Raw genomic sequence first — 455,179 nt, forward strand, 5'->3', positions numbered from 1 at the left:
GTACATTGGTGCAACTTAATTGATTTCAGTGAAGTTTTCATGTGCATTTGTTACACTCTAGATGTCTTTAAGACATCTTGTCAATGCAGAAATCCTATAATATTCCATATTCCTCCATTAATATGCAGCGATTTTAGAAGAATTTTAAGAAGGAAACAACTAACTGGTCACAATCATGCAACTTTTCAGTGTTTTCAAATATACTATATTATTGCCACTAGAGAAAACATCCTACCAACTGGGGTTTTGTTTGTTTGCTTATTTTAAGAATGAAATGACAATGAAATCTTCCCTAGCAATGAGAACTGGCACAAGTTAGAGTTCTTCCACTATATCTTGGTTTTCCTTTCCCTAAAATAAAACAAAAAACAGAAGCCTAACTTTCTTTTTTTTAATCTTAGATTTAAATGATGTGGTGACTTGCTACTGAAATTCCCTCACTGAATTATTTGTCTATGTGAGTTATATATCATATATAAAATATGCACACTACATAAAATTTGGGTATTCTGAACATATAAATGATCAGACATTAATTATTTTGAAACTGTTGGGAGCGAAAGATTAAATCATATGTCAGCCAAAAGGTAATTTTCCTTTAATTTGCCAGAAATTATTTGATTTGACCTACAGTAAGACCTCATTATCACAAGCTATTCATGTTGTCCATACTTGAACAGACAGGATAATACATGTTTTAGATCGATTCGAACTCTATGCATTTAAAAGGATAAATTCAGTTAGAACTCAGTTGATAAAATGTAACTTACATTGAGAATGCCTCTTCTTTGTAGGGGTAACTATGCTATGGGCTTAAATTTTATATCATTAGCTATCTATGAAATAAAAATGTCAGGTCACCTTGCCCTGCTCCAGAGGGGCAGGGAAGATGATGTGCCTGCTCACCAATGTCAAGAATAAGAACAGGAGTACTTGTGGCACCTTAGAGACTAACAAATTTATTAGAGCATAAGCTTTCGTGGACTACAGCCCACTTCTTCGGATGCATCCGAAGAAGTGGGCTGTAGTCCACGAAAGCTTATGCTCTAATAAATTTGTTAGTCTCTAAGGTGCCACAAGTACTCCTGTTCTTCTTTTTGCAGATACAGACTAACACGGCTGCTACTCTGAAAAATGTCAAGAATGTCCACTCTTTCCTGGATGAGGAAAAAGCAAACCTCCCAGGTTCCAAAAGCCCCAGTTATCCCCTACTCAGCTGTCAAAACCTCCAGCTTCCCCAGAGCATCTTTAACTTGTTGTTAAAGTGAAAATCTGCAATACTGAAAAGTTGGGGATAATCTAAGTTTAGCTTATTATAAAAATAGATAGCAGAAGGAATAATGCACTGGCTAGCGGTCATTTTCATATTTTATTAACTTAAATGCTCCATTCGGGGGGAGGGGGGGAAGGGGGTTGTCTCATGATTTTCAGGATGTTGCAGCATTTAGAACTTGTGTGCCACAGAAACCAAGCTACCTTGCTGCTGGGTAGTGCACAAGGCCTTGCTTGGAAGATTGAATTTGAGGGAGTGAGTGCATGGTAAGTGTTCCTGTTGGGTTGCTGCTTTAGCTGGAATTCTAAGTATTTAGTGACTGTTGGCATGCAAATAGATCTATATGGAAAGAGAGAATGTCACGATTATATGAGGCAGGGAAATTTATTGCATAATTATCTGTAGAGTGGGTATTTTTATCCCACAAGGGGAGCACACACCTGTGATACTTGGTGAAAACTTGGTGTTAATAACTGATGTACACTGCCTATGCAATTTCTATCTTAAAACCTTTGGTTATAAATCACAGTCAAATTGCTCACATAAGCTTTTATCATTTTCTATAATAACCCACGAAGTGGATGATGGAGTTTTAGTAGATCAAAACATTTGACCAGTTATATCGCAACATAAATTTCTAGTGAGGACAACGGTCCTGATTCAGACGGCATTTGGGATCATGCAAAGGGAGACTAATGCTGTATTCAGGGCCGGTGCTTCTGCTAGGCAACCCTAGGTGGTCGCCTAGGGCGGCAGGATTTGGGGGGCGGCATTTTGCCGTCCTCAGCGGAAATTCGGCAGCGGGGGGTCCTTCCGCTCCGGGTCTTCAGTGGAAGTTCGGCGGCGGGTCCTTCACTCGCTCCGGGACCCTCCGCCGAAGTGCCCCGAAGACGCGGAGTGGAAGGACCCCCACCGCCGAATGCTCAGAGGAGGAGCGCTGCCGCCTAGGGTGGCAAAAACCCTGGGGCCGCTCCTGCCTGTATTGATCACTAAGTTAGAGTAATGCAAGCTGTATGGAAGGGCAAATCCTGCCCCTGCCCAGAGGAGTCCCTGGCAGCAAAATGAGAGATGTGCCAACGTACAGCAATGAGGATTGGGATTTGAGCAGCAAGTATGCATACCTTGTGTGGTGTGCAACTCAGCTCTGGTGCAATATCCTGACCTCAGCACACATGGGCCTGCAGGGATTAGGGCCAGGTGTGATTTCTTTGTGTTAAACCAAGCTTGTAAACCTCTGATTGCAAAATGATCCTTTCAAATGTGAAATCAAAGCTGTGATATCTTCCTGGGTTTGTAGACGGATAGCCTCTAAGAATACCTCTCACAGGTGTAAAGTGTCTCCATCTTTTCCAATTGGGAGTTTACTCTGAAGCATAACGAGTATGATCTAAATGCCAACAATGCTAGACATCTCATTGTTGATCATTTGAGCAGAAATATCTAGCTGTTGTCCCTATCTACTGTAGCTGGATGCAGTAGTGCATACAGCAACCAGCACCCTGTTTTCCGCTCCCCTCCCCCCAACATACATTTGTCACATTTTAATTCAGTTGTAAACAGTAGAACTGTTAATATTTTTTCTCTTTCTGACTCAGCTTGAGCTCACCCTTCAAATGAGTTCCCCATCAGCTGGGAGGAAAGAAACAAACCACAGCTGGGCTTCCCTTCAGGATAGTTCTAAAGGTGTCCAGTACCACTGCTTTTATTGAATGATGCTGAATAGAACAGTATAATATTATTAGTTAACATGTTGTTTACCATCTATGGACTATATTTTAAACTTTATCTTTGAATTAATGGTGGACCCTGGCAGTCCACAGACTATGTCTAAGATTTCCAAAGGGGTTAGAACCTCCATTTGAAATTTTTTAGGTATCCACAAATGAAAATGATTGAAAGCCACTGGCCTAGATCCATAGACCCTAATTGAAAATATAATTCAGTCCTCTCCAGTCTTCAGAGAATGAGTTTGTAATCCATGCTCATTAGGATAAAACCTGTCAAAAGAATAGATGTCCAGTGCACCAAAAGGGAACATTAAACACACTGGGAACAGATTTGTTCCATTAATCTGTACCATGAATACCAAACTAAACTGTGCTTCAAGAAAAAAGTGCCCAGTAAGATTATACATCAAAGAGGGTTTTACTCCACCAGTAACATTTGAACTACACAGTTCTAAGAATATTTTTGCTCTGACTGGTTACTGCCTGATTTAATAGTAGCAGTGTTATGCCACCCTGGTGAGAGTACTGTATACTACACAAATATAATATCATATCATTGAAGATTTATATAACTGTCATTAAAATTTTCTAAGCTCTTTACAATGGCCACATTCTGATACTCTTACTTGTGTTGAATATTACTTTACTCCTCAAATAGCCCTACTAATATCAGTGGCATAAGGTGCTAATCAATATGTTTGTAAAATCTTGGAGGTGTATAGCACTTTAAGGACTGGGGCCTTGATCCTCAAATGCACATCCAGGAATATAAATTCTGTAAGTGTTGTTATACCCATTTTACAAATGAAGCATAGATAAGGAGCTTGCTTAGGGTCACAGATGGAGTTAGTGTCAGCAGTGTGACCAGAATGCAGGAATTCCTGGCTCCCATGCCTGGGCCTTTACTGATATAATGGAGACACTCTCAGCTGTTGGTAACCCATCAGTAAGTATTGTTGATTAGCGACATCAGGCCTGATTAATCAATGCTCAATAGCAACCTTTGGGTATTTTCTACACTTTGAGCTGGAGGTGAAAATTCCAGCTTAAAGAGATATACCTGTGTTAGTTCTGAATAGAGGGTAGCCTTGATGGTGTGAGTAGTGGGAAGGACTAGCCACCCCTGTACAATCCCATCTGGACCATAGATACATGGGGCAGCTAGCCTTTCCCATGGCTATGCTATTTTTAGTATGCTAGCTTGATGAGAGCTAGTGCAGGTGTGTCTCCTTGAGCTGGAATTTACACCTCCAGCTCAAAGCACAGGCACACTTTTTATAATAGCTAGGAGGGCAAATATAGGCCATAGGACGGGCACAAGCCCTCCTCCCACAGTGAATCACCAGTGAGGAGGCTGGTATACTGTGCGTAGAGGAGGCACTGTGCGACCTCTACAGCACCCGCTCCAGTGGAGGGGCATTCCAGGATAGGCTGGCATGCACAAGAGGACAGCAGAGACATAAGTACAGAGCAAGGGTGGATTTGGAGCATAGTGTATCCTGGTAATTCTGAGTTCCTGATATCCGACAGGAGCCATTGAAGCAGGGATGCAAGTTAGGGCAGCCCACAGAGCTCCGGCCTGTACATGGTGCTGTACCAACTCCTGGTATTCCCAGAATACATTCCCTCTCAACTGGTCAAGCCTGTGCTAGTGCAGGGATGAATCAAGTCCAGCAGGCCTGATTCTCCTTTCACATCCTTGCAAATCAGGAGTAACTTCATTAACTTCAGTGGAGTTACACCAGGGTAATATGTGTAAGGGAGAGAAGGATTAGCCCATTGTTCTTTAATAATCCGCTCTGATCTTGTGGGTGGTTCCCATAAAAATATGATCTGAGTCAGCAACAGGGAGGTAGCTGGCTGCCCTTTACTATAGCATTTGCAAACATGCCAAGGTTTAGGTTAGGTGTTAGTTAAAAAGGAAACCACTGTCTCTTCACAGGATAAGTGTTGGGCAATGCATAGTTAATGGAAGTGGTGTTGGAATAAAGTTACAGTGAAATCAGAAAGACATAGCATAGCCACATGCTTTGACTGCCTTTAGTACTTAACAAGTGCAGGAATATTTGTTTGGAGAATGCTGACCCATTTATTGAATGGTATATTTTACTTTTAACAGTATATTAAGTAATGCTATATTTTGTCATATTTTAAACTAAAATGGTTTGAACCCTCGTCATTTGACCTCATAATCAGTTTTAAATTAATATAAATATAATATAAATAAAATGCAAATATATATATACATATAAGCGCAACATTGAAAATGCACAATTCAAATCACAACAAGGTGGGAAGTGCAAAAATCAAGGTTTCACAAGCTTCACTTGTTGGCTGTGCTACAATTTAGTGTAGACTTGACAGGAGTTCTAGGATTTGTTTGGGGACATTTTGCTTTTTTTCTCATTATTTTTAGTTAATCTTTTGTTAAGGCACTCACACACCTTTGGCTATGAATACATAGTAAATAAATGCAAGTGTATTACTGATATTTCTAGACCATACACACCTAAGGATTTATACTCTGGTTAGGTTCATAACTTGGATTTGTCCTCAGCCAACCAATTTGCTTTGTCTGTCCCATTTTACAAGTATTTCTTAAAACACAAATTAGTTATGCAATAATCCCCAGAACAATAATCCTCTGCCTATCGTGATCTATTTTGCCTGAATAGCTCACAACTACCACACCTTTTTGAAAGGCTGTGGTGCATGTCTGTAATTTACTCTTACAGTTGTTAGCACAATTCCAGTCTCTAATGAATGGCATTTCTTTCTTCAGGATCAATTCTCCATTGTTAAATGATTTCCAAAAGGGGAATTTTTAGGCATTTTCATTGTTACCTCCAATTAAAACAGCTTTGTACTTCTTTTTGTTCTACTAGTTTAAACCTCTTGTGTTTTCCCCCTTTTCTGTCCTTTCTCCATGTTCCATGTTGTTTTTAATTATATTTGACATTAAGTGAGATTTAAAAGAGACATTAATTTATCCTTGTCTGATTTTACCTCCATATTATAACATCAGATAAAGAACAAATAATGATAAACACATAAATGTAAGTCTATTGCAGACTTTAATGCATGGTAGAGTCAATCATCTTTCAATAATCAAAATAATTACAAGTTAGACCAATAAAACATGTTCAATCTACCTGCACAACATCTTTAGTTCAGATAGACCAGCTCCCATTGCACCTATGTATTTACAGTACTTATATGGTCTGAACATTTGTTTGTTGCCTATATAAAGTAAGTGGGAATTTTGCATACACAAAAAACCCAGAACACAGCCTAGACCAGAGGTGGGCAAACTACTGGCATGGGCCACATCAGGCCCGCGGAACCATCCTGCTCAGCCCTTGAACTCCTGGCTGGGAAGGCTAGCCCCCAGCCCCTCCCTCGCTGTCCCCCCTCCCCTGCAGCTATGCCGCCGCGTGGGCAGCGCTCTGGGCGGCGGGGTTGCGCGCTCCTCCTGAGCAGCGCGCAGCATGTCTGGCTCCAGCAGGGTAGCATGGCTGCCAGACATGCTGCTCTGAGCGGCATGGTAAGGGGGCCGGGGGGTTGGATAAGGGGTGGGAGATCCCGGGGGGCAGTCAGGGGACAGGGAGTAGGGGACAGTTGGATGGGGCGGAGGTTCGGGGGAGTGGTCAGGGGATGGGGAATGGGGGGGGTTGGATACGCATGGGAGTCCCAGGGATGGGGGCTGTCAGGGGTGGGGGTGTGGATAGGGGTCAAGGAACCGGGGGCATTGGATAGGCGTGGGAGTCCCGGGGGGCCTGTCAGGAGGCAGGGGGTGTGGATAGGGGTCAGGGCAGTCAGGGGACAGGGAGCAGGAGGGGTTGGATAGGGGATGGGGTCCCAGGGGGCAGTTAGGGATGGGTGGTCCTGGGAGGGGTAGTTAGGAGACAAGGAGCAGGGGGGGTTGGATGGGTTGGGGGTTCTGAGGTGGGCAGTCGGGGTGGGGGCGGATAGGGGGCAGGGGCCAGGCTGTTTGGGGAGGCACAGCCTTCCCTATCCGGCCCTCCATACAGTTTTGCAACCTCAATGTGGCCCGGGCCAAAAAGTTTGCCCACCCCTGGCCTAGAGTCTAGACCAGGGTGGGCAAACTTTTTGGCCCGAGGGCCACATCTGGGTATGGCAATTGTATGGCGGGCCATGAATGCTCACAAAATTGGAGGTTGGGGTATGGGAGGGGGTGAGGGTTCTGTCTGGGGGAGCGGGCTCTGGGGTGGGGCCAGAAATAAGGAGTTCAGGATGTGGGAGGGGACTCCGGGCAGAGGTTTGGAGTGCAAGGGGGGTTGAGAGCTCTGGCTGTGGGTGTGGGCGGTGGAATGGGGCTGGGGATGAGGGGTTGGAGTGCAGGGGGTACTCCCGGCTGGGACCAAGGGGTTCGGAGGGCAGGAGGGGGATCAGGACTGGGGCAGGGATTGGAGCATGGGAGGGGATCGGGGTGCAGGCTTGGGGTGGTGCTTACCTCAAGCAGCTCCCGGAAGCAGCGTCATGTCACACCCCCCCCCTCCAGCTCCTATGCGGAGGCATGGCCAGGCGGCTCTGCGCATTGCCCTGTCCACAGGTGCCTCCCCTGCAGCTTTCATTGGCCACAGTTCCCAGCCAATGGGAGCTGCAGGGGCAGCACTTGGGGTGGGGGCACTGTGCGGAGCCCCCTGGCTGCCCCTATGCATAGGAGCCGGAGGGAGGGACATGACGCTGCTTCCGGGAGCTGTGCGGAGCCATGGCACGCGCAGAGTGGAGCAAGCCACCAACACTGCTCCCCGTCTGGAGCGCTGGAGTGGGACAAGCCACGGACCCCGCTCCCCAGCGGGAGCTCGGGTGCCGGATTAAAAGGTTTGAAGGGCCGGATGCAGACCCTGAGCCATAGTTTGCCCACCCCTTGTCTAGACAGAGGGTCTCACCACACTTGGTAATATTCAATACCTAGGTGCTTCTCTACAATTAGGATGTAACATAGGAACAAAAGCTGATAAGAGACATAGGGAGCAGAGGCTTATACCCAATATATATTATATAGCACCACTCTGCTGGGGCTTCCAGAGAAGGAGGTTTTTCAGTGATGGAAAAGAAAAGTCATTTCATGCCCACACCAGATATAGATACCCATACATAGTATTACTGCAGCTGCCACAAAGACTCCTCTTTTCCATTAATGATATTTGGGCTGTGCATTGGGGCCATGAATTTGCCCATAATGCGGTGTCGAGTAAAAGTAGTTAGCCCTAATGTGGCTGCAGAGGGGCTTAAGTAGGAGTCTTACTTCTGTGTGGTCTGCCTAAATTACTGCTCCAGGTGCAGAGGGAACAATCTTCATGGGGTCACTATTCCCTGCTACAAGCAGGTGGGTGGGGAAGGCTTACAGAGTAGCAGGGAATGGGTGGAACTTCGGCTCTGCCTCCAACATGCCAACCTACAGAACTGAGTCAGCGTGATGGGGAGAGGAATATATCACCTTATAAAGGGCTGGAGCAAATTCCTCCACCATCAGGAACAAGAGGGGAATAAGAGGTTCTTCCTGCATATTCAGAGCATTGAGAAAAGGCTCAAAATTTAGCCCATAATTTTAAGAAATGAGTAATAAATCAAAATAAATTACAAAAGTATTATTATATATTTTTTAGGAATAATAACATATGTCTTCTTGATAGCTATTTTTTCCAGTTTAACTATCCCTGATGTTTAAAAGGAAATGTTTTAGAGTACTTTGAGGACTTCCTGCCTTTAAAATTGACTGTTTTCATTTTTATCCTTATACTAGAACTTTCCCACAATGTGTCTTAAGCTGAGTCCAAACTTTATTTTTAAGATTCCAAACTGAAGAATAAATCATGGGGTTAAAAACATATCTTTTAAAAATTGGGCCTGGCTATCCATGTCTATATCACATTTCTGGCTACAGTGCTTTTGAAATATCTGAGAAATTAAATCTCATCACAAAATGTTAGGTTTAAAGTGGAAAATCTAACCATAGACCAGAGGCCTCAACTGATTATTCTGTAATATCTTTTAAATGTTTGCGTTGTCTCTAGGATACATTATGTGGTGAACCGCTTTTTTTGACATTTTTGGCATGTTTGTTTCTCATAGATATACATTTACTTTTGATATCCCAAGATTAATATTGCAAGATTGCATTAGCTTTTTAAAGTGTCCTCATATGGAATCATAATTTTTCCCATCAGCTCTTCCATACAGGTCTTTTTCTGCAGTGATATTGTCCAGCATTGGTTTCTTATTTTGCATTTGCATTTGTGATTTTTATTTTCTTTGTTCATGTAATTATTTGTATTGCAGTAGTGTTTAGGAACCTCAATAATAGATCAGAGCACTGTACAAATGCATAATAAAAAGCCTCTGCCCCAAAGAGCTTTCCATCTACTTGCACTTGTCTTTGTTAAATTTTGTTTGATTTATCTGTACTTTCCTCCAATTTGTCCTGAGCAAGAGGGACTGTTCTAGCATATTTTCTGTTATTTGATATTCCTTCTTTCCCCAAAATCTGACACATTTGGTGTCAACTGTTAATTTATTTTTTTTCACTTCTTGCTTCAGACTGGATAAATTTGTCAAATAGGGCCAAATCCTGCTCATGTTATTCAAGTCCCATTCACTTTAATGATTCATCATTTTTTGGGTTGCCTGACTTGTGATTTTTTGGATGCTTGTGGTTGGCAACACTGTGTAATTTGTCTTATCTGTTGATTTTGCTTGTCTTTTTTCTTATCTGCTTTGAACAATGTATCAATGCACATTTATATGCAATGTTTCCTCGATTGTAACATGGAAAATGGGATGGGGTGTAGTGGAGAAGTAGGCATGATGTATTGTAGTACAGAGAACAGGACCCTCACTCTATGTATCATAGAAAGATTGTGATTAGAGATGAGCCCTAAACTGCCAACCAAGTTAATTGCTGATCTACTTTCCTAAGCTCAGGTGGTGTATTTATCAGCGAGCAATTCAGGCCCATTCTAGAATATGACTGAAACAGAGAAGTTCAGATCCAAACTTTGGGAAACTGGGGTAGGAGAAGGAGAGAGGAGCAGAGCTGGAGCAAGGGATCGGGTACATCTTTAGCTGAGATAATTCCCTGGATTTAGCTGGGGACATCTGGAGATGGATGGTTTTGTTCATTGGTTCATCCGTCATTACCCCCAGGGAATGTGTGGAGGGAGAGTGTGAAGCAGACAGGAAGAGAGAATGAGAGACTGGGGGACAAGGAGGAAGAAAAAGAAAGGGGTCAGGGAGAAACAGAGAATGAGGAGGGTGCGAGGGGGAAAAGGGAGAGAGAAACGAGATCTAAAATAAGAAGGGGAGGGGGAAATGAAAGAGAAAAGGGTAGAGGGAGGATGCGTGAATGTGTGTGAGAGAGACGGGCGTGTGTGTGTGTGAGGGAGGGTGTTGTTGAACACAGGAGCCAAGGGGCGGGACTCTGTCCTTGAACTGAGGGTAGAACTGCGCCGGAGAACGCCTGGCGTGTGAAGTTCTCGGACTTCCCTGGCCTGGGGGGGGATTTTGGTGCCCAGCCTCTCCTGACAGCCGCTTTGCGGCAGCTCGAAGTTCCTGGAGCCCAGCACGGCCGGGCGCTGCGTTGTGTCGCCTCCTTCTTCTTCCCCACGGCCTGCTGAGGGAGCCGGGGAAAGTGGCCCCCGCTCAATCCCTGAGCGCTCTGGGGCTCTCCGGCCCCTGCCGGGGGCTGCAACCTCTTCTCTGCGAGCTGGAGTTCGGGCCGCCGCCGCCGAATCCCTGCCCTGGCTGCAGCGCCGAGCCGCCAATGCAGGGAGCCCAGGAGGAGCGGGAAGGTACGAGGTGAGGTGCTAGCGCCTGGTTTCTCCTCAACTCTGACCAGTTCCATGGGAGTTTCGGGAACCTGACTGGGAGCGGAGCTTTGCTTGGGGCTGGGGTGGGGATGCCGCTGCCTGCCAAGCGGTAAGGGACAGATCCTGCCGGGGAGATTGCGAGCGGCTCATCTGGCCATCCCAAAACAGCGGCGAACAACAACAGATACCGTGTGGTGGACTGGCCCCATCTGCTCCGGAGAAAGCCCCCTGGAGGGAACTCCAGCAGCGCCTCCCCTCACATGACACGGAGGGAAGGTTGAGTCATCTAGAGGTTAATGAGAAGATTCACACGAGCTTAGCCGAGGCTGCGCTACAGGGTAGGTTGGGTTTCCCCATACACATACACACAGCTCTTTCCCAGCCTGCTGACTGACAGGGGCTTTGTACGGCTTGAACTACACCCTGATATACCTAAAGCGGTACAACTATTGGTGGCTCTGTGTGCTCACTGCAGAGGGTTTTGTGGAAAACCACGACGGATTTTGCAGGATTCACATATCTGGCAGGGTTTGCAGGGTCAAGTTTACAGTACTAAAGATAGGTAAGGATAGTAGGCGGCAAACGAATAGGACTCCACTTTTTCAAAGTATTCTACAAACAGTAACTAATTTCAGGTTTCAGAGTAGCAGCCGTGTTAGTCTGTATCCGCAAAAAGAACAGGAGTACTTGTGGCACCTTAGAGACTAACAAATTTATTAGAGCATAAGCTTTCGTGGGCTACTGCCCACTTCTTCAGATGCATATAGACTAATTTATAACTAATTTATCCTTGTATCACACCTCAGAAAGGCAGTGAGGTGAAGTGACTTGCTCAAGGCTACAGAGTGAGTCAGTGGCAAAGCCAGGATTACACTGTAGTGCTCTGATTCTTCTGGCACATGTGTTACTACATTAACTGCTTATTTCACAATCCTGCAAACAGGCTGGGATTTTCAAAAGAGTTCAAGGGAGTTAGGTGCCCAACTCCCAGGGTGCCTCTCTTTCTTAGGCTGCTTTGAAAATTTCACTCTCTGCAACATGAGTAATGTTACTCACTCAAGTGGTCCCATTGCATGTCTGCACACTGCAACTCGGAGCCAGCCTCCCGGCCTGCTTAGACAGATTTGTGCTAGCGCACTGAAAGTAACAGGGCTACAAAGTCCACACTAGCAGAGGATTGGGCTAGCTACCCAACCCCCTAGGTCTGTGTTAGGTGATTAGCTTGAGCCTCCCAGGGTGCAGCAACTCCATGCTGCTATTTTTAGCATGCTAGTTTGAGTACTGCCAGTGCCAGTGTGCCTATTTGGGCTGGGAGGCTCGCTCCCAGCTGCAGTGCAGACATACCCATTGAGTTCAAAATCACTCTGTGAAAGTATCTGTAGGACCAGGGCTTTATGCTGATATAAGTGGAAGAAGAATCAAGCCCAAGGAACTTCTGATTCTCAGTCCTGTACCTCAGTCACTACACAATGCTGCCTCAAGTTTTATAAAATTGACATACCAAGGAGATGAAAGAGCACACAGTGTTTGCACACAGGATTCTGAAATTAAACACAGCAGATTATGTATAGACTTCAAAACAGAGCTAGTGTTAATTAACCTGTAATAGATAGTTGTGTGAATTAACTTTAATGTTTTTGAAGTTCTTTGAAGAGGAAAACCACTATGCACAGTAAGTGTGAAATATTGCTAAATTCTTACTCTCTGCCGGTGGCATTCCATGGAATGCTGGCACTTCAACGGGGACACCTTTGTGATGTGGGAATGGCTATGGATCTAATTTAATGTGAGTGTGAGGGGCTATTTTATCCCAAAAAATTTGGTTTTATGAGGTGGTATGTTTATTTTTCTACATTCTACTAAAAATTTGTGAACATGTATAAGCATGCTTTTATATTTGTATGTAGATACTTTCTCATCTATACATAAGGCCATATGCACTCTTTTGCAGTAAAAAGGTAGAGAAAGTTCTTTGATCTTCAAACATTTGTTACAGAATTGAGCTACTTAGGACTCCAATTCTGCAGCTTGTGTAGGATTCTACTTGCATGAAACTGTAGTAACTGTTAATGGCTATGGATAACAAACTCATTGCAGAGATCATAAAACTAGATACTGTGTGGGGGGAGTGGGGAAGTATGGAGCAGTGAGCTGCTTCACACATGGTAGAATCTGCAGTAAAGACCGCAGTGTGTGGAAATGTATAGAAAACTTTCAGGTTTCTTGTAATCTGAGGTGAAGACAGCCACCACTGCTTAGCTATTCGTATAAATGTTTATAAATGTTTTATTGTTTTCTGTACTGTGTTACTTCAGGTCTTGAGCAGAAATCCCTATTAATTTCCAAGGGGAGTTGTGCTTTAAAAATCAATGATACGAAAAGAGATTGTGACTTACCATGGTAGCACATGTACTGTAGTATTTTGGCCTCACTCCCCATGGAGTTCCTCAAACCTCAGTTCCGTTTTTGGATTTTGCAGTTCTTCTCCCTGGGATCATTGTTGTGCTGTTAGTTGGTCTCGTAGTATTTCTGCATAGAATCTGGAGTGAGGTGTTTTGTAGGGATTTTCTTGCTTTTTCAGCAGGTAAGCTATGGAAATGCATGGACCATAATTAGGATCTACAGTAGAACCTCACAGTACAAACACCAGAGTTATGAACTGACCAGTCAACCACACACCTCATCTGGAATCAGAAGTACACAATCAGGCAGCAGCAGAGACCGAAAAAAAGAAAAAGCAAAAGCAAATATAGTACAGTATTGTGTTAAATGTAAACTACCAAAAAAAAAAAAAAGAAAGCAGCATTTTTCTTCTGCATATAAAGTTTCAAAACTGTATTAAGTCAATGTTTAGTTGTAAACTTTTGAAAGAGCAACCATAACAATTTGTTCAGAGTTATGAACATTTCAGAGTTAAAAACTCCCTTCCTGAGGTGTTCATAACTCTGAGGTTCTACTGTATTTTGTTTTTGTCATTCATGAGTTGAAGTGAATGAAAGCTGCAGAAGCTCAGCAATTTTTTGCCTAAATTTGGATTTAGAAGCTAATTTTTGTCTTCCAGATAGGAATATTTAGATTTGAGCAGTGTTTGTTTTTGCATAGAGATGGGTTCAAACCCAAGTGCTGGGCCTGAATACTTAAACTATGTGAGAGTTTGCACCTAAACTTTGAAGCTCTGATTCTCATCTTGATTTTTGTTAACTGGTATATTTAGTGAGTGACTAAAAGTAAAACAGTACCATCATATGCTACAAATCTCTCAAACAAGTTATTTTAAGTATGTTTTGTATCTTCTTTTCTGAGGTTGTTATGAACCTGATAGTTTATAAATGTGCCTTCTTTGAAGCAATGCTTAGTGCAACCACAGTCAATTAATTCAGATCTTTTTAAGTATGCTTTTTTTGGAAGATATAAGGTGTCTGTATATATATACACACCCTAAACAATGTCATCAACAATGTAGATGTTAACCTGTTGGCTGTGAACCAGCTGTTCCTTTCCTACGTGGTACTGGTATTCCATAAAACTTAGTTGCTTTTAAGGAGATTTACCAAGTATACTACACAGCACTGCCTGAAATATGGTTCATGCACCTAATCCCTGACGTAACATTAAGATAGACCTTTAGTGAGTTTAAAGACATCCAATTCAGTGTTGGAACCACATTCTCTTCTTAAGTTGCCCCACTGAGCCCAGGTACTTCAAGGTCTGAGATTTGTGTGAGTGTTGCTTTGTATAAGATCTCTCTCTCATGCGCGCTCTCTCTCTCTCTACACACACCTAGGAATAAATGGTGTGAATGAGAAGTTTCAACTGGTTGTTGGGGCTTATTCCAAGTCTTCAGCTTATCCAGCTTGATATTCAATAATACTAAATTTATTGTCTGTATTTTAAGTTCCTAAAAGTTTCTATTAGGTTCAAGAAGCTTGTAATTATTTTGAGTACTACATGTGATAACCTCTGCCCCATTAGTACAAACATTATAATAAATACACTTAGAATCCTTTTGAAGTTTTCTGTGTGCACTGAGTTATATTGCAAGCAGCTTAAATTCAGTTAAATCTCACATTCCTTCCTAACAATAATTCCATATGAATTGTCATTTTTTCACTCATAATACATAAGGATGATTGGCAGAGGGATCCTCTTAATAGGAGACTTCAAAGAATTTTGTGGGTTTAAGTCTATTCCTTTAACGTTATTTTAAACTAGCTTTTTTGTGTTTAATTTTCTAGGTCTCTTTATTTAAATTTTAACCAGAATCTATCTTGGAGAAAGTGAGGCTGTGCAATTGCTTCCTTGCAGCTATTTTTATCTATAGCAAGGGTTTGGATTGAAAGAAGGTTAGTTTCTGTGAACCTGTATAGTGTGGTGTTTTTTGTTTTTTTCCCCCCTGAAATCATGTTCCTCAAGTTTTGAATGGTGTTTTGGAGTTTTAATTGCTTGACTCCCATGAAAGTCTGTGGCAAGCATGCTAAAACTCTGCACAAGACTAAAAGATTGAACTGATATAGTATATAGAATTATTACATTGTACTATGTTAGTCATCAAATATAGGACTTAATAAATATGCTGTAATAATCTGTGACTAACGAATATCTCATACACATTTGTTGAGGTAGCCATAACTCCAAAGTAGCTATTACGAAGTAAACATCTCTATACAAAATGTGTATTATTGGAGGGTGGGGTAAAAGCAGTGCACAGGAGCTTCATGTAAGTGGTGTGCTTTAAACCATGGAAATGTAAACAATGTTCTTGAATTTCCAGAGGTGCTTTTATTAGGTCCTGGTCAAGTTACAGGTGCTCAACACTGTTCAGGATTAAGCTGTAAGAGTTCAGATGCTTGACATCTGAGTATCAGGCCCTTAATGCCTAAACAAAAGGATATGTTTTAATTGTTTTTATTACTTCTCCCTAATCACCCAACTAAGGCTTGGCTACACAGCTTATTCCCCTTTCAGTATGGGAATAATTATACTGGTATAACTGCACCCATGCTGGACTTTGTACTGGTATAGCTAAAATGGAACGGATTGAGTCACTTACCATGTCAGGCTCCAATACTGGAAGCTGCTCTCCATAGGTATGGTGTGTTCTCTCTCTCGCTCTTTCTGCCCCCAGCCCCCTATGTGTGGAGCACCTGCAGGATTGGGGGTCTCAAAGGCTATTGAAGATAATTCTAGAATCATACACTTTCCTTTTACCCTCTATATGTAAATCTGTTAAACACCCTATCAGAAAACTAAACATTCAAAAGGACTTGGCAAGACATATTGAACCATGCGCCCTATAACATCCTGCTTTAGCACAGGGAGTTTGAGATAATAGCCCTAATTTTTTAAGGATTTTTTATTTAGGAAGTAGGCCAGAGGAATCATAATTTAGAGATAAGTAGAAAATTCCATTTTTATTTTTAAAGACAGGTGAAACTCAGCATTATGTAGTTGTCTGTTTATTTTGTCATTTTTTCTTAGTTTTCATTTTCATTCTTGTGCAGTGTATTTCTGCTGAGTGTAAACCAGGAATTGGCAACCTTTGGCACGCGGCCTGCCAGGGTAAGCCCCCTGGTGGGTAGGGCCGGTTTGTTTACCTGCCGCATCCGGAGGTTTGGCCAATCGCAGTTCCCACTGGCCGTGGTTCGCCGTTCCAGGCCAATGGGAACTACGGGAAGTGGTGGCCAGCACATCCCTTGGCCCGCGCTGCTTCCTGCAGCCCCCATTGGCCTGGAACAGCGAACCGCAGCCAGTGGGAGCTGCGATTGGCCGAACCTGCGGATGCGGCAGGTAAATAAACTGGCCAGGGGGCTTACTCTGGCGGGCCACGTGCCAAAAGTTGCCGATCCCCGGTGTTAACCATTCTGGCATTTGAGGTGTTGGAAACAAGACATAAAGAGGTAGCATGGGGAGCAGCAGTTTTTTGGATGTGCACCATCTTGTGATTAGGCATACTGGTGGTTGTATGTATATCTGCCTTCACTTCTTCTCTAAAAATGTTTTACTTAAATATTGCCTGTAGTAAGACATTTAATTTGTTTGATCAAAACATAATTGTGCTTTGTTTGGAAGTTTTTCTAGTGTTCCAGAAGGATGCTTATTTTTTTGCACCTTCATAATTTTTCCTTTTTTGAAATTACTTGAAACCACCAAAAGCCCTTTTTACTTAATATACTCCTCAGAAGTGACTCTGATATTCTTTCAAAGGCAAATTTGCAGGATTTGTCCCCATTACCATCTTAGAACAATATTTTTGAATAACACCTCAAATGCTTTGCTTTCAAGTTTGGTGTTTTGAGGAGGATAGAGTTAAATTCCTCTCACATGTTACTAACTGTATGAGTCACTAGAATTGGTAACAGAAATAATTCTCATAATCTTTGGAAAGAACCTTTCAACACTGTTTTGCTGTGTAGTATCGACTTAGAAGACACAAAGGCAGTGTCTTAATATAAAAGTAGAACTGTGTGTACTTGAGATCATCAACAACCATATTAACTTGAACCAGAAGAACAAAATCAGCAGAGCTTCTTACTAAGATTTCAGCCAAAATCAAGACAGTAACAGGTCAGTACTAAAGGCCGGATTGTGCCATTTAAGTTTTGGTGGTTTGGAGGTGAGGAGAGGCAGAATCAACAGTTTAAATTACTGGGCAAGTGTTAGTGTGTATCAGTGGTACTATATGGCCCTTTTATTTTGCCTCTCTTCTAACACTAGAAAAAATAAAAACAGACCTGTTCAATCATTCCACTTGCCACAGAATGACAGGTAAGACTTAATGGGAACAAATTCAGTGGAATTAAATATCTTTGATTGCTATTAAACTTAATAAGTTATAACAGCAAACGTGTTCTGTGCTTAAGAATGTATTAACTCTTATTCATAGATTATAAAGCCAGAAGTGGCCACTGTGATCATCTAGTCTGATTTCCAGTGTAACATACACCATAGAATTTCCCTGAATTAATTCCTGTATGAACTAGAGGATACATCTTACATGATAAAAGGTTTCAATTAATTTAACTCATGGCCTCTTAAATTGGGGCTTAAGAAAGATTGTTTGGATTTGTTTTGTAACACTGTTTTTGTGGCTAATTAGATATGAGAGAACATTTGTGTGTGTGTGCGTGCATGTGTGTGGGTGAGATTACTGAGAAGGACACAGAGTACTGAAACACTTGAGTTTGTTTGTTTTTTTACGGGATAAACTACTGAAGTTACTTTCCTCTACAGAGAGGGCTCCCTTCCCCCCCCTCCCGCCCAATTAAAATCACTTCGATTTTTTGCTTTGCTTTGGTTTTTCAACAAACAAACAAAAGTAGTAGTTTGCCAGGCTGGTCAATGTAGTAATGTCATACCCTTTCATCCTCTATTTCACCAATGTAAATTACTGCAAAATTGACTAATGGCTCCTTCCAGGAGACAGGATTGCGGATTAGATGAACCAATGGGATCAGCCATTCTGTAATTCCTATTTTCATAAAGCTACCCCTTTTTTGGACATACAACTGTCAGGAAAGAATATGCATTTACATTTTTTGCGGGGGTGAATGAGCATACTCACTTCTGCTTTCATTGAAATGAGTGAGTATCAGATTGGAGCCTTCAAGGGCATCTAGTAACTGAAAGGTGACTCCAGTCTTTAGAACAGGTTCAACACTGGCATTAGCACTGCAATTTCCCCCATCAACTTGCTTTAATTTTATTCTAGGATGTTTTGTAATGTATTTGGTTGGGTTCATTCTTTTGTGGCTTCTGATCACTGGAAAAAGAAGTAGGTGCTCAGAACTAAAGGATTAAGTCCACTCAGAACTATATTGCAAACTAGTGATTTTTCTGCTGCATTAAAGAATACCACATTAATGGTTCTGGATTCAGTATGCTACAAATTTGCATTGTTCCCTATGGCCTCCTGCTTTACATTCCTTTGTGCAAAGACTAACAGCAGCATTCTTGGTCTTCCAAGGGTGTCTGGTTTCCAAGCATTTTTTTCCTTCTTGCCTGCTCAGTGGTTCTCAGCCAGGGGTACACAGAGCCCTGGGGGTACGCGGAGGTCTTCCAGGGGGTACTCAACTCATCTAGATCAGTTTCTCAACATGGAGGTTGCGATCCCCAGGGAGGGTTGCGGGACAGATTTAGGGGGATTGCAAGTTCAGGGCCAGCATTTGGGGTGGCAAACAGGGAAATTGCCTGGGTCCCCATGCCACAAGGGGGCCCCACAAAGTTAAGTTACACACTTCAGCTCTGAGCAGCAGGGCTCAGGCTTCAGCCCCGCCGCCAGGAGCTCCGGCTTCAGATAAGGCTCACACTGAAATGTAAGTACAATATTTATATTTCAGTTAATCTATTTTATAATTATATGGTAAAAATGAGAAAGTAAGCACATGTTCAGTAACAATGTGGTCAAAAGCTATTTGGAATAACTATAATGCATGAGGAAAAAAAGTCCACAATCTAATGATTTGCGCTGAAGTGATTATGCAATGTGAAATTTCCTAGAATTGCCTGTTACTTGAGAGATTTTTCTACTCACTACAGATGTAGGAGTTTTTTTTTTTTTTTTTCAATTCTCATTCTAACTTATCTTAAGTATGTTGGAAGGACCTCTTTTTCTTTTTATTAGGTTATGCCAAGTGTGTTAGTGGTATGAACATGTCTAGCAATCGCTGCATCGTATCTTAAAATTGTTGATTTAAAGTTTGCAGAGGGGATTGTTTGCAGCACTTGCTGCTGAAGCAGCATCATTATTTAATTACATACACTTAAAATCTGTGCTTTAACATGCTATTTGCTTAAGGCAATGTGCTGGTTAGAAGCTGTTCTGCCTGCTTTGTGTGTAAATGAGAGACTTTCCAGAAAGCAGCAGAGCTGTAACCATTTGTGTTCAATGAAAAGTACAGAATGCTGTACATCTAGTAAAGGGTTGATAATGTGGCTTTATGGATATAAGGGCTCTTCTCTGAGAGAACAAGGAGCAGGAGTTAGTAACCTTCTCCCTACCCTCTCTGATTTTTCACTGTGGCAGAGGTAAATTATTTTATTTATTTATTTTTTCATTACTCCTCTGACACTGTTGATACTGGGGTTTACAATAAAACCCTCAAAGATTTTCCACAGTTCCTTTGTCAGACAGAAATGCAGAAGATAATTTTCAGTAAACTGAGGCATTTTGCTGGACAGTAGGGGAGGGAGGAGCACAAGGGACTGTTGGGTAATTTTAATGAAAAGTTAATAATTGTGAGTAGAGATCTTTAGTGTTACACTAAATTCACTGTGGGCCTATTCATGAAGGCTTTATTCTGCTGGAGTTTTGCCTAACTAAGGAGTGAAGGAAAAAGAGAATCTGAGCTTTAGGAGTCAAATGCTGGTCCCCTGTTTTTTTTTTTTTTTTTTTTTTTTTTAAAGACCACAATGATAAGACTTGGTGTAAGGGAATCTATGCTGGGAATGCAGAAGATAGATTATCCTCATTTCTACTTTTGCCAATCTGGTGGCAATGAAACATGGGCTAACTTGATGACCCTGACCTCTTTGCAACTCTCATGTAATTTTTGGACCTTCTGATCACTCCCCTATCATCAGTCTTGCACTGGTGTCCTGTGCAGACTTTTTGTGGCCTGGTATCCCCTCCCCACCAGTAAAACTGTTCGTGTAGTTCCATGGTATTGTTGAACTAATTTAATGGATACCTAAGAAAAGCTGATCAGGGAGCTACATTCACCTAGACTAAAATCCAGTGTTATGCACAAAATAAAATGTTTTTTTTTTTAAAGTGCTTTTGTTAGAAGGGAGCTCTTATTTAGTGACTAGCAGGACTGCTAATCTGAGTGTAGACCTGTTTGGAAATCTCAAAGACTACGTTGACTCTTTATTAGGTGCCTTGTAAGGAAATATGATTTACATCTTTATCTGATTAGAGTCTCTCTCAATAATAGTTAGGTATACAATCTAGGAAAGATTGAGATTGTTTTTGCAGTGCCACTAACCTATTTCAAATGCAAACCAATACACTTGGGCTGTGGGGAGAGAGAGAAGCAGGATTCTTCCAAAAAAACACACATGGGCAAGAAAGAAACTCCTGCTTCTGGTGTAGTGTTGCCACTTTCCTAATGGCTGGTAACCGGACCCCTGAGGCCCCTGCTCTGCCTCTTCCTCCCAGATCAAAATAACTGGACATCAGGGCTTGTCAAATGGCACCTAGACTGTCTGGTGAAAACTGGATGGGTGGCACCCTATTCTGGTGCTATGATGTGCAGTAGTCTACTTGCAAGTGTAAAGCTTCCTTGCAAGTTTAAATAAGAAATGTATACAAATCTGGAGAAACAATAATTTTAGTTTGTAACAATCTAGTTGCACAACTCTATCGAGATTAACCTGCCATGCTGATCAACAATGTCACTTTGAGGAATGAGATTGCAATGCTCTTATATTCTATGAGAAAACAAAATACCACGATGTAAAAGAATTGCCTTCTTATAAGCTAGTGTTTTGTGTGTATATATGCATACACAGGGTGAAGAATATTTGCCTTTGTTTGGGGGTAAGGATTGTGCAAAACTTGATGATTTAGTAATTGCATAACTGTGTCCTATTCATTAATGTGGAGCATGAATTTAGTTTTCATTTCTTGAAGCTGAACTGTGGTGCTCAAATGAATGAATTGCTAGTGCAAAGATATAATCAAATATATAAATTTAATGTGCTGTATTGTGTTACGTTTCATCGCATACACCGGGAGAAGTTAGATAAAAACATAAAATATTCCTGCTAGAAGGCGCAGTGTGACACTGCTTTATTTCTTAGAGTTCAGAATGATAACACACAAGAACCCCAAAAGAGAGAGAGAAAGCAGCTTCCTAAAACAGAAAGGCACATTTCACCCCACTATACTCTAGGCTGGTTGCCTCCAAACTGACTGTATCTGTTCTGATTGTGTACTTTCCTATAGAACCCTCTTCCCTGTAAGCAGGTCCACTTATGCTTTTGTTCTGGGGTTTTATTTTCCTCCATGTAATATTTCCTATCAGAGCATGATCTCTAGAATAGCCTATAGCATATAGTTACAGTACATGGACCTTTATTGGGAGCAGTCAAGGTTCAATGCACAAAATGAGGGTGAGGAACAGATTACCCCTTGGGTTGAGTCTTTTAAATTAATATTCATTGACTGACTTTGGCAAAAGCTCCAGATTATTAGGAGGAGGGTTGGTAGATTTATTTTTTCCCTCTTCAGGCTTTAGCATGAACAGTACAGTATCTGTGCTTTATACTTCAAGTTCAAACAAGAGTTGGACACGGATATTGAGACACTTGTGGGTAGCCTGTTTTTCCTGCTGGACTATTCTTATAGTGCTTGTTGAATTAATTTGTAAGATGTTATCACTGGAAAATTATTTCGGATGATAATGTCTGTATTTCAATCTTGTAACACAATATTGTGTTACATCTGTGAACAAAATCTTGCGTTAGTGGTTTTATTTTTAATTCTGTATAGATCACTTAAACATATACTGTATCTTTTGATGGTATATACATTTTCTCTGAACAACAGCACAGGTTATAATTGTATGTTAGAATTTAGTCCCGGTCTAAGACACATATGCTGAAGCAATTCTAAGAGTTTTGTGCTCACTGAGTCACTTCAAAGAAAAACATTTCATTAGGTTTTGATTTGACCAAAATCTGAATGTTTAGGTTTAACTGTTCTGAAACATTTCATTTAGAATTTGCTTAGCAAAACATTATATTGCATTTTCCTATTGTCATATTGCCTTAAGGGTTCTATAGTTCTGGTCCTTCTCTCCTCTGGGCTGGGCTCCCTGGAGGATATCTACCTTGAGACAACATTTTCTGTCACAGAGCTGTGTGGTACATCATGGGAGACATGTGACTTTGGGAGCATTATGGGAGATGTAGTCCAGTGAGGAGAGAATGGGGTGTGTCAGACTCCCAAACTACAACTCCCATAAGGGAATGCATCACAATGGGAAAACACCATTGAAGATTGAAATGAGTCAAAATGAAGGGTTTCAGGTCATTTCAACAAACCAAAACCAGACATTTTGATTGTGGGACTGTCAACATTTTAATTTTTTAAAAATTTCCATTCAGCAGAAAGATTTGAAATTTCAACTTTTCATCCCAATTTGGGAAAAAAAACAAGTGTTGCAATTTCCTATGGGGATTTTGCCCAGGCTCTTGTAAAATGAAGAGATGAGAACTTGTGAATAAATACATCCACTTTTTGGGGAAGTGGTGGGTGTGTGCAAATCAAAGCTATCTCTAAGTATTAATTAATTTGTATATTTTTGTCTTTAGCCAATATTTAAGTGAGCTCATCTTGAATAATTATGCAACGAATTGGGCATAAACATTAATTTTTCTTCAAGGAGCATCCTGTAGGTGCTCCACTTCAGGTGAATGCGCACCCCTGCTTCTTCAATCAGAGAGTTTCAGCAGCAGTGCTCATCTGTGTCGCGCATGCACTATCTCATCTTATGCTGTTGTCAGCGCCTATCTAGCACTCACAACCCGACCCCCCTCAGTTCCTTCTCAACCGTCCTTGGCCTGAGACAGAGCTCCCAGCAGTGCGAAAACAGATACTATTATTTGAGCTTAGAAGAGTTTCTTCTTAGAATACTTTTTAATAGATTAGATACGGTTACTTACCCTTTCTTTCCCCGTTAATTTTCTGTTTACACTTTTTTTTCTTTTTATACCTCTATTTCTACCCATTAGAATAGTTACTGTTCACCTATATGGTTGAACTGCCATAGTTTCAGTATGCCTGGTTCACCAGGCTTCAAATGTTGCCTTTCCTGCCAGGAGGCGATCCTGGTGTCAGACGGACACTCTCAATGTGTCTGCTGCTTAGGTGAGATACAGACACCTCGGAAGTGCTCTCACTGCAGTAACCCAAAGGCTCAAGCCTGAAAGGACAGAGATTTGCATCTCAAACTTATTCTCCTGGAGAAGTCTCTGTGCCCGGCATCTGATCCCGGCCAGCAGACCTCTGGACAAAGATCTCCAGAGACGTCATCTTCTCCATACAAGAAGGCTCATTCCGCCAAAAAAAGGCTCTGAGGAAAAGAGCATCAACTTCTCCACTGAAAGACCCAGCAAAAAAAGAAGCGATCTTCAGGTCATTCCCTACCCTCGGTACTGACCTCATCATGATTGAGTACATACAAGGCACCAGGATCCTCCAGTACCACGTGTACTACAACAACCACTGACCCCAAGTGGACAGACTCAGAGTTGAGAGGCAAACAAATGTCCTCCTCCTCTGCTATGACACTGATGGAGCCGGACGTGGCATCGAGGCACTCCACACAGCCTATGGTGCCACCACCTGTTCCAGTAGCGCAGAGCGCTCAGAGGTCGGCACTGACACCCTGCAGTAGCATCGTTGGTACTGACCACTTCTGCGCCAAAACCACCGGCACCACACCATTTCCTACATGTCTCTTCAACGCCGCAATCTTCGCTATTCGATCACTATGTCTCTCTGGCCTTACAGTGTTATCTTCACTTACACACACACACAGCTCCAAAGCCCCTTCCATCCATTGAGAGGCACTGCTCAACAGTCACCTGAAGTGGACCATCCACAGGGACACTCCTCAAAGAAGAAGAGAAGGTTACTCATCCTGTACAGTAACTGATGGGTGGCCCTGTGGGTGTTCCACTACCCTTTCTCCTCCCATCTACTTCAGAGTTAAATTTCCGGACTCTACGGTAGAGAAGGAGCTGAGGTGGGTTGGGGTGTGTGTGCGCTGGATAGGCACCGACAGCGGTGAGAGACGGAGATAGCACATGAATGACTCAGACAAGCACTGCTGCTGAAACTCTCTGATTGAAAGCATGGGGGCATGCATTCACCTGAAGTGGCGCACCCACAGGGACAACCACCTCGAAGAATAATTGTTCTTTCTACCCTCAAAGAGGCTAGTCTTATTGTCTTCCCTTCACAATAAGGGCCCCTTCTGGGTCTCTCAGTAAAAGAACTAGGGTTCAAAAATGGCTTCCCCCGAGATTCTACCCCTTTCTACCACATGGGCCAGAAGAATCTGCATTTCCCTGGGAGGCCCCAACCTGGGATATCACTACGGTTCCCCTGAGGAGATAGCAAGGTGAGGGAGCTGAACCTGTAGGTCCCTTACTGTATTCATAGAATCATAGAATATCAGAGTTGGAAGGGACCTCAAGAGGTCATCTAGTCCAACCCCCTGCTCAAAGCAGGACCAATTCCCAGCTAAATCATCCCAGCCAGGGCTTTGTCAAGCCGGGCCTTAAAAACCTCCAAGGAAGGAGACTCCACCACCTCCCTAGGTAACGCATTCCAGTGTTTCACCACCCTCCTAGTGAAATAGTTTTTCCTGATATCCAACCTGGACCTCCCCCACTGCAACTTGAGACCATTGCTCCTTGTTCTGTCGTCTGCCACCGAGAACAGCCGAGCTCCATCCTCTTTGGAACCCCCCTTCAGGTAGTTGAAGGCTGCTATCAAATCCCCCCTCATTCTTCTCTTCTGGAGACTAAACAATCCCAGTTCCCTCAGCCTCTCCTCATAAGTCATGTGCTCCAGACCCCTAATCATTTTTGTTGCCCTCCGCTGGACTCTTTCCAATTTTTCCACATCCTTCTTGTAGTGTGGGGCCCAAAACTGGACACAGTATTCCAGATGAGGCCTCACCAATGTCGAATAAAGGGGAACGATCACGTCCCTCGATCTGCTGGCAATGCCCCTACTTATACAGCCCAAAATGCCGTTAGCCTTCTTGGCAACAAGAGCACACTGTTGACTCATATCCAGCTTCTCGTCCACTGTGACCCCTAGGTCCTTTTCTGCAGAACTGCTACCTAGCCATTCGGTCCCTAATCTGTAGCAGTGCATGGGATTCTTCCGTCCTAAGTGCAGGACTCTGCTCTTGTCCTTGTTGAACCTCATCAGGTTTTTTTCGGCCCAATCTTCTAATTTGTCTAGGTCCCTCTGTATCCGATCCCTACCCTCTAGTGTATCTACCACGCCTCCTAGTTTAGTGTCATCTGCAAACTTGCTGAGAGTGCAGTCCACACCATCCTCCAGATCATTAATAAAGATATTAAACAAAACCGGCCCCAGGACCGACCCTTGGGGCACTCCGCTTGAAACCGGCTGCCAACTAGACATGGAGCCATTGATCACTACCCGTTGAGCCCGACAATCTAGCCAGCTTTCTATCCACCTTACAGTCCATTCATCCAGCCCATACTTCTTTAACTTGGCGGCAAGAATACTGTGGGAGACCGTATCAAAAGCTTTGCTAAAGTCAAGGAATAACACATCCACTGCTTTCCCCTCATCCACAGAGCCAGTTATCTCATCATAGAAGGCAATTAGGTTAGTCAGGCACGACTTCCCTTTCGTGAATCCATGCTGACTGTTCCTGATCACTTTCCTCTCCTCTAAATGTTTCATAATTGATTCCTTGAGGACCTGCTCCATGATTTTTCCAGGGACTGAGGTGAGGCTGACTGGCCTGTAGTTCCCCGGATCCCCCTTCTTCCCTTTTTTAAAGATGGGCACTACATTAGCCTTTTTCCAGTCATCTGGGACCTCCCCCGATCGCCATGAGTTTTCAAAAATAATGGCTAATGGCTCTGCAATCTCACCCGCCAACTCCTTTAGCACCCTCGGATGCAGCGCATCCGGCCCCATGGACTTGTGCACGTCCAGTTTTTCTAAATAGTCCCGAACCACTTCTTTCTCCACAGAGGGTTGGTCACCTTCTCCCCATGCTGTATTGCCCAGTGCAGCAGTCTGGGAGCTGACCTTGTTCGTGAAGACAGAGGCAAAAAAATCATTGAGTACATTAGCTTTTTCCACATCCTCGGTCACTAGGTTGCCTCCCTCATTCAGTAAGGGGCCCACACTTTCCTTTATTTTCTTCTTGTTGCTAACATACCTGAAGAAACCCTTCTTGTTACTCTTAACATCTCTTGCTAACTGCAACTCCAAGTGTGATTTGGCCTTCCTGATTTCACTCCTGCACGCCTGAGCAATATTTTTATACTCCTCCCTGGTCATTTGTCCAATCTTCCACTTCTTGTAAGCTTCTTTTTTGCGTTTAAGATCAGCAAGGATTTCACTGTTTAGCCAAGCTGGTCGCCTGCCATATTTACTATTCTTTCTACACATCGGGATGGTTTGTTCCTGCAACCTCAATAAGGATTCTTTAAAATACAGCCAGCTCTCCTGGACCCCTTTGCCCTTCATGTTATTCTCCCAGGGGATCCTGCCCATCTGTTCCCTGAGGGAGTCAAAGTCTGCTTTTCTGAAGTCCAGGGTCCGTATTCTGCTGCTCTCCTTTCTTCCTTGTGTCAGGATCCTGAACTCGACCATCTCATGGTCACTGCCTCCCAGGTTCCCATCCACTTTTGCTTCCCCTACTAGTTCTTCTCTGTTTGTGAGTAGCAGGTCAAGAAAAGCTTTGCCCCTAGTTGGTTCCTCCAGCACTTGCACCAGGAAATTGTCCCCTACACTATCCAAAAATTTCCTGGATTGCCTGTGCACCGCTGTATTGCTCTCCCAGCAGATATCAGGGTGATTAAAGTCTCCCATGAGAACCAGGGCCTGCAATCTAGCAACTTCTGCTAGTTGCCAGAAGAAAGCCTCGTCCACCTCATCCCCCTGGTCTGGTGGTCTATAGCAGACTCCAACCACGACATCACCCTTGTTGCTCACACTTCTCAACTTTATCCAGAGACTCTCAGGTTTTTCTGCAGTTTCATACCGGAGCTCTGAGCAGTCATACTCCTCTCTTACATACAACGCAATTCCCCCACCTTTTCTGCCCTGCCTGTCCTTCCTGAACAGTTTATATCCATCCATGACAGTACTCCAGTCATGTGAGTTATCCCACCAAGTCTCTGTTATTCCAATCACATCATAGTTCCCTGACTGTGCCAGGACTTCCAGTTCTCCCTGCTTGTTTCCCAGGCTTCTTGCATTTGTGTATAGGCACTTAAGATAACTCATCGATCGTCCCTCTTTCTCAGCATGAGACAGGAGTTCTCCCCTCTTGCGCTCTCCTGCTCGTGCTTCCTCCCAGGATCCCATTTCCCCACTTACCTCAGGGCTTTGGTCTCCTTCCCCCGGTGAACCTAGTTTAAAGCCCTCCTCACTAGGTTAGCCAGCCTGCTGGCGAAGATGCTCTTCCCTCTGTTCGTTAGGTGGAGCCCGTCTCTGCCTAGCACTCCTTCTTCTTGGAACACCATCCCATGGTCGAAGAATCCAAAGCCTTCTCTCCGACACCACCTGCGTAGCCATTCGTTGACTTCCACGATTCGACGGTCTCTACCCCGGCCTCCAGTATTCTCCAGTGATGGCAGTGTCCATTGCCCTCCAATCACATCCAAGGAAGAGGCAGAGTGCGAGGAGGTGGCTAAGCTCTACAGCAGGGATGGGCAAACCTTTTGGCCCGAGAGTCACATCTCGGGTATGGAAATTGTATGGTGGGCCATGAATGCTCACGAAATTGGGGGTTGGGGTGTGGAAGGGGGTGAGGGCTCTAGCTGGGAGTGCGGGCTCTGGGGTGGGGTTGGGGACAAGGGGTTAGGGTGCAGGAGGGTGCTCCGTGCTGGCACTGAGGGGTTTGGAGGTCAGGAAGGTGATCAGGTTTGGGGCTGGGGCAGGGGGTTGGGGTCCAGGAGGGGGTCAAGGGTGCAGGCTCTGGGGAGTGCTTACCTCAAGCAGCTCCCAAAAGCAGTGGCATGTCCCCCCTCTGGCTCCAACGCGGAGGCACAGCCAGGTGGCTCTGCGCGCTGCCCCATCCACAGGCGCTACCCCTGCAGTTCCCATTGGCCGTGGTTCCTAGCCAATGGGAGCTGCGGGGGCAGTGTGCGGAGTCCCCTGGCACAGCCAGGTGGCTCTGCGCGCTGCCCCATCCACAGGCGCTATCCCTGCAGTTCCCATTGGTCGTGGTTCCTGGCCAATGGGAGCTGCGGGGGCAGTGTGCGGAGTCCCCTGGCTGCTCCTATGTGTAGGAGGGACGGGGGGGGACATGCCACTGCTTCCGGGAGCCGAACACAGCGGGGCAAGCCCCCAACCCCGCTCCCTGGCTGGAGCGGGGCAAGCCCCGGGCCCTGCTGCCTGGCGGGAACTTGAGGCCAGATTAAAATGTCTGGAGGGCCGCATCTGGCCCTTGGCCCATAGTTTGCGCACTCCTGCTCTACAGTCAGGAGTGCGGCTGGTGCAAGCTATAGGGACAAAGGCCCAATTTTCTATCCAGTGTGCTACCCTTCTGGCATTCCTCCCCATATGGAGATGGAGAAGGGGGAACAGCTATTCCATTCTTGCCTTCTTGGGGAAAAGAGAGAGAGCGTGTGTGTGTGTATAGAAGTTGAGGCAACCTCACCAAGACTGGGCTTGAGTGTGTGTGTGGGGGGGTGGGATGGGGGGAGGGGGAATTACACTCTGCCTACAGTGCCAGCAGAGCTCCCCAGTAAGACACATCAGTAAGGAGAGGGGCAGGTGAAGCAGGAGACACAGACCTTTCCCTTTGCTTCTGGCTTTCTCGGCCTTGCTCACTCCCTGAAGCCTGCAGGTGCAGTGGATACCAAAAACATCTAGGAAGGGGAAACGGAGCTGAGTTGACAATGTCTCCAAAAGGCAAATACAACCCCGGGACACAACTGGGAATTAGATAGTTACACTACAGTGCCCCAGTTGTTAGTCAGACATTTGAAATAAAGGTTGAAATTTTCCTCATTAAAGCTCTGTGGCAAGGAAGTTGGCTGAGCTGCCTGCTGCTGTGTAGATAAAACTGGAGGAAACTTCTGGGGATGGGCCATTTCCCTGCTGCCAGTGACTGTCAGGTCTGTTCTGCTTCAAGCTGGCGGAAGTACCCATTGTAATGGATCTCTGGACCTTTTTATTTGAAGAAAGGAAAAACATTATGTTTACCAGAAATTTTCCTAGCTTCTGGTGACTTGCATTCTGGTTGTTTTAATTCATTAGTCTGCAGAAGACACTGATCTATGTCATACTGCTGATGTAAATACTGTTAGCCTGATAAATCTGTAGGCTGATTCTGATGAAATCCAGAGCTTGCTCAATCCAAACAGGATGATTCTGATGGCTGAAAATATCTGGTATTATTTTGTTTGACTATTAAAAAAAACCCCAAAAGCAACCTTTGCAAAGAAGTTTCACATCACTACTGTGGATCATATTTCATGATGCAATTATCTTTCTCAATTTTGGGAGCCTTGGTTTATACTTCTAATTAGCATGTGAAAAGCACAGACTTGGAGCAGATTAGGCCATGTGTACCCTTCAGAAATGTTACAGTATGGAAACTATTACTGCCAGTACTTGAATATGTTTATGCTGTTTTATAGAATGACTTCAGGCCTCATTCCTGAAAGTGGCACTTTATCAATTTGGGGCTGAAATCTGACCTTAAAAGTGATATAATTTAGTGAAGAAGATCCTCTACATTTTTAAACATTTGAAAAGTAAATGGATCCACCATTTTTCTGAGGCTCATCCTAAAGTAATATGTTAGCTCCGACTGCTGCTCTGCGGGAACATAACTAACATTATGCATAGCACCATGCATAATCCTGCTGACGTGAACTGTGCTGGCACGCATTCAAAGAAGTAAACAAAAGGCAATCACTGTTGGCTTCTGCAGAACTAGCAACTCTGAAGAACAGTGGCTAAATCCTGTTCAATTTATTCATGCAAGTAGTCCCACTGATTAACTTGGAGATTACTCGAGTGAGGCAGGCACGATTTGTCCTACAATGCTTGTCCAAAGTTTGATCTACTCTGTTTCTCTTGTATATATTTGCAAATACATGAATTTGTTCACCTGTATTTTTTTTTTAAATACTCAATATTTTTATTCTTTTTTTAGAAAAAGAGATGAATGCCAGTAGCCCAGCACGCATAATGAGCAACCCTCCAATAATAAACCAGTGTGCCCGAGGAGGAGTGGAGGAAAAAAAAGTTTGGTAAGTAAACGACCTTTAATTTTAATCTTTCAAGAGGTTAATAAACAATGACAGAAGTAATTAAAAAAATAATTAAGAAGTACCTTGATGTTTTCCTCTCTTTCTAGTGTCTAACAATAAAACATGAAAAGGAGGGAAGGGTTTTATTTATTTTTATTTTATAGTGCAGGACTGCGTGTCTCTTGGGTATGGTAATGGAAGAGATAAGGTGAAATCCTGGCTTCACTGAAGTCATTGGCCAAACTCCCTCTGACTCCAATAGGGCTAAAATTTCACACATAGAATCTTTCAACTTTGTCATAAACTTTAAATCCCACCCACATTGGTGGTAATGGAGAACTGAGCCACTTCACAGGTGACAAATATTCTGTGAAACAAGTCTGTGGTCTCACTGTGGTTTCTAGTGCGCTAGTACAGTAGATGCCATTAAAAAGTCAACATTTTCCAAAACTTACCAAAGAAACTTCTATTCTAAATATAGGAGAAAACTGGTAACCTCAATTAAGTGTTTACAAATGCTTACATTTAAAATTTTTTGGACAAAACTTTTCTGGCTAAACAAGGCTGATTTGGGTCAACTGAAATATGTAAGAAATTTGGGTCAAATTGGCAGAATTATTTCAGTTAGGAAAGGGAAGATCTGGACAAAATTGAAATGTTTTCTTTTTTAACCTATTCAGAATGAAATGTTTCAATATTTCAATTTGAAACATCTTTTTATATTGCATTTTACTTAAATCTTTAAAAAAAGGTTTAAAAAAGGTTGAAATGAACAAAACATATTATTACAAATGAAACATTTCACCCACCTTGTCTCTCTAATATCCTGGGACCAACATGGCTACAACACTACAAACTGCTTTCTCTTTTATGGCTGTCTACTCTTCCCTTAGTCTTGCAGAACCATATAATCTCTATACCTTTACCTCACCCTTATTTTATCAAGCATTAATGACTATCTTCACTATCTGCTCCTATTTATTTGTAATTCACCACAGGGATGTGTGGAAAAGTAATGGATGTTACCAGTCGGTTTTGTCTTACTGATATCTGGTCTTTAAAATCCTCTGATTTATTGCCAGCTATTCTTATCCACGATTTCTGCCATATGTGGTACAATTCTGCCATAGTTGCTAATATTTTTAGTTCTCCCCATCCTCCACTCAGTCTCCTTATCAAATCATCTGGGGCTCACTAGTCTCCCAGGGGCTGTAGTCCTGTGTGTGCATTTTTAAATTTTAGACTTCTTAAAAATAAAAATCTTAATTATCAGGCAATGAAACAGAAATCTCCTTTGTATAGTTGTAAAAATACCTCTCAGGATTTGGGATGGGATAAAAATCCAGAATTCCAGATGTTTATCTGAAGCAATGGAGATCTACGCAGAAACCAACTTCTCCCAACAGGTTTTCCTTTTCATTGCTTGTAGTAATTATTATGGCCTAATATTGAAAGGTGCCAGGTGCCACTGAAGTCTGGAAGCGAGGGATATTCAGCACTTTACAGGATCAGGCTGATACATATTAGATCTTTATATCCAAATGTAAGTTTCTATTGGTGCTAGTGTGTTTTGCCCTCACTCAGGCTCATCAGTGGACATTTGGGTGTCAGGATATACACTCTAGAGCAGAGGTGGGCAAACTTTTTGGCCTGAGGGCCACATCGGGGAATAGAAATAGTATGGTGGGCCATGAGTGCTCACAAAATTGGGGTGTGGTAAGAGGTGCAGGTTTGGGGTGCAGGAGTGTGCTCTGGTCTGGGATCGAGGAGTTTGGAGAGTGGGATGGGGATCAGGGCTGGGGCAGTGGGTTGGGGCTTGGGGAGAGGCTCAGAGGTACAGGCTCTGAGCGGTACTTGCCACTGCTTCCAGGAGCCGCTTGAGGTATGTCCCTTCTCCAGCTCCTACATGGAGGCACGGCCAGGCAGCGCTACGTGATGCCCCATCTTCAGGCACCGCCCCTGCAGCCCCCATTGGAGCGCCAGAGGGGGCCATTAGAGTGCGTAGGAGCCGGGGCGGGACCATGCCGTGGCTTCCGGGAGCCACGTGGTGCGGCCCCCAACCCTGCGCCCCGGCCAGCTCGCCGGAGCAGGGCCGAGCGATGTGGTGTGGCCCCCGCCCCAGCTGGAGCACCGGAGCTGGGCAAGCCCCAGACCCCGCTCCCCAGCGGGAGCTTGCAGGCCGGCTTAAAACGGGCCGTAGTTTGCCCACCCCTGCTCTAGAAACACTGCACACAGATAGTAACCAGTCTAAAGTGTCCTAAAGCTTTAAAGTTAGAATCTCACTTCTTTTAAAGTCTCAGTCTGCTGTGAGTAAAGTATGTTTCAGCTTGTGGAGTGCTAATTAGGGACAATAATAACTTGACTGATCTGCATTGGCACTAAAATGCCTATTACTGGAGGATGGATGAATGAACAATTCCAGTAGAGAAGGACAGATTATGACTTAACTCTTGCCGGGGCCATGGAACATTCTGTTGTAAGGCTTGTCATATCCTTTTCTCTTTAAGTACCCTGTCCTAGCTTTTCTAGTTAGTGTATCTATTAGATAAGTCAATGTAACTATGACAACTTACACCAGTTGAGAATGTGGCCTTTAAAGTAATGAAAAAAGCTCAGATGTGGCCCATGTCTTTTTAACTTGTATTTCAAACTACATACTGTAACTTTAATGTTTGGTGATTGTTTTCTAAAGTAAAAAACAAACATCTGTTAGAATTTGCCCTCTGCCTGCTATGTATCTCCTTACTTTGCACATCTGATTTGAGAAGTTGAATGATTCATTGATGCATCCAATATCTTAGATGTAATGAACAAAATGGAGTGGCTGAATTCTTTATTTTATTATCTTAAACCTGTTTGGAACTTGGAAAGGAGATTAAAGATAAAGAAGAAGAGTTGGTATGGGTGTGTGGCTGTTTTTTTTGTTTAGCTCTTGAGGGTTTTTTGGCAGGGTGGGGACAGAGGATTAGTATAGGTGATCAAATGTTGCATTTTACTTTGTCCTTACAGTATAATGTTTCATTACATTATGGATACATGTTACATTATGGCTTTAAGATTTTTATATATATATATATATATATATATAAAATGTTCTGTTTCAATTCTTAGTTTGGCTCGGTTATAGTGGATTCTGTTTTTCAGCATAGCAATGTGTGGTTGTTACAGAGTGCTGATGTTAACAGTATTTGGAATATATAATATGAAATGCACGGTGTAACTGTGTTAATTATGCGGGTTAGGGTGAAAGTCACCTTAGTGCAGAGGAGCTGAGGAAGATCTTATCTGCCACTTAAGGCATACTTACGCTACTCGTGAAGGGTTTAAGTATTGCATCAGTCCTTGTTCCCGCCTATATAGGCTGAATAATTTGGTGATTTCACTCTGGATCAGTATAGAAAATAATATTTTTTTTCTAAAAAAGATGTATTTTACATAATGCCTAGATACAAAAGCAAAAGTAGTAAAATATCACTAGATGGATCAGTTACTGAAATGTGATATATTGACCAAGAACAGACTGAGTAGATATCAAGAACATTATTTTATATAGCTAATGCTTGTCAGGACCATACATATCGCATTATACTCTTCTGAAGTTTTCTCAAGTGGTGTAACAGATAATTTTGCTGATCTTCTATGTGTTATGTTAGCTGTTTTGTTCAGTGAATGCACATTGCATCTGTACGATAGTAAAGTGCAGACTTGTCCTAAACCTCTCTCCCCGCCCCCCCTCCCCCTCCCCACTATTTGCTGTATAAATAGGGCCCTACCAAATTCATGGCCATGTAAAATGCGTCACAGCCCGTGAAATCTGGTCTTTTGTGTGCTTTTACCCTATACTATACAGATTTCATGGGGGAGACCAGCGTTTCTCAAATTGGGGGTCCTGACCCAAAAAGGAGTTGCAGGGGGGTCGCAAGGTTAATTTAGGGGGATCGTGGTATTGCCACCCTTACTTCTGTGCTGCCTTCAGAGCTGGGTGGCCGGACAACGACAGCTGTTGGCGGGGCACTGAGCTCTGGAGGCGGTGCTCTGTCAGCAGCAGCACAGAAGTAAGGGTGGCAATACCATACCGTGCCATTCTTATTTCTGCGCTGCTGCTGGCAGCAGCTCTGCATTCAGATCTGGGCTCCCAGCCAGCAGCTGCTGCTCTCCAGCTGCCCAGCTCTGAAAGCAGCGCCACTGCCAGCAGCAGCGCAGAAGTAAGGGTGGCAATACCGCTACCCCTCCTTACAATAACTTTGCAACCTCCCCCCCCAACTCCTTTTTGCGTCAGGATCCCTACAATTACAATACCATGAAATTTCAGATTTAAATAGCTGGAATCAGGAAATTTATGATTTTTAAAATCCTATGACCGTGAAATTGACCAAAATGGACTGTGAATTTGGTAGGGCCCCATTTATAGTTTATAAAGTGTTAATAAATGATTTAATAATTTTTTTAACCAATTGATGTAGACTGTTTTGAGTACAAAAGATCACTAGTTGCTTACAACTATAACTTTTATTTATATACACACACACACACACCCACCCCTTGTGTTGATGGACTTATAACCACCTATAATACATATACCTCTACCCCAATATAACGCAGCCCGATATAACATGAATTTGGATATAACGCGGTAAAGCAGCACTCCTGGGGGGGGGGGGGGGAGGGGCTGCGCAATCCAGCAGATCAAAGCAAGTTCAATATAACACGGTTTCACCTATAATGCGGTAAGATTTTTTGGCTCCCGAGGACAGCGTTATATCGGGGTAGAGGTGTAGTAGTAAAGTGAAATGGACATGATTCTTTTCAGTTTCTGCACTTTGCTGCAGGGTTCTGAATAGCTCCAGTGAAACAGGCTAGAGTGTCTTTACTCTCACTCTTCTGCTGTTTTGGAAAGTCTGAGTAGCATCAGATGTACACAAGCTGACAGTAGATTGCTTGCTATATCTATATTTTAGGCAATCAAAACACTTTACAGATTAATAACACCATACGTGTGTGTGTGTGTGTGTGTGTGTGTGTGTGTGTGTGTGTGTGTGTGTGTAAGTATTATCCTCATTTTACAAGTGAGGAAACTAAGACATAGAAGTTTATAATCTTGCCCAAGACTTCAGAGGGATTTTGATCTTGGACCATTAGTCCATACATATCTCTCCACTTCACTTTCTCTCTCTAACACGCAACTAAACATGACAGTGGTGTATTAACTACTTTTGTCTGCTATTTGGGCAGTATGTTTCTGGGAATTTGTCATGGAATGCTGGTGTTAACTAGTTTTATAAAAAGAAAGCTAATGTTCTAGTGCTGCATTCCACTCATCAGCAATTCTAGCTCCACAGGTGACGAGTGAGCAATCTTCATAAGTTTGTGTACTACTCATGGATGTAACATGTTTATACGGTGCGACTTTTTTTTTTTTTTTTTTTTTTTTTAGCCAATAGTTTAGAGTAGTAACTGGTCAATTATTCTGTTTTTAGCCAATCAAAAACTTGAAGCGGTGGGTGGGTAAGAGAAACATTTTATTTCAATCCATCAGCAGAGAGATTCATTATGATTTTTTCTACACCAGGTATTTTGCTAACAGTTCCCCACCACTGGTAATATCAGTTCCACTCTACCAGTGATAGCAATGTTGGGAGCTCTAACATAGATGGGTATCCATGCAGTTGCCAACAGTTTACCCACTTCGTTGTCCGACAACACAAGTGGTCGCCTGGTGCCCTACTTTCTCTAGAGCTACTACCAGTCAAGCTAAACTGGGTAACAATATTGAGGAAACTTCTGGAATACCGACCACACACAAAGGTATAGGCATAGGAAATTTGCTGTGATTTGAAAATAATGGTACATTCTGTCATTTATCTGCTGGAGGTTTTTATTTTATTTTGTGTTTTTATATATATATAAATTAAGTGTTTTAGCTATGAAGAGAGCTAATGCATTTATTTACTTCTAATTTTTCTGTCCATGTAATTCATACTAAAAGGATATCCTAGATTTAGGAAAGATTAACAACCCATGGAAAAGTAACATCAACTCTATCAACATAACCTGCATTGTTGGTGGTTAACTTCCCTACTTAGCGTATTGGGATTCATTTGAATGATCAGGGCTTTATGTAGTATTTTCTGTTGGACCATTTACTGTCATATAACCATTTTGATGTGTCATTGTAAAATATTGCACAGAAAATGTACCACTTGGTACTAGTTCTATACAGCACTGTACAAAATGTTTTTAATCTGATAAATCCTTTTTTTTTTTAAATGGGTGGAGACATTATGAGTTATATAATTTTGACTGTTGGCTCAATCTGATAGGAAACTTCTTCCAGGCAAAACAAGTTTTCTGGTTGATGTAACAGCTTTTTTTTTTTCAGTGAATGATGCCAAGACTCTGATTGAATTTGGTTGAGCCAATGAACTGGATGGGGAAAGGCAGATCTGACTGAGGCTCGCTTATCTCATTTTAAATACAGTAAACATATGTTCATGATTTTCATAAATATAATAATTTGGTCTTTAAAATTCAGAGCTTCCTTATGCCACTAACCTCAGATAATGAGATCTGTGCCATCAGTGCCAACACCTCCATCAATTTTAATATTAGACACAAGAAAAAACTGCAGTTGTGAAATATTTGTAGTTCCTTAATTTTAGTGACTTTTGCTTCATTCTGAGAATTTGGAGTTATGATTACAAAAATTAAGTGTCTGTTTTCTTCTGTTGGGAAGATTCAAACATCAGAGTAAACTCAAGTTCCCTGTCAATCAGCCCAATCTTGCAGAAAACTGTTTTCAAATGAAAAAATGTCGCACCAAATATAGGAACTCTTCTTCGCCCCAGCTCATCTAAGCACGATTTGCATCAGTTTCTGTTAGATTTAACTAAATCTATTTTGTAAATAATCTATGCGTGGATATACTTAAATCTGTTTACAATGAGTTTATATCAGAATATCATTTCAGCCTAGTTCTCACTATGGGTTAAATACTGTGGGCAACATTCACTTTGATAAACAGAGAGCTTGTGAAGGGGAGAGGAGCACAGCTTGCTTGTTGCATCATGCTTCTTCTACTGTAAAGGCACATAAATGTCTGTCTGCTTCTTCCCACTGCTGACCCTGGATCTGACCTTGGGATGTAGCTGGGAGGAAACAGTGGCAGGGCCACCACTACCCACCCCTGTCCAAAAAGTTATCTATGGAATACTTCTGAAGTTCTCTTTTCATGAAAAGGCTTGGATAATATGCCCAGTATGGGAGTAGTAGCTGCTGAAATAGGAAAGCCTCACCCTGCCATTGTAATTAGTAGCACTGAGCAGGAGAGGCGCCAGGGTTTTTGCTGCCCTAGGTGGCAGTGCTCCTCCTCTGAGCATTCGGCGGCGGGGGTCCTTCCGCTCCGCATCTTCAGGGCACTTCGGTGGTGGGTCCCGAAGCGAGTGAAGGACCCGCCACTGAAGATCCGGAGTGGAAGGACCCCCCGCGGCCGAATTTTCGCCGAGGACGGCAAAATGCCTCCCTCCAAATCCTGCCGCCCTAGGCGACCGCCTAGAGTCACCTAGTGGAAGCAGCGGCCCTGGCACTGAGACAAACCTACAGTTGCTGATCTCTCCCTTGCTCTCACCTCCCCTGCTATTCTCTAACCTCAGCACCTTGCTTTAATCCACATTCTTGTTCTCCAATATCTAGCAGGCCATCAATATTTCAATAAGAATGTCTATCAGTTCCACTCCCTTTACTACAGCCAACAGCTGGGGTGGGGGGAGGGTGGGGGGGGGGAGTCTGACTGGCTCCCCATCTCTCTTCAAGCTGTAATTGGCTGGTTCTCATCTTCCATCTCCCTACTCAGCATCTGCATTCTCTTCCTGCCCCCAGGAGGACTACAGTTTCCCCTAACACATCTGAACTGTCATTGCAACCTCTCAACATTCAGCACTTATTCCTGTTCATTTTCCTTCTACAGCAGATGTGATCCATATATGGTAGAGCACTTGGGTTCCACTTGCATATTTCAAGTTGGCAGAAAATGCTTAGTCAGAAAGGAATATGTAGAAAAAAACCCTCTTTGTTTGCTTCTCCATGTGGAGTCTTACTCCCTTGCCTCATGACTAAAAGTAGGTCCTGGGTAAGAGAACCATTTTGCCCTGTAACAGGCTAGAAGCAGTTCAGAGACCCTTGCTTCCACCAGTATAAAATTCAATCACAAAATTGGTGGTAGAAAACCCAATCAATCCAATTACAACAACAGTGAAAAACTAGTTACTAGAAAGTTACTATAGGTATAGGTTGAAGTTAAAGAAGCTTTTCTCTACCTACTGTTAAACTATTTGGGTGTCCACCCAGACATTAATTGCTTCTTTATGCTTGATGATTTTCTACCGTCTCAAAATCTTGAGCTACTAGAGGCTCTTGGTGCATAAGAACAACAAGTGCTGGTTGCAAAGGGACTTAATTTACTGCAAAGTATATGTGGATTATATATAATTTTTACAGTTTACTTCATACATTTAATGGGCCTGATGCTGTGTTGTCCTACTCCTTGTGTAGTGATTTACAGAAGAACAAATTAGATGTCATGTCTCTGCTATGGGTCAGTTCCCCAGTACCACCAGCCTCTGGCAACACAAGCACTGCCTTCCAGGCCTCCGGAGGCCTTGCTTTCTCTTTACACATAAAGGATAGGCAGAGTTCAACCCCTGAGCACTCCGAGCATCCCTCTGGAGTTTTCAGCCCTTGTTCCACTGGACACTCACACAGTTCATAGCTCTCCTGCTTTCAAAGGAATAGTACAGAGCAGTTTACCAGTTACACCTTAGGATCACCACTTTGCTCAATACACAGCACTTAGATATGTTTATAGTAAAAGCAAGAAGAAGTTTATTTAATAAAGAACAGACATTTGAGAAGAAGCAAGTAGAATTAATGGAAACAAATGGTTACATATAAAATAAAATCATAACATGTGTTCTAGAGCCTTAATTTACTTAACTAGTTATTGTCATGTCATATAGAACAAAAGCTTACCCAAAATTCTTCCAGCATATGACAGCCAGGCTTGGCTGTGATCTTCTGTTCACACTGTCCTCTTGCCTCCTCAGTGGAAAGATCCCCCTCTGTCTCTTTGAAAGCCCAGATATATCTCTCAACAGTCCTTTGATTGTTGTTCATAAACAAGGACACTTCCTGCTGATTGTTCTTCCCTGTGGCCTCCTTTTCTTGTTGACCTTGCAGTCTTTTAATCTGCATCTGGCTCTGCTTGCGGATGGGCTTATCTTCTGAGAGCTATAATACACACCTGACCAGACAAAGAGAGATAAGTGTCTCCTGTCCCCTGCCTGAACACTGTCTGTCTGAGGCTGGTGACCTCCTGGTGACCCGCTTTTAATTTCAAGGTCTTTAAGAACATAATTTCCAGTATAAATACATAATATCTAAGAAGTTACCTGTACATACATTTCACAGTGACTAAGATGACCAGTATGTCTGCCTGTTTGTAGAGACCTCACATGCCACCCTTAGGTGCATTATTATATAGACATCAGACACGGGATCCTGTAAATCCCTATACACCCCTTATGCCCTCTGCCAGTTGGCATTAAGCAGTCCCTGGGGCACAACTACCAAAACAGAATGGTAGTGTTTTACACCCACTTAAATTAAGTTAATTGTTTAGCTGTAACTTTAGGAGGGTGTTAGTTACAGAGCCTAGAGGGGGTTCTTTTTGTTTGTTTGTATTTGTTTTTGTTTGTTTTAATAATAATAATAATAATAATTTTAATATGAACTTCAAAACATCTTAGGCACAACAAAAATAAAGTAGTACACCTCTACCTCGATATAACGCTGTCCTCGGGTGCCAAAAAATCTTACCATGTTATAGGTGAAACCGCGTTATATTGAACTTGCTTTGATCCAGTGGAGTGTTATATCGGGTCACGTTATATTGAGGTAGAGGTGTAACTTATAAATATTGTGGTGACAATAGTTAAAGCACAAGGAAGTTTTTCATGGACAGTTTTACTTTTGTGGTTCTACATTTTAAAAAAATGGAAGTAGTAGTGTAAAGACATGTGGGTTCAAAATACCTGTGAGTGACAGTTGAAAGTACATAATAGATTCATATTGAAGGGCAGATGAGGATATGCTTCTTCGCAAAGAAGTGGTACTCAGACAGCATCGTAGATACTTAGCACAATGCATTGGGATTTAGTCACACATTTCCTTTTAATGATGATGCACTAGTGGTGCTAAATTCCTTCACACCACATTGAATATTTCTCTTTGGATGAGCTATGACAAATCGACTGAACTCTAGCTTGATTTGAGGATGTACGTATTCATGACATGTTACATTTAATTAAAAATGAGCTGAAGTCATCGTACTAATATTGCAACCTTTACCAGCTACTAACTGTTGAAGAAAAAACTGCATTCCATGATTAGAAAACTATGAAACAGAAACATGCATAACAACACTTCTTCCATAATTTACTTTTATCAGCTTTTTGCTAGGATGGCTCACTTTTTGAAGAAAACTACTTAAGTGCAGTTTTACTGCAGATGCACAAAAGATGCATAGTGATTGAAGGATATATGGGTCAGAATGTCTGCACAAGGGATGATAAAACCATAATTTGCAGATTCAATCTTCTTGATTTATATGGAGTGTTGTTTCTTTTTTATACAAAAGTCCTTGAATTAGTTGATTTCCAGTTATGTTTTGTTTCAAAGGTGGGGAAGTGTCTGGAGAAGACAAAGAAAATGCACACAAAATTCTAGGATAACTGTAGTAAATGGACAATATTTTAATAAGACAAGATGGAAATGTGCCTACTTAGAAAGAACACTAAAAACAACACACAAAAAATCCAAGCCCACATCCCTGTCACCTAACTTGTTCATGTATTGCTCAATGGAGTAGCTGTATTGTAAGAGTTATTACAATGCAAACAGCTGTATTGGGACTAAAATCCTGAAAGCTAATCAGGAAATGGATAAAGATCCAGTAGAGCAGACACAGAGCCTGGAGCAGATAACTCATGTATGATTTTCTGCAGCACATATCCAGAAATGGCAAGAAAGGAGACTGTGCTCAAATGGTTAATATGAGGGCAATCCAGTTGCTGACCTTAGTGTCTCACATGCACAAAATGGGCTTTATAACAGGAAAAGAGCTCCCAGAGGCAAATAAGTTTAAACATATGTTTAATCCTCCTGTTTTAGAAAACCCTGTACAGCTTGCATTTACTGACTCTGGATGTGAATCCTGACCGGTTCCCAAAGAAAGAAAGAAAATTGTTTGACACACAGGGCCTAATTCTGAGATACCGCACCAGTCAGCATGCTTGGTCTGAAATGTAGCAGAAATGCTGAATTCTGTACCCAGAATATTTCCACTCGCAGGGGTCTGGGGGAGACAAGCTGCTGAAAGCCTGTGCTGGGAAACTCCACAATCCTCCTGTGCTTTGATTGGGTGCTTGAGAAAGAGGCGAAAGTGTGTGCGAATGTGGGCAGGAATGACTGAGTGGTCTTATGAGTAGGTCTACACACAGCATGGATCCTTGGGCCCAAAACTCAGCATAGGGAACTATAGCCTCTGTTGCTACCCATAGACTATATTAGCTGTCGGTCTTTGCAGGTGCTTTATTCCTTGTGTCCAGGCTGGGAGACAGGTATTTCTTTCTCTAGGTTCTGTTCTCTAGGTCTGTGCTTGAGGCCAGAATTTGTTTCCTTAGGCTATGTCTTCACTACCCGCCTGAATCGGCAGGTAGAAATTGATCTCTCGGGGATTGAATTATTGCGTCTCGTCGGGATGCGACAATCGATCCCCGAATCGAAGCTTGTACTCCACCAGCGCAGGTAGGAGTAAGCGCCATCGATGGGGGAGCCGCGGCAGTCGATTTGCCGCCGTCCTCACAGCGGGGTAAGTCGGCTCAGATACATCGAATTCAGCTACGCTATTCGCGTAGCTGAATTTGCATATCTTAAATCGATTTCCCCCCCCCAGTGAAGACGTAGCCTTAGTTATATTTCAACTCATATGCATTTGCATTAGATCTCTTGTAGCATTTTTATAAGTTTAATTATGACTATATAATGTACTACTGCTTTTTCTCACTTTATATGCTTTTGTTTTCCTATTATACACATGAGTAACCTAGGGAGACAAAGCAAACATTTGTGAAATTCATCATTGGTTTCAGTTTATTATGGCAAGTTCTCTGCAGGTAAAAGCTGACACCACTTTTAAACAGCTCTGAGTGGTATTTTGTTTTTAAATGCATGGGCATGGCGATTATGTTTTTCATCACTCTGACATACCAGGTAAGTGGAATGTTCACAAAGATTAGGGAGAGAGGACCAAATGCATTGCAGTGTCTGAAGTGTCAAGAGAAATGTTGAAAAGTTGCAATGGTCTGTTGCTTTGATACAGAAAAAGGATTTTAAAAATCCAAGTGCTACAGATCATTAAAAATATCTCTTCTTCCCATCTTAGTGACATAGCAAACTGAGGAAAACTTGAGAAGGTATTTTTCATGGAAATGTAAAGATTGCTCTGAAAATGGTCTCCCGAGACTATATGTGATGGCTGCCATCTTGGCTGACACTGGGAAACTTCAGAGCTGAAAGTCTCTTGGGCCGGGTCTAAATACATTGCTATAACTACATTGCTTGGGAGTGTGAAAAATCTATATCCCAGAGCAACGCAGTTATACAACCTAACCCCTGGTGTAGACTGCGCTATGTTGATGGGAGGTCTTCTTCGCTGAAGCCCTACAAAACCGCTGCAGCATTTTAAGTGTAGACCTGCCCTCAGTCTGCAATTTGAGCTAAAAATCAAGCTTTGCAGTGTGGGATATAACAGATTTGTCTCCTCTGTGGACTAGGGAATACATAATGCCTATACAGGCAAGGAACTAATTGTTAAGATGTGATGATGAAAACTATGATTTTTTTCCATGATTTCCAATGACCTCTGTGACTTTAGCCCGCGGTGGCCAGGAACTGCAAGGTCCCCTGGGAGGTGACAGGTGGCCCCCTGCAGCTCCCAGCCACCGCAGGCAGCCCCTCACTGCTCCAGGATGGTGGGGGGGACCCCCTGGAGCTCCTGGCCACCCAGTGCGGTGGGGGAAACCCAGATCTGCCTAGTCACTGAGAGCGGTGCAGGGACCTTGCAGCTGCACTCCCCATTTCATCAGGGATATTTTTTGGAAAGGTCACGGGCTACTGTAAATTTTTCTTTATTGCTTGTGACCTTTCCATGACTTTTACTAAAAATATCCCTGGCAAAATCTTAATCTTAGTGATGATTAAAGTAAAGAGGCCAGTTTTTGCTCCTCTAGTAGGTCTATACAACCCACTGAAATAAAATAGTTTGCATTGCTATAACACAGTTAAATTTTGTCCTCAGTCTTAATGCTTTAATGCCATGGAAGATAATCTTGTCATCTAGATTCTACTGCACTTCAGTCTACCATAGTGGCATGTAGAAGTATCTCTTAAAGAATTTTCTCCTCCCCTGGTGCTTTCTGAAAGATTTGAAGAAATAGGGATCCTATACAGACAAAACAGTGAAACTATTTGCAAAGTGCTATCAAAAGGTTGGTGTAACTTGATTTTTAAGTTGACTTTATTTCCTTCACTTACGTTTTCTGTACAAAAATGTTTAGCTCTTAACAGCAAGTGAAATTGGTTAGTGAAAGTCTGGCCCTGGCTAAACTGAATCAGAAATATTGTGAAAATTGATTGTTAAACAGTGAAGTATTGAATACAGAGAGGAAATCTGGTTGTGTATTGTGGTATAAAGGCTTTACTGGCATCTGTTTGAGATGATGGCATTAGTCACTAGTGACATAGGCACTTGTGAGTTACAAAGATCACCCAAATAAGGGCCAATAAAATCTTTATAATGCATCATTATAATTTTGTACATTGCACACATTTTACAGGAAAAACTACTATTTGAAAAACATTTTAGAGAGTTTTAGAAATATATTTGGTACTGTCTTTCACATCTTTCCCTGTGTGGGTATGACAACTCTGTATCATCCGTTTTTTAAATTTTCATATAACTGGAAATCCTAAAAGCAACACAAGGAAGCTGGGTGCTGGTGGCCCTTCCACACTTCCAGGGAGCTTCCGGCACTCCTGCTTCAGGATGCCCTCAAATCTCTCGCAGTCATATGCAAAACCCACTTTTTTGATTTAGTTGCTCCATGATAACAAATGCATATAGACTAGGCTGTGCTAACATCAGTGAGGAGAGACAGAAATATGTGTACTTCTGAATTGTGTGAGGTACTTGCACAGCCCAACCCTCTGGCCTACCCCAGAGCCAGCACCCAAACTCCCTCCCAGAGCCCACATCCCCTCCTGCCCGAATCTTCTTCAGCACCCAAACTCCCTCCCAGAGCCTTAGGCAGGTGGGGATGGGGGGGACTTGGGCCCGTTCTGGGCACAACCAAAAATTATCCAAACCTGCCGCTAGTGCTGATGGGGTGCATGTTTGGGAACAAACATCCCCAATGGGCAAGCTTTTTCAGCATTGGACTTCTTACACAGCCTTCTGAAGTGCCAGGCTTTGGCCACTGTCAGACAGGGTAGTAGACTACATGAATCACTGATCTGATCCCATATGGCAATTCCAATTATTTAATTTGGCTCACTATGCATTTAATAGCATAATGTCTCTTGTTCTGTTTCAAGGATAGTGCTCGAGTTTCTGATAGCAATAAGTATACTGACTATGTTTTCAAGGACAAATTTGAATTAAACGGAGTAATCTATCATAAATATTCTCATCAAAGCTCCTTTTGGGAACACAATTGTAAATCTCCTATCACAGTTATTAAACTAATGTAAACTATGAGATTGGAGAAAGCAAATTAGTGAATATAGCTTTTAGTTTTGAATTAGCCTGACATCAGCCAGCAGTCATGGAACTGTAGGGGTTTCTTTCTTAAAAAGAAAACAAACTGCTCACCTTCAGTATTTACTGTACAACAAGGCCACCTCCTGGCAAGGAAAAGTAACTTTAAATGAGTATTCAGTATGGATCATAAGTAGTTTCTCAGTGTATTAACTCAGTAGTTAATCATTAGGGACGTGTGAAACCTACTGCCACTTTCAGTAGCAGTGAACTAAAATTGGCATATTTCACCAGAGATCGCACCCTGATGTTGAACTCTATTGCAAGTTCATGCACTCCTGAAAACTCCAAATGAACTTGAAATGACCCCTGCAAAATGTGCTGATATAGTAACAAAACCATAGAATTTTGAATCCACTATTTTCTCTCCCCCTCAACTTAGAGGTCCTCTGCTGGGGGGTCTACAACTTCCTATCCCCACCTAAAGAATTCAGGAGGGTACCAAAGTGGGCTGACTCATTATTCTTCCCTCTCTCCAACCTGATCTCCTTGGAGGAGCTGGCAGGGAAACCTGCTGTTTCCTGCCATAGATCTACAAGGTTTTTCTAGCAGTGGGAACAGAGCAAGTCCTGCCACCCAGGTTGTGGCCTAAAATGCTTCAGACTTCCCCTTGGTGATAGATGCAGTTTTGAGACGGTATCAGAAGTGGCATCAGGAAGATCAGCTTAACCATCTTTTGGCTTTACATTCAGAGAAACACAAAAGTTCACTTGTAGTATGAATTGATGGAGATTCCCTCTTCCTAGCCGAATAAAAGTTATTTTTATTGTAATTTTCAATTAATAAAAGTATTTATTCAGTGCTAGGACTTGCACTGCCCCCTTGAAAGGTCAATTCAAAGAGGTTCCATGTGCCAAATTCTTACTGTGTGCCCTCAAATTTGACATTGGATAAGTCCTGTTCAGATGTTGCTGTAGTTGCTTATTTTGGAAGTTCATTCTCAAGAACACTGACTGGCCAATTCACTTGTCCTGTTACATGTAGAACATGAGATGAGAGAGGGGATTAATAAGAATAAAGTCAAAAAGAGCCCTCTGCCTTTCCAATGTTACAGATTTAAAATATAGTTAAATCCTCTGTTTTGTTGACTCAGGCACTGCTGTGTTTTATACAATGTATATATTCACAGTTCGACACCCTAAGGACAGGTTCCAACTTTCTAGCTGTATTAGGGAAGGAAAAAACTTTAAGTCACTTGAAGTTTAAAGATGTGCGGCATAATATAATATCTCTTTCTCCCAACTAAACTAACTTCGCACTGATGTAGTTTGATTTAGAGAGAGAGTGTGTGTGTGTGTGTGCGCGCGAGAGAGAGAAACCTGATCTGTTAGGGGTTTTAAAACTGTTTTAAACAAACAAACAAACAAACAAACAAAAAACACTCTGTGACCCATCAGCAGAAACCTTGAGTTTCTTGTCTCTTTACCCCGCTTCTGTCCTCCAGCAACCATGTGTTTCCTGTCTCCTTTTCTCTCCTTCATTCCCTAGGATTGTTTCTGAGCTTTTACCAGTAGAGTTTTTCATTCATCAGTGGATGGCTTTATTATACTAGCACAAAGCACAGCTTTGCCATACAATTGCGATACACCATATTAGGAGTGCTTTGCTGGTATCCTATACCAGCATTCCTACACTGCAAAGCATGCGTTTTGTAGGCATAGATTCAGCATTAATCTATTTCAGTTGCTTACCTGACCATAGAAGGAGCTGGTGGATGTATTTGCAAGGAAAACAAAACACACACACTCTCTGGATACAGTTATATAATGCAGTATATGGAAGCAAAAGTTAAGGAAGAAATGACTGATTTTGATTTATATTTCTCTCTGGAGCACAATAAAGAAAAACTCCCTGTACTTTGTTACCTTTCAACTGCATGTAAGTAGGATAAGGATAAACTGAACCTGAATATATAAGTACTGTCAGTCAGATGGCAACAGCTGATTTGGGTTGGCGTGATTTTTGACTCCAGGGTCACAAATGTTCTGATATGAGGACTTGGTTGTTACTTATGAACTTAATTCAGATACTTCTTTTTCTGCACTTGGCAGCAGTTGTTTTTGTGATTTCTGTTCAACACTAATAAACATCTGTATAAATCTAGTCAGTAAAGGCTCTAGATTTTTTAAATGTCTAATATTGGAAATGTTTCATATAGAACTGTACATATTAAACTAATTTAAAACTTTATAACCATAACAAAAGGAGGAATGGTATGCGAGTGAGTGGGAAAGACTGACCAGAGATCGAAAATGAGGCTTGATACTCTGTTTGGAAACATGATTTAAAGGGAGACACTATAAAGTACATTTTGGCTGCAAATTTAACTTATGTACAATGTACCTGACTTTTACAAAAACAAAATCCTGTAGAAATAACTGCCATTATTTTTTAAAAACAAATATTTCTCTACAGTGTTTGCAACAGAAACAAAAGGGAAACTAATCAGTCTGAGTTTTGTTGTTGTTGCCCAAGGTCAAATAACATAATGAGTTTAAAAAAAAAAATCTAGTCTTTGTAAACTAATATGGTTATATTTAAAAGTAAGGAAATTTTGCTTTTTAAAAGTTAAGGTTTTTAACTTGATGCTTTCCATTTTTAAAGCTACAGTCTAGCCATTGTGCAGATTACACATTTAAGATGCTGAATTGGAAGAGTTAAATAAATTGCCCAAGCTTGCAGGATTGGAGCCAGAGGGTTCTGTGATTGTGCTGTGATAAAGTATTTGCAGTATTGGACCAGGAGGAGGATATTTCACATTGTTGAATCTGCATAAGTCCCAATTAATGCTAGTAAGAGTTGTACAAAAGGGGAGAATTAACCTCCATTTGTAGTTTGTATGGCTTCATTATCCATGTGATTAATTGAAATTGTAGACTCTTTGAAGTTATGCCTTTTTGGTTTCAGATTTTAAATACTGATTATCTGGGAATGGATTAACTGACTGTAGTGCCAGGCTGCATTAACATTCTAATGTATACCTCCTCGGGTCCTGGGACACACTGTGGGTGGGAGTCAGAGGGAACAGGTACTGTGAGAGCACAGAGTTTCTGGCCTCCTTGTAGTTCCTTCAAGCTTTAAGGGTGATGACCCTCTGACCTCCATGGAGAGAGACGTTTCCTAGCAAAAAGTGCCCTTCACATGGCTTTTAATGTAAAAAGGGTCTGTCAAGCTGTCCTGCAGTGGCTCAAGAGTGTCAGTACCAACCTCAGAGCAGACTGTTAAAAGCAGGGCACAAACCCCAGAATGGTTGTTAGCTCTGTGCTTAGATTTCACCAACCAATTATCAAGTGTAAACTCCTCAAGCACTGTAACAGCCTTAACATGGAGTCAGAACAGTCCCTTTGATAGACTCTGATCTATCTTGCCACCCAGGTAAGCTTACCTTTGTGATAGGTGGTCCCTGACACCAAAGAGCACAGCAATATTCAGGTTACTATCAGCCCCAAAGGACCGGTCAATTGCACCTAAGATCTCACAGAAAAGTCACAACACTTGTAGCCAATCCTATAATAAACTGTCTAAAGATTTATGAACAAGAAAAAGAAAATAAGATAATTATTTACAAGGTTAAAGCAGGTAAACAGATATACATACAAATGAGTTCCATTTTTAAGCTTCTATTTCTTTTTTTAAACTTCTGTGCTAAGCAAACTCTATATATCCTTTAGGGCTAATCTAAGCTAAGCACTGGGGATCCCTTGCCTATGCCTAGAAATCTTGCCCTCCTAGAGGCCAAGGATCAAAGAGATACAAAGAGACTAAGGCTTTGTCAACTACACTTATATCGACACCCAAAAGTTGACTTAATAAAAATCGGAAAAGCTTGTTCACGCTAGCCCTCTCTGTCGACAGATCACATCCACATTGGGGGCACCATCATCGACAGTGTGAGCAATGCATTGTGGGTATGTATCCCACAGTGCAAGGCGACACCTTCTGTCGCTAGGTGTTGTGGGAAGGCAGAGCGGATGGCGGCGCATCTTGAGACTGTGCTAAATGTCCCGACATGCATTGCTTTGTGTCCCAGCCCTCCATTGGCTTCTGGCTTTCTTTCGTACCATTTTTTCAGTGGCCATTCTTTCCTGTGCACCCTGGCATCTGTAGTGAGAAGGGATGGATCCCACACTTCTCTCCTATGCTCTGTTAAGTGTCATGAGGACACCGCAGATGGCAGTGCAGTTAATCATGAAATTACTGACAGAGGAAGACTCGCAGGTGCCTGACATTCTGCATGATATGGATAGCAGCAACTTTACCCTGCTTTTGGCATTTCCAGAGCAGCTGCATAGGGTAGACCATCACTTTTGGGCTAGGGAAACCAGCACTGAATGGTGGGATCGCATGGTCATGCGGGTGTGGGATGAAGAGTAGTGGCTACAGAACTTTTGGATGCGTAAAGCCACCTTCCTGGAACTGTGTGCTGAGCTGCCCTCAGATCTGTGGCTCAAGGACACCAGACTGAAAGCTGCCCTTTTGGTAGAGAAGCATGTGGCAATCGCTGTCTGGAAGCTGGTGACTCCAGACTGCTATCGGTCGGTCACAAATCAATTAGGAGTGGGGAAGTCGACCGTTGGGGCTGCATTAATGCAAGTGTGCAGGGCAGTAAATCGCATCCTGCTACAAAGAACCGTAACTCTGGGAAATGTGTGTGGAAAAAGTGAATGGCTTTGCAGAGATGGGTTTCTCTAACTGTGGAGGTGTGATACATGGCACACAGATTCCAATTTTAGCACCAGACCACCTTGCAACAGAGTACATCAATAGGAAGGGGTAATTCTCCATGGTGTTGCAGGCACTTGTGGATCACTGTGGACATTTCACAGACATCAACGTGGGGTGGTCTGGAAAGGTGCATGATGCACGCATCTTCAGGAACATTGGCCTGTACAGAAAGTTGCAAATGGGGACTTTCTTTCCAGACCACAAGATTACAGTGGGGGATGTGGAAATGCCCATAGTGATCCTCAGAGACCCGGCTTACTTCTTACAGCCCTGGCTCATGAAACCTTACATGGGACACTTGGACATCAGTAAGGAGCGTTTCAACAACAGGCTGAGTAGGTGCCGGATGACAATTGAATGTGCCTTTGGCAGATTAAAGGCGCGCTGGCATTGCCTTTATGGCAAGTTAGAGACCTTAATGAGGAGAATATTCCCATGGTCATAACTGCATGCTGCACTTTGCATAATCTCTGTGAATCTAAGGGTGAAGAGCAATTTACCTGGCAAACTGGAAGCATTTCTTCTTCTGGGCGTCGGAGTGGAATATCTCCCCGACCCAGTCATCTCTGCAGTCCATCCTGGATTACCTGTTTCACTTAAAGCACCAAGGTCTTGCCTCCTTTTCAGTCAAGGTGCACTTGGCAGCCATAGCGTCCTTCCATCCTTTGCATCCAGGGTAGATTGGTGTTCTTGCATGAGATGTCAATCAGGTTCCTGGAAGGCCTTGAAAGACTCTTTCTGCTGGTCTGGGACCCAGTTCCCCCTTGGGACATCAACCTGGTCCTCTTCAGACTCATGGGTCTGCCCTTTGAGCTTATGGCTTCTTGTTCCCTTTTCCACTTGTCGTGGAAGATTGCATTCTTTGTAGCTATTAACTTGGTGAGACGTGTCTCCGAGATTAAAGCTCTCACTTCTGAGCCCCGTACATGGTATTCTACAAGGACAAGGTCCAGCTGTGGCCCCATCTGGCCTTCCTGCCAAAGGTGGTGTCGCGCTTCCGTGTCAACCAGGATATCTTCCTCACGGTGTTCTGTCCAAAGCTTCACATGACCAATGAGGAGAGGCGGCTGCACACTGTAAACGTCAGGCGCGCCCTGGTTTTCTGGCTGGCGCGCACTAAGCTCTTCCACAGATCAACCCAACTCTTTATCACAATAGTGGACAGGATGAGGGGCCTTCCGGTGTCCTCTCAGAAGATTTTGAATTGGATCACCACCTGCATCCGTACTTGTTACCAGTTGGCGTGGGCTGTGCCCCCACCAACAGAGAAGGCTCACTCGACTAGGTCTCGGGCATCTTTGGCTGCCTTCCTGGCGCATGTCCCAATCCAGGACGTTTGCAGGGCTGTGACATGGTCTTCGGTCCACACATTCACGACGCATTACACCATCACGCAGCAAGCCAGAGATTACCTGGGTTTGGCAGAGCTGTGTTGCAGTCGACATGTCCATGAACTCCTACCCGCCTCCAATGGTATTGCTTGGGAGTCATCTACAATGGAATGGACATGAGCAAGCACCCGAAGAAGAAAATACAGTTACCTTTCATAACTGTTCTTCAAGATGTGTTGCTCATGTCCATTCCATGACATGATTCTGTCGGAGTTCTGGCAAGAAGGAACTGAGGGAGGGGGGAGCCGACAGTTCCCCTTATACCGGCACATACAGAGGGCACCAGCGCTGGTCCCCTACAGATACCACTGAGGGAAAACTTCCGGCACCAGTGCATGGGGTGAGCACACACACCTACAATGGAATGGACATGAGCAACACATCTCGAAGAACAACAGCTACGAAAGGTAACCATCTTTTATGGATGATCCAATCCTGGATTGGATCAAGAGGTCCAGTTACTTAAGATTCTATTAATTTTCCTTTTAAGAGTACTAGAAGCATAATCTTGCCCCAAGATTTGCACTTAGATATCAGTGTAATAGGCTTAATATTAAAAATTAAGAGATCTGTAAATAAATGGATTATGATTCCTGCCCTATGGGTGCGATATTCATTTTTTGGAATGCTTACCTGTATTCAGTAACTGAGACCAAGAAATTAAGGTCCATTCATTACATCTCTCACATGTATATCACCTTTTATTAAAAGGTCTGCTTCTGAAAATCTGGAAATATTCCTGCTGATTTTCTATAAAATGGTCTTGTTGTGGGTCACTGCGAAACTGAAGAAAGAGAGAGGGAAGATATACATTCAGGGTATAACTTGCTTCAGCACAGACTTTTACTCAATGCAAATATTAACAAAACCTGAGAAACACACTTGTTAAGAGTCAAGTTTTTATATATATATATATAAACATCTTTTGTCATTTTTGCTTAATTGGTCACAAACAGCAAGGCGGTATTCCCAATGTTGTTTCCTTTTATTTTGTTTTTTTATAATTCAAAACAAACAAGTTTAGCTTTCTCTATTTCCAGAAAATGGAATTAGATTATCACTGTGGGTCTGATCAGTGGAGTAAATCTTACACTACTTTTTCTGTCTAAGAAATTAAATTATAAGGTGCACATTTTTCCCCCATGTTGCAGCTTTAGATACCCATGACCTTATTTTGAAAGGCACTGAGCATCTATATCTCAATGGGATTTGTATGTGCTTTAGCACTTCTGAAAATCATGCTGCTAGCACTTAATTAGAAAACTTGAATTCTCTTTTCTTTGTCTCGCTGCCTCTGTCTTTAAATTTCAATACATCTTTGTTAGCATTTCTATAATGTCATTCTCTGCCTTTTATTGGATGAACAGCACATTAGAAACATTTGAATATATAAGCTTTTAAATACATGTTGGATGAATAAAGGGATATTGAAAAAGCCACATTGTAATTTGTCTGTGTGTGACTTTTAGTGGGGAATAAGTCGGTGAAGGGGAAACTTGTTGGATGTGATGGAAAAAGTTGGGATTGTCTCCGTAGGAACATAATATTTTCATATGCTAATAAAAGGTTGCTTAGGCAGACATCCAGCTAACATAGATGCAGGGGGATAAGCATAAGGTCAAAGTACTAGATTGAACCAATTTTTTAAAAAATGTGTTAGAACTGATGATTGTAATAAATGGGGGTGATAAACAAGTGCCCTCTATGATGGTTATTTTCATTATGTGTCTTCTTTATAGCATATAATATGGCAATTCCACTTTGTGCAGCATGTTCAAAAAACTACAAATTCCACCTTCCAGACAAGAATCCCACTTTCTTGCATGTTTGTAATGCTTAAGCTGCTTGCTTATCTCTCAGAATTTGTTGTCTGTAAATTGAAACATGTATTTAAACAAGAGACAGATCATTTATACCCCAATGTGTTGTTTTGATTGCAGTAGCAGCTAAAGGCTTCAGTCAGGACTGGGGCCTGGTTCTGCTGGGTGCTGTGCAGATGCACTAGCCTGGCCCCCACATCCCAGCTTACAATTCAGTTTAAGACAAGATGCAACAGCGATTGTAACAAACAGTAAACTGGAAGAGAGAAGGGAGGACAAGGAGTGGACCCTCGTTACTATAGTCTGCAGTATGGTGTTCCTTCTAACCCTTTTACCATAGTTTAGACACAGTGCACTCCCAATCCCCTTTATCACAGGCTGACAGAGGATGCTCTTCTTCTCCTATCCAACCCAGGGTCGGCTCCAGCATTTCTGCCGCCCCAAGCGCAAAAAAAAAAAAAAAAAAAAAGCCGCGATCGCGATCGGTGGCTGCAATTGGGGGGGGGGGGGGGGGGGAAGCCGCGATCGGCAGCGGCAGTTCAGCGGCAGGTCCTTCGCTCCTAGAGGGAGTGAGGGACCTGCCGCCCCTGAATTGCTGCAGGTGCTGCCCCTCTCCCTTGGCCGCCCCAAGCACCTGCTTGTTAAGCTGGTGCCTGGAGCCGGTCCTGATCCAACCCATAGGCTTGGCTTTGGTACTCTCCTCCATCTCCCACATGCCACCTCAGGGGCCTTCCATAATAGAAGGAGAAGATGTGTGAAGCCTCCAACACAAATGAAAAAGAGGCAGTAAGATAATTCATTATAGGAGAGGAAAGTCTGAAGATCTAGTGTGCTTATCAGGAATGATTCTGTGTAATTTGGTATAAAATTGGATATTTAAATTTGTTTACGTTACTGATTGGCAATTGATAATCTCCCAATGTATTGTTCCCAAATAGAGAAATTAATAACAAAATTTAATAACAGATTTAAATATTCTAACTGCAGAATATGATCAAATCTGGTAGTGATATTTTTCTAGTCTTTTCTGATGTAAACTTCAATCTGTGTTATTAACCTTATTTAATACCTGAAGGGTACCATGTGTTGGATCCACAGATTAAACAGCTTGATAAGTTTATGGAGGGGATGGTTTGATGGGATAACGTGATTTTAGTCAACAGGTCAATAACGTGCCATCGCTGGTAATTAGTAACAATGGTCAATGATGGGATATTAAAAGTTACTACAGAGAACTTTTTCCGGAAGGTCTGGCTGGAGAATTTTGCCCGCATGCTCGGGGTTCAGCTGATCGTCATATTTGGGGTCGGGAAGGAATTTTCCTCCAGGGTAGATTGGCAGAGGCCCTGGAGGTTTTTCGCCTTCCTCCGCAGCATGGGGTGGGGGTCGCTAGCTGGGCAGGGGTCGCTTGCTGGAGGATGCTCTGCGACTTGAAGTCTTTAAATCATGATTTGGGGACTTCAGCAGCTGAGTCAAGGGAGAGAATTAATTATTCCAGGAGTGGGTGGGTCAGCTTTTGTGGCCCACATCATGCGGGAGGTCAGACTAGATGATCATAATGGTCCCTTCTGACCTTAAAGTCTATGAGTCTGAGTCTAAATATAATTTCTTTTTTACGGTCTTCATATTATCTTATTCCAATTCATTTTTCTCTTCTTGATGTTTCTTATATTTGCTTACATTTTAAGCTGTAACCATCACCAATGCTGGCACAAGCCAATGTTAGTTTCTGTCAAAAATACATGAGAAGACAATTACTTCTTAACAATTCTTATCTCTGTGTTTCATATCAAGGGAGAGTTCAAATGGACCATGTCTTTTTTTTTCTTTTTGTTTTGCATTGCATTATATTTGGAGGCCTTTTTTATGTGTATGATCATCTTGTCTAAGTGTTGATTTAAAAAAATAAATGATGATTATTAAACACAGATTTTTGGTGAGGTTCTCGTAAGTACCACAATGGATGGGCTGCGTAATACCTATCCATCTAGACTCTTTTCATTTTCAATGTCCTGGTCTACTGGCAATTTCCTGGCAACTACAAAGTTGCCAGGAAATTGAAGTCCTTTTGTTATCCCTTGCCCTAAAATTTCAATTTTAAAATGAAAAATAATTTAGCAGAACAAGTACGATTGTACATAACAGCACTAGACAGGTGAACATGACCAATGTTGGGAATTTTACAACTTTGGGCAGCAGAGGGCTGTATTTACTAAGAATGTGAGAGTATATTGTTTTCTTTCCCTTGTCTTGTCTTTAACAAATATTCCTTATGGTAAAAATAAACACACCAAGTTGTGCAGATAACTTCTAAAGAGTGTGTACAAATAAAAAGGAATAGTCTTATGTTTAAAAGGTTTTTCTCTCATTTTCTTTCAAAAGATATAGGAAATGGTTCTCCCTTAAAAGTAGTAATCATAGCATATTTATGTACCTTGACTAGCTAATAAGGAACCATTATAATACTCCTATCCTAATTTCAGGACTAGCTGTACCTCTGCCTCCCTTCTGGTCTCACATACTTCAGGTGCGCATACTTTAGATGTTCAGCCTTTGTACCACCCTGTGTCTGCCAACCACATATCACCTTGCAGGGTTGACTGGAATCCAGGCACCTGTGTTTCTTCCCTTCAGGACCTGTGACTAGTGAAATTGACCAAAAGCCTTCTTAAAACAAAGTATTTTTATTTAGTAGATTGAACAGAGTATTAAAGAAAAAGGGATTTTAAAACAACAAACTGCCTAAATGAGTATTTAGTCTTCTCTAATCCTGTGCTTCACTACAAGATAAGTAGAATAGACTTTCATCTTAAATTACAAAAACAGAACCAATTCACATTCTCCTAGCCGGTCCAGATTCTTCTGTTTGTCAATCTGTTCTCCCCTCTTTCGGGGACACTGGAAGTCCCCAACTTCCCTGGTGGTGTCGAGGCCCAATTACCATATTGTTCAATAGTTGTTGGGGTTTTTGTTTGTTTGTTTGTTTGTTTTGTTTCAGGAACCAGGATGCTTCAGAGATGGGGTCTGAAACAGTATTTCTTTCTCTTGATGGTGTCTTCCTAGATTCCTCTTTTGATGTATATGTGCCTTGTGCTCGTGATATCAGATTCTTTTGGCCAGCAGTGTTCACTGGGAGTCGTGCTTGCACTCTGCATGCCCCCATGCCCCCCATCTGAGAGCATAAAGGAGATAGAGGGTCTAATAGTCTCTGTTCCTTCTTACTGCCAGTGACAGTGAGACAGAATCCCTGCAGTGGCTGTTTACTGTATGCACTGTGGGATTTTTCTTAGACTTGTCTATATTATTTAGTTAGTATAGTTGATGTAGCTCTCTCTCTCTTATTCACTTGTTGGCATTTAAACAAACAACTTTCTCTGTTAGAGATGGGGACAAGCTGGGATTTAGCTGCTATGGCTGAAACAGAGTCCTTGGGATTCACAACTTGTCTGTCCTATGATGTGATTATTCTGCTCAGTGATGGACTTACAGGGTGCTTTTTTATTGTCTCAGGGAGGATCACATCCCTGATAGATGCTCAGTCTGTTGCTCCTTCTCCAAGAAGATCCTGAAAGCAAGAGGGGCCTGTCTCAAATTCAACCTTTTTCTCCTGGAGCCTTCAATGAGAACAAATCTTTCAACAACCAAACCCAGTAGAACAGCCAAGACCTCCTCCACCCAGTAATGGGAAAGGACGTCATTCCCACAGTAAATGCAGGCCTGAGTCACCCTCTCTGTGAAATCTCTTTAAGTCGCTTAGCCAAAAGGCATTTTGTGGACCCAAATATGTTTCTCTGATGCCTCAGCACAGGCTTGTCATTTAGTAACCATGCTATGGCCTGAGACAGTGGTCCACAGTTCACCCAGTAGTGACCTCTTGGTACCAATATCAGCGCAGTTGGTGCCAAGAAGCCTTGTGACAAGGACTCCAGCACTGACCCTAATATTGCAGATGCTCCTGGCTCCAAAGACATTCTTGGTATTGAGTTGTCTTATTGGATGCGGAGCTTGCCAAACTAGTTTGCAGCAGCCTCATCAGCAAAGTGCAGAGCCTTCAGGCTATCATCAAATCTGGTCAGAGTTATCAGGGATGTGAGACATTGTCTTTCTTTGACCAAAGCCAGAGTGTGGGATCCTCTTATTGGCCCTAGGCGCTAGGCTGGCTGCACATTGACACTGGCCCGTTCAAAATCAGTTCAGAAGGGCACATGAGCAGTGGCAAATCAAAGCCAGATACATGCATGGTCAGGTCAGTGAAAGACTGCTTTCTGATGTGAGCTGCAGACCATTCTTCATGCCACATCGATCTTGCAGGGCAAGTGGGCCCACAACGGGTGCCTTGATGACTAGTGCGCTTTTGGGTGGTCGAAAAAGTCTGTGTATAATGGTAGGCTTGGGTTTGCTCTGATCTTCTCAACCATTCTGACTGACTGTAGCATCCTCATAATGGATGTTGCTTAACATGGGAATTGGTATTGAGTGATCTTGGGGTGACTGCGCAGCCAGAATCACCCTTGCTGTTGTCTGCTGTTAGAGCAGCTTCTAGCTAGTATTGCTACAGTATTGATGAGCTCTTCTGCTCAGGTTCAAGATCTCCCTAGCACACCAGACAGAGTAACTTCCCCCTCTCACTTTTCTTTAGAGGAAGAGTACTTGTTTCTTACTCCTCTTCTGAGCATAATAGAGAGGCAGCCTCCACCCAATCACCTTCCTCTTACAAGCTCTACGAATCCAAGAGCTGTCCTATATCCCTGGGATTTCAAGGGGAACATCCACCATGCTATTCACCCCCATGGCTCTCAATCTCTTACTGCTACCATATGCAGTCTTGGCCTTACTGAGCCTCTTGGATGATGCAACCAGCTGGGAAGCCTTCTTCTGTTGTCCGTCCCGCCAGGGTAAGATTCCCCCTCTCCAACAAAACTTCATAGCCCTATTCAAGAAAGTTAGTTGGTTCAGTACCATAGCCTGGGCCAACAAGAACAGGATGGTGAGGAAGAATATGTGCAGGAAACAGAAGAGCAACTGATTCCAGTAGCACTATAGTTTTTCTTATTTGACGAGGCAGGCATGCTTTCCACTCCTAGCCCGCTGGATGATTTTAAAATCCCACAAGTTACTGGACATCATGCTCTCCTCCATGCCTGGAAGACTTGTTATGCCTATTAACATAGGACAACTGGAAGTGCCAAAAAACGTGTGGCAAACTCCAGCATATGTGGCATTCATGCCTAAAAAAAGCAGATAGATGTTAGCAATTCCCTCCAAGGGATTTGAATATTTCTGTATCCACCCAGTTCCTGGATTACTGGTAGTGGCGGCCGTGCATGGAAAGTCCAAACAACAAGGGCCCACAAGGATGATACAAAGACTCCAAAAAAATGGATTTATTTATCAAAAATATTATATTCAAGTCTGCAGATGTCTCTCAAATTACCAGGCATTTCTGTGAAAATATCTGCTGTTTAAAATTCAAGGTCTCCAGAATTCCTTCATTGCATCATCAAGACTAGTTTGTGGCTCTTGGCCTACAAGACAAATACTTTGACATATCTATTAACCTGGCATTCAGGAAATACCTCAGATTCCAAGTGGGAGCATCTCACTACCAATACAGAGGATTGCCCTTCAGTATATTTTAACTGCACCAAGGGTAGTTATCGTGTGTTTGATAATCGTAGCACCTCATCTATGACAAGGGATCAGGTCTTTCATCAAGAACATCTTCCTCAACAGGTGAATGACTCCATCCACTTCATAGTACACTTTTTTTTTTATTATTATTATTTTAAAAAACAACATTGGAACTCAAGATAAACAAGGAAAAGTCCCACTGTTGCCAACCCAGAGAACAGAATGTATAGGGCCTGTGTTAGATTTTACATCAATGAGAGCTTATTTACTACAGCAAAAGTTCCAGGTCATGGTAGTTGTCATCATTAAGGTTAAGATTCTGTCAAGGTATGTTTAGTAAAAGTCAGGGGCAGGTCATGGGCAATAAACAAAAATTCACAGCAGCCCCTGACTTGCCCCTGACTTTTACTAAAAATACCCTGGTCGGGTAGGTGGGGGCACTAACAGTTGGAATGCTGCTGGGGCTGAGCTCTGGCAGCTGTTCCAGCCTCACCGCTGCTCCTGTGGCAGGGGCTGACTGCCACTGCTTCAGTTCCAGCGTGGCCTACCAAGCCCTGGCCACTGCTTCAGCCTTGGCACTGCTGCTCTGATGGCCGGCCCTGGCCCTGGGGGCAGGCACTGTGGCCCTGGGGACTGACTGGGGGCTCCTGCTCTAGGGGTCCTAGAGCTGACAGGTGTCTCAGCTCTGCCCCTGCGGAAGAAGTCGCGGAGGTCCCAGAAAGTCACAGAATCCATGACAGAATCATACCCTTACTCATCAGCCATCTGCATGCAAACCCACAGACTTCTGTAAAAGAACACCTTAGACTTCTGGGTCACATGGCCTCCTGCACCTATGTCACCAGCATGACATATTTCACTTCACTTCCATGCACGGGTGACTGAAATCTACCCAGCAATCATCATATGGACATGAAAGTGCAGATCTGCTGAGAAATCTTCTCTCTAGCTGAGGTTGTTAAAACAGTCTGATCCCTTTTTGTCAGTCTAATATACCCTTTTTAGAAGTCAAGCACATAAATCACATTTAGGATACAGATTAATTGCATATTTCAATCTAGACACTTATAGCATATTTCATCACAGCTCCCTAATGGCCAAAATAGATCAAAGTGCGTGAGTTGTCCTGGGGAGATGTGTACTAACTTGTGTAGGAAACCATGATTTTTTTTTCAATGATTAAACATTACTTCATTTATCTGAAAGTTGAACATCTAGAATTTCAGGTGCTGTATATGGTGAGCCATGCATTCCCAGTCTGCCGTAACATGGAAAGTTCTTTGCTTCAAGCTGTTGCATAAAGTGTTCTGCCACACACATTTTATTTTGTATTATAGCTTTTTTCCATTTTCGAATCATGCATAGTAAGAATAGTGTACATGGTGTAAAGCATACTTACAATAAACGGCTTCTGTGGTAATTTAATCCATAAATTTTGAGAGACAAGTGGATGAGGTAACATCTTTTACTGGACCAACTTGGAACTGGGATACTGCTGAGCCCTCTGGCGTAGCAACCTGGGCTCCCTCTCACACTGTGATGCTGTGAGAAGCTGCAGTCCTCTCCAGGTCCTGCATTTACACAGCCATTCACACACCCAGCTGAGTTACATGAATGCTTCTTCTAGCCACTCATGAACTAACAATAGAGAGGCTCCAGCCAGTTCCTGCCCGCTCCCCAACCTAGGACCGTCTTGCCCCAGTCAGAAGGCTGAACAGTGTAAGTTTAGGGTGTGGAGAGGACATGCACCAGCCCTTGTTCCTGAGCAGATTTCCCTTGAACTTCAAACAACACACTGTTTTAGGTAAAATATATAACAGATTTATTATCTACAGAAAGATAAAGTGATTATAAGTAGAAAGAGTACAGATCAAAGTTGGTCACCTAAGAAATAAATGTAAAATTGCAATCTGAGTTCTATAAATTAGACAGGATTTGAATCAAGCAGTGTCTCACCCTGACAGACAATACAAAAAGGTCACAGATCTTCCATACACAGGCTGAAAATTCCCGTCAGCCTGGGACCACCTCCCCAGTTCAGTCTTTGTTCTCCGGATGTGCTTCCAGGTGTTGAGTTGTGCAGGGAGTGAGGCCAAGCGATGATGTCACTTCCCCCTTTTTATAGCTTATTCAGCTTGGAAAGATCCTTTGCGGTGCCATGAGTCAAGCAGTCTCCATTGTTTACATGCTGTTTCTGAGAGGTTTCCATTGTATACAATTCCTGGGGTAGGCCTCAGTAGTGTGGATTCCCCTTAATGGGCCATCCACGGTGTCTGGCTTCTCCATGGCTGTACCTGAGAATATGGGGTTCCAGAGTGTTGCTTTGGGGTAAAGAGCATCACACCAACCTTCACAGAGGGTTTATGGTCATAAATTCATTAATGTAGCAAAGTTTTCAGATACTGTGGTGATGAGTGGCAAAGAAATGCTGATAAGAAAAATAATCAGTTTCTGTGAACCATTCTACTAGTTGGAGGAACTTTTAAAGCACCTGTGACTTTCAGTATCCTAGCTCCTACTGAAAGTCAGTGGGAGTAACATGTCCAACTGTGGTGGGCATTTTTGAAAACCCCATTCTAACTTTTACAGAGAGACTTTTATTTTAGGTATATTTAACCTCAGTATGTTCACCAAATACCAATGTAGGTTTTTACATCCTGCCATATAATCCACCTTTCAGGGGTTTTTTCCACTTTACCTGCTGTGGAAGTTGAAGAGTAGGAAGTATTTGTCCTGCACTAAACTACACTGTAATATTGGCGCACTGTTAAACACTTGGTGCATTCAACGCCAAAGATTGTTGTGTTTCAGTGCGGGGTGAAGTGATCCCTCCGTGTATCTGTTTGTGAAGCACTTGGAATCCATCGGGATGAAAGATGCTATGTAAAGGGCAATATGTTGTTCTTAAAGTGCTTGCTCATGTTGATTCCATTCTAGGTGTGCGCATGCCCATGTGCATGGTTGTTGGAGTTTTTTGCCGTAGTCTTATCCGTAGGGTCGGCAGTGGTGTCCCCTGGAGTGCCGCACCTATGTGTCAATATATCAGGTGCCGCCGGCACTGTGCCCTCTCAGTTCCTTCTTACCGCCCATGTTGGTTAGTCAGAGCGCTTTTCCTTGCATAGCTAGGGCTTGCAGTTTGAGCCTTTGGGCCTTGTAAATAGTTTGTTTGTAGTAGTTAGTGTTAAGTATAGTTAGTAGTTAGAAGTTAGGGTATGTCTACACTGCCCACGTTACAGCGCAGCCATGACAGTCACACTTTATCGCCAGAGAAGAGCTCTCCTGTTGATTTAAAAAAAAATAACCACCCCGAATGAGGGGTGGTAGCTTTATCGCCGGGAGCGTGGCTCCGTGCCTCCCCAGTCGGGGCCCTTAGCTCCTTAAAAGGTCCACCACCGACTCCCAGGAGAGGTATGGGAACCTACCCCTTGACGGCACAGATGCCTTCCCAAGCTCACCCGGCACCAAAAGAGGAGAGGCCTCTGCCCGTGCCGCCAACACAGCACATTCTGCAGGAAATGACAAAGGCTCCCCATGAGGGCAAGCCAGCCACTAGGACACTTTGGGGGGCAGTGGAGCTCCGCCAGTCCCCCAAGGCAAGACAGTGCTCTCCACCTCCATGCCACATATCGCCCGAGTAGCAGTCCAGAGCCTCTGGGGCTCACCCTCGGTCACCGGCACCGGTGATTGTGGTCCCCGCCATTGCAAATTGCCTAAAGGGAGGCGCCGGGCTCTGTACTACCAGCACTGTTCACCCTACAGTGCCAGTTGTCCTCTCGGCACAGATCTAAGTTGTCCGCCCCGTGGGAGTGCTCCCCATCATGTCTCTGGTCCCCCTGGCATTGGCACCAGTCCCCTGCATGCCGGCACCGATCCTCTCACTCCGGGCACTGGTCCTTGGCAGCGATGATCAGCAGGCAGACTCAGGTGTCGACAGCCTCACCGTGTTGTCTGGAAGGGGATTCCTCTGGCACAGAAGGGTAGTTCAGCCCCTTGCCCAGACGCCACTGGCGCGATTGGGCACTGAGGCCGCAGTGGCCTTATTGGAGCATGTGGGGAGTGCTGGTCATGGGGATGCCCACTTCGCATCGCTTATGTGCTACTGCCTTGGAGCAACAGCTGGTGGCACCGGGCTTAGTGCATGAGACCCACTTGGAGATCGGGGTAGAGGAGACGGCACCCACCCCAAAACTCCACTGCCCCAAGGGGGATGATGCCCCGGAGCCTCATCCCCGGACAAGGTGGTCGTAGGATCCTTGAGGGCCAGCCCGCTGGACGATTTTAAGGAACACCAGACCCGGTAGCCTAGAGGTGGTGGAGATGGCTGAGCAGGTGGACACCTTATTTAGTGTCCTCTAAGTCTCTCTCCCCAGCACCTGTTGCACTACCAGTGCATGACGGGGTCCTGAAATTGCCAAGGCCCTCTGGCAAACCCCATCGTCCATCCCTCCCACCTCCAAAAGGACCGAAAAGAAATACTTTGTCCCAGACAAAGGGTTTGAGTACCCTTTTATCCATCCACCTCTGGGCTCACTGGTTGTCTCTGTGGCCAACAAAAAGGACAAGCCGGGGCACACTAGTTCAACTCCCAAAAATAAAGAGGCCAAAAGACTGGACCTTTTTTTGGAGAAAAATTTATTCAACAGCCAGCGTGCAATTTCAGGTGGCAAACCCTCAGGCCCTCTTGGGCAGGTACCATTTAACTTATGGTACTCCCTCCCATAAGTTCAAGGAGACCCTCCCTCAGGGTCTGACCCAGGAATTTGGCACCCTGGTGGAGGAGGGCACCGCGGTGGCTAGGTGCTCTCTTTAGATGGCATCGGATGTGGTGGACTCATGGCCAGTATGGTCACGTCGGTGGTGGTCATGAGGCGCAGCTCCTGGCTTCAGACCATCGGCCTGTCCCAAGAGATGCAGATCTCTATCCAGGACCTCCCATTCGATGGGAACAGTCTATTTTCGGAGCAGACAGATGCATGGCTGCATGGGTTAAAGGACATTCGGGCCACTCTTCGCTCGCTGGGCATGCATATGCCGCAGTCTGCATGGAAGCAGTTCTGGCCGCCCCCGCTGCCAAGGCCTTGGCAGCCTCGTCAAAGGCCTGCAAGGAGAAGGGTTCAAGACACCAACTTTAGACGTTACCACCCTTCCTCCTCCCGCTCACCCCTGCAGCCCAACCAGGCGAAGCATCCTAGGGGCCAGAAACGCTCATTTTGAAGGTGGGCTCGAGAGTGATGCCCCAGTCAGTTCCCCAGATCCACCTTTTTTTTCCCCTCGACCGTCTTCATTCCTGCTGTTTGGCCTGGTCGCGGGTCACCACTGGGTGCTGGACATAGTATCTTGGGATTATACCCCGCGTTTTTCGGCAGCCCCTCCCTCCCACCTTCACTCTTCCCTGTCCCTCTTCAGGGACCCTTTTCAAGAGCAACTCCTCATCCAAGAGGTTGAGAGCCTCCTACACCTGGGGGTGGTGGAGAAGGTCCCTCGGGACATGAAGGGAAAAAGGTTCTATTCCTGATACTTCCTAATATCGAAAGCAAAAGGGGGCCTCAGACCCATTCTGGACCTGCGTTGCCTCAACAAGTCTTTCAGAAAGTTGAAGTTTCGCATGGTCACCCTGACCTCCTTCATCCCCTCCCTGGATCCAGGAGACTGGTATGCTGCCCTTGACTTGAAGAATGCTTATTTCCATATTCCAAGGTCACAGACGTTTCCTCCGTTTCATAGTGGGTGGGCACCATTTTCAATTCCTGGTGCTGCCCTTTGGCCTCTCATCGTCCCCGAAGGTGTACACAAAATGTATGACGCCAGAGGCTGCTTACCTGAGATGTTGAGGGGTCCAGGTCTTCCCATATTTCAACGACTGGCTCGTCAAGGGCAGGTTTCGGGAGCAAGTGCAGAGGAGCCTCGATCTGGTGTGTTCCACCTGCTGCAACCTGGGCCTGTTAATAAATGTGAAAAAATCCACCTTAACCCCGGTCCAGCAAATAGAGTTCATTGGGGTGGTTCTCGACTCCACGTGAGCCAGACCCTTCCTTTCGGACGCGTGTTTTCAGGCCATGTCGGACCTGATTTCCCATGTAAAGAACCACCTGCTCACCCCAGCTCACACATGCTTGTGGCTGTTGGGCCACATGGCCGTGTGTACATATGTGGTCAGCCATGCTCAGCTCCATCTCCGGCCTCTGGAAGCATGGCTGGCATCAGTCTACATCTCCAACAGGCACGACTTAGACTGGGTAGTCAGGATGCCAGACCACATCAGGTTGTCCCTGGATTGGTGGTTGGACCCCAGGTCAGTATTGGAGGGAGTCCTCTTGGCAAACCCAACCCCGTTGCTGACCCTGGTTTCCAGTGCTTCAGACCTGGGTTGGGGAGCACACCTGGACGAGCTCAGCACCCAGGGCCGATGTTTGCAGGACGATCTGGCCCTCCACATCAATGTCAGGGAGTTCAGAGCGGTTCGCTTGACCTGCCAGGCTTTCTTGCCCCACCCGAAGGGCAAGGTGGTCCAGGTCCTGACGGACAATACCGCTGTGATGTATTACATCAATAGGCAGGGCAGTGCCAGGTCTCAGGCCCTTTGTCAAGAAGCTCTATGTCTTTGGGATTTTTGCTTGTGGCAGGCCATTCATCTGGTAGCCATGCACCTGCCTGGAACAGGAATGCCTTGGTGGATCACCTCAGCAGGACTTTCTCGTCTTGCCAAGGGTGATCACTCCATTTGGAGGTGGTTGGTATTATCTTCTGGAAGTGGGGGACTCCTCAGGTGGACTTGTTCGCGTCCCGTCAGAACAGGAAATGCCATGTGTTCTGTTCACTCCAGGGGATGGACAGGGGTTCCTTGTCACATGCTTTTCTGCTCTTGTGGTTGGGGGCCATGATGTACGCCTTCCTGCCAGTGCCATTGCTTCCACAGAGTCCTCATGAAGATCAAAGAGGACAGGGCGAAGGTTATCCTAATAGTCCCTGAGTGGCCTCGCCAGCACTGGTTCATCTCGCTGCTGGATCTTTGGGTAGCTGCCCTGCTGCAGCTACCTCTCTGGCTGGACCTGCTGTCCCAGAACTACGGCAGTCTTCTGCACCTGAACCTGGTGGCGTTACACTTGACAGCATGGCTACTGCATGGCTGAATGCGGAAGAGTGGGAATGCTCAGCCCGAGTTCAACTGGTCTTGTTGGGTAGCAGAAAGCCCTCCACCAGAGCAACTTGCCTGGCCGAGTGGAAAAGGTTCATGTGCTTGGCTTCAGAACAATGCAGCCTCGCTGCAAGTGATCCTGGATTGTCTTCTGCATCTCAAGCTCCAGGGTTTGTCCCTGTCATCGATCAGGGTCCACCTGGCTGCTATTTCGGCTTTCCACCCTCCATTCCAAGGCAGGTCAGTCTTCGCTCATGACAGGATGGCCCGATTTTTGAAAGGTCTGGAGCATCTTTACCTTTACTTCTGGGACCCTGTCCCTCTTTGGGACTTGAATCACTTACTGTCGAGGCTCATGGGGCCTCCCTTTGAACCTCTGGCTTCCTGTTCTCTTCTCCTCCTTCTCTTCTGGAACATGCTTACTTACTTCAGAGCCTCCCTATACAGTATTTCTACAAGGATAAGATCCAGCTGTGGCACGCCGGGTGTTCCTGCCCAAGATAGTTTCCCAGTTTCATACCAGACAGGACATATACTTACCTGTCTTCTTCCCGAAACCTCATAAATCAGAAGAGGGATGCAGGTTGCACTTCCTGGACATCAGGAGGGCACTGGCCTTCTATATTGATGGGATAAAGCCGTTTCTCATGTCAACACAGCTGTTCATTGCGGTGGCAGACAGGATGAAAAGTCGTCCAGTGTCTGCTCAAAGGATTTTGTCCTGGATCACGGCCTGCATCCGCTACTGCTTTGAGCTGGTGAAAGTGCCTCCACCGGCAATAGTCTAGGCACACTCGCTAGAGCGCAAGCGTCATCAGTGGCTTTCCTGGCTCAGGTGCCGATCCAAGAAATCTGTAGAGCTGCTACCTGGTCATCTGTCCACACATTTACATCCCATTATGCGCTTACCCAGCAGGCCCAGGACGATGCTGGCTTTGGCAGAGCAGTGCTGCATGCTGCAAGACTGTGAACTCCGAGCCCACCTACATTGATGCTGCTTGTGAGTCACTTAGAATGGAATCGGCATGAGCAAGTAGTCGAAGAAGAAAAAGCAGTTACCTACCTTTTAATAACAGTTGTTCTTCGAGATGTGTTGCTCATGTCCATTCCATTACCTGCCCACTCCTCTGTCGGAGTTGCCACTGCCGACCCTACGGATACCACTAAGGCAAAAATCTCTGACAACCGTGCACATGGGCATGCACACTTAGAATGGAATGGACATGAGCAACACATCTTGAAGAACAACAGTTACGAAAAGGTAGGCAACTGTTTTTTTTTTATTAACCTGAGGACACAGGATAAGTGATGGGAAAATGCCAGCATTTGGCTACACATACATATTCACAATCAAATAAAAATAAAAAAATCCCCAGAACAATTTGTGCTTCTAAGATAAATCAGACCCATACTGCTCCCTACCATATAAAGATATACACATTCAATAATACTTTAACAGCCAGAGCAAGCCACAGCATTGTCTTTTCATGTTCAGGTCCTAGATATTTCTGTATTCAGACAGAGAGAAACTGCTCTCTTGTTTTTGTAATTAGCAAATTTGTCAGCTGACTCTTGTTCGACTGGCTCTTGAATTCAATTGCCACTCTAACATTTTTCATCCCAGCATTCTGCTTTTCTCCTCCCAAACCCTAATCTTTAATAAAGCCTCTTTTTGATACCAGAGTCTGAGTCTTCAGATCGAAGACATATTCAAAAACATAGCTAATTTAAAGGCAGGTCATAGGAAACACTTCAGAGGAAGGAGGATGACTTCAAATGTGATGGGATTAGTGTAAACCTGACAAATGTGGAATAAAGCACTGTGTAGTGCCAAATTGCTTACGGTTTGGGCATGTATCACACATTAGTGGTAAATAGCCTGAAAATGTCTGTTACATTGAAAACCAGTAATAATATTTGCCATACTTACGATAGAGATTTTCAAATATGCATTATTGGAACAAACTGTGGTATTCTTTATTGTTTCAGCAGTCATGAATGACCAGAGTTCCTTAGCTGATTGGTGTTCCAGGAGCTACTGCATGTTCTGTTTCTCTGGCCGCCTCCTTTCTTTCTTTTTTCTTTTTCTTCCTTTTTAAGTGCAGGTAAATAGGAGTGTTTCAGTGTTCTGTCTTGCACAGCTCCTTCTACCCAGAACCTTGCATATATAACAAAACTAAAAACAAAAGTCCTTCAAAATCTCTTTTAAAAAAAAAACAAACTTGTATGCAGTGTACCTGTAGTAATGTCAGTACCAGGATATTAGAGAGACAAGGTATGTGAGTTAATATCTTTTATTGGACCAACTTCTATTAGTGAGAGAGAGAGAGACAAGATTTTGAGCTTACACCGAGCTCTTCTTCAGGCCTGGGAAAGGTACTCCCAGCATCACCGCAAAATGCAAGGTGGAACAGATTGTTTAGCATAAGTAGTTAGCACATATTGTAAGGGACCATTCAAGGTAGGGTAGCCCTGTAACACTTCTGCAGTCATAGGGAAAAAAAGAGGGGGGTTGTGGGTTACAAATTGTTGTAATAAATAAGCCATAAATCTAGTGTCTTTATTAAAACCATGATTTTTAGTGTCTAGCAAAATTATTAATTTAAGCTCACAGACTCGTCTTCTGTGCAGGTTTCCTTTGAGGATGAGGACTGATAGGCCAGATATAGAGCAACTGATTTGTGAAAAGTGTTCATCCACAGATGATAGGGTGTTTTTGTCTCTTATTACTTTTCGGTGTGAGTTCATTTGAGAGTGTAGTGATTGTCTGGTTTCACCCCCACAGTTGCTATTGGGGCACTTAGTGCACTGGATGAGGTAGACCACATGTTATGACAGGCATGTGTAGGACCCATGGATCTTGAAAGGTGTGTTGTGCGGGGTGTTGATCATTGTAGACATAGAGATAGATCTGCAGGTTTTGCATCTATTGTCAGGGCCATCCCAAGACATTTTGGTGCCCTATGCAGCCCCAGGCCTCCGCGGGGGGGGGGGGGCAGGAGCGGGCTTGGGGGGCAGGGGGAAAACCACCCCCCAGCATGAGCCGGTGGAGTGGAGCGGGTTGGGGCCAGGTCGCTCCACTTCCTGCTGCCCAGTGATTGCAGGGTGGGCCCGACCCCGCACTCACGGGGCGGCGGGAAGTGGAGTGATCCAGCCCGAGCCCGCTCCACTCTGCTCCTCTGGCTCCTAGCCTTGGGACTTGTGGGGCAGGGGGGACCCGCCCCCCAGCACTCACCAGCAGCGCGGAGTGGGCTGGGGCCAGGTCACTCCACTTCCCGCCACCTGGTGAGTGCAGGGCTCGCCCGACCCCTGCTGCAGTCCCCCGGGATGTAGCTCAGGGGAAGGGGTGGAGTGGGGGTGGGTCTGGGGTAGAGCAGGGGTGGGAAGAGGCTGGGCGGAGCAGGGGCAGGGGCTTTGGGGAAGGGGCGGAGCAGGGGCGGGGGCAGCTTTCCTGGCTGGCTCAGCTGGCCAGGGGATCGAGCTGGCCACTGGAGCAGCACGCAGCTGCGTAGTTTGCGTATGGGTAAGAACGGCCCTGTCTGTTGTTCTGGCAGGGTCTGGTGCTGCTTTGAGTTGGTGTGTTCTGGTCTGTGGGGAGCTTGTTTCTGATGACGAGCTTGGAGAGGTTGGGGGGTTGTTTGGAGGCCAGAAGTGGGGGTTCAGGAAAAACTTATTTCAGGATGGAGTTCCATATGGATTGTAGTTTGATGATATCCTGTATGGGTTCCAATGTGGGGTGATAGGTGACAACTAGGGGTGTGTGATCAGAGGATTTTGTTTCTGTACTGAAGCAGGTTCTCTCAGAGTATTTGTGTGTCCCATTCCATGATGTGATCTGCTTCTCTGGTAGTGTAACAACACCACCCAGTGACTCCTGCCATAACAATATTGTCCTTTTAAAATCTCACAATATCATAGGGTTACTCTTTTAGGTGTTCACGTGTGTAAGTGAGGGGTTTATGATATGGCTGTGAGTGCAATTCACAAATTTAGAGCTAATTGATATAAAAGTATTGAAGACAATAAGAATCTGCAAACTTATTAATTGAGTCCATGGTATGATGACGTCTCCAAATTTCATAGTATTGCTTTATGATTTAATTGCTAATAAAAATATTTCCTTTTGGTGATAGAGAACCTACAGTACTTTACTTTGATTGTCAAATGGTTGTATATTAAGTCTTTGGAACCAGAAGTGTGCACTAAAAATAGATTGGCAATAAAATGTTGAGACACTATTGTACAACTGAACTTTGTGGGAAGATATTTAATTTACAGTGAAGGGAATGTTAAAAGGTGAAGGGCTCCTATGTGCTCCTGTGTTAAGACTGAATGCCGAAAACGCATTCTATGTTTTATAAAGAAGAATTACAAAAATAGTCTGTTGTCCTAGGAAAAAAACACACTCTAATAGACAGCATTATGACTTTGCAAAGTTAAATAAAAGCTTAAGCTAGACTTCTTATCTACAGTAAAGAATTTGAAACTGATAAAAGAAAACTTGTTTTCATGTAGCGCATAATTAACCTGTGGAACTCACTGCTCCAAAGTATAATTCAGGCCAAAAGTTTTAGTAGGTTTCCAAAAGAATGAAATGTTTACATGAATAACAAGACTTAACATCAATAAGATATAATATATAAAGAATATTAATCTTCATGCTTCAGGCCACAGGCCTACCTCTAAATGATAGAGGTAAGAAAACTTCTGTCATTGGGAGGTCAATCCATAGTTGTTTGTTATGGTGGTAAATGCACCACATTCTCTTGAAGCATCTGTTACTAGCCACTTTTAACTAATTTCTCATCTCCTAGATCAGGGGTGAGCAAACTTTTTGGCCTGAGGGCCACATCGGGGAATAGAAATTGTAGGGCGGGCCATGAATGCTCACAACATTGGGGCTGGAGTGCAGGAAGGGGTGCAGGTTCCATCTGGGGGTGCGGGCTCTTGGGTGGGGCTGAGGATGAGAGGTTTGGGGTGCAGGAGGGTACTTCAGGCTGGGATCGAGGGATTTGGAGAGCAGAAGGGGGATCAGGGCTGGGGCAGGGGGTTGGGGCATGAGAGAGGCTCGGGGTGCAGGCTCTGAGCAGCGCTTACCTCAAGTGGCTCGCGGAAGCAGTGGCACGTCCCTTCTCTGGCTCCTATGCAGAGACGTGGCCAGGTGACTCTGCACGCTGCCCCATCTGCAGGCACCGCCCCTTCAGCTCCCCTTGGAGCACCGGAGGGGGCCATTGGAGTGCATAGGAGCCGGAGAGGAGCCATGCTGCAGCTTCCGGGAGCAGCGTGGTGCGGTCCCCAACCCTGCGCCTTAACTGGAGCGCCAGAGTGGGGCAGAGTCCCAGATCCCACTCCCCAGCGGCGCTCGTGGGCCGGCTTAAAATGGCTTACGGGCTGTAGTTTTCCCACCTCTGTCCTAAATGATCTCTTGGTTTTAAAAGTTTTTAAAATGATCTGAGACTGTTTCAAGAGCCAGGATCCAATCTCACACCTCCAAACTCAAAATGTTTTGTCCCTGATCCAAAGTGTGTATTTTAGTGCCATCACTAGCGTTAATGCAATATTATTTTGTGAATACACTACAATATAGTCTTAACTAAATTCTTGTTAGCAATGTATTCTTGCATGCTTTTTAGAGTTGATGTTAGTATGAAATAAATATAATAGGCTGTAATGTAACTGGGAAATTTATATAGGAGAGATTGTAAAACACAACTTGGTAGTGGTGAAGGTTAGGTTACTGAATGTTTTCTGTTCTGAATTGATATTCTGAATGGAGCTTTCATGGGAGCTATAGTTTCATCTGGTTTTACTCCACTGCACATTCAGAGGTTTCTATAGTAATTGCTATGGTAACACTGATGCAAGAAATGTTCCCACAGGCGCCCAGCTGTGAACGATGACAAATTACTGAAAACATTTTGCTGATCTCAATTTAAGTTATTGAAAATATCCCTTCAGAGATAATGATGTAACTGATGTAAATAGACAAAAATAACTTATTTACTAGGCAGCATGGTCATTCTCCTGATAAAGATCTAAATGCTCTTATTAAATATTTGGTTACAGAATGCATACTATATGAAGTCTTTCCTATTACCTATGTGGATTCAGAGAGATTATCAAACTGTTCAGGCCTAAAATTTTGTTAAAGATGTGATAATTTTGAAAGAAACATTCAGATGCTAAATATATAGGATGTATGTATAAATAAGTAAATAGTCATTCAAAAATTATAATTTAATAGATAACACTATTCTTCTGTAATAAGGGTATTTAAGAGGCTGATCTTTATTTCCTGACCCGGTCACATGACCGACTATGGTTACAAAAGTCACATGGCAGGGATCAGTATTCATTAATTCTGGTGGCTACTCTTAAATGGCCCATAAAATCTATTTTCATCATTCTGTGTTGATTCAGCAGGCTTAAATTAACCAGTACCATTCCTAGAACTGTGCTGACATCAGTCAACAATAGGCGCAAGCAGAGATGTTCTGGTATCAAACAATATTGTATATATTGAAAGTGTTGTTAAAAATCAGTGTGTTGCACATTCAAACAGACTTTTGTTCATGTAGTCGCTTTATTCTGAATGGAAGTTGAAGTAATATAAACAAAGAGGAAAACAATCCAACGTTTACCACATGGACATAGATTTTTTTGTTTTAACTTGAATGTATTTTACAGCTTGATTTGTTAGTCACTGGAAGTTTTGTCTGCATGTGGACTGCAAGACAGAATCCCAAGTTATTATAAAAAATGGGGCATGAAAAATTCAGTACTAAAAATATACCGTCAAGTTGTTTTAAAGATATATCAGAGTGGTAGCCATGTTAATCTGTTATACCAATAGAATAAAAAGCAGCAGGATCTTATTAAGAGGGGTAAGGCAAAGATGCCACATTTATTGTAAATATAATGATAAAGCAAAAGATAAAAGTAAACAAGGTTGTTTTGACTACTTATTCCTATCACTACTTATTCCTTATACACACACACATATATGTAGATTCATTCACACAATCATTCATTCAAGTTTTGTATAGGTGTTATAGTTACCAGCCTAGAAGTTGCTCATGCCAAGTTACTGGCCAGGTATCTTGGTCATGAGGATGGAGCCGAGTCTGTGTCAGGTGCACCTGTTGCTCCTGGAGGCTGGCAGCAGAACCAGAGACTCAAAGTCATCAGTCTTGAGAGTCCATTCTTATAGGATTTAATTCCTATGTTAGTCTATGGGAGCTGTTTCATTCTGCTGTTGCTGAAGATGGAGATGGCACATTTCTGGACACATTCCTGGGCACATTCCTGGTGGCTCCAAACTGTCCAAAGTTTGTGTTTTTCATCCTTCCAGGTGATGGGGTGGATCCCAGTTTACCCTCCGGGGGTTGTCTGTTCATCCTCTTGACACATTCTTCGGCCGATGGATATTCCCTTTCTAGGCTGGCACCTCCCTAACCATTCGTGTACATCAAGCATTCATCAACATACATTCCATATCTTAACTATATTTTAATTTACTGTCTCCACCACTTTCGGGGTGTGTGCTAATTCATTTGAGACTCCCGGCCCTTTAATCACAGAGGGTGTGGGTCTAGGAGCCCTTGCTGTTACAATGAAGTGAAAGTCACTTAACGGCTTATAGTGTTTGTTTACATTGTATCAATTATTTCAAGAACAAAGTCAATTAACTTGTTAGTAAGTTTTACATAGTAATAAAATATCTTTCACAGGATAGATACAATCAGTAGTTTCTACAGACAGTAGCTTACAAGTTTTAACAGAAGACCCAAGAGATTTTTGTACTTGGTGAAACTGTTGGATTTTAAAGTGTGGGGGACAAATTATTGGGGGGTCACTGTCACTTGGGGGAAATCACTGTTAGTACCATCTTTAATATCCCTACAAGTCTGTATCAAAAAGCAAAAAGAACGAGGAGTATTTATGGCACCTTAGAGACTAACAAAGCTTATGCTCAAATAAATGTGTTAGTCTCCTAGGTGCCACAAGTATTCCACGTTCTTTTTAAAGATGTAGTACATTGAGATCAAATGTAGATAACAGGAAGGCCACAACATTATGAAATATAGTGGAAAACAGGGTTTCTAAATTCCTTGGACCAGTGTCTGCCCTCACTTACACCTGTATAACTTCACTGATATTGCACAACGTAAATGAGGAATGAATTCAGCTCCATATTTACATTTAATTTGACTTCTTGGAACAAACAGACTGCCCAGTGATCCAAGTGTAATGAAATATTTGCCAGTCAACTCTCCTGGTAAATCTAAGTGTTATACCGTTGGACACGGATTAATTCAATTCATTTATATAGTAAGTAAAGCTTCGAACTTTGATTCAGTATCTTAATTTTTGATAAATTAGAAATGTATAGTTCTATTTGTAGCACATGATATGAATGAAATGTTTCAAAACTGAGTTTGAAACAAAATCTAACATACTGGTTGCTTATCAGAGAAAAGCATTTGTTGTTTGACATGCTTAGATACTAGGAATGTCTGTCTAAAGATGTTTCAGCTGTGAGGGTTCCTTTAATTCTTTAAGTATAGCACAGTTTATTTGTATCTAGTGATGCTGAGAGGCCAAATGAATAAAACATTGACCTCTCATCCTCTTGATTTTGGTACTGAGATCAAATTGAGATATTAAGTGAATTACATTTAGGGTTTGATTTGGTAAGGTCCTTAACAGAGTTAGGTGGGAAACGGTTTTCCTGTCCTGTGAAAATTTTTGAGAATTTGAATTTTTTTCCTTTCCTGAATCAGGCCGAAATGTTGAAATCTTGGGGGGAGGGAGGGAATTAATTAAGGGTCAGTTGAAACGTTTTGTTTAAATTTCAACCATTTTGATTTTTTTTACTATATTTAGCTACATTTTGAATCAAAAAGCCATTTTGAACCAGAAGACCAGAGATTTTTGTTTAGAAAATGTCAAAAAATTTCATGTTGATAAATTTGAAACTTTTTTTTCTCCCAAACCTTTTCAAATTGAAAAATTTGTCAGAACAGAAACTTCTCACTGGAAAGACTTGGTTTGAATGCATTCGCATTTGCCAATGAAAAAACATTAGTTGAAAACTTCCAACCAGCTCTAGCACTTAATACTTTTGGCCTCATTTTATTGCTCATGTACTTAGGTAGGAATGTGCTCAGCAGCTTATACATCAAGCACTTAGTAAGATTCTACATATCTATTATTGGATGATAATTTACAAAGCAGCTAAATGGAATTTGGCCTAGTTTCTACAATTCCCTGCTCTGGAAAGTCTGAATGCAGGGCTAGTTTAAACACTAAATTATGGGGGTATCTTTCACCTTCTTAGCAGGTGGTTACCACATATCAGAGTTAAAGATTATTGGCAAGGCCACAGTCACTTGGAAAATTAGTATTTTAGTTCTCAGCGCTGATAGACTTGTAACTTTCCTAGAATTAGACTAAGTCTTTGTTTGTTTGCAAAGAAGAAGTATGGCATGTTATAGTCATGCTAGCTATAAAAATGTTCCTTTATGCAACAATTTTTTTCAGTGAAAAATATTTTGAAAGCAACTATCTGCTTTTAATTGATTACATTTTATCAAAGCAAGTCTCCTTCCTTGACTGACTGGCGTAATGCCATGTCTCTAACGACCAGCTATAAAAAAGTAGCATAGAGTATCCTTTGAAAGATTGACAAAAAATGTCTTTTACATTACAGTACTTGTGAAAACGTCTACTAAGGTGATTGAAGTTAAAATGTTGAAACAGTCTTATTTGGTGTTTCATACAAATCTATCTCGCAGCCTTCCATATCCCAAATGGAAGATACAATGCAGGAAAAATAAATAAAGATTCAAAATGAGGGAGCAAGAAAATAAGCAGTAAAGGAATTTTAAAATAATATTGGATCACCTTCTTCAAAATGAATATTTGTGTAATTTTGATCTCGATTTTTAGCATTTCCAAGTAAATAATTTATAATAGCTGCAGAGTGAAAACCACAGTTTTGTTTGTCAGCATGACAATGTATAGTTTCATCTAAAATGAAGCCAGATGACCTGGGTTCAAAAAACAAATAACATCCTATGAAAGCTACCTCCTGTTTTCTTTATCATGGATGTGATGAGATGGAACTTGAAGTGATTTCCTTAAAGATTTAAGAAGTTTCTCTGGAAACTATCAATAACAACACTATTTGGCTGAACTGCAATATATTTCCGACCATTAGTTTTTACTGAGGGCTTATTCTGTTTGAAAACAACATGGGATGAATTCTGTTTCCTTGAATTTGAATACTGTTGTGTCTTTTTTCCTGGAGGTTTTTCTCTGGTGTTCTCGTGACAGGTGGCCATTTAAGCAATGCCATTGGATGTTTTTATCATGCACACAGGATGTTGTCCATACATTTGATCTTAACATGAAAATTAGCAACACTTTTAAAACAAATTGTTGCTTTATTCATAAAAATATAGCTGCTTCACAGACGCACAATGACACAGCAACTGAACAAATGAATATAAATGTTGCTGCTCTGTTTCCTCCCAGCATTTTTTAAACTGTATAGGAATAATTCTAGGCTGTTTCTGTTTAGCCAAACTGCTAATCCTCTCAATCCTTTTCTGTTCCATAGACACAAAACTGCTCTTAGTATTTAAAAAAACAAAAACAAACAAAACTAAACAAATCCCCAATAACATTAATACAATATTGCTGGTGAAAAGTTTGGAAATCCAAAAGTGACGTTTTCAGTAGAAAAATTAATATAGACCCTTTAAAAACTATTCCCTAGCTGAATCCATCCTCAATTTACAACATCAGCAGAAGTATTTGTATCTGCTAATTTAATCTCTGGGATAGCACTTGGGACCAAGGCTTGACCTCTATGGCTGTATACCTAGTGAGGCTGGTTGACTTCTGTTGGCTAGCAGCCATGAAATCTCTATTTCAGTTTTGGGTAGGGGCTTATATACATTTATCACACAGATGCTTTTCAGTGTTTTATATCAACTGTAATTGATCACACTAATTTGCAGTAGTTAAAACTTCAGAATAAAAATGCCTTAAAACTTTAAATCAGGTCCATATTTCTTCAGCAGCTGAAATGCTATGTCAATAGGGGGCTTTGACAATTTTTACATCAAAACCTAAATCTCCCTTTTGATCTTCAAAAGTGTTCCCTTCAGAAGACAACATCTTGAAAATACTCTATTTTTACAATAAATTAATCAAATGCAAAAATGGAAAAAGATGTTGTGGTTTCTTTGGTAATCTGGAGTCAGGATATTTTACAGTGCTATGCATTGATTCATGATGTAAATAAGTATATTGTGGAACAACAGTAGGTGTAAGTCTTGTTTCACTGTTGACTGTATCTGGTTCACTGATTCAGTTTTTCATTTGCATAGATCCAGACTCTCAGAGGCTGTTTTCCTATTTAATTTCTTGCTTAATGTTTTCTGACACTGCAGCCTAAAAATGTTATGTTAATATTTGGTATGTCAGCATATGCTGCTAAAAATCCCTCTCCCACTCTCAGTGAATAATTTCGTTTATTTTTAAGCATTTAGAACCCAGTCTTGCTATACTGAGTGGACTCTTATGAAGGGCTGTGTACCCACAACTCACACTAACTCTTATGGGAGTTGAGGGAATTCAGGTCTGTAGGACAGAGACCTAAATTTTATGGGCCATATTCTGCTCTGTTAGGCTTGTGAAAACCCTACTGCAAATAAATTGTGTTTGTAGGTGTTTGTGACGGTTTGGTCCCAGAGATCCCCTTGGGACTGTCACCTGATGTGCTGAGATTACCTCTGAGCCCGTTTTCCCTCCCAGCTTGGGACTCCAGAATCCTGCCTTGTTGAGCCAGACATGCTAGCCTGCTGCAACACAGACCCAGGGTCTGGGCCACGCCCCCAAAGCTGCAGGCTTTAAGTGAAAATAGCTCTGCAGGTTACCTGACTCCAACACCCAGACACCCAACTCCCAATGTGATCCAAGCCCCAAATAAATCTGTTTAAAGCTTATACAGGATAAACTCATAAATTGTCTGCCCTCTATAACACTGATAGAGAGAGATGCACAGCTGTTTGCTCCCCCAGGTATTAATCACTTACTCTGGGTTCATTAATAAACAAAAGTGATTGTATTAAGTATAAAAAGTAGGATTTAAGTGGTTCCATGTAATAACAGAAAGAACAAAGTAAGTCACCAAGCAGAATAAAAGCAAAAGCACATAAATCTAAGCCTAATTACAGATAATATCTCACCCTCCGAGGTGTTCCAATAAGCTTCTTTCACAGACTGGACTCCTTCCTAGTCTGGGCCCAATCCTTTCCCCTGGTACAGTTCTTGTTAGTTCCAGCAGACATCATAGGTGGAAAACAGGGGCTATCTCATGACTGGCAGCCCCCTTTCTTCTGTTCCACCCCCTTTTATAGCTTTGGCAAAAGGCAGGAATCTTTTGTCTCTGGGTCCCCACCCCTCCTTCTAAATGGAAAGGTACCAGATTTAAGATGGATTCCAGTATCATGTGACATGGTCACATGTCCTGCCAGACCTCATTCTTCATTACCCACGGGCTGGCCCACACAGACACAGGAAGGCTTGCAGGTAAATAAACCATTTACAACCAATTCTTCTAATCAATGGGAGCCATCAAGATTTTAAACCACCATCAAGGGCCCACACTTTGCATAATTACAATAAGACCTCAGAGTTATACTTCATATTTCTAGCTTCAGGTACAAGAATGATAGATGCATACAAATAGGATGAACAGACTCAGTAGTTTATAAGCTTCATAATGATACCTTACAAGAGACCTTTTGCATAAAGCATATTTCAGTTGCATTATATTCACATTCATAAGAATATTTTCATAAAGTATATGGAGTGCAACGTCACAGTGTTAGAGCAAAATGTGACTGTCCATCCTTTGAGTGCAAAAGAGTGGAATGAAGAGAACCACAATACTTTCGTAAATTTCAAAATCACAATCGCAAATGCACACAAGGATGTAATTCCTAAATATATTATGCTTAGTTTTTTTTCCATGAGTTAGTCATACAGGCATTTAAAACAAAAGAATAGTTTAAAAAATTGCACTTAGAGGATATTTTGCCTTAGAAGCAGTTTTTTAAATGAATTCCAAAAGTACTTTGATTTATTATTACTTGTAATGTACAACATCAGCAGATTAAACTCCAGTTGAATTAGTATGCCTAAAAATGCTCTTGCATATCTGTCTTCACCAGGTAAATCCCTTTTGAAAATTTGTTTAAATCAAGAATATGAATATATACCAGTATTTTAAAAATAAATTTACTCTTATGAAAAGTATTTTGTTTTACAATTTTTGATGAGTTGCTAGCAATTGATATTTCAGGGGATAGTTTTTACATCAATGTTCTCAATAGTCAGTCTTATTATTTAACAGTATGCTATTAAAATATTCACAGCTGTAGAAACAACCTTTATTTTTGCCAAAGATTAGCTGTTTGAAAAGAATTTTTACTTTCCAAAGGAGCTTGACTCTTAGATTGTTTGAACTCCTCCTCTATTATCTGCATGGTATCTATGTAGATCAGTATGCAAGCCCCACTTTCATCTTCAAACAGATGTAGCAGCTGTGCCTTTTTAAATAGGTAACAAGAAACACAAAACTAATTCGTGGTTTATATATGGAATGCTATTGCAGTCAGTGCTGATTCTACATGTGGAAAGACTGCAAGATCAGGTATAGGTGTGAAATGTATAATTTAAACCACAATTAAATCCTTCATGTTACCACATCATTATGCTTTAAGACAGGCAGCACATCTTCCTGCTAAGTGTCATTTTAAAATTCCTTTCTCCTTTCCCACCTTTCAATATGATAATATTAGGCCCCAGAGCACAGAAAAGGTGCACAGGAAAACATTAAGCAATAGTTCTCATTAAATTCTTTGTTAATCTGAGCTCTGTCCTAAAAAGTGATGATGTAAAAACAATACCTTTTTAATCAGCAGCTATATTCCTTGTTGTCTATTCACAGTAATATCTGCACATTTTAGTGACAAACATACAGTTTTTTAATTCCTGTGGTAGTTATTGGAGTGGGAGCTGGCTTCTATTCTGACTGGTGCATCATCAGCAAATGCAGATTAGGTTCCAGTGGTGTGGGCAAGTTCACCTCCACTTACATATTTGTCGCCTCAATTGAATGGAATGGGAATGTAGAATGCAAATGAGGACAGAATTTAACTGGCAGAATTTTTATGGCTAATGGTGATATGTGAGAAGGAAAGAACCCAGTATGACTTTCAGATCCAAGACTGAGTTAGGAGGGCTGACAAGTAAGGGGGGAAACCTCAGGAAGCTTCATACTTGTAAGTGGAGCAAATTAGATGTGGTGTCAGTGATACACAATAAACATGGAATTGCACAATGCTATTTCTGCAAAAAGCACTTGAAGTAGGTATCAGTAATTCTCTTTGTTTCATGACAAGACATTATGCTAATGCAAGTTAATTTTGAATTACTGTGTCTACTGTACTGCAAACAGCAGAGGAGAGAATATTATTTTGCTCACAATATCATTATATTTAAATGAGCTTTATTTGCCGTGCCTTTTTATTTTAAATCTAATATCCCACAGTGCAAAACAATTGGCATTTATAGTAAATTCCTATTATGTTAGCACCTTTATATATGCACTTAAGGCAATACTAATGAATCATCTTTAGCTTATTACTTACAAACTTTTGCAGCATGTAGCTGTGGAGCTGGCTTCAGGAGGAAAGCAGCATTCTCGACTTCCTCCAGTCTCTCTATCCATCGTCTGTCTCTTCCCCCTAACCTTACTATTTTGACAATGCCCAGCTTTCTACTAGGTATTTGGCCATACAGTCCCATGTTGGAAAATGTGAAGGTAATGGATTCGGTCTGTAATAATTTATGAATTCTGTATGCAACCTGGTTATTGGGATAGTTATTGTAGGACTATATTGGATGATTAGAAGATTTACTTTATACCTGTGTTGATTTATTTCAATATCAGGGTTGTTAGAAAAGTAGGAAGAAAGCAACACAATTGCTAGATAAATAATCTCTTCTTAAACTTTCAAAAGCAGTAAGAAACAATGTCTGAGTTATTAAGCTGAGAAGATGCTACTTCCAGGCGCCAGCTAATTTGCAAGACTTGTTTGGCCAAATTTGAGAGCTAAATGATCAAAAGGAGACTAAACAGTTAAAAAGTCAATACAATAGACTGTACACATTTGGGTGCACCTTGCAGGTTTTGGTAATTTCCATTTAGCTCAGCTACCTCTGTCCCTTTGAAGATTGCTCCTTCTCACTCACAGCATCTCTTCCCCATTCCCCAAGTAACTGCTGCCTCTCACTGTGTCCACTCCCTATCTAGGCTGGGGTCTTTGGTTTTATGCCCCTTTTATCCTAGGTTCAGGCCTGTGAAAAATTAATCTGCTAGCCCGGTATGTGGGCATTTTCCAATTAATAGCTCTTCTATTGTTCCCCTAAGCACCCGTAGTATTCTGTCTGGTGGTGTATCTTATCTTTGCTTCAGTTTCTGTTTGTTTCCCCCAAGAGCCTGCTTTGATTCCATGTAGCCAGGTTAGACAATGTCAAACAATATTAATTTTAAATTAATTTATATTATTAATTTTTTAAAAAAATAAAAAGATCATTTCCTCCTTCATTATGCAGACACTACTGCAGGATCTGAAGAAGCAAAATCTGCTTGGGTCACAACCACAGGGTGGTGAGGCTTAGGGAAAACTAGACATGCATATAGACTGTTGTTTGTTTGAAAATTATTTTTACTTTTACATTATGTTTTGTTCCTACTGTTAAGATACAAGGTTATGTTGTTTTGAGAGAGCTGTTCTGGATCACTGTATTCATCACTGGTTACAAGCTCCTGAATGGAAGACTTGTAGGCACTGCACCCAATTGAGCCTGCTAAATAATCATGGGTGTTACACAGGGTGCAGTAGCCAGGGACTCAGTCTAAAAGAAGAATTGTGGGGTTCCACTCCAGAAATGGTAAGGGTTCATGGCCTATTACAGGGGTGGCCAACCTGAGCCTGAGAAGGAGCCAGAATTTACCAATGTATATTGCCAAAGAGACACAGTAATACGTCAGCAGCCCCTCATCAGCTCCCGCTCCCGCCCCTCCCTCCCAACGTCTCCTGCCTGCCGGCAGCCCCGACAATCAGCACCTCCCACTCCCTCCCCATGCCTCTCGCTCACCGTGATCAGCTGTTTCACAGTGTGCGGGAGGCTCGGGGCGGGTGAAGGGGGAAGGAGCAAGGGCGTGGCAGGCTCGGGGAAGGGGGCAGGAAGGCGTGGAGTGGAGGCAGGGCCTGATGCAGAGCCAGGGGTTGAGCAGTGAGCACCCCCCAGCACATTGGAAAGTTGGCTCTGTAGCTCCAGCCCCGGAGTCAGCACCTATTGAAGGAGCCACATATTAACTTCTGAAGAGCCGCATGCAGCTCCGGAGCCACAGGTTGGCCACCCTTGGCCTATTATCTAAGGAGGTGCACTTGGAGAGACCAAGGAGGAGAAAATGGTGTAGCTAGCTCTGTAACTATGACAGAAACTTTCTATTTTTCTGAACTTCTGATGCTTACCTGAACCAAACTGAACCATTTGAGGTTTGCCCAACACAGTGCCTAAAGAGCTTCCTGCCAGGGGTGGTTCTATGTATTTTACCGCCCTAGCACGGCAGTCAGGTAGCCTTCGGTGGCATGCCTGCGGGAGGTCCGCCGGTCCCACGCCTTCGGCATACCTGCTGCCGAATTGCCGCCAAAACCGCGGGACCGGCGGACCTCCCGCAGGCATGCCGCTGAAGGCAGCCTGACTGCTGCCCTCACAGCGACCAGCAGGCGCCCCCCGCAGCTTGCCGCCCCAGGCACGCGCTTGGTGCGCTGGTGCCTGGAGCCGCCCCTGCTTCCTACAAATCCTAACTATTTTCTTTGTGTTTAATACTCTAAAAACTGTACACTGTGGGAGGTTGGATTTAAACAGTGGTGTAGTAGTGTAAAAAATAAAAAGGGGAGGGGGCAGGTAAACTACCCCTAAACTAAAATCCTTATTCCCCAAATGAGAAGTGGGTATACTCAGTTTACTCGAGTTACCCTCAATTACACTACTGGATTTAAATCTTTTTTTTTTTTTTTTAATTCCATTTACAACAAATACTTTGTATTCTAATCTGGAGGGAATTTCTGTTGTAAGAAACGTTGGAGCAGAATTCCTATCTGAAGTATCCTTCCCTTTTGTCTCATGCCATAATCTACTTTAGATGTTCATAGGGTGTCAGTTTCATCACATATAATGCAAGAACCTTCCTCTCTCTTGTTCTTGCCACCTGGAAAACCCTTTCTATAATATCTGTTTCAGCTTCATTCTGTCTCCCTTTAAATCATATATTTTCCACTGTGCGTACCTTTTAGTTTAGCTCTTGCTTTTGGTCTCATGAGTGAATGGCGTTGATGGACCTATCCTGCGGAATATAGACCAGAACATTATACTTTAGTTAAATGGATTTTAAATCTCTCTTGCACTCTTCAGTATTTGTTTAGGCAAACTCCAGCTAAAATTTCTAGATGGATAGAGGAATTGCAGGATAGAAGTGACTCCAACACACTAAAGGCCCAGTTTGAAGGCTGCAAACAGGACTTTGCTCTTGAGAATTGCATTTTCTCACTGGAGATAGATTGAAGCAATCTGGGATGTGCATTCTGCTTCACTATAATTTAGGAATAGGCTAAAGCTGCAAAAATTGATTTCAGCTTTAAATTTTAGACATTTTGTAGTTCAGGTTTGGTTTGGCCCATTATTTAAAAAAAAAAACTTGTGAAACTCAAATTTCATCTTGCATTTTGATACCTCTTCTCTCCCTTACCTCCCCAAAGTTATGATCCAGGGTTTGATTTGGTCTTTTCTCTACTATAAGTGGAGTTTGGCTACTTTCTGCGTGTCTGAAAGTGGTTTATATATATACGACAGTCAGCCTTTTGAAATAATAAGCCACATAATGCTGATTAATCTGGTATTGTATACTATAAATGGAACAGAAAATGGGGAAGTCAGTTCCCTAACAGTGGAAGGGTCAGTCCTTGAGGGAGTTGGTTAAGGAAGCTTAATGCTTAAAGTGATAACTGTAGGCTTGCAGTATAATTACCTCCATCTGATTTCTGCTGCTTATAAGAGCACAAATTGGAGGAAAAACAATTTATAGAGAATTTGGTTACACCCTCAGTGTGTACCAGACCATGAAAAATTAGTAATTACTTTGGTGTCAGAAGAACAAACCATGTCTTCACATGTTTCATTACTTTGTTAATTTAAAGCTCCTTTTGGTAAGACTTTTCTTTCACTGAGCTGTTCTATTAGGGATCTCTGATAACAGCATGATTGTGGAGAAAGAAAGGAACTGGCGTTCCATTATGAATGTATATTAGAGTGGTTCATTCTAACCAAAAGAAACTGATGTGCTGATTTGTAAGCCAGTAAAGGTGCAGAAGAGGGGGAGGGGTGAAAATTGGCAAAACGTAGATTAAGTATCTAGTTTATTCTATAAAAACTTTTCTGGCTGTTGTCCATATGGTATTGGATGCTTTCAACTTAGTTGAAAGTTACAGGCTGATAACAGAATTGCGCTAATTGATGGTCTTCAGTTCAGAGCCCCGGTAGATTAATAGGCATGTCAAATTTATATCACTCATTGCAGAGTTTCAAGCTCTTGTTACAGTGATGATTGCAGGGATGGATATAAATGACTTGTTTTTATTGTTAAGTTTTTCTTTTCCCTTGTAATTGTTGTCTTAACTATATAAATCATGCAATACTTGCTTAAGATGAAGTGTCTTTTGTTTTCCACATACTGAATTAAAATAGAACTAATGATCTGTGCTTTGTGATAAGGAAGGCAAGAGAAAAGGGAAAACTTATGGGATATTAGCGTTAAAATGTTGAAGAAATTTGTAGAAATATGGCGTAAGGGTGGAATTTTGAGAAGGGTCTAAGTGATTTAGGAGCACAAGTCCTGTTGAAAGTCCATTGGTAGTTTTCAAAATCCCACCCTGAATTCCTACTGTGGGATCAGCTGTGTATGCCACTTCCTAGAGAAGAGTGTGAAACACTTTCTAGACAAATAACTTACTTTTTAAAGTAGTTATTGATGATCACATGCCTCGTTCCTTGTGTGATGTGATGTGGCAGTCGCAATCCAGCTGAGGGTCTTGAGTTGAAAATTTCACCTTAACTGCCACTATAGAAAGGATCTGGAAAAAGGGCTTTTTCAATGCCAGATCTTTGATTCTAGAAATCGTGGTGTATGTAGCATTGTGAGCTGTGTTGACTCTATCTGTGTACCTGAAGTTCTGGAACTCTCTTTGGGCTGGCACAGTTCACAATTGGGAAATTAAATGTCAAAATTTGAAGAGGAAACTGAACAAAAGATGAGATGATCATTATTATTTGTTGTTTTTATTATGGTAGCAACTAGAAGCCCCTGCTGAAACCAGGGTTCCATTTATGCCGTAAATACTCATGGTAAGAGTCAGTTCACATTCTACACAGTGAGCAATGTTGTTGTAGATTGACAAATTGACAGAGCGAGACAGGTACCCAGAAATCACCTACTACAGGACAGGCCCAACAAGGAAAATAACAGAACACCACTGGCCATTACGTACAGCCCCAAGCTAAAACCTCTCCAGCGCATTATCAACGATCTACAACCTATCCTGGAAAACAATCCCTCACTCTCACAGACCTTGGGAGGCAGGCCAGTCCTCGCTTATAGACAACCCCCCAACCTGAAGCAAATACTCACCAGCAACTACACACCACACCACAGATACCCAACCCAGGAACCAATCCCTGTAGCAAACCTCGTTGCCTACTCTGTCCCCATATCTACTCTGGCGACACCATCAGAGGACCCAACCACATCAGCCACACCATCAAGGGCTCATTCACCTGCACGTCTACTAATATTATATATGCCATCATGTGCCAGCAATGCCCCTCTGCCATGTACATTGGCCAAACCGGACAGTCCCTATGTAAAAGAATAAATGGACACAAATTGGACATCGGGAATGGTAACATACAAAAGCACGTAGGTGAACACTTCAATCTCCCTGGACATTCTATAACAGATTTAAAAGTCACTGTTCTTGAACAAAAAAAACTTCAGAAACAGACTTCAAAGAGAAACAGCAGAACTAAAATTCATTTGCAAATTTAACACCATTAATTTGGGCTTGAATAGGGACTGGGAGTGGCTGACTCATTACAGAAGCAGCTTTGCCTCTCCTGGAATTGACACCTCCTCATCTATTATTGGGAGTGGACTACATCCGCCCTGATTGAATTGGCCCTGTCAACACTGGTTCTCCATTTGTGAGGTACTCCCTTCTCTTCATGTGTCATTATATAATGCCTGCATCTGTAACTTTCACTCCATGCATCTGAAGAAGTGAGGTTTTTTACCCACAAAGGCTTATGCCCAAATAAATCTGTTAGTCTTTAAGGTGCCGCCGGACTTCTTGTTGTTGTAGCTGTGTCAGTTCCAGGATATTGGAGAGACAAAGTGGATGAGGTAATACCTTTTATTGGACCAGCTGGTGTAGTGAAAGAGACAAGCTTTTGAGCTTACACAGAGCTCTTCTTCCAGTCTGGGAAAGTTACTCCCAGAGTTACAGCAAAAGGCAAAGTGGAACAGATTGTTTAGCATAAGCAGTTAGCATGTATTATAAGGGACCATTCAAGGTAGAGTGCCCCCTTAACACCTCTACAGTCATAGGACAAAAAAAGGGGGTTAATGGGTGATAAAATGTTGTAATAAGCCATAAATCCAGCATGTCTGTTTAGTCCATGATTTTTAGTGTCCAGCAGAGTAATACATTTAAGCTACCAGTCTTGTCTTTTGAAAATGTGGTGCAGGTCCTCTTTGAGGAAGAGGACTGATAGGTCAGATATAGTGATAGCTTTGTGAAAAGCATTCACCCACAGATGATAGGGTGTTTTTGTCTTTTATCATTTTCCTGTGTGAGCTCATTCGAGAGTGTAGTGATTGTCTGGTTTCACCCAAGAACATGGGTGGCAGGTATAATAGGCCAGGGCAGGCTGAGCCGCCCCAGAGGGACACTTGGGCCGCGGTGGCCCTGCCCCTTCCCCTCCCCCCCCACTGCCTGGTGCCGCCGCCTACCTACCTGCACTCCCCCTTCCTCTCCCTCCCCTCCCCTCCCCCCAGTCCCCACACTGTTCGTGGTGTCGCTTCTCCTGAGGGGTGGGGGGAGTGAGGAGGGACTCTGCAAGCAAGTGGCAGGCGGGGGAGTGAGGTGTCTCAGCTGGGTACTGGAGCCGCTGGGTCGGGCGGGAGCAGGGAGGTGGGCACTGGCTCTTCCTGGCACTCAGGTGTGGGGAGCAGCTCGCTGCTCAGTTGGGGGGCGGGGGAGCAGCTGCTTGGCCCGGTGCTCGGGTGGGACTGGCTCAACCCAGCCTGGCGCTCGGAGTGGGGGGGGGGGAAGCGGCCTGGCCCCATGCTCGGGCTAGCCTAGCCTGGTGCGGGAGGAGCGGCCTGGCCTGGCCTGGCCTGGCCCAGTGCTGGGGCTGAGGGGGCTGCCCTGGGGGGGCTGGGGTTGGTGAGCTGGGGCTCCTCTGTTCATGGGGGGGAGGCCTCAGGGCTCCTCCTGTTATGGGCTGGGTGGGTTTCAGGGCTCCGGCATGCAGTGGGAGCGGTCTCAGATGGAAGGGGTGGGGCCAGCGGGCTAGACTCCCCAAAGTGGGGGTTCACTTGCCGCCCATGCCCAAATAGTTGTTACTGGAGCATTTAGTGCACTAGGTGATGTACGTGACATGTTATGATAGGCATGTATAGGACCCATGGATTTTGAAAGGTGTGTTGATCATTGTAGCCCTGGAGATAATGTCTGCAGGTTTTGCCAGATCACCTTGCATTTTGCTGTAACCCTGGGACTATCTTTCCCAGACCTGAAGAACTGCTCTGTGTGTCTGGAAAGCTTGTCTCTCTCTGCAACAGAAGTTGGTCCAATAGAAGATATTACCTCACCCACCTTGTCTCTCACATTCTAGATAGGACAGACAAAAGGTTGCAGAAAGGAATATTATCCCACTTTAGAGAGAGGGGACGTTCATGCACAGAGAGATTGAGTGACTTTCCCAGGGTCATGCAAGAACTCTGTGGCAGAGCCAAGAATTGTTCCTAAATCTTTCAAGTCTCAGTTCAGTTCCTTAACTACAAGAACAACCTTCCTCTCTTGGATGGATGGCAGTTCTAACATGCAGCCTTCTACTGTACTGATTTTGAGTTGTTTTTTGTGTTCTTGTTGCTTGTCACCCCCCCTCCCCCTTTGTATAAAAGGGCATGATGGCTAATTAGACATCTAGAAAGAGAAATTCTTTTCTCTTGGTCCAGCAGAGTCTGGATTTGTTGACTTTGAGGGCATACTGCAACATCAGGCTTCCCCTGTAGGATATATTCATTAGGGTAAGAGTAAGTTGGGCTGGTGAGAATATCTGTGTGGATTGGTAGGAGTTTTGGATTCTTAGGGGGCAAAACTTTACTTGGCTTGCACTTGAGGCATTTTTGTTGATATTAAAATACCTGGAGTTTGTTCATGTGCTTTTTTTTTTTTAATAATATGTATAGTGTCTTTAAGTTTGGAGAGAGCTTTAATAAACTGAATAAATAATTCATAAATTCTTTACTTTCCCATAGGCACGTGATTATTTATTTGAATAATGTGTTCTTCATGATTGAAAGGTGGTGGTGTTCCAAAATAATCCCCAAACAATCTGCCTCCCCCAAACCTAACTGGAAATGTAAAAATGTAACTGTCAGATATGTTTAGAATCTGGCGGTCCCCTGACCCAGTTACAGTAGTTTACATTTGTGATGTGGTTGGAAGCTCTGTGGTGATCATAGGTAGCCAGGTTAAAAGTCAATCACAATATGATTAGGTCATACTCACCCTACACAAGTCAACAGTATTTGAAACAGGTGCCCTGTCACTGTTGTTTATATTATAGGCAGAGCCAAAATGCACTGAGTGATCCAGACAGCAAGATCTATCTTGGAATGTATTTTTAAAATTATAAATGTAAATGGCAGCTAGCAGTATTCTTGATGATGTGAGTAACACCGGGATTCAATTTGCCACCAATTTGTTGATTTGCTACACTTCAGCAGGTGACTTAACCCTTGTTTTAGTTTCCTCATTGGTAAAATCTCAATAATACTTGCCCAACGCTGTAAAGCGATTTGAGGTTTGCTGATAAAAGGCACTATACAAGTATAAAGTGGTGGTTGTGATGATTACTTTACAGAGATAACGGCATATGTAATTGTATGTATTGTAGGAGAGGAGTTTCAGAATAAAGTGAAACTGTAAATGTTGCCTGGTTTAAATGCATTTTGGATCTGTATGTCAACTGATAGCAAAAGTTTGTTAAGTTGCCTTTATCTTCTTCATGGTATAATTTTAGACATGGTCTGAAGAAGGCATAGCTGGTCTGATTCTTTTAGTAGTGTTGAAGTCATTGGGAGCTATGGGTGATGTGTGCTAAAAATCAATTCCACATGTCTTAATAGATTTGTAAGGCTGCCTCTTTATTTTGGTTTTCAAACCATATGAAAATAGTGTTTACTAACTAAAGCGAAAACAGATATTTGTCAGGAATATATCCAGTTTAAACCAAACAGTAGGAAATCTAAGGTGTCCGTTTAGCACATATGTTGCTATTTCCCCGCACTACTCCCTCTCTTGCCCAGTATTGATCCGGAGAGTCCCAGGCTAAAAATGCAAACAGTAAATGCTATCCTTGTCTCATCTTTCAGGCCTAAACGGCAACAACAGAACAACTTTTCCCTGTTTCCTTCCACGAAAGGCTGGAATTTCAGAGGGGTAAGTTTGGGTTTTTATTTATTGTTTACGTTCTCCCCCTCATACACTGCTGCTAACCCCCACCACAATTCACTTTGAAATTCAAAAATGTGAGGAGTGTTGGTATTAGATTTATGGCAAAATAATTATAGAGAGGAGGTTTTAAGTTTGCAAGCCATTAAAGGCATCCACAAATACAACTTTCATTTGTGCAAATTGCCTAATTTAAAGCAGTGTCAGTGATCAGGTGTTTATGGCAACTAAAGCTGAGGGACGTATTCATATTAATGGAATTTTCTTGTGAAATTTGGCTATTTTCATGTGTCAAAAACTTTAGTGAAATTGAAGCAAGAGCATTTATTTTTAACTGCATTTTTCACTACATGGGAATTAAAAAAAAAAAAAGCCACCTGAAGCCAGGTTTTTATTGAAAATTTGCACATGTGAATTTCGGATAAGTACGGTTGGAGAAAGATAACAAAAAATACATGGTCTAATGGATTATGCACAAGGTTGGGAGCCAGGAGATCCTAAATTCTATTATTATTCTGTCAGTGATTGGCCTGAGCAAGTCACTTAACTGCCGAGTCTCAGTTTCTCCTTTGTAAAATGGGGGGAAAAAATAAATATTTAGGAAGATAAATACAAATCATACAATTCTCTGCTCTTTTTCGTGTAAACCCTGTATTACTAGAATTTATTGATCCTTTCATCTATTCCTTTGTGAGTTATATCTAAGACTGCATCCCCTCTGAGAGGAGGTCACAATCTTTATATTCCCTTGACTTTTGATTGGAAAACTGGGCTGGAATTTTCTTCAGGCACAGGTATTCCCACATAATAATCCAGCCAAAAGGGATACTGTAAACTAAACTGAAAGGTTAATATTTGCTGAGGCAGCAGAAACTGTTTATGAATGTCTGCTGTAGCTCTCACACATGTACAGCAAGTCACTTTCTCCAAAGGATGCAATTTAATTGTTTTGCCTACAAATGCTTTAAAATGATTTGATTAAATGTCAAAAAAAGATACAAATTTGTGGCAGTTATGGTGATGATCCTGGACAGACTCGTGTGTGTGTATTTATAGTAGCTTAATGGAAGGCTGGGTAGAAAGATTTGTCTCTTACATACAGTATTTTATGAATTTAGATCTCAGTTCAACAAAGTATTTAAGCACATATTTCATCCCCATTCAACAAAGCACTGAAGGACGTGCATGTGCTTAAATGTTTTATAAGTAGGGACTGGATACTGGCAGGTTAAGGTGGGTATTTTATCTTTATATAATTAAATACATAATATAATATAATAAGTATATAATAAGTCTTTCTCAATTTTCATAATTTATACTGTCTATTTACTTTTGCATTATATTCAATTTGGACACTGTAAATAGACTAGTTAGTTTCACTCTTGTTTGTAGACAATTTTGTATTTTCATAATTTGACACATTAACAGGATGCTGCAATATTGGGGTTACAAATGTTGCAGAGGAGTGTTGTTCTCTTAAATAAAACTTCCCCATAAAACTAAAAATGTGGAACTATTTCTACCAAATAAAATAAAATTTGGGACGGTAACAATTTGGGGAATCTCTCTATGTACAACTTAACAAATTCTGGTTGATATGAAATTGTTGAATCATGGAAAGCCTTAGTGGTTGTGGAGTCAGCCATCTGCCGTCACAGATGTTGCAGATCCCTCCCCGACCAGGTGCTGTGATCAGTCACCTTGGGACAATGGGTAGTGCTGTTGAACATCCTTCCAAGATACTTTTGGAATGGAAAGTATTGCATTATCATCATTCTCTATGACTACATCATGTGCTTTTTCTCAAATACAAAACAGAAATATTTATTGACTACTCAGCAATTTTGCTGAAAATGATTGTGAAATTATAGATTTAATGATTCTAAGGAAAGGAGGAAGTGAGAGCAGCAGTATAAGGACAATAGGCTTCAGAAACGCCGACTTCATCGATCTCAGAGAAATAGTAGGTAAGGTCCCAGGGGAAAAAAATCTAAGGGATAAAGGAGTTCATGAGAGCTGGTAATTTCTCAAAGAGACAATATTAAAGGCCCAACTGCCAACTATCTTGATGTGAAGGAAAGATAGGAAGACTATTAAGAGGCCCATATAAATCCATCAGGAGCTCTTCAATTACCTGAAAATCAAAAAGGAATTCTACAAAAAATGGAATCCTGGACAATTTGCTAAGGAAGAATTCAAAAGTATAGCACAATCATGTAGGGACAAAATCAGAAAGTCTAAGGCACAAAATGAGTTACGCCTAGCAAGGAACATAAAAGGCAAAAAGAATAAGTTCTTTAAATAAACAAGGAGCAAGAGAAAGATGAAGATAAGTATAGGCCCTCTATTTAGCGGGGAAGGGTAGCTAATACGTTATGACATCAAGAAGGCTGAGTTGTTTAAGTCCTACTTTGCTTTAGTCGTCACTATAAAGGTTAATGGTGGCCAGATACTCAACACAATTAATATTTTAATAAGCCAGCAAATGGCACCTAAGGGCAGTCAAGTCCTGGAGGATCAACGGCTTGAAGGGGCAAGATGACAGAGGATTCCATGGCAGATGGGAGGAGCTTGAGGGCCATCTTGGCTGTAGTGTTGGAACGGGGGAATGAGAGACGGAGGGCACTGTGTGGAAGGAAGAAGGACTGTGTTGCTTTGGGAGTGGGTGTGCATAAGCCAGGGGAAAAGTAGCTGTGACAGACACTACCAGACTGTGACTTGTCAGCACTTCGGACTTAAACTCGCAGGTGTCCTGAGGGAATGTGAAGGCTGAGTAACTGAGGAGCAGCATTCCACCTAGTCTTTCCACCTGGCCGGTATTTGACCAGTCTCGCTGGGTATTTTTTATGGATTTGCAAGTTGCCAGAAAAATAATTTAATCTGCTGGATTTTTTTTACGTGGGTCTAAAGATTTCCATTATTATCATAATACACTGGGATATCTAAAATTAAAAGTGTCTGTGTCCAGCTAAAGAAGCTGCAGTGTTCCCACCTCCGCAGTTTAAGCTGTAACAGATCAACACTGTTGAAAATACAGCAGCTGTCTGCCTACCAAGACACAAGTGCACCATGCCTGTGTGTGTGAGAGAGGGTATGAGTCATGCAAGAGTGAGGAGACGTGTGAGGCATATTAAATAATAGAAGATCAGGGCGATGATGTGAGTGATCCTACTACACCCCCGAAATAAAGCTTGCTTCAGAAAAGGCACATTCAATGACAACTGGCTAAATGAAACTACATTTGAGACTGGCTAGCAAATGTGCTGCTAAAACAAATGCCCATTTGTGGACAGTGATGGTATCAGTTTTATCTATATGTGTTATCTCTCTAGATACTGTTAGTGGCTGTTGAAGGGGGCAGTTGTTGTGGAGTTGCCTGGGGGTTGGGGTTGGGGTTGGCTTGCCTTGGGTGGTGGGGGATTCTGTTTTTTTTTGCATTTCAAAGATGGCAACCCTAATTCCAACAGGCTGGAGGCCCAGACTGAGCAACGCAATCCACGAAGCTAGCATCTCAGCTTTATGTGCAGCACTGGTGGGGTTAGAGGCCTTGGATGGGGAGTGATGGTTTTGGGCGCATCTGGATGTGCTACTGTTTCACTGTTGCTGAATTCCCTTACATTTTCCACCCATCTCCATTTTGGCCCATTGGTCTGTCCCTATTCTTCTGCCTAATATTCTTTTATATAAATGCTTTGAACACTTCTCAGTGTGTAACTAGGTTTTGTATCAGGAGTTTCCAGACCCACATGAGAAAAGGGGGCAAATGCCTGACCGACAGAGGAATAAGAGCAAGCACGCTACTGTGGGGCATCTATCAGCACCTGTGTCCAGCACAGAGGGGTGAAGGTGGATGAGGTGGCACAATATTAACAACATAGGGGAAAGAATGCAAGCCAAATTAGGGAAAGAACAGGGTAAAGAATATTTATGGAAGTTAGATGTACTCAAGTCAGCAGTGCCTGATGAAATTCACCCTAGGGTACTTAAAGAACTAGCTGAAGCAATCTTGGAACCATTAGCAATTATCTTCAAGAACTTCATGGACGATGGGTGAGGTCCCAGAAGCAGTAAATGTGATGTATGTTGATTTTAGTAATAGCCTCAGAACATTCCCATAAACAAGCTAGGAAAATGTGGTCTAGATGAAATTATTATAAAGTGGGTGTACAACTGGTTGAAAGACCATAGTCAGAGTAGTTATCAATGGTTCATTGTCAAGCTGGGAGGGCGTATGTAGTAGGGTCCTGCAGAGGTCAGTCAATCAGATACTATTCAGTATTTTCGTTAATGACTTGGATAATGGAGTGGAGAGTATACTTACAAAATTTGCAGATGATAGCAAGATGGGAGGAGTTGCAAGTGCTTTGGAGGACAGAATTAGAATTTAAAATGACCTTGACAAATTAGAGAAGTGGTCTGAAATCATTAAGATGAAATTCATTAAAGACAAGGGCCAAGTACTTTACTTAGGAAGGAAAAATCAAATGTATAACTACAAAATGAGGAACAACTGAAAAGAATATGGGAGTTTATAGTGGATCACAAATTGAATGAGTCAACAGTGTGATGCACTTGCGAAAAATGCTAATATTCTGGGATGTATTAAAAAGAGTGTTGTACATAAGACATGGAAGGTAATTGTCCCACTCCACTCAGCACTGGTGAGGCCTCAGCTGGAGTACTGTGGCCAGTTCTGTGCACCACACTTTAGGAAAGATGAGCACAAATTGGAGAGAGTCCAAAGAAGAGCAACAAAAATGATAAAAGGTTTAGAAAATTTGACCTGTGATGAAAGGTTAAAAAAACTGGGCATGTTTAGTCTTGAGAAGAGAGGATTGAGGGGGGACCTGATAAGTTTTAATTTACATTAAGAACTATTACAAAGAAGACGGTGATCGGTTGTTCTCCATGTTCACTGAAAGAGGGATAAGAAGTATTGGGCTTAATCTGCAGCAAGGGAGATTTAGCTTGGATATTAGGAAAAATTTTCTAACTATAAGGATAGTTAAGCTCTAGAATAGGCATCACTGGAGGTTTTTAAGAACAGATTGGATGGGATGGTTGATTTGGTCCTGCCTCAGTGCAGCAGGTTGGACTTGATATCCTCTGCAGGTCTCTTCAAACCCCTACATTTCTATGATTCTACTTCTGTCTTTTTGTTTTTTTCTTGATGATTATACCACCTCCATCTACTAATGGACCAATATTATTGTTAGTATTCTTTTTCTTCCTAATATACGTTAAAAAAACTCCTTATTGTCCTTAACTCTACTGGCCATAGATTTCTCCTTCTGTCCTTTTGCTTCCTTTATCAATTTTCTACAATTCCTACCTTTTGATTTATATTCATTACTATTAACTTCCCATTTCTTCCATTTGTTATATATCTATATCTGTGTGTATCTATGTGTAAAATATATATACACATATATTTACTGCCCCTCTAGGCCAGGTTGGTTTTTTAACTAATAAGGCCTTATTTCTTGATTTGTGGGATTGTAGCTTTTGGGATATTTTTGAGCATCCAGTAAAGTGTTTTTAAACAATTTCCAATTAGCATTCATATTTTTTCTGTTCAAATTTTTCCTCACTGCTGATTTAACTCACAATTGTCAGCTTTGTGAAATTGACCCTTTAAAGGAACCTAGTATAAACACTACTGAACTTTATTCTGTTTGCACATAACAAATGTGATCAAGTAATGATCACTTGTACCTAAGCTACCACTAGTTTTTAGTTCTGTGATCAATTCTTCTTTATCTGTCAAGATGAGGTCTAATATGCAATTGCCCTATGTTGGATGCTACACTTTCTGAGTTAGGAAATTGTCATCTATAATATTTAGACATTCCAAGGAAGGTTTAGTACTGGCAACAAGAGACCCCAAGCATTTTGTAGTGGTAATTTTTCACAAAACCTATACAAGAATGCAGTTACAGAACCAAATATTAATTCCTTGGAAAAGTTTGGACCAATTACCTTAAAGGGTCAAGGAAGAACCTGCATCAGTAGCCTACCTGACTTGTCTGGACACTTAAATACACTGACAAGTGACCACTGGACAAGAGAGCCAAATTTCATTCAGCATTTGCAACTCTTTGGCATCAGCTTTGCTTTGATGGATGGAAAAAGTGTGTTCAGAAAAGCTTAGTGAGCTGACTTCAGGTCAATAAGGTTTTGGTACAGATGGTGAATAATAAAAATAAATGTTGATATCTTTTCAAACAGGAGTACAATTCTAACTGGATAAAAAGAAGAGTTGAATTAATGTTAATGACAGAACAGTGAGTTTGGTGCTGTCACACTTGGGCATGACAAACAAATCTCTGAGGAGCTCTTGAAATTTGTTCACTGCTGATGATTTGTTGAAAACTTCTATAGCATGTCATCTAGAAATGGCATAAAAGATTATTTCAACAGCCCCAAAGCCACGAGGACAACCAAAAGTGGCAAAGGAATGAAATGAAAACATTGTGCTCACTTCCCAATCTTCATTTGACAGTCAGTTTGATAGTTTAAAATGTCTGTCTGGTATTGAGAAAAATGGGTCTGTTTAAAGCATCAATCAGCGTACACCAACACAAACCTCAAAGTGAGATAAGGAGGGCCTGGATGTTAAACATTTACCAAGGGAAACTCCTCTTCATTTCTTGTAGTTGCATTAATTTATTTTATCAGGGGAAACTTTTTTTTCCCACCTATGCTGATAGCAATCAATTTGAGCCTTGTATATAGAGATCAACAAATCTTCATATGTCTGTTTCTTAATGGGAAGTTCCGTGACTAAAACAGTCATATAGTACCACTAAACTTAGTGATGCTGTGTGTGTAACCGGCAAAGAGCAGCCGGTGCCCTACACTGAACCTGATGGCATTTCTTGTTCTGTCTATCCTGTAATACAATAACTTTAGAACACTGCACCCAGTCATTTCCAAAACTTCAGGCATCAGCGGGCTGAACCCTATGTATTTTGGTGAAAGTAAAAAAACGTGGTGCTGCAGACAGAGGAATCTTTCTGGCGCTCCCTGCTAGTGCCTATACATATCAGAGGCAGTAGTTTACCTTGCTCTGTGGGAAGAGTATGTAGCCAGGAGTCTAATAGACATGAGGTTATTAGAGGGAAGGAGAAATATGGACCTGGAGGGAGCAGAGGAAAAAGTAGGGGTAGAGGGAAGCAGCAGAGACCAAAGGGATGAGGAAGTGGTGGGGGAAGCTGTGAGAGGGGTCCACGATGATTTAAAATGGAGAGCATAGACTGTAGACTAGACTCTGGATGATTATTTGAATAATGTAATAATGTAAAAACAAAATACAGACAATGTGATGATTTGGTGAATCTTTCTGTACAACTTATAGGTTCTGGTTGATAGTATAAAGTTATTCTTATGAAGTTGATGTATTTTTTTGAATACCTGTAGTGGATTTCATCCTTGCTGATATGGGCTGTTTTTGTCACGTACTTTCCAGATCAGGTACAATGGTGGGAGTGGGGAGAGGAATAGAGGGGTCAGCACTAGTTCCAGGGGTTGGGCAATTGGACTGTGAGGTCTTAGGTCTTGGCAGGGGGTCCTAGACAGAGGATCTGCAGCTCAAGAGTGTGCTTAAAGAACCCAAGCCAAGAGCAGTGCCTGGACATGGTTCAGACTCTGGAGGCTCAAAGCACACTGAGTCAGCAGTTGAATCCCTCACAGCAATTTGAATGTCCAAGATGGGGGGAGCTCAACTAGATTTGTGACAAATGGGTTTGATATGGAGAAGTTACTAGAAGACCAAGGGGAAAAAAAAGTTGCCTGGTCAGTGAGGAATGGTGGGTTTGTGGGAATGATTGGAAAGGACCATCATTTCACCCCTGCTTATCACTGAGATAGGCATGTCTATTCTGTTCAACAAAAAACAATTACAATCTTCTGCAATATTACATTGTTGGTTTTTCTCTCTTCCTTTCCCTACACACCCAAATTGGCTGAAAAACCTCACTGCTAAAATCAAATAAAAAAAATGAATAGTGAAATCTAAACCAACATTTCTGCTTGAAATATTTTTAGAGGTATGTGTTTGGTGTGCAGTTGCCTGAAGATTGGAGATAATTTACTGCAGCGCGGTTTCTCTTTATTTCCTCCTTTTTGTTCCATTTCCTTTTTAGTTTTACAAAAGTATTTAGCTAACCAAGCTGCAGATGCTCCCACCTGTGAGCAAAGCCAGTATAATTTATTAGATGCCTGACATAAAAATGTGCTAAACATACTGAGGTCAGTTTTTGATGCATAAGCAGTTTCTCTGCTATCCTGATCTCAAGTCTGTGGGGGGAAAAGGTAGCTTGCATACCAAATGAGATAAATTCCACAATTCTCAGACTGTATTTACAAAAAGTATTTACAATACTTGCACATGTATTTTGTGCAAGTTGGCTGACTTCAATTATTCCTATAATGAAACAAATCTAAGCAGGGTAAAAGTTAGTAAGAAAGAAAGAAAAGTTTTTCTTAGCTCTGATTGGCAGGTTAGTTACATAAAAGAACTTTTCAATAAAAAGTAGCCACCTACATCTCCTACGCTCCTGGATTCCTATAGCAATTTAACACTTGATTGCACTTAATGCATTTATCTGTTGGTTTTTATCTCTTTGACTAAACAACAATAATAAGATTGTTAATAGGAGCAAAATTCAAGTAATATCAGACTGGCCTCACTTGAGATTAAATTGGAGTAAAATTATATGCTGGTGATTCCAATTTGAAAGTGCTACAGTGCCCTGTTATTCCCTAAAAAGAACAGGAGTACTTGTGGCACCTTAGAGACTAACAAATTTATTAGAGCATAAGCTTTCGTGGGCTACTGCCCACTTCTTCGGATGCATCACACCCAGGAGTTATGTGGGTTACATACTTCCCCTAGCTGAGCAAGTGCATCCCGAGCATTGGAGACTTCCCAGTTGAAATCCCAGACAAGCCCCCACTTGTAACACCGACAGACCCTGGTCGTCGGTGGGCAGGATCGAACCTGGGACCTCTGGAGCTATATCCAGTGGCTATAGTAGACTTAGATTTTCAGAAAGCCTTTGACAAGGTTCCTCACCAAAGGCTCTTAACCAAAGTAAGCTTTCATGGGATAAGAGGGAAGGTCCTCTCCTGGACTGATAACTGCTTAAAAGATAGGAAACAAAGGGTAGGAATAAATGGTCAGTTTTCAGAATGGAGAGAAGTAAATAGTGGTGTCCCCCAGTCCTATTCAACATATTCATAAATGATCTGGAAAAAGAGGTAAATAGTGAGGTGGCAAAATTTGCAGATGATACAAAACTACTCAAGATAGTTACTGTAAGTCACAGACAGACTGCGAAGAGATACAAAAGGATCTCATAAAACTGGGTGTCTGGGCAACAAAATGGCAGATGAAATTCAATGTTGAAAAATACAAAGTAATGCAGATTAGAAAACATAATTCCAACTATACATATAAAATGATGGGGTCTAAATTAGATGTTACCACTCAAGAAAAAGGTCTTGGAATGATTGTGAATAGTTCTCTGAAAACATCCACTCAATGTGTAGCGGCAGTTAAAAAAGCGAACAGAATGTTGGAATTTATTAAGAAAGGGATAGGTAATAAGACAAAAAATATCATATTGCCTCTATATAAATCCCTGGTTCACCCACATCTTGAATACTGAGTGCAGATGTGGTTGCCCCATCTCAAAAAATATTTATAGGAATTGGAAAATGTTCAGAAAAGGGCAACAAAAATGATTAGGGGTATGGAACGGCTTCCATATGAGGAGAGATTAATAAGACTGGGACTTTTCATCTTGGAAAAGAGATGACTAAGGGGGGATGTGATAGAGGTCATGATAGAGGATATAAATTAATGACTGGTGTGGAGAAAGTAAACAAGGAAGTGTTATTTACTCCTTGTCATCGCACAAGAACTTGGGGGCACCCAATGAAATTAAGAGGCAGCAGGTTTAAACAAACAAAAGGAAGTATTTCTTCACATAATGCACAGTCAATCTGTGGAACTCTTTGCCAGAGGATGTTGTGAAGGCCAAGATTACAACAGGGTTCAAAAAAGAACTAGATAAATTCATGGAAGATAGGTCCATCAATGGCTATTTGCTAGGATGGTAGGGATGGTGTCCCTAGCTTCTGTTTGCCAGAAGCTGGGAATGAGCGACAGGGAATGGATCACTTGATGATTACCTGTTCATTCCCTCTGGGGCACCTGGCATTGTCTACTGTCAGAAGACAGGATACTGGGCTAGATGGACCTTTGGTTTGACCCAGTATGGCCGTTCTTATGTTCTTATGGAGCTAAATGCACGAACCAGGGCCGCCCAGAGGATTCAGGGGGCCTGGGGTCTTCCCGGAGCGGGAGGACCCCCCGCCACCGAATTGCTGCCGAAGATCCGGAGCGGAAGAAGCTCTGGGGGCCCAGGCCCCATGAGAGTTTTCCGGGGCCCTCAGAGTGAGTGAAGGACCCCGCTCCAGGGGCCCTGAAAAACTCTCGTGGGGCCCGGGGCCTGGGGCAAATTGCCCCACTTGCTTCCCCGCCCCGCCCCCCTCCCCCGGGCAGCCCTGGCATGAACCTCTACTACATGAGCTAAAAGCCACATAGCCTTTAGTTAAGGCTGTAGAGCAGACTCATTAATCTCTCTCTAAGTGGTCTCGGTGCCACTAGATGGGACAGAACACCATACCCAGGAGGTGTGTGGGTTACACTGTCTTTCTAGGGGCCTTTCTAGGGGATCCTTTAGGATTTGTCTACACAGGGAAATTGACCAACATAACCATAGTGGAATAATTAATAATTAGCAGCTCCCCTATAAGCTTTAACTTGAGCTGCTAACTCAAATTAAAAGATGAGTTGCCGAGTCTTTGTTTCTATTTTAATCCTGGTTAGCTAACTTGAGTTCTGAACACACTTTTTTTACAGTGTAGGCATAAAATAAGACCTGCTGCACTGACATTTAAGCACTCTTGGGGAGACATGCTCTGCACTTAGGGCCCAGCACAGGGATGGAGTTTCCCCAAAGTATTATGTAGTGTGGAGAAGCTTCATCGGTGATTATTGAAAGAAACAGATCAGTGGGTCCTGGAGGATTGTTTTTCATTTTTGCTAGCAGACAGAATGCACACGGTCCTTTGCTCTCGTGATGGAAGAAGCCAAACAAACTCTTTTTCTCTCTACCACCCACATGTGCTAATTAGGTGCATCACGTAACTGTAAAATGCAACCGAGGAAACATTTTAAAGAGCACTAGGCTGTTTTGGAAGAACAACTTTCGCTTCCTTATTTCTGATAACCTGAATTTCCCTTTGGGCAGAACAAATGGGTCACCGAATGCTTGTGTTTACATGGTAACTGTAATAGAGACGATGGTTACACGTCTGCCTTGGGGGGAGGGATAGCTCAGTGGTTTGAGCATTGGCCTGCTAAACCCAGGGTTGTGAGTTCAATCCTTGAGGGGGCCACTTGGGGATCTGGGGCAAAGTTAGTACTTGGTCCTGCTAGTGAAGGCAGGGGGATGGACTCAATGACCTTTCAAGGTCCCTTCCAGTTCTAGGAGATGGGATATCTCCATTAATTATAATTATAAATAATTATAATTATTATAAAAACAAACTGTTTACAGACCTGGTGATTAGAGCTGTGATTGCAGTACATAGATAAACTAGACACTAGTTTTCATTTAGAAAAGTATGGGTCTTGATATCTGCCTTCTTAAGCTATGGAAGGAGTTTTAATTTTTTTAATTTGTTGTTGGTTTTTGTTGTTGAACAATCTAATAGACTTATTGTTGATTACTCACTAGACTAATTTCTACTGGAACAGAAAGGTTTATGTTGGCAAACGAGGGGAGATACTATCAGAAATTCATTGTGTGGCATTTGCGTAACTGGATAGCAAAGTCAGTTCCAACTACAGTTCCAAAACACATATTAGATTAGCTGTACTTTTTAATATATACACTGAACTGGGGGGAAAAAAAGCAGTTCACCGTGACAAATTACAGACAATGTTGAAATTAATAATGCATAATTCTAAACTGATGTGTTGATTCAACATATTTTAGTTACCATGATAATCCCACTGTATCCAACAAAGTATCATATGAATAATTACCTTCAGCCAGGACATTTTTTTTTAAGTCTGAGCAGAATATTGTTAGTTTGCAAACACATTTACTGTTCAAGTCTGTGATTAATCAGCTAGTGAGATCCTTTTTCCTTTCATAAAATCTTTGTGAATGTTTTGGTCTATTGAGATAAAGAATAATCTTTAAACCCTTTGTCTTACAGTAGTTTATTATGCATCTGATAGCCAAAATGGCACATAAAGTTGATTGTAATTGTTACTGATAACTAAAGAGTTCTACAATGCTGAGGTGGCTGTAGTATTATCAGTGAATGCTGCCTGTCAATGTTTGTTTATGGAGGGTTTTTCTTAATGCATCTAAGGATTAAGTACATAAAACCATTAATGAGCCTAATACACACATTTACTCCATAGCCCAGTAAAAGTATTGTTTCCAGGTTAAAAACATAAAACCGGCCATACTGGGTCAGACCAATGGTCCATCTAGCCCAGTATCCGGTCTTCTGACAGTGGCTAATACCAGGTGTTTCAGAGGGAATGAACGGAATAGGTAATCATCAGGTGATTCATCCCCCGTCGCCCATTCCCAGTTTCTGGCAAACAGAGGCTAGGGTCTGGGGCAGCAGGTTTGTATAATTTTTGGTGGTACCCAGAATGGGTCCAAGTCTCATCACCCCCCCCCACACCTGCCTTGTAAGCTGATATATATATATATATTTAAATAATGTAAAAATGGACTGGAAACAGTAAGTGTTTAACAGTTTCCCTATATTGCACAATATCACTATCATAAGAAAAATGTATTTAACTAAGAATATCAATTTTATTAATACTCTTTTGAATACGGAAACAACCAAGCACTCTTGGATCAATAAACCTCAAAAGCAAATACTTTCTAAAATTAAAACAAAATGTAGCCCCTTCTTTTGCGATGTTCTTCAGGAGGCAGCAAACACTTTTTGTTGTTCGGTGCGGGAGGGGGCTGTCCCTTGCCCAGTGTGGGGCTGGAGCGGTGACTGCGGGGGATGGTGGGGGCAGGGTGTCATGACACTCATCCAAGCCACAGCTGCTCAGGTCCAGGAAGCCCCCTCGCCTCCCCTGTGATGGGTGGCGGGGGAGAGGGAGCTGCCATCACATGTGTGCCTCCTCCCCTGCTTCTGCCCCTCACCATAGCCTCACTGGGGGTGGGGGATGGAGCTGCCCCTTGCCAAGTTTGGTGGTGTGTGCGGGCAGGGTGGGGACAGGGTGTCATGAGTCTGACACTCACCCAAGCCCCAGCTGCTCAGGTCCAGACTCCAGGAAGCCCCCTTGGAGTCGGAGTCGTCTCCCGGTGGGTACTGGGGGTAGGGGCTGCCATCACGTGTGCATCTCCACCCCTTCTCCATTCACAGGCGCAGCAGCTGCCGCTGGTGCTGCTTCCTTTGTTGTAGCCAGCAGCGGCTGGCAAGGGAGTGCAGTGCAGAGTGGCAGGGCAGCTGCACGCTGCCCAGGGCGCAGGCAGGGACGCTCTGGGGGAGGCATGCGGGAGCAGCAGGCAGGGCCGGGGGAGGCACGAAGGGGCAGCAGGTAGGGCCGGGGCTCTGGGCCCTGAATATTGGAGCACGGGCACTACGGTAGGGTTACCATTCGTCCGGATTTACCCGGACATGTCCTCCTTTTCGCGCTAAAAATAGCGTCCGGGGGGAATTTGTAAAGCACTCACAATGTCCGGGATTTCCCCCTCCCCCGGCAGAGCGAGCGGCTGGGAGGGCTGCAGAAAAATCCCGGGCTGGACTCCTGAGCAGCTGTAGAGGAGCCGGAGCCGCCCTGCATTCTGAGTTGGCCTCTCCTGCAACCCGGTCCGGCAGCACTGTGCAGGGCCAGGGACCGGGTTTTGTTGTGCTGGGGAGCGCAGCCACGTGTCCGGCTCGGCTCGCACAGAGCCCAACACCCTGTTCTGAGCAGCAGGGTAAGGGGGACCGGGGGCAGGAAGGTTCTGGAGGGGGCAGTCAAGAAACGGGGGGGGGGGGGCTTTTGGGGGGGGGTGGAGAAAGTTTTGGGCAGTCAGGGTACAGGTAGGGGGTAGGGTCCTGGGGGGCAGTTGGGGGGGTCTTAGGAGGGGGCAGTTAGGGGACAAGGAACAGGGAGGCTTAGGGGTGGGGTTCTGGAGGGCAGTTAGGAGCAGGGGTCCCAGGAAGGGGCAGTCAGGGGACAAGGAGCAGGGGGGTGGGGAGCTGGGAGTTCTGGGGGGGGGCTGTCAGGGGGCAGGAGTGGGGAGAGGGATCGGAGCAGTCAGGGGACAGGGAGCAGAGAGGTTTAGATGGGTTGGGAGTTCTGGGGGGAGGCTGTCAGGGGGCAGGAGTGGGGAGAGGGATCGGAGCAGTCAGGGGACAGGGAGCAGAGAGGTTTAGATGGGTTGGGAGTTCTGGGGGGGGCTGTCAAGGGGGCAGGAGTGGGGAGAGGGATCGGAGCAGTCAGGGGACAGGGAGCAGAGAGTGGGAGGGGCAGGGGCGGGGCTAGGGCGGGGCTCCTCCCGTCCTCTTTTTTGCTTGCTGAAATATGGTAACCCTACACTACGGGCCCATATAACTCGCCGCCCCTGGCTAGGAACACTTCAGAGCATGGTTTTGCATCTCTGCCTATCCTGCCTAGTAGCCACTGATAGGCGTATCCTCCATGAATTTATCCAGTTCTTTTTTGAACCAGATTATATTCTTGGCCTTCACAACATCCTCTGGCGAAGAGTTCCTGAGGTTGACTGTGTGTTGTGTGAAGAAATACTTCCTTTTGTTTGTTTTAGACCTGCTGCCTGTTAATTTCATTTGGTGACCCCTAGTTCTTGTGTTATCAGAAGGAATAAATAACACTTCCTTATTTACTTTCTCCACACCATTTATGATTTTATAAACCTTTATCATAACCCCTCTTAGTCATCTTTTTTCCAAGCTGAAAAGTCCAAGTCTTATTAATCTCTCCTCATATGGAAGCCGCTCCATACCCCTGATCATTTTTGTTGCCCTTTTCTAACCTTTTCCAATTCCAATCTATCTTTTTTGAGATGGGGCGACCACATCTGCACATAGTATTCAAGATGTGAGCGTACTATGGATTTCTATAGAGGCAATATGATATATTCTGTCTTCTTATCTATCCCTTTCTTAATGATTCCCAACATTCTGTTCACTTTTCTGACTGCCGCTGCATACTGAGTTGGTGTTTTCAGAGAACTATCCAGAATGACTCCAACATCTTTTTCTTGTATGGCAACAGCTGATTTAGACCCCATCATTTTATATGTATAGTTGGGATTATGTTTTCCAATGTGCATTACCAACGTTGAATTTCATCTGCCATTTTGTTGCCCAGTCACCCGGTTTTATGAGATCTCTTTGTAACTCTTCACAGTCTGCTTTGGACTTAACTATCTTGAGTAGTATCTGCAAATTTTGCTACCTCACTGTTTACTCCTTTTTCCAGATAATTTATGAATATGTTGAATAGGACTGGTCCCAGTACAGACCCCTGGGGGACACCACTGTTTACCTCTCTCCATTTTGAAAACTGACCATTTATTTCTACCCTTCGTTTCCTGTCTTTTAACCAGTTACTGATCCATAAGAGGACCTTCCCTCTTATCCCATGACTGCTTACTTTGGTTAAGAGCCTTTGGTGAGGGACTTTGTCCAAGGTTTTTGAAAATCTAAGTACACTATAACCATTGGATCACCCTTGCCCACATGGTTGGTGACCCCCTCAAAGAATTCTAGTAGATTGATGAGGTATGATTTCCCTTTACAAAAACCATGTTGACTCTTCCCCATCAAATCTAATTACAGATGTTCATTAATTACATCCAAGTTCTTTTATCAGTATAAAAGCCCTTTTAGACTGTAAGCACCTCAGAGCTGGAATTGTCTTTTGTTATGTGTTTGTACAGTGCCTAGCACAATAGAGTCCTGATATAATTGGGGTCCATAGAGGCACTGTTATACAAATATGAATATAAACTTCATATGAAAACAGAGGGATAGCCTCTTGTTTTATTGATACTCAGTTACTTGATGTAATGTTTTTCTTTTAGTTCTGTTCATAAAGAAAAAAGTATTGTCTTCTATCCCTTTAAGAAGGTTGTCTTGGTATGTTGCATTATCTATTTTGGGTGAAAAGAACAAGGAGTACTTGTGGCCCCTTAGAGACTAACAAATTTATTTGGGCATAGCTTTTGTGGGCTAAAACCCACTTCATCGGGTGTGCAGTTTTCTCTTCGACAGACATTGCTTGTAACTATCTCATGAACCTTTTTAAACGCTTTTAAAATGCTTTGTAATGAGGTTTACTTTTGTCTTGGGTGTGGCTTGTTATTTATAGTAAAAATGTTCCATACGCACTATAAACCTGTCACCCCCTCTATTTTGCACATACAAAGGATACTAACCTTTTGAAACAACATGTGATACAGCAGATAGATCTAGATGACACCCTCCCAATTTAAGTGCCATGTTCTGTTATATAACAGATTTCCTGTCTTTAATTATAGATAGGGTGTTACCTAGTGCTCCCACTGTTATTACTGCTATTTTCTTTGTTCAATAGCAGATGAACTTGACCTTTCTTCAGTTTAACTCAAACTGAACTCTGTCCATTTCTTGGTGTGGGTTTGTTTTTTTTCCTTTGATGGCTACTCTTTGAGAACATTGTGTGGTAAGACATTGTCACGACTAATTCCACCCCTGTGACTTTGTTCCAGGAACGTGCATTGAAATGGTTAAAACTAATAAAATGACTCAAATACAGGTCATATAAAAGTTGAACTTTATTCTTCTTGGTTTGCAAATTTAAACTTTCTTATGACTTAGGTTATAACACATTGTTACTAAGGTATTTTTAGACTTATAATTATATATTAGAAAAACTGGTAGTCAGGGATGTGTCAGAGGAACGTTGATGTTACTGGAGCCTGTTTAAAGATGCAATATTAACACCCACCTTGCCTTTCTTACCAAATTGAAAAAGTTTGATGACTTGGTTGCCAGTGCCACCATTATAAATAAGACCTACCCAATCCATTGATGTCATTGGTCAATCACAATTTAGGTACTTCCAAAGTTTGTCTCTTCCCTTCTTCAACTGCCTCTTCCATTCTCCAGTTCAATTGTTTCTTCCTCTCTTAGGCCAGTTTCAGACTTGGTGGCTCCTGCTTAATGCTATGACTACACAGTGAATTTTTAAACAAAAGGAATTGGGAGGGAAACTTTATTCATCATAGATAACACATTTTTAAAAGGCTGCAAGTGCACCATTTGCAGAAACACTTCAGAAGCGTTTGTGTTGCCAAGCCTGGTGTGTTACCTCCACTGCCTCTCCATGGGAAGTTCCACAGGTTCCATTTTGAGGAAGACCGATCTTACTGTGACAGAATACTCAACATAATGCTGTAAGGACCAGTACAGAAAAGAAATGTAAATTGAAATTATCTCAAACTTACTATTTTTGCATTCATTGTTAAAAACAGTTTGAGGAGAGGGTCAGTGGACTTTAGATATCTCCCATGTTTGCTAGAAGCTTATTCCCAAGAGAGTTGGGCTTTTGAAGAAAACTCATTTTGGAAACAGTTCAAGGAAAATAATATTTTTAAGTATTGGATTTTCTGGGTGGGTAAGAATGTTACTCATAAGATCTTGAGTAGGAGTACAAAGGTTATTTGACCTCTATATTTGGCACTAGTGCTACCCCTGCTGGAATACTCTGTCCACAATTCAAGAAGGACGTTGATAATTTGGAAGAGGGTTCAGAGAAGAGCCACAAGAATGATTAAAGGATTAGAAGACCTGCCTTGTAGTGACAGACTCAGGGAGCTCAATCTATTTATCTTAACAAAGAAGGTTAAAGGGTGACTTAATTACAGACTGTAAGTATGCACATGGGGAGCAAATATTTAATAATGAGCTCCTCCGTCTGTCAGAGAAAGGTATAACATGATCCAACAGCTGGAAATTGAAGCTTGACAAATTCAGACTAGATATAAGGTGTTAATTATTAACATTGAGAACAATGTACCAATGGTCATGGTGGTTTTTCCATCACAATTTTAAAATCAAGATTTTAGATTTTTTTTTTTTAAGGTCTGATCTAAGAATTATTTTGGGGAAGTTCTTTGGCCTGTATTATACAGAAGGTCAGACTAGAAGATCACAGTAGTCTCTTCTGATCTTGGAATATCTGAATCTGGAATTTGCCTTAGGTAAACTTAGAAGCCTAGTAAATGTCTACAAAATGAACACTTAATACTGAAAAAATTAGGTTTATCTTTCCGTAAATCAATATCCTCTTCAAAAGTGTTGCTGAAAGAGTCCACTTACAAAGCTAACAAAAGCAGAACAGAAATCAATGTGCCGTCACTTATGGCCCTCCCACATTTCCCTTGTTTTTGATATGGTTTTATTACCTCGCTGTACTATTTTGTGGCTATGGAGAGTTGCTAAACCTTTGTTGAGAACATGAAAGCCAACTTATTTCAAGTTTAAACTGCTTTTCAGCTTGATTCTTGTACTGAACTGCCTTGCTTATTTTATTAGCTTTCATATATTGCACTCTGTTTCAAGTGAATTATAACTTCAAAATTTAAAAAAAGCAAGCAAGATAACATATAGAGATAGATACTTCATGTATATTTAACTGAATTGTAATGTCTTGTGAAATGATGAACAAAAACTTTCAAGGTGACTTTATTGAATATCCAGGGTTAACATAATGTGCAGATGCCTACTAGCCAGTGGACAATCTGAAAGATGATAGGTTGGCCCCCCCCAAACAAGGTCAGTTTCCCCCAGATTCTGGGAAAAGGAAAGAAGCTGGGATTCTTATTAGTGCTTTTCCTGGACCTGGTTTGGTGGTTCCATCTGAAGCCTCTACTCACCTGAGAAGGAGCACTCTCTCTTTTCTGCTACCATATCCCAGAGGCTTGTGTCCTGGGGGATTGGGGATGCGGGTCTCCATTACTTTACCCATATCTCCCAACTTCCTGGCTGCTGCAAGGAGGATCCTGTGAGCAGGGCCGGCTCCAGGGTTTTGGCCACCCCAAGCAGCCAAAACAAACAAACAAACAAAAAAGCCGCGATTGCGATCTGCGGTGGCACTTCGGTGGGAGGTTCTTCGCTCCGAGCGGGAGTGAGGGACCGTCCGCCGAATTGCTGCCAAATAGCTGGACTTGCCGCCCCTCTCCGAAGTGGCTGCCCCAAGCACCTGCTTGCCAAGCTGGTGCCTGGAGCTGGCCCTGCCTGTGAGTCAAAGCATTTTCATGTTCTCCGGGCTTTTGTTAATAGCTTCAGCGCCTGCCTCTGCTAATGCCCATACTTTTACTAAGTACACCGCTACCTCGATATAATGCGACCCGATATAACATGAATTTGGATATAACGCAGTAAAGCAGTGCTCCGGGGGATGCGCACTCTGGTGGATCAAAGCAAGTTCAATATAACGCGGTTTCACCTATAATGCGGTAAGATTTTTTTGGCTCCCGAGGACAGCGTTATATCGGGGTAGAGGTGTAGTAGTAAAGTGAAATGGACATGATTCTTTTCAGTTTCTGCACTTTGCTGCAGGGTTCTGAATAGCTCCAGTGAAACAGGCTAGAGTGTCTTTACTCTCACTCTTCTGCTGTTTTGGAAAGTCTGAGTAGCACCAGATGTACACAAGCTGACAGTAGATTGCTTGCTATATCTATATTTTAGGCAATCAAAGCACTTTACAGATTAATAACACCATACCTGTGTGTGTGTGTGTGTGTGTGTGTAAGTATTATACTCATTTTATAAGTGAGGAAACTGACACAGAAGTTTAGTATCTTGCCCAAGACTTCAGAGGGATTTTGATCTTGGACCATTAGTCCATACGTATCTCTCCACTTCACGTTCTCTCTCTAACATGCAACTAAACATGACAGTGGTGTATTAACTACTTTTGCCTGCTATTTGGGCAGTATGTTTCTGGGAATTTGTCATAGAATGTTGGTGTTAACTAGTTTTATAAAAAGAAAGCTAATGTTCTAGTGCTGCATTCCACTCATCAGCAATTCTAGCTCCACAGGTGATGAGTGAGCAATCTTCATAAGTTTGTGTACTACTCATGGATGTAACATGTTTATACGGTGCGACTTTTTTTTTTTTTTTTTAGCCAATAGTTTAGAGTAGTAACTGGTCAATTATTCTGTTTTTAGCCAATCAAAAACTTGAAGCGGTGGGTGGGTTCTAGCTCCACAGGTGACGAGTGAGCTATCTTCATAAGTTTGTGTATCTTGATTTTATTTATTTGTCATTTCTTGAGCTCAAACTTTTGTTGTGTTAGCCCCTTGAAATTTGATTCTGTTCTTTTGTTCCCCTCTTCTTTCACACATGTACACATTTATACAATGTGGGAACTCAAGCCATATTTTCATTCATTGCTGCAGTACATATGGAAGATGTCCCCATGGAAAATGACTAACTTGAATGTCAAGTGGATGCTGTTGGACCTCATTGACATTGATGACATGCAGCAATCTCAGGTTGACAGATAGCAAGCCATTTGCTGACTAGCTGCAGAAAACATGCAAGAACGGTGACTTACATTGACTTTTGTAGAGTAGGTAAATAGCACTTTGTTCTGTGTTGTCAGCCTGTATTGATTCAGAAACTAACGAACGGGGCTGGCTCTAGGTTTTTTGCCGCCCCAAGCAAAAAAAATTTTGGCCAGGACCCGGGAGGGCAGAGCTGGGGGACTGCCCGGCAGAGGGCTGAGGAGCCGGGGCCCCGCTGCTATGGCCCCGCTGCTGCTCCTGGCCGCCCTGCCGCAGTCCCTAGGTGGCTCGGGCCGCTTCGCCCAGCCCCGGCTGCAGCGCTGGTGGGTGGCAGCGCTGGTGGGTGGCTGCCCTGTGGCACCTGCAGGCGGCTCCGTGCGCCCCGCGGGACAGCCCCCAGCCCAAGTGTCCCGCGCTCGGAGCCTGCCCGGCCATAAGGTGCGGGCGCTGTTCTCCGATGTGAACCGCAGCGGCCCCAAGGCCCCCACCCCACCCCCCCCCGTGCAGGACGCGCTGCTGCTGTCAGGGCCGGCTCTAGGCTTTTGCCGCCCCAAGGAAAAAAAAAAAAGACTGTCTGGAATGCCGCCCCTGAAAATGTGCTGCCCCAAGCACATGCTTGGTTTGCTGGTGCCTGTAGCCGGCCCTGCTAATGAATGGTGGCAGTCTGTTTTAAAAGTACCTATGTGAAACAGTTTGGTAATTTCAATCCAATTCCCAATGGACAAATGTCTGTATAACAAAAACCGCTATCAGAAGAGACACATGTTGGCCTTTTTATTGAATCTGCCAATCAGAGTTGCCAAAGATTGAATGGCTGTGAACGCTGAACTACCCCTTCATCCCTTCAGATGATCAGTCCATGTCAGGCTGAGAGACAGTATAGAAGACTTACAGTATCCAGCACTATTAATCCAACACTTTTCATTTGCACTGAAGATATAATAGTCTAATATTTCTTTCTGAAACCTCCTTTCTTTTGTTTTTCTGCAGTGTTCAGAGATTGGGTTGGGTAAGGATAACCTCACTGTTTGAAAAGGGGTAGCAGTGAAAAGCTTTATTTGCAATTACACCGCCATGCGTTCTTTTTTAGGAGTATTTTTCATTGCTGTGCAGTTACCTTGAGCTGAGTCATATGTCTTGGAGGCTATTTTCTGATGGCTTAGGACCTCTCAACTTTTGATATGCATGTGCATATACTTATGTGCTGCTGCAGCTAATTTGCCAGTGTACACATCAGTATGCCTCATGTGTCAAAGTAAAATTGAGACTTATCTACGTTCTGCAAATGCATTTTAGGCTTCAATAGCTTATCCTACAAAATTTCAGTGTACAAACACTGGGACATATGCTATCAGTTTGTGACAGAACTGCATTGGAAGTTATAAATGTGTTTTTGTTTGTTTGTCTTTAAGGCAGAATAACTCTTTCAATACATTTTGGAAATGTAACACTGAATTTCATAAGAAATGTATTGGAACTTCATTTGAAATAATTAAGAATTGGCATATAATTGTAATATAATAATTCAAAACCACAATACATAGTATAACTAGGTTATTCAACTATCAAAGTTACATATTCTCATTTTAATTTGCTGCTGGCTGTATATGCAGCAAAATTTCAAATTTACTCTTTGGCCTTGTAATATACATATATTCATCTCTTTTGTATTATATCAATACATAAAGGAGCACAGATACAGCAAGGTTAAGGCCTGGTCTACACTACGACTTTAATTCGGATTTATCAGCTTTAATTCGAATTTACCCTGCAACCGTCCACACAACGACGCTATTTATTTCGATGTAAAGGGCCCTTTAAATCGATTTCTGTACTCCACCCCGATGAGCGGAGTAGCGCCAAAATCGATTTTAACATTTCGAATTAGGGATAGTGTGGCCGCAATTCGATGGTATTGGCCTCCGGGAGCTATCCCACAGTGCATCATTGTGACCGCTCTGGACAGCAATCTAAACTCGGATGCACTGGCCAGGTAGACAGGAAAAGCCCCGCGAACATTTGAATTTCATTTCCTCTTTGCCCAGCGTGGAGAGCACAGGTGACCACAGATAGCTCATCAGCACAGGTAACCATGCAGGCTGATAATCGAAAAAGAGCACCAGCATGGACCGTGAGGGAGGTACTGGATCTGATTGCTGTATGGGGAGAGGATTCAGTGCTTGCAGAACTTCGTTCTAAAAGACGAAATGCAAAAACTTTTGAAAAAATCTCCAAGGGCATGATGGAGAGAGGCCACAATAGGGACTCTGAGCGGTGCCGCGTGAAAGTCAAGGAGCTCAGACAAGCCTATCAAAAAACAAAGGAGGCAAACGGTCGCTCCGGGTCAGAGCCGCGGACATGCCACTTCTACGCCGAGCTGCATGCAATTCTCCCGATGGGGGAGAGGAGGAGGAGGAGGATGAGGATGAGCTTGCAGAGAGCACACAGCACTCCGTTCTCCCCAACAGCCAGGATCTTTTTCTCACCCTGACTGAGGTACCCTCCCAAGCCTCCCAAGCCAGTACCCAAGACTCTGACCCCATGGAAGGGACCTCAGGTGAGTTTACCTTTTAAAATATAAAACTTGTTTTAAAAGCAAACGGTTTTTAATGATTACTTTGCCCTGAGGAGTTGGGATGCATTCGCGGTCAGTTCAGCTACTGGAAAAGTCTGTTAACGTGTCTGGGGATGGAGCGGAAATCCTCCAGGGACATCTCCATGAAGCTCTCCTGGAGGTACTCCAAAAGCCTTGCCACAAGGTTTCTGGGCAGTGCAGCCTTATTCCGTCCTCCATGGTAGGACACTTGACCGCGCCATGCTTGCAGCAAGTAATCTGGTATCATTGCCTGACAAAGCCTGGCAGCGTATGGTCCCGGTGTTTGCTGGCATTCAAGCAACATCCGTTCTTTATCTTGTTGTGTAATCCTCAGGAGAGTGATATCACTCCTGGTAACCTGGTTGAATACGGGAACTTAATTAAGGGGACAGAGGTGGCCGTTCCTACTGGGCTGTTTGCCTGTGGCGGAAAATAAATCCTTCCCTGCAGTTAGCCAAGCGCAGATGGGAAATTGGCCCTGAGTTTTTCGCGTTTGGCTAGCAGGGATCTTCCATGTTACCAGCCACGCGGTGGGGGGAGGGGTACCGTGATCATCCCAGAGAATTCATGGCGGGGGGGGTGGTGGTTAGTTTGGTGCCTGCACGGATCTTCCCTGATACCAGCCACGCGGTGGGGGGGAGGGGTACAGCGATCATCCCAGAGAATTCATGGCGAGAGGGGGGGGGGGGGTTAGTTTGTTTTCTGCTGCTGCTGAATGTTAACAGAAAAAACGCAGCACTCTACAGGCTATGCTTGGTATGTGGGAAAGGAGGGCACAGAAGCTGTAAAACAATGGCTTACCATGGCCGCATGCAAGCCGAATTCTGTTGCCCAGACCTGTGATCTCTAGCAGCAAAGCCACAGGCACTCAGCATTAAGAGGCAAAATGTGACCTTGCACAGAAATCACATGTGCTATGTAATGTGAATAGTGTTGGTCACCGTGAAAGAGTATAAGCATTGTTCTGCAAAATGTAGCTTTTTAAACAATTCTCTCTTTTTCCCCTCCCTACAGCAGCTGCAAATTCCTCAAGCCTCCCTCCTCCATCCCGAAGGTTATCACAGATAAGGCGTCGTAAGAAGAGAATGCGAGACGAGATGTTTTCTGAAATTATGGAATCCAGCCGCAGTGACAGAGCTCATCTGAATGAGTGGAAGGAAACAGTTTCAAAGTATAGGAAAGAAGCCAGTGAACGTGAGGACAGGAGGGACCAACGTGAGGACAGGAGGGACCAACGTGAGGAGAGGAGAGACGCTCGAGATAAGAGGTGGCGGCAGGAAGACCAGAGGAGGCAGAATGCAACGCTGGGGCTGCTGCGTGAGCAAACAGACATGCTCCGGCGTCTGGTGGAGCTTCAGGAACGGCTGCTGGAAAACAGACTGCCGCTTCAGCCCCTGTTCCACCCTCCACCCTCCCCATGTTCCGTATCCTCCTCACCCAGACGTGTAAGAACGCGGGGGGGGGGGGACTCCGTACACCTTCCCATTCCACCCCAGTAGACAGCCCAAGCAAAAGGCTGTCATTTTTTTAACCTTTTCTTTGTGGCTTTTTCCTTCCCAGCAATCCTCCTCCCAAATACCACCCGGGTTCCCTCCCTCTTTTTCTAATCTATTAATAAAGAATAAATGATTTTTAAATGATAGTGACTTTATTTGGTTTGAAAGAAAGCTGGGGGAAGTGGGAGGGTGGGTTCCTTACATAAAATCAGTCAATAAAGGGGGCGGGTTTTCATGAAGGAGAAACCAACAGATATTTCACACTGTAGCCTGGCCAGTCATGAAACTGGTTTTTAAAGCTTCTCTGATGCACAGTGCTTCCTGGTGTGCTCTTCTAATCGCCCTGGTGTCTGGCTGCGCGTAATCAGCAGCCAGGCGATTTGCCTCAGCCTCCCACCCCACCATAAAGGTCTCCCCCTTACTTTCACAGAGATTGTGGAGCACACAGCAAGCAGAAATAACAATGGGGAGATTTCTTTGGCTGAGGTCAGAGCGAGTCAATAATGAACGCCAGCGACCTTTTAAACGGCCAAATGCACATTCTACCACCATTCTGCACTTGCTTAGCCTGTAGTTAAACAGCTCCTGACTCCTGTCCAGGCTGCCTGTGTACAGCTTCATGAGCCATGGCATTAAGGGGTAGGCTGGGTCCCCAAGAATAACTATAGGCATTTCAACATCCCCAACGGTTATTTTCTGGTCCGGAAAGTAAGTCCCTTGCTGCAGCCCTTTAAACAGAGTAGTGTTCCTGAAGACGCGAGCGTCATGAACCCTTCCCGCCCAGCCCGCGTTGATGTTGGTGAAACGTCCCTTGTGATCCACAAGTGCTTGCAGCACCATTGAAAAGTACCCCTTGCGGTTTATGTACTCGGTGGCTTGGTGCTCCAGTGCCAAGTTAGGGATATGGGTTCCGTCTATCGCCCCACCACAGTTAGGGAATCCCATTGTAGCAAAACCATCCACTATAGCCTGCACATTTCCCAGAGTCACTAACTTTCGTAGCAGCACCTGAGTGATTGCTTTGGCTACTTGCATCACAGCAGTCCCCACAGTAGATTTGCCCACTCCAAATTGATTCCCGACTGACCGGTAGCTGTCTGGCGTTGCAAGCTTCCACAGGGCTATCGCCACGCGCTTCTCAACTGTGAGGGCTGCTCTCATCTTGGTATTCTGGCGTTTCAGGGCAGGGGACAGCAAGTCACAAAGTTCCATGAAAGTGCCCTTACGCATGCGAAAGTTCCGCAGCCACTGGGAATCGTCCCAGACCTGCAACACTATGCGGTCCCACCAGTCTGTGCTTGTTTCCCTTGCCCAGAATCGGCGTTCCATGGATAGAATCTGCCCCATTAACAACATGATCTCCAAAGCACCGGGGCCCGTGGTTTCACAGAATTCTGTATCCGTGTCCGTGTCCATGTCCATGTCAATGTCCTCATCATGCTTGTCGCTGCGCTGCCGCCGCCGCTGCCTCCTCGCCTCGTTTTTCTGGTCCTGGCTGAGCATAAACTCCACGAGAACGTGCGAGGTGTTTACAATGTTCATGACTGCTGTCTTGAGCTCAGCGGGCTCCATGCTTGCCGTGGTATGGAGTCTGCAGTGTTCACCCACCCAGGAAAAAAGGCGCGAAAATGGTTGTCTGCCGTCCGTTGCTTTCATGCAGGGAGGGAGGAGGGAGGGAGGAGGTGAGGCTGTACCCAGAACCACCTGCGACGATGTTTTTTGTCCCATCAGGCACTGGGATCTTAACCCACAATCCCAGTGGGCGCGGGAGACTGCGGGAACTATGGGATAGCTATGGGATAGCTACCCACAGTGCAACGGTGCAGAAATCGACGCTAGCCCCGGTACTTGGACACACACCACCGAATTAATGTGCTTAGTGTGGCCGCATACATTTCGACTTTATACAACCTGTTTTTCAAATCCGAATTATATAAATTCGGATTAATCCCGTAGTGTAGACATACCCTAAGTGTTTACATATTGTGATCGCCAGGAAGTGGTATAAGGAAATTTGAGTGTTACCAGGAAATGATTTTATAGTCCCTGCCTGCCTACTTCAGTTTTTTTGCAATTTAACTCCTATAAAATTCATAAGACTTTAAAAAGGTTTGTTCTTTTGAGGATCACAGAAATATTTTAAAAATAGCTTCCCTGATGATTTTACTTAGTTACTTCAGCCTATCTGATGCAAGGAAAAGCTGGCAAATGACTATAAGAATTTAAAATAACAAGGAGAATACATTACATTTAACAGTTTTAAGGTTACTTTGCCATACTACTGCAGTCAGGGAAGTCTTGTTCTGTCCTGTTTCTGAAGTCTTGTCTATCTTGGTTGCTTTTATCTGCATTAAACTGATTTGTGCATGCATCTAGACCTCTTATAATCTTCTTTCATTTTGCAACACTAGACTCTTAAGATGTTTGATCTTTAGCCAGCACTATTCAGTGGGAGCAAATCTACAGTTCACTGATCTACTGTAGAACTGCACTTCACAGAACAGAGTTCTTCCTGCACCAGTTCATTGGTTCAAATAACAAACAGGGTAACTGTGATTTGGCTGAAACGACACATCAGGCATCATTCTTGAGGGGATGTGTAGCAAGCACAAGAGTTCATTTGTGTGACAGAAGCAATTTAATCTACTGGTATTTCTTTTGGTTCAATAATATATGAAGCTGTACCCCAAAGATGAAAAATTTTTGAGATGAAGTTCACATGGAGGATTTACTTAAAATTTAGAAATATTTGCATGTTCCTAAAGATTTCTGTTGAGGGAACTCTCGTTAACAGTGTCAAAAGATTTTTAGAAGGTAATGGGGGGAGAAATTTTGCACAGTTAGTAACTTTTTAGTGTGCAAAATGCTACAATAGTTCATGCTCCTGTAAATAATTATTCTCTACAGTCCACTTTTCAGATTATGTTGTTGAAAGCTTTTCCTACTTTTAGCCTTCGTGTGTGTGTGTGTTTATATATATATATATATATATATATATATATATATTTAGGTCTGTTCAAAAATATTTTTCTTAAAATTAAGGTCAGGCTGGAAATAAGGCCCCTTTGAGATGTTTCAAATTGGATATCCCAAAACTGAGGTGACTAAAATCATTAGTCATTTTTGAAAGTCTTGGCCTAAATGTCAGAAAACTCCCTATGGCATTTTTTTAAGCTTTCCATTTTTTATTCGTCTATACATCAAAAGGAAAATGAAGCGGTGATTCTCATTTTCAAATGACTTCTTTGCTGATTGATATCAGTTTAGCAGTTTCGTAGCCTGTCTGCTTCCTCTACATTCAGCAGAAGCCTATCATTTAAGCTGATAAAAGATCAAGGTCTTACAGTTAAATGAGGCGCTCTTACCAGTATGTGTCAGTTTTTGTCTTCTTAAAATGTGAAATAAAGTTTAATGGTCCTTAGCTTTCTGCCCAACTCAAATTCTTTTTGATATTCCTGTCTGTTAGAAGTATATAAAGCTCTGAAAAACAAGCCTGTATTTGATGTTCTGAGGAAATAAGAAGAAATTAAAATAAGTGGAGTGAAGATGGGGGCGGGGGGCATGGGAAATAAGCAGTATATCACTTGTTAAAAGTAATTTCTTTTAAAAGAAGATGTTTGTCAGAGATAACAAAATATTGTTCGTCAAATGATTTGTCTATTGTTCATTAAATGATCAGTAGAAACAGTATGGTTCAAAGAGCCTACCTTTTAAAAACGATTTTTAACTTTTGCTCATATTAAGTGTATCTGACGCCTTTAAATTTAATTATGTTTAGCCATAACCAAGTTCTCACACTGTTCTCCTTATTTTAGACATTTGTAGAGTTGGGATATTAACATTATTATGCTTTAGAACATCTCCAAATTCCATCAGTCATATTCATCAGAATATGATGAAAATCTTAAAAATATAATGAGTCAAATCCTCAGCTGGTATAGATGGGTGTGGCTTCATTGACTCACTTCTGATAGCTTCATGTTTTTGATTTTGAGTTAGCCTTTGAATATAAAACAAGAAAATATTTCACATTAAATGTGTTTTTCCAGAAGACATGATCTTTTCCCTCCCTTTTGATGAGTCATTAAAACAGCAGGATCAGTGGATAGTGGATCCAAATTTGTTCACATAAATTACATGCAGATGTCCATTGCATGTGTGTATTCAGTTTGTTGTGTGATCTAAAGAAAGTACACAGAAATACATATACAAATGACACTGAGCAAAATTAGGAGCTGTGTTTTGATAACTTGACCAAAAAATTTCTCAAGGGATTTATCTGTTGTATGCTTAAAGGATATATGATTTTAAATGATAATGTTCTAAACGTTAATGAGGGGCAATGCATGTAATTTTATGCAAATATTGGAAATTTTTATAAAATAATAGTACATGAACTGAGAGAGCCTGGAGATTTATTGATGAGAATTGTTTTTTAAACCGTCTTTCTCCTCTCTCTTCCTACCCAAGAAGAAACTTGTTAGTCTCCAGATGGAAAAACTCTCAAGGAGGTAGTCTGCTGATCTGATCATGAGACTGGGACCTAATCTTGTGAGCCCTTCAAAAGCAGAGCTTCTACCGATGTCAATGTGGGGGAGGGGTGAACGTGCACATGGAGATCTTGCAGGGTGAGGGTCACAAGTCTGAAATTTCAAGACTGCTATTCAATTTGCATTTTTGTGTCACTGAGGTAGCCTCGGTGTATTATCTGAGACATTAAAAGCAGCAATAGCATAACACAATGTTTTCTTAATACAGTGCAATCACTATTTTCCAAACTCCAGTCAAGTGAAGGTTGTCTGGTTCCCAAAGGAACTGACCGAAATTCTGCTCTTGTGGGTCAACTAAGATCAGCAGGAATGAAGCTTCTAGCTTCAGTTCTGTAGAACTAGTGAGCTCAGAAGGGCTAAGAGTAAGCTCATGTGAAGTTCCTGCACAGTCTCTTTCCTACAGAACATGGGACCTTTTCAAAATCTTATTTTGAGGCCTCATTTCAGCAGTGCTTCTATACTCTCAGGATCTTTGCCTGCTATTGCTTAATTTCTGCTGGCTTAGGAGTTCCCAGTTAACTACCCTGCCTCTTTCATGAGGACCTTTCAAAACCTTTGTTAATCAAAGTTTACAATGAAATATATATTTTTAAAAGTCCCCCAATAAATACCTACAGTCTGCTTTGTTTTCTTGACCGAAGCATGTACACTTGGCACTAATCAAGACATTTTGGAAGACAAAAAAAGCACAACATCATTGTTGAAAGTCTACAATCATCCCTCCCTCACATGTACTGCGCATTTTCTCCTATAACTAGGGAACCTCATAGCCACAACAGCCCTGCCCATTCTAGTAAAACTTACTAGTGATTATCTTAATCACGTTGATTGTAGCAGCAAAAGAGTGTCATTCACACTTGGTAGCACTTTTTCTTAAATAACTATTCTACCTGTTTAAATATATTAACTGCAAAGTATTATTCAAAGATGAATGACTTGCCAAAAAAAAAAAAAAAAACCCAAAACCACCAAAACCCCTCAAGATATAGATTGTTGGGCTGGTGTGCATCTCTCAACTTCTGAGACTTGTACTATATAGCTTGCTGTTGCTTCCTGTCATGCATTGTGGCTGCATGGGGAGGAGTTCCTGCAGAAAAGTGGAGAGGAGAAAAAGGGGCCACATTAGTATAAAGAGGATTAAGAAACTACTTGAAATCTGAGTACAGTACAATTATAAAGTACCTCATGGTGTGGTGTTGCTTTTTTGTGCATCATCAGGTATGTCAGGAGCTATGTTTCTTTATTTTGTGTGTGTGTGCGTGTGTGTGTGTGTGTGTGGGTGTCTGTCTGTTTGTTTTTTGTGCACAAAAATTTCACAGATTTTTGTTTACTTAAATGCACGGCAGGATTTAAAGTCAGATAGCCATGCAACCCAGGGGTTGTTTAGGGAGTATATTTATTTATGTAAGGGAAGGATGTACTTAAAAACATGAATATGTAACATGCTATAATACTGCCTAAAGAAAGAGGTTTTTTTAATTGTATTTATTTTTTGTAGTTCTGCTGTAAAATGAGAGAAGATGTGATTTAAAAAAATACGAAGGGCCTGCTTCTGCAACCCTTATGTGAGGACCACCATTTTGTCAAACAGTGGAGACTGAACTGAATAAAGAGTTAGATTCTGAAGTGGAGAGTTGTAATAGATTCATACTTTCTGGATTGGGCACAGAGGAAGATACATAATACATATTGAACAGTGGTTACACTTACTTGCATTAGGTAGCTTTTAACCATGTGACTATTTCCATTGATTTCAATATGAGTACTTGGTTAAATGCTACTTATCATGAGTAACAGGTGTTTGATCAAGTCTGAAGTGGGCAAAGTTTAACTACTTTACTGGTCTAATTCCAGAACTCCTAATATGATCTTTCCAGTTGGACGACTAGAGAACTTCTTATTAAATGAGGCTATCTTCAAATTACTTGCATGTTTTGCTTTTTTTAAAGCTGATTTAATTCCTGGTAGGATATTTGCACATTAAATATTGACATAAAAGTTGAAGCATGTGGTATTCTTTATCATTAGTCAGGTCTTGTCAATGTATCCTTCATGGATTTAATTTATCCTCTGTGTTTTACCATATATATGCAGTATAGAGAACACATAAATTATCTTCTGATGGGTTCATTGTTTGTATTTGTGCTGGCAATACTGCAGCTAGTATTTTACAATGTGGTCATTACATTACATAGGAACATGTTTGTTCTTTGTTTATTATAAATGGACAGCAACAAAAAATGCTAAAATCTATCACATTCAAGGAAGTTAGTGGAAGTTTAGGGCTTGTTTCTGCCAACCTTACTCATGTTGCCAAGCACCGAATTTGGTGAAATAGCCACAGTACTAGTCCATGTATATTGGTGGCAGAATCAGTCCCATAATATGAAGCAGGATGGGTCAGTGACCCTACACAATCGTTCAGAAGACTCTTTCAGATCCAACATAGAAATAATTAAGCAACTACATGATAATTAAATGTTTGGATTGGGCTTCTCATACCAATATTAAGAATAGTGAAGTGATGCCTATTCAGTTAGGATCCTATGTTTTGTTAGCAGTAAACGTTATTTACAATGTTTTTCTGAAACTTTAACTCACAGGAATAAATCCACAGTTGAGCTTTTGGAAAGTATTACATGGTTTTTTGAGACTGAATTTACCCTTTTTCAGGACCTGCCTTAAATTTTATTGGTAGGAAATAAGAGCTGCAGTTCTTTTACTTATGTAATTACACATTGCCAGAGTCTTGTAAAATCATTCATCATATCTCCTATTCACTGTTGCTGATTTAACAAAATACACGTGCAGGTGTAAAAACCTTCACTTTTATTAAATAGCTAGGAATTCTGTGAAAATAAATAAATATAACACTTAATAATGCTGTATACAGTATTGTATGATTGTGGTTGTCTGTCATGCATATGTGGATGCATATAACTACTCAGTCTGTGCATTACATTGGGTATTTGCAGTTACATGAACAATTTTGTGTGCTTACCTTGAAAAACTTGGCTGTAACAAAGGGGGAAATAAAAAAACTTTAATTCAGAATAGACATTGCAATGAGTCACTACAAAGAAAGCTAAATTGTTTTTCTCTAAGTTATAACCTGTATCTTCAGTGTAGCAATGTTATAGCTTGCACATAATTCTTTGAAAAAAGTTACATGAAGTAGTTAGATCAAAGACTAACTACAGGAACTGTCTGTGGTTTTAAATATATCAGCACAGCCATGTTGAATGCAGAATATTGAGATAGCAGAGACAAAGCAAAATACTAGACCAGTAATTAGGGCACTACCAAATTCACGGCCATGAAGCATCACAGACCGTAAAATCTGGTCTCCACCTGTGAAATCGGGTCTTTCATGTGCTTTAACCCTATACTATACAGATTTCATGGGGGAGACCAGTGTTTTTCAAATTGGGGGTCCTGACCCAAAAGGGAGTTGCAGGGGGGTAACAAGATTATTTTAGGGTGGGGGTTGCGGTATTGCCACCCTTACTTCCATGCTGCCTTCAGAGCTGGGCAACCAGGGAGTGGCAGCTGTTGGCCGGGCGCCCAGCTCTGAAGGCAGTGCCCTGCCAGCAGCGGTGCAGAAATAAGGATGGCAATACCATACCATGCCACCCTTACTTCTGCACCTTCACAGCTGGGCGGCCAGAGAGGGGTGGCTGCTGACTGAGGGCCCAGCTCTGAAGGCAGCAGTGCAGAAGTAAGTGTGGCAGTAACATACCATGCTATCCTTGCTTCTGTGCTGCTTCTGGCAGTGGCTCTGCCTTCCGAGCTTGGCTCCTGGCAAGCAGACTCCGTTCTCCAGCTACCCAGCTCTGAAGGCAGCATCGCTGCCAGCAGCAGCACAGAAGTAAGGGTAGCAGTACCGCAACACATCCCCCCGCACGCACCTACAACTCCTTTTTGGGTCAAGACCCCTACAATTACACCACCAGCTATTTAAATCTGAAATTTCACGAAATCATGAAATTTATTATTTTTAAAATCCTATGACCATGAAATTGACCAAAATGGACCATGAATCTGGTAGGGCTTTACCAATAATGGATGGCTGCAGCTGCCTAAAATGTAAGTCTGGTTGAATCTCACATACAAGCCTAGTTTAGAGAAATTATTTAATTCTGCTACAAATGCAGCAACATGTGCAATCTCTCTAATGATGAGAATCCTGCAGGGGATTCTCAATGCTTGAAAGGGTTCTCTTGAATCAGTCAAAAAAAAAAAATCCCATGTGTAAAAGTTGTTATATAATGAAATAAGCCAGATAGATCCCTCTTATTGGGAGAAAGCTAGAGGCATAGTTTCACACTCACATACTAACTACTTAAGAGATTTTCTTTCTTTGTTTCTTCACTTTTCCAGCTGAGACAGAGTACAGCTAAACTGCAGCCCCTCTTACTCAGGAACCAAGTAGAAATGGCTTCAGCTCATCCCCTTAATCAGATGGGATAAGCTTGGCCAATAAGGGTCACATGTGAAATAACATGTGTCACTTGCCACATGTGACCTAGCTGAATGAACCGGGCTTGAACTTCAAATAAATGGTTAACAGCTGCCAGTAAATTCACCGATATCCAGATAGACCAAAAGGTGTTTATGGTATCATCAAGGGTACAAACACAACTTGACCTAGTTTGTAGATACAGGGAGAGCACTGGTCAAGACTATTGAATACTTTTTCTGTTTGAGATAGAGCTAGCATGGCTCTATAATAAATTCCTTCTCCCTGAATAGACAAGACTAGAATCTGCAACCTCTTCTAGGTCAGATTTCCAGAGACACTGGAATCCAGGGCTATGGAACAACTATTTGCACATTCACTGGTTGAATTACTTGGGAGCTCAACACCCAAAGAATTGATCTGATACAAATAGTGCTTGAAAAGAAGGTCTTATCTGGGAAAAGAGTAGCAAAAGATGTAAATTTAAGTATGTCTGGGACTACTTTAATTTACACCTTCTCTCTCGTTGGTGTATTGGACCAATTCAGAATTCCTTAGATACCAGGAGAGTGTATGTATTCTCAGTTGTTAACTTTTAAGCATTGTTTGTGTTGCAGAAGTGTCTAGAGGCCCCAATTACCTCTGAATTTGGCTTGAGGAGTCTATTGCAAACCATGAAATAGATTTAAACATATTTAGCTCTCAGTTAGATTCTAATAATTTGTACTCTTCCTTGCCTTCCCAAAAAGGGACGGGAGAAGAGAATAAATAGTCCAGTCCTCAAATAAAGCTTTGCTTCCAGCATCCCGTATATGCCCACCTATTTCCTGTTAGTTACACACAGTGAATGAGATTTTCATTGTTCATTTTCATTTTGTTACTTTGATGGCAAAATCTCAAATCCATCTCACATTACAAAGACAAAAGAATAAATCTCACTTTTCACGTTCAAAGTTGGATGGCAGAGGATGCTCTTTCCTGCTGCCATTTTCCTGGCAGGGTTGTGAATTTAGGTAGCCAGATTAGAATTACAAAGAGATTTGGACCCTGTTTTCATAAGGGCCTGTAATAGCATTCATTAGATTTTCGGTAAAATCAAAACAGACAAATGTATGTTTCTTGTAGTTGATATAAAAACTTGTGTAGCTTTTAGTTGAATCCTCTAACCATTCTTGGCCATGCACATACCAATATATAGACACCATGGTGGCCAGCTAACTGCATGCATACGGGATCGTACTAGAACTTGCAAATATCTGTTAAAAATACTTAGTCTATTGCTGGACCCTAGAGGGAATCTCCATTAGTTATCAATAGGAGTAGGACTTAAATTAAATGTTCAGGTCCTGAATCAGAGAACAGGAGAATTGCTGTGTCAGAGATTTGATCAGGTCTTGCATATTCTAAACAGTAGAGGGCAGTAGAAACATACACAGAAGCTAATGTATTACAAAATTTTAAAGGTTTTTGGTTCTGTTTAGAGTTCAAGTGAATTATTTGCACCAATATTATATAAAGAACTGATATATTAGTGGTTAGAAGATTGGGTAAATTGTTCTTTTATGCTTTTCTTCATTCTGTATTAGAATCTGGTATTAGCCTATAAAATTATGGCCCTGTGGGTATGTACTTTGCATCATTAAACCTTCAAAGAGACATTGTGCTGTGAGCAAATCTACTTCAGGATCCTGTGGGGTTTCCCATGCCCTCAGGACTGCCTTCAAAATCTCAGGGCTTTCACTGGTATAATGTGAAAGTACCACTAAAATACAAAAGAGAAGGAATAAAGAGATGAGTCCTGTCCATGCAGGCCTCAAAGAAGACTGTTCTGAGACTCACTTGTATTTGGATCCACTTGAAGTGGGAGACATGTTATTTTTTCTCTTTTTTAAAAGAACCCTATTTGTTAGATTTTAATCAAATAGCAATGAGAAACCTTGGGATGGGGGGAGGTGGTCATCCAAGGGGAAAATCATAGGCTTTTTGTTAGCCATTGTAGGAAGGAAGGCTCATAGGATTAGCATGACATGGTCTGTTCATCCCCCTTCACTCCTCACACAAATAAAGAGCTGTAATTAAGAACTTTGTATTGTATCAGTTAATACAAAATTCCTTTTGGCATCTGTAATTCTTATTTCATCGTAGAAACTTGAATACCAGTACAGTAGTAATATGATAAGATGTAAAATGGCTAATCTTACATGAGCCCTTAGTCTTCTTCTAGTACCACAAAGCAAGCTGGCATTAAGCTGAGTAATAAGACACCACTGCTGCCTGTTGTGGTTCATTTCAAAAGTCTGCTTTGTGATGTTATATCCTACCATCTGTGGCAGGAAATGTTAAATTAGTAATTATTCAACAAACCTTATAATGGAAGAAGATTAATCTTTTGGACAGGTAATTTTATACCCAATTTAAATTGGATCCAAAACAAATTTTGTGTGTGTTAATTGAGAACCACATGTATAAAACACTTGGGTTAGTATAGCTCATTGTTATACTGAGGAGACCAACCTACCCAAAATATAAACTTTTAAGTTTCTAACTTGATGCTGATTTTACTTTATTTTGGAGCTATATCATCCATGAAACTTCTGCCTATCTGAAATTAATATATTTATAATCCCTCGAGAGCCAGAATGGTACTGAACACATTTCAATGGTTTCTTAAAGTACATACCTTTATGTACATTTCACAGCCCACTATAATATAGCGCATCTTGACATTCTTTTATTTGGCAAAATATAATCACATTTTGGAATATGATGAAAAACCCAGCTTCTTACACAGATCTTTTTTCCCCAATAACAATGTTGGAGAGCAGTCCAGCAGTCTTCTGGGACTTGCAATTTTTCAAGTGATTTAAAATAAAGTGCTGCAGTCCCTTTTTTTGACCTAGTAGGGTTAAATCCTGATTTACGTGAAGGGCATGCTTTAGCAATAGGAGCAGACTGGTTTTCTTAAACGTAGTTATTTTGGTGCAATTCTGTGTGAGACACACTTGTATTTTGGAAAAAAAAATGGCTAAAGTAGATTTGTTACTTCCTTCCCCATCACGGGATATTTTTTATCTAGTTATTTTCATACATCTTGTATTTCCTCTCCCAGGTGGTAGTATATAAATCTCCGGTATCGATAAAATAAACCTGGTGATGAAGAGAGGATGCCAATCCATGCTTCCTGTAACAATGTCTCATTACTCTAATTCCTGTAATTAAATCATTGCTTTTTTATATAATTAGATATCTTACTTTCTCATCTCCTGTGAGATAATTACTGAGAAGAACAATTCTATCTTGATATATTGAGACCAGGAAGCATTCTGCTTTTAGCCTGCCAGTGATGTTGACCCACATGGTGTGAAAGAAGGGCACTTAGTAGCACCTGCTATATACTTAAAATTGCTAACAGCAGGTGTTCTAAAACACAGTCATAGCTTTCTAAAACAGTCTCTGCCCAAAGGTGAATGTGTTGGGATTTCTATTGTTTGTTTGTTTGTTTTTATGGAAAGAAATTAATCCCTTTGGGCTATTTTTGAGGTTGACAAGGTGGAGGGGGGGAGAAAGGGAACACACTCTTTTAGCCAACAGTCCAGTGAAAACAGCTAAAGGTTGACACTTACCATAGATGCAGTATGAACTGAGAACTAGTGCTTTGGCTTGGTTTAAAAAAAAATATTTTTTTAACTGTCTGTTGGGCACAAAGAGAAGAAAATGTCCTTAAGTCTAGAGGTATACACTTGAAATGTGTACACTGTGTATATATGAGTAGCCAGTGCACACATTTTTGTATGCAGAGAAGTCACAACGGGACAGGCGTGAATGCTTACTCACATGTGCAGACACACACACCCCTATTGCTAATATCTGCAATTGAAGCACAGATGAAAGAGGAGGCATCAAGGACTTAACACCCAAACCATTTCCTAGTGAGGATATAAATCAAAACTGTTCCAGACCTGTTTTTAATTTTAATAATTATACAACAAATAATAAAGAACAAATTTGTAGTGAGATAGATGCTACTTGACCACAGATGCATTATGCTGTTCTGGAAAACTTATGATTAAATAGAAAATACTGTGATTAAATAATATTGCAGTTATGACACTAATCAACTAAATAAAAGACATTTAAAATGAACGGGGATTATTCTCTCATTATCTCAGATTTTTCAAACAACACATCCGCCTATTGGACAAGGACAGGATATTGACTATAATTATGTCTTTCCTAGTTTTTGTTCGGAATTTAAAGTAGAGATAGGCTCGAGTCAGAAAATTCAGATCCAGATTTTAAATACTGCAAATTTCAGGGGTATTCAGATTTCGGATTACCGGTACTTCCCCAATATGGAGAGAGGATCCTAAATAGTATTGATTTATCTCAGTGCGAGACACTAATTTTCATGTATTTTCTAAATTTTTCTGAGTCTGTTTCTTCTCATAGACCTCTGGAACCATATAATATTGAGGTTTCTTCTTGAGGTTTAATCTAGAAGAAAGTTAATACACTCTCAGAATGTAAGGTCCTTATAGTAATATTAACTTGTCCAGTTGGCTTATATAGAGTACATGTGTATATACAGATAATGTGTGATAAAAATTTAGTATCCTAACTTGTAATCAAAAGTATTATACATGTGCAATGCAGTCAATCTTGAGTTTCCATAAGGACCTTAACTTATCCATTCCATGACATGTTTGTGTTCAAATCTTCAATCATGTCGCATGAGTGTCCCTTTCTTGGCATGCTGATGGAATGATCCATGCTTGTTTATACAGCACATTCTGTTGTCTGGGCTTGTGATCTGTCTGTCACACTCCCTTTCCTATCCATAGGAATCTATAAGTCCTGTTCTTTATTTTCATTATAATATGTCAGTGTTACAGAACATGCTGAATTCTAGGTAATATTAATAGGAACTGGACATGCTGTCTGTGGATGGTATAAAAAATCAGTCCTTCCACTCTAGTGCTATCCTACCCTTATCAGCATATTTGCTTTTGTTGTCATATCATGTTACCTTGGATTTATATAATACTACATGATTTAAGAAAAGAGGATAACCTAATACATAATGTGATATGATACAACTAGAATTTTTCTGTGTGTTTGTTGTTCAAGCAGTGCACACAATCAATATTTTAATATGGTAGGGACACTGATTACTTACTACTTAAATTACCTTAGGAAGCTCAGGTTTTTGTTATTATACAGCTTAACTGTATTTAACATTTGGATTTTAAATTCATGGAATTAGACATTTAGTTGCACAGTGTGTCTGTAGCACTCTAGGGCACTGAAAATCAGATAATGCTTAATCATACAAATATACGTTTAGAATCAATGAAGTGGTTATTTTTTATTAGAGGGCTTTTAATTCATTTGTGGAATTTTGAATGTATTTCTAGAAACGTGTTAATCAGAAACATGCAGTTGCTGATAGCTTTACTGTTACTTATGCTTTTAAGGCCAGGTTTTCGTTCTCATTATTTTCAGGGGGTTGGGAGAAGCTCAGTTTTGGCAAGCCCAGGATAAAATTTCAAAAAGCATTTAGGTGACTTTTAGTGATACTTAGTCATGTAAGTCACATAAGTGCTTTTGACAATTTTACCCACAGTAGGGTTACCATATTCAAACATTTAAAAAAGAGGACACTCCACGGGGCCCTGGTCCCGCCCCCGGCCCTGCCCCAACTCCGCCCCTGGCCCCGCCCCTTCTCCAACCCCTTTCCCAAAGTCCCTGCCCCAACTCTGCCCCCTCCTCTGAGCACCCCGCATTCCCCCTCCTCCGTCCCGCTCTGATCTTGGTTGGGGGTTGCTAAGTGCTTCCCTGCTCCCCACTCGCCCTGCAGTCCCTGCACCCCCCCCACCTGCCCTGCACCACCCTGCCCCTGCAGCCTCTATGCCCCTGCCTGCCCTGCTCCTCCTTGCCCTGCAGCCTCTGCACCCCCCCATCCCTGCAGCCTCTGTGCCCCCTGCACCCCCCCTCCCCTGCAGCCTCTGTGCCCCCTGCTCCCCACTCACCCTGCAGCCCCTGCACCCCCCGCCCCTGCAGCCTCTGCACCCCCTGCCTGCCCTGCCCCCGCAGCCTCTATGTTCCTGCCTGCCCTGCTCCTCCTCACCCTGCAGCCTCTGCACCCCCCGCCTGCCCTGCCCCTACACCCCCTGCCCCTGCAGCCTCTATGCCCCCGCCTGCCCTGCCCCTGCAGCCTCTATGCCCCTGCCTGCCCTGATCCTCCTCGCCCTGCAGCCTCTGCTCCCCCACTCACCCGGCAGAGGGAGAGCTGCGGGCTCCACGTGGACTCAAACACTGTTCTGTGCTGCTCTGCAGGGGAGGAGGGAGCGGGGAGGGGGAGGGACTCTGGCTGCTAGAGGCCCCAGTGGCTGCGAGCGGCTTTCAATCAGCCCCCGCCATCCAATCAGCCGAGCTGCACTCTGCATGAGGGGAAGGGGGAAATCCTGGACATTTCTACTTGATTAGAAATCCCCCCTGGATGGCCATTTAACGCTGAAAAAGCCGGACATGTCCGGGGAAACCCGGACGGATGGTAACCCTAACCCACAGAGTTTTGTGCCTGCAGAGATGGAGGCTCGTGTTTGAAAATATGGCACTTCATTAACATACGGGGGGGGGGGGGTGAGGGTGGGAGAGAAATGGTTCCTGGTAGGATTTGGAAGCAATACATTTTATTTTTGAATGAACTATGCTTCATATTCCAAAAGAGAAGTAAAAAGATAGATATGGAGTAATCAGTTATTTGTTCCCTCTATACTTATTAACAAAAAGACATCAAAGAATAAACATCCTTGTCCAGATTAAAAATAATTGACACTGGGAAAAAATAGTAATGCATACATACATATAATGAAAATAATTAGTAAAATTAGTTTGACCATCATTTTTAGGAATATAAAAATCATGAAGGACGGTCACATTTTTAAGGCTCTGTGACTGTCTGCTACAACTTTAACCTGCTGGTTTCCACCTGATGTAATCTGTTTATAATTGTTCAGTTCAGACTGAAGAGGGTTTTACTAAAAACACTTATCTTTAAACATTATCTTTAAATATTTGAATTGGGACTCAAGAAGTGGCTGTGTATGTGAGAATGGAAACAGGCACTGAAACCAAGAATTTTCTGTACCAGTGAGGGTTTGGCAGAGCAAAGGAGGCTGGAATGGAGAATGAATCACATTGAACACATTTTGGCAGATGATCCAAGGGTCAATCATACATGCCCTTTCTAAAATAATGGCCAAAAGCCTATATATAGTTGCTGTTAGATAACTCTGCAGCTACAACAGTTTGTCCTGTCTTCTTCAAATTCATTCTAATCCTTCAGCCTTGCTAATTTGCTTGTGTTTCTTATTTAATTTTTTAATTAGCTTTAGGTAGAACTCTGCCATGGCTGGAAATGTCACGTTCTTTGTTAATCCATGGCCATGTGACCATGAGTAAGATTCATTTAATGAATTCTTAAGCAAAGGAGCTATCATCTTGTTTTATGTGCTGTCATTTGTTACTATCCTTCAGTGTTAATGTTGTTAGGTTTATGTTATCCTTTGCCTTATTTCTGTGTAATTGCAGAGAACATTTATTATAGCTTCAGAGGTGAATTGTTGTTTCCTAGTTGAATGATTAACCTTATATGATTTATAAATATGTAATAATTCACCAAAACTCTAAATATTTATTTTAAAAAAGGGAATAATGCTTAATCCCTTCTAGAATTTGGAGCACATACTCTTTTTAAATACACAAGATATTTCCTATCTTTCTGTGGTTTCTTCCTTTTAAGAAGAAGAATGTCCCCTCCCTGGGTAGTGTATAGACCTCAGCTGCATTCTTTTCCTTTGAAGTGATGGAGTAGCCAACTTTTTGTTATGTTAGAATGTTGATTCTTCTGGAATGTATTGGATTTTAAGGTTTACAGACTGAGGCGTGGTCTACACACAGTTTTTGTACTGGTATAACTGTTAGTTGCAGCCGTGGGTTGTGTTTTTTTTATTTTTGCTTTTCTTAGTGATGAAGCAGTACAACTTTTGTATGTAGACCTGGCATAAAAGAAGAATACTTCCATAGTTCTTGCTTGCAAAGCAGAGACTGAAGAATCAAAGCATACCCAAATATACCAGTACCTAAACCCTTTGGAGTAAACTGAAAGGATTTGGGCAATTACGTATGTAGAGTTTTTATGAGTTATACAGAATATTCTACAGTTCATTTATTAGTACCTTATGAAGCATTACCATGTGAACAAAGTCCATTTTGTAGCGCTCTATCCCTGACTTTTTATTATATGTCTTTCATCATTAATTCATCATGCTTGTCCTTATTAATAATGTAGATTAGTTTATTCTGCAAAGTAAAATGTACTGAGTGTTGCCTCCGATTTACACATCTGCTTGTTTGGCTGTCTAAACCAGAGTTCCTCTGGCATTCCAGTCTGTCCTTAACTTGTTGCTGATAATGTTTTGCACTAGAACGTAACAGCAAGAGGTGTTCAATTATGCACACTGTAAAAGGGGAGAATGTGGTTCAATTAAGCATTTCCATTATATCTTTATATGAGAATTCACAGTCTGGTTCTGCTTTGAAATTAAAAAATGCTAAAATGCAACTGTTATGGTTTTAAAATAGATCTCTACTTTTTTCTCCCACTTTTATATAAAATCTTGGCTATAATTTTGAGGATGAGATTCTGGGCTTTTTCTTTTTCTTTTTTAAATTCCCTGAAAGAGATTCAAACATAGCATAATTGCATTTTAATATGATTAGGCAATTCATAGATGTATTTAGGTTTAGTAATGATATATTATGCATGTCAGCAGCTATGCTTAAATTATTAACATCGTGTTCAATAAAAACATTTGACTTTTATGATATTCTCTCTTCTCTTTCATCAAAGAGAAAATACCACCTTGGCAAATGATCTTACTGGATTTCACAAGCCATGCACTGGCCATAATAAATATGTTGGTTGTGTTAGTAATAGGTGGAAAAAGAAGAGCATTATGCTTAACAACTGTTGGGGAGGAGAGCGTAGAAGACAAGTTGTTTCTACTGTTACTGTTGGTAATTTTTCCTGAAAAATAGTTATTTCTTGTGAAAGTACATATTCTGTAATACTCTTAAAGTTAGTGAAACTTACTGTATCAGCCACTGATGCTCATTTGTGGTATAAGTACCATCAACTGTGGTCCTTGAAATACTTGCTGGTGGTCCTTGCTCTCAGCTGCTAAAGCACATATTAAAAGAAGTTAAAAGTACAGTAACTCCTCACTTAGGGCTGGTCCACACTGGGGCGGGGGATCGATTTAGGAAACGCAATTTCAGCTACGAGAATAGTGTAGCTGAAGTCGACGTTTCCTAGATCGAACTAAGTTTACTTACTGCGGGTCCACGCGGCGCAGGCAAGCTCCCCCGTCGACAGCACTTCCTCCTCTCGGCAAGCAGGAGTTCCGCAGTCGACGGGGGAGCGCTTCTGGGATCGATTTATCGCGTCTAGATGAGACGCGATAAATCGATCCCAGAAGAATCATAGAATCATAGAATATCAGGGTTGGAAGGGACCTCAGGAGGTCATCTAGTCCAACCCCCTGCTCAAAGCAGGACCAATTCCCAACTAAATCATCCCAGCCAGGGCTTTGTCAAACTGGGCCTTAAAAATCTCCAAGGAAGGAGATTCCACCACCTCCCTAGGTAACGCATTCCAGTGCTTCACTACCCTCCTAGTGAAATAGTGTTTCCTAATATCCAACCTAGACCTCCCCCACTGCAACTTGAGACCATTGCTCCTTGTTCTGTCATCTGCCACAACATACAATGCAACTCCCCCACCTTTTCTGCCCTGCCTGTCCTTCCTGAACAGTTTATATCCATCCATGACAGTACTCCAGTCATGTGAGTTATCCCACCAAGTCTCTGTTATTCCAGTCGCATCATAGTTCCCTGACTGTGCCAGGACTGCCAGTTCTCCCTGCTTGTTTCCCAGGCTTCTTGCATTTGTGTATAGGCACTTAAGATAACTCATCGATTGTTCCTCTTTCTCAGTATGAGATAGGAGTCCTCCCCTCTTGAGCTCTCCTGCTTGTGCTTCCTCCCAGGATCCCATTTCCCCACTTACCTCAGGGCTTTGGTCTCCTTCCCCCGGTGAACCTAGTTTAAAGCCCTCCTCACTAGGTTAGCCAGCCTGCTTGCGAAGATGCTCTTCCCTCTCTTTGTTAGGTGGAGGCCATCTCTGCCTAGCAATCCTCCTTCTTGGAACACCATCCCATGGTCGAAGAATCCAAAGCCTTCTCTCCGACACCACCTGCGTAACCATTCGTTGACTTCCACGATTCGACGGTCTCTACCCAGACCTTTTCCTTGCACAGGGAGGATGGACGAGAACACCACTTGCGCCTCAAACTCCTTTATCCTTCTTCCCAGAGCCACGTAGTCTGCAGTGATCTGCTCAAGTTCATTCTTGGCAGTATCATTGGTGCCCACGTGGAGAAGCAGGAAGGGGTAGCGATCCGAGGGCTTGATGAGTCTCGGCAGTCTCTCCGTCACATCGTGTATCCTAGCTCCTGGCAAGCAGCAGACCTCTGCAGACCTCGATCTCTACCCACCGAATCGGGCGGGTAGTGTGGACCTACCCTTAAAGTCGTCCGGACCTATCCTTAAAGTTGTCCCGCTTAACGTTGTTTCGTTGTCACATTGCTGATCAATTAGGGAACATACTCATTTAAAGTTGTGCAATGCTCCACTCTTACGTTGTTTGGCTGTCTGCCTTCTCCACAGCTGGTCGCCTCCCTACACCCCGCCCCCCAGCGCCTCCCGGCCGCCGGCAAACCCCCCGGATCAGCACCTTTCCCCCTCTTCCCCCCCGCCTCCTGCCCACGGCAATCAGCTGGCTTGCCGCATTCAGGAGGCAGGGGAGGGAGGAGCAAGGAGCTCTGCCTCCTTCCCCTGCCTCCCGAACGCCGCAAGCCAGCTGATTGCCCCAGGCAGGAGGGAGGGGGAGCCTGTGCCAAGTCCTCACTCCTCCCTTCTGCCTCCAAAACACCGCAAGCCAGCTGATTGCCCTGGGCAGGAGGGAGGGGGGAGGAGCGAGGACTCGGTGCGCCTCCCCCCTCCTTTCCTTGCCTCCTGCCGGCGGCAATCAGCTGGCTTGCGGCATTTAGAAGGAAGGAAAGGGATGGGGGAGGAGCCAGGATGCAGCGTGTGAAGTAAAGGGGGAGGAGGTGGAGGGGAGAAGAGGCGGGTCAAGGGTGGGGGGTTGGGGGAAGAGGTGGAGTGGGCAGGCAGAGGGTTGAGCGCCCCGCCCCTGGTCCTTGCAGAGTAGGGGAACCTAACCCCCTCCCTTTACACTATTTCTTATGGGGAAATTGGATTCGCTTAACATCAGTTCACTTAAAGTCACATTTTTCAGGAACATAACTACAGCGTTAAGTGAGGAGTTACTGTATTACTTTTTTCACGTCAGCAATTGCTGTAGTAGCCATAGGGATGTCATTTTGATTGCAAATGATAGTGAAGGTAGTTCATGCACTCGTGAATGAGAGGGGAGGAGTCCATGAGACAGACACTCTATACCAAAACAGTATGAGAACCCGTGGGGTGATTTTCTGTGGGATTGCTATTTGAACTTGGAAGCTGCTATAACTTTTTTCCTCCAAGATTTCAAAATATAGATTATTTATATATATACTTTCTAAATAAACCATTTCCCCCTCCTTCTGCTTTCTATCCTTTTATTTGACAGTAGTTTGCATAAACTTTATTTGCGCACCTAGTTTTATGATGCCACCAAATTGTAGGAAAGAGTATGCTGACATCAAGTCATTTTAAATGAGGGGTTACGTTACTCCTTTTTCTCTTGTAAAAGGAAGATCAGAAAAGATCAAAATTAGGATAGTGAGGTGGAATAGCTTAAAGTACAAGACGTTAACAGTATTGTCAGCTCTTGCAAGTCTCGTGGTAATGGATGTTTTTCTGGAAGCCCAAGCTCTGTGAGTCAAGTGATTGTGTGACCATATCAATTTTTGATTTAAAAAAAGTTTCATGGTTGTGGAGAAAAACATGAAAATGTTCACCAAGTATATAGTAGAGGCTGAAAACCCAAAAGGCAAATAAAAAGCACCCAATATTTATTATATTTTAAAAAAATGATTTTTTTTATGTTATAATTTTATGGGGTTCAATTCATGATTTTTGAATGCTTGGGACTGGCAATACTGCATGCACCTAAAATCACAGAGCACAGTAAAAAACAGTTGCTCGATCTAGAGTCTGTTGTCCAGGTCACAAAAAACAGTGCCAGGTTTGACTTGATTCGGCATGATTTACAGTCTGCACAAAGAGGCCCACAATTTGGAAAAGCGGAGATGTCACAAGTCAGAAGTGAGCTGTCTTAATATTAACTCGTGTACATTTATGCAACACTTGTCCATGCTATTTCCAGGAGTAGTCATTGGCACCAGTTGGCATCTACAGCTGTTAAAATATGGAGGTTACTACATGGCTGACTTCTTCAGCTTTAGACAAACAACAGGGTGGGTGAGGTTATATCTTTTATTGGACCAGTTTTTGAGCATACACAGAGCTCTTCTTCAGGTCTGGGAAGGGAACTCTGAATGTCACAGTAAAAGGCAATGTGGAACAGATTGTTTAGCGTAAGTAGTTAGCACATATTATAAGGGACCATTCAAGGTAGAGTGCGCCCTTAACACAGTCATAAGACAAAAAGAGGGGGTTGGACATTGGATTTATAGTTTAATACAACAATCTGTAAATCGCTCACCCCCTCTTTTTGTCCTATGCCTGCAGAGGTGTTAGTGGGCCACTTTATCTTCAATGGTTACAATATATGCTAACAACTTATGCCAAATAATCTATTCCACTTTACATTTTGCAGTTGATGCTGGGAGTATCTTTCCACGCGACCCCCCCCCACACACCCCAGCCCTCTGCCCTGAGCCCCGCAGCTCCACACACACCCCAGGCCCGTGTCCTGAGCCCTGGACCCCCCTCATACACACCCAGACCTCTGCTTGACTCCTTCACCCCACCACAACCCCAGCCCTGACTCTGGCACCCCCACACAGCCCCTCCGACCCCATGCCCTGACACCTACACCCCCCTCACATGCCCCCAGCCCTCTGCCCTGACTCTTGCACCCCCCCACATACCCAGCCCCCCCACACCCCATGCACCCCCCATGCCCCATGCACCCCCCACATCCCCACCCCCACTCTGAGCACCAAACGGGAGCTCCTGCACCCTTCCTCCACATTCCCCGCTGCACCCCTCACACCAAATGGGAGCTGCCCAGGTACGTGCCCCACACCCAAACCTCCTGCCCCAACCCTGAGCCCCCTCCCTCATTCTAGCTCCTGGCCAGATCCTACACCCCAACCCCAGCCTGCTCCTTCACCCACATACCTGTGCTCAGTGCAGAGAGAGGAAGAGAATGGGCCAGAACCAGGGAGAAGGTACCCACTGTATGTGGGCAGGGCCGGGACCCCAGACTGGCAGTGGGCTGAGCAGATCCTGGCTGGCAGGAGCAGGTCCCGGCTGGCAGGAGCCGGCGGATGGAACCCCTGAGCAGCAGTGGCCTGAGCCTCGCTCAGCCCACTGCCAGCCTAGGTGAACAGAACCCCAGACCAGCAGCGGGCTGAGCGGGCCGGCGGCCTAAGATCAACATTTTAATTTAACTTTAAATGAAGCTTCTTAAACATTTTGAAAACCTTGTTTATTTTACAATACAACAATAGTTTAGTTATATAATATATAGACTTATAGAGAGAGAGACCTTCTAAAAAACATTAAAATGTATTACTGGCATGCAAAACCTTACATTAAAGTGAATAAATGAAGACTCGGCACACCGCTTCTGAAAGGTTGCCGACCCCTGATATAGACTGTCACTGCTTTGAGGGGCTTTCTTGAAAGATGTATAATATTCAAATACTTCAATGAGAAGTAAAACAATCCTGAATTTTACTTAAACTTGGGCCTTGCCATAAAACCGGGGCCCAATGTGTCTTCTATATGTTTTTACTCACTTTCTTTACAACACATAGAATTCACAGTGGGAAATAAATCTTCAGTTATCTCAAACACTTATCTCTGTTTGACAAGGAAGACAACACAGCTGGATAAATAAGGATCAAATCTCTTGTTTCCTAAATCAGTTTGGTGCAATAGAATATGCAGAGCTCTGTTAAATGTTTTTTCGTACTATTTGTTTTTCACTGGGCATAGAGAATTCTCTTGTGATGAACCTGTGTGAAGACATCATAAGAGTGTCTGTCATGTCACAAAACAAAAAAGTGAATATGTGACAGAATGGGATCACTGACTTATTTACCAAAAAGCCAAACAAATTTTAATATAATTCTTGTGGTGTAAATGCACTTGTTTTTCAAACGTTGCCATGTTGGCTATTTGGAGATAGCATTTGTTTGTTGAAATGTATATATTGGAAAGACCTAATGTCAACTGTGTGTGCACACGTGCACCCCACGCACGCGCACATACACAAAATCAACTTTTATTTCCTTATTTTACGTAATTTTTAATATAAAACGTTCATATTGTCTTGTCAAACTGCATGCAATACAATGTGTAAGTATTTTTAATATAACTATATACATTATATAGTTACATGTGACTTAGGAGCCTAAACTCATTTTCAAAGTGACTTAGGCACTTTTGAACATTTTACCCATCGTCTTTACCGGTAGTACAACTGTTAACGTATGTGGGGCATAATTAATTAAACTATAGTAATATGCAGGGTTTTTGTGTGTATTTCATGGGGTGCATAGTGTTCTAACAATTCATAAAAGGAAAGATCATACACAGTCTCAATGATCATTAGGGAAGACTTGTAAGTGGAAAGTAATAGCAGCCTTGTGAAACTGATCACATTCAAAAATAGAATAAGCACAGGGCATTTGAAAATTACATAAGGACCCAATCAGGCAAACAAATGCACTACAAGAATATTTGTTTCTGCTCAGAGTAATTTGATTCTGGGCAGCAGTAACTATGCTTGAAGTGAAACTGTTGGATTTGGGCTGGTAAGTTTTGGCTTCTACTTTGCTGAAGCATGATAGTGGTAAGAGAACAGAACATTCCTATTAGATTGTGGTGGCTGAAGCACTTGTTTTGGTCAGGAGTTCAATTCTTCTTTGGATCACCTTTCTGAAATGAGTCTGGATGTTTTTGATACCTCCAAGTGTATAGATTTTTATATGTTATTATTTCCCAGGAAACTGTGCAAAAAAAATTGACATGAGTTATTTGAAAATGACTTACAATTTGTTATGCTGCTGTAAAATAGTGGCCTGGGTCAATCAAAGTAATTAATGATGACAGAGTGCACACTGGCTCAGTTTTATACTCCCTGAAAAATGATTTAGAGTCCCATTTAAATTGAAACCTTGTGCAAAAGAAATATTCAAGAGCCCTTTGAAACTACTAGGCTTGACCTTTTTATACAGATACTCTTCTTTTTAATAATAATAAAATCACCCCAAAGCCTTGTCTGACATTTCACAAAAGGTGAAACTAACCCCTTATGCAGAGATCCCATTCTAGACTTACATACCACTTAAGGTCCCACTTAAGCACCATTTTAAAGGCTTATGTGGTGGACGGTCCTTGTACTGGTCCATAGTGAACTGCATGCAAAATTAGCTATAAAAATAAGCTTTGTTCTATTAAAAAAAATCTTAAATATTTCCCAATATTTACATTTATTTGTAGAAAGTAGGAAAGTTTTATTTAAACATAATAGTAGAGTGCACCTGTCTTTAAATGACTGCTCAGTATCTGAGCAATAAGTTTCAGTCAAAAAGTTCTCACTAACTTCTCATTAAGACGTTATGTGTTAAAATGACTACTAGGGAGATTATGCTGCTCTGACAGAGCTACCATCCTCCTACTGTCAGATTAAAATAGGTGTCTGGTGGGTGCCTACATGGAAGTTGAAGATCCTGTATCCTTTTATCAACAAATAGCCATGGCAAGTTTGATTCATGCAGCTAATTATTATACTACTTCTGAATTATGTCTAAAATTGGGGTTTATAGTTTGGATTACTGTGAGGTGATATGAGGAGGTGGGAGGATAGGAAGAGGAAGCAGGCCCTAATATATAGTAGCACATGATAGAATATGCCCATAAGAAAACAGTGGCCATTTTCAGATTCACAAGAAAAAAGTGAATATTGAACTAATAGTCACATGTAGCTGTTATCCTCTTAACCTATTAATATGCGTAAAGAAAGAACAAATGATTAAAGTATTATTGTGTGATATCTGTTACATGCTTACTTATCTGTTTCAAGATCTTCTTGCTGGCAACTTGGTAATCTTTACTAATGTCTGAGCTTTTCTTTCCATTTTATTTTACAGAAGAAACGGAAACAGAGTACCCAAGATGAAGATGCGATCAGTATCTGCAGCCTTGATGCAAGCGTGAGTAATTTCTTAAGTTTTTTTTTTTGTCTTGAACTAAAATGCGGATATCCTGTTGTTTTCTGAAACAAAGGCCATTTCAGCTGCAGCCTGTTCATTCATGACCTGAAATAACATTAGTTTTGCATACAACTTAAATTTAACATATATCATTGCCAACTAGACTGAAAATGTCCTGTTTCTATAGTGTAATAATTGGAGGATAATAATGTCAGTAGAATAGACTGTTGTTAGAAAGTAATGGATCCCCAGCCGCTAGATAAATATCAAGACAAAAACTCAGTGTGAAGCCAAGACACTAAACCGGATGTGAATTTATTCCATTGCATCATTGTATTACATTGATTTTATTTCAATTATATCAAATGATGCATTATGTTAATACTTTCAAAATGTAAAACCTTGGTATTAGTGCAATAGTGAGAGCTAAGTGCATCGTTACTGAAGACCTGTATTGTGATTGTTCTATGGAATATTTCTGACATCTAGAAGCCAGCTTTTACGCAAAGGATGCAGTTTTTAAATGTGTGCAGTTTTCTGTTCAAATAAGCTGTTTCTAATTGGCTGATTCTCCTCAGTTCCGCCTGTCTCCTCCCTAGGACTCCCCCCTCCTCCCCTGCCCCAACCTCCACCCCCCAAAAAACTGTTTCTGTAAATAAATTTGAGCTATCCAGTAGTCTTATTTGGAAACACTGATTTAATTTTTATATAAATGATGATTTTACTACACTGATCAGTGTCTGCTTACTTTAAAACACTATTTAGCTTCAGGGGCTGAAAGATTCCCATTGACTTCAATGACTGTTGGATCAGGCTTTTAGTGAGGACAAGTACACAGTAAATTGAAATGCCTATTATTTTTCTTACTAAGGTTATAATTCTTACATGAGGAGATTCTTACACTTTAAGAGACATTGTCAGATTAAAAATTACACTTCTCTCTGAAAATAGCGTTTAAGATTTCTGCAACTGAATTAGAGGGAGATTTTTTTCTTTTTTCCTTTCTCAGTGTGTTTGTTTTGTGTATAATCATTTTCACTGTTTTCTCCTGTGCTCGTTTAGTCAGTTTCTCCTTTTGCTGCAGATCTTTCACACTGTATGGTGAGGAGCAAGTCATTTTAAAAAATACAAAATTTGGATTGTACCATCACATAACATGGCAGGATTTTTTAAGACCAGGTGTGGTACCTGAAACAACTTTGCATTCATTTTTCTAAATTATGGATTAGCTTTCAAGTTGGTGGTGCCTCTTTACTGCTAATATTCAGTGGTGGGTGAGGGCTATACAACTTTTTATCAAATTTCTCACTGTGAGAAATGTGTATTTCTTCCTTATGAGTATCTGACTAAGAGGCACTCTCATAGATTTACACCCCAGATGTATATAAATTCTGTTTATTCAGTAGTTCTCACTTTAGCCAGAACTACAGCTAACCAGAGGGATTTTTTGCATTGTGCCTTTCTGTTGTTTTCAGGCACAGAATGGGCCTAACTGAAAATACATTTATCTGAATCATATTTATATTTCTCCTGCAATATCAAGGTCCAAGAAAATAATTCAAATTACAGTATCATTCTAAAATGAGTTATTCCATTATATAAATGCAGCACCCAAAATAACCTATGTGAAATAAATCAAATTTCATGAGTGCTTCATGCTCCCCATGATGTACCAGCCAATTTGCTTAGAAGGTTATTACATGACCTCACTTTAGCCACAGTTTTCCTCAGGTGGCTAAGATATGTGAGAAATATTATATCTAGGGTTACTCTGAGGTAAACTGGTTGGGGATCTGTATTTCAAGCAATGTCCGTTAAGAAAGATATTCAGTTCTTGGGCTGCTGTGGCATTGTAAAGATGATACACATTTGAAACTGTCTTGGTCACACTTGGTTATAAATGTCACCGTCTACAAGTATTTGGCCATCTTAATCAAGTCAGCATTGAGGGTGTCTTCAAAGTACTGGGAATGACAGTGCTTGGTCACCTAAGTAAATGTCATCTGCATACATCTGGGTCAGTCACTTGCTTTATCTTAAGTTCTTCATGCCTGTTGTCATAAAATGAACAAAATGTTGCAACCATTTGGCTCCTTCCAGGAGTTGAAGTTGTAGCAGAGGATATTGCATTCTACTTTAGGGTTTATTCTTGCTGAAAGATATTTCTTTATTGTTTGAAGTTTCATTCTGTTAGTTTGAGGCAAACGAGTATATTTTTCTTCATATATAATAAAATTTGTGGAAGCAGGATATGTGTCACAAAATGAAAACTTCTTGTTTACTTTGTTTTTAATGGTACCAGAATCATTGAGATACTGTCCTAAATTCTCAAAGTGATCTTGTTTCCAGATTTCAGAGTAGCAGCCGTGTTAGTCTGTATCCGCAAAAAGAACAGGAGACTAACAAATTTATTTGAGCATAAGCTTTCGTGGGCTACAGCCCACTTCTTTGGATGCATAGAATGGAACATATACTGAGGAGATATATATACACATACAGAGAGCATGAAAAGGTGGGAGTTGTCTTACCAACTCTGAGAGGCCAATTAAGTAAGAGGAAAAAACTTTTGAAGTGATAATCAAGATAGCCCAATACAGACAGTTTGATAAGAAATATGAGAATACTTACATGGGGAGATAGATTCAATGTTTGTAATGGCTCAGCCATTCCCAGTTTCCAGAGATTTTTCACTGGCACTTGTAAAGTAGCAGGTATACTTATACAAACATGTCACCAGCCGGCTCTGTATTGGCTTTGCATCAGGGAAAGTTACTGGATATGAGTTATTTTACTTATAGTCAAGAGTAACTTGAACTACTGAAATGGACATTCAGTTAAGTGCTTTTTCAGACAGTAGAAATTGAATTAATGGTGGTATTATGCTAAAAATGCCCACTTTAGAGCTCCAGCATCTGAAACACAGTATATAAGCAGATCAGGAGCACATTTAGGAGTTATTGGCTTATAAATAGACCTCACTTACGTCACCTTTAGAAGATAAGCATGTGTGGCTCTTTTGGGATAAATTGTCCCTAAATGTTTTCATCTGGTGCTGATTTTGGATCTACATATAAGGACCATCTTCAAAAAGAAAAATCTTCAGACTTTCTCACTGTAATGTATAATTGTCATTTATGTTTGAAAGAACAATTGTGTTTGTAAGTGAATATACTGATAATTATCACCTTTTTAATGTAATTTAAGATTTTTACAGAATTTTGCTAGAAGAACACTATGGGTCAAATACAACAAGGATGTATAACTTAGAACTTCTTTCCCTAACTTAAACTCTCCTGCACTCAGACACCTTTGGAACGTTATTCACGTAGCTGAAGTTGCATAACTTAGATTGACACACACACACACACACACACACACACCCCGTGTAGACCAGGCCTAAGGAAGTCGAAGTGTACCTTGCATCCCAAAGTTCTGTAGACAGTGTAATTTAAAATACCCCCCATCCTGCTTACATTCCCTTAGACATAAACAGAGTAGGTGTAAGTATCTCTAACAGTGTCTAAATTACTGTAGAGCTTGTTGAAAATTTTCCAGCCAACAGGTTTCCATTGGAAAATGCTGATTCATTTCATAGTCATGTATCAATTTCATCAACATTTTCTATGAGAAATTATTTAAGTGCTTTTTTGGGTATAGTAATAATATATTCAAAATGATATAGTCAAAATAAAGCACTCTGACCTTGTCAAAACAAAGCACTTTGATAAGGTCATTTTGATACTTCTGAAATAAAAATTTTCAGAAGCTTCATTTTTTGATTCAGGATGAAACAAAATTTCAAAATGGAAATTCCAAGTTTTCAACCACTTTAAGTTTACCGTAAGATGGCCCTTGGCCTGGTCTACACACATTTTGTAATGGTGAATTTCAGTTGTGGGGAGTGACTTTTACTGAAATAAAAGCTTGTTAAATTTGCAGTGAGGATGTAGTTATACCACTTTAAAAGTGCTTAGGACACTCTAGCTTATTCTCTTTGCTGTATGGGAATAAATTATACCAATATATAAGCACTTTTATACCATTATAGCTGTGTGCACACTAGAGGGGTTTAACTGTAGTTAAAGTAGTACAATTTCTGTGTGTGGGCAAGGCCTTAGTGCAAGGTGATCTAATGTACACATCACCTCTGAATTTGCCCCAGGTGTTTAAATCTATAGAGAGACTAGAGCAGCAGCTATCCAACTGTGGTCCAAGGATCATTGGTCATTTGCAGAATGCTGGCTGATCAGATGGCACTAGCTCTTTTTCATTTCTAGTTGCCAAATCCGATTCAAAAATACCTTCACATATTTCTTTCATAGTATATAAATGTGAATTGGAGGGAAGGTGGTCCATGTAATTGTAAATGGTTAGGTAGTTGGTCTGTGAGACAACCTCTGCTAAATTGTGGTCCTTGTTATAAAAATAATTGTGAATTCTTGCTGTAGAGGGAGTCTGTGTAATATATTCATTGTAATACTGTTTAATAATATACTGTGTAATATATACATTGAAGGCACCTAAAGAAAGTCTGTGTTACAATGAAGATTCCTTCTAGACTGTTTCAGATTTGTTTAGACTCACCTCTGATTTTTGGTCCGGTATTCTAGATGTTCCTTAGATCAAGACTGAAGAAGATTTGAAGAATTATATCCCTTTGAAGGGCCTGAACCACATCTGACTGTTGCTCTTTTTCCTCATGTTCATGAGCATTAAACAATTTATTTAATTTATCCAAATACAAAAACCAGTAAAGCATCCCCATCCTTAGCTCTTTCATATAACTTTTATCTCCATAATTCATAATCATTGGCCTGATCCGGCAAGGTGCCAAGTGCCTCCTGTGAGGCTGTGAGTATCCTTAATTCCAACTCAAGTCAATGGACTTTGTCGGCACTAGGAAATTGTTTACATCTTTAAGGCTGCAGCTGCACCAGTGCTACCCCTGATTCATCTAACCCTACTCAGAGCATGGTGCTCACCAGCTCACGGGATTGGAGCATATAATTATAGTGTATAATGGTCATTTAAGGATACTCCTGTGTTGAAGGCCTCACTGGATGTTTACTATGCAATGGAATTTTCACTTAGTTTTATGTTACCATGTCACGTATTCCATAATAAACTCTGGTCAAGTACAGTTTCTTATTCTCGGACTACAAAAGAAGGTTACCTGCTGTGTTGAACATGACATAACCATACAGTTTTTGGTTTTACTGGCAAATGAAAATGCTTTTCAGTGTTATCTGCAGGATGCAGGCTTTCCACATCTGTAGAGTTGAAAATTATTTGTAGAGATGCCTTTTTCAAACCCCTTAATGGGATACCTTGTTGGATAAGTGCATAGGTTTGTAAATGGCTTTCTCAAAGTGTTAAATGAGACATTCTGAAAGTTTCTAAGATTTTTGTTAGCTTTGATTTCAAGCTTTCTTTACAGTACAATGAAATTGCTTTCCCATCAAGTATTGTAGACTCCCTAAATGTCACTGAATAAGTGGCTGTGAAAAATGTGAACACTTCTTTTTTTAATCCTTTCCTGAGTACAAAACAGTTTTCCCAATGGGGGAGAATTTTAGCCAGTTCTAACACTTTATTTCAAAAGGTAGTGATGTTAGAGATGGGCTAATTAAGGGTAGTTGGGGAATGAACCATTTGCACTTAGCAGTACATATCAAGGTAAAGGTTTTTGAAAAGAGAGGGCATTTTTCCCCTTTGGATACCAGCTGTGAACTAGAGAAGTTTGTTTCTTTTTGCCAGTTATCTGACTAGCTTCAGTTACTTTGACTTACTATAACTTTCATCTTTACAATAGTTTCACACTAGATCTTTAACAACATTGCATACCAGTGAAGAAACAATATTTATGTGAATGTAAAGTACTTGATATAATTCCCAGAATACCTTCTACTAACAGGTGCTTTGCATGTAGAACAAAAGTAATGTTCTCTTTTTTTGTACAGTATGTGTTTCCAGAATGGCCTTTGTAAATTAAATGTTACTTAAAAAGTGTTGTAACCTTTTGTTAAATAAGACCACACCTAGAGAGTGTGAAGGTATAATCCCCAATGACAGGATTGTTTTGCTTATGTGCAAAGGATGGGAATGTGGCCCAGTGCTTGGAGTTAAGAGATTAAGGCCCTGTCTACACTGGCAAATTTATGCGCTGTAAAGCTGCTTTCTGTGCTGTAAATCCCAAGGTATACACACTGCCAAGCCACTTAATTTGTAGAAACTGCGCAGTTGCAGCACTTTAAAAAAACCACCCCAGTGAGAGGCGTAAAGCTTTCTGCGCCGGGGCTACAGCGCTGCGGTGCCAGTGTAGACACCGGGGTCTATCACAGTGCTGTGATTGGCCTCTGGGAGGGGTCCCACAATGCCTCTTCTCGCCTCTTTGGTCATTGGTTTGAACTCTACTGCCCTGGCCTCAGGTGACCAACTGTCATCCCAGCCCTATAAATTCCTTTGGAATTTTGAAAGCCCCCTTCCTGTTTGCTCGGTGACATGTGCAGTGCTCTCAGCACATTTTTCCAGGTGGCCATGCCCTCCATGCACCAGACAATCCCCTGCTGCCAAGCTGCTGGACGTAATCAGCATTTGAGGAGAGTCCAATCCCAGCTTCACTCCAGCCGTAGGAATTATGATACCTATGGACAGATTTCACGATGCATGACAGAAAGGGGCCACAACCGGGACACACTGCAGTGCAGGGTCAAAGTGAAGGAGCTGCGGAACGCCTACCACAAGGCACAGGAGTCAAATTGCCGCTCCGGTGCTGCGCTCATGAGCTGCCAGTTGTAAAAAGAGCTGGACGCGATACTCGGTGACAACCCCACCTCCACTGCAAGGACCACTGTGAATACTTTGGTGGCTCACGTACCAGTCAAGAGTGGACCAAGCCAGGAGGAGGAAATCTTGGATGTGGAAGGGGAGGGGGACCCAGAGGCAGAAGATGACTCGGAGGTCAGGAAGGCATGCAGCCAGGAGCTCTTTTCTACCCCGGAGGAGGCTAGCCAGTAACAGCAGTTGTATCTTGGAGTAGCGCAAACAGGAGTGGAGGCCCCGGTAAGTGGATTTGATTTTGGGAATTGCTGAAGCAAGTTGTTGGGGGCAGGAGGGTTACAGAAGGCAGGTTTATCTCCCACCGCATGCCTAGTCTGAGCATTGGAACAGGCTGTTGATTGACTCCTTCACTTCACGGGAATCTGACTCGGAGATCTCCAGGAAACTCTCATGGAGAGACTGGGCAATCCGCTGCTGCAGGTTCTTCAGCAGAGCTGCTTTGTTTCTTGCCCCATTAACAATAACTTTCCCGCGCCACTGTGCCGTCATGGGGGGGACGGATATGACCATTGCTGCACACAGGTGAGCTGCATAGGGCCCAGGGCGGAAGCCGCAGTCTTGGAGAAGACCCTCCCTTTATTTCCTGCTCAGCCTCAGTAGCGAGATATCTTCCCATCACATCCTATGGAAAGTGTGGGGACAGGAATGATTATCAGGCCAACTCTACAGTGCTGGCTCTCCCCAAGAGCCACATGCTCAGTGTACAGCAGGGTCTGGGAAGAGTGATTTTACCCTGCCCCTGCGGCTACTCACCATTTTGGGGGTCTTGTGGCTCATGTGTGCTTGCCTGGGGTCAGCCAGTTAGTGACAGGTGTGAGAGTACTGGCTGTGTTTTAAATCACTGAATCAGTGTTCTGTGTGTTGCAAACAATACTGCTTCTGTAAAATGTTGCGTTTAAACTTCACAGAGATGACCTTGGGAGCCCAGCCCAGCCTCCCTCTTTTTTATCAGCGGCTGAATGGCTGTGTACAATTAGAAGGTGGCCAAGAAGAACTAAAGAGGACTTTCTGCATGATGTTATGATGCACTCCACCGCTGAGAAAAAGTTGTTGAAGGAGTGGTGGGACAGCGAGAAGAGGGACTGGAAGGAGAATGCGGCACGCCAGAATGAAGCCACAGAGCGGCTCTTAAACATTATGGAGTGCCAAGCAGACACGCTCCAGGCGGTACTAGCGCTGCAAACCAAGCAGCTCCCTGCCCGCCCGCAGTCTCCTGCAGCCACTGTTGCAAAACTCTTTCCCAAGCTCCGCCCAGACACTGCCAACACACTCGTATCAACCTCCTGGCTCTATACCCATGGCATTCCAGTCCTCCCCTGTCACAGTCCAGCACTGCGGACTCCCAGTACCCACTGCACTCAACACCCATCCCTCTGCAGTTTTGCCCTGCTCAAGTACAGTACCTGCTGCATTGTACTGCAAAGGAGAAGGTTGGATATGATCCCTGGACATACACAAATCGTTAGTCATCCTGGGACCCCACCTCCTCCTGGGCCCTTCCCTTCCCCAATCCACTCACTGCTGATTTTGTTTGTTTGTTTGACTCTCTCCTTTGGTGGTTGTTTTTTTTTTTTAAAAGAATTGTGTTGGTTTGAAAGCAATCTTTATTTTATGAATTGAAAGCAAACAGAGTCCTGCAAAGCAGCAGACAGTTATGTTAAACCTTCATATTGCATTGTCTGCACCAATCATAATCACCTCCTAGCATTACAAGCACTGCACTCCCGAGCATAGCAACAAATATTAGTGGCTTTCAGCTTCAAATTGATGCCTCAAGGCGTCTGTGATACTTATGGCCCCGTGCTGTGCCCCTCTAATAGCCCTGGTCTCTGGCTGTTCAAACTCAGTCTCCAGGTGCTGAGCCTCTGCGGTCCAGCCCTGAGTGAAGCTTTCACGCTTCTCTTCACAAATATTATGGAGCATACAGCACGTGGCTATAAACCTAGGAATATTGTCATCAGCCTCCCATAGAGGCAGCGCCAGCAGGCCTTTAAACGGCCAAAAGCACACTCAACAGTCATTCTGCACTTGCTCAACCTGTTGTTGAACCGCTCCTTGCTGCTTTCAAGTTGCCCTGTGTATGGCTTCATAAGCCACGGCATTAAGGGGTAGGCAGGGTCTCCCAGGATCACAATGGGCATTTCATCTTCCCCTCTGGTGATCTTCTGGTCCAGGAAGAATGTCCCTGCTTGCAGCTTCCTGGATAGGCCAGTTCCGAAAGATGCATGCGTCATGCACCTTTCTAGACCAGCCTGCATTCATGTCTGTGAAACACCCACGGTGATCCACAAGCACCTGGAGAACCATTGAGAAACACCCCTTGCGATTAATGTACTCAGTGGCTAGGTGGTCTGGTGTCAGAATTGGAATATGCGTGCCATCTATCGCCTGTCTGCAGTTAGGGAAGCCCATTTGTGTAAAGCCATCCACAATGTCACGCCCGTTGCCCAGAGTCACGGTCTTTCAGAGCAGGAGGCGATTAATGGCCCTGCACACTTCCGTCAACATGAGTCCAACGATCAACTTTCCCACTCCGAACTGGTTAGAGACCAATCGGTAGCAGTCTGGAGTAGCTAGCTTCCACAGTGCAATCGCCGCGCGCTTCTCCAGTGGCAGGGAAGCTCTCATTCTCGTGTCCTTGCGCCACAGGGTTGGGGCGAGCTCATCACACAGTCCCATGAATGTGGCTTTCTTCGTCCAAAAGTTCTGCCCCCACTGCTCATCATCCCAGATGTGCATCATGATGTGATCCCACCACTCAATGCTTGTTTCCTGAACCCAAAAACGGCATTCCATTGTGATCAGCACCTCTGTGAATGTCACAAGCAATCTCGTGTCATATCTAGTACATGTGGTGAGAGCACAGGGAGTGCTGGGATGTGAAGGAATGCATCACGGGGCATTGGGACAGGACCCAGGATACCCCGCGACCCTCCTCCGTCTTCCCACAACTCTTAGCAGCAGAAGAGGAAGAAATGCTGTGTGGGATAGCTCCCTAGAGTGCAACTCCCCAGAGTGCTCTGAATACCGCTCCAAGTGCCACAAGTGCGAACATATTATTGAGCAGGCTGCTGACTGTGTGAACACACAACAGCAGTTTCCCTTCAGCGCTCTCTGAGTGGCGCTGTAACTCTGCCAATGTAGACATGCCCTTTGTTTCTGTTCCTAGTCCTGCCAATGACTGTGGGTAGGTCACTTAACCTCTTTGTGATAGTTTTCTCCATCTGTAAAATGAGGACAATTCTGTATCTCAGACAGTGATGTGAACGGTAATTATGGATTGAGAGCTCTGAGAGTCTCCTATGAAAGACTCCATAGAAATACAAAGTATTATTAATTGTTATTCAAGTGGTTGGGAGTTAAGAGGCTGGGGAAAAGGAGGTAGGAAAGGAGAATGAGGGATTGGAAGCAGTGAAGCCCCAGGAGTTGTTAGGTGTTTATACACAGAAAAAAGATCATTGTATTTTCCCCCCGCAAACTAGCCTTCTTTCATGTAGGTTATAAGACTGTATTAAAAATATGCTATTTTGCTAACTCATCCTGGTAGTCAGTGGCATTGCTGGTTCACCTTAGTGACATCTGTCTCACGCTGGAACCGCTCTTGACCAGTTTCTCATTGACTTCTTCCACCTTCCTGATGTGTGATGTTTCTGCAGTTGTGAGGGAGTTGGCTGCTCTCAAACTAGAATTTTATGCACAAAGAAGATATTCTGGGACCCTGTTTGCTGTCTCAGGATTGGAGCTACCATTGACTATTTTGTTCAGAACTTTTCAGTGTGTGCAGTTGTGGAGGACAGCTATGTGTTCCTTCAGCTCCGTGTTCCTTCAGCTCCATTTCAACCAATTTTTCCCCTAATTCCTCAGCCACCATTAATTAGCCCACCATTAATGTAATTGCCTTTTTAAATAAAAAAGTGTTTTTTTTGGAGACAGCTGAAACTCTCCCTTATTGGGAATAGTCTTTCATATTTATGAAAGGATTTAAAAACAAGTCTCTGTAGCAAAGCTGGCCTAAGACTGCAGATCAGTATTTGTGAATCTTTTCAAGTTCTGAACTGATGTTCAGTTCAATAATATTCATACACCCTTGTTGTTTGCTATTTGCAGACATTTGTGCAAAGACATTTTGTTCACACTGAGCTTTGGTGAGTGGCTTTGCATCGGTAGCCATATTTGTATATCAACAAGAATATTGCTGCATAAACAAGATTTTTTTTCGTTTGTTTCTTGCTATTTGGTGTCTATTTATCCTCTGATATTTAAAAAAAAAAAAAAAAGAAGCTTCAATTATCCAGCCAGGGAGCAGTAAAATTCCAGGTGACTTAAAGTAGGTGAAGTTCCCACCCTTCCTTGAACAAAGGATACATACACCACAGAAAGACAAAACCCTTTTTGTGGGGTTAGGCTTTATTGCTAAATTAAATAATAACCATGTAACATAAACTTCAGCCTGAATTTTCTCTCCAAGACTGGCTGTTCTAGTTTTCCATACAGGACCTCACTGTCACAGACCCTAGTTTTCTTTTCTTTTTTAACTGGAACTAATTAAATCCACCTACTAAAGGTTAGGGTAGTTATATTGTACATACCTGCAGGATTCAATTCTGGTATCAAAGTAGCTCAGCATAGTATACCTGCATTCCTTGCAGGATCCTTGAGCCCGGCACCCTGTTAATGATCAATTGCACACTACATATAGTCAACAGAATTATTGTTTAGTTCATGTATAATAGACTGAAAATGATTTATCCAATCTATCTGGGAAGATATCTTGCAGAAATCATGGACAGAAAACATTTCCCAAGGAATTACTAAATTCACACTATCTCCTAACATATCATCAAGGTTAATATCAGTGGGGGGTAAGCTAGGGTGACTTTTTCTTATGTTTACTTGCTTGTGATTTATGACCTCTACTGCAGATGGCCAGAGGGCATCCTGTAGACAGTTGCAGGCGGCATTCCTAAACGTAGTTCTGCTTTTGCAAGGGTAGAGAGGAAGTGTCACTTTTGCAAGAACTCAGTACTGTTAGAGGTAATTTTTCTTGCAGGGCTGCTGTGAGACTCATACTGAGGTGATAACATCTTTGTCAATCATAGAACATTTGCATGCCAGCTGCTGACTGTCCCATGAGGGTATAGGGGGCAGTGATCCCAAATCTATCTTGGAGAAGAGACAGTGTGTCCAGTCATCTACCTTTTTTTTTTTTTTTTACTTGGCATAGCATCAAGCTTGTCACCCCATTCCTCTGCCACCCTGAATTCATTGCTGTGGTTAAATGCCATTATGGTACATTAAAACAAGCCTTAAAATGTATTTGCTGTCCAATGTCCCTTTAGATTCTTCTCTCTGCACTGTCCTTCACTAAACCAGAGCAGTTCCCTACTCAGCTATTGACCTCTTGCCCTCATCAGTTATCATTTGTCTCAGGGTTTGTTTGGTTCTGGCTCTGAGAGTTGTGTCTCAGAATCAAATATGAGTCCTGTTGATTCTAGCAGAGGGGCGCAGGGTCTGTCATAGCAGTAATCTGTGGTAAATTGGTCTGATAGGCAATCTCAAACCTGAAACCCCACTTTTAGGTTTGGGTAAGGGTTTGGTCCATGGTTGTCACATATCTGTTTAGAACAGGGTCCTCTATTGTCAGCTTTTCATGCTTGCAACAAATTGGGAAAGAGTCCTGTGCTCTTTCTGATGACTTGTTCTGCCAGTCAAATGGGAAATGATGCATGTTCAGTTAGGATTCATTATCTTGCTTATTATTACAGAATCTGAGATTTACTTTCTGTAGAACAGTAAAAATAATAGATAATTACAACATTTAGAATCTAAATTAATAATAGGCATTACTTGTATGCAGTTTCTATATCCCTAGCCCTGGGGTTTCATTGTTCTACTCCCCTGATAGCGGGTGATCTCACTGAGGACATATCCATCTGTTATATGGTATATCACCACACTGGCATGATATAATATACCTGGCATACAACAGGCAGCTAGTCACTTACTATTTATTTGCACTGGGCTAGTGCCCAAAGGCTCCAACCTGGATTTGGGCCACACTGTGGTATGGAAACACAAAGATGGTCATTGCTTTGAAGAGTTTATAATATAAACAAAAATAGAAATAGATGTATTAGAGTAATAGATATCAAGTCAACCTCTAAAGCAACATATTTGCAGTCAGGTTTTCACTGAAGTTGTGGGGACAGAATTAACAATTGTGTAAAGAATCAGCTGTAAGATGAAATCGCAGAACATAAAAAACCACTATTTCATAACAGCATAAATCCTATTAGGCTATTAGCAATTGAAATTAACTTTTCCCCCATCATAGCTGCTTACCAATGGGTCTTTATTACTAATTTTTTAGATTTACAAAACATTATGCCCATTGCCTACAATATCATATATATTTCTACCTAAAATATATATTTTAATTTACCAGTTAATATGATTTTTATACTGGAAAAAAAGTAAAACAAATTGAAAACAAGTACTATGACTATCAAGGAAGATGTTTTTATATGTTAATTTATTTGAAGTAAAATTGTAATGATGCAAAATTATTGAGGAAGGAGTTGGGATATGGAGTGGGGTAGAAGGGCAATTTAAACTGAACCTCTATTCAAACTATGTTTTTCCTTGGTTTAGAATGCAGTTTTGCCATTAAATGAATTTTATATATTGCCATTATAAACCAATATTAGCACAATATATTAGCAAAATGTTTAATAAATAACAATCTATTTATAAAATGTTAATCACAAAGGAGCAGAAAAAATGTGAATCTTGTGAGACAATTGCCCAAAATTATTTCCTATGTCACATTCTATGATAACTCCATAGAATTTGTTCACTTTTTTCATATGAAGTAGTAGTTGCCACTGTGGTGTGGTGTCCCACTAGGCATTCCCCCATTACACCCTCTGATCCACCCAATAAACATCAGCAGAAGTTGTGTGTTTTAAGAATAATGATTTACCCAGTATATCACAACAGGACATAGTGATTCTGCCTAATATTATTACATCTAGGTTGTGTAAGGTACAGGGCTGGAGGCAAAGTTTCTTCTGTAGAATTCAAAAAATCTGTTTCTAAGGCCATGAGCCACATAGCCATGAAAGAATCAGGTTTCAATTCCTGCATGGCACTGGCTGTACCACTATCCAGCACCAAAGGATAATCTGCAGGGACAACATAAATGCTTCTTTGTGGTATCTAGAGATCTTGAGGGCAGCTGATTACTTTCTAGCTATCTATTATTTTTACTGTTCTACAGAAAGTAAATCTCAGATTCTGTAATAATAAGCAAGATAATGAATCCTAACTGGACATGCATTTAATAATTAAACATATTAAACTTTCCTGTGCAGCTCTTCCCGCTACGCAGAATTATGGAGCAATTTACATGAGATTCTGCCTGCTGGACAGTTAGCTGTTATTATACTGAAGCTCCATAAGCTACAGGTTGCGATCACTGGTTGGCTGGCTAGGTTTATGTTCATCTGTGCTCACTGATCCATCTCTAAATTTACAAGCATTTGTACTCCTTACACTGAAGTTCTCTTGCTTTTTCTCTCAGTCTCCAAATTAGAGTAAATGATGTTATTCCCCAAGTCTAAATCTATCCAGAAAAAAACCTTATCTAAATAGGGGTGTTAAACTTCTTAAAAACCTGGAGTCACTCCTGTTCCATAAAGTGGATAGCAGAATCTGTGCTGCAGATGGCTGGGTCTCTTGCCAGCTTACATCTATATCAGTCCACAAGCAGTATCCCTTTATAAAAATAGGTTTTTAATTTTTTAATGCCTCTTACCAGTGCCAGACCACCTGTCTCCCACTGAATAGTCAGTCATGAAGGCAGAGTTTCCTTTCATTCTCACAGGAAGCATTGCTTGCAGCTCTGCTGATTTGTCATAAGGAGGATTGTGGCCAAATCATGATGTTGGTTTTTTTAAACACCTTTTGTACTTGTTTCATGGACTGGATTGGGATAGGAGTGCTCCATGGATTGGTAACATCAAGTAGTAACTCATGCAGGCGGGCACTCATGGCATATTTTATTGCCAGCTTTGGGAGCATCAGCCCTCAATGTCATGTAGTTAGATATACCTGTGATACATGTGGCCAGCAGGCTGTAACAACAAAATTCTGTGAGTGGATACATGCATGTATAAGGCTATTACACTCAGAAATCTGCATATGAAGAAATATGGGAATTATCCAACATGCTTCTATCTCAACAAATCACATCTGTCTGTACAGAAAGGCCTTAACTTGTTTGTGCATGGGTCCTGTGAACCATACCCGTACATGGGCATAGCTCTGCCCATTTAATTGATTATATAATAATCGGGTTTACATAATGATTTACATATTCTAAGTATTTTATAAACATTGTCTAACTAAACTGGCTCATAAAAACCTGAGAGAGAGAATTCTTTTTATGAATAAGGGAACTGAAGCAGAGAGCTAACTCAATCTTCCAAGGTCATGCAGTGAGTCAGTGGTAGAGCCAGGTTGAGAATTCAGGAGTTCTCTATTTCCATTCTGTGTTCAGACCATTAGATGGTGCCTCTCCTCAATCCTCTGCATTCTGTATTTCTGTTTGTGCAGTTATTATGCCTCTTCATGCTATCTGTGGCATATAGTGTCTCTCAGCAGTCCTCTGGTGTCCTGTTCCTTTCCACATTTCTGTCCACTATTGCTGTTGCCATTCACACACCTTCCTTCCTGATCACCCCAGTTTTCAATCCACCACCCCTTCTGCATCCTGGATATTCCTCCCCTAAACCCATTCTATTGCTAGATGTGTGAACTTATCCATCTAAATTCAGTCACCTTTGTCACTCACAAATAAGATCAGCAAACGACTTCTCACGACTTCCTGAACTTTGTCACATATACAGTAACTCCTCACTTAACGTTGTAGTTATGTTCCTGAAAAATATTGCTTTAAGTGAAACGATGTTAAACGAATCCAATTTCACCATAAGAATTAATGTAAATGGGGGGGGGTTAGGTTCCAGGGACATTTTTTTTCACCAGACAAAAGACGTATACATATACAATATAAGTTTTAAATAATTTTAAACGAACTATTTAATACTGTACTCACCAATGATGATTGTGCAGCTTGTTTGGGGTAGGTCATAGTGGGGTCGGGGTGTGGGGGCTTGCTCCACTCTACGGGGTGCTCCTGCCGGGGAGTGGGGTCGGGGACTTGCCCACTCCCTGGCTGGAATGCCGGGTGGGCAGAGTGGGGCAAGCCCCGTGCCCCGACCCCACTCCCTGGCAGGAGCGCCAAGCGGGCGGAATGGGGCAAGCCAAAGCACCTTATAACGGAACGTTGCACGACTTTAAACAAGTATGTTCTCTAATAGATCAGCAACTTAATAACAAAACAGTGTTAACCGGGACGACTTTAAGTGAGGAGTTACTGTATTACATGGGAGCAGGGCTTTTTTCTCAATAGTCTCAGTGGGAAGAAAAGTCTTTGAATACAATCTCAGACCGTGTTGCACTCATCAGTTTGGCTATCCAGTAATAAGCCAGACAGCGGTGGGAACTGTAATCTAATATTTGAGTGCGGAACACACAAAGCTAGGGAATGTGAGCCCAATTACTATTGTAAAAGGGGGAACTCTGAATGGTAGTTGGGGGTCTTGTTATGGTGACAAATGGTACAATGTGTCTGACATTTAAGGATCTTTAGCTTCTGAGGGCTTGTCTACACTACGCGCCAGATTGGCGGGCAGCAATCGATCCAGCGGGGGTTGATTTATTGCCTCTAGTATAGATGCGATAAATCGACCGCTGAGCGCTCTCCTGTCGACTCCGGTACTCCACCAGAACGAGAAGTGCAAGCGGAGTCGACGGGAGAGCGTCAGCTGTCGACTTACCACAGTGAATACACCATGGTAAGTAGATCTAAGTACATCGACTTAAGCTACCCTATGCCCATAGCTGAATCTTGTATCTTAAATCAACGCCGTGTGGTAATGTAGACAAGCCCTCAGTAATTTAAAAGTCTCTTGAAATTTACCCTTTTGCTATAAAGATACAAGAGCAGCATGCCGATGGGTGTTGGATAACACTGGTATTGACCATTTTCAGCCTAAAAAAGAGCAATGGGTATGCTGCCCTTCACTGCTAGCAATAGTAACTATGGTCTGCTGTAACTCATGGGTATTGCTGCTACCTTGGCTAGTAGGTGTTTTTGGAGGGATGAAGCAATATTTCAAGCTGTATGTGAAATACATTTAACAAAATCAGAAGGCTCATTAATTCCAAAGAGCCCAGTTTGTCTCAGTTTATCGTTGCTTCTCCCCTTTTTGTCCTATAAGAATAAGAAAGAAAATTGAAAGCATTTTAATTCACCGTTTGGAATGGATCATCAGGCTAAGTAGCTATAATAGTCTTATGATCCTAGGCTTGGGATGGATCAAGTTCATTCATCATAGTAAGGGCCTGTCCTCATGATTCTTCCATCTGTCCTAAATGTATTTTTGTTTGTGGAGTTATTATGCCTCTGCATTCTATAAGTATGCCCTAAAGTGTCTCTCAGGAGTCCTCTGGTCAGGGCTGCTCAGAAGATTCAGGGGGCCCCCGCCGCCGAATTGCCGCTGAAGACCCGGCACTTTGGTGGCGAGTCCCGGGGCGGAAGGACCCCCCCCCCCGCTGCCAAACTGCCGCTGAAGACCCGGAGCGGAAGAAGCTCTGGGGGCCCGGGACCCGCAAGAGTTTTCGAGGGCCCCCGGAGCGAGTGAAGGACCCCACTCCAGGGGCCCCGAAAAACTCTCATGGGGGCCCCTGCGGCAAATTGCCCCACTTGCCCCCCCCTTTAGGCGGCCCTGCCTCTGGTGTCCTGTTCCTTTCCACATTTCTGTCCACTATTGCTGTATCAAGGTGCTTTTGAGCATTAGAATCTTGTTGGACCTAGCTTGTGCTGTAAACCTGCATGGAATCTATCAGCAAAGCAATTTATTAGTTAGTTATCCTTAACTTCCTGATAAGCTCCCATACTACAGTGATGGATGATACAATGGCTATGTATCAAAAACAATGCACACTGAATATTGTGCATTCTTAAATTCATAGTGCAATGTTTCTCTTCAGAGTACTGTGGCCCATGGATAGAGCACTGAAATGAGATTCTGGAGACATGGGTTGTTTCCTAGGTCGGTTACTGGCCTACTGGGTGACCTTGGGCAAGCCACTTAACCTCTCTATGCCTCACTTACGCCCTCTGTAAAATGGATAGTAGCTTGTAGCACTATGCTTGGCCCCCACAGCGAGTATTACAAACCAGCCCCACATTTGACCCCAGATTTTCAGAATAGGTCAGCATCCAATATGCTGAGCTCTTTTGCAAATCTGGCTACTTATCCTCATGCCTAAATGGGAGCAAAACTCTTCTGAAAATTTGCCCTCATATACATCATGAGCATTGTCATAAAGCTGTCTTTGAAGTTGTGTATGGTTATAGTGAGTGGATACTAATAGCATGAATTTTACTGTACTTCATAATGTCAAAACCATTGTAAAATTCCCTATGAAAGGTAGTTATTGTGCATTAGAAAAGTTACTTGTTTGTTCTTTGGGTAGCATAACAGTTATCATTGCTGATAATAACCTTAAAAAGAAAGTAGTGTTTTAGCAGGTTCTGAACTAGAGAAGACTTCTTATCTATGGATCCGTTTAGAAGTTTTATTTTATGTTCGAATGTTAATAAAATGTGTCCCATTATGAAATATGAACAGAAAGTTATCCAGGTTTATATGTAATTTACATGCATCCTATCCAAGTTCCTTAATTTTTATTGCTTTTAGTGCTCAAAGAGAACACATATTACATATTTGAGTCAATATAGCTGAAAATTTATTTGACCTAATTAAACCTAATAATAAAGTTAGTATTTGATTGCTAAGGTATGGCAAGCCAGACTTAAAAGATTAAAGGGGATTACTTTTATCTCTGCTTATCAGAGTTGAGATAATTAAAATATATATTGTTTCTGCCTTTTTTGTTCTATTAAATTCGCGTCTGTTACCTGCTAATGTTAGAGATACTGTTAGCCTTGGCCAGTAGGGTATATGCAATATGTTTGAATTATGCATGACTTCTTAATAATTCCCTAATCATACTGGAGGTCAGTGCCCCATCTGGATTCAGATTTTATTATAAGGTGACTGTCCTTAATCCACTATTAATCCATCATATGATTGTTTTAGGACAGACAGATGCTTGACTCTGGTATTATCTAGAGTAGTGGCATGTGTTATTTCTCTCAGGGCTATGTTACATTATTCTCTCTTTATTCCTAAATAAATAAAACCCAGGAGCACTCTATTGAAAGAATTTATACAATGCTGGCTATGTCCCCTTGTCTCTTCCCTTTTTACTCTTGCATGGTTTCAGTCTGTTTCTGAATAGTATCTTACTGAAGTATGGAGGACTAACATTTCCTTTATTATCTATTTTTATTCAATATAGCAGCAAATATGTACATAACATACAAATATGTGCTGAACATACCAGCACAAACTATATGTAACGAAGAAACAGTCTTGAAGGCAAATGTCCTTTTTCTTTTTTCTTTTTCTCATTCAAATTAAACACGAACATAGAGGGAGTATATCTTGACAATTTAGTATATTTAGCAAGTTCACCATGACTGTTACGATCCTTAAGTAGCCTTTTCTGTTTTTAAAGATTACAAAAGTGATTTCCTTAATGATCAACTGTATTCAGATTTCTTCATTTCTGGTAAATTTCCTATAAGATGAGATCTGTCTCTGACCCAAATAAAGGCATTCCTTACTCAGTCAAAATGTTCTTTGACTTCAATGGGAAATTTGAATAAAGAATGTGAAATTTAGCCCAAAGGAGAGCAGAATGTATGTATCAGATGGCAGAATTTGGTTTTTCATTATTATTGATTTTGGTCTTAGTTTGATTTGGGATCTTTAAGCTTTTAAAAAAAAAGTTTACAAAGGCTAAAGTTTGCTTATATTAAGGATTGAGTTGGTTGACAGCCAGAATACCAATCTCATATCACCTTTAAAAATATTGTTTGTTCTGCTGAATGTGTGGCAACTAAATTATTAGAATTATTTTAACACTCTAGATTTCACAATGAGACCAGGTCAAACATTTTTTCCACATTGTTGGTAAAGAAATTGTGTCAAATACTTTTACATTAATAATAATTAAGGGACCCAGATCAGTAGTCACTTCTGAAAACTGAGGCCGTTAGTTTTAGAAGCTAATAACAATAAGTGTATAATGGAACTTGCTGCATTCAATAGCATTTGTTGATTTGATGTGTTGATAAAGAGTTGCATTTTACTCCTTTACTTGGGTAACTCTTGGGGTATGTCTACACTATGAGAGTAGTTCGATTTTACTTAAAGCGAATATGTGGAATCGATATTAAGAGAATGTGTGTATTCACACTAAGGACAGTAATTCGACTTTGTGAGTCCACACTAACGGGGCAAGCGTCGACATTAGAAGCGGTGTACTGTGGGCAGCTATCCCACAGTTCCCGCAGTCCCCGCTGCCCATTGGAATTCTGGGTTGAGCCCCCAATGCCTGCTGGGGAAAAAAAATGTGTCAAGGGTGGTTTTGGGTAACTGTCGTCATCCAACCGTCACTCCCACCCTCCCTCCCTGAAAGCGCTGGCGGGCAATCAGTTCGCGCACTTTTCTGGTGAGTGACAGCGCAGACGCCACAGCACTGCGAGCATGGAGCCCGCTGCGACCATCGCTGCAGTTATGGCCGTTGTCAACACCTCGCACCTTATCATCCACCTTTTCCAGAGGCAGATGCTGAGAAATCGGGCGAGGAGGCTATGGCAGCGCGGTGAGGACATGAAGTCTGAGAGTGGCACAGACCTCTCACAAAGCACGGGACCCAGTGCCGTGAACATCATGGTGGCAATGGGTCATGTTTATGCTGTGGAACGGCGATTCTGGGTCTGGGAAACAAACACGGACTGGTGGGACCACATAGTGCTGCAGGTCTGGGATGAATCACAGTGGCTGCGAAACTTTCGTATGTGGAAGGGAACTTTCCTGGAACTTTGTGAGTTGCTGTCCCCTGCCCTGAAGTGCAAGGACACCCAGATGCGAGCAGCCCTGATTGTCCAGAAGCGAGTGGCCATAGCCCTCTGGAAGCTTGCAACGCCAGACAGCTACCGGTCAGTCGCGAACCACTTTGGTGTCGGCAAATCTACCGTGGGGGTTGCTGTGATGCAAGTAGCCAACGCAATCGTTGAGCTACTTCTGTCAAAGGTAGTGACCCTTGGAAACGTGCAGGTCATCATAGATGGCTTCGCCGCGATGGGATTCCCAAACTGCGGTGGGGCTATAGATGGAACTCACATCCCTATCCTGGGACCGGACCACCAGGCCAGCCAGTACATTAACCGAAAGGGCTACTTTTCAATGGTGCTGCAAGCACTGGTGGACCATAGGGGACGTTTTACAAACATCAACGTCAGATGGCCGGGCAAGGTTCATGACGCTCGTGTTTTCAGGAACTCTGGTCTGTTTAGACGGCTGCAGGAAGGTATTTACTTCCCAGACCAGAAAATAACTGTTGGGGATGTGGAGATGCCTATAGTGATCCTCGGGGACCCAATGCCCTGGCTCATGAAGCCCTATACAGGCGCCCTGGACACTGAAAAAGAACTCTTCAACTACCGTCTGAGCAAGTGCAGAATGGTGGTGGAGTGTGCTTTTGGACATCTCAAGGGGAGATGGAGAAGCTTACTGACTCGCTCTGATCTCAGCGAAACCAATATCCCCATTGTTGTTGCAGCTTGCTGTGTGCTCCACAATCTCTGTGAGAGCAAGGGGGGAGACCTTTATGGCGGGGTGGGCGGTTGAGGCAAATAGCCTGGCTGCTAATTACGCCCAGCCAGACAGCCGTGCGATTAGAAGAGCCCAGCGGGACGCGCTGTGCATCCAGGAGGCTTTGAAAGCTAGGTTCCTGAGTGAGCAGGGTAACCTGTGACTATTAAGTTTGTTTAAAGAGAAGCTGAACCTGCCCCCGTTTCTTTACCCAGTTAATGTTGACTATCCTCTCCAGCTACATACCCCGTTCACCCCCCACCTTCCAACACACGTTTAAAAATAAAATAAATGGAACTTTGTTAATGAACACCGTTTTCTTTATTACGGATTTCGTGGTAAAGTGTTGAAACTGGGACGCAGACTGTGGTGGGGAGCGGGTGTAGTGATGGAAACAATGCTTCTAAACTTGAGGAATGACAGGCTCCTGCTCCTAGAGCGGTCCGCAGTGGTGGACTGGTTGTTTCAACGGAGCCTGCCACCCCTCCTTTTTGGGACTCTGTGTGTGGGGGCTATGTGACTTTGTGGCGGGGGAGGACGGTTACAGATCCCCTGCTGCGTGGCTCTGTGATCCAGGATAAGGACCGCTGCATAAGATCTCTAACCGCCTTCCTCCGCCACAAAATCACATAGCCCCCCCTCACAGAACATGAAAACCACCTCCCAGACTGACCAGGGTGCCTAGTGACTGCAATGTGTGTGTGACCTTCTGCTGAACCTGCCCCCGTGTCTGTACCCTGGTAAAGGTGACTGTCCTCTCCAATTATCAACCCCCTTTCTCCCCCTTCAAATACACTCTCCCCTAAAAGAACATGATGGAAACAGTAATTAACAGAAACGTATCTTTTATTAGCAACTACACAGTTAGGGGATGAAACTGGGACGGGGGCTTGGGTGAGGCGGGAAGGAAAGGACTTATCAAATTTTTGCGAATGAGAGCCTTCTGGTACTTGAGCAGTCTGCAGGGGTGGAGTGACAGTTTTCACGGCCCCTGCTGCCCCTCCTTCTTGGGACTTTGGGTAAGGGGGGTATGGGACTTTGTGGCGGAGGAGGGCGGTTAGAGAGAGACTGCAGCGAGGCTCTGTCCTCCTGCCTCCGGTCCTGCAGAACATCCACAAGGCGCTGGAGCGTGTCCATTTGCTCCCTCATTAGTCCAAGCATCGTTTGAGTCGCCTGCTGGTCTTCCTGCCGCCACCTCTCCTCCCGTTCGCAGTGTGCTCGCTGGTATTGAGACATGTTCTCCCTCCACTGGGTCTGCTGGGCTGCCTCGGCTCGGGAGCAGCCCATAAGTTCTGAGAACATGTAGTCCCGTGTCCTTTTCTTTCTCCGGCTAATCTGCGCCAGCCTCTGGGAGGGGGATGCCAGAGTAGGTCGGGTGACAGTCGCAGCTGTGGGATAGGAAAAAGGGAGTGAATTCCTCACAAAGATAATTTTTTGTGAACAATGAACATAGTCTTTCTCTGTGAACAAGACCATGCACAGCACCTATCACATGCGCACTCAGGACAAGGTCGAATTTTCGGCCTTCGCATTCAGTGCCTGGGGTCTTGCAGTGGAGATCAGACAAGTGGGGCAGGACAGTGGAATTCGGGTAGCAGGCTGACATGGTAAGCCGTAGACTTTTGGCTGCTTAAAACTTAAATTATAGCAGTGCCCTCCTTTCACATTCAAAGCAATGCTCCTAGCGTTGGCCAGTTCCTGCTGCCGGCAATCCGGCAAGCATGAACTCTACTCCTGTCCCACCCCCTCGCGGCTGTCCCCGGGAAAGATCCTTGTATGCTGCCCCTCTCCCGCCTCCACCGCGTGGCTGTAAACCGCCGGTGACAGTTCTGTAAAGGAACAGGCAAGCAGTCCCAATAGTAACATTCCCCTAATTCTAAGCAGGTCACCATGAGCGACATCACTCTGCTGAGGATTTCTGAGACCGAGAAAGAACGCGTGCTGCGTGAAAGCCAGCAAAAACCAGGGCCGTATGCTGCCATGCTCTGCAAGGCAATCATCCCAGAGTACTTGATGATAGCCTGGCGCGGAAAAGTTTCCTACCACGGAGGACACAATAAGGCCGCTCTCCCCAGGAACCTCATGCAAAGGCTTTCCAATGACCTCCAGGAGAGCTTCGTGGAGATGTCCCATGAGGATTTCATCTCTATCCCCGGACATATAGACCTTCTTTTCCAGTAGCTGCACTGGCAAGGACTAAAAAGTAGAGCGCCTAGGGCAAACTAATCATGATAAACCGAACATTGTTAGATTCTTTTGCAGTAGTTGCACTGCCAAGGACTAAAACGTTAAGTGCCTAGGGCAAACAAATCATGAAAAACCCATTGTTAATATTCCTGTTTTGTTCAAAATAAATGTTTACATGTTTAAAACACTTACCGACTGATCCTTCCCCTGATTCAGGGTCCGGGTTAACGCCTGGGGATGGTTGGTAGGGGATCTCTGTGAGGGTGATGAAGAGATCCTGGCTGTCGGGGAAATCAGCGTTGTAAGCGCTGTCGACTGCCTCGTCCTCCTCATCACCTTCCTCATCTTCCCCATCCGCTAACATCTCCGAGGAAGTGGCCATCGACAATATCCCATCCTCAGAGTCCACGGTCAGTGGTGGGGTAGTGGTGGTGGTCGCACCTAGAATGGAATGCAGTGCCTTGTAGAAACGCATGTCTGGGGCTGGGATCCGGAGCGTCCATTTGACTCTTTGGTCTTCTGGTACGCTTGTCTCAGCTCCTTGATTTTCACGCGGCACTGCATTGCATCCCGGCTGTATCTTCTCTCCGTCATGGCTTTTGAGATCTTCTCGTAGATCTTTGCATTCCGTCTTTTCAATCGCAGCTCCAAAAGCATGGACTCATCGCCCCACATAGCGATCAGATCCAAGACTTCCTGATCAGTCCATGCTGGGGCCCTCTTTCTATTCTGAGATTGCATGGTCACCTCTGCTGGAGAACTCTGCATCGTTGCCAGTGCTGCTGAGCTCACCACGATGTCCAAACAGGAAATGAGATTCAAACTGCCCAGACAAGAAAAGGAATTCAAATTTTCCCGGGGCTTTTCCTGTGTGGCTGGTCAGAGCATCCGAGCTCGGACTGCTGTCCAGAGCGTCAACAGAGTGGTGCACTGCGGGATAGCTCCCGGAGCTATTAGCGTCGATTTCCATCCACACCTACCCTAATTCGACATGGCCATGTCCAATTTAGCGCTACTCCTCTCGTTGGGGAGGAGTACAGAAATCTAATTTAAGAGACCTCTATGTCGAACTAAATAGCTTCGTTGTGTGGACGGGTGCAGAGTTAATTCGATTTAACGCTGCTAAAGTCGACATAACCTCCTAGTGTAGACCAGGCCTTGGAATCTTTTGGTGAACATACTACTACTGATTCACTTTTTGACACTGATGTTTGAGCAGCATTGTAATGCTTGAAATGATAGAAATGATTACCATGTAAAGTGTTTCTATTGCAATTTGGGGAGGAGGAGGAGTTTTTGTTTTGGTTCCCCTAGTACTATTGTAGCTTTGTCAATCCTTGTCTAAACTTCTGTTCTGACTAAAGAGAAAAATGAAGTTGGGGGAAACACCAGCTTTGGGGGAATTTGTTTATTACAATCTGACATTCCATAACTATGAATACTTAATCCTTGTCATAGAAGGTTTCCAGCAATCAGGACCATTCATGCCTAGTATGTTCTGGTCACCAAGTCCAACTCTCTGCAAAAAAGAAAATGTAGGCAATTATTCTACAGTGTATTTATATCTTCAGCAGACTAATAAATGTTTAGGAAAATTAATGCAATAGCCATTATGCTGGGGTAAATGATCTTTATAATTGAGGAGTTTTATTTTCATGTGTTACATTCATTTGTATCAGCATGTTCACAACATTATCAATTAATTTTTATGTTTTTTTACTTTTACCTTAAGTCCCTCTGATGACTGTGAAACCTGTAAAATATGTAAGAAGCTTTCTATAGAGTAGTAAGCTGGTTAGACAGAATGGATGGTGATATGTTAGCAAAAAAATTACTGAAACGTTATTGTATTCCTGTAAGCAGTTATGTGTAATGCGGGTCTCAGATGCTATGCCTAATTATGATCAGAGCATTTACCAAAAAAAAAAGGATGAAAAAGGGTTATAGTATTAAGCCAGTACAATTGTAGAGCACAAGATTAAGCATAATGAATATATAGCAGTTAAACTTTGTCTGCAGCTGCTGTATACAACTTTATAGACTAGAATGTCACAGATGTTAAACATCTGAACTTTTTGACTGACTGAGTCTGTGCAGTAGGTACAATTAAAAATTGCCTATGAATTAAGTATAATTTTCCAGTGAAATAATTTTCCAGTGAAACAGAAGTTGTTTCAGCCTGTTCACTTCAATACTTTGTGAATTACATCCATAAATATATAATCACTACACTTTTTTGCATATTATATATGAACATTGTTGTTTGAAGTTTTTTTTTTAAATAGTCAGACTGTTCATGAATAGATCAGTGATGTTATATAAAAAGGAAAGTACTACTGTAAATAACAATGCACTAGTAGGAAAAGTGGTGCTGACAAGTATTGTACTTACTTTATATAAATGCTCTGGAATAATTGTTTTTATTGGGAGGCATAATAACCAACCTGCAGCTGAAACAACTGTGTATTTCACAGCTCTTTACCTGAATGGAGACCCACTGTAAACTCAAAGTAGACATGGTATTGTGGGTAGGCAAATAGGCAGTCAGGTAGGACAACAGCCCTGCATATGGTGGCAAAATGAGGAGCACCCTGACAGAAACTATAGCTTAAGTATGCAGGTGAGTAGAGCAACTGCTGCCCACCAGTGAGCTCTACCATTAAAAGAGGGTGCAGGGGCCAGCCGAATCTGTGCTACTCCCAGCTGGCTGCTCTCAATACAGCGCAAATGTATTGCATGTTATGAATTCTGGATTGTTTCAAATCAAATGATCTTTGGGACTCCAGGAGTTGGAGTGCTGCAGAATTCAGAATGAACAGCACAACTGTTCTGTAAAAGGGGCTGCTTGGCAACAGCCCAGCAGCACAAAGGCAACACGGATCGCCATTAGGGTAGGCAAGAGCAGGTAACAGAAAACTTGTTGCCACAGGCAATCTAGAGGAAGAAGAGATTGTGGTAGGCAAGCATAGGTACAACCACTGGAGAAGTTGAGGTGGGCATGTGCCCTCCGATCCCCGCCTATTTAGAATGTGTGCATACACAAATATACACTTGCACACATGACCCTTTGCTGTCCTCTCAATACAGATGCAGAACTTGTGCATTTTTGACTTAGACTTGGGGTAAAATCTGGGGTGCATACCAACAAACTCCATTCCATGCATGCACCTTATCAGTGTTCAGTACAGCAGCATATCAGTGCTGTACTGAACACTGCCAGCAGTTGTGAAATTGGCCAGTTTTGTCAGTTTCGCTGTGCTGCTGCTTGGAAAATCAATAAGCAATAGCAGAGTCACTAGATTTGTCTGAAGACTCCATAAGGAATGGATGTGCAAGGTCCTGAGCACTCTGGCCCTGATCCAGCAAAGCACATAAGCATGTGCTTAACTTTAAGCATGTGAGTAGTCCCATTGAAGCCAATGCTGGAAATTCAGTGCTACTACTCAACTGCTTAAAGTGTTTTGTTGAATTGGGGCCAAAGTGCTCAGCCTCTTGCAGAATTTAACCCTAAAACAGTCCTGTATTGGTTCTCATATGGAAGGTTAGCATCACAAACATACAGGCTAGAATCTAAAAACAAAAAAACTCAACTTCCCACCCCTCTTCCCCCGCCTCCCCTCCCAAAAACCAAAAAGCTTAGTTTTGGGGTTATTTTTCCTCAGAAATTGATGACAACTTACAAGTGGATTTACCATGCTCTCATTTCATGTATTTTGTAAAATATTTGAAAGGTCAGGGAGCCATTACTAGGGTCTGTATTTGAAGACAAGAACCAAAGGAGACAATATGTTACCCATTTGCTATTTATGATCTTAAATAAAAAGCAGAGTTAGTCTGACTATTGTAGCAGAGGAGAAAAATACAAAATGGTCATAAAGCATGTATGCAAAATGCGAACAGTATGTTTGTGTGTATAAAGATGCAATCAAAGCAATAAAAAACAAAATAAAAGTGTATGAGTGGACAAAAATAACAAATTTGAGTTATTGTGTATGCCTTTTCCTTCTGCTTTGAAGTTGCCTTGGTTATTGTGAGTGCATTTCTTGGCATACAAATTGGACATTCACCGGACTTTCTCTGGGGGATAATAAAATAACACATTTTTGTGGAAAATAGTTGCTGGTTCAGAGAAAACAACTTTTTTTATGTGAATAGTTTCTCTGATGAAATATGCACAGTATTGCAATTCCTGTACTGGAAATCGGCATATTTATGATACGCCAGAGGAGCAAAAACATGTATTTTTGGAATCCCAGAAAGGAACCAAAAGGAGCTTCTCAAACATTGTAAAGCCACCGACTATTCTTTTGCCACTCTATTGTTTTAGTCATGTTTTAACAAATGCAGTGGAAAAACATTACCTCAGGAGCAGCAAAGAACTTTTGTTACAAGCTAATGCCTGCTGGTTAAAACCAGCCAATGTTCACATATGCCTTTTGCTGCTATCTCTGTGCACTCGTGACAGTAGAAGAAGGGGAGCTGATGAAAGGTTTGGCCAAAATCAGAATGTTTCATCATAAAGATGTCTTTAATATGTGTGTTTTTTTGATACTCCCATTCCCATAGAACTTCGATACCACAAAACTGAAAAAAATCTGTGGTGTTATGCCAGAAGTTGGGTGAAAACTCATTGAAGTTGGTAGGCAAGACAACCACCCTTCTTTTAGGGTCAATGTAAAAAGCAATTAAACTCCATTATGGAATAGATAGCTGAAACAATAAGAGCTACTGCCCAAAGCCATGTGCAAGGCCAATAGGAGTTGAGCCAGGCGGACTGAGGGTTTTTTCCTGGGATCTGAATACGAACACAAGGTGCGACCAGGGTCCCGGGGGAGCCAGCTGAGGTCACTCAATTAGGGTGAACTGCAAAGAATGGGGCAGACAATCCCCAAAGTTGGTGGATATTCCAATACTTAGATTTACCAAGCCAGCACTAAACAGCTTCTGTTACACCTCACTGGTTACTCAGAAGTCCAAAACACAGTTCCCTTAAAGTTACCCAGCCTCAGCCCTCCACCTAATTACCCAAGTCAGATATGATGAGGATTAATGAAAATCTTATTTCATCATATAAAAGAAGAGGTTCTACCAATCCCAAAGGATCGGACACATTACCTCCCAGGTTAATGAATATTCCAGATTTTACCCAAATACACACTTACAGCCAATTCTTATTAACTAATCTAAAATTTATTTAAAAAGAAAAGAGAGTATGGTTAAAAAATCAATATACATACAGACATGAGTTCAATTTTGAGGTTTAGATTTATAGCAGAGATGGTGAGCTTTGTAGATGCAAAGAGTTCTTTAAGAAATAGTTTAGAGGTTATAGTCCAATGTTTATATTTCAGAGTGGTCCAGTCAGAACTGGGATCTCAGTCCTTGTGGGTTAGGCTTCCCCTGCATGAAACCTCAAGCAGATCTGAGATGACTGGATCAGGATCCAGGGATCTTCTGTACAATTTCAAGCCTTCTTTGACGGGTTGGAGTCCCTTGGCTTACAATAGGTAATCAGGGCGACTTTGAAGTAGGTTCATCACTGGTACTTAGCGACACGAATTAACATAAGGCAATTGCCTGTTTTTCACCATCCGCAGGTGATTGGCTATACATTTCAAAGAGAGATGAATACAGCGATATCCCGTGTTTACGGTTCATTTAAATGCTAAGATATACTTTTGATCTCTGAATTAACAGAATACAACATAGTCAGAGACTGTTGATTACATTGTTGACCACTACCCATATATATGTAAATACACAAAAACCCAAACATTCAGGAGCAGATTTACAATGAAACAAACCGTGCAGTGTCACGGGGCCCCCAAACACAAGCCGGCCCCCCAAATGCAGGACAAATCTCATCTGACAACCTGCAGCGGCGCAGCAGTGCTCAGGCAGGCAGGCTGCCTGCATGCCATGGCCAGTGGCCCCATGCCGCTTCCGGAAGCGGCCGGCTGCTGGCACGTCTCTGCGCGCCCCTGGTAAGGGGGAGGCAGTTCCACGCACTGCCTCCACCCCTGGCAGCGAACGGAGACCTGCTGCCCCCTCCTCCCAAGGGGCACGCAGAGACGTGCCAGAAGCAGGGCTAAGGCAGCTCCCTGTCTGTTTTGCCTCCCTCCTTTCCCTCCATGCCACGCCGCTCCCGGAAGCGACAGGCATGTCCCTGTGGCTCCTGTGTGTGGGGTGTCTCCGCACGCTGCTCCCACCCCAAGCGCCGACTCTGCACCCTAGGAGCCGCTGCCAGAGGGGTGTGTGTGACAGTTGCTTTAGGTACTGCGCCGCCCAAGGTAAGCGCTGCCCCCTGCCCCAGCCCAGAGCCTGCACCCCACACCCCCTTCCACACCCCAACCCACTGTCCCAGCTCAGAGCCTGCACCCAGCACCCTAACTCCCTCCCAGAGCCCAACCCCTGCACCCCCTCCCAGACCACTGCCCCAACCCAGAGCCGGCACCCAAACTGCCTCCCAGAGCCTGTTTCCCGCACCCCCTCTTACACCCTGTCAAGGCTGATTCCCCAATCTGGCACTTTGAATGCAGAAGGTGGGGGCCTGCAAGGATTCTAAAAATTAATACTTGCCACTCCAGGCTTGTATTAAACTCCCAAGGTTACAGCTTTTCTCTGACCTTGGATTGGTAGATGCTGCCACCACCCAAGTGCAGAACCCCTTTGAGAGCCCAGGAAGGCGCACTTGGGAATTCCTTCCTGGGGGGTATCCTCAAGCCCTTTCACACATACCCCCCGGAGAAGAGCTGGGGGGCGGGGGGAATCAGCTGTTGCCACCAGCTAATTAAACAACATGTGCACAAACCTCGTAAGACACAAAAATCCAATTCTGTTCTTAAAAAAGGTAAATTTTATTAATAAAAAAAAAAGAAAGAAAATACATCTGGGAACTCAGGCTATTGCTAGATTTTAAAAGAGCAACAGGTAGAGCAATTAGAGAACAGCTACTAAGAGGGATTTTATAGCTACTGGCTGGTTGGGTGTCCATAAAAGGGAGCTACCCCCCTCCCTTCATTTATCACACACCCCAACCCCCTGTCCCAATCCAGGTACCTCACTGTGTTTGTAAATCCCATTAAATTTATGGTTGTGGTGTTTAAGTTGAAATCAGAATCTATGCCACTGGTTTTAATAGAAAGGTGAATGAGATGATACATTTATGGAAAAATCAAAAATAGGATTTCAAGTGTGACATGGAAATAAGTTTATATGACTGAATCAGTCTCACTCTCCACCCTAGTCTTTATCTTAAGAATTTTCTGTGATGGTTTATTTATAACTAAATAAAAGATTTCTAATCATCCTGGTAGTTCTTCATCTCAGTGGTAATGCCACAATTTAGAATTTGGTATTAGAACATTTGGTAAGAAGATTTTTCAGTCTCTCATCCTGTATATGGTTAGATTATGATAAAATGACCAGTTTAAATAGGAAGTGTGTGTCATTATGGATTTGGAAAATTAAATGCTAAAAAAAAAATTATGCCAACATAGAAGGAATTATGAAGCACAATGGACAAAGATTTTCCTGCATAAAGTTCTTAGAAACATACAGATGAGACGTGCTATATTCATACAAAGTAAACTTGGTTCAGAATCCTGTTCAAAATGTAATGGATTTAAAAAAATTAGTTTTTTCACCATTTTATTTAAACTTTTCTATAATGGAAAGATTTCAACCAGCTCTAATAGAAAGTATGTATTTATTAATATTATTTGGAAGTATAAACCATTCTTTGTAAATCTGCGTCTCTAAATTCCAAGGCAAGTCAGAATATCAAAAATGATTAAGAAGGTTTTTGCAAGACAGTTCAAAGTATCTAGCTGACTCAGATCTCTTTGTCCCTTTTGAATGTGGATACGGACCTGGTCATGCCACAGAGACTGCTCTGGTTACTTTGATAGATAAATCTCATGGAGATGGATAAAAATCTTCTGTCTACCTCTCTGGGAAGGAGGCTGTGACTATTTCTTTCAGATGTGACCTCTGCTACTGTTGTCCATGCTGATTGGGATATTGCAGAGGACCTCAGGGAGTTAAATGCCCCACTCTCATTAAAATTCATTGGGATTTGGGTGCCTGACTCCCTTTGGCCCCTTTGAAAACCCTAGTCATTGTTGTCACCTCAAGATTAGATTACTGTAATGTGCTCTACTTTGGGCTGTACTTTTAAATCAATTTGGAAACTGTTCTCTGATCTGTGCTAGCTGCCTGTTTGGTTTCTGGATGCAATTTATTTAATTATGATGGTATTTCTTTTCTTAATGATCTGAGACCTGCCAGTTTGAGAGGTCACCTCTTTCCCCATGTGAAAGATGAGATCAAGGAGGAATCTTGAGCTGGAGATCCCGTGTTATGGATGAGAGATGCCTGGATAGGCTCTTTTTCATGTACTGTGTAAACCAAAAGATCCATATATGGCCAGAAACTCTTGATGGCCCAAGCTGCTTCAGATGAGGACTTTTCCTTTAATGAATTGCGTTCTTGATCTTGAAGATATCTTCCAGGAAATGCAACATAAAGTTGATGATGGTTTGCTGTGATAGACAAGAGATGACTCAGCATCATTAGCCCTAGGGAAAGGGAGATTTAAGGTCAATATATTTTATCAGTCTTTCTTGGGCTGAAACTTGTCAGTGTTACTGAAAAATGTCTGGTTGTGATGTTCTCTAGTTCTTCTTTAGGGAACTTATCTTTATGGGTTTTTCATAGTCAGTGCATCTTAGCAGAGAAATCAGTGCTAAGTAACTTCTATTACAGGAGGAACTACATAGCAAGAAAAATAAAAGTAGGGCTGATATAATAAATGTTAGCAGTATGTTGTGTCAATATTAGCATTATTAGGCCGTGATTACTATATAAACCTATCTGCAACATATGGTGGGACTGGAACAATCACTTTAACAGGTCTACTAGGTTTTTGGTTTCATGTTAATGTGTGAGGTTGCATGATCCAGTGGGCTTGCAGCAAGGAGACCTGGGTTTTTTTTACATTGTGTGCCATAGATTTACTATGTGATATTGGACATGCTACTTAACCTCTGTGCCTCAGTTTCTTGATCTGTAAAGTGGGGATAATAAGGCAAACATTTCTAAAATGAAATCTATGGATGAAAAGTTCTATATAAGTGCTATGCACTGTTATTGTTAATTATAATGTTCAGAAGCAATAAACATGGCAAACTATTAAGGAACAGTCTTTTTAGTCCAGATATTGTATAACAAGACACTAATGAATAATAACGGTGAATCTCAAAGGTCAGTACAAAATATCTTAAAAACGAAACTAGGGAATTCTAAAGTACAATATCCCTTCCATTTTTCATAAGCATTTTAATGTATTTTGTTTTCCCATGGGTCTCATTCTGTACTATTGTAAGTTAAAGCTGCTCAGAATATTATCTCCCACTGGCAGCAATTTTCCAATTTATTTGGTAGCTTTCAGTGGCTTTTATCTTGTGAAAAGAAGAAAAATTCATGTTCTGATTGCTTCTATCATTCCTTCATTATTGTAGTGTGTAATCTTGACAGCTGAAAAAATATCTACTTACTGCTGATTCATTTGGTTATATAACTGGATCTCGTTTCCTTAGCTACAGTGTGTGTGTGGGGGGGGGGGGAGGGGAAGGGAGTGTTGGGGGAGCGGGAGGGGAGTGTTGGGGGAGCGGGAGAGTAAAATCCCAAACAAGTGTTTGGAAATGCTCCAAGACAGTTTTTCAAATATATTGTTGCTTACAAGTGATGGAGACCTGTTTTGCATAAGATATTAGGAATATACCTATTGCATTGATTAACAGAAATGCAGAATAACTCTGGGTGTGCGTAAAAATATAAATTCTAGGTACTGTGAGGGTTGATCGAGAACTCCCCCAACAAGTCCAGGGAGTTAATTGAGTTAAATACCAAGCTAATTTATTCACTTTTCTCTATAAATCTAAGGTGCAGTGGACCTAGAGTGCAATTGAGACTACAAGATCATACAAGTCTGTATATTTAAAAAACAATGTTTGATTTGACTGAGAGCTCTCAAGGTAGACAATAATACATTTCAGTTCTGCTTTAACCAAGAGAGAATACCTGCAGTTGAACTATTTATTTTTAGGTCTCTGCAAGAACTTGTGCTTTTTCATTTTGTGTAAATTAATTAGAGCAACTGATACAATCATTCGAATGTTTAATAATTCTGGCCTGATCCTATAAAGCCTTGGGAAGTCCCATTACATTCAGTGGGGATGAAAACATCTCATGTGCATGAAGGTTTACAGGATCAGGCCCAAAGTTATTACATAGTAAACTATCTATTTTTTGCTCTTATTAACTTTTCTCTATACTTTCTCTTGTCTCATTAACTTTTAAATGAATTGTTAGTTGGTAATAGGACCTGTTCTTTCACTTGATCTGGTAATTGACACTGAAGGGGACAATTCTGTAACAATGTACAATAATGTCAGCTGTCATTCACAATGGGAACAATAATGCAAGGTTCTGATTGGCTGTCACCCTCAGCTATCATTATTTTAACTTTACTTTGCATGAGCAAATAAGATCACTCTTTGGATTTCTCTCCACCTGTGGCTTTTTCCCTCTAAAGGGAACTTCCTTTCTTCACGTATCTTAGAGACACCCACTCCTTTAGTGGATCCTGGAGGGAGTTGGGAACAGAAACACAATCTTTTTAATGCTTGTCTTCCTGGAAGTGGAACTAGTTCAGCAGTCTAATTTTTTTTTCTGAGACAGATTTTTAAAGGTATTTAGGTGCTTAAAGAGGCAGATAGGCACCTAGTAGGATTTTCAAAAGCACTTAAGCACCTTAATGGGAGTTAGGCACCTATGTGCTTTTGAAAATCTCAGTAGGCAGTACCTGCACCTTTAAGCATCTAAATACTTTTAAAAATCTGGCCCTATGAGCAGTGTACTGCAAAAATTTAACCCATCAGGATCATTTATCTTATGCCTTTATTACAATATTTTTTGGAAAAAAGAAAATCCAGAAGTTGACAGAAAATATGCCAATATAGTATTTCCTTTTATTATTTTTCTATATTAGTTTGCTTTATTTAAAAAGCTAAGTAAAAGCAAGATATTTTTATGGGTATTTGCTATTTTACTTTTTCCTCTCTGTCAAATCCTTAACAAAATTATAATATTACAATGGGAATAGAATTTCTGAGTCCAAAATTATCCTATTATACTTTAAGAAGTCTAAATATGCTGTTTCTGCATCATAAAAAAAAGTTTGGTCTTGAGATACATAAGGGCCTGATCCTGTAAAGACTTATTCAGATGATAGTCTGATGACTTTATTTATTTACCTGAACAAGGTTTTCTGGATAAAGCAATGAAGCATTGTTTTGAATATGTGGTATAGTCCATATTATTCATGTGTTCTTTAAATGCCCAGGCAAACTATAATGATTAGATGTTATGATTGGTGAAGAAATTGACAAAGGTTCAGTTTTCATTGTAAATTAAAAAAAATTTGGATTCATTCTTGTAGTAGATATAGAAGTGAATTATGTAGATGCCTTGGGTTAGGATTAAGAACACCTATAGCATTAAATCTAGAAGTACAATTTACAAGCCTTTCCAAGGACACAGTTCAGTTAATCATGTTGTTTGCGCTTCTGTATAGAATCCTAATTCTTTATTGAAATATACATATTCTGAATATGTTTTTATCAAAGCTTTCACAAATGCATCCTCCTGAAACAGGAATTAAGGTTTCATTCCTCTATATCTATACTTTCTAATTTTGAATCATGTGACCTGCAAAGGCAAAACATGCACCTGAGCCTTGAATATGTTACCTCTGTGAGGAGCCTCAGGATGTGTTTAGTGTTTATAGGGCAGCCCTCGTTCCTCTGTTAACACTTACGAAAAGCACTGAAGGTGACTGAAGCTAAGTGTTTATTCAAGAATTCTGGAAGCATGATTTAAAAAAAAAAGTCTCCTTGGCTGGAAAAAAGATTAAGACCAGGTCTATGCTGTAAACTTACACAGGTATAACTATGTAACTCATAGGTATGAAAAATTCACATTCCTGTTATACTGACCTAACCGCTGGTATAGACAGAACTATGTCAATGGGAGGGCTTCGCCCATCAACATATCTACTGCCTCTTGTGGAGATGGATTAACTACACCGACAGGAAAACCTCTGCTGTTGGCATAGTAGCATCTTCACTGAAGCGTTACAGCGACGCTGCTGCACTAGTGCAGTGTTTTAAGTGTAGACCTCACACACCTTAGTGTGAAATTCTGGCCTCACTGAATTGAATGGAAGTTATTCCTTTGATTTCAATGGAGCCAGGATTTCCTCCTAAGAGTTAGGATCCTTAATGTGTTAGGACTGTTATATGAATTAATAAGTTTATACTCTTTGCTTGTGCAATAGAATCGATGAGGGGGAAAATCTTATTTTGCTCAGTGTGTTAATCATTGTACTAGAATTTTTAGCAGAAGATAAATGCAACTCCAATGTGCCCATAGGTCATATTCTGGCTTTCTTCACCTTTACTCTTAGATTCTTATTTTTCTTTAAAAATAAATAAATAAAATCATCATGGGTTTTGTCCAGTTTTATTCTAAAGCATTTTGGCATGAGATCAAAAGTGTGGAGGTGAATCAATTACAATTTACATTCATGAAGTTTGTTTAAAAAAAAAAAAAAAAAACCTCTGACGGCACACCCTTAGTTGGTTAGACTACACCCCACTCTGCAACCAATACAGGGTATCATCAAGCAACTACAATCCATCTTGAAAGAAATCTTGAACCCCTTCTTTTGGCCTTCAAACAACCTCTCCAAGCTCATCGTCAGAAGCAAGCTCCCCACAGACCAGGACACACCAACTCAAAGCAGCACCAGATCCTGCCAGAACAACTGATGCAAAACCTGCAGACGTATCTCGGTGGTTACAATGATCCACACACCCCACAACACACTTTTCAAGATCCATGGGTCCTACACATGCCTATCACAATATGTGGTCTACCTCATCCAGTGCACTAAATGCCACAACAACAACTATGTGGGTGAAACCAGACAATCACTACATTCTCAAATGAAGTCACACAGGAAAATGATAGAAAAACACCACATCCCCTGTGGGTCAACACTTAACAGATGAGCCTGGGAGCTTAAATTCATAACTTTGCTAGACACTAAAAATCATGGTTTTAATAAAGGCACAAGACTTATGAATTATTACAACAATCTGTAGCCACTCCCTCTCACGTTTTTGTCCTATGACTACCGGCGTGTTAACGGGACACTTCACTTTGAATGATCCCTGAGTGTATGTCTACACTGCAATTAAAAACCTGCAGTTGCCCATTCCAGCTGAGTGTGGCTTGTGGGGCTCGGGTTAAGAGGCTGTTTAATTGCGATGTAGACTTTTGGGCACAGGTTGCAGCCCAGTTCTGGGATCTTCCTACCTTGCAACGTCCTAGAACCCGGGCTCCAGCACGAGCCTGACTGCACTGCCTGAGTTCCGTGAGCCTGAGTTAGCTGGCATAGCCAGCCACGGGTTTTTAATTGCAATGTAGACGTATCCCTAGTATCTCTCCCAGAGCTGAAGGAGAGCTCTGTGTAGCTCAAAAGCTTGTCTCTCTCCCCAACAGAAGTTGGTCCAATAAAAGATATTCTCACCCGCTTTGTCTCTGTTTATCTCATGTCAGATTACAAGGTTAGATAGTTGTTTCAGATTAGAGTTTGGTCAAAAAGCCCAAGTTTATTAAGAGAAAAAGAAGTCTGAGTGATGAAGTTTGAAAAAGACTTCCCAGTGGGATCTGCCCTCCTCAGGAATGTAAGCAAATTTAACTCATATGGAATTTGATACAGAAGACTGATTCACAGAATTGTAAAAAACAAAGAAAAGATCTATTGTCTTAAGTCAACATTGTTCCTTACAGTATATTGTCAATAATTTGTCCAATTAAACTTTAAATCTTTATTTCTGTCTCTGTGCTGTTTACATTCCTCAGCTATTTGTAGATGCTTAGTATGCCTGTCTTAGTCATCATTTGGGCAAGCTATAGACGTTTAATTATTTTAACCTTTCCTTAATCAGAGTTGACCCCACCACTTCCTACATGTTAGAACATCACGGGATTCCTTGAATATGCTCAGTGAAGTTCCACTGTTTCCCAAGAGTCCAACTGCCATATAAGTGAATTAAGATGAGCAGTCAGAGTCTATACCATTAGAAAGAGGGTGGTTTAATTTGTATTCTTTGGACACAGGAGAAAGGAGATTTGTCCCTCAAAATTAGGTGAAGTCTTCATTGCTGTATAGCCCAAGAAACCTTAAGAGCTCCATGTGTCAGAAGCCATCGTGAATTTTGGCTCAGTCAATCCCTAAAAGGTAATGGATTTCAGACACATTCCAGCCTTTGCAGAATTTACCCTGTACTCCCTGTTATTCTGGAAACAAATCTCTTCACTCCTCCCAAAGTGCATAGGTGCAAAAGTCTTAACTTGATGAACATCTTGTTATTCTTTGCAGATCTTTCTAGTTTTAAGTTATTTACTTCCTGCATTTTGATGCCGTGTAGATGTGTGTGTACACGTGGGCCGTAAAAGAACACGTACATTCAGTGACCAAATATTCTCTGAAAGAAGAAGTAGCAGCTCCAGTGAAAAGGAAGATCATTAAGTATCTGATTCTTCAAAGAGCTTCTTGGCACATTGCAGGATCTGGTGCCTTACTGGTAGGACATATGGTGCAGTATTTTAAGCACTGGACTGGGAGTCAGGACATCTATATTCAAGAGGCTAATTCTTAGTTCTAGCAGCTCTAGCTTCTGGGAGCTGCTTGAGGTAAGCGCCACCTGAAGCCTTCACCCCTGACCTCCTCCTGCGTCCCAACCTCCTGCCCCAGCCCCGATCCCCCTCCCACCCTCCAAACCCCTTGGTCCCAGCCTGGGAGCATCCTCCTGCATCCCCAACCCCTCATCCCCAACCCCATCCAGAGCCCATACCCCAACCTCTTGCTCCAGCCCAGAGCCTCCTCCCGCATCCTGAACTCCTCATTTCTGGCCCCACCCCAGAGCCTGCACCCCAGCCGGAGCCCTCACCCCCTCCCACACCCCAACCCCCAATTTCGTGAGCATTCATGGCCTGCCATGCAATTTCCATACCCAGATGTGGCCCTCGGGTCAAAAAGTTTGCTCACCCCTGGCATAGAGGGATTGCCGGTAGTTACCTGGAGGTGGTACTCTGTCATGTAGTTGCAACTCACCATTGTGCATACTACTCTGCCATATTTCAGCTTGATTTCTGCAATTGGGGAGCATAGAGTCCCATTGTCCTTTATACTCAGGCTGGAGGGAGAGTGTGTAGTTGTAGAGACTATGGCCTTGGCTACACTGGCAATTCACAGCGCTGCACTTGCTGCGCTCAGGGGTGTGAAAAAACACCCGCCCTGAGCGCAGCGAGTGCAGCGCTGTAAAGCGCCAGTGTAATCAGCGCCTGCAGCGCTGCACGCTCGCTCGCAGCACTGCAAGCTATTCCCCTTGGAGAGGTGGAGTACTTGCAGCGCTGCGAGAGAGCTCTCGCAGCGCGGGCGGCGCAACTACACTAGCGCTTCACAGCGCTGCCACGGCAGCGCTGTGAATCCGCGAGTGTAGCCAAGGCCTATGGTAGAAGCTGTTATAAAAGCAACGGTGATCAATTAAATAGGACAGAAGATAAATTCCTGCAATTCAGAACATTTGTTTTTGAATATGACACTTACATAATATCACAGGACAGTGCAATTAGCATTTTCTTAAAAGTTGAGACATCTTATAAAATCCTGCAAAAAAATGTAAGCTAAATAAACTAAATTGCACGGTGGTAAACTTTTTTCAAAACCATAATGACCTCATCTTGTAAATACACAATGCTGAGATGAGAGGATCATCACTACAGGTTGCCCAGGATGCCAGTAGGGTATAGAGGAATGCTTTAGAGTGATGCTGCTAAAAATAAAACTGTTTTAGTGTGGTTGCTAAATGCAGGAAAGGAATCATGCTGAATATAATTAATTAGTGTTCAACACAGCGAGAAATCATTTCATATCATCACTTTTAAATGGTTGAAGTTTTATTATTGAGGCAGTAGAAATCACAGTTTTTAGAAAAGTGAGAATGTATATTAGAGCTGTTGGTAAAATGTTTGACCAAAAAAAAAAATTTTTTTTAAACCATTTCCTTTTCAGCCAGAAAGCTTTTGGATTTCAGCATTTTCCATTTTCGGACAAAATTATGAAATTTTAAGTAGAAAGCAATGCATTTTACCCCAAAAAAATTTTAGTTGAAAAAATGATTTTACATTGAAAAACAGTTTTGATGGAAAACATTTGACCCAGTCTATTCTATGTATTAAACTTCTGTTGTGTACTGAAATCCAGTGATTAAACCCACCAGACTTCCAGTATCTTTAAGGCTCTTTGCTCTGAGAAAAGTTCATTATTAATTGAGCTCCATCTTTCTATATCAGTGTAGCAGGATTATTTTTGGGCAAAACTCTACAGAAAAGATGCTTAATACTACTGTAAAGCTGTTTGAAGAAAAAGTTCATACCTATTGCACTGAAGTACTTGAAGTTAAAACAACTGATTTCCTCCTTTTACAGGGTTTGGCCTATGCTATTTTTTGTGCTTTCTTCTAATATTTAATGAGGCTCCAAAGATATGAATGTCAAGTTCAGTGGGATTTAGGAAGTTATAAATAACTTACAGTTTTAATTCAACAAAGAAAGCAAAAGCTCTATAGCAATGTCTATTTGTACATTTAGAGGTAGCATGTATGTGAGACAGATTATCAGGAATGAAGGCCTCCAGTTGAACCTGAGACTAGCTTGCTCAGTTTCCAGGCAAACTCATGAACACAGGTGAGCATCAACAGAGCTGCCTGATTAGCTGTCCTGCCTGATTAGCTCGGAGGAACCAGCAGGCATGCTCTTAAGGCCAGCAGCAGCAGGAGATAGGGCTACTCAATGCTTACTCCCATAGCTGCAATCACTCTTGTGCCTGCCTTGTTTCCAACTTTGTTCCAGTCCTGCTCCTGCCTTGTTCCCAGCCTTGCTCTAAACCTGTTCTTGCTGAGCTCCAATCCACTCCAGCCTTGCTCCCCTGCTTAGCTCCTGCCTCTGACTCAGGCCAGTAGGCCTGATCACCCAAGCCCCAATCTGTGGCAGTTTTTACAAGAAATACACCATCGTTTTCCCATAACTATTATTTTGCATTCTGAAGTAAAATGCACCAGATTCTAATCTTAATTTCTTTTTTGATGCAGTTGACTGAATGTGTTTTATTTAAATAATGCTTAAAAAGGTCCTGGTGCGGGCTACCTATTGTTCACTCTTTCATGGCCTATTGAGGTCTCTGGTTACATGCGACAGGCAGCCTGTCTCAGTTTCCCCTCTTGGACTGTTCAAATAAAACATTTAATTTCTTGGTAAAAATACTTCTACTTGAAGACTGGGTTTATAAATATAAAATAAACGTCAAATAAAACTTAATATCCCAAACAAAGTCCATTTGTAGTCCACACAGCATAAAGTTTCTTTTCCTCCTTCCAGGCCTTCCTGCCTTGGGCCTCTATAGTCCTTTGCCTGTCTGATCAGGGTCACTTTCAGGCATAGGCGCCAACTCCGTGGGCTGGAGACCCACAGGAAAAAAACAGTGGATGCTGAGCACCCACCGGCAGACCCCCCTGATCCCAACGTCCCCCTCCTTCCCAACGCCTCCCGCCTGCCAGTGGCTCCACCAATCAGTGCCTCCCGCTCCCAGCACCTCCCACCCATCGTGATCAGCTGTTCCACAGCATGCAGGAGGTGCCGGGGGCGGGGCAGGAGCGAGGGCCAGGCGCTTGGGGGCAGCGGTGGGAAGAGGCAGGGTAGGGGCGGGAAGAGATGGGTGGGGCGGAGAGAAGCAGGGTAGGGGTGGGGCTTTGGGGGAAGGAGTAGAGGCAGGGCCTGGGGCAGAGCCAGGGTTCGAGAGTCCCCCCCCACAGCACATTGGAAAGTTGGTGCCTCTGCTTCTAGGCCTCCCAGTCTGGGGCAATGACTCTGGTCTCATGGTCTTCCTTGCAGGAGCCTTATCTCACTCTCTGCAGACTTTGCCACAGCTTCCTGAGCTTCCCCCTTCACTGCAGCCACCTTCATGGAATTACCTGACCCAACCTAGGTGTATCTCTTTAGTAATCAGGAATTGCTAGTCCCAGCCATTAAAGGGGAAGCCACTCTGTTACAGGACCCCAAACAGGTTCCAGTTGAGGACTGCAGATGATCTATGGCAAACCCTCAAGAAATTGGCACAGAACTCAAAAAAATCAAGAAATATTTGTAAATATTGATAAACATTGCATTTTAAGCCTTTTCTATTATAAATTTAAACTGTATATTGGTGACTATCTGACGTTTGTATAGTACTTTGAAAATATAAAGTATGATATAAACACTAAGTACTATTATTAGTAGTACAGTGAGTGCTTGTCACTGAACGTAAATGTTGATGCTTGTAAACTGCAAAAGGAACTCTGAAATTAGAAAGAAAATATTTGTAAATAAGGCAATGTAGTCAGAATCATTTCCTCCCATTATCTTTGTTTTTCAAAAGTTCTGTAGTTGCTTGATATCTAAATCAGACCAGTCAGTCCTGAGTCATTAAAACAAGGCTCTGTGAGCATTGATACATGTGGCAGTAGACAAAGCAAAACTTAATCCTTTATCTGCTTGATGGGCTTCTGTTTGACACATCCCATTATTTCCTGCCTACGCGTCTGAAAGATGTTCATTGAATTCCTTGTGTGACTGTACTTTACTTTGTTCTATCATGGGTACATAGAGTAATACAGTGATTTACTATATATTGGATTAAATTTGCTTTGATTTTGGACAGCTCATGTAGTACATTGTAACGTGATGTTCTGAAATATTTTCATTACTACACTAGAATCTTCTTAACAGAGATGCCTAGATGGATTCCCCTTTCTCCCTATTAAATTAATTGATTGATAGTTATAACCACAGACCTATTTTAATACTAACAATGCAGTTTGCTGAGCCCATCAAGTTGCTGAATAGGCCCAAAGAATAGGGAGGAGGCACTTAACCTCAAAACTATTCTTGAAGGTCAGTTTGAAGTCTAGCAGTGTGGAGTCCGGTTATATTTCTGGCTATGTCACAGATTGCCTATGTGACCTTGGACATATCAGTTATCCCTCCTGTGCCTTGGTTCTCCCAGCTGGAAAATGAGGATAATACTTATTTCCTCTCAAGACTATTGAGAGAATACATTCACTTAATGTTCAAGAGCTTTGGGATCTTCTTATGGTGATATGAAAATGCAAAGTATAGTTTATTGTTACATTTAGTATGGTATAGGGACTGAGCTTGCTTTACCTGCCCAGTGCCAGCAGCTGTGGCAATTGAAAGATTTGGTATAGTGGTTCACCACATGTCGCTGATGTAAAAGAAGCAAACTAAAACCTGAATAAGGCTATGGTAAAGTAGTTCATATGTTTTCTCATGTAGCACAGAAAACAGAGATTTTTTGTTAATATGCTTGAGACAGGTTCCTTCTATGTTTTAATGTGCGTTTTTCACACAACGCACAGTCAACCTGTGGAACTCTTTGCCAGAGGATGTTGTGAAGGCCAAGACTATAACAGGGTTCAAAAAAGAACTAGATAAGTTCACGGAGGATAGGTCCATCAATGGCTATTAGCCGGGATGGGCAGGGATGGTATTCCTAGCCTCTGTTTGTTAGAAGCTGGGAATGGGCAACAGGGGATGGATCACTTGGTGATTACCTGTTCTGTTCATTCCTTCTGGGACACCTGGCATTGGCCACTATCGGAAGACCGGATACTGGGCTAGATGGATCTTTGGTCTGACCCAGTATGGCCGTTCTTATGTTCTTAATGTCAGAATGGTCCTGTCTCTTTGCTCTTGTGTGATTTGAAGGCTTCCCTATTAAGCTGAATTGCCATCCATTTTAAGCAGTAATAATTGTTTTTCAGGCCTGGATCCTACAAGTCCTTACAGTGAATATCAAACGCAAATGTAGGCATAAGTGGCACAAGTAAGGTTAAGTGTAAGACGTGGCTCTCTGCACTGAGCAGAGTAAAGCCATGAACTTGCAAATGTGCTGAGTAAACTACTAAGTTACAAAACAGTTTACTGTATAGTCTATGCAATGCAGTTCTCCATTGTACAGTTATAAAACATGATCAGAAGGATCCTGCAATGTTGCACTAGTAATGAAAGCTGATTTCAATCTATCAGTCCATTTTCTTGCTAGTCAATATTTGGATTAAATTCTGATTTCAGTTGTTGAATATTTGAAAATGAAATGTTAAACAGGAAGAGGATTTTTATTTTTGCAGAAGTTCTCTAAATACATTCATTGATATTGCTTAAAGATATGAGTTACTGAATAGTAATATTTTCAAACCTTTATGAAAATGGTCACTTATGATTGCTCTAACGATCATTTCTAAAGACGGGAATGATGTGCGTCTTTAGCAGACTGAGCAATACTGGTAAGACTAACATCTAAAAGCCTGTTTTCTCCCCTTTTCAAATACTAAATCTGTAATTGTATAAATTCCTAATTCCCTTTTGTTTAACAAAAGATAAGTAAAAACAGTAGAAATAAACAATAAAAACTGTTCTTGTTGCTGTATCTTATTTAAAGTGTTGCTGTTTGATGCTATGAAAAACACTTGTGCAGAAGGTAGAAATATAATTCAACAATTGAACCACAACCATAGGGCTTGCAATTCATGCTTTCTACATTAAAAATAAAACTGAGTCTTATGTGTCCACTTTCACATGCATTCTAACTCATTCTTCCTACCCCCTTTTATGAACATCTCTATTTTAATTTTATTTTTAATGTTCTATTGCACCTATTATTTTAATATCTAGGCGCATAGATATACAGCCAAATGTCAAAATTGGCAACTAAATCAAACCATCTAACTCCCACCCAGCTCTCATCTTGATTTATAGTGCAATAAAGGTTTTGTGCATTATATACTGATTCTCTGAATCTAATTACAAAGCATAAATCACAAAGTGAAACCTCTGATCCTTCTGTCATTTATAAATGGAAAAAAACAGTCAGGAATTTTTCTAATAAAATATTCTTTATAGTGGCAAAGACTAGGACATATCCCACAATTAGACTATAAAACTATGGAACATCTGATTTAGAAGATTATGCTATTCTGGTGAAAAAATTTAGTTGACAAAATTCTTGGATTTTTTTATTTTTAATATAATCAACCATTCTAATTTCTTTTCCCCTTAAATTTAAAATGGTGGGAATACTTATAACTGGAGATATGCATTTTTTATTGTCATTTATATAATAGTTCTATGAATGAAGCATTGTGGAACCAGAAATATTCCAGATAGTTCTTTTCTCTCTCTCTGCTTTAATAGTAAACATAAATCAAATTGTTTAATATATTAGTGTAAAATTTTCAAGGGTGACTTTCAATGAGCTTTAGGGTACAATGTTTAAAAGTGCCTAAGTCACATTTTCAAAAGTGGCATAGGCTCCTAAACCCCAGGGCCTCAAAGGTACTTAGGTGCCTAATTCCCATTGAAATTAAGTGCCTCAGTCACATTTGAAAAAGTGACTTAGGTTCCTATGTCTTAGGCACTTCTGAAAAATTCATTCTTAGGCTCCTTATATACCCATGTCACTTTTAAAAATGTAACCTTTAGCCTGTTTAAAAACAAAAACCAACCAACCAAATAACAAATAAAATGGAGGAGTGGGGAGAGAGAAAAGAGTAACTTCAGATCGTGTTTAACTGACCAGAAGCATATCATAAGACGGAACTTTGGCACACAATTCTATATGGAAAAGAGAGCAGGCTTGGACAGCCACATAAGAATTACTTCTTGCTTCCCCTTGAGCCTCTTCAGCTGCATAGACCTGAGGTTCACAGAGCCCTTGTGGTCCAGCAGCAGTGGCACCAATTTTGCTTTAGTTAGAACCCTAAAACTTTATGTAAATAATAATAATGTAACATATATTAATAATTAATAATTGTTGCTGTATTGTGCTTAAAAATAGTGCTGGGTGAGCCATGAAGTTTGGATCTGAATGTCCTAAAGTTCAGGAGACTTTGGCTTGAGTCATCTCTTTAAATTTCAGTCTTGTTTTAAAAGCTATTTGTTACTTCTACAGATCTCTGTAACATGATCTCAGCTTTTTAACATTGTTGATTATCAATGGGACTTCTCTGGCATTATCTTACACCCTGATTACTGTGTTATGGCAGATCTGTTTTTTCTATTATTGTTTACTGTCATGAAACAATTAGGCCAGAGGTGATGCCTGCCTTCTGCTGTAGTGGTTGTTTAAGTGCTAAGGCAGTGAGTGTCAGTAAGAGAAGTTTTTTTAACGATTTGCCTCTTTATTTTCTCTCCTGGTGAGTTCAGAGAATATACCGATGTATGCATAGAAACTGTTCATGTGTGACACTATCCAGATGCCAAGTATACATAAATTGCATAATACATCATTCATTTTCTATCTACATTTTTTTAACAGGCATATAAAAACAAAAACAACAACAAATTATGCAAGTCTTCAGCTGCTAATTAATATAAAGTCTACCAGGTGAGCCATTTAAAAGAACTAAATTACATGGAAGTGATTGATAAATTTTGAATCAAGAATAAAATGGAATAAGAATTTGGGCACCAATATCTTGGGATATAAATGGGATTAAATATGTTACTGGCAATCGTTGCCCATGTGCCCAGAAAGTTACGCATATTATAAAATACATGGTCAGAAAGGTATTTTCCTGCTCCTGTAAAGGATCTATACTTCCAATAGAACAACAAATGAACATATTTTTTATTTTTAGCAACAGAGAGAGGAACTGTGCCTGCTGATATTTTTTTTGGGGGGGGGGGGAGGGAAGGGGCAGAGTGAGGGCAGCTGGCTTCAGCAATGTTACTGAGCATGCTCAATCCATGCCCCCACATGCCTCCACCACACATCACCTGTGGTTAGCAGTGAAACTTTTGTATTGCATGTTATTGGAAAAAATTTTCACTCCTCCTATAGAATTGTGGTAACAGTACAATATGAACTGTCCTTGTAATGGAAAAGCATTAAGTGCGCAAGAGAAGTGCCTAAAAGAGGCCAGATATTTTAGAAATTTGGTTACCCTTTTTAGTGTCCTCAGAGGAGAAGGACTCCTCCCCAGCCAGCAAGCCAGAATCTTTAGCCAGGTTCTTTGACTGTTAACCTGATCCTGAATAAGTAATGAATGATGTAGTATGTTAATCTTGTAATTTTGTCTAAATAATTTTTTTAAAAGATATTTTCCCCCTAAGCAAGAGTTATCCACTAGGATTAGGTGAGCTGTATGTCTCACCATTAATTTCCTCAATTGTAGGGTGAGGTATCATTGGTAGATTTTAATCCCTCCTTTGATTTTCTACTTTTCTCTTACTGTGTCTGGGTTAGAAGAAAAGCACAAATAGTAAATTGGTAGGATTCTTTAATAAATTTTCATCCATCAGTTGTGCAGCAAACCCATGTGCCAGTTCGTGAAAAGTTTGAATTATTCATATTAAATGACACATACTACTTGTAGTACTATTTAAAAATCAAGCAATCACTTCCTTTTCACAATATTCAAATTTTTAATAGTTAAAGAAACCTCTAAGAATATGAGAGGATATGTATGAGGTAATCTTAAAAAGTAACTCAACATTAAACATACAGCAAGCTTTAAACACACAATGGATGGACTTACTGATAAAACTTGCATTCCCCAGTTTCCTCTTAATGACCATGGAACATGAATCAGAGAAATGATACATTCAGTAATGATTAGTTAATACTTTTGATCTGGTGAATGAGGTCATCCCATGAAACATTTCTAAACATAACTAGTTGTACGGTTGCTCATGTGGCATCTTCTGCTGTTACTATGCAGATACCCAAATGATGCCACTCTCTTTATAGTGGTTTGCATAGCATTTTATATAAGGCTTCTCACTTGTTAAAATTCATTCAAATAAATTCTGGTTAAGATCTATGATTGAGCTGGAGAGTAAGAAATGGAAATGTGGAAGAGATCACTTATAGCAATATTAGAATTTCTCCTGTAAAAGGACTGTCACACAAGCCAAGAAACATACTTTGCCATTACTTAGAAAACCATTCCTTGGCCCTAGTGATTGACACATTAATCTTATAAGCATTTAAGCCAGGTTATTTGAAAACTGGAACCAATTTCTTGTTCTGAATTTACAGCTAAAATGTTTTTCTATTTACTATTAGAAAGGAAAGTTGGCATAAGCCAATGAAACTTGCATTTGCGGGTTTGAGCAGCAGGAGCTGATATGCATTAAAATGGCTTCTTTTTTTCCTGGGAGGAAAATATTGTCAAGAACTATTCAAAATTATTCGTGCATCATGGAGTTGAAACATGACATCTACTCTATGAAGTGCTAATGAGAGAACATACACAAAATATTTAGTACTTATAGCACTTTGCATCTCCAAAAGGCTGTGTGAACAGTAATTAGTTCCTCAAAATATCCCTGTGTAGTTTTGTAGAGTAGTTTTTCACGTTTTATAGATGTGGAAAAACTCACCTAAGGCTACAAGACAAATCAATGGCAGAACCAAGTTTCGAACTCAGGATTTCTTGTGATCAGTGCACTAGACTGTGCTGCACCTCTAGTGTACATTCGTCAACAGTATATTTGGATACTACTTTTTGAAAATCATACTGAATGTTTGTATTTGTGGTGTCTAGTGATTGACAGCAGTGACAACAGAATTCCTTTTTAAAAAATCCATAGACCAAACCCAGAGTAGCAGCAATAGAGTGTGCGTCTTCATCCTGCTCTTTTAATGATCTCTGTATTAACTTGGCAAGACTATCCCCCTGGAGTAGTTCATTCTCTGTACCAGCTCACTTCTGAACTTCTCATGAATAGGCACTCAGCTGTGCAAAATGGTATCAATTGTGCAGAAATGTGCCAAATTATTTGAATTGTGATCTGCTGTCCATTTAACTCAGGGTTGAGGGCACCAGCCTCCTTTTATATAGGACTTCAAGCTGTTTTGAACATTTTTTCTGGAAACTATCTTATCTGCAGAACTGTGGCTTATAATGTTAAAATAGAAATATTCTGAAAAGCCCAGATTCTCTGGTCAACTAAATCCACTTTGCACTGCATAAATGACATAAAATGGACTTAAAGCCAGACCAGTGGAGAAGTCTGCTATGCTGGGGAACTCTTTGCTGATGGAAAGTTGGCAGAGGGGCTCTACTATCTTCTGTGTCAGTCTCTCTTTCCACCCCTGGCATGTGGGAGCAATATGGCATCCCAGGCCGGTGAGGATCTGACATGGCAGAGTTCTTCCATTTTCTATTGCTGCATCTATTATTCTAACATATATTAGTTACTGGTGAGTGGCTGTTACATCTGTGAATTTCCTGACATAAAAATTGAACTCTTGATGGTGATTTAAATTTTTTTTATTGGATTTTCTTTTCTAATGGAATGTGTTAACGTATTTGGTAGTAACTTAATTACCTTTGTTAGTTTTAATGTAGAATATGAATTATGTTAACGTCACATTTTACACTGTATATTAAGGAAATCTCTGTTTGTACCCTGTTTCCCCGAAAATAAGACATCCTCCGAAAATAAGGCCTACTTACAGTTTTGCCTCTCGTTGTAATATAAGGCATCCCCCCGATAATAAGACCTCCCCGATAATAAGGCATCCACCGATAATGAGGCATTTTTCATTTCTGAAAAATAAGACATCCCCTGAAAATAAGACCTAGCGCATCTTTGGGAGCAAAAATTAATATAAGACACTGTCTTATTTTCGGGGAAACAGGGTAGTAAGAGCGACAAGGTGGGTGAGATAATATCTTTTATTGAACCAACTTCTGTTGGTGAGAGAGACAAGTTTTAGAGCTACACAGAGCTCTTCCTCACCAGACCTAAATCTGTCCAGCATTTTGCAGATCCAACTGAGTTGCCCATCCGTTAAATCAGTAGGGACACTTTAGTTACTGACATTCTGATTGTAAACTACAATGAAGTGGAATAGTGGTCTTGTAAATAAGGCACTAGTCTGGAACCTGGAAGATGTGGGTTCAATTCCTAGCTCTGCACAAACTGCCTGTGTAATCTTGGGGAAATTACTTTAACCTCTGTTTCTGTTCTCTGTCTGCACAGTGAGGTTAATGCTTCTTTTTTCCCATCTTTTGTCTGTCTTGACATTTAGATTGTAAGCTCTTCAGGAAGCTGACTCTCATTGCACATTTATACAGTGCCTCACACAATAGGATGTTAAATTGGTTGTGACTTCGAGGCACTGCTGCAATACAAATTAATAACAACACAATTATCAGGTCCATATAAGTCCCTAGTTAGATATAAATATAAAAATATGGTTGATATACTAAACACTGTAGTCTGGTTAACTTTAAATGTTAGCACAGGCAGAAGTAGAATTAAGCAAGTATTTAATATGCACACATATAATCTACTGTATGTACTCTGTAAATAATCAGAGCAGAAATTGTTACCGAGCCACACTCCAGGTCACTCAGCACTTTTTGTTTGTGTGTGGTATTAATCAGTCAAAGTGGCTAAACGACATCTTAATCATTAAATGTGGGAGTTTTTAGTTACACAAAGATCAGTTGGGGAACGGGGCGGGGAAGCTAAATCAAGAAAAAAGAACTTGGACAAAAAGAAACAAAACAGATACATTATGTGCCTTCAGTGCAGGTCCAACAGAAAATTAGAATCAGAGGATCACTCTAAAACTACCAATCATTCAGGGATTTAAGTGAGACTTTTAATGAAGATTATGGATATTTTACTGTTTAATAATCTAATAAAAAAGATACTTTACAAAACACAAAGCCTTACAAGTTTCATGTTCAAACAGATACATTAGCATTTAAGAGAAAAAATTACAAGGTACAAGACATACATTAGGACAAAAGATCGGTTTTATTATCAGAAGATCAAGGTCTGAGCATATTTAAACTTCATGCGGTTCTTCAGATACGGTACTTGTTTTCTAAATTGGTCATGTGACAAACAGACGCATATACACGCTGTCTGTGAGTGTGCACAAATGGGGTATTTTATTTGTTGCACAAAATAATCTTGAATATGCCTGTGCAAAAATGTACACAAACCTCAGGGCTGAGCTTTCTGAGACTCAAGCCCATAACATTTGTTTGTGCCTTAATTTCTATAATGTTTAAACTAACTGAACTAATTTGATTGTTACATATGTTGGTGTAAGGCAGTAACATCTCATGAATTATTCCTTGGCGTCACAAATTTATTTCTAATCTTAGAAATTCCTCTATCTCTGGTTCATAGGGTATGCAGTACACAGAATAGAATTAGCCTCCAGTTCCATTTCTTTGTGAATTTCTGTTCACATATTTTAGTTTGTGGCAGTGAATGAAAACTAGCTTTCTAGGCAAATGTCATTATCTTGTGCCACAGTGCCCCAACTCACTATACTTTTCACTAATATTCTTGAGTACACCTTGCTGATAATATTTCTCTTACATATACTATAAACATATTAAGAGCAAGGATTCTTCAAAAATAAATAAATAAATAGTACCACATCTTTGGGAACAGTTATGAATCCATGTAGTTGGTTAGGCCCCAATTTAGCAAGCTACTTAAGCACATGTATAAATTTAAGTACATCATTAGGACTACTCTGATTTTTAAAGTTACTTAATTGCTTACACACTTTGCTGAACCAGAGTCTTAAAGGTATCAGAAGAAACCTTCAGGATTTGAGACTTAGATAGGTGAGGTAATATCGTTTAATGGACCAACTTCTGTTGGTGGAGGGTACAAGCTTTCGAGCTACACAGAGCTCTTCTTCAGGTCTGGGGAAGGAAGCAGAGTGACCTGAAGAAGAGCTCTGTCTAGCTCAGAACTTTATACCTTCCACCAACAGAAGTTGGTCCAATAAAAGCTACTACCTCACCCACCTTGTCGCTCTCATATCCTGGGACCAACATGGCTACAACAACAATGCCAGGTGTAGAATCCTAACCAGTCTCAAATAAGGACAAAATGTAGATTTATGCTGAAGAAAAGACCCTTTAACTTTCTTTTACTATACTAATTTGGGTAAGCTGTGGTAAGTTTGTCAGTTTCTTTTTCTGACTCTCATACAAGATACAAGGGCTAAATATATTTTTGGCTTCCTTAGAATAAGCTGTTACGAGTTAGCAAAACTGTATCATTTGACTGTCGAGCTTGTAAAAGAAACTTCTGTATTGATGTACTTCAGTTCTCAGACAATCTGCCTAAATGCTCACCTGTCTAAATGGAAGAAAAGCTGTCTTTAGTAACCTGAAGTTTTCAGAATACAATTTCCTCCAGCCTTACGGAAATGAACAACAATATTCTGAGTTGCTTATACAAATTAATCTCCAGCAAACCTGAAATGGCTCAGCATTTTTCCTGGTTTTCCTTAGAGCACACATGTATCAGAGTGCAAGGTCTTTGAGGCCTGTGGAGAATTATTGTGTTGGTACCATGTTGGACCTTGGGGTCCTCACAAATGTTATTGTGTTCAAAGAAGCACACCTTCTGCTGGGTGATGGTTGGTGGTGGGGGAAGTGCACAAGATGTAAGGACTACATTGCCCATAGGCGTTTGTTATGTTTGGGTTGTTTTTTATATATGCATTCGTCTTCTGAGCATGCTTTAATGCTCCAGGATATGGAGGAATATGTACTCCAGTTACAGTGGAAAGCATGGGCCACAATCTGCAATCATTAGAAGACTGAAACAGCCGTGATATTGCTCTACTCAAAAGCGGGGGGTGGGGTGGGGTTCACTGAGTTTTCTAGGAAGAGAGATGCTGGTCTAGTGGTTAAGATAGGACGAAGAGCCAAGAACTCCCGAGTTACAATCCTAGCTCTGATAGTGGTTTCTTCCATAACTCTGGGCTAGTTACTTTTAACCTGCTTTCAATTTCCCCTTCTGTAAAATGGACATACTGCTTGCCTCCTTAAATGGTTGTTCTGAGAAATAATATTTGTAAAAAGCTTTGAAGACTAAAATGATTTTGTTAAAAATTCTCCTGAAGGAGCTGAAAGGGAGGCTCGCCTCAAGTGAAATGGTGTAAACATGATTAACATCCCAAGACCAAAGACCAGATCTATTAAAACAGGAGAGATCTGTAAATCACATTGAGAATCTTGAAATAAATGTGTACCGTTTCCAGGATTTTAGAAATAGTCTTGTGAGAGCTGAGACTGTTTTAAAAAAAATTGAAGGAAATGTTCCAGAAATAGGACATTACAGGATGTCTTTTTAGCCTATACCAATAGTGCAAGAACTGTCCAACAGAAGAAATTATACTAAGATGAGCAGAACTCTGAGCTTGCAGCCTATCACTGCTCCAGCATGTACAACAAGAATGATGGAATTTAATTTAAAACACAATAATGTCACAGTTGTCCTATTTAATATCCTCACTGTAGATTTCAAGATGGTGATAGGTGCCTTTCTATTGGGAATAAAAAGAAAAACAGTGTGTCACTAAGAACGAACAACTTCCTCTCCAGAATTCTGTTTTGACCTATTATCCCATCAAACAAAAGAATTATCAGTCAAATTAATTAGTACATCCTTCATTTCCTCTTCCAAAGATACTTGATGTAACCTTTCCAGCAAAATATTAGCTATGTTAAGAGAGCTAAGGAATGGTGCATGGTGTGTGGAAATCTGGCATGACGGAAACTATCATTCTTCAAAATATGAGAGTTATGTACCTGGTCTTATCTATGAGAATGTGACTGGTGCTCACTACTAAAAGATGACCAAGAAAAAAGGCAGTAGAAATGAGACTCCTGTGATGAGTCACTGAGTACATAGGCTTGACTAGATTCATGACCCTGACATTCCAGCTGAATTAGTAGTTGAAATGTTGATTCTGTATGCTGAGTGATTCCAGCTCAGACTGTTAGGAACGTATACATGAATCACAAGGCTTTAGACAGACTATTGAAAATAAATGTAAAACCAAAAATGTCTGACAATGCCCAAAAGCAAGTCCTAATCAGACTGGATGCCTATTTTTTATTACATCTGTCTGCTCAGGGAATGGCTCATTGAGACTGAGAAACCCCAGATGATTGAGGGACCATCACTACTGGCATCACTCCTTTGTTGGAGTCACATCTGGTTTTGCTATAGTGATATAATTTTTATATTTTCTTGCATCTGTTTTGTAGCCACTATGTTCAAATTCCCACTTAGAGGAGGCAGCTAAAATACAAACATGCTTTGATACAAAACCACCCTTTTCGCCAGGTGTGAATGGGCTAACGGTATGCATATGACTTAGTTCGACAGGAAGAAGTAACAGTTTTAAGTTTAATTAAGCAAGCTATCTTAAATGATCTCTTTTCCTTCCTCCTCCTCCAGCACTTCCAGTTATTTCCTGATATATTTTAGGAGCCAACTTTAGCAGGTTTAGGGAGGAGCTGTTTTAAAAAACAGATGTATGCTTCCTGAAAGAGAACATTAAAAGCTTCTAGTGAGAAAGGCAAAGTCTGTACCCTTTAAGGAGATGAGTGCATGACATAAGAAACAATGGGTGTATCTACACAGAATGTAATCTTAAGAAAAATATAAGTATTTCACAAAACTCAAACCAGGAATCTTAAAAACTAAAAAGCAAATAAATATAGTTTTTCATGGGAGAGTCTCTCTTTATTATTTTGAATATTCTAATTAACTCCATAAAAAATGGTAAGATTTTTTGTTTTTTTTCAGACTTATCAGTTAGTTAAATTACTTCCACTGGTACAAGCCACCAGGCAGGCATGCCGTTCATTGATGACTAGAAGAAATATGGAATAGTATGAAGTCTAAATCAGTTTTCTATCGTTACCTTTAACTTTCAAAGACTTTTGACCTCTAAACTTGTATATTGGCCATTTAAAATGTACTAGCAGAGGTATTTATAGCAATGAATACATATCATGGCCAGGATCAGAAAATCACACTGAAATTTTTCAGTTTGGACTTTAGCCTTAGGTTTTAGCAGGTGAATATTAAAACATCACACAATATATCCAATACTGTTTTTGTCACAATTAGCTAGGATTTTTGCTGCTTCTTTTCAAATTCCTGGATGTTGCTAATTTTTATGAAAATCTTGTCTTTTGGGTGGCTCATTGAAAACGTACAGTTCTACTGAAATGACCTGTATGTGACCCACTAATTGAAAGTTTTTGATCTCTACATGTCAAAAGTGGCATCAGGTGGTATTTAACTGCGGGGGGTGGGGAAATGGGTTCTGTTGATTTCCCTGTTCTGATTTTCTCCTTGTGGTGGGAACATGCCTTTCTCACAGTTAATCACAAATTGTTTCTCACAATTACTGAAAAAAACAATTCAGATCAATCAGCACTATGGAAGGGAAACAATGCAACAACAAAACCCTCACACACACTCACTTTTTATAACAGTCTGGACACTGAAATATAGAATTAAGACCCAAAACTGACACATGATTTATTGATTACACTTATGATGGGCCCTCAGTTAGTGTATCTCTAATTTAAATATGTTAGAAGGTAGATTGATTTAGTTAGAAGAATTTGCAGCTAAAACATTGATGTCAGCGTCATTGAGAGAGATGGAAAAAAGACATCATAAAAGAAGCTGTATAGAAAAAGTATGGATTTGCTTTTAATTTAAGTAGTTGTAAAAATATTTACATTCATTTTTTTAAAACAATCTTGGGGAAATGGTGTACAAGGCTGCATATATAGTTAGACATATTTATAATGTAAATATTTAAATGAATACTGAAAAGAATGCAAAGGTTATGCTAAATACAGTAGGGTGAAATGGCTGCACTGTACTGCTGGAAGGCATAAGATTATAAGTGGATCTGTTGCCTAGTGATCATCTTTTCCATATGTGCTAGTAATATCAGACAGGTGATTTAGTTTCATAGAGATCAGGGGGACTGCTCATGTTCACAAAGGCCTTTGTACTTTCTTATTTCAGCTGTTTGGCTTATTCCTGTGATGTGGTTAATATATCCTGCAATGTAACATTTTAATACACATCTGTTGTTAGATAACACACAGTGAAATAAATGTAGCTTCCTGAGCTAACAAAGCAGACATGTTCTTAGGAGGGTAAGTTTGAAAGAATTTTGGGGGGTATATTTCTTTAGTTCTGACAGAGGTGGCAGAGTGCCAGATTTTATTCATTAGAGAGAAAGCAGTAATGATCAGAAGCAACCAGTCTTTACACATTTGTACTAAAACAAAGTTACCAGATTTCTGTGAACACTGTGTAACAAGATACCTGCATTTCTCTTCCAGACTTTAAGTAGATTTCATTCTCCACTATAAAGCTATCCTTCAGCCATGCACCTCTTATTCATGAACACTATTGCTGGGATTTTCAAAGAGGTCTAGGGGAATTATATACCCAATTCTCATCCTTTCAGTAGCAAGGAGGTGTCTAACTCACTTAGGCCCCTTTGGAAATTCCAGACTACGTTTCACTCCATGTTATGTTATAATTTAAGGTGCTATGAAGATTATGAATTAATTTCAGAGTTCACAGGTAAGTCTGAAAACATTTATGTCAGACAATGGGCTCTAAAGAGTACCTAAAGGTTAGTGATCATTCTTACACATTGCCATGCACATGCTCTCCCTTGCTGTCTCTCCTTCGTTTTCTTGTTTAGCACACTGCTTACTTTTCCCTTATGATATGTGGAATGCTAAAAGTATATTATGAGCATCTTAGTGGCATCAAAACTTCCACCCAGTAAGTATCACTGCAGGTACAAATAAAGGCACTGTCATTATTATCGGGAAACTGTAACCCACAGCCAAAGAAACATTGTATTTTCATTCTTGCTTCTCCTTTTATCTCCCTCTTTATGCCTCATGCTTCTGTGTATGATAGAGACTTTTCTCCTTCATCCTATAGCAGCAGTTCTAGATAGGAATGAAATGCTGGAAAGGCTTCCGTTGATATCAGTGGGAGTTGATTAGGTCCTTAATTTTTCCTGGTACCAAACACCTGAAACTGGGGTACATTGGAACAGTTCAAATCACAGTTAATGCTGGTGCAACTCATCTCTACTAGAGGTAAAATCCAGGTCTCACTGAAGTTAATGGTAAAATTTGCATTGACTTCAATGAGGCCAAGATTTCAGTATAGATGTTTGCACCATTGCAGCCATACAAAGTGTAGCTGAGCTGGTGGCTGAAATCCCCATTTTAGACAAAGCTTAAATCATAGTTTTATCCTGGACTGGAAATGGAAATACTTCAAGAAATTATTTGGACAGTGACTGAGTTAAACAAAGCCAGATAGTATAGGGAATCTCACAAGACAGCTTAACATATTAATTACTAATCAAATCGCCCCTGAAAGGATTTTCCTTGCTAACTATCTGCACTCCTGCCAATTAACCAAACTTTTTTTATATGTTAGAAATGTCTTTTAAACATTGTTCAAATGGCACATTAGCCTTTTGCGTGTTATGTAATCCATAGAATCTGAAGGATATGTCATGACTCTGCATTATTTTTGGCCATGTCATTAATCAGTTGGGCTTAAATGCTAATCAGCTCTTATTTTAGTTTGCATAATTCTTTTGAAGCGTTGTTATTAGCCCTTTGATAATTTACCTCATTAAGGTGCTCAAAAGCCTCGCTGACTAGCACACATCAGGGAGACATGTTTTTAGAGACATTTTTGAGCATTGGCCTGCTAAATGAATGGATTGTGAGTTCAATCCTTGAGGGGGCAACTTAGGGATCTGGGGCAAAATCAGTACTTGGTCCTGCTAATGAAGGCAGGGGGCTGGACTCGATGACCTTTCAAGGTCCCTTCCAGTTCTAGGAGATAGGATATCTCCATTAATTAATTAAAATTAAAATTCTTGGTATTGTCTCTGTTCCATTCTGTAGTGCTCTGGCAAGGTATATGATAATTTAATAGTGGAATATTTGGAGCATATTTGTTTTCAAAATGGAAATGAATCTGGCCATATGTTACCAAAGATGTGTTAGCATAAGAATTTGTCTAACACTAGAATAGCATATTTCCAAGAATTCTATGGCTGTATTCTTGGAATGAAAAGGACTTTTTTAATCAAGTGAGAAAGTGATTCTAACTGCTTCCACAAATCAAGGCATTCTGCTACTAGGACAGACCTATTGTTTAACCCTCATCATGAAAACAAGAGAATTCATGGCTTTTGGTTAATTTTAAAGTTTTTTCATTTCTCTCACTCTACCCTGCAGCCATTTACTAAGATCTATCACACTTACTTACCTACATTACAGTGATTTTGTGAGGATTAATAAGCTTATGTTTGTACAGGGCTTTGAAGATACAAACTATGTGTATTCCAAGTATTATTACTATTTTTCATCAGCAAAAAACGCTGAATTGTAAGTCTATATAATGAAGTTAGAATGTGTGCCAAAGTATTTGTCTATAGAATCTTGTCTTGGTATTACATCTCAAGATGAAAAATCCATATGTGGAATACTAAGAATAAATGAAGTGTACTTTGGTAATAAAAAGGTTTGACTTAAAAAATCAGTTGTAAATGTAGGGTGTACTACGTCACGGAGGTGGCTAGAAAATTAGAACCATATTAAAGTTGGCACATTTTGTCAAAAACAAACCATTTACCATCATAGTAAATATTGTAAAAAATAGCATAATAGCATATGATCATTTAAAAATATATTGTTATAATCTTTTAGAAGGAGATTAAATTGTGTGACAGATTATTTTAGTGATAAACCTCACATTTCCTCTCAACTTCCTTATCCTGAAGCCAAGATGTGCCCCCACCCTTCCCAGAACTTGATTGGCAAGCAAAAGTAGTGATATTTTCTAGCTTAATCAGTAGTTTTAAACTCATATTTTATTGTCAAACTTTGTGGCAGGAATTCAATAGCTGAATTTGTAAGTATATGTAGAACAGCTCATTTTTATGTGTGTCAATGTGGTGATGATGTGCTTATTATTATTGTTTTAAGGTTAAGTAATGTTTTGAGTGATTTTTGTTTTATATATAATCTATTTGAAATTTTACCTTAATGGCAGTTTTGCTTAATTGCCATCTATGCTATTAAGAAACTAAGCTATCTATGATGGAAGGTCTGAGGACATACTCGCAGTCCATATTTCTTGGCAAAGGAAATAATTGCTTAAAGGGGTTGACCAAGAGGCCTCATAACAACTAGAAACAATCAGCCAACGAAGTCTGAAAGATGAAAAGTGAAGCAGGTTGTTAAGCCTTTGAAAGACGGCCACTAATCATGTTCAGTGGAACATCTCCTGGAAGGTGGACTCTGAAACTGGCTACCAAATCCTTCTGTGTGCATAGGTAACTGGAGAGAACTGGTTTGGAAAGTGGGGCTAGTTCCCCTGAATCAGTACTGAGGGCTTATAAGGATGTTAAGTGAGGAAAGGAGACATTTCATCTCTTTCTACACAGCAGAATAGTGCTGACAGGCTGATCACAGGGATCAGATAGGGGATTGCTTTTGAGAGGTACAAGCTATTCACTTTACCTTTTCTCTCTGTAACTAAGCTGAGAATGCCTTATCTAGTTTAGCTTATGAGAAGCGAAAATTTACACGTTAAGCAAACCATTTATTTTATTTTAATACAATTTTCTCTCTCTTTTTATTTAATCTTGTATTAAAATTACTGTTATATGGGTAATTTCATGCAATTTGCCCTCAAAAAGAAGCAAACCTCATAACTTCTAAGGATTGGTGCTGAAAGATAAAGAATTTCTGGAACCTACTTCCCCGTCCCCCCTGATTCTTGGTCAAGGAGCATAAACTGGCCTATTCCAATAAATTGTGTTGCCATCAAGCTGTGATGGGCAAATAAAAGGGTAGAAGCTGAAAGACCAAGGAGGAGATGACAGTTGTTGGTGGTGTTAGTCTCACTATCATCTCTCATTTTTAATTTGTAGTGTTTGTTTTGTTGCTGAATGTTAAGGTATAAAGGAGATATATTATTGAACATAAAAGAAGATGTAGTTGTCCTATTGTTAAGCTTTTAGAAAACCTTTACTATCAAGCTCATTTCTATGATCATATAAAGCTAAAACAATGGGGACTGGCTGTACAATAGTTCCATTGTTATACATTATCTGATCTGATCTTTGCAAGGAAACTTCTATTACCTGATGTGATGCCAAATTTACAAGTATTATTTTTAGCTCCACCTCCAGTAAAATATAAGAGATTGCTTGGTTGGTATTTTATTCTTGATTTTTATCTGCTTTTTATTAGCTCATATCACATGGAGCTAGTCAGTTCTCTTAAAAGGGGGTTAATTGACCATCACAAATAAAATAGTCCATACCAAATGCTCATTCAATGATGATTCAAATGGGAAGGCACTGCACTGCCTCATGGAAACCTGCGTTCAAGAGCAAGCATGGGGCTCTCCCATCCCAGATTATCAGAACTATGGGAGCATTGCTGGGTACAAGAAAAGTACTTAGGCTATGGCTACACTCTAGCTTAAGTTGACATCAATTATGTTGCTCAGGGGTGTGAATTAGCCACCCCCCGAGCGACATAACTTATGCCGACTTAAGCACTGGTGTGGACAGTTCTATGTCATAGTTACCACCACTTGCGGGGGCTGCAGTAATTAAACCGATGGGAGAGTTCTCTCCTGTTGGTTTAGAGCGGCTACACTAGAGAGTTTACAGTGGCACAGCTGCATTGGTGTGCAAGTGGCAGTAGCTATGTCGGGAGGAGAAGCTCTCCCGCTGACATAGCACTGTCCACACTGGGGCTTAAGTCGGCATAAGTTATGTCGCTCAGGGGGTGGCTAATTCACATCCCAGAGCAACATAATTTATGTCGACTTAAGCTGTAGTGTAGTTTCATGAGTGCTCATGATTGGAGGCTTACATCTCAGACACCTCATTTGTGTCTGGTTGTGGACCAGTTTGTAGTTTGAGATTTTTGCTCATAGTGGAAATATATAGTGTGAATCTGTTTAGTATGGGTTGTGACCTTAAGCCCATTAAAGTCAATGGGAAGTTTTCCATTGACTTGAATGGGCTTTTGAATCAAGCCCTTAATGAGAAAACACATTGATGTGAATTACTTTATATTTCATCCTTATGAGTGTGTTACCTGTGTTCCTATTTTATACAAGTTGCTCCAATAAAAAAAGTTAAAGAAACAAAACATGCACACCATACCTCTATATTTAGGTGTGTATAAAAAAGGAAAAAGATGGAAAAAGATGGTCCACATTGAAAATGGAGGTGAACATTTTATAATCCTTGCTCAAACGAGGCCAAAATAACTTGAGTTAACAACTCAGGGTGGGGAAATGCTGCTGGCATCTGCTTTGGCTGTAATCTGGCAAAGGAAAGGCCAGGCTCAGGAAAATATAAAAAAATAAAGTTAACTTTTGGGCTTGTATTCAAAGTAGTTAAACTCAGGAAACTTGGATGTTCTTTGTATAGCTAATTTCAGATTGGCAACAAAAGTATTTATTAAAAGAAATAATAGTGGACTATTGTTATGAAATAATTCATGGGTTGGGCTTTCTTTTTTTAGCTTCTGATCTGGAAACTAAGCAAAAAGTTGATGCTATATTTTAGAAGTATCAGAATATTTTATTTTATTTGCATTTTGAGTATATCAGCTGCCTGGCGTACCAGGTAATAACACACTCTAAACTAAAATTTGTAAAAATAATAAAATATTTATGAAGGATTGGTTGTGCTTCAGTAGTTCATGAGAACTTCACAAGACTAAGAGAGGATTGCACTAAGAAGCAAAGATTAGTAGAGCAGCAAAAGTCAACTAAATCTCTGAACACTGAAAGCTATAACATGCTTTATAATTAGTGCAGTTAAGCAAATAAAATATTTATTAGGGATGTGACCCTGCAGTAATGAAGGAAATAGGAGTTCTGCCATTAATTTCAATGGAAGCAGGATCAGGCCCAGTGTCCCTACTGTCCTTACTGTAACTCAACGTCTGTTGTTGCTATTGTTATTTATATTAAGTAGTACTTAGAGGCCCCAACAGAAATTTAGGCCCTATTGTGCTAGGCACTACACGGGCCCATAGAAAACAGAAGTTCCTGCCCCAAAGAGGCAATCTAACAGACAAGATAGGGAAAGGATGAGAGGGGGAACAGAGGCTCAGAGTGAGGAAGTGACTTGGCAGTGTTACACAACAGAACAGTAGTAGAGCTCAGAACAGAGCCCACTTCAGAATCCTAGTCCTGTGCCCTATCCACTAGATCATGCTCCCTCTTACATTTAACTTTCTTTCTGGAAGACATTAAAAACAATATGGACTAATGAATAGTGATTTCTTCTCCTGATTTTTTTAATCCCTTCTTCATTTGCCCCCTGCCCATACACACCAAAGCCCATACATTCACATATAGTAGCAAAGTCTCTGAGGATCACTATTCTGGTATTTTAATATAAACACCTGGGGCTAGAGCAAGGGTTCTCAACCAGGGGTACTTGTACCCCTGGGGGTACTCGGAGGTCTTCCAGAGGGTACATAAACTCATCTAGATATTAGCCTAGTTTTACAACAGGCTATATAAAAAGCACTAGCGAAGTCAGTACAAACTAAAATTTCATACAGTTAATTACTTTTTATACTGCTCTGTATACTATATACTGAAACGTAAGTACAATATTTATATTCCAATTGATTTATTTTATAATTATATGGTAAAAATGAGAAAGTAAGCAATTTTTCAGTAATAGTGTGCTGTGACACTTTTGTATTTTTATGTCTGATTTGGTAAGTTTTTAAGTGAGGTGAAACTTGGGGGTACACAAGATAAATCATTCTTGAAAGGGGTACAGTAGTCTGGAAAGGTTGAGAGCCACTGGGCTAGAGGCAGGGATTTCCTGCAGAGAAAATAATAACACTCTTTAGCTGCTCAGACATCAGGGGAGCTCAGTGGAGAGCTTCTGCCTTCTCCTCTTCTGCCTCCTCCCATAAAGACTGGATACCTGAGTCTATAATTAAACATAACTATCTAAATTACAAACACTTAATCTCTCTTAAATACCGTATAGGCAGTTCCAATTCATTCCCTCTCTATAAAGTCAAACTTTTAATATAAAAATGAAGCAAAGGGCAGTTGCATTCGTGTTCATCGTCATGATCTGGAACAGAACGTGACACACACAGTTTAAAATCTAAATTAGTAAATCAAGCCAGTCCCCTCACCCCCTGCACACACTCCCAAAATGTGTATATTAAGCCAACCCCAGCCAACTTCTTTATTATAAGTGTAGCTTATGAAAGGGGCCATTTTATCCTGCCTTACCACACCCTCTACATTCCCTAGTGAGGGACCACCATGGTTAGTAATTAGTTTGCATTGTTGGGTGTGTGAGAAGGGTGGAGAAGCATGAAACTCTTGGTAATTTTCTCAGTGGGCCATCATTAGTTTTGAGCTGCAGGAGGTCAAAGGAGTTTCAATGTATGAAATCTGGCCATTTTTACAAGTAGCCTTCTATTATCTCTGCAGGGATAAATTCTGCGTGTATGCACAGTTATCTCTGTAAATGTGTAATGCTGTCAGGTTCAGCTGTCCTTTAACTTCTCAGGACTTTTCACTATAATCAGACCAGTTAGATGGAAAAGACCCTTTAGGTCATCTTGTCCTTTTCCCTCCCAGTGCAGGATTGTTCCACAGAGTATATTTACATTAAAAAGAAACATCTTTCATTCCAAAGGATCCCAAAGTGTTTTATTAAATGCATATGTGTTTACACAGCAGTATGTGTGTAGAGGAGTTGCCTCCCCCATTCCAGCACAACTGAAATGCACCCCTAGGTAAGAATGTAGCACTTTGGAATAGTAAGCACGGAAGAGCTTGGAAGCCAGTGGAGACTTCTATTTAAACTTTGACCCCTGGGTTTGGGTCAGGGCATCTTTTGCTACAAAAACCAAGTAATTGTCAGAGCTGATTGGAAATTTTCCATTGTTGGGAAATGCTGGTTTGTCAAACCTGAAATGTCTCATGAAAATGAGTCTGGTTTGAAGAATTTTCATTGAATTGCAGGCATAGTTCCAGTGGAAAGCCACTTGGTTCTCAATCAGCTCGCCTGGTGGGCTGTTTGGGAGCCCAGGTTTTCAGTGTTTATATTAAAGAAAGATTTTGTTCTAGATTCTGCTGCCAGTGTAAATCTGGAATAACTTGCGCTAGTGTAAGTGAGATCAGGATGAGAACTAAGGTGTGTCAAATAACGACATGGTCTTTTTAAAAAAATAAACAAAGCAACCCTATTATTTACAGTTATCATCTTTCTTTCCTGTGCGCCCTTTATTTTTTTAATTTTTGGAACACTAGTGTGTATCTGAAAACAATAATGCAGTTTTGTAATTGATTCTATATAGTCTACCTTTTAATAGCTTTGTGCTTAGTCGCTTGGAATTCATAGCATATGAATACCTTCACAGTAACATATATGTTTTGGTTATTTTTCTCCTATAAATTACCAACATGAAAGAAAAAAACAAAATCAAAACCACCACCACCCTACTAGATATTTTCTCTCAGACTCTAATTATGAAGCTTATAGTCTAGATTTGATTAATGTTGCTCTATAAGGTGGAGGGCAGGGGAGGAAGAAACAGATCGAAGTGAAAAACTGACCCAAACTTGAATCACTTGAGAATGAAATTCATCCAGGCAAGTTAGCTTGTTTTTAATTTTGTTCTGCCAGCAGCAATCCAAGAAAGATTACGAGAGAGAGACTGAATCTTTGCTTGTAGTGGTTGGCTAGTTATTATTCAACACAGCCAAAAAACAGACCAAAAACAAGTAGAGAATTGTTGATTTAGGTCTTGTTACTGTAAAATGAAATAAAGAGAGATCCAGTGTCCTTTACACAGCCCCGATTGTCCTTAGAGAGGTACAGTTCTTAATAAAGAGAAGAATTAAGAATCAGTAATATACACAGATTTATTTTTATTCATTTAATCTTTCAAAAATAGCTATACAAAACAGATTTTGGATTTTAATGTGCTAAGCAGTCAGAATACCAGCGTATCAGAAAGACAGTAAATCAACTTCTGGGTGTAGACTTTTCAAAATATTTCTGTTTAATCACACATTCTGCATTTCTGCCTAAAGGCTACTGGAATGTGTTGGCAATGATCAGGTAAAAAAAAAAAAATTAAACCTTCAACGTTCTATTTTCCAGTTTTCTTCCTCAGGTTGAAATCAGCTTTCACTGTTTTTTTTCCCCTCCCTTTTCCACTATACTTAAAAAAAACAAAAACAAAAAACCAAAACATTGTTTGTATAGGTTAGAGATTGTGCTTTCCAGATTTACGTATTTAGGTTTAGTTTTCAGATCTCTGTGCCATTGCTCAATATCCTGGCTTCTTAAAAGCCTTTTATTAGCACAAGATGACAAAATCATCTCTTCCTACTTGTGATGGATTGGACTAGGTCTGGAAGCCCCCTGCTGGAGGCCACATGGTCCTGCCTCACCCCTCCCCAGAAAAGAGCAGAGGAGAAGTCCTCCAGGCAGCCTAGAGTGGGTGTAGGAAAAGCAGCCAATCAGTGGCCAGAAGGGCGCTATGAAAAGGAGTAGCAGAGACAATGCATTCAGTTGCTGCCTGGGGCTGGAAGAGGGAAGTCTGGGCTCCTGGCTGGCTGGAAGAGCAGCAGGACTGTAGACAGCTCAGTATGGGCAAGACTGAGCCCAGGGCAGGATGCTGAAGACCGGAGGAGCTAAGAAGGAACTCCTGGATGGCTGAGGGGATTAAGCAAGGCCTGAGCCCGGAACCTAGCCAGACCAGGCAAGGGTACAGTGATGGGTCCTGCTGGTCTGGTTAAAGACTGACCCCAGGGAGGGATGCCATAAAGGACATGCCAACTGAGGGTACCATGATGGGCCCCTGTTGGACTGTTACAGGAAGGCAGTGTCTCCAGGGAGGAAGCCTTGGTGGGAAGGTAAAGACTGTATACCCTGGAAGGGGTTTGTTTCATCTACAGACAGTGTGACTCAGCTGGAGGGTAGAGTCCCTTAAGATCCACTGAAAGAAATATCATCCGGGGGCATTCACAAGAGGTGGGTGCCACCTGTTGTAAAAACTGAAAGAAAAGCAGGCCTACACCTGATCGGAGGGGGGAGTGCTTAGGAGAGGTGGGTGCTGACCCCATTACACTACTACATTTTTAGAACAATGTGTAGTATTAATTTTCTTTTTGCAAGTGTTCTGGATTAATTTAATACTCGTTAAATTGAGTGACTGATAGCACTGGTGGGGCATGGAGCTCCACTGGGTGTTTCACTACTCTGTGTCAGCCACTCTTGTCAGACCTAGCATGCTCAGTGCACCTCACACACTGTGTGGTCATATCTAGCCAAAAGGTGGCATGCAATATATCACAGGAAAACTAACAACTCATTGATCATCAATATTCTTGAGTCATGTATGTACAGTTAACCTACAAAAAATTATACAGATGTGCTTGAAATATCTAAAATGTGTTTAAACCAGGCATATCTGGGAAAGTTGATAAACAAGTTTTTCCAGGCAAAGGAAAGGAGCCAGCATCTTAAGCCAGTTGTGGCCAAGAACAGTAGGCTATTCATTTGTATCCGAGATTACATAAAAATAATTTGCATTGTAAAAAATAACAAGTGGGGGAGAAGCCAGGCTGGCATTTACACCGGACAGCATGGTGTCTACACCCAGCACAATAAACCAACTTTATCTGGGGATACTCTTCCAAAGAATATGTTTCAAAGGTTTACTGGACTGTAAAGAGGGGGAGAGAGCACCTAAGCTAATCAAGTCCTGTGAGCTCTGTTTTGGGTCCTGGCTGACAACTGGCCAGCCATACTGGAAGAAGAGACTGCGGTGATAAAATTTTCTTTGAACAAAAGACTAAAATCTGACTTAGCAAAGAGTCTTAGAAGCATGTTTTACTTTTGTTTGTTTTTAACCATTTCTATCTTTATTCTTTCTACATGATATCACTTAAACCTATGTCCTTTTGCTAATAAACTTGTTTTACTTTTACCATAAACCAGCTCAGTGGTTTAATTGAAGTGGAGGGTCTGTCAACCCCAGCTAAGTTAATAAACTGCTGTGTGATAGCTGCTCTTTTAAAGAGACAACTTGATAAGGTTTTGTGCATTCTACAATCAGAGGGGCTGAACATGGCAGAGAGGCATTTTTGGGGAGAACTCAAAGGTTGTTGAGTGGAAAGGTTGTTGAGGTCCTCCTGCAAGGAGTAACCTGTCTTGTGCAATCCAGAGTGAGGTCATTGTGCTGTAAACAGGCTGCTGGCATCAGAGCTCTCAGCCAAAGCAGCACAACACAGAAGCACCCAGCATTACAGGACAGCAATGATACAATGCCTTACTGGTCTAGGTTGAACCCCAAAGCATGTCACACTGACATGAGCCAAACACAACCAGTCTTTCCTACATAGCTCTGTCCAGTAACTTTATTTCTGAACCACAGTAACGGGGACACTTCTCTGGAGCAGAGACTTGTTGTTTTAACACATAATTTAGTACCTTTGTTTGGCCGATAAATATGGAGTAGCATAAAATCATCAAACTCAACTTCACTTTTGGCTTAGAAAAAATTGGATTCCGTACTCCAAAAGTGTAAGACTACTGCACTAGCCTACTATGTGCCATCTAATCAACTTGTCTTTTTTTGGTTAAAAAATTTAAGTGACATGCAAGATCTATTTAATTTTTATAGAAATCAGATGGGTTAGTGGTCTAAGCATATGTTTTGAAATGGCTAATCTCTCTGGAACCATTTGCTCAGGTATCTTCCAGATACAGACTTAAAACTCAAGGCTTGTTTTGCCTAGATGTTAAATATCCATTGACATCATATACTGTGGTTTAGTGGGAAACTGCTCCCCACCTCAGACTTGACTTCATTCAAGTGGTTCTGTATATTAAATGGTTTGTAAGGTTTTTGGAGATCTTTCAGGGTGACTGTAATATGGTGTATTGATTGACACACAGCACTGTATATACTCCCAGTTTCTGTATTAAGAAATAGCAGTTTGGTATGATGATGATTTCTGTGGCACCAGAGGTGCACTTGGCACTTTACAGACTAATTAAATAGGACTGGTTCCTGCTGCAAGGATTCACAATCTAAGGTTCTGATCCTCCATAGGGATCTGTGCAGGTGGAACCTTCTGACTCTGTAAGCAGCCACACACAGAGATCCCTTGTAGGATAGGGGCCTAACATCATTGTGATCTAAGAACTTTCCTTATGTTGTACACTCTGAGGAACTATGTACAGTACATAATTAAAGTCAAAATCAATGTTCTTTGCAATTTTTGGTAGCTGTGTAAATGTCAGACATACCAGCTTTTACACTCCTTGGAAATACTTAACATACAATCTAGCTGTATAATCTCTCTCACTCTTTAATATAATCTTTGCATAAAATATTTAACTTTATTCCTATGTAGATTATTTTATTTTCATGACATTATGAAATTTTGCTTGATATTATAGTTCATACAGAAGATTTCTCAAGAAGAAAACAAAAACACCTTAATCAGTTACCTGTTGACTCATGCATGAACATTTTAGATTAGAGCACACATTAATTGACACTGGCTTTTCCCTATATTACACATTCATTGTTGAAATTTGTGCAAGCCATTGAGAATTACATAGATATGGTCAACTGTGATTTCACTGATCTGAGAACAGAGTCCAAGTGATACTGAGGAATAGCTCTGCTGTACAAGATGGGCTTCAAATTTCATTTTTCACTGCTACTCTTTATGACCACCTTTCAGTTTTAGTTAGTGTACAACGTAGGGGCCTCTGCAGCACCATGAGCATTACTGAGAACATTGTATCTGTGCTCTGCATGGTTCTAAATGCTGTTCAGATATTGATGTTTAATGGATAAAGCCTTGTGTGGTCTAGGTCCTAGCTACCTAAGGGTCTGCCACTGTCTTTCTGTGTACCCTCCTATTGTCTTAGTTCAGTAGTTGCATTACATAATACTCCCTAAATTCAAATGTTTGAGGACTGGAGGTAGAGCATTCTCTATGGAGGCTCTACAAGCCTTGAGCTTGTTTCCCTTGGTGGTTCACCAGAACCCAAGTTAATTAACCTTCAGGGGATAATGGGATGCTCTTCTGTTTACTCAGGCTGTTGCCTAAGGAGATTTATGTTTAAAGGAATTAGATACAGTATTGTAGTGACATTATGGCAGATTTCCGTTGAATTGAAGTGTTTACAATGTTGCCTGGCTACTGGAAATGGCATTCTTATTGGCTTCCATTGTTTTAATTGGATGTGTCCAATGGCCCCTAGACAATGGGCACATGCTGTTAAAAATACAAATGTAAGTACATTCTTTGGGTTTGAAAAGATTAAACAAGTGGGTGACCTAGATATTAGAAGTGGATACTTTTCCTAGATCAAAAAAGAGTAGCTTGAGGAACATACAGTCACTTTGTGTTCTCATCCTTTTTAGAAGAGAAGCAACAAGCCTATAAAATGGGCTTGTAATTGACCATTTAGAAATAGCTTATATAATGTATGTAGGAACACACAGAAAACTGAAATAGTTTGACTGGCTACCCGGTCAGTAATACCCACAAAGTTTTCCAAGCCTTTGCTGTACATATTCTTTCTCTCTTCCTGGGAATTGCTTGGAATTGTAGCATCATGATGTTGACTTGGTAGATTAAGTTTATAAAATATTGTGCTATTCATAGACTATGGGTCCAGATTTCATTTTTTATATAGAAACTTTACTATGTCTGCCAGAATAGCCAAAGATCTGAGAGGTCTGAAAAATCCTCTTCTGGATTTTGACAGATTATTATCATCTATCCTTCCATGAAAAGGCTGCTCTGAAACACTGCTAGAAGGAGTCTCCCTTTCCTGTACCAGTAAGGGTACTGCATCCCTGCTGAAATGGTCTCTTCTTGTCTCTCAGGAGAGTTCATTTAAACTGCAGTGCACTAATCTGATCAGTAGAGGAAAAACAGAATCCTTGTACTGGCACATTTCCTGGAAATGTAAACCAGAGTTCATTATTTCAATCCCTGAACCAGTAGACTGTTTTCCTGTATGAAACACTGCTTATGTTGTGAAACATTTTATAGGATTAGAATGCTGAGTTTTTTAGGGCAACTCCTGAAAAGCACTTTGTCTTATTGATTTAAGTGAAGCTGATTGTTAGCACACAAGCCCATACACAAACACACAGGCATTATTTAAAATCAAGGCCGCTACAGCCTGACACTGGATAGCACAACAGCTGCAGTACTCTCTGGACTTCTGCTTCTTAGATTGGCATAAAACTACATATTTTGGGGTTTGATATACTTGATTTCTAAGGAACAAAGTGCTAATACACATCTTCTAATACCAGTTGATACAGTATATCACCCAAACATGTCACTGAGGCCCAGTAAAAGCAAATTATTGAAAAGTAAAACAACACCATCATAGAAGAAAAAATCATGACCTGTAGTTTAGGGAGCAAGTAACACATGGAATCTCTGCATAAACTAAAATATTTTCATATTTTTATAGTGTTTCATATAAAAGTACCGCTGAGGAGTTTACAACTTTGTCGTGTACAGCCTAGAATTATAAATTATTTAGGTTATAATTTACCAGATTATTTATACATCAGATGCGTATATGACCTTTCATAGACAAAAACTTCCCATTCTCTTATGCAAGGGTCTTCTGAATAAACTAGACTAGCCTTCTGGTTTCTGCACGATCTACGCATTGTAGTCTGCATTTGGTTCATATTATTATAGATGACGTTTACTACTAGGGTGTAAACTTCTCTTGCGCTGATCACTCTTTCCTTTTCCTTCCAATGTTACAGGTGCTTCTTCGTTAAATGATCTAATGGCCCTCACTATATCCTAGTAGTCCTAATAGTCCCTAGTTGAGTACTAGTAATTATCAACTCCAAATTCCCAGTGCTGGATCTGCATATGGTTCTTTAGCACAATGCTAAATTTCTCAGGCTAACACTATGACTACAACCTTTCCATTATTTATTATTTTTACTATTTATTCATAAAGCCCCATAGATGTACACAGCACTCTAAAGTGGGTAATATGTGCTGAGCAAATAAAAGTAACTCCCACAAAGAGCTTAAATTCTGAAGGCACTAATACCTGTTATCAAGCTTTGGAGAAAATAATTACAAAATTCTCATGTATTCCTATAACCCTCCCTGAAAACACAGTTTCTCTAATAATGTTATCTCCTTATGGCATTCCTCCTCCGTGTCTGAAACTGCTCTTAAGTGTTCTCTTCCCCCTCCCCCAACTTCCTACTCACAGCTTCCTTTTCCTTGTCTCCTTTGTCAGACAGATCCCATACTCCTCTTGTAACAAGACGGCCCGACACTTCCTCTCTTTTTTCAGGCAATTTTCACTACTTGGCTGCTTATACACTGAATCGTACTGTATAACAAATCAGGCAAAGGTACTTTTCCACTTCCCCAGTCTGCTTCAATGGGGGGGAGGGAGTTCTCTGCGTAAACAATGGATGCAGAGCGTAATTAAAAAGAAAACAAACCTACTCCCTGCCAAACAGGAAAAAGCAACAAGCTGGACTAATAAAACCTGAAAAATATCACATGCTATAAGGCTATGTTGTGATACTTTTTAACCCCACCCGTTCTCCTAGACTGGAATTAGTGCCCTTACACACCACATAACATAAATTCAGCAGACACAATCCATAGGAAATTAATAAAACTAGGATTTTATTTCGGACAATAAAACTCTGCATTTGATGGTTAATACTATACTGTCTGGAGGACCCAACAAAGAGATACTAATTAAATTGCAAGTTATCCTGCAAGGAACAAGCTGGGATAATGTCAAATTAAAATTCATATTTATGTCATTTAACGTTGATGACGCATAGCCGGTGTACACCCAAAATAGCAAAACGGGAGCAGAGCATTTTGTGGGGCTACACCGGCGGTGCGTAAAGGTGTAGGAGAAAAGATGAGTAATGTTCTGCTGAAAATAGCATAATTTTCTCTAAGTGTTTTCCACTGGTAGCTAACTGTGTGAGTTTAAACAATTTGCTCCTTTCCACTGATTCAGCTGAATATTTCTCCCCCCTCCCCTCCCCCATCCTGGGCTAGTGGGCGGGTTTTAGTTTAGTAATAAGCTGTGTTGCGTTACTCTTGACTGACATAGGGAGCTTGTCTTTTTCCTGCCTTATTCGAGACCAAGAGTTGCATAGGTTATGCTGTGCTATCAGAAGCCTAGTGCGGGGTCTTTCAATTACTGAACTGCTGGGCGCCGTGGAGGGGAGACTCCGCTTTCTTTGAATTTTGCACTCCGATAGAATCAGCTGTGACATCCGAAACTGCTGCTCCTGCAGCCACAATGGTGGCCAAGGATTACCCTTTTTACTTCGCGGTCAAGAGGGCAAACTGCTCCTTGGAAGTACAGACGGTGACCAGCCCAGCTAAAGAGACGGAGGTGCAGTCTGCTGATATGTTTTCTCTTTTTCTGTCTTCTTTTTCTCTGCAGCTTTTATCATCCGAACAGTCTGCATATGTTTGGGGAAAACTAGATTACTCTATAAATATAAATTGCCACGTATAGCTATTTATCTGATTTGTCTTGTGCATCCTGCACTGCTCTCTAGAATGTGCATTTTCAGACTGGAGTGAGGCAAACCCTCTTTATTATCAGCAGTCTTTTGTATAATAAAACTAATCTCTGCAACTATCAGTTGAGAAATTTCCTTTCCTGATAGATGCATCGCTTGTATATTCCAATGCCTAATGTCAGTTATTTTTACTTGCTCAACTTAGAATTGTAGCTGATCAGGTCCGGGGAGGAAATCAGGATAAGTGCACCTTTAATATTATAAGTAAATCGGAAAACTTAATCTGTTAACTAGGGTTAATATTAACTGTGTCTAATCCGACTCGCTAATCAATGAAAAATGAATGCTTCCAAAATGAGGGATATTTTTAATGTGGGATTAAGGGAAAAACTGACTAAACAGTTTGTTTGCAATAGGTGTGAATTTAACACAGATAGTGTTCATTTAATACTCCAATATTTGATACTCCAGATTAATGTTTAGTCGTCTTTGTGTGCCTTTTTGGCAAAGATAACAGTGACCCTAAGGATTAGGTCCAACTGGAGACAGGGTGAGAAAAACTTGTCCTTGGGACTCTTATCACTTAAAATATGTATTTTCATTAGGCTTGTTTGAATAGTAATTTGAAGGCAGATTGCTAAATTGTGCATGGTTAGTATGAATGCATCAAAGATGATTGCTTCCAGTAGTCAGTTGAACTGATCCAAACTGAAAGAAGTCCAGCCATGTCACCTTGTTTAAACAGTTTGTGTATGTTAAGAGCCAGTAAGAACATACTTTACTTGTACTTGTCAGTGTACTTTTATATGTGTGAGTATTTGATATTACAGTTGTGATATTTAGGGGCCTTTTAGAAAATATACACATAATAGAATAATATTTGCTATTAAGATCAAATTAACCAAGTCAGGAAACCCTTGCTTGTTTTTTATGTAGTGCTGTTTTAATTATTTGTGAACCATGAAATCTCGTAATCCCCATTGTCACCCATATTGCAAAATGTTTTGCATTAATTCAGAGCTCATTTACTAACTAAATATCTTAATTTTTTATTTTATTATGGGAATGTGCAGTTTTGTATAAAGGAACAAAATTGTCAAATTAAATATTCATTTAAAATAAAAGTTGGAACCTGTTTTTTTAACAGGTGGTATATAATCTTTATCATAGGCAAAACTATCAAATTTCAAAGAAAGTAAAATCACAACTACTGTATATTCAAACAGAAGCCTAGAGCATAGGGATATATCTTTCAATAGATGTGACAAAATGCAATAGCTTTAATTAATAATCTTGATCCGGTCAATTGTTCTGGATTTGTATTTAACTTTTTATATATAAACAAGAAAATGCTCCTTATACTGCCAGTCTGAAAAATGCTGTTTGCTTAGACTACAGCAGACTTGCAGCATTGTGAGGGGAAAAAATAAAGCAGCATTTGTTGAACACCCCTTTGTTGGTCCTGTTAAACAATATTGAGAAAATCTGTCCCCTCTCCTCCCCCAGTCATAAGGGTGGGTTTAAAAACACCACCACCCACACACACTTTGGGGAAAGCATTTACAGGAATAGACATATGCAGCCCATTCCTTTAAAGTTTTTCAACATAAACAGAATTCTCTTCACTAGCTCTGTGGTTAAGCTGTCTCTCATAGCATTTACAGTGAATCTAACCAAGGTTATTGGGCGCCTTCTACCATTATTTTGTATTACTGCATTAGCAAAGCAGCTAGCTGTATAAGTGTGAATGCTTAGCCTTGAAAAGCTATTGCTTGGTGTTCGTTGCTGACATGAAGCTTGTTTGTCACCCAACATTTGCATAAACTTTGCCTTCTGAACTAAAATCTGTGAAGTTAGAATAGGTTTTTTGATGGAGTTGTTTTTAAAGTCATAATTCACATGTCCATGTAAATATTCCCCTCATCTGAATAATATTCTTTTAACATTTTTTGTGAACATGTAAAATACCAATAAGTGCTGTATGGCTCCATGTGTGCATGTATATGGTTTTGTGTATGTGTAAAATAAGTATGTATTTTAGTGCAGTGAATATATTTAGAGTCTGTATGTAATATTTTACCTGTCACTCTAATTAGTCAGTGAACTTACTGTATGAATTGAAGTGTAAAAGATGCATATAAAATGCTTTTACTCTGTATGCTGTGTGCTCTAAAGATACTATCTCAAACTCATTTACAAACCCCTCCCTCAAGTGTTTAAAATAGTTTTACCCTAACAGTAAACAATTTCTTCTTTTCATAAGTAATCATTAAGATGGTGAAACTTGTTCTTTGTGATACATAGCTTTTTACCTTGGAGTTACAGTATACATAGAAAATAGATGCTTAATATTGCCATTTTCCAGAATAAATTTAGTTTTTCTTTTGTCTTCTTAGACAGGTTAAGTAACTTGTCCACTGTCACACAGCAAGTCAGTGGCAAACAGAAGATGTAGGTGAAAAATTAAAAATTTGGGGATTCTGAGGACAGTTTGGAAATTTTGGTCAAGTGGAGTTGCTACAGCTATTAAATCTATTGTAAAGCAAACAATGTTAGTGTGACTAAGGAGTAGGATGGAGAATAATATAGAAAAATTATATACATTAATGGCAACCCCTCACTTAGAGTGACTAGACGAGAACACTACTTCATCTACAGAAAAAATTGGATTCAGAGATTGGTAACGAGCAACTAAAGAAATGGAAGACCTTCTGCATGTAGAAAGACTGAAAAGATTGGGTCTTTAATTTTAGAGAGGAGATGGATGTGGAAGGACATGATAAAGATATACAAAATGAGTATTATAGACAAGTTAGGTCAGGCACTTCTCTCAACGCTTTCTCATAATACAAGAACAAAGGGACAGTCAATGGAACTGAAAAGCAGCTAGCTGAAAAAAATGTTTCCTTTGGTTAGCTTTCAACACAATGCACAATTTGCTTATGGAACTCACTGCTACAAGATATCACTAAGGCCAAGAGCTAAGCAGGATTTTAATAAAGGTTAACATTTATATGGATAATGGGATCATCTACAATCACAAAGCAAGGAGATTAAGAGCGTGAGAATAAGTTTTGGAAGGAATATCAACTGACATTTTTTTCAGGGAATAAACCAACCTTTATTTAATAGGAATTAGGAGGAAACTTTTCTGTTAGCAGGCTATACCATAACTGCCAGCTGTAGGGTTTCTTGTGCCTTTCTCTTAATCATCAGTACTATTTATTCTCCGCAACATGATACTGGAGTAAATGGACCACTAGTCTGATCTGACATAACTACTATCAAACATTCTTTCTGTGTTTGATCTGCTCCCACACAAGTTATGGAGTCTTCCCTTTCTCTGGCACAGACCAGCAAGATAACCATGAACATAATTAAAGTATTTTTATACCCCCTAGCTGGCTTTTCCTTTCTTCTTCCTTTTCTCTAGTTTGCTACCAGCTCTTCACGAAAATAAATTGAGAGCAATCTTTAAACCCTTTCCCTGTCCTATCTGTAGAGCTGGAGGCCCATAGGGGAATAGGGAAAGAGGAGAGTATGCCAAGGAAGTAGTACTTTTCCCTTGTATGCCTTCTATCCTGGTCCCATGGACACAACAGTCTTTCCTGGTTATGGATGTGGAAGGGAACATGAGGGGGAATAACTAGACAAACAAGAAGGGGGATAACAAGGTAACAAAACCAGTCAAAACCTCAATCCCTTTCCAGCTATGAGTAAAACTAAGAACCTTAAACTAGGTAACAGAATAAGGGCTAAGGATCCAAGAACAACTTAATGAATTCTAATATACTTTCATAATGCTGTAATACTATGTTATATGAGCGTACACACATCAATGGAATGATCATCATGGGAGCTAAGGAAGACTAACTGGGAAGTCTGGATGTCACTGCTCTTTCTCTCCATATTCTGGAGGTTGATCTTAAGCACAAGTAAGAAGACAAGGGGCTGCATGGAGACCATACACTTCAGAGCTCATAGTAGGCTCAGTAATTAATATCACAGTTCCTGAGATTCTGATGCTACTGTGGGACTCACCCAAACAAACAAACCAACACCTATTGGCCCTGTGTCTTAGTCTCCACCTTTCTGAAACAGATCCTGGTCAGAGAGAAAATACTTCCACTCTTCTGGTAGTTTAGAACTTGCATAAGCAGAAAACCAGTTTTGCTTGCTTCTTGCAAATATGAATGTTATCTCTACTGTGGATAAGACATCATTCCCACTTTTATATCTAGACTATGGTACAATAGACTTTAGCTTCTATGTGTATGTTCATGCAGTTAGTCTCACTTTGGGATGCCAATGTGGATGCATGACATCTCTGGAAACCAAATACTTTCCGAATGAGATAGTATTAGGTGTCCGCTTTATGTCAAGGCTTGCCCTTTGTTATCATGTCATTAATGAATGCTGCTGAATATAAATCTTATTCACAGAATAGAGAAGAGAGTATCCCATGTCTGTATGTTAATTTCACTGAGACTGTGCCAGTTGAAACTGTTCAAATCCTAATCAACGATCATGTAAGATCAATGTTTTTGGGCACAACAGTGGTGGTAACGTCAATAGGTGGTAAAGGTGCTTCTCAAGAGGCACCATCTCTTTGTGTGTAAATCACATTTTAACTTGGTTTTCATATACTAAAAACAAAAGCAGGGTTGTAATAAACAGAAATTAAAAGGAATCTAAATGATAGCAGTAAGCTATTTATATTTTCCAGTTATAGGATAGAATATTAAGTTAATTTGACCTTCTGAGAAGGAGGAAGAGAGGATAAGATCTGGGACAAAGCTTTCTTGTCAGAAATTAATTTACTGCTGCTGTTTCTTTCAAGCCGGGTTGACTTCAGATTCAAGTGGCAACCAAAAACGTAAGGATTGTAATTGTTGGCAGAATATATTTAAGAGACTTAAACTGTAAGGATTCTTAAGAAAAATCAGCACAAAGCAAATGTTTGGTTTTTCTTTCCTATTTAGAAACGGGGAAACTGCAATATCCTACAGATTTAAAATACTGTATTGCTTGTTACAAAATTTGGAGACTGTTGACAAAATGCTCCATCAGCTACCCAATCAGTATTTGCCTCTTTGTGACTGGAACTTGGCATTGGCCATATAGAGTGGTGTAGTTCAACAGCAGAATCTTTAAAAGTCATTTTATTTTATGAATAAATAGTACAAAAGGGTCAAGAACAAGAATATATGTTCCTGATTATTTTCCATGTAGTATAGTACACTGGCAGATCAGTTCAGTACAAGCTGAACTTTGTTAATCCAGCTATTTGATAAACAGGCAAGTAATGCATTACAAGAGTCTGGTCTGGAAAAGATAAAAGACTGAACAATGTTTTTGGATCCCAACAAGGATAAACATGGTGCAGTGGTTTTTCAAATGATAACATAAAATCTTAATAATGTGGTGAGCATTGTGTTCAAAGGACAGCTCAGAATCAAAGACCGCGTTTTCCCTTCATGGAAATCATTAACTGAGTGTATTTTTATCAGGAATTGAGGCATAGAGCCAAAAGGAAAGTCAGTCAGAACTAACTCTGTTTTAGCTAAATGTAGTTGAAGACCACTAAATCAGCCATGCCATTGTCTGCAAGGCATTTTGTCAATATGGAATTAACGTACTTAGGCTCTGTGGTCTTAAATAATAAACAAATCTCTATGTTCTTCACATAGATGGGAAATCCAATATCATGCCTATAAATGACTGAGCCCAGAGGCAGATGTTAAACTAAGTGTGCCCAATGTCAAGCCCTTTGATACAGCACCACCAATTACCCTTGTAAAAAAGACAGTAATTTGCCCAAAGAAGCATAATCTGCCTGTCAGGGAATAATATACTGCTATGGCAGGTGATGGCTGATGATGAGGTTTTTATTAACAGCGGTGCCCGAACAACATAGTTGTTCAATATGAACAGTGTTATTTGAGGATATGTCTACATGGCAGTTTATCAAGAGTTTTGCAAGCAGATCTACAAGAGGATTTTGAGAGTGCAGCTAGCATATCCCAATAACTATAAAAGTTTGTCTTCAAAATACTTATGTAACCCTTTATTTCCTCCCCAGTTTTTACCCTAGTGTCTTCATGGATACCTATTTGTAAAGCCACCAAAAACCAATATTATATGTCCCCTCCGCATGCCTAATTTGGTATAGCAATGTGTTACCAAATTGAATAATAGAAATATAGGACTGGAAGGGAATTCAGGAGGTTATATCATGTATTCCCAGCAGAGGCTGGTGCTGAATCATGGAGCACTAAGAACTTTAGTTATTAGAATTACTAACCAGATATTGGGACTACACCTCTACCCCGATATAACGCTGTCCTCGGGAGTCAAAAAATCTTACCGCATTATAGGTGAAACTGCATTATATCGAACTTGCTTTGATCCACTGGAGTGCACAGCCCCGCCCCCCAGAGCGCTGCTTTACTGCGTTATATCTGAATTCATGTTCTATCGGGGTATAGGTGTATATCCTAGCAGCAGGACTGATCTGTAAGAAATAATGTAATTGGCATAGCTGCATGATATGATTTCTGTATGTATTTGGTTTAGCCTTATAAAAGAACATAACTTACACGTCAGTGATTTGAAATTACTAGTGACTTTCTTTGAGGATAGATTGGCAGGACCTTTGCAATTCCTGAGCACAATCAGGCCCTCCATGAGTGGCAAGTCGTGTGTGTGTGCACGCGCATGCTCTTGAGGCTCATGACCTGCTGAGTATTTCCACAGCCAGAGCTGCTAGGTGGAGGCTGTCCCTACCTGGGGAATCTGTACACCCAGATTTTAGACTTGCTGCTCCTTATGTCACTCCCTATTTTCCCCCATTGGTGACCCTATCGTATTTCCAGGCAACTCCTTTTTTCACCAAATTTCTGGTGACTGTGCTCAGGATATGTACATGCTTACAGTGGCATGCACATCTGCAGTCACTCGAAGAAGAACGTAATTTACCCGCTTGATCATGGGGTCTTCCTGGACCTGGACCTGGACCTGGGCAGGTGTCAGAGAGTGGTTGCATTCGGCTTGGAAATGTTTTCTATGAAGGGCTTCTGAAGAGAGATGTTGCAAATGCGGTGTATTTTGAGTGACCTGTGCAAGCAGAGTTTAACGGGGACAGTGCTAATTAGCTGGCAAATTTGAAACTGTATTGGTGATCTAGTTTATGGGATGATCTAGAGGTGTGGAGATGTTTGGTTGATAGCCAAACCTTCTGGCCCAGGAGTGGCCAACCTGTGGCTCCGGAGCCACATGCAGCTCTTGAGAAGTTAATATGCAGCTCCTTGTATAGGCACCGACTCTGGAAAGTTGGTGTCTGTAGCTCCAGCCTTGATGTGCTGGGGGGTGCTCACTGCTCAACCCCTGGCTCTGACACAGACTCTACCCCCTCCCCTGAGCCTGCCATGCCCTTGCTCCTCCTCCTCCGAGCCTTCTGCACAACTTGAAACAGCTGATTGGGAGGTGCAGGGAGGGAGAGGGAGGCGCTGATCAGCTGCCCACTGCTGGTGGGCAGGAGGCGCTGGGAGTGGGGGGCGGGGAGCTGCTGACTTATTACTGTGGCTCTTTGGCAATGTACATTGGTAAATTCTGGCTCCTTCTCCGGCTCAGGTTGGCCACCCCTGTTCTGGCCTGTCTTGAATTCCAGCCCCTTCTGTCTCTTGCAGTCTGCATGTTGTTTGTAGGCCTCCTTTGCCTCCGCCGGGTGTTCCTTGAGTTCTTCCTAGACGTGGTGGATTTGCTGGACCTTATCACAGGCAAGTGGGTTTTGGGATCTGACCAGTAAAGCGTAAAAGAGTAAAAAGCAATGAAACTCTAACTTCAAAATGAATCTGGGTTGTTTTTTACTAGCACCATTGGTCTTTGTGTTGCATGTGTTGCTTGACTCAACAGTTAAAACACATGAGATATGCCTGAAAATTACTAACAGCATTCTAAAGAGAATAAAGGAAGATCCTTTGTCTTGGGGTCGTGGTAAGGAAGTCCATAAGTATTGAAATAAGCCTCAGGCTTTTTGCACAAATTGTGCTCAAATTATGTAAGAGACTTTCTGCAAAATGGTTCTTTTGAACATGGTTTTTTAACCTTTTCCCACCACTTTTCTTTTGAAGACATGAAGTTCAGCAATTTAATTTAAAAAAGAACAATCCTTAAAATATGGGGATCCTTTTCATCATTGATACCTAGCTTAATCTGCAGCTCTTCTATTCTTTCAACAAATGGTAAAAATTAAAAATGTGTTGTTGTGACAGGGAGCTGGGCAAAGGGTTGCAGATCCAGCCCTCTGTCACGCCTGCTCCTCATTAGGGGAACAAATTAGAGTGGGCTGGAGGTAGCCTGGCCCTAACTGGGGAGGTGGAGACAGCTGCTACTTACAGTAATTAGCCTGGGGGTGCATAAAAGCCTCAGAGGAAGGAAGCCAGGGGAGAGCAAGAGAAAAGGAAAAAGGCAGGGAAAGGAAGTAGGGAGGTAGCTTTCCCCTTCCTCCTGCCTGCAGATGGTGAAGGGTTACTTGTACGTGGTGAAATGGTGGTGGGAACAAGCCGGAGAATAAAGTGCACTACTGGTTACAAAACCCAGGATCTCAGAGTGACTTTGTGAGCCTAGCAGGGGCAGAAGCCAAGGGGGCCCTGCCACACTGTGCTGCAGTTGTCCATAAAAATAACTTTTTGTTTGTTGTGAAACCTTCAGCTTGCTTGGGACTGTACATTTACATATAGTGAGGACTTGATGTATTAAACAAAGCAAATTAAATGCTAGGGGCACCATCCTACACTCCTTACACAGACAAAACTCCCACTAAAGTCCTTTGAGTAGACTGAGCGACATCAGAGTGAATGGGATGGCTAAGGTTCAAGACCGAAGTACAGTCAGACAAGAAAGGGTAAAAGGTCAAGGACCAAACCAGTTATGTGGTGCCAATATTTTAACAAGGGGCTCCCACAAAAATGTTCCCCTTACTTTGTGATAAATCTATACCCTACGGGCTTGTGTGCTCACAAAGAAGAAGGTTAAGGGGCTGGAATTAGCTGTTTCATTTACACAAAAATGCTTTCTCAGTCACAAATGAGGACACCACATTGCTCAACCATCCAACTCCTATATTAGGTGTACTTTGTTTATACTTTGTTCCTAAACGCTTACTGCGTATATTGCATTGTTTAGCTTGTGGCACTCTAAAACAGAAGGTGAGGACTGAGACTCTGTAATGAGGTATGGGGGTATTCTTCCACTGGATATGTTTTAAAAGTCTCAAGTACTAGGTATCATCTAATGCATTGCAAAGGCAAAAAATAAATATTTAAAAAATGTGGTAACTTCCAAGCCCAGTGAGTCAGAATGTGAGCCACTCAGGGAAGGGACTCTCCTCCTACTTCGTTTGTATAGCACCTAGGACAATGGAACCCCTATCCTGATTGGCATCCCCATGTACTACCATAATACAATTAGTAATAATACTTAAATTTTGTCAGATCTAGCAGTTTGCAGAGGTTGGGGTTAAGTCCAGTGGAGACAGAGAAATCACTCTAACCTGCCATTCAATTTGGTAACAGAATTTTAATGTGGGTCACTTAGAATCCTCCATGAGCTAGGCTCCTTCAGTCTATCACTGAACTGATCCTTTTGGGACACCCTAGAGGAGAAAAATGCTTGTTAGCATTTTGAAGGCAGTTGACGGTATAACTGTGTCACCTATCCAAGCTACATCAGTATTGATATCCCTTGCATGCCATGGCATATGCTTTTATAATTTCTGAGGGGCAACATTTCCTATAGTGACCGGCAACCCTTTTGTTCTGTATTGGACCTTTTAACAGTGGAAGACGCCTATCTCTAAATGTAGCTGCTGTGTAGGGCCTGATCCAGAGCCTGCTGAATTCAGTGTAGTGTCATCTATTGACTTCAGTGGGCTTTGGATCAGGCCCATAATGATCACTTTTGTGTATGTGATAGCAGGCCCACTTTGAAAATATTTTAAGCAGAGGCAGTGCACTAGTGAATGCGCACAAATTTCAAATGGCTAATTTATAAATAAAATGGAGTGTATGTGCAGCATTGGACATGACAGTGCTCACCTAGAATGAGAATTAAACTGCAAGTCTTCCAACCAACTTCTAAACTGTGCCACAGGCAAATTTTGACTATATGAAGGCTTTATAAAAACATTTTCATTTGCCCCCATTGAAATTGCTTACCATATTATGCAGTAAGAGTTCTATATGTAGAAAAGAGCCTCAGTGACGTTACTACGCTGTTTTATTCTAGAAAACAAATATGCCTCTTTGGCCTTTTGTAATATAAATAGTTTAGCTCAGGAGTAACCAGATTTTTTTTTCTTTCATCTTGTTACAAACACAATTCTTGTCTTCTCTGGAATCTTTTATTGGCTTTCTTTGAAGCTGTTACAAACAACAGTACAAATTTTTAACAAAAGTAAGCTGTGGTTGTACTTTTTTCAAAAGCAAACCAAAATATTTGTTTAGTACTTAATGTAGCACAGTTGATCCTCAAGGCACTGGACAGATACAAATTCATCTGCACAACACTCCTGTGAAGTAAGGGAGTACTATTATCCCTGTCTTACAGATGGGGAAACCAAGGTTAAATGACATGTATCCGATCACAAGACAAGTAAATGGCAAAGCCAGAACTGGAACACAGGAACTCCTGGCTGCAACCCTCAAACTTAATCAATAACACTGCTCTGCCTCTCATTTAAACTTTGTTTTAATTGAAATTAGATGAAGTTTATTTGGACATTATATATATATATATATATATATATAACTCTTTTTGTAAAGAGAGTGCACAACTTTCTTATGGGAGGGAGGTTGATGGGTAGAGTTTAGGCTCAGAGATGGTGGGTGGGTCAATCTGAGGCCCATTACTATGGAAAAGGGACTGAAATAGCTTTTGGAAAGACCTGTTGGCATGAGGGATGCTTGTTCTCTCCCCACCCAATTACTTTCCTCCTCTTCCAGGGTCTTCTAGCTTCTGTCCTGTAACAATATTCTTAGACCCAGATATCCTGGTACTGGGCCCAGCTGTGCTGTCTTTTGTCCCTCTATGCTATTGAGTGTACTACAATACAGTTTGGGACACCGCATACTCCATTTCTCAGGAGCATGCTTGATTCAGTGAGAAAGTGGCAGACTGATGGGCAATATGTATGAGGCCCAGCACAGAGGCCTCTGGGCAGGGGCGGCAGAGCATGCCCAAAAGTGGAGGGGCAGAGGCCAGGCCTCCCTGCCCCTCCTCTTCCACCTGAGGCCCCGCCCCCAGCCAAGCCGGGAGCTGCGGATCCTCCACCTGCCCAGGATGGGGGGGAGGGGTGTGGGGACGAGAGCAGCCCCTGTCTGTGTCCGTGCCCTGCGGTCTTCCGCCCAGGGCAGGTTGGAGGGCTGCGTCCCCAGAGCCAGAGCCACATGTGGGGAGCCGCAAACCCTCTTGCCCTGGGGGAGAGGAGGATGGGCCTGGGGCTGCTCTCGACTCCCCCACCCCTGGCAGCTGGAGGGTCTGCGGCGTGGTGCTCCACAGCTGCCCAGGCTCTCCAGCTGGGCTACAGCTGCCAGCATGGCTGGGGGGGCGGCACCTCGGGGGGAAGAGAAGGGGGGTGGTGGAGCCCCTGCTGAAAAGTGGGAGGGCCATGGCATAGGGTTGCCAACCCTCCAGGATTTGCCTGGAGTCTCAATCTTTAATTAAAGATTATGTCATGTGAGGAAACCTCCAGGAACATGTTTGAGCAAAATTGGTAACCATGGCCCCCGGCCCCCTCTATTCCGGCACCCCTGCCTCTGGGTCAACACACAGTGTTCAGGTAATAAGTGGGTAGAGAGCCAGGAGCATTTGTGAGGAGCTGCAGAGATGGGAAGAAGATGCTATATTGCTGATCTTCATAAAACAGGAATAAAATCTGGGGGCAGCTGTCTGACACAGGAGATTTCCCACCAAATTGAGACAGTTCTGGTAAATTTAGGACATCTGCTCACAAAGGAAACGTGATCTAGATGAAAGTATTATTTTCTCTGATCTAGATGGAAGTATTATTTTTCTCTTCCATACTTCTTGTGAAATATCAGCAGTCCTATTTTTAATAGATTTTTAGGTAACTGTAGTCCCAGTATGAACAGCAATTGCTGTAAACTAAAAACAAAAGCATACTCTCTCATCACACTTAGAATTGCTGATCTATTCTGCCTATTGCCAGTTTGAAACAAAGAGCTTGTTTTTTTTTATATTCCCATTTTAGTAGCTCATCTTATAATGTTTGTGAACTGACATTCCAGCTTCACATCTAATTTGTTTCAGTATAGAAAAGGCTTTTCTCCGGTGGCCTTTACAAACAGCTCTTCACTAGAGGAACTGCATTTGGAAGTTTTGTAATTCAACCAGCTCTACATTATTTGTGTGTGTTTAAAATTTTCTGTTACTCATTTTAATTCACCTTGATGTTTTGGTTTTTCTGCAAACTCTCCTCCATTTCCTAGTTGCAAGTGGATCTATTGATGTCTCTGCTTATGTTAGGGCCAGATACGCTTTTGATTGCAGAAGTGAAAGGCAGCTCAAAGAAAGTTGTTTCAGCTTAGCCTTGTGCTGCTGAAATACTTGAATGGTTTTGTATTCAGGATCTTTTATAACTGCTGCCTCCTTTAAGGATTCCAGATCCATGATTTTCGAGATGCTGATGGGGCAACAGCTCCTATAGGATGGGGCCTAGTCCCTGGTGGTGGAGGAATGATGTGTTTCAACCCCTGCCCTGCCACTGATTTGTTTTCTTCTGCTAAAGCTGTTCCACCTCCTCTTTTACCTGGCCAACCAACCTTCCTCTGTAGCTCCCCACACCATCCTTTATAACAGCGATTCTCAACAAGGAGTCTGGGGGCCCACGAGCAGGTTTCAGGGGCCCACCAAGCAGGGCCAGCGTTAGACTTACTGGGGCCCAGGGCAGAAAGCCAAAGCCCCGTCATGCGGGGCTGAAGCCCATAGCCCCAAGCCCTGTCACCTGAGGCTGAAGCTGAAACCTGAGCAACTTATCTTTGCAGGCCTCCCCTGTGGTGTGGGGCACCGGGCAATTGCCCTGCTTGCTACTCCCTAACACCGGCCCTTGATTTTATATGCAGAAAAACAGTAATTGTGGCAGGGCTGTGGAGTTTTTAATAACATATTTGGGGGGGGAGGCTCAGAAAGAAAAACTTTGAGAACCCCTGCTTTATAACACAGTACTCAAGTTCAACTGACTCTGGATTATTGTAATTTACTGCAAAAAGAACAGGAGTACTTGTGGCACCTTAGAGACTAACAAATTTATTAGAGCATAAGCTTTCGTGGGCTACAGCCCACTTCTTCGAAAAGTGGGCTGTAGCCCACGAAAGCTTATGCTCTAATAAATTTGTTAGTCTCTAAGGTGCCACAAGTACTCCTGTTCTTTTTGCGGATACAGACTAACACGGCTGCTACTCTGAAACCTGTAATTTACTGGTTCATTATATGTGAACACTGACACTAATAGGTAGCAGGTTTAAAACAAACAAGGAAATATTTCTTCACCGAATGCACAACCAACCTGTCAAACTCATTTCCATGGGATGCTCTGAAAGTCAAAAGTATAACAAGGTTAAAAAAAGAATTAGATAAGTTCATGGAGGAAAGATCCATCAATAGCTATTAACAAAGATGGTCAGGGATGCAATCCCATGCTCCAGGTGTCCTTAAACCTACAATTGCCAGAAGCTGGGACTGCACAACAGCGGATGGATCACTCCAAATTGTCCTGTTGTGTTGATTCCCTCTGAAGCATCTGGCCACTGTCAGTGACAGGATACTGGGCTAGATGAACCATTGGTCTGACCCAGTATGCAGGGCCGACTCCAGGCATCCGCCCAGCAAGCAGGTGCTTGGGGTGGCACATCGGGCTGTTCGGTGGCAATTTGGTGGCGGGTCCCTCTCAGAGAGAAGCACCTGCCTCCGAATTCCCGCCAAAGAAGAAAGCGGCACAGCGGAGCTGCCGCCAGAGTGCCGCCGATCGCAATTGCGGCTTTTTTTTTTTTTTTTTTTTTTTCCCCCACAGCTTGGGCCGGCAAAAAACCTGGAGCTGGTCTGCCAGTATGGCTGTTTCTGTCTTCTCATAGGAGGATAACAGACCTACTACTACCACAAGCTGGGGGGTGGGGGGTGTCCAAGTGGTGCTAACCAGTGGTTTTGTAGGAAAGAACGAACTCTGGTTCTTATCAGAGATACTCCATGGGTGCAGTTTAGCTGATAATCCAGGCATCTGTGTCCATGCATCATATGGATTAATTACATTGTGAGTTCAATCTCTCTTTTTCGTCTACCTCTCCTCTTCCTGGCAGTGCTTTCAGGTTGATATATTTCCTATGATTTGGGATGGATTTTTGTAGGCAGTTAAGGGTAGCTTCCTAATAGCTGTAACAATATCTCAGGCTGCATTTATAGTACATACTCCCCTCCCCCCACTGCTTCCTACAGCTTACAAGAGTTAACACTACTTAAATTTGGAACATTTCTAAGCTGTCAGGAGGCAAAGGTAAATCTTCTGCAGCTAATAAAAATACACCAAAAGTGGGCTCTCAAGGCTCAGGAAACCACTGATAGTTGTATGCTTGATTCAAGGATTCCCATTGGTTACTGAAGGTACATCTACACTAGAAATGCTACAGTGGCACTGCTATAGTGTAGATGCTTGTGACAGGAGGGGCTCTTCTGTTGCTGTAGTAAATACACCTCTCTGAGAAGCGGGTACCTTTGTTGATGAAGAATTCTTCTGTCAACCTAGTGGTGTCTACACTGGGGCTTAGGTCAGTTTAACTACTGTATGTCTCTCGGGCATGTCTACATATGCAATTAAAAACCCTGGGGTGGCCCATGCCAGCTAACTCAAGCTAAGGAGCTCGGGCCCTAGATACGGCCCTACAGTTAGCTCATCTGCTCTTACTGATTGAAGAGTTAATTCTGTTTTCACAAGGAACAGCTACTTTTAAATTCCTCTCTTTCTAAACCAGCATAAACACTGCCTAGGCATGACTTAATTTACTGTTAGGTGAAATATTTGCTGTACTGAGAGAGAACCTATTGTACCATGTGAGTGTGTTTAATTTTGGTGAAGGTTAAGTATTTGTAATATCCTGTGGAACAGAACTTGAATGTGGTTTTCTACTGAACTCCAATATTTGGGAATGTTTATTAGAACTTTTTAATCCTGGGCCAATTTAACCAGTAGCCGACTAATAATAATTTTGGGCTTTCTGCCATGACAAATGTTGACATACTCTTATAATGTTGACTAAAAACTAATAACTTTTAAAGTAAATGAGTATGGAAACCTTGCCAGAAATATAGTGTCTGAAACAGATTGGTTCTGTGTTATTTTACTGGCAACACTTGTAGACTATGTTTGAAACAAAGACACTGCACTGTTTCAGCTTTTAGAGACACGGTTAACCCTTTTGAGGCTAATTTGTTTTCCAGAATGAAACCCTTTACCAGTAATGAATGCTCCACTGTCAAGGAGTTAATACTTTGAACACCTACTTTACTAGATTTACATAGATAAAGGGGGTAGGATAAAAAGGAAGGTAACTAGAGTATTTTTGATCGTGTGACAAGAAGAAAAACCCAGCAAAAACTGATTTGGGTTTGTACAGAATTTTCTTTTTATTTCGAAGATTGACAGATCCAAAAGTATTCTGGACACTAACAGTGTCCATACTAATAATTGCACTTTCCCATGATGTATTGAATAAGAAGCATAGTTAATGGATCCATTCCAATTTCATTTATTTTGTGGGCTAAGTTGAGAGCTTCATTTGCAATCTTTTCTGATGAAAGTTTTGGGAAGATGTTTATATTTTAAAATGCTGAGTGTCTTTAGAAGGTTTCTATTATCACTATTGCTTGGAGGCTGAATTGAAACTTTTTGTGAATTTATTTAGCATGTTTTCTTTATAATCCAGACAGATTTATACAATGTGGTGGTGATAGTGTTGCACGTTGCCATAGACTAAGGTATAATGACTCCTCAGGGGCTTGTTTGGGCTTGTTTGTCAAATTCAACACCAGTCATGTAACACACAGTCCCTTTGTTGACGTTGCTGATAAGGGGTGCAGGGAGTCGGGTGGAGAAACAATTGTGATCAGCTCATGTACACTCAGACTTTAATTGTTAGAAGGTAAAAATTACTACACTGCCTAAAAAAGCACATCAAAATAAATTTCAGAATTAGGTACCAAGTCAAATAGAGCCCTATTGTATGGCACCTGGTCTTATACTATATGGGGTTTCTAGCATATGTTATCCAGGTCATTTCTTCTGCCATTCTGCAGACAATATAAGGTGAATGTGGGTGGTGGAGCGGGGTTCTGCTAAGAAAACTTAAAACTGACCTTTACTAGAGTGCTTTACCCAACAGTGTGTGGAAATTAGGAGGCTGTGGGGGGACTGATTTAATGAGATAGTATAGAAAACTAACCAGTATTATGAAATAGATTTAACTCAATTTGACCAGCAGGCTCTCACTTTGAACTTTGGGGAATTCCCGTTCTTTAAATAAACTAATAAGAGAGTCACTCTGCATTGTGGTTGAGTTGAATGACAGCAAGGGCTCTTGGCCCCTGCTTCAGACTTTTCTACCCACATATGGTACTACTGCATGCTGTTTTGTTGAGTGAAGAGCAAACAATAACATCAGCTTAGAACTCAGTAAATTGCAAGAATGTAAGAGCTCTATTCTCCAAGGTGCCAAGCATCCTCAACTTTAATTGGCTTCAGTAGGAACTGAGTGCTCAGCACACCACAGGATAGGGTCCTAGATATTAAGGCTCGGGATTTTTAAGCGGGGGCCTGTGTATAATATGATTATGCAGCTTCAAAAATAGACGTATAACTTACCTTTTGGGTAAGATGCCACATAATTTTAAAATGACCATTTTCCAGCTCATGATGCAGTGGAAGAAAGAGCAGAAAGGACTGAAACTGTATTTGGGAGAAATCTGACAGAAGGGCTGCATGAGGAGGTGGCTACCATCTGGGGCTCCGAGGCTCCACATGAGTGAATCTGCATGATAGGTGCATTCCCCAGACACCCAAAAGCAGAATGCTGATCTTATGAGGTGTAAGCGCTCTCTATGGCTATTACTTCTCCTTCCTGTGCAGCAGTCTTAAAACTACCCTGGGTTTTAGTAAATCAAGGTTTATTTTTAGAGGGAGTGAGTCATATTAAAACAAAAGCTCTGAGGTATGATACATAAGTACCATTTGGGCCTTACAGTGAAGAAGCAAAGTTTTATATTTCTAGAGTACTCCTCTCTTCCAGCTCGTTTATTTCTTCCTCGCAATATGATGTGGTATCTCAGAACCAGACTCAGCTGACTCCCTAACATGAGCACACGCTATCCAGAATTTACTGACCATGTCTAGATTAGACTCGTTTTCACCATCATCTGCATGTCTTGAACCAGCAGGGAGGTTACTCTGCAAATTGAAAGTCGCAATGAAGTTTATAGTCACAAAATGGCATTCTCAAACCATGGCATTCACAATTTGACCCAGGCATGGTCCCAAACTGTCACATTTGTATGCAAAAAACTTATTTTCTTGTTTTAAAGAAAGTTCAACACAATAAGATTATCTACTTCAAATTTCTTCTTTAAACCTAATGTGGAGATAGAGACGCTGGATTTATTTTCCAAAGTCCTTGACACTGTAATGTTATCTTGAATTACTGTCTCGGAGTAAGTCCTGCAAACGCTGCAGATGTGTTTTAATTTGATTTTATTCTTAAATTTGTTTGTATGAGTCCTTTCAATTTGTTCTACAGACTCTAGTAATTTAGATTTTTATCAAAATCTATACAACCCATTTAGTTTAACCCCCTTTGCTATCAAAACTAGGTGCAGTAGGTAAAATGGATCAGTGTGATGGGAGGAATAAGACCTCAAAGAACAAACTCACATATATGTGACCTAGTCAGCTTATTGTGACTCCAGTGGCTACTGTAGTAGGCTCTGACAATGACTTCTGGCTCTTTTACAGCTAGCAGCTGTAGTCATATCCTATCCTATCCTTCTTGTGGTTGCAGCAGCCCCTAGTGGAGGCAGCTAGGTTGATTTCTTCTCCTTAATGTCTACTTCTACAGGCAGGTAGGCTCTGCAGTACAGAGACTAGTGAAAATATTTTGTCTCCTGAGCAGTTTGGGTATAAGAATGAAGATTGCCACATAGCAAACCTCACAGTCCCCTGCAGAATAGGGAAATGGTTTATTTTTAAAAGGTTAAGGAACTTGTTTCTAGTTCTTCCCTCTCCTCTTGCTGGAACCGTAAAATAATTCCTGTAACCCCATGAGGGAAAAAGGAGTGTTCAGATAGGGTTAGGGCTGTTCAGGGATGGAGCAGGGGTTCAGGGAATTCATTTACATCTTTTATCTTCCTCCTTTTCCCCTATCTTCCAAAAGGGATGGTGGTTTCCCTTCTTTCTCACAGGATAATCTTCTCCAGGGTTAGTTGCTGCTGTGCATCAATTTACATGGCTGTTTGAGGTTATGAACCCCAGACAGTTGAGAAAATTAGGTACAGGATTGAGCCCTTCACCTGCAGGCTTTCTGTAGCCATTAATAAACTGCAGATGCAGACAATGAAAAATATGTATAGGAAATATATATATGAAAAATTCAAAGTGGGTCTAGACTTTTTTTTTCTGTTTATCAACTAGTCTCAGACATTGCTCAAGGAGGGTAATTCAAGTTTCACACAGTGGTCCTGAACAAGACACTTAAGAGACACAGTGGAATATGAATTTACTTGGTTTGTAACAAAATTTACCCTCCTTAGGGATTCTTAATGGGCATCACAATATCATTCCTAAAATGTTAGTATTCGTTATTTGTTGCATTTAAATTTTGAGATTGAAAGTGTGTGTCTGTGATTTGTTAATATGCACAGAGATTAATAGACCATTCTAATAGATTTTTAATTGGAATTTTATTTTCTAACTTTCAAACAGGTTACACTGTGATATAATGTAGGGCCAAATTACATCTCTTTACTCCAGAGCTGACTTTGGGCCATTATATCAGAAACATAATTCTAGTTTGACCAAAGACCACATACAGAGCAGCAAAGATGCCAAACCTTGTGGAAAATGGTACAGCAATAGGGAAGAGGAGAATCCTCTCTCAAGGGTCCCCTTTGCCTATTTTCTGGGAAGATATATTTGCCTTTCTTGCTGTCCTGATTCCTCTGTCTTCATAGTTCTAAATACCAGATTCTAGTAGCATTAGAGATAATACGTGCCCAAGTAATCTCTGCTGCTAGGTATACAGTAGCACTCGCTTCGCCTTGGGACTTCAGTGTCCTCTCACTGCAGTACAGTGTGATTAATGACAAGCAGTCTTTACCATGGGAAGCTAGTGGATTGGCATTATGAATTTAAAAAATAAACAAAACAGCTGATGACGGAAGTGCCAGTCAGACGAGAATTCTAGTCGAAGCTGAAAGACTCTGTAGTGTGTTCAGTATGCCAGTCGTGCTGCAGTGACGTAAAAAAAATGCTCCTTCAAAAAAGCTGTGTCAAAGAGATGGTTGCTGGAAAGGAAAGAATCTGAATGGCACCTTCATGATGAAGGATAAGAGTGCAGGCTGAATATATATATATTTTTGGTGCTGAAATGATTGTAGCACCACATTCCATGTGTGGGGAAATTTATTATTTTTTTGTGGGGGGAAGGTGAACATTTTGGTCCTGCATTTCACAAGATGTTTATGGAGTTGCAGCTCTGCCTGCTGAGAAATCAATTATTTTCTGGTTCTCATCTTTCTTCTCTGTCGCTGTGCTAATGAAACAGAATATTGCTGACCAGTAATGAAAATCGTGAGTTACTACTTATGGGATTTTTCTAAATACCAGGAAGGATGGGAAGTCCACATCTCTAAAAGGATTCATATCTCTGAGCAAAAGAATAGTATGAAATGGTACATTCTCCTACGGATTTGTCTAGAAAACTGGAGGTAGAGGATGCCTACACAAACTTTATAAACATGGCTGAAAAAGAAAGATGAACTGCTATAGGATGTACTTAAAATATGATGTTGGATGGGTTTTTTAACTTCACTTGGAAGGTTTGGCTCTTTTTCTGTCAAAAGTAGCCTTTTGCATGTGCTGTTCAAGATCCATTAAATATCAGATGGAGGTTAGCAAGCCAAGGGTAACGTCTGTTTTTACATATTTGTAATCTTTCCTTGTATTGCACTTATTGTTTATATTTTTTGTATGCAAAACAAGTGGAATATTATACTTCACAAAAAGCAGGCATTCTAGAGGTTAAAAAGTGTGTGAGGGAAGAAAAGTACTAGTTTTTACCGTAGATTTTTGTTGAAAAGTTTTATTTTATTTTATTTCATTTAAATATATACTGTGTGTACACATCTATATGAATATGCACGTGCATGTATATGTACATGTAAATATGAACACATGACACAAACTGTTTGTTTTAATTTGTACTTATTAGAATAAAATGTTAATCAAATGCAGAACTACATACTTACAATGACAGAGCAAAAACAATGGGGTTGGAATTTTTTGTATTTGTACGTGTTCCCTTCAATGACAAGGTCATCATAGTATGCATTAGCTGCAGAGCACTTTTCAGTTTGAGGGGCACTCCCTGCAAACAAACAGTTTTAAAAGGAGTATCTGAATAGAAGGATGCTATATATGGAGAGAGCTTTTTTTGTGCCTTTTTTGTCTTTCCTAGTCATGCCACTACTTCTGCCTACTGCCTATTTCAGCCATTGCTCAGATCTGTATGCACCAAGCAAGGGTAATCTGTCATTGCCAGCGTTATAAAACTGGAATTATTTGTTTACTACCATAGCTGTGTGTCTATATTGCTCACATTAGAAAATTAACAAAACTAGCATAAATGTTTTTCTGATGCCTTTTTCATTTCCTCCCCTCCCCCCCCCCCTTCTTTAAACTACAGGAGCCTAGTAACAAACGGGTCAAGCCTCTTTCTAGAGTTACATCACTAGCAAGCCTCATTCCTCCTGTGCGGGCAACCCCGTTAAAGCGGTTCAGTCAAACACTTCAGGTAAAGATAATATATTTCTGTGTTTAATGTTCAGATCTGCATTTCAATAAGAGAAGCACAAGTATGCTATCACATGCTTTTAGGGGTTGTGCTTTTCAAAATTTATTTTGTATATGTATGTATATCTGAGTATCTCACATATCTTTATGGAAAAAATGAAAAACCTTTTCCCCCCAACATAAAATTTGCAGTGGTAATGGACAGTGTAAACCTCAGTAGTGGCAAGTGAAAGTGTTCTGGTGCTGTTACAACTGTGTAGTCATTCACCACCATAATAATCTTTGTCATAGAATGCTTATGTTTCTTGTGAAATCTTTAAGAAACAAACTGCAACTATATATCCATTCTTGATGTTATGACAGAGATAAAGAAACCAATATAAAAATATGTGTATAGCCCAGTTGCTTGAGAAGATATGTTTAATATATCTTTGACTTTTGAAGGTGTGAGTTTTAGAGAGATATTTAAAAGGGTGCCATATGCTCGGGCACCTTTGACATACTTTTAAATGACATTTTAAAGTGGAGTAGTACAGTTTAAGATAATCCATGACCAATGAGCCAGGAAACTGAAAAACTCAAATCCCTCCCTCTCAAAACAACTCTCCGCCCTGTAGTTCTTCATCATATTGAAATGACTGGGGGAAAAAAGATAAGCTTTGCCATAGAATATTAGTATTTTTAGCTTAAGTGCAAAAACAAACAAACAAAACCCCAACCAAACCTATGGAATATCTATTAGTGCTGGTAGGAAAATTTTGAGTTTGGAATTTTAAATGAAAAATAAATTTTCCATTAATTTTTTTGGGGGTGGGGGGGGAGGGGGTGTGGTTTTTTAAAAGTCTATGTGCATGTAATATTGCTGAATCCTCACTATTAATAGTGAACTTTGACCTCCAGTGGACAAAAAGTCTGGCGATCAGATGGAAAATGGAGCCTTGAGCCAACATTCAAAGCATATGTCAAAGCTGAATATTTTAAATAATTAAAAAGCAATCGAATAACAATGGAATTCAAATTTACATTTTATTCTGAAGATATTCTGCTTTGTTTGTAGGTCTCTCAAACTTACAGGTGCACCATGTAGAATATGAGATGCTTGGAGGCTCATGTAGGACTTGATCCTACAAAATATTGCATGTCCCCTGCAAGAGGCTGAGTACCTTAATTTCAGTGACTTCAGGAGGAGCTCAGGCAATTGAGCACCTCATAGTGGGCATTCCGTGCTTTGCAGGATTGTGCCATTTCCCCCACTAAACTAGTAGGTGTTTGAGAAAGTACACTTAAAATCTACAGTGAGTTATAGAACAAGGTTAAGCTCTCTGAAGAGTGAGAATGAATAAAATATCTCTATTTTAGTAAGAAATAATATCTGTTCAAAAAGGTAACTTAATCATGACTCTACTGCAGCTATGAGTTAGTTTTATTTTTCCTTTCCAAAATTATTTATTTTATTTTTACACTAGAGGCTCGTCTGACAAATACTTAAACAGAGTAAAAAGCCATGGGAAAAAATACATTTTTCTGCAGTAATAGTTTATCTAGGAAGCAGACATGCCAGCATTTGGTTAGCAATGTATCTCTGGTATTCCTTCAATATGTTGTTGAAAGAGCATACCTCTGCATACAAAAGCAATCTTTATCGACCTGGGGGATAGGCAAGATGTTTGAACTCACCTCAGTGTGTTTGATCCAGTAGGTATACTGTAGTGTGAGGGAACTGGGATTGTTTAGTCTACAGAAGAGAAGAATGAGGGGGGATTCGATAGCTGCTTTCAACTACCTGAAAAGGGGTTCCAAAGAGGATGGATCTAAAGTGTTCTCAGTGGTAGCAGATGACAGAACAAAGAGTAATGGTCTCAAGTTGCAGTGGGGGAGATTTAGGGTGGATATTAGGAAAAACTTTTTCACTAGGAGGGTGGTGAAGCACTGGAATGGGTTACCTAGGGAGGTGGTGGAATCTCCTTCCTTAGAGGTTTTTAAGGTCAGGCTTGACAAAGCGCTGGCTGGGATGATTTAGTTGGGGATTGGCCCTTCTTTGAGCAGAGGGTTGGACTAGATGACCTCCCGAGGTCCCTTCCAACCCTGATATTCTATATATACTCGTTCATAAGCCGAATTTTTTTTAGTAAAAAAGGGAAGCACTAGAGAAAGGAGTCGGCTTATGAACAGGTATAGAGAGGGAGAGGTGGGACACAGCACCTCCCCCCAACAGAGGGAGCAAGGAGAGGCAGCAGAGCCAGAAGGGAAGAGGCGGGGCCAGAGTCTCTCCGCTTCAGGCCACGCTGCTCTCCCCCAGCCTCCGAAGCAGCTGCAGCTCCGGGGCTGGCAGGCTGTGGCTGTGCCGCTCGGCCCCGCCCCCCAAAGCAGGTTGTGGCCACGTGGCCCAGCCCAGCCCGCTGGAACATGGTGTGGCCTCGCCGCCCGGTCTGGCCCACTTGAGCAGGCTGCAGCTGCGCTTCCCAGCCTGCCGGAGCAGCTCCAGCCAGGCAAGAGACATCCTCCCCTGGCCCTCCCCAGGTAAGGTGGGAAGGGATGGGATGGGGAGAGTGTGGGGGTCCCAGGCTAGAGGTGGGGTCAAGTGGGGGGTGGTCACAGGTTACTCCCCTGACCCCCAGCTTCTCCCCCTCCTCCTCCCCTCCCTCCCCCCTCCCCAAAAAAAATTTCCCCACCAGTTGCTATCCCGGCCCGTCAGGGTAAGCAGCTTGTACGCTGGAACACTTTGTTTACTTAGGTTTACCTCCGTGCCTGCGGACGCTCGAGGTAAACAAACCATCTCGGCCCACCAGCGGTTTATCCTGATGGCCCAGGAGCCAAAGTTTGCCGACCCCTGAATTATAGGGTCAGCTTATGAACGGGTCATAAAAATTTTCCATTTTTACTTCTCCATCTTGAGGGGGTCGGCTTATAAACAAACCAGCTTATGATTGAGTATATACAGTATGTCCCACCATCTTAATTGGTTAATACCCAACAAAATTAATTATACAGCAGACAGAAACAATCACAGACAGAGATCATGCAAATAAACCATAGCAAAGTGGGGGCCATAAAAATAAAACATACAGAAATGAGGGTTTCACAACCACAACTATTGAGAAGTGATTTCTTGCCAGACAGGATGCTATCAAACTAAGTTTTCTTTAAATCTTCTAGGCTCTTCTCTTTCTTTGGAGGTGATAGGCATTATTAGGACAGGATTGTATTCCTAACAGCCCAACAGCACCTTATTTCAATGTGACTAGTTTGGAATGTAAGGATGTGACCATACACTTTCCAGTTTATGGCTGTTTAGCCAAAGATCTTAGCCTAAGAACACGGCCTTAGACTATCATAGTGAGAGAAGGCCTATAAACAGGTAGACTGTGATTTTGATTCTTGTTTTTTTGAGAGAGCAAATATATGCCACTGCAGGAAGGAGGTTATTGAACTATAAATGGACCAGAAACATGCTTTCACATGCCATTTCTTATGTTCCTAGTACTAAAATAAAAGGTTGTAGTGCCAATATCCTCAACAAATTTGGAAAGATTGGAATTGATAGTTATATAAACCATTTAATTTTATTGCACATATATGCAATCTTTTCTTGTAAATATATTATTTTTGCTTTGGGGAAACTGAAATGAAATGTGAGCAAACTGATCTCTCTAACATTTGTCCTACTTTTATGTCTTGTTAGCGTTCTATTAGTTTCCGTAGTGACAGTCGCCCTGATCTGTTCACCCCACGACCATGGTCTCGAAATGTACCCCCTGCTAGCACAAAACGAAGGGACAGCAAGCTGTGGAGTGAGACCTTTGATGTTTGTGTCAATCAGATGCTTACATCCAAAGAAATCAAGCGTCAAGAGGTACTATTATTCCAATGCTTCTAAACTTTTGACAGTTTTGTCTAAAGCAGAGGTTCTCAGACTCTTTGCTAAGGCAATTCACCAACTGCATTTTGTCTCTTTGCAACCCTCCATTACATATATGCATCCTCTGCTCCAACATCACAACCCTAATCCCATCCTGGCCTGGTGTGTAGGGAAGGCCCAGGGATGGAGGGGTTGGAGAATGAGCCCAGTCCACACTTGCCTGAGTGGCGGCTCCTCTTCTGCAGGGCTGGGCTCAGCTCCCCACTTTGGGAGTTGCGAATTGGCACATGGGGTTGCAATGCCATTCAGGTTTGGTCTGGCTGCCCCTCCATCATGATGGAGTACTGTGCAGTACTGCGACTCTGAATGCCCCAGCCCAGTAGGATCTGAGCTGCCACTACGATGTGGGGTGACCTCACTCTCCAAAACCCCTCACTCTGGGAGCTCCCCTGTATGTTTGTTTTCACCAGGAAAATCTGTCCCTGGATTTGACAACCCGTCTAAAACCTTTCTGTGACCCGCTGGTGGGTTGGGACCCATCATTTGGGAAACACTGGTCTAAAGCGTCGAATTCAGGGATGATAGTAAATTAGTAAACATTAGCTCAGCATTTGAAATTACAGGGTAAAATCCTGGCTCCACTGCAGTCAATGAGAATTTTTCCATTGACTTCAGTGGAACAGGATTCCAACTATGGTCTATAATGAAACCATACTAGATTATTCTTTTAAAAAAAATGTTGTTTCAATAATTCCTGTATATTAACATTGATATTTGAAATTAAAAGTGTGCATGTTTTGGGTGGTGGTGGTTGTTTTATCTGTACTACCATAGTACCCACAGACCGCAATTAGAATAATGTACACGCTAGGTACTGAGTGCACACAGGAAAACACCATCTTTATCCCAGGGAGCTTTCAGTAGAACAAGTTTATTATACAAATAATGTTACTCAGTTGACCAAGGGTCTACATTGGTCTGTGCTGAGTGCAGACCCTGGCACAGGGTCCTCAATTGTAGAAAGTCCACTGGTGGTGACTTAGAAGAGAATCTTTAGTGTAATGCTCCCACAGCCTCCATTGGTGGCCTTGCAGCCAGAGAGCAGCAACCCCAAAGTGGGCATGGCAGTCTGGAGAGGGAAATGTTGCCAGGACACCCAGAGAAAATGCTGATTCAAGGATGTCACTCTACACAGCCTCTGCTGGCTGTGCTCGTATAGCACCCTTCCCAGAAATGAAAGCTGGCCTCTAGTCAACAGTCTGCTCTTCACTCAGGGCCAGGAAGGTAATTGTCATGCGTCAGATTGGTTAAACCAGAGCATCAGAGGTTTAGGGGAATATAAACTTTTTGGGGAGGTCCAATGATAGGTTTCTACTAGGTGCCCTCTGCAAATATTTACAAATGAGGCATTGTCTGAAGGGGCCAGGAAGAAATAACCTTTACAGTACAGATTTGCCCATTGTGGTTCAATGCAAAAATGATTTTCAAATTCTGGAGGTTCCAGAATTCATAGAACCATACGGTTAGAAGGGACCATAAGGGTCATTTAATCTATCCTGCTGCCATGATGCAGGACTTGTGTCTAAACCATCCAAGGCAGATGGCTATCCAACTGCTTTTTGAAAACCTCCAGTGAAGGAGCTTCCATGACTTCCCTAGGCAGTTTGTTCCATTGTCCTACTATTCTTACAGTTAGGAAGTTTTGCTTGAGATTTAATCTAAATCTGCTATGCTGTAGTTTGAACCCATTGCCTCTTGTCCTGCCCTCTGTGGCAAGAGAGAACAATTTTTCTCCATCATTGTTATGGCAGCCTTTCAAGTATTTGAATACCTCTGTCATGCCCAGTTCCTTCAGCCTTTGCTCATATGGCTTGCATTCCATCCCTTTGATTATCTTTGTCACTTGCTTCTGGATCCTTTCCAGTTTCTCTACATCCTATCTATACAATGGTGATCAAAATTGGACACCATTCTGCAGCTGAGGTCTGACCAGCACCAAGTAGAGCGGTACTATCACCTGCTGTGACTTGCATGCTAGGCCTCTGTTAATGTAAAACAAAATTGCATTTGCTTTTTTTGTGGCAGCATCTCATTGTTGACTCATGTTGAGTTTGTGATCCACCACAACTCCCAGATCGTTCTGAACAGTGTTGCTGCCAAGCCAGTTATTCCCCCATTCTATATTTGTGCATTTGGTTTTTCTTCCCTAAGTGTAGCATGTTAAATTTCATCTTGTTGTCTATAGCCCAGTTCTCCAATTTATTAAGAGCCCTTTGAATTTTTGCTCTATCCTCCAAAGTGTTTGCAACCGTCCCCCTCCCCCCAACTCTGTTTCATCTGCAGATTTGATCAGTATGCTCTCTCTTCCTACAGCCAGGTCATTAATAAAGGTGTTAAATAACACTGGACCAAAAACAGATCCCTATGGAACTCCTTTCAATCTGACATCGTTCTATTAATAGTTACTCTTTGTTTGAGGTTGCTTAACCAATTATGTATCCACTTAATGATAGTTCTACTGAGCCCACAGTTCTCCAGCTTATTTATGAGACTGTCATGTGGGACTGTGTCAAAAGCCTTGCTGCATTCCCCCTATGCACCAAACCAGTTACCTTGTCAAAGAAGGAAACCAAGTTTGGTATGATTTATTTTTAGTAAATCCATGCTGGCTGCTAGTGATCACCCTTTCATCCTCAAGGTATTTGCAAATTGAATGTTTTATACATTGTTCTGATAGCTTCCCAGGTATTGAGGTCAGGCTGACTGGTCTATAGTTCCCTAGCTCCTCCTTTCCCCTTCCCTTCCCCACTTAAAAGATGGGCACTGTATTAGCCTTTCTCCAGTGTTCTGGGACTTCTGTCATCCAAGAGCATGCAAATACTATTCCCAATGGTTCTGAAATTTCTTCTGCTAATTCCTTTAGCACCCTGGCGTGAATAGCATCAGGGCCCGCTTACTTGAATTTCTTCAAATTAGTCAGAAAATCTCTAACATTCTTTACTTATCCTGATCTGCATCCCTTCCCTTTTATTGTCTATGATAACTTTGCTAGTGGTCTGGTCACATGTTGTTTTTTGTGTGAAAGACTGAAGCAAAGTAGGCATTGAACAGATCTGCTGCCTTATCTTCCATTACCAACTCACCTTCTCCATTGAGCAGTGGACCCACACCATCCCTGGTTGTGTTTTTTTGTTTGTTTTGTTTTATTTTGTTTTGTTTTTTTGTCTGACCTATTTGGATACGGTCACTGGTAAGATATTGTACTGGAAGTGTGCATAACATTAAATTGCTATTTATTTCTAATAATAAAATGCAAATCTCACTTCATAAGAAATGGCTAGTATGAGGAGAAAGTCCCACAGAGTTCTGTGTTTCTTTCAAGGAAAAACTGCTATGCCAAATTTAAAAGTACTTTTAATACCACCTATACATTTAAAGCAACCCCAACATTGGTACCATTAGACAGTCTGGAACCCTTTTCCCAACTGTGTCTTTTTAAAAACCCAGACACAAAACTCTCTCACAATTAGCTGTACAAACACCAATTATTTTACCAAAAATAGTTGATATCGTTTAGTTACATCAAAATATCATAACATATAAGATGGCCTTCTGGATTGGAAACATGTCAAACCAAAAACTGTACTTCTGTAACTTTTTCAGACAAATGTTTCATGAGAAGTCTTGCAAGAACATGTCTTCAAAAGTAATGCTGAGCAAATAGGTGATTTTATAGATTAAATCTACATTTATTTCTTCAACTAGATTTAGCAAGAAAATGTAGCTGTGCACTAATACAGCTGTTCAGAATATAACAGCAGTTTTTAAAGTTGAGTACCATTTAAATAAGAAATTTATTATATGTCCTTTTTTACAGGCTATCTTTGAACTTTCCCAGGGAGAAGAAGATTTGATAGAAGACTTGAAGTTAGCAAAAAAGGTATTTATATACATACATGATTCAAAAATTGTGGGGTTTTTTGCCTTTTAAACCTCCCCTCCCGCCCACTTTTTTTATAGTAGATTTAATAGTAGCAACTGCCATCTAGTTAAGGTTGAAAAACAACTATTACAATCCCTGTTTTTACACTCTTAACATTCTGAAACATTCTACTTTTGGACTGAGTGTTTTCTAATTGGTATCTAACACAAGGTGTTCTTGTGAAAATTTGAAATAAAATACCATCAGCCACTTTAGAGTTATGGGAGGATTTAAGAGCTATCTCTAATTTCTTGGATATCAAATATATGCTAAAGTTTGCTTGTTTTTGCAGGCTTATCATGATCCTATGCTTAAACTCTCTATAATGACAGAGCAAGAATTAAACCAGATTTTTGGAACACTGGATTCTCTAATCCCGCTACATGAAGGTATAATTCCGTTCAATGAATTATTATGATTCTACACTCATTTATACTTGGCATGCTCAGCAAGTGAATTTTTCTTTATTTTATTTTGATCAGATCTTCTTAAGCGGCTTCAGGAGGTCAGGAAACCTGATGGATCTACTGAGCATGTTGGTCATATCCTTGTGGCCTGGGTAAGGCAGATTTTCTAATCAAATTTGAAGTTAATTTGTAATTGTTCCATTGGTTTGTATCTTTTAGCAGACCATTTATCTTTTATATTGAGTATCTCTTCAAAAGTATATTTCAAGTCTTAATTTTTAAAGAGACCGTTGGCTAATAAGAATTGCAATACAATCAAATTAGGAACATTTCCCCTACATTTTCTGACTTGTCATTTTAAATTTGAGAAAAGTATGTGTTTTCAAAGCCCTAGTTGTTTTAGTGATCAGTAGTGTTAAGAGCACTTTAAGTAAAAATCATGCGACAGCCACCTGAGGATCTGACATGACCCCATGTTTATATGGAAAGATACAGAACGTTTCTTTTGTAAGGATTTAGATGGACAGTTTATTTTATAGTATAAAGAAAGTGATTTTATAATCAGTAGAAAATAGGTTTTGCTGTTTTCAAGGCAATAGCCAGTGGAAAATATTTGGCAGCCCTTTTCAAAACACTGGGCTATTAAGAGTCAGAAATGTGTGTGTGATGAAACTAGTTAATGACTGTTGGTGAGTAACAAAAAATTTACTCTGGTTTTCTTGGAGTAAAAGAATTATTAGCTTTGTTTTTGTTTTGTATTCAAACTTCAGCTTGTCTAAAGATGGTTAGAGGTAATTTGAATTTAGAAGATTTTATGTATATTCATATATAAATGTACAGCTTTTTAGCTGAGGTACCACTAAAGTGCCAAAGACCCAGATCCACAAAGGTACTTAGGCACCTAAGTCCCAGTTTTAGGCTGACTGTGATCCACAAAATCCCCGCTGGGACGCTACCTCGGTCATTTTCTAAACTCAGTGCCTAAATTTTCAGGGTAAAAGTTCTCTAGACACCTAAATTCTTGCCTCTGGGGATGCACACTGCCGCTGATGCCTTTTAGGTGTCTGGATGCCTATCTCCCACCTAATCCCCAATGTAATACACAAATAGGTGCTCTTCTTCCTATCTTTCCCCAGTCTCACCTGTGGAACCCAATCTGGCATGTACTCGGAGGCTGCCAACTAGATTGTATCCCAATCAAAACGGGGGGAGGGTGCCACCCTGTATTCACCTGGATTGTTGAAGACCCAAGTTCAATTCTCCCCTCTGCCTGGAGGTGGGGCGGGAGGGGAAGAGGATTTGAACAGGGATCTCCTACCTCTCAATGGTGTGCTATAACCACTGAGCTATGGGATATTCTGATGTGGGGCTCCCTCAGTCTCTCCTCTTGAAGCTGTTCTACTCTTTATAAATATTTAGTCACTGGGCCAGAGAGAGAGAGTGGGTCTAATCCAGTGGTTAGGGCAACCACCTAGGTTGTGGGAGACCCAGGATCTAGTCCCCCTGCTCCAAAGACTCTTTCTTTATATATTGTGAAATAGCTTCAGTATGACAAATGAGGGAGCCCCACATGTGAATATCCCATAGTTTGGTGGTTTAGGGTACCTATTTCTCCCCATTCATTTTATAGGAAGCCTGGGTGCCGAACTCAGGCTTTGTGGATTGCAGTGGTGTTCCTCTGTGGATCCATGCCTAAACTCCCTAATCCTGTGGTACCTTATTGAGCCTCTCAGCTCTCTGTAACTGGGGGATCCAGCTCAGCAGACTCTGAAGGTCTTTTGTGCTTTCCTTAGTGCAGACTTCAAAGCTGAACTAGTTCCTCTGGTTATCAAATCCATGATTATTCAAAGGTTTTAGGTACTTCCCTCCCTACCCCCCCCAAAAGACTTTATATAACTGAGATTGTATTATACACAGCTGGCACCAACAATCATAAAATAGCTTTTGTTCTCAACAAGATTTTGTTTAGGCCAAAGAGGTTTGGAAAAGCTTGTGGTAAACATTTGAGAGTTTTGGACACTTATCCAAACCAGAGTACTAAATCTTTTGAAGCTTCATCATCAATAGGTAATCTTACAGACTATTTTTGAATTACTGTAAAGTCCCTGCCATCTTTTGATCGTCTTGATTTTCTTAGCTTGGGTACCCTGACTGTTTGTTTATCTTAAAATTGTCGGTAACATTTTCCTAAGCACCTAAGTGACTTAGGAGCCAAAATCATGCTATGTAAATTTTACCCTGTGTCTAGAACAAACTAATAATTCTCCATATAGTATACATCTTCACATCTAACACAAAAAAATCCATTTTGTTTTTTAAATACATCTAGCATTAAGGTTTGCTTTTAACTGCAGATGTCTTTATGCTAGTAGGAACTGCTGACCAAAAAGGAAAAAGTGAAAAGACCCCTTTAAACAAGAAACCCTTTGAGATGGTGACCCTTGTTGTTCTTTTTTACCTCAAATGAATCACTTATTTCCTATCTTGAAAGCCTATAAATAGATGAGTGATTATTTTTCTTCACTGAGCCATCTCTTTTTTTAATGTGGCTATTTCCCACTGTTTTAGTTAAATAAATTTTCAGTTAAGTTTTCAATTATTTCCAGCAATTTAACTTGATTTCGAGTGGGTGATGGGGAGACGGACACAACACTCACAGTGACTTGTTTGAGAGAATAAACCATTTAAAAATGTTACAATGGACACAAGTAATTTGGATACATTCAAAATACTTAGCTACCCAATGTGAAAAATAGCAGTTGAATTTTGAGATGAAATATTAATTCATAAGGAGTGGAAGAAACATCATATAGTGAAAATCCAAAATGTTTTTATTCTCATTAGTTTAGAATGATCGATTCGTTCTGGAGTATTATAATGAAGTCACAAATAAATTATAATTGATTACCCTAAATGGGTTAGACTCATGGGTTTGTTATTCACCTGTGTAGGTATTCAGACATGCAACCAAAAATTGAAGTTTCCAAGACTGGGCAAACACATTGTTTGGACACTCCATTATAATGAAATGCACATTGATGTGTGCATAACTAGCCCAGACAGTTATGAGAATCATGCCTCAAAATATAATTTTTACTTTTCTGGAGTTGCATCGTTTTGTATAATTTCTGTAATTATAATCCACATTTATACAGGAGGAAGACTATAACATTTTCCTGGTTCTCTAAATAATGGACAAAATATTTATTAAAAAAAAAAAGGCACCACAGACCACCAATTAGTTTGTACACTGACTTTTGCTTTTTACCTCAAAAGTTTATCTTTGCCTTAAACAGATATAAACAAATTTATTTGTCTTTTATATAGATTTCATTTACTACAATCTTTTGGAACACTACTCTCTTTAGTATTTTCTTGCTCTATAAAATATGCTTTCGTTATATTGTCTTGTAAAAAGTAGCTTTTGCTCGACGATTTTGATGTTGCCACCATCACAGTAGGTTCATCTTGAACAAATGGAGAGAGCTATTCAGAGTATGCAGAGGGAACAAGAAAACTGATCTAGTGTGAAAGCAGGATTATAGGAGTTGTTGGTTACCTTGGCGGTCGGGCAGCATCGTAACAAATGTAATGATACGAGTGGCAAATGGTCAGTGATGTGCTAAGGATTTTAGTTAGTTTTTGTTTCCACTACTTACTGCTAATTCCTTTTTTTTGTAATGGAAATATTGGACATTTTACAGGGTTTTGAAAAGGAGCAAGTAGAACCTAAATTAGCAGTGACTCACGGACAATTTTAATTAATTAAAAAATATAAATTACAAATCAGCAAAGTAAGTAAACTAGACTTCTATCAGAAAAGTTGAACCAGGATATTCTTTAAGGATTAAGTGCAACATATATTTCATAAAGCTATTTTCATTTCTCCTAATGAGAGGTTAGTGATTGAACTGGATCCTGCTTCAGGTCGCTGTTCAGCAAGGTTCTTAAGCACATGCCTAACTTTAAGTATGTAAGTAGTCTTACTGACTTCTAAGGGACTACTCATAGGCTTAAAGTTAGGCATTTGCTTATATACTTTGAGTCAAGGCATTAATTAGCCAATAACATTTTCAAATGACTATTGTTTACAGTACTTAATATTAACATGAAGAAAATGATAGCTTTTTGGAACTTTCAAAATAAATTTTAGCATGATTTTCTTTAGGAACTGTGAAAACCCATGAAGGCATTTTTAAAGTAAAAAGTATAAAAATATAAACAAGTTATTTCAGTTTTGCTTTCAGCTGTTTCACTATGCTCATTTTCAATGAGAAGCATGAGAAGTAAAATATCAAAGAAATGTTAAAATATTAGAAGTACAATTATGAATTTTATTGCACACTGAGTGTAGCTTTTTCTATTGTGTGTAAAATCTAACCTATCTGATGATACATAGTGAATCATTTTTGGTCAGCAGTGTGCAGAAAGAGTGGAGTACTGTTTAAAGATTTTTTTTTATATGCACACAAATTAGTTAATTTTGGTACTTTTGTTTAATTTATTAGTACCCAAAGTTGTATTTTATTTGTCGAGCTTAAGCTAATATCACCTGAGACAAGAAGGAAAGGAACAAATAGTGCTTACATTTAATGTCTCTGATCTTGTTTTTAAAGAATGTAACTGATAGTGTTCCCTGACAAGTTCTATCCTTTGGCTTGGAGCAAAATAAAGGGAATGGAGAAAATATTACCAGCAGTTTTTGTTTGTTTGTTTTACTTAAAGCACAAATTTGGCAGCCAAATCAAATCAGGCCTGTTGAGTAATCATGGTTGGTAAATGTATTGTTACACCCCAGGAACCCAGTCTGAAGAGTAGGAGAATGGAAGGATTTCACCCCAGCCTTGGGCTTCTCACCCCAAGGGTTGCACTTAGAGACTGAGCAGGGTCAAAGATGCAGACAGCTCTGAACCATAAGCCTCAGAAGAGGAGGTGCTGGGACAAAATGATAAATTAAAAAGCAGTGAGTTGCCAGGCCCAAATGGCATACATCCAAGAGTTTTGATAGAGCTTAAGAATGAAGTCACTGAGCAGCTAACAACAAATCTGCCCTTTTCTAATTTAAAAACAAAACAAAATAGCTACTATACCAGAGTATTTGAGAGCAGGAGATCTTCTTGTATTTGAAAGTGGTTCTAGGGGGTGATCCAGGGAATTACAACCAGTAAGCTTCACATATGTACTTGGTAAATTGGTCAAAAATATAATTTAAAAAAGAAAAGAAAATGAGGTACTTGGAAAATTCTGATATGATAGGGAGCATGGTTTCTCCAAAGGAAAATCATGCCTCATTAATCTATTACAATTCTTTGAATGTTTCAGAGTAGTGGATAAAGGAAAACTAGTTGGAATAATTTAGTTAGAATTTCCACAAACCTTTAACAAGGTCCCTCGCAAGAGACTATCAAAAAAGCTATCATGGGGAGAGAGTAAGTATTATCATAGATCAAAAACTGACTTAGAAAAGACAGAACAGGATTTAAGAGTCACCTTTCACATAGCAAAAGTTGAACAGTGGTGTGCTTCATGGTTCTATATTAGAACTAGCATTGCTAGATATACTAATGATCCGGAAAAGGGATTGCGCAGTCAGGTGCCAAAAGCTGCAGATGTTACACATTTAGGTTAGTCAGTAGTCCACAGAAGACTGTATGGAAATTTAGAAAGCACTAACTAAACCAGATAAACCACAGCCCAGTGGTAGATGAAATTTGTGTTGATAAATGCAAAGTAATGCACATTGGAGGGGGAAAATGAGCTACTCATATACTTTACATGTTTCTAAATTTAACAGTATCAACTTGGCTCAAGGACCTGGGCATTGTTGTGGACAGCTCAATTAAACATCTTTGCTCAGTGTGCAACTGTGGTCAAAAAGTGAACAAAATACATAAGGATACATAAGGAATGGCATGTAGAATAATATGGAAAATATAATTTAAAAATAAATGCAATGATTCACCACCTCGAATAACATGTGCAGTATTGGTCACCCCATTTCAAAAAGGTTATTGCAGAATTAGAGGAGATACAGAGGAAGGCAATGAGAATTATTAGGAACATGGAAGAACTCTTGAGTAGAGCTTTAAAAGAGTAATGATAGAATAGAGACTAATAAGGGGGGGGACGATAACACATAATAATGGATGATATAAAGGAGGTAGATCGGGAGATTCAATTGTTCCTGTCTCCTAACAGAAGAACAAGAGGACACTTAATTAAATTGAAAGCCAGCAAATTCAAAACTGATAAAAATAAATATTTTTTTTCTCACAACTCCTAATCAGACTGTGAAATTTATTGCCAGAGGATGCCACTGAACCAAGAATTGAGCAACATTCAAAGCAGGATTGGGCATTTATATAGATTACAATATCAACATTTAATATGGTTAATTCTAAAAGATTTTTAAAAGTGATAGAAAACCTAATCCTTTATGCCAATCTCTAATAGAGATTTGGATGAGACCTTCATGGCGAGCAGATTCTACCACACCTACCTTCTGTGGGGTATCTGGTATCTTCTTCTGAAGTATCTGGTGGTGGCCGTTGTCAGAGACAAGATACTGGACTTAGATGGACCCCAGGTCTGATCCAATTTGGCAGTTCCTTTCTTCCTATGGAAATGCTACAGTGTTACAAAAATGTACAAAGCACTACCACCGTTCATTTTTGTTACTCAAATCTTCACAACCTCCAACAGAAGTCCAGGTGGTGTGGGAAATGTTTCAGTAAGTAAAGTCCAGGTCGAGGGGACTACTTGGGAGGACTGAGAGGGAACCCACAACAGGATTGAAAAGCCCAGAGGCTAGGTCATCCATGCAAAAGCATTGAGCCTCCTCACTATCTCCTGGTTCTCTCTGGCTGACTGGTAGTGTCTTCACAAAAATCAGGCTGTCAGAGCCTCTTCCCACCAGTTGTTCCTCCAGGAGCCCTTTTCATTGGGGAGACTCCCCAACAGGAACCTGCTGAATTAATACTTAAGGGCCATGAATGAACAATGGTGAGGACTATGTACAAAAGAATTTGCAAATTAGGAGTTAGAGCAGTATCATGGCCAAATCCAAATTCCAGGTACTTCATTTCTGCCTTATCTAATAACTTACAGGAATAGCGGTGTAGAATAACTTATCTTGCTGCAGGGGAAATTTAATAATCGGAGAAGATATACCTTGTAAACCTTATCTAACTCCCATTATTACTAATGAGCTATGGTTCAACACCAAGGGGAGAGACCTCTAAATCAATTTTAAAATACCTGAAGCACAGAGGGGGTTTTGTACAGAACACTGCCCTTCTGCTTTGTTTTACATCTTAGTTTCAAAATACATTTTTCTCTTTCCTCAGTTGCCTTGCCTAAACTCATATGATAGCTACTGCAGTAATCAAGTAGCAGCCAAAGCCTTATTGGACCACAAGAAACAGGATCACAGGGTGCAAGACTTCCTACAGCGCTGCTTAGAGTCTCCTTTCAGCCGCAAACTGGACCTCTGGAATTTCCTTGACATCCCAAGAAGTCGCCTAGTGAAATACCCACTGCTGCTCAGAGAAATTTTGAGGCATACTCCAAATGATCATCCAGATCAACAGCACCTTGAAGAAGCGGTAAGTTGTTGTTGTGTGTGGGTGGTTTTTTTTTTTTTTTTTTTTTTTTTTTGTAACAAATTTCATAGCATTTAGCTTCAGCTCTGAAGGGTGTTCCATAAAACTAATTCTAAACTAATGAATGGAGTGTCTAAATATGTAGATTTTTCTGAAAATGTAATTAGGTCATATGGCTGTTAAGTGACATCCAGAAAGGGTAGGTCATTTTCTCCCTGGAATAGCAGCTTCACCTTCTCCATACCAGTTGTACTGGGGTGCTGGCCCCACTGCATCAATGTAATGGCCTAATCCAGAGGACATTGAAATCAATGGAAAGACTCCCAGTAACTTCAGTGGACTTTGGATCAAGCTCTAAATGCTGACATGCAGCCCATTCTCTGGACATCTCTTGATCATCTGTTCTTAATGTGGCCTTCCATGCAGGTGTACGGAGGCTCAACGTGGAGACTCCCTCTTACCTGCCTCTTCATTCCCAGCTTTTAGGGGGTTGTAGAAGCACTCCTGTTCAGCCAGATTGATTACCTGAACAGTCTCCATACCCAGGTGAATTTCACCCACAGAAATCGTACTGAAAAAGATATGATTTGAGTTGGCGTCTATTGCATGTTTTATTCTGATCAGTGTATGTGGTATGAAATAAAAACAGAGAAGTGAGGTGAATTCAAAGCATGTATTTTTAAAGGAAAGGGCCTGATTGACATGTTGACAGACTTCCCTTCGCCTTACCTTTGGGAGTATGGCATGAATGTCACAACACAGCTAGTAAGATATATTGTGCAACAAATTTGTTTGAAAGAAACCATTTTACATGCTTTGCAGTTATTTTTTATCACCCCAGGAATAATTATTACAAATTAAATGGAACTACATTTAATTAAAAGTTCTATCCTTATCAGAATTCATTATTAGCCTTAGTTGTATGAAGAGCTTGTAGATTTTAACAGTTACTTGCTGAAAAATTCAGGGGCTATTTTTTGACGATATAATATTTCACAAGATATCACAGAGTACACATCTGCTATCACTATGCTACTCATTACCCAAATGCCTTGCCCAGCTCTACTCCTTAATATAAAACTGTTCAGCTATGATGCAAAATTTAAAGCCTTGATATGTGGAGTTTACATGCAGATTTAAGTTTTAATCTACATGCTTTACAATGTGTGCTTTTTTCCCCTATAAATGTCCCTTTAAATCAAAAATGACAGAAACCTTAATTTAAACAGTTCTTGTTCTTTATTTCAAATTTTTGTTTTGTCTCTAGCCAATGTCTGGTAAAATACCTTCTCATTTCAAAATGCTTCCTTTCCAGGAATGATATATTTGGTAGGTGTTTTAACAGTATATAATCAGGATAATTTTTCTTGGTGTTACAGTAATTTCATATTAAATAGATTACTGCAAAACTATCAGAGTAGTGTTTATCTTTGAAGTGATATATTTCACAAACTGTACAGTTGCCAAATTAAATTCAGGACAAGTAATTACTAAATGTTATCTCCTAAAACTGTTAGGTTTATAAGATAAATTTGTCTTCCCATCTGGAAATATGCTCTGCCAGTTAATCCCTGGTATATTTCTATTGGAATTGATAGAATTAATCTGGGAAAGAATCTTGAAAAAGAACCATACTTTATGAAAAAAGAAGAACAGGAGGACTTGTGGCACCTTAGAGACTAACAAATTTATTAGAGCATAAGCTTTCGTGGACTACAGCCCACTTCTTCAGATGCATATAGAATGGAGGGATACAGACTAACACGGCTGCTACTCTGAAACCATACTTTATGCACATTCTACAGATTCTGAATGGCTACATATCGCTTTCAGACAATCTGGTAAAATGGATTTACATAACTGTATGATTATTTACCAGTGACCCTGGAATGAATGTTAAAATTCCAGTTGGCTACAACTCTCCCCATTTGCATGCCCATAATTCAAGCAGGATGAATCAATTAGTAACAAATTTACTTCCTGAATATTGCATCTTCTATTTAAGAACTGTTTACATGCTGCTTGCTAAGTACTCAAATTTATTAGTGCATTACCTCACAGAACACTTTCTCCACATGTTGTGAATAGTTGCACTTCAATATTTGCATTGTGTTGATCTCTGGTTGAATGAAATTCACTAACATAATGTGAATTTTTAATAAACAAATTTTGTTTTGACATTCAAATATTTGAGTTTAAAATTTTGCTTTTTGCAAGTAGTCAGACTAGTGATACTTGTGCTCGAATGTTTGCAGAAAATGCAGATGATTGTGAATACAGTCTAAAAATGTATTTTCTGATGTGAGTGAATATTTCCTCAAAACTTTCTTCATTAGCAGCTCATTTCTACCTAAAAGAATCATGGCCACCTAGATTTCCAATTCCCTTCCCATGCTGTCATCACATCTAACACCAGATAGTGAATACAATTAAATTTTAAAAGGGATTGCTCTTAGTGGGGTAGGAGAGAAAGATTTAAACCTTCAAGCAGTGAAGAGAGAAACTGAAAAGATTTTGGATAGGGGTGGGTGACTGGGTGAGGATTGCATCAGAAATGTAGGTAGCCAAATAAACATGTTTTGTTTTGAGTATATGGCTGAGGAGTTCTCAAGACAATAGCTAATCCCTGGAGAATACAGAACACAGGAAAAAGTGAGAGGGAACGCATTTAAATAAAATAATAATATGAATGTATCCTTTTTATCTAGATAATGAACTCCTCAGAGTTTATTTAGCTGGTGAGGACATAGTTAGTTATTACCTTATAAAACAGAAGCACCTTGAAGCTGTTAGCTGGGAAAAGGACAGAACCAGACTGCAAGCCAAAGACATAATAAATCCATACATGCAAAATGGTATTTGCAGGGAGATTTACTATGGTGTTGTAGAAGATACTACTTTTGTCATTTCTGGACAAATGTTATGAAGGTGGCATAATGTACTTTAACACACGCACTCCCCCCACACACATGCAAACAACACACTAGTAAATAAGTGTTGTATTGCATTATTGTGACAACCGATGGCAATTATGGAAAGAAAAAATTATGAGCTGTGTGAGCCCTTATCTTAATGTACTTGAAATTAGGATTGTAACAAAATTTGTAGAAGGTCCTTTTGCTGTATAGAAGTGTAGTGATTATGAGGTAGCAGTTATGAGGCAGTACCAAAAACCTAAGCTCCCTGTAAAATCTCTTATCTAACATGAAAGTTCAAAGGTTAGATTTCAGCAGACAGGATTTCGTTTGGAGATAACGAAGCAGTTTCTTTAGCATAGGAAAAGTCAAATCCACTAAATTCCAGAGAGCCTACCCAGCAACATTTTCATATTTCATTTGATATTGTAGTTACTGACCTTGCATATTAACTTTACTAGTCTTTGTATTTCACAGAAATCAAGTTGTATAATGGTACTGATGGCTGCTGTTCTCAAAAGTTCTAAAGGATAATGCATCTGAAACTGCCTGATATGATATAGCTATAGGTTTGATCAGTTGTTTATGGCTTCCTTGGGATTTTTGTGTACCTTGTACTTTTCAACTCCCATAAGTGTAGACACAGTAATTGAAATTAGACTTTTAACTGATCTAACATGCAAGTATCAGAACAATAAAATACAATTAATATGCCTTTATTCCCTTAACAAGTGTAATTTTCATAACTGGCACAAATTCAGTGACAAAAGCCAATCTAATATTTTATTAATAGTACTACTTAATCACCTGCTCTCACCACCTAGAAATGATGCTTAGCGAGAAGAAATACATTTATTCCTGACTGTTAATCTCTTATGTGACCTTGGGCAAAACACAGCCTTTCTGTACTCAAAAAGAAGAACGGGAGTACTTGTGGCACCTTAGAGACTAACAAATTTATTAGAGCATAAGCTTTCGTGGACTACAGCCCACTTCTTCGGATGCATCCGAAGAAGTGGGTTGTAGTCCACGAAAGCTTATGCTCTAATAAATTTGTTAGTCTCTAAGGTGCCACAAGTACTCCTGTTCTTCTTTTTGCGGATACAGACTAACACGGCTGCTACTCTGAAACCTTTCTGTACTCAGTTTCTCCATTTGTAATATGGGGATAATAAATAGTTTTTATTATACTGCCCACAAAGTAACAAAAATTACTCGTAATCCTGATCCTGCAAACGTACATGCTCAAGTATAACGTTAGTCATGTAAATAGTCTCAGTTAAGCTAATACAAATACTCACGTGAGTAAAGTATGCATAAAGTGTTGTAGGAACAAAGCCTTAATTTGTTCTGCTGTACATTGTTTGGTACAATATAGAAGATTCTAAAGGTGATTTTTTTATTCTATAAATATACATATAGGCTGTTTATGTACATACATGGTTGTACCAAATAGAGTGTGTGTACACATACATATACAGTAGAACCTCAGAGTTACAAACTAACTGGTCAACCATACACCTCATTTGGAATCCCAAGTATGCAATTAGGCAGCAGCAGAGACTAAAAAAGCAAATACAGTACTATGTTAAATGTAAATAAAAGGAAAGTTGAATTTTTTTTTTGACAAAGTAAGGAAACTGTTTCTGTGCTTGTTTCATTTAAATTAACATGGTTAAAAGCAGCATTTTCTTCTGCCTAGTAAAAGTTTCAAAGCTGTATTTAGTCAATATTCAGTTGCAAACTTTTGAAAGAACAACCAAATCGTTTTGTTCAGCGTTATGAACATTTCCGTTATGAACAACTTCCATTCCCGAGGCGTTCATAACTTTGAGGTTCTACTGTAAACAAATTTTAGTTGAATAAAAAATGCATTTGGTTTCACAGTTAAATCTGTTTACCTTCATTCTAAACATTTAGGGTTGATATCAAAAAGCAAGCTTCAGATTTCAAAGAGGCCAAGTGTTAGAAACAAACATAAGCCAAACTATAGTACCTGTACACATTGTCGTCTGCTCCATTCTGGCTCTCACACTCATACCTTACACTTGAACCCTTCCAAACAAGACCACTATAAGACTGACTAAGAAATATGAAATGCTTTGTGAAGTAAAGTGACTCTTTTCCTCTTATCACCTTCTTACAATTAAGAATGAGTGTGAAAGGCCCATCTGATGGAAGTTCAGGTATTTTCATTCCTCTTTGTTCTTTTTCCATAGATAAATATAATTCAGGGTATAGTTGCAGAAATCAACATTAAGACGGGTGAATCTGAGTGCCAATATTACAAAGAGAGGCTCATTTATCTTGAAGAAGGCCAAAAGGACGCCCTGATTGATAACTCACGTGTGGTATGTTGTCACGGTGAACTAAAGAACAACAGGGGAGCGGTAAGGAGTTAATATTTTTTATCACTATATACTTTAAGATAAGGTCTCTTCAGTGCTGTGGTGTTACAAGTTGGGGTAGAGAGGATATAGCATCGGTTCAATTTTGAGAGAGAGAGAAAAGTTTGTTGGGACCATTGTGTTATGCAGGATCCTATTCTGTGGGATTCTATCCCTCCATGGAGGCCTTTAGGAACACGGGTGAGTTCCACAGTGTGTCACTGTATTTAAATCCCTAGGAAATGGCTCACTGATTTTCCGGACTGCTACAGTTACATTTATTTATAAGAGAGGTTAGACTTGATCCCACTGTCACTAAAGTTAATGAGAGAAGGATCAAGCCCTAGATGTGGAAATATGAAATGGTGGTCCCAGCTCATGTGGACCATTTGTGTTTTGCACTAGGAAGGCTATGGGAGAATTGCCACTTGATTGGCTGGAGATAACTGCTTTCCTTTAAAAGAAAGGGGAAATTGCAGATACCTTTTCATACTTACCGTAGAAAAGATATGCAGTACTTACGAGAGCCCTGCGTGGATAGTCAGATTCGCAAAAATTGTCAACGGATGTGGATATCCGTGGATTTGCAGGGCTCTACTAACACCTCCACAGGTCACTGTGCACCAGTGATTCAGGGCTGTGCCAACCCCCCGTCCCCTAACAGCCCCCACTTCTCCCCAGAGACCTCCTGCCCCCCCGTATCCCATTCCCCGCTCCAGGCAGGGAGGCTACAATCCTGGACCCTCACATGCCACACTGCCTTCCCAGTCAGGGGCTCAGACATCCCTATGCAGCTGCGGCAGCTCTAGTGCACGCAGCACTTGGCTCACTACGCAGGAGCACATGGTCACGTTCCTTTCTGGGAGTTGTAGTTTACCTTCTCCATCCAAGCAATCTGGAGATTACAACTCCCAAAATGCCAGTGGGCTAATGCCACATATTGCAGCTCTCTGCTGCATGATTCAGAGAGCCAAGCTGGAGCTTGAGGGCTGGGTGACAGCCAGTCCATTTGGCTGAGTCTGTGTTGCAGAGCCCTGCGTGGATACAAAATTTGTATTCACATCTGAGCTGCGAGCTGCAAAAATGGTCCGTCCGTGGATATCCGTGGATTTGCAGGGCTCGGTTTACTAGCCAAATATTTAAACCAAGTTTGCTTAAGTCTCTTGAACTAGGAAGAAAGATTGGTGACGTTTTGTGAAACTTTTTGCTTGTATCTTTGAAATAATGCCGAAATAGGACCCAACTATTTTAATTACATTTCAAGTATTAGTGTGGTGTTTTTAATCAGCTTGCAAATAGCTTTAGTCTTTAATGGTCATATGCAAAATATGAATTTAACTTGCTAAACATGAATTAATTAATTTCCATGCATTGCATTATAAACTGCTTAAATCTAGCTCTTCTTGACTGAATACTAGATGTATGTTTCTGAAACGCAACCCACAGTAGTGAGTTAACATGTAACAGAGGAAGCATTAGCTCTGAGGCTCTGTCTAAACTACAGCTTTTTACCATGACTTTATAACCAGTTAGAGACACGGTCACTTTAATCTGTCACAAGTAACATGGTTTAGTTTGTGTCTCTGCAGAAGCCTTTCTACATTGATTGTCCTAGAAAGAAACCTGTAAATCTAATAAATAAACATGTGCAACTGAAAATATACTGACTTGATAAATATTAACCATACAGCATGCACATTTTAGATTCTTCGTCGAGTGCTTGCTCATATCGATTCCAATTAGGGGTGTGCGCGCGCCAAGTGCACGATTGTCGGAGAATTTTCTACCCTAGCAACACCTGGTGGGTCGGCTGGGGAGCCCCCTGGAGTGGCGCCTTCATGGCGCTGGATATATACCCCAGCCGACCCAGCACCCCCTCAGTTCCTTCTTACCGCCCGTGACGGTCGTTGGAACTGTGGAGCGCGGCATAGCTGTCCTCCACTCTCCCTAGCTTTCCGTGTTAGTTAATGTTGTAGATAGTTGTTAGTTGTATAGTTTAGTTTAGTAGTTTAATAGCTGTTACAGAGTAGTTATAAGTAGTTAGTGGGGGTAAGGGGGTTTTCATCTCCCCCTTTCCTCCCGGCGTGCAGCCGGGCTCATGCCCAAGGCTCCTGGCTTTAAACCGTGCGTGACCTGCGCCAAGCCTATGCCAATGGGAGACTCCCACGACTCTTGTCTAAAGTGTCTAGGGGAGTCTCACCAGACTGATAAGTGCAGGATCTGCAAGGCTTTAAGGACCAGGACCAAAAAGGAACGGGACTTTCGTCTTAAACAGCTCCTTATGGAGGCGGCACTTAGCCCAGACCCTCCTTCGGCACGCGAAGCTCCGGCACCGAACGCCTTGGTGCGCAGCGCCCCGGCGGCAGCCTCGGGTACTGCACCGCGAGGAGACGCGGATAAGACCCCACGGCACCGTCCTCCATCGGCACCGCATCCGTCGTAAGCCCCTCGGTGCCGTTCCCTGTCTCCGGGTCACAAGAGACTCCGTAAAACACAGGAGACTGCCACGCAACAGCAGGCACTGGCGCCCCCCGCACTGGCTGTGGAGTCGCGTCCGGCATTGGAACGTCCGAGGTTACAGGCGCCGTCATCGACACCGTTGACTCTGGCACCGGTAGTAGGGCCGTTGAGTCCGGTGCGGGCTGGCTCCCCACCCCGTTCCGTGGTTGAGCCGTGTCTCCCGTCTACGCCGGAGACGTTTGCGACATCGAGAGACCTCATTGCCCTCACGGAACCGGCACTGTCTCAGACCGCGGCACCGCATCCGCTCCACACGGTGCAATCCAGGGGCAAGCCTGTTCTGCTATGCCCTCCATCTCAGAGCGTGGACTCTCGGTACCGCTCCCGGTCTCGGAGCAGGTCCCGATGCTGCTCGCAGTCCCGGCAGCTGTCTTCATCATGGCGCCAGTCGTACTCGCGGCCCAGCTCTTCCTCCTGGCACCAGTCCACCTCTCTGCACCGACCCGAGCATCGGTACCGCTCAGAGTCCCGACGCAGTTCACGGCGCCGGTATGAGCGCCGATCCCGTTCAAGAGGCCGCTCCCGGCACTGATTCTACAGATGGTCTTCTTTGCGATCCAGATCTGGATCCTGGTACCGGCATGACCATCAGCACCGTTCTCGCTCCTGGTTCCACTCCCCGGCACCGCGCAGAGACCGCTCTCCCGTGGACCAGCACCGCTTGGCACCGTTCCAGGAGGAGCCAGCGCAATCACGCTCGGCACCGCCCTGGCCCTCAAAATCTGCGTCTCGCTCTTCTGAAGGTGCCTCCCGCTCAGCCTATCCTGCTCAGGGTCAGGCAGCAGACGACCTGGGCCATTGGCAGGATGGGGGCAGAGGACCCCAGACAGGACCCTGCACACTGGTCTTTCTGGACTCGATGGGCATATCACCAGGCACAAGGGGCTCCATCAGCGGCCTCTCGCTTGGCACACTCAGAGCCCAGGGTACCGGAGGCCACCATTACCCGTCCTCCCCCAGGGGGTATGGAGGCTCCTGTGCCAACGCCCACGCAGGCCCCAGACCCCGGTACAGGGGATCCTGGATATCAGGGACCCTCGGACCCAGGCCTACCCCTGTATCCTTTACCCCCTGAGGCATCCTCCTCATCTTCCCCAGATGAGGCGGTGGGCACGACAACCTTGGGCCCACCCCCGATAGACCTCTGTGCCCACCAAGACCTGTTACGTAGGGTGGCACGGAACATGGATCTACAGGCAGAGAAGATAGTGGAAGTGGAGGACCCAGTGGTGAGCATCCTCTCAGCTGATACCCCATCCCGGGTGGCGTTGCCCATCATCCGCACGATCCAGGCTAACGCCAACACCATATGGCAAACCCCTGCCTCCATCCAACCCACTGCCAGAGGGGCAGAGAGGAAATACTTTGTCCCCTCTAAAGACCATGAGTATCTCTACACCCACCCTCAGCTGTGTTCACTAGTGGTCTCCTCAGTGAACGCAAGATAGCGCCATGGTCAACAGGCGGCAGAGCCCAAATCGAAGGACGCCAAGCGGTTCGATTTGTTCAGATGCAAGATCTACTCAGCGGGGGGTCTGCAGCTCAGAGCCGCAAACCAACAGGCGCTCTTGAGCCGCTACGATTACAACTCATGGAACTCCATGGGTAAATTTAAGGAGTTGGTCCCCCAGGACTCAAGAGAGGAGTTTGGGGCCCTAGTAGAGGAAGGTAAAAAGGTGGCTAGGACCTCCTTACAGGTCTCGCTAGACATAGCGGACTCTGCCGCTAGAACACTGGTGTCAGATATAGCCATGAGACGCATTTCCTGGCTCCAGGTGTCTGGTTTGCCGCCAGAACTGCAACAGACCCTACAGGATCTGCCATTTGATGGTCAGGAACTGTTCTCGGACAAGACGGACTCTCGGTTGCAGAGCCTAAAAGACTCTAGAACCATCATGCGCTCCCTGGGGATGCATGTCCCAGGACCCCAGCGCAGGCCCTTTAGGCCCCAGCCCCAGAGGTTCTACCCTCCTCCTCCTCGTCCAAGACCGGACTTCCCCAGAAGGCGTGGACGAGGTGGTAGAAGGGGGTCGACCGGCCCCCAACCCAGTCACAACCAAGGCCCTCCTAGACCACCTTCAGGGCCTAGACAAAATTTTTTAAGGTGCGCTCGAGGACGGCGTACTAGCCACCACCCAGGATCCATTCCCTTTATTTCGGGATCGCCTCTCCCATTTCCACCGTGCTTGGTCCCTTATAACCTCGGACCGTTGGGTTCTTCGCACGGTGGAAGGGGGATACGCTCTCCAGTTTTCTTCATCCCCGTCCCCCCCGTCCCTCTTCAGGGACCCTTCTCACGAGCAACTCCTTACACAGGAGGTTTTTACGCTCCTTTCTATGGAGGGCGATAAAGGAGGTTCCATCAGAGTTAAGGGGCAGGGGGTTTTACTCCCGCTACTTCCTGATCCCCAAGACAAAAGGGGGTCTTTGACACCATTTTAGATTTACGCGGACTCAACAAATTCATGGTAAAGTTGAAGTTCCTCATGGTCTTGTTGGGGACCATTATCCCTTCCCTGGATCCTGGAGACTGGTATGCCACCCTCAACATGAAGGACGCATATTTTCATATAGCAATCTACCTTCCGCACAGGCGCTTCCTTCGATTTGTAGTAAACAACGTACACTACCAATTTGCCATCCTTCCCTTCGGCTTGTCCACGGCTCCGAGAGTGTTCACCAAACGTATGGCCGTCATGGCAGCCTACCTTCGTCGACAAAGGATACAGGTGTTCCCATATCTAGACGACTGGCTGGTGCGCGGCCACACCAGGGAGCAGGTTCAATCCCATGTCCAAATCACACTACAAACATTCCACAAGTTGGGCATCTTACTCAACAAAGAAAAGTCCTACTCTGGAGCCAACCCAGAGAATAGAGTTTATCGGGGCAGTCTTAGACTCCAGACTCGCCCGTGCTCTTCTGCCAGACACTCGGTTTCAGACCATCGCAAACATCATCCGCAGCCTCCAGAGCTTCCCGACTTCTACGATAAGGAAGTGCCTCGGCCTGTTGGGACACATGGCTTCTTGCACTTACGTAACCAGGCATGCCAGACTTTGGCTCCGCCCACTTCAGGCCTGGGTGTCATCGGTGTACCGTCCTTGTTGGGACAGCCTGAACATGGTGGTCACGGTTCCGAATTTGGTCTTGATTTCTCTCAACTGGTGGCTGAACCACAAGTCGGGTGTGCGAAGGAGTGCCGTTTCACACCCCACAACCCTCCCTGTACCTGGTCACGGATGCATCGTCTCTCGGCTGGGGCGCTCACCTCAGGGAGCACCAAACGCAGGGCCTGTGGACCGCATTCAAACTAGCTCTACACATCAATGTTCGAGAGCTAATGGCATTGCGCCTTGCCTGTCAGGCATTTCACGGTCTCCTACATGGCCATTGCGTGGCAATCCTCACAGACAACACCACGGCCATGTTCTACATCAACAAGCAAGGAGGAGCCCGATCGTCCCTCCTATGCCAGGAGGCCATTCGCCTGTGGGAATTTTGCATTGCCCACTCAATACATCTCATGGCATCGTTCCTCCCTGGAGTCCAGAAAACTCTAGTGGACCGTCTCAGCAGGTCCTTCCAAATGCACGAGTGGTTGATTCACCCAGATATCATCCACTCCATCTTCCAGAGGTGGGGATTTCCCCAGATCGACCTATTTGCCTCACGCGCCAACAGGAAGTGCCACGTGTTCTGCTCCCTCCAGGGGCGATCTCCGGGCTCCCTGTCAGACACTTTCCTGCTACCGTGGAAGGACCAGCTGTTCTACGTTTTCCCTCCACTTCCACTGGTCCACAAGGTCCTGCTCAAGCTATGCAGAGACAAGACACGTATGATTCTAGTCGCTCCAACTTGGCCAAGACAGCACTGGTACACCACGCTCCTGGAGCTGTCGGTACAGACTCCGATCACGCTTCCACTGCGCCCGGACTTGATCTCTCAGGATGACGGCCGACTGTCACCCCGACCTGCAATCGCTCCACCTTACAGCGTGGATGCTGCATGGCTAACTCGGGCGGAGCTACGATGCTCACATTCTGTGCAGCAGGTTCTGTTGGGCAGTAGGAAACCCTCTACACAGGTCACTTACTTGGCCAAATGGAAGCACTTCTCCTGTTAGCGCAAGCAGTGGGCCACGTCCCTCTTGCAGGCGTCGATCCCACTTATACTTGAATACCTCTTATCCCTAAAACAGCAGGGCCTGGCGATATCTTCGGTCAGGGTGCACCTGGCTGCTATATCGGCGTTCCACCCAGGAGAACACGCTTCCTCGGTCTTCTCTAACCCGATGGTCATCAGATTCCTCAAAGGCATAGACCGCCTATACCCACAGCTGCGTCAACCAGTTCCAGCGTGGGATCTTAACCTGGTTCTCTCCAAGCTCACGGGGGCCCCTGTTCGAGCCATTGGCTACCTGCTCGCTCCTTTACCTATCTTGAAAGACAGCCTTCCTCGTAGCCATCACTTCAGCAAGGCATGTTTCTGAAATCAGAGCCCTCACGTCCGAACCTCCGTATACAGTCTTCCATAAAGACAAGGGGCAGCTTCGCCCCCAGCCTGCCTTTCTTCCCAAGGTGTATCAGCTTTTCATGTGAACCAGGATATATTTCTCCCGGTCTTCCATCCTAAGCCGCACACTACGCAACAAGACCAGCGTATGCACTCCTTGGATGTACGCAGGGCCCTTGCTTTCTATATTGAGCGTACGAAGCCGTTTAGGAAGATGACTCAACTCTTCGTTGCAGTGGCTGACCGGATGAAAGGCCTACCGATCTCCTCTTGGATCAAGTCCTGTATTTGTGCTTGCTACGACTTGGCCGGTGCCCCAACGCCGTGCCTCACAGCCCACTCCACGAGGGCCCAAGCCTCCTCGACTGCCTTCCTGGCTCACATCCCGATCCATGACATTTGTAGAGTTGTGGTTTGGTCATCGGTTCACACCTTTGCCGCTCACTATGCGCTTATGCAGCAATCTAGAGACGATGCTGCATTTGGATCAGCGGTTCTGCACTCAGCGATGTCTCACTCCGACCCCACCACCTAGGTAAGGCTTGGTAGTCACCTAATTGGAATTGATATGAGCAATCACTCGAAGAAGAAAAAATGGTTACTCATCTTTGTAACTGTTGTTCTTCGAGATGTGTTGCTCATATCCATTCCAAACCTGCCCCCCTTCCCCACTGTCGGAGTAGCCGGCAAGAAGGAACTGAGGGGGTGCTGGGTCGGCTGGGGTATATATCCAGCGCCATGAAGGCACCACTCCAGGGGGCTCCCCAGCCGACCCACCGGGGTGTTGCTAGGGTAGAAAATTCTCCAATGATAGTGCACGCGCACAGCTAATTGGAATGGATATGAGCAACACATCTCGAAGAACAACAGTTACAAAGGTTTTACTGCTAAATGCATGCACAGGAAAAATTATACAGTGTATGTGTGTCTTTTGGAGTATATGGCACCTATAAATATGGCTAAATTGGTGTGTGTATGAATTCTGCCTTGAATTTAGATTAATCTGTCTTTATGTGCATGCATTTGACTGGTAGTCTAAAATATGCAGGTTATAATCGTATAATTATGTACTAGATTCTGCTCTTGGGGGCATAATTCACCCTCATGTATTTACATCTACAATTTAAGTCTTCATATGCAAGTCCTTGGCTGGTAGTTCAAAAATGCTAAAAATTAATGTTGTTCAAGTCAATATATCGCTAGTCATTTATTAGAACTGTTGAAATTCAGTGCGTGTCATTATGTAAGTTTAACTGACCTATTGAAGAGGTAAAAGACTCTGTGTGTGTGTGTGTGTGTGTGTGTGTGTGTGTGTGTGTGTGTGTGTGTGTGTGTGTGTGTGGCAGGAACAGCAATTAATGAAAGGGTGTTAAGATGAAGCAGAAAGGACCAGTTTTATCTTATAAATTTACTTGTCTTCTGTTCTTATGATATGTCACAGAATGCCACGTTAGTACAAGCTGCATTACTTTACTGATTATGTATATTCTTTTGACTGGTTAACACCTGACATGTTCATTGGTGACAAATGATAATGAAAATTACATGTCCCACTGTGTATATCTATGGGGTCTTCTTCATTCCCCAGGAAGCCAAAAGAATACCTGCTATAAGCTCCCCCATGGTGGCAGTTTTCTTATGGTAGCACCAAGTAACGTCAATAAGGGATCAGAACCCCATTGTGCTAGACAATATAGACAAATAAAGCCAATCCCTGCCCCAGAGAGCTTAGTGGAAAGTCTGCTTCAGGATGAGGCTCACTAGTGCAAGCTCCCCAACACCAAGTCAGGAGGCCCTTTGCTGGAGCCTCATAGCCATGTAGTACAGCCTACAGAATGGATTGGGTGAGCTGGGGCTGGGGTAGGGTCAGATGGGACAAGAGACTGATTAGAGGCCTCAACAAGCTCAACTCTAGTGGTATTATTGCTAGATTGTAAAGCTACTCATCCTTGATAGAACCCACACAGAAAGCCAGGAGGCATGAATCCCACGCTCTGGCACATTTCAGTAGGGTGTAGAAGTTAATTTGTTTGAGCCTAAAAATGGGTTTAACTAGTGCAAACTGGTTTATGTTATAGCAGCTGTTTAACCAAACACGTAGTTTGTTCTTCTTTGAGTACTTGCTCATGTCCATTCTATGTTAGGTGTTTGTGCGCCGCGTGTGCCGTTGCTGGAGATTTTTCCTCAGTGGTATCAGTTGGGCCAGTTCTAGCACCCTCTGGAGCTGCACGCTTATGCACTGGCATAAGGGGTGCCGTTGGGCATGCATCCTCTCAGTTCCTTCTTATTGCCTGTGACAGTTGCTGGAACAACCCTTCTTCCTCCGGCAAGGCTTTGTTCCCAGTGTTTAATGGACTCTTATCTTCATTGGTAGTTATCATAGTTTAGTGTACATTGTATTTTTTAAATTATTGTTAGCGTAAATAGTTCCTATTGTCAAGGGACTTCTTCACCCCAAGAGCCAGGCATGCCCTGGTCCCTGGGCTTCAAGCCTTGTACTTTATGGCAAACCTATGCCCGGGAATAACCTGCACTCCAGCTGCTTAAAGTGCTTGGGGGAAACTCACATGAGGGACAAGTGCCAGACCTGTCAAGACTTTAGACCCCACACTAAAAAGAACATAGACATTAGGCTGAAGGGTATCCTCATGAAAGCCACCCTGAGACCAATCTTAGAGCCAAGCCACTCCAATTTGGCAAAGAGTACTTTCTCAGAGCAAAGCGCTCCCCTGGTACCATTCACCATCTCTGGTGCTGAGAAAGGAGCATAAAAAGCAGCACCCCAAGAGAGGGTGCTCGCCAATGCAGAAGAGAGACAAGCTAGGGGAAGGCAGCACAATGAGGCCAGTGCTGGGCTACTCTTCCTCTCCTGGACCCGTGATGGCACCATCGGCTCTGCCTAGAGCACTGAGTCCGGTGTGGGACCCTCCACCAGCGGTCTCATGGTTCCATCGACCCCAGAGGCTTTCCAAGCAGTTTGGGACCTTCTTTCTCTGCCAGTTCCTCCTACTCCAATAGGACACCTACCAGCTCCCCGACCTGGAAGCAGGATGGAACAAAGAGTGTCGGGCTCCTTCCTGGCCCCCCGGCACCCTCTAGGGACAAGTCTTCCCTGATCCTGGTATCTGCTCTGCTGTGGTTTCTGAGAGAAGACTCCTCTTCTGAGTCTGAATCTTACGTTCCACCTAAAGCCTACCAACGGTACACAGTTTGTGCCACTGGACTTCGGTGCCGGTCTCCCTGCCAGCACCTGACCAGCAGGTCACTAGTCAATGTAGTGGCCTTATTGGAACCCCTGGGGATTTCCCCAGGTATGGGGTTCTCCCTCCTATCACTCCTACTCAGTGGTTTCTGAGAGACGGGCTACTACTCCTTCCCACTCAGCACCGGAATCCAGATCTGGTACCGATGTCCAGGAGATGGCTCCAGCGGATGTAGTTGAGGCGGAGGAAGGAGCTCCACCTCCTCCTCTCCAGATGAGGTTGTCACAGGACCCTGTAGCCTGTTTCTGCAGGATGACTGCAGGGCTCGTCAGGACCTTCTGAAGCAGGTCGCTGTGAACCTGGGTCTGTAAATTTGAGGAGCTCAGAGACATCACACAGCCTTATTGATAACCTGGCTGCAGCAGCTCCCTCAAAGGTGGCCTAGCCCATGAATGAGGTGGTGATGGGACCTCTCAAGGCCCTGTGGCAAACTTTTTCTCTTCCCCCCCACCTCAGAGGGCCGAGAAGTATTATGTGCCAGCAAGTAGGTTCGAATACCTGTGTGTGTGTGTGTGTGTGTGTGTGTGTGTGTGTGTGTGTGCGCACACACACAGAGTCACTGGTGGTATCTGCAGCAAACAAAAGGGACAAAGAGGACCAGTCGAGTGCTACTCCTCAGTAAAAACACACCAAGAGACTAGACCATTACAGAAGAGAGGTTTATTTCACAGGTAGCCTTCAAGTATGTATCTCCAACCAGCAAGCTCTGCTGGGCAGATAAGACTTTAATCGGTGGGACTTCTTGACTAAATTTAAAGACTCCCTGCCCCCAAGATTCAAGGCAGGAATATATTGCCCTCTTGGAGGAGGGTCAGAATGTGGCCAGGACCTCTCTCCAGGTGGCTCTGGACGCTGCCAACTCGGCAACTAGGACAATGGCCTCCGCTGTCACCAAGAGGTGTTATTCTTGGCTGCTGTCCTCCGGCCTTCCTCACAAGGTCCAACAGTCTATCCAAGACTGCCCCTTCGAAGACTCCTCTCTGTTCTCAGAGCAGATGGACACAAAACTTCATGGCCTGAAGGACTCACCAAGAGCTTTAGGCCTTTATGCTCCATTGGCGTCTAGGAAGCACTTCTGGCCCCAGCAGCCTGCTTGTTTCTTGGTGCCTTCAACACAGGAGCCATACCAAAAGAAAAGGGAGAGGTTATAAAACAGCGCTTCCCAGATGGGGTCTCAAAGATACTTCAAATCATAAGAATCATATCGAGCCATTCATAACTTAATGTTTGTTGTTTAGCACCTAAAAGTGAAAATTAGTGTTTTGTCCTCCCCTCATACAGCTTATTGACTTTTTCATAAATATGAAACTTATTTAAATGGTGATGGGCTCTTGTAGTTACTTTTGTATTCAGTCAGACCGATGAGTGCTTGGTACCTATGGAAATCAGACCAGACACACCGGTTGAAACAGGACTTGGAACTTAGAAGGGTCTCAAAATTGACCACTTCATTGTTTCTAAGATAAAATAAATGTTAGTGTCACATACTGAAACCATAATACAAAGAATGAAGAACAGATTTTAAGTGGCCAAATTTCAAAACAAATAAGCTATATTAGTATTTTTTAAACTATATAAATTGGAATGGTTTGCCAAAAAATTAGAAAATAATCACCCTTCTTAACACACACAACTGTGCTCATCAGTGCCTGAGACTTAGTCCCAGACAGATTTCCTATCTACCCTATATTAATTTGTGTGAAAAGAGGGTATTTGCAAAACACATTCATGGTCAAGTAAGCCTTCCCAGCTTTTGCAACTGGCACATCTCAAAAGGAAAAAGATAAGCTTTTCAACACATTATGGAAGGAGGAGCTGTGGATGCAAATGCTAACAACAGCAGAACAAGGGCCCAAACAAAAAGTGCTTCGACTCCAACCCTGCAAGCACTTAAGCATGCGTGTAATTGTATGCCCTTGAGTAGCCATTTTGAAGTCAAAGGGACTATTCATGGGCATAAAGTTATGTGTGTGCTTAAGTGTTTGCAGGATCAGGATATATGCTTGGAAGATAGAATAGAAATAAGAATAGCAAGAAAACTGTACAGAGTTTCTATATGTAGACAGAGCCAGGTCAATTTAAGAATCAGAGAAATTGTTCACTGTCAGTAAAAGGAAAATCTTGACAGTGAAGGGTATGTCTCCACTACAAAATGTGATCAATTTTATTTAAGTTGACATTGAGCCTCTGATTTAAGTAAGTCAATTCTGCATGTCCCCGCTATTCTCATTGTGTTGGCAGAGCACATCCTTACTAGCAGAGCGTTGCACTGTGGGTAGTTGAGTGCATGGAGCTGAGTGGAATGTTGAGTTGGGTTGGGCTTGCAATGCCTCCTGGGATAAAAAAATTTGCGCAGGTGGTTATGGGAACATGGTATTAGCCTCCCATGATGCACTTACCACCCTCCCTCCCTGAAATCAGTGGCAAACAAACCAAGCCTTTTTGGCACCTTAAGCCTGGGTTATCCATGCAGACGCTATAGCACGGCAAGCATCGACCCTGCTCAGCTGTACACTGTTTTTGTGAGCATTACAAACACCTCATGCCTTATCCTGCAGTATTTGCTCAGCCGAAGCAGGAGCTGCTGCGCAGAACAATGTGATGCCACGCAAGCAGCCCTGCTGGAAGCCATGGAGTGGAACAATTCACAGATGCTGGTGAGAGTCATGCATCACCTTGACACGGTAGAGCACTGCTTCTGGGCCCGGGAAACAAGCACTGACTGGTGGGACCGCATAGTTATGCAGCTATGGGATGATGAGCAGTGGCTGCAGAACTTTCAAATGCGTAAGGCCGCTTTCATGGAATGGCACAAAGAGCTTTCCGCAGCCCTGATGTGCAGCAATACTAAAATGAGAGCTGCTCTGACGGTTGAGAAGCGAGTGGCAATAGCTCTTTGGAAGCTTGCAACACCAGACTGCTACCGGTCAGTGGGGAATCAATTCGGAGTGGGTAAATCTACTGTGGGGTCTGCTGTGATCCAAGTTGCCACGATGGGATTCCCTAGCTGCGATGGGGCGATAGACGGAATGCATATCCCTATTTTGGCACCAGACCACCTTGCCAAAGAGAACATAAGCCGAAAGGGGTACTTCGCAATAGTGTTGCAAGCGCTGGTGGATCACAGGAGCCGTTTCACCGACATCAACGTGGAATGGTCAGGAAAGGTGCATGATGTGTGCATCTTTAGGAACTCTGGTCTGTTCAGAAAGCTGCAAGCAGGAACTTTCTTTCCAGACCACAAAATAACTGTTGGTGATGTTGAAATGCCAATCATGATCCTGGGAGACCCAGCCTACCCCTTGCTTCCATGGCTCATGAAGCTGTACACAGGCAGCCTGGACAGCAGTATGGAGTGGCATAGTTTGCTTACTAGGTTACAATGAAAGCAATATCCCCATTCTTGTTGTTGCATGGTGTGTGCTCTGTAATATCTGTGAAACAAAGGGAAAAAAGTTTCTGGTGGGCTGGGAGGTTTAGGCAGATCACCTGGCAGCCAATTTTGAGCAGCCAGACACCAGGACAATAAGAAGAGCACATTGAGGTGCACTGAGTCTCTGTGAGGTTTTGAAAACTAATTTAATCAATGCCCCACAGTAATGTGATTCTTGTGTGTTGTTCCCTACCAAGTTGTCCCATTCATTGCATGTACTCCCCTGTAAACTACATCCCCACTAACCAGTGTGCTGAATGAATAGTCTTTTCTCCTCAATCCATTAATTTTTATTATGCTCACAAACACTGAGAGACAGTAAAGAAAAGTAAGATAACCTGAGGCTAAGGGGCTGATAATATGGGGGCGGAGGGGATGATGACAAGGACAGCTTGCTTACAATTGCACTGCAGTAACAATCAAAGGTGTGGGAATGGGTGCCTTCTGGTCCTTGTACCCTCCCCTGGAGTTGAGCGCAAGGAATACCCGACTCTTTCCCCGCCCCCCCCCCCCCATCCTAGAACGTCTGGGAGAGAAGGATGTTGAACTTGTCAACGATGGCAGCAGGTTCATTTGCCCCCTCATAATCTGCACCATCTCGTCCTGCGTGTCACGCTTTTGCTCTCTGCATGCTCTCATGTCCTCAGTCATTGTGCAGGCTCTCTGACAGTGCAATCCTCCATGCGCTGAGCTTCATCTTGTCACTCTCGGAGACGCGCATTAACTCTTGAGCATGTCCTCCCGAGTCGTCTTTTTCCGCCTTCTAATCTGGGAAAGTCTCTGTCCCTGTATGGAGGATGCGCCTATGGACAAGGTTTCAGCTGCAAAGAAGACAGAGAACAAGGGTAGCATTGACAGTGCATACATTGTTTCTGGTGCAAGATTAAATCTCACAGAAAAAGACTGTTTATGTGCTCAGGATGGCCTGAGAATCCTCCAGGAAGATCTCTAGGAAGCTTTCATGGAGGTACTCTGCAATTCTTTACAAAAGGTTTCTGGGAAGGGCTGCCTTATTTCGTCCACCACAGTAGGACACTTTCCCATGCCACTCCAGTATTACACCCTCTGTGTAGCTGGAGTGGCCACTGATAACCACTATCCCAATTTTTTTATTCAGATTCAACATTAAAAATAATAGCATGTAACTCCTACAGTTTGATTGAAAATGTGTACTCACCAGTGGTGACTTCCCTGGCATCACGCTCCGCCGACAATTGTTCCTGTGAGGGAATGGGCTCCAAAGTTTAAAAAAAGTTCTTGGCTGTTGGGGAGAATGGATCCCCCACTTGCCTGCCTTGCATTCTCCTCCTCCTCTTCAACTATGTCCTCCTCGTTGTTGCCCGAGGTTGCCCGGGGTTCCTGGGAGGTATCCGCGGAGCGTTTTGGGGTAGTGGTGGGGTCACCGCCTAGAATTACACTCCTCATAGAAGTGGCATGTCTGTGGCTCAGAACCAGAGCAACTGTTCGCCTCCCTTGTCTTCTGGTACGCTTGCCGAAGCTCCTTTATTTTCATGCAGAGCTGCTGTTTGTCCCTGGTGTAGCCCTTCTCCCCCATAACCTGTGCAATTGTGGTATAGATGTTAACGTTTCTTCTGATGATTTGGAGCTTTGCCTGCACAGACTCTTCTCCCTGCACAGCAATAAGATCCACTACCTCCTGTGTGCTCCATACTGGAGCACATTTGCGGCTTGGAGCATCCATGGTCAGATGAGCTGACGAGCTCTCCACACCGATCAAACAGGAAATGAGAATTCAAAAGTTCCCAGGGCTTTAATGGGAGTAGCTGTTTCCTGTGTACCTGGCTGAAGTGCAGTGGAGTTGAAAGTGCTCTCCAGAGAGGTCACAGCGGAGTACTGTGGGACACCTCCAGGAGGCCAAGTCATTTAAATTACACAGTAGTGTCTAAACTATCCCCATATTCATGCATGGATGTCGACTGAAGTGGTACGCCTCTTGCGGAGGTGGAGTACAGAAGTCGACTATACAAGCCTTTTAGGTCAGCGGAAGGGACTTGGTAGTATAGACACATACGTTATTAACTTGACCTAACGCGGCATACGTCAACCTAACTTTGTAGTGTACCTGGCCACAGTATCTCAGTGAAATACTGATGGTATTTCTACACAGCAGCTGAGAGGTGTGATTTCCACGTGTGGGTAGACAGATTCATGCTAACTCATCTCTGCAACTGAGAAAGTTGTGGAACCTCAAACATAACATTTCATTTGTTATGAATAAGGCCCACATTGTGCAAGATGTTCTAGGATCACTGTCTAAACACATTGGATATGGGGATAGAAAAGCATTTTTTGTTTTTTCCTTAGTTTACATAAGTTACATGTGGGTATGAATATTTATACTATATTAAGCCACCAACAGTATTATAATGGGAGGGAGGGAAGAGAGTCCCACTGATGATGTGGTGAACAAATTTACGTTTGTTTATTTATGTCTAAGCAAGGGGAACTAAAAGTGAATATATATTGTTAAAAGAACACAGATGTATATTACAGTTAAAATAAACTTTGTTTAGTGACTTTTTAAAAGGAGTAATGATTTTATTTTCCTTTTATGCTTTTTAACAGAAACTGCATGTCTTCTTGTTCCAAGAAGTGCTGGTAATTACCCGAGCTATTACCCATAATGAACAACTCTGCTACCAACTATACCGGCAGCCCATCCCAGTAAAGGATCTTGTTCTGGAAGATTTGCAAGATGGAGAGGTGCGACTGGGTGGATCCATACGTGGTGCATTTAGCAACAATGAGAGAAGTATGAATACACTTTTAATTTGAATACTTTATTATTAGTTCATAGGAAATACATGCATCTTTGAAATCTCCCTTAATTTAAAACAACACCTTAGGTACAAAATTTGACCTTTCTTTCAAACTGTTGTTATGCAAGACTTTAAATGTCTATTTTAAAAATCCATCATATCAATAATGTGATTCTCTATTTCCCCCCCCCCCCCAAAAAAAAAAAAAAACCCCACCACCACCACACACACACATTTACTGCACTGGGAAGTGGAAAAGGAAGTAGAATGTAGAAGCAAAACAAGAATTTATAAACAGTCTCCCCAGAGTATATTTTTAAATTTTGTAGCTTATTTAGAAATCTTATGACAAGATTTATCTATTGTGATTCTTCATCTTGTTATGGAGGCATTGGCTGCTACTCCACAGTTAAGGCTGTGATCCTGCAAATACTTATGCATGTGCTTAATGTTAAGCATCTGAGTCATCCTTTTATAGTCAACTGGACTATTCATATTCTTAAAGTTAAGCATGTTAAGTGTTTGTCAAATCAATGCCTATGAATTAACCAGGTTTTTACAAACCATCTTTTAACCTTTTCTGAGAAATAATTTTGCAAGTTTTTTGCGACTGATTTATGTTGTGGGTTACAGGTAAGAGGGGGCCCAACCTGCCACAGGAAAAAGTAGTCCTGGCTGCTCTGTAGGGAGCAAAAGTGAAACTTCACAACTCTGCAGGGCTGTTATAGCCAGAAAAGCTCCATAGGGCTCTGGGGGTAGCATCAACTCTGAGCTGCTTAAGGTTCCAAGCTTGAAACGGTAAATTGGCATAGAAATCAGCCAGTTTAGGCATTCGTGGTTGGTTTTATGCATGTATAGCATCACTATATTGGCTGAACTCTAAACTAATTAACCTAGCAAGCATTCAGTTTTTAGCAACTCCAGTAGTATCTGGGGTTGCCGCACTGCCCTACAGAGGTAGGAATGACACAAGGTCCTTGGGTTTTCCCTCGGTTCCTATTTATTCTATGGGTTTCTAACAGCCCTGGGGAAGCAACCCAGTAAACCTAAGAACTTGATTGAGTGTTTTAGTATTTTAATGTACTCACTTATTAAAAAGGCAGACACCCAAAGCAATCAACTGACATATTTTGTTTTTCAGTTAAAAACTTCTTTAGAATCAGCTTCAAAAGTGGATCACAAAGCCAGTCCCACTCACTGCAAGCCAATGACTCCTTCAACAAACAACAGTGGCTTAACTGTATCCGACAGGCCAAAGAAACAGTTGTGTGTGACGGAGAGGCTGGAACACTGGATTCAGAAGGACATTTCCTAATATCGCCAAATAGGAGTAGGGTACCACAGGGAGAAAGCAGGCTTGAGCAAATGGACCAATCAGACAATGAGTCAGACTGTAGTATGGACACTAGTGAAGTCAGCATTGATTGTGAACGCATGGAACAGATAAACTCTTGTGAGAATGACAAACCAATAGAAACCAACATTTGACTGAAACTTACAGTTCATGGAAGTAAACCTATGTCTTACCTGTACAGTATTTGCATTCCATAAATGGAGCAGTTTGGAAAAGCACTTTTAACACTTTTTTGTGACAATGTCAACACAATCTTTCTTGTACTTGTATCTTTGAGTGTAGTACTGTAACTGCCAATCTATGTAAGCTGGAATCTGTTACAAGTCCTATCCTGTGATATTTCCATAAACATCTGGGTGGATGAAAGTGGTACTTGACCAGTTATTTTCATTGTCCTGCTGGTAGAATCTCTAAACTCAGAGATGATGCATAACTGTTGATGGTAGGGTGGCACACTTTAAAGGTTCTGGTGGTATTCAGCAGGGTTCAGGGCAGGGCATATAAACCCTGGTAGAAATCGGGGGGGGGAAGGCACTGGACCCTGCAGACCTCCCTCATGCGTCTCCTCTGTCTAAACTACTGTTTATATGTATATTACTTAAGAGTCTCTCCATGCTTTTTACAGTGTTTGACCTCTAACGTGGCACCTAAAGACAAACTTTGTAGTGAATCTTAAAAGGGGTATCGAAGTCTGTGTTTAATTAGGAATGGCGTTCAAAATTTTCAGAAAGGCAAATGTCTACAAAAATAACATCTTGGAATAAGGTAAGTTAGCTATTGTGGTGGTAAATCAACAGGAAATGTAAAGAGTAGGCCACGTTAACAGTGACTCTTAGGGATTAATTTTAGAAAGTAGGAAGCACTGTATAAAGATCCAGCAAACCAACATAGTAAGCTGGTCAATTAGAAGGGTCAGTGTAGTGGCTGTGGTTTACTTATTGGCGCACATAATACTAAAATCAATTGAAAGAGAAGTCTATTGCTAACACTGAATCTTCAAATTAAATGTTGGGAATGTGTAAATAAAAAGTTGGTAGTTTGCTTACAGTGCCATGTATAACTCTGTATTATCCTGACTAAGACAGGAAGAATCTAAGAAAGCATCAGATCATTGAATAGGCCCTCCAGCATTTTGCACTCCATTGACCTGATTTACTGTTACCACTAAACTAAAGTTAAAACATCCCAAGATTTTGTGTAGATGACTCTGTTTACAATAACAAATAGTTGTTTTTTAAGACTGAGACACAATCTTGTATCAATGGTGCTGTACAAACACCTCTTAGAAGACAGTAGAGAACGTTTTTAAATAAAAAAGGGAATTGATTTTTCCTTTAGGAAATATCACATCCTTTATATTTTTGTCAAGTTTTTTTTAAATTTTGCTGCATCTAAACCTTATGCTGTAATTGGAACCACTGCTGTGTTTTCTGGTGGCTGATTTAATTGAGTCTATTATTGGCTTGACTCATTATGATGAGAGGCAGATCAGCCAATTTAAGATGCAGTCTAAAACACTGTGCAACAGCCTATTTTAGGAATCCGTGGTTCATCTTTTATTTGTCAGTGCAGGAAATAATGCCATCTACTGAAAGGTAAAGTAGGCTGCAAAATTTGTGTCCTTACTAATTGACATGATCCTTGATATAAAAATTCAGGATGACCTGTGCAAAATAGATGCACACCAGCACAAGTAGTAAAACTGCTAAATTATTGCCAAAAATGTTTGTTTCATGTGTGTTTATAAGTTTACAGAAAGAAAGCAGTAAATAAAATGTCACTTACCTTGTATATATGTCATGAAGTGCATTAAAGGAATCAGTGTGGCAAGATAATCAATATAAAAACAAGGTATATTACTTTTAAAAAAAAATACTGTTGTCAGTTTTACCCTGTAGACCATATTTCTGTATTTATAGTTTTTAAAACATTGTGAATTTTTTCTATTGCAGGCTTGTAATTTATTTAAACTGCTTCATTTTTAGAGTAGAATGTTTGAGCATGCCAGTGAAGAAGAATAGGACAAGGGAACATGTTATTGATGGGGGGAAAAATACAAAATATATTAGGCTATGAACTTTTGGTATGACAACTGTTGGCCAAAGTGTTAGCAAAAAGCATGTAAAGTATTGACTTATGGAAAAGAGGAGAGAATGTATGTGTTGATGAAATGTTTGTGTATAATGGCCTTAAACTTTTATGGAAGCATTTCAAATAAATTACATTAAACTGTTTTGGTTTTTAATTGTTTTGATTGCTTATTATCCAAGGAACCCCACTATGGCTGAATCTACACAGGGCTTTCAACAGTATTTAGCATACCTAAGCAATATTTATATTTTGGTTGTGGCTGAAGTGGATTATGTACCCAGGGCTGGACAAAAATTTTCTAATTTCATAATGTTGATAGAAAAATTTTCAGAGCATTGGGAGGGAAATTGGTAGAAATTTTCACAAAAAGTTTTCCCTGATATTTTTTTTTCCCTGTACCAGCACAATTTATACAGGTTAGACATTCAATGTGAGTGAGGAAAAAATGTTATCAGTTTAAAAACAAAACAAAGAGTTTGAATTCCTGTAGAGACCCAGCGTACAACAGATTTGTATAAAGTAATATGGGCCACAATCCTGCCATTGCATGCACTAGCATAAATCCATGCAGTGGCATAGAGCTCCACTGGAGTACACACTAGTGCATCTAATTTCAGAGTCAACTCTATGCTTTGGCCATCCAAACCATATTATAACAAACTTCAGCCATAACTGATGTCTATATACTCTTCTTCAAAACATGTGAAAGCTTTATGTAGATCAGGGCTTGTTGCATCATTTAGAAAACTGTTTATAGCACAGCAAGGCACTGTTCACGATGGCCAGGGAACTGTTCTGTGAGGGCAACCTTTCAAACATGAAGAGTATATAAAGTTCTCTTCCTGAATCTGCATGCAGCCTGAAACAATAGCTGAGATAGGTATATACTGTCCAGTTCAAGTACAGAAGAACATGAGTTATGAACACCTTGGGATGGAGGTTGTTTGAAACACTGAAATGTTCATAACTCTGAACAAAATGTTATGGTACTTTCAAAAGGTTACAACTGAACATTGACTTAATAGTATACAGCTTTGAAACTTTACTATACAGAAGAAAAATGCTGCTTTTAACCATCTTAATTTAAATGAAACGAGCATAGAAAGTTTCCTTACCTTGTTCATTTTTTTTAAACTTTCCCTTTATTTTTAGTAGTCTGTTTAACAGAGTGCAGTACTGTGTATTTGCCCCCTCCTCCCCCTTTTTTTTTTGTCTAGTCTCTGCTATTGTCTGATTGTGTTCTTCTGGTTCCAAATGAGGTGCGTGGTTGACTGGTTAAGTTGCAACACTGAAGTGCTACCTAATAGGAATTCAAGACTCTCAAACATTGTCACTACCACCTCTGACCACAAAAGAAGGTCCCAAGCCGAGGCAACCCAGCAGACCCAGTGGAGGGAGAACATGTCACAATACCAGCGAGCACGCAGCGAACGGGAGGAGAGGTGGCGGTAGGAAGACCAGCAGGCGACTCAAACACTGCTTGGACTAATGAGGGAGCAAACGGACACGCTCCGGCGCCTTGTGGATGTTCTGCAGGACCGGAGGCAGGAGGACAGAGCCCTGCTGCAGTCTATCTGTAACCACCCTCCCCCGCCACAAAGTCCCATACCCTCCTCATCCAAAGTACCAAGAAGGAGGGGCAGGAGAGTCCGTGAAAACTGTCACTCCACCCTTGCAGACTGCTCAAGTACCAGAAGGCTGTCATTCCCCAAAATTTGGTAAGTCCTTTCCTTCCCGCCTCACCCAAGCCCCCATCCCAGTTTCATCCCCTAACTGTGTAGTTGCTAATAAAAAATACGTTTCTGTTAATTACTGTTTCCATCATGTTTTTTTTAGAGGACAGTCTGTTTGAAGGGGGGAAGGGGATTGGTAATTGGACAGGACAGTCACCTTTACTAGGGTACAGACACGGGGGCAGGTTCAGCAGCAGGTCACACATACATTGCAGTCACTAGGCACCCTGGTCAGTCTGGGAGGTAGTTTTCATTTTCGGGGGGGGCTATGTGACTTTGTGGCGGGGGAGGGCGGTTAGAGATCTTATGCAGCGGTCCTTATCCTGGATCACAGAGCTACGCAGCAGGGCATTAGCAGGTAGGCTGGGTCCCCGAGGATCACTATAGGCATCTCCACATCCCCAACAGTTATTTTCTGGTCCGGGAAGTAAATACCTTCCTGCAGCCGTCTAAACAGACCAGAGTTCCTGAAAACACGAGCGTCATGAACCTTGCCCGGCCATCCGACGTTGATGTTTGTAAAACGTCCCCTATGGTCCACCAGTGCTTGCAGCACCATTGAAAAGTAGCCCTTTCGGTTAATGTACTGGCTGGCCTGGTGGTCCGGTCCCAGGATAGGGATGTGAGTTCCATCTATAGCCCCACCGCAGTTTGGGAATCCCATCGCGGCGAAGCCATCTATGATGACCTCCACGTTTCCCAGGGTCACTACCTTTGACAGCAGTACCTCAACGATTGCGTTGACTACTTGTATCACAGCAACCCCCACGGTAGATTTGCCCATGCCAAAGTGGTCTGCGACTGACCGGTAGCTGTCTGGCGTTGCAAGCGTCCAGAGGGCTATGGCCACTCGCTTCTGGACAGTCAGGGCTGCTCGCATCCGGGTGTCCTTGCGCTTCAGGGCAGGGGACAGCAACTCGGAAAGTTCCCTTCCGCATGCGAAAGTTTCGCAGCCACTGTGATTCATCCCAGACCTGCAGCACTATGCGGTCCCACCAGTCCGTGCTTGTTTCCCGGGCCCAGAATCGCCGTTCCACAGCATCAACATGACCCATTGCCACCATGATGTCCACGGCGCAGGGTCCCGTGCTTTGTGAGAGGTCTGTGCCGCTCTCAGACTTCATGTCCTCACCGCGCTGCCGTAGCCTCCTCGCCCAATTTCTCAGCATCTGCCTCTGGAAAAGGTGGATAAGGTGCGAGGTGTTGACAACGGCCATAACTGCAGCAATGGTCGCAATGGGCTCCATGCTCGCAGTGCTGTGGCGTCCGCGCTGTCACTCACCAGAAAAGTGCGCGAACTGATTGCCCACTGGCACTTTCAGGGAGGGAGGGCGGAAGTGACGGTTGGATGACGACAGTTACCCAAAACCACCCTCAACACATTTTTTTCCCCAGCAGGCATTGGGGGCTCGACCCAGAATTCCAATGGGCAGCGGGGACTGCGGGAACTGTGGGATAGCTGCCCACAGTGCACCGCTTCCAATGTCGACGCTTGCCCTGTTAGTGTGGACTCACACAGTCGAATTACTGTCCTTAGTGTGGATACACATGTTCGACTTTGTAATATAGATTCCACATATTCGATTTAAGTAAAATCGAACTACTCTCGTAGTGTAGACATACCCTGTGTCTGCACAAGGGGAACTACAGCTATACTAACATAGTTAAAGCTGTAAAGTGGCGCAACTCTGATGTGTAGAGAAGTCCCAGGAAGTGTAGAGTTCTCTACTTAAGAGTTTATTTGATCAGAAAAGAGTGGGAGCAACAACTTGCCAGGAAAGCGATGTGTAACAGAAGACCTTCAGTTCAATTTTAAGAGAAGACTATTACACAGGATAGTTCTGATAGGTTACTTTTAATTAGCCAAGATGACACATGGTTAGCTGGCCCTTTAAGGGGAAGCACCTGTGCTACACTTATCTCCTCCTCCAGGGGGAGTCAAGCTAAGCAACAGTGTCAGGTGACAAAGGGCTGGTCTACACTGAAAACTTATATTGGCATAGTTACATCACTCGGGATGTGAAAAATCCACACCCTGAGAGACATGTATCAACCTAGCCCCCGCGCTAGACCGCGCTGGGTTGACGGAAGAATTTTTTCTTCAACCTAGATTGCCTCTTGGGAGGTGGATTAACTAATGATAGCTTGGTTAATTAGGATTCCTAGTACTCAGAAGCACAGCCCAGGGCAAACATGGGCTTCCCCTATGCTGCTACCCTGTGGAGTGCAGCAACTTCTGCTATTAAGGGGACAATGGAGATATTTTTTTTTTATGCCACCATCTAGTGATGGTGTGTAGTGATCCTTGCTAACAAGGGGCGAACAAAGGGACTGCTTAGAGTCCAGGAGGGCTGGAAGAATAACAGCCTTTACTAAAATAAATATATAACACATACTTTTTAGTCTATAAAATACACTAATGCTATCCACATTTGTTAATGTGTTTCATATTGAATAATGTGGGCCATCAGCATGGAGAAATCAAGTAAATGACAATGAGATTTTTTTGTAAGCTCTTACATCCAAAATGGTTAACCACAACACCTTAGTCAAAATTTTAACTTGGTTAAGTGTTTTACGCCTATCTAAATTTACTCTGCATTTTCAATCAAATAAACTATTCTTTGCTTCCAATTAGGGCTGTCAATTAATTGCAGCTAACTCGTGTGATTAACTCAAAAAAATTAATCATGATTAATCACAGTTTTAATCGCACTGTTAAACAATAGAATACCAATAGAAATTTATTAAATATTTTTGGATGTTTTCTACATTTTCAAATATATTTATTTCAATTACAACACACAATACGAAGTGTGCAGTGCTCACTTTATATTACTTTTGATTACAAATATTTGCACTGTAAAAAAGAAAATAGTATTTTTCAATTCACCTCATACAAGTACTGTAATGCAATCTCTTTATCGTGAAAGTGCAACTTACAAATATAATTTTTTTATTACATAACTGCACTCCATAACAAAACAATGTAAAACTTTAGAGCTTACAAGTCAACTCAGTCCTACTCCTTGGTCAGCCAATTGCTAAGACAAACAAGTTTGTTTATATTTATGGGAGATAATGCTGCCCGCTTCTTATTTACATCACCTGAAAGTGAGAACTGGCGTTCGCATGGCACTTTTGTAGCCAGCGTTGCAAGGTATTTACATGCCTGATATGTTAAACATTCACATGCTTCTTCATGCTTTGACCACCATTCCAGAGGACATGCTGATGATACATGTTTAAAACAATGAGTTAATTAAATTTGTGACTGAACTCCTTGGAGGAGATTTGTATATCTCCTGCTCCATGGTTTTATCTTCATTCTGCCATATATTGTGTGTTATTGTAATCCCATATGGTGTTCGATTTAAGAACACTTCACTGCAGATTTGACAAAACACAAAGAAGATTGCAATATCAGATTTCTAAAGATAGCTACAGCACTCGACCCAAGGTTCAAGAATCTGAAGTGCTTTCCAAAATCTGAGAGGGACGAGGTGTGGAGCATGCTTTTAGAAGTCTTAAAAGAGCAAAACACTGACACACAAACTACAGAACCCAAACCACCATAAAAGAAAATCAACCTTCTGTTGGTGGCATCTGACTCAGATAATGAAAATGAATATGCGTCGGGCTGCACTGCTTTGGATCGTTATCGAGCAGAATCTGTATTTGTATTAGGTGAACTGAAAAATTATTTCTTTTTTTTAATAGTGCAAATATCTGTAATCAAAAATAAAGTGAGCACTGTACACTTTGTATTGTAATTGAAAATGTAGTAAACATCCAAAATATTTAAATAAATGGTATTATTATTAACAGTGCCATTAATCTCAAATAATATTTTTAATTGTGTGATTAATCGCAATTGATTTTTTTAATCGCTTATCAGCCCTACTTCCAATCCTAAAGCAGTCACTACATTTGATCCCAAAGCCAAGCTCCTTTCAGCATAAGATGTAATTTTGTCTGCATATGGTTTGTAAAGCTCTTTGGGATCCTCTAACATGAACAGTGCTATCTAAATACAAGATTATTAGTCTCTACAAATGCAATCTGTAATAAATCTAGTGCAGTCCGTTTAATGCATAATCGAAGTAAAATATATTACAAATGAATATATTTTTAAATTCTTGAACAGTATGTTGCTGCCATCTGCTGGGAATATATATATATATTTTTAGAGCTAGTTTGATTTAAAACATTTTATACACAATTTTGAAGAAAATGAGCGCAAAATATTTCAATAGAAGCAATTTCAAGTTTTAGCCTTTGATGCTACAAATCTATTAGGAAAAACTGCTAGGTTGTGCCTACGTGTTTTTTGTTTTGTTTTTTTGTGTGGTGGTGGTTTAAGTGAAATTAAGGGTTTTTAATTTTATTTAAAAAAGAAAGATTAAATAGTCACTTCAGAAGATCAAATGGAAAGGAGAGTCGGTGTAACATTGGTAAAGGTACAGACATTCATAAGACTCATATCCTCAGCATCAGTAACATCAACAATAATTCTTGAACGGCTCACATGGACTTTAGCTTGTTTAGATAATAGTATTCTTTTGTTGACTGGTGGTATGAATAGATGTCTCTGTATTAAGTGGTATTTTTGCCTACTCTTTCTTTTGTTCTGTCAATCTGTGTATTACAGTAAATTATATTATACTTTTTTGAAATGTACCAAGTTGCTTATAACTTAGAAAGTTTTGATAAAAGGAAATTTTAAAACGTTTGACAATTGTAAGTACTAGATAAGAGAGAAGTGAGTTTTACTATTACTTACTTCCTTTATAGATTTACATAAATTACAACACTTTTACTGTTTTCCGATAAGAAATCACTGCTGTAGATCTACTGTGCACCACCAGGAATTCAGTGCTGTGAAGAATCAATTATTTTTAGATATTGCATTTAAATTGTCATAATATATCTATACTTACTGAGTAAATAACTTTCCATTTTTGTAGTTGCTTTCATCAGAGAATACCGAAGCAATTTATGCAACGAGGACCCAATATGCCTTGAAAAATCAAATAAAGAAAAAATTTCATTTGGAAACTTGTTTTATAACAGCTTTTGTGTGTCAAAGCAACAATATAGGACTGACTCTCTCTCTCTCGTGTGTGTGTGTGTGTAATATATATATATATATAAAAATAAAAAAAACACTGTTTGCTTTTTTGGTTCACCTTTGTTCCTTGGGTATGGAGTTTTTTGTAGTTTTTCACTTGTGCGTGATCTGTGTGTCATATATTTGGTGTTATTAGTCTGACCTGAACTTGCTATACTGTGAGGGATGTGTGTTTTCAGTTGTTTTTACTTCAGTTAGTTTTAGACAGCTCTTCTCTTGTGAGAGCAATTTTTCAGTGGAATAAAGTTTTATCGTCTTGTCAACCAGGATGTGTAATTCATACTGGAAAAGTGATCTAGATCTGTTCTATCCTTTTTCTCAACACTACTTAAGGCTAGTCTACACTACCGCGCTACATTGGTGCAGCTGCACCACCGTAGCATGTCTGGTAAAGATGCGCTATGCCAATGGGAGCGTGCGCTCCCGTTGGCATAATTACTCCCCCTCAATGAGAAGCAGAAGTTATGTCAGCAGGAGAGCATCTCCCACCAACATAGCACAATGTGGACACCCCTTTAAGTTGATGTAACTTCATCAACTTAAGCGGTAGTGTCGACAACCCCTTAGTATTTTGCTGTGCAGTTCTCACAAATGCAAAATCTGGCATGTTGTCTTTTGCTAGTTTATATATAAACTGATTCTGATCAAAGAGAAGTAGTGAGAATATCCTTTTTTAAATGTGTGGTAGCCTGAAATTATCTCCTCAAGTTTTTTTGTTTGGGCTTTGCTGTGATACACATTTACAGTATTGTGTATATTTCTACAGTTACTGAGTATGCTAGTAATACTGTTTAGTATTCCCTGTTCAGGAGGCAGGTGATAGAAAGTACACTTTAGATAGTGGCAGAAGGAGGTCTGTAGTTACTGGTTTCCTCACTCTATCTTTTCTTGCTGTGGTTTGTGTGTTACTTGTCAAGCTTATTTTATTTATTTATATTTGCAGAATTGGTCCATATAAAGGGAGAATGATTAGAATCTAGTGCAAATATGGTATCCATAATCACTACATTTAGTCTGGAAAGTCTTTGAAATCTCTGTCATATGGCAGTCCATTTTGTACGGTGTGTGGGGCAGATTCTCAATTGGTAAAAAGTGATTCATAACAGCTGCAGAGCTGTTACCAAGACTATGTGTAGAGTTCCACAAAAAAGTTGTTTTGCAACAACAAAATATAAATGTGCATTTTTTCTTCTTGGAATAGGTATTTTATAAAATATATGCTGCTTTTATATAAAACCATTACTAAAAAAATTCATATTCATATATTTTTGTAGAGATGCTGGTTGTAGTTACATAATTAAGATTACCTTCTAAAATGTGACAAATTCATGTTTTCCATTAAAAGTAGGTGGCCTTCTGGTGTGAATTTTTTCAGCAATAGTTTCTCTGTCTTTTGAATTTTCTATATAAGTTTTAAAAATATTTTATTAGGAAGTGTTTTAAACAGGGCTCTGGCTGAGGTTTGACCATGGCAGCCCAATTTTCCTTTGTTCACTGATACCGTTAAAACACATTGCCTATCAAAACAAAAACTGATGGAGGGGAGGATGTTGAATAGATATGGTGCAGCAAATATTTTGATTTTTTTAAAATATGGATTTAATTTTTATTTGTCATAACTGAAAATGTATGCACCAGCAATTGCTGACAGATAAATTGTGTGTGTATGCACATACAGTCTTTGTCAGAAGCTACACTTGTGTCAGAATTTCTTATAATGGAGAAGGTTTTATGTATGGCTACTGATGGATAAAATCTGTCAGCAGCTTCACTTCTATCCCCACATAGCTGTCCTATCCTTCCCCCCTTGCTTGCCTAAACATTAAAAGATAACTAGCAACATAATACAAAAAAGACTGTGAAGCAGTTAAGGCTGCTACATACAACATACCTAATATGAAAGCAGAAAATTGAAAAATTAAGTCACTTAACAGTATATACTGTCTATTTCTCCCCCCACAGACACTTATCTTTTCCACAACTGCCATATTTTACTTTTCTCTTCTAGGAAGACAAATATTCTATAATTCCCTCTACTACACCACCCCCTTCTCAACTACATTAAATATCCATAACTGTTACTTTTGGGAGAGTGTAGTATGGTGAAAGGGCATATGCAAAAGGGAATGTTGAGGGAGGCAGAATTAAAGACTGTGATGTAGTTAAAAGTATGCCTGGGACTGGAAGATATTTACTGTTAAGTGACATATTTCACACAAAAACACAGAAATGGAAAGTGTGTGTATCATCTTTGTGTATTAATATACACAAACAAAAATGTCATAAGGATGCAAAGGTTGAAAAGTTAAGCACTCAATAAGTTAGCAAATGCCCCCCTTCCCTTGTTTATATGTATTATGCTACTGTCTTTATATGATCACATACTAAAATGAATATGGATTTAGGCCAGTACTGAGCACTTTTGAAAATCTCACCTAAACTCTGCAATTTTCAACCTTTTCCATACTACCATGAGAAGGTTACTCACCTTGTGCAGTAAATAGGTTTTTCGAGATGTGTGTCCCTGTGGGTGCTCCACTTCAGGTGTTAGTGTGTCCTGGCGCTGCTGATCAGAGATTTTCGGTAGCAGTGGCTGGTCGGGACTCACGTGCGCAGTAGCCGTCTTGCGGTGCCATTGGCGATTCAACTGATGCCCGTGCATCCCAACCCCTCAGTTACTTCTCTACCATAGAGTCTTTATTGCAAATTCCAAAGTAGAGGGGAGGAGAATGCGTAGTGGAGCACCCAACAGGGACACACATCTCGAAGAACCTCAGTTACTGCACAAAATAACATTCTCTTCTTCTTCGAGTGCTGTCCTTGTGGGTGCTCCACTTCAGGTGAATGTAGAGCAGTGCCCTCATGAGGGTGGAAGGGGCTTCAGAGTGGAGTTAGTAGCTGAGGCTAGTACCATGAGGCCTCACCTCGTGTCTGAGCTTGAACTGAGAGTAATTGCATAGTGGTTCGTGAAGGTATGTTCAGAGGCCCATGTGGCTGCCCGGCAGATGTCTAGAATGGGAACATTGTGCAGGAATGCTATGGAGGTAGTTAAAGCTCTTGTCAAGTGGGTTCTGATGCCCGGAGGGGCTTTAGTATTGCACAGTGAATAGCATGTATTGATACAGCTGGATATCCATTTGGATAATCTTTGCGTTGATATGGCAGAGCCCTTTGATCGTTCAGTTGTTGACACAGAGTCTAACTGATTTACGTAAGGGCCTTGTTCTGTCTAGGTAAAAGGCTAAAGCACAGTGCACATCCAATGTGTGCAGGATTGCCTCTTGAACGTTAGTGGGTGGTTTTGGGTGGGATGTAGATAAGTGAATTGGTTGGTTGAGGTGGAATGAAGACGATAGTTTGGGCATACGCTTAGGATGTGTTCTAAGTGTCAAAGAATATTGTGTACGGGGGGTGAGCCATGAGAGCCCCTATCTCATTGACTCTTCATGCCAATGTAATGGTGACCAGAAATGCCACTTTCATAGATAAGTGACGTAATGAGCATGTGGCTAAAAGTTCAAAAGGGGCTCTGGTTAGACTTTTAAGAAACATTTAAGTCCCATGCAAGTGTGGGTTCTCGGATGTCTGGGGACATATTCTGTATGCCCATTAGGAATCACTTGGTAATCAGGTGGGCGAATACCGATGTCTACCTGTTGATGGAAGGCCATGATGGCCGCAAGGTAAACTCTAAGTGAAGTCCTAGCAAGTCCTGAGTTCTTTAGGGATAATAAATAATCAATGATTAGTGGAAGTGGTGCCCGGCCTGCAGATAGTTGCTTGTTTCGGCACCACAGGAATCATAGAATATCAGAGTTGAAAGGGACCTCAGGAGGTCATCTAGTCCAACCCCCTGCTCAAAGCAGGACCAAGCCCCAGATAGATTTTTGCCCCAGATCCCTAAATGGTCCCCTCAAGGATTGAACTCACAACCCTGGGTTTAGCAGGCCAATGTTCAAACCACTGAGCTATCTGCTGCCCCCCGCCCCGGAATCTTTTCCATTTTTGGAGGTAGATAGGTAGGTATGTATGTTGTGCTTCCTACTGTTTATTAACACTTGTTTTACCTGTTCTGAGCAGGCAAGTTTGTCGGGGTGGAGCCATGCATTCAGGTGAAGCCTCTTTGGGTCCGGGTGGAGGACCTGACTATCATCTTGAGAGAGAAATTTCCATAGGGGAGGGAGAGTGAACGGTGTGCGGATTGCCATGTGTGTCAGGTAAGGAAACCAAGTCTATTTGGGCCATGTTGGTACTAAGAGTATTATTTTGGCTCTGTTGGTTCGTATTTTGTGTATCACTCTGGAGATCAGAGGTATCGGTGGGAATGCGTATAGGAGAGGAGCATTCCATTTGATGAGAAAAGCGTCCCCCATGGATTGTGTTCCAAGTCCTGCTCATGAGCAAAATTTTTGGCATTTCTTGTTTACTGATGTCGTGAACAGATCTATGTGTGGTGATCCCCACATGTGAAATACTTGTTGTGTTATTTCGTCATTCAGTTCGCATTCATGCTCCTAGGAAAACTGTCTGCTTAAAGTGTCTGCCATCCTGTTCACTCGGCCTGGGAGATATGCTGCTGTAACAGACATGTTGTGTTTAATACACCAGTTCCATAGTTTTAGGGCCTCTGTGCATAAGGAGTGGGAACGTGCACCATCCTGATGGTTTACATAGAACATACACATGATGATGTCAGTCAAGATCCTTATAGTTTTGCCTCATATAACACTGCTCTACAGCCAAAATGCTTCTGAAATAAATGTAGTCAAACTTTACTAATTCTGGGTCACTGAGAACGAAAATGATGCTTAAAATTGTTGATTGGCTCTAGTTTTCAAGATATGCTATTGGGTCAGTATATACGACCCTTGACTTGGGAATGGCGGAGGATAAGTGAGTTATAAAGGGAAGGGATCTCAATTTAAACCAGAAATGACTAAAATACAACTTTGACTGGATCTATGACTGGGTTTGGACAGTACTTGCTTTTTAGGCAAAACAATGAATGATGCAATCTGAAGCTGGTATTGCGTAATACATGATATGAATTGCATCATGTTATTCCTAGAAGTCATGGATGATGCAATCATAACAAAACTTAAATCACTCTGCTGAACAAATTGCCCTATATCAGCTCTAGAAATCATACAGTGTCGTGCTCTCTTATTTGTCAGTGTTTGATTTTGCAAAGGGACACATTTCTGTTTAGCCAAAGTGAGCAGAGATGCCTCGTACTTGTGTGAACAGTGCAGATAACTTCTGCTATGTTTGTGGTGAAGTGGCTTTTGCATCACAAAAGCGCAGTATAACCACTATGGTTAAGAAAGCCTATCACCTTTATTTTGGCTGCAAAATTGGAGATCAGGACAAGAGGTGGGCCACACACATATGCTGCAACACTTGTGCAACAAATCTTCACTAGTGGTTGAACAGGAAAAGGAAATCTATGCCTTTTGCAGTGCCAATGATTTGGAGAGAGCCAACAGATCATACCAGCAATTGTTACTTCTGCATGGGGCCTCCAGTTGGGAAAGGTGTGTCAAAGAAGAAAAAGTGGACTGTGCATTATCCAACATTCCATCAGCTATACGCCCAGTACCCCATGGAGAAGGACTGCCGGTTCCTGATGCACCAGAATCATTCTCACTTGAGTCAGACGAGGAAGAGGATGAAACTTCTGGTCCTGAACCATCAATGTCACAGGACCCACATTTTCTCCCATCCTCCTCCTCTGAACCACACCTCATAACACAAGGTGAACTGAATGACCTTGTCAGGGATTTGGAACTACCCAAGAGTAAGGCAGAGCTGTTGGGCTCCAGACTACAGCAGTGGAATCTCCTGGCAGGTGATGTTAGGGTTTCCATCTTCCGTGACCGTCAAAAGGATCTTGTCCCATTCTTCTTCATGGAAGGTGATCTTGTAGCCGGCAACAACATCGATGGTGTGATGGCAGCCCTCAACATAGTTCATGATCCAGATGAGTGGAGACTGTTCATTGATTCATCGAAGACGAGTCTTAAAGCTGTTTTACTACATAATGGCAATGTTTTGCCATCAATTCCAGTTGGTCATGCAGTCCATATGAAGGAAACCTATGACAACATGAAACAACTTTTGAGGTGCATAAACTATGACCAACATCAGTGGCAGCTGTGTGGCGATGTGAAGGTTGTTGCTCTCTTGTTTGGTCTGCAGACTGGATACACAAAGTACTGCTGTTTTCTCTACGAATGGGATAGTCGTGCAAGAGATTCCCACTACATCAAGAAAGATTGGCCACTCCGACAGTCATTAGAGCCTGGGAGGAAAAGTGTTCAGCAGCCACCACTTGTTGAATCAAGGAAGATTTTGTTACCACCCTTACACATCAAGCTGGGTCTGATGAAGAACTTTGTCAAGGCCATTGACAAAACACAAGCAGCTTTCAAGTACCTCTGTGGAAAACTTCCAAGGTTAAGTGAAGCTAAGATAAAGGAAGGTGTCTTTGTTGGTCCTCAGATTCGTGAACTTCTTCGAGATGATGCATATGACCATGCACTGCGTGGCAAGGAAAAGACGGCATGTAAAGCCTTCCAGTTAGTGGCAATAAATTTTCTCGGAAACAACAAGGCAGACAACTACTGGTTGTTGGTGGAAAACCTCCTCAAGGCATACAAAAGCCTTGGTTGCAACATGTCACTAAAGATACATTTTTTGCACACTCATCTAGATTTTTTTCCACTGAACTGCGGAGCAGTGAGCGACGAGCACGGCGAGCGATTTCACCAGGACATTGCAACAATGGAGAAACGCTATCAGGGCAAATGGAGCGCATCAATGCTTGCAGACTATTGCTGGACAGTGACAAGAGATGCTCCATTTAATGAATACAAGAGACAAGCCAAGAAGCGCTGAATAGACACTGAATAAACTATGTACATAATATTTTTTTGCCTTTTGTTTCATAATAAATTTTATTTTTAAAGTGTTACATAAACAGGACAGATGAAATATTATCATGTAAAGCAACCATAAACACATGAAAAGACCTAGGTTTACAATTTATGATTAAAACTCTATCTACACAATATACGTAGACATAAAATGTAAAAACTTAAATATCTTGGAAACAGTAGCCAATCAGTTGTTTTAATTGTCATATTTGAATTCAGCACATCAAAATACATAATAAATAGCACATTTTATCTCTGAAGCAGACGACTTCTCAAAAATTGTAGACCAGTGTAATAGGGAGGAAATGTAGGCATGCGTTACAGATCATGTGTAATTCGAGCAGGTTGATGTGTAAGTGGGTTTCCGTGGGGGACCACTTGCTTTGGATTGTATGTTGGTTTAGGTGAGCTCCCCATCCGATAAGTGAGGCATCTGTTGTGACTGGTAAGGATGGCGGATCTTGTTGAAACGGGATGCCTGAGCACACGTTTGTTGGGTTTGTCCACCATCGTAGTGAATGTAGGACCTCTGTGGTCAGCATGAGTCTTTTGTGTAGGCTGTGCTTTTGTGGAATATACACTGAATTCAGCCCTGAAAGCAGCGCAAGCGTAGTCTGGTGTGTTTTACAACAAAAGTGGTGGCCGCACTGTGTCCAAAGAGTTGTTCACAGATTCGTGCAGACACCCAGGGCTGAGATCACCAATATGAGAGAGGTCATCACTGTGAATCGGTAGTGAAGCTTTGGCCTCTACAGAGTCCAGCTGTGTTCCTATGAAGTCCAGTTGTACTGGAGTTAGGGTAGATTTCTTTTCGTTGATTTGTAGCCCTAGGGAGTGAAATGGAGAGATGATTTGTCGAGTGATGTGTCATGTTTGTCCAGGTAGGGCCTTTTAGTAGGCAATTGTCTAAGTATGGGAATATCAATATTCCCTGTCTGCACAGATGAGCATCTATCACCGCAAGGGTTTTGTGGAGCTGTCAACTGTCCGAATGGTAGTACTCTGTACTGGAAGTGATAATGCCATTGGAGTGCCATCTACCGCCGAGGATGGTTGAGAAGGAAATGAGGGGGTCAGGATGAGCAGGCGCTAGTTCAATCACCAATGGCACTGCGAGACAGCTACTGCGCATGCGTGTCCCGACCAGGCACTGTACCGACAATATCCAATCAGCAGCGATGGGATGCACCGACACCTGAAGTGGGGCACCCACAGGGGCAGCACTTGAAGAACCTATGCTTCAACAGCAAAAACAAACAAAACAGGACACATTTTTTACCCCAACGTGGAGAAACCATGGCCTCAATTACATCCACAAAAAGAGAATTCAATGTTGCAACTTAAATTGTCCATATTGCCTTCAATGCATAATTTCAAAGGTGGTTAAACATCTATGCATAGGAATTTCAAGGCATATGGTATGCTAATTAGTCTCATCTTAATTTCCTTTTTATTGATACTGAGGCTTTCAACATTAAGGAAACTTTTTTTTTTTTGTTTCTTTGTTTCTTTTGTTTTGGGTCATTTCATTTCCTGTCTGCTACAGTAGTTATAAAGGAAGAAGAGTGGAAGTTTCAGCAAAGTATGAGACTGTCTGCCACAGTACTGACATACAAATTGTTTTTTTTTTTCCATTTAGTTTTTAATTAAATATATGCATTCTCCATGGAAATGTATGATCTATCAGTTTCAACAGTCTCTGCCTGAACAGAGTGGACTTCCAGAAACAGATCCCCTTGATGTTTCTAAATTCAAGAGCACTTCACACAAACACAATTTTGAAGATTTCTCCAATCTTATTTTGAAATGCTGAATAATATTAGAGCAGTCATGTAGCTGAGAAGATTACTGGCCATTGGGAATAGGAAGTTTTTAACTTTTCTTCCATCTGCAGGTCCTAAGAATGAAGTACTGGTAGATGAGTCATGTAGTCCAGTGATTCTCAATCATTTTTCATTTGCGGACCCCTAAAATTTTTCTAATGGAGGTGAGGACCCCTTTGAAAATCTTAGACAACCTGCAACCAGACCCCCTGGTGTCTGGAACACAGATTGAAAACCACAGTTCTATGGTAATTACAACCTTCTGTGGACCCATCAGACATAGTCTGCGAACATCCAGGGTCCACGGAGCACAGGTTGAGAACCACTGATGTAATTCACATTTTTCAAAAATCTGTAAGAATTTTGAGTTACAGGGCTTAAAATATTGATATCTCCAAATATGAAACCAAACAGCCTGTTGCTCGTTCGAAGAACACCTGAATCTATCATTCCTGATGGAGGCCAACTTTTTAAGTGGGCAGGCAATTAACAGTGGTAGTGTTGTCTTCGTTGCCTCCATCTTCTCATTAAAAATAAACAATTAAAAAAAAAAATCGATCAAAATAGCTATTCTTGTTGCCGTACCAAAGAATACGCACACCCAATGTATTCATTGTTTTCTTCTTAAAGGGATAACAACTATGTGCATGCAATAATTTAAGTGAAAAGACAAAAACCTTTTGATCTACCATCTATATTTTTAGTCATATTAGGCAGATGCTACTGTGCACCTTTTTATACCAGATCTGGCTATAATATCCTTCAACATCAACCCACACGTAGAGTGAAAGAGCTAGCTGCATACTAAAGTATTCAGGCAGAGGAAATTAGGATGTAACCAATATGTACTTTATGATAAAGTCCAAGATATTATTGATGGATGCAGTTATATCTATAAGGGTCAAGGAATCTACCCTGGAGATTTCAGGATCTTGGATGAGACCGCCACCTCCCTTCAAACATCAACATTTGTGTTGTGGGAACTTTTGGATAAGCCAGGAGCAAGCTGAGGCATTCCCCCAGGCTTAAATAGCTTAAAATGACTTAGCAGCTCCCATATCTATTGTCAAATTTTCTGCTGGAATAATTCCACTGACATCAATAAAGTTATGTCAGCAGAGTATTCGGCCCATAGTCTATCAGTCTGTTGGTGATGGACATTTTACAACAGAGAAACATTTGACTCCACTAAGGGGACACTTCTCCAGTGTCAACATTCTGAAAATAAAAACAATATGTAGTATCAACATTTCTGAAAATAGCTACCTGCAATGGAAAAACAAGAACTCCCACCTGTTTCACCTTCCCTCCTCTACCCCAAAAGAAATTAACTGAAGATAGGAAATCTATGAAGGAAAAATTTCCCCTTGGTCCAAAGTACTTTGTTTTGTTTTGTTTTAAATGTACAGTTACAGGAGTCAGTGGCAGGAGTAGAATCAGAATAATCTTTAAAAACAACCCAAATGCCCTGAAGGGGAAGATCCAATGAAATATAGTTGTAGATTCATCATCTGCTTGGAAGAAAAAAACTATACAATAATGGAAGTGACAGTTACATTTCCCCAGCAGGTAAACGCTGCATCTGGGTTTATGTCTTCACTGGAGAGTTAGCCCAGGCTCTTATTCACATGTTGCTCCATACCCCACTTCTATCCAAACACAAAACCTTCTCACCTGAGATAAGGGGGGGTTTCAGTGTGGGCTAACTGGCATGACTGGGTTACAGCCTAGTTCTGCTTTCACTTGGGCTGGTAATCCATCCATTTTGCAGTGAGGATTCAGGCTGATAGTCCTCAAATGTCTTCCCACAATTTTCAATGGGAAAGAGTCAGAGTGCCTCAAATAGTGCAACACAAAAGAATCATGGGATATGCCCCCAGAAGTCCTGGCAACACACGAGTGACTATACCTCCAGTGAGGACACAGTAATTTGGGTAGGACTTTTCAAGTGTTTTCTCACACCTGGGCTAGGGTGACCCATGTGTGCTCAGACCTGGATGTCAATCACAATCTAACTCTGCAGTGACCCTTTCTCTTCAGTGAAAACACACCCTAGGAGAGAAGCAATTTAACTCCTCTCCTTCAACTGTGCTTTTAGAAGCATTCAGAATCTAGTTACACAAAGATGAATGATCTGAGAAATAAGAATTGATTATCACAGACTTAAATCCCAAGTAGTACTACTTTAGCAATTTGGATATCCAAGTTCTCTTCTTCGTATATAGAATTTCCATTTTCATGTTGTGATATCCAATAAAATGAGTCTTTTATAAAATATTGATTCCTTTCTAACATCTTCCTTGCTCCCATTTAACTCTCCAAGGAAAGTGAGTCAAATTCTCAGGGAGACAGTCTAATTAATCACAGAATGAAAACCATAAATGCAGTATACAGTTTATCTGGATAATTGAACACCATACTTCTGCAATTAGATAAATATATCTATGATGTTATGTTTCCGTAATTTATGCAAATTACAGCCAGAGAAACTAATTACCCTATTTAAACTTGGCTACCTCCCCAAAGATTTCTAAGAAGAAACTAATTATTAATACCCTATCTTTTTGCAAACCACTGGAGGGTACCACAAGACCAGATCATTTGTTTTGGAAAGATTTTTAAATACGTGACCTAAAGAAAGAAGCAAAAACCACCAACCAGGGGTTAGGACACAATTTTTAACTTGCATCTAGAGACTGCCACATTTTAAGCCTTGTAACGTATGAAATTACAATTTAAAAAACAAAAACAAACCCTAAACTTTCCAAGATAAGATTTTTGGCTTAAATATCCAAAACAGAAATAAATACGTATCCCATCATCATTCCTAAACTAGCATTTTTCTCTCAGAAACCATCAACTGTGAACTTCTATTGTTTGGATAGTTTGTGAAAGTAGTAAGTGGGTGCCCCATATGTGACCCAGAGACCTCTTGATGGCAACTAGCAGAGCACACAGGGCATAAAGGTTACAGGGATCTTCTAAATCTGGTATCTATATATTAATTCCCCAAAGAATGTCTCATAAGGTCTCCAACGAAAGCCTGTGTCACACTGGTTCCCATAATCATTGCAAAATGTATATACAGATATGTAAGGAGTTGTATATGTATTCTGAAAATTATGTTCTTGTGCTCTGTGATTTGGGGCTGGTCACCAGAAAAGGTGAAAAATGGGTTTCTTTCAGGCAAAATATGTTTATGTATCTGTCTGTCTACATGTAAATAGATTATTGTATGGCTCACAATGAGTGCCCATTTACAGTCTAAGCAAAATCCTAATCAAGTTATTGAAAAGTCTCCAGGAGATACCCTAGACAGGAAAACACAAGTTGTGGGGTTATCCCATGTACAAGCACAGACAATGGATTTTTGGATTATAAGTATAGAGACAGAGACAAACTTGATGTCATTCCACTGAGGAGGCAAGAGGACAACATGCTTGTTGCATGAATGGAAGATCACAGCCAAGCCTAGCTGTAAAAAGTTGGAAGGAATCTGAGTGAGCTTTTGCTCTTATGACACGACAATATCTTATTAGTTAAGTTTAGGCTTTAGTATGCATATTATGATTTTATTTTATATGTAAGCTTTGTTTCCAACACTTCTGTTTGCTATCATTTGACTCTCTGTTCTTTGCCAAATATATTTATACCTGATTTCTCTAAGTGTGGTGTGCTAAGAGGAGTTCTGTTCTGTGGTGTAACTGGTAAACTGTGGTGTTCTGTTTCTTTGGGAACAGAGCATCTGGGAATTCTGTAAGTGTCCAGTGGATCAGGGGTTGGGCACTCCAGGGAGATACTCAGGGTGTGGGAGGGGAGCATTGGAATGTGCCTATTGTTTACCTGTCAAGAAAGAGCAGGGCCTCTGGTGGCCTAGATGGCATGCTTGTGTTGCTAGAGGCTGGAGATGTTGGGGAACTGACCTACACCAGGCACAGACAAGGCTTCCTTACCCTAAGGGCAGGTAGTAGAAAAGTGCCTTTCAAACCTGAGTACCTCTGGGCAGTGTCACACCATATCACTCAGCTAGAGCTGGGTGGATTATTCTCAGAGGACAACTGAATGAACACAGTCCATTTTTCTATTTGTTCACATATCCGTAAGCAGTCTGATTTTTACAGAGTTACTTATTTGATTCAAGGTTTGTGCAACCGTATTTGTCAAACTGATTGCTGGTCAACTATTTTCTGTATATATTGCTTTCAGAATTGATACTTTTATTTTTGCTGTGTGATCACTTAAGTTGTATGGTATTATTTTTTCTCCATGACTGTATGGCTCCTAAATATACAAAAGACTTTTCAATGGCTGTGCAAATGCTCTCAAAATGAATGCTCTTTTGAATAAATATTCCCTAACTTTAAGTCCAATAGTCCAATAACTGTATCCATTGGTCAAGCGTCAAAATGTTCTTTGGACCTGAGCTGTGGAAAAAATACTTTTGTTTGCAGCAATGAGCAGAGCATTCTTTTCAGACAGACACACATTCATTAACTTATGGTTGGATCTATATCTCCATTTGGCATCTGTAGTGATATCTATGCACCATGAAATACATACCCAGTAGAGTGGCAGACCAGGCAGAATGGCAACCTAAAGCTAAAGCTGCCATGTGCATCTGTGGATGTCCTCTTCTGTAGGCAACAGCATTTCACAACAAAGTTTCTCTTTTTACTTCATTCTATTTTACTTTATTAATTGATTCAATTATTCTTCCCATTCCTCAGGTGCAACTAAGATTTACTGGACACAGCAGGTTCTTATAGAAACCCACAATGGACAAAACATCAGTGGCATTAACATCCTACACAGCCTATTCCAAAATTTATGGAAATTTCCAGACAAGATTTAGTTAGGATGGGATTAAGGTTTTTCCCTGGAAATAAACTATTACATACTGGCCAGGTCTTTCTTATCTTATGACATCTGCTGAGATAACAACTGGGGCTAATTCAGTTGTTTTGAAAATGCAAACAGATTTGACTATTAGATTTCCTTTTAATTATTAACATACCAGAATGGTTGTTACTGACCTTAAAAAACTAGGCTAAAGGTAGCAATGCTCTATTTAGCTCTGTTTGAGGATTTCATATAGTGCCTATCACCAGGGCACTTTTTCTGCATTCAACATTTACATCAGAACATTTGATGAAACTGTGACATGATATAGGCTCCAGTGCCATCAATCTGCCCGTGATACACAGCTCTACATATTTTTCTCAGCAGACACAACCAGCTCTGTAACTGAGAAGTTGCAAAAGAGATGATAAAGTAATAAAGAAAATATATTATAAAAAAAAAAAAAAGAATTAGCAGTAGACTCAAGACATTGAGGAGTTTTTTCTAGACAAAGTACCAACTTTATTTGTCATTTCTTTTGAAAAATATAACTGGTAATATACCAAATGTTCAGAAAATATCAAGAAAAGATATTACAGAAATGTTCACTTGAACAGCATTTTTGTCTCATCAACCAAACCATTATAGGATCTCTCTTATCTTTACCTCCTCCCTTGCTGAACGTTACTTCCTGATCTCAATTGAAATGCCAGAATCTTTTCCCAACCCTCTGGAAAGTAATAGTATCTGTACCTGTACATCAACTTCTCAGATGTAGGTTTCTCACTCCCCCAATTAACTCAAATCCTTCAACTCCCTCTTCTGAATTTCCTCCAAATTATCTATACAAAATATAATGAATGTTCAAAGGCACTATAAATTTTGGATCCACATGAGTGAGGAAACAATGACACATTAGACAGATGCCAACCATTACAGTGGTTCTACAAAAAACAGTCATATCAGCATTTTTCCAACCTCGGATTCTGAAAAAGAGATTCATCACCAAGGCATACATACATTTCTTCAGTCCCATAATCCATGTGGTCTTTTCTTTCTTCCACCATTCAAGACTGATGCAGGAACCACTGATAAGTAAGGGCTTATCTACATGGAGACACTCAGGAAAGTTAAGGTGAATCAATGAAATGTGTGAAGTTAATGCACATAAGTTAAAGCCCACTAAACCCCAATGTGGATGCTCACATTCAGGAGTAAACATCTTCAGAGGAGGATTAAGCTACAACAAATTAAGGCTACTTTACTCCTGAATTAGACATTCAGGTCTAACATGCTATAACTTACGTGCTTTAACTTTCCTGAGTGTCCCTGTCTAGACATGGCCTAAGAGCAAGTAATTATCAGGAAAGGATAACAAAATGCAATGCAACATAACATTGCAATCAGACAGAAGTACATATATTTGTGTTGGAGAGTGGGAAGTGGACTTACATACCTGAAATCTTCACTTTCATTAAAAAAAACCCCAAGTCTAAGCATAATTACTAATATGTAAACTAACACATTTTGAAGAGTTGTTTTTTAAATGCCGGCTGTACTTGAAAGTTCCAGGAGGACTTTAACATAGCCCTGGTCTACACTAGGAGTTTAGCTTGAATTTAGGAGCATTAGATCGATTTAACCCTGCACCTGTCCCCACGACAAAGTCATTTTTGTCGGCTTAGAGGGCCGGCTCTTAACATTGATTTCGGTATGCCTACCCGATGAGGGGATTAATGCTGAAATCGACCTTGCTGGGTTGAATTTGGGGTAATGTGGACGCAATTCGACGGTACTGGCCTCCGGGAGCTATCCCAGAGTGCTCCATTGTGACGGTTACGGACAGCACTCTCAACTCCGATGCACTGGCCAGGTAGATAGGAAAAGCCCCGCAAACTTTTGAATTTCATTTCCGGCGTCGCAAGCTGATCAGCACAGGTAACCATGCAGAGCTCATCAGCAGAGGTGACCATGGAGTCCCAGAATCGCAAAAGAGCTCCAGCATGGATCGAACGGGAGGTATTGGATCTGATCACTGTATGGGGAGATGAATCCGTGCTATCAGAATTCCGTTCCAAAAGATGAAATGCTGGAATATTTGAAAAAATCTCAAAGGGCATGAAGGACAGAGGTTATAACAGGGACCTGCAGCAGTGCCGCGTGAAGCTGAGGCAAGCCTACCAAAAAAACAGAGAGGCAAATGGCCGCTCTGGGGCAGAGCCCCAGACATGCCACTTCTGTGATGAGCTGCATGCCATTCTAGGGCGTGCCCCTACAACTACCCCACCCCTGTGCTTTGACTCCGTCAATGGACTCTCATGCAACAGGGATGCGGATTTAGGGGACGAGGAAGAGGATGTTGAAGTTAGAGCATAGCAAGGAAGCGGAGAAAACGTTTTCCCCGACAGCCAGGAACTGTTTATCACCCTGGACCCAGTACCCTCCCAACCCACCCAAGGCGGGCTCACGGACCTAGAAGGCAGCGAAGGCACCTCTGGTGAGTGTACCTTTGTAAATATTGTACATGGTTTAAAAGCAAGTGTGTTTAATGATTAATTTGCCCTGAAGACTTGAGATGCATTCGCGGCCAGTACAGATACTGGAAAAGGCTGTTAACGTGTATGGGGATGGAGTGGAAATCTCAATGAAGCTCTCCTGGATGTACTCCCAAAGCCTTTGCAAAAGGTTTCTGGGGAGGGCAGCCTTATTCCGTCCGCCATGGAAAGACACTTTATCACACCAGGCCAGTAGCGCGTAGTCTGGAATCATTGCATAACAAAGCATGGCAGTGTATGGTCTCGGTGTTTGCTGGCATTCAAGCAACATCCGTTCTTTATCTCTCTGTGTTATCCTCAGGAGAGTGATATCATTCATGGGCACCTGGTTGAAATAGGTACATTTTATTAAGGGGACATTCAGAGGTGGCCGTTCCTACTGAGCTGTTTGCCTGTGGCTGAACAGAAATCATCCCCGCTGTGCGCCACAAGGTGGGGGGAAGGGGGAAGTGATCATCCCAGGGTGGGGTGGAGGGCTTTAGTTGGGTTTGTGCTGCATGTTAACCCGAAAACCACAGCCCCTCCTTTTAAATGGTCAACCCAACGGGTGCTTGTTATGGGACATGAGGTCGCTGCTGTTTGAAACCATTCCAACATGGAATTCCAACCGGCAGGCCCTCAATATAAGAGTCAAAATGCGACCTTGTAAAGAAAGCATATGTGCTATGTAATGTTAACAGCTGGGTTCACTATGGAAGAGTGTACCCATTGTTCTCTAAAATGTATCTTTTTAAATACTACTCTCCCTTTTTTTTTCCTCCTGCAGCTGCAAATGTTTCAATGCTCGCTGTATCGTCTCCATCCCAGAGGCTACCGAAGATTAGAAAGCGAAAAAAATGCACTCGCGATGACATGTTCTCTGAGCTCATGCAGTCCTCCCACACTGAAAGAGCCCAGCAGAATGCGTAGAGGCAGACAATGTCAGAGTGCAGAAAAGCACAAAATGAACGCGAGGACAGGAGGGACCAGCGAGAGGAGATGTGGCGTCAGCGTGATGAAAGGCGGCATGAAGCAATGCTCAGGCTACTCAAGGATCAAACTCATATTCTCCGGCGTATTGTTGAGCAGGACAGGCAGCAGGAGGAACCCAGACTGCCGCTGCAGTTCCTGTGTGACCAACCGCCCTGTTCCCCAAGTTCCATAGCCTCCTCACCCAGACGTCCAAGAACACCATGGGGGGGCCCTCTGGCCACCCAACCACTCCACCCTAGAGGACTGCCCAAGCAACAGAAAGCTGGCATTCAATAAGTTTTGAAGTGCAGTGTGGCCTTGTCCTTCCCTCCTCCACCACCCCACCCGTTGCTTCTCTCCTCCTCTACCCCTCCAGGCTACCTTGGCAGTTATCCCGCCATTTGTGTGACAAAGTAATAAAGAATGCACGAATTTTAAACAACAATGATTTTGTTGCATCTGCAAGCAATGATCAAAGCGGGGAGGGAAGGGTGGCTGGCTTGCAGGGAAGCAGAGTGAACCAAGGGGATGGGTTTTTATCAAGGAGAAACACACAGAACTTTCACACCGTGGCCCCCTGGCCAGTCATGAAATTGGTTTTCAAAACTTCTCTGATGCGCACTGCTGTGCTCTTCTAATGGCCCTGGTGTCTGGCTGCGCGTAATCAGCGGCCAGGCGATTTGCCTCAACCTCCCACCCCGCCATAAACGTCTCCGCCATACTCTCACAGATATTGTGGAGCACACTGCAAACAGTAATAACGATGGGAATATTGGTTTCGCTGAGGTCTAACCAAGTCAGTAAACTGCACCAGCAAGCTTTTAAACGTCCAAAGGCACATTCTACCACCATTCTGCACTTGCTCAGTTTATAGTTGAACAGCTCCTGACTACTGTCCAGGGTGCCTTCATGAGCCATGGCATTAAAGAGTAGGCTGAGTCCCAAAGGATAACTATAGGCATTTCAACATCCCCAGTGGTTATTTTCTGGTCTGGAAAGTAAGTCCCTTGCTCCAGCCGTTGACACAGAGCAGAGTTCCTAAAGATGCGAGCGTCATTTACCTTTCCCGGCCATCCCACGTTGATGTTGGTGAAACGTCCCTTGAGATCCACCAGTGCTTGCAGCACCATTGAAAAGTACCCCTTTCGGTTTATGTGCTCACTGCCTTGGTGCTCCGGTCCCAAGATAGGGATATGCGTTCCGTCTACCACCCACCACAGTTAGGGAATCCCATTGCAGCAAAGCCATCCACTATGACCTGCAGATTTCCCAGAGTCACTACCCTGGATAGCAGCAGGTCAAAGATCACTTTGGCTACTTGGATCACAGCAGCCCGCACAGTAGATTTGCCCACTCCAAATTGATTCCCGACTGACCGGTAGCTGTCTGGCATTGCAAGCTTCCAGAGGGCAATCGCCACTCGCTTGTGAACTGTGAGGGCTGCTCTCATCTTGGTATTCTTGCGCTTCAGGGCAGGGGAAAGCAAGTCACAAAGTTCCATGAAAGTTCCCTTACGCATGCGAAAGTTTCACAGCCACTGTGAATCATCCCAGACCTGCAACACTATGCGGTGCCAGCAATCTGTGCTTGTTTCCCAGGCCCAGAATCGGCATTCAAAGCACAAACCTGCCCCATTACCACCATGATGTCCAAATTGCCAGGGCCTGTGCTTTTAAAGAAGTCTGTGTCCATGTCCTCATCACTCTTGTGACCGCGCTGCCGTCGCTTCCTCGCCTGCCTCTGCAGGTCCTGGTGCCGCATACACTGCAGTATAATGCGCATGTTGTTTACAGTGCTCATAACTGCCGCGGCAATCTGGGCGAGCTCCATGCTTGCCGTGCTATGGCGTCTGCGCAGAAAAAAGGCGCGAAACAATTCTCAGCCATTGCTCTCAGTCAGGGAGGGGCGACTGACAACTGTAGCTATCCCACAGTTCCCACAGTCTCCGCCAACCATTTGAATTCTGGGTTGAGTTCCCAATGCCTGATGGGTCAAAAACATTGTGGCAGGTGGTTCTGGGTACATGTTGTCAGACCCCCCCCCCCCGTGAAAGCAACGACAAAAAATCGTTTCTCACCTTTTTTCACTGTCACCGTATGTCTCCTGGGTGCTGCTGGCAGACGCAGTACTGCAGTGCTACAGAGCAGCATCCCCTTGCCTTGCCTTGCGGACAGCAGAGGGTGCAGTATGACTGGTAACCATCATCGTCGTCCGGTGGTTGCTCCTGGCTGGCCTTGGTGAGGTCAATCGGAGGCGCCTGGGCAGACATGGGAATGACTTCAGGTCATTCTCCTCTTTAAGTTTTGTGTAATGGAGATTCAGTCCTGCCTGGAATATCATGCCAGCTGGAGGCCTCTGCCTCAGGCTGCTCTCCCAGTCGGCAGCACTGCGCGGTCGCACCTACCCCAGCCTACCCCTTGCTCCCATGGCTCATGAAGCCTGGACAGTAGTAAGGAGCAGTCCAACTATAGGTTGAGCAAGTGCAGAATGGTGGTTCACTCTACTTCCCTGTAAGCCAACCGCCCCGCCCTCCCCTCCCCTCCCCTCCCCAATTTGATCTCTGCTTGCAGAGGCAATAAAGTCATTGTTATTTAAAATTCATGCATTCTTTATTCGTCACACAAATGGGGGGACAACTGCCAAGGTAGCCTGGGAGGGGTGGGGGGGGGAGGGAAGCAACGGGTGGGGTAGTTGTACGGGCACCCCCTAGAATGGCATGCAGCTCATCATTTCTGCGGGATGTGTGGGGCTCTGATTCAGAGCGTCCGTTTGCCTCTCTGGTTCTTTAGTAGGCTTGCCTGGTATTCCAGGTAGGACTGAATCTCCATTAGACAAAACTTAAAGAAGGGAATGACCTGGAGTCACACACTGGCGTAGCCAGGATCTAAGAGCAGGGGGAGCAAACATAAAAAAGGCACGCCCCCCTTGGCTCCTCCTCCAGCTGCTCCGCGCCCCCCCCCTCCCGGCTGGCTCCTCCAGCTGTGCCGGGCTTCCCCCCCCCCCCCCATTGGGTGTTGGCCTCCATGTTGTGACCCCCTTGCTCCTCCGGCCACGGCTGCCAGCCGCCTTGCTGCCCCACCCCCGCCTCCTCCAGCCACGCCCGCCGCCCCAGCCCATTGGCTGCAGGCCACTCTGCTGCACACACACACACACCCCCACTCCCCCGGCCACGGCTTCCGGCTACCTTGCTGCACCCCCCCCCACTCTGCCTCCTCCAGCTGCACCAGCCGCCCCGGCCTATTGGCTGCAGGCCGCCCTGCTCCGCCCCCCCTTGCTCCCCCGGCCGCGCTGTGCAGGCCACCCTACTGCGCTCCCCCTCTCTCTGCCTTCTCCGGCCACGCTACGGGCCGCCCTGCTGCGCCCCCCTCACTCCTCCGACTGCGGCTGCCAGCCACGCTGTGGGCTGCCTTGCTGCGACCCCCCTCGCTCCCCCGGCTGCGGCTGCCGGCCGCGCTGTGTGGGCCACGCTGTGTGGGCCGTCCTGCTACGCCCCCCCCCCCCCCCCCCCCGCGGCTGCCGGCCATGCTGTGGGCCACCCTGCTGCGCCCCCCCCTCACTCCTCCGGTCGGGCCGCCCCTTCCCCATGGCTCCTCTAGCTGTGCTGCTGCCCCTTGCCTGCAGGAGTTTACCGCTGGCCGGCAGGCGTACCGCTTTTTGAAAACGTGCAGAGGGGAAGCGGCTGCTTCCCCTGCACTCCACTAGCTATGCTACTGGAGTCACTCCTATTTTTGTCCAGGTGCCCCCGCCTGACCTCACAGAGGCCGGCCAGGAGCACCCATGTCTGTCCAGGCGCCCCTGACCAAACTCAACCAAGGCCGGCCAGGAGCAACCAGGAGACAGCAGCAGACGGTACAGTATGACTGGTAACAGTCTTTGCCAACTTGCAAAGGCAAGGAGCTGCTGCTGTGTAGCACTGCAGTATCGCCTCTGTCAGTAGTACCCAGGAGACATACGGTGACCGTGAGCTGAGCTGGCTCCACGCTTGCTGTGGTATGTCATCTGCACAGGTAACCCAGGAAAAAAGGTGAGAAACGATTTTTTTGCCATTGTTTTGGGGGGGGCTGACAACATATACCCAGAACCACCCGCGACAATATTTTTGCCCCATCAGGCATTGGGAGCGCAACCCAGAATTCCAATGGGGGGCAGAGACTGCGGGAACTGTGGGATAGCTACCACAGTGCAACACTTCAGAAGTCGACGCTAGCCTCGGTACTGTGGACACACACCGCCGACTTAATGTGTTTAGTGGGGGGACATACAAACAAAAGTATCAAATTGATTTCTAAAAAATCGACTTCTATTAAATCGACCTAATTTCGTAGTGAAGACATACTCATAGATCCAATAAACTGACTAGAACATTCAAGTTCGATGTATATTATACTGTTGCTAAATTAACCCTTAGTTTCAAATGTGTATCAAAGCTTATTTTACAAGTCTGAAAAACTCCCATTTCTTATTTGCTTTCAGAAGCTAAGGTGCACTGTATTACAACCAATTTCATCATCCATCTGTACTTCCCACTAAAAAGTATAAGTAAAGTGGCATCTCTGAGATACCATTCATTATAAAAATATTCAAACATAACAAGCATTTCCAAAACTGTTCCAAAAATTATATATATTTCTTATTTAATAAACAATTAGCTAAACTAGCTAAATCACTACTTTTCCTTAAAGCTCAGCCTAGAATAGAACCATTTGAGAAAGTGGGATAACAATTCCAAATCTGACTGATATTCTTCATTGCTCAGAAATAATTTATAGACTATATCATAATAGTAGAAGACCAAATGGATCTTTCCACTGTATTCCAAAACCTTTCCTCATGATTTAATGTTTGATGCATCTTATAAGAACAGAAAGAAAAAAGTGCTTGTTCAATTATCATTCACTGGAATGATTACTAAAAATCCCCCAATGATATTTCTATACATACAAAAAGCTAAACAAAATGATTGTATACCAATTTGCCTGCTTATCATTAAAGTTAGCTCAAAAGTGGACTTGTGTGCACACCCGACACTGCAGCTTCTTAAGAAAGCATGAAGAGGCCTCAATAAAAAATGCATTTTACCTACACAGCAAGGATGTTATAATTGCCAAAGTCAAGACTTACTGTGGAATAGCCAATAAATATTAATAAGCATATTAAAATTTTATAAGTCCACACATTCATTTTTTCAGATGTAACACTTTGAAATATCAGTCATCAGCATTACATTCAAAGCTTTGATTTTCCTTGGAAGCCAATTCACCTCCATGAGCACAAAGATTAGACTTTTTCTCCTTTTCTATCATTTGTAAAAAAATTAATTTCTATTAGCACTTTCCAATATAGTTGAATTGCTAGGATTAAGACTGGAAATATATCCATATCCAATTTTATTTTCTTCGTAGATGACAACATCCACGTCTACACTACAAAGTTTGGTTAACACAAGTTACGTTGCATACATCTGCTGAAGTTTGTATATCAGTCAGTATTTGAACACTTGGCTGCTTGCATCGGTACTGTGTACTAACCAGGACTGCTTCTATCATCATAATGTCAATGTAAAGTGCAGTGCATCCCAGGTAGGTACGCCTGCTCTGCCATCCAGTGCAATGTGTTTTGAGACATTTTCACAGAACTTTGTGGGATCATAACAAATCACCGAGGAAGTTCTGGGAGCTAGGGGTCAAATTCCTGCTATGCCACTCTCCACATCCCATAATACTTTTCACGTCTCTTTCAAAACTATCACAGTCCTGTGTGGCACTTCTTGGCACACATCTTCACTCTAACAGAAGCATGGAGCTGCAGAGCTCAGCACAATTGTGTCCTATTGCAATGGAAGAAACAAGGCTGCCATCACTAGAAATCTTTGGGAGAGGATTGAAGTGTATCTCTCAAGTTTCATTGAGATCTCTCAAGACAATGAGACACATCCCTCTTCTGATAAACAGAGTACTCCCCATCACCTAGCTCAATAAGCCAAAGATATTAAAAGCAGATGCCAATCCTAACTCTGTTTGATCTACCTCTACCCGAGCACAAGACACGGATGTGACATGGACTGTGTAACTGTACTGTGTAACCAGACTGCCTTACCACCTTTTTTAGAATTCATTGCTGTACTGGTATAATGTTAGAAAACAAAAGGTTAGGGAATTCAAAGTCGATCCCCATGCCTTAATTTGTTAATGGGCTGGAGCCATTTTACAATGGAGAAAGAGGACAGTGAGGTGGGATGAGGGAGATGAGGTATAAGGAAAAGGAAAAAAATGGCAAAGAATAATGCATATACGCAGTTACCCAAGCTCTCTTCCGCTTCATCGGTGGCTCACCTGGCTAGACTGCTGCAGAGTTTCAAACAGTTCCTAGCTCGTGGCATAGTTTGAGTGCCCTGCTGGATCTCTCCTGCTCCTGTTTCCTCCCCATGGTTAATGGCAGGGATCTCCATCTCAGGCTTCTCTGAGGTGTCCACAGTTGACTGCAGGGTTCAGGTTGGGTCACTACCAAATGTGGCATGCAATTTGTTGCAAAAGTGGCAGGTCTGTGGGCAGCACAAAATGTGTTTTTTGCCCTTCTTGCTTTGTGATATGCTTGGGGTAGTTCCTTCACTTTCATGTGACATTGCTGCTGATCTCTGTCATGCCTCTTTGCCAGTATCCCTTGTGTAGTCTGCCCATAGATATCCATGTTTCTTTGGGTGATCCATATCCGTGCTTGCATAGTCTTCTCTCTACAGGCCAAGGAAATCCAATACTTCTTTCCTACCTCAGGCAGGGGTGCATCTAATAGCTTTCTCTGTGTGTGGAGCCAGCATGGTCAGTTGGATACACACAAAAAAGGTGTGCTACTAGGTGTGCTCACCAAGGTGGGCAATCAGGAAAAGGCATTTCAAAAACATGGAGGGGTTTAAAAGGTTTTGGGGGGATTCCAATCTCTGTGACCCTTGGGCTGGGGAATTCAAAACTGTGACCAGAACAGTCACTGTCACGAGGACAGAGGCACTGTCGGACAGGTGCTGGAGCACTGTTAAGGTTGGCACAACTAATGCAGTGTCTATATTTGCACTGCATTGACCTCACTAGGTTGGCTATGGCTCTGTGCCACTAAGGGAGGTGCTGTTACTGTATCTCTGTAATGGGCCATGTAAGTCGGCAGAAGACAAATATAAGTCTAGACACATGCATAACTAAGTCAACACAAGTGGACTCAAGTTGACCTAACTTACCATCCTTCTTTACAATTGCTTAAAATTCTTTTATCTCTATAATCGGACAAAATACCAATTATAGGTATCCCCACACTCCATGCTGCAGCACCTCATTCCTTTGATTCCCTGGTTAGCACATTTCCATGCAAACCAGTTTCTCTTCTGTGTTTATTTAGCCTCAATAGCACCAAATAATTCTTCCAAACACCAATACTCCCTGGTACCTAGATGATATGGACTTTCTTGCCTTGAACAATTTGTCTTTGTCCTCCTGGTCATATACGATGTTTTGTTCATTAAGAGTTTCTGTAGGAGACATTTTAGTGACCTTTTTTACTGTCTCTCTAACTAGTCTACATGTGGTGTATTTGCTTAGCCACAGGGGCATAAAATCATTAATCTTTGTAACAACATTTCCAAACTACTACTAAAAATTCCAAGGCGTAGACTGAAGATGCTCAGATTTTCTATGGAGCAATTCTAAAACTTCTTCGCAATCGTATGACCAACACTGTTGAAGGAACAAGCTGATTTTTTTTTTTTTAATATTGAGTCATCTTACAGTATTTTTATATTCTTGCATCTTTTATCTTCTCTGGTTTATAACAGGAAACAAATGCTTAAAATATTTTTAAAGGAGGAAAGAATAGTTATAGCAACAGTTTTGTTATAGCAAAAGAAAAATTGTCCAGCAACTAGCTTAGTTTTGCCATAAACCTAAATTTTAAAACTGTTAGGTTTAAACTGAACCTTTTTCTAGATCCAGCTGAAAGAATTCTAACAGTGGGCTGGAGTATTTCCTGAAGTTATATACATTAGATGTACACAGAAATGGATGACCTTATTTTCTACTCTCCATTTTGTTTTTTTTAAAAGTGGTTGGTTACTCACAATCTGCAGTTTTTCTTGATAAACCTCAATTGTAGTTTCTAGTACAAGTCATGGAGCAAAGGTACCAATAATCACTTCAATATCCTTCATGTAAAAATAACTCCTTTTAGCTCTGATCTTACAAAGAGTTACACACACGCTTAACTTTACATATTTGCGAATAGTTCCATTGACTTCAAAATACATAAAGTTAAGTAACTGTGCAAGTCTTTGCATGATTAGGTGTTTCCTGTGCAGTTTCCAATTCCACAACAGAGCATGAGGTGGCACAACCAACCACATTTGTGAACAGCTAATTCTAAACTTCCTCGCTCAAAAACACTAGTAGGAGACCATAGAAAATGGGCTATTCCTCTCTGCGGTGGCTGCATAAAATTTTCTGGCATCTTTTTCTCTGAAGGCTGGATGTCAAACTGTTCAGAACAAGAGAAATACAACAAAAAATAAACGTACTTACCCCACATTCTCCACTTAAGCAGTTAGCACAGTTGAAGAAATGTTATGAAGAACAAACAAAAGTGAAGCAGCAGCAAAGAACTCAAACCATGCTACCATGCTGATAGCTTCTCAGTTTACAAATGTTATGCAGGAAATAATTTTGTCCCACTTTTAAAAGTATTTAATGGATTCAGGCAAAGAAATATCTTCAATCTCCTACAGTGTATTTCTTTCATGTCTAAAGCTGCTTACCATAGCCAGAGCTGCTTTCTTAGAACTATTCATGGAGCAAGGGCACAGATTCTGAAGAGAGAGCAGGTTCTGAAAATGCCACACAGCATACCTTTCAACTTTCCAAGGCACAAATATGGGACTCAATATGAAGGAGACAGAAAATTATTCATTTAAAATGATTATTCTATTTCTATTCAAGATCTTACACTGCCTTCTGTATTGCAGTACCGATGCACCTTACAAAAGTGCATTAAGTAACATATCTACCATGTATGGTTCTTTCTTTCTCTCATCTTCTTCCCAGAGGGAAAAATTATGAGATATTCAGTTTTAAATTACTTGTACCAGTATACTGTGCTGTGTGTTTATATTACAAGGTAAGACCAAAGTGGGTTTTGCACTTGGATCAAAAGACAGTAAGTTTAATTGAAGTAGGGGATTTAGATTCTGAGTTTATTCCTTTCTTGGGCAGGCATGTGAGAAAGCTGCTTCCTGGATAAACAAGCTTTGTTCTTGTGGTACACAATTCCATTGTGGCAGAGGTCTGGAACTGTTGAACATAGTCCTCGTCCTAGAACTTTAAGTGACCTTTAAGGTAACAGTGTTCAATATCTTGAAAGTAAGGATTGAGACCTTGAATCTGACATGCTATTCTATGGGAAATAAGTATAGTGAAGAATGAACAGGTTTGATATACTCATTGCAGACCTTGTTGCGGAGATGTGCTGCTGTATTCTGTACTTGGGAGTTTCCAGCGGGTTGATGAGGGTGTGTAGGTAGACTGCATTGCTGTAGTGTTGTCAGAAGAATACAGAAGTGTTATTACCAAGCCTAGGTCACTGTCCACCAGGAAAGTCTCAATGAACTGTAGGTGGTAGAACACATTGTTTGCAGATGCTGATGATGTAGGATTAATTCTCTTGGTGTAAATATCTATAATCTCTGTTTCATAATTAATTATTTCTGATGCAAGTTATTTAAACAGAAGTGAGCAGACCAAATTTGTGTGGAATGTAAATAGTGGGACGAAATGAGTGACATCTCCAAATAGTAATACACTTCTTAAGTGAAATATCCAGTAGTCAGCATAAAATTGGTGAGAAACTCCTCACAGTACCTCTTATTTTCAGTTTTTGTTACTAGTAATAGTTACTGAAGAACTATAAATGTTCAGACACAAGCACATAGCTAGATGGGACACCCAAATTACCAAGCTACACAGGAACCACACATTTAAAACCCCGACAGCACTGAATCTGTCCTTATCTTTCTGAAAAAGATAAACTGAATGGAATTCAGTTTATGGTGCAGGAGATCTTTGGATGAGACCTTAAAAACACAAATCCCATCTTTACCTTGTAGACATTCAAGCAGGGCTAAGGACCCATGAATTCCCTGTTGCCACTTTGAGAGGCAGAGTGGGGAACTAGATCTCTGCCTTTTTCTCCCATTCTGCAGAAATAAGGTTGGAAACTAGGCCCACACTTTCATCTCTGTTCCCAATCATGAAAAAGGGTGGGGATCAGACTGATACCTTCTTCTCTGTTCCTGTTTCTTAACGGAGTAGGCTATTACACCTGTGTCGTCTTCTCCATTCCCACTCCTGGAAGTCGGATGGCTTATGTTGCCACTTTCTTTTTTGTCAAATGCTAAAGAGGGCAGGAAACTGCTCCCTGGCCTTCTCCTCTGGTTCTGGTGATTATCAGAGGCTGAGTGGTACCTTTAGGGATCAAGCATACTTGGAGGAGCTGCAGGACAGGCAGCAGTTGCTCCTACGGATTCCCCCCTGCTTCCACCGTTGCAGCACAGCATCAAGATCTGGTACAAAGGCTTGTCGACGTTATGTGGTACAAACACTCCCTCTCACAACAGGCGTGTGACCCATGGTGGGTGCTTCAACTGCTTGGGCAGTGCAACAACGGTCAATGGTGCCAACCCACCCTTTTGTGGCTGCTGTGCTGCCTGAGAGGAAAAACCACCACGATCACTATGAACTCTCCTTTATCTTGCTGCCAGGGCCAAAGAGCGAGAAGACATAAAATACGGATGGGAACCAGGCCCCACAAGGAATCGAGGAGTGGGAGAGAGGGAGGGACGGACTTGAGGCACAGGCGCGCCAAACGAGGGGCCGTGCCATTTTTGCCAGTTTGATATGTTCTCGTTTCGCTGCGCCACTTGCACGGTACCGCCCTCCTCCCATATTTATAACCTGCCCTACGCATTGATTGGTCGCCGCTGGCCACGCCCCTTTCCCAGCTGCGGCGCCGCCGCCGCCATGTTGGGGGGAAGGAGAGGCGGAGTTGTTGCCATAAAGTGAGCCCCCGGAGTGGTAGAGCGGCGCAGCGCGGTAGAGGCTAGCGGTGGGTGGTGCATGGAGCTTGGGAAGGGGCAGCTCCGAGGGAGAAGACGAGAAGAAACAGTTGATAGCGCTCAGTTGTTTCCTCGCCATAGAGTTCAATGGCGGATGCTGGGGTTACTGGCGGTGGCGAGATAGAGCCGGAGCAGCTTCAGCGGACGGAGAAGAACGACCGGGGCCTCCTCGGTGTGGAGAGCAGCAGCAGCGCAGCAGCAGCTGAGGACAACACACAAGATGGCGGCCGCTCTGATGGTACCGCTGAGGAGGCGCTGCTGGTGGCTGCTACAGAAGACCAGACCCCCCCAAATCTCAGCAGCAGCAGCCGCCAGCGCAAGAGCAGCGTCTCCACGGCACATGAACAGCAGCAGTCACAACAAACCAGCGACGTGTTGGGGGGTCCTCCCCCTCTCCCCAAGCCCCCTGAAGATCTGCCTATTAGGAGGAATTTTCAGATCCCCAGGAAGAGCAGAGAAAAGAAAGGTTGTTCCCTTCCTCCCCCCTTCTTCTCTCCCTCACCCCCCTCTTCATCTTATTCATTAGGGAGGCTCTTTATACACTTCTCACAGCTGCATGCAAAATCCTGCGGGTGTGGAGGAGGCTGTGGCATGGCTCCGATTAGAGAGGCTTCTGGGGATGAGATTTTTAGTGTTAGGCATTTTTAAATTCTCCTTTTTGTGTAAGGGGGGAAAAAAGCTTGAATTTGAGATGGTAGCTTAAAAATGGAAAAGGCTGGATTTGATCAGGGTGGGCTTGGAAACGGTTTATCACAGCCCCACTTCTGAGATGCACAGACACACACAGAGAAGATGGTTCTCTGTGGGACACGCACACGGACATAGAAGATGGTTCTTTTTCTATCTTTCCCCCTTCTTCCCTCTCTGCAGGAGACAATTGCGTCCATACTTATTGAGCTGGTAAACACTTTATACATTTCTACTTCAGAGACACATGCAGAGAAGATGACCCTTCTTTCCTTACCCATTGAAAGCTTGCGTGTGTCTCCATCTCTTTGCAGGAGAGAAGTGTGCATCCCACATTCATGTGCCTCACACTGGAAATGCTACTTTTTTGAGGCTCCTATTTTTTTAATGGAACTTCCTCTGAAAGCCAGTGCGCTCTCTCATTTTCTGGGAGACTGTTCATTTCTGCTTGCTTTTATTTTGTTAATTTGCCAAGAAGATTTATTTACTTTGGTGTCTTCCCCCTCTTTCCCCTCCCCCAAGTTGCCCCTTTCTTGCCCTTCCCTAGTAGTGGAATAGGGCTCAACAACAGTTACTATTGCAAAACATTTTCATACAGGGTTTTCATCTTTCAATGAGGCTGTTTAACTTTTGTAACTTTCTTTAAAATTTTGTTCTGTAAGGAGGAAGTGAAGGTAGGTTTGTTTGATTATCCCATTTCTCCTTCCCATTTTAAAGATGGCAGTAATTCTCTCAGAAATACAAAAGTGGATATGAAGCCTAGCAGAGGCCAATGTAAAAGGAGCTGATTGACTTAAAGCAGTGGTTCCCAAACTTTAACAACCTGTGAACGAACCCCTTTCACTAAAATGTCAAGACTTGCGAACCCCCTCCTAAAAATGAATATTTCCAGGGATTTTCTCCTTTACCTAAGAATAAATTATAAAAGCAGTGATCTTGGAAATATAAAATTTGTTTTTGACATGCTTATTACACACTATTATTAATTATTTATCATTACAGTATTTTATTACATTATGAAAATGGCAACACTCTTCCAAGATCTCACTTTTGTAGCTTGTATCACTTTGAATAAGCCTCTTATAAGACAAGGCTCCTATATTGCATCAAGTATCTGATGTGAAGTAGCATGAAGGTATTTAAGAAGCCAACTCAGAGTTCCTCCTACACAAGCATTCAGGTCTTGAGCAGTCCAGGCAAACAATGCATGTTACAACAAAGCTTAAGCTTGTTCTTCATAATTTAAAAACAATTCTAGCTGCCTATTTAATTTTAAAAACAGGAAAAAATATCCACCTCCCTTTCCATTTCTTATAAGGAGTCTTGAAGTTTAAATCTCCTCAGTGTGGTAGGTATGCTTGCTTTGATCTGCTTAGCTCTTGGAAGTCCAGAGGCTCCAGGCTGCTGGCCCCATGCTGCCCAGGGTCCCTAGGGACAGCTCTGTCCACCTTTAGGGAATGTTTTTCCCCGAGAACCTCCTGTAACACCTTGCGAACCCCCAGGGGTTCAGGAATCCCAGTTTGGGAACCACTGACTTAAAGTAATGTCCTGTCCTCCTTGATGGTCATCTGATAGAAAAATGCCTGGATTTTAAAAATGGCTCCTTGTTTTAGATGTCCCAAGACCAAGTGTGATTGTTTTAACCACAAAGTTATAGAACGAAATCTCAGAGGCATTCAGTGCATCACATAGATTAGATTTTTTTTTTTTTTTTTTTTTGAAGTACCTATCTAGCACTTTGGTTCCATTGTGAATCTGGATAAACCTGAAATATATAAACTAGGTCTGGAAAACACCTTCTTGGTCATCTAGTACATCACTTGCCTGTGCAGGATTGTTTTCCTGCAGTATATGTTTCTGACCAATCAAGCATTTTAAATACCTTGAGTTTAGAACTACTTCTATCACTTCCTTTGGGATGGAGGGGGAGACTAGTCTGATCTAACTGGTTCCAACTTACTTGCTAACATCAAGATTTTATTTGGCATGTTCTTATGGATTTCATCTTTTAGTGTATCAGAATTTCTTCTTTAAAATATTGTCCAAAGAGGTCTCTGTTTTTAATAATACGTGCTAGTTAAGAAGTTTGGACACTGGAAACATTTCTTTCCATTCCATCATATACATGTGCTGGTTTATTGTTTATGGGTGCTTGGCTGTTGCCATAACAATACCATAGTATAATAAGCCATGATGATATCCTGGCACATCAGAAGCCAAAATTGGACCAGATCAGTAATTGGATGGAAGGCTTCCAGAGAGAACTTGGGTGTTGCAGGAAGTGTTGAATGATGAATTGGGAAGTTTTGGTATTAAATCAGTACTACACCAGTACCCCAATTTAATGCCAGAGAGACAATGCACTGCTGGCACTTTGGTCTTGGTTTCAGAACACATCCAGATCACCCCATTCTTCCACCAAGCACTTAATGGCTGATAAAGATGACATGATTTTCCTTGGAAAGGTAGGGATGTTGATATTGTTGCCCTGCCCAAATTCCAAAATTGGGAATACTAGGCAACATTGCTCTTTTCTCTCTCTTTCTCCCCTCCCCCCCCGTTCCCCATTCTTCTATAACTTCCAGTGGAAGTTTTTCTTGGCCTCTTGTCTAAAATTATGTTGTAGCATTGCTGGTGCAGAATGGCTGCTGTATTCCACTCACAGGGTGACTGTTTTTTAGTTGTGGGAAACTGATCCCTATAATATACAGTTCTTTGCGCTCCTCCATGATGAAAGCACTAGATCAGTGCAAGTCATAACTACATTTTCTTTTCCATTGCATTTTAAAAAGGTCACTAAAACCTATTATACTTTGGACTTTTTTTTTTTTTTAAATAACTATGTGAGGCAATTTAAAAACTACATGGAATTTGCAAAATTCAGAAAACACAGGTAAATCCTTGGTCTACCAGCTTCTTTGGTTTCTGAAGCAGGAATAGGTGTTCCTTGAATGACGACTAGAAACAAATGAAAGTATGATATCAAGGCTAAGCCTACCATCTAAAGAGTTACAGAAAATGTGATAACGTGAGCTGAACAAAGCAGATGGAGCTAATTGAGGGATTATATAACGAGGCTCTTTCTATTGATTCTTTATTAGACTCTAATTCCCGGGGGGGAACTCTTATAAACTTTTTCATTAAATGCCAGGAGGCATTTTTAATTTATTTGCTCTCCCTTTTCTATAGGGACAATTCAGGGAGTATGGCCTTAAATATACACCTTTACCCCGATATAACACGAATTCGGATATAACGCGTTAAAGCAGCGCTCCGGGGTGGGGGATGGAGGGGGACTGTGCGCTTGGGCGGATCAAAGCAAGTTCAATATAACGCGGTAAGATTTTTTTTTTTTGGCTCCCGAGGACAGCGTTATATCGGGGTAGAGGTGTATTTATAAGCAGGAAAGATGAAATTTATTTTGTCTTGAGGATTTCGTCTATTTTATGGTATCTAGTCACACAGGGCACTAATTGTAATAGTACAATTTCCTGTTTTGTTCATGAACCTTGTGGCTTACTGCCCTACTACCATGTTGTGTATTATTATTTATTTTAAAGCCATATCTTGCAAGCTGGCCAGCTTGAGCCTGGCCATTGCTTTGAGATGCCTTTCACCTAATTGTGACAGGGAAGGGCAAGTGCATAATAAATAGTGCTGGTACCAGTCTTCCTTTGGACTCCCTGTTGGACTAACTCATCAGCATTATGCCTCTGATTTCAGAAAGGCAGTTAAATATGTGCTTGAGTAGTCCCACTGCTGCTCCTATGCATAAAGATAGGCACATGCCAAATCAGGAAGGTACTCAAGCACTTGTTAGGGTGCTGCCACTTCTTTCACTGTCTAGATGCAAAATCTAGGTCTTGCTTACTTGTTGTTAAAGACTCCATGGCACTTGTAAGTGCTGGGTTGTTAGCCAAACTCTAGTTCACGTGAGGGTGGTTTTTTTGATGACCTATATTGTTTGACAGTTCATTAGATATGTATTTTTCCATTATTCTTCCTAAACTTTTGGGAAGGGTGGCTGTATGCTGTTCACCATTGACCGTTTCCACCCAAGGGATTAAGTGATTCCCTGAATTTGTAAACTGTTTACGGACCTTTTAGGGGCAAAGACGCTACAATAATACAAGCTCAAGGCTTATATTAACCATTGTGATGTCCTATTTTATCAGTGCATATCTGTCTTGATGATCTTGCCTTGGAAATCGTGACTTCAAGAAAATGGTACTTTTCATATCTTGGTGGCAGAAACACTTCATTCCTAAAGAGCAATATCATCCTGCTCTTTTTACCGATTTGATAAAAAGGCAAATACTTTGTATTCCTGGAAACCTGAAGTGTCAGGTGAAGACAGTCAGTATTCCTCAAGAAAGCAAGATTATTTTCCTGATGTAGTTGCAAGTTCAAACAGTCTTTTTTTTAAAAAAAAAAAAAAGGGGGGGGGGGAGGAAACCTGCAGATTTAATCTGATAATTTGAATGATTTGATATATTGCTTACTGGGAGTCATATACGGAAATTGACTAATGGTGGTGTCTTGGCATTGAAAACAAGGCATAGCACCAGTCTAGACAGTCCAGCACCAATATCTGATTTCAAACATTAAAATGTCTCTCTCTTTTTATAAAAAAAAAAACCCCCACACTTTTATAGATTTTTCTTTCTATCTAACAAAATGACTGTTATAATACTGGTCTACCTTCTGTGCCAAGTGTAGTGAAATCTTTTTTTGTACTTCAAACAAAATATCACAAACCGTTGAGCATAGTTCCTATATGTCATAAGGATACTATAAATTAGTTTTCTCGTTTCCATAACTGTATGCAGTTAACATCACAAAAACTGGAAAATGGCCGGTATAAACAGGTCAGGTATTTTTCTAGTCCAGGTTATTGTTCCGGCCCTACCAAATTCAGAGTCCACTTTGGTCGATGTCATGGTCATAGGATTTTAAAGATCATAAATTTCATGATTTCAGATATTTAAATCTGAAATTTCATGGTGTTGTAATTGGAGGGGTCCTGACCAAAAGGGAATTTGTGGGGGGAGGGATTTGCGATATTGCCACCCTTACTTCTGCACTGCCTTCAGAGCTGGGTGGCCAGAGTGTGGCAGTGGCTGGCCAAGGGCCCATCTCTGAAGGCAGTGCAGAAGTAAGGGTGGCAATACTGTGACACCCTCCCCCCACGATAACTTTGTGATCTCCCCCACAACCCCATTTTGGGTCGGGACCCCGCCAGTTTGAGAAACACTGATCTCCCTCATGAAATCTGTACGGTATAGGGTAAACGTACACAAAAGACCAGATTTCACGGTCCATGGTGTGTTTTTTCACGGCTGTGAATTAGGTAGGGCCCTAGTAATTGTACTTTGCTTCCTGAGCTCCTCAAAGCGTAAGGCCAGAAATAAGCTTAATGAATACCATTAAAATCTAAATCATGTGCACATATTACAGGATGTGGTGATTACCTTTTAGGCATAGTAATATAGACAATATGATCTGGAACTGCATTTCTATAGTTACAATTAGTACTTGGTTGCAACAAAAAACTTGACATGGCATAGTCAGTATAGGAACCATACATTCAACTGGTGGTCCTGGGGCTATGTGCCTCTGAACTGTATTAAAATACCTTCTCTGGCTTAGATTTACGTTCTAAGCAACAGGTGATCTGTATAGAAAAATGTTTCCTGATCTACCCCCAAATGCTCCCTTCCTTTTCATAAAAACAAAAAACACCTCCCGAAACCCAGGTTGTGTTAAAACTTTGACTGGGTTTTTGCTGGCTGAAGTCAGGGTTGAATGACTTCCCTATCCACCCCATAATAAAATTAGCCTTTTGTTTTTGTTTTGTTACATTCCCCCCACTAAATTCCATCTAAACAATTCAATCAAACTACTATTTCATCAGCTGAGGCAGTAGGGATGTAAGAGGCCCGCTGTTTGTTGTATGCTTTGAGAAGATTGCTTTTCCTTAGGCCTCGGTAACCCAACTCTAACACACACACCAAAAAACAAAACAAAACAAAGACTATTTTCTAAGATAGAAGCGCAAGGCTGTCGATCATTAAATCTTTTACAGTACCTTAAACATTAAGTAACAACAAAGTTACATAATTTTTACTGTTTTCTGTGTTTTACATGTGAACAGGAAGAACTTGCTCTATAATGAAATTTGTGGATTTTTTTTTTTTTTTTTAGACAGTATCACCAAAAGACGCATCATAAAGCCTTGCTGCTTGCTTGATTTGATGAAAACAAATCATATACAGAATATAGGATCCTTCATTAAACTTTTTTCCCCCTCAGGTGAAATGCATATTTCGGGTTTAAAGCACCTTCAACTCAGAACTTTAGGGTCAAGATATTCAAAAATTAAAAAGTCAAACCAGGCACCCAAATGTCACTCATAAAGGGGCCTGACTTTTCCAGCGGTTGAATGTTCAACACTTTCTGAAAATCCAAGGTGCTTTAAGGGGTCTCAAATTGATATATTGCCAATGGATCTATATTTAGTTCAGAGATGGCATCAATTCTCAGCCTAACTAAAGAAATTTTATTAATTTATATCTATCACAAGAACTATAATGTAAAAAAAATTACATAATACACTTTCAAAACCTATTCTTGAACAGCTATGCCTGTCTTTCTCTGCATATAAAACTTTATTCCCAAGAAATTAAAAAAAACAAACCTTTGTTATTACCAGAGCTGTGGACTACATCTACTCCCCTCATTCAAGGGATTAGGTGGTAATACCACAGCAATCCATGTGATTTGTCGTATGCAAAACTGTTTGATGTCTAGTTGTCAATAACACATTATTCATCGTAGAAGAAAATGAAGATAAGGCTTGTGAAGAAACTACATTTTGGAGGACTGCTGATCTCCATAAAAATCATTCATCAGAGTGCAAGGTCTAAGAAAACACACATGTGTAACTTCATTAATAATGTCCCAACAGAGTTTTAACAGCGGGCAGGACCTCTCCATAGGCAGTAATGTGCCTTTTACAGACTTGCATTGAGGAAGTAGACAATATGCTGCTGTAATATGTGGCCACTCTTGCATATAATATTACAAGTCTTGTGAACTGTATACATAATATTGAGCAGCTAAGGCAACTTTGTTCATCAAGATTACAGGAATTCAACAACAGTCTTAGTAATATAACTGGACAACCACTTCAAACCTCTGCTATTTTTACTACAAGACATTTGAAGAAAATTTCTTTTTAGTTGCGCTAAACAGAAATCCCCTGGGTGATCAAAGTTCGATACAATCTATAGTGAAACTGTTTCCAGCATAATTTATTGAATGTAGTGCATGTAGATACTGTGCAGATAAATGCAGAATTACTGCAGTCTTAAATCAGATTTATTACTCAAGTAACTTCTTAAAAACTTTGACGCACAGATTTATTTGTAGGTAATGTGGAAATTTTCCAATACTTTGATGTAACTTTTCTTAATCCTATAAGAAGAGCTCTAATATAGTAAACAACAAAGCACATGGTCTTTAGATCTGGAGAAATCAAGATGTAGCCAAGATTTTGTGTGTGTGTGTGTGCGCGCGCGCTAAAACTGCTGCTGTAATCCATTTTCATTAATGGAGGAAAAAACTTATCCTGACTTTCCTCTCTGTTCCTTCCCTGTGCTTGGTTGGGTGTCTCTCTCTCTCTCTCCTGCCCCACCCCCCCATTGAGATTGTGAGCTGTTTGGATTAGGGACCATTTTATTGTATGTCAGTATGATACCTGGTAAAATGGGGCCATGAGTTGGTGGTTGCCTTCAGACTCTACTGTCATACGTATAATGCACACTCTAGCCAAACTTTGTCATTGATAGGGTTCACATGCATAATTAACTGTGTATGTATAACAGGTAGGTTTTGTGTTAATGCTTACCATGGCATTAAATCTTTAAAGTACAACTGTATGATATATACAGCTGCAAGAACTAGGCCTTCTGCCTCTGTTGAAAGATGACTTGTTTCAGTAACAAATTTAAAAAAATCAGTAAAAACAGGATAAATTATTTTTTAATGTCCATGCTAAATTTAGCCGCCTTGCAGAGACAAATGTATGGTTCAGCTGCCTTAAATAACCATGGCAGTGACTTAATACTGCGTAAAGAAACAAATCATGACTCCTGTATCTAGTAATTTCTTCCTAGAAGGGTCTGATGCCTGACTGGATGGCACTGGAAAGCAAACTGCTTGCTCATTAGTCTTTTTCCACTATATATCTTTGTCTCATTCTTGCAATATAATTAAAACATGCAGCACTCACTATTTTCACTTTCCATTAAGATGGACCCAATTGCATGACCATAAATATAGCAATAGATGCTGTCTTTGTCTTTTCATTGGCAGTAACTGACCAGCTTTTACCAGCTGTTGGTCAAGCTGTTCTTGTGACTCTATAATAACCCTATTTAATTTTGTGCACCTCTCCCACCCCTTTAAAAACCATGCAGATTCACACGCCGTGGCCCAGTCTTGTGTAATCCTTGACACGCACTCTAAATCATTTATTGCTATTTTGGTAAATATTCTGTACTTTTATCCACATTTGTTTTTGTGATTCTTCTAGAACTTCTGTGCCTCCTGCGCTTTTAGAGCAGGAGACAGGCAGTAATAGAAGGGCAAAAATACTATTTTGAAGGTATGTAGCAGAACTGTTTACAAACAAGAACTCCTGTACCGTCAGGATAAAGCACTATTTCTGTACACCTTAAAAAAGCTGTGTAGAGAAAATACCTGGTACATGATGTTTTAGGAGTACAGCTCCATTTCTTTGGGTCTTCTCTCTCCAAGTCTGTTTTTCAGTTCTTTGCTACTCCATGCTCTACAGTCCCTGCTGGTCATTTGGCCCTCATTCTGTGCATCTGAAATGGTCAATGGGGATGGAGATGAGGGGTTAAAAGATAAACCCAAACCAAGGAGACTGCTATGCAGATTTAGGCAATAGCTTAGCAAAAAAGTAAATTTGAAGTGGCCATCTTTGTGAATGCATAATTATGTTATACAGAAGACCCATGTTGTCTTGGGGGATTTCTTAAACTAGAATGTGAACAACCATAGCTGAATCTATATTGTCCCCTCTATAATACCCATTTATTGTCAGGGTAAATAGCCTACGTGTTCACCAGACACTGTAACATCAATTTTTTTTGGAGAAAACGGAGGGGCTACAACCTGAAACTACTGCATTCTTACAATAACATATTATTCTGTATAACTGCGTGTTACAGCTTTTTGCAATATGTCTGCTACTTTCTTGGGAGTATGTTTAATTACATTAGTGTACTTCCCTTGGAAAGCTCTTGTAAACTAAGTTGACAACTTGCTCAAAAGTAAATACTGGTATGGGATGGAGAAATGATAATGATGTGCCTGGCTGTGATACTGACAAGCCTATATTCCACCTTTTGTGAGACAGTTTTTAATATACAATATCTAAAATGAATAAAGCCATTAAACATAAATAGTTTTATAAGATCAAGATAAAAATCCTATTAGTGAAATGAAAATGTACTGGGAAGTTTTCAAATCTGTATTGATACTAACTTTCTTCTCTCTGTATAGCACTCTTTCAGCCAGTAGCTATGGGATCTCGAGAGTTTGAAGATGTTGTGAAAATTTTGCATTCATCTTATTTGGAGTCAGGTTCGATGGCCAATTTCAATTACAAAAGAGCCAGCTTAATCCATAGTGAGCTGTTGGAAAAGGAGGTGAGTACCCACAGTTTGCTGTTTATGAAACTGTGTGTAAGCTATAAACTTTAGTGGTTTTGCCCAACTCCATTTACTTGAAGCCAAATGGTTTAATATGCTTAAGTGTTGGATCCTTGTAGTGTTGCTTCATGCTGGGTTCTTGAGGACACTGTATGTGACTGCCTGTATTTGAGTTAGTTTGCTATACTTAAGTGGATAGCACTACAGAAATAATCCAATAAGCTTTTAAATTCAAGATAACTAAATTAGGGCAATTTCAAAACATAACATGATTCTTACTATGCATCCGAAGAAGTGGGCTGTAGTCCACGAAAGCTTATGCTCTAATAAATTTGTTAGTCTCTAAGGTGCCACAAGTCCTCCTGTTCTTCTTTTTGCGGATACAGACTAACACGGCTGCTACTCTGAAACCTATGATTCTTACTAATACACAATGTGAAATATAAAGAAATACTGTTTACAAACCATATTATCAGTCTTTCCTCTTGGAAGTTCCCATTACTAGCAGAGCTAACCAGATTTGTAATAGATGGTGTATACAGCAGAGATCTTTCAGGAGGGGGTTACTGGTACCCTCTTCTTTTTGGGGGCAGGGACCAAAGTGTGGGGGGGGGGAGAGGGGGGAGGGCTTGATGATTTGATCTTGCTGCCTCCAAGATGAGGGAAATGGGTGCAGTGTCACACTTCTCGCTGTGTACCCTACCATTTCTGTTACGGAGGCCTTTAGGTTTCTCCTGCCTGGCCTTGTTTTACTTCTGAATAAAACAGACTGGTTGCTGTGAATATCATTTGAACTGAGGTAAACAAAAAATATGAAGTTTCCAATAGGAGAGCTACTATGACTCTTCTCCCGCCGTGGCCGTCTCCCTCCTCCCCCCGAGTCTAGGTTTAAGCCCAGTGTTAGTGGAAATCTTATTTAAAAAAAAAAAAAAGGTCATGTCTGTCCAAAAGAGATATCCGAAGATTGCTGTGCAGAAAACACCCTGCAACATTTAAATCTCTTTTTGGCCATAGCCAAGCCAGTAACCAAGACTGTGCTTCTTCAGAGGTCTGGTATCCAATTGCAGAATCTGGCCCAAAATGTCCAGACTACTACTGTTCCAGCAATTTTACTACTGACTATGCTTAGAAATTTCATACTGCTGGCTTGATGTCAGGAATATCTAAGAGTTTTATGGTGGATGAAACTCTAGCATCCTGAAGTGAGGAAAAAATGTGAGGGGGAGCTAGTGCCAGTGCTGCTGTTTGAGATCTGAGCTTCTTTGTGCTTCCTGTTTGTCTTTCAATTTTGAGGTGCATAATTATTGTAAATTAATGGTGGTATCTTCCAATACAGGTTTAATGCCTTCTGCATAAGCTATAGTAGTCTATTTAATTTTAAATATTGCTCTTACATTAAATCATCTCTCTTCTAGATTTATAGTTCTCTCAGAAGCAGTGGCAAAACAAGTTCAGTAGCTGAATTAGCAAATCAAGCAGTGTGATTGGCTTTAAAACTAACAAGCAGTCACGAAAATACTGTGCTGAACCCTCTTGAAGATAAAACTTGTTTGCCTCCTCGGTGCCACACCAAAAAAAAAAAATCACTGCATTCTGGAACTATAACATCAGATTTTACTGGCTTGTGTATTGTCTTGTTTTCAGACAATTCACAAACTGTTGATGATTTCCTGAGTGTTTTTGTGACTACGTAATTTGGCTGAATACTACTAAGTTTTCAAGTATGGGGAGAAGAATATAGCCTTGTTAATGTGCTTCTCCTTTCTTGGAAATGACAGCACTAGTTAAAGGGCAACTTTTTTTCCTTTTTATTCTGTTAAAATAACACATGGGTCCAATGCAAGCTTGCTTGTAACTGTCTTCTTCAATGAAAAAAATCTGATACAAACTGATAGCAGTGAGGCAAGACTAACAAAATATGAAATTCGGACTTGGATTTTGTGCAACAGAAATCAGTGGTCGGAAGTGATGATCAACTTCTGAACCATAGGACTTGCATCTAGAATGGAAGTCCAAAATGATATATGAGAACTTAAGCTGAATGCTTCCCCCTCCCATACCCTAGGTGAAAGGATACAGACTCTTCTGAAACTGTTTATTGGAAACTGTGCTGAAACATTAACCTCATTCAAATTGGCCTTTTGATTATTTGCACCTCGAGCTAACAAAGTAGACTGTAACTTAGCCAAATTAGGCTTCTTGGAAGCCAGGTGGCACTTGATCGTGCCAATACTGGTTTCTTCATTGCACGTATTAAGACTTTGCTTGATAATAGTTCACAGAAAAACGCAGAGAACTGAAATGTGATGGTCGCCTAGAAAAAGAGCTTGTTGAATCCTATGCGTTTCTGATGGTTGATCGACCTCAGGTGAGTAGAGACTAGCTTTATAAAGTAACTTTTTTTTTTTTTTTTTTAAGTTCATTTTTTTTTCTTGTTCTGCTTTGGGATGGTCTTTCAAACAGAATTTTTTGTTGATGACTTTAGTATCCACTAACTACCGATATGTGTTCTGCAGAAGAGTGCATTCTAAGTTTTACCTATTGTGTGTGTTAAACATTTGGCTTTTTTAAATATGCATGCTCTAACACCTCAAAAAGGGATATTGCCTGCTTGATTTTGAGATTTTTTTGGGGGGGATCTTTGGGTAACTTGTACTGCTTTTCTCTTGACATGAACACAAGTGAGACCCCCCCCTGAAAATTGCTGTGTGACATGTTGGCTAGTTGGAACTATAGCAGTGAGTCCCTTTCTGATGTAAAAGCAGGGAGAGTTTAAAAAAAAAAAAAATCTTCATGCTGCTTTCTGTGGTGTACGTCCTCTGTGAACAGACTCTGTATGAAAATAAATATATAAAATTAAAAAATGTGTCTTCCTCAATGAGGCTGTATATCCCCAAGAGCCCTACATAATGTGCCATATTTGCAATCAGGATCCTATAGGAAAGGCACCATATTGGATGGGGCCTTCTGCTGTTACCTTATGATGGATGTAGGGTGGAGGAAGAAAAGATTCTGTATTCTCTTTACCTTTATGATACAGAGAGAAGTCATCAAAATGTAGTAATTACACATTCAAGTGTATGGCTGTTGATCAAGAACATCTTATTTTCTATAATTTTTTAGATGGCTATGGTTAAGCTGTATAGACCTATATCAATAAATGCATTGCCTCCACAGCAAACAAAACTGTCCACATTTGGCATGCATTAAAGTTTATGCCCTAAGACAGGGGTTCTCAAACAGGGGGTCGCGAGGTTATTTACATGGGGGGTCACGAGCTGTCAGCCTCCACACCAAACCCTGCTTTGCATCCAGCATTTATAATGGTGTTAAATTAAAAACACTTTTTTATATATTTATAATGGGGGGGGGGTCGCACTCAGAGGCTTGCTACGTGAAAGGGGTCACCAGTACAAAATTTGAGAACTACTTCCCTAAGAGTTGTACAATAACATAAGGTACAATTATAATTGAGATTACACTAATTTTGTATTAAGTGTTTGGCATACAAATATAACTTAGAGTATGTACTCATAAAAAGGAGAGGTTTATTAAATTGTTCCCTGTTCCACTCATATTCTAACTTTACTTTGCAAATATGTATGCATCTAAAATTAGATATATTTGTTCAATTCAGGTGCAAAATATATGTGAAAAAGGGCTACAGGCGGGCCATTCCAAAATAACAATTCTTGGCAGCCCTTCCATGGGTAACTATCTTTTCTCTTTTCTTTCTGTATATTTACATCATACAGTGTGATTTTTACGTTATGAAGAATGTGATATTACTTTAAACCTATTGTCCTTGCTATAGAATTTCCCAAAATTTGCACTTACACTTCAGAAAAATCCCACCCAGCTGGTTTCAGGTAATGACCTTTGATTCAGGAGCAGTACAGTTCACAAATACACAAATTAAACAAAATTAAGCTTGTCTGAAAAATGGATTTCACAGAAGTAAGAATGAATTACCTAATTACAAAATTTCAGGGAATGTTCTAGGCATCCATAGGCAGAATCCTATTCATTTTTGGGGGACAATTGGAAAACCAGATTGGGGGGAGGGAGCACATGGACCCCCTGTGATCTGTTTAGCTTGAAGTTGTAGTTCTGCACTCTTGCAGTTGTCTGTAGATCAAAGAACAGGTTGCTGGCACCCATTTAAGGCCTTCCAGCATAACTATACCCCCAACTCAGCTGAAACTCTACACGGAGGCAAACAATGGGGGAAAGGGTGAAGGTGCTGCAGAGGGCTGACAGACACCGCTCTGGCCAGGAGTCTGTGCTTTGCCCCACCAGGATCCAGCATTCCCTATATCTTGTGCCTTCAGAGATCGGGTGTCCCAGCACCATGGCCATGCAGGGACCTCTCTACTGTCATGGTCTTGCTCGGTCATTTACCAGCCAGAGTGTAGGAGCCATCCCTGCACAGGAACTATTTTTATCAGTACGGTGGTCTCCTCCACAGCTGGGGCTTGTCGTCGTCCTTGCTGTCATCGGGACGCTGGGCCAGGATGACTGCAGCCACCTGCACACCTTGTGCCCTGATGTTTTGGGCTTCTTGGCAGCACAGGGAGCCCCCTGCAACAGCACTGTCAGCCCTGCCTAATCCCAACCCTACAACTGTAAAAATAAAAATTGATTCAAAGAAAAAAATCAAGTTCTGCCAAGCTTAACTGTGGAATGTTGCCCACAGTTTAATGTAGTAGCATGAAAGGTGGCTGAACACATTGTTATGCTTCTCATCAAGCAATTTAGTCTGTTTTGTCCTTCTATGTAGCTACAGTATTGCTACAGTTTTACTGAACTGATATTTGTCTTATTATACAAATGGCTAAAACTCTTGTCATGCTGATTAATCTCCTAAGTGTAATATTTTAATCTTCAGAATCTTCATTTTTTTTTAACTTTGTACTCTACCTTCCTCATCAGGTGTATATCTCTCCAGATATGCTGATTTATTACAGGCTAATCCCCTGGAAGCTGGAGCAACTGGTGACATGATTATTTTTAAAATAATAAAGGTAACGTCTACTCTTAGCGTTTATCTTCAAAGGCTGCATTTCTTATTACTGAAGTTTTCTTGCTTTTGGTGGCTTGTTATAGAATTCTGCTACTTGTTTTTGGCACGAATCTGAAAGTATACAAGGCTCTGTAGTAGGAAGAAAATATGTAATCATTTTTATTTAAAAGCATACATTGACTTTAATAAACCACAACTTAGCTCTTGCCCTGAAGATTTAATTGGTTTGTTTTTGTTCCTTCAATTTTGCTTTTTCTTCAAAAAGATGGAATGAGAATGACTTTTATAAATACTTGTAACTAAATGTCAGTTACCTCATTCTTACAGTGCTGTTGTACTTTATCTGTAGCTGCTCTAACAATTGATATAGTTAAGAAATTAACCCTGCAATTCTTCTTTTTTGCTCTATAGGGAAAAATGAAAAGCATATATGACCATATGGGTGTGAAAACAATGGAATCAACAGTTAAAAGTGCACTAGATCCAACACCAAAGCATGAGTGCCACGTTTCAAAGAATGCTAATAAAGTAAATTCCTTGTTGGCTTATAGAGCGTATGAGCTTACTCAGGTAGGAGAGAAGCTTCATTTATTATATTGTATATTTGTATCTATGAAAAGAGAGCATGGCGTAGTAGTGTTATAGATTTTAACACTTCAGACAGGGAGTCAGATGTGGATTACCTGATACCTTGACTGTACAAGTAAGATATTTGCCTGTTCTAAAATCTTACATATACCTCAACATAGTTTTCAGGGGGGAGGGATAGCTCAGTGGTTTGAGCATTGGCCTGCTAAACCCAGGGTTGTGAGCTCAGTCCTTGAGGGGACCACTTAGGGATCTGGGGTAAAATCAGTACTTGGTCCTGCTAGTGAAGGCAGGGGGCTGGACTTGATGACCTTTCAGGGTCTCTTCCAGTTCTATGCAATAGGTATATCTCCATATATTATTTTTTTTTCATTCTGTTGTAATGAAAACATTGTAAGTGGTCCTGTATCCCTTTGCTAAGTTCACAATAAGTTTCTCCCTCTCTCTAAAATATTATCTTTGCATATGTGTCCGTGTGGATTCCACTGCAGGTGAGCACACACCTCACATGTATAAGAACAGAGTGGCTTTTTTTAAAATAGTGTCTGGATCAGTGTACATACTCTGTCTCCTCATACTCCTGTAGGAGGGCATGCCCACCTCCCTCCCTCAGTTTCCTCTTACCACCCATGGCAGTGAGACGGAATTTGATGAGTGTCTGACCCCACTGCTGCTTGTTAGCTCAGGCTAAAACTTTTCAAAGTCTTCTGCTACTTCTCATTTTCCTATATTTTGACCTCCAAGGACTGATTCAAACTCTCTACTGGTGAGACCAGCCCACCCTCTGACTTCAAGTCTTATCCATCCTGTGATGGATTAATCCCCCTGAACGATAGACACAGGAGGTGTCTTCCCCCCCTTCTTTTTTAGGAGGGGTGGGGTGAGGATCTTACATTTCATATGCTTGTCATTCTCTGCTAGAGTGAACTTCAGCTTCCTGATTTACGTTTTCTTGAACAGCCCACAAAGGTCTCCTCAGACTGCTAAAAGACAAACTTCAGAGTCCTGCTTGATAAGTCAGTGCTGCACTGAACAGACAAGTGATGACAAAGACCATTGTGGAGAAGACTGCACCAAGAAAAGGCCTGGCGTTGACATGGCTCTGACGCCCTTGCACTAAAGCAGACCTCAACATCAACATTGAAGCTGGTACCAGGATCCCAGGTCTTGAAGTCTGGCACTGAGAGGAGCTGCTGTGACTCCAGATGGAGCTCAGCATCCTCCCATAAAAATGGAGAAGCCTGTGACACTGTGGACTCTGCCAGCCTTGGTTCTGACAATGCACTCCTTGGTGTGGACCATTATTGGTGCCCAGCCTCTTATTAGCACTGATACAGACTTAATACTTGTGTGTCTGTGCCACCCCTAAAAGAGGTTTACTCTTCACTATCACTGGGGCATATATGCTCCCTGTCTTTGAGCAGCGAACCATCTCCTCCGAGCTCTGTGAATACTACTAAGAGCCCTCCTGGCTTTTCCCCTGCAGGGCTCACTCCCTGCTGGCTTGACTCATTCAGTGCCAATCTTGACAACACCAAGCGACTCAGCTGTACTTCAGTGGCATGCTGCTCTGGCCCTATTGCAGGTGCTATGACCCATCATTTGGACATTGCGAAACCAGTCTATGATGCCATTGAGGAAGAGATCTCTCTCCGCACCAGCATCCCTGCCCAGACCACCAATGCCTGAATATCAGGCAGGGCCATATCCAGAAGTAGAGCAACTCCTGCACCATGTCACTGCCAAAGGATCTCTCATCTTCATGTGTTGAAGTAATAGCCTTGGCGTCAGTACTGGCAACTGATGACTTTAAAATGTTCTAGGAGTTACTTGTGGGGATTACTGGGACTCTAGAGACTGAGATGTCTGTCATATCGGTGAAATCCCACAAGCTGTTTGACATCCTGTCAACTGGTCCAGCCAGGAAAACCCTCCCATTAGCGATGGGCTGCTTGACCTAGCCAAAGCACTGTGGCAAACACCAGCCACAGTAATGCCAACTGTGAAACAGGTCAAGATACACCAGATTACCTTCCACCCTCTATCGGATTTAAATAATTCTATACTCACCCCAACCCAGACTCCTTAGTCATTTTAGTCTTACAAGAGGAAAGAAAGGAAAAGGACCCCAAATCACTCCTCCATCCTCCCCCTCCCCCCCCCCCCAAGGTCATATCCTTCAGCTTAGCTGCAGCTGCATCTGACTAGTTGCCAGGCCCTACTGGTCAAGTATGGACAGGGTGACACCCTCATTTGTGAAGCCCCCTCGTGAAAGCAGAGAGGAGCTTAAGGACTTAAGTGGGGAAAACCAGCTGGTGGCCAAGATCATTTTTTCAGGTCGTGATGGAGGCCTCTGACACTCTGCACATGGTCACTGTGGTTGCTGTGGATGTAGCCAGAGTGTCATGGCTCCAGGCATCAGCCATGCTGAGAGGTGCAGGCCACAATTGAGGACTTATCCTTTGAAGTCTCGGAGCTGTTTAGTGAGTAAGTGCTCTGCACCCACTGAAGTATTCAAAAGCTCTCGTGTTTTCTGGGGATTTACACCTCTGTTTCATACCTCCTTGGCCCATGCTGTATACCAACTTTACCATCCACTTGGCCCGTAGGAAGTGCCTGAGATTCACTGTGGGGCTCAACCATTATGAATACAGGTTGTGTCCTTTGGACTCTCCATAGCATCTTAGGATGGAACGCTCCCTTTGCCCCGTGTTGTAGCCAGGTCAGGAGAACCTGTCTCTACATCAGTTTCCAGGCAGCTCTAGTGCCCCTTTAATCTCTACCTATCGCTCTGTTGAAGGGGAAGGCCTCAGAGACTTCTAAAGGCCCCAAGAAGAAAAACTTACTTGTCTTATAAGGACTCTGCTCCAGAATGATTTAAGTCTTCCTCTAAGTCCACTGTCTCCGAATCATCAACTTCTTGGTCCAGTTCCATGGAGGCTGCAGGTTCCTCAGTAATACTCAGGGCTGGAAAACCAAGAAGCTCCTCCAAAAGCAAACACTGTTCTGAGAGCCACAATACTGACTAGGCATAACAGGGACAGCAAGGAGAGGCATTCCTCAACCACTGGTACTGCCCTTGATGGATCCATTAGTACCATATAGATTGAAGCATATACCTCGGCACCCCATCGGAACATTCTAAACCCTCACTACAATCTACTTCCAACGAGACCATCACGTCATTACCGACGTCCTATTTGGTACTGCAAGAATTTTGGTATTCGAAGGACTTAACTGTAGTGGAGAAACTACAGTCTCTGTTAATCATGGGCACAGTGGGTCCCTTGGTACTGAGACTAGTTCAGTCTCTAACTGGATGTCCATTTATTACCTACATGATTCATCACGATTTTTATTTGTGGCTCCTCCACTGCTCTATAAGGAAGAGGATGAAGGGGGACTTTCATTCCATCTATTCAGCCTCTTCAGTCTTGGTACAGGGTCTCCTACTCACCCTCACAGGAACTCTTTCTCTGCAGGCCACAGAAATAGGGAGGAATCTAGGACAAGACATGACAAGCAGTGGAAGAAACACTGGATGCCACCCTGTTTTCCAGTATGGAACACCTTCTAATCCCCCACCCCCCATGGTCACGCTGGGATCCCTGGGCTGCTTACAGACAGCAGTTTCTAGGGCTCTGAGCCTAGGGTGCTGGGATAAGGGGGAGATAATCTGTCTACTACCTCAGAGCATTTCCTCAGTGGGGGAGACAGTTGAGGAACAAGAAGCTAGAGTGGTTTGAGGAGTAGCCTCCTCATCTGCTATCTCCTCGTCTTTAGCTGATGAAGCTATAATGCCCCTCCACCATCTATGGCTGATGACTTTTTAAGCAATTCGAAGACCTCATCAGGTGCATGGCAGACTCATTCAGATGACATTCGCAGAGGTCAAGGAGTCACCCAGTAACTTTTGTTGTATCTTCCAACTGACAAAAATGACCTTCCGATCAGTGAGGCGCTATTGGATCCCCCGAGGACGGTTTGGCAGACTCCAGCAACAGAGCCACCAACTTGCAAAAGGTCTGATAAAGGACTCTGAAGTTTTTGTTTTTCATCCCTCTCTTAATTCGCTGGTAGTGGAGGCAGTAAATGACTAGGGAAAACCACATCATGCCAAGGTGACCCCATGTGACAAGAACCAGAAGCGTCTCAATCTTTTTGAGCAGAAGTCTTATTTATTGGCGACGCTCTGATTTCAAATCATAAATTACCAGGCCAATCACATGAACTACACAAAGTGTAAGCATTTATTGAGAACCACCCTCTGGAACAAAGAGTAGTTTTAAGCTGTCAGTGCTGAAGGACAATCATTAGCCCAGACATCTCTCCGAGTGGATGCTGTAGACACTGTGGCCCGTTCCATCTTTCTGATAGCAGTCATCATGGGCTTCAGCAGTTCGGTTTCCCAAGGGAGGTCAAAAGTATGGTGAAGAACTTTTTCCCTTAGGTGGGCTTAAGTTGTTTTCAGAGAACACAGATAAGTCCCTCCATACTCTGAAAGACTCCAGAGCCAGTCTGCAGTTGCTGGGAATTTATACCCCTGCAATCAAAAAAAAAAAAAAAAAAAAAAAAGAGCTTAGTAGTAGATCACATACTGCATGGAGATCCCACCAGATACATTTCTCCAGGTTCTAGAGACCCACAGAACCACCAAGAAAGAAGCTCAGGTTCCAGAGGAAGAGAACCATAAACTATCTGGTTTAAGTACACAACTAGCTTCATCATCAAAGCACTAGTTTTGATCGGCTGGTTGAGGGTGTGAAGCCTCCTCACTCTAGCTTGCCAGCTACAACAGTTTGCCTGTCTGCCTCCCTCCCCTCATTTGGAAGCCAGCTCTCCCATTTCTAACATGCATGGGACTGGATTACCACAGACAAATGGGTTTTGGAGATGGTTACGTTGGGCTGTGCCATCCATTTCACATCCCCATTCCTCTTCAGGGATCCCTTTCATGAGCTCCTACTAAGAAAGGAGATAAAATTCCTCCTTTGCTAGGAGCAGTTGTCTGTCCTGGCTCTACATGAGGAACGGTTTCTATTAATGAGTTAATTACTCATACCAAAGAGAAATGGAGGAAGGAGACTGGTATTTTAGATCTAAGATTCCTAAACAAATTTGTGAAGTCCCAAAAATTCAGACTGGTGACTCCGGCAGTGATCATTCTTAAATTCAGGGGACTGGTTTTCAGCCTACAAGACACATTTCCAAATTGTAGTACACCATGCTTACATTTTTGTGAAAGGCCAGAAGCACTTTAGATACCATGCGATTCTTTTCAGTCTCAACTCCAAGAGTTGTCACAAAGGTTCTAGTGGTGATGACTGCTCACCTTTGTCTAGTGGCAGCTGTGGTATTCCCATGAACAGCCAGCTGTTTAGATAAGGGTTGGTCTTACGGGGAAGTGCTGTCAGCCACCCACAGGGCCCTATCGCTATTCCTGCAGTTAGGCCTTCAGCTCAATGTCAAAGTCTATGTTGACCCCTGAGTGGAAAATACAGTACATAAGGGACATCTTTAGATTTTGCTGACTGCCAGGACCTATCTTCCTGTGCACAGATTCCTAACTTTATCCAACGTTGTCAAGAGCAATCAAGTGAACCCTGAAACCTCAGTAGGATTCTGTTTACAGCTTCCGTGTCACATGGCAGCTTGTACCTTCATCATGCAATGTTACATCTTTGCGGCTTTCAGGGTGGCTCAGGATAGACTACTCAGAGACAGCTTTGATTTTTAAACAAATTTCTTTTCCATAACCGGTGAAAGATTCCCTAGACTGGTGGCAGAATCACAACAATGTCAGGACAGACGTTTCTTCAGCCAGTACTGTTGGTCGCCATACTATGGGATGTGTTGCTACTCAGATGGTGTGCATCTGTGTCCATATAGTCCCGGGGACATAGTTACGTCAGGAGACCAGTCTCCACGTCAACCTGGAGGAACTACAGGCAGTCAGAAATGCCTGTCTCCACTTTCTACCTCCTAGGGAAGTCTATCAAAATCTTGATGGACAATGATGTTTGCATGTTTCATATTAACCTATGGAGTAGAGGGAGATATGTCTGTGTGCTGAAGTAATAAAGTTATGGAATTGGTGTATAGCCTATTGTATTCACATTTCAACAGTGCACCTTCCTGGAATACAAAACATCACGGCCCATGTTCTCAGCAGGGGCCTCTTCCAGGACTCTGAAAGAGAGCTAGACCGCTGATCCTAGACCACTGAATGTGTGGCACTGTCTGGAAGTTGCTTTCTTTGCCTCTTCCACAAATAGGAAGTGTTGTCTGTTCTGTTTGGGGAAGGTGGCTTTCAGCCTTCAGCAGATGCCTTTCTCCCCCTTTAGACAAAGGGGCCTGTAATTACATATTTTTCTCAACATTTTGGATTCTAAAGGTGAAGAACAAGATCAGGCAGGACAAATGATAGTTATCCCAATAGTCTTTATGTGGCCAAAATAAGCATTGTATAAAACATTGTCTCCTTGTTCAGTAATCTATTAAAACAGGTAATCTTCCATGCTTTGCTTATCTTAAGATGTGAATTGCATCCCAACCTAAAAATTCTCCAGCTCAAGGCCTGGTTCTTCAATGGTTCGCTGGTAGAGGTATAGCAAGTGTTAAACAGCAGGAAGAAATTTTAAGCATGATTCTTACCTTCAGAAGTGAAAAATATTTTTTGCGATTGGTGTGAATATCGGCAAATTGCACTTGAATTTTCCTGACTTGCATTTATCCTGAATTACCTGCTGTAGCTGAAGAAAACAGATTTATAAGGTAGCCCAGTTAAGCTTCATCGGGCGACAGTATCAGCCTTCCATTCTCCAGTGTAAGGGTTCTCTGTAGTCTCTTGCCTCACAACTGTAAGGCTTATTAAAGCAGTGGTTCTCAAACTAGGGCCACCACTTGTTCAGAGAGAGCCCCTGGCAGGCCAGGCTGGTTTGTTTACCTGCCACGTCCGCAGGTTCGGCTGATCGTGGCTCCCACTGGCCGTGGTTCGCCGCTCCAGGCCAATGGGGGCTGCAGGAAGGGCAGCCAGCACCTCCCTCGGCCTGCGCCATTTCCTGCAGCCCCCATTGGCCTGGAGCAGCGAACTGCAGCCAGTGGGAGCCACGGTCGGCCGAACCTGCGGACGTGGCAGGTAAACAAACAAGCCCGGCCTGCCAGGGGCTCTCTCTGAACAAGTGGCGGCCCTAGTTTTGAGAGCCACTGTATTACAGGACTGGGGAACCTCTTCCCTCAAGTAAAAGACCTTGCTCCGGTCTAGGATCTTAATCTAGTTCTCAGGTCTCCCAGGACCTCCTTTGAACCTATAGTGACCTGCTTAATATACCTATCCATAAAGACAGCCTTTTTAATAGCTATTATATTGGCTTGAAGAACTGGGGAAATTTGATGCCTTCATAGTGGATCCTCCCTTTACAGTATTTTCAAGGACAGTTTCCCTATTTCCACATCCCAAATTCCTTCCTAAGGTATTATCGGAGTTTCATCTGAACCAAACCATACATTTTACACAAACCCTTTACCACCCCCTAAACTCTGGTCAGGAAGCTTTTTTCCATATCTCTGATGCAGGGTCGTCTCCAGGCACCGGCTGAGCAAGCTGGTGCTTGGGGTGGCAGATTGTTGTAGGTGGCATTCTGCCCAATCCTAGGGCGGCACGGCAGGAGGCGGCGCAGCGGGAGGGGCCGTGTGGCAGTGCCCCTGCTGTAGGCCTTGCCGTCCCCTTCTCTCCCCCTCTTCCCCTCCCTCCCCCCCCCCCCCCCCCCCGTCAGTCCCCCTGCGCTCCAGCTGCGCCGCAGGTTTTGGTTTTGGTTTTTGTGTGGGTGGTTTTTTTTTTTTTGCCCCTGCTCTGATGTCCAGAAGAGCACTGGCACTTTTTATCTCAATAGGACCAAACTGTTTCATAAGTCTTCTCAACCATTTTGTCTCCATTGCCAACAGATGTAAAGGCTCCACTGTTTCTACCCAGAGACTATCCAGGTGGATTTTGGGATCTATTATCATGTGCTATGAGGTTGCTAATGTCCAGCCTCCTGCTAGGGTTCTGTCCCACTCCACTAGGTGTCAGTCAACATCTATGACTTTCCTGAAAGATGTTCCAATACTTGAAATCTGTAGGTCTGGTGTGTGGTCTTCAATACATGCTTTCTTCAAACACTGTGCCTCTTGGTCCATGCCTCTAGAACTGATGTGGCAGTGGGCAGTGTAGTTCTGTCTTCTGTACTAGACTCTTATCCGAAGCACTCTCCTCCTGGGGATACTGCTCAGTTACCTGAATTGGAGCACCATTAGGACGCTACTCAAAGAAGGAAACTTAACCCTGTGCAGTGACTGTAATTCTTCAATATGTGTGTGCCCCAATAGGTGTTCCACTACCTGTCCTCCTTCCTCTCTGCTTTGGCGTTTTCTTCGTGGGACTTTGCAGTAGAGAAGGAACTAAGGGGTGGTTCACCCACACAGCCCTATGTAGCCTAGGTGTGGGGCACAAAGATGCATAGGGCAGATACATAGATTAAACAAGCACTGCTACTGAAATCGCTAATTGAAGGCACATGGGTATTTGAGCACCCATAGGGGGAACACATCTTGAACTACAGTTATTGCACAGGATGAGTAACCTTTCCTGACTTGTGTAGCATTACGTAGGAACTCTGTGGCAGAAGAAGGGATAGAATCCAATTCTCTGGCCAGTAGTCAACTCCCTTAAACACAATACTTTTTCTTCTTGTAGTGCCTTGCTTCATTCAGTACACACCTTCAAACTTCTGCAACAAAGGAAGCTGGGGTCCTGCAGATAAGTCTCCTGTAGTACACAACTTTGGTTGATCCTTACAGCTGGTCCATCCTGTGCACTGAATAAAACTTTGTGCCTGTAGGAAAAATAGTATATAATGATCTAATTAAAGAGTGACAATAGATATGTCTAAGGTGGCTGAATTAAGGTTGCATAGGAAACGTTTGAGTGCTTGACTTTGAAACCTTAATATTCTGTTTAATGTAGGTGGTTTTTAATGTATAATATAATTTGGATTGCAAAATGTGTGTGAATTTGCATTTTTCTCTGTACTCTATACACTAGGCTTTATAGAAAATATTTCTTCCAGTTAGTAAAATTAGCTTATGCTTTTTAAAATCTAATCTACTGTGCTGTTCATTTTTGGCATAATTTAATACTTCAAAAGCATTTATTTCTGGATTATTTAAAACTGTTTTGGCTAATAATAAAAATACAGGATTTCTGAGGGATGGCTGTGAAACTAGTGGCACATTTTCTAAAAACTGGAAACCATTCGTCAGCTCTTGGTAAACTTGCAAAATACAAATTGAACATATTTCTAATTTAGTTAACATTTGTGCTTTTGCTTCTTTTATTAGTACTACTTTTATGAATATGGCTTTGATGAAATAAGACGAAGACCAAGACATGTGTGTCCATATGCTGTTGTTTCATTTGCTTATAAGGATGAAATGGTACAAGTACCAAAGTTTTTGCCCCCATCAAGGTAAGGTAGGATGCAGGTTTATAGAGAATGTCAGTGTTGAACTTGAAGAGACTTGTAATCCCTAACATACTCAGTTTAGCATTACTATCACCGAACAGTGGTGATGTGTGCATATTTAATACTGGGGAAATTGAGGGCTTGCTGTTCAGAGCCTTCAAGCCTACTATGAGAGGCTGTGAGTATTGTTTTTTGTGCAGCACAGTGACCTGTGCAGAACATAGTTTTGTTGCTTTTCTTCCCCTCCTCAAAACCATGCTGCCCAACCAGAGGGATGTTTATTTTCTGTAAAAACTCCTTCTAAATTTTACAAAATATTAAAATCCATTTTGAAATCTAGTCTTTGTATAAAAAGAAATTTAAAAGTAGTTTTATGTATTCTGTCCGACAGCAAGCCCCGCACCAATGTTTGTGGTCTTACAATAATATGTTCTTCCACTTTTGTAATAATAAAAAATCTTGTCTGAAAGAGCAACACAAACAGGGAAAACCTCCTATTATACAGAGGAAATAGACTATAGACAAAATGTGTACAAAGTAAACTGAAAAATGGATCCCTTTCAATTATAGTAAACTTTTGTGGCTTTTGAAACAGAAGTAGGCTTAAAGTATCTGACCAGCTTCAGTAGTGGTGTCCCTTTTAAAGTACTGTATGTCTATTTGTGCAAATTACTTGAGAATTTGGTAATTCTGTGGAGACAGAAGGCAGAAAGATTGAATTATCATTCCCAGCAAAGGCATTTCTGGACTTCTGCCAAAGTTTGAAATTGCCACCCACAACTTAAAGGATTCACATAGGACGTGGTTTTCAGATGCTTCCCCAACCTGGTACGGAGAAAGGGTTTCAGATCCCACTCTGGCATGGAATGTCCACCTTCTCACTTGGTTGAATGCTCCTCCAAACCTCTATCAGAAGTACAGTGGTCTTCCTTTGTGGTTAGAATTGTTGTGAAGAGCATCCAACTTCTCTACTGCTCCTAGGGTGACCAGACAGCAAATGTGAAAAATCAGGATTGGGGGGCGGGGGTAATAGGAGCCTATATAAGAAAAAGACCCAAAAATCGAGACTGACCCTATACATTCGGGACATCTGGTCACCCTAACTGCTCTTGAAATATAATGGCTACTAAACTATTCTCCTCACACTAGTCTAACTGCAACTTCTGTATTGCTTTTAACTGTATCTGAAGCTGCCCTGACAGATATGGTTAAAACAGTACCTCCCTAGTGTGGATGCAGTTGTACTGTTATAAAAGGTGCTTAATTGGGATAACTTATTCATATAAGTTACACACTGAAGCTATACTGGTATAACAGCATACACTCTAGGGGTTGTTTGTACTGTTTTAACTATATTGGCATAGAAATTGATACGGATAAAGCAGTACAAACCCTGTTTGTAAGCAAAATCCTTGCTCATTTGCTCTCCCTCACTCCCCCCCCCCCCCCCATGGATATGTGTGTTGACCCAGACAAACTGATAACATAGGATCAGAGGATACATGATTGCAGTGTTGCTGTCCTGTTAGACTTGCCAACTAATAAAACATCCTAAATCTGAAGGGGGTGTGGGTGTTGTGGGGGTGGGGCAGGGTTAATTGTATATTGAGAGAAGCTTCTGTTTAAATTTTGTCTTGTTTTATATTTTGTTAGGTCAAACAGCTTTAATACAGACAGAATCACAGGTAAGGATCAGTTGTACTAGAACTCTTGCATTTATAATAAATGCATGGAATACTTTGTCACTTTACCTGTGCTTTATTTTGATAACGTGTTTTGGGTCACTGTAGTTAGAGAGAATAAAGAGTAGGTATTACCTTTGGTGTAATTGATCTCTAAGGGTAAAAAACAAACAGATCAGTGTTGATGACATTATGGTGTGGCCAGTTGGAACCCAAGGGGTAGTTTTTCCTATCTCATATTACACTTGAGGCTCAAAATAGTAATATAAGAAAACATGCTGCCTTCCTGCATATTTTGCAGAATTGTATCAAAACTGCAAGAAAAACTGAAAAAATCACTAACCATACCTGTGGTGGGATTGTGTTGTCTGAGGCAACTTTCCTGCTTTTATTAGCTGAAGTTCTTTGACAGTTGATACAAAAAGTTCTTTTGTCATACTAATGAAATACAGCCTCCTGACTTCCATAACTAGCAATTGATTTTTCTATGCCACTTGACAAAGCACATTTGTTTTACAGTATCTTTAAAATATATGTAAATAGACAGTTAAGAGCTACAATATTCTAATACTGCAGTGACCATTCAGTGGCATCTCAGTTACAGTAGCATTCCAGTTTTAATTTTAAAAAAATGTAGCCCTCTATGGTTTTAGAAAGAAACTTTTTGGTATGTGATTTGGAGCAGTGCTGCTTTCTGGAGTTTGTAGAGAACAGGAAACAGCTTTGAAGTCTGAACAGTCCCAAGATATTTCTATGGGGAATCCGCTCTGATGCCTAATAATGAAGTATGTGTCACTGTAGCTAGTAGTTTCTCTGCTATCCATTTCAGCAAAAATATCTAGGAGTGAAAATGGAGAAGGGTGGAGAAGATCTAGTAGGTTTGTGAAGTACTGTGTGTATCCCTTGGCACTCCATCCCTCTATCCTCAATGCAATAGACAGCTTTAACAAAGTCAGAGTTTAACTGTTGATTGGAGTCAAGTCTATGTGGCTAAATATCCTTTTTCACCTACGAATGAGGGAAATCCTCCCTAAACCCCAATAGTTACAGCTTTCTACAATGCCCAGAAAAGACGCATCTTCTCTTTCACTAGGGAACAACTGGAACAATATCCAGGGATTTCTCCTTGCTGTTCAGCCCGAGTGACAACTTCTTTTATTTCTCTGCTACTTCTGTGCAGACTTCACGCTCTCCTATCTTTGCCTTTTTCTCTTCAGTTTTGTCCACACTGATGGGTTTTTTTGTTTTTTGTTGGTGGTGGTGTTTTTGCTGCAGCTCCACTAGTGGAAGCACTGTGTAGACAGGACAAAGCTAACGTTTTCCATCATATTGTCTAGATCTAGTCTAAGAAAGTAAGACGACATGGTAGTAAAAATTGCCTGTGCTCTTTTTTTCATTGCCGCCAGCAGTAGAAAATGTCCCAAAACTTAGGCAGGCTGCCTCTACACTTGTCCCTCTCTCGCTTCAGTCTCTTACTAGTGTATCTTCACTTGAGACAACTGCTTTACTTTATTTTTTTTTCTTCCCCCACTCTTCTGTTAGATAAGACTAACTACACCTTATGGAGAGGTCAGCTTTTGAATAAAGGGAAGCTTTTATGCCATGCTGCTTTGAAATCTGCAACACGTCCTTTCCTTCCATGTAAACTGTAAGTATTGATTTGAAAACAAAGTTGAAAAATATTCTTAAAAACCATCTTTAGCAGAATCTGGTGAATTCTGCCCAGTTTATGTTAATTTTTAAAATTTAATCTAAATTTATTAGGTAACATTTTGAAGTTACTTAGGAACAAAAGTCCAACTTGTGTTTCTAAGTTACTTAAGCACTCTGGAAAATATTGTCAATTGACACATGCATTTGATTTAAACAAACGTGTTTGGTTTTTTTTTTTTTTTTTTAAATGGGACAACAGGCTTTTCTGTGCAATTCCCGTTCCACTGGTAGAAAACTTCCCTGAATCCTGTTAATTTCAAGGAATTAGTTTTTCAAATGAGTATTTAAAAACAAAACCAAACACCCTTCAATTTTTATTTAATTCATGAGACTAGGATCGTGGGGTAAAGAGAAGCTGATTTTTCATTTTCTCTTTGATTTCAGTCCTGAAAAGCTTAACGTTGAAACTGTTATGAGCCTTGATTCACTAAAGAAGAAAATTGCACCAGCATTGTTCTATAAAGAAACTTATCTAGGGGCAAAAGAAGGTAAACACTTGTCTTTTTGAACTAAAAATAACATCTGGGTATAAACCTGAATTTTTAAGACTTTTTTTTTTTTTTTTCTTCCCCTCTTAATTAGTGTGCAAGAGTGGAATGTACTGTAGTCTTTATGAGATTGTGGAAAAGACAAGGTCTGGAAGTAACTTGGAAGGCTTACTTCAAAAACTGGAGAAAGAGAAATTAGTAAGTAGAACATGTTTGACTCTTTGTTTAAAAAGAAAAAAAATTCTGTAATATTTCAAGAAAATGGAGAGAATCTCTGCTTGCTGGCAACACATCACAGACATAAGAAGATTGTTTTTCGGTGCCAGTGATGCATTGGAACTTGTTACCATTAACAAATGACTCTCCTAATCTTTTTTGGTGCATACTAGATATACTTTTTTTTGCTTGAAAACACAGGTTCTTGTTAAACCACTTGGGGACAGAGGCTATCTCTTCCTTCTTTCTCCTTGGCAAATGACATCGCCATATGGTATGTAATTTTTTAAAATACTTAATGGTCTTTTGAAATATAACTGTATTCCTCTTAACAAATTACATAATTCTATTACTCTTTTTTTGTAGAGCACCAAACTGGAAGGTCCCGCATTCTACAGGCATTGTTTCTATTTCAGGAACCTAGAGGTATAGTGACTTCAAGTAAGTCCATTGACTTCTGATTGCCTTCTTTGGTTAGATATAGTTAACATGCGGTTGAGGTGCTCATCTACATAGCTTAGTTTTAGGTCAGGGTTGCTGTTCGTAATGCATGAGCATGAAAGAACATGGATTGATTTAGATATCGGTGATGGCAGGGCTAGCACTAAAATAAGCCTTTTTACTCTTTTGTTACTTAGTACAATAGTTCAGTTTTTTCTGTTCTCTTTTATGAAAGGGAGCAATATTTATTTCCACTAAGTTCCAGTAGAACTAGCTATCCATCTGTCCTTGAAGACTACCTTTTATTAAGATGTATCATTACAGCTACACACTTAAATTATCTATTAGTTTGGACCCATAAAACATAAAGGACAAAATATAGCTGTAGGGCACTATGTAACACCATTAATTTGGTTACTTGAAGTTATGCACTGGGGGACAAATCATGTTCTCAATTCAATAATTGAGCAAAGAAAATGTTCAGTGAGAGAAGCCTAGGATAATCAGTTATCACTAATACCACTAAAAGGAACTGAACTTAGTAGAACTTTAATAGATACATCTGGAACGTAACTTAAAAAAATCCACCATTCAGAGCTGAAACTTTTCTGCTTCTAGTATTACTTATTGAAGCATGTACTCTTCACAACTTGCTTTGAAATAGTCCACACATTAACGTAGTAAAATCCAGCCTTTCCCTTGCTTTTTACTTTAACAAATGAATTAATAACCAAATATCATGGTTCAGCTCAAGCCAGGGTTCCTACCTCACCCTACCCCTCAGATGCCTTCACATTCTAGAGTAGTCCATGAATGACTTCCTTATAACTTTCAGTCAGGAAAATACCATAGCCAAACACAGTGGGTTCACAGACGTACACTACCAGCCTGCTGCACTAAGGGGTATAGTTAGTTCCCCACTACCATATAAACTTTTTCATTGTTATTCCAATTCATTTTATATTGCCTCCAAAAACATACATGTGGGTCAAAATAACTACTAAAAATGTACCCTTAAATAAAAAGTGGTATTTCATAACCCGACATAAGAATGGCCATACTGGGTCAGACCAATGGTCTATCTAGCTCCGTATCCTGTCTTCTGGCCAATGCCAGATGCTTCAAAGGAATAAACAGGACAATTACCAAGTGATCCATCCCCTATCGTTCAGTCCTGCATTTGGCAGTCAAGAGGCTCAGGGACACCCATGTCATGGGGTTGCATCCCTGACCATGGTGGTAAATAGCCATTGATGGACCTATCCTCTGTGAACTTGTATAGTTATTTTTTGAACCCAGTTACAGTTTTGGCCTTCACAACATCCCTTTGCAGTGAGTTCCATAGTCAACCTATATGTTGTGTGAAGAAGTACTCTTCCCCCCCCCCCCCTTTTTTTTTTTTTTTTTTTTAAACGTGTTGCTTATTAATGACCTGTAGTTCTTGTGTTATGTGAATGGGTAAATAATGCTTTTTATTTACTTTTTTCTACACCATTCATGATTTTTATAGACTTCTATCATATCCCCCTTAGTCGACTCTTTTTTGTTTTTTGTCGTTCCCCCCGCCCCCTCCGCCCCCTAAGCTGAACAGTCCCAGTTTTTTAAAACTCTCCTTGTATGGAAGCAGTTCTATATCCTTAATAATTTTTGTTGCCCTTCTTTATACCTTCATTTCTGATACCTTTTATTGAGATATGGGCGGGGGCAGAACTGCATACAGTATTCCAGGTGTGGGCCTACCATGGATTTCTATAGTGGCATTGTTATTTACTGTCTTATCTATCCCTTTCCTAATGGTTCCCAACATTGTTAGCTCTTTTGACTGCCGCTTACACGTTGAGTGGATGTTTTCAGGGAACTATCCACAGTTACTCCAAGATCTTTCTTGAGTTGTAAAGCTAATTTAGACCTCCTCATTTTGCATGTGTAGCTGGGATTGTTTTCTGATGCGCATTACTTTGCATTTCTCAACATTAAATTTCATCTGTCATTTTGTTGCCCAGCCACCCAGTTTAGTGAGTTCCCTTTGTAACTTTTAGCAGTCTGCTTTGAACTTGCATATCTTGAGAAATTTTGTATCCTTTGCAAACTTTGCCACCTCGCTGTTCCACCTTTTTCCAGATCATTTTATGAATATGTTGAACAACACAGATCCCCGTACAGATCTTTGGGGAACCTGCTGTTTACCCTCTCTCCATTCTGAAAATGGACCATTTATTCCTACCTTTTTGTTTCCTGTCTTTTAACCAGTTACTGATCCATGAGAGGATCTTCCTCTTATCCCATGACTGTTTAACTTGGTGAGGGGACATTCTCAAAGTATTTTTGAAATTTTAAGTACACTATATCCACTGGATTACCCTTGTCCACATGTTTGTTGATTCCCCTCAAAGAATTCTAATAAATTGGTGAAGCAGATTTTCCCTTCACAAAAGCAGTGTTGTCTCTTCCCCAATAAATTATGTTAATCTATGCGTCTAATTCTGTACTTTACTATAGTTTCAACCAATTTGCCTAGTACTGAAGTTACCCTTACCAGTCTATAATGCCAGTATCCCTTCTGGAGGCTTTTTTTTTTAAAAATGGTGTCACATTAGCTATCCTCCACTCATCTGGTACAGCTGACTGTAAGTGATAAATACCACAGCTAGTAGTTCTGCAATTTCATGTCTGAATTCCTTCAGAACTCTTGAGTAAATACCATCTGGTCCTAGTGATTTATTACTGCTTAATAAGGGGGAAAATTTTATCCACATTAAAACTTTTAGTCTCTCTGACTTTTCCTCTTTCCCCAGGACCCATCACTTATTAATATTTATATTGTACTAGCCCATAAAGGTACCAGCTGGGGACCAAAGGTCCATTGGGCTAGGCACTGTGCATGTGTATGATAGTCTCTTCCTCAAATAGAGCATAAATACAATAAATGTTGAGACACAACAGGTAGATATTGCCCTCCCTTCTACCTTTTTTGTAACAGTGAGCCTACTGTAATTGAAGTAATAAGCAATGATTGCTGCACACCACGCAACAGACAAAGCTATAGTAGAGATGGATTAGCTCCAAAAAGCATTAGAATATTTTTCAATAAGTGAATTGCAGACAATTTTTCAGAATAATATAACTCTTTAAAACCTGGAATTTTTCATTTCTTTCCGGGGGGGAATGTACCTGTCAGGGCTCTATACAGAAACCTAAGGAAGATCAGATCTTTTTACAGAGGTTAGGTGGGGTTGAAAATTAAACTGACAATGAAGAGCTTCACCCTGTGATGGGTGACTTCATCAATTCCATGATAATGGACTAAAACTTAGAAAGGGCTGGATTTCAAACTGAGCTAGGGAATGTTTGAATCCAGGGTTTAAATTTTGTACCCTGGATCTCTACTCTCATGCCTTGATTTTTGTCGTCTTTGACTTGTCAAAGAGTTTGACCTGGTAGGTGAAGTCTCCAATTTCTGTTTCTAATTGAGAAATCTTAATTAGGACTGGTCTTAACTGATGATTTGGCAACTTTTATTCTCAAAAAGGAACTTGGAAGCTGTAAGAGTATGAGATATTCCTCAGTCTTGGGTGAAGTGATTCATCCGTGGCAGACAGGCTGAAAGAAGTTAGTATAGCAGGTGCTGGCATCTGAACTGTGTGCCATGTACTGTGAAAAAGCTCACTTCTTCCCCCCCCCCCCCCCCCCCTTTCATTTGTGTCCTGGCTACTTTGAACATTTCTGAGACTTAGTTTTGGGTTTGGTTTGTTCTCAAATTGACCTTATGGATTTTAACTTCCAAGAATTGGGGCATTGCTTGAATACTTGGAGAATGGAGGAAGGCCTTCATTGCCATGGTGATGAGAACAGTATAAACGTGTACATAGAAAGGCGACAAGTGGTGATAAAGGCCTTTAGTCTGATCATGTTAATCATCTTTTTTATTTTCAGGAGTGAAAAATAGGGGAGGTGGGAGGGAAGTCTTCACTACAGAAAGATAGCAAATAGGATGATCTACTCATGTTCAATAAATGTCTCTAGTTTTGTGTGTGTGTGTGTGTGTGTAAGTAGATTACCTCAGGAAAAATCATCAAGCTAAAGACTGGATTTAGATAATATTGCCATAGCTATAATTGTCACAGATAGTCACCAGAAAAATTGAAAGTGTAATAGTTTAGCAGTCATATATTTTTGTCACAGCTTTCTTAATTACTTGTTTTAATCATGGGCTCTCTTTCCTTCCATCGCAGCACAAAAAAATGTTCCCTTCACAGCACAGAAAAGTTCAGCTACATCAGTACTGCAGGAAAACCATGAGATTATGCCAAAGCTCATGAAGTTCATTCAGTCACTACACTTCGCTTTAATTCAGTCTCGTAAAGACACTACTGCAGACTTCAATACTGTTGTGGAAAAGCATATAAATGAATATTTGAAGCGAAGCATTAGTGGGTCTAGCAAATATAGGGAATTTGTATTATACCCTTATGAATCACGGCTGGATGACAGAAAATTTCTATATCCTGCTCCAAAAAACAAATCCCATATTGACAGCTGCTTGCGTAATTACATCTTTGGTGCTGAAGCCTATCAACTGCCTGTTTCTAAAGCAAAAGAATTAATGGAGGGAAATCAGAAAGTTCAGCAGTTCAGTCCCATTTCAGATTATGAAGCCCCAGAAGAAGAAACTGACTTCGCAAATGCAAAAACTGGGAAAAGAAATGGTTCTAAATGTGATGGTGCTGCTGCCAAGCAAAAACCCCCTCATCCTGGGGACTATGATCCTGATAGACTCAAAGAGCTGATTAATTTAATTCAATGCAAGAAAAAAAATGTAGGTGGAGAATCTGATACAGAAGACACTAGAAACAAAAGTGGACTGAAACGAAGACTACACAGTCACTCTGAAAATCTGCGGAAGCACTTAAAAATGAGTGAATCTTCAGAAAATAGTTGCCAGTATGAAGGTAAGAAAAGTAATTCATCTAGAACTCACTTTTTAAATAGTAAAATTATATTGAAAACTTGAAATGGAAGTGCTTTAAGCCTTTAGTGCTTAAGACCATTGGAATAACTTCATTGTTGCTTAGTGCTGTTGTTTTTTATGCACAGTTCCTTCATTCATAAATGATTAGTGTGAAAGATTCATAAATAAAGGGGTGATTGTCATTGGACACCTTTATAAATATATATGACCTGACTCTCTCTAGCAGCCATGAGCACAAGCAACTGCCATTGACTTCCACAGATGCTGCTGATGTTCTGCAGCTCTAGAAATAAGACCAGTGACCTCTTAGGCCAGGTCTACACTACGTGAATAACGTAGCTGAAGTTCGAAGTACCTTAGTTCGAACTTACCTTGGTCCACACTCGGCAGGCAGGCTCCCCCGTCGACTCCGCGGTACTCCTCTCGCCGAGCTGGAGTACCGCAGTCGACGGCGAGCACTTCCGGGTTCGACTTATCGCGTCCAGACTAGACGCGATAAGTCGAACCCAGAAGTTCGATCACTCGCCGCCGAACTACCGGGTAAGCGTAGCCAAGGCCTTAGAGAGTTTGCTTATAAAAGGATATATTTTGGAGGCTGTAGATATCCACACATTCTGTGCATTTAGAGTCTTTATAAAGCTTTTTGATATCCTAATATTTTCTGTAGAATTTTAAATAATTGTCTATCTCTTTATGGTTCCAGCGTGGTCGTGGTATTTCCCTGAATGTGCAGACAAACTGAAACAGTAGCTTAGAGAGGCAAGCACTGCCGTCATTCCTCTTGATGTTTAAAACACTGAAGCTCAATATAACTGACACCAGCACTGTTAGCTATTTAATTTATCTTGGCAGAAGCTTAACTAATGCACTTATACAGTGTTGCTGAATGTTGCATTCCTTGAAAGAATGTTAACCAGAAATAAGCTTGCAATTAATTATCACATTCATGGGTTCTGTTTTTATTGTTGTCCCCACACACCTAAAACAAATGACCATAGGGCACTTTTCTCTTCACCTTTTACCTTGTTGGCACAAGATAATAGATCACAGGTTTGCTAAAAAGGCTTTGATTCCTGGAGAGGGCTGCAATGTCTAATTTTTACTTTTAAAGCACCTCTTGGCCTGCTTGGCACACATGCACTTTCTACAGCAATTGAAGTTCCTGGTGTTGCCAGCAGTAGCTCACTTTTTTTCCTCTCCTCCATCCCCTTTTTCTCTCCAATCCTTGGAGAGGACAAGGATGGCATTAGTTCCCTTCAGTCCCTGATCTGTGGATAGTCTGCCTCCTGGCTTGCTATGGGAATCATAAGGATGTAAATTTGAAGCCACAGGAGTTGGACTCCTGCAGTGCTGCTAATGGGATTTATGGAGCCTTTCCTTCTCTTTGAGATCAGTGTAAAATATAGGATTAGGGCCAAATAGAAATGCAAATAAAACACAATCCCACAACATCCTTTTTGGCTAAATGTTGTGTGTGGTGTTTTTTTTTTTTTTTTTTTTTTTAACTTTCTCCTGCTTGGGTTGCATTTTCTATGCTTTCTCTAGGCCCAAAAGTGAGGTTTTTGTTTTGAAAACCTTTTGATTTAAAAATAATTTAAACTAGGTTTTGTACAGGTTAGTTTTGAGCTCTAAAGACCAGAGAAGTTTGGTTATTGGTGCCAAATTGTGTCTAATTGGTGCCAAATTGTGTCTAATTGGTGCCAAATTGTGTCTAATTGGTATAGACATGCCTTAATTTATGAACTCCAGAAAAAACATTTTCTAATATCTGCAAGTGCAGCACTGGTAAAATAGCTAAAGTGTCAGATATTTGAAGTAGTTTAACATTTTTTGGTTTACTTCTTTATTTTAAAATAAATGAATAAATAAAAGTCAACTAACACCCCATAATTTGGGGGTATGGGAACTGGAGCAAGGAATAAATGGAATAAGATTACTAATTCCTTGCGTTTTGCCTGTGTCAATAGGGACAGTAATTTTATATCATTAAATAAACTTGTAAAATTGTGCCTGGGCTATTAAGTTGTTATGATGATCTACTCATCTTCTTTTAATGTAATAATGGGGTTAGGGAGGGAGAACTAATTTCTTTGCTCACTTTCCCTCCCAGCAAGTGAGCAAGTTAGTATTTTGCAAGGTTGCCATAAAATATATAGGATATGTAATGTTGCCAAGTTAACCTTAAGAGAACTGTAACTTCTTTATTTTCTGATGTTATTACAGTAATATTAATTAATGCAACATTAATCCTTTTTTCTGTTGTGTAAAATAAAATGGCATTGTGCAAAGTGGTCTGAAATAGGGCTGATCAGATCTGGGGGTAGACTCCCAGCCCTAGGAAATTGCTGCCCCCTCTCTTCCCTTATTCACCCAGATTAGTCCAGATTTTCTCTGCATGTGAACTATGGGAATTTACTCTGGAGCCTGGGAGGACGGCTTAGAAAGATGACTTGATATTGAATGGCTTTTTTTCCCCTCCCATTCCCTTTCCCTCTAAAGGAGGAAGAACTTCAGAATCGCCACAGTCTGTTTTCTCAATAATTACCGGTCTCGGGGGACATGATACTGACTTGAGACAACAAGATGTATCGGACCCTGCAGTTACAGACACACATGGTCTCATTAAGTTGCTCTTAGAAACACTAGCTAGTGCAGGACACTTGGATTCATCATTGGCACGGTCTGTAAACCAAGCTTTAGGATTGGACACTGATGAAATAGAGGATTTAAGGCTAAAACACGAATACGAATCCATTCCAGCACAGGATAAGGAAGAACATGTGCTTCCTAATATTGCACAAGCTGAAAATGTAAACTTTAAGGATCCACATAGCCCAGTGATGTTGGAAACTGAAGCAACATGCTTAGCCTATCCTACTGATGTTGACTTAAGGCTTTCTGCTAGTGAAGTAGGCATTGACCACACGCTGCGTTTAAAAGTAAGTATCTTCAAGGGAAAAATCCAGTATTGCTAGGATGCTGATTAAGTGTACAGTGTTTACAGTTGTGAGAATTTCTTAATCATTTAGTTCCTATAAATTGCATGCAAGACTTCTGTTCTTAGGCATTTGTTTCTCCACATCTTGGAGCTTTTATATTTCCCAGGAACCATACTGAAAAGTCATGTTTTCTGTACACCAACTTTTTTTTGGATACGTGCTCTCGACTATTAGGCCCATTCCTTTCCTTTCAAAAAAATAACTAAAGAGAACCTTTGAGACTAGGGGTATATCTCATCTTCAGTCTGTTCTGTCCTAGTTTTTCATTGTGCTTGTGGGGGAGCTCCAATAATATGGTTGCTGTTCCTTTGCTTACGCAGGTAGTTGCCTGTTACCAAAAGACACCAGTCTATAATTTTGTCTTTTTCACCCCAGGTTGGAACCCGCCATCACTAACAGTCCATCTTTCTACCTCTTGCAGGGATCAGACATTTTTATTCAGCCTCTTAGATGATTCATGGTGGTGTGGCTTCTCTGTGGAGTATCAGGGGTTATATTTTATGGGAGCAGGCATAGTAATGATTATATAATGGGCCCTGTGTGCCCCTCCTGCTTAGTCACCTCTTTTTATCTCCAGAGAATGGAGAGATCCACTGTGGTCAACCTTCTATTACCATCCCCTTGGGATGGCATTGGATCCTGCTGGGATGAGGCCTGCTACATTTGGAAGCACAGTAAGGAGAGGCTGGGGGCCCAAGTTCCTAGATCCAGCTGGGAAGGGTATTGTACAGTCCTTAAACGCTGCCTTCCAAAAAGGATCTTTCTTCTCCCTGTTTACTCCTGCAGTCAGTTTTCTGTGGGCAGGTTAATGTGCTCCCCAGTCAGATGTGTCCAGTTCTAGTGTCCACAATTCAATAAGAAGGTTCATAAATTGAAGAGGGTTCAGAGAAGAGCCATGAGAATGATTAAAGGATTAGAAAACATGCCTTATAATGATAGACTCAAGGAGCTCAGTCTGTTTATTTTAACAAAGAGAACATGAAAGGTTGACTTGGTTAGTCTATAAGTACCTATATGGGGAATAAATACTTGATAATGGACTCTTCAGTCTAGCAGAGACAGGTATAACACTAGCCAATGGCTAGAAGTTGAAGTTGGACACATTCAAACTGGAAATAAGATGTTCCTGAAGTCTTATCTGCATCTCCATAGTTGAGAAATTCAGGATCTGCGGCCAGATCTATACTATATAAATTTACATTGGGGTAACTACATCAGGGGTGTTAGCAACACAATTATACCGACCAGGCCCCTGGTACAGACAGCATTGTGTCAGTGGGAGGGCTTCTCCTGTCAACATAGTTGCCGCCTCTCGTGGAGGTGAATTAACTATGCTGATGGGAGAAGCTCTCCTGTTGGCATAGTGGCATCTTCTCTAAAACGCTGCTCCACTTCAAGGGTAGACCTTCCCTCAGACTCCTCATCTGTCTTAAATTCTGACCCCTGGAAATAGCAGTCCACTTCCTATTCAGTTATTGCTAGAGCATGGATTCTCAAACTGTGGGTTGGGACCCCTCAGGGAGTCATGAGGTTATTACATGAGGGGGTCGCGAGCTGTCAGCCTCCACCCCAAATCCCGCTTTGCCTCCTGCATTTATAATGGGGTTTAAAAATATATATATATAAAAAAATAAATAAAAGGCTTACTATGTGAAAGGGGTCACCAGTACAAAAGTTTGAGAACCACTTTGCTAGAGGCATTCAAGTATATATTAAGGAAGCATGTATAGTGGATGGACTTCCATGTCTTATTGGGATTAAGCATGACATTTTTCAAAACAGTTCAGCGTTGGCCTGACTCTGCCCCCATTGAAGTCCGTGTGGGGAAAAACTGCCATTGATTTTCAGTGGGGCAGTTAGGCCAGTGCTAAGCTCTTGAAAATCTCACCCTAGAACTCTCTCCCAAAATATGACCACCTGGGCCTACAGAGAATCTGAGCAGCCTGTAAGTGGCCCATACATACTTCCCTAGACCATTATTGTATGAAAGTTGGAGTTTCCTCTCAGTACAGCTTTTGATTGTAGGGTCTTGAGAGTTCCAGTCCAAGGATCTTCTAGTTAAGTTTCCCAGATAAATTCTCCCATGGTCTAGGGGTAATCAGGTATTACCCAGCTCCTAGATTATTGGAGCTCCCTGAGCAGAAAAAGGAATTTTGGTCCTATTTGTAAAAAACACTTATGTAAGCAGTTCTGACAATCGGAATCCGTTTGCAATGGTGTTGTAGCTGTGTGGGTCCCAGGATATAAGAGACATGTGGGTGAGGTAGTAAGTTCTACTAGACCAACTTCAGTTGGTGGAAGAGACGATAAGCTTTCAAGCTTCACAGAGCTCATCTTCAGGTCTGCAAAAGGAAACCAGAGTGTCACAGTTAAATGCAAGGTGGGAAACATTGTTAAGCATAAGGGGTTAAAGCTGTGCAAGAAACTACTTAATTTTAAGTAGGCAGTTAACATCTCTGAAGCTGTAGGACAAAGGAAGGTTAGTGGGTTACAAATTTCTATAATGAGCCCAAAAATAGTCTCTGTGGAGGCCATGATTTTTAGGCGATGTCTACACTAGCAACTGAACGACACAATTTTTTTTGTCTTTCAGAAGTATTTAAAAAAAAAAAAAAACCACACACACACACACACACACACACACACACACACAACCCGAAAGACAAAAGTTTTGCAGACAACAAGCGCTGGAAAGTTTTGCACAGCTAACACTGCTCATTGGGGGTGGAGGTTTTTTATCAGCAGGAGAGCCGACAAACAGCGGCTACACTTCACGTCTAGCAGAGTTATGAATTTAAGTTTGCAGGCTTGTCTTTTGAAGGTGTTGTGCAGAGGCTCATTAAGAGTGAACCCCACACAACATGCCTTTCCAGATTCATTTGTCCTATGCATATGCCTATCACAACATGTGGTGTATCTCATTCAGTACAGCAAATGCTGCTCCAATGACAACTGTGTTGGTGAAACCAGATAATCACTACTCTCTTGAATGAATTCACCCAGCTTGTCCCAATCTGGAATCTAGCTAGGAATCGTACAGATTCTATAAATTGGAGTTAAATTCTGAAAGTCATCAGCTAGTTGAGAGAGGTGTGTCTCTCCTGCCTTGGTTGTCAGCTGACTGAAGCTACCTCCTTAAGTAAAGGAAGAGAGCAATCCACTTATAGATGGTTCACAATGCTTGAAACGTGGGGGGAGGTGGGAGAGACCATCTAGCAAATGTGCCTAAAATGGCATTCTGAATTACTATGGAGAAAGACACTGTTTTTGTCACTTCAGAACCTTTGCTGATGTTCTGTCATCAAGGATAGAAATACTTACGGTGAAATATTTCTGCCTGTGTTCAGATTTGATTAACTTAAAGGCAAAAATTCCATTAGATTGGTGATCTTATCTACATTCCTACTATTGTTGAGATGGCAAAGGTTAATACTTGTGTTAAGGATGCATCATAGTCTTGAACTGAGGGGTTGTGGTTGTTTTTTTAGGAACCAAGTACTGGAAGTGTTAGTAGCTTTGATGACTACAGCCCGTGTCCTAGCACTCCTATTGAACATGCTTATCGCAGACAACATTCTAGTTCAAATAATATAGGCGAGGTTGGAATACATTGGAAGCTGATTCCAATTACAGGTAAGACACATTACTAACTCTTATGCTGCCCTAAAATACAAAAATGTAAAAGAACCAGTTTTCTAAAGGTCTCATCTTTCATAGATCCCACTCTTGGGTCACATTGTATGTAGAGTTTTGGTTTTAATATTTGATTATTACAGAAATAGGCTGAACTATAAGACCCCAGGGATCAGATTTTGCTGTGTTTATACCCATGAAACATCCTATTCTCTTTATTGGGCATTGTTAGCTGTAACAGAGTCCAGATTTTAACCTCTTGGATGTGATGAATAAATAGGAATAGCTTTGGCAATATACTGATGTATAGCGTAGCTGTCTAGAATTGTGGTCTTCATATTCAGTCATTTGCTTGAATTTGTATCTCACAAGATGTATCAGACTTAAAAAAAAAAAAAGTTGCAGTTGTCACTTTGGTATTGATGGCACACTTTTAGTTGCAAGATTAAACAGGCTGATACTACAGTGGGGTTCAACATAGAAATCATTTAAGGTTACAGTTGACCTTGCTGGAAGAAGAGTCCCTTTTCACCAAATCAAGCTATCCTACTAGAGGTACTTCAAAGTCTTTTTTTCATCTTTGACCATAAGAATGAAACCCATTTTTCTCAGAGAATCTTCTTTAAAGAACCTTCTCATCCTACTTCTTGATGACTGAGTCGACAGTATTAAGTCCCTGAGAAACTTAACGAGTGTTGGCTTGAAGGGTGTGGATAGTGAGATAGAAGAGGTGAGAAGTCAAGAGTCATAAATGCATCTGAGGCTGGGCACTGAGTCTTTCTCCCCCACCCTCCTTTCCCTTGTGACTGACCCAAATAAGATGTATTAACTGTCGTACTCCATGAGTAAAAGCTATTGGTTCCTGCTCATCTTCTAAGAATCCTGGAGTGGTGGTTGTAGGTGGAGCTGGATTGGCTTTATCAAAGGGCACTGAGACCAGTTTAATACCCATCTTCTTGTTTTTTATTTCCACAAACTTCTTCTTAAACTCTTCAATGAGATAGGATAGGTTGGATATCTGACCTTTTGCAGTTTAAGCCCCAAAGGACATCAATACCAATTCAGTGCTTTGCCAAATGGCGAAAAATTGAGAGACTGTCAAGTGTTATGGTGGACAATGTATTTTTTGCATTATGGGATGGAAACAATTACTGTGTGTGCTGACACCACATGGTTGTGGAAGTAGCAGTGGCAAAGAACAAGATTAGGCAGCTCAAACTATAGTTTATCATAAATGCCGGATGTGGGAGTTCTTATGAGGATTTGCCAGTTGGCTGGTACAGTGTATAGTCAACTATTAAGTTTCAATATTATGCCAAGTTTTTATCTGAACCATGCAATTCTCTCTGAAGTATTCTTTTGGATAAAAAGAGAAGGAACATCCCTGATCACCAGAGACGAAGGAGGTGGTGTGTTAAATAGACATCAACAGTGTTAGTGTTTCTAGTTCCATAAGAGTTAACTTGAAAGTTAACCCCATAATCAGTATGTAAATACAATAACACAATTAGTTTGAGAGGTGCTAGATAAGTATCTATGAGAAACTCTACAAATGCTAACTGCTGCTCTCCCTCAGGAGGGGCAGGAAGAGATCCAGAGGATCAACTGGAAAAACATGGAGATAACCAAACAGGTGAGAAGGATGGCTTTTTTTTTTTTTTTTTTTTTTTTTTTTTCTCTCCATATGCCACTACTTCCCAATTGATAGTTTCTTCTGGTATTGAATTTTCATCAGGAAACTGGGAAGTGGAGCAGTAGTCTGCCATTCAATTAATGGAATTGATTCACTGAAGCGACCCAAGATTGTTAAAGGAGAATTAGAACAGTCTTAAGATTTCAGGCTTTTCCGTCAGTTGTTTGATTCTATCAAACATACCTTTCTGAAAATGTAATAGTGTGAAGGAGCCTTTGAATTTGCTTGTAGGGATTTAAGATCTTTTTAATATCATCATTTACGATAAGCTTCTCTGCCTCTATATAATAGACTGCATCTGATGGTTTGTGGGTTTCTGTATTTTTGTGGTGGAGAGATGGTTGTGGAAGGAAAGCATAGGCCCCAGGGAAAGCAACTTCAGTTTTTCACTTTTTCTCAATTGTAAGGAGATAAATTAGTGATTGATCTCTTGCTATCAATTTATAAATAGTAAGGGAAAATAGTAATTTGCAATTTTGATTTTTTTACATTTTCAATCCTCTATTGTGGTTGTGAGGAATGATAGAAAGTTCTGATTTTTTTTTTTAAAGTAGTAAATTCTTTGCTTTTTGTTGCATGATGCTTTCCAGTCCTTGTCATTGAAAAAACTTCTTATTGAGGGAAAACTTGCCTTTAGTTACCTAACTTATATGGATATCTTGTGTTGCTGAGCACTGGGTAATCTTTCATGTCTTAATTACTACATAAGCCAAACTCCACAATAGGCTGGAAATAAACCTGGGTTTGTTTTAGCTATCAGCTTTCTTGCTTATGATCATTTGTTCTAACCAGAACCTAGTTTTATTCCTTAAATTAAAAGTTCATCTTGAATCGGGGGCTGGTCTCTGACTCCAGAAATTCATTCCAACTTGGTTCTTGCTTGCTTTTTCCCTGATACCTTGTACAAGAAGGCTAATGGGATAGTAGATGATAATAAAAATTATAGCTTTTAATTCTATTCATCTTGCACCCTAAGCTATTAAATGTTCTGGGATTTTTTCCTTTGGCATGCACTACTTGAACTGCTGGTGTTTTTTTGTTTTTGTTTTTTTTCCCCTTTTCCCAATAAACTCATCAAAATATAGTCTTTCTTCCTTTTGTCATTTTAGAATGACATCTTTCTACAGCATTGCAGAATCTTGTTGTAAATCAACAAGGATAGCTAGATTTTATTTTATTTTTAAAGCTGGTATTTTTCAGGCAGTCCTTTTTTCTACAAACTAACTGGACAGACCAAAGTAAAGTAGGAAGTCAAATCTTTGAACAGGAACAAACGCTGGAAATTATTTGCTCAATATACCTGTTTGACAATTTGTGGTCATCCCTACACACTTAGTTTCTCTTGAGTACTTGTGACCCAATGGTGTAGATATGTGAAGGATGAGAGTGCTCATTAGAAGAAATCGCCCTCCCCGGTAAAGTGGCTGAAAATGCTTTCAGTTTAAAATTCTGACCCCAAAGCATACCTTCGCACTGTAGTTTGCATTTCTGCTATAGTTGTTAGCCTCATTGCTTGCAAAGGCTTGTTTTCTTTGTTACATAAAGAATACTGTCAGGTTTTGGGTGTTTTTTGTTTGTAAATAGGCGGTTTCTCTTGTCAGCAAACTTGAATAGAAACTTAGAAAGTTCTACATGCTCAGATACCCTTGTGTTGAAAGGCAGAATCTGACGTGTGGGTTTTTTGTTGTTTTTTTAAATGCACTGAACTTCTCTTGCAAAACAACTAAATTGATCGTTCAGGTGTTTGTGATGTCTCAAATTAGTGTTAAATCTTGTATCTCGTATCTCTCAATGATTCAGTTTCATATTTTGAACTTAGAAATTTAGCCATGTTCTACATAGTGAAGCATGGGGGATCTGTTTTAAAAACTTCTTCCCTAATAATCTGTATTTAAGGATGTAACTGAATAGTAATACAGTATGTCCTATGAAAATTTAAAAAGTGGTAAAATTTATAGTATTGTTAATTTAGTGTGATTTAGGAGTATATGAAAAGATTATAGTACCATATATTTCTGGGTACAAAGATAAAATAGAAGTTTTGTGAAAGTGCCATTTTTGATAAGCAGCTTGACATAAATGAAATGCACAACTAAGAACATATTGCCTGCATTTCACACTAGTGCAAAGTAGGTTTTAAAATGTTAATGTTGTATAGGGAACGTGGCTGCAGTGCTGCTACATTCTGGTAATTTTTCGCTGCTGGAAAAGTCTTCAGGGGGAGATGGGGAAGGGAATATGTTTTTAAAATGACTCTTAAAAATATCTGTGTAGCAGTGACTTCTAGATTCAAATGCACTCTGCATACCTGTGTAAAAAATAATATATCCCAACTTCGAGCCCTGCAAAACACATCATTGGTTCTGAGTCAAGCTCCGTTCTTTTCTTTTTGCATAATCCCCAAAATAAAGATTCTGCAGGTCATTTTAGACCCTCAGTTACACGTAGGTAACCCAGTTGCCTTCAGTTGTAATTGCTTGGAACTTAATTGGAAAAGAGGGGTGGGGGGAAGCCTGGCACAAAGGAATAGAATCTGTTCACTACTGACTGGCTTTGCAGAGACAACAGGATTTTAAAATCCTAAAACAAATCTTATTTTTGTCACCAAATTAAGTAGATTGGTATCCTGTTAAGCGCACAAACAGGTCTGTTTGTGTGTATGTGTTTTTTTTTTTTTTTTTTACTTACTAGTAAAAGTATAATTGCACTTTAAAGGGACATGAATTTAAGACATTATTACATAATTTTGGATACCATTTCTACTCCAGAAATGACACTCCTCTTCCCCCATCCTCCAGCCAGATTTAGGGGTTTTACAATCTCATTCCTCCTCCCACCCTTTTTTTTTTTTTTTTTTTTTTTTTTTTAAATGGTTTTTCTGTCTCATGGTGCTGTTAGACAGACCCACACAAACCAAAGAGGAAACTGATTGATTGAAATTTCAATTTCCCCAGGTGGTACTACACACAGTGATGTCAAAAGCACAAAGTAAAAACCTTTGCAGATTTGGCAAAGAGGCAGTGGATTGTGGAATGTGCTTGGGGACGGAACTAACCATATCTAGAAATGATCTGTGTGAAACTTAGAATAATGCAGTGAAACTTTTTTCCATATCTGTTTAGTGTTATCTGGTCTGTAAATGGAGTGCTTCTGTTACTGCTGTTAATCTTGTATTTATGAGCATTGAAAGAAACTTGCTTAACAGTAAAATTGTAGGGAGACCTGAGATTATGAGGGAGTCACTAGCTGAACTCACATTTTCATAATTGCATGCCAACAGTGCTTCAGTAATGGCTAGCCATCCAACTCATCATTTTACATGCACACAATTTAAACTCTACACCATAGTATGTGACTTCTTCTTAGAAGCTAGATAGGAAGAAAATGTCAATGATTTAATTGGTCACCTACCCACTTCAATTTGCTTAAATCTCCTGAAGGTTATGTTGCTTCCTGTTGTGCAATAGTGCTCATCAGATATTGTTGTCGGGCAAAATGACTTGCTTAGGAATGAAAATCCATAAGCAAGAGTAATGAAAAATCCTAAAATATTCGGTTTTTCTCCCCCTCCCACCCCCCCAAACCTAAGAAAGGTTAAACTCTGAGTGCTTCTGTACTAGCACTTGGCATTAATACCTCAAATGCAGAGTTAAGTTGTTAGGCAGAAGTTGATGCTGTTTTAAAATTTATTACAAACTTCAAGTGTCTGTTTTATTTTTGACTTTTCAAAGATTAGATTTATAATAATTAACTCTTCCTGTATAGGTCTGAAATCACCAGAAGAACAACTGGTGTATTTACCACCAAAGGATGCCCTTCCTAATGACCCCCGGGTAATAAATAGACAAAGAAGTTCTGATTACCAGTTTCCATACTCTCCATTTTCAGACATACAAAAGGGGACAAAAGAAGATGGACTGTATACAAGTCACGTGGAGAAAAATGAAGATCAGTGTGCACTAACAGATCACCCTCTTGCATCTAAGCACTCCATAAGTGGAATAATAGAGTCTACATTATTGGAAGAATACAATCTCTTTGCAAGAAAGGTTCAGGAGATTTTGCAGCAGAAGAATATTGCATATGTGAGTGGAATGTCCACTCCTGTCTTTTCAGCCCAAGAGAGGGTAATGAGACTTTCTAAATACATATGTTTACAGGCATTTGACATCTCTGTCCAAGAGTATATAGAGAGGCTGAGTGAAAAGCTGAATAATGTTGCTCTGTCATCTTCATGTGGTAGGCATACTCCACCTCTTAATTCTAGTCCTGATCCAGCAGGAGATGCTGTAACTGAGGCTGAATTGAATCCTCTACCAGAACAGGGTGTATCTGTTTCAAGTGACTTTGACAATGCACTGTTATCAGAACCACCGAGTAACAGTATTGTGGAGGAGCCAAACTGTAATGAGCAGCATTCATCAATGAACTTAACCATAGTGAAAGAGGAAATGGACTGTGTTAGTGCCACCACAGAGGTTTTACTGACATCTGATAAGAACACTTCCAGTGATGATCCACTGGAGCCACCAGAAAAGACTCAGAAATCGCCGGATAACTTAAACATTTCAACCCAACCAGCACTCTCTGATTTTATAAGCCAGTTAAAACCTGAAGTATTCAGCAGCTTGGTCAAAATAATTAAAGATGTACAGAAAAACACTGTGAAATTTTACATTCATGAAGAGGAGGAAAGTACCCTCTGCAAAGAAATACAGGTAAATAGGTTTTTCCTTTGGGACCTATCCTTAGCAGAGCTAGGATGTCACACACTTCATAGCTTATGTAGGCTGAGCAAATTGCATGCAGTAGGGGCTTCATGCATTCCTTCATTTCCCTTTCCCCCCACTCCAAGACAGCAGAAGCTCACTTTGTGCCATGCTCCCATCCCCTTCTGCTTCAGGAACTCCCATCAACCAGTCCTTTTGATCTATAAACAGCTGCAGAGGTGTTCAAAGCTGTGGCTCTGTTAATCAACTGGCAGCAGCTGTGTCCCCCCATTTTCCTCCTTCCTGTCTTTCAGTTATTCCCCAAAATCAACAGGATTCTGCTCATTGATGCTTGGAACATTCCCTGAAATAGTGATGTTCAAAAATTGCTCTACATCCAAACAGAGAAATGCCATTAAGTTGAGTGTAAGGCCTTGAAAGCTTGTCCAAATAGTTCTACATTTTAAAAATGGTGTTAATGGAGCCATTCAGTCTGGGGTGAATAAACCTGACTTGCAAACACCTCAATAAAGGCATAGATGCATTTGAGCTTTGAAGTTTGGTGTTACTTTTTCATGAGTTAATGAAGGCTCTCCTATGGTATATTTGCACTCAATTTTTAAGTCTTCCTCTTGTCTAGGCAAGGTTTATAAACCTTTCCAGCTGGACAGTGGGATTGGTTGTAGAAGAGCCCTTGTTTTGTTCCTTTTGAAAGTAGCCCTGAAGAGCAGCTTCTATGAGATTTCAGGAATAAAAGAGAAACATGATCAAAAGCATATTGTTCTCCTTTCTATTTGAAGTGGAAAATTTATTAAGGAATGGTCAGGGAATGAAAAATTCCTATAAAATTCCTATAATTTTTGCTTCTTGAAATTCCAGATCATGTTGAGAAATTGCACTTTTGTGTTTAATATTAAATATCATGGAGTTGAAAGTAAAATGTCTTTGGCTTTTAGTGAAAAGTGCAATTTTCAGCAGAGACTAAGGTGGTCAGCCATTTAGATGGCGTTCTGTAAAAATAATTACAGAAATAGCTTTACAAAATGAATCTAGTCCCTGTGTTTCTATATCTTTTTAGCTAGTGCACTTGGGTACAGGTAAAAATGAATGTGTAGGATTTTTTTTATTTTAAAATGCCTATGTGCTTGCTTGAATAGTAAAAACTCTATATGGTGAGCTTTTAAATTGCAGTGGTTTAACTAATTTTTTTTTTTTTTTTTTTTTTTTTTTTTGTGTGGGGTAGGAATACCTTACAAAACTAGGTAATACAGAATGCCACCCAGAACAATTCTTGAAAAGAAGAGCTACTTTAGACAAACTGTTGATAATTATTCAAAATGAAGATATTGCCAGCCTCATTCATAAGGTACATTAAATATATTTAATAGTACTAGTTTAATTTAACTGTGAAATATAGAAAGTTGACTCAAAGCTTAAGTTAGTCACTTGCATTTAAAATGTTTCATTGTAGTGTGCATCTTGAGTAGAAGGGATTAAACTTGTTTTGACTTATCCAATTTTGTAACTCTTGCACCACTACTTATGACCTCAACTTTTTTCCTTTTAATTTATATTTGATAAAATGGAAGCACTGCTAGTCAAGGTTGAGTTGAGTTTGCACCTAAAGCAGGAATTTAACAATTTTGTTGTAGTATTTGTTGAGTAATATTCAGATCTTGTAAGTAAATTGGTTAGTTTGAGTTAAAATTAAGAAATGTAATACCAAGTGTTAGGGAATTTTGAAGCAATTTGCTCAGTTAAGATTATTCTGAACAAAAAGTCTTTAACTCACTGACATCTTGGGCACTGTATACAGAAAGCATGTTTTTTAAGGCTTGTTTTCCATTATTTTTCAACAGTGAAAGTTCCTCTTTCAGCAAGGACTAACTATTCTATAGAGAATTCCACATATAAACAGGTTTTTCAAAATGGAACCAAGGTCAACTTACCTAATGTCAGGTGGCCATTTTTGAGAAAGGCCTCGATCTCCTATTGTCAAGGAAACTGAGGCCACCCAGGGCACTCTTAACCTACGGCTGCTGGCTTCATTTTAATTGAAAACAATGTCCGTCAATAGCTGTATTGAAAAGGGACACCTGACTGAGAGCAGCTGTGGCCTCTGTCCCATTGTGGGGGGGGGGGGGGAGAGAAAGGGAGACGGCAGCTATTTTGAAAGAGGCATTTATTCGAAGAGGTTCATGAAGAATGTTATGCACCAGCCTCTGCTGACAGATAAGCTATAATAGAGGCTGAGACTAAATGTATATCCCATATCAGAAAAGACAATAAGAGGACAAAAAGAATGCCACCATGGCTAAACAGCAGAGTAATGAAGGCAGTTGGAGGCAAAAAAGGCATCTTTTAAAATTTGTAAGTCCTGTTTTAATGAGGCTAATAGGAAGGAGCACAAACTCTGGCAAGTCAGGTGTAAAAGTATAATAAGGCTGGCCAAGAGAAAATCTAAGAAGCAACTTGATAAAGACACAGAAACTAACAGTAAGGAATGTAAGTACATCAGATGCAGGAAGCCTGCCAAATATGCATTGGGACTACCTGATGACAAAGAAAGGAGCAGTCAGGGAAGATAAGGCCATTGCAGAGAAGCTAAATGAATTCTTTGCTCAGTCTTCATTGCAGAGGGATGTGTAGGACATAGCTGTGATGTAGATACTCTTTTTGGGAAACAAATTTGAAATACTGTCCCACACTGATGTCAGAAGTTAGCTAATGTAACACCAATTTTTGAAAAGGGCTCCAGAGGCGATCCTGTAAGTTTACAGGGTGGTGTGCTTTACTTCAGTACCATGCTAATAGGTTGAAGCTACAATAAAGAGCAGAATTATCAGACCTGTAGAGAAACACAGTATGTTGGGGAAGAGTCAACACAGCTCTTATAAAGGGAAGTTGTGCCTCACCAATATATTTGAATTCTTTGAGTATGTCAACAAGCATGTGGATAATGGTGATCCAGTTGATAAAGTACTTGGATTTTCAGAAAGCTTGTAACAAGGTACCTCACCAAAGGCTCTTAAGGGAAACTAAGTAGTCATGGGAGAACAGTGAACGTCCTCTCCTGGATCAGTAACTGGTTGAAAGATAGGAAACAAAAGATATAAATAAATCGGTCAGTTTTCACAATGGAGAGAGGTAAGCAGAGAGGTCCCCTAAGGATAACCTATGCTGTTCAACATATTCACTATTGATCTAGAAAAAGGAGTGAACAGTGAAGTGGCAGAGTTTGCAGATGATACAAAGTTAGTCAAAATGGTTTTTAGTCAAAGGCTGATCACAAAGATTTACAGAGGGATCTCACAAACAGGGTGACCGAATAATGAAATGGCAGATGAAATTGAATGTTAATAAGTGCAAAGTTATGCAATTTGGAAAAAGTAATTCCCTCCCCCCCCCCCCCATGTAATGATGGGGTCTAAATTAGCTGTTACACTAAGAAAGAGATCTTAGAGTAACTGTGGACAGTTCTCTGAAAACTTCAGCTCAGTGCACAGTAGTGGTCAAAAAGACTAACACTATGTTAGGAACTGTTAGAAAAGGGATAAGTAATATGACAAAAAAATCATAATGCTACTATATGTGCCCACACCTTGAATGTGAACTGCATGCAGTTCTGGTTGCCCTATCTCAAAAAAGGCTATAGTGGAACTGGAAAAGGTTCAGAGAAGGGCAACAAAGATGATAGAGTATGGAGTGGTTTCCATATGAGGATAGATTAAAAAGACTAGGAATGTTAATCTTAGAAAAGAGGAGACTATGGGGCAATATGATAGAAGTCTAAAAATTATGATTGGTGTGAAAAAAGTGAATAAGGAAGTGTTATTTGTCCTTTCCTCCAATACAAAAACTAGGGGGTCACCCTATGAAATTACTAGGCAGTAGGTTTAATGCAAACAAGAGGAAATACTTTTCACACAATGCAGTGTCAGTCTGTGGAACTCATTGCCATGGGATGTTGTGATGGGCAAACGTATAACCAAGTTCAAAAAAGAATTACATAAATTCATGGAGTTTAGGTCCATCGATGGTTATTAGCCATGATGGTTGGGGATGCAACCTGCCTGCCTGAAGCTCACAGAGAAGACAGATGTGGCTCATTCTAAAATTGCCGTGTTTTGGACACTCCCCCTGAAGCTCTGGTATTGGTCACTGTTGGAAACAGGATACTAACCTAGATGGACTGTTGCTGTGACCCAGTGTGGCAGCTCTTATGTTCTATTATGGAAAAATTACCATTAATCCTACATTTTTCTGTTCACAGACTACCTATTGTATCATGTCGATTCAACAAAAAGATTAGGAAAGGGAAGCTGAGGGCATATAGGGGAAGGAGGAGAAAAATGTGTGCATGCAGGGGAGGGAGATGCAAGAGGTGGGAATTTTGGAGTACAGGAAGGAGAAAGAGAGTGGGGTAGTACAGTCTTCCTGCTTTGGGCAGTGTCAGAATGACAGTTGCCAGAACATACCAGTGAATCTGGCAGTGATGATGAAATAGAACTTTTAGTGATTTAAGTTTGATACTTCATACCATGTGATATTTCTAACTTAAAGTAACATTCTCTTTTGGTTTCTTGACTTTTTGTTCTTATATGAATATTTTAATTTTTAAAGAGTTCCTTGACAAAAAAACTGTTAAAATGGGGTTAAGGTTGAGTGTGTATTAGTAATTTAGGGTAAAACCGAAGGATGTTTCAGCTATCCCAGAAACAAGCATTATAAAGGCAAGATATTCCAAGTTAAGTTAAATGCAAAAGGAAATCCAAAATGTTAAGATAAGGAAATACAAAGGTAAAACACATCCTCACTGTATTGACACAGTGAGGGGGCAGAAGAGAAAAATTTAATGTATTTTATAATTTCTTCTGATCTGGGAACACTAAAGCATTTAGCATTTATCATGTGTCATGGTGTCACTACAGGGCAGAGTTAAGGTTGTTTGGAAGTCCATCAACCTTAATTCCATTTTAATGTAATTTCTGTTTGGAAATATAGATGTAATAGTACCATTTGGTCTTTAGTCCTGGACATGCTGTGAACAGAGACTGCAAGCTTCCCCATACAGCTTTTCAATGCCCACCATTCTTAATATGTATTCAACTCCATGGAGGTTTCATTAATGCTGTTCTGTGTAGTTTCATGATGCACTAAGGAAGAGTAAAGGGAACTTTGTCCATTCACTATGTGCACTTGATATTATGTTGATGGCTATGTATAACAACTTAATTGGGATGGGGCAGCGATTAGAGGTATTTTGTGGAATATTCACCTTTTCGTACTGTCATCACTTCCAACTTCCTCACCTTCATTCTGCCTACATTTCTGTAATGACTTCATTGTGAGATCAAGTCCTACAGAAATAAGTACACTAGTCACTTCAGGAAAAGTTTGTCTCAGAACCCAAAAGCTAGCATTGTGATAGGGGTGGAAAATTTGTAATCCTTGGTTTACTTTTTCATAGCATTTCAAATCAACCACTCTTCCCTTGTCTGCTTGCATCATACTTGTACACCTCTAATTCTAACTATATATTTCTCTTTTTAAACAGATACCTGGTTTAGTAACTCTGAAGAGGCTTTCATGTGTCAGCTTTGCTGGTGTTGATAGCTTGGATGATGTGAAAAACCACACATACAATGAATTGTTTGTGTCTGGTGGTTTTGTTGTGTCTGATGAATCTGTTCTTAATCCAGAGTCTGTCACAGTTGGTAAGAATTTTTGTTAAAAATCATGAATTTTTAGTACAGGAGAAAGACGTCTTATTGACAGCACTTGAGAATGAAATCCTCCATTTAACTACAGAAGAGAGGCGATGAAAACTTCTTGCAGTCATATGTATAAAGCTTGTTGTAATGAATCACCTCGAAGAGGGTTAAATCAGTTCATTCTCATATGCACTTTATTATTAGCCTTTCTGGAGGTAGCGGTCTATAACCAACTGGATTGGGGCCACCAATTAAAATTTCATAGGCTGCTGATGTAGAAGTCAGTGTAGTCTCTCAGCCTGGGTCAAATTGAATAGCTACCTCGACATGAAAAGTTTTGTATGATGCTACCAAACCATTAATATTCCAGTCCTCAAAGAATTATACTCGGCTTTTATAATTGTACCCTTTATTTAAGACTGCATACTTCTCTCCATTCTCTCCTCCCCCCCTCCCCCACACCAAACCCTCCCTCCCCCCCCGAAACAAAATTTAAGTTAATTCATTTTTAATAGATCTCTCTTAATGGCAATAAGTCACTGAGTCAAATTTAGTGTAAGCTTACACAACTATAGTGGGCCTAGGCCACTGACTGCAAACTGTAATCTATTAGAAACTGAATCTAAAAAAAAAAGACAGTTCTTACAAAGCTCAGTACTGGGCTTATGTTTTCAACTGTTAATCAAAGATCTGTAAAATGGAAGACACAATAGTTTTTGTGCTTAGCTTAGATTTTAAATGTTTTTTTAAACTATATAACACAAATTATTTTCTCTCCAAAATAGATAAACTTAAAAATTTCCTAAAGTTCCTTGAGGACCTCAATACACCTGATGGGAAATGGCAGTGGAAAGTCCACTGTAAAATACAAAAAAAACTCAAGGAGCTTGGGAGGTAAGCAGTGTACTCTAAATACCAAAGTGTTGAAATGACATGTTAGAAAAACAGTGCTTTCAAAGATATAAAATCTTAAATAAAGAAAATTATTTTTGAAGGGAGTTTTCATTATGTGATATATTATATAATTTGAATATTGATCTAAATGTAAACCTCCAATCCTCTTTTAAATAGAATGAATGCTAAAGCCTTGAGTCTGCTGACACTTCTGAATACCTATCAGAAGAAACACATGGTTGAGATTCTGTCATATCATAACTGTGACTCTCAAACACGAAATGCTCCAGAATTAGACTGTCTTATCCGACTTCAGGCTCAGAATATACAACAAAGACATGTTGTCTTCTTAACAGGTAAAACCAGAACTTGCAGCTCTTTTTCTTAAGTTTGATATTATTGTGTTACTAAGTCACTCCTCTTTCTCTTTTTGTAAATTCAGAAAAGAATGTCAAAACATTTTCAAATTATGCTGATAATGGAATAGTAGTTGCTACAGTTGATGACTTTATGCAAAACTTCAAAAATCTCGTTGGCTACCACAATTCAATTACTGAAGAGAACAACCTTCCTTCACCTGGTGTTCCTGAAAGACAATCAGGTAATATTCAGCATATTTTATACTTTCCAGCTAATCAGAGGAGTGGGGTGGAGGTCCTTTAAGTGTAGTGTGTCTTTACTCTTAAGAAACAAACTCTGTAGATTTGTGAGGAAATCCCAACTCTCAAGTACTCTGTATTTTAAGAAGTGGGAAAGGGATGCTGGGATGGAATATTTTAAGGTATCTTCAATACAGAATTACTGACTAATTCAGTATCCAAGAAAGCCTGATGATGATTGATTAAGAGGGAAAGGTAATGTGTAAGCCAAATGACATTCCTTTCTGTTCTGAGAGAAGGATAAGCTTAATGACAGATTTAGTAATGGTAACAAAATGAACTGGATGTCAGTAATTGTATTCTGTAATTGTCTGATCAAATACTGACCTACTGTATAACTTTAGATGCTGTTTTGACATTAACCCCTTTGGAGCTGGGAGTTGGGATTTCCCAACACTAAACATGAACACAATGCGCAGAAGCTTTTAGCATCGGAATATCTGGACATTCACACAAAGGGTTAAGTGTGTGTGTTGAGTAAGTGAACAAGAGTGGCGGAAGACCAAGCCTTAAGTGATATTGGATTTACCTACCCGAAGCATAACACTCTGTGAGTAGTGTATAGCTTTTTTTAAAAATCATATATTTCAATAGAGTAGGACTTCTCTTTCTTAATATAGTTCTTGTAGAAAGCGATGAAAAGGACGAGGAAGATATGTCTTTGGATTCAGGGGATGAAACATCACAAATAGAAATCTGCAGTGATGCCTCAAAGTATGATTCTCATTCAGAAGCTTTGCAGACAGAGACCAAAGGCTCACATGGAACAGATTCAAAAGAAAAAACTCTAACCGATATGCAGCTGTCTTCTGAAGGACAAATTGGGTTGATGGAAAAAACTTCTAAACTTGATTTGGAGGAGATACAGCCAATAACTCCTGTTTCTACAACATGCTCAGCTGAAGGAGACAAAAACAATTCAGTAGAACAAGTTCCTTTCAACAACTTTCAAGTTTACAGTAGACAATTAAGTATGTCCCATCAGTTCAGTCATTTTAATGTTCTCACTCATCAGACTTTTCTGGGAACAACATACCCAGTTTCCACAAGTCAAAACCAAGAAGGTGGGAATTATTTTCTGTCTGCTTACAGTCAGAGCATGGATACAGACAAGTCATCTTCTCCTAGTAATTGGGATGTAAATTGTGAATCTTCCAGGCCATATTCAAAATAGAAATAAACACAAAACTAAAACTTTTTATAGGTTTGTTGTGGACTTCTTTCTGTTTCTAAAAAAGTGAATTAACAGTTTCTATTTTATTCTCTGAACAAAATATTTCTTGTCGTTTAACTCAAATGTTTCCGTCTTATTTAAATCATGATGGCCTGTACCAGTTGAAGCATCTGAAAATTGAAATAAATATATATTTTTTAACATTTATTGTATTTGAATTATCTTGTTTTGTTGGCACTTAAGTTTTTACATTTGTATTTGACCTGTAATTGGGCTTCAGTTTGAAGTCTGTTTTAATGTAAAACTGAATGTTTGCCTAAAGCATGTGAAATAGCAAAGCTTCATTTTTTAAGTAAACTGTAATAGAGTATCCAAGCCACTTGTCTTTAAATGAATATAAAAACTGTTATGTATTTATTTGATTGACATTGGACACAAATTTTGTACAAAATGTTTTTACATAGCGATAAGGCAGTGTAGTTATTTTAATGAAAAAATATATATAATACTGGATTTTGGCTAAATACCTCAATTAGAGTAACCAATGGTGCAGTTCCATTTAAAAAAAAAAATAAACTCTTCATGCACATGGGCCTTAGTAGCAACTTGCTTTGTTTTATATCCTGTTTCTAAAATACAGAAAAATGATGCTGCAAAATTTATTTCAATACCATTTTTGTGTGCATCTAATTAATCTGTTTAGTACCTTCTGCTTACCTCAACTGCATGGAAATAGCCCTACAGTTGCAAAGTTCTGTATCTTCTTATAAATGTACAGATGGCAGACAGCTGATTTGTTCTGTCTTAACTTGAATTACTATAGTAGTGTAACAGGTAGATACTTACCAGTACTTCTAGGCTCTGAACTTAATCTTCTGCTAAATGTGGCAATGCCACTAAAATGAATATCTTCATAAGAGTTTAATTACTGTTCTCACCCTTTCTTTAAAATTATGTCTTGTGGTAGATTTTTGTCTCCTTCCCGCCCCCCCCGCCCCCCCGAACATTTTTCTGTAGTAACTCAATTATTGAAGCACAAATGTATCAACTTTCCTTGTGCACAGTCTTGTAAATACTATCGAGAAGATTTCCAGAAAACACTATGTGGATGGTAAAACAAACTCTGGCATGCTGCTACTTTTTTTTTTTTTTTTTTTTTTTAATGTAGTGTTAAAGTCCACTACCACCTAAACATTTTCTTAAGTTTTTTTTTTTTTTTTTTTTTAAATCAAGACAGTTTATTTTTGTTGCAGTCAGTTTAAGTTTTAGTACAGCCAGGGGACAAATGTTTTAAAGGCAAAATGTGATTAAGCAGCCACAAATGACAGGTGCACTCACTACTTATATTAGCTAAAACTATTTTTTTTTTTAAAGCTAACTAATTTCAAGCTGGTATTCATTTTTAAAATACCCATTTAATGCATTTTAAGTAAAACACTTCTATAAAAAGATGACTTCTAAAAATAGAAGAAAAGCTCCCACTCATTCAGAACAGAGGTGGCTACAGCAGCAGCACAGATAGATATGGAAGAGAGGCTATTCAGGCAATCAGGCTCTGGCAGTCTAATGCAAACAGAACGTATGTAAGACCACAGGTGGAAAATCAACATTAATCAGTTGTGTTCTCATTTCAGATACAGGACAACCGGCTATACACACGAGGGTGTGGATCTGTGGGCACAGTATTGTGTTTTGGGTGCATATGCACGCATCCAGGTTGCCCAAGGGCTCCCAGCTAGGATTCGGTGGCGAAGCATTACTCAGTTGGCACGCACGGAGGGGCATGTTATAGGATCAACTGATACTGCTGTTGTATGCTGTGCAAGCGCATCAGCAGCCACTGGATATATTGGTGATACACCTGGGAGAAAATGATCTGGGAACACTTAAAGGGGTGGAATTAATGCTTCGAACTAGGAGGGACCTGATGCAGGTCCTGGGAATTTTTCCAGGGGTTAATATTGTCTGGTTGAATATGCTTCCATGTCGGGAATGGTCAGGAGCCATAAATCCCACCAGGGTGGACAAAACCAGGAAGTATGTGAACAGGGAGGTGGCCAAATTCTTGTTGTCCTGGGGGGCAGTAATTTCACATCCTGGTATAGTCTATGGGGCACTGGAGTTGTTTCAGGAGGATGGGGTGCACCTGTCAGACTCAGGTGCTGCCATATTTTTGGCTGATGTAAAAGAAGGTATTGGGAGATGTTTGGGAACTCGGCTGGCTGTGGGGAGAAGGCAGCCAAGCTAATGGCTGGCACCTCCTTGTGGTGGATGTTCAGTGCAGGTACTCCATAAATTAAGGCACAGAAGAATGGATAAATGGCTTGGGAAAGGAATTGAGGAGAAGTGCTTGGTATCTGAGCGAGCTGGGGGCAGTTAGGGACTCCTCTGATTGGTACGGCAGGGAGCCAACCCCTGATGATTATAGTCTACCTTAAACCCTCCTACAAGGGGTGGGGGGTCGGTAAGGTCCTAGCAAGGGAATTACTGGAGGGACCTGGATAAAAAAGGTGTGTGGGGGGGAAGCTGGTAGAAGACACTTGCAATTGGAGGTTCCCGGCAGTGAATCTGCTGGAGTGACATGAATGGAAAGGTGGTGGGCTGGTAAAAGCACACGTGCTCTCTCTCATTTATTTATTTATATATATATATATATCTCCATCCGCCGTGTTAGTCCCAGACATCTTCTAATAAAGTTGCAGCCTGATTAAACCCCTATCTAATTGTCTCTTGTCATTCTTTTGGCATAGCCAGACAAATTATATGTATTGTGCTAGATTTTTGTCTCCTTTCCCCCTCCTCCCCGAACATTTTTCTGTAGTAACTCAATTATTGAAGCACACATGTATCATCTTTCTTTGTGCCCAGTCTTGTGAATACTATAGAGAAGAGTTCCAGAAAATACTATGTGGATGGTAAAACAAACTCTGGCATATTACCATGTGTTTTGTTTTTTAATTTAGTATTAGTTTAAGTCCATTACCATCTAAGTGTAATATAAGAAAACTAGTTTATTTTTGTTGCAGTCAGTTTAGGTTTTAGTACAGTCAAGGGACAATTTTTTTTAAAGGCAAAATGTGGTTATTAAGCCACAACTGGCACGTGCACTCATTACTTATAATAGCTAAAACTTTATTTATTTATTTATTTTTAAAGCAAACTTATTTCAAGCTTCAGAGTGGTAGCCGTGTTAGTCTGTATCAGCAAAAACAACGAGTACTTGTGGCACCTTAGAGACTAACCAGTTTATTTGGGCATAAGCTAATGCCAAATAAATTGGTTAGTCTCTAAGATGCCACAAGTACTCCTTGTTCTTTTTGGTAATTTCCAGCTGGTATTCATTTTTAAAATACTCAATGCATCTTAAGTAAACACTTCTATAAAAAGATAGCTGTTCTTCTAATTTTAGAAATCCCTTCACTTCATTTTACTGTATCTAGTATAGATACAAAAAGCTATTCCTTCTGGAATATCAAACTGTATTCTGTATTATAGAATAAACTATTAGGAACTAAGCCACTGTATGGCACATGCAAAGTCATCATGAAGAAAAATACTCTCAATTTCCTTTCATTATTAAACTTTAGACAGATTGCCATACAGAAACAACTCTATTACAAAGCGCACATTCAGATGTGTGTGGTTCTCGTGTATATAATGAGAGAGTTTAGGGTTCAACAAGGCTAGGCTAGGAGGTATGTGAAGAGGCAGGTGGCCAAATTCATGGATGTCATAGGAGGGTCAGTCTTTTCACATCCAGGCATTGTATATGAGGCACCAGAATTATTCAGGGAGGATGGGGTCCACCTGTCAGAGTTGGGAGCTGAGAAGTTTTTGGCTGATACTAAAGGGGGCATTAGGAGATGTCTGGGCACCTGGTTAACTGGGGGAGGGGTAGCCAAGCTAATTGCTGGTGCCTCTTTTGGCAGACGCCCACTGCAGGTATTCCATGGGGAAGGGCTACCGTATCAAATAAAATGCACTGGTAAAGGATTTAAAGGAGAAGAAATGGGAGGGGATAAGGGGAGGGTTGGGACTCCTATGGCTGGTATAGCAGGGAGCCAACTCTCCCCCTTCTTTATAGTCTCCCTTAACCCTCATTTGAGGAGGGGGGAAGGTGAGGTCCCTGCTGTGGGGTGGCTGGGAACGAGGGTAGATAAGGGGGAGAGCTGACAGAAGCTCCTAGCTATATATTGAAATGATTATGGAATTATCTGCACTGTACACTTCTATCGGCCAGGTACTCCCAGACTTTTAAGAAGGAAGTTGTGACCTAACTAAACCATGCTGCGTGTCTCTTGTCCTCTTTCTGGCATAGCTGGACAATAAGCACTGCCATTCAGTTTTAGCTAGCTTATTCAATACATATGCTGTTTTTTTTATTGCTGGGTTGCTCACTAGCACACAAATTATTTATCTAAGTGATCAGACAGCTTTTTGGGCAAGGCAACACTGAAAGGGGAAGATATTTGGTCTAATTTTATTTTTTTAGTGTGAGGCAAAAATTGGTATGTCATTAAATATTTAATACATTTATTTATACCAAAAATACATACATTTTAAATTCTACAAAAAATTAATGTAAATAAAAACTTTCTATACTGCTGTTTTCCTACTACATAATCTTAAGAAATGTTCAAAGCAGAAGACCGTTCTAAACAGCAAATGCATTATATATTAGATTCAAGCATCTTCAAACAACCACATGGGGGGAGGAGGAAAGGGAACGAAACCACATAGCTCCTACATGAAATGTGACAGGTTAAGACCTTGGTTAAAAAAGATTTAGATGCAGTTAGTAAATTACAGTAGCAAATATAAAGTGCTGTGCCTGACATTTTTAAAGCTGAATGTTTTTGTATACATGTGTACCTTTTTTAAAATGGAGAAATAAAGTTTTCTTCTTGATTTATGGTTGGAATTAGACCAGTCTCCAACTCCTTCTGCTTCTGGAGGAGACCCTGAAATAATGGATACAAAGTAAATGCTCTTCCTTCTGCACAAAATAGGCGCAGTGGCAAGCTTCTACTTTATTTCTTATTCATACGTGTAAGGCTCTTTAACCAGTTTAAAATATGTAATTATGAAAAAAAAAAAACTATAGTAAGTCAAGCACTCAAAGTAGGAAAAACGCCCCACTAAGATTGCACAGGGAACCAGGGCCGGCTCTAGGATTTTTACCACCCAAAGCAAAAACAATTCTTTAATTACCCCACCCCCGGCCCCAACTCCGCCCCTTCCCCAAATCCCCAGCCCTGCCTCCTCCCCCCAGGCTCTCAAGCCTAGGAGGGAGGGAGGCTTGAGAGCCTGGGAGGGAGGACGAGTAGCGGCATGCGAATCAGCTGTTTCACGCGCCGTGGCAGCAGCAGCGGAGGTGAGCTAGGGCGGCCGGGGCACATTTTTAGGGGCGGCATTCTAGCAGCGGCCATGCCGCCCCTAAAAATGTGCCGCCCCCAAGCACCAGCTTGTTTTGCTGGTGCCTAGAGCCGGCCCTGCCAGGACCCCACGGGACTAGGTGCTGAACAAAAAGATGGTCCCTTACGTAAGCCTTTTGCTCCTGTGCACCCCCACCATAAGCCCTAACATAGAGATAGGCTGGCGGCAGGAACTGAAGTGGCAAAATTGTATGGGCTTGGCAATTCCAAGGTGCAGCGAGGCCCCTAGGTATGATGTTAGACTGTCATATATTTAGGTGTGGAAAGATGAGATTTTTATTGGTAAAATGTTGGTTTTGCCATACATACACAAACATGAAAAAAATATTTCTATCAGTAGTAACTGACATTTACAGACAAAGTAAGAAAAATGCTGCTTAAGGACTTAGTTTGATTTAAGGATGTTTATTTTGCATGTTTTGACATATAATCTTGACAATTTGTGTGCTAAGTTAAAAAGCTTTAACTTTTTGACGCTCACTGTCTATCATTAATTGTAGTAGACCCCCCCCAATATCCCACAACTGTGATTCAAAAAATGCTTAAAACCCACAAATTTGCACTACTGTGAAAATTTAAGTAGATTAGAAAGTATTAATAATAAACAGTGAGAGTGTTACAGTAGCCTCAAGGTTGCCAGAACTTACACTGGAGGCTGCACAGACCCTGGAATGTGCTCAGAAAGTGGAAAGGTGGCCTAAAGGCTCTTTTGCCCCTCACTAACTACACCAGGGCTGCACCTTGCATGCTGTGACCATTGAGACTTAGAACAATAGCTGGTCCCTCAGTTCTATTCTTATATCTGCCAGAAATGACCCTGTGCAACCTCTCAGTAAGAGGGAGAGAAAGATACTTGCAGTCTTCCTAAAATACATTTATGAGATCTTGCTCACAAATAGGGGCTAAGGTAGTCAGTCACTGGAAAGGAGGTGACTAGAACTCACTGTTTTTTTTTGTTTTGCTGCCTACCATACCTTTCCCTGATGACTAAGTTTGAGTGGCAGATCTTGCTACACCTGTGATGGAGAAAATGGAGCACTGCTCCATCATAGTTGAAAGAGGAGAGGAAGATATCTCTGCTTTTTGGGAGGAGGCTGTGGTCATCCTCCTTTTTACCCCTCCCCCCACTTTTTTTTTTAATTTCTACCTTTCCTAGGCCAAGGAGTGGTGGCAGCTAAGGATACCACTGCTCCTGTATTCCTGTAGGTAGGAAAACATCCCTATTTCACCCCCCTACACTAAACCTGAAATCACTGATCTCAACACCGTAAAGCACTAACACCGAACTTCTTTGCTAAGCTCACCTAGAACAAACTGCAGGAATCCTCAGCAACATGCTGGCTTCAGTCCCCATAATTGAACACCATTTTGCAAATATGGTGTAGCTAGAGGAATATTCAAAAGTGATGGATCTTTGGCAAGCATTTCCACGAGCTCAGAGAAACCCAGCCAAATGGAATTGGACAATGTAATGGATCCAGCTACATAGACAGTTTCTATTTACAATCTCCCACGTGTACATGCCAGCTAAGGTCTGGCGATTTTGGAATCCCAGCTAGCTCATTCAGAATTGGACAATAAAGACGACTGTCACCTTTGTCTTCCTCATATTTTGCAGGGGCATTGTGTGGGGAAAGGGGTATATCTGCTACCGGTGTACCAAATGTGCAGGGGCAGAAGCATGTCTCCCTAGAAGCACAGTAATTATTACAATATATTGTAACTGTTTATAGTTCTGCTGGAATGCTTGCAGACTTTCTCCCTCTAGCTGCTTTACCCAACGTATTTGTCGTGCTTCTATAGCTGTAATGCTTTGGTGAAAGAAGTGGCACTAGTCAAAACTGCAAATTAATTACTTCTGTCAATAAATTACTGGTAGAACCTGCTGATCTTTTGGTTAGACCACTGCTGCACCAAACAATATGACACTACATTAGGACATATTCTCATTAGGAAAATAATGCAAAGTAGGTCAGAGAGTTGAAGTTCCACTAGTAAGTGTTCCTGCTTTCATGAATTAATTTTTAATTGCAGAATGGGAGTGCAACCTGAAAAGAACCTGATACTGAATGAAATAAAGTGACACAAACACTGTTTGCAAAGGCCAGTTTTCTAGTATTGTAGTTTAGCAGTTCAAACTGATGTTTAATGTTCAGAACGAAAGGCATTATTGTTATGCCTATGAATAGGCATACTTTCACTTACACCAAAAAAGTTCTGTGTGAAAGATATGCAAACTTGTAGGGTATTAAAATGTGAGCTATTTTAGGAGTTTTGTTATAGTATGCACTTTGCACTCCCACCCACCTATACCAGGTCATTTAGCAGAGGAAAACTATGAAGCATTTGTGCTGATCATCCAAGTCTACTACCTCAATTGGCCTGGCCATGCAGAAAGACTGGCCTGAAGTAGAGAGAGTGTTCTTACTGAGATGCATAAATACCCGCACCTCTTGGGCACTTGTTGTGCAAGTGTTTCCCATACCTGGTCTTGCTGCTTCCCTTTCCTGCTTGTCTCTGTTCAGATGAGTTCCCCTTTCCTCACAATTCCTTGGACTGCTCCTTAAAGAACCCCAAAATGTCTTTCTTTCTGTAGCCAGACAAGGACTCACTGCATCCAGCTGCAGTGAGCATATTTGCTTTGAACCACATTCTATTATCCACTAAATCACTCCTGTTTTACTAACTAGATGGATAGCAACATCATCTCAATAGTATCTTGACCCCATATAAAAAAGTATGTAGCCTTCAGAGGCATCAGTTGATGTTTTATGTGCAGTGTCCATACTCTTAAATATTTTAAACTTTTCACTAAAAAGAAACAGATCTCATTCAAAGTGTTTTCACTAAATCTTGTGGAGCTATGTCATTACCATTAATTTACTAGAGGTAACGAAGCAAACATTATGTACCTTATACAAATGTGCACATGCTTTTCTTTTGAACAAATTCAGTTATATGACTTTGTTAAGTCACTTCTTATTTTTATAGATAGTCTGGGAATCCAAAAACAGATTTCCATGTTGACAAAATAAAACCTAATTTAGGGAAGGTGTTTATAACAATTCATACTTCAGATTAACAAAGTAAAATATTTTTCATAATTGCTATATGATTGCCAGCCCTGTTAAGTCTTTTGCTGTGAGTGGATAGCTACACCTTGACAGGCTCAACCACCAGTTGTGGGAATGTCATCCCCTTAAGATAGGGTCCTGATGTGCTGTGAAAAAATTATTCCACTTTTATCCCAGAGTTGAATCACCCCCTTCCAACTTTCTTAAGTGCTCAACTGTCTCAGAGCTAGGAAAAGAAAGAAGCTAAAGATGAGAGTAATATAAGAAACACCAGGGCAAAAAAGTAGGATGAAAAACAGGGATAGAATCAAGACTAGGGCTAAAAGGATGGGAAATGATTATGAAAATACAAAACTTTAAAATGTTCAATTCAGATTTAGCTCATACTGTACCTGGCGTAATTCTGATAGTCCTTTGAGGATTGCCTGTTGTCGGTCTCTGTTTTTCACCACATTAGGATTAAGAAGTGGATCTCTCACATGATCAGAACTAAAAATCTGTCGTGGTGTATGGCAAGAATCTAAAGATAAGTATAAATCAAATTAATTATACTAAGTAACTGTTTCAATTTTACTTTAATTTCTTCCAAGTAATCTTTACATAGGCTTTGCAGAATTTTTTTTTTTAATAATTAACGGAAAATATCAATGTTTATTTTTAAGCATGTTTTTTCTATTTCTATAGATTTAACTTTTCACAGTTGCAAGAAATTATGGGGAGATCGGACAACTAGGGGTAGATGATAATTGTTAATGCCAGTGGACGCTGAGATTCAAAAAAGTTAAAGCTGCATAACCATTAAAACACAAATTGTCAATATTACATATCAAAATATACAAAGTAAATATCCTTAAAACAAACTAAGTCCTTAAGAAGCATTTTTTTTTCTTTGCCTATCTTGTAAATTTTGGTTACCATTAGGGCTGTCAAGTGATTAAAAAAATTAATCGCAATGTTAAACAATAACAGAATACCATTTATTTAAATATTTTTGGACGTTTTCTACATTTTCAAATATATTGATTTCAATTACAACACAGAATACAAAATGTACAGTGCTCACTTTATATTTATTTTTGATTACAAATATTTGCACTGTAAAAAACAAAAGAAATAGTATTTTCAATTCACCTGATATAAATACTGTAGTGCAATCTCTTTATCATGAAAGTTGAACTTACAAATGTAGAATTATGTACAAAAAAATAACTGCATTCCAAAATAAAACAATGTAAAACTTTAGAGCCTACAAGTCCACTCAGTCCTATTTCAGCCAATCGGCTCAGACAAACAAGTTTGGTTACATTTGCAGGACATAAAGCTGCCCGCTTCTTGTTTATAATGTCACCTGAAAGTGAGAACAGGCGTTCGCATGGCACTGTTGTAGCCGGCGTCGCAAGATATTTATGTGCCAGATGCACTAACGATTCATATGTCCCTTCATGCTTCAATCACCATTCCAGAGGATATGCATCCATGCTGATGACGGGTTCTGCTCAATAACGATCCAAAGCAGAGTGGACCAATGCATATTCATTTTCATCATCTAAGTCAGATGCCACCAGCAGAAGGTTGATTTTCTGTTTTGGTGGTTCGTGTTCTGTAGTTTCCGCATCAGAGTGTTGCTCTTTTAAGAGTTCTGAAAGCATGCTCCAGACCTCATCCCTTTCAGATTTTGGACGGCACTTCATATTCTTAAACGTTGGGTCGAGTGATGTAGCTATTTTTAGAAATATCATATTGGTACCTTCTTTGCCTTCTGTCAAATCTGCAGTGACAGTGTTCGTAAATCAACATGTGCTGGGTCATCATCCGAAACTGCTATAACATGAAATATATGGCAGAATGCGGGCAAAACAGAGCAGGGGACATACAATTCTCCTCCAAGGAGTTCAGTCACAAATTTAATTGACACACTATTTTTTTAATGAACATCATCAGCATGGAATCATGGCTTCCGGAATGGTGGCTGAAGCATGACGGGGCATACGAATGTTTAGCTTTGTTAACTTTATTTTCTTTTAACACTATCCATTAGTGGCCTACCAAGTACAGGCTCTCTGTATAATACTGCGCCACAACTGATAAGGATCCTTTATAAGGATAAATGTCAGAGACTTCAGTGCACTATTTACATCAGGTATTCACACAACTCTTAAAACTAAATCACTATAACCCCTCCCTCCCCCATCTTAATATCGGTTTACAATATGTTTCAGTACCATTAAACTGTCGATATTGTGGATCATGTGTTGAAGGTCTAGTCATTGGTGCATCTGGATCAAGGTAATAAATTTCATTTGTTCGCACATAGGGAATAAAATGAGAAGAGGGTGGCCGTTCAGCTTCAATAACTGGAGAAGACGATTTCCTCTGTTGCATGTCTGTGTTGATATTTTTTTCTCTTCCGCTATTGCCATTCTGAATTGGGAAATTAGAAGTATTTATCTGCCTTTGTTGTACTTGGTATAATCTGTTTTTAACTGCTGGAACAGGTGGTGATTCAGATCTGTGCAAAACAATTTTAGTTAGACCAAAATTTTCAAGCAATATGCTTCATTTTATTAATACGCCTAAAAACTAATGAAATATTGTTTAATAGATCTTTAAACAAAATCTAAAATGATGTCTTCCCTCCCCTATGTGCTTTATGTGCACTACAAACATTTAGGCTTTTCACGCTTTTAGCGCAATGTGGCCAGAAACTCAAGGATCTTGCTAATTAGGAATTCCCAGATGACAAAGAATCAGCATAATGACTCTACGCTACTTCTCTTGACACTCCAGGATAGGCTGCATGGGTTGATGAAAGGGAGAACCTGCACAGTTCTGGTTATTCTCACCTGCCAAAATGGTCACTTGGGACCAAAGAGCAGTCTGAAGGCTTGGCCAGACCGGAGAATCAGGCCATGAATATTCTATTTCTATTAGCTTGCAGACAATTGTGGGCCCCTTTCCTAGACTGAGTGGCATCCTACAGTTTTCCTTCTATAGTATTTGACACTTTTATTTTAAACATTTAACAGAAATACCTGTTTTCTAGAATTAGCCATTTGCTTGTCATTCTCTCTGTACCTGAAAACAAGCTCTGTGCAATTTATATAAGTAATTCATATTAATTAAATCTGTGCTAGTTCTTTTAAGGATAAAATGCATTCTAAACCCTTTTTTATGAAGGCAAATGCAAATAGATGTGCTAGGCAAAAAATATATACTGCATAACGTCATGTTCCCTGCCCAAGCGACAGAAAGGAAAAGAGTAGATCCTGTTCTTAAATAACTAAACTTGCCCTCATTTTGGGACAGATTCTGCTGTCTAATATATGCGTTTAGCTCACAATGAAGCACATCAAAAGGCTATTTTGATCTGATCCAATATCTTCTCCTTACACAGAGAGGTTGCAAGAATGGGCCCTTCAATAAGGATTCATTTGGCACCTGGGTGCTTAAAGCAGTCTATGAGGGAAGTTAGTCAGCGACAACAGGAGCAGAGTTTACAAAAATGTGTACTTCCTGTATTGCCAATCCCAACCGTTCAAAAATAGTGAGTAAGGCCCCCCCCAAATTACAATTAACTTAAAAATCATCCAGTATTTTAGTAATAAATGTTAAATTAATTTAATTTGCCTTGTAGCACTGAAAACCAGTCAAGTTCATGTTTAAAGCTTTTCTCCACAACCATGAGGGAATTATTTGTGTATTTTTCTCTCATTACAAGTACAGTATCTTTGACATCTGACATTCCAGTTATGAAGGGGTTAAGGGAGATCAGAACACTCCAAATCTAAAGCAAATCCAAAGAACCTTTGAAAGACTCCACATTTGATCAGCTGCCATACTTTTATACTTAAATGTCCATCATAGTTTACCCAAGTATAGTACTCTCTGAAATGTTTTTTACTTAAGATATATATAAACTTTTACTTAAAAATGGTATATTTTTAGTAAAAAGTAAAAATGGCACTAAAACATACCTAATTTCTCATTCTTAATTTCCTTGTAATAACTGATTCAGAATGCAGACCTACCTTTCTTCATTCAAATGACTCTTCTGAGATTGTTCCTCCTAGAATAAGATCAAAAGAAGTAAAAAAAATTCTAATTTTTTATAATATATATTTTATTTTATAATGTTTTTTTTCCTTCTAAAGTTCCTAAAGTAGTGTTAGACCTGAATTCAGGGGAAATATACTTATCTAAGCCTTTAATCAAAGAGATGCTATTATAAACACTGCAGACCAAATTCATTGCTGATGTAATTCTCTGAAGACAACTTACACCTCCATGAAGTTAAATGTGCAGAGTAAGTTTGGGATTTCCAGAGCTGATGCAAAAGGTAAGAACACCAGGGACATTAAGGTCTGTAATGCTAGTAATGATTGGAGGTTGGGTGTGTACAGGTTGTTTGTGACTCAAGGGGGCACCCTTGAGATCATGACACTCCTTGACCAAGTTTTGCCATTAGAGGGAACCTCACTAACTCAGAGAAGGACACGTTCTGGACACTAGAGCAGTGGTGGGCAGCCTGCGGCCCATCAGGGTAATCTGATTGCTGGCCGCGAGACATTTTGCTGACATTGTCCATCCGCAGGCACAGCTACCCCCTGCCCCCGCAGCTCCCAGTGGCCACGGTTTGCCATTCCTGGCCAATGGGATCTGCGGAAAGGAGCGGGCCGCAGGGACGTGCTGGCCGCCACTTCCCACAGCTCCCATTGGCCAGGAATGGCAAACCGTGGCCACTGGGAGCTGCAGGGAGCCGTACGAGCAGACTATCAACATCAGCAAAAATGTTTCAAGGCTCACAATCAGATTAGTTGCCCACCACTGCACTAGAGGTACCACTAACTGCTACTCCTAGAGAAATTAAGGGTTAAAATTTCAAGCCTCAGAATCAGTTTGTCTAGTGGGGTGTCCATAGGAGTGGTACCCTGGAAGAGTGATTAGGCAAGAATTCCTTCCTCGACTCTTGTGAAGCCAAGGAAGCAGCTGAGATCTCTGCTAACGCTGTTGCATCAAAGCAGGTGAGACATAACACCTAATCACCAACTCAGAAAAAGGGCTGGCATCCTATCAGGGAAACACAAAATTGAAATCTCTAAGGGACGAAAGGGATGTGAGAGTGAATAATTCTCCATGGTATAAAGTAGGATTATGGAAATACACACACACATTATATTATATATATAAAAATATAGGTGGAAAAGTACCTACAGGTGGTTGGAACAATCAGAACCACCAGGATATAGGACCTGATGCAGTACATTTTATGGCTGGATCCATACTACCCAAAGCTTCAGGCTGAGCACTATTATTAAATGTAGGTCCCTTTTTCCAGACACCAGGGAAAACAGTTTTTTCTTATAAATGAAAACTATTAATTTATATATGGTTTATTAGACTTTTGAACAAGCAATTTATACCCTACTTCAATTTATCTTGTATTTTCACTTAAAGGCCAACTTTCCTGAAAACCAACTGCAGAACTCAGTTGTAACTGCCATCGTCGTTGACTAACATAAGTGAAAAACTGTCTTCAATTTTGCAATTCTATCCTCCACATTCATTTAAGACACATACATGAATACCTATGGAATTTCACAGATTACTTATTGTGCCTACAGTCTTTGAAGTAGTGCATTTGTAGCATTCATTTTCAGCCAAACAAATAAATGGCTTCTTGGCTGGCTATACAGAATTACAGAGGTCACTTTATCTCACAGACACATTTTTCACTGGAAGGTAGGCCTGGTGTGAAGGAAGGAATGAGGCACAATGTCAATGCTGGGAGGTGAGCAGTATCAGCAGTATTTTCTTTAAAGTATGGGAAGATAGGATTTTTTTTCAGCCATGGGCTGCTGATTATGTGTGTTTAGTGGAATGGGAGAAGGAAGAAAAGGTGCAATTATGAAGTATGTACTTTGCTGTCACAAATTCTCTCACAAGTCAACAATGGCTTTTTTGGTTGTTTGTGAAAATTAACATTGTTCTCCTGTATGTTTTCCTGCCTTTGATGGACACAGAGGGTCAAGTCAGTTTCATAATTTCAATCTTGAAGGGTACATCTACACTACCCACTGGATCGGCGGGTAGCAATCGATCTATCGGGGATCAATTTATCGTTTGTAGTGTAGATGCGATAAATCGATCCCCGATCGCTCTCCCGTCAACTGCTGAACTCCAGCTCAGCGAGAGGCGGAAGCAAAGTCGACGGGGGAGCCGTGGCCGTCGATCCCGTGCCGCGAGGACGCAAAGTAAGTAATTCTACGTCGATCTAAGATACGTCGATTTCAGCTACACTATTTTCGTGTAGACCAGGCCCAAGAGTACAATGATACACAGACTTGTATCTTGCTGCCAATCAGATTCCGTCTTTACACAAAGAATAAGTGACAACTAAATAACAGGGAATAAATACACAGAGGAGGGTTATGGTGACATCAAAATCCAGGTGAGTGAAATCTGAACGTATTATGTCACTAGAATACCCACGTTACTGAACTAAGTGCTGGAGTTGCACCAATGATCTAGCCCAGACACAAATGAGATATTAAGTGAGCCAAGGTTATGATGAAAAATTTTTGCTGTTAAACACCAAATCATTACCTTTGTGACTGCATGTCCCTTACTCTTTGTGTTAGTTTCCTGGTGAGGTGAAGGAGGCCTTTCTGGAGAGACTTCTTTCTTTTGGCAGAGTTTGCCAGGAGTATTTCTTTCTACCAATTGAAGCAGCTCTATCTGTCGTCTTACTTTCTTTTCCTCCCTTTGCTTTTGTAGCCGTCTAGGGTATCTTTCTGATGCTGGAATATACCTTTTCCCAGGTTTGTTTATGTTCCAGTCGGGTCTCTTTCCATATTTTTCCATAGGTTTTGTTTGTTTCTCTTTTCTTGCAAATTGGTTATATAAATCACTGTAACTGCCGTTATTCTCTTTTTCTGAAATTTTAGTTTTATCTGGATACTGCATTTCTTTCTTGCATTTTTTGATGTTAAATTTCTCTTTATATTCTATGGAAATATCTGGAGATGTACAGTCCACAGTTCTTCTTTCTACAACTGGCTCAGTACATGTTTCAGTTCTGATATATGCTCTGGTGTCAAAGTCATCTAAAAACAAAAGTATCTCTTTTATATTTTTCTAAGCAGGCCACATGACTTCTTTGATTTATATTTCAGTATTTAGTCTATAAATGCATTACTACTCACTTCATTCAAAACATTGGTTGCTACAATATTGGCATACTCTTTTATTCCTTCTGATGTTTCAGAGTAAACAGCACAGGGGAGAACCAACATAGTGATCAGATAAACTCAGTCCATGTTTAAAAACATGGGGAACAAAATGTAAGAAAACTTAAAATATAAATGAAATGAAACTACATTGTCTTGATATATAGAGTTCATCTTGTATTGTGATAGCCCAATGATGAACAACAACATGAAGCTTTTATATAAATATCTAAGGTGCATCTTGTTCATTGTTTGTTAGATCATATTCACCATTTTAAGTGCTACTGAATGTAACAGGCATTCTCAATCTGGTTTCTTTTTTCTCTTCTCTGACAGGGGTTTTGAGTTAGGAGCTGACTCAGTAACCTGTCACTTGGATCCCCACCAATATAGGTTAATTGGGATCTAAGTGGAAGACCAATTAACAAATAGGGTCACAGCTGAAGGGCTAATTAGAGGGAAAAGCTATCCTAGCAGCTGGGAGCAGATACATAGAGAGGAAGGAAACCCTGGAAAGGGTGGAGGTGCAGAACTTGAAGGAAGACAGACCTGGTTGTTCTTAGTACTGCTTCCTTTTTCCTTAGTAAGAGGAGAGCTGACTAGGACTTGTACATATGTAAATAGTACTATAGGTAGTGGCCTGATAGAACGCTATAATAAAGAACAGTGGTGGGGAAGTTGGCTGGAGTGTGTGGGTCTGTACCTAAGGCAAGAGAGACTCCCAGGGGACCACCCTGCAACATACTTGGGGGCTTCTCCAGGACCCGTGTCCCTCATCTGTGCAGGAAGCCAAAGAGGGAGCCAGCGCCAGGGTCAATAGTCTGGGAAATGGAAGAAATCCTGAAATGGATTATGGAATAGTAAAAGGAGCTGCAGTAGTCCACACAGTTTTTTCAACAGTCCTACCAACCAGAGCAGCAGGCCCAGATAGTGTGGCAGGCAGACCAACAGAATGTTCTCCAGGACTTTATCAAGGAACAGATGGCCATACAGCATGGGATACTGCAGAATCTGGTGCGTCCCGTGGTCGGGGTTAACAATAGAGCCCAGGGAACTGGACATTGTAAAGTGGCTCCAAAAAATGACCTTGAGGCCTTTCACCAAACTTTTGAGAGGGTGGCTTTAAGTTCTGGTTGGGATAAGACATCATGGGCTTTGCAAGTGGCTCCTTATCTGATGGGCAAAGCCCAAGCAACCCTAAGTGAAGAACATGCCATCGCAGATAGGATGGTTCTGTTGTCAGAAAGGTCCCAACAGAAATTTAGGATGGTGAAAAGCACAGAGGCTGTCAAGTCTGGGCTACTAGCTGGTTGTTACCCCCAGAGAGCCAGGGGGTGGAGGAAGTGATGGATGTCTGATCGTAGAATAGTTCTTGCAAGGTCTTCCTGTGGTGGGGAGTATATGGGTGAACAGGCATCAATCCTCAACATTGGACAGCGTGGGGAAGCTGACTGAAAAATTCGTAGAGGCTGACCTACCCAGAAAGACAGTTCATCTCTTGCTGAGACAGGAGATGAGAAAGAAGTTGGTAGATGCTCAGCCAGGAAAAGGGACTGAGAAAAGGAGAGAGAAGTCCAAAGGGCCCTCATACTCTGCCAGAAGAGGGATGGTGTGTTACCAAATGTCGGTGGCCAGGACCCATAGAGAGTGTTCGTGTATGGACTGCAAGTTAGTGCTTTTGTTCTGAGAGACTTGATGTAACTCCAGTAGATGTTACCAGGGAGGGCAGTAAGGTTAGAATGTATACATGGGGAAAGGAGACATTCCTCTTGGAGGTCAAGAGAGTGATTATATGGAAGGTGGGAGTGGTGGAGGCTTTACCCCATACAGTTGTGTTGGGTCTGAACTGGAAACCCTTCCCAGTGAGAGAGAGGAAACTCCAAGGAGCTCACAGGGTCAGTTATGGAATGTGGAAAAGGAGCTAGAAGAAAGGGGCTGTCAGAAATAAAAAAAACCCAGGCAGGGAGAGAAAAGTCAGGAAGGTCAACAAGAGAGAAGAGAGTCTGGTAGAGGAGGAAGGAAAACAGAGGTATAACAGGGGCTGATGACTGAGACCCATAGGGATATAGCTGATAAAACAAGGGTTTCCTGGGAAGTCCCAGGAATGGACCAGAGCAAGAATGAGATGTCAGGGACAGAACAAAGTGTCATGGAGAGTGAAGAGAGCCTAGAATTAGAGGTAGAGTAGCAACAAATTAGAGGGAAGGTCAGATTGTCTTCAGGCCAAGAGCATTCTACTGACAGGCAGAGACTGAATTGTGGGGACAATCCCCACCCACAGTTGTTGTTTTTTTTGGGGTGGGTGGGTGGAAAACAGAAGACAGCCATTAAGGAGCTGTGAATAAACCCAAAGATGAGGTCCCACAAAAATCAGAGGATGGTGATAAAGGCAGAGCTCAGCCCAAAAGAAAAGAGAGCATTTGGAAGAAGATGGTGAGGTGTGTGACAGGTTCTGAGTCAGGAGCTGACTCAGTAACCTGTCACTCAAATCCCCACCAATATAGGTCAATATAGGGATCTAAGTGGAAGACCCAGTAACAAGTAGAGCCACAGCTGAAGGGCTAATCAGAGGAGAGACACAACCCTAGCAGCTGGGAGGAGATAAATCGAGAGGAAGAAAACCCTGGAAAGAGGGGTGGGGAATGCAGAACCTAAAGAAAGGCACAGCTGATCTCTTTTTCCCCAGAAGTAAGAGGGGAGCTGACTGGGATGCATATATAGATTCATAGATTCTAGGACTGGAAGGGACCTCGAGAGGTCATCGAGTCCAGTCCCCTGCCCGCATGGCAGGACCAAATACTGTCTAGACCATCCCTGATAGACATTTATCTAACCTACTCTTAAATATCTCCAGAGAGATTCCACACCCTCCCTAGGCAATTTATTCCAGTGTTTAACCACCCTGACAGTTAGAAATGTTGACTCATATTTAGCTTGTGGTCCACTACAACCCATAGATCCCTTTCTGCCGTATTCCTTCCTAGATAGTCTCTTCCCATTCTGTATGTGTGAAACTGATTTTTTCTTCCTAAGTGGAGCACTTTGCATTTGTCTTTGTTAAACTTCATCCTGTTTAACTCAGACCATTTCTCCAATTTGTCATTGGAGATCATTTTGAATTATGACCCTGTCCTCCAAAGCAGTTGCAATCCCTCCCAGTTTGGTATAATCCGCAAACTTAATAAGCGTACTTTCTATGCCAATATCTAAGTCATTGATGAAGATATTGAACAAAGCCGGTCCCAAAACAGACCCCTGCGGTACCCCACTCGTTGTGCCTTTCCAGCAGGATTGGGAATCATTAACAACAACTCTGAGTACGGTTATCCAGCCAGTTATGCACGCACCTTATAGTAGCCCCATCTAAATTGTATTTGCCTAGTTTGAATACACAACATACCTCTTCTTCTAAAAGGGAAAACTTTCTTTCATTGTTTAAAACAAATAAACCACCTTCCCACCCTACCAGTCCCCTTCATACATTAGGCACACCCCAAATACTTCTTAATTCCTTAGAATTTGCAAATCTCCACTGATCTTTCTATACTTGCTGCCAAGCCCAAAATATAGCTTTCTAGTTAAAGAAACAAAAAATATTTCAATGGAATTTCCCAACCCACTTGAGGGCTGGAGGTTAGTGACTGTGCACCTACTCTAGGTATTTGTTGCAATAAAAAAACTTATCTAGTTAAACTAAAAGGCACACAATGGCTGTATATTTTTACTAAATAAAATAATTTTTGCCTTAACTATATGCTAAGAAATGTAAAGTGTCCTTGATCGTCATTTCTAGTAATAATGTTTGACATCTGGGAACAAATTGGAATGTCTTGGTATGTGTTAGCCAAAGGACCTCTCAATACCAACTGGCAAAGGTTCCTGGCAGGCCTGACAAACTCACTACACCTAACACTTTGCTGTTATAGTATTTATCTATAAAGAATACCATGTGAGTTCTTAAATGAAAGCCAGGATCATGCTAGTCCTTAATAACCTGTGAAATGTATGTACTGATTTATATTTAAAGTTATGTATATTAAAAGTTATGTCCCTATAGTTTGTTTCAAGATGTTACTCACCAGCACAGGTGAAAAACCAGTTTTGCCAGACAAAGGGATGTATAGTCACATGGCTACATAGGTTCATGTGTAGTTTAGGCATTGTAAGCAGAACACAATGGGAGCTATACTTGTATTTCAAGACATCTTGACTCTAGGGTCAACACAATGAGTGTTGGTTAATATAAGGAGAAGCAAAAAGCCATTTAGTTATCCAGTGGCTGAGGAAACCCCTTGAAAGGGGTGAGATGTATTCATGAAAATTTGGATCTTGTTTTTTGTCTGAAAACCAGCAGCTCTGTCTAAGACTGAATCCCTGTGAGAAAATGGTTATATTTCCTATTTTATAAAGTAGATTAATAAGTGTTACTAGTTCTGTTTCTACCCACTAGCGTTACTCAGTATCTCTCTCTATATTTGATCATAAGTTTGATTTTTCACTATAAGTACATTTCACTGTTGTGGTGTTATACATGACCTGATTTTGAGTTCTATCAGTCAAGCTGTGTGTATTTGGCTCCTCTGGGGATAGTGAACCTAGTAATTACGGTGGATGTCCAGTGACAGGGGCTGGACACTATAGGGAGCATTCTGAGGACTAAGGGGTTGGTGTATACTTAGCACTAACCTGCACAGAAAGGGGAGGTCTGCAGAGACCTGGAAGTAAGTGCTTGTGGAGCCAAAGGCTATTTGTTTCAGGGAGCTAAAACATAGTAGGGACAGACAAGACTACTCCACCCTACGGGCATGTAGTGATGAGGTACCTGACTACCCTAAGGACCCTCACTGTATGAGATTTGGATATACTACCTACTTTTATGCATGTTTTGCAAGGAGGAATTGTGGAAGGCTTTGCCAATTATTAAACAAAATGCTTTTATACCCTAACTCCAAAATCACTAGCAGCAATTTTCTAGTATCTTCGCTACCTCTTTAGGGCCCCAATTCATAAGATATTAGGCGTGTACTTAAGCATGAGAGTAATTCATAGATTCTAGGACTGGAAGGGACCTCGAGAGGTCGAGTCCAGTCCCCTGCCCTCATGGCAGGACCAAATACTGTCTAGACCATCCCTGATAGATAGACATTTATCTAACCTACTCTTAAATATCTCCAGAGATGGAGATTCCACAACCTCCCTAGGCAATTTATTCCAGTGTTTAACCACCCTGACAGTTAGGAACCTTTTCCTAATGTCCAACCTAAACCTCCCTTGCTGCAGTTTAAGCCCATTGCTTCTTGTTCTATCCTTAGAGGCTAAGGTGAACAAGTTTTCACCCTCCTCCTTACGACACCCTTTTAGATACCTGAAAACTGCTATCATGTCCCCTCTCAGTCTTCTCTTTTCCAAACTAAACAAACCCAATTCTTTCAGCCTTCCTTCATAGGTCATGTTCTCAAGACCTTTAATCATTCTTGTTGCTCTTCTCTGGACCCTTTCCAATTTCTCCACATCTTTCTTGAAATGCGGTGCCCAGAACTGGACACAATACTCCAGTTGAGATCTAACCAGCGCAGAGTAGAGCAGAAGAATGACTTCTTGTGTCTTGCTCACAACACACCCGTTAATGCATCCCAGAATCACGTTTGCTTTTTTTGCAACAGCATCACATTCCATTGAAGTTAATGGGAATATTCATGTGTTTAAAGTGAGGTATATGTTTAAGTACCTTGCTGAACTGGGTCCTATTTTGTTTACTCACATGACCTTGAGTTAGTGCCACACACTGCAGTCAGACCCATATGGATTTGTTATAAGATAGGTACAGACTATGCCAAGCACCCTATGTATTCAAACCTGGTAATACAGTTAATTTGGGCAACAGGCTGATAATACTCTTATGCAGTGCTTGTGAAACATGAAGGCACATAAGTCTAAGCATGCCTTCCTTTCTCAGGAATATCACATCTCGTCCAGCGTTAGGCCTTGTCTATGCTACACAGTTTTGTCAGCAAAAGGCGGCTTTTGTTGACTAAACAGTGGAGGTGCAGGCATGACAATGCTCCTCCTGCCAGCAAACTCTCCTGCTGTGTCAACAAAATAAAAACCACCTCAATGAGAAGCGTAGAGCTTATTGTGGCAAAGTTAGATCGACAGAGCATCAGTATATACACTGACAGGTTTCAGGGTAGCGGCCATGTTAGTCTGTATCCTCAAAAAGAACAGGAAGAAGTGGGTTGTAGCCCACGAAAACTTATGCTCTAATAAATTTGTTAGTCTCTAAGGTGCCACAAGTACTCCTGTTCTTTTTGAGTATATACACTGTATTCATTACGTTGCTGTAACTGGCCTACCAGGAGGTATCCCCGATGCCCTCCATGACTGCTCTGATCACTGTTTTAAACTCCAGAGCCCTGTATCCAGCTACATAGGCATGTGCCCCTCCCCTTTCTAAGCCCAGGAAGTTTTGAAACTGCTCAGTGTGGAGAGCTCACATAGCTACTGCCCAGCTGAGCATGCCAGCTCCAGCAGCAAACACACTCCTGCCTGGACTACTGGGGAAGAGGTGGATCTCCTAGGTCTGTGGGGAGAGAAGGCTGTGGGAGAACTCTTAGGAAATCACAGAATCAAAACATTAACTTGGAATCCAGCTGTCCCTGGCACTGGGACTGTAGCAGCAGGCAGGCTGCTGCTGGGGGGGAGGGAAGGGGCAAGAAGGGAAGAGACTGCTGTACAGGGAAGGGAGGTGGGGGCTGATGTCGGAGTATCCCCTTCCCCCTGCTGGTGTACCAATCTCTGCTGAGCTGGGGTGGGGAGACACCAGTGTTTGCCTCAGGATTGGTTGCTTCTGTGGGTTTCTTTTGTAAGTGTTCAGCAATATCAGTTTGGTTATAATACAGAGTGCCACTTTAAAAAGTGATTTTAAATGTGTTACTTTTCATGCACACACAGTAATCATTACAGGGTTCAAAGCACAGTACAAACAAACAAGGCCAGGCTCAGCACACTAAAGCAACACACATCACTGTGGTTCAATGTTAATATGCTCCTTCAAGGCATCCCCCCAGCCGAATAGCCCCTTGTTAGGCTTCTCTTATAGCCTTGTGATCTTAATGCACAATACTGAAGAGCAGATCCATACTTTCTGATAGAGGTGGCTGGGTTGCAGGTTATAAGGGCAGTTGAAAAGCAGCAGGGTGGATAAAAATCAATGATTTTTAAAATAAATAAATACAAAAATCGGATTTTTTATTTAAATCAGATTTTTTTTGATAAAATGCTTTTGGAGGAAAAAAACCTACCTAAAGATAGTTTTAATTAAGATACATTATGGCTCAAAGATATCCCATCATGGAATAGGAATTATAAATACTAATTTTATAGTATGAGACAATATATTCATGTAATGTTTAAGAAAAGTTTTGTAAATGAGTTCCAATAGTTCATGGATTAGGGACCCAATCTTACGGGGTTCCAGGAGCTTCTGTATAGATTATTTAGGTTAATGTTTCTATCTACCCATTGGGACTCAGTGCTCAGTCTAGAAGATACCATCAGATGCTTAATTTTGCAGTTCTCAAACTGTGGATTTGTGTCTCCAGAGATAACATTCTTGTTAACAGCAAAAATGTTTTTAAATAAATAAATAATATATAGAGGTGAGAAATAAAAGACCTCAACCCTATTGTCCCTCTGCAAATTTGTGTACTAGAGTCAATCCCTTACCTCTCTAAAAGTACAAAGTTTCAAAAAGTTCAATAAATAGAAGATTGTTGGGGGCAGAACTACACTCTGCCCCCACTATATCAAGAACTGGCCTAATGTGATGACAGTTTGTGAACAAAATCGTGAAAAAATAGATGGCACTGTCACAGCCAAAGTTCTCAACATTGGGCTTAAGAGAAATGTTGAACACATGCTGAATACCCTGAAGCCTATTTCTGTAGCCTTGAACAAAATGCAGGGAAATAGCTGTTTTATTGCTTACGCTGTTGAAATTTGGAAGGAACTGAATGAGATCTTAAAAAGAGAAATATGCAATGACAGACTTAAATTACAAGTATTAAAAAAATGAATGGGACAAGCATTATCTCCAGCTCATTTTCTTGCAAATATTCTTCAGCAGTTAAGGTTTGACCCTGGTACCGAGTATTGAGAAGAGGAGTAGGCTATGACATGGACATCCAGCAATCATCCCTCCATAATGCCAACTATAATAAACTTCAGAGTGAAGTATCAGGGGGTAGCCGTGTTAGTCTGTATCTACAAAAACAACAAGGAGTCTGGTGGCACCTTAAAGACTAACAGATTAATTTGGGCATAAGCTTTCGTGAGTAAAAACCTCACTTCTTCGGATGCATAGAGTGAAAGTTACAGATGCAGGCCGTGTTATCAGCCTGTTGCCCAGTGTTGACAGGGCCAATTCAATCAGGGTGGATGTAGTCCACTCCCAATAATAGATGAGGAGGTGTCAACACTGGTTCTCCACTTGTGAAGTAACTCCCTGCTCTCCATGTGTCAGTATATAATGCCTGCATCTGTAACTTTCACTCTATGCATCCGAAGAAGTGCTTATGCTTTACTCACGAAAGCTTATGCCCAAATTAATCTGTTAGTCTTTAAGGTGCCACCAGACTCCTTTTTCAGAGTGAAGGGTGAACCACTCAAGAAATATATGTTTGCTGCTGATGTTTTAAAGAAAATCACACCAGTGAACTGGTGGAAGTCACTTAAACACTTGGATTCAGAGACTGTTGAAGTGATAATCTCACTTTTAACAGTAGTAGCTTCTTCTGCCGGTGAAGAAAGAATATTTTCTTTCTTTGGACTAATTCATTCCAAATTGAGAAATCGTTTGGGACCTGAAAAAGCAGGAAAGCTTGTTTTTCTTTTCCAGATTATGAACAAACAGGAAAATGAAGGTGAAGACGACTGAGTTAGCTGCAGAAGCCAATATTTTAAGTTTCTCATGTTGACCTGGCTGACATAAATGAAATATTTAAAAAAAAAAAAATAATTAAGTAATAACTTACTTCTGTGCTGCTACGAGTGACGGCACTGCCTTCAGAGCTGGGCAGCTGGAGAACGGTGGCTGTTGGCCAGGAGCCCAGCTCTGAAGGCAGAGCCACCACCAGCAGCAGTGCAGAAGTAAGGATGGCATGGTATGGTATTGCCACCCTTACTTCTGCACTGCTGCTGGCGGGACGCTGCCTTCAGAGCTGGGTGCCCAGATAACAGTTGCTGCTCTCCAGCTGCCCAGCTCTGAAGGCAGTGCAGAAGTAAGAGTGGCAATACCGCGCCCCCCTTAAAATAACCTTGTGACTCTCTCCCCACCCCACAACTCCCTTTTGGGTCAGGACCCTGAATTTGAGAAATGCTGGTCTCCCCTGTGAAAAGCACACATAAGACCAGATTTCATGGGGGGAGACCAGATTTCACGGTTTGACACATTTTTCATGGCTGTGAATTTGGTAGGGTCCTACCCATGAGGCATTGCAAACCCTTCCCAAAGCACCCTGCAGCTAGTTGCACAGTGGGATAGCCACCCACAGTGCACTGCTCTCTCTGTCGATGCAAGAGTTGCTGTTGTGGATATGCTCCACTGACACAAGGACCATAGTGTGGAAATGCAACAGTGGTTTAATTACAGCAATGGCTGTACATCGTCATAACTTGCGCTGACAAAACTCTCTAATCTAGACAAGGCCTTAGTTTCCTATTGCTGCTATTTTATTTACTCTTGATACTCTAATCTGTCTAAGCAGTCACTTCTGGTTTTACTCTGTGCTATATAAACAAGATTTGCCTCTACTGATAGCCTGAGCTAATGAAAGAGCTATTCCACTATTTTTTTTCCTTATAGAACATGATATCCTACTAAATCATATTATTTTTTGGAATTTATACCTGTCTGCACAGCAGTATCTTTCCGAGGAGAGGTTACGGTTTTTACATCTTGATGCATCTTACTGCTCACTTCATCAGAACAATGATCATGACTTACATTTGAAAGGCCAGTATTATAACTCTCACATATTTTATCACCTAAAAAGGAAGAAACAAGTGACTTAAGTAAGCAATTTTCTATTAATGGTCTATATAAAGCACACTATCAAGTTAACCCTATCCCTGTAGTTTAATAATTAGGGCTTCCGGGTTCTAGTCCTGACTCTGCAGTTGGCTCACAGTGTGACCTTGGCCACATCTTTTAGCCTTTCTGGGGAAGATTTTCAAAAGAAATTACAGGACTTAGGCATGCAAGTCCCTCTGAAAGCCAAAACAGTTGTACTTGTGCTCCTGAAAATCTTCACTTGTGTCTTTCTTCCATTATAAAAGATGGATGCTGCTGCTTGGTGTTTGAGGCTTGATTAACATTATATATGTTTAGCTTTTTGAGGTACTTGACTGAAGGGAGTTTAAAAGGATAAAAGTTTTGTTCAGTTTCTGAAGCCAAGAAGCAATGACTAGACTGACAGGATGTTTTTTCTTAAAAATAGGATCCACAGCTCATGCAAGCCCCCCCTCCCCCCAAATAAAATGAAATATATTAAAGTTTGGTACTTGCCGCCACCACCTCCCCCAAGATTCTTCTGCAGTTTTGAGATGTCATGTCCTTTTTGAGCCAACTCTCGAATACGTTGTTCCTGTTTCAATCTCTGTGCCTGTTCTTGTGCTCTCTGCATTGTCTGATAGAGCTCATTTGTTTTAAGAGTCATGATTTCCTATCATAAAAAGGGAGACAAATGCATGAGATCATTTAGTCGGAGAATAAAATAAACAGGGTTGCATAATCTCCTATAAATTTACATCTATTCATGATTTTTTATATTTGGGTATTTTTTTAAGTGAGCAAAAGAAATAATAGAGATGCAAAGATCTTTATGTGAGGCTAACGGGGAGCTTAGAGCCAGCACTGTAGCAGCATAAAGAACTAGACTACGTTGTGATTCCCCTGTATCATGTGACTTGAAGGGAAGCAAAGAAGCATGTATTAGAAAACTGTGCACTCTATACTTGTGGCAGAGAAACAGCAAGTCATCCCCAAGCAGAGATGCTCCTTCACACTTTTAAGGCTCCGTGGGTTTAAGGTGCAGGAAATGGAGCCAGGTAACAGCTCCTCTCAGCACATTACAGATTTCAGAGTGGAAAGAAGTGCCGGAGTTCTGGTCTCCTCTGTGGCTCTTAGTGCATGTTGGTAAAGGGAGGAGAGCATCTGACGGCAGTAAGTTTCCTGAAGGAGTTGTGCTGCTTGAGGGAAGTGAGTCCAGTAAAGCAGGTCATCTGTATGGGATCTCACTCCCTAAGACCTATAGGGATGCCTCTGATTTCCTTGCAGAATCTGGAGCCCTATGTGGCTTGAGATATACCTGCACGATGCCTTCCTTGAACCCCACAACATCTCCTCCAAAAGAGGAGAATAACTCAAGTTATGTGGCTCAAAACATCAGCTAAATCATTTTATCTTAATTTTATTCCTTCCGCACATTTGTCCATAGGGGGTAAGGATGGGGTCCCTAGAACACTACGTTTGAATCCACCAATGGGTGAGAGGGCTTCTGCCACCGGAAGATTGAAATAAAATGTATATGGAGTGTTTTGTGTGGTGGTCTCAAAGTATTCTAGTATCTCCAGAATGTGTCATTGATTTTTTGACATGACATTACTAAAATTTATTGGGGGGGGGGGACTTCAGCCCTGACATGACACATCTAGTCAAGTGCATTACATGACATTTGTGTGGTCTCTCAGAGCATCAAGCTACAGACCAATACTCCAGTTAGGTATTCCCAGATGCTATTCGAGCTCAAAGCAGTTTTTGCTGTTTTAACTAAAAATTTTAAAAATCCTATTTTGGGTACAAAACATTGCCTAAGACTTTATCTTCCCCAGCTTTATTTAAAACTATTTGAGGTTTTTGTCCCTCTTGGTGTCGTCTTGTGAAAATTGCCTGGACCTCAAACCACCCCCACCCACCAAAAAGAAACCACAACCAACCCCTCAAACTATCGAGTACCCAAAATGAATTATATTGGTGAGGAGAGAGATTTCAGTTTAATGCATGTGAAGTTAATAAGTTCATATTTTTTAATTATGGAAAAATAGGTGGACAATGTCCTTTCTAAAGTGAAAAAAGCTTGAGGTGGTGTTGGGGGGAGTAAGGCAATACTTTCCCCTCACAATAGGGTGGTATTAGTGCTCACTTAATTTTCTAGGCTTTCTAATTTAATCAAAAATGGTGGGTAACATTTTTGAATCAATCCTGTGGGTTCTGTCACATCTTCCATTCAAATATTAAAAACTAGTAATTTATGTTAACAGAAGTGTGGCAAAATCCCCTACACTGCTTCAAAAATCTCAAGATTTTCGACCTTAACTATAGTCACAAATAGAATTTCAACACTAGTCTTGCCTCATGCATTAGATAATAGTATTATTTACTATTTATTTCTAAGTCTATTAGGCATTGGCAGTTCTATTAAACACTGTCCTTTACTTGCACAAAGTAAAGGCTTAACACCCACTTCCTTTTGTTTTTGTTTGAGCATATCCTCTTCAAACTGTTTTTGCATCAGTTCTCGTTCTCGTGCTAAGCGGTGTTCTTCTTGTTGTTCTTCCCATTTTCTTTGCTCTTCCTCCAGCTGCTTCTTTCTTCGCTTTTCCTCTACTTGAGCCATTATAGCTTTCTAGTGATGTCAAAATCGTAATAAAATTTAGTAAAATTAACACTTAGTAGTATGCATAATATAAAATGTATTACATAATTTCATGTTTTATATATATATATATATATATATATATATATATATATATATGTGTGTGTGTGTATGTAATTTGTATTCTGATTCCATAAAAATCCAGTTCAATAAGAAAGATATTATCTTCTGTGACACAAAATAAATGAAACGTAGCTCTCTGGCAGGTAAACCTATTCAGCAGAAAGTATGGCAAAACAAAATACAATTTTTAAAAAGTCTCACAGGGTGTGGGAGGGTGTACACACATGCCCCTGAATGGTACCACATTGATTACTTTTTATAGGCTTCAATTTCCCTGGGGGGATAATAAGGCATCTGATGTACTTCAATCCATCTGTTTGCCCTGGAAGGAGTTATAATGGTATTGTACAGTATATTATGACTCCAGTCAGACACAAACCATACTGCTCTGGCAGTGGATGTAAATATAATTAGGGGGTTTAGTGTAAATGAGAATAAGGACCATACTGTTTTAAACATCTGCTGACTAGGAACTATGATATCAGTCGAGCTAAGCTATGCTGTGGGTTAGAGGGAAGGGCCACACACGTCCTATTAGATGCTTAAGGATGTGTCCTATTTTTCTGAGGCATCAGTTTAATAATAGAGGCTCTTAAAGCACTTGACAAACATTAATTATGCCTTACACATTACTGCTGTAAGTGACACACATCTGGTTAACCAGGGTAATCTGGTGAAGGAAAAGTCACAGTTTCTATTCCCTTGAGCAATGTTTACTGGCACCCTGGCTCCTGCCCTAGTCACATCACCACACGTACCCTCATTCATTCTTCCCATTTAGGCTGTGTCAGGTTAAAACATGATTGTACCTGATGTTCTAACTGTTTCTGCCGCCTCCTGTCTCTTTCCTCAATTTGTGCAGGATCCAAGAGAGCTGTCATTGACCGTAGAAAACTATGAAGAGAATCATTTACATGTTTTTCCATTAAAAAAAAATTCCAGAGTTTTATTTAATCTGAAATATCAACAAGATTTAAATGTAAGACTTGTGTCAAAATATGTACCTTTCATTCATTGTCATAGGTTTGCACTATAATAAATACAGTAACTCCTCACTTAACGTCATCCCGGTTAACGCTGTTTTGTTGTTACGTTGCTGATCTATTAGAGAACTTGCTCATTTAAAGTTGCACAATGCTCCCTTATAACGTTGTTTGGAGGCTGCCTGCTTTGTCCATTGCTTGCAGGAGGAGCAGCCCGTTGGAGCTAGCTGGTGGGGGCTTGGAACCAGAGTGGGCCGGCAGCCTCCCTATCAGCTCCCCTAAGTTCCCTGTGCAGCAGCCGCCCAGCAGGCTATCAAATGCCGGTCAGTTCAGGTGTCCCTCCCCCAACTGCCATGTGCTGCTCCTGCCCTCTGCCTTGGAGCTGCTCCCGGGAGCCTCCTGCTTGCTGTGGTGGGGGTGGGAAGAGGGGTGCTGATGTCAGGGTGTCACCCTCCCCCCACTCCTGTACCCCATCTCCACAGAGCAAGGGGAGGACACCAAAGGGCTCAGGATGGAAGGAGCTTGCTGGCAGCAGCTGCTGTCTCAACTTGCTGATCTACTTAAAAAGGCAGTGTACTTAGAGTGGGGTCAGCGTACTTAAAGGGGCAATACCACACAAACACACACACACACACACTCTCTCTCTCTCTCTCTCTCTCTCTCTCTGCGTGTGTCTCTGTCTCACACGCACATGCACCCCAGGGACTTTGGAAAGTGGAGGGAGTGGTGCACTCCAGTGGGATAGCGTAGGTTCATCATCACATTCAATTTCCGCAGGAAATGTTTGCAGACACTGCCATGCATCTATTGTCTCCTTCCTCCATTCATGCTGCCTTGTAGAGCGTGAGGCTACATTAACAATAATGTGTTAACCCTTCAGGGCTTAGCTGAGCGCTAGTTCATCATTTAGCAGCAAGGCATTCCCTGGGAAATATCCCACTCTCTTCCACTTAAATTGTTTGTTTAAAACTTATACTGTGTGTAAGTCTTTTGTCTAGTGAAAAAAATTTCCCTGGAACCTAACCCCGCCATTTACATTAATTCTTATGGGGAAACTGGATTTGCTTAACATTGTTTTGCTTAAAGTAGCATTTTTCAGGAACATATCTACAACATTAAATAAGGAGTTACTGTAATGAAATTGAACATAAGAATGTTTATTTCCAGTAAATTTTATTAGTGAATAACTGAAATACATTTCTTTTTCAGTAGGGAACCATACAAATTCCTGAAGAGAGGAGTAAATACCAAATTCAGAGACTTATTAACTTCTAAAGACATTCCAGAAATGAATTGATTGGGAAGACTACTGTAATTGAGACATGCACTCACCTGGCTTTTTGACTTTGTTCCGAAGTAGGGTTCTCAACAGTTTTTTCTACATTCTCCACCTTTGAATGTATGAGATGGCCTAAAGCTGCAGGTGTAAAAGGATGAATAACAGCAGTCAGGGCCTGAGATTCAGGGGACAGGCAAAGAATTTCAGGCTGCTTGGTGTATGTTCCATTTATGGGGTGTTGTGGATTAGCACGAGGGTAGTTCTTTAAAGAATCAAAATGCACTGCCCATCTCTCATGCTCCTCAGCCTAAACAGATATGAAGCAATAAAGAAAATGGAAATACACTCAGTTACACTGTCATATAAAGTACTTTTAACTAAATATTTTGATAAAAGCTAAACAGCAGGATTTGCGTTTTTAAAGCTCTATTATGGTGCTGTGCCACATAGAGTAGTTAATTCTAGAAATAGGAAAACTGGTTCATATGAAAGTGACCTGACCTGAAGGAGACCAAAATTAAAACCAGATCTTTTTGGTGAAAAATCACTTACAATGCATTTCTACTTGCAATGGCAAGACTCAAAAACTAGCAAGTGAAAAAGTTAAATTTGTCAAGAATCTTTCAGTCTTGTATAAAATAAGTTAATACTAGTACAGGGTTTTCCATACAGCTTTCTTTGCAACCTTATCTTGATGTATATTATTTTTCATGCTGTCAATTAGTCCTACAAGCTGCTCAGTTGATTGGTTACCATCCTAGTCACTCATCCATGCAGCTTTGTCTGGCTCCCCAGATATTCTCTAGCAGTATGAATGAGGAGCAGCAGCAAGTTCTTTTGGGTGACAGAAAGCTTTTCTTAAACATTTTTTGTGGGCACATATCAGAATAAGTATTCGTATTCTTTCTCACCAGCCCACATCCATCCCCCTGCACTTTCATTCTGGGACAGCAGTCGGCATGCTAGGTGCAGGGATCCTCACTACTATGAATTCTCTTCCGTCCCCCCAATTTTTCAGCCAGGCAGTAGAGCCTGCTCAGAAACACTGCATCAACAACAAGAGGTGTTCCATGTATGAAGCCTTTTCACGGAGCGTCTTTCAGTCTCCTCCACAAACATGCACTTTAACAAATCACAAAGATCCTGGCCATAGGCATTGGTACATTGTTCATTGTGCTGTCTGAGGTTTTTGAGGAGGAGGTATCTTGTTTCCCTCCCACATAACCACCTAGAGATTTTATTTTTTTTGGCCCTAGTCTGTCAAAAGGGCATTCTGACATGACACCTACACAAGCCAAAGGAACCAAGGTTTCCCCTGTGGATCCTCTCTACCATGGGTGTATATATACAGTTTTCGCATTTGACTCTCCTAACTTCCAGAAGGAATTGCCTTTTTGGAAGGATTGGGGGAATGTTCCCTTAGTATTTGCCTTCTGAAGAAAAGAAACTAGCACATCCCATATAAAATCTTGCACGGGGTCAAGCATAAATCCTCTTCTCTGGCAGAAAAAGTTTTAGTCCTATATTAGAGAGCCAAGAGAAGCAAGGAGTCCAGGAAAAAAAGGAAATTTGAAAAAATGTTTTCAATCCTCCTCCCACTCTTCTTTGAGTTTCTTGTCCCCTAAGGGAGGTAAGCTGTCTGACTCAGATGAAGAGCTACAGTAGGGTATTTGGGGAAAGAATTTTTCTTCTATAAGTCTTTTGGTGTAATGTACAGAAGGACTACAGAAATAACACACACATGAGCTGACTTAGAATGGACTCTTTGTTCCCTTTACTGTCAAAGTACTAGAATGCTATTTCTGCCGTTACTGGCTGGTTGTTTAGCTAGAGCTCTCTGAATGTCATAAAGACTTGGGGTAAACTCCTGGTCCTAGTGAAGTAAATGGGAATTTTACCACTGAGTTTGAATGGACCAAGATTTCACTTTTGATTTTTCAGAGGTACTTGGTGCCCACAACTCCTACCAAAATCAATAGGAGTTGTGGATGCTTATTGTCAGGCTTTCAGAGTTGGTGTGATCTACAGTTTGTTGATAGACTTCCACTTCAGCAGAATTGAAAGAGAAAGTTAAAAAACAGACCTTTTCTTATTCCAAATCACCCCTCTAAATTACAGCTACCTTTGATAAATTATGTTTTTCCTCTATTTTTCGTAGCTTAGCCTCTTCCTTTTGTTTGTCCAGATCTAGAAGCCACTTCTTCTGTTGTTCTCGTTTCATGGCACTAAAGGGGTGCTCCACTGGTGTAGCTTCCTGAAATGACACAGATACTAGTCTTTTACCTGCAGCAGAGTAACTGCCTGCCTCCCCTCAGCCCCCATTTCTCATTTTTAAGTAGTACTGCCATTCATGAATACCTGCATTACTTCACATACTGCTGTTCTATCTGGCATAAAATAACAGACTTCATTTTCAATACTATCTGGCCCAAATTAATTGTCCCATCAAGGTCTTCATAACGTGCACTATAAAATGCAGCTGATGATAAACTCTCTATTCATCTTTATTTCTATTGATATCTTCAGCAATAGTTAATTTCTACGTTTGCTAGATTTTATTTAACCTCCTAATTTTCCTTCGTTTTTGTATTACGAGCTACATACAGGGATTGGCTCACGAATCAAGTACTTTCCTTGATGTCAATCCTATTAACATCAGCTCTAAAAATATCTACTAAAAATGCAGGATTTCACAGAAACACCTCATAACATCAATATCCTTGTAAACAGTGGATTCAATGAAGCAATAAAAATGATAGGGGGAAAAAAGTTTGGAACAGGCTTGCTTAATGCAGATACACATCCACAATAGTAAATTCTTCTTAAAGACAAGATACTGCATGCAACTTAGTCTTACCCCTAACACAAATGCTGTACGAATGGCAGCTGGCAAGTCAGGAGAACTGAAATTAGATGATTGTCCAGTTGGTCCACTTGAAACACTGGGTGCAACTTCACTAGCCTCTGTGACCAAAGTGGTTCTAAAAATGTGGTTTTCCTCAGTAGCAATGCTCAAATCAGCTGGAAATGTCATCTGCAAATAATAGTGTCTTGGTGATTTAAAATACTCAATTTAACTTTTTTTGGGTTGATTCTTTCAATATAAACACATTTTTAAAAGTATTTTTAAATAAACTGTACTTTAGGTTTGTACAAGCTGCAGTTCATAGAAACTTCTACCAAAATATGTAATGTACATGCAGTTACCACTGTCCAACAATCAGAAAAAAAAAGTCAAATAAATCCCAATTCTTAGGGTCCAAGATGGACAACTTTCAAAGGATTCTGAATGCTACATAGGAAAGCAATAGCCTGCTTATGCCATAATGCTGATAGATGCTACAATCTGGAGAATTCTGCTTGGCAGGGTCCAATGAAATGGATAGAATGAAACCCAGTCCACCCTGGTTATGTTCCCAAGAGGATGCCATTATCACTTATTTATCAGGTTGCAATTATATTTTTAAACCTCCAAAAAAGTCATGCTTCCTAAGTCAAGACATATTAGGTATCAAATCCTTGGATAAGATTAAGGTAGAGTGACTGAATTTGTTTTCCTTTCTATTAGTAGAGGATCCATCCCACTCAGACTAAATATTGGTTTAGATATGTAGATTCTTATAGTTGAACTTGTCTTTAATCTAATTGGTTCTACATACTGTACTTGCACAAGAAGGCAAATGTGTTAAACACCAAAATTAATGAACAACCTAAGTATTGCTTGACTGATCATAACTATACTGTTTTATTCTTCTCAAACCACAGAACAATGAAAGAGGAAAAAGTCAACAAATTAAGAATAAAGGTTAATAAGAAACACCAGAATGAACGAAGTACAGAGGTAGGAATTAAATGATAGTTACAGTATGAACAAAGTCGCAAATTATAGGCAAAGTATGAGGCTAAGAGACTGATTTCACTTGACAATGAAGCTCTACATAGGGTTTCTGTGGCAACACTGAGGGGGTCTAATGCAAGACAGACCAGAGAGAGTGGACATGGGACCACTGGGGCCACTTCCCCCCACCCCACCTCCACCCACACAATAAGGGCTTCATATAGAGTCCTTCAGGACTCTGTTAGGACATACAAAGATCTCGGTTACCGTTTTTCTATTAGGGAGAGGAAAAGGAATCTACATGTGCACAGCCTATTAACATGACCTGTGTGCTGGGATTTATCCCTAAATGCAGATTTTACAAGTAATCAGTGGATACACATTGAAAACAAACTCTTATAGAGCAATTTTGAAGTACGAACAAAATATAGCACTATAAAAAAACTAAAATCAATTTGTTCTCTAAGACACACATTGCTTTTATTGAATGGTTCCTTGCTAGCCTTACTTTAGCTTGATTAACTGGCTTCAGTTTTTCCAAATGGGTTTTATCACCATCGCCATCCGTTTTCTCCCAACGGTAGTATTTCGTCTGTCGCTCCAAAGTTTCTTTTAATTTCTTCTTTAAAGCTATCTGTTCATCTTTAAAACATTTTTTTTTAGAATAAGTAAATATAAATAACTGCAATTTCAAAAAAAAAAAAAAAATGCAATCTAGTAATATAAAAAATATAGTGTAAGCCACTTAAGACGGTAATTGGGCTTTGCCTGATTAGTCTTTCTAACCAGATGTTTGTTCTAAGTGTTGAAAGGCTCTGCCTATGAGAAATATGGCTGCAGAGGATGTGGAAACAGGAGGCAACTGGGAAATCTTTATTGGGAGAGGTTAAAACTGTGACGGACTATCAGTGACTCAGGAAAATATTTATCAAAAATATTGCATCTGTTGCTTAAGAAATAGCAGAGGTCCTGAATTCTCATTTCATTGTTAGTTTTGTGCCAGTATGACTATACTGAAACCAAGTAAGTTACACCAGGTTAGAATTGGTGTATCATGCAGGATCAAACCCAGAAATATGGTGGGAGATTTTGGAGGGGTTTTTGTCCGGACAGTTTACATCCCGGTTAAACAAAATCTGCTCTATAGGAATTAATGGCTTCATTATTCCATTAGGAATTTCCAGTAATCTTAGATGATCTTATTCTCCTGAAAACATTGATTCAAAGACAAATATCAACAGTTATGTTTAAAAAAAGCTTACACCACAATGGTGTTCAGAATTTGGATGCCAGGAATGAGTATAAATTCCTACAAGTCTATTTAAAATGGGGGAAGGGACCAAATTCATATCCCTTTCTACAGCTTTCCCTCTCCTTACCAAAACAGTATTTGCTTTCTACCTGCCGACTCTGCAGCAGTAGCTGAAACCTGTGGATCAGTGCTATGCTGCGCCCCTTAGAGCCAGCTAGGCTGCAGCAAAAGAGCCAAAGGGCAGGCATCAGGCCTCAGGAAAATATCTGCAGCACAGAGAGCCTCAGTGCTGTTATTGCTGGAGGTCCACATCCAAGAAGCATTCTCCAGATAGGACCAGACTAGGGGAGGAAGGAGGTGTGTTAAGAACAAGGGGAGGAATGATTGTGATGGACCAGTGCCCTGATCATTCTCTGACCATGCCAGGGCCCACAAAAGCTACTGCAACAGGAATGAAAGTTATGTAGAATGCCTTAGCCTGCTCCAAGGGCTCCACTAGCCTTGTATATGCTGCATAGGGAAGACAAGTCATAAGCTGACTCCTGTCAATTCCTGGCCTGGTGTAGGCACCAGTGCAAGGATGAATATATCTTAATCTACATGCATGTAAATTCTGTCTGAAACAAAACAAGGAAAGATTTAAAAAATAAAAAGCTATTTTAGCCAAGTCTAATTAGAAGCTCAAGCAAATGTTTTTTACAAACAGAAAAAACACAAAATGATAGAGAATATTTAAAATGCTTTTAAACTTTAGTCCTATCAATTGATTTAAACCTTTATAACTAGAAAAAAATTGAAGCTTTGTCTATATTAAGTGACCAATGCTACAACATAATACCTTAATATAAATATGGCAAATTATATTTTAATGTATACCTAGTTCCTTCTTCCACTGGGACTTCTTTGCATCTAACAAAATTTTATCCTCTTCTCTTTCACCTAGGGTACTAAACATGTCAGCTGGTTTCCATGAATTCTTACTGAAGAAAAAAACAAAATTAATTTATTTTTAAAAGTCAAGGTGCCTAATTTTAAATTAGCTATTAATTTACATTGGAACTACTCAGGTTCAATTTCATTACTAATGTACTAATATTAAAAGTTTAATATAGGATACAAGAATAAAAAAAAATATTTTGAATTATTAATTAACAGATCTACATACATAACTTTCTGTTCAGTCTGCTCAGAAGCTGCTTGTTTTCTGCCTGAGGCATAATTATTTTCATTTGAAACAGATGAAACTTCATCAGCTTTTTGGAGTAATCCCATAATGTTCTCCTCTTGTGGGGCCTGATTAGCAGCAGTGCTACTATCAGAGTTTTTGTTTTGGCCTACAAAGTAAAATGTACATGTTAATAAATATGGCACTAGATTGTCACTCCACATTGTATACAATAGTTTATATGAACAGTAGAACCTGGCTAATTCAAATTAGTGGAAGCTCACGTGAACACTAGAACTACTAAGTACCGCACCTCAGAAGGGGTGCACATACAGGGGAGTGACATTAAGCAATGGAAGCACTTCCCCTGAGTACTGGTGAGGTATTATGTCTCCTTGAGGTATAATGATTTCTAGACCTCCTGCTGGCCTGGTGCAATGCCACATAACTTCAACACAGTGCAATGCCTAACATGATTCAATTCTGCACTAATTGTTGATGGAGTTGCTTGCAATTTTGCTTTCCAAGAGTCTACTTAGAATATTCTTAAGTAACCTAGTTATTTTAAGGGCACAAACGCTGGTAAATGTGTTTGCAGTAAGATGTTATCTTGTGCACCAGGGAATGTTAATCGGAAGGATGGCACTACGGTTAAGAAATTGGACTAGTAGAACTGAGGAGACCTTGGTTCAGTTGTCCTACAAATTACTTTGTGACTTTGGGCAAGTCCCTTAATCCTTCTGTGACTGTTCTGCAACTATAAAGCAAGGATAAATATTGCTTCCTTTCTCCCAAACCCTTTTTTTCTTTCTGAAACTGTAAGTTATTTGGGATAGGAACTGTTTATTAATATGTATATGAACAACATCTATTAGAATGGCCCTTATCTTGGCTGGGACCTCACAGTGCTACTGTGATACGCATAATACTAATAACAAGGTGTCATTAAAATTATCTGAAAACTACTCTTAACATGCCCGGAGACTCTAAACTTGTGTATCAAAAGAGGGTCAAAATCTTTAAGTTGTACCTCTTTCAAAAACAAACTTCTTTTAAGAAGTGTCTCAATAGGGTACAGTCTTCAGACATGGAACACTAACTCTTTTCAACCCATTTATTTAGGCCCAGGTTATACCCATTTCATAATGTAATAAGTAAAGAAACTAAAATCAATGGTGGATGCTGTTTTTAGGGAAAACAGATGAAAGATGTCTGTTCTTGCAGAGGCACACAGGGGATTAAACAACTTCCAATAGCTTTAAAAGCAGTTACACCTCTACCCCAATATAATGCGGCCCGATATAACATGAATTCAGATATAACACGGTAAAGCAGCGCACCAGGGGGGGCAGGGCTGCACACTCCGGCAGATCAAAGCAACTTCGATATAAGGCGGTTTACCTATAATGCGGTAAGATTTTTTGGCTCCCCAGGACAGCGTTATATTGGGGTAGAGGTGTATCTCCATCACTCTTCCTTGCTCTAATCACAAAAGTAGACTTTTAAAAAATAATCATTTTTAGAAAACATAGAATACATAAAGTGTTTGGGTGCTTTTTTTCCCCAGAAATATAGGCAAGAGTATTAGGATAAAAATAAAATACCTTAAATGTACAAAAATATTGAAGACAATATTTAAAATAGAAAATAAAGCAGTATGCGACAATAGTTGGTTTGAACTGATTTGCCAGCTGCTCCATTTCACAGCTAAACCAAACCTAGAATTTTTTACATATCATTGCTTAACATAATCAAGAGTTCCTAATGACATATTTGACCCAGATCTGAGATTGATTTCAATTAGAGCTATAGTTATGATAGTATTGGTAGCTAAACTACAATCCCATATGTAACAATTCAGTGTGAAATATAGATACTGTGTTCATTCCAAAAAGGAATTAAAAAAAAAACTTGGCTTTTATATTTCCTCTGATAAACTGTTAGACCAATTTTTTCATAATCTCAATCTTAACATACATTTTGTAAAAGCAACTATGGCTACAAAATTAAGGAGCTGATCCTGCAGCAATCCACAGTTGGAACTTTAGGGGAAGTTCGGCACACAAAGGGCTTATAGGATCAGGACCTAAATTTGAGAGATGAGATCCTCTTGCGCGCGCACACACTCACCCATCCCCCACATGCAGGTTAAGAATAACTTTCATTGGCATTAATGGAAGTTATTCATATCCTGCATGGTCAAACTGGACTTATGACTTCCAAGTATAATTCTGATTAATGGAGCAGGTACTCAGGAAATGTCTGAAACAAGAAAATTGATTTCCTCTTCCTCTCGGTGATATGTAATCAATTTTTACCAATAGTCTTAATATTATCTAATGTTTTCTACAGGACTAAGGGAAAATCAGTTTGTTCTGGCTAATCAATATGATTGTTTCACTCACAGATTCTGTCACAGTCTCACACATGGATAGGCTATATGAACCTTTTCTCTCAGTAAAATAAGAATAGATCCTAAAGTGATGGTATTACTTCCTTGTGGGAAGACTGTCAGTGTCAAATCTAGCTTTATTTTAAAATAATCCAGGTCACCTACATCACTAGTTGGAACCAGGAACAAGATCATAGCAACTGAAATGAGCTGGTGGCCTCAGTTTAGTTTCTAATGAACTGGTGGCCTCATCACTGAACATAATCATATTTGGCATGTTAGTTAAGACTTTCAACAGACACACTTAGGGCCAAATGCTGGCATAAACTGGTGTTGCTCTAGTGAAGCCAACAGAGCTGCACCTTCATTATATGTTCCAGTATGTACTATGATATTACACCCATCACACAATCTCCTGGAGCATGAAACTGGCTTTGGGGTGGAATAAGTCAGGTCTTTTTAACTGGGCACACAGACTTCCAAATATTTCTCTCTCTCTCACTCACACACATGAAAAAGAAAAACTTCAAATGTATGCAACTGTCAAAGGCCCAGACCCCACAAACACTCACTTAATGCAGCATCTTAATGAATTCAGTAGTGGATCAGATCAGCTCCTTGTGCAAAAGGTTAAATGGATGTACATTTGCAAGATCAAGGCCGAATACAGCACTTACCTCTGCTCACCCTCCCAAACAAGTCTGCTCCAAAACAGTTCTATGTTGGATCCTCTGGGAGGGAGGATTTAATCCCTACTCACTTGTGATCTTTTCCTGTTTACTTTCTTTAAGTAATGTGCTTGAGAGAGAATTTTCAATTATGTATTTTAGGATCATGTCTAAATACTGTATTCCACGTCTAGAGATAGCCTCTTGTTTAGAGGAACAACTTGTAAATCTTTATACATTTAGATAAAACAGACCCGAGAGAAATTAGTTTCCCAACAAAACACAAGTATCTGACTGAGTCTTTACATAACTGAAGACTATATATATCAGAAGATAATTTTAACAAGTGTGTAAATTCACAGTAATAACTTAGAGATGGCTTTGTAGTTTTTAATTTATAATGGAAAATGTTCCTTTTAAAAATAAATTAAAATATTTTCTTTTTACTCAAAAAGTGCCTTTGACATTTAATAAATACGAAATAACTTTTGTTTTAAAACTGTACATTTAATTATTGAGCAGACTCCCTGAAATTTAAATCCAAAGTTAAAGCATTTCATTTTTATTTCAAAAATCTGCTATTAATTTCCATAATACAAACCTTCTAAAAGCTACCAGTAAGAGTAAATTTCATTTTTGCTGCAGGATATATATCTTACTTGTTTCTTCTTGCTTTTCCTCCTGGGCCTGGGATTCAATTTTGGTTCCTTGTTTTACAGTCATCAGAATCTGTTCAAGTTGCTCTTGTGTTAAACACACCAAATTGTTCCTTAGATCTTCACCTGAGATATGAGGTTTTTGAGACTTCTGTTTGGGCTTTTTAACAGCAATTTTATTAGGGTTCTGTAAATCCGGCATTCCAGTTGTGTTGTCTTTTTGGATAATCAAAGCATGGTTTTTATTTAAGGATTCCTTTGATGAATCTTTAGATGATGACAAAGTCACACAGTTTTTTTCACCTTTTATTGCTGACCATCTTGATCCACTTCTGGGTTTTGCTAAAATATGTTCATGCTTGACACAGGAATTTTGTGTTGATTTCAGAACATGTCCAGACTGTTTTGTTCTCAATGTATGTTTGAGGATTTTAGCTTTATTATCCATCTGTTAAAACAATAACAGTTTTATCTTTCATAGGATATTAAAGTAAATAAACTATGTACCCTTAGTCTTTTCCTTCCTTCAGGTAGTAAAAGCACATTTTTTTTATCTGTCATATCTAAATATTAAAAGCCAATTCTGTTCTCCGTTACATTAGTAGAAAATCTAGTTCACTAAAGGGAATGACTCCAGATGAATACTAATGTAACTGAAAGGAGGATTTGGCTCCAAAGTGTGCATTACTGTTAATTTTTTAATTTGAATATGAATGTCTAAAGCAACAATATAGAAATTAGTTTTACAGTATGGTCACTTGTACCATACTGTCAGTATTAGAGATAATAATCCCTCTTCTGCATTATGGTTGCTGCTAGCAAAAAATCAGAATAAAATTTGAATAATCTGATTCTGATCAGAAGCACCAATTTAGAATGTATTTGCATTCAACTGTCAGCTTTCAAACCCTTTGGTGAACAAAACAGGATAATTTTCCTTTAACCTCTTGGATGCCAGGCATAATCTAGTCTCCTTTCAAATAATGGGCCCTATGATTTCAATATTATGTCATGGGATAGAGTTGTATGAATGTCTTCCGGCTGGGTAAGCATCATAAATGCAAGGGCACTAGACTTGTTATAGTCACATTTATCTGATCAGGTATGAAGGGCTCAGGCAGATGTGAGTCCTGGGGAAAAAGACAGTTTTCAGGTAAGTATTCTTTAAAAACACACTTACCCAAGATAAACTACTCTCTTCTGCAAACTGAAGTAAAACCACAGTATTATTTAACAATCTTGTAATTGTATGAAGTCATGTGCATAGTAAAAAATTATTTTTCCTCACCTCCTCCATCCTATCCCATCCCCAAGGCAACCTTGAACTCATAGAAATCAGAACAAGTCATCTCAGGCTGAGCTATTATGGTCGACAGTAAGTGGCAAATTCATCCCTCAAAAGACTCATGTGCAACTCTTACAGATATGAACAGGAGTTTTATGCAAGCATCTGAAGGCACAATTTGTTTCTAAGTAAGGTTTCAGAATGACAAAAGGCAAGGCGGCTATTTCATTACAATGGTTGTTGCTATGTATTAACTGCATAGGAGTTCCTTTGATCCTCTTCTCCACCTCTCTGCTGGAGTTTCCCAGAGATCTCCCTTGATTCTCGCTCTCTCTTTCTACCCCTGTATCTATGTATGTTCTTGGGTGACTTCATCTGCTCCCATGATCTTGCTTAGCATTTCTATGCTGATGATGACTCTCAATTTACTCATGACTTCTCCACCTCTATTCAGGCACACTACTCTTTATCATCTTTTCCTGAAAGTCATGTTGCTTTTCTTCAAATTAAACATAGCTAAAAATGAAACTTCTAAAGCTTGGCTGCTGGAACCATGCATATTTTTCTCCTCTTCTCCCCACACATCAGTATGTTGCCAAACCTTATTTTGTTCTGTACTATATAAATATCTCTCTCTTACATTCATTTTCCCTTCAGCTGTAATATTTGTCTATGCTTTGGTTCTCTCTTGCCTTAACTACTGAAACATCCTCTCCTTTGGCTTCTCCATCTCAAATCTTGCTCCCTTCTAGTTCATACAAAAAGTAAGGATGGCCTTGTGGTTAAGATACTGGAATGAGACTCAAGAAAATCTGGCTTCAGTACCCAGCTCTGAAGCCAGAGTCTGTGTGGCTTCCAACTAATCATTTAATCATCAGAACGTTATCCAATGTAGTTCATTGTACTACTGTCTTTTTTTCAATCTCTCTTCTGAGAATTTAAGTTTTAGGCATATTGCATGCAGAGTATTTTCCAGAGATAGAAAGATTCAAGTCATATTAATCCTACCTATTTTGTCAGCTACCATGAGTTTTGTCAATGGAACTTCATTCTTTCACAGTTAACATTGACCACAGATATTTAGACACACCAGAAATCACTATTTAAACACATTTTGAAAAGATATTAACTATTGTATTTTTGGTTCTTATCTAAAAATCAAGGAATCATTACTCCACTTACCTTAACTGTGGATTTTGATTTACCCACTGTAAAACAAATAAAACAAAATATACACATGAGAAAAATATTCAATAATCAACAATAATTTCCTTGAAAACCACATCCTGAGAAATTCATGGTCCCACCTAGCCTTAAAATCTATTATTCTATTATGGTTACCTAGTCTCACCTCCTGCCTAATGCAGTCCAAAGAATCTTACTTGTAATTTCTGCATCAAAAACTTGTTAGATGCAGTAAATTTTTAGAAAGATATCCAGTCTTTTTATTTAAATACTTCATCTGAGGTAAAATTCATTACAAACCTAGGTTCCAATGGTTAATAACCCTCTTTCTTAAAAAAATGTGTATGTTATTTCTAGTCTGAATTATCTAGCCTTCAGCTTCTAACCACAGGATCTTATTATACCTTTGTGCTTGTCCACACAAAGACTTGGTGCGCCACAAGCCGTGGAATGAATTTACGGCCCACTAGCTTGCTGTATAGTGACTTGCTGTGTGGACCCTACTACTGCACACTAAAAGTTCCAAAGTGTGCTTTGTCCTTAGTGTGCAGCAGCAGAGTCCACTTAGGGCTTGCCTACCCAGCATGGTAAAGCGCTCTAGGGGGTATGAATTGTAGAGCACCTTAACTGCCCTGCATAGACCCTGCTGGCCCATTCTAAAAAGTACCTAGTTTGTGATAACATAGTTCTGTGCAGGATCTACTGGGGGCAGTTAGAACGCAACACATTAGAGCATTCTACGAATTGCATTCCTCTAGAGCACTTTTTCTGCACCATGTAGACAAGCCCTTAGTATGTGGTAGGCTAGAGTGTTGTATAGTCACATCCTGGCTTGCCACATACTAAGTTGCCCTTTTACTGATTGATTTAAAGAAGCACCTACTATCAGAAATCTCTTTTCTATGTAAATACTTGTAGACTGTAATCAAGTAATCTCTTAACCTTCTCTTGGATAAACTAAACAGATTGATCTTCTTTAGTCTCTTATTATGAAGCATGTTTTCCAGACCTTGAATTATTCTGGTAGCTCTCTTCTGGACCCTTTCCAATTTTTCAACATACTTTTTGAAGTGCTGACACCAGAAATGAATACAACATTCCCGTAATGGTTTCACTAATGCTGTATACAGATGTAATATCATGTCCCCGTTCCTACTTGATATTCCCTTACTTATATATCCACGGATGGTGTTCGTCCTCTTAGCTACAGCATCCCATGTTCAACTGATTATCTACTATTACCCCTACAGTTCTTCTGGGTGTCACGGCATTCCAGGATACAGGCCTCTATCTTGTAAGTGAGACCTACATTCTTTGTTCTTATGACCTTGCATTTGAAAGTCTTTAAAAAATATATTCAAATGAGTCCATCTTGTCAAGCAACCCAGGGCTGTCTGTATAACTGACCTGTCCCCTTCACTATTTACCGCTCTGGTAATTTTTGTCTCATGTGTATGGCCCTACCAAATTCACGGTCCATTTTGGTCAATTTCAGAGTCATAGGATTTTAAAAATCATAAATTTCATGATTTCAGCTATTTAAATCTGAAATTTCATGGTGTTGTAATTGTAGGGGTCCTGACCTAAAAAGGAGTTGGGAGGGGGTTACAAGGTTATTATGGGTGGGTTGCAGTACTGCTACCCTTACTTCTGCACTGCTGCTGGCTGTTGGAGAGTGGCGGCTGCTGGCAGGGAGCCCTGCTCTGAAGGCAGAGCCACTGCCAGCACCAGCGCAGAAGTAAGGATGGCATGGTATGGTATTGCCATCCTTACTTCTCCGTTTATCTCCTAATATCCTCTGTTTAGGGGCACCATTATCCTGAAATCTAGTCAGTTTAAAAATAATGAATTCAAAGTAGCTTTAGCCAGTATGCCTGACTTTGAATCTCCCTGCCTCTATTTCTGACTCTACAATCTCATTTTCTTTTTCATTTAAATGGCTTATTCTCTCCACTGTTACTGTGTAAAAGACACACACAATAATTTCTTTGAAACTGGGTGTCTTAAGCCACCACAAGATGTTCCTGATTAAAGTCTCACTGCTGTTTGGAAATTTTAGTATTGTATAGGAAACTGAAATTCATAAATGTAACCTGATACAATTTAGCTGAATATCACTGCTGTTTACATCAGTCTCATGAACTTTATAAAAATAGCTTTTCTTGGACAAGATTTCATATTTTATTTTTTTAATTTAATGCCAATCCAGCAGCTAAAGGGTAGAGTTCTATCTTGCTTTGTGAGAGCATTCTGGAGTGACTACTGGTTCCAATCCACTGAGGCCCATAAAGGTGGGAAGATTGCCAGATGTAGCATCTACAGTCCAGAAGGAAAAAGAGAAGAGGAGGAAAGCATGCTAAAGTGGTTAACAATGTCTATAGCAGACTGACTGGCATTGATTGGCTCAGAAAGTAATCCCATAAAGTCTTCCCTGGACAAAAATGTCATAAATGCAGAACTTGGAAGATGAAATATGGCTTTAAAGAGAGGGGAAAAGGCAGAGATCTTCAGGCTTCTGTCAGCTATGGGAGATTTTGGGAAAGGGGATTTATACTTAGATATAAATTAGCAGTGTTTTATTCTGAACATCAGATTTAGGGTTTATTTATGAATGACTTGCACAACTTATTGAGTTGATCTGTGCTACTTTCCACTCCACTTATGACATCCTGCATTTATATTTTTTTGACTAATACCTATGCTAGTCAGCAATATGGATAGCTGACCCTTCAAGAAATCAAAATTGTTCCCAGTTGCCTTCTTAACAAAATATGATCATATACTTAGATGCTGGGTTATTACTGTAAAAGCAATGCTTTCCATTCAAGCCATTTAATAATGAACAAATACTGGAAAAGAGATTTTTGCATCTCAGCAGCAAGAATGAGAGGTGGCCTAAATATATTGGTTTTTAAAAGTAAAAATGTTCACAAAGTTTTGTCCTGTGGTTAGTGACTCATTCCAAACCTCAGAGAAAGCTGCAGTGTCTTGCAACTTAGAAGGAACTACGTTTACAAAAAAAGATTTTTTTTACCATGCTCCCTCTGTTTAAATACAGCATTGTAAAGACATGGAAGTATTCCTCAAATCAGGTCAATCTATATATAATGGTCAATTTATCTCTGGATGCACAAGAAGAGCCAAAAGACTGCTGAGAGCTGAGCTGAGACTATCTTAGACTTTACCAATTGATCAATATTTTTGATGATCAAAACCATTATTGGCAGACAGTACATATGGCTGGCAATGCATGATTTATGGAAAGTCAAATACAAACCCATGCCAGTAACATTTTGGTGAATATTAGGACCCATAAATAACAATGTACAGAATATTTCATCAAAACCTTGAATAGTTCTTTCATATCACTATACAAAACATTAATACTTAACCTTTATAACAAGATATGATTAATTTTGTTTATCTTCAAGGAGATTTAAAATGTATGAGACAATTTAACTTAACGATTATACTTAATAAAATCATACCATATGAAGCCAAAATTAGCCTAGGTTTTCCATCCAAAATTTCAGTTTCAAGCTTTAATCCATCTCTGTAAAACAACAACAAAAACAGCTAAACTCTTCTGTACCTGAAATCATCATCAGCAAAGTATGTGAGATTATGGCACAAGGAGAGAGGTGCTCTCAAGATACTTAGCTCATATCACCATTTCATATTCTATGTTTATATTAAATACAAACTTAAGCAATTCCTTCTTATAAATATGCAAATATTGGGAGATAGCCATACTACTCAAGTGCTGGTGCTTTTAAGCCTGTACATCTCAATATATATCTAAGCTGGGCTGACATATTTCAATATACACGTCTACCCCCATATAACGCTGTCCTCAGGAGCCAAAAAATCTTACTGCATTATAGGTGAAACTGCGTTATATTGAACTTGCTTTGATCCACCGGAGTGCGCAGTCGTCGCCCCTCCCCCCCCCCCGCCCCCCGAGCGCTGCTTTACCGTGTTATATCTGAATTCATGTTATATCGGGTCACGTTATATTGGGGTAGAGTTGTATTCATACCTTGTCATGTCTGATTTCTGACCTGATCCAAGAGATGGGTAATGGGATAATTGATAAAGTGGTGAACTAAAGAAAGGTATATTAAACAATATAAACCATAAACCAATATAAACCTTCTGTTAGTCTTAAAGGTGCCACAGGACCCTCTGTTGCTTAATATAAACCATGTTAATTTCAGCACCAAAGAAGCCTGAGAGATGGCAACAACTAGGAGGAGGACAACATTTTAAAAACAGTACTTAGCTGTCATTTAAATAAAAATTTAAATTGTCTTCATAGTCTAATACACCCCATACCATTGAGAGAGAAGATTCTTCAAAAACAAAAGAAAAACACCGGGGAGACCTCCAGGGAATGGAAATTAATGTTAAAGATTTACAATTTTTTCTTTCAATTTTACATTTAAGCATTTCAACTCTATTTTACTGAAATCCCAGTTCGTACTGAAAACAAAAAACAAAAATAGTTTGAGATATTAATCCTAATATTAAGGCAGGAGTGTTGTCAGCTCTTTTGATTTATGGTATTTTTCTTGGAGCCCTGGCTGTTAGAATCCGATAATCTGTGAATTTTAGCTTTCCTTAAAAAAAAAAAAAAAAGGGGGAGCTTTCTAGGCCTCATAGTTGCATACAAAAGCCTGAAACCATGAACCCTAAATGCTTAAGCACTACCAGGTAAATAAAAAGAACACATTTTTGTTTAACTTAATTGTTTTTATGCTAAGATCATGATGTCTGAGGCCTGAATCATGATTTTTGAACTCTTGGGGCCACTGATACTGAGATGAACCGAAGTGAAATTAGCGACAAAGAGTCCTGTGGCACCTTATAGACTAACAGAAGTATTGGAGCATAAGCTTTTGTGGGTGACTACCCACTTTGTCAGACGCGTCTGACGAGGTGGGTAGTCACCCACGAAAGCTTATACTCCAATACTTCTGTTAGTCTATAAGGTGCCACAGGACTCTTTGTCGCTTTTTACAGATTCAGATTAACACAGCTACCCCTCTGATACTGAAGTGAAATTAGTAGAGTATGCATAGATTCATAGATTCTACGACTGGAAGGGACCTCGAGAGGTCATCGAGTCCAGTCCCCTGCCCACATGCATAAATTGACCATTGAGAGCATCACTAATGGGCAACGTAAAGTAGTGTTTACTCAGGGGGGGAAAAACACCCGTGAAAATCCTAGTTGGAAGAAATGGGAATAAAGACTGACAGCTAAAGGTCAGAATCCTTCCCTTACCTAGCGGATTTTTTACTTCCAATAGCCACTACCTCTTATAACACGCTACAGGGTTACGATAGCCGCGTCTAGGGAGGGACTTTATACCGAGTCGTGAGGCACAGAACAAAGTGCCCAGAGCAACCCACTGAATGCCCTGGACAAAGAGCACACAAAACACGGACTGGGGGGGCGGGCATCAGACGTTGCCGGGGCGTCTCTGAGACGTCACCTGCCAGAACAAACCCAGGTGCCGACACGTCACGTCACGTCACGTCGAACATTTTACATTACAACGTTGTGCAGGCCCTAGCCCTGACTTGGTGGCCCGTTAGCCGCAGGCGGGGCAAGGCACAGCCCTGCCCGGCTCTGGGGAGCGGGTCATTATGGAGCCAGACCACGGGGACAGACACGCCCAGCGCAGAGGAGCCAAAAGCCGGGCACTGCCCTGCTTACCCCAGGTTCATGGCCCTTCCCCTTCTACACCCGCGGGATGCGGCGACAACCAGGGGCGGCAGCGCGGCTGGAGCGAGACCGACGCCGCTGCCTGGAGCCCTAGTGTGTGTACGTTGGTTGCTGCCACCGCACAATGAGACGGGAGGTGATAGGCTTCCCCAAGGCTCGGGCCCTCCCGCCAATGAGCGCCCCTTACACTGCGGGGCTGGCTTCGCCTGCGTGCGAGGCATTGTGGGGGCTGGAGTCCGGAGCTTCGCCCGCTCCCCAGCCGCGCGCTGCTGAGCGGGTGACGCGGGGGCCTCGCAGGGCCCGTCCAACAGCTGCAGCCGGGCGCGCCGCTGGGGAGCCGCGCGCCCATGGGGCTGTCCTAGATACAGAACTGCTGGTAGAGGGGTGTGGCGGCGGAGGGGGGAATCGGACATAACAGCGTTAAGATGTATTGGAGTGGGGGAGGGGTAGATGCAAAACTATTCGTATTGTTCTGTATCCTGCGTAAAATAGTAACCGGGGGAGGGGATTACAAACCGCCCAATTCTGCAGTGAGGTTTGCATGGACAAAGCCTGGTGTGGATTTCAGTGCTGGCTTCAGGCCCAAATTATTATTATGATTATTATTATGTTCTTTATGATTAATTTTGCTTGGGGAGAAAAATGCAGTAGGTACAAAAGTATTTAAGAATATTTGGGAGGTGGAGTAAAAGCGCACAATAGTTCATTGGGGATACAAGTGTATTCAAACTGGTTGGGAATCTGTCACTCCCCAACTTACTAAAAATGGGGGGAGCATGCTATACCAAATTATTAATGGTATATTAAAATAGACAACTAAGGGCCCAGTTGTGCAGTTACACATGTGAGTAACTTTCACTAGAATCAACACTTTACTTAGTATGGGGTTTTCTTGTTACAAAAGTATTGTTTTTTTGCTAGAGGAATAAATCGGGAACTATGGTTGCTTGCTACTATTGAGAATCAGGCTTCCCATTTAGATGTCACGTATGGGTTGGGTGATGAGCTCTAGTCAGCCAGGTTTGAAAATGTTGGGTTAATTGTTTAAAAGTGGTCAAATAAGGGCCAGTGTTTTGAAAGTGGTCTCTTATCACCTTGAGGATCAGTTCCTTAGTAGTAGGCTTCAGCTGACTTTGTCCTTGGCCATCTTTTCCCATCCTCTTTCCTTGTCTCCCATTGAACAGCTAGAATTGCAGTTCCCTACCTTTGTATTGCCATCAATGATGCTTTATGGGAAATGTTTCAGGAGTAGGACATTGAGCACCCTGTAACCTATTGCTTTCTTGACATAGTTTCTTTAATAACAGGGCATATGAGAAATACTATTATTTTTAATTGGAACCTTAATTATTTTTTAATCGGAATCCTGAAGTGTTTACTACTTTTTCAGGGAGAATTACTTATGACTTCATAGGGGGCATTAGGCTCTGATTCAGGACCACAAGATTTGTCCCAATACAAGTAAGTGGCAGTCAGATAATGATGGATAATCAAGCTGGATTTGATGTATACAAAAAACCCAATTTATCTGATGCTATTTGGAATTACTTTGGATAATTACTGTGCCATACTAACTCATCTCATATTTAACAGACTTTCACCTGTTTCCATCCAAATGCACCTTCCCACGTAGTAGTGTGTTATTGTTGATCTGGTAACTAAAAAAGCCAAATAGTCAATCTTAGACACTTTGGACCAGATCCTCAAAGGTATTTAGGTTCCTAACTCCTTTGATCCAAGACCTCCATTTAAGGACCAGGATAAGGAAGGAAAAGAGAATCAACACAGGAAACTTTTCTCAGTAAGCTGCTAAAACTGAATTTAAGTTCTGTGAATAGAGGAAATGCTATATTTGATTACAGAACACAATTTAGCTTTTTTTGCTGGCTCCTCTGTTCCAGCCCCTTTCCTTCAGCTCTGCCTTTCACTCAGATATGCCAGAGACACCAGCTGTAGGCTGGCTGAATTTATTTTATTTATCTAGCTGATGTATTTTCATGATCATCAAGGTGTCTGAATATCTGAAGAATATCTGAAAACGAAATAGTGGGGAAAATTAGATTTCTTCATTTCAAAGATGATAATCTACCAAAATACATATTTAAAACAAAATTCTGTGCCATTTTGAGGTTTGACCATCTGTTCAGAGAATATATTGTATTTGTGAACTGTATTGTCTGTCTAATATAGATTGTAAAATATTTAGGACAAGGACATGTATTTCTCCATGTTTTGCCCGCCAAGCACTCTTTCAACATAATATTTTTTTCTTTCCACTATTATTAGCACGTCTGTGTCAGAATTAGTACTTTAAAACTTCCACCTTCCTTCAATCAAATAGCTGTTTCAGATAGTTTTTTGAGCAGGTTGGCTCTTCTTTTGTTAGTTCCTGCTCACATTTCTAACCTTCATAGGTACTTTTTTGTATCTTCCCGCCCCCCCGCCCTCACTGGTGTTCATAACCCATTTCCACTATAGGCAAACAGAATGTAAATTAATTTGCATATCTTTCAGATGACTAAGTAAGACTGGCCCTATCCCCAATCTCCTCAGCACCTCACGGGACGCATCCCCCTAGCTCAATGCATTGCGGTGTATCATGACCAAATATTGATTTGCTGCACAAAATCCAAACAAATAAGGTTTGATCAGAGGAGATATAGGAGGCTGAAGAGACTCTTCCACTTTTAGCCAATGGCAGGGGTTGCAACACTATTACATCCACAGCCTCTACTACAGTGTCTTTCAACCCACTACATCCCTAGGAGATTACTTTAGCTAGTGGTTTTATATAGTCATGGACCCCCTAACCTGGCCACATCCCATCCCCCACATGCCTGCACCCTGCACCACAGACCATTGCTCTATGGTGGTAGGAGCGTGGAGATCCTCAAGGCAGTCTTTTGAGAGCTATTTTCTTTTCTTCCCTCTTCCGTTGTCCTCTCTTTGGTTCTTGCATGGCCACAGGAGGAGGAGAAGTCTTCAGAGGGCAGTGGGGGAAGGAGATATAGTCCTAAATCTGTCAGTATGTTTTCAAACTATATTCTTTCTTCAGAACTTCAAATATAGTGTTCCAACAGCAAAGTTTCATTTTTTAAACAAAATAGAATGCAGTATCATTTCCAGTCTCCATTTAAGCCAGCAGGTGGAAGTATAGCTTCAAGCATATCAGGCAAAAGCTTGACATTCTCATGGAGGAAAATTTATTTTAGGCAGTCTGCAAAACTAGTTTTTAAAACTTTCCTTTTAAAACAACAACAATTTTTTCATTATCTCCAGGCTATTTTATCAAGTAATTTTTTTTTCAGAAAGCACCAGCAGTTTGCTAGATATTTTTTCAGACAAGTTTGAAGATAAGGTTCCTGCTTCAAAGATCTTACAATCTAAATCATAGAATCATAGAACTGGAAGGGACCTCGAGAGGTCATCTAGTCCAGTCCCCTGCACTCAGAGCAGGACTAAGTATTGTCTAGACCATCCCTGCCAGGTGTTTGTCCAACTGCTCTTAAAAATCCCCAGTGATGGAGATTCCACAACCTCCCTAGGCAATTTATTCCAGTGCTTAACCACTCTGACAGGAAGTTTTTCTAACGTCCAACCTAAACCGCCCTTGCTGCAATTTAAGCCCATTATTATTAATGGAGATATCCCATCTCCTAGAACTGGAAGGGACCTTGAAAGGTCATCAAGTCCAGCCCCCTGCCTTCACTAGCAGGACCAAGTACTGATTTTGCCCCAGATCCCCAAGTGGCCCCCTCAAGGATTGAACTCACAACCCTGGGTTTAGCAGGCCAATGCTCAAACCACTGAGCTATCCCTCCCCCCTAATAAATTAATGGAGATATCCCATCTCCTAGAACTGGAAGGGACCTTGAAAGGTCATTGAGTTGCTTCTTGTCCTATCCTCACAAGTTAAGAACAACAATTTTTCTCCCTCCTCCTTGTAACAACCTTTTATGTACTTGAAAACTGTTATCATGTCCCCTCTCAGTTCTCTCTTCTCCAGACTAAATCCAGTTTTTTCAATCTTCCCTCATAGGTCATGATTTTTAGACCTTTAATCATTTTTGTTGCTCTTCTCTGAACTTTCTCCAGTTTGTCCACATCTTTCCTGAAATGTGGCGCCCAGAACTGGACACAGTACTCCAGTTGAGGCCTAATCAGCGTGGAATAGAATGGAAGAATTACTTCTCGTGTCTTGCTTATAATACTCCTGCTAATACATCCCAGAACAATGTTTGCTTTCTTTGCAACAGCGTTACACAGTTGACTCATATTTAGCTTGTGATTCACTATCACCCCCAGATCCCTTTCCGTAGTACTCCTTCCTAGACAGTTATTTCCCATTTTGTATGTGTGCAACTGATTGTTCCTTCCTAAGTGGAGTACTTTGCATTTGTCCTTATTGAATTTCATCCTATTTACTTCAAACCATTTCTCCAGTTTGTCCAGATCATTTTGAATTTTAATCCTATCCTTGTAAATAATATTGATCTAGTGCTGCTGTTCTGTTTTAGGCAGAGTCCCATATATTGCGATTATACACCTGCACAAATTGCTACCCTTTTGCCAAGATGCCATTCTTTATTGTATTTATTTTTTTTTCCTTTGGTTCCACAGTAATGTCAGTTTTTCTTCAAGTGCTTGTTCACGTCCATTCCAATCAGGTGTGTGTGCGCACGTGCACAGTAGCCGGATAATTTTTCCCTTAGCAGCATCCGTGGGTCGGCTTGGGCACTGGGAGCTGGGGGGGTGGCGCTTGGGGCAGGGGCAGCTTTCGGAGCAGAGCCCCCCTGGATACCCATATGCAGAGGAGCCAGAATGAGGGCCATGCTGCTGCTGCTTCAAGGAGCCGTGTGGAGCGGCCCCCGACCCTGCTCCCAGCGGGAGCTTGAGGGCCAGATTAAAATGGCTGGTGGGCCAGATCTGGCCCCCGGGCCGTAGTTGGCCACCCCTGACCTAAATAGTTCCTTCATTTGACTCTTTCTATCAATATACCTATCTGTAAGGAAACAGCATAAAAATATATCTTTCACTGGACATTTATTCCCTTATATCTAAGTTATGCATGGGGTGCACACATCTCTGACTAAAATAAACAGGAGTTATGTGCTCACCTCCAAGAGAAGAATTTGTCCCCTATTTCCTCTCCCACTAATCAGAACTCAAACCCATACTCTCTCGCCTGAGATTCTAATGGAAAATTTGAGAACTGGAGTAAGTTGGTATAGTCAAAGTCAATAGAGTTTCACTTATTTACCCCCGCTCTGAATTCGACTTGTGGTCTCATAATGTATTCATCCCTGAAGGCACTTAAGCACCTATGTGTTTGTTCTTTTGCTATTGGCTTTTGTCCCTTTTAAAAAAAAATGTAAAATGTGAGTTATTGCTGTTGAGGTGTAGTGGGCAATATTTATTATAAGTAAATGCCAGGAACTATGTAGATAAAATCAAGGATTTTCCTCTTACTTCATACTTGCTTTTCATATGCCCAGTTGGTTCTGCCCTTAACTACAGCACAGTTATAAAACTCTAGAGCAGTTCAAATTATTGTGTGTTTTCATATCATGAATGAGGTGGGCAGGGAAAAAGAAGCTGAGCTACACTGTTATCAGAAGTTAAGAGATTAATCTTCGCATGTTGAGAGGAGGGAAGAAGATGTTTCATCAGCCTCCATTCCACTCAGCCTGAAATGGCTCCCACTGCCTTTACAACTTCTGTCCATAATAGGCTCTCTTATCCTCCTGGCACCCATGTACTGATATTTTCCAGCCTGAAAGACCCAGACTATTCCTGCTGTCTCACTGGTTCCTCTGCAGCTTCTCTGCCCAGAAAAATGCCAATAGGCTTGCATTCCCTTCCTGTTACATTCCTCTCAGAGGACTTCAAGAGGGGCAGGATTATGCATTTACATCTCTTCCCAGTTACAAATTTAGAATCCAGTTAAGAAATGGGTGCCAGGAGGCAATCAAGGCTGCCATTTGGAAAACTTGTATCAGGGTTTTTTTAAATGTTTTGATTTGAATAGGTTAGAAAATGTTGTGCTATGAAGTACACCTCGCCTTGCATACAACTGTAGATCACAGGACACAAAAATATGGATTTACATGCATGTTTTGAAAATAACACAGACAAATGATTCTCTTCCTGATGGACAGTTATGGCTAACTTAGTAAAATGCCTGGGGACTGTATCTCCACCTGTAGGAGAGGTTCAGAGTTTTGTATTTGATGGACTTTCCTATCCCGTATCATGGAAAATAATATATGCCTGACCTCTCCTGAGAAGATTTATCTATCTTAGGGTTTGTACTGCTACCCATCACTATGATATACGAGCCCCTCCAAGGAAAATTAAACTGTCGTAATAAGGTTCCCAGTAGACTTGATGGAGTCATTAGTTCTCCTGCCTTCTCAAGAGAGCAGAAAGAAGACCAATAATTGTTTGTTTTCATAAACAAAGGCTGTAGTCCTTGGTGGTTGCTCATCAAAAATATTTATAATTGGTCTAACTGTAAGTATTTTAATGTTTTTTTATATATAATATATGTATTTTAAAAAAAACTCTGCAATTCTGTAGGGAAAAGGTATGATCAAATGTTGCATTATGATGGGAAATGTAGAAATGAAGTTTCAATTTCAAAATTCTAATGCTTGGCATCTTGACCTAAATATAATTCCCTTGGATGACTCTATTATCTGTGAGTTATCAATGAAATGTAGTTAATGGAAGAAAATTAAAATATGGGTTGTTCAAGGTATATGATTTCCTTCTTTGAAAAGTGGCATCTGTTTAAAATCGGGATCTTTCGATATGCACATTCCAAGAGATTTAATATAAACTATATTACAAAATTAAAAAGTCCCATTTACATTTTACCAAACTATAGGTTAATGTTCACAATTTGCTGTAATGTGCCAACAGATACCGTTTCTTATGTAGTTTACCTCATCCATGTTCTCATACATGTCTACATGTGAGGTTTTTTTTAAGAGAAAAATCTCATAGGGTTCAGAGTTTGTCACAAGCAAAATACATAATTCAAAACAAATGTAAGACATTCATAATAGAATTATTCATCACAATGGAGAAAAATTGCTATCTTCAAGGTTTGCATTACCAACAAAAGTTGTAAATTAAACTCTTAAATTAAACTTTTTAAAATCTGCATCTGAAGTGGTTTGATTTGTACATGAAACACTGTGAACCAAATACATCCATTAACTTAAATAGTTACATCAAAGATGAATTTGGCCCAATGAGTTTAATTTTGTACATTGCTTTAACAACCAATATGAAGATTTGCCATATACATTTTTCATGGATCATATTTTGCTTTATGTCTTCTAATTAGTGTAAAGATATTATTAAATAAACATATACTTTTAAATGACATTTAAAAATGTGTCTATTCCAAATATGCAGAATATAATTTATAAAAATGGACTTTCTACATTTTAAAAAAAAAGGTTAACACTTCCCTTAATACAAACATTTTTTGATATTAGTATGAAGGGCAGGTTACTTTTTAAAATACCCTGGAGAAATCCTACTGAAGTATCATGAATCATTCCCATGGTAATATCAAAGTATCCAGTTTCCTTAACCGAACAACTGTTTCATAGGAGATGGTATGTAGTGATTCTCTCTTGTAGGAAAGATGTTCCCAAAATATTCATCTATCAAAGTGGGGAACGAGAAGCATTCTATCCAGCTATTATGGCAGTGCAATTATCTAACCAGTACTGAGAGAGATGCATTGTGCATTAGTGCTGATAATAGGAATTCTAAGGCATCTAATTGTGTCAGCCTTTAAACTGAGATGCTGTCTCAAACAAGTTAGGAAATTTAACTGTATCTTATATACATGCTGTAATTTAACTACAGTGGAGTCGCATCTTACGCGGGGGGTTAGGTTCTAAGTCCGCGCGTAAGGCAAAAATCGCGTATAGTCAAAATTACCCTTGAAAATCCCTTAAATCACCCATAAAGTACAATATACTATACATGGTTTTGTGTATACAACCCTGTATAGTAATATGTATAATGTATACAGTAATGTACAGTATGAGTACTTATGCAAAATATAATTTTACACTACTGTATTTTTAATTACAGGGGGTAATTACGGGGTCGTCAGGGCTTGATGTCGATCCAGGAGATGGAGGTGACGGAGAGCTTGGGTGACGGAGAGCGAGTCGTAGACAAAGTGGTTGGCTCTGGTTCAGCTCGAGAAGTTGATTGCATAGGTTGTTTTTCCTTGAAACATATGGTGATCGGCAACTGTCGCTGTTGTCTCTTGAGCTGCTCGAACATTTTTTGATACGGTCTCAAATCGTCCATAATACTACGTGTGATTTTGAGGCTTCATTCCATAGAAGGATCAGATTCAGAAAATAAATAATTCAAGTGTTTTGCTGCTTGGAACACTTCAGCAAATTTATGAAGATTCCAACTTGCTGGCTCTTCCTGTTTGTCATCGTCCTCTTCATCTTCTGTAGACGATTTTATCAGTTCCTCTAACTCTTCGTTAGTTAATGTTTCTCTATGGCTCACAATTAATTCTTCAGTTTCTTCCTCAAGGATGTTGACGAAACCATCACCACCCACTTGCCTGACCACCTTTACGACGCGTTTCTTCTTTGTCAATGGTCGGGAAACCCTTAAAATCATTCACACGTTCTTTCCATAGGTTTCGCCAACATGCATTGACTGTTTCAGGCTTGATTGCGTCCATTGCCTGTTTAATATAAGTGATGCAGTCGGCAATGTTGAAGGACTTCCAACACTCCATCACATTAAGATTGGGATCAGCATCCATAGCGCTACGTATCCGTGAGAACGTAAGCCTCGTGTACGTGGCCTTGAAACAGCAAATCACGCCTTGGTCGAGAGGTTGGAGGATGGAGGTGGCATTGGGAGGGGGGGGAGAAAGACGACTTCAACATCGTTATGTGCAAACCAGAGTGCCGCTGGGTGGCCAGGAACATTGTCTACGATCAGCAACACTTTAAAGTCAAGTCTTTTCTCTTCGAGGTACCGCTTGACCTCCAGAATGAAACACTTGTGGAACCAATCCAGAAATAATGTTGTCGTCATCCAAGCCTTTTTATTTGATTGCCAGAACACAGGCAGGAGATTTTTGTTCTTGCCTTTTAGGGCATGGGGATTTGCAGCCCTGTAGAGCAAGCCCAGCTTTATTAAATGCCCAGCTGCATTGCCACAAAACAACACAGTCACACGGTCTTCACACGGTTTGAAGCCAGGGGCTTGTCTTTCTGATTTCGAAATGTAAGTGCAGTTGGGCATTTTTTTCCAGAAGAGCCCAGTCTCATCCGCATTAAAAACTTGTTCCAGAAGATAGACCTTTTCTTCTATGATTTTCTTTAATTGTACGGGGCTAGGCTTTTGCTGCCTTTTCATTGGCAGATGCAGCTTCACCAGTAGTCTGCACATCTTTGAGGCTGAAGCGGTTCCTAAAATTGTTAAGCCAGCCTTGGCTGGCTTTGAATTCCTTCTCATCAGAAGGCTGTCCCTCTTCAGCAGGAGGTTTGAACAGTGCGTAGAGGCTAAGAGCCTTTTCTCGCAACATGTTGCCATTGATAGGCACACGTTTACGATTCATGTTTTCCAGCCATATGTTTAATGCCCTTTCAGTCTTCACTAAAGTCTTATCACACACCTGGCTTGTCACCTTAGCAGTTATTGGAGTACTTGATGCCACGGCTTGACGAATTTCTCTCTCTCGAATCTTGATGGCACGGATGCTAGATTCGTTGTGGCTATATTTACGCGCCACGTTGGAGACCGACATACCGTCACTCAATAAGTCCAACACAACCAGTTTTTCCTTCAGCATTGGAACAGATCGCTGTTTCTTCGGTTGAGCACCAGATGAAGTAGTTGGCTTGTGTTTAGGGGCCATGTTGTATGAAAAATACATTTCTTTGAACACTAGAATCACACTCAGCACGGCGAGATGCTCACACTATGAGAGGCACGTGGGAACTGAGACCAGCAGATTCACGTCTCCATCTCACGCTCACTCCGGGGCATATGCTCATTGAGTGGAATGGTGGGTGGAATCGCCCGCACTATTCACAGGTATCTTGTTGTTTTTCTTTTTTTTCTGAGTGCATATAGTTGAATTCGCGTAAGTTAAATGTGCGTATGATGCGGCTCACCTGTATTACAGCTTTATTTTCACAATACAGAACCCTTCAAAGAATAAACCCTGCTATAGAATATGTTTCAAACAAGATCCACTGAACTCAAATTTCTTTAGTTGCACCTACTTTCTTAAATTTTGGGGAGGGGGTCAACACAGTTAATCGTATTGTTTTAGTCAATGATCTTTAACACGGATTGCAATAGACAGTGCAGTCGTGGAGTTTGAATTACAGTTTATTATTTGAATTACAGCTCATTATCACCAGTCTCTTCATCTAATATAAAAACAATTAACCCCAATTAATGTACTTTTTGTGGAGTGGAGACTCTACATTTAGTATCAAAGAGGTGAATAAAGAGAACACTGTAGGGCAGTAGTTCTCAAACTTTTTTTTTCACGGACCACTTGAAAATTTGGATAAAAGCGCTCTATTAAAAAAAAAAAAAAACCTTAATAAACTTTTTTTTGTTCTACAAATAAAAGCACACAACTCATATTTTAATATCCGTAGTCTTACCTTTCTAATGTGATGAATGTGCCCTCTTTCCCCCACCTCAGCAGCCCCCAAGCTGGAGCTGGAAAGGAGAGGGGTCTCTTCCTCTCTCCCCTGCCATGGGAGCCCCTGAGCTGGGGCTGGGAAGGAGGGAGGTCTCTCCCCGGCAGCCACAGCTCTGGAGCTGGGGAAAGTTGCCTCTTTCTCTGGCTGCCGCAGCCCTACATGTCCCAAATTCCCCCCACCTCCTCTTCTCACCCCACTACCCCCTCCCACCTACCTCCTAGTCCCCAAAGGCCACCACCTCACCTTACATGTGTGTCTTCTCAGGGGCCAGGCACCTAATTAGTGGAGCCACGCCTGCGCAGCTCCACTAATTAGGCGGGTGGCCCTTCATTCTCTTGTGTGCGGCCGCCCAGGCGCACACCTTTGAGGGAACTATTCGTGGACCACCTGAATGGAGCTCGCAGACCACTGGTGGTCCACGGACCACAGTTTGAGAACCTCTGCTGTAGGGATTAGACATACCTATATTGCGGAATAGAGATCCTCTCTTCTCTGCATGTGTTGTATACCCATTCATGGATTTATTTCTCATTTTATGTTCTACATTCTAGCTGGGCTCCCTTCTTCAGTATGAATTAGTTTTCTTATGTATTATTAGCAAGTCTTCTGCTTAATTACTGATTTTTCAACTGCAGAATTTAATGTGGATAGTAGAGTCCAAGGAACTGACCCTGACTGGAGGGATGAGAAAAATATATTTGCAAAAGTCTAAACATGATACCTCAAACTACTGCTTGCCCAAAAAATTTGATTAAAGTAAATGGACTTCTGGAAGGTAGAGTAGAGCAGCTAATATTTGCTCCGATAATGTAAGGATTATTGGAATGCTTGCAGGAAAAGAATACCAGGCCCTACTTCATTTCATGACATATTAATCACCAACACTCTTGAACTTTGTATGCAGGAGGATTTGCAATATGTGGAAAAAAAATTAGTGACTAATAATAATTTCAAATTATATGTCTCTTTTCTTCTGGTGATCTTGAAATCCCCTGGATCCGGGGGTGAGGTAAAAAGTTTGGGGACCACTGGAATAGGATCAGGATTTCACCATGTGGCAGGAAAGGAGTCATGCTGGACGTGATGTTAGTTGTGCAGGCATTTGTGATTTTACTAGCACTTTGTGACTGGCCTGGAAAGATATCAACTCCCATGCTACTACAGCTAATGTCTCAAGTGGTAGAGGGCTGCTTTTGTATCTAGAGTTTGTTTTAACACTGATGGTATGTGTGTACAGGCTAGTTGATAACTATAATGTCTGCTACCACTGCAATTACCCACAGTAGTTGTCCTAGACAGTCTATATTAAAATATTTCTACCTTTAATTTTAATTAATCAAAGCAAAGTGCAGTCCATAAGAACATCTTACTAAGTTTTTTTGGAACTAAGGACTTTAGGCCCTAATTTGTAAAACAGGTGAACAAATATGTAAGTCAAGTGTGGTGCATGGTGTCACAGAGTGACTGGCTCCTTTAAGGGGACATAGTGGCCAGCCACACCTGGGCCATAATTAATTAGCTTCTTGTGAGCCTCAGTGGGTAGAATTAAGAGGGTCACAAGATAGTTTAATAGATAGCTGGACCTCATAAAAAGGCTGAGAGAGAGATCCGTCTGGGAGTGGAAACACAGGGAGTGGGTAGGCTTCTGTAGAAGGCTCTAAACTAGGCTTTGGAAGAGCAGTAATGAAATCACAGGAAGTGGGCAAATGCCTGTGGAAGCCTTTGAGGCAGCAACTGCTGGAGGCCGGGTACTCCAGGGGAACCAGCCTTGAGGCCCAGGGCTGTGTACTGGAATAGGGAAGGATGCAAAGAATGGAGCCCAGCAGATGCTAAGATCAGTACTCCAGGGGAATGCGCCTGAGGTCTGTATGCTTTATCAAAAATAGTCTAAAATGGATGTGGGAGCAGGGCTCAGAGATAGGCTGAAGAGAAGTCCCCAAAGGGCAGAAAAACCTTTTGTTTGTTGGGCTCGACAGTTTTGTTTGCAACTTGGTTGGAGGCTCAAGTTATGTCTGCAGCATGGATCTGTGTGTGGAAAGCCAAGGAAATCCACCTGGGGGAGGGAAATTGAGGCGGGGAATGCCTACAATGCCACACTCAAAAAGTAGATATGTCGAATGACATACAATGATAAATATGATCTGGGATCAGGCACCACTTTTGTAAGGTAAGAAAGAGGAATTATCTTTCCATCCTGGAATGGTAACTTTCTGTAATTGCTTTGTCTAATATTTTAGTGTGCAAACTAGTAGAAAGTGACAGAATCGGAATTTTAAAACTACACCAATAGCTCCATTCACACCACTCATCCCAATTTTAAGGTATATCTTACTTTGGCTTTTAAGAAGTATTTTGTTTGATTATTTGCAAAGAAATGCAGCTGAAACTGGCCATGACATCTATTCTAACAGAGGATGTGGAATATGGAAGACGGTCTAAATGTGAGAACTATCACTTTTAAAAAATCACTGGCATTGTGCTCCTTTTCCTTTATTATGTGAGAACCCTTTCTCTTGCTAGAAGGGTTCAATGCTCATCCCTTCCAGGTGGCTAGTGTCTCTCAACTGGCAGGAAGTGTTGGGAAAACAAACTGATTTGCACTCTTCCCCCAGTGATGACTAAGGGCCTCATGTTGGAGGGGCATAGAGAAAATCCCAGCTGGCTTTGTGCCACACAAAGCTGAGGAGCGCTCCAGGAATAAGCTTCTGTGGGAGTAGAATCTGGCTGGATTTTTTTTTTTTTAAAGCTGAATTGAGCACTGCATAAGTACTGTTGGGTTCCATTAGCCTGGGAAATAGGTTTCCATAATCAAGAGTTTCTCAAACTTTGCATAGTGTGGGCTGTGACTTTTACAGAAAGTGTGTCTTGTGGACATCTCTCACTCAGGATCACACAGACTTCATCTCCTTCTACTTGTAATTACATAACATCCTCTGAGGATTACAACAACAGGCTGACATGGAAAAGTAAAATGAGGAGGTCTTTTAATGTATTTTAGTGCCTTTTAATGGCGTTTGCAGTGTTGGTCCAGCTGTGTTAGTCCCAGGATATTAGTGAGATGAGGTGGGTGAGGTAATATCTTCTATATGAAGAAGAGCTCTGTATAGCTCGAAAGCTTGTCATTTCCACCAACAGAAGTTGGTCCAATAAAAGATATTAACTCACCCACCTTGTCTCTTTAATGGAGTTTAGCAGTTGAAAACAAGGAAATGGTATCTTCTCTATGTAACCAGCAGCAAGTGCATCACAGACTGCCAGTGGACTACAGCCCACAGTTTAAGACTGCAGCTATAAGCTGTTGTAAACCCAGGACCTTTCTTAAGGCAACATAATGCCTTATTATGTGTCATTGGGCAGGCTCAAATTCTTATTCAGTTTTTAGCTCTTCATAACTTAACTGTGAACTTATAAAGCATTTTTTGATACTAGCTTGCATTATACCTCAGGGAATGTAAATGTAAATTTTTATACTTGTTTACTTAATTGCTTTCCACTAAAAATATTATAGAGAGTAATCATCAACTTTCTGCAATCAAATGCCAGCGAGTGTATTAATCTTTAACTAGCACATCTGACAATTAATGAAGTGAACATATGAGCTGTATGCCAACTAAATTTATTGCTGAAATCAAGCAAAAGAATCTCTTTCAAGAAAAGCAGTGATATTGATTGGCAGTATAGTTGGGTAAAGGACTTCACATTCTGATTAGACAGTATGAGAGTTCATGGCACAGTAGTCAGTTTCTGAGACTACTATATCTACACACTAAAATATTCCCAATATTCTTTTGTGGAGTGATGCATGTTTCTTGAAATTTGAATGGTAGTTCTGTTGCCAAAACATGTGCACTCATCATCCTTTTAATCTCAGTACATGACTTCCGACATTTCCCGCTGATATTTTTGGGGCGAAGTGATAGTTAAGATAGAGGTTGTATTAACAGGCTGTCCTCCCCACTCCATCCTATTAAAGCTTGTCACCATAAAAGCATTCATGGCATGGAAAACTTGTATTTCTTTAATTACATACAGCATATGGCAATTGAAGTCTTTGAGATATAGTGTTAGTGAAGCATCTTGCATATCTCTTGGATGGAAAAGCTGATGAACACTTAGAAATATTATTGGAGAGAAGCAAAGTCTGTTCTCAGAAATCAACAGGCACAAACATATGTACTTTGGTCACGGCAAGTGCAGAGATGGGAATAACCTTGAGAAAATTATTGTAGAAGTAATGGTGGCAGGTCATCATAGTAGGAGATGACCAGCAAGGAGAAGGTATGTGGCAGATCATTGGGATGTCAACTGCTGAGTGTGTGAAGTTAGCAATGGATTAAGAAGGCTTCCAAAAATTTGTGCTATGATGTCACCAGAATTCAGACATGAATAAATATGGCACCTAATAAAAACTCTAGTCACACAAAAAAGCATGCAGTTGTCCTCACACATTGAGGTTCATTACAGTACAACTTTAAAATGAGAAAACACCCTTTAAGGTGGTTTTTACCTGAATTTATATAAATATAGAATCTTTATTAGCAAGTATGCGAAGGGGGACTATTTCTTCCCACTCCTATTTCTCTTTGATTTTTTTTTCTTTAAGATCAATTTAATCATCTTGGGGCCATATTCACAGATGGCAAAACCTGTCACAACTCCATTCGTGTCTTCCATAAAAAATGAAACTTTTAACTTTTAGGTGCCTCTAGAACGCCGGTGCCCCTAGGCATGTGCCTACTGTGCCTAATTGGAAATCTGGCCCTGGTTGAAGTGAGTTTTGCTTCAAAAAGAAGAGTGTACTCACTGCATATTTATTGTCTGTACATGTACTTGGTACTTTAAAGTTCCAGACAGTTTTTCTCCCTTATTATTTACCCATTCTAACTTATTTTGCCATCTCTTCATGGCAGTGTTACCAAATACAAGCCAATTAAAAATCCCTATTTGTTGTGAATTTGAACATTCAAATTAATAAAAGTAACTACACAAATCTTTTTATCAGGATCATCAAGGCTAAACGCCGTGAAGATGGAAATATTTTGTAGTAAATGAGGAAAGGCAATAGAGAGATTGAGAATGTTATCAAGTGCAGAATGGATTATGGTCAAAGGTAAATATCAGTGTATGTCCATGTTTATTACATTTCTTTCTACAGTCACATTAGAAAAGAAATAAAAATGAAGTGTCTTGTACTACATTATAAAACACAATATTTGGAACAGAAATAGCAACCCAGGTGAAATTATAGTGCTTGTTACCTGTATAAGCAGGGGTTCTCAAACTGGGGGTTGGGACCCCTCAGAGGGTCGTGAGCTTATTACATGGGGGGGTCGTGAGCTGTCGGCCTCCACCCCAAACCCCGCTTTGCTTCCAGCACTTATAATGGTGTTAAATATCTAAAAACATGTTTTTAATTTATAAGGGAACTCAGAGGCCTGCTATGTGAAAGGGGTCACCAGTACAAAAGTTTGAGAACTGCTGCTATATAGTGTATGTTTCCACCATATGTTCAGGGGAGAGGGGTGGTGGGACTTCGCACTTCAGTAAAATTAAGCATTGAGTGGTACTGAAGTCTCAATATCAGCTATATAATGGGAAAATGTAGGGCCAAGTTTGTTTGGATGTTTGTAGAATGAAATTGCTAAGAATGAATGATCAGTAACACCAAAGTCTTTGGATTAGTCAACACTTTTCTGAAGGATCATTACTTTTAGAAAAGACACGTGTGTTATGATATGAATTTTAATATAACACCATAAAAGCAAAGATTTCCATTTAGCACTCCATTCTTGTCAGAAAAGCATCTCATCTTCTGCAAAATAGTTACAAATGAGTCTCTTACTCCTCAAGGCTTGACTGAAATGCATTATGCACAAATCTGACAACTCTTCAGTATGATTTACAAGCTGCAGAGAATTCCAAACACTTCTATATTCCTAGGAAGAAATTCACTTCAGTGTAGAGGGCTTGTGGAAATCATATACATCATGTATGTCCATATTGCCTTTATTGACAAACCCATATTGATAAGTGTGTTAGGACTGGCCTGCTTAGTTCCTGCAGCTTTAAATATTTCTTGATTATCTGATTCCCCCCCACCCCCCTTCACCTATTTAAGAATTTTCTCTTTAGGTGTAACATCTTTTCAGACAATGCATGTAATATTTTTTCTGAGGAGTCAAATCAGACTTATATGCTCCCTCTGGGACTACAAACCTTGAAGGTGATTATTTTCTTCTTCCTTTTTTGTTTTAGAAGTGGATGTAGATGTCATAAAATTGGCACTGGGGACCTCATCAGCTAATTCAACAGCTTCATATACAGTAACTGACAAAGGTGAGCATGATGGGGACTGTGAGGAAAGAGAAAATCATTCCAGGCCCCTTTGTGTTACAAGAGTATTTATTATAATTAACTAATGTCTACTGATGTTTCACCATTATACTTCTGCATGATATAGGAGGCAAGCTAATAGCGGAAAAAGCAGAAAGTGTCCCCACAGAAACTCAGAAATAAGCGATCTATTATTTGGTACCACATATCATAAACATGGGGCGGGAAGCTGACCTGCCTGTACTGTGTACTGAAAATATTAACTAAATATTAAAACCACTCATGGTATTTGTTGAACTCCCACCTAAATGTGAAGGCCAATTGGCAAAGATTGGATACTAATTAAGTAAAATACAGATACGAAGTTTTTTGAAAATTCCACAAAAGCCAAAGGCTCACTCCAAAGTTCTTAAACTTAAAAAAATGGTATCAGTAGCATGGCAGCTGGTCAAGCAATAGGGAGAAGGAGGTCAATACTACCCTCTCTGCTCCCTGAAATCACCCTTATGGGGTCACGGCCAATGTTAGATCCCTCTGGAATGCTACTAGTCCATTAGTGTAGAGGGGAATGCAGTAACACCTCTCCTTCCCCCCACCACTCCTATATTAAGTGTAACTTCTCTTAAGCAGAGATTTTTTCAAAGATTGCTACAAAACTACATAGATATTAATATTTTTCCTTTTACTATTTTTTTCCTACTGAAAGCAGCAGGCAACCACCTATGTTCAATAAAACTCTGAGAAATTATAATGCAGACGATGTGCTAAGAGAAAGTAATCAGATTTAAACCAGCTGCATAGATATAATAGAAAATGATAGCTTTAGCAAATGAATGCTAGTAATTATATTTCCATCACTCCCTGGTATATTGTGTTTTAGCTTCTTGGGATAAAACTGAACTTATTCAGCATCTGAATTACATAAGCTTCTAGGTCTCATGCTGATGGATTATGTTTAAAAATCCATGAGGAAAAGAAAAACTAAGGATACCTGAAAGCTAAAAGGTATTTTTCTGTTTCTGGAACCTCTCACTGTAGTGTTTAAGACTAAAAGAAAGTTATAGAAACTTTTAGGTAATATTTAACCTGAATCCCTTATCTTTTCACTCAACATTTAACTTCTAAATTTACAGGGCAAAGGTGTCCTCAGAGATGCTACAATCATATCTCTCATATGTCCCACATTTTGAGGAACATCACCCATTTTAGTCTCCAGTTATCTGCATGAATCTGGTGTCCCTTCACTTTTATTGTTGAAAATTATTTACATTAAAAATAAGTATGAATCTATGGAAAGGATTGTTTATTCTTAAAGAATGAATTCCACATCATTCGCTCAAACAGAATTTATGGGCTTGATGCAGAAATTACTGGGTGAGGGCTTTTGTGTTATGCAGAAGGTCATATGAATAGCTATACTGGGTCAGACCAATGGTCCATCTAGTCCAGTATCCGGTTTTCTGATAGTAGACAGTGTGAGATGCTTCAAAGGGAATGAACAGAACAGGGCAATTCTCAAGTGATCTGTTCCTTGTCATCCAGTCCCAGCTTCTGGCAGTTAGAGGTTTAGGGACATCCAGAGCATGGGTTGTGTCCCTGACCATCTTGGCTAATACTCATTGATGGACTTATCCTCCATGAACTTACTAATTCTTTTTTGAACCTAGTTGTACTTTTGGCCTTCCCAACATCACATGGCAATGAATTCCAAAGGGTCACTGTGCATTGTGTGAAGAAGTACTTCTGTATGCTTGTTTTAAAGCTGCTACCTATTAATTTCATCAGCTGATCTTTGGTTCTTGTGTTATGTGAAGGTATGATGTTGTGCAGTCTCTATGGTTTTATAAAAACTTGATAATAAGTCAATATAATGTAACTGAGATAGTTTTAGAGAAAATACGGTAATAAGTGAATGTAACGTAACTGGGATATGCTTCATGCAAAAGGTCTCTTGTAAGGTATCATTACAAAGCTTATAATCTACTGAGTATGATCATCTGATTTGTATAAATGTACCACTCTTGTATCTAAAACTAGAAATATAAAATGTAACTCTGAGGGCCTATTGTAATTGTGTAAAGTGTGGACCATTCATGATGGTTTGGAATCTTGATGACTCCCATTGTCTGCAGATGGCTGTATTTACCTGTGAGTCTTCCTGTATATGTGTGTGCTGGCAAGTGAGTAATGAAGTCTTGCAGTGACATGTGATCATGTCACCTGAACTGGAATCCATCTTTAACCCGGTGCTTTTCCAATGAGGGGGGGTGGAAAACCAGAGAGACAATGAGTTCCCGCCTTATGCAAAAGATATATAAAGGGGGGAAGAGAACAGAGAGGGAGAGAAGCCATCATGAAGAATCCCCTAGCTACCACCTGAGCTGCAACAAGAGCTGTACCAGGGGAAAGAATTGTGCCCAGGCCTGGAAGGTGTCCAGTCTGAGAAGAACTTACTGAAGCATCTCTGAGGGTGAGATTATCTGTATTTAGTTTGATTAGACATAGATTTGCGCATTTTATTTTATTTTGCTTGGTGACTTACTTTGTTCTGTCTGTTACTACTTTGAACCACTTAAATCCTACTGTCTGTATTTAATAAAATCACTTTTTATTTAGTAATTTACTCAGAGTATGTATTAATACCTGGGGGAGCAAACAACTGTGCATATCTCTCATAAATTGTTCGCCCTCTATAACACTGATAGAGTTTGCCCTGCATAAGCTTTATGCAGGGTAAAACGGATTTATCTGGGTTTAGACCCCATTGGGAGTTGGGCATCTGAGTGCTAAAGACAAGCACACTACTGTGAGCTGTTTTCAGGTAAACTTGCAGCTTTGGGACAGGAGATTCAGACCCTGGATCTGTGTTAGAGCCAGACAGGAGTGGCTGGCTCAGCAAGACAGGGTGCTGGAGTCCTGAGCTGGCAGGGAAAACAGAAGCAGGGGTAGTCTTTGCACATCGGGTGGCAGCTCCCAAAGGGGTTTCTGTGATCCAACCCGTCACAGAAGGTATAAATAACATTTCCCTATTCACTTTCTCCACACTGGTCTTGATTGTATAGACCTCTATCATATCCCCCCTTAGTCATCTCTTTTCTAAAATGAACAGTCCCAGTCTTTTCAATCTCCTTATTTGGAAGCTATTCCGTACTTCTAATCATTTTGTTGCCCTTCTCTGAATCTTTTCTAATGCTAATATATCTTTTTTTTTTAGATGGGGCAACCAGAACTGTATGCAGTATTCAATGTATGGAATTATATAGTGGCATTATATTTGCTGTCTTATATCTATCTCTTTAAACAACTAACAAAATCCTCCAAAGCCCAAGATTTGGTGGTGATGGGGGACTTCAACTATCCAAATATATGTTGGGAAAATAACACAGCGGGGCAGAGGCTATCCCAACAAATTCTTGGACTGCATTGCAGACAACTTTTTATTTCAGAAGGTTGAAAAAGCTACTGGGGGGAAGCTGTTCTAGACTTGATTTTAACAAATAGGGAGGAACTCATTGAGAATTTGAAAGTAGAAGGCAGCTTGGGTGAAAGTGATCATGAAATCATAGAGTTTGCAATTCTAAGGAAGGGTAGAAGGGAGTACAGCAAAATAGAGACAATGGATTTCAGGAAGGCGGATTTTGGTAAGCTCAGAGAGCTGATAGGTAAGGTCCCATGGAAATCAAGACTGAGGGGAAAAACAACTAAGGAAAGTTGGCAGTTTTTCAAAGGGATACTATTAAGGGCCCAAAAGCAAGCTATTCCGCTTGTTAGGAAAGATAGAAAATGTGGCAAAAGACCACCTTGGCTTAACCACGAGATCTTGCATGATCTAAAAAATAAAAAGGAGTAATATACAAAATGGAAACTAGGACAGATTACAAAGGATGAATATAGGCAAACAGCACAGGAATGCAGGGGCAAGATTAGAAAGGCAAAGGCACAAAATGAGCTCAAACTAGCTACAGGAATAAAGGGAAACAAGAAGACTTTTTATCAATACATTAGAATCAAGAGGAAGACCAAAGACCGGGTAGGCCCACTGCTCAATGAAGAGGGAGAAACAGTAACAGGAAACTTGGAAATGGCAGAGATGCTTAATGACTTCTTTGTTTCGGTCTTCACCGAGAAGTCTGTAGGAATGCCTAACATAGTGAATGCTAATGGGAAGGGGGTAGGTTTAGCAGATAAAATAAAAAAAGAACAAGTTAAAAATCACTTAGAAAAGTTAGATGACTGCAAGTCACCAGGGCCTGATGAAATGCATCCTAGAATACTCAAGGAACTAATAGAGGAGGTATCTGAGCCTCTAGCTATTATCTTTGGAAAATCATGGAGACGGGAGAGATTCCAGAAGACTGAAAAAGGGCAAATATAGTGCCCATCTATAAAAAGTGAAATAAAAACAGCCCAGGAAACTACAGACCAATTAGTTTAACTTCTGTGCCAGGGAAGATAATGGAGCAAGTAATTAAGGAAGTCATCTGCAAACACTTGGAAGCTGGTAAGGTGATAGGGAATAGCCAGCATGGATTTGTAAAGAACAAATCGTGTCCAACCAATCTGATAGCTTTCTTTGATAGGATAACGAGCCTTGTGGATAAGGGAGAAGCGGTGGATGTGGTATACCTAGACTTTAGTAAGGCATTTGATACAGTCTCGCATGATATTCTTATTGATAAACTAGGCAAATACAATTTAGATGGGGCTACTATAAGGTGGATGCATAACTGGCTGGATAACCGTACTCAGAGAGTTGTTATTAATGGTTCCCAATCCTGCTGGAAAGGCATAACAAGTGGGGTTCCGCAGGGGTCTATTTTGGGACTTGTTCTGTTCAATATTTTCATTAACGACTTAGATATTGGCAAAGAAAGTACGCTTATTAAGTTTGCAGATGATACCAAACTGGGAGGGATTGCAACTGCTTTGGAGGGTAGGGTCATAATTCAAAATAATCTGGACAAATTGGAGAAATGGCCTGAGGTAAACAGGATGAAGTTTAACAAAGACAAATGCAAAGTGCTCCACTTACGAAGGAAAAATCAGTTTCACACATACAGAATGGGAAGAGACTGTCTAGGAAGGAGTACGGCAGAAAGGGATCTAGGGGTTATAGTTGACCACAAGCTAAATATGAGTCAACAGTGTGATGCTGTTGCCAAAAAAGCAAACGTGATTTTGGGATGTATTAATAGGTGTGTTGTGAGCAAGACACGAGAAGTCATTCTTCCGCTCTACTCTGTGCTGGTTAGGCCTCAACTGGAGTATTGTGTCCAGTTCTGGGCACCGCATTTCAAGAAAAATGTGGAGAAATTGGAGAGGGTCCAGAGAAGAGCAGCAAGAATGATTAAAGGTCTTGAGAACATGACCTATGAAGGAAGGCTGAAAGAATTGGGTTTGTTTAGTTTGGAAAAGAGAAGACTGAGAGGGGACATGATAGCAGTTTTCAGGTATCCAAAAGGGTGTCATAAGGAGGAGGGAGAAAACTTGTTCAGCTTAGCCTCTAAGGATAGAACAGGAAGCAATGGGCTTAAACTTTAGGTTGGTTTAGGTTGGACATTAGGAAAAAGTTCCTAACTGTCAGGGTGGTTAAAGACTGGAATAAATTGCCTAGGGAGGTTGTGGAATCTCCATCTCTGGAGATATTTAAGAGTAGGTTAGATAAATGTCTATCAGGGATGGTCTAGACAGTATTTGGTCCTGCCATGAGGACAGGGGACTGGACTCGATGACCTTTCAAGGTTCCTTCCAGTCCTAGAATCTATGAATCTTTTCTAATGGTCCCTAACATTCCGTTAGCCTTTTTTGACTGCTGCCGCACATTGAACAGATGTTTTTAGAGAACTATCCACAGTGACACCAAGATCTCTTTCTTGTATGTATAGTTGGGATTATGTTTTTCAATGTGCGATAGTTTGCATTTACCAACATTGAATTTAATCTGCCATTGTGTTGCCCACTCACCCACTTTGAGATCCCTTTGTAACTCTTTGCAGTCAAATTTTGACACAACTATTTTGAGTAATTCTGTATCATCTACAAACTTTTCCACCTCACTGTTCACCCCCTTTTCCAGATAATTTATGAGTATGTTGAACAGCATAGATCCCAGTAAAAATCCTTGGGGAACCCTACAATTTACCACTGTAGATATTCATAATAGTCCTTTCTGGCATTAAAAACTGTTAATCATTTTAAGTTTTCTGTGGGTGTTTGTCTGCATGTTCCTCATTTTGGGTCTTTGTCACACACTGAATCCCATGTTGAGAGAGATGGCCACAATGTAAATTGGCCAGGGGAAAAAAGTGTGCGTATACAAAGACTAACAATTATTTCACCTACATTATCAGCAGACAAAGAGGAGAGAAAAAGTGAACAGACAAAAAGCACAAGGTTTTCTGAAGATACTTTTTCCTGTCAATCTACTAAATATTTTAAGGAAATCTGAGGACAGTTCTCTGGATCCCCATCAAAGCATCCTCTAGCATACTCAGAGTATTTACTCTTCTACAGTATCCTCAGTCTTTAGGGTTAGGGTAGTCTTTAAAATGAGAGAGAAATGAGAGCCCTGTCCTGTGTGGGTACTGAGTGGCTCTTGGTAATTGCTCAGCTCCCTCAACTCGATGGGCGATGAGGGTGCACAGGTCTTTGCAGGAGGCACTTAGAACCTTGCAAGACCAGACCCTATAAAAGCTGCAGAATAACTGAAGTAAATTTAATAAATCCTGAAAAGTAATGTTAGTTAGAATCTCTCTGGTTGTGGAAAGTCAGCTGTGAGTGTGGGTTGTTTTTACCATCAAAGGCACTAATGGAAATATAAACATGAGGAAATACAAACATCATTTTGCTTGCCTTCTTTTAAGTTGTGTATCCATTAATTGTAAACCAAGAGCAGGACAAAAAGATATTCAGAGACCAATATAATGTTATAATGGGGGCATAGGGGTATAACATAATAACATTTTAAAAATCATCATGTTGCAACTGTTAACCTATAGCATATCTTTTCATCAAGTGTTTAGGGTGTGGGGGAAGGAGAACAACTAAAAAAGTCATTTGGAAATTGGGGGGAAATGTTTTAATATGTAACATTTATATTTTTCTTAATTTTTCTCTTCTTTACTAAATGATTGATTGACACAAATTATATTACCCTCTTTTTTTTTTTAAACTAATTGAATCCAATATCCGCTCCTCCATGATCTTGCCTGGGATTGATGTCAGATTGACAAGGCCTATAATTACCCAGATCATCCAGTTTACCCTTTTTAAATATTGGAACAATGTTAGCTTTCTTCAGATCTTCTGGAACGTCCTCAATGCTCTAGGACGTATTGAAAATCAACATTAACAGTCCCGTGAGCTCCTCAGCCATCACTTATAAAACTCTTGGATGCAAGCTACGTGGACTTGCTGATGTAAAAATGTCTACATTTAGTAGCTGCTGTTCAACATTTGTGAAATTGGCCCTTTTTAAAGCACCAATATCCTATCGATGTCACTGTTTTGGACTGGATTCTATTTGCACATTATAAATGTGATCAAATCATGATCACTTGTTCCTAAGCTACCATTAAATTTTAGTTCTGTGATCTGTTCCCCTTTATTTGTCAAGATGAGGTCTAATATAGAACTCCTCTGTGTTGGTTGCTACTGCCACACTTTTGAATAATGAAATTGTCATCTATAATATTTAGAAATTCCAAGGATGTTTTAGTTTGGCAGCATGAGATTTCCAGCATATGTCCCCCATGATCATACAACTTTTTTCCCTTACACATTATAGATAGGATGACTGCTCCTTGCACACCTTTCTTCTGAGCTATCAATGAATAGAGTGCCACCACACCCCGTCCTCGCCCCTTTTTCCTACTTGATCTTTCCTAAATAGGTTGTAACCAACCATTGATTTTAATATTCCAGTTGTGTGAATCATCCTACCAGGTTCCAGTAATGCCAACTAGATTAAAATTATGCTCATAAATGGTTCATATTAACACTAATGACACTGACAAGGATCTATTGGTGATGGCTCATATACTAAATGAGCAATTCCAGTTCATCTTGTTTGTTGCCACCAACTTGCACTTCAGGCACGGGAATTCCATTCCGGCTTCAGGCAGGAAAGAAGACATGGCACATCCATTGCAGGTCACTAACACTGTTCTATTGCTGGCCTTCATGAAAGCCTACTTAGAGGCTTTCCTTCCAGGGTCAGCTTTGACACTCCCTCTCTGAATTCCCTCAGAAACTCTCCCATTAGCTGCCTCTGCTCTTGAGTTTGCCTAGCAAATGACTTTTTAAACCAAGTCTCCCTGTTTATCATAGAATCATAGAAGATTAGGGTTGGAAGAGACCTCAGGAGGTCATCTAGTCCAACCCCCTACTTAAAGCAGGACCACCCCAACTAAATCATTCCAGCCAGGGCTTTGTCAAGCTGGGCCTTAAAAACCTCTAAGGATGGAGATTCCACCACCTTCCTAGGTAACCCATTCCAGTGCTTCACTACCCTCCTAGTGAAATAGTATTTCCTAATATCCACTTAGACCTCCCCCATTGCAACTTAAGACTATTGATCCTTGTTCTGTTATCTGCCACCACTGAGAACAGCCTAGCTCCATCCTCATTGGAACACCCCTTCAGGTAGTTGAAGGCTGCTATCAAATCCCCCCTCACTCTTCTCTTCTGCGGACTAAATAAGTCCAGTTCCCTCAGTCTCTCCTCATAAGTAATGTGCCCCATCCCCCTAATCATTTTTGTTGCCCTCTGCTGGACTCTCTCCAATTTGTCCACATCCCTTCTGTAGTGGGGGGCCCAAAACTGGATGCAAGACTCCAGTTGTGGCCTCACCAGTGCCAAATAGAGGGGAATAATCACTTCCCTCATTCTGCTGGCAACACTCCTACTAATGCAGCCCAATATACCATTAGCCTTCTTGGTAACAAGGGCACACTGTTGACTCATATCCAACTGCTCATCCACTGTAATCCCCAGGTCCTTTTCTGCAGAACTGCCGCTTAGCCTGTCAGTCCCCAGCCTGTAGCAGTGCATGGGTTTCTTCCATCCTAAGTGGAGGACTCTGTACTTGTTCTTGTTGAACCTCATCTGATTTCTTTTGGACCAATCCTCCAATTTGTCTAGGTCACTCTGGACCCTATCCCTACCCTTGAGTATATCTACCTCTCCCCACAGCTTAGTGTCATCCGTGAACTTGCTGAAGGTGCAATCCATCTCATCATCCAGATCATTAATAAAGATGTTGAACAAAAGCGGCCCCAGGACTGACCCCTGGGGCACTCTGCTTGATACTGGCTGCCAACTAAACATCGAGCTGTTGATCACTACCCGTTGAGCCCGATGATCTAGCCAGCTTTCTATCCACCTTATAGTCCATTTATCCAATCCAAACTTCTTTAACTTGATGGCAAGAATACTGTGGGAGACTGTATCAAAAGCTTTTCTAAAGTCAAGGTACATCACATCCATCGCTTTCCCCATATCTACAGAGCCAGTTATCTCATCATAGAATGCAATCAGGTTGGCCAGGCATGACATGCTTAGCTCAGCTTGGCTCTGCCCCTCACCACCAGGGAGTGAATAACCACTCAGAGACTTCAAACAGCAGGGCTGATCAAAGCTCCAAGGTACAGAGCCTTGGGACCCTCACCAAGGCACCAAACAGGCCTGTCTCAGCTGCTTACTCAAGGATCCATAGCCCAGCTATGCAGTCTGTACACAGAGAACAACCAACCATAGATGGACCAAACACATAGAATCATAGAATATCAGGGTTGGAAGGGACCTCAGGAGGTCATCTAGTCCAACCCCCTGCTCAAAGCAGGACCAATTCCCAACTAAACCATCCCAGCAAGGGCTTTGTCAAGCCGGGCCTTAAAAACCTCCAAGAAAGGAGATTCCACCACCTCCCTAGTAACGCATTCCAGTGCTTCACCGTGCCTCACAGAGTCCCGTTGCCATCAAGCACAGAGTCCTTTACAAAAGTAGGTGTGATTCTCCACTGCCTTGCTATGTTTGTGGTCACTTACACCTGTGCAAAGGAAGCAGATCAGAATAGTAGCATTTTGCACCAACTTTGCACAAGTATAAATTACAACACAAGGTTCATAGTAATGGAGAATAAGACCCTAACTCCTTAAACCTCACAACTAAGTGACCACTAAAAAGTTTGTTTATATATTGGCCCTAATTTGCCATCAATTACAGTCTTCAGTAGGGTTGCACAGGTGTAACTGAGGCCTGAATTTAGCCTAGTAGGCATGTGATATTCCATTGACTGCAAAGGTGTACCTGATGCTGTCCTTGCAGCTTCATGTTCCAGAAGGTTCTAGGGTTTGTCACTCCTTATGTGCAGCTCAGTAAGTGTCTGAGCTTAATCCTGCTGCAATCTTTGGCAAACCCTTCTGCTGACTTCAGTGGTGCAGGATTAAAGCCCTAAAGCAGCAGCATCAGTGTTCAGCTCTTGATTGAATAAAGGTATTTGCAGAAATTAATATGGGTAGAGGTCCATCTACCAGACTGAAATCTTCTTTCCAAAACCAGGCTATTGCAACTGGAAAATTCCTGCTTTTATCCTTATCTGCGCCTTTTTAACCTGTCCAGCCCTGGATCATAGTTGATGCAAAGAAATTTCAGCATAACAGATGGAGATTTAGCAAACAGGAAAATGATGGCCTATGTAAATGTAATGCTTTCTCCACTCTTTCACATAAATCTCTGCTTTTGTCAAGTTTTATGAGCAAAGCTCTTTAGCTGTAACTTGCTTTTTTAATCCAGTTTGGTTTCGGAGTTAAATTTATCTCAAAAATAATCTTAACGAGAAGAGCTCAGCAAATGCTCTATGCTGCATGTAACTGTTTTTATCTGTGCTTTAGAATTTTCAAAGATGAAAATTCATTTAAGAAATAATCCTTATCAACCTGTCTCTATGGAAGGGGGATTCATTATATCTGGTGATAATTGTTTTGCAGAAAATTAGGAAAATAGCCTAAATCTCTGTGTGGGTTAAGAGTCACGCCTGCTGAATGAAAAAGCTTCATCTATTTTGTTTCTACACATGACAGTTATTCCCCCCCTTCCCTCCCCCTGTTTGTTCTGAAAGCTTGGTGCTGTTGAATTAGATAAGCTTGAATAGAAACATACTGGGACACTAGTAAATTAGGATATTTCTTTTGAACAGGCAAAGAAGCTTTATTAAGGAAAGGAGATAAAAATGTTGTGCCATAGCTTTCAGAAATGTTGTTGTAGGCCTCAAAAGAAAAATACATTTATCTGGCTGACTAAAAGATGAGACTGAACTTGTGATGACAAGCGTGACAACAAATCATCACGTTGCCTGCTGTGGCGCAAGCCAGGCAGTGAACTTTTTTTTCTGTGATGATTTCCCATACTACCTCAATGCCCTGCATCTGTCTAATAGTGTTGTTTTTCATACTCTGGGGCAACTGAATTTTGCAGGCAATTATACAAATATCTGCAGGGAATCACCTCTGTAACTGTGCAAATCTTTGCAGGTTGTCCAAAATCAGTGGAGTTTCTGAAAAGGTTTTCTTATTCCAGTTTTCTATAACTTTATATTTCACACTAGATCTTATTTTAAAGAAGCCTGATTTTACAATAAATTATTATATCAGAAGCATATATTATGGTGCTATGATAGCAAGTACGAACCAGTTACTAATATTCTTACTCATGTTGAATAGTACCTTACTCAGAATTTCACATGCTTCCTCTTAGACTAGAGAATGTATGTGGGCTCGTTGACTGATCTTAGATTAACAAGTTGTTTTTAGTTATTGAATTTATTAAAAATATCTTTTTCCTCTTAGAAAATTGTTTTAACATTATTTTTCTTCTTATAATATAACTTAGGTGGTTTATTTAAAAATCTGCAGACTTGTTTTATGTATCAGCCCACAAAGAGAATTAGTGCACAGCACATATTTACTGTTCTGGTGTCCCTAACTTTTTAGGACTAAATTGAAGATTTATAGTCTGCCTTGAGTAAGAGTCAGCGTGCAGTTTTACCACCACATGAGCAAACCAGAGAATGAATTGTTAGTCTCCCTCTGAGCAAGTGGGTTTACAGAGGCTGGGACTGGGAAGAACTGTGGACAGAAGAGCTAGGGCTTCTTCCACTCCTTGCCTGTCTCTGCCCACTTGCTCACAAGAGGCAGTACTGGGCAACCAGCTCATCCCCATGCCTGAAGTCACAGTCTGAACAGATCTGAGCAGGGGACTAAGGGGGAAGGACGTTTTCTTATTTCCCCTTACTCAGCTGTGCAGGGGTTTAAGGTCTGTGACTTATTTAATAAATTCTCTATGTATATTTGACATATGAAGAAGTTAAGGTGCATATCATGTTTACTGTGTAGAGACTGACTGACTGACTAATTTCTAAATCTCTCCAGTTTATCAGGTAGCTTGGGAGCTTGGGCAACTACTAGAGGCAGATAGCATCTTTGCTGGTCCTCTTCACAGGGCCTAGATTCCCTTTAAAGTGGGAATGGTAAGAATGTAGATGTTAGGCAAATGAAAAGCTGGGAATGGAGTCGAATAGCAGAAGAGTTTAGATTATCTGGCAAATTCTGGCATATTAAAACAATTAGGAAGAGTGGAATATTATTTTATTCCAATGAGTGGTGTTTGTCTTCTGGAGTCAAGTGATAAAATTATACAGCGTAAGGGATAAACCTCCTCACTTCCACAATCCCATACCACCCTGCAAATGGTGGATAAAGATCTTGTGGCCGCCATTTATATGTTTTCGGTAAGGGCTGAGGATTTCAGGGTAGAATTTCCATAGCAATCTCTTAGACTTATCTGCAAAGTCAATCATTTTCAGAATGCTGAAAGTGCTAAAATTTTTTCCTACTGGACCAATGCCATGTATGCAATAACTATAATAATATTTGCATATTGGATAGGAACTTGCAATTATAATTGAGCCATACATTTAAATACAGATATGTCACAGGAAACAAGGGACACATATTTTATATTTCTATGGTGCTGAAACTTCTGCCAAAGAGCGTCAAGATGACCTATTTGTCCCATACGTAAACTGAGTTAATCTCCAAATTTTTTCCTCTCCATAACGCTGACATCTTTTAAATAACACATTATCAGACTGAAATTATGTTGTGAATGATGCCGTACTGCAATATATCATCTCAGAGAAATATACTTAGGATATATTATTTGAAAAATATCTTTTTCTCAGGGGCTGAAAGAGTCAGAACCCAAATCAAAATAATTATAGGATAAAGGTTGCCTTTAAGCGTGTGGCCAACATACTGTTAGGCTGCATCTGGAATTAGCTGAACATGCTTCCGGACCAATTGCTGTAGCAGAAAAGAAATTTTCTGTTTGGACTAGATAGCTCAGGTTAATTAGTACCAAGCACTTTTAGCATCTAGGTTGTAATAAGTTCAAATCCAGTCCAAGGTTAATCATGATGCTACCATTTGCAGACTGTTTGATATCTGTGGAATGAATTTGGTAGTCTCACTTGAGTTCCTAGTAGACAGTCATCCCGTAACAAAAAAGGACCTGTTTTGACATTGAAGGGAAATTTTGTTTTTAGTCTTAACAGAGGAGGTCAAAGATTGAAAGAGTTCTCACCCTTATAGATGGATTTTCTGCAGTGGAAAGCTGAGGTACATTGTGAAGGTTGAGCAGAAAGGCTTTCACTCTGCCTGTTCTGTGGGGAAGGGCATATCAGGGCTATGGCAAAATATGATCATGTGAATGTTCAGGTTTGCATATGTCTTTTTTCTGATTTTTGAGGAACAAATCCTTACAGAAATGTATACACATTTTCTACAAAAGTTTAGTTTTCTTTAAAAATAATTTGCAGATCAGCCAGCCCCATTTCCCCCATGTGGTGGGGTTCCCCTGGGGTTCTAGAAGAGGGGACAGATTATCCAGTTATGGTGCTAGCCTGGGACTTAGAAGACCCAGGTTTAATTCTCTGATCTGATGCAGACTTCCTGTGTGACCTTGGCTAAGTCACTTGGCCCTCGATGCTCAAAGATATTTAGGCACCCAACTCCCATTGCAATAGCTTTGAGAATCTGGGCCTTAGTCTCTCTTTGTCTAAGTTCCCCATCTGTAAAATGGGTTAATAGTACTGCCTTACCTCACAGGGATGTGTTGAGAATAAGTTAGGGGTTTATTACAGGAGTGGGTGGGTGAGATTCTGTGGCCTGCATTGTGCAGGAGGTCAGACTAGATTATCATAATGGTCCCTTCTGACCTTAAAGTCTATGAGTCTGAGTATAAATTCATTAAAGACTGTGAGGTGTTCAGGTACTACAGTAATGGGGGCCATGTAAGTACCTAAGATACCTAGATAAAATAAGTGGCAGCTCTTCTGTTCAGGAGTAGTGTTTTAAATACTGTATCTGCCAATCACAAAGTACGATAGAGTCCATTTATGGAGACACACATGAAGACATAAAACATATTCTAAGTAGTTTTGTAGGTATTAAGTAGCAATGCCATTGCTCAGGTCTGTCTAGTATTATTTCAAGCAGAATATCTGAAATAGGGAGAGGGAATGGTTATGGAAAAGCTGTTTTGCATTTATGGCCCTTGATTTTTTTAAAATGATGAGTGCAGGTGAAGAGCGGGTATAGAATATGTTCAAAAATTGTTCCTGTCTCTCTCAAAATATAGCATATACCAGGGGTTCCCAGTATATGTTGGGGTTGCGTTTTTGAAAAGGGCAACTGATAACGAAACGACAGATACTGGGGACAGATACCCTCCACCCCTGCCCCACCTCTTCCCACCCAGTTCCACCCCCTCCTCCGAGTGCACCCCATCCTCGCTTCGCCTCCTCCCTCCCAGCGCCTCCAGCACGCTGCTGAACAGCTGATTGCGGCGTGCAGGAGGTCCTGGGAGGGAGGAGGAGTTGATCGGTTACCTATGGAGCCGCTGGTGGACGGGAGGTGCTGGGTGGGGAGGGAGGGCACTGGCTGCCGATGACTGAGACACGGATCGGAACACGTTCCCTATTGATAAGCGACAGATATGCAAAATGACAGATCAGGGGGAGACGTATACCGGGAACCCCCTGCATACTATTTTTGTTTCTACTAAAAACAGAAAAATACGGGTTACTCTTATGATATAGGAATGTAACTTGACTTTATATGTCCTACATGACTCTGAAAATGATCCTGATAAAATCATGGCCTCATTTATTATATCAAGGTAAAGAAGTAATTTTTCCTAGGAAAAAGCAAAGTAATCAAAATAAATGTACATAGGAAAGGTTAGCTGCTTGCCTGGCTGGGCCAGTATCATTTTTTTTCAAAAATGAAGTAAGGAACTCAAGCAGCTGAGGCACTGAAGCTTTGCACAAAAGCTATTTGGAAAGGGATTTTTTTTTCTTCTCTTACTTTTCTGTGTAATAACTGATGTCAATCAAAATAAATTAGCATACAAGTATAGAACCAGTGACTACAATCTAAGTGAACTAATGTCAGTATTTTCACAGGAGATGAGGAAATGAACTTTCCTTAATACTGTTTGCCATTAGAATTTTTTTTAGTTTCTTTTTATAGAGAGTGGGTTTATTCCCTTCTGGGAGAATATGATAAGGAAATATTGCCCAAGGCACTCGGATCCCTGGGAAAGAGACTTGGGTAGCAGTTTAGTATGATTAAAGCACAAATTTTCACTCGGTCCATCATTCTTTGTGGCTATTCTTCCCACATGTCAGCTGTGTCACTGTACTTAGGCTTGGTCTACACTACCCCCCCTAATTCGAACTAAGGTACGCAACTTCAGCTACGTGAATAACGTAGCTGAAGTTCGAAGTACCTTATTTCGAATTAGTTGAAACTTACCTTGGTCCACACTCGGCAGGCAGGCTCCCCCGTCGACTCCGCGGTACTCCTCTCGGCGAGCTGGAGTACCGCAGTCGACGGCGAGCACTTCCGGGTTCGACTTATCGCGTCCAGACTAGACGCGATAAGTCGAACCCAGAAGTTCGATTTCCAGCCGTCGAACTTGCCGGTAAGTGTAGCCAAGGCCTGAGACTTCCAGAGTAGACTGCTTCTTTTGAAACTATAATTGCAGTCTATGGTCAACCTGTAGGGTATGGCTCTCTTACCTCTGACTCGGTGTCCTACTTTCACAATACTCCCAGTCCCCTACCATCATGTGGTCGAGCATTAGGCCTGAGATTGGATTCAAATTTGCATCTCTGTATGGCAACAAAAAGTTGACTCCTATTGTTATATTCACTTCTTACATGACCTTAAGAGATAAGATGTTGATGTATCTTACTTTATGATCCTCACTGTCATATTTATGCTTTTTTTTTTTTAAGGCTACTGCTAAAGCTGTATTTGAAATAAAATAACAATACTGTAAAATGAATAACATACCATATTTATCCAACAAACGTGGGCTGAACTATGTCAAATTAAATTACTCCGACACTTCCTTTTTTATTTAAAAAAAAAAAATGTTCACAAGAGATACTGACCTATTTGACTCCTGGGTTGATTGGCAGAGCCTTCCAGAACTAGAAAAGGCCTGCTCCCTCAGATGAGGGAGGGACCACAGATCCTAGAACTCAGATAGCCATGGACAAAGAATGCAAAATCAGGGACTGGGTACAGGTCATGCTATTTCTCCCTCTCCCTCCCCCCAAAAAATCAGCAGTGAACCCCAGTATGAGAAATGCTGTATTGACAGCAATGGAGATTGAAGTATTTTATTTTCATAGCAAGTATAGCATGGTTTCTGGCAATGAAAGCTTTTACACTCCCTCCCCTCCCTCTGTTGTGTTCTACATCCACCTGTCACATTTTGTCCCCATTTAGAGTGTCAACTCTGAGTTTGGGCCTGTCTTATGTTTACAGAGCATCCAGCCAAGTGAGGTCTTGATTCTGATTGGGGCCGCTGAGCACTACTGAAATAATAACGTTTCAACTCAACAACAGAAGCAGCTATAAACGTGAGAGGCCAGTTCCATCATCTTGGCCTTTCAATTTTGGTCTCTGCTGCTTAGTACCAGTTGTTTCAATAGTATTGTCTCCTTACCTATGCTTTGCTGTCCTGAAGATTCACCTTGCTTTGAGGATAATGACAGATCATTCAGAAAGATTTGTTTGCAAGGCTTGACATATGGGTGAGCAGAATGACATACACTTTCTTTCTGGTCATAGATATTCCTGTGCTGAAGTACATCTGGCTGAACAAAGATATATCTGAGGAACAAAAAGCCCCAAATAATTTTGATAATATGAGACATGAAATGGAATCATGCTAATCACCAAATGGCGTAATATTTTCTAAGGTTTTGTGAAATGAGGAAACCATATCTAGTTGTCATTATTTGTTCAAGCATTGTTATTGAATTGCTGGAAGGTCTGTGTATTCCACTGGTTCTCAAACTTGTTTGATCGTGCCCCCCTTCTTTGTGTCTGAAGTAGTGTGGCGGGAGGAGAGGTATAAACAAGTACATATACTGATTTTAAAACATGCAATTCACTAAATATTAAAACCAGTACGGCGTTGATTCAAACAGAGCCAATTTAAGTATATAGTAATGTAAATTTTAAGTGAGCTACTGATTAATTGCATCATGCATGTTGTTAATAGTGGGATGGATGTGCTTTTTTTTTTTTTTTTTTTTTTTTGGCAGAGCAATTCTATTCTGGGTTGGATGCTTGAGACAGCTATCCGGAGATCCCTTTCTACCTTCAATTAAATGTGCACACAGTGTCATAGCAAACGGATTAATGTACAGATGGCAATGACTTTGTATAATGCTATGCAAGCTTAACAGAAATCCATCAAAATGCACAGCGCCATCTGATGACCCGATATATCTGGAGGAATCAGTTTTGCAAATTATTCATTGCTGTGGATAAAATATGGGCAGTAAGTTTTTTTTTGTTGTTGGTCCCCCCCCCCAAATCTTCTCAAGCCTTCCCCCCCTCCCTCCCCCGAATACATTCTGTGCCTCCCAGTTTGGGAACCTCTGATGTGTTCTACATGCCTCATACATTTTGAGGAGACTTCAGTCTCCACATATCATTTCTGCGATGTATGACAAGAAAATGAAAATTATTCAACAACTCCCACCTCCATTTTTCTATCCAAGATTGTCTTGTAGGCTAGAAAAAAGGTCAGGCTTTTGCCTTTCTGGGAAAGATTTTTTTCTGCAGACCCAAGGAGTTCTTACAAAAGTTACACTCAAATGTATTTTTAGATTTAAAAAGTCATAAGTCTGGAACAGTTTTTCCACAGTAAACTGTTTAATTAGCTGTGTGACAGTGTGCCAAATGTGGCAGCACTTTAGACTAAAATTGTTACTTTTCCCTAAAGAGACATAATAATATAAACATATTGTATTCATTAATTTGCAAATATACCTGCTTAAGCAAGTTATGAATAGAGAACAGATTGTGAATGTGGATGTTAAATTCAAATAAATAACAGGAATTCTCAAAATATCCCTAGTAACACACATGCTGCATTTGTGGAAAGAGTGCAATTGTGCATGTCTATTCTCTTTCTTACTAATGAGTCTCTCTCACTTTTTTCTATTTTAGAAGCCTTAAAACCTTAGAAAGAGAGGTCACTTGGAAACATTTTAAATGAGTGGGAAGCCATCACAACAGAAATTCTTCAAAGAATCAGTCATTAAGGAATGTATTGTCACTTCAGTGCATTCAGCTACCACATATATTCTCAACTAGCTGCAGTAAAATTCAATCATGCAACTCTTATTAACCTAGTAAGTGACTGAAGGAGTGCACAAACCCCACACTGGAAATGAATGGGTTAAAGAGCTACTCTGGGCCCAAGTAGACATGCCTCACTGTACCTGCACAGGCTGGAGGAACTCAAAAAGGTGAGCACAGTGGAGGAGAGCTGACCTACACTCTGAGCTCTTGCTGCCTGAGGCCTCGCTATATTGACCTGACCAAGCCTACAAAAAAGAAACCTGTGATTCTGTAAATTTCAGAGATTTATTTTTGTGTTTAGTTCTTTCTTTTTCCCCTGGGGTAGAGAGAGGACAGGTAGGAAGTGATCCACGGAGGCAGCCATATAGAATCATAGAGTATCAGGGTTGGAAGGGTTGGAAGGGACCTCAAGAGGTCATCTAGTCCAACCCCCTGCTCAAAGCAGGACCAATTCCCAACTAAATCATCCCAGCCAGGGCTTTGTCAAGCCGGGCCTTAAAAACCTCCAAGGAAGGAGACTCCACCACCTCCCTAGGTAACATATTCCAGTGCTTCACCACCCTCCTAGTGAAATAATGTTTTCTAATATCCAACCTGGACCATATAGCACCTGAGGGTGCAGGGTTTAGCTGCCTACCATTGCGCCCTGGATTGGAGCCTGGTGGAGAGGGTGGGCCCAGGCTTTTCTACCAACCCCTAAAGAGCTACAAATATGGAAGTCTATCCTTTGAAGTGGGACTGGGTTAGGGGAAGATCCTGAAAGTACAAGGGTGTGAACCATGACACCCTGACCCAAGGAAGAAGCCCTGATTCCCTTGCTTAATCCTGAAGACTTCCTAACATTGGACTCTGTGTATATATATACCCTGCAAGGGGAGGACTTGGAAAAAGTCACCTGGCCAGAGGGCTGATTGACTGAAAGGACAGACCACTGTAGGGCAGGATGATAGTAAGAAAGTGTCATGCCTGGGAGGAAGACAACCTCCCATGCTCCTGCCACTGATGGTGAGTGTTCCCCTGTATAGTGCCGTATATCGTGTTCTATGGCATCTACAGTGCTGCAAATATTACATAGAACTTGAGGATATTTAGCATCTGACTATATGTCCATAAGAGTGGCACTTGTAAGTTTGTATAAGTCCACAAGATACCAACACAATTAATACTAATGGGATTTTCCTAGAACAGACTAAGCAAAGATGTGATTGAATGTAAGAGTCCCATTGACTTTCATAACCTTTATACCTTGCTCTATCTAGCTTTGTATAAGGTCGTCTTTCACCATGGTACCTGTGGATGTGTTGGATAGAAAACGTTCCATTTATTAAGTGTACATAGCTGCCATTTTGGATCGGGAAAGGACAGCTGGTCATCCATCTTGGCACCCCTTCTCCTTTAGCTCTTGGGCTCTTTTTCAAGTTTGGCACCAAAGCAGAGGGAAAGGCGGGAAAGATAGTGTCACGTGATAGTGAAATCTGCCTCGCAACAGGGAATGTACATAAGGGTGTGTTCAATCCCTGAGGGGGGGGGGTTCTTTCTGTGTCTCTGGATGCTGTGAAAGCAGGTCATCCCTGTGAGGCATAGAATCCCTGCCACACCACTGGCCTTGGTGCTAACTAGAGCCCTGAGGGAATAAGACTTAAGGTGGACCAGTAACACCTAATAAGGTTCCTTTGGACTTACCTTCACTCGCCTATTAAACCATCACACATTGTAGTGTCCACATTCAGCACACAGGACATAGAGGTCAAGAGTAGAAGTCAGAAGACATCCTGCCAAAGATGTACTTACCTGTCACAGAGATTCCTGAACTCCGATTTCTGTTGTGTTCCTGATCCTTCCCTGAGGTCCTGGTTCCCGTCTGTGTTCCTGTTCTCCTGTCCAGTGTCTGCAAGACATGGTATAGTCCTCTGTTATTTTTGTAAACCCCAGTGTGTAAGGGTTTGGGCTCTGGGGTTCATTCCCCATTATACCATCTGTGTTAACAACTGAGCAGTTATTCTTTGTGTTATCTTAGTTGCAGGGAGTGCTAGTTTGTTTTTGTGTATCTCAATAAACACCATTTTGTTGTTTGCAACCTTAACCTGCCTATGTCTTAACTACACTAAAACACTATTGATAGATGCGGAGGGGGGTAGAATACTGCAGATAGTATTCTGTGAAATAAAACCTAATCTTAACTGTCTCAGGCTAGCAGATGGGATAAAATTCAGGTCTTTAAAAACTCTTCTATTCCAGGAGGAGGAGAGAAAGAGAGACTAACTGGGCTGAAAATTTAATTCCCACCCTGTGCCTACTAAAACAGATACGCTATTGGAAGAAGAGTGGGAGTCTGCCACTCTAATTTGGGCAAACTCTGTACAATGACACTGAGGTGGGAGCGGGGTGGAGAGGTCCTTCAGCCACAGCTTGCTATCTCCACACCCTCTCTTTGAGGTGAGGATTTTTATTTTAAACATTCCTGCCCCTTAGACCAGGGAGGGAGTGCTCTGTCTCCCCTCATGGTACACTGAGCTTGAGTTCATTTCTAGGTAATTTCTGCTAGCTATGTGAACCCAGCATGGTTGATGGGCAGGGATAGAAGCGAAGGCCCTGGAGTTTGGAAAGCAAGATGAGAATTTATGTGAGTTTCTATCCACTCCTGAACAACTTTTGGGAGGTTGAAGAGACTCTTACCCTTCTAGCCAATGGCAGGGCTTGCAACACCCCCACATCAACAGGCTCTGCTATAGGATCTATCAGCCCACTACATCCCTAAGAAATGGCTTTAGCTAGTGCAGGGGTCGGCAACGTTCGGCACGCGGCTCGCCAGGGTAAGCACCCTGGCGGGCCGGGCCAGTTTTATTTACCTGCTGACGCGGCAGGTTCGGCCGATCGCGGCCCCCACTGGCTGCGGTTCGCCGTCCCGGCCCAATGGGGGCGGCGAGAAGCAGCACGGGCGAGCGATGTGCTGGCCGCGGCTTCTCGCTGCTCCCATTGGCCCGGGACGGCGAACCGCGGCCAGTGGGGGCCGCGATCGGCCGAACCTGCCGCGTCAGCAGGTAAATAAAACTGGCCCGGCCCACCAGGGTGCTTACGCTGGCAAGCCACGTGCCGAACGTTGCCAACCCCTGAGCTAGTGGTTTTCATAGTCACAAACTCATTCTCAGTTGCTTTGCTGGCTGGTTTGTGCTCACATGCTCAGAGTCTAATTGATCTCCATCTGTGGGGTTGGGAGGGAATTTTCCCCCAGGTCAGATTGGCAGTGACTTTATTTATTTATTTATTTATTTATTTATTTGGGGCCTACCTCTGCAACACTGGGCACAGGTCCCTTGATGGAATCATCTGGGTATCTCTCA

The 455,179-nt window shown here is 41.2% G+C and overlaps 3 protein-coding genes and 1 long non-coding RNA gene across 32 annotated transcripts; 3 read left to right on the top strand and 1 right to left on the bottom strand.

Moving 5' to 3' along the window:
* Positions 1 to 10,438: 10,438 nt before the first annotated feature.
* Positions 10,439 to 275,610, top strand: ARHGEF3 (Rho guanine nucleotide exchange factor 3). 9 transcript variants are annotated; one of them, XM_065550986.1, is made up of 14 exons: positions 10,533 to 11,170; positions 15,068 to 15,175; positions 30,734 to 30,830; positions 90,328 to 90,394; positions 140,550 to 140,612; positions 234,255 to 234,362; positions 238,044 to 238,214; positions 242,098 to 242,160; positions 242,495 to 242,591; positions 242,685 to 242,761; positions 249,956 to 250,213; positions 255,345 to 255,515; positions 271,830 to 272,016; positions 273,165 to 275,610. In XM_065550986.1, the coding sequence occupies exons 3-14, from the start codon at positions 30,742 to 30,744 to the stop codon at positions 273,509 to 273,511; spliced, it is 1,698 nt and encodes a 565-aa protein (XP_065407058.1). In that variant the 5' UTR covers positions 10,533 to 11,170; positions 15,068 to 15,175; positions 30,734 to 30,741; the 3' UTR covers positions 273,512 to 275,610. The 9 variants fall into 9 exon arrangements, with proteins under 9 accessions (XP_005310071.1, XP_065407061.1, XP_008172963.2 ...); XM_005310014.4 differs by lacking the exon at positions 15,068 to 15,175 and having other exon boundaries at positions 10,439 to 11,170; XM_065550989.1 differs by lacking the exon at positions 90,328 to 90,394 and having other exon boundaries at positions 10,460 to 11,170.
* Positions 275,611 to 310,450: 34,840 nt separating this feature from the next.
* TASOR (transcription activation suppressor) lies at positions 310,451 to 369,019 on the top strand. 13 transcript variants are annotated; one of them, XM_008174737.4, is made up of 24 exons: positions 310,451 to 311,041; positions 320,854 to 320,999; positions 323,278 to 323,370; positions 324,640 to 324,712; positions 325,935 to 326,026; positions 326,437 to 326,595; positions 335,992 to 336,119; positions 337,770 to 337,801; positions 339,341 to 339,446; positions 339,896 to 339,999; positions 340,094 to 340,197; positions 340,417 to 340,489; positions 340,582 to 340,656; positions 344,889 to 345,605; positions 348,125 to 348,564; positions 352,113 to 352,257; positions 353,834 to 353,890; positions 357,716 to 358,668; positions 359,903 to 360,025; positions 364,217 to 364,376; positions 365,159 to 365,267; positions 365,445 to 365,623; positions 365,710 to 365,868; positions 366,271 to 367,692. In XM_008174737.4, the coding sequence occupies exons 1-24, from the start codon at positions 310,663 to 310,665 to the stop codon at positions 366,324 to 366,326; spliced, it is 4,662 nt and encodes a 1,553-aa protein (XP_008172959.2). In that variant the 5' UTR covers positions 310,451 to 310,662; the 3' UTR covers positions 366,327 to 367,692. The 13 variants fall into 13 exon arrangements, with proteins under 13 accessions (XP_008172959.2, XP_065407064.1, XP_042698229.2 ...); XM_065550992.1 differs by lacking the exon at positions 366,271 to 367,692 and adding an exon at positions 368,735 to 369,019 and having other exon boundaries at positions 310,464 to 311,041; XM_042842295.2 differs by having other exon boundaries at positions 310,464 to 311,041; positions 366,526 to 367,692.
* Positions 350,830 to 416,237, bottom strand: CCDC66 (coiled-coil domain containing 66). Of its 5 annotated transcripts, XM_065550994.1 has the most exons (20): positions 416,036 to 416,237; positions 413,803 to 413,867; positions 410,312 to 410,337; positions 407,848 to 408,292; positions 404,129 to 404,297; positions 403,840 to 403,943; positions 402,220 to 402,353; positions 400,731 to 400,907; positions 399,996 to 400,127; positions 397,927 to 398,180; positions 396,421 to 396,505; positions 395,357 to 395,518; positions 393,400 to 393,556; positions 392,742 to 392,879; positions 382,213 to 382,712; positions 379,638 to 379,675; positions 377,832 to 378,118; positions 376,002 to 376,129; positions 371,973 to 372,061; positions 350,830 to 350,966 (listed from the first exon to the last, which is right to left on the bottom strand). In XM_065550994.1, the coding sequence occupies exons 1-19, from the start codon at positions 416,044 to 416,046 to the stop codon at positions 371,978 to 371,980; spliced, it is 3,096 nt and encodes a 1,031-aa protein (XP_065407066.1). In that variant the 5' UTR covers positions 416,047 to 416,237; the 3' UTR covers positions 350,830 to 350,966; positions 371,973 to 371,977. The 5 variants fall into 5 exon arrangements, 4 of the variants coding, with proteins under 4 accessions (XP_065407066.1, XP_042698237.2, XP_065407067.1 ...); XM_042842303.2 differs by lacking the exon at positions 350,830 to 350,966 and having other exon boundaries at positions 371,606 to 372,061; XM_065550995.1 differs by lacking the exon at positions 350,830 to 350,966 and having other exon boundaries at positions 371,606 to 372,061; positions 407,790 to 408,292; positions 416,036 to 416,170.
* Positions 415,897 to 453,921, top strand: LOC103306642 (uncharacterized). 5 transcript variants are annotated; one of them, XR_010589053.1, is made up of 8 exons: positions 416,281 to 416,420; positions 417,435 to 417,505; positions 431,474 to 431,544; positions 431,777 to 431,884; positions 433,030 to 433,110; positions 450,791 to 451,029; positions 451,704 to 452,005; positions 453,569 to 453,921. It is a non-coding gene; the product is annotated as an uncharacterized LOC103306642 (long non-coding RNA). The 5 variants fall into 5 exon arrangements; XR_010589054.1 differs by lacking the exon at positions 417,435 to 417,505 and having other exon boundaries at positions 416,286 to 416,420; XR_002889805.3 differs by lacking the exons at positions 417,435 to 417,505; positions 453,569 to 453,921 and having other exon boundaries at positions 416,286 to 416,420; positions 451,704 to 452,074.
* The last annotated feature ends 1,258 nt before the right edge of the window (positions 453,922 to 455,179 follow it).

Source organism: Chrysemys picta, chromosome 7 (genome assembly GCF_011386835.1).
Source record: "Chrysemys picta bellii isolate R12L10 chromosome 7, ASM1138683v2, whole genome shotgun sequence".
Taxonomy (NCBI): Eukaryota; Metazoa; Chordata; order Testudines; family Emydidae; genus Chrysemys; species Chrysemys picta.

Bases quoted from the DNA above. Each gene is read 5' to 3' on its own strand.
- ARHGEF3 (XM_005310015.4), top strand. From the start codon at position 10,787: ATGCAGGGAGCCCAGGAGGAGCGGGAAG. The intron at 10,815-30,733 runs GTACGAGGTGAG...TTCTTTTTTTAG, and splicing joins AGCCCAGGAGGAGCGGGAAG to AAAAAGAGATGAATGCCAGT. The intron at 250,214-255,344 runs GTAAGTTGTTGT...CTTTTTCCATAG, and splicing joins AACAGCACCTTGAAGAAGCG to ATAAATATAATTCAGGGTAT.
- TASOR (XM_042842295.2), top strand. From the start codon at position 310,663: ATGGCGGATGCTGGGGTTACTGGCGGTGGCGAGATAGAGCCGGAGCAG. The intron at 365,624-365,709 runs GTAAAACCAGAA...TTGTAAATTCAG, and splicing joins ACATGTTGTCTTCTTAACAG to AAAAGAATGTCAAAACATTT. The intron at 365,869-366,525 runs GTAATATTCAGC...TCAATAGAGTAG, and splicing joins TGTTCCTGAAAGACAATCAG to GACTTCTCTTTCTTAATATA.
- CCDC66 (XM_065550994.1), bottom strand. The intron at 392,880-393,399 runs GCAAGTACCAAA...CTTCCTTTTTAG, and splicing joins TCTTGGGGGAGGTGGTGGCG to GTGATAAAATATGTGAGAGT. The intron at 379,676-382,212 runs GTAATGATTTGG...ATCTTATTCTAG, and splicing joins AGGGACATGCAGTCACAAAG to GAGGAACAATCTCAGAAGAG.